The sequence below is a fragment of the Antechinus flavipes genome, chromosome 6, assembly GCF_016432865.1.
Source record: "Antechinus flavipes isolate AdamAnt ecotype Samford, QLD, Australia chromosome 6, AdamAnt_v2, whole genome shotgun sequence".
NCBI lineage: Eukaryota > Metazoa > Chordata > Mammalia > Dasyuromorphia > Dasyuridae > Antechinus > Antechinus flavipes.
In genome coordinates, this window is record NC_067403.1 from 882501 (window position 1) to 1306925 (window position 424425).

General features: G+C 39.9%; 4 protein-coding genes and 1 long non-coding RNA gene across 13 annotated transcripts in view; 3 read left to right on the plus strand and 2 right to left on the minus strand.

Moving 5' to 3' along the window:
* PPP2R2C (protein phosphatase 2 regulatory subunit Bgamma) overlaps positions 1–2163 on the plus strand; it is a 302284-nt gene extending 300121 nt beyond the window's left edge. For all 5 annotated transcript variants that reach the window (XM_051965769.1, XM_051965771.1, XM_051965772.1 and 2 more), the window contains one exon: positions 1–2163. This exon is cut by the window's left edge and continues 897 nt beyond it. The gene's annotated coding sequence lies outside the window, so the exon portion shown is untranslated.
* Positions 2164–22904: 20741 nt separating this feature from the next.
* WFS1 (wolframin ER transmembrane glycoprotein) lies at positions 22905–66822 on the minus strand. 2 transcript variants are annotated; one of them, XM_051964227.1, is made up of 8 exons: positions 66666–66822; positions 60299–60489; positions 36942–37024; positions 34597–34741; positions 34135–34305; positions 28813–28893; positions 27090–27235; positions 22905–24792 (listed from the first exon to the last, which is right to left on the minus strand). In XM_051964227.1, exons 2-8 carry the CDS (start codon positions 60486–60488, stop codon positions 22990–22992), a joined length of 2619 nt encoding a protein of 872 aa, XP_051820187.1. In that variant the 5' UTR covers position 60489; positions 66666–66822; the 3' UTR covers positions 22905–22989. The 2 variants fall into 2 exon arrangements, with proteins under 2 accessions (XP_051820187.1, XP_051820186.1); XM_051964226.1 differs by having other exon boundaries at positions 60299–60493.
* A 35096-nt stretch (positions 66823–101918) lies between these two features.
* Positions 101919–106180, minus strand: LOC127540454 (uncharacterized). 2 transcript variants are annotated; one of them, XR_007948151.1, is made up of 4 exons: positions 105031–106180; positions 103661–104444; positions 103261–103351; positions 101922–102721 (listed from the first exon to the last, which is right to left on the minus strand). It is a non-coding gene; the product is annotated as an uncharacterized LOC127540454 (long non-coding RNA). The 2 variants fall into 2 exon arrangements; XR_007948150.1 differs by having other exon boundaries at positions 101919–103351; positions 105031–106178.
* A 24707-nt stretch (positions 106181–130887) lies between these two features.
* On the plus strand, positions 130888–332524 carry JAKMIP1 (janus kinase and microtubule interacting protein 1). Of its 3 annotated transcripts, none has more exons than XM_051963872.1 (22): positions 130888–131343; positions 230316–230588; positions 244523–245017; positions 254424–254633; positions 256451–256570; positions 259635–259781; positions 260281–260421; positions 262484–262540; positions 276136–276264; positions 278425–278553; positions 282318–282401; positions 285484–285546; positions 289013–289111; positions 291745–291846; positions 294487–294540; positions 295132–295197; positions 302336–302404; positions 304637–304714; positions 307082–307285; positions 320957–321022; positions 328414–328489; positions 329417–332524. In XM_051963872.1, the coding sequence occupies exons 2-21, from the start codon at positions 230460–230462 to the stop codon at positions 328462–328464; spliced, it is 2493 nt and encodes an 830-aa protein (XP_051819832.1). In that variant the 5' UTR covers positions 130888–131343; positions 230316–230459; the 3' UTR covers positions 328465–328489; positions 329417–332524. The 3 variants fall into 3 exon arrangements, with proteins under 3 accessions (XP_051819832.1, XP_051819831.1, XP_051819833.1); XM_051963871.1 differs by having other exon boundaries at positions 328445–328489; XM_051963873.1 differs by lacking the exon at positions 307082–307285 and having other exon boundaries at positions 130896–131343; positions 328445–328489.
* Positions 332525–338451: 5927 nt separating this feature from the next.
* Positions 338452–423113, plus strand: C6H4orf50 (chromosome 6 C4orf50 homolog). Its single transcript, XM_051965390.1, has 14 exons — positions 338452–339484; positions 341104–341242; positions 343000–343647; positions 357245–357374; positions 359450–359577; positions 373630–376137; positions 384965–385138; positions 385752–385808; positions 390005–390187; positions 401494–401542; positions 403901–404022; positions 415249–415467; positions 417117–417513; positions 423010–423113. The coding sequence occupies exons 1-14, from the start codon at positions 339198–339200 to the stop codon at positions 423111–423113; spliced, it is 5145 nt and encodes a 1714-aa protein (XP_051821350.1). The 5' UTR covers positions 338452–339197.
* Positions 423114–424425: the final 1312 nt, after the last annotated feature.

The following is a 424425-nucleotide window of genomic DNA, read 5'->3' on the forward strand; positions in this document are numbered from 1 at the left end:
TCTCCAGGGCTCACTGTTTCAGGACTAACATCCATCCCTCTTTCCCTCCTGGCCACCCCCTTGTCAGAAAACAATTCCACGGTCACGTTCTTATTTCAGTTTCTGGAGGAAAACAAATGGTGGCTTATGGGGCTGCTAGCAGCCCCTGCAACTGGCCTTTTAGGAGACTTTTTTCACATCGGTAGGACATTTCCATGCCTCCTGGGAGAGACGGAAGCCAATTCTTTCTACCTGGGCTCCCGCCGATCCCAGAAAGTAGAAGGAGGCTTGCTGAGAGCCCCGGCTTCCATGGCAGGAAGAGAAGTGTGGCAGGGGGATGAGCCGTCCTAGATCTTGCCCCTGCTTTGGGTCATCTTGGGCGGGAAATTCCAGCTGCCCGAGCTCCCCGAGCTGCAGTGATCTCCAGGCGCTCTCGCCTCTAAATGTAATCCTAGGATTTAGGCTTGGAAAGGGCCTTACTCATCAGCTTGAAGAACGTGAGGTCCAAAGAAGGAAAATGTACTCAATGAGCCCCAGGCAGTGCAAGAGTCTCTGTGTCCTAAGTCACGTGTGCTCATTACCCCCGCACCGTGCTGCCTATTGCCCCAAGTTTGCTCCGCCATGTTTAAGGGTTGTGAGCTTTGCTCCCTGTGCATGTGCAGCCCATTACCCACCCGCTCGTGTCCTTGGAGGATCGAGCTGCCTCTCAAAATAAAAAAAATAAAAAATCCCATTTTAAATATATTTTAGGGAGAAGGAGAGGAACAGTTAACCCAACCAGGCAAGAGAACAAATTTGTTTTTCTCTAAGGGAATTTCACTGCACGTGTGGAGTTGAGAGCTCTAACTCTCCGGAGTCAGCAAATGCATTTGCACAGTCAGGTTGAGACGGATCACCGATTTCATGAGCTCATCTCTGTTTAAGGCAAAACTCATCGGTCCCTTGAGAAAGTCCCCATTCACCATTGCCCCCCTCAGCAAACAGAAAGTGAAATGATCCTACAGCATTTTGTATTTTGAGTTAGAAAGCTGAGAAACGTGGCCATGGCTCTCACAGGTTATCAACAGGATCCAACTTTTTTATAACGATGTCTTGACATGACCCAAGAAATATTGTCCAACTGAAGTTTTCTCGACCAATAACTATTTTTGTGTATTTAAAAGCACAAACGCATGTGCACCCACTTCCAGCCATATTATACAGACACTCTGAAATGTGTACGCTACTTTTTCTTTTTTCTTTTTTTAAGAATCAAAGGGAATGAGGAATGTTTGTTTATAAATCACTGTATACTCTAAATGACTTGGACAGTATTATATGTACATATTTATTCTAATTAAATTTAATAATTAGAGGGTTGGTTTGGGATCGCTTTTGATTTTGGTTTTGTTTTTCTTGTAAAAAGGTTTAAGAATGTGGTAAATTGTATAGAAATCTTGGTAGATCCAAACTAAAGCTTTGAGGGCCTCACACAATTATTTGAAGATTTTTCCATTTACCCATCACCCTTTTGGGCTGAAATGGCTAACAGCTCTTACTTACATTTACTAAAAATTCTGTCAAATCATATACTTAACTTTCAACATCTTCCAAGTACGAGACTATAGATAAGATATTATAAAGCAGGTTTTAACACAACAGTTATCATTTGGATTTCTTGTACCTTAATTCCGTTTTTAAAATTTGGGTACAAAAACCAAGCTCTTCTTTGAAGGAAAATGTGTCTCTGGAATTCTGGGAAATTCCTACTTTCCAGAAGAAAGCATGCTCTCATCATGAGTCAAGTACAGAAAGTATCATGGGAGGGAGAAGAACTAGAGAAAAAAAAAAAAAAGTAATCACCAGTATGTTGTTCATGAACTTTGCATTCTTACTGTGATTCAGTTTTCTGGTCTTCTTGAATGTACGGGAGGTAACCTTGTCATTGTGAGGGTTTTGGATTTATTTTCTGGTTGTTTTTTTTTTTTTTCCCATTTTTTGATTCTTTCTTTGGGGATTAAGCTTTCGGTGGTGTAGAGTAAGTGGTGGTCAAGGTGGTCCAGCTGATTGTTTTGAAAGCTGTAGTTCATGGCTGCTTTCTTTCTTTGTGTTTCACAGACTAGCTAACTGTTGTTGGATAAAAATATAAATATGTTAATACCAGCTTTTTCCAATAAAAGGATGATAAAAATGACAGACACAAAAGGCTCTGGAGCGTTCTTTCTGTCTGCAGACTTTAGGGGAAGAGCGAAGGATTCAGTTGAATTTCCTTCATCTGGCATGAGGGACCTGTTCCATGCTAGGCTGTGGTGGAGACTGGGGGATCAGAAACAACAACAGCAGGAGAGCCCGTCTCCAAAGACCGTATATTCTGCGGGGTCTATCTGACTTCCCTTGGCAAACCAAAGTAACGAATGCTACTGTCTGGGAAGCTTTCCCATTGTACAGAGGACATTGCCTAAGAGTTTGGGAAAGAAATCCCTGGCGTAGTGGAAGGACCCTCACCATGCTGGGAGGTCCGGGTCACCCTGTCGGGAAGGTAGGATCTGATCTCTCCAGCTGCTGCCAGTCATCTAACATGGGTTGCAAGTCTTTCTTGCTTTCTGAGAGTGCTGTGCCCAATCTAAAAGGTAAGAGGTAGCCCCAAATTCTGGGCCAGTTTGATAATGTTATTAGGAAGGGGAGCAAGAATATCTGGTTAAACCGGAGCAGTTCTGGGGAATCTGGTTACCTGGATGACTCTGCATATGTATCTGAGTTTGTGTGTGTGTGTGTGTGTGTGTGTGTGTGCGTGTGTGTGTGCACACTTTGTGCACAAGCATGGGTATATGAGTACCTGGAAACCGCTTCATGCAATAAGCTACATTACCAACCATAGAAGATTTGTACATGCAATGGACTGTGCAATATCATACACCAAAGGGCTTGGCCATGACCACACTGGGTCACAAAGTCACCAATGACGGGATCTTTTATATGCTATCTTTTGAGCCCTTATCTAGTCTGAAACCCAGGAGTTTCAAGGAGCCTTGAGCTCAGAGGGCAGGATTCGGCATTGGCCGAGATATTTCCTTATCTTAGCCTGCCAGGTCTGGGAGAGATGCAAAATTGGAACATGGTCTTTCCCTTCATGAAGTTCCCAATCAGGTACAGAGTGGAGTTACAAGAGGATTAGACCTGAGGTCAATATAATATATTATAGAAATTGTAATTTCTCAGAGACAGAAAAGCGGAATGCAAAGTCTGGGGGGGGGGACATTCTTGCAGAATTACAGAGGATCAAAGAATTGGGAAAGAGGTGACATTAGAGCTGGACTTTAAAGAATGGATAGGAATTTAATAGCCACTTATGAAGGAGAGGAGGAAAGGTGTACTAGAGAATTGAAGAGAGAGAAGAGGAAGACGAAGAGGAGGGAGAGGAGAGGAGACCTGTTCTGTCATAGGGAGAAGTCTCCATTAGAAGCTTTGCCCTAATTTGTTACACTCAGGGAACTTAAAGCACCTGTGAGTTAAGTTAGAAGATAACTGATGTCTCTAATGGTTGCCTTTGTGGAAGAAAATCATCCAGAATGGGAGGCAGCTGTGTGGATGGAGGCCGTCCTGGAAGTCTTCTAATAGTAATTCCTAACCCCGACTCTGAGCTTTCAGTAACCAAGCATTTGAAAGGTCATTTCGACCTTGTTGCTCTTAATTGGCTTCATGTTGTTCCACCTGTATGCACTTTACCTCCTGCTGTGCATGAATAATGAGGATAATAAAAACTGCTCCCATGCATGCAGGATTTCTGGTTACAATTTTCTAGCTTAGTAGGAAAAGCACTGGATTTGGAATCAAGGAACTTGGATTCAAATCCTTGCTCTGGTTTTTGCCAGCTGTGGTAACGTGACTAAGTCACTCCTCTCCAGACCTAGTAAAATGAGAAGGTCTCTAAGTCTTCATGTTCCAAATCCTGCTATATAGAGGGGTGGTTAAAAAGATTTGAGAGAGAGAGTTTCTGGGTCATTTAATCATTGATAATGCCAGCGTGTTTAGAAATACACATTTAGCCATCTCTTTAAGACCAAAGATGATTGCAGCCGGATCCAACATTACTCTTCAAAGAGTAAGTGTTCCTCGAGGTGGGAACCCACCCTGCTTGGCCCTCAGTGAACGAGAGCTTGAGAGTGACGTCATGTCACATTTGGACGAGAGACTTCAGACCATCCCCAGCCTTGGACCATTTAGACAAAAGGATCTGTCTCCACCCAAGCTTGAGGGAATGCAATTTCCCTTAGATCAGATTCCTGGTGGAGGAGAAATTCTCCTTCTACTTCAGAAAGTGAAGTCTTTAAAACAGAGAAGGGGAAATCCTGGATCTCCCCAAATCTTTGTTTTTAATAATTAATAATAATACTAGTCTCTCAATAGTAAACACTCAATAAATGCTTTGCCCCACGTATGGTCTAATGATGAGAGCAAGAGCCGATACGTGCACAGAGGTCCCGGGAAGCATAGTTCGATTTACACGTTGCTCTGCATCAGAACGAGGCCGTCCTGCCAGAGCCCAGATAGGGCTTCTATACAGATGGTGAGATTACACAGATTCTTCTCTTTGGGGCTGATTTTGTTCTGATTCCTTAAAGTCACAGGATCCTCGATACAAAAGCAGAAACCAGGGAAAACATTTTTATAGCAAGTTTCCTCCAGGAAGAGGCCTTTAACATGTTACTGTCAAAGACACATATGTCAGAAGGGAGCTGACCAGTCATATAGCAAGAGTGAAGGGATTAGCATAAGGGAAACGTAAAAAGGGAAACCAACAATAGTATAAAAATAACTGACTTAAGAGCTCTGCCCAGCGTGACTCCAGAGGGATGCTGGGCTCAGGATACAGAAAGAGGGAGGGGTCTGGGGACATGACCAATACAGGGATTTGCCTTGCTTGACTATATGTGTCTACGACAGGGAGTCTCTTACTTTCTTCTTCTCCTTCATCCAATGACAAAGTATTAAAGGAAGAGAATACCATGTTTCATTAATTGGAAAAAAACCCAGAATTTAAATTTTACAAACTCAAGGATTACAGATAACACAAACTCACTTACCCAAAACATATTCAACCACTTAGAGAGATTTTTCCTGCATGTTGGATAGAAATCCTCACCCAAGGGTTAGGGGGAAAGACAATGATCAATATGAATTTAAGATATCTGTGGGACCCCCGGTTGGAGCTGTCCAAAAGGAAGTCAGAAGAGAAGTTCAAGCCAGATAGCTAGGTTTGAGAATCATCTGCAGAGAGAGGATAATGTAATCATCGGGGAATGATGATTCCACCAAATAAAAGAGTAGAGAGAGATGCAGGTTAGAGATCTGGCAGATACTCACTGTTAGTGGCCGATATCTGGCGGAGATCCAGCAAAGGAGACTGAAAGCTGGGAACAGCTAGGAAGACTGGCAGAGAGCAGGTGGAAAGGCCATCTCATCAAAGCCTAGAGGAAAGTCATTATCATTAAGAAGGAGGATTAGAGAGGATTATGGGAAGAGGGCAGATAGATCTGAAAATTCTAAAGACTCCAGCTTCCTCCCCCCCTCCAAAAAAACCCAAACAAAACAGAACAAAGTTGGTTCTCAAGGTGAAGGTAGAGCAGTGAACGACAGAGAAACCTTGGAGCAGGGCAGGGTCTTCCTAGGACAGCTGAGAAGATGCCAAGAGACCTGGGACTTTTAATGGGGGGGAGGGTGTAAACACATCCAGGCTAGCTCCGCAGAAACAGCCTTGGCCCGAACTTCCACCTCTGAGACAGCCAGGGGAGTTGTGAGGAGCCCGGGTCCGAGTAGGACAGACTGAGGGAACCTCGGCTGATGAGGAACGCCAGTTCCAGCTGGCTTGTAGAGACCAGGAGAGCACTAGCGGGTTGGGGACGCTGTGGGCACTTACAGGAGAGAGGAGCTCTTGGTTTGGGGTTCTGGGTTAGAAAGGAGAGCTGGAGTGGATACAGGGGCGCCGTCCCCCCAAAGCCAGAGTTAGAGGTGCTTGCAATTCTGCAGTGAGCAGGCAGGGGAGAAAGAACCAGTTTGTACTCTTCCCTGTTCCATTCTACAGTGTGCACTCAGGAGGTAGGGAAGGAGGGAGCAATCCAAGGTTGGGATTTGGCAGGGCATGATCATCAAGGAGATAACAAGAGGCTAGAGGAAAGTGTAGATCTGGTTTGGTTCACTGAACAGTCAAGATGAGGAAGGGAGAAGAGTGTAAACTGTATAAGGGGGACAGTCTAAGAAAGGGTTGAGGAGTTGAGGGATGGGAGTTCTCAATAAAAATGAACAAGACTGGGAATTGTAAGGCAGAAGGAAAGATGGGATGCTAGACATCTCAGAGTTCATGACTGTGGCTGTGACCCGCTCTTGGGTGATGGCAAGATCAAAAGTGTGACCATCTCTGAGGATAGCTGAGATGAAAGAGGAGGAGGACATGGGGCAGGTACATGACTGTACACATGTGTGTTAGAAGTTCACAAGTTTGAACCCAGATTTGAAAGTCAGTCCTTTGGGTCCACCAGAAAAAATAATGTCACAGAGAAAGAAACCCCTCTCCCTCTCCCTCTCCCTCCCTCCTTCTCTCTCTCTCTCTCTCTCTCTCTCTCTCTCTCTTCTCTCTCTCTGTTTTTCTGTCTCTCTCTGTATCTCTCTGTCTCTGTCTCTCTCTGTCTGTCTCTGATTCTCTGTCTCTGGTTCTCTCACTTGCTCTCTCACTCTGTTTCTCTCTGTCTTTCTGTTTCTCTCTCTCTCTGTCTCTCTCTGTCTCTCTCTATGTCTGTCTCTCTCTCTCTCTCTCTCTCTCTCTCTCTCTCTCTCTCTCTCTCTCTTTCTCTCTGTCTTTGGTGTGGCAGTTGGGGTTAAGTGACTTGCCTAGGGTCACCCAGCTAGGAAGTGTTAAGTGTCTGAGGCCAGACTTGAACTCAGGTGCTCCTGACTTCAGGGCTGGTGTTCTATCCACTGTGCCACCTAGCTGCCCCAAGAGTCTATCTCAAATGCCACTTTCTCCATATCCTATACCATCGTCTACTAAATTAAGCTCCATAAGACCAAGGACTATCTGTCTCTCATCTATACATTGTACAAATTCAATTGTTGTACACAGCAGGTATTTAATGTTGGTTGAATTGATTCTCAGAGTTTGACTTCCTTATCAGAAGTATAAGAATATCTCCAGTTTGCTCATAGATTTGCCTCCAAAGTTAACGGAGACTTTATTTTATTTTTTGTCTTCAAAAGTTAACTCCACCTGTCATGTTATCCTAGATGAAGTGAAAACAGAGGCTATATTTTATTTTATTTTTTTCTCTTGGTAGTTTCATTTTCTGGAAAATGAAGGGATCACTATGTTCTGTGCAATACGTTCTCTGCAGTTTCTGATGCTTTAAATTGCACATTAATTACATGATTGAGAACAGACCAGTTTGGCTAGAGTGACCTAGAGAAAAAAAATTGCTTGCTTAATGAGAGAACCCAAGTAGTTGGAAAGGAGCATAGAATTCCCAATCCCTCTATTTTTGTCCGCCTGCATTTTTGATTTCTTTCACAGGCTAATTGTACACTATTTCAGGGTCAGATTCTTTTTTTGCAGCAAAATAACTGTATGGACATGTGTACATATATTGCATTTGACTTTAACATATTTAACATGTATGGGACTACCTGCCACCTGGGGGAGGAGGTGGGGAGAAGGAAGGGAAAAGTTGGAACAAAAGTTCTTGCAATTGTCAATGCTGAAAAATTACCCATGCATATATCTTGTAAATAAAAAGCTATTAAAAAAAAAAAAAGGAAGAAGAAGAAAATTCTGTAGTTTCACAAAACTTAAAAAAATTTATTAGGGTCTTCTTATAACAAAAGCATAAAGATCCTCCTAGCTCCAACATTCTCAGTTCTCTGCCCTCTGCTTTGTGATGGGATGTTCTCTGATTCTGTTCTAAGCTGTACCTCCTGCTGAATCCCTTTGTAATCTATGTTTTAGTCAGAAGGCAAATGTGCTTATAGTGTCAAAATAATATTTATCTGTGAGTATGATGGATCTGTATAGATAATGCACATGAAATCTCATTAAGGAGCTTAACTTCAGACACTTCTAGAAACTGTTGATGACTTTTAACCCCATCTGCCAGGTCTGTGGGCAGGGACATTTTCAAAAATAATTAAACTTGACATTCTCCTCATTCAAAAGAACTGAGTCACAAGTGCTAGGATGTCTTGAAAAAAAACAAAAACAAAAAACAAAACAAAGGTCATCTGGACAAAGGAGACGTGTGGGGCTCGTTTTAGAGGTTCTGATAAAAGGAAGTCAGAGGCACCGGGGTGGTTACAAAGCCTCCTTTTCAGCTAGAGCTGGCATGTTCTGTGGCCTCAGACTTGGAACAGTACTAATAATCCCTGCAATTTTCTTCCACATGAACCCTGTGGAATGTATAATGCAAACATTATTCTCCCCATTTTTCAGATGAGAGAACTAGGGAAGAGTGATTAAGTAGAAGACAAGTACATTTTTCCGAGAGCCTGATGAACATTTATTGTCCTCCCAAGAGCCTTTGTCTGCTCTAGAGGCTTGGTTCTGAGGAACTCCTTGTTGGCTTAGTTTATTTAATTTAATTAAATTATTACTAATTTTTTAAAATAAATTTTACTAATTATTAAAGACTAGGACTATTGATTTATTACATATTAATTAATATTGATATAGCTATTATTTTATAGGATTATTGATGTTAGTTATTTCTTAGTACTCAATATTTTTATAATAAATATTTATTATTTATGTGTTAGGCTCCAAACAGGGAAATGGAAATACAAAGATGAAAAAAGACATGATCTTTATTCCCAGGAAGATTATAGTTGGGGGGGGCAGATATAGATATGATATGATATGGACCAAAATAAGTATCAAAAAGAATAGATTTTATATCAATAATAGCTCGTTTATAGATTTAACTTTAATGTTTCTATATCCTGTTATGTACATTATATCTGATCCATACAGTCCTGTGAGATAGGTTCTATTATTATCCCCATTTACAGATGAGTAAACTGAGGCTAAATCATGGTCTTCCTAAAGCACCAAAGAAGTATTGACAAGGAAAAGAGTAATTTCAGAAATATCAATGTGTAATTATAGATGATTACAAGCACGTGAAGGATCAAGACAAGCAAGCAAAAGGAACCGTGGAAGCAAACGTAGAATTCAAAGGAGACTCGAGATGCTGACAAGTAGTCATAGGCATTTTGTGTATTGAAATTCACTTATTCAAATGTAAATAGTTGTCAAGCAAGTTCAGTGTTATTGATGGTTAATCTTATTTCTATTGCATCATTTTAAAATATGTCCAAGAATTTACCCAGATTCAACTGGGCCGCTGTATCATAGAATTTTCATGGACGTGTGTGTGTGTGTGTGTGTGTGTGTGTGTGTGTGTGTGTGTGTGTGTTGGGGAAGCGGAAAAGCAGCGTGATTGTGGTTGAGTGGAAGGGTGCTGGGACTAGGGTCAGAGCATCAGGTTTCAAATTCTGTCAGCTGTTTACTATTTGTCTTTAGGCAAGACTGTTTAATCTCTCAATTTTCTTGCCTGTAAAACCATGTAGTCCAACCCACTCATCTTGGAGATTCTAAAATTTAGAGCTGGAGGGGACCTGAAGGTCATCTGATCCAATTCTCTCATTTTACAAATGAGGCAACAGAGACCTAAAGAGAGAAAATTAATTGGCCAAGGTCAAGGGGGCAGAGATGAGAAGGCATTCTCCTTGTTTCACTTACTAAATGTATCCTAGCTTCATCTGTCCTCGTTCCTACCTTCATGTACCTTCTAATAGTTCCCCATACTTTTCCATTATCCAGTTCCAGCCTAGCTTTTCCCCAAAGCCTCAAAGGCTCTTTTTGCAACCACATCCCATGGCAGCCCAGTTTTGGGACCAATCTATCTCCAAATAGAGGCTTGTTTTGTTTGTTTTGTTGAAATCGGTCACAAAGGAAGCCTTGCGTTTTCTAAGAGGGAGGTGTTTGGCATTCCACCTGCACAATCCTTTTAATCACTGACTTTGAGTCACTGCCCTCCCACCCCCCAGGGGAGAAGCAGGATGCTTCTTACAAAAGTGATAGCTCTTTCCCATCACTTATTCCCCACAAGTCACAGAGAAACAAGCAGCTAGTAGAGAGAAGGAAACTGAAGGTGCTCGAGGGAGAAGGTGATGATTAAAGATGGAGAAGTAAACAGGAAGAGGTGAAAAGGAGACCTTAGCTGCAGGGGCCTGCAGGGATCAGAAGAGGCTTTCATGTTCTAACTGTCCCCATTTTCAAATTCAACCCAGACAATGCCCCTCCCAACCCCCAGGAGCCGGTTTACTCAGGGCAAAGATGGATCCATGTCCTTTATTACCAAGGAAGAAGGTGATCCAGATAGTTGAAGTGACTCATGTAAAATTATGCTGGAATTTGAACTCGGGTCTTCTGATTCTGGATCCCCATACTTTCCACATGGCCCAGAGAGATAAAAAACAAGCCAACAAAACTAATGGCCTTTGTGGAAGTAATCTGCCTTCCTGGGATTACTCCATCAAGAAGAAATACTGGGATGTCTTTCATGAGCAGAAAACAAATTGGGAGATGAACCAATTCTGTTTCAAGAAACCTTCAAAGAAGATTTGTTTTTAAATGGAAAGACGCTGGTTCCTTTGGCCCAATATTTGATTTAAAAGTAAATGGCGCAGTGAGCAAAAGGAAAACAAGACGGAATTCCTGGGATGTGGTGGGAATACCAGCTTACTTCCTCAATTACTTCTCTCCTGGAAGAGAAGAGGAGAAAAGACACGGAATCTTAGCTCTCCTTGCAGCTTCTCTAGGTTTGGAAGTTGTACTTCCTTGCAGGTTAGCCCATCTCTGGAAGATTTCCAGGACTGTCTCCTAGCAACCACAGAAGCTCTTGGAACCCGGGGAGAGAATGCCGGGCTTCAGTGACTTGTGTCGAGCAGCGACAGCCCTTCCCTGGGAAAGGAAGCGTCTTCGCTAAGCACTTTTCTTAGTCTCAATGTCATCTGAATGACAAGGTTGGGCCCAAGCTGCCAAGAAATGTGGGGAAGAGAAGCGGGATCTGGCCGCAAAGCCAGAAGGGCCGGGCGGGAGTTCAGCTCTGCCCTTGCCAGCCCCAGCGTTTCAGGGGAGTCACTCCACTTCCCTCAGGCCCTGTTTGCTCATCTGTAAGATGACAGGGTAGAATGAGATGAACTCTAACTGCCTTCTGGGCTCCCAGAATCAGGCTGGGAGCACCGAACTTCCAAGAGCTGGGATTTAAGTCTGCTTCTGACACAAACTGTGGGACTGTAGGGAAGTAGGCTCTCTGGGCTTCAGGTTCATTGTCTGTAAAATGGGCACCCATCTCTCAGAGTTGCTGTAAAGATCACGATATAGGCAAAGAGTGCAAACTATATGTAGGATTGGCCAGCTAATGTTGTTCTGCTGTGGGGATTTTATCTTTATTATTATTTTTTTAATAATAATTGCTTTTTATTTTCCAAACACACGCATAGATCGATTTCAACATTTACCCTTGCAAAACCTTGTGTTCCAAAATTTTCTTCCTCTCTTCCCCTTACCCAAGAGAGCAAACAATTCAATACAGGTTAAACACGTGCAGTTCTTCTAAACATATTTCCACATTTATCATACATCCTACACCCCCCCCCCCAAAAAAAAAAAAGATCAAAAAGGAAAAAAAAAGTGAAAAAGAAAAAATGCAAGCAAACAACAACAAAAAAGGTGAAAATATTATGTTCAATTCCCCACAGTTCTCTCTGTGGGTGCAGATGGCTCTCTTCATCACAACTGTATTGGAATTAGCCTGAATCATCCTGTTGTTGAAGAGCCACATTCATCAGAGTGGATCATCACAATCTCGTTGCTGTGTACAATGATTTCCCATGGTTCTAACTGATTATCGTAATATCTTGCTATTGTTGTGTATAATGATCTCCTGGTTCTGCTCATTTCACTCAGCATCAGGTCATGTCTCTCCAGGCCTTTGTGAAATCTTCCTGTTGGACATTTCTTACAGAACTATAATATTCCATAACATTCATATACTATAATTTATTCAGCCATTGTCCATCTGACGGGCATCCTTTCAGTTTCCAGTTTCTTGCCACTACAAAAAGGGCTGCCACAAGCATTTTTGCATATGTGGGTCCTTTTCACTCCTTTTAAGATCTCTTTAGGATACAGGACCAATAGAGACATTGCTGGATCAAAGGGTAGTTTCATAGCCATTTGAGCATAATCCCAAATTGCTCTCCAGAATGGTTGGATCAGATCAAAACTCCACCCACAATGCACCAGTGCCCCAATTTTCCCACATCCCCTCCACCATTTATCATTATCCTTTCCTGTCACTTTAGCCAAAATGAGAGGGGAGAAGTGGTATCTCAGAGTTGTCTTAATTTGCATTTCTCTAATAAATAATGATTTAGAACATTTTTATATCACTAGAATTAATTACTTCACATGAAAATTTTCTGTGCATATCCTTTGATTTATTGATTGGAGAATGACTTTTATTCTTATAAATTTGAGTAAATTCTCTATATATTTTAGAAATGAGCCTTTATCAGAAACTTTGAATGTAAACCTTTTCTCCACTTTTCTGCTTCCCTTTTAATCTTGGCTCCATTGGTACTATTTGTACAAAAACTTTTTAATATAATGTAAACTTACCCATTATGCATTTCAGAATGTTCCATAGGGTTTTTTGGCCATAAATTCCTTACTTCTCCTCAGATCTGAGAAGTAGACTATCCTTTGTTCTTCTAATTTGCTGATAGTATCACCCTTTATGTCTAAATCATGCCCCATTTGACCATATCTTGGTATAGGATTTTAGGTGTTAATCAGTGCCTAGTTTCTGCCATGCTGTTTTTTTTTTTTTTTCCATTTTCCAAGCAATTTTTATCAAATAGTGCGTTCTTATCCCAGAGCCTTTGGGTTTATCAAGCACTAGATTATATAGTCTTTGACTGTTGTGTCTTATGAACTTAAACTATTCCACTGGTGCACTACTCTCTTTTTTAGCCAGTAGTACCAAATGGTTTTGATGACTACTGCTTTATAATATTGTTTTAGGTCTGGTGCAGCTAGGGCACCTTTATTTGCAATTTTATCATTAATTCTCTTGAGATTTTTGACCTTTTGTTCTTATAGATGAATTTTACTATTGTTTTTCTAACTCTATAAAGAATTTCTTGGCAGTTTGATTGGTACAGCACTGAATAATTAGGTTAATTTAGGTAAAATTGTCATTTTTATTATATCAGATCAGCCTACCCATGAGTACTTGATATTCTTCCAATTGTTTAGATCTAATTCTGTGTGAAAAGTGTTTTGTCATTGTGTTCATATAGTTCCTGGCTTTGTCTTGGCAGGTAAGCTCCCAAACATTACCAAGAGTTATTTTAAATGGAATTTCTCTTTCTGTATCTTGCTGCTGGACTTTGTTGGTAACATTTAGAAATGCTGATGATTTATGTGGATTTATTTTGTATGCTGCAACTTTGTTAAAGTTGTTAATTGTTTCTGGTAGTTTTTTAGTTAATTCTCTAGGATTCTTTAAGTTTACCCACATATTAACTACAAAGAATGATAATTTTGTTTATTATTTATTCTAATTCCTTCAATTTTTTTCTTCCCTTATTGCTAAAGCTAATATTCCTAATATGATACTGAATAGAAATGGTGATAGTGAGCAACCTGATCTTATTGCAAATGCTTTTAATTTATCCCTATTACATATGGTTGCAGATAGTTTTAGATAGATGCTACTTATCATTTTAAGGAAAGCTCCATTTATCCCCATGCTCTTATGCTCTCTAGTGTTTTTAATAGGGATGGGTACTGTATTTTGTCAAATGATTTTTCTAAATCTACATGTGATTTCTCTTAGTTTTGATACTGACAGTCAATTATGCCAACAGTTGTCTTGATACGGAATCAGCCCTACATTCCTGGTCTAAATCCTACTTGGTCATAGTATTATCCTGGTGATAAGTTGTAATCTTTTTGTTAATATTTTATTTAAGGTTTTTGCATCAGTATTCATTAGGGAAACTGGTGTATAATTTTCTTTCTCTGTTTTGGCCTTATGTGATTTAGGTATCAGCACCATATCTGTGTCACAAAAGGAATTTGGTAGGACACCTTCCCCCATTTTTTCAAATAGTTACTATAGTATTGGAATTAATTGTTTTTTAAATGTTTTGGTAAAACTCACTTGTAAATCCATATGACCTGGAGATTTTTTCTTAGGGAGTTCATTAATAGTTTGTTCAATTTATTTTTCTTAAATAGAATTATTTAAATTATCCTTTCCTCTTCTGTTAACCTGGAGAGTCTATATCTTTGAAAATATTCATCATTTTACTTAGATTATCAGATTTATTGGCATACAATTGGGCAAAGTAGTTCTTAATTATTACTTTAATTTCCTCTTCATTGGTAATAAGTTCACCCTGTTCTTTTTTTGATAATGGTAATTTGGTTTTTTCCTTTTTTTTTTCTAATCAAGTTAACTAAAGGTTTATCTATTTTGTTTTGTTTTGCTTTTTTATAAAACCAACTCTTAGTTTTATTAGTTCAATAGTTTTTTTTTTTAACTTTCAGTTTAATTAATCTTCCTTTATATTTTCAGAATTTCAAATTTGGCATTTGGGGTTTTTTAATTTGTCCTTTTTCTAGGCTTTTTTAGTTGCAAGCCCAATTCATTGATCTTTTCTTTCTCTATTTTATTCAAGTAAGCATCTAAAGATATAAAACTTTCCCTAAAAACTGCTTTGGCTATATCCCATAAATTCTGGTACCTTGTCTCATTTTTGTCATTTTCTTGGATGAAATTATCAATTGTTCCTTATAGTTTGTTGCTTCACCCACTCATTTCTTAGGATTAGATTAGTTTCCAATTAATTTTTGGTTTGTTTTTCCCTGACCTTTTATTATATGTAAGTTCATTGTATCATGATCTGACAAGGATACATTTATTATTTCTGGCTTTCTTCATTTATCTGATTGTGAGGTTTTTATACTCTAATACATGGTCAATTTTTGTGTAGGTTCCATGTACTACAGAGAAAAAAGTAGTATCTTTCTTTCTGTCCCCATTCAATTTTCTCCAAAGATCTATTATACCTAATTTGTCTAAAATTCTATTTATCTCCTTAATAGCTTTCTTTTTTTATTTTGTGGTTTCACTTATTTAGCTATGATACAGGGAAGATAAGATCCCCCCACTAGTATAGTTTTGCTGTCTAATTCTTCTTGCAGTTCTCTTAATTTCTCCTCTAGGAATTTGGATGCAATACCACTTGGTACATATATGTTTAGTATTTATATTGCTTCCTTATCTATGATACCTTTCAGCAAGATATAGTTTCCTGTCTTATCTCTTTGAATTAGATCTGTTTTTCTTTTACTTGTTTTGATATCAAAATCACTAATCCTTGCTTTTTTTTTTTTTTAATTTCACCTGAAGCATAATAGATTCTGATCCAGCCTTTTCCTTTTACTCTCTATGTATCTCTCAGCTTCAAATGTGTTTCTTAAACATTTTATCTATGGCCTTTTGTAGGATTCTGGCTTTTAATGCAGTCTGCTAGCTACTTATGTTTGATAGGAGAGTTCATTCCATTCCCATTCACAATTAAAATGACTAACGTTGTATTTCCTGTCATCCAATTTTACCCCAAGTTTTGCTTTCTCTCTCTTTTCCCCCTTTCCCTCCTCAACAATGTTTTGCTTCTATCACCTCTCTTTTTTCAGCCCCTCTCCCTTTCTTATCCCTTTCCCCTTTTACTTCTGCCTTCCCTTCAATTAGCCTCTCTCTCTCCTTTCTCCTTTCCCCTCCTAAATCCCTATGGGGTGAGATAAGTTTCTATACCAAACTTAATATGTATGATATTCCCTCTTTGAGCCAAATGTCATGAGATTAAGGTTCAAACAATAGTCATCCCTCTCCCTTCTTTCCTTCAACTGTAGTAGGTTTTTTTTTTTACTTCTTCATATGATGTAATTTACCCCATTTTACCTCCCTTTTCCTCTTCTTCCAGTACAATCCCTTTTCCACCCTAGTTTCTTTTTCATATCATTACAATAAAGTTAAATTATATCTACACCCTCTAACTGTAGCTAATTAGCTATATATATATGTGTGTGTATATATATGTATATATATATATATGAAACATAATGTAATAAAAATTAAAAACCATGAGGTAAAGTTTTGATTCCAGAGTCAGTGAAAGGACAACAGGGACTAAAAGAGTCTAATAGGGAAGTGACATGCTCACACCTGTACTTCAGGAAACTGGGTGTGCCAGATATATAAAGGACAGATGAGAAAGGGATAAGACTTGAGAAAGAGAAATCTATTAGGAGGCTACTGAAATAGTCCGAATGAGAAGTATTAAAGATCTGAACTCTCCAAGAATGGCCTCTGGGTTGAGCCTTGTTCCTTTACAGTCCCCAGGGGCTGGCAAGCTAGACAATATCTTAGGGTACAAACAACAGAGTAGGGACCAGTGAAATGACCCTGTCTGAATGACACTTCTTAGGAAGGTACATATGGGTCACCTTCCTCTGGAAGTTCCAGGTCCAAATCTGCTCTTACACACTGGCAGCTTGACCATAGGCAAGGATTTACTTAATCTCTCAATCCTCTAGGCAGTTCTCATAGACTATAAAGTCGAATTGAGAAAGTGACAAAGATCTTCATAGACCTTTCCTCATTGGGGGTGCCCTAGCCCAAAGAAAACACAAATCTTGCGAGAAGTACATTGCTGTTAGTTCCATTGAGGCTGGGGTCACAGCTCAGTCTGTACTTCCCACTGCTCATAAAATGGGGCCCCTTGAACAAAGCATGTACTCTTTATAAAAAAAAAAATGAGTTGAGCACAGTCTATTCCCAAATGTCATCTGCTTCTCCCATTCTGTGTCCCAAAGCTTCTTTCAGCTCGGACTTTCTATGTTCTAAGGCTGATTCTTGGTCAGTCACTGTTCCGAGGTCCATCTCAGAAGAAAATAAATGACGTGAGGTCCCTCACAGTTCGGATATCCGATATTTTAAGGTCTCTTTTAGGGTTCTGTGTTGTAGGGTCATTTTCAGCTCAGACATTCTATGTTCTAGGGTTCCTTGCTCAGATATTCTGTGTTCTGAGGTCTCTTTTAGCTCATCCATTTTCTATTTTGGAATCCTTTCCAGGTCAGAGATTTTGTGTTCTGAGGTCGCTATGCTAAGTTCTAAGGTTCTTTCCAGCTCAGACAGTTTGTGTTTTAGGGTCCTTTCCAGCTCAGTTTGTGTTTTAGGGTCCTTTCCAGCTCAGACAGTTTGTGTTTTAGGGTCCTTTCTACCTCAGACAGTTTGTGTTTTAGGGTCCTTTCCACCTCAGACATTGTTCTCTCAGAGGAGACATTCGCTTTTTCAGGGCTTTTCCCACAGTAGCAGCCTATCTCCTTGGCTCGAAGGGCCTTCCAGTTCTAGCACTCCAACCCCGGGTACTTTTCTGGCAGCCACCAATGTCTTCCTCCTCCCCCACAAATTCAGGGCCTTTGTTCAGAACTGAGCAGATAAACGGTCAGGGACCCAGTTGGGAGCGACAGAGTCATTGTTGCCGGAGCAGACTCCGTTTTCCGACACACTGCACGGACAGGATTAGGCAGATTGTTGGGGCCCAAGGGAGAGGTTCCCAGAGCTCTCCATTTCCGGTGACCTCCCTGCTGTCCAAGGCCGGGAAAGCCTGAACCGGCCTCTGCAGCCTAACGCTGAGAGTATGTCCGGGAGGAAGGGAGCGCGGGCTTGGAGTGCCACCCGATGGAGCCCGGGGTCATTGTTGTGCTCTGAGAAAAGCGTGAGGAGAGGCTTTGGATGCCCGAAGGCGCGAGCCCTCCGTCTCCTGGGGTGACTAAAAGGCACTGTGGGTCTTTGAGGCTGAGAAAGTGGGGGGAGAGGGGCAGGGAAGGACCTCGGTCCGCGGCCTTGCTGGCTTGTGTCCCCTGCTATCTCTGCAGCGCTGAGTGCTGTGGCCATTCTCTCTCTGTCTCTCTGGGTGCCCGTCTCTGACTGCCCTTCTGTCTCTGTCTCAGTCCATTTTGTCTGTCTCCATCTCTGTCTCTCTGACGGTTTACATGGTTAAACATATAGAACCGATCTGAAATTGTTGATTATCTTGGGGAGGAGAAAATTGGAAACCCCAATTTTTAAAAAGAACATTAAACTCTGTAAGTGGGAGGATATAGAATGATATTTCCCCCAGCCCATGGCCGAGAATCTGCCGGTTTGCCTTGACAGGGGGTTTCCGGCAGGTGGGATGCGCAAAAGCCCTGGCCCTCCCTCCTTTCGGCCACTGTAAGCCCGGAGCTGCTGCAGAAACGTGGCGCATTACTAGGCTGACCCTAATCTGAGCACTTTTCCAATTTCTGGATTTCTTCGGAAGCTCTCAGGGGTCCCCAGGTGTCAGGGCAGGTTGCGCGCAGCCAGGTGGTGCAGCGGAGAGTGCTGGGCGTGGCGTCGGGAACCTCGGACGTGGAAGGACACCCCGCCTTCCAATGTAAGCACAGGGCGGTTAGTGTAAGCTGGAAAACGCTACGGATCTGGGCCGGGAAGGGGACGTGTGGCTCTCAGAGAATCGGGCCATGGTGGGGGGCCTTCGGTTGTTTTGGTCACATCTGACTCTTCGTGACATCAACATACAGATGGGGAAACTGAGGCAAACGGCGCTAAGGGAGTTGCCAGGAAGCTAGGAAGTCTGACGCTGGATCTGAAGGCTGGGCCTCCGCCCGCTGCACCACCTAGTGGCCCTCTCTCTATTTCTCTCTCTCTCTCTCTTTCTCTCTCTCTCTCTCTCTCTCTCTCTCTCTCTCTCTCTCTCTCTCTCTCTCTCTCTCTCTCTCTCTCTCTATATATATATATATATATCTATGCCTCCCTATATATCTATATATGTATCTCTACCTCTCTGTCTGTCTCTCTCTCTCTATAGATATATATCTACCTCTCTCTCTATATATATAACCCTCTCCCCCCTCCCTACTTCCTTCTCTCTCCCTCTCTATATATCTATAGCTATCTCTTTATATGTATCTACCTCTCTCTATATATATATAGCTATATATATATATATAGGAAGTAAGAGGGGACAGGGGCCCGGAAGTGGAAAGAGAGTCACGCTCAGGGCACGCTCAGGGCACGCACAGCACACTCAGGGAACCCACAGCACACTCAGGGCACACACGGCACACTCAGGGCACGCACAGGGAACCCACAGCACGCTCGGGGCACGCACGGCACACTCAGGGCACGCACGGCACGCTCAGGGCACGCACAGCACGCTCAGGGAACCCACAGCACACTCAGGGCACACACGGCACACTCAGGGCACGCACAGCACGCTCAGGGCACGCACAGCATGCTCAGGGAACCCACAGCATGCTCAGGGCACGCACGGCACGCTCAGGGAACCCACAGCACACTCAGGGCACGCACGGCACACTCAGGGCACGCACGGCACGCTCAGGGCACGCACAGCACGCTCAGGGAACCCACAGCACACTCAGGGCACACACGGCACACTCAGGGCACGCACAGCACGCTCAGGGCACGCACAGCATGCTCAGGGAACCCACAGCACACTCAGGGCACACACAGCACACTCAGGGCACACACAGCACGCTCAGGGAACCCACAGCACACTCAGGGCACACACAGCACACTCAGGGAACCCACAGCATGCTCAGGGCACGCACGGCACGCTCAGGGAACCCACAGCACACTCAGGGCACACACAGCACACTCAGGGAACCCACAGCACGCTCAGGGCACGCACAGCACACTCAGGGAACCCACAGCACGCTCAGGGCACGCACGGCACACTCAGGGCACGCACAGCACGCTCAGGGAACCCACAGCATGCTCAGGGCACGCACGGCACGCTCAGGGAACCCACAGCACACTCAGGGCACGCACAGCACGCTCAGGGAACCCACAGCATGCTCAGGGCACGCACGGCACACTCAGGGAACCCACAGCACACTCAGGGCACGCACGGCACACTCAGGGCACGCACGGCACACTCAGGGCACGCATGGCACACTCAGGGCACGCACAGGGAACCCACAGCACGCTCGGGGCACGCTCAGGGCACACTCAGCATGCTCAGGGCACTCTCAGAGCACCCACGGCACACCCATGGCACACTTCCACAACTTTTCGGGCTGCTGCATTCAGGGCACACTTGGGGCACGCTTCCCTTTGCTCCCAGAATGTGCAGGAGAACACTGTCCCCTTCCTCGCACCCCCGTGGGCTTCTCTCTTGGTCTGTCCAGCATCACGTGTCAGCTGTTTGGGCCCCTCTCACTCTCCTCATCTTTTTGCTTCCTCCATGCACCATAGGGTCTGGTCTGTTCTACCCACAGTTCCTCACCCACCCTGTCCAGCTCCCCCCTCGGTTCTCTAATTGCAGGGGGACAAGGGCCACCTCCCTTTGTGCTGCCATCGCTAACCTTTCCTGGTTTTCCAGCCCAGGAGGCACCTTCTGCAGGAGCTACTTCAGGCCCCCCTCGCCTGTAAGAATACTTCCTATATACACTGGGGGCTTTGCTTGCTCTGGGGGGTGCGAGCTCTGGGGGCCTTCTCTGCTTTTCTTTCCACTTCCGGGCCCCTGTTCCCTCTTACTTCCTATATACTCTGGGGGCTTTGCTTGCTCTGGGGGCCATTTCCGCCTCTCTTTCTTTTTCCAGGCCCCTGTCCCCTCTTACTTCCTATAAACTCTGGGGGCTTCGCTTCCTCTGGGGGGTGTGAGCTCTGGGGGCCATTTCTGCCTCTCTTTCTACTTCTGGGCCCCTGTCCCCTCTTACTTCCTATAAACTCTGGGGGCTTCGCTTCCTCTGGGGGGTGTGAGCTCTGGGGGCCATTTCTGCCTCTCTTTCTACTTCTGGGCCCCTGTCCCCTCTTACTTCCTATAAACTCTGGGGGCTTCGCTTCCTCTGGGGGGTGTGAGCTCTGGGGGCCATTTCTGCCTCTCTTTCTACTTCTGGGCTCCTGCCCTCTCTTACTTTCTATAAACTCTGGGGACTTTGCTTCCTCTGGGGGGTGCGAGCTCTGGGGGCCATTTCCACCTCTCTTTCTATTTCCAGGCCCCTGTCCCTCTTATTTCCTATATACTCTTACTTCCAATACACTCTGGGACTTTGCTTCCTCTGGGGGGTGGGAGCTCTGGGAGCCATTTCTGCCTTTCCTTCTACTTCCGGGCCCCTGTCCCCTCTTACTTCCTCTATACTCTGGGGGCTTTTCTTCCTCTGGGGGGTGGGAGCTCTGGGGGCCATTTCCACCTATCTTTCCACTTCTGGGCCCCTGTCCCCTCTTACTTCCTATACACTCTGGGGGCTTTTCTTCCTCTGGGGGGTGGGAGCTCTGGGGGCCATTTCCACCTCTCTTTCCACTTCTGGGCCCCTGTCCCCTCTTACTTCCTATACACTCGGGGGCCTTTGCTTCCTCTGGGGGGTGGGAGCTCTGGGGGCCATTTCCACCTCTCTTTCCACTTCCGGGCCCCTGTCCCCTCTTACTTCCTATACACTCGGGGGCCTTTGCTTCTCTGAGGGGTGGGAGCTCTGGGGGCCATTTCCACCTCTCTTTCCACTTCCGGGCCCCTGTCCCCTCTTACTTCCTATACACTCGGGGGCCTTTGCTTCCTTTGGGGGGTGGGAGCTCTGGGGGCCATTTCCACCTCTCTTTCCACTTCCGGGCCCCTGTCCCCTCTTACTTCCTATACACTTTGGGGGCTTTGCTTCTCTGAGGGGTGGGAGCTCTGGGGGCCATTTCCACCTCTCTTTCCACTTCTGGGCCCCTGTCCCCTCTTACTTCCTATACACTCTGGGGGCCTTTGCTTCCTCTGGGGGGTGGGAGCTCTGGGGGCCATTTCCACCTCTCTTTCCACTTCTGGGCCCATCCCCTCTTACTTCCTATACACTCGGGGGCCTTTGCTTCCTCTGGGGGGTGGGAGCTCTGGGGGCCATTTCTGCCTTTCCTTCTACTTCCGGCCCCTGTCCCCTCTTACTTCCTATACACTCTGGGGGCTTTGCTTCCTCTGGGGGGTGGGAGCTCTGGGGGCCATTTCCACCTCTCTTTCCACTTCCGGGCCCCCGTCCCCTCTTACTTCCTATACACTCGGGGGCCTTTGCTTCCTCTGGGGGGTGGGAGCTCTGGGGGCCATTTCCACCTCTCTTTCCACTTCCAGGCCCCTGTCCCCTCTTACTTCCTATACACTCGAGGGCCTTTGCTTCCTCTGGGGGGTGGGAGCTCCAGGGGCTGTTTCTGTTTTCTTTCCACTTCCTAAGTTACACAGCTGAAATCCCGTCCCGATTTTATTCTCGCGCTCGGCGCCACAACAAAGTTTTCAGACAGTCACCAGGCACGACCACAGATGCTTTATTTGTGCCCTCGCGGCCCCGGCCCGGGGCCGAGCGCCCAGCGCGAGGCGTACGTCACAGAACCATGCGGATTAGGTCTGGCGCATTCACACACACACAGAGTCGTTCTGTACAGGACTGGAGGCCGCCCGCCGTCTGTACGCAGAGATCGGGCGCGGGCGCCGATCGGAGCCGCGACCCCGGCCTGGGGAAGGAGCCCAGAGCTCTGCTCAGAGAAGTCCATCGGAACCTTCTTGCGTGGCAGACACTTTCTGCTCCCATTTTTAAACACTAACAACGGCACGAAATCCAGGGGGACGTAACGGGGGTGAGAGAGTGGGGGGTGGGGGCTACCTACTAAAGTGCTTTAGCATCGAGCATTTTTAAATCTGCGTTCCGACGCCGTACGTAAGCCACAGCAAACCGGGCTCGGGAGCCTGTGCGCATGCAACTCCAAGGGACACCCGCATTCGCAGACACACACAGTCACACTGCGTGATTTTACCAAGTTCGGCAGGCCCGGGGCCGGGTCGACGGCAGCGGAACCGGGGCCGGCCCGGGGCCCTCGGAGGACGTCAAACGGCCGACAAGAAGGGGGAGAAGAAGAAGTCGAAGGCGAACTTGAAGGCGTCGTGCACGGCGCTCCTCCAGTCGCGCTCGATCTTCACGTGGCGGCCGGCGGGCGCCAGCTGCGCGGCGCAGTTGAGGCAGCGGATGGCCTTCAGCTCGAAGACGGGCCACTTGCTGCCCAGGCGGCCCTCCAGCACGGTGCTGAACTCGAGGAGGCTGCCCTGCCGCAGGCTCAGCAGCACGCCCTTGAACTCGCTGCTGGCCCTCAGCACGATGTCCTTGGTGATGTCGTCCTCCTCGGGCGTGCGCTCGCCGCTGCCGTAGGGCATGCCCACGGTGATCTCGAACTTGTACCTGTCGAACCGCTTGATGTGGCACTCGTGCTTGGCCAGCTGCTTGAGGCGGCAGAGCTCCTCCTCGGGGCCGCCGGCGCCCCCGGGCGCGCAGGCGGGGTAGGGCTCGCCGTACAGGCAGCGCAGCCAGTCCCCGAGGAAGAAGGGCAGCATGTTGATGGCGGCCTCGGCGCTGTTGTCGATGTCGGTGACGCGCACGTACTTGAAGCGGCCCGTCCAGGTGACCCTGTGGCCCTCCAGGTGGCTGCAGAGGATCTGCGTGCGCGCCATGTTGGTCTCCTTCCAGGCGCGCGGCCCGCACAGGTGGCCGTACTGCGGCCAGGTCAGCGTGGAGTTGTAGACCTTCATGCCCTCCGAGCGGTAGACGTAGAACCAGCAGAAGAGCACCACGGCCGAGAGCCAGACCAGGATGAGCTTGACCATGGAGCTGCGGCTCAGCGAGCGCAGCATCTCCAGCACCGAGAGGTGGGCGCGCGCCCAGCGGCGCAGCAGCAGCGGCACGCCGCACAGCGCCAGCGTCACCAGGATCTTGGTGAGCTCCAGGGAGACGAACCAGCGCGAGAAGTGGACCAGGGCCATGAGCGCCAGGCCCGCGCCCAGCACGGGCAGCGCGAAGAGGAAGAGGAAGTAGCCGACGGAGGCGCGCAGCAGGCCTAGGCCCGAGGCCTCGAGCAGGATGACCACGGAGAGCTCGCACCACATGAAGCACACCAGGTAGGGCACCAGGTAGCAGTAGGTGCCCTTGAAGCCCCTCAGCTGCGCCATGCGGAAGAAGAGGTAGAAGAGGTAGAGGAAGAGGGCGCAGGGCACGCTGACGTTGAGCACCACCAGCTGGCCCAGGGGCACGGCGGCGAAGGTGCGGCCCAGCGCGCCCAGCCAGGGCCAGTCGAGGGGCAGGGCGCGCAGCACGGAGAGCGCGCCGGCCGCCACCTCCACCGCCAGCGCGCGCCGCGTGTAGGGCTCGGCCGAGGCGCCGAGGCTCACGTAGCTGGCGGCCGTGAAGAAGACCGAGACCACGGCCAGCTCCGAGCAGGGGATCCACTCCTTGCTGGCCAGCGGGAAGGAGAAGATGACGAAGAAGACGGAGAGCAGGAAGTGCGCGTAGGGCTCCAGGTGGTTCCAGCCGAAGTTGACCTCGGCCTGCTCCACGTCCAGGTCCGGCTCGAAGCGCAGCAGCAGGTCGGTGAGCGCGCGGAAGTTCTCCCAGGCTTTGCTGTCCTGGAAGACCTTGAGCGTGCAGATCACCATGGAGACGAAGGACAGGTAGAAGACCACCAGGGGGATGAGGAAGGCGAAGAAGTCCAGCGTCAGGTTGCTGATGATGAAGAAGAAGACCAGGGCGTTGATGTGGTGGGTGGGCACGATGGTGGAGAGCCAGTGCATGCCGGCCTTGGAGGCCAGCTCGATCAGGTACTCCTTGATCTCCATGATGGCGTGCAGCGGGTACTTCACCACCTGCCGGGGAGACGGGCACGTCAGGGGGCCGGGGAGGTCCGGACGGGAGGAAGGAGGAGCCCCGGGCCCGGGGAAGAGAGGCCCAGTGGGGAGCAGCCAGAGGGGGGCAGAGAGGCCCAATGGGGAGCAGCCAGAGGGAGACAGAGAGGCCCGATGGGGAGCAGCCAGAGGGAGACAGAGCGGCCCGATGGGGAGCAGCCAGAGGGGAGCAGCCAGAGGGGGGCAGAGAGGCCGGCGGGGAGCGGCCAGAGGGGGGCAGCCAGAGGGGGACAGAGCGGCCCGGCGGGGAGCAGCCAGAGGGGGACAGAGAGGCCCAATGGGGAGCAGCCAGAGGGGGGCAGAGAGGCCCAATGGGGAGCAGCCAGAGGGAGACAGAGCGGCCCGATGGGGAGCAGCCAGAGGGGGACAGAGCGGCCCGATGGGGAGCAGCCAGAGGGGAGCAGCCAGAGGGGGGCAGAGAGGCCCGGCGGGGAGCGGCCAGAGGGGGGCAGCCAGAGGGGGACAGAGCGGCCCGGCGGGGAGCAGCCAGAGGGGGACAGAGAGGCCCAATGGGGAGCAGCCAGAGGGAGACAGAGCGGCCCGATGGGGAGCAGCCAGAGGGGGACAGAGCGGCCCGATGGGGAGCAGCCAGAGGGGGACAGAGAGGCCCAATGGGGAGCAGCCAGAGGGGGGCAGAGAGGCCCAATGGGGAGCAGCCAGAGGGAGACAGAGCGGCCCGATGGGGAGCAGCCAGAGGGGGACAGAGCGGCCCGATGGGGAGCAGCCAGAGGGGAGCAGCCAGAGGGGGGCAGAGAGGCCCGGCGGGGAGCGGCCAGAGGGGAGCAGCCAGAGGGGGACAGAGCGGCCCGATGGGGAGCAGCCAGAGGGGAGCAGCCAGAGGGGGACAGAGCGGCCCGATGGGGAGCAGCCAGAGGGGAGCAGCCAGAGGGGGACAGAGCGGCCCGATGGGGAGCAGCCAGAGGGGGGCAGCCAGAGGGGGGCAGAGAGGCCCAACGGGGAGCAGCCAGAGGGGGACAGAGAGGCCCGATGGGGAGCAGCCAGAGGGGGGCAGCCAGAGGGGGGCAGAGAGGCCCAACGGGGAGCAGCCAGAGGGGGACAGAGAGGCCCGATGGGGAGCAGCCAGAGGGGGGCAGCCAGAGGGGGGCAGAGAGGCCCAACGGGGAGCAGCCAGAGGGGGACAGAGAGGCCCAATGGGGAGCAGCCAGAGGGGGACAGAGCGGCCCGGCAGGGAGCGGCCAGAGGGGGGCAGCCAGAGGGGGACAGAGCGGCCCGATGGGGAGCAGCCAGAGGGGGACAGAGCGGCCCGGCAGGGAGCAGCCAGAGGGGAGCAGCCAGAGGGGGACAGAGCGGCCCGATGGGGAGCAGCCAGAGGGGGGCAGCCAGAGGGGGGCAGAGAGGCCCAACGGGGAGCAGCCAGAGGGGGACAGAGAGGCCCAATGGGGAGCAGCCAGAGGGGGGCAGAGAGGCCCAATGGGGAGCAGCCAGAGGGGGACAGAGCGGCCCGATGGGGAGCAGCCAGAGGGGAGCAGCCAGAGGGAGACAGAGCGGCCCGATGGGGAGCAGCCAGAGGGGAGCAGCCAGAGGGAGACAGAGCGGCCCGATGGGGAGCAGCCAGAGGGGAGCAGCCAGAGGGAGACAGAGCGGCCCGATGGGGAGCAGCCAGAGGGGGACAGAGCGGCCCGATGGGGAGCAGCCAGAGGGGGACAGAGCGGCCCGATGGGGAGCAGCCAGAGGGGGACAGAGAGGCCCGATGGGGAGCAGCCAGAGGGGGGCAGCCAGAGGGGGGCAGAGAGGCCCGGCGGGGAGCAGCCAGAGGGGGACAGAGCGGCCGGCGGGGAGCAGCCAGAGGGGAGCAGCCAGAGGGGGACAGAGCGGCCCGGCGGGGAGCGGCCAGAGGGGGGCAGCCAGAGGGGGACAGAGCGGCCCGGCGGGGAGCAGCCAGAGGGGGGCAGCCAGAGGGGGGCAGCCAGAGGGGGGCAGAGCGGCCCGATGGGGAGCAGCCAGAGGGGGGCAGCCAGAGGGGGGCAGCCAGAGGGGGGCAGAGCGGCCCGATGGGGAGCAGCCAGAGGGGGGCAGCCAGAGGGGGGCAGAGCAGCCTCAGCTTCCTGTCCGTAGAGTGGGGACGCTTCCCTCGGTACTTCCCTTGGAGGGCCATCATGTGTCAGCGCGCTCTGCCAACAGTCAGGCTCTCTCCAGGCCCCTTATTACTCTCGGGGGAACGCAGCCACCTTCCAAACGGCGCTGGGGAGGCCCCCACCCCCTCCCCCTTTCCTGGGACAGAACCGGTTCTCACTGACCCTCAGACGCAACGGGAGGTCCTCCGGGCTCTTCCCCGCGAGCTCGTCGTCATCGTCATCCTGCAGACACAGGTTGCTGGGAATGATGCCCTTGGCGTACTTCTTGGTGATCTCCACAAAGTCGTCCAGAGCCACGTAGTTCTTAGCTGGGGGGAGGGAAGACAAGGGTGGCTAAAGCCGTGTCCCCCCGCAGACCAGGGCCGGTGCTGCGACAGAAGGGGATGCCCCCGGCTGGGGGGGCTCTGTGGCCAGCACTAGGGGGGGCTCTGTGGCCAGTGCTGGGGGGGGCTCTGTGGCCAGCACTAGGGGGGGCTCTGTGGCCAGTGCTGGGGGGGGGGCTCTGTGGCCAGTGCTGGGGGGGGCTCTGTGGCCAGTGCTGGGGGGGGCTCTGTGGCCAGTGCTGGGGGGGGCTCTGTGGCCAGTGCTGGGGGGGGGGCTCTGTGGCCAGTGCTGGGGGGGGCTCTGTGGCCAGCACTAGGGGGGGCTCTGTGGCCAGTGCTGGGGGGGGCTCTGTGGCCAGCACGGGGGGGGGGGCTCTGTGGCCAGTGCTGGGGGGGGCTCTGTGGCCAGTGCTGGGGGGGGCTCTGTGGCCAGGTGCTGTGTGGCCAACACTGGGCAGTGCCGGTCGTGTCTGTCCCAGCTCTGAGCTAACACTCTGCCATGGGCTCCCTCTCTCTCCAGGAAGTTTCCTCCTACTTAGGTGTATTTTATCATCAGGGATGATGACAGAAGGCAGAGGGTTCTGGCTGGAGACGCCACGTTCTGCCCCCCGCCCCGGCACACAGCTGGGAACCTCAGAAACGGAACACCAGCCCGGCACCCCGACTCCAAGCGCGACATCCCACTCCCGGGGAGGCAGAAAATCTCACGTCTGCTCCGGCCGCACTAAGGCCGGCCTGGGGCCTGGAACACTGGCCGTCTGGGGAGGTGACGGCACCCGAGACTCCCAGAATGAGGGGGGCTGCCACACCAGAGGGGGTTCACTTAGCCCACTTATCCCCAGAGAGACAAGGACACGAGTAGAAATCAGGAGAGAGAACAAGTCCCTGAGCCAGCCACGGGCCCTGGAAGGGGAGCTTTGGGTCAGGTACTGACTGGACGAGGGGGTCCCGGGGACCGCCTCGTGCGGCTTTGTTCTCGAGGAGGACCAATGGCATCGCGAGGGCGATGTCTCGACTTCCTCGTGAGCTGGATCTGTGAGGCAGGCCATGGTGGAGGGGCCACCTGGACTTGTTTCTAACATCCGCTACCGTGTGCCCCTGGGTAATTAAGTTCATCTGCCTGGCCCTCAATGACGTCAGCCACCTCAGGAGGAAAAGCTTTCTCCCTCTTAAGGAGGAAGGGTCGGCCGCCATTTTTGTGGAAAACCCACATTCTCCTCAGATTGTGCTTTTTTTTTGAGACCAGGGGCTGTCATGAAGACGACTTTTCTTTTAAAGTGACTTAAAGGTGTCTATGCTCGGACGGGCTGTGGCTTCTGGGAATCCATCAAGAGCAAGCCCTGGCTGCAGAGGCAGAAGCCCCGAGTCTGGGCCAGGAAAGGACGGAGAACCTGCAAGGTCCGGGAAGGGGCCCAGATAACACCCACAAGCTGGCTCCCTCCAAAGAGGAACAAGCCGCCTTCATCCCTGGAAGCGATTAGACCGGACCAGAAGAAAAGGCCTCTCTTCCAGGAAGACAAAGGTGCAGGGATGGCAGGGAGGCGGGGGGAGTCTGTGCTCACATTCACTGCTGACCAACCGCTCCAGCATTCTCCTCTGCTTCTGGATCGATTTGGGAATGGGTCCGGGTTGCTTTCCACCATCTGGACGACAACACGAGCGGATCAGAAGTCAGTCATTTGCCCAGGGAACAAACATGGGAGAGAGAAGCCCAGGAACCACCTCCCAAGTCCCCATCGCCGCTCACCCATAATCCCCCTGTTTCGGCTTCCCCGACTGCCCCCGTGATTTCCTGAGAGGGTCAGAGTTAACCCCAGAGCTTTGCTGCTCTCCCTGGAGAGGCCCCGGAGCTGGCCAGGATCAGGATTACTGATAATGATAATAATGCTGATGAGGCCGTCATGTTCGATGTGCTCAGGGCGGGAATTCATAAACAAATCATCCCTGAGGCTGGCAGGGAGAAGGCTCAGACAGACCAGCTTAGCTCTATGGTTCCCCTCCTCCCCAGGTCTTCCAGTCAGAAATCCAAGTTAGGGCAAACCCCTGAGACCCTCCTCTCCCCCCGTGGGGGTCTTCAGCAGTCTCACTTTGCCACATCTTGTTAGAAATCCAAGTCTCGGTCCCTGAGGAGAAATTTTCCCTATAAAACCTACTAGTGGGCCAGCCCATGGCCGCTGCCTTCCTCTGGGTCGGTCCGCCATGGTACTCTACCTCCTTACCAGGTGGCATGGCGGGGGGGTATCTCCCCTACCTCACTCTGCTTCCCAACCCCACTTCTCATCCTTACACTAACTCTCAGGGTGCTAAGTCCCGTTCAGGATTAAGCCTGCCGGTTAAATAACAAGGAAATGCCCCAACCTCCTGGCTCAGTTCCTTTCTCCTGAGTAACTGTGAGGTCCACTGAGGAACTCGTGTTTCTTATGCTCTCCCACGCTTTCGTAGTTACCATCCCCAGGGTCTATGTACCCTTCATTTTGTCTGTAATCTCTTCCCTGAACAAATCTACCTTTTGGCCATTCACACAGCCGAACCCCAACTTTGGTGCCCCCCATCATCTGGTATCTGTGACCCACACACTTATCTGATGCTCAAAACTCTTGGTTTTCTTGACAAAAAGTAAGACAGACGAATCGCAGTCTTTTTTCTTGCTCCTCATGTAAAGCAAGGGGGTCCCAGCTGGGAACTACTGGTCACTGAAAACAGGGAGGTAAAGTGCCCGTTCCCACTTCTTTATGCTTAAGGGTAGGACTGAGTATCCCCAGAAGTGCAGAGGGAACTAGTGTAGTATCTAAGATTTTAAAAGCCTGCTTCTCTCTGTATTATTCCTGCCAGTCTGTGACAGTCTGCCATGTCTCTGCAATGCCAACTAACCTGCATTTTTCCTAAGTTCAGCTTCTCTCCTTGGACCAGAGATTCACTGTCCAAGACTATCCTGATTACGCTGCTGCCCTGCTTAAGGTCTCTGCGCTTGTGGTTATGTCCAGCCTCTTCGTGCATGCTGGCCTCCACTCCCCCTATCCCGGAGTCAGCCTCAGTTTCTCTCCAGATGATGACCTCCTGTGGACCCCGAACATGTAGAAGGATGTGGCCCTTTCAGCTCTTTCTTAGCAGATAGTTCCCCATCTGTCCTCACCCTCTCCACTGAGGCTGGCTGGGGGAAATCTGGGGACCTTTGAACTTTAAGCTCTTTCCCCATGCCTCAAAATGAATAGGCCATGGCATAAGAGAACCCTTAACTCAATTGAGGAAAACGGGACGAAATTGCATGCGACAAATAATTTGTTCCATTGCTGAAAAACTGGTTGTTCTTGGATAATCTGAGTCGAAGTAGTATGGCACAAATGGGTGTCTCAGTGGCAAACTGTTTTAATACAACATAAAGGATATTAAAATATTTTGCCACTGTTAGACATACATCTGTGCCACAGATCAGTATTTTTTCCTTTCAGATGAATTCTGAATGAAGATCTAGTTCCCAGTTAGATTAATTATTTTATATTGATTTTCAATTGTTCTGCTTAAATTCATTTACAACTGTGGATTGGGGATCTTAGTGTAAATTCAGCTAATTTATCAGTTTGTCATTTTAGCTTTGATTGGGTATTTCTCTCCTTACATTGAAAACTGTATATCACACAGAAGAAACAGCACAGTTTGCCAAGTGCTCTAGATCCTATGGACAGTCTCGTGCTCTGTGCTGACATTTCATGGAAGGTTATATGATTTAAATTTAAAACAGCAAATGCAGAATGTAATACAGTTGAGATTCCAGAATTTATCATAGCAGAATTCCCCATCAGAAAGCCATTTCTGATGCTTTAATACTGACTTTCTAAAATCCGTTACTAATTCATCCCTAAGCAATCCCAGTGACCATTCAGTGTTGTGGGATTTTAGTGGTTGAATGAAAAATGTTAAATTTTTAAGTCCTAAGTTTCTAGGACAAGCTCTTGCCATCTGGCCAGAAAGATTGTGCTCTCTGTTAGGTAAGATGCATTTTACTTGTAAAATGTACACTTTATCTAAATGACTTGCTACCACCCTTTTTAGCTTGAAGCAGCCACGGTTCCAGCAGAAAAGAGAGACCTTTAGCCCTTGTCCCCAAAATTTATGCCCTCCAAAAGATAGAAAAGGAGATAATGATGGATCACAGCCCAGGGCCTACTTCCTAGCCAACGATCACAGAGCAATTAAAACCTTTTTTCTCCTTATTTGTCTCCTGTAAAAAACCTCCATCTCAACTTATCTTCCTTGTCTCTCTTTTACCTTTTTATAGACTATTAGAAATGTTAGCTAAATGTGAAATTTTAGAATGGCTAATTTGCTAGGACTCTTTCCATCTAATCTGAAATCCACTGGCCTTCTCCTTCCCAAAAAAAGTAAGCGGATCCTATCAATTTTAAGTCCCACTCCTCCGAAGTAGCAGAGCCCCCAGGAAAGCCCGGTCTCTTTCCTGGGGCACAAGGTAATTCTGAATTGGATTTATTTGAAGGATGCTTCAGATTAATCTTGTGTAGACCCCAATTTTTCTGGGATGGTGGGAGTCACCTTTTGGGATGGCACAGGGAGCTCTCAGGATTTATTCTAGGTATGGTTTCTAAAACGGGGACAAGCTTACCCCTATTCTTGCAAATTGTTTCCAGCTACCTTTATCCCTAACTTAAGTTAATTAAAGTTGTAGAACTGCTAAAACAGTTTTATTTATTTTTTTTTTAGCAGGTTCTGGGGTTTTTGAGACTAAACATTAAACAGTTTGGTACTAATTGACTTACTTCTTCCCTAAGTCAAAAAGGAAATGCATTTGCTATGAAACAGTAAATACAAATTGATAGGTAATGGTCATTTCTAGAAATATAGAACTTAGATTTGGTTTGTAAATGGAAAAGTGAAAAATGTTGAAAATTCAGCTAAAACTGGTAATTACTGTGTATGGAGAAGTGGGGAAGAGGTAAAAAAATCTTATCGAGATTGACCTTTCATTTTAGAGCTATTTCCTTCCCCTCTTTTCAGAATGTGGGGTTAGCCTAAAACTATCTCTTTAGATAGCAAGATAAATTGCTAATCTCTTAGGATTTCAATTGCATAATCACCACTGACTGGTCAGTGCTAACATGATTCTGGGTGCAAACCCTGAAGTACACTACTAAAAGTCTCAGTTTGTTTTTGATTTGATGTTGAGCTTTGGTCACTGAACTGGGTTTGGGGGAAGTGGAAAAAATCTCAGAGAACCATTTTTCCTAGCAAGGTCATCAGTCCTAAGAAATAACCTTGGCTTGGAATAGGAAATTCTCATATGAGAAAATCCAGGTGACTATTTGGCTCTCATTTCCAAAAATTCTAAAGGATTTTTGGTTGTAATCTGAAATTTAGCATTGGAACTGATATTGTAGTTTTACTTTTGATCATTCAGCATAATTGTAATCTAGGGCATAGTCCATCCTTCGCTCACTGGCCTAAGCCCTTCACCCACTTCATCGATTACTGGGGGACACAGAATCCCGCTTCTGCTCAGCCCTTCTATGGTGCCCAACCTGATCAAAGCTGTTTAACTTGAAACATTTCCTCAGTCCATCGTGTGGACCTTAGCACTAGCCTTCCACCGAGCCACCCCTTTAGGAAAAAGGGTCCTTCAACACTTTGCAAATCCCTCTTCAGCTTATGCTTTCAAGGTGCTAATAACTGAATTCTTGTTTTATTCTTCAAGTCTGCGGTTATTCTAAGAGCAAAATCTTTTCTACAATGCTACAGAGCAGTGAGGAGAGATGTGGTATTGAAGTTCTGCTGCCGAGTAACGCAAGGACTTTCTAAGAGAGTTTGTTAGATTGCTGGTTAATTCAAATTCTCTGAAAATGGAGATTTCAAAACCATTCTGCAAATTAACTAATATTCAAGTGCATCATGGTCTCACTGTTTACTGCCTCACTACGTTTCAGCCCAGAGACACTGAGGCACAATGATTTATAACTTTTTTTTCTTTTTACATATAAAGCCTCTGATATGGGATTTGCCCATTATAATTATTATTATTTCTCGAGTTTGACTCTAGATATGGATGAGATCCAATAAACCAGAAAATCCACATCCTGGAGAAATGCCAGAACTTCAGAGAGTGGAGGTCTGTTCATCTGGGCTTTTTGAACTCTACTTGAAGTCACAGCCTTCCAACTTTGTAATGAAATGATCACTACCTGTATCCAAAGTCAAACGACTAAGTTTGCTTTGGTCCTCCCTGCTTTTTTCTCTTATAGCAAATCTCTATATTCAGAGCAAGTGATCAGCTTAAAAGCCATGAGCAAAATGCAAGGATAAAAACTACTGTTTTCTATCTGAAAACATGTGGTCGTAGGTAAATGACTGTTTTCCATCATTGGGTAGATGACTATTGGGCCTGGTCGTCTATCTGTTACTAGGGATATCTTATTTGAAATGTATTTGCACAAGGTCTCTAAAGCGGTCAAATCGTGAGAACTTTTATAGCTACTGATGCGACTGTTTGTGAGACTCCGCTGCTATTCTCAAGCAGCGTAATTATGTATTAAGGCCCCTTTCTCTGACTGATGTGAATTCTTGGTTTTAAGGCCCTTCCTGGCTAGTGCCAGAGAGCCCCTGCTCCGGAATTCTAGTTCTAAGGTCCCTCCTTGCTCAGTCTTTTATCTGGGAACGCTGGGATCCTGGGTCCCAGGGTCCCCCGCCGCCTGAGGACATCCATTATTGTTCTAACTGAATGTTAGAAAGTGCTTTCCCACAGGCATCTGCTTCTCAGAACAATCGGCTGGCACTGCCAGCTCTATTTTACCAGGAGCAAGTGACCGTCGAAAGCTGAACTTGCCAGCCCGAGCTGGGACTAGAAGCCGGGATTTGTGCCGCTCCTGGTCCCCATTTACCTTGTTCGTTGACTTGGCCCACATTTTCTAGAAGCTCCGACACGGCCACCTGCTTTTTCTTCTTGGGATTGAGTTTCCAGTACATGACCAAGGCCGCTTTGCGCACAGCGCGCTCCAGATCGGTCTCCGAGGACAGCTTTTTCACTTCCTGCTCATTCTCCGAAGTGATGCCTCAAAAAAGACAAGGAAGAACATGAGCCACTGTTGTCCCACGTTGCTGGGAAGGCATCAGAGGAGAGCTGACAATTTATTACTGCGTCAATTTAGTTTCAAAGTCCTGGCCCAGATGACAAACGGCTCTGAGCAGAGACAAGCTCGTCCCCCCTCCCTGCAACGCGCCCCTCCTGCCGCCAACCAGATGAGAGATCATCCCGTTTGCACTAAGTGGGGGCCGTACGGCCCCTGGCCGGGGTTTCTCCTCTGAAACGGTCTCTGCCCGGGCCCTCTGGGGCCCACACTCACCCCTTCGGTCGGCGAGGCACCGGCGCAGCAGCTTGACGGCCTCTCGCCGGCCCTGCTTCGCGGCGAGGATCAGCCAGTCCACTGCACTGCAGTTGTTCAGCTCTTCATCTGCGTCGTCTGCTAATTTCAGATAGTGCTTCCCCACCTAGACGCCCGACAGAATATGATGCACGACCCCTTAATCAACAAGCTTGGCCTCCATCTGGCTCCTGGGCCAAGTTTCTGGCCGCCGCCCTGCCAGGTCTCTGTCCCCCTTCCCACTCCACGCTTTCCAATTTTCTTTCTCTTCCTTCCTGCCTCTAGTCCCCATTCAATCTCCTTTGATCGCCCGGATTCCCTTCTCCCACTCAATGTCCCCAGGTCCTCCCACGCTTTCGTCCTGAAATGTCCCATGTCTATCTCGGTATTGAGTGAGAATGCAGGAAGGGCAGTGTCCGTCTCCTGGGACCACAGAGTTGGACAAAGTCAGAAGGGACTCTCAGAGTGAAAGGGACATTGGACACCGGCCCGGTCGAATCTCTGCCCGTTCAGGAGGTGCAGGGGATAGAATGTTGGAGTCGGGAATACTCGTCTTGTAAGTTCAAACCCAGCTTCCAACACTTAATGGCTATGGGATCCCAGAGGGGTCATTTAACCCTTTTTAGCTCACTTTCTTTCTCTGTAAAATGAGCTGGAGAAAAAAAAGGGAAATGGCTCCAGTATCTTTGCCATCTTCAAATGGGGAGTCAGAAGTAATTGAAAAGTGACTGCACAACAATAAAGAATACAGAAAAAGGCAAGGTCCAAAGGCAGAGCATTGTAGAAGTCTCACTTCTTTAAAACTGGCTCATTGCTAAACTGAAAGTTCCTGGGAACTTGGCCTGGGGCTCCACAAGACACACGTTAAGGGCCAGTACTGCTAACTGCAGAGCACAGATGCTTCTCTACACCAATTATAAAGGAACTTTCTGAGGACAAGCTCACATTCTGAAAATGGAGACGTGTTCCTCTGAAAACATTTGGGGCACAAGCGGAACATCACGGCCTAAAAGAAAATCCTTGGAGAACTCCACCCCTTGGAACAAAATGCCAGTTTTAAAATGAAGACAACATAAAAACAAAGCAACACAAACAGACCACAAGTAAACACAGAGACAGAATCAATCAGGATCAGAACGAAGGTTGGCAGGAGCCTGGAGACAATTTTGTGTAAGGCTTTCATCTTACAGATGAGGAAATTGAGCGGCTGGTGATCTGTTGTGTGTCAGAGGTAGGATTTTAACCCGAGTCCTCCCACCTAGAGGGCCAGCTCTCTACCCCCCAGGCTGGGCTACTACAGAAACACGAGTTGCTGTGGCTGTGATATAAGCACAGACACCTAGTCAAAGTCCCCACAGGCTGTGTGCTCCCACCTTCGGGCTGCTAAGTGTGATGGGACTTCACAACCTCTCCCTGATGAGTCAACCAAATTTCTAAGAATAAATGGAAACTTTGGCCTCTGAATATCCTCTTTGGAGGCTCTTAGCCCAAGTCACTCACTGCGCTTCCCCCTTACGGCCCATCAGCCCGGGCCTATGGCAACGATGAGGAAAAGCCAGAAGTGGGGAGCTGGCTCTAGCTCCACTCTTTTACAAGCAGGTTCACTACTTGTGTTTTACGTGATAAATCCCGCCATCTGCTTTCACAGAGTCCAGCTTGTTAGCCTACTCACAATGTGCTTCGTGGGCTTTTAATAAAGGTTTGACAGTATTCTCGCTGTGCCTCCCAGCACCAGGCCACTCACTAATCAGGTGCCAATTTTAAATCCCTTTGCATCAGCTCTGAAGGGAAGGTAGTGGGGCTCAGTGGTCAGCTTCCTATTCATGTCTCCTTATTCTGCAGCTAAGCCTGGGCTAGGGAACCCACTGGTCCAAACACAAGAGCAGGAAGGAGCAGGCTAGAACTTCAGGCTAGGCTTTCCCACTTGGTACTAAGATACTTCATTCTATAAATTTCATATATATATACTTTTCCTCTGTTAGTCGCATAATGGCATTTTCAGCCCTCCTGACTCCAGGTGACAGCCACGACCTCCTCAGATTAAAAGCAGATCGTGGCCGGCTCCAGTCTCACAAAGCAAAGAGGGCAACGTTTCCGTACGCTTGAGGGAAGGGGGCTCTGCTCGGAAGCTCACGGCGGTAGGGTCTGACCCAGTTGATGTTCCCCCCAAAAGGCCCCGACCCCAGGGAAGGCAGAACCAAGTGGGCCCTTTAGCAAAGGAGGAGAGACAGGGGAAAGAGTCCCAGGACCCCCTCCCAAGTCTGCTCTTTCGGCTGCTGTTGTTTTGACAATTAAAGCTGACAGTATAGACAAACGCAGACAGTTACCTCCGTTTGCGCCTTGGGGTCTCCGGCCTTGGCCTTCTCCAGAAGGTCTTCAAAGGATATTTCTGCGGCTTCTTTCGGCGTCTCTTTAGAAGGAAAAGCCAGAACAAAGCACAGGTCAGCCCCTGAAACCAGCGTCCCTGCCTTGATTCTTCACCCAGACTGCTGACAGGCACCGAGGCCCTGCCTGGGAGCCGGGGCCTCTTGCTCCCAGGAAGCCTTGAGCAAACATCCAAACTACAAAGTATCCAGCGGGAGCTACTAGGCAGGCTACAAGACAGGGCTCTCCAAATATCCAAACTACAAAGTATCCAGCGGGAGCTACTAGGCAGGCTACAAGACAGGGCTCTCCAAACACCCAAACTACAAAGTATCCAGCGGGAGCTACTAGGCAGGCTACAAGACAGGGCTCTCCAAACACCCAAACTACAAAGTATCCAGCGGGAGCTACTAGGCAGGCTACAAGACAGGGCTCTCCAAATATCCAAACTACAAAGTATCCAGCGGGAGCTACTAGGCAGGCTACAAGACAGGGCTCTCCAAGTAGCTGGAGGGAAGGGAGGAGGGCACGCTATACAACCTTACAAGAACTGCTACAATGTCCCCAGCCCCGGGGACACAAGTTAACTGTTTTTGTTTTCATTGTCTCGGTTCTTGAAAAATAGTCTCATTTACTGCAAGAAATGTGGCAAGAACCAGTCTCACAAAGTGACACAATACAGAGGGCCCCCTTCTCTGTGAGCATATTTACACTATAACAATATAGCCATATTTTATACACGTATAATACTCAAAATATACATTATAACTACATGTTAGCAAAACATACACACCTATATACAAAACCAAATTTTATATAATAAATTGTGTACATATGCACTTTTAGGGCTAAAGAACATATGTGTACATATACATGCACACATAGAATATTTTTCTCCTTGCTTTGTAAATGGGCTCCCACATATACAGATTTGGGAGCTCAGGCCCCACACTGGACTCAGCTTTCCCTTCAAATCTTCCTGGGAAATGAGCAGAATCCTAAATGTGAGCCGCCATAATTGAGGAACCTTGAGTCTGCAGAGGTGATTTTCACGGGACAACATCTGTACGACTTGGAATGACTTTGAGGAGTCTGGTCCATATCCATTCTGGGAGTTCTGGGTTGTAGAGAGGGGAAATTCAGGGTGGGGAGACCATGGGAGCTTTGAGCTGTCCCACCCTGAGATCAGTTTTCAAAGGTTAACACTAAATAAGAGCATCCAGGATGGAAAAGAAGTGGGGGGCAGTGGAAAACATGCTGGATTTGGAGTGAGGACACTTGGGTCCAAATATCTCCCCTGCTCCTCAGGACCCGTATAATCTTGGGGAAGACAAGATTGTTGGGGGGGGGGAAGGTTTCCAAGGCTTATTCCATCAATAAGGTAACTTCCATATCTAAACCCATTGCCTTATACATTAGGCAACAAAAACAAGGATGAAAATGACCCAGTCCCTCAAGAAACTGACAAGAAACTTAGAGAACTAAGGGAATTGAGTCTAACCCTCAATGCCACACATGAGGAAGATGAGGAAGGCCTTGTCCAGGTCACTGGAGAAGAGGCCCACCTGTTTCAAATTGCTACATTTCCCTGAATCGTGGATAATGAATGGAAGCTCAACAGAAAGAGTCTTAGAGCCGGAGGCAGGAGAAATCTCAGTTCCAATCCCACTCCCAGGCTCGGGGGTCTTCATTTCCTCCTTGATAAGTAACTGAGGAGCCTACCCCCAAAGGCTGCTGGGAGACTCACCTAAAATGAGGTGTGCTACCACCTTACTGACTGGCAAGCAAGATGTAATGGGCGACAGATCTTTCACATTCTTGCCTTTATAAAAGGAGGGCGATTAAACGATTCTTTAGAAAGCTCGATTGGCTGAAACAATGGTTCTAGTTCATGATTAATTTTTATCAGTTAATTATTCCTAGTATGGCATTTCCAAAATTGCCTCAATACAGTGTATTTCTCACACACACACACACACACACACACACACACACACACACACACACACACCCCGTAAATGCCTTTGGCTTCAATTTGACAAGTCAAAATATTTCAACAAATATGCAAATGCTAAACTAATATCTGAGATCGATTCCAGCTCTTGCACCCCCGGAAGAGTTGGGGAAACACCAGGCTGTGTTTATGGCTTTACAACAAAAACAAGATAGAGCAGAAAGGGAGCTCAAAGATTATCGGCTCCAATTTTCTCTTCTCCCAGTAAAGGGAACTCAGCTAATAGTAAAGGCTCGAGAGCTGGGAGACCTCGGGGGCCCCTTCAGTATGTCTCATTTTAAAGATAAGGAAACTGAGACCCCCAGAGAACCAAATTTTGAGTCCATGGCTGTAGAGCTATGAAGTATGGCTTCATTAGGATCAGAAGTCAGGTCTTTTGACTCTCAAGCTAAAGATGGTCTGTTGTTCAATGAGAAGGTTACAAGAAGAAATGAGCCAGTTTTCATTTCAAGATATTACATCAGAAAAGCTGCAAAGGATCATTTGGAACTCAGCCACAGGCAGAGCCTTCACTGAGAACGGCAATGTCGTATGGAGTGGGGGCAGTATCCAGAAGGGGCCCAGGAAAAATACACATGCCAATGATGCCCAAGTAAGCGGCCAGGCAAAGCCCGCCAAGGCCGGTTCAGCACGGATGACAAACACGCTGGGGAGGATCCCAGAATACGCGTTAACGAGGGACACCCAGGCCAAGTTGTCCGGGGGCATCAGCCAGCAGCTGGCCTTTGGGGAGGGAAATATCCCTACCTCAATCCCTGCTGTGACCTTTCTCAAGGTCTTTCATACACGCCCCCTCGTCAACTCTGGCTTCCCTCCCTGCCTGACCACTGGCAAAGCTTTCTGACTGGCTGCTTTATTTGACCTCAACAATACCTAGGCTCTTAAAAAAAAGAAGGGTAGTTTGATGCAAAAGAAATCACACAAAGCTAGAGATCAGAAAACCTAGGTACTTTTCTTGGCCTTAGCTATTTAGGATGACTTGGACAAAACCACAACACCACTGAGCCTCAGTTTCCAAAACTAGAAAACAGACACAATAAAAAACTGTCTCATTTATTTATTTTGCTCAGTTTGTGCAATTTTTTTTACAATGATGATCAAATAAATATCACAGAAAATACCAGGCATAAGAAGAATGAGTAACCAGTAACTCCTTAAACATATTTTAAAAGTAACCATCAATAAAATCTACAATTTCAGGTGTACCTTCGAAAATAATTGAAGTATGAATGATAAGCAAAGTAAAATAGAAATTCGAATGCAAAGGAATAAATCCAACTTTTTCTAAATTATTACACAAATTTGAAGGGTCATGGGAAACATGTAACTCGACTGGAATATGGTACCTGTGAGAGAGCAAATTTAAAAGAAATGGGAGTAACACTGAATATTAACCAAATGTATTCATAGGTAAAAGACCAAGAACCAAAGGAGAGGAAGCATCAAAAAAAACATTTAAATGAGAATTACTGCAGGGAGAAAAGAAATGATATTATTATGGAAGCCAACTGTACACCACCAGGGCAGAAGAAAGAATTATCTGTAGTTCATGAAGCAAACATCAAAACTAGCACAAAGACAACTTACATTAACAGGGACTTCAATTATATGGATATTTCCCGGATGTGTGTGTGTGTGTGTGTGTGTGTGTGTGTGTGTGTGTATCTATCTGTCTCTTACTTTCTCTCTGACAATAGCAAATGAGTTAATATATTGTTTACTTGTTTTAATGATAATTTTGTTTGTGAAACTGAATAAAGCAAAGGTGAATTGTTTTTCTGGAAAAAAAAACAAAAAAAAACAAAAAAAAAAAAAAAAAAAAAAAAACAATACCTAGGCTCGGGACTTCTAGATACTCAAGGAAAGAGTCCCTCCTGAATTTTACTGTCACATGACTCAGCAAACAAAGGCAAAAAAATTACGCTACAGAGAAAAGGTTCATCTTCAGAGGCAGGAAAGTCGGCCCGACCTGAGAGGAAGAAACATGTCTTGGAGGCACCCTCTATGTCGGGGTTCGGGTGGCAAGACACACCCTGAAATGAGCTTGGCTGGGAACGGGCAGTGGCAATAGAGGGGGAACGGTCCTAGTCAGAGCTGGATGCAGTGGAAAGTTCTGGGGGAGCGGCTGGTGTTACTAATACCTGGCCTGGGTGGAATTAGGAAGAGGCAGCTTCTTTATCAGGGCCACAGAGTGACAGTAAAACAAAATTGCCTGCTTTGCCTCTGTGTTCGTGTGGGCAACTCCACACAACCGGCCATATTATGGAACCAATTATAATCAAATGATACATGGTTTATAATGGAGCCTCCCTCCCCGGGGTTTCAGTTAATCAAGTGATCTCAGCCTTCCCCCAAGTTAGCAACATTCAGTGGCTCCCTATTACCTCCAGATCAAAACCTCCAGCCTGGCTCCTTCCTACTTCCACAATGCTCTTAGGCCGTGTCTTTCCTTATATATCCTATAATCCAGTGATGGTAACCTTGTTGGTCCTTCACCTTCTCACTCTGCACTCTCACTGGTTGTCCCTCCTGCCTAGAGGCTCCCCTTCTTCTTCTCCTCCTGGCTTCCTTCAGTCTCAGCTGAAATCCCTCCTTCTGCAGGAAGCCTTTGCCAGTTTCCCTTAATCTTTGTGCTTTTCAGTCATTTCTGAGTCTTAACCAACTTTCTGTAACCCCACTGGGTCTTCTTAGCAGACATACTGAAGTGTTTGTTTCCTTCGCAGCTCATCTTACAGATGAGAAAACTCAGGCAAACAGGGTGAAGAGGCTGGGCCAGGATCACAAAGCTAGGGACTGTCTGAGTCCAGATTAGAACACGGGGCTTCCCGATTTGGGATCACTGCTCTGTGCACTACGGCGGCACCCCTTAGCTGTCTCTAATCTCAGTGCCTTCTTTTGACTCTCCAGTTCACCCTATTTTGTTTGTACACATTCCCTGTGAGCTTCCTCCCTCATTAGACAGTGGGCTTGCTCGGAGCAGGGGCTGTTCTGGATTTTCTTTATGCTCTCAGCCCTTAATAGAGTGCCTGGCACATAGTAGGTGCCTCATACAAGTTTGCTGACTTATACATGCTGTCAAGATGCTAGGCTCTCCAATACAGCAACCTCTATAAATATTAGTTCCTTGAACAGTCACTCTGAGGCTGGCACCAGAAGTACTATTCTATACTCAGGTTCATTAAGTTGATTCCTGAAGCAAAATTGCTAAAGTGAGTCTCACTAATTTTAGGCAAAGGATAAGGGGCACGTTGGAGTCCTTCTCCACAGAGACATCACTTAAAATGGCCACAATCATTGCCTGAGTCACGCCAGAATGGGCGAGGGAAATAGATTTTAGCTTAAAAGCCCGTCATCAAGTTGGGTTCTCAGAAATGGCCATTTTCTCCATCTGTCAGAGCTCTTGAGATAATATCCCACAGGATCCCTCACACAGGTATAATGTGAACGAGAGGGAAAAGGCCGCAGTCAATCTTACACAGAAATTAAAATCCAGTTTTCATTAAGCAGCACTCATGTACCAGATATAGTGCAATGCATTAGGGAAATGAAATAAGACCCAATGGATCATGGTCTGAAAGATCTTGCGACTGAGTAAGAGAATAAAAGACAGACACAAATGAAGTTGGGAAGGTTCGGGGGGAGAGGAAGTGCCCTCTGACTTGCACCTTCAAGAAGGACGAGGTGGCCGGCCCAAGGAGCACTTGTGGCCAAGCCAGCAGGACACAGAAAGTCTGGGCTCCACACCCGGGATTCACACTGCCTTGCTTATGTGCTGAAATCTCTCAATGCTTTAGGTAAAGAAGGATTAAAGAGATCCCGGCTGGGTCCCCTTGGGCGAGTAAGTGACTTTTTCTCTAGAGGCCTCCATTTCTCTAACCATAAAATTAAGGGGATTAAACTAGTTGATCTTTAAGGTTTCTGACTCCAAATCTACTATTGCATGATTTCCAGGTTGATTTTTCTTCCCTGTTTTATTTGAAACCTCCCTTCATAGCCAAGAACTGGGGTGTTGTGGGGGAGCTGTGCTGTATTTTTCAGGGTCTGAATCCTGAAGCCATTCTTTCCCAAGTTGTTCTGGTGATAACTTGGAAAAGAATGGCTGTCCCAAGGGGGTGGCCCAGGCTGGCACCTCACTGGAGCAGAGGCCTCCTTCGACACTAATCTCCTGTGATGTTCCCACATCCACAGCTGCAAAAAGCTGGTGCCTTAAGTGGAAAGGGGGAGATTCCTCTTTGCACTGATTTTTGTTCCAGGCTCCCACCAATAATAGGGCAGAAAGACGTCGAGAGCATGAAGAAAACCCAGAAAATGTGGCTCTGGGTCCTGACCTTGTGGCTTACCAGCTGGTGACTTCTAGCCGTTAGCATCAGCAGCCGAGGCTTGACAACCTGTGACATCTCCTAAATCTATGAACCCAGATTTATCTGCCTTAGCCGGAGACCTCCCTTGGTGGAGAAATCTCCACACTAAGAATAGTGCTCATCTTGTAGGTCCAGAGCAAAAAAAAGAGCAGCAAGGGGAGACCTGGGGAGAGAAACGTGACGTCCAGCCCGCAGAGCAAAGGCAGAGAGGAAGGAGCGAACCCCATGGGAAACGCAGCCCTTTTTCACAGGGTTCTGGAGGAAGACGGTTCCAAATGGCTGACGTGGAAGAAACCTACAGTGGATCAAAGGCGGCAAGAAGGGAAGGATATAGGAAATGGCTCCTCGTGACACTGGCAACAATAATGGCTTCTAAGATCTATGTAGTTCTTACCAAGGGCCGGGCTCTGTGTGACGCACTTTCTCACAATCCCATCTGCTCCTCACCATAACCCTGGAGGTGCGTGCTCTGATTATCCCCATTACAGGGTCACCTAGCCAGTGAGTGAGGCTGGACACCCAGTGCCCAATGCACTATGTATTTTCCTAACCCACTTCCCACCTAATTGGCCTACACACAGAGTGCAGGAGGGGAGCAAAGTCACATAGGCTGCTCTAGTAACGTGGATCCAGACTGTAGCAGGTCTGGAAGACAGGCAAACATGGCTATCGCTTACTGGGGGACGATAAGAAACCACTGCAAGGTTTATGGGGTTTCTGGCAGAAAAGTGAGAGAATCGTACCCATTTATTAGTAAGATAGCATTAGCAGCCGTAGAAAGACTGGAGACAAAGTGACAGTGCAAAAAGACTAGTCAGGAGGCTATTAATAGTAGCTGAGGTAAGAAGGGGGTTGGTTGGGGGTGACAGCAGGTGGGGAGAAGGGATTGTAACCACCTGGAGGTAAAAGAGACAGGTTAGACAACCCTCTCCAGCTTCCCCTCCCTTCCACAAAGATGATGAAAGCTTTGAAAGATGGGAATTTCTGTCCAGACATGTTGCACCTGACGCTGGTGGGTCAACCGAGTCAAGCTGGCAGGAAGAAAGGTGAGCCTGAAGGCTGGGGACCAAAGGATCCGATCTGAGAATCATCTCTATGGAGACAGCTGAAGCCGGGGGAACAGACCGGGAAAGCTAAAAATGTGGAGAAGAGTCACAATGACAGAGAGACAGAGAGAGAAAGAAAGAAGAGCGAGAGGGAAAGGTCCACATAGGAGTGTCTGTGCGTGTCTATGCTTTGGGTGGTGGGAGGAGAGGACTGGAGGACAGAGGACTAAGGAGAGCCTGCTTAATGGCGTCAGGCTCCACAGAAGGACTGAGCACGAAGCCTGGGGGACGTCCTGAGGCAGGGAGTGATGAGGCCCGCAGAGGGCTCTGGGAAAGCCAGAAGGAGGAGAGGCTGGAAACTAAGGCATGAGAGGCCAGCAAACCAGCATCACCCAGTACAGGGAGTAGAAGAGATCTGCATCAGGTCAAGAAGGTCGAGGGGAAGATCAGAGCCATGCTTTTAGTCTGTGCTCCCGTCCGCAAACTAACCAAGTGCAGCGCAGTCCACGAGGGCTCTTCCAATGGCCCACAGACTCTCCCCTTTCCATTTATTACCAGAGGCTGACTGACGAGTGGACAGCAGAACACTCGCTACCACCAGTCGTGTCCTAATGGATAAGCTGGCCCATCCCAGAAGTGCTGCTGCCATTTGGCCCTCCCACTCTCTTTGCCTGAATTGGCCCCCTGCTGTGTCCCCCATTCTTCATCTGGCGGCTTGCGGAGTAACAGGGAATCTCTGGAGATGCCGAGGATCGCCTCCAGGTCGTCCCCAATGGGCGGTCACAGGCTAAGTGCTGGAAAGTTAGGCCTGGGTCCTCCTCCCTCCCAGAAAGAAGCAGAGCCTTTCTAAACCTTAAATGCTCTCCCAGGGCTTTTATGTCTCCCCGCCACCCCAGGTCTCCTCTCTAGAGGAAACATCCTGGCTCCTTGATCTGCTGCTCATTTGTCCTGATGAGCTCAAGCCTTTCCCATCTTAGCTGCCTTCTCTCTGGGTTCTGCCAATGGCCCTGTGTGATGTACTAGGGCTATATTTTAGGAGGGATGTCCTGCCAACAGTAGCCCCCCCTCAGCAGGGACTGAGGGTGGCCATGGCACCTTGCTGCTCTTGTTTGTCCTTCCCGAAGAGGACTGTGACCTCGGGGAGATGATCCGGGACATGTGAGTGAAGTGGACTTATATGGCCTAAGGGGGCCACTGACTCATGGGAAGGCAGAGGAGGCCAGATCCACACGTGCCAGCGACTGAAGGCTCTCAGAAGGCCGGTTTGCCTGCCCTGAAAGGCAGAAGGAGCTCCGGTGGGGGCAGGGGACGGCACAATTTCCAAGAGACCTGCTCAGACACCAAAAACTCCCCACACGGAATCAGCCATTTCACAGAGTAGTGAACTCTCCATCACAGGGAGCGTTCGAGCTGGGAACAGCTAACTGTCCACGGCAGGTTTCTGTCCCAGGTGGAAGGTTCTGATCAGACTGATGAGATCTGTTATTATTCCGCAATGCAGCTGGTTAAGCACTGCTCTGAGGACCTGCGGCTCGACACTTCCATGGGCTAGGAGCCCCCCGACCCCGGTAACCCCGGAAGAGCACAGTGACATCCATGGTTAGAAATGTCTACAATTTCAGAAGCTTCAGAAGTAGAAGGATCCTTAGAAATCACCTGTCTTATGAGAAAGTGAGACCTTGAAGGGGGAAAACGTGCCTCCGCATTTAATAGAAGAATCAGACCTTTAAGAAAAAATAGCTTCTATCTAGCACTTTAAGGACTGGAAAATGTTTCACATACATTTTCTCATCTGAGCCTTACATCAACCAAGGAGGTAGGGATTGTTGTTATCCTCATTTTATTGATAAATAAACCAAGGCTGAGACAGGTTAAGTGTCTTGCCCAGGGAGCCAGGACTTGAATCCGGAGCTTCCAACTCCAAGTCTAGCGATTTTCCACCCTGCCATCAAATTATTACCAAAAGAACTCTGCACAGACTCCCAGAATGTGAAAGGCCTTCTCAGGTCACACGGTGTCATTTATGAAACGAGTCCCTCCAACGGGGGCCGAGAGGTGGCCGCGCACCCGTGGTGGAGGGATCCCAGGAGGCCTCGCGGGCCCCCATTCCGGCTCCGGACCGTTGTCAGGCTCCAGCCGTCAGTGCCCTCGCTCTAACCAGATGTTGGCCGACTAACCCAAAGGGGAGCGCCAGTTTCCTGGGTCTGGACACCACGTTCTCCATGCTGCCCAAGAGCTCATTTGTTTTTAAATCGGTTGTCAAGCCGCACCATTGACTCATATTGGACCTGCAGTCTTCAGAAACAAAACAAAAGCAAATCTATCAAGTGCTAGCCGCACCTCCTCCATCTTGTACTTGTGAAGTTTATTTTTTGACTATGGGGTGCAAGACTGTATATTTATCTTCTCTGGATTTCATTTTCTTGGGGCCCACTCAGCCGGATTCCGCCTTCATGAGATCTTTTAGGCTCTGACTCCGCGAGCTAATTGTTCGTAACCCTGGGTCATCGTCACACTTAATCAATACTTACCGAAGCCTTGGTCCAAGTCATTGATAAAAATGGCTGAACAGCACAGTAACAAAGGCAGACTCTGGGGTACTTCTACTGGCAACCCCTTCTGAGTCAACATAGAGCTGTTAAAGATTATCTTTGGGTCTAGGGACTCAACCGGTTCCACATCTGCCTAACTGGCACTACTGTCTGGACCAGAGGTATCAAACCCATGACCCACCGGTCGCAAGGGCCCCCAACAGTGGGTGGGCCCAAACCAGAGTAAAATGTCGCTATTGCTATTCACATCTGACTCTTCATGACGACATTTAGGGTTTTCTTGGCAAAGACATTGGGATGGTTTGTTGTGTTCTTCTCTAGCTCATTTTACAAATGAGGAAACTGAGGCAAATGGCCTTCAGTGACTGGTCCAAGATCACACAGCTAGTAGGTGTCTGAGGCTGAATCTGAACTCAGCTATTCCTGACTCCAGGCCCAGGACTCTCTCCACCATGCTGCCCCTCAGATTAAAAGACATGCTTTAACGAAACAGAAAGATAATAAAACAGGCGTAGTGTTAGTTGGGGGTTCTCTTGACCCATGTGTGGCTTTGAAAACTACCTGACTTACCACTGATTTAGACCATATCTCTCAGGTCCACAATTAGATGCAAATATCAGCTTCCCAATAATCTGAGCCAAAAATCCCCAAAAGTGGGATGGGCAGGTCGGTTGCGCTCCCCAGAGACCACCCACAAAAGTCAGGAATATTGCAGTGAGCACCCCCTTTGGATATGGACTGCACTCGAGGCCATTCTATGCCCACCCCTCCCTTCTCATTTAAAATTCAGAAAGTTCAGTTGTTGGGTGTATGGCTTGCCAGCTAGAAGAGAATCATCGCCAGCGCCCTAGAGCCCAGACTCCGTGAGGGCAGAGAATGTCTCCTGGAGGGCCAGTCCAGTACCTTTAACACCAGAAATGTGTAAGGGAGGTTTGCACAAGTGAATGAACTAAGGTAATAACAGCCACCAGCAAGCACAGAGATTACCGTTCATTATAAAAACAAGACAAGACAAAAGAAAAAAGAGAGCTCCTTCAGTCAGCCACAGAATGGGGACTGCAGCAGAGAAGGAGTGGGAACACGCAGACGGGAGTCCCAACTCGGGCCTCCTCCTGTGACCCTGGTCACTCGACTTAACCCTCTGGGCCTTGGTTTACTCTCCTATGAAGTCACAGAGCCAAGATAAATGGCTTCCCCGGTTCTTCCCATTGGAATCTATGAGCCACCACACTGAGAACAGAACTGGAGAAGGTTAAAGAACACTATACGTCATTGGGGGGGGGTGGAGGGGAGTCTTTTTCAATCTGCAGGTTAAGCTGACCCCCCTTCCCTGTGTTCCTTTTTAATTAATTCAATTTCAAACCTCAAGGGAAAACAATCTTTGAAAGTGAGAGGAAAAGTGAGGGTTCAGGAAGGAGAAATGGGAACACCCACAGATACAAAGGATCTGCTAGAATCCGGGCTGCTTTGTCTGTGCTCCGTAATCACGACTAGTGCTTCACGTGGGGAATGAAAAGGAGATGCTGAGAGAAAGGGGGGAGGGATTAGAAAGTGGAAGACAAACTGCAGGAAAGCTAAGGGGAAAGACTCACCAACATCCACACCTGAGAAGTAAAGCCAAAAGATTCCAAGAAGAGAAACGCACAGAATCAAATGAATGAGTGGGGCCAGGGCTGGGGCGGGGGGGGGGGGGAGGGAGGGGGAGAAAGAGGAGAGGTAGCATCTTCATTGAAGTGGAAACCAAGCCCCCCAGGAGGCAGGGGATTTTGGCAGACGTGTAAGTCTCTTCCCCTGGACCTCTGTTTTCTCATCATGAAGTCTACAGTTGTTTCTGGCTGAGACCTTGTATCTCCTCACAAGATATCAGTTTTTCCATCATGAAATGGGGTGAATCTGATTTCCTGACTCATCACCCAGAGCTACTGAGAATGAAGTCCTGTACAAACTGAAAAGTGCTGGGCAACAGTGAACAAGTATGAAAACCCAGTGCCTATTCTCACGGCAAGACGGCTTATGACTGAACAGGGAGCTGATCTCGGAGCTAGGGCCCCAGGGTTAATTCATACCTCTAACTGAAAGTCCTTTGCAAACCTTAAAGTTCTAATGCCAGTTCAAGCTGTTATTATTATTACTATTAAATATTAGTTTTGATATTTAATAATACACCTCCTGGCTTGTGCCCCCGACCTCCCCTTGCCTTCACAGAACTGACATTCTGCTGGCACACGACACATTCACACACAAAGAAACCAGGGCTCTGCAAGAAGTGCATAAGGATTTGGGGGAGTGGTAACCAACATCTGGATCATCTGGAAAGGCTCTTGGAGGAAGAGAGAACCCAGAAGAAGGGAGTCCTAAGCTCTAAAAGATAAAGGAAGGGCGAGAGCATTCTAGGTACAGGGGACAAAAAAGCACTGTGGCAGAGCCGGAGCATCCCATGTATGGGGAACAATTTGTGTCTGGCCTTCCTGAAGGCTTGTGGATGGCACTCGGAGAAGCGAGGTTCACAGTGATGGCACTCTGGGACGAGAAGCACTTTTGTCAATGACTGGCAAGTATCTCGCATCATTTCAGGCACCCTGGGTAATAACGAGGACTGAGGCTGACCTTTGCAAGGGAAGCTTAGGAGACGCCAGTTGGTTGGGGTGACACGGTCAGCACCATGGCCAGCATTCGAGGAAAACCTGAAAAACTAGGAATGAGACAAACTAGGAATGACCGTCCTGGGACAAATGCATCAGGGAGACTGTGGCAGGAAGGAGGAGCTTGGAGAGGGAGAATCCAAATTGGGCCTTAGGGGATGTGCACAGGGTAAAGAAGGCCCGTATTTGAGGTATGGGCAGAGAGAGCTGAGAGTGCACCAGCTGGCATGGGCGGCACTGTCCAGAACCAAGGGGTCACAGAGGCCAGAAAGGCAAGGGAGCTTTGGGCTGCAGAAGACCGCAAAGGAAGAACCTGCATTTTATTCAGGAAGCACTAAAGAGGCTTTGAGGATTTTTGAGCAAAGGAAAGAGGTCCAGATACAATACGTGAACATCTTTTCAAATACGTATTTTTTGGGCATAGAATGTCAGCACTAGAAAGGACTTGGGGTCATTCATTCAAAAGGACATAAAGAAATGAATTTTCTCTTCATAGAACTCACAACAAGAAAGGGAAACGGAGGAAGGAAGTGGGATGAGGACAGAAATGAGAACAAAGCTAAGCACTTAAAGTATCAGGGACTAGATTGCTCCTGAGGAAGAGGGAGGAATTACTAAGAACTGATTCATAACACCTACTGTGGGGCAGCCAGCACTGCCACACTAATGTACTTTAGAAAAGAAAAGAAAAGGAAACCTTTTTTATGTTCATTGTATAACAAAACAGAAATGGCATTCTAATAGCTTTTAATGTCATCTGATTGTATCACTGTGCTTTCCCAGCTTCTGAGCCCTCCTACTCTCATTCCCAAAGTTTCCCAAGTTCCAGAACAGCGGGGTCCCGAGAGGCACAAACAATGAGACCCCTCAAATGGCTGTGAGTACTTGAATTCATACTTCCAGAAGTCACAATTATGTCTGATGCGGTCAATGGTCAGAGCTTAGTGGAAGGACACAGTGACAATTCAAATGATGCGACCACTTCAGGGCTTTCATTACTTGGAATACTCTGGACCCAGCGGAAAGCTGGCATGCTGACAGGGACCCCGTGAAAAGACTCAAGCTCTGTAGGCTAGAAGGGCCTATGGGACAAAGGAGGTCAGCCATCAGCCAGTCAAGAGCCAAGTGTTGGACACACGCGAAGGGGCCTCAGAAGCTGGTGGGTACAGAAGCACTCCAGAAAACAGAGGTCTGATGGGAGCAGGGGGAACCCAAAGGAAAAGTGGTCATCAGAGCTTGCACATACAAGGGGGACCATAGTGCCTGACTTCTTATTGGGGGAGGAGCCGGAGGGAGGGAAGAAATAAATCTGTTAAAATTAATTTTTAAAAAGAACAAGAAAACTTACCCTTAGAAGGGATCTCAAAGCCCATCAAATCCGATCCCCTCTCTTTACAAGAAAAGGCTGAAAGACGGCAAAGTAGATAGTGTTTAATTGAAATGAGGAAGACTCCAGTTCAAATCCTATGAAATCATTTGGCCTCTCTGTGCCTCAGTTTTCTCACCTGTCTCACAGGATTGGGAGATCAAATGAGAGCACACAGGAGCTCTCTGCAATTTCTGAAGCGCTACACAAATGCAAAGAAGAAACTTGGGTGTCTGAGTAAAGCACTGAAGGAGAAGGGGAATGGAAATTGCCTGCTAAGTGTCCGGATCCTCACTTGGAGAGGGAGGACCCTAGGCCCCTTCCAGTCTCTGTTCTCAGAGTATCAGAACACGTTCCATCCCTGTCCTTTCTGCTTGGACATTTGGTAGTTCAGGGATTCTGCTAACCCCCAAGGGCTCGGCCCCCCCAGACACAATCTGCCCATGGCTGGGCCCACGTAAGGTCTAAGTGCCTCGTGGCCCGCTGATGGCGGCTCCCCCCCCCCCCCCCCCCATGAGAGAAGGCTAAGGCATATACAGTGTGGGTGTGAGGAGACTATTTAATAATGGTTTCTCTACAGTCACAGAAAGGACGGAGGAGGAATTTTTAAGACGAGCTCTTTGGCAGCAGTCTGCGCTTTCTTCCCCATTGTGCTCACGCTGCACAAAGAGCATTTCAAAGCTGCTTGGGAGGGGGCTGTCTTTTTGAAAACACACAACGGTCGTTCAAAGCCTGCTGCTGATTTTCAGAGCTGAGATCTTTAAAGAGACACGCTGATCTCACAGGGAGAAGCAGGTGGATTGGGAAGAGCGAGGCAAGGGCAGTCTGGAGCCCCGGGTTCCCAAGAGGACCTCCCTAGCAAAGACTCAAAGTGAGACTGGCCAAGTCACACCCTATGTAGACCCGGGCTTTCTCTTCTTCAAAACGTGGGGGCTGGAGCTGAGCAAAAGCTTTCCTAAAAGACAGATATCCTGAAGCAGAATGGGGGCCTTGGGAGCTGGGGGACCCCCCGAGGAGCTCTGAAAGTCCTTCTCAGGCAAGTTGGAGAACCAGGTGTGGGCTGGGTGAGCCGGGCTCAGGAACCGCAAGGCGTTTCAGCAGACGCCTTCAGCGAGACCCCCAGCTTCAAGGACCTCGTCCGGTAGGACAGATCCCGTACAGAAACACCTGCTGCCTTACCTGCCCTCTGGGAAGTGATCTCCTCAAGGGCGGGGGCTATTCAGGCCTTTCCTTGCAGTCCTGATTTTTAGTCTAGTGCCTGCATAAGGCGAGTTCAAAGTAAAAGCTGCCTGTGGCTCTTCCACCTGAGTCTTTGTGAGTTTTATAAAGAGTTACCCCAAAAGAAAGGACTTATCATCCATCTGGACGACCTCACAAGTCAAGCCTATGTTGGCTCCATGGAAAATGTTCCAAAACAATTTTACAGGCAATTCTCCCGCCTCTCTCTATTTTTCTCTCTTGTACATACATGTACACACATACACATGTACATACACATACACGCACACACACACCCCTAATAGTTTACTAAATTCTCTTTAATCTATAATTTTTTTTATTTTTTAAATTGAATTCAGTAAAATGGGCCTGACTGTCTAGAGAATCACTGTCAAAATTTCTCTCTTGAAGAAGGTACAGCAAATCACCTGGTACACTATGAAGTTCTGTGTGACAGTAATTATAATGATTATAACAGCAGAAGCGGCTCATTGTTTTTGTAGCGTGGGCCCATTTTTGGATGGAGTACTGTGCTGTGGGGGCTCTGGGAAAGGTTAAGATTGACCAGGTAAAGTGCTTTTAATTCTTCTCCACCATCTGGAAAAATCTGTCCCTAATGTAGTCATGCTACTAGACCATAAAGTATTGGCTCCATCTGTTAAAAGTACTTTTAAAAAAGAACTTTTTACCTCCCACCCCTGCTGCCCCAAACTTAGCACATGTTCTCCTAGCATTGTTCCGTGTGAGGTTCGGAGCCGCTAAGCTCCATGGGGCCTTGGAGCCCCTCTTGTTGTGCTGATGAGCAAAGCAAGGAGTCAGGAAGGACGAAAAGGGATTTGTCTGGGAGCTAAGTTCAAACACTCCTACTTTAATCTTGAAAAGGAAGCCATGCAGTTGACTTGACAAGACAGCTAAGTGAGCATTTGGGGACCCACGCTGTACAAAGCCCTTCTTCTGCACAGATTTTAGTGGCTCGAGCCCTGGAGCCACCTGATAAAATTCCTCCCTGTTGGAGGCTGCAGCCAGTGGGCCCTGGGCTGCGGGGTCAGTTCTAGCTCTCGCCAGCTGTGTGACAGTGGGCAGTCCGTTTAATGCCCTGACTCTGATTTCCTCACAAATGGTGGGACTCGCACTACTACCAGCCAGGGTGGTTGTGAAGCAGGCACGAGGGAAATTAAAAAAAGGAGATTTGAGCATCTTACATCTTCCTCTATTCCAAAGCACAAGCAGGGGCTGAATAACTATAGGTTAATAATGATGATAATAAAGCTGCTTCATAAACCTTAATGATTACTGTAAATTAAAGCCGTCGAATCACTGACTCGTGAGGCCCTTTAGAGGTTTACAAAGCACTTTCATTACTGTTCCCAACGTTACCCAACTTGTTGGAGACAGGAAGCTAACGGCTCCCGTGCGTACGGCCCGCCGGCCAATGGCAGACCTGGCATCTGGGCTCGGGGGACCTGTGTGTTACGCGATCAAGGTCAGAGGGACCGTTACCTCTGTTTGGTCGATCAAAAGAAAATAGTCTAGCACATGCCTTCCCACCTACCCCAAAGCAAGAAAACACAAGAATAACTTTCAAAAACATGCTCATGTTTGGGTGGAAGCATCTATTACGTGTGTGCATGTGTTCCATACATGTGTGTATTTAGACTTCTCAGTGTATTTTGGTGTGTGTATGTATATGTACATATGAGAAATATAAATATATATAATATAATTATATTAAGTGTATATGTGTGTATGTATGTATATATGATGATGAAGACAGGTAGGTGACTTAGTGCATGGAGCACTGGGCCTAGAGTCAGAAAAACTGAGTTCATGTCTCGCAAGGTTAATAAGCAACTTAAAAAAAGACAATTTAAGGAAGAATTAAGAGGAGACAAATGTTGATCTGGCTTCTTCTATTTGCCAAAATTCTGGTGTTCCAATCAACCCAATGCAGGAGGAAATGACCTCCCACATAAGGTCATAAGGAACTGAATTTGGCAGAGATGGAATCCTACAACGAGGCTTTTGGAGGCCAGAATTCTCAGCAACATGGCCCTGCTGGCAGGCAGATGATGGCCGTCACCTGCATGAATGAAACACAAAGGGATCGACGGGACTCCCCGAAAGGACACTGCAAATAAAATAAAGACTGAAGAGGTAGCCGTGCTTTTATTTTAGGCAATTTATAAAGTGCTTTTACCACGTGGGATGACGGGCAAATTTCACCTTCTCCCATTAAAGCATCTAACTACTTATTTGCAATATCTCTGTGCCCCAACATGTAATTAATCTCTGCTAAAGTCCACGAGGTGCTGAGCAATATGCAGCGTATGGTTTGAAAGACTGAGGCCCATTTCCCGCCTTTCTGTAGGAACAGCCGATCCTCTCCAACTGATAGGGAGGGATCAGGAGAGTGTGCAACACTGACCACGGACCAACCAAACAGATTTCCTTCCACAAGCCACAGAGGAAACCAGTCTCATTATTTTTCACTCAGAACAGAAACAAGACATGCCCATGGCAAAGGCTCGCTTACACTGGGCTCCTCCAGATATCAGGGAGTCCGGCCCTGCTTAGAAGTTTGGTTGGCAGGGGGCAACTGATTAGAGAAAAACTTCGCTCCTCGAATCTCTTGCATCCACATCCTGCTTTGACCACTGAAGGACTCTGGGGTTGCTGCGGTTTCCCCCCAAGCCTCTGCTCAACCTGCTCCCTGTGGTTTAACTGCTGCCCCACTTCCTCTTCTGATGTTCATTCTGCCAGGTAAATTCCCTTCAAGAGCCAGGCAAGATGCTCTTCCCCCAAAAAACTTCCCTGAGCCTCCCCCTGAGCGTCAGATGCCTCTGGGCAAGTACCACCGGATACTGTCCCAGGATTTCCTACTGGAGCCGAAAAACTGTCCCCAATCATCCTTCTTACCATCTTCCCCGCCCGGAACCTGCTTCTGACCCCCCCTTTCCACCAGCGGCTCCTTAATTCATGCAGTCTCCAGTGCGTATACCTTGGAAATGCCTCGGCCACTTCCCTTGCCCCCGACTCGTGGTCACCGAGCCAGTCCTTGCTTGCCCTCCCCAGCATCCTCCCCCCCTTGCTATTTCTGCTGTCACCACCCCAGTACAGGTGCTCACTATGCTGCCTCCACAGCCTCCTAAGAGGCCTCCCTGCCTCCCCTGTGCCTTGGCACTGCTGCCAGAAGAGGCTCTGACACAAAAGGCCGCAGCTCTGATCACTTTTTTTTATGGCTCCCTATAAATGTGAAAATACATGCTATGTGAACATAAAACGAATCCACATCCCTACAAGCGAAGGAGTCTTGGTGACACAAAGCTCTGAACTGAAATCCTACCTCAGCCATCCATTGGTTGTGTGACTGTCAGCCTCAGTTTCCTCATTTGTACAATGGGGACAATAACAGCACCTATCACGTGAGATTGTTGTGACTCTCAAATGGGAGAACATGCGAAAAGGGTTTTGTAGAGCTTGAGGTACTGCACAAATGTCGGCAATTACGTCACTACCGAGTAAAATCCCAATCCTTAGCCTGACCCCCAAAGCTCCCTAGGGGCCAGCAGGGACTTGGGGCCCAGGAGAGGAGACTTGTTTCATTTCAATTGTCAGATGATTAGCAAACATTATGAAGTGCCCATTATGTGGCAGTCGCTGGGGATACAGACAAAAGAAAAGCAAGTAGGAAGAGAGAGAAAAAGAAAGAAAGAAGGAAGAAAGGAAGGAGGGAAGGGAAGAAGTAAAAAGAAACTTTTTACTCTGAGGGAGTTGTCTTCTGCCTACAGTCCAGGAAGGCAGGTGTTGTATTTTAACGAGGCCATCATAGTCTACTGCACCCAGGAGGTGTTTAATAAATGCTGTATCTGTTTGTATCTGTTAACACTCCTAAGGTGGTTCCTTAGCAGCGAGGTCCCTAATCTCATACTATTCCTTCTCACCGATTTCGTTTATATTCCAGCCAAGAAGGGCACTTGCCAGCCAAGCTTTCCTAGCTCCTTGCCTCCGCTCATTCCTTTTTCCTAAACCCAGGATTTCCTCCCCCTCACACTCACACTCGTCAGATAAAGTAACTGGGGATCCGAAGTGAAAGGCCATGTTCCTGTGCTTTCATTGTGCAAAGATCAGCCCCGTCCCTAACGCCACTCCAGGAGAGCGCCTCCCAGCTGCGAGCACCAAGCTGTATGGGGCTGAGTGGACCCCGTGAAAGAGCTTCCCTGATTTCTGGTTCCTCCATTTGCTGGGCACTTAGGAAAACCCGATCTCTGAAGGACACTGCTTTAGAACCCACTCATGGTGAGTGCAGCCCAAAGGCTTCCCCTTCCCTGCAGAAATATTCTCAATTAAGCTTTCTGATGGATTAAGCCTCTGAAAGTCACTTGATTTTTCTAAGTTTGATTTCTTCCTCTGTAAGAGAGGGAGATAATCCTGCCTCACCTCACAGAACTGTTGGGAAAATCAACTATGAGAAAGCTGGTAATCACAGCAATTTGGGACCGGCAAGACCCACTTGAACAAAAGCCATTACTCTGAGCACCCCACCCCATCCGGGCACTTGCCTGTTAGGGTCATAGCAGCCCTCACCTGAGGAGTGAGAAAGCCCGTCCCAAGACTACCCGCAACTTATATTTCACAGAGGAGCAAAGTGAGAGGCAGAAAAGTTCTAGTGAGCTCTGGCTGGGGTGGAAGTGGAGATGTTAAGTCTCTTGGACCTTTAAAACCCCTACACTCCTATTCTGCTCCTTCTGCCCCCTCCCCCACCTCTGTTTCTCTTTCTCCACGTCTCTCTCTCTCCATCTCTCACTTTCTCTCTCCCCCTTCTTGCTTCTTTCCTGCTTTTCATACACACAGAACTACTACTGTGCACAAATGGTTTTTTTTAAATCAAGTTAAAAGGATTCATCCCTGGTGCATTACACACAACAGAGCAATGTCACTGGATATTTGACTGGCAGTTGTGGCGGCTCCATCAAGGATATGGACTATGAGCTGCGAGCATCGAATGACTATATGCAAAGTCCTCTCTAACCATAATCTGTGCTTCATTAAAAGTGTTATTACTTTTATAACCATCTCCATGAATTTCAAGTCAGTTGTGGTAGACCACCAGTCTACCTTGGTCCTCTGACAGAGAAGGCTGGGAAAGGAAAAAGAACACTGAATGTAAGATGAAAAGATCTGAGTTCAAATCCTAGCCTTCATATTTAATTATCTGAGTAAACCTGTAAAACAAGTCACCTACCCTTCCAAAATGAAGGGACTAGCCGGGATGAGCTCTGAAGTCTCTATTCCTTTATTCTCAGTGCTTTGGCACTCCCCCAAATGGCCTCAGCAATGGCCTCCTGTGCTCCCTGGAAACGGCAATCAACAATTCCTTGAGATCTGCTGGCCCGACAATGAGGCTTGGCCCCTCGTGCGGGCCAGGAGACCTTCCGACTGAGATAGCTGGTCGCCGCGGTTCCCTGATCTCAGTCCCAGGTGACCGCTCAGAAAAGGAGGGCGTGCTTCTGGAGCTGCCCCCATGATGACTGGCTGCCTGACTGTAGGGCATCATGGGAGGGTGAGAACTTTAAAGGGGGACCCTGCAACTCAACTGGTGAAGGCCTGCCCAAACCAGGAGCAGCGGCTCCCTTCTCCCAAAACAGCCCAGCTGGGACAACAGCTCTCGGACCCCAGATGATACACAAGAGACAAGGGGGGGGGGGCCCTTGAGCTTCTGTGACAAAGGCAATCTGAGTCCATCCCAAAGGCAGAGAGACCCTCTTCGGTGAGACTCAGGCCCTACCTTCAGCATCTCATCTTGCAGCCTGAAGGCTCAAACAAGGGGGGGGATGAAGCTGCCCCTGCTGGCTGGCTGCTCACTCACAAAGTTCTTCAATAAGCATGCATGAAGTACCTGGTATGGACCAGGTGCTGAGGAGTTAAGCACCAAACAATCCCTATTGGGACCAGGCTTTCACGCTAGTCTGGTGAGGGGGACGAGTACATGTGAAAATACATGCTACATAAAACGAATCCATATCCCTACAAGCGAAGGAGCTAGATGGGAGGTAGTCAGGAGGGAGGTCAGGAAAGGCTTCAGGAAAAGCCGGGATTCAGGGGAAAGATGGACATTCAATGAAATACGAGGTTTTCAATTGTTTTGGATGAAAAGAGCAGAGCTGAACAGAAAATCTGATCTTCAGACCCAGAACTCAAGAGAAGCATTAGAACGTATAAAGAGAAGAAAAAACAAAGGATTTTTTAAAGATTAAGATGTTGCCATCCCTACGTGGGAAGATGATATGTTTAACTCTCAAGAACTGTCTTTGTTAGAGGGAGACGTAGAGTGAGAGTTGAGTTTAATGTGATGACACAAAAGAAGAAGGAACTGGATTTCAACAAAAAGGAAGAGAAGGACTCTGAGGCACAGGGAAGGAAAGAGAAGGTTTTCCAGGCAAGGAGGTGGAACTGTCTTCCACACTCACTAGCCGCTGTGTGACCCTGAGCAGGGCACTTCAGTCTGTCTCAGTTTCCTCATTTGCAAAATGAGCTGGAGAAGGAAATGGCCCATCCCTCCAGAATCTGCCAAGAAAATCCCAAACAAAGTCACGAGGAGCTGGATGTGACCAACAAGACAGGTTGATCTTGAGTTCGGCATAGCCAGAAGGCCAGCACTCCAACTGGAAGATACAGCAAGACTGTGGAGCTTTAAAGGACAGAGGACTTTTTATTCTAACCTAGAGGCAAAATGGAAGGCAGGAGAGTCAACTCTGCCCTGAAGGAAAATCCCTGTAGTGACAGAGTAGAGGCTGGAGGAGTGGCGGAGGCAGGAAGGGCCGCCAGGAGGCTGTTAAAGATCTGGACCATAGGGAATGAACGAATGAGGACTGGACTTCAGCAGTGGGGGAGGAGTAGCTGTGTTTTCTTATCATCTCCTTCCATCCTCAATAACTCAGAGAGATCTCGAGACTGAGCTCTCCGGGATTTAGCTGTGTGACCGAGGGCAAGGACCCCTCAGCCCCAATTTCTGGATGCGATCACAGAGAGGGACCAGCAGTCCCAACTTCCCCAAACTGTGGGGCTGGCATTTTTCAAGCCTCAAAGTTTCATAGCATGGGCGGGTTATCACCAAAGGCTCTTTACATCTACTTTTCAGCCACAGGGAAAGGAAATGTTTGTCCCAAGGTGTCGCCTGGGACTCAGACCTGGGCTCTCCGACTCCAAATTCAGCATGTTTCAAATGTTTACATCACACTTCAGAGCTGTCAAGGACATTCGATGCTTCTTTCTCGACTTCCACAACAATCAGGGGTCCCCAAAGTTTCAGGGCCATCCTGAGCTTCAATGTGGTCATTGAGCAGGGGGCAGACTAGAGCAGAAGAGATTTTAGCAGGAAAAGTACCTGATTACAGTAATAATCTTACTGTTACTGTAACAGTAAAGTTATAGTAATAATCCAGGGGTGAGATGATGGGGGTCTACGCACACCAGGGTGGAGAGAGGAGACCTCTGAGCAATAGGGGATGCCCTGCTGACCCAGAGGATGTCAAGCTGTTCAAGCCTCCGGCGGCACTAAGACTTTTGGGACATGTTGTATTTATCATAATTATTCTTCAGGAAGGGAGGAGGCCCTACATGCAGGGCAGCATGATCTCTGAAAACCACCAAGCCAGCCCACCACAGACCTGGCAATCGGCCCCTCAAAGGGGCACTCCTCTGGATTAAGAAGTAGGTTTTCCAGGGGTCGAAGTTCCCGTCGCAGAAGGCAAGCTGTCTTGGTGACCCACTGAATATGGCAGCAGGGACCTTGGGTTCAAATCCTGGTACCTACGTCACCAAGACCAATCACTACCCCTCTTCAGAGCCACTTTCTCATATGAGACCAGGCTATGGTACACAACTCTCCAACGTCAGTCGTAAAGTCCGTGCAAACCCACAGTCCTGCTGCCATTTCTGTGCCCAGTGGCAATGACATGGGCTAATTTTCCAAATTAGTGAGCTCCCATCCTACAACGCAGAGAAGGGTTCCGAGAAGTACATTTGCACAAGGGAAAAACAGAAGGGAAAACTTCCGAGTAAGGGAAGATGCTTAAGACAAAAACCTGATCAGTTTAGATGGGGTTTTCCATCTGTTCTCACCATTTTTCTCTCCTCTCTCGGGGCCAGTGGGCCGTCCAGCAGCCGGAGCGGCCGGTGGTGATGAGGACGGCAGATGGCGCTGATCTCTAGCCTCATCTCCTTGCGCTGAGGAAGCTGCCGCATTGAGCTGGGACCGGCCAACCTGTGGTTGGGGGTGAGATGGGCTCGGTGGAGACGGCTCAGGCTCCATGCTACCTGAAACAGACAAACACGTCTCTAAGTCGGACAAAACCACGGTCCCCCCTCCTCCTGTTCCAGCGGAAGTTTGTGCCCCCTTTTAAAGAGAAATCCAGGCAGCCATACGTATCCACGATCGCCAGAACAGCTTATTTATAAAACAAAGCTGAATTTGCCATCACGGAATTTCACCCTAAGCATGCTCGATGTGCCAGGCAGTGTGTCACATGCTGGGGATACAGAGAAAAAGACACTCCAAGGATCGCAGTCTAGTGGAAACAAACAGCCACGTCAAGACAAGATAAAATGCTGTGAATGGCTGGTCATCTCAGAGCATGAAGGGAACCTGGGAAAGCTTCTTGCAGAAGGGGGAGCCGAGCAGAGTCCTGGGGGAAGCCAGGAGGGAGAGGGAGGGAGGGAGGAAGAATAATCCGGGGACGGGGGACAGAGCGGGAAGAGGCATGGATTCTGGAGATAGGAGTGCCAGGAGCAAGGCCGGTGTCGCTAGATAGTCAAGTGTGTAAAGGTATAAAGTGTGAAAAGACTGGAAAGGTAGAAAAGGCACCTTGTGAAGAGCCAAAGAGGGGGGTTCATGTTGAATCACGGAGACCCTGGAGTTTATTGAGCGGGGGGAGGGATGACACGGTCACCCTATGTTCTGGTCACTCAGTATCACAGATCCCAATGGAACTGGACCCAGCATCATCCAGTCCAACCACCTTATTGCTCAGTGGAAGAAACTGGCCCAGAGGCTGAACGCCGGGTCTTTGGGCACAGGGGCTGGCCTCAAAGGGAGGTCATCGAACTAAATTCAATGCTCATTGTGGGGCCCCCAGCACAAGAGCACAGAAGGGAAGAGCCAGAGAGCGCTGGATGGCAGCTTCCTCAAAGGCTACTTGACCATGTCGCTAGGATGGAGCTGACCCTCCCTCGGCCCTGAGGAGTTTCCACCACAACAAGAACATGGAAAACTGTCCCCAATGCCCCCTCCTTCCAATGGGAACCTGTCCCCTTGGGTGGGACCGCCATGCAGAGAAGTTCACTTCATTCTAGAAAATACTCCTCCTGCTCCTATTAACAACAATGGAAAATCACTCCGTGTACCCAGGACTAGTATTTAAAGGGACCAACTGGAGGCCAAACCTGGACCCTGAGGGAAGAAGCTATTTAGGGCCTTTAAAGGGCTTCGAGTCCTGGAAAAATGTCAGCCCCGTGCAGAAACGGCGGCTGCACAAATCAACGTTCAACTATATTTACTAAGCAGAGAATTTCAGAAAACATGCGCCCAGCTGTTTGGAAGATAAAAATAAGCCGTGAGCATGGCACTGGCGGAGTCACTGCCCACCCCAGCAAAGACGAGTGGCGATGTTCCCAGCAATCGCCCATGGGTGGTACGATTCCACCTGGAACCAGAACACTTGGCTTCCAGTCCCCTCCCTTAATGATTCACTTCTCTTTCATTTGTCCTTTTTTTTCCCCCCTGAGGCAAATGGGGTTAAGTGACTTGCCCAAGATCACACAGCTAGGAAGTGTCTGAGACCAGATTTGAACTCAGTCTTCCTGAGGTCAGGGCTGGGGCTCTATCCCCTGCACCACCTAGCTGCCCCTTCTCTCTCATTTTGTAAGCCAGGAAGGTCAGCATAGAGTCGTGGATAGGAGAGCACCTGAGAGGAAGACCTGAGTTCAAGTCTGTGACTCTAAGGCCAATCACCTCCCCTAGTTTCCAAGACCACAGTGGAGCTTTAATTCCTGATGATTGAGCCAGGAAGTGACCCCTGGTGCTCTGGGTCCAAACCCAACCCTCTTTTCACTACACACTCTGGCTCTTGGGGATAAGATCTGGCTAGCCCACATGGAGGGAGGAGTCGGTGTTCCGAATACAGGCTCACAGTCTAATCCGGCTGGAATGTGCGCTGTGAGTCCAGCTTTAAACGGCCCACAGCATGCAGAAGGAACAGCTCAAAGATTCCTCTTCTAAAAAGGCCCAAATGAGTGCCAGAATGGGACTTTCATAAAGAAGGAGAAAAATGAGCTAGCACTACTGCAATACCCGCTCCACGAAGGCTGGGACTACGGCTTTTCTTTCAAATCTGGCCTCAGACACTCGTTGTGTGACCCTGGCCAAGTCACTTAATTCTGTCTGCCTCGGTTTCCTCATCTGGAAAATGAGCTGGGGGATTAAGGCACCATGCCACCATCTTTGTCAAGAGAACCCCAAATGGGGTCACAAAGAGACAGACACCACAAGCAACAAAACCATCTTCTTCCAACTAACTCCCTAATACAGGCTGATTATTTCAGCCCCTTCACTCCAGGTGGATAAAGGGACTCACACAGTAACAATGAGAGACGGATTAATGAACACCCCAGAGTCCCACCCTTCCTGTATTTATGCTTATCAGACCTAATCACATCCAAAGATGGCTTGGGTTTGTCGCCCTTTGTATTCCTCAGTAGAAAACCCAACAGTTCTAACTTCTCTGGGCCAGAGGATATCAGCTGGAAATCCAAGAGTTACCCAGAGGCCACCTATGCTTCAAAGGTCAGAGACTCAGGATCGACAAGCAGGCGTGCACCCGTTAACGAGCTTGTTCACACAGATCCACCCAGGATTTTCAAAACAGAAAGAATCCGTGCCCTTCAATCTCTAAGCCTGACACGTGGGCCTTTGATGGCTAACGTGCTAAATGTGAATGTGTAATCTGGCTCCGCTCTTTTTCCAAGCTAATTTCTCCTTCGTTTTCTTAACACGCTGCATCTAAATGGCAAATCCACCTGGTTCTGGTGTGGTGGAGAACTTCCTCTTGAGCCCAACCCCCTTCCCTACAGACGAGGAAAATGAATTGCAGACAGGAGATGCACCTTCCCTAAGGCGTGAAAGATGAACTAAGAGGGCAAGAACAGAGACAATACAGAGAATACTACGGTGCTTACTCTGTTCCAGGCTTTATGCTAATATTATTATCTCATGCTATCCTCACAGCAGCTTGGGAGATAGACACTACTATTATCTCCATTCTACAGATGAGAAAACTGAGGGAGACAGAGGTGAAGTAGTGTGCGCAGAACAACACTCAGAAAGAAGTGTCTGTGTTAACCCTGAACCAGAATACATTTCTGTCATATATATTTTATTCCATATCAAACAGGACACTGACTGAAAACACTGTGGCCTACACTTAAATTTATGATCTTTAAAAAATTAAATTGGTGACTCATGGAGATTTAGAGCAAAGAGCCGAGGACCGAGCTAACCCCAAATGCCCATCCTGCGTAGGGAGAAAGACTGGAGATGCCCCACACAGCCTGGCTGAAGACATCCTTACCAGAGGCCCAGCCAGTGAGAAGTCTGTGACTTCCCGAGGCTAGTCCCGAGGAGGCAGAAATCCTGCCTCCAACCTGGCCAGCACTAGGCAGAGAGGCAGAGGGGTGAAAATCTTCCCCAGGAAATCACCAGGCCACTTTCAACTCACCTGAAAATTGAAGATAATAGATATAGGATTGCTGCTATCAGTTTCTTCTCAGTTACAAGTTAGGGAGAACTTACTGACAGCCCACAGCACGGTGGGCAAGGGACAAAAGCCCCATCTGGGAGACCCCCTTTGGCAGGCTATTTTGGAAATTCTGAGGGGCCTCGCAATGACCAGGTTGGCGCACTTGTGCCCTGATCTCTAACTTGTTTCTGCCTGAGAAAAGGTTACAATGTCCTTGGTAGCTCCCAGGAGCTTATTTTTGCCTTCAAGTATTAAGAGCTTAGACAGGGGACAGGACATGACAAACCAAATGGCACTCACAGGGGTCCAAAAAAGGAGACCCTCTGAATCGGAAAGAGCTTCAAGACTTTCTGGCCTGGAGAGAAAACTATTTGCCCCAGTTGATAAAAGCCAAGAATATATGAAGTAAGGGTGAGGTGGAGTGAAAGAAATGAGAAAAATCCAAACAAATCAAATAGCACAGATTTGCAGTCAGGATCTGGTTTTCAAATCTGGCTCTGCTGGAGCAAACTACCTCTACAAGCTCGATTTCCTAAAATCGGTGATCCTTTGAATCAGAGCCATAGACCAAAAGAGAGCATTCCTGATAAACAAGGATCTTCTGATCACTGAAACATAAAATTAGAGCTACAGGGACCACCCAAGGAAATGAATGACCAGGTAACACAGGGACCTGCCAGTGACAGGCGGGAAAGAAATCCTCAGGCTTCCATCCCAAAGGCGGGGCTTTCCACTGCTTGGATGCCCTCTCACTCCCCTTCCCCCACCAAAGCAGAAGCTTTCTCATGGAAAAAAGTCAACCCAATGAAACTCTAAACCATCCCTGACAAAGCAGGAATAGCACCTAGCAATGCTTGAGGGTGCCCGGGCTTCTGAGGCCCAGTGTGCAGGTAGGAAGCTAAGAGAAAACAGTTCAGCTTCAGCTTAAACATCCAGAAAAACCTGAAAAGGAGAAGACAGAATAGGGAGAAAGCCCTGCAGACACTCTCATTCCAAATGCTGGAGGAGGGGAGACCTGAAAAGAAAGGCCATGGAGAGAAAATACAGGATAACCTCCTCCGCTACTGCTTAGAGGATTCAGGGCCAGTGAAGTTCCACATCACTGGGTTTACAGATAGGAGAATGAGTGCTGCTATTATCTCCCCCACTCTGGAAAATTCAGCACCAATTCATTCAACAAGCAGTTTTTAAAGCATTACTGGGGCCGGTGGCAAAGTGCTGGGATGCAAAGAGGCAAAGGACAGACTTCCCTCTTGGAGCTTACAATCCAAGGGGGAGAAAAGAGGCAAAGCAAAACCCATAAAGCAACCTTACATCCAGGGTAAACTTGCAGGAAGTTGGGGAGAGAGGCTCCCAGGAGGGTTCTTTGGGGTACCCCAGGGTTAAGCTCCCAGCTAGCACCTGCTGCCAGTTTCTCCGTTCCTCCTAGACCAGGACCACCGTTGCTTCCACGACAAGTAGCCAGGGAGCTCCCCCCTCCTGCCACTCTCTCCCGTAGCTAAAGGGCACCCAGATCAAAGGGCTGAGAAATGGCCAAAGCTCTACCTAGTCGCACCTTCTGCTCTTTCTGCGATCCTGATGGGGGGGGGGGGCGAAGCAGGATGGGGGTGGGGTCCACCAGAGCAGCAGAGAAGCCAAGAACAGCTTCCAAAGGGCCGAGGATGCCTTGGGGAAGGGGTGCGCCCTCCTGGGAGAGATTGCTGCCCCCTTGTGCCCTGACCCCTTCCCAAGGTGCAGAGGGTGCCTTGGGGGCCGGGGGAGCCCCTGACCCCTTCCCAAGGTGCAGAGGGTGCCTTGGGGTGGGGGGCCCTGCTGGGGGAGCCCCTGACCCCTTCCCAAGGTGCAGAGGGTGCCTTAGGGTGGGGGGCCCTGCTGGGGGAGCCCCTGACCCCTTCCCAAGGTGCAGAGGGTACCTTGGGGGCCGGGGGAGCCTGCTGGGGGAGCCCCTGACCCCTTCCCAAGGTGCAGAGGGTGCCTTAGGGTGGGGGGCCCTGCTGGGGGAGCCCCTGACCCCTTCCCAAGGTGCAGAGGGTGCCTTGGGGGCCGGGGGAGCCCCTGACCCCTTCCCAAGGTGCAGAGGGTGCCTTAGGGTGGGCGGCCCTGCTGGGGGAGCCCCTGACCCCTTCCCAAGGTGCAGAGGGTGCCTTGGGGTGGGGGGCCCTGCTGGGGGAGCCCCTGACCCCTTCCCAAGGTGCAGAGGGTGCCTTGGGGGCCGGGGGAGCCTGCTGGGGGAGCCCCTGACCCCTTCCCAAGGTGCAGAGGGCGCCTTGGGGTGGGCGGCCCTGCTGGGGGAGCCCCTGACCCCTTCCCAAGGTGCAGAGGGTGCCTTGGGGTGGGCGGCCCTGCTGGGGGAGCCCTTTCCCCCCGGAGGCCGGACAACCCTCAGGCGGAGTCGCAAGCGATGCCCTTCGGGGGAGGGAGTCACAATTTCCAAAGTGTCCTGGGCATCCCTGGCAAACCCTCCGCGAGGCAACAAGCACTTGGGCAGCACCTGGGGCGTGCCAAGCCCTGCGCTCAGCCCAAGGATACAGAGGGATCCTTAAGGTCACTGCCAGCTCCGAGGCGGCGGTCCCGGGGCCGGACTGCGCTCAGGACGCCTGTAAGGGGGTGGGGGGCGAGCCTGAGTGCCCCGGCCGGGGGGCGGGAGCTAGAGGGAGCCAAGAGCGCGCCGCCTCCCCCCGCGGGACGAAACTTACCAGCCCAGCTGGAGGCGCCCCCGGGGAGCCCGGCCCTCCCGCCGGCTCCGGAGCCCGAGCTTAGGGGCCGCACGCGACCGGCCGCAGCCCCGGGAGCAGAGGGAGCAGCCGCCGGAGGTCTCAGGGCCGCAGCCGAGCGCAGAGTGGCCGGAGCTGGCTGGCGGCGAGAAGTATAAGCGCTCGGAGACCCCGCCCCTCCCCGCCCCGTCCCACGTGCCGTTCCGAGCCCGCCTGCGGGACACAGTCTCAGAGCGCCGCGTGCCGGGAGGCCGAGCCGGCGGTCCGTCAGACTAAGCCCCGCCCCCTCCCTTCGCCTCCGCCACTCAGTGACCTGGCAGTCGACAACTTCAGAAGCTCGAGTCAGCGCTGGGCAAAACTTTCTGATTCGCCGACGGTTCTCTCGTGGCCCCTCCCTCCACACTGCTTCCGAGGGTGGGATTGGCTGAGAACTGGAGCCTAGGGCAGCCCAGAGATCAGCCTGGCTGCCCCATAGTAGCCCAGAGGCCCCGGGGGCCGTAGGCTGGCTGGTCCCGGCTCTGCCAATAGGGACTCGGCTCAGCCCCGAGACGGCTCTGCCTCCCCTCCCCCTGTTCTGACCGCCAAGCCTCCCCGCTGACGAGCTTGCGCTCAGAGGCTAAGTTCCATGGAACTAAGTTAATTAGTCTGGAGAGGAGTGGAAGGCTCTCCGAGCCTCGGAGCCGACCCCAGTCAGGGGAACCGGGCAGGATGGTCCCCTGGTGGAAGCAGGTTCTGGAGCCCAGGAGCCCAACGCGTTCCGCCCTGCTCGGTCCGCTGCGCTGCGTCCTCCTCCTCCTCCTCTCCATCCCTTCTTCCTCTCTCCCTCCTCAGCCTCTGAATCCCTTCCTCCTCATCCTCTCCAATCCTTCCTTCTCTCCCCCTCATCCATCTCTTCTTCCTCCTCCTCCTCTCCATCCCTTCTTCCTCTCTCCCTCCTCAGTCTCCAAATCCCTTCCTCCTCATCCTCTCCAATCCTTCCTTCTCTCCCCCTCATCCATCTCTTCTTCCTCCTCCTCCTCTCCATCCCTTCTTCCTCTCTCCCTCCTCAGTCTCCGAATCCCTTCCTCCTCATCCTCTCAATCTTCCTTCTCTCCCCCTCATCCATCTCTTCTTCCTCTCCTCCTCTCCATCCCTTCTTCCTCTCTCCCTCCTCAGACTCCGAATCCCTTCCTCCTCATCCTCTCCAATCCTTCCTTCTCTCCCCCTCATCCATCTCTTCTTCCTCCTCCTCCTCTCCATCCCTTCTTCCTCTCTCCCTCCTCAGCCTCTGAATCCCTTCCTCCTCATCCTCTCCAATCCTTCCTTCTCTCTCCCCCTCATCCATTTCTTCTTCCTCCTCATCCTCTCATCCCTTCTTCCTTTCTCCCTCTTCATCCTCTCCATCCCTTCTTCACTCCCTTTCTCATCCTCTCCATCCCTTCTTCCTCTCTCCCTCCTCAGTCTCCGAATCCCTTCCTCCTCATCCTCTCCAATCTTCCTTCTCTCTCCCCCTCATCCATTTCTTCTTCCTCCTCATCCTCTCCATCCCTTCTTCTCTCTCCCTCCTCAGCCTCTGAATCCCTTCCTCCTCATCCTCTCCAATCCTTCCTTCTCTCCCCCTCATCCATCTCTTCTTCTCCTCCTCCTCTCCATCCCTTCTTCCTCTCTCCCTCCTCAGCCTCTGAATCCCTTCCTCCTCATCCTCTCCAATCTTCCTTCTCTCCCCCTCATCCATCTCTTCTTCCTCCTCCTCCTCTCCATCCCTTCTTCCTCTCTCCCTCCTCAGCCTCTGAATCCCTTCCTCCTCATCTCTCCAATCCTTCCTTCTCTCCCCTCATCCATCTCTTCTTCCTCCTCCTCCTCTCCATCCCTTCTTCCTCTCTCCCTCCTCAGCCTCTGAATCCCTTCCTCCTCATCCTCTCCAATCCTTCCTTCTCTCTCCCCCTCATCCATTTCTTCTTCCTCCTCCTCCTCTCCATCCTTTCTTCCTCTCTCCCTCCTCAGTCTCCGAATCCCTTCCTCCTCATCCTCTCCAATCCTTCCTTCTCTCTCCCCCTCATCCATTTCTTCTTCCTCCTCATCCTCTCCATCCCTTCTTCCTCTCTCCCTCTTCATCCTCTCCATCCTTTCTTCACTCCCTTTCTCATCCTCTCCATCCCTTCTTCCTCTCTCCCTCCTCAGTCTCCGAATCCCTTCCTCCTCATCCTCTCCAATCTTCCTTCTCTCTCCCCCTCATCCATTTCTTCTTCTCCTCATCCTCTCCATCCCTTCTTCCTCTCTTCCCTCCTCAGCCTCTGAATCCCTTCCTCCTCATCCTCTCCAATCCTTCCTTCTCTCCCCCTCATCCATCTCTTCTTCCTCCTCCTCCTCTCCATCCCTTCTTCCTCTCTCCCTCCTCAGCCTCTGAATCCCTTCCTCCTCATCCTCTCCAATCTTCCTTCTCTCCCCCTCATCCATCTCTTCTTCCTCCTCCTCCTCTCCATCCCTTCTTCCTCTCTCCCTCCTCAGCCTCTGAATCCCTTCCTCCTCATCCTCTCCAATCCTTCCTTCTCTCCCCCTCATTCATCTCTTCTTCCTCCTCCTCCTCTCCATCCCTTCTTCCTCTCTCCCTCCTCAGCCTCTGAATCCCTTCCTCCTCATCCTCTCCAATCCTTCCTTCTCTCTCCCCCTCATCCATTTCTTCTTCCTCCTCCTCCTCTCCATCCTTTCTTCCTCTCTCCCTCCTCAGTCTCCGAATCCCTTCCTCCTCATCCTCTCCAATCCTTCCTTCTCTCTCCCCCTCATCCATTTCTTCTTCCTCCTCATCCTCTCCATCCCTTCTTCCTTTCTCCCTCTTCATCCTCTCCATCCCTTCTTCACTCCCTTTCTCATCCTCTCCATCCCTTCTTCCTCTCTCCCTCCTCAGTCTCCGAATCCCTTCCTCCTCATCCTCTCCAATCTTCCTTCTCTCTCCCCCTCATCCATTTCTTCTTCCTCCTCATCCTCTCCATCCCTTCTTCCTCTCTTCCCTCCTCAGCCTCTGAATCCCTTCCTCCTCATCCTCTCCAATCCTTCCTTCTCTCCCCCTCATCCATCTCTTCTTCCTCCTCCTCCTCTCCATCCCTTCTTCCTCTCTCCCTCCTCAGCCTCTGAATCCCTTCCTCCTCATCCTCTCCATCCTTCCTTCTCTCCCCCTCATCCATCTCTTCTTCCTCCTCCTCCTCTCTATCCCTTCTTCCTCTCTCCCTCCTAGCGTCTGAATCCCTTCCTCCTCATCCTCTCCAATCCTTCCTTCTCTCCCCCTCATCCATCTCTTCTTCCTCCTCCTCCTCTCCATCCCTTCTTCCTCTCTCCCTCCTCAGTCTCCGAATCCCTTCCTCCTCATCCTCTCCAATCTTCCTTCTCTCTCCCCCTCATCCATTTCTTCTTCCTCCTCATCCTCTCCATCCCTTCTTCCTCCCTTCCCTCCTCAGTCTCTGAATCCCTTCCTCCTCATCCTCTCCAATCCTTCCTTCTCTCTCCCCCTCATCCATCTCTTCTTCCTCCTCATCCTCTCCACTATTTCCTCCTTACATTTCTTCATTATCTTTTCCATCTCTTCCGTCTCATTCCCTCCTTACCCTGCCTATCTTTTTTCTTCTCACTCCCTCCTCACCCTCTGCACCCCTTCTTCCTCTCTCCCTCTTCATCCTCTCCATCCCTTCTTCTTCACTCCCTTTCTCATCCTCTCCATCCCTTCTTCCTCTCTTCCCTCCTCAGCCTCTGAATCCCTTCCTCGTCATCCTCTCCAATCCTTCCTTCTCTCCCCCTCATCCATCTCTTCTTCCTCCTCATCCTCTCCACTATTTTCTCCTTACATTTCTTCATCATCTTTTCCATTCTTTCTCTCATTCCCTCCTTACCCTGCCTATCTTTTTTCTTCTCACTCCCTCTTTACCCTCTCCATTTCTTCCTAACCTCTCCCTCATCACTCTCTCCCTCCTCATCACTATTCCCCTTTTGTTTAGCAAAGTTCTGCAGTATTTTGGTCCTGCCACCAGAGATTCAAGATTGCAATATAAGCATTTTATTTCTACAAAACTTTAAGGCTGACAGACTACAATGGACAATAAGGACTAAGATTGCTTAAGTATTATTGTCTTCTTTTTATAGAGGAGGAAAGTAGATGCCAGAAAGGGGAAATGAGTTTGCCTATAGTTACTCAATCATTAAATGGTAGTGATGGTAGGTTTCCTTTCCTCTATCACTTTATCTGTCTTGGTTTTCTTCAGTGTCTTTTTGACTTATTTCTGTGAAACATCTAGAATTGTGAAATCATAATTCAAAGTCGTAGTTCAATGGTGTTCTCAAAGTTTTTGTTATAAAAGTCTTTGTAGATCTTTCCCATTTTGTGATCCATTTGTTGTCTTTCTGATTTCATCCTTAAATGTTCTTGAGTTAGTTTTAATTAATTGGATACTCCTAAAGCTTTCTTCAATTTCCTTCTCTGTCAGATTTTATAAACAAGTTTATTTCTATACCAGTGTTTCTCTTGTCTATTATATTGCTCTGCTTGGCAAAGAAGTCAAATCTTTGCTGAACCAAATTAATCTCCTGAGCCTTTTGGGGCCTTCTTATTATAGCTCTTGATTTCTATATTTTAAACTTCATAATGGCTCTAAACCATATCAATGTATGTTCTTCCACCCATTTCCTAGTTCAACATTTAATTTAAATGGATCAGGTTGAAATTGTCTCAATTACATCTCATATGTTTTTTCTTTATTCTTGTTGAAATTGATTTTGACTATTTGTTTGACTGATTGATTTATACAATTGATTCATAAATGACTTCCACATTACTAATCAGTTATTTCCTATAAATATCTCATAGATTTCAAGTTTTGTTTGTTATGTTGTTATATTATATTATTGTTATGTAGCTTGCTATGTTCAACATCTTCCACAAGATCTTGATATATCTGCATTTGTAGATATGTGCTATAGCTATAGATAGATTAATTGGTTTATTGATATATGTGAGAGTCCTGTGAATACTCCAACACTCTCACCTCTCTTTTCTTACTCCTTAAATGCATTTTCTAACATTTATTGTCACACTACCCTTCATCTTTGCAGTGAAATCACCAGTCATCAAAATATGTCTTGATTTAATTGGGAGAATCTTCAAATTCGTAGCAGTATTTCTTAATATCTTTATCTTCTATAACAGATATTGATACATACATTTTGATTATTTTTGCAAATTTATATCATGACCATTACAATAGAAGATGGCCAGTGAAATAATGTTTTTTTGCTTTGGTTGCATAATAAAAATTGAATAATCTATCAATTCTTTTATTTGCCTTCCCATTGAGACCCTGTGAACAATCCTTCCATTTAGCTTTGATTTCCTTTTTTCTTCTGGTTTCCTTGATGATAAAACTGTGAAATCACACAACTCCCATCACACAACTCCCACCCTGCAATAAAATGTCTGTTTTATTTTTGTTACACAAGAATCTCAAAAGTGCTCTGTTAATGTTTTTTTTTTTAATGTGATTATTAAAACCCTGTGCCTTTTCCCACCAATCTGCTTCTCTTAGAGAAGTGAAGTCATTTTGAAGGAATGAAATCCCATTCTATATATTTCCTTTGTTTCAGGAATGACCATAGACAAAGAATTAATTTCCAGTTGACTAGCCTACTGGTAAAGTGACCCTTTTGTGCTTTCCTACGTAAGGCCTTGGAAAGCAGAAATAATCATTGCCAGGGCAGTACGTCACTCCTTTCTAGCATGGTGGAGACCTGAATTTCACTCCTATAGCCTTAGAGACACACAGGTGCATAGCATGAGCATCAAAGTAGGATTTTAGAGGAAAGGCAGGAGCTATGAGAAAATTCCACATTCTTGGAGTGTCTACAGTACTTAAAGTATTGTAAAAATTCAACCAGATTGCACACCTCCTAAAGCCAAGATTCCTTATCTTTGTCTATCTCTCCCATCATGACATCTAACATAGGAGACTGTGAAATCGTGGCTTTTTGATTGATTGTCTCAACAGTTGAAAGGCAGACTTCTTGGAATATTAAGTATGATAATAATAGCATTATCAGATATGTTAGAGTTGTTTTGGACCTGGAAGATTGGTTGTCCTGAGTTCAAGCCACATCTCTGTCACTGTGTGCACAGATCGATTTCCTTGGAACTCTCATTTCTCTCTTTATAAAATGAGATGGTTGGATTAGACAGTCTCTGAAGGCCCTTTCCATTCTGAATCGCGTTCTGTGAGATATTTTCTGGTTCAATGCCCTCATTCTTCAGATAAGTTGTGGCAGCCCAAAGAAGCAGCACCTTGTATGGGAAGAGTTGGGAGATCTGGATTCTAATCCCAATCCCAATTCTGATGTCAGTTGTGTGACCATGGGCAAGTCATCTAATTTGTCTAACTCTCAATTTCCTCTTCCATAAATGGGATTAATAATAACTACCTACTTCCCTGTGAGGAAATCAGGACCCGGAGAAACCCAAAGAGATCAAATGACTTGGTTAAAGTCACATAGCCAGTAAGTAAGTCATAGACTCAGAGCAGAAATGATCAACCCAAAGGTCAGACGGTGAGTGGTCACAGTTCATGGGACTGCGTACACCCGGCCAACTATCATTCCAGCTTATTTTCTTCCCCAAATCAGTTGGAATTTTTTTTTGGTTGTTTTTTTTTTTTTGTGCCCCTTTAGATAATGTGAGGGTGTCTTCATTTACTCATCAGAGTAGGCAGGAAGGCTGACATTTACTTAGCTAGAGAGATGATTCATGAAGCACTGAGAGAGCTTTCAGTCAAGGGGAAAAAACTCAAAATAATTTGTACTAATGGAACTTTGGGTTGAAAAAAGCATAATCACATGTATAGTCTAAAGGAGATAATCCAAAGAACCCCTGTTCTTTTATAACTTCCTAGCTTCTCATTGTTAGAACTGAATGACTGGGTAATTCCCCAAATAATATCTTGCATGTATATACATATATGTTTTATTAAACACATATATCACATATGACTATGTATGCATGTTATTTATTTACATCTGGCTATATGTCTGTCTATGGAATTTAAGGTTTGTGAAGCTCTGTCCTTACTTGTCTTGTAATATAAGTGATCAATATATCATTATTCCTATTTTATAAACGAGGGCAGTGAGACTCTGAAAAGTTAAGTGATTTCTTTATGCTTGCATAAATAAATAACTAAAGAATCCGAGATAAAATTTGAACTGAGGTATCCTTACCCTAAGTCCAGAATGCTTTGTTACTAGCCTACAACTGCATCATTCCTATAATCACACCTGAAAATGGTCACCTGGTCTCTGCTTAAATCCCTTAATCAATCCATTAAATAATCAATATTTATGAAGTGTCTACTGTGCATCAGGCATTGTGTTAACCACTAGGGGTACAAAAAAGAGACCAAAGAAGAAAGAATTCACTCTATAATAGTACCCCAAATAATACCCAGGAGAGGGTCTTATTCTGTGTAGGGCACCTGCTTTGGTGGTAAGAATCTAAAGTCAGCCCCACTTTCCTCACTCTTATACTATTCCCAACCTACTTTCGATGAGATGTTATCAGTTATTGCCAATTATAGCAAGGGCTTGATTAGTGCAAATCGTGATTCCCATGAAGTGATCTTGTTATTTGAATTCACACTACCTATTTCCACTGAGCTAGAACCACTTGCCAGATATTGCAATAGTGTGAATAGTGTGAATTTAAATAATGTAAGCACTTCATGGGATTCGCTGTCCACAGTAACCAAGTCCTAGCCAGAATGGCTTTGCATGCATTTCAAAATTGAGATGCTTTGAAATATTGGTGAGTTGATATACTTAAATAATCAACAGTTATTTGATATTTCTATTAAGCATCTACTATGTGTCTAATACTGAAGCAGCTACTGTACAGAATACTATCTTCTTGGGAATCTTGTGGTCTGGTTGCAAAGTCAAATTTAAGACACATACAAGGAAAAAATAGGAAAAATGTATTATAAGAGACAATAAAGGTTACAATATTTTAAAAGACTGAGAAGTCAGCATGGACTAATGTGGACAGAGTTCATAAAGAAAGGAACTGTGCAAATCAGAGAACTGAATGCATGGTATCATGACATGATCTTTATGGTCTTTTCCAAGTCTGACATTCTATCTTCTGGGACCCAAGATCCTTGCCAGCACTGACATCTTTGTTCTGTAATCTAACATGCAAATTTTCAAGTTTTTTCCTCTTTTAATATTTGAATGGTCTCCTGTTCTAGGGTCTCTCTAGCTCTCACCTTCTATATCCCATGTTCTCTGGTCCCTTTCAAAGATCTAACACCCTCTTTTCAAGTGCATCTACAAGTTATTATAACAAATATTGGGAAAATGACCAAAGAACAACAGCTAATGAAAATAACAAGCACCTGTAATTGGAAGCTTCTTTTTATGGCAAACTTAGGATGGAGAGTCTCTTTGTTACCAAACTTGTCTCAATGCTTTTTTCCCCCTGAAGTATATTCAAATGACAAGGGCCCAGAGTCTTTTAAAAAGTAAAGAAGAGGGGAAAGAAAGGAGAGCTTGATGTTCAACAAAGCAAAAGACAGTGGCAGTAAATGTTACTCATCCCCTGAAGCCCTTGGAGATGACCAAGAGGAGCTCAAATCACCAAATTCAACATCTTCCCTAGAACTTCCTGGATACCCCCTCTTCCTTCTGTATTAAGTGAACATGACAACTCTTAGTTTTGCTGCTGGAGATCTACTGAAACAATTTATTATTATGTAGATGCAAATCAGACTCTGAGAAATGTGATGCTGTTTTTGACACAATCTAGAAGTATAAATTAGCATGAAAGCCTAACTTGGCGATTCTGAATAATTATTTTCCTGAAATTCAGATACAATTGAACATGTCAAGCTAAAATCTTTAAATTTCTTTGTGGAGTGCCAAAGATTCTCTTCTCTGCTCTTTTCCCCTCTCTTCCCCTCCTCTCCCTTCCTCTTCCTTCATTCCCTCTCTTCTCCCTATTTAAGAACAGCTTAATGCTAAAAACGTATTTCCTGGCATCAAAGTGACATCTATTCTCACTGAAAACCCCAAATATGGGGTCCTTACAGACCAGGGGGGTACATAAAGGAATAAGAACTCGGCTTAAAGTTGGATACTGGTTCTAAAATTTAATAGCTGCAGGAATGTGGGCAAAGAACTTCCCCCTTGGGCCTTCATTTCTTCTTGCCTAAAGATGTAGATTATTATTATTAATAATAATAATAATAACAACAACAACAATAGCTAGAATGTATACAGACCAAGATTTTCATAGTGCTCTGTATGTAACATCTTGTTTGAGTCTCACAGCAATTTTACAAGGAATGATTCATTATCCATGTTTTATAGATAAGGAAACCAAGGCACAGAGTATTTAAGTGACTTGCCCAGGATCACACTGCCAGAAAATGTCTGAGGCAGGATTTCAATGTGGGCCTTGCTGACTTCAAGCCCACCTGGCTTGGATTTGAATGTCAAGTCATGGACTTGAAAAATAAAAGACTTAAGTTCAAGTCCACATTCCTTTGTTTGCTAGCCACTATCTTGTGGGTCAGCCTCTGAGCTTCTGATTCCTTCAGAGATCACTTCTGAGCTTCAGTTTCTTCTTCACAAACATTGTGACAATAAGTAATACTCATAGTAGGTCCTTCGTATGACTGTTGTAAAATGCTATATAACTACCAGCTATGTTATGATTATTATAATCTATTATTTTCATAATCTAATATTTCTGGGGGAGATGAGTGATAAGGGCCAGTGGAATTTCCTTTTCCCTTTTGCCTTTATCTCTTTGATTGCTATCCTAAATGTTTGCTTTTCTTTGTTATTAATTTTACATTTCTTTCCCTTTCCGATTGTAGTTTTAATTGGTTGTAATATTGTGATCTTCATGGTAACAACTGAAACTCATCTGGCTAGTTTATGATAACAACAACAGTAGCTCACATTTAGATAGTGCTTTAAAACTTTCCTAGCACTTTTCCCACAACAGCTCTGTGATAAGGCAGCAAGAATATTATGATTTTTATTTTATTTTTTATTTTATCTTTTGTTGCTGAGGAAATTGGGGTTAAGTGACTTGCCCAGGGTCACACAGCTAGGAAGTATAAGTGTCTGAGATCAGATTTGAACTCGGGTCCTCCTGACTACAGGGAGCTCTATCCACTGCACCACCTAAGCTGCCCTCATGATTTTCATTTTAATAATGAGGGAAAAAATGAGACAAAAAGCCATCGGCAATACTCTAGCCCAGTTTTCTGAATCCAAAGCCGATGCATTTGTTGTTGTTTTTGTTTGTTTTTTTTCAGGACACCAGGCTGCAATCCATGATTGATTAAGCAGCACTTCCCCTCAGTTATAGGACAATGGTGAGGGTGGTGACCGTTGTGGCAAAATTTTCCAAGTGCATTTTGAGTCATCAAAGCGAGATCTGTGAATCATTCATGTGTGAGTGGAGGAGGAATGAGATCATCTTAGTCAACCTTTTGTTTTATAAGCAAGGCAAAGGTAACTCACTTAAAGCTGTACGGCATAGTTTTGGACAGAACCAGCACCGGAAGTCACATCTCCTGCCTCCCAGCCTGCGACTCATTCTATTCAATATACTGCATGGCCTCTTGTCAGCGTGATTTGAATATTTTTTATTTTATTCTAAGGACTTGAAATGTGATCATCCCTCTATGGAAGATGTAGTAACTCATTAATAACGTTCTTTAGTCAAACTAGGTATCAAACTATGGCTTGTTTTAATAGTTTAAGGACTTTAAGTTCATAAATTGAATGGAACCTTTCTTTAATTTAATAGATGGTCTTCAAGAGTTGCCACAAAGACACCCCGTCATAGGAAAACCCACCAAAACGTAGTGGACATCAGCTTTTGGCTAACCTGCTGATGAATCTCTCCAGACTTAGCTTGTTTGGTCCTTGGACAGCAGATGTACAACCATACTCAGAGGTTTTCTTATTTGGTAGGGCCCTCTAGAACTTGTAAGCTGTTAGCTTAACCTGTGCTAACTAAGAGGTATGTCCACACAAAAGTCCGAAAAAACTTTTGTGGAAGTAATGAGGAACTCTAAAGTATCAAATCTAGTACTGAAGTTTAAAAATAAACCACATGGAGAGAGTTGTATAATTATTCTTTTATCTATGAAGCTTATTTTCCTGCAGGAAAAAGTTTAGAGAGAGAGGTACCAAAAGACAAGTGAACAATGCTTGAAGAACTGACCAAACAGTAGAGATGGAGCAAATAGTACAAGGGCCTCTGGAGGAGGGGATGGTCGCCTTCTCCCGAGCCAGCCCCATTGGCTGGACTCCAAAAATTCAGGAGAACTTGCCACCCTTGGGACAATCCTAGGGATGGCTGTTGCTAATTCTCTGTGGGAGTGTCTGAGAAAAGGGACTAAGCTCTCAACTTTTCTATCCAAAATGAAGGCAAAAAAAGTCTAATATTTATCTGGAAGGCTATGTCTTCAGTGGTTGCTTTGAAATATATAGCTTTGAGCATTTTTTATGATCAAAACTTGCACATGATACATTAAAAAACAATTCCACTTGAAATGAATAAAAGCCATTAATGCCTTGCTTGTCCTATGATAGCACTGGGCTGAGTGCTGGGACTACAAATATAAGCTTCCAGACAGTCCCTGCCTTTTAGAGCTCATATTCTCACAGGAGAAGATAAGATAGATTGGAGTGCGAGGTTTAGAAAGCAGGGTAAGGGGCACAGACTGAGCTTGAACTAAAAAGAAGAAATGCATCTGGGACTGGACAATGGACAGATTTTCTTTGTATAGGAATGAAGTGTGAATAAGATATTTTGAGTAAATAAATCCACACTAAATCCTTGGAGGATCATTGCCACTTACTGATGAAAAGGGGCCTAGTGAGGGAAGCTGGAAGCCAGAGAGAGTTTGGCACTACCTCAGCCCCACTTCTGTTATTAATTGGATCACACAATCTCTGAGGGTCAGCATTTGCTGCTAATGTTTGATTCTTATTACTGAACAGGATCAAGCAACTAGTCAGCCATGCTCCCTACTGGTTAAACAAAATGCATTTTAACTAGTCAGCCACGGTCCCTACTAGTTAAACAAGATGCATTTTAACTAGTTAGCATTGGCCCCTACTGGTTAAAAAAGATGCACTTTAACTAGTCAGCAATGGCCCCTACTGGTTAACAAGATGCATTTTAACTAGTCAGCAATGGCCCCTACTGGTTAAACAGGATGCATTTTTAAAAATCAAGCATTCTTACATAGTTTCTACACACACACACACACACACACACACACACACGTTTTTTTTATGGATAATTTTACAATATCTTTATCATGGGTATATGTGGACCTATGCATAATATATATATAATGTATGTGTGTGTGTGTGTACATACATAGGTATTTATATATATTCTGGTTATGAAACAATTAGAGAAAAATCAAGAGTTGGGCCATGGAGCATGTCTTGAGAGAGAGGAGCAGCAAGATGGCCAGTGTCACTCGATCACCCACTATGAAGGGGAAGAGTATAAAATGTAAAGACTAGAAATTTGGGGAGGTTATGATGGGTTTTGAGTAGCAGAGTGTTTTATTTTTGAGATAACCGGGAGCCTCTTGAGTTTATTGAGTATATATATTTATATGTGGGTGACATGGTCAGACCTGCACTTCGGGAGGATCATTTTGACATATGAGTGGAGGACAGACTGGAGTAGGGAGAGATTTAAGAGAAGATCAAGCAATAGGTTATCACAAAAATCCACATGTGATGTGATAAGAACCTGGACCAGGGAGGTGACCGTAAAAAAGGGAGAGAAGGGGCCATATGCAAGAGATGTTATGAAATAGACTTTGGCTACAGATCACATATGAAGCATAAGAGGAAGTGGGGAGTTGAGGACGATGCGTAGGTTAGGAGTTTGGGTAACTGAAAGGATCTCGGTGTCCTTGGCAGTGACAGGGAAATCAAGAGGATAGAATGTTTGGGGAGAAAAAACAAGTACTGAGTTCGGTTTGGGGTGTGTAGAGTTTAAGATGTTTATAAGACAGCTGGCAACTGGCTGCTCTCTTTTATTCAGCCAGGCGGTACAATGTGTGGATCACTGGGCTTGGAGTCTGTGTGTGTGACTCTGGGCAAGTTGCTTAATCCACATGTCTTCAACTTCCTCATTTGTAAAAGAGGGGCAATAATGGCACCTGATTTCCAGGGTTGCTATGAGGATAAAATAAGATTATATTTGTAAAGGATTTTGTAGACTTTCAAGCCCTATTTAAATGCTGGATATTATTATTAGCTTTGGCTAAAGTCATCATCTACTTCTGGGTTCTTTCTACTTTTGTGCAAATAACAAATTTTAGCTCCTTATTAGTCAGACCCACAGAACAGAAAAGTGCCTCCCAGGCAAATAGCAAGTAACTTCCCTTTCTACCATCCTTGCTGAATACTTAGTGTACTTAGCACAGTGCCTGACACACAGTAGGCCCTTAACAAATGTTTGCTGGCTGCAAAGATCTTCATCCCCACATGACAATTCAGTTGGAGCGAGTCAATTTCTTTTAATTCCTATATAGCACCTACTGCTAGAGCCATATAAATTCACTTCATAAACATTGTGTTTCTGCTGGTTCCTGTCTCCCTTTATGCATGTTTATTGACATCAATGAACAAAAGCATAATGTTATGCAAAGTAGGAGCTCCTCAAATGATTATTTTAAACTCTGTCATCTTGAATAGATGGTAGACCCATTAAAGTGTTAAAGTAAATTCCAAATATATACATACAAAATACAAAATGATTTCTTGAGAGTCCAAGGAGATTGGCAAAGGTCTCTTATGGAAGATCACAGTGGAACAGTGCTCTGAGAGTAGCTGAGGATTCTACCTGGTGGAAGTGCAAAGGGAGAACTAAGCACCAGTGTGAGAACTGAGGGAAAGGAAAGATTCAGCATAATCGAAGGTTACGAACTTGGGGGACTCAAACGATGAATGATTTGATCCTCTGCTGAAATAAAGGAGTGAGGAAAAAGGACAAGTTTTAGGGAGTAGACAGTGAATTCACTTTGGACACAACAAGTTTCAGATGTTGGTGGAAAATTCAGGCAGAGATGTCCAGGAGGCAGTTGATAATGTGGATTGCCCTCTGGCCTATTGAAGTTCAAGTATTTGCATCACCGAAAACTAAAAACAGTGGCTGGCACATAGGAGAAATAAGTATTCTTCCTGATTTACTGAAGTGCCATTTTGTAGTGTGACAATTCACAATTGGTGCTATGATTGGTAAGCCATGTTTACCTGTGCAAGGCTTCTCCTGAGTTATTTGGACAAAAATGCTTTTTAAATGTTTCTTCCCCACCCTCTTCCTCCAGATTTTTAAAATAATGGCTGGATCCCACTTAGGAAAAAGAACTAGTTTGTTGTTTCTTTCTCCCTCCCTCCCTCCCTCCCTCCCTCTCTTCCTTCTTTCCTTCCTTCCTTCCTTCCTTTTTTCCTTTCTTCCTCCCTTCCTCCCACCCTTCCTCCCCGCCTCTCTCTTTTTCTTTTCTTTCTTTTTCCTTCCAGAGATTGCTAAAGTAATCAGATGAATAATCTCCCCCAGACATCTATCCTAGATAATGTACTTTGGTTATAATGAAAATGACAACTTAAAAGCATGTTGAAATAATTTCTGTTAGAAGGGGAAAAAACTATCCTTAATTCAGGCAATGTGCTTCTTAGAGTCTCTTTCACGGATGCTTTGCATAAGTGATATTGGGGAAAATTGGGTAAAGGTAAGACCAGGGATAGAAAAGGCAAGTGGTCACCCAGGGCACAGTACTCAAGAAAATCACATCAAGAGACACAAACAAATTCTTTTAAATTCATGTATTTTATGAAGATGGTGAACATTAACAAACAGAAAAAAAAAGAAAATGAGAATTGCAACCGATGCATTGACAATAAACAGAACGAGGAGAATAATTTATACATAACAATATGTGTGGAAAAACAATATTGCCAGACTTGAAAACTCTGATGGGTGCGATAACCTCCATTTCAGAGCACCAGTGATAAAGCATGTCACCCACTTTTTGTCAGAAGGTTGGTAGACTAAGGGGACAACATAAGACAAGATAAGGCGAATATAGATTTATTTCACTGGAATATTTTTATTTGTTACAGGAACTGTGATTTTTCTCTTTTCATGGTTGTGGGAGGAAGCTGAGAGGAGAGAAAAGCTAGCAATAATATTATCAAAAAGAAAGAAAATAGAGTCACTGAAGAACTTTTTAAAATTTACAGAAGAGAACATAAAGAAGTTCAGAAGGAAACACAAATGAACAAGACATGTTGAATTCACTTACTAATTTTATGTATATACAAAAAATATATATACACACATATGCACAGATGAAAACTGAATATAACAGAGCTTTGTGTTTTAACACATAATCATTTTTTATATTATTTTGTATATTGAAAAGTCTTTCTTTGTCACAAACTTTTTTTTTTTTTTAAGATTGGATAAAAGACCATGACTGCCATATCTAACTCAATTTTGTTCAATATTTTACTTTCCCCCAAGAATATAAAAACATTTTTAATATTCATTTTTTAAAAAAACTTTGAGTTCCAAATTCTTCTTTTCCTTTCTTGCCTTCCTCTCTCATTCAGAAGGCAAGCAATTAGTTATACATTAAACATGTTCAGTCATACAAAATATATTTCCATTTTAGTCACATTGTAAAAGAAAACAGACACAGAAAAGCCACAAGAAAAATAAAGAAAAAATATGTGTCAATCAGTATTCAGATTCCATAATTCCTTTCTGTAGAAATGAATAGCATTTTTCCTCATAAGCTCTTTGAAATTGTCTTTGATTATTAAATTGCTGAGAACAGTTAATTTGGGATTTTTGAGGAGAGATTCATTTCAAACTTACCATGCTATTTCCAACATTGTTCAGCTTATTTGTACCTCTTCTGAATTACCTTCTGCTCTTTTCATTTATTTTTCAATGATATATCAGTGTTTGTTTTTGCATTGCTATCATCACACTCAAACTCTATTTTTATAAAAAATCCTTCCCTTGTAACAAAGGTAAGGGGAATGAATCCATACTCTGGCCAAGTCTCACCTGCCACTTTTAGTCTATTACTTCTCTGCCAAGAAATGGGAAGCATGATTATGATCATTTTTCTGGAATCCTGATTGGTTATTGTGTTTATTAAGTCATGGCTCTGGAGCAGATTTGACTTGGTTGGAGAATGTCTCTATCTCCTCATCCTCTTGAAGAGAGATTGCTATATAAACTGCAGTTGTTTTCATGGAAGTCTTTGTTTATAGTTGTCAGGAACATTGAGAGGTAAAATGACCATGAATCCCATGATCTTTGATCATACATCATCTTTTTTCAATATGGCATTTCTGAGCATCATCAATTACTGGTGTTTCCCAAGAATTATATAATTATGTTGAGAGTGAGCAAATTGCTTTCTTTTTCATTTACCTATATAAGTATTTACCATTCCTTTCCCCTCCCCAGTAGAATATAAGCTTTTGGAGGGGAGGGTCTGTTAATTTTTATTTCTTTATCCTTCGCACCTACTATGTCATAGTCAAACCTGATGTGGTTCAATTCCTCCATTTCTGTGCTTGAAGAACAAAGATCTTGCATTTAGAGTATGTATAGTTAGATTAATATTTGAAAGTACTCCAAAAACCCTAATTCTTGACACTCTCTGATCCTTTACAACTATTCTGTGCAATGAGTTTTATGAGTTGCTAAAGACAAAGAATTCGTCAGCAAATGGCTTATGGAGCCAAGTTTGTTTTCAGGAAACAGATATTATTAGAAATATACCCAAATCCTTTCCCATGATAAAACCTACCCATCCTTTCACTCTACTGATAGAAACTTTAAGAGTTTATGATCAGATCCTTGCCACGATGAAGCATCGAGAGGTTTTGTAAAGATTCAATTATAAAACCTTTCTCCCTCTCCCTCAAAATTCTCCATTTACTTGTGCGTTAAGCTCTTTTACATTTTGATGTCATCACAATAAGCCTGATAATAAACCCACCACTTTTTTCTCTTAGTGAGGTCACATCTTGAGTATTGATTCTGCGTGCTGCCTTTAAGGAAGGACATTCATTGATAAGTCAGAGCTTGCCACTAGCAGGGTGATGGAGCAGGGAATGTGGTAGGGATTGGATGCTTCTTTCATGTGATTGCAGAGCAGAATTAAAATGAGTGGATAAACATTATGGGGGGATAGTTGTTCATTTACTTTTAAAGAACATTGGAAACAAACTGCCCCAAAAATGAAAATGGCTTCCCCAGGAGGAATTTTTCCATTCCTGGGGATATTCATGCTAAGGTTTCCAACCACATTTGGAGATGATGGTCCCTGAGTTCTGATCCTACTGTAGCATTCGCTTATGGCTGCTCCAAATACAGCTGTGCTTTTCTAAAGTACTGATTCTACCTAACAGGTTTGCTAGGTCTTTGTGCTGGAAAGGATCTTGAGGAAATTGGGAGCTAGAGAGGTAAAGTAAGCCTTTTCTACCTAATCTTCTGATGTTGCCCCATCCAGTTTATTCTTCCATGTGAATGTGCCTAATAGGAAGCAGCTGGTATAGGATGGGGGGAAGAACAAGGGGTATAGAACTATAAATCCCTCATCTGTCAAAAGGGAATAATCAGCTTTCTGCCTCATAGGATTGTTTTAAAGATCAAATGATTTAATGAAAGTGTCTTCTTACTTCAAATGGTATATAAATGTAACTACCACTACTATTGTCCCCCTCAGGAGGAATCTAAGCCACTTATGGGTAGAGAATGAGTCTTGTTTTTGTTTTTCATCCCATTGCCGCGGAGCTGAGCACATTTAGCACTCAAAAATATTTGCTGAGTGAACTGAATTGTTTCTAAGTCCCAACGGCAACTCTGATCATGGGAAAGGAGCAACTATCAGGAGGACTTTAGTTCTTGGAAACCCAGTGGATCATTCTCAGGCCAGTTTTGTTCCCCGGGTTTTTGCATTCTGATTCCAAAGCTTTACCCATTGTGACATAAAAATCATCTCATGGAGCAGAATCTGTCATCTTGTTGTCTTAGGGTTCGAGTATTTTCTCTTCTCCCATTGGTGTCTTTGTTCTCCCCAAAGTGATGTGGTAGGAGGCAGGTGGTACAGAGTGGGGCGAAGATAGGGTTTCATTAGAATAAAAAAATGGAAGGTTATCATCATGCTTGTCTTTGATGCCAGTAAAACATAAAACAGCTTGATATACAACTGTAAGGAGAATTTTGAGGCAGAGGGAGGAAAGTTTTATATTTGAACCTTCCCTAAAGCTCATATTTTAATACATAATGATTAATAGGAATAGAAAGAAGAAGAGAAGGAAAAGCCAAGTCTAGAGGGTTCAAATGTGCAGGAGTCAATTTCCACTGGAGCAGCATGGAAAACTGGCCAGATCATTACCGCCAGAGGCAGGCGTTTTGGCCGGTCTTGCCATGTATCACCCAGTAGACTTCTTGACTCTCTCCCTGGCCTAAAACAAACAAACCCCAAACCCCGATGACTCCTTATACAGGATGTTCAGGGATAACTTGGTGCCCTTCGGGGCAGAGTGCCATTCCACAGAATCACAGTTGGAAACCACAGCTTTCTTTGAAGGATGATGACACTCGAGGCTATAAAATACTGGCCATAGATGGTAAACATATGTGTGGCCAGAAGAGAGCCACCGAATTTCCGGTCTTCTGCCTGTCACAGGAAGCCAGAAAGGTTGAGTAGCTTTCATCCTGGGAGGCTTTCCCTTAGATCCTTGTGGGAGAGGATGAAAGGAAAAGAAAGGAAGTGATGGTCTCCAGTGTTCCCCTTCTTCTGTTTTAATCTTTGTTACAGAACAAGTATAGTGGAAAGAATGTTCTGTTGCCATTAGAAATGTAGACGCCTTAAGGAGATGTAAAATGCTAGATAATATCAGGAAGACATTTCAGGCCCTGCCTCGTATTCTTAATTGCTATGTGACTTTGTGCAATTCATTTTAAACCTCAGTTCCTTTATCTGGTAAACAACAAGTGCCCAATTCAAAAGGTTGTTGTGAGTCTCAAATATGTATAAGGTACTTTATAAACTTTAAAATGCTGTATAAATGCAAAATCTTATTGGTATTGCATTGCGAGGAACTGTAGAAAGTGAAGGTAGCATTATCCAGGGTACATAAGGAATAAGAAGAATTATGTGCTAATAATAAAAATATAATATTATAAATATTAGCTAATGTCACTTAGTATCATTAGTTAGCACTTATATAGTACCTATGATGTGCCAGGTACTATGCTAAGTGCTTTACAGATATTATTTCTTTTTGTTTTTGTTATTTATTTTTATTGAAGCTTTTTATTTTCAAAACATATACATGGATGATTTTCAACATTCGCTCTTGCAAAACCTTGTCTTGCAAATGTTTTCTCTCCCTTCCCCATCCCTTCCCCCAGTTGGCAAGTAATCCAACTTATGTTAAACATGTGAAACTCTTCAAATATCATGTTGCACAAGAAAAAATGGATCAAAAAGAAAAAAAAATGAGAAAGAAAACAAAATGCAATCAAACAACAACAAAGAGTAAGAATGCTATGTTGTGTTCCACACTTACTTCCCACGGTCATCTCTCTGGATATAGATGGTTGTCTTCATCACAAGACCTTTGGAACTGATCTTAATCATTGTTGGAAAGAGCCACATCCATCAGAATTCATCATTGTATAATGATCTTCTGATTCAGTTCACTTCACTCAGCATCAGTCCCTGTGAGTCTCTCCAGGCCTTCCTGAAATCCTCCTGCCCATAGTTTCTTACAGAACAATAGTATCCCATAACATTCATATCCCATAACTTAATTCAGCCATTCTCCAGCTGATGGGCATCCACTCAGTTTCCAGTTCCTTGCCACTACAAAAAGGGCTGCCACATGTGAGGCTTTTTGCACATGTGAGGCTCTTCCTCTCCTTTTTGATCTCTTTGGGATTACAAATATTATTTCATTTGATCCTCACAGCAGCCCAAGGAGTTAGGGGCTATTATTATCATCCCCATTTTACAGATGAGGAAACCAAAGCAGAAGAGAGGTAAGTGATTTGAGCTAGTATGTGTCTGGGACTGGATCTGTACTCACATCCTCCTGACTCCAGACTTGGTGCTCTTAAACACTTTGCCACCCCCTGCCAATAGATTTTTTTTTTTAAATTCTTATTTTTCTTTTTATATCATTCTCCTTTCTATACCCCTTCTTCTTCACCCACTCAGAGAATTTTCTTTTGTAACAAAATATAAAATAGAAAGACAAAAAAAAAAAAAAAGGATTCAGTAAAGTCAGTGAATGCATTAAGTAGTTTGGACAATAAATCTGACATTCTGTAGCCATAGGTTACATGTTGCACAAGAATGGATCAAAAAGAAAAAAAATGATTCATTTATTTCTCAAAAAAAAAAAAAAAAAAAAAAAAAAAAAAAAAGGATTCAGTAAAGTCAGTGAATGCATTAAGTAGTTTAGACAATAAATCTGACATTCTGTAGCCATAGGTTACATGTTGCACAAGAATGGATCAAAAAGAAAAAAAATGATTCATTTATTTCTCATAAAATCATTTATTTCTCAAAAAAAAAAAAAGGATTCAGTAAAGTCAGTGAATGCATTAAGTAGTTTGGACAATAAATCTGACATTCTGTAGCCATAGGTTACATGTTGCACAAGAATGGATCAAAAAGAAAAAAAATGATTCATTTATTTCTCATAAAATCATTTATTTCTCAAAAAAAAAAAAAGGATTCAGTAAAGTCAGTGAATGCATTAAGTAGTTTAGACAATAAATCTGACATTCTGTAGCCATAGGTTACATGTTGCACAAGAATGGATCAAAAAGAAAAAAAATGATTCATTTATTTCTCATAAAATCATTTATTTCTCATAAAATCATTTATTTCTCATAAAATCATTTATTTCTCAAAAAAAAAAAAAGGAAAGTAGGCTCCTTTAAAAAACTTTTCTCCAGGACCAAGTTTTGCCATTATAAATTCAAACAGCTTCTTTTATTTGTCCCCCTTTTACATTATTGTAGTCTATGCATATTTTTTCTTGGTCCTGCTATACTGTTACTATAGCTTAGATTCTTATGATTTATACTGTTATTACAAAGCACTAATTTCTATAAGTCTTCCAAAGATCCTCTGAATGCCTGTTTTTTTAATAGGAAAGTAATATTCCCTAACAACTGTCCCACAATTTGGCCATTTTTTATGACTTTGCTTCCAATTATTTTCTACCACAGAAAGTGCCATCAGCCATCCTTCAGCTCAGAGATTCACTCCTCAATTGGGTTTCTTTAAGCCCAGCCTCAGCATCTCCTCAGTGTGGCTGTGAGATGTCCCTTTGTGTAATAAGCTAATCTCAAAGGGAGCTGAAGAGGTCATTTGAACTCTCGTGGGGGGACTTTTAAAACCATGCAACAAAAACTAGTGGTAGAGTGATGAGCTCCCAGGGCAGGGCTCTGTGGGGTAAGACCTGGAGTAGTTGATGGCCTGGCACGGGAGGGAGCAGTTGGTACACACAGTGGAGTCACCGACAGGAGAGCCCTGGGGGCTGGGGTAGGCAGACAGTCTCACCGAGGAGCTAGAGCTCAGATTGGCTCTTGACTTCTTTCTGCAGAGAAAAGGGGGAGATTTCAGGCAAAGTGAGTGAGGAGCAAAACTCCGAGCGGACACTGGTCATGGATCCCGGGGAGTCTGGAGTGGGAAGGGAATTGACATGGTCTTATGGGAGCCACCGATACATGGATGAGGAGGCTCGGGCTCAGAGCTGGGGGAAATGGCCTCGAGGTCACACAGGCAAAGTGCAAAAGCAAGCTGACATTGGCTCGTTTTCTGACGTGCGCACGTGTGTGTGAGATCAGAGAGTTTAATAAGGGTTCTCATTTTTTAGAAGGAAATGAAGATCCACCGCGTGAAAGGCGAGGTTTCCCGGCTGTCCTCGCTCCTTGCCATTTGTGGACCGATTTATGCCAAATGTTAATGCGATTCAGCAAAAGCCCTCAGACCACAGGAGAAACCTTTTCTTTGTGGCTAGCTACCGAGCAGCTACTACTCCAATTGTTGAGCCGCTTTCAGGCATCTCTCTCCCTTTGTGACCCCATTTAGCATTTTTTGGCAAAAGTACTGAAATGGTTTGCTATTTTCTTCTCCCGCTCGTTTTACAGGTGAGGAAACTGAGGCACACAGCGCTAAGTGACTTAGCCACTGAGATGGCAAGTGTCTGAAGCCGCCTTGTCCGAGGTCTCTTTGCCTCCAGGACCGGAGCTTTACCCATTTGCTTCCTTGCTCATTCCAATAGTTTTACCCCGAACTGGATGCCCTAGAGTGGCAGGATCCTCCCGCAGAAGCAGTTCTCCTTCCCATGCCTCCACTGAGAGCGCTGCGACGGTGTGCCTCAGTTTCTTCTCTGAAATGGGCGGGGTAGGCCATGTGATCTCTCAAGCCCCTTCCAGTTCTGAAGCGAGGGAGCCGCGTTTGCAAGTCGTCAAAATAAGTTTGTGTATGGAGCCATCTAGTGGCCGATTCTGCGATAGTCCCCTTCAGTTTTCAGAGCGGGCTCTTTAGCTCCAGCTGGGGAAAAGGATGCTCACCTGGCAGCCGCGGGAGGCTTGGGACTGCTGAAGATCCTTAAAGACCTTCCTCCCTCCCTCCTTCTCTTCCTTCCTTCCCTCCCTCCCTCCTTCCCTCCCTCCTTCCTTCCTTCCCTCCCTCCCTCCCTCCTTCTCTTCCTTCCTTCCTTCCTTCCTTCCTTCCCTCCCTCCCTCCCTTCCTTCCTTCCCTCCCTCCCTTCCTTCCTTCCCTCCCTCCCTCCTTCCTTCCTTCCTCCCTCCCTCCCTCCCTCCTTCTCTTCCTTCCTTCCTTCCTCCTTCCTTCCTTCTTCCTTCCTTCCTCCTTCCTTCCTTCCTCCTTCCTTCCTTCCTTCCTTCCTCCCTCCCTCCCTCCTTCCCTCCCTCCCTCCTTCTCTTCCTTCCTTCCTTCCTTCCTTCCTTCCTTCTTCCTTCCTTCCTTCCTTCCTTCCTTCCCTCCCTCCTTCCTTCCTTCCTTCCTTCCCTCCCTCCCTCCCTTCCTTCCTTCCTTCCTTCCTTCCTTCCTTCCTTCCTTCCTTCCCTCCCTCCTTCTCTTCCTTCCTTCCTTCCTTCCTTCTTCCTTCCTTCCTTCCTTCCTTCCTTCCTTCCTCCCTCCCTCCCTCCCTTCCTTCCTTCCCTCCCTCCTTCCCTCCCTCCTTCCCTCCCTCCTTCTCTTCCTTCCTTCCTTCCTTCTTCCTTCCTTCCTTCCTTCCTTCCTCCCTCCCTCCCTCCCTCCCTTCCTTCCTTCTTCCTTCCTTCCTCCCTCCCTCCTTCTCTTCCTTCCTTCTTCCTTCCTTCCTTCCTTCCTTCCTCCCTCCCTCCTTCTCTTCCTTCCTTCCTTCCTTCCTTCCTTCCTTCCTTCCTTCCTTCCTTCCTTCCTTCCTTCTTCCTTCCTTCCCTCCCTCCTTCCTTCCTTCTTCCTTCCTTCCTCCCTCCCTCCCTTCCTTCCTTCCCTCCCTCCCTTCCTTCCTTCCTTCCTTCCTCCTTCCTTCCTTCTTCCTTCCTTCCCTCCCTCCCTCCTTCCTTCCTTCCTTCCTTCCTTCCTTCCTCCTTCCTTCCTTCCTTCCTTCCTTCCTTCCTTCCTTCCTTCCTTCCTTCCTCCCTCCCTCCCTCCTTCCTTCCTTCCCTCCCTCCTTCCTTCCTTCCCTCCCTCCTTCTCTTCCTTCCTTCCCTCCCTCCCTTCCTTCCTTCTTCCTTCCTTCCTCCCTCCCTCCTTCTCTTCCTTCCTTCCTTCCTCCTTCCTTCCTTCTTCCTTCCTTCCTTCCTCCTTCCTTCCTTCCTTCCTTCCTTCCTTCCTTCCTTCCTTCCTTCTTCCTTCCTTCCTTCTTCCTTCCTTCCTTCCTTCCTTCCTTCCTTCCTTCCTTTCTGCAGAGAAAAGGGGGAGATTTCAGGCAAAGTGAGTGAGGAGCAAAACTCCGAGCGGACACTGGTCATGGATCCCGGGGAGTCTGGAGTGGGAAGGGAATTGACATGGTCTTATGGGAGCCACCGATACATGGATGAGGAGGCTCGGGCTCAGAGCTGGGGGAAATGGCCTCGAGGTCACACAGGCAAAGTGCAAAAGCAAGCTGACATTGGCTCGTTTTCTGACGTGCGCACGTGTGTGTGTGAGAGAGACAGATCAGAGAGTTTAATAAGGGTTCTCATTTTTAGAAGGAAATGAAGATCCACGCGCGTGAAACCCGAGGTTTCCCGGCTGTCCTCGCTCCTTGCCATTTGTGGACCGATTTATGCCAAATGTTAATGCGATTCAGCAAAAGCCCTCAGACCACAGGAGAAACCTTTTCTTTGTGGCTAGCTACCGAGCAGCTACTACTCCAATTGTTGAGCCGCTTTCAGGCATCTCTCTCCCTTTGTGACCCCATTTAGCATTTTTTGGCAAAAGTACTGAAATGGTTTGCTATTTTCTTCTCCCGCTCGTTTTACAGGTGAGGAAACTGAGGCACACAGCGCTAAGTGACTTAGCCACTGAGATGGCAAGTGTCTGAAGCCGCCTTGTCCGAGATCTCTTTGCCTCCAGGACCGGAGCTTTACCCATTTGCTTCCTTGCTCATTCCAATGGTTTTACCCCGAACTGGATGCCCTAGAGTGGCAGGATCCTCCCGCAGAAGCAGTTCTCCTTCCCATGCCTCCACTGAGAGCGCTGCGACCTTGGCTGGGGACGGTGTGCCTCAGTTTCTTCTCTGAAATGGGCGGGGTAGGCCATGTGATCTCTCAAGCCCCTTCCAGTTCTGAAGCGAGGGAGCCGCGTTTGCAAGTCGTCAAAATAAGTTTGTGTATGGAGCCATCTAGTGGCCGATTCTGCGATAGTCCCCTTCAGTTTTCAGAGCGGGCTCTTTAGCTCCAGCTGGGGAAAAGGGTGCTCACCTGGCAGCCGCGGGAGGCTTGGGACTGCTGAAGATCCTTAAAGACCTTCCTCCCTCCCTCCCTCCTTCCTCCTCCTTCCTCCCTCCCTCCCTTCCTTCCTTCCTTCCTCCCTCCCTTCCTTCCTTCCTTCCTTCCTTCCTTCCTTCCTTCCTTCCTTCCTTCCTTCCTTCCTTCCTTCCTTCCTTCCTTCCTTCCTTCCTTCCTTCCTTCCTTCCTTCCTTCCTTCCTCCCTCCCTCCCTCCCTCCCTTCCTTCCTTCCTTCCTTCCTTCCTTCCTTCCTTCCTTCCTTCCTTCCTTCCTTCCTTCCTTCCTTCTTCCCTCCCTCCTTCTCTTCCTTCCTTCCTTCCTTCCTTCCTTCCTTCCTTCCTTCCTTCCTTCCTTCTTTCCTTCCTTCCTTCCTTTCTTCCTTCCTTTCTCCTTTCCTCCCTCCCTCCCTCCCTCCTTCTCTTCCTTCCTTCCTTCCTTCCTTCCTTCCTTCCTTCCTTCCTTCCTTCCTTCCTTCCTTCGTTCCTTCCTTCGTTCCTTCCTTCCTTCTTTCTTCCTTCCTTCTTTCTTCCTTTCTTCCTTCCTTCCTTCCTTCCTTCCTTCCTTCCTTCCTTCCTTCCTTCCTTCCTTCCTTCCTTCCTTCCTTCCTTCCTTCCTCCCTCCCTCCCTCCCTCCTTCTCTTCCTTCCTTCCTTCCTTCTTCCTTCCTTCCTTCCTTCCTTCTTTCTTCCTTCCTTCTTTCTTCCTTCCTTCCTTCCTTCCTTCCTTCCTTCCCTCTCTCCCTTCCTTCCTTCCTTCCTTCCTTCCTCCTTCCTTCCTTCCCTCTCTCCCTTCCTTCCTTCCTTCCTTCCTTCCTTCCTTCCTTCCTTCCTTCCTTCCTTCATTCCTTCCTTTCTTCTTCCTTCCTTCCTTCCTTCCTCCCTCCCTCTCTCTCTTTGTTTCTTTGTGTATCTCTCTGTTTCTGTTAATCTCTGTCTATCTGTCTATCTCTGTCTGTCGGTTTCTGTCTCTCTCACACTTTCTCTGTGTATGTGTCTCTGTCTCTGTCTCTATCTCACTGTTTCTCTGTGTCTGTCTCTGTCAATCTCTGTTTGTCTTTCTCTCTCAAACACGCACACTTTCTCATTCTGTGTCTCTGTTTCTGTCGATCTCTCTCTGTCTCTGTCTCTCTGCCTCTCACACACATACTTTCTCTGTGTGTGTCTCTGTCTCTGTCTCTCTCACACACACACTCTCTGTGTATGTGTCTCTGTCTCTATCTCACTGTTTCTCGGTGTATCTGTGTCTGTCTCTATATCTCTCTTTCCCTCTGTGTGTCTCTCTGTCTCTGTGTGTCTGTCTCTATCTCTCTGTCTCTGTCTCTTTCTCACATACACACTTTCTCTATGTGTGTGTCTGTCTCTGTCAATTTCTGTCTATCTCTCAGTCTCTGTGTGTCTCTGTCTCTCTCTGTGTGTCCCTCTGGCTCCTCTCTGACTCTACGTCTCTGTCCCGGTCTCCGTCCCTGTCCCCCCATTTATAAATCCAGCATCATTCTAATAGATCCCACAGAAACCAGTTGATCTACCAAAAAAGCATTTATGAAGACCTCATTATACATTATTGTATTATATCATGTAGCAGACATCTTGCTATACTGCGAGGTTACAGGGAAAGGCCAAAGCAGCCCCTGACCTCAAGGAACCAACTTTCTAATGGGGTAAATAAGAGACACAGAGCAAGCTACAAGAAAGCTATGTCCAGAGGGGGGAGAGGTAATCTCAGGGGGAAGGCCTTAGCAACTGAGGGAGGAGGAAGGGCCTCTGGCCAAAGGTGGGCTGGGAGCCGGGCCCGGGCTGGTTGATCCATGGCCTTATCCAAGGACTGACCAGAGTGCCTGCTGGGGAACTTTTCTTCTCTGCAAGTTCCTGGCAACTCTTCCCAAAGGCCATTTTAAACACCCTGGAAGCAGAGGTCGCTGAGTAGTTAGGATTGCACTTCCTAACAGGCAACCTTATTGTTTGCCTGATTATATGTCCTCCATTTTGGATCTGAATCTTGTATTATGTGATTCAAATGCTCATTGCCCTTAGAGCCAGCAGGCCCAGATCTGAATCGAAGCTCTAATCCTTGCTCTCTCTAGGATTCTGGGAAGCTCCTTTTGGAGAGGCAAGATGTGGCGCAATGGAAAGAACGCTCCATCTGGATGATGGCTGGGCTCATTTCCTGGCTCTTACAGGTCACCCTTCCGAAGGAAGCCCTCGGCGGATTTGCCCAGGACAGGGAAGGGCACTGGCCGCACCTGCTGGGTGTCCGGTTTCTGCAGAGCCCGTGATAGAAGGCCCCATCTGAGCTCCTTTCTTCCCCACATCATCCCAACAGCCACCTTCCTTCTGAGTCATTCCCAGTCTAATCAATCCAACTTATCTGAACACAAACCATGTTCCCAGCAGGTGGCGCCCGGTTTTGTGTTGAAGAGAATGCTTGGGAGGCTGGAATAGCATCCCATGGGCTAAGAATCAGACAGGGCCAAAGCTGCTCTGTCTGTGGAGCTTCGAAGTTTCCCATCCTTGGCTATTCCCCAAAGTGGCGCGCTTTCACCTCCATGCCTTTGCACAACCCAGGAAAGCACCATTGCCTCGGGATTCTGGGATTGCCTTCAAGCCTCTGCTCATGCACCGTCTGCCGGGAAAAGCTTTTCCTGCTCCCTCGGCAAGGAGTGCTCTCTGCCTCTTGGAATGTCCTTATAGCCTGGAGACTGCAAGCTCCTGGAAGGCAGGAAACTTTCTCAATTTTGTTTCTGCATCCCTGGGATACAGAATTCTTTCTTGCACGCAGTAGGAGCTTCACAACTACTTGTTGAAATGAATTGCACAACACTCTGAGGTAATGAAAATATCACAGTCCCCAGTTAACAGAAGCTCAGAGAGGATAAAAAGACTTGAAGAGGACATGTAGCTGATAGGTTAGGGCTCCTAGGGAGCCAGGATTCAGAATGTGGTCTTTGTGACTCAGTCTGAGGTTCCTTCTATAACACCGTACTGTCTCTATGGTCGTAGGATTAAGAGCTGAAAGGGACTGTTGAAGTAATTTAGTTCAATCCATTCTTTTTATTGTTGAGGAAGCTGAAGCCCAGGAGTTGTCTTTTGTCTGGATTTCCAGAGGTGGTAAGTAGCAGATCCCAAATTCAAGCCCCTGCCTCTGATTCCAAATCCAGTGGTGTTGGGGAAAGTCCATGAGGAGTTTTGGTTTGCGTTGGAGTTCCGCCATGAGTGACTGACCAAAATCACTTTCTTCTCCGACACTGGTTCCCTACTGTGTGAAATGGCCACGAGAATCCTTGCTCAATCTATCCCACAAGGTTGCTGGTGGGAAGACAGTGCTTGGAGTCCTAAGACACTATTTGGATGGGATCAATGATGTGAAAAAAAGCCAAGGCTTAGAATTCTGCTTTCCTTCCTTTTTGCCCCAGTGTGAGCTGCTTCTCAACTCAATCTTTAGAATGTTGTTCTATACCCCCCTTCCTTCCTAGCATTGGGGCAGGTACAATGTAGATGCTTAAGACACACTTCTAGCCAAGACTCAGCTTGGCTGACAACAATAGGGACAAAATGAATAAAATACAGTACAAAAATGAAAGCTTACTCTGATTTTGACAGTTTTCAAGTCTATTTTAACTTGCCTTTTAGATTATTTGTGAATTCAATTTTAAGAAAGAATTGCAGTACAAACCTGATTCTTTGTGGTATAATTTTGGTCCCTTCAGAATAATAGTGGCAGTGCTCAGAAATCTTTTCAAAAAGCAGAAATAGAAAAGGAAGAATATTGGTCACCTGATGGCAGTGTTTTCAAACCCCATTTAGTTTTTAATAAGATTCATAGTAAAATAAATATAACATAAATAAAAATAAAAATAATACACACAGAAAAATAAAGGTTGGCCGTCTTTACAAAAGTAAGATGGAGATGAAATCTCTTGCAGGAGAAATTTTGACCATCCCTGGAAAATTCTTGGTAGATATAAAAAAGGTTTTGTCCCTACTGTACTTTTTTTTTCTTCTCAGAATAAGATAGAGAGATTATAAAGCAGCTAAAAGTCTGGGGTCAGCCTTGACCTAAATAACTCATTTTCTTTTGACCTGTTGGGGAAGCCTTGAAGTGGCTTTCAAAGGTAACTGTCATTGGAGCACCAATTTGGGTAAGGTCCTGCCAGGGCTTACCAAGATGGATCGGGTTTGGAGCCTGAATGGATGGACTTGTAGATTGCACCCAAAGTTCAGATCCGACCATGCTACCCCCCTATTCAACAAACCCAGCAGCTCCCAGTTGCTTCCAGAATTAAACCTAAAACCCTCTACTTGGGTTTTTAAAGGCCTTCACAACTTAGGCCCTTCCTCTCTTTCTAGTCTTCTTACACATTAGTACTTTCCATGTACTCTTATAGTTCAACAACTCTGGCCTCCTTGTTGTTCCAACACAACTCTCTCTCTTGCCTGTCCTTCTCTCATCCCAGAAACACTTCTTCTCTGCCTCTTGTTCTCTTGACTTCTCTTGTTTCCTTCAAGACTCAGTTCAAATCCCACCTTCTGCCAGAAGCCTATTTATCAGCCTTCTCCATGCTAGTCCCTTCCCTCACAGATTAATTTCAATTTACTTCATGTACATATATATATATATATATATATATATATATATATATATATATATATATGGAGAGAGAGAGAGAGAGAGAGAGCTATAGATAAATAGTTCCCTCTTCTCCCCTATTAAAATGGAAGCTCTTTAAGAATAGACACCATGCTTTTGCCTTTCTTCAACCATTAGCCCAGCTCCTGGCAGATATTAAGTGCTAAATAAATGTTTCATTGATTAACTAGCTAAGTACACAGAAGCCCATGAGCTCTAAGTTAACCAAAAGGTGATTAATGAAGGTAAGCAGTGTGGGAAATTCTGAAGAACATGGAAATTGGAATCAAGAAACCTGGGTTCAAATCCCAGATTTGGATACAGAGGACCTAGGTTCAAATTTCTGCTTTGGCAGTTATGACCTTTATGTAAATTTTAGCAAATCAGTTTTTTTGCTGTATATATCTTAGTTTCTCATCTGTAACCTCTGTGAACCTCAGTTTCCCTATATGTAAAATGGAAACAACCATATCATCAACCTTACATAACTATTGTGAGAATAAAATAAAATACTTATAAAGTACTGTATAAATGCTAGCTGTTATTACTTCAAAGAAATCAGAGATGATGCCATTTTTCCAGGCTGTACCACTCATGCTGGTTAGAGCTAGGCAAAGTTTGGGAGCGTAGGGCAGGTTGGTGCAAAGGGCTTGCAGGAAAGGATAAGGTGAGACTGGTGATACAAGCTGGACTGCATCCACAGAGAAAGCCTGTCTGTCTCCCAGGATACAGGTTCTGAGGCAGCTTCAAAGGGTGGCAAATCATTGCTCATCCCCCTTTCCACTTTTATGAATTACAAAGAAAAAATAGACAAAACATACACGTTCTCTGCTCTCTTCTAACAAGGCAAGCATTTGGAGTCCATGGAGGTGTTGAAACTCCCTGAAAATCTAGGCAATGCTGGGATTGCATTTCCTAACAGGCAACCTTATTGTTTGCCTGATTATATATCCTCTATTCTGGATCTGAATCTTGTGTTATGTGCTTTAAATGCTCATTCCCCTTAGAGCCAGCAGGCCCAGATTTGAATCCAAGTTCTAATCCTTACTATCTCTAGGATTCTGGGAAGCTCCTTTTGTGGAGAGGCAAGAAGGCTGGGTTCATTTCCTGACTGTCACTTCATCACTGTGTCACTTGGATCAAATCAGTCTGGGAATTAGTGTTTCATGGAGAAAATGCTGGCAGCGGGCTAGAGATGATGTCCAAGTTTCCCCCAAGCACCACGTCTATAATCCTATGAAGTGATCCACACTGTCTTGTTAAATATTTGGGAGTTGCTGAATGTTTGGGACGGGCAGGGATTTGTTTGCACAATTTCCATCATTTCCTTGAACAATATGCAATGGGTCAATAACGTGGTCTTCCTAGGGATAGTCTTTCTGGAATGGCAGTGATGAGCTGGTGTTGAGTCACCTCCCTCAACATCAGTTCTAAGAGCAAACAAGCATGGCAGTCATTGTCCAAAGTTTCTTTATTGACCTCTTGTTGATTGAGTTCAGTTTGCTTTCGTTCATGGGGTGGGGGAAGAGTGGTTGCTTTTTGTTAAGGGGCAGGTCCCCCAGAGCCTCCACAGCTGTGCATCAGAGCATCTGAAGGAGTTGCAGGGCAGCCTCTGCTGGCACAGGTGTTGCAGACTGGGAATGAGATAAATTGGAGGCCGAGGGAAGAGGAGGAAGGTCAGATAATGCAACGGCCTCTCAGTCAGAGGTCAGAGAACAGCAACTGCCTCTCGGTCTCCTTGTATCATCCTCTCACACGAGGAAATCCATTCTGCAGGTCTGGGCTGGGTCTCCAGCAGCCACTGGCACATGGCTCCCCGATATTCCAACAGCTCCCATGGATTTCAGCAGCTTTTGCTTTTTGCATTTTGTGGTTCTGCCATCTTGTAGACTCCATCTAGAGGTAAACTAATTTGGTTACTGCACAAACCCAATGACAGATACCTAGTAGCAGCCTTTAGTTCAGCGCTCATTGAAATGGTACCTATTGGTTCTGGAGACATTTCTTTATGTTCTTAATCTACTGAATATTGCTGTGTCTTATAATTGACTTTGTTTCTTTGTCCCAATATCTTCTGTTTTTCATATTTCAATATTATCTTAGAGTAAGAGATATTAGGATCATAGATTTAGTGATGGAAGGGCCCTTGGAAGCTATCAGGTTCAATGTCCTCATTTTATAGAAGAGGAAATGGATCCCCAAAGAGAAGAAAATCATACAGTTAGTGACTAGGAAAGCTGAGATTGAAAATCGAGTCCTCTTCTAACTCCAAAATCAGTGGTCTCTCCCCTGTGTCATGTTGCCTCAACGAGGCCATCTGCTTAAAATCAGTTCTTTTGCTGTATGGATCTTAGCTTCTCATCTGTAACCTCTGTGAACCTCACTTAGATGTACTTAAAGTGTAATTCTCCTTCACAATAGCCCTATCAGATGGTTACATGGTTCCTTCTAGATTATCTCAAGCTGTTCCCCCATCCCAGTTTCTGCCAAAATTTCTCTTTGCACTTGCTCTTTCTGGTTTGAATTCAGATACTTAACAGAACAAGTGAGGCAGCTCAATGATAAAAGGGGTAAGAGTGCTGAGGCTGAAGTTAGGAAGACCTGAGACTTGGATTCAGATCCTCACTAGTTAGTATGACTTTGGGCAAGTGACTTAGTCTTCTTGTTCTTCAGTTTCCTCATCTGTAAAGTGAGGATAATAATAGCACCTATTAGCTAGGGTTGTTGTGAGGAGAAAATGAGGTAATATTTGTAAGGCACCTTAAGGCTTTATAAAATGCCATCATCATCCTCATTCATCTAGCTGGGCAGGGCCTCTGCTAGTAAAGATTTTCCTCAGGGGAGCCAAGTTTGGCTCTGAATTCACACTTTCCCAGAGACCTGATTATTTAACACTTCCCCACATCAAGGTGATGCATTATGGGAAAGTCTAAGTTGGAAGGGAGTGGAAAACTCAAGTGTTCCTAGTCTGCCTATACTGCTGGATCCATCCACAGGACTGATCTCACATGTTAAAGAATAGGAGTCGAGGAAGATAGGACAAGTTGGCTGTGTAAAGGAAGCTCTTGGAACAGTCAAATCAAGTTCCTCTGCTTTTCTATCAAACTCATTACCTACCAAATGAGTTGCTGCCATTGCTGGGCAGCTTGGCCACTGAGCAGAAATCTCCATTCTAGTAGGAAACTTTCCTTGATGTACTCCAGTTCTACCCTCTAGATGGTGGAGACTGGTCTAACCAACACCATTTTCTATGACTTCGGGTTGTACCTGACTCTGAGGAAACATTTGATAAATGCTTGTTGATTCGACACCATCATTTTTATGAATTATCAGCGTGGTCTGGGATAAAGAACACCACAGGGAGATTTGATTCTTTGCTGCAAATTAGCTCTGTGAAGTTGGGCCACATAGTAATGTGGGAAGAAAGGAGACAAACATTTAAGAAGCACTTGCTATGTGCCAGGCATTGTGCTAAATGTTTTACAAGTGTTATCTCATTTGGTCTTCACAAACTAGGTGCTCGTTATTATCCCCATTTTACAGTTGAGGAAACTGAGAGAGACACAAGTTAAGATGGAATCTGAGATATATTTACCCAGGATTACCTAGCTAGAAAGCATTTGAGGCTAGATTTGAATTCAAGTTTTCTAGACTGCAGGAACATGGCTCCATCCACTGAGCCATCCAACTCTATCATAATGGGACCAGTTTCTTCATTTGTAAAATAAATTGGAGGGAATATGGGAGATAGATTCTCTTTATCTTCTGTACCTCCTATGTTATATCCTTTTATGGGATCTCATATAGCATAATTTCCATTTCTCATCCTGTCACTATCCTTTGGTTTTGTTTCAGTTTATTAATGTCCTGTCTAAAAAAAAAGGGGGAGATGAACATTAGACAGCACGATTTCACCAGCTCTGGGAAGCACTATGAAACTCAAAACAATGGTTTTTACACATTTGGAACAGTAGATGGTTTTCCTTTTATCCAGAAATATGAATTGTCAAAGACCATCTTTATCACCTAGTACCAGTTTAGAAATCTGCACACTCCAACATTGAATGACACAGATTTTTAAGAGCAGTCTTTTTTCTCCATATGAGGTTGATCCCTCTACGCCAAAGGTCAAAAACATCACCTATGGGCTACATTCAAGCACAGACAGAACCAGACTGAACTGTAATTGGGAAATTCTTAACAAGGTAATTAAATTATAGTAGAATATGGATGATATTAATATGGGTTTTCCAGGTTAATATGTAGTCCCCCAGGGATCCTTATGTATGATTTAGTGATCCCTGTTTCCATATGTTTGATACTACCAGTTTATACCAATAAACATATCATAAAATATGGCTGTTTCTCAATCTTTTTGCATGGAGAATAATCCACCCTAAAAATTGTTATTTTGATGGATCTATTTTTGTCTTGTGGTTCCAATGCTATTAAAACAAAACAAAAACAAAACCAGAAATATTTTCTGCAGAAATGTTGCCCTACCTCTGGCATCTCTGTTGCCCCATCATGCCCACAAATGGTACCTCTACCACTTGTAGAGATACAAGTCTCTATTAGACCGGGAACATTAATTTCTCCTAATGTCAAGATACAGAAAAACCAACATGGCTACATGTTGAACCAATTTACTAAAACAAAGGAAAGCCTTCCAATCCATTACGCTCTATTTCAAAAGTAGAGATGAAATGCTCTCCGGGGGAATATATGTAAGCAGAGCCTAAATGTCCATTAGTCAGAGAGGTGTTGAAGGAGATTCCCATTAAGTTATTGGTTTGGATTTCACTAGTCTAAGGCCCTATCCACTTCTAGGGTTTAGCCAGGATAACAAGAAAACTAGAAGTCAAACCACAGCAGGATTAATTTAAGGAATTGAAGCTATTTAGCCCAGAGCAGATAAGACTTAAAGCTAGATGTAATAAAGGATCCCCAAGCACTTGAAGAGATGCCATTAGGAATAAAGACTCAGCTTGTTCCCGGAAAGCAGCGTTATGGAAGACATCCAGGTCTATGTAAGGAAAGCTTTCCTAACAATTAGAGCTCTCCAAAAGTGAAAGGTGATACTCATTTGGGATGTTATGTGTCTCATTAATGGAGGTCTTCAAATGGAAGACACATGTTTATTTGTTGAGGTTTGTAAGGGAGATTCCTGATTAGTGACAATGGATTTTTAGGTTCCTCCAAGTCTGAACTTCCGTGATTCTCTAAGCATTTATTCTTCTAAACATATCATGAGAGGTAGGATGGTATGGTAAATAAAGAACTATTCCTGAAATCAGGCAGACCTGGATGCAAACCTTGCCTCTGTCATTGAACTTCTCAATGCTTTGTGAAGTAATTTGAAATTTTGGCAGAAAAAAGTTCTGACCCCTTGGAAGGAGGTCGTTCCTCACCAGGGATTTCTCTATGTTTAGGAGATCACAATCAGTCCCATAGCCCAACAATTAATGAATAGGTTCAACCAGGTGGGCCCTATATACAACAAAAGACATTTTCTTAACTAAGAGAAATAATGATTTATTTGATTTTAAGTTCATTGCTTAGATTATCCCTCCAAGGTTCATGCTCTCCCAGCCACTTCTCTCTTGCAGGTCCACTACAGAGCTCTATGCATAATATGCTCTGGGGAATATTTTACTGAACTGGGGTATTGTTTGCTGCTTCATGCATTAGGGATTGAAGGAACGAGTGATAAGTGATAAAGGAAAAAGTGATGAAAGGCAGAGTGAGAGGCAGCCATTCATTCCCAGGTAACTACCTGAAGTTAGTTTTGAGACAAGATGGATCACAAGAAAAAATAGTTTTATTATTTTACTTTATCCTGACATATTTTTATCTTTGTTGCCAAATTGGCGAGTGTTTAAGGACCTACCATGTGTCAGACAGTGGGTAAAGTGCTGGGGGCACAAAGAAAAGGAAAACAACAGCAATGATGACAACAAAGCAACCCCTGCTCCCCAGAGGCTCCCAGGCTGACAGAGGAGACAGCACCTCAACATCTCTGTGTGAACAAGATGCAGGAGGAAGGGGAGGTCAGTCCATAAGGAAGACCACAGCATGGAGCTGGACCAGGCAAGGTTTCTTCAGATGGGGTTGTAGCTGAGAGGTGAAGCCAGAAAGCCTGGGAAGCCAGGAGGCAGAGAGGAACAGGGACAGGCTCAGTCCCTGAAAAGACATGCAGGTAAGTGATGGAGTATCATGTCACTGACCTTCAGAGAACATGGAGAGGAGGAAGATGGAAGATGTCTCACAAGGGAGGGAGGGGCCAGGTTTGGTTTCTTAAAAGCCGAACGGAGAAATTTATATTTGTCCTGAGCAGCTGAATGGTACAGCGAGTAGAGTGCCTGCTGGAGAGGGGAAGAACTGAATTCAAATCCAGTCTGATTCAGTGTCTTTGTGATCCAGGACCGGTTTGCCTGTTTGCCTCAGTTTCCTCATCAGTAAAATGAGTGGGAGAAGGAAGTGGCAAAACGCTTATCTGTGCCAAGAAAACACAGCGCTAAACACACCAAAATGACCCAGTCACAACACCACCATTTGATAGGAAAAGAACGGGAAAACGGGTTTCTAGTCTATAGGGATAGTTTTCCTGTGAAGGATTTCTTCAAGGACACAGAAGAGAATCACAGAAGATAGGAGCAAAGATGTTATTAGTGGTGCAGTGGGTCATGGGAATTTCCTTCTTCTCTGGCTCTCCCTTGGAAATCATGGACTCATTGAAGTATTCAGCCCAGCATAACTAGGAGTAGATGTGTACCTTGGAGGTGAGTCTAGAAACTAGAGCCTGTACTGGGGAGGGGCGGGTGTGGAAGGAAGTTTGTGACCATTCACAGCACTTTTCCCTAAATCAAAAGTGATTCTGGATATCTGAATTTAGAGCACTCACCTCCCTTCACCACCGGCAGTTTTGTTGGAAGGAAGTGATGACTTTTAGGGAAATGGCTCTTCTTCCAGACCAGGATTCGGTGGAATGAGGCCTGAGGAGAAAGGCAGCAAATGCACAGAAAATTGATCCTTCTTAGGGATAATGGAAATTGAAGGCTGAGGTATCTACTGTCTGGTTTGGGAGCAGCAGAAGAATAAATCACTCAATCTCATACTGACATCTAGAATGTTTAGGTTAAGAAAAAAAATCAATATTTTCCCTCACCCCCTAGCTAGAAGTGATTGTGTGAGATGTTCCTTCTTAGACTATCCCTTTGTTGTTTGCCTCCCAGTTTCCTGGTTTCAAACTGTTGCCAAGACCCCTCCCTCAGCTCCCGAGTAGATTCTGTGCATTCAGTTACCCTGTGGTCTCTGCATGGTCCAGCAAGGCTTCCTGCTTAATCCTTGGACCTCTCTCTTCCTCAGGAAGTTCCTTCTTCTCTAACCCTGTTACCTGTCATAAAAGTCCCCCCAGGCCTTAGATGGAAGTGGGAGAAGAGACTGTTCTAGTAATTCTTGCCTGTCTCCCCTCCAGGTCAGTAAAGCAAAGGGATATCCGAGAATGCATTTATTGTGTGGTGTTAGTACAATAGCAGTAAGGTTTCCAATGGGAAAAGTGCATTTGTTCGGTTTGGTCCCAGGCTCAGAATGGAGAGCAGGGATTAGACATGCAAAGAAGCATAATTAGATTGGACGTCAAGAAGAACGTCAATTGGAACTCCAAGTGGAGGGGGCTGCCTTGAGAGGAAGCCAGTTCCCTTTCTTTGGCGAGTTTCACTTAGACCGATTGCTGGGCATGTGATAATGATGGCATGGTTTGGGCTGGGCCAGATGCCAGGCTGTTGAGGTCCAACTCTCAAATTTGGTGATTCCGACCAGAGCTTCTCTGAGGTTCTTTCCAGCTCCAAATTCTGTGACCTTAATTTCATAGATGAGAACACTGAGAGGCCCAGAAGATTGAAATGAGTTCTCCGAGAGTAGCAGCAATGTTTGGATGGAGTAGGGATTCAGCTTTGTGAATAACTCGAGATGCGAGAGGGCAAGGCCGGGAAGTTCGAGTACAGTGCAAAATAAGGCTAGAAAGGTGCATTGGAGCCAGAGCCTTGAGGCCTCCCAGTACCAGCCTAAGGAAGTTTACCGTGGATCCTACAGACAATAGGATACAATTGAAGATTATCATTATCATTATCATTTAGCAGAAGAGGAAAATAACCAAACCCAAGCAGTACAAAAGCTATAAGGCAATTGGAATCCCATCGACAATTTAAGGAGAAAATGATATGTACATTTACAGATCTTGTATTTATTGGATTGTCTCTTCCCTGTGGGTTTTGCAGACATTAAGCATTATTATAATAGCTAAATTGTTTCTTTTGTATAACAAAACTCAGTCATCGCTTTTCATATACATATTAATCTTGCAAACTCGATTTGCCAGGTGTTCCTGTTTTGAAACAATATAAATTGTGCTACCTTTATTTTTTAAATAAGTTGGGCAGTTGGGTGACAATTTGGGAAATAGTAACTTTTTATAAAAATAGTATTTTTTAAAATTACTTTTTAAAAAGTAATTTTACTTAAAAGTATTTTAAATACTTAAAAGTACTTTTTTAAAAAGTAAAATAATAACTAGGTTTTAAACAAGCAAAATCACATTGGTGCTCAGAACACAATCACCATAATATCCCCACAGTGAAAAGACTGTTACAAGAAACTTACCAGCATTCATTACCTGCACATAAAAGTGGAAAAGTTCAGGTAACTGGGTTAGAGCTCTCAAAGTCTTTCTCTAGTATTCCTTCACAGGCTCACACTCCTGCCAAATTTGTTTCCAGTTTCTGTGGCTGGATCTGGAAATCACACCTAAACATATGAACCCTTCTGCATGCTCAGAGTAATGTTATATGGATACAGATGAGGAGGATTTATGATCATTTTTAGAGGAAAAAAAATGTAAGGGGTTTGGCTTAGAAGAGAGAAGGTCATAGAAAAACCATAAACACAGAAAACAAGTTATTGGAACCTTCCTTTTAGTTGGTTATTAAAGATAAATTGTTGCTCCCCCAAACAGAGGTCAAGTAATATAAAATTCCTTTGAAGATTCAAACCTTAACTAAAGTGTGTCAAAGAATTATGTTTCTTCATCTCATCCTTCTTGGTTCAAATTTCAATCTTCATCTTTCTCTTGAGATTGCTGGTACTTGGATTATGCTACAGTGTCTTTTTCAAATTTTCCTAAAAATAAAAAGCATGAGAAAATACTGCAACTATATCTTGCCCCACAAAACTTTTATACTTACAACTGACTTAGCTTTTGACCATTCAAAATTAATAAACAACCAATGAAGCATCATGCATCAAAATGTTGTCTTAAAAAAATTACTTCCCTATGATTATACCTTGTTTGATGGAACGGCTGATCGATGTTTCAATTAGAATTCTACGTTGCTAGAAAAAAATTAATTACCCAAGAGATTTAAAAGGTTAGAGATATTTGATGAAGTGTACATAAAACCAGGTGGAAATTAACAGCTCTACAATTCATTTCTATTAGTACTAAATTGGGAATTCAATTCAACATAGAGCGGAACTTCAGGTTTCTATCTCTGAAAAACACTTTGGGTACCAAAGCATATCATATTGTTGAAATGGAGAAAATTAAATCCACAATTGAACTGATCTAACTTACCCTTTTTCTTTCAAAGGAAGGCTGGATGGGAATTATATATATACACATTACATATTACAATAAATTACATATTACAAGTTACATATAAATATTTTGAGCATTCATCTGAAAAGATTTTGACTTCCAGATTCTTTGCCTCCTACCCTTCCCCTCCCCCTTAAGAAAAGCATTATAATATTATACAAGTGAAATTATATATATATATATATATATATACACATATGCATGTATATATATATATATATAATTTCATATATATATATAGTTATTGTATTACCTATGTTGCAAAAGAAAAAAAATAAAGTAAGAAAAGTCTGCTTCAGTCTGCACTCAGGAGTCATCATTTCTCTCTCTGCAGATGGATGGCATTTTCCATCATGGTCCTTTGGAATCATTTTGAATCATTTTCTTGGTCAGAGAAGCTAAGTCTCTGACAGTGTGGATTGAACATCCTAAGAGTACCCTCATGAATTATCCTGGAACAGTCTTGCGCAGGATCCCTCGGGGAAGCAAGAGACCTACAGGACCTTGTGACCCAAGTACATGACTTATCTTACCTCTGGGATGGGCTTGTAAAAGCTAAAAGTGTAGAATACCCACCTGTATATTGATGATGGACTCAGGCCTTCCAAGTCTGTCCATGTACTACTTACCTTCAGCAGCCCTTTACAATGGTCATTAGAATTGGTGAGTGCACACAGGATCATGGGATTATCCAATATTTTGCAGCTGTAACTCCCAAATGTGCTCTAAGGTGCCGTTATGATAGGAATAAATATTAGTCACAATAGGATTGAATCAGAAACTCAAAGTTGAGCTTAGAATACAGAAGGCAGCCCTAGGAGGAACCTGCAGCATGGTAAAAGCAACCGATAGAGATGCCAGAGTGCTGAGTTTGAATCTAGGCACTGCTACTTACTAGCCTGCATCATCAGCCTGAGTAGATGCCTTCACTCCTCTGCTTCTCAGATGCTATCCCTAAGATTCTATCCAGTTCTGAATCCTTTGATCCTGTGTACGTAGATCATAGAATGTCAGAGCTGGAAGGGACCTTAGAATCTGGTGCACTTCTTTCTCTTCTCAAATTACGGAGGATTTGCCATTTGTATATATGGCATATACAAAACTTCCTTTAACTCCTTCCCTCTGACCCCTCCTTCCCTCAACAGTAGAATGTAAGCCCCTTGCGGGGAGCCAACATTTCACCTGTCTCTGTATGTCCAGCACTCTGTTGACTGAAGGTGCTTAATAAAGGTTGAATCGAGTTGAACCAGGATGTTCCACCGGGAATAACAGGAAAATAGAATGACTGTGTGTTGAGTTGAAAAAGCAGAGGTGAGCCCAAGCATCTTTTCCAACTGTAAAATCCCATTTCTGTGAGATCATAGATTATATTATCAAATGTGTTATAGATAGAAAGTAATGTTTATAGAGTTTAAATCTGAAATTTAAATTCATTTTAAAGAAAATTAATGTAATTTTGATGACAGATTTATAACTACATATAATTATAGCCTTTCAAGTCATCAAAAACATTCAGAACAAGCAATCGAAAAGTCAGAGTCTGAAAATTAGGTTCTCTTTCACGGCAGTCCTAAAAAAAGAGAAGATGCCCCTTACTTGAAGCAGATGACAACCCCAAATAGCCAAGCTATGATGCTATTTCAAGTCATACAAACTCACAGCAACCACATTTATTTTACCTTAACAGTTGATAAAATGCATTTTAGCCTCAATGCCTGAAAAATCTCTTTATATAACAAACTAGAGAAAATATTTGATTTCTCTGTGAATAAAATAAGAAATTAATACAGGAAGTTAAAACCATGATCAAATTCAGAAAGCAGATCTATCACGGCAATGAACTTTGGATTACCATCTCATCGTTTTTCTTCTTCTTATTGATGACCTAAGGAGCAGCCTTTCAGGAGAGCATAATGGCCACCACGCTAGCCTTTTGTTACACCTTCTGACAAGACGAGGGTCATTAGATGTTTTTTGTACTGAGGAAATCAACAGCAATCCTCAATGTAATCCGTATATTTAGGACCTTTTTATTTCCTGCTTTGGGAAGACACTACACAGAAGTTTTAAGTACTTTTCCAGAGATTCGGTTGCAAAGGGTCCAAGACTGAGGAAGATGACCCAATTCTATTCTTTGGAGTTCATGCTCCCCCAAGACTGAACATGATCTGTCTAGCTGATGGGATCCCTTCGAGAGAAGGGATGTGGTGAAATGCCCCAGCCTTGACCTTCTTCTGGGTCCAGCAGCAATAGCTTATTGTCTACATAAAAAGTGCCCATCTGCTTAGGTTGAGGAGCTCTCGAAGAGCTCCTTGCATTAATGAAATCCCCGTGTGTAAAACAAAACAAAGCAAAGGAAAAGAAAAAACAACAAGGGAATGTTGCGGCTGCATATCATGCATTAGATGGTACCTTGAGAGGCAGAATTACTGGCGAATATAAGGGCAGTGGGAAGCTGGGACTCACAGACTTCAGTGTCTTGCCAGAAATGGCTTCGTGCATGAGAAGCAGCTTAACAGCTATCACCAAGGACAAGGAGGACCAGAAAAAGAGGCAATTCAGTCATGGAGTGAGAATGAGTCTAGTGCCTCAACTACCCCTCAGCCCTCTTTAAATAGCCAGAGTCCAGCCTGAAGCTTCATTCCAGTGGCCCCAAATGCAGCCAGCACCCACATCCTTCCATCTCATCAGATGCCACCCACCCCTCTCCTTTAAGACAAGAGACCCCAGCATCCTCCAGAGATTCTGAGAAAGGAAAAGTCCTAGTATTTTTTTTTTTTTAGGTTTCCTTTAACTAAGACTCATGGTTTTTAAACTTGAAAGGAACCTCAGAGAGTGTCTGGTCCTTCTCCTTAGATGGTTCTTGTATTACAGAGGAGAAATATGAGGACTAAGGAGAGTGAGTGACTTGTCAAACATTCAGTTGGTTGATAAACTTTATTAAGTGCCTACTATGTGCCAAATAAGAAGTTCCTGGCAGAGCTGGGATGCTACTCCCACTCTTCTGACTCCAAACGGGGAGAGATATCTCTTACCAAGTTTTCTTCTTGAGAAAGTTGTGCTTGCTGAGCTCTCAGAATCTTTGTAATTTCCATAAAAAAGACAAATCAGAGCATTTAGTCTTAAAGTCAATCCTTTTCTCATTTAAAAATAGTACATAGCTATTATGATTTTTTTAAAATAATGATTTTCAGTTATAAAATAATGTTCCCCTATTGATTATAGATGACAATGCAATATAGATGAAAAATTAATTTAACTTGGATGGAATAAAAATGAAGGAGTTGAAGGTTAATACTTTTCCAAATAACCAACAAATGGAATTGGTTCACTTTGTGGTAAAAATCTCAATAAGATTATTTTTTTTCCAGGTACAATTTAAAAAATTTGTTTTTCCTTCAGTTCCAAATTCTTTTTCTTCCCTTATCTCCTCCCTTATCCCATAAGAAGGCAAGGAAGACAAAATCCATCATAAATATGTAGTCATGCAAAACAAAGGTCCACATTAGACAAGTTTAAAATGCAAGAAAAAGAAACAGAAAGGGCGGTTAGTTGGTGCAGTGGATAGAGTACCAGCCCTGAAATCAGGGGGATCTGAATTCAAATATGACATCAGACACAATACTTCCTAGCTGTATGACCCTAGGCAAATCACTTCACCCCAATTGCCTCAGCTAAAAAAAGAAAAAGTAATATGGTCATTTTGAATTTAGTCCACTACCTCTTTAATGGCAGATAGACAATGTTTCCTCTTGAGTCCTTTGGAATTGTGGGATGTCATTCAAAGTTAATTATCTTTTTAATATTGCTATTATTATATAACTTCTTCATTTGAGAATAGTAAAGAAAGTTAATTAGGAATTTGAAAACAAGTTCAATTTACTTCCTTGATCTCTCTATGCCTTTACCACTATTATTCCCTACATCTGAGGTTTCCACTCCTCCTTCTACTTCATGTACTAAAATCCGATCCCACCTTCAAGACCTACTCTTATATCATCACCACCATGAAGATTCCCTGATTTATGACCAATGGTGATCTTTTCTTACTGTAAATTCTAATGTCTCTCTGTGCTATTTTTGTACAAAGTAGTTTGAAAGTGATTTTTAATCTATGTATCTTATCTTCCCTACTAGACTGTAAACTTTGTAAGAGTAGGGACTCCTTTTTGTTTGCTGCTAGATCCACTCACAGAACTTTCTTAAACCTCCTCCTAGGATATCACCAGAACCTGAAAAACTCAGAGAAAACAACTATAAAGGCTTTTATCCAAAACCCTAAAAAAGGAACTGGAGTCTCTATAGAAGAGAGAGTTCACAGCCCTCCACACTTAAATCCAATTCACTTGCAAGTCATGATTACCTTCCTGGAGTCGTGGTTCTCTGGGAGAATGAAGGTAAACAGCAACAATAAAACAGAATTTAGACTTGAAAATAGTGGCTGCTTAATAAATTGAAATGAATGGAAACCCCCTGATCATTTTGATCTTACCCTGTTAAAGGTGATCAAGGGACAAAAACATCCTTTAGATGGTTTCCTTTTCTTGCCTTTAGGCCAATCACATTTTCTTTTCTGAAATATAAATATCAATATTTCAGCATACAAGAGTTACACTCTTATTGGGAAATCTCATTGTGATCTGTTCTGGCTCAACAGATTCCTAAGGGTAATATGGTGGCATGAACCTCCATAAAAATGGGGGAGTTGGACCAGATGATTTCTATGGTATTTTCCAGCTCTAATTTCTTTTATTCTCTGAATTGATTCTTTAAAATTATTTTTAAAAAATAGATTTTTGATCATTTGTCAAAATCTAAGATATTTTGGGGGCATTTAATGACCTCTCACACTATTCTCTCTCCTGTAGAAACACAAGAACTGCTAATCATAGATATAGATAGATTTTATATTTCCGTTAGGTATGAACAGCTCTGCAAGGAGAACATTAAATTTTCCTACAATCAGTTTGTGTTTTTTTAATTCAGTTAAATTTTCCTTTATGAATTGAAATGCTTTTCATTTAGTAAATATGTATTTAGTATTGTTATTTGGTTCATTTTCTGTAATTACTTCAAAAAGAATATAGTTTCCATGTTCATCTCTCTTGATTTTGCAAATTTTGTTTTTTTTTTATTTGTCTAATATTAGGATTTTAATTCCCATTTTTTGGGATATACCTGGTGCATAGTAATTTCTTGCTCCAACTTCTTATTTTCATTGTGTATTTAAGTTTATTTTTAAAGGTATGTTTGTTAGACTATATTTTTAGATATATTACATTTTGTTTTCCTATTGTCACTATTTTCATTTTATTGAATTATTCAATTTGTTCATATTTAATACTGTGATTGCTAAGATTGAGTTCTCTTCTACCTATTTTTCATTGGTTTTTATCCCCTTACTCTTTTAAGCTAGTATGTCATTCCCTATAATTAATGTGTATTATGTTACTTACTTTATTTTGATGCTATATTCCACAGGCTTTCAACTGCCCCATTTGCTTGCCCTATTTTAAATTGTTCTAATTAATTTATATCTATTTCCTCTTATTATTTCTTTTTCCTTTATTCATTCACTTTATTCACCAATTAAGAAAATTATAGTCCAATAACTTTTCTCCCCTTCACTTTTTAATAACTCTCTTTTACTATGCCTTTTTTTCAACAAGTTTTCCTTTGCTTTGTTCCCTCATTTTTTTCCTTTTAAATATAATATGAATTTCATTTTCTGATTTATAGGTTATACTCTTAATTGTTTCTTTTTTATTCTGTGTTGCTTATGAAAGTAAATCTTTGAAAATCACCAGTTTTCTCTGTGCAGATTTACTTCTGTGAAAATTATCTATGAATATCTCACCCTGTCTTCCATTTTTTTCACTTGTGTGTAAATCTCAAGAATATCAACTCATGAGATAAGCAATAGGCAGCTGAAAGCAGTGTTGTGTAGACGTCCCTTTGCGTTCTAAACATTGTGAACTATTTTTCTTCTTTGCCATTCCCATGATTGCTCTCCATTAACAAGGTAATTTACTCTAGTTTTGATTGAATACCCTTTCTGCTATTTTGGAACTTTTTACCCTTGGGAACTTACACATACTTTCCTCTGAGCATGGAATGTGATGGAGTGGAGGTCCAGTCTCATAGCCTTTTAGTGAAAAAATTTATCCCAGATGAAATCTATCATAAAGTCTCTTACTGTAGACTATAGCTCTTCTCTCATGGAAATGTTGTTCCACAGTGGAAAACTTTCCTGTCCTCTACTGTGATAAGATGACCTTCTCTGTTGCCACTGGAGTAGCTCATTTTTATTGCTCCTATTCTAGTTTAGCACTTCTCTACTTTATTGAGAAATCATAGGAATTATTCTTTCCCTATTTACCTATGGACTTAGTAAAGGTATATCATTGTTCCTTTTTGTTTGTTTTTCTTCTACATCCCAGTGACACAACTCCCCATTCTGTTATCTCTTCCCATGAATGCTACTTAATTGGGGAGATTTAATCCATGGCAGCTTATATAAATTATTTCCCCTTGTTTATTCCTGATTCTAACATCATCCTACATTCTTAGTCCTTTACATCCCTTCTAGACCTTGATACTCTATTCTTTCTTTTAATCCACAAATCAATTTTTTCTTTTAGAAAATAATTTATATACCAGATAATGGTTTTTATTTTTTCCTGATATTTATGTTTATTTTTTTCTTGTATTATTGTTGTTTAATGTATTTGGAAGTTAAAAGTCTGTTAATGTCTGGTTTTTGTTATTGTTGCTGTTCTTTGTCTTTTTTTTTTTTTTTTTTGGAGAAATGCTTATTTTTATTTTGGCAAATTTCTTATCTTTAAAAAAAAGCTGATGATTAAAATCAAATTTGTGAAATGTGTTATTTTTGCAACAAAGATTTTTCCTCCCCCTTTTTAGAATATACTATTCCATTCTCTCCATTGTTTTGTGTATGTTTGTGTACACGTGAAATAATCTTGTGTGATTTGAATTACTCTTCCTTCGTATTTTTAGGTATTTTTCTTTCTTATGAAATTTGTTACTGAAATAAATAAATCTTTGAATATGAAGCATGTTGTTGTTGGTTTTAGTGGTTGTGTTCTATGAATAATGTCAAAATCAATATTTTGTATTCAGAAGTCCTGCATAGAATTCTGGTATTATCTTCTGAATTATAGTATCCAGTTTTTTTTTAATTGTCATATTCCTCTGGGAAATCTGTGATCCTAAAGCTATTGTTATTTTTTGCCTCTCTTCTGACAAATTCCCCTCCACTTTAGTATTTTTGTGTTTCAGATCTCTTATTCTCTCTTGGAGCTTCCACTTCTTTGGAATGATTCTCTATTATACATTCAAAATTTACCATTCTGTTATTTGTATTTTTGAATTTTGTGTTGATTGCCCTGATACCTAGCCTGCAATCATTTCCAGTTCCTTCTTCTAATAATTTTACTTATTAAAAAAATTCTGATTCTGAACTTTCTTGCTTTGTCCCATGATCTGTGTGTAGTTCACAGGATTCCCTTTTGCATATCAGCTCATTTTCCTTCATATTGTACTATTTGTTCAATGTGCTTTTTTTTTTCTTTGAAGTTGTACTCATTCTCCATTTTGCCTGTATGATAGTGTCTCTTGGTTAACCTGTTTGGGGAATGAGTTTTTATTTAGGTTCTCTCTTTGATATTCTGGTCTTTCATCTTTTCTTATGAATTTCCCATGATTAACATTTAGGAATCCTCCATCATTTCAAATTCCTCTCCCTTCTACTCTTACATAGATTTTTTTTTCAGGGCTGAGCTACCTAGTGAGCTTCCCAAATGTCAATGAAAGAGAAAAGCTAAAAGACCATCAGAGAACTTATATTAACAACAACAACAAAACAATCCAACAAGCAGATTAACTAAGAGAAAGAATCATTCAGAGAAAAGGAAGAATAAAGCTTGAGAAAGACAAAAGAATAAAATGTGCAAAAAATGTCAAGACATATTCAAGGTATAATGTGAAGGAAAATGAACCGATATAATAAGTGAAACGCAATACTATGGATTTGCCAGAGAATATAAATTAATAGCAGGAACTTCTAAAATGATTAGAAAGAAAAAAAACACAGCTTTTCACACAGAATATTAGAAATTAATCTAGTCTCTTCAAATTATGGACAAGGAGGTTGACTGGGTTCAGGTCTTTGTCTTGAGTAACGCCTATGGGGAGACAACTAGCTTTGGCTGTTTTTTCATTTCCTTTTCTGTTAGGGCTAATCCTCTGTTCCTCAGATTCAATGATCTCTTTCTATCTGGCTTGTGGGTTTGAAGGCTATATATGGTATGTCTTCTCTGTCCAATTCTTACCTTTTTCCTCCTTCTTCCCTTCACATGGCTGGACAGAATCAGTGTCTGATGATGCTTTCAGAGTCAACCTGAAGAGACTTAGATAGATTTGCTGTCATATAGGATCTCTACAATCAGACCTTGAATCTCATGTTTGTACTCGATGCAGTGGATGTAGGAGATTGAGTGCATCCTCTCTCATTTGAGAGATAAGGAATATCAGACCCAGAATGAGTGTGGAACTTGTCTGAGGTCACAAGGGAAGTAAGGAAGTAACAAAGCCATCAAGTGAACCCAAATCTTCTGATCTATTGCTCTTTTTCTTACATCATGCTTCCTCCTCAGATGAATAAAGCTAGAGGCCTACAGAAGCAGTAAATCTCACAAAACATCAGAAGGTTCTGGTTTAGTGGATCAGAGAGAACCTCAGTCAAAGGTGTTCAGGACCCTGGATAGTGTCCTGGTACAGCTATAGTGTGGATGAAAAGCTCAAAGTTACTAAGGCCTTTGAAATTCAAAGTACATATGCAATTGGCAATTTCTCTTTGAAGGAACTCCTGTGTTCAAGGGATTTTGAGCTGGAAGGAACATTAGAAATCATCTGGCCAGACCCCATCATTTTAGAGATGAAGAATCAAAGTAATATAGCACAAAATGAAAAGCAGATATTATCTACTATGGCTAAAATCATTGTTAAGGCTTTAGCTGGATCCTTTGTCCTACTCCATCTCTCCTCTCTTCTCCTTTTCAATGCAAGTGAAGTCAAAAAAAAAATGGTATGGATTGAAGGGAAGAATTCAATCATATTCAACAAATATTTTAAGGTCCTTTTTTTCTGCAAAGCACTTAAAGTACTCAGATTGTATATAGATTGTATATAGATTAGATGTATATAGATGTATATAGATGCCCCATGAATTCCATACTCTAAGATAAGAGAAAAACGCTTCTGCTAAAAAACAGACTAATTATAATAAACATTGCCTGGGGGAACACAAACTATTTTGGGATGATGGGATTTAGGACTAAAAGGAAATCTTTAAAGTTTCTAGTCCAATTCTCTTGAAGAAGAGGAAAGAACAATACCTTTTCTTCTTTATTATATGAATATTTTTTTAAGATCATAAATCAGAAACCAAAATCAATGGGTTAAGACTTTCAAATATTATTTTAAATAAATAAACTTTATTATTATCCTCAGCTTATAACTTTAGTCTCTTTGTTCACCAAAATAAAAAGGGAAAAAACCTCCACCCTCTTTTTGTATGTATGCTTTTACCTTGCACAGAAACCATAGTTACTGAGACAAAGGGAAATGGGAAGGCTGCAGGGACACTTTTCACTGAGCCTTTCTGTTCCCAGTGAATTCCTCAAGCTTATGAGGACACATTCGATTGTGTAAAGTACCAACTGCCCCCCAACTAGATCCACTTGTATTGTGAATTAGTGATTGGATCTGGGCATTAAGACTTTAAAAGACAGTTTCTATTCACTCCATGCAGTATCCAGGTCCTAAAAAACACATCAACAAAAGATTGCAGGCAGTCACAAGGAGGGACAAAAACCTGGTTGAGTGGCAATTTTCTGTTCATAAATCAACTCAGGATTCTCAGCTGCCCTAATGCTTTCCCACAAGTTACAAGTGACATTCCCTGCCCATCAGGAATGTCCTTTTATAAGGACATGGTGCTCCTTCCAAACAACACAGAGGAAAGTCCTAAAGATACTGAGCCATCAGGAATCTGACTTAAAATGCATTGTGATAAAGCTCACAGAAGGATGGAAGATTTTAATAGCTGTATTTTATCATCATGTTTTTCATATAGCAACAGGACCAAAGCACCAATGACAATGATCATGATGTAGATGGTTAAGATGATGATGAAGAAGGGAGGAAGAGGAGATAAGGGCTTCTGATCTTTGTGAAGTTTTACCACTATTAAAATCCGCTCTGCTAAAGCAGTTTTCCTATGTATTTGAAAATAGTAGAACAGCTTTTAATAACTGCCCCCATGGTGCTAAGGCAGGGCACTGCACAAAATTTACAAAAAGAAGAAATAGCAAAAGATGTCTCTGCTGATCAAACAATACAACCTAGATATTGGTAGGACATTTTAATTAATTTCCTTTAATCAAAAAAAAAAAAAGACAAACTAAAAACACCCCGGGGGAGGGGGGGTAGGGAGCCAGGGAAGGAAATCAGAATTTACTGTTAATCTCTTTCATTAGGTTCTATCTCCCATGTCTCCATTCTGTCCAGGAATTCTGGATAAGGGGTGTGGCTGTCTAGTGAACACCATGAGATTCTATGTGGCAGAGGGGTGGAGAATACCCATTTTGAATATGATTTACCAAAAATGAATGCACATTCTGACTCTCCATGACACATCATGATTGATTTTTGTAATAAATCAATGTGCCTGGGTTTCAGTGAATCTCCAATGGACAGTAACACACAAGAGATACAATTTCCAAACCTTGCCTTGGAGGCCACTGCTCTGGATATGCATTTCTGCTAAAATCTATAAAGCAAAATTTCATCATATGTAACACAATTATTTTCTCCCCATGAATAAGGACTCCATAAATAAATGCACAGTATGGGAAGGAAGATCCCGACACACCTCTCACAATGGTTTTTCTCTACCACAGATATGGCTGGGCCCAGCCCCACTTTCATGTTTCCTTGTCACCATGGGGCTCCGGCTTTCCTGGTGACCATGTGTGTATCTTCCCTCAGCTCTTAGCATATTGTTGTGCTGAAATGAATTCATATGAGCTATGGGCCATGGTTAATGGCTAAAGAATAATGACCAGCTTTGTCATCAGTGACCAGATTTTCAACAAACATTCACCTTTGCCTTTTGCACCTCTATTGTCTTGTCTCTTCATGAATAATCCTTCTTGTAGTAAACATGATGCACAGAGAGTAGTGAGTGTCTGACAGTGGATCTCAAAGTCTGGACTTCTGTTGGTACACTCTCTAATGCTGGGGGAGCAGGCGAAAAGGGGCGATAGCAAAATTAACAAGGGATGTCCTAATCAGGCTTAACCTTTTCTATTTCTCAGTAGCTAGTGATTCGCTTCTATCAATACATTAAAAGAACCATTATTTCATCCACATGAATCTTTTCTCCATCAAAAGTGGATCAGAGTCCTGTGCCTTCTTTAGTTTCTGTGGTTAAAGATAAAAGCATCCATGGTCAATCTTTTGGTGATCAGTCTTTGTTTTCAGGATACACACATACACACACAGAGTACACACACACACACACACACACACCTTAGTAAGACTTGCCGGAGTTGTATTTTGTTGACATACCTTTTGAAAATTCAAGGTCACTGTCCCTCGGTGATGAAGCATCAGGGGAGGATGTCTGTGGAATTAGCTATATCGCCCCCTTAAAACACACAATTATATAGAATGGACACACATGCATAAACTTATGGTATATATACAGACACATAAATATAATGCAATTATATGCATGTGAAGCAATATATAGTGCACCACAGACAATACCGTAAGAGTCATTTATGCATTTTCTAAGATGTACATGAAGAGATAATATAATCAAGGTACTTATCATGAACTGCCCCAATCCATAAAATATGCCCAATACATTTCCTTCCTCCTGTCCCCAAACTGTTGTAAAGAGCTACTTGCCTGCAAGTAAGCCACAATTTATGTCAAGAGCATAAAAGAGAATGATGGTTTCATTTTGTTTAAATGCAACGTGCCCCACAAGGCAAGAATGGCTAGATGGCTGATGGAGAGAATGCAGCCTTTGTGAATTACCTTTTGCCCCAAGGAACAGTTTAAAAAATAAACCATCTGTTAAAAAGAAAAAGAAACACACCTCAATCTGATATGTTTTGAGAGAGGTTGTGTTAAGCATTCTCAGACCCACCCCACTAATGTCTCACTGCCTGTGTACTGTTGGGTTGGGAAGATGATCCCTGTTCTTGAAAGATGGGGCAGTCACCTTGGGGGGCATGTGTCCTTAATTTCAGCACACTGACCTAGTGCATTGTTTTTCTGACTATAACAGCCAGAGGGTATGGGATGGCTGACACTTTTATTAGGAGGAAATGACCACAGAGATGTCATCTCATATTGATAGACTGCTTTCATATATGCAAAGTGTTTTACATAAGCTCTCTTAGATCCTCAGGATAACCGTATAAGTCAAGTTCTATCATTATCCTTATATTACAGATGGGGAACTGTGGCTGAAGGAAGGGAAGGAAATCTGTTGAGCGTACAAGTGTAGGAAGCAGAATTCAAACTCAAGCCTTCTGAAGACTAAATTCAACATACCATCTATCCTGCTGCGTAGGTATTGCTTCTAAAGTACTGGAAAAAGCCTAATTCATGATTTCACTTGATTATTTTTTGTTGTTAGAAGGAGGAGTTGGCAAAGGGCATGGAAGTGATGTTTATATAGAGAAATAATTGTGACATAAAAGACACAAATAATTGCTGTAAAAAAAAATGCTTGACCCCATTATCTTAAAACAAAATATTATACTTCAAGAAATCTGCATTTAACATCTTTTTTGTAGGTCAAGCATTTTTGTTTTCTATATTTTGGTTTTAATGTTTATTTTGATATGGAATTGTGATTTCATCAAGGAGTAGGGAGACCCCAGAAGCGGTCTAGTCCAGCTTGGGGGAAATTGAGGCCCTGGGAAGTTGTATGACTTGCCTAGAGCTAACAGATAGTAATTCATGCATTTGCACTCTGATCTTCTGAATCTACAATTGTACCATAAAATCTCTCGATTTCAAGGAAGATCAGCAAGTCTTTCAGATCTCAGTCTCAAAGTATTTCTTAAGGACTGAAAAGTGACTTTGTTCCATAAGTGAAAAGTTAATCTATGTCAGAAGTAGCACTTGAATCTAAGTCATCCAGCCTTCAAAAACTGGCTATCAATCCACTAGACCAACCTCCCTTTCCTTACACGAGGCCAAGTTGTTCTAAAAACAAAACAAAAGGTCATTTAAGTTGCACTATTTGCTAAGAATTAACAATTTTATTCAAGAAACATTTTTAAACTAGAAACTGTGCTGGTCAATGAGAACTAAACTGTCATGATTATCAATGTGTTTGATTATGTTTATTTGAAAATGGAAAAGTCAGACCTCTCAATATACAGATTAACTATGTATTCATACCACCAAGGTATGAGTATCACTTTAAAAGAAATCTTAGGTTTGGGGAAATTTTTAATTGTTTGCTGTTTTTAGTGTTCTGTTGAAAGTGTAGAAAGAAAAGTGAAAAGGCAACTCACATTTAACAGAGAACTAAAATAGCTTTGTACGAAAGAGTTTGTGAATCCACATTATCATTATGAAGTATAAAAACATAATTTCATTTCATTTGCTACTACACACTGGTAGTTTTGCTTATTCATTTTATTGCCTTTTTGTGGTTTGCTTTAAATCCAACAAAGTGATCTTATTTCACATCTGAACATAAAACAGCCAATAGATGCTATCTCATATGGTTTCTGGATTAAAAACAATCATTGAAGCAAGCTATTAAAAAAGGGCAAGAGGCTCTAGAGCCAGAAGCCGCAATAAAGATAATGTGTATATCTGGAAAAATCCTGGATTTGGCACTGACAATCCTGAATTCAAATTACACCTCTACCATTTATGCCTATATGAACTTGAGAAAATCATTTTAACTTTTTGAAGACTTGGTTTTTTAATCTACAGAACAATATGGAGCATCTCTTCATGATCTAAATCACATAACCTAGTCCAATGTCCTCATTATAAGATGAAGAAATTGGGCCCCCCAAAAGAGAAATGATTTCTCCAAGAGCCAATACAGGAGTAGTTAAATTGCAGATTGAAGACTCAAATTCAGATCTTTTAACTAAGTCCTGTGTCCTTTCCATTCTTGAATAGAAATTTCATTCCCAATATTACATCTCCTACAAGTGGCCTTTTAGCTTCCCATTGAAGATTTGAGTTTAAAATGGGGAACTTTGAGACAGCTCCATCTAGTTTTAGATAGTTCAATTTTGTAAGAGATTTTCCATGTTAAATCTGTCTTTTTGACTTTTGCCAACAGCTCCAAGTTCTAATTTACAGGGTCAAGAAGGTCAAGTCTAATGACTCTTCCATGTAGTACCTCTTCAAATTCTTAAAGTTTGAATTATTTTTTATTTTTCCTAAAACTTGTCTTCTCCAGGCTAACCGTGCTCATTCTTTCAATTGATTCTTGTTATTTTAACATGGCTTTGAATTATCTCTTCCCACTGGTCACTTTTTTTTTTTGCATGTCCTGTTCTTTTTCCATACTTCTAAAAATATGATACCCAGAAATGAACATGAGTCTGTATTTGATCCAAAAGATCAGGGAAGAGGAAGGGAAGGGAAAGTAGATAGCAAGGTTTAGTGAAAGGGGACTGAGAGGAAGAGGAGCTGGTTCAGTTTAACTGCAACATTTATTGCCTCTATGACGTTAGCTAATCCAATTAAATTTTGTGGGTCTCATTTTCCTCTTTTGTTAAAAATGAAGAGGATTGTACTCAACAACTTCCAAGGCCCTAGCTGGATTTCAATTATGAGTTTATTAGATTTGATCTGACTAGGGAAGAAGAAAAAAAGGGAAAGTCAGCAGTGTGATACAAAGAAAACAGGCTTAAATTAGGAGTTCAAGGACCTGGTTTTGAATCTCAGCTCTCTGGTTTACCTATGTAAACCTATGTAACTCACAATACCTTTGGGACTAAGAATCCTTGTCTATAAAATAAAAGGATTCCTGAAGACTGATGATGAAATCTGCTCCTCAGCTCCTGACAGATTCAGGTGACCAAGGGCAAATGGAATTTGTTTTACTTGACTGCTTATTTCCTACAAGGGTTTTGATTTTTTCTTTTTAATTAAGCGTAGGTTGGAAGGAGAGAAAATAGATTTTTTTCTTGATGTCAAGTATAAATTTAATGAAATAAAATGGTTAGACTAGATCACTCCTAAATTAACAATTCAATTTATATCTCCTTTATTTTTTATTTATTGGGTGGTTGGCTCCTCTCAATAAAGTCCAAGGGAAAACTAACATTTTGCTGCCATATCACAGGTTAGATTCATCTGACACTGATTAGATTATCCACCCGAATTTCCAGAACTTTTTTTTTTGAATATAAGGTTTTTTATGCTCTTTCCTGCTCCATGTTCTTAAACGATGGAGTTTTTTAAATCCAAGTTTGCATTTTCCCCTATTATATTTGATCTTACTGGATTTTTGGTGTTAATCTCTCCTGCTGCAGTCTCTTTGGTTCTTCACTGATCAGAAACCACACGATGAGTGGCATTTTGCTGGACACATCTGTGATTCTCAGGAAGGAATCCATCAGTTGCAGGAAACCCATATTGTTTCCTTTGGTCTACAAGGAAACAAGCCAGCAGAAGTCCAAATGCCAATATAAAGAGAATGGAGCAGCCTCCATTCCTGAACAAGCCAGTCCCACGCCAAAAGCCCCAGCCAGCGATTCCTGTTGGGTTTTGTTTGAATCGAAGCTGTTATTAAACCACTGAATCCAGCACAAAGAACTGGCATTTGCCCTCAGATGACTGGGTTCAAATTCCACCCCTGAACTTACTGCTCTGGGTGACCTTGGGCAAATGGCTGAATGATTGGGCCTGATTTCTTCGTCTGTAAAAGGGAAAGGAATCGTCGTGCGGGTCCTCCGGGGTCCTTTCAGGCCCCCTTCTCCGGCGATCCTGGAAGGAGTCTCCAGCCAGCCCTGGATTCCCTACTATGGGGCTGGACAGCTCCTTTGGAGGGAGGCAGATTGCACTCTCTCACTCCCTACCTGCTCCCCCAGCCCGCTTGCCATTTTTACCAGGCCTCTGGGGCAACCAGGTACGACTCCCACTCCGGGTCTCTCTCTACTTGTCCCAGGGGCCACTTGCCTCCTTTTTTACACAGTAACTATCCGCGTCATTCCTAGATCTCATTCCCCGGCACATCGGGTGCCGAGAAGAAGAAAAAGAAACTAAATAGGAGAAAGACGCTACATTATTGCGGCAGCTCGGGAGGAGGGCCAGGGCAGCGAGAGACTCGCGCGAGCCAGCCCCGGGGGGCCGTGCCACTCGGGGAAAGGGCAAAGCCGAGCCTCCGGCGGACACCGAAAAAGAACTGAGTCACCGGAGCGGCAGCCGGGAAGGTCAAGTCGCAATCACACATCTGGGGAATGGGCATCTACACGGCGTCGCCGCAAGGTCGGTCCTGGGAACTGAGTGCAGAGCGGGCCACCCGGCCTTCCCTCGCCCCCTCTGCCCGCGCAAGCCCCCTTCCCCGGGCACCTCGAGCCTCTCCGAGCCGCTCAGAAGGTATGAGGGGGAGGAGGGCCCGGGGCTAGCTGCAGCCAACGTCACTTCCCAAGCCCAAGCCCACCCTCTCCCCCGCGGCGCCCCCTCCCCTTCCCGCTTCGCCCAAGCCCCCCGACCTGTCACCGGCAGGCAGACGCAGAGAGGGAGAGGGACGGGCCAGGGCCGGCGGCGGCAGCCCGGGAAGGAGCCGGCGGCCCGAGCGGCTCTGGCCGCTGACCTACGCTCTGCGCCCGGTGGCGCCGCAGAGTTACCGCACCGGCCCAGCAAACTCCCGGGTGGCGGGGGCGGCGGCGGCGGCGGGGGCTCCTCGCTGCGACGGCCCGCCCACTGCAGCAGATGCGGTTCCCGCCCACTCGGGCTCCTGCCCCAGATGTGCGCGCCCCCTCCGCACACCCACGCCCTGCGTGCGCCTCGGGAGCGGGCCTGGCCTGGCCGCCGCCCCAACCGCATCTAGGGGCCCGGGAGAGACACTACGCTCTGGTCTCAACGGGGGCAGCTTGGGGGCGGGCAGAGCGCTCGGGAGCGTCACTACCTGGCGAGCCTGGGCTTTCTCGCTGCTGCCCGGGGCTGCCGTCCTGTTCCAGGGATAGTGAGATCTCCCCAAGTGCCCGGGGAGGGCTTGATCCCGCGAAGCCCCGCGGGGGACGCTGGAGTTAGCTCTTAGAGGGGCCCCTCTGTCTCCTCTGACGGAGGCTGACTTCGGGGGGGGGCGGGGGGAAGAGAATGACAGCTGTCAATCAGGAAGGCTCCGCAGCCTTGTGCTCAGACACAGGGTTTTGTGTTTCCTAAAACCGGTTTCTTGTTTTTATTTTTCTATTAAAATAACCAAACTTCCCTCCTGCTAAGATGTAAGGAGACTCACACAACAACGACAACGACAACAACAACAACAACAACAACAACAAAAACCCAAACCCCAAACCCAAAAACCCAAACCCAAAGCATACATGTGCAGATGTATGTGTGTAGTCTACAGCAAAACCTAGATGGGGCCCTCGTGACAAGCTGCCCATTTCATTAAATAGGAAACCGAGAGAGAGAAAATCCCATGTGCAAGGTCACACAGCTGGTGTCAGGGATGTGATTGCGCCGTGCAAAACCACTCTCTAATCGTTTATTTAGCATCCGCAAGGGACTTTGCTGAGTGCTGGGGCTACAAGCTCAAAAAGTGTGTCAATCCCTGCTCTCGGGGAACTTAAGATCTAAACCTATCCAGACCAATCTTTGGAGTTTGGGAGTGGGGCAAGCCTGTAGTTTCATTGGTTTAGGGAACTTTTCATTGATGGCCTAAGGAACTCCATATGAACTAATTCTCTCTACAAAGCAGATAGCAACCCTCTAACTTAGAGTCCTAGAAAGTTGGGTGAGGGGCACTAAGATGAGGTAAATTATCTAAGGTCACAGTATGTATCAAAGGTAGAAGTGAACCCAGGATTTCTTATATTGAGTTTAATTGTCTACTATTCCATGCTTAGGGATGTTTTTACACACACACACATACACACACACACACACCCTAAGAAACAGCATGGAAAGGTAGCCATACATGCATGTATCTATGTATCTTTATATACACCCATGGATATAGTACATGTCCACATAGAGGTATATATATGTATGTATAATTTTTGTTCTTTTTGTTTTAATAGCAGTCCAGGCAGCCTAAGTACAGAGAGCAGACAAAATTTGAAGTAAAACAATCTGAATACCAATTTTGCCTTTGTTACTTACTACACTGACTGAGCAAGACACTTGACTTTTCTGGGACCTGATTTCTCCATCTTTAAAATATAGGGATTGGATCAGACTCCTAAAGTCCATTCCAGCAAGAAACGTAAGTATGCACATACATCTGGGTATATGCGCAAATCCCAAAAAATCTTAGGGTGGTTTTCCATTATTAAAAGCTTAAAACTTTAGCAAGATTTTGAGGATCTTCTGTATATATGTTATGATTGTCCAGAATGACCCTAAAGGCCACTTTCAGTGCTATTTTTCAGTGTTCTATGAGCTCAGTGAGGGTATGTGATTTGTCCAGGAGAACAGGGTTAGTTAAATGGAAAAACCCCAAATTCAGAGTAATGATGAGTAATATCACTGTAAGGCCAGTTGGTCTTTCTACTCCAGATAGTTAGGTGAGAATCTCCTCAAATAGAAAAATTAAGTAACAGTCAGATCATCCATTTGGTCTCCCTATTTGAGTTAATACCATTGAACACCAGGAAGAGCAGAGCAGGAAAAAATTTATTTAATATGTTTGTATTTTCTCAGATTTCTGGAGAATAGATTATTTAAATCTCAACATAGAAGTGATCATTACCATCACTATCATTATAATCAATCATCATCATCATTACCTGTCAATACCATCATGGTACTGACCATGTGGTTGTTTTGGAAAAAGCACAGCTCTTTCCAAAAGTTTCAGCTTTGACATTGTCTAGCTGTGTAATCATGGGTGTATGTATCATTTCCTCTCTCCGGGCTTTTCTTCTTTCTTCCATGGAAAGAATACTACTTGCACTGCTTACCTTACAGAGTTGTGAATAGTCACTAAAGTATAATGTCCTATGTAACTATAATTACAGTGAAATCAATTCCTGTGAGCCCTAGAAAGTCATGTAAGGTAATCAGGCAGAGATTATTAAACAAAAAAATAAGGTCTTCTGGGATCTTGTATTTATGGGACATTAGATAATAGTAGCACTTTACAGAATGACCCCTCATAAAAATAATTTCAGTTCCAATTCCAGCCCCACTTCTTAGTGGTAGTGGGTCCTCAAATAAATCCTTTAAGCTGATGGTCCTCTATTTTTTCACCTGTATAATTAGGAGGCTGGACTAGACCTTTCCAGCTCTAGACATATGATCCTCTGATCTCATGTAAGTTTCAACAAAGCCCATGAGGTTCATACGTTATTATCCCTATTCTGACAGAGGGAAGAATTGTGTTGGTATCTATGCTTATTGTCCACTTGAGTTCATCCAAAGCCCATTAGGAATATGGTGTAGCATTCGGTGTCATTGACCCTTAACAAAACAGGGCTCTTCTCCAAGAATCAGTCTTGCAATCTGAGAGGTGGGGGGAACACCTAAGATCCAGAAAGCATCTAACACCAACAGCTTGCTATCTTCTGATTTATATTTACTCAGAATTTCATTTGATACAAATAACTAGTCCAAGGTCATAGATCTCCTAAGTAGCAGCTTGTCAGCCTTTGGACATAGAATGGCAGCATGGTGTAATGAATGGGGGATCAGGCCAGGAGTCAAGATGCAAAATCTCTACTCTGTTGCTCACCAATTATTTGATCTTTGCCAGTCATGTCACTCTGACCCTTGTTTTCTCTGTCTGGAAAATGGAAATACTATTATTCCTGAAATCCTTCAAAGGCCACTTTAGGTGTCATTTTCTCTGAATCTTGCCTCTTCCTAGAGAGAAGGTACTTTCCCATTTACCCTCTGATGGGAGTTTGTCCCCCTTCTTAGACTTCCAGTCACTCCCTCACTCTAAGACTGTGGTTTCACTCAGTGACCTAGAAAACTATCATGCAGATCAGAATCTGCTCTATGCCTCACGGTGCTAGAGCGATACCTGAAGAAGACATTAAGAAGTTAGAGTCACCCAACAAATATTTGTCAAAGGCAAGATTTGAACTTGAAACTTCCTGACTACAAGGCCATTCAAGACTGCTTTTCTATTACAAGACTTTATATTCTAATTTTTTTGGGGGGGTGTTTTGTTATTGTTCAATTGTGTCTGACTCCACATGACCCCATCTAGACTTTTATTGGCAAAGAGACTGAATGGTTTGCCATTTCCTTCTCCATTTTGCAGATGAGGAAACTGAGGCAAACAGGGTTGAGTAAGTAAGTTACTCAGATCTTCCCGACTCCAGATCTGCAGCTCTGTCTACTGTCACCTAGCTGCTCTTTGTTCTAATTTATATAATAGTTCATTTGTATTTTTGTTTTACCCCTCATGAAATATTTTAAGTTCTTTGAAGAAAAGAACTAAATCTTATTTATTTATTTATTTGTTATTTTATCTTTCAATGTATGGTACCTTGTACATATTAAGTACCTTTTTTTCAGATTTCATAGAGAATATCTGAGATTCCTACTGGCAGGGTGGTCATAAGTGTCAAAGACAAAACTTTAGTTTTGTTTATTTTTAGGGTCAAACACCTAATAAGCTGTAAAGTGCCATAAAAATATGAGCTATCATTCTCAATGAGAGAGTTGGGCCTGGAGCCCGGGGCTTCTGGCTTCCAGAGCAATGCACTTTCTCTGGACTAGGCTGCCTCTCTAAATACAATTCATTGGCAGAGACATTGCTTTTGTAAGACTATGTGCAAGAGCCAAAAGTACAATCCCCAGGACCTTCTTAGGGGATCCAAAGCCTACGGTGTCTAAATATGCCTGGCTTATCCAAATAGTGCCATTTTAAGGCAGAGATCTCAGCATAGGGGAGTCACAGGTATAGAAAAGGAACCCAAATACAGAACTTTAAAGATGGTAAAACATTTTCAGAACAGGTCCTCATAGGGAACATGACTATAGGAAAATTTCACAATATAATTTCATTGGGAAAAAAAGTAATAGACGGGTTCAAATTCTATTTTGCATATTTATTAGATGTGCAAGTATAGGAAAATAATTTCTAAGCATCAGTTTCCCTAAATGTAAAATATTCCAGAATTATGCCTACTATAGTAGGCAGCTTGGGAGCACCATAGTGGCTAGTGTGCCAGGCTTGAAGTTAAGGAAGTCCATCACCCTGAGTTCCAATAGTCTCTAGCTATTCAACACTGGCCAAGCCACTTAACCTTGTTGACCTCAGTTTCCTCATCTGTAAAATGAGCTGGAGAAAGAAATGGAATACCACTCAGTATCTTTGCTAAGTAAGGTCACTAGGAAGTAAGACACGAACAAAATGGCTGAACAACTACAAAAAAAAAGAAAGATGGAGGCTGGTATAGTGGATAGATCACTAGATTTAGAATCAAGAAGTCCTGGCTCTTAATCCTATCCAGCACAAACTGGCTAGGTGATCTTGGGCATCTAATGAAACTGAAGAAGTTGGACTAGACAATTTCTGTTAGCTATAAATCTGTGATCTAAATAAAACAGAATCTTAATGTATTTGTAAGACAACATAGATACTGTGAAACGAATGTGAACTATCTGCATTTTTGTTTTTCTTCCCGGGTTATTTATACCTTCTGAATCCAATTCTCCCTATGCAACAAGAGAACTGTTCGGTTCTGCAAACATATATTGTATCTAGGATATACTGCAACATATCCAACATATAAAGGACTGCTTGCCATCTAGGGGAGGGGGTGGAGGGAGGGAGGGGAAAAAAATCGGAACAGAAACGAGTGTCAATATAAAGTAATTATTAAATAAAAAATTAAAAAAAAATAAATAAATAAAAAAAGACAACATAGATAAATTTATTGGAGAGATAAGGAATAAGTGCAAAAGAATGAAAAAGAAAGCAGTACAGAATAGTCATAAGTATCACATAAGTGATAACCATGTGGGATGCCAATTTGTGCCAACCAGATATCCTTATCTCTCTGGCTTTGTCATCATAGCCAGCAAGAAGCTCAGATTTCTCTGTTGGAATCAGCACTAGGGTCCAACCACTTTCACTCTTGAGATGGTCTCCTGTTTACACAGTACCCACCCTCTCCATGTTTCTAGGGATCCACACATGTAATGTGACCTGGAATTGTCTGGAAGACACATACAGTATTTATACATACAATGATGTACCAAATCATGTGCCAGGGTCAGTTTGAATTGATTCTGGTGAGCTGATTGCTAAATTTTTAACATGAGCATTTATAGCTTGGATATTGCCCAATACTACCAAACAGAACTTAAGTTTTTGTTTTGTTGCTTGTGCAGGATTTTTTTATTTTTTATTTTTTAAATTTTTTTAAAATAATTTTTTATTGATAGAACGCATGCCAGGGTAATTTTTTACAGCATTATCCCTTGCATTCATTTCTGTTCCGATTTTACCCCTCCCTCCCTCCACCCCTTCCCCGAGATGGCAAGAGTCCTTTACATGTTGAATGGGTTGCAGTATATCCTAGATACAATATATGTGTGCAGAACCAAACAGTTTTCTTGTTGCACAGGAAGAATTGGATTCAGAAGGTATAAATAACCCGGAGGAAAAACATAAATGCAAGCAGTTTATATTCATTTCCAGTGTTCTTTCTCTGAGTGTAGCTGCTTCTGTCCATCTTTGATCAATTAAGGCTCTCTTTATCGAAGAGGTCCACTTCCATTAGAATACATCCTCAAACAGTATCATTGTTGAGGTATATAATGATCTCCTGGTTCTGCTCATTTCACTCAGCATCAGTTCATGTAAGTCTCGCCAGTCCTCTCTGTATTCATCCGTGCAGGATTTTTTTAAGAAAAGGTGATGGAGGAACTGTTTCTTATTTAGACTAAACTTAAAAAATGTGTCACATGTCCATTTTTTTTTCTTGGAGAGTTGGTCATGAAACATCTACTACCATATCCCTGCTTATAACATTCTTTACAAACATCCAGGGGTCAACTTACAATAAAAATTACAATGCCACAAATATCAACAAGAGGAAAATAAATATCTTTATGTTTTTATAACCCAAGGGAGCTATCAACCACTTTGCACAGCTATGGCTACTCTTTAACTCTGACAGGCAGCTGCTCCCTCTTTCTATCAACAGTCTTTTTTCTCCCATACCCTAAACTGAAACCACTTCTGCATTTGTAATTCAAGTCATGATATACATTTTTTTTTTTTTTATTCAACCTGCTCTTTCTTACCTGGCCTGAAACAGTACCTCTGGGAAAGATAACAAGGGAATTATCTCCACATGGTCCCTAAGAGGGCTAGAAGGATCTTGACAAATCTCCTTTAATTCCCCTCCCAGATGAAACCTTTCCATTTAACCTCCCATCTCCTCTATGTCCTTATACGCATCATGCTAATTTACATTTCCTGCTTTATATTGCATCCATATTTTTTATGATACTACTGTCTGTCCTCTTCATCCCTTAAATACCATCTTTCTTTTACAGCTCCTCCCAAGGGCCACCTCTTGGATTTAGACTTCCCCAACTTCTCCACCCTACATGATAGTTCTGTTCTTGATCTAGCACTAACAGAGCTCATTTATGAACACAGAACATGTATTCTGTGGTACTTTCACACCACCAAAAGCTGTGATGCTATGCAGAGAACACTGAAAGGGTCAGAAATAAACCATTACGTTTTTCCTTTCGATGGAGAGAGAGTAGATTGTAAGTGTTGATAGAACATATGTTTTACACTGTGATGATATATATTATATATGTATATGTGTATGTATATGTACATATATGTACATATCTAAATATGTTCATTTGTTTTGACTCCTTTAATATGCATTTCTTTCTCAAAACATAATGTTGGGGGTTCATTAGGCAACGATAGGAGGGGGGGAAAGCATTTATTATTGTCAAAAGAACACTGACTTGGGGCTGAAAGACGCAAATCCCGAGTGCTGGCTTTGATGTGTACTAACATTAAGGATGTCACTGGGAAGTGACAATTAAAAAAAAAAAAAAAAAAAAAAAGGAAGTATCCCAACGGATGTGTGCGTATTGCTGAAAGAATTTTGACCTGGATCTGAAAACCCTGGATCCTCGTTCTGGTTCTTGAGCCTCAGTTTCCCTTGCTTTTACGAGGAAAGGGTTGCCCTAGATCATTCCTGAAGTCCCTCGCGGCTCTCCCATTTCCCAAAGCTCTTACATGGGGAGCCCCTTGCTTGTAGGGGTCCCGGGCTTTGTACAGGATTGGCCCCCCTTCAGGTGTTCAGTTAAACTGAATCGAATGGCAGGCTCGGGTGTGGAGGCTATTATGAGCTTGCTCGCATCAGTCTCAAAGACCTCAAAGGGATTTTTGATCATTTCCCCTGCCGAGAATCTGGCCAAAGCTGGAACCGCTTTCCAAGGGGCGAGGAGGACCGGGGTTCTGCGAAATCCCGGACAAGTGGATTCCTTTCATCGAGGACAGCCAACCTACCTGGGGCAGCAGCGGTCTCCACTGCGCACGCTCGAGGCTTATTTCTGCGAGTCCCTTCCATTCAATGCTTGAGTCTGCCTCGCGGGTGGGGAGATGTGGAGGCGACACCGCCTACTCTCCGGTGAGCGGCAGGGGAGTCGACCAATGGGATCGAGGCTCCCTGTCTCCCGGTTCTGGCCCCCGTCTGGAGCTGGAGAGAATGGGCGGTGTCCTGGGAGCCTAGAGCCGGGGCGACTGGCAGGCCGGCGGGCCAGCGGAGCCGGCGGCTGCACTCGCTGTGCCGGGCTCCCGGGAGGCGCGGCTGCGGCAACTTTGGAGGGAGCTTGGGAGAGCGCGGTCCCCGGCTCGTCGGCCTTTCCTCGCCTTTCTTTCTCTCCCTCTCGCCCCCACCCCTTCGCCCACCCTGCGTTTCGTTTGATTTCTCTGCGAGGAGGCTGGGGAGGAGGATGAATTGCGTGGACTGTGGCTGAAAAGAAGCTCTCGGCTTCGGGGACGCGCGGGAGACAGGATGCTGAGGCGGGATGCGGGCGCCGAGATGCCCGGAGCCCTGACACTGCAGAAGCGCCAGGCTGGTGAGTGACAAGTGCACGGCGGCCCCCGGCGAAGGGCTGGCACGAAGGGCTGGCAGCGGGGTGGGGGGGAAGGCGGCAGCCCGAGTTCGCAGGGCGCCGGTGGCGGCTGCGGAGGGGGAGCGCTCCCGGGAGGCAGCGCTGTGGTGCGAGGCGGAGGAGCTGGGTTCGAATCCCTTGTCCCGCTGCCTCGCCAGCTGACCTTGGAGAATCATTTACCTCGCAGAGCCTCAATTTCACCTTCTGTAGATCGAGGTGGGGGAGGGGGAGGGGAGAGGACGCGACAATTGCGAAGGTCTCTCCCAGATTTAGATTCTGGTAAAAAGCCCTTCGGGAAGGGCTGGAGGAGAGGAACCGTGCTTCTGGGATGCTCTCACCTGCCTCCCGGCAGGCTGGTCCAGCTCCTTCTCCCCATCCCCGGGCTCAGGGGAGGAAAAGGGAACCGCACCCTGCTTTCCTCGAAGGGCTGAGGTTTCTCCACTGCGCTATGCGGGGAAAGGGACCCCGCGTGGGCAGGCGCGGCCGGAGGAAGGGCAGAGGAGGATCGGGGCTGGAGGCGTGGTCCTGGCCACCGGCCTTTGGAGCATCCTTTCCCTGATGCTCGCGGGTGCCTGAGGCGACTGTCCCAGCCCCAGGGAACAGTGCCTAAGCGGGAGAGGATACGGTCCCTATCCTGGGAGGGGACCTGTTCTGACCTGGCTGGTGTCGTGGATTGCGGCTCCGGGGCGAGGGGAGGGGGGGAGGAAGGAAGGGGGGAGGGAGAGATGGGATAAATGGGGGACCCGGCTTCTGCTGTTGACTTCTGGGGTGACCTTGGGCAGGACGCTTCTGAGACTCAGTTTCCTCTTATGTAAGTGCGATGACTGCACTAAGTGATGTCCACGGTACCTGCCTTTCCAAATCTGTCTCCTGACCACCTCCTCCTCTTCCTCTTCCCCCATTTTCCGGGACTTCTCTTTGCCCACACTTACTGGGGAAGCTGTGAAGGAGAAAAAAAAATGAATTTTTTATATAAGCCAGTCTTCTATTTTCAGCTTTTCCCTTTGAGGAGAGAGCCCAAGGGCTATAAAAGTCCGGCGGCCCTCCCCGTCTGCCCTCCTCCCCCCAACCCCCCAGGCTTCAGTTAAGAATATGCTCCGACTGAGCCAATATGATTTCTTGCTTTAAACCCAACTAAACCCAATGCATTTAGGGCTGTGGTCTTTCCCCTAGGCCTCTGCCCTGAATATGGTGCTGTCACTTACAGAAACAACCCTCTTAGGGCTGGGAAAGAGCCTTAGGAGTACATGTTACAGGCACAAGGAGCCCGAGAGGATTCTCGGTTGGCCAGCCTGAGGTACCCACAGACCAAGCCCTTTGCTTAAGGACTCCCAGCTGGCAAGGGGCAGTCTTGCCTCTTCTGGCTCAGACTTGCTTCGTGGCCCGAGACCTTTTACATCTAATTCTTCTGATACTGTTAGATGGCATGCCTTCCGGCCCACCCTTCCCCCAGCCTTTCCTCCAGTTTTTCCTTCCAGATTCTGTACAACGGTTGGAGATAATTTAATAAGACATTGGTTCTGGACTTGCTTCCACATGACTGTGATTGGGAATTGCTCTTTTAAAAAGCTTTCTAGATGAATTATTTTTTCCCTTTGTGTATAGTATGGTTTGCCATTTCCTTCTCCAGCTCATTTTTCAGATGAGGAAACTGAGGCAAACAAGATAAAGTGACTTGGCCGGAGTCACTAAGTTTGTATGTATCTGAGGCCAGAATTGAACTCAGGATAATGAGTTCTCCTGATTCCAGGTCAAGCACTCCATTCACTTAGCTGCCCCCATATCTTTGTCTAAGGGGTGGCCACGTGTAGCAGATCTTGGAACTTAGCCACGGAACAAAGGTTGATCTGCACCACTTGTGACTTGTGACTACTTGATTGCCTGCTTGTGACTGATGTGAAGACACATCTAACCTAAAAGTCTGATTTTTTAGGTCAAACCTGTCTATAGTACTATAAAGTGAATATATATAGATATATATATACATATACATATATAGATATAGATATAGATATAAATAAAGAAAATATACAATGAATCTTTATGAACTGAATGTACAGACAGTACTATAAAGTGAAAAATGGAATTTTGAAGTGAATGGCTATGCAGGTTATTTAGCACCTAGGGCTTATTTAGTGTTTAATTGGAATAGCTCAAGGGAGCCAAATGAGAGAGTCTGCTCTCAAGGGAGGTCAAACAAAGCAGAATTAGTAACATATTAACAACTACTACTTAATATGAATAATTAACGATAATATTAGCATGTGTGCTCATATCTATCTATTAGAGAAAGGGGAGGAGAAGAAAATGGAGGAAGGCAAGGAGAGAGAGAGAGAGAACAATAGAAACAAAACTTCCAGGCCATTGTTCCTTAAATTAAGCATCAGAGTTGGAAGATATGACTGGAGTCGATTCAGTCTCTGCCAGTTCTCTAAACTTCTTCAGTGGTAAAATAAGTTTAACTACAATGTCTATGTAGACCATTACCCCGGGGTATGAGAAATGTGCTCTGCATATCGTGTTCATATGCCTAGTAATGACACTTGCACACTCTACCTCATGGGGTGATTTGAAGAAAAGGTTATTTCACAGCTTTTAAAGTTGAAATAAGCCATAAGTAAAGTAACCAGCTTACTTATTTTGTTGAAGAGTTATGATCAAGGAAGAGAAATTACTTGTGCAATGTCACATCATATGTGAAAGTGCTTTGGGAAATAATGAACTACATAAACATGAAAAATGTATATGTCTGACATATGTATATCTATGTAAGAGTTGGGACCGGTCCTGTCATTGCAATAACACAGGGAACTTCCAGGTGAGGAAAATCTTTCTCTTGATGCAAGTTGGTGACTTTTCTTCCACTTAATGATTTAGAGAATACTCCATAGAGAGTACAGGATCACACAGTCAATAAGAATAAGAGACTAAACTTGAAACCAGATCTTCTTATATTCAGTGCTTATTCTCTAGCCAAGTATCAAGCTGCTCCTACATATCCTTATCTATCTATCTGTCTGTCTATCTATCTTTCATCTCTATTTGTCTCTCTATCTTATCCCCAAATACCAAGATTTATAAATATCTCTTATTTAGATAGTAAAATATCTAGATATTGTGCTTCTACTCTCTATTCAAAGGACTTATAATTTTCTTGGAATTGGCTATTCCCTCTACCATTGTAAATGGCAACATATCTGTGCCTTAATAAATGTTCATAAGTCAACATGTGAAAAAAAAATCAGCCCTCAGTGGTGCTGAGGTTGAGACAGGCAAATTCATTCAAAAAGACTTATTAATCACCTCTATATTTTAATATGTTTGTTAGATTTTTTTTTTTTACCAAGAGCATCCAAAGATAAATTTGGGGATTTTTTGTGGTTTTCTGTTTTCCATTCCCTGAGCAATGATTTTAGAGACAGAAAAGTCATTTTTGTAGTCACCTAGAAGTAACTGTATCATTGGTGCTAGACCTTAGTCTAAAACTTTTAAGTCCCTACTTCTTGCTGGGTGCTATGGTAGGTTCTGGAGAGGAGAAGGAGGAGAAACAAGGGGAAAAGGAGGAGGAAGAAGAGGAGGAAATGGAGAATAAAAAGAAGAGAAAGAGAAGAAGGAAAAAGTGAAAGAGGAGGAGAAACTGTCAGTCCTCAAGGACTTACATTCTATAGAGGAAGATAATGTGCTTATATAAATAGATATAAAGATACAAGGTAACTTAGGACACAGGAACACTAGAAGCTAGAATTTCAGGAAAAATCTCATGTGGACACTGAGGGAGCGCATGAAATGTATGTAAATGCCAACAAGGCTGAAATGCAGAGGGCAGGAAGGAGGCTGGAACCAGTTGGTGAAGGGCTTTAAATATCCAACAGGAGTTTTGTAGTTGATCCACTGGAGCTTCTTTTTGGAATAGCACTTTAGCAGCTTTGTGAAGGGTAGATCAGAAAGGGGGAAAGGCCATAAGTAAGCAAAGCAATCAGACTTTACAATAATATAGGTGAGAGGTGATGCTGGTTTGGACTTGGGGGGTGGAGAGAAGGGGACAGATGTGAGAGTTGGGAAATAGCACTGATGAGACTTAGCAAATCGAGTGGAGAGGGTAGATGAGGGAGAGAAAGCAATTCAGGTTGACCCTGAGATTGCTAAAAGGAATTTCTTTTCGTAACATAACATGTTATAAGAACATAATTCAGTTGTTTAAAAGAGGGGTTCAAGTACATTTTTGTTAGTGTTTTGTGCTTTCTGTATCCAAAAGTTATTTATATTTATCCTTACCTTTCTGTTATCTAATTATGCTGAAATGTTGATATTTTAAAACTTTCTGCTCATTTGAGTTATTCCAAAGTGGAATGGCCTTCCTTGAGAGAGGAGGAAGTTGCTTTCCCCAGCGCTGGAGGTCTTCAAGTGAGGTTGGATAAGTACTGTGGAGAAAATTACCGCTCAGACCTGGGTTGATTTCTAGTGGCTAAAAACTGCTACTTAGTAAGGCCATATATATGGTTCTTCTACATTACAAAATCTGCTGTAGTAGGGACTTAAAAGTTTTAGACTGATGTCTAGCGCCAATCTACATTTTGGGAAAGAGGGATGGAATTAACTTCAACATTTATTAAGAGAAGATAAAAAGTTTTGATAAGACAAAATCCTTTCCCGCATGAAGTATACAGACTTGGGCTGAGGCAAAAAATAAAAACAAAAACTTTAAAACTGGGGTAAGAAACCACAAGTACATTTAGGGTTAGAGTCGGGAGGCATTTAGGGTTATAGTCAGGAGGCATTCTCTATGTCTACCTTTCTACCCTTATAACCTATCCAAGAGCTGGATGAGAATAAAGGTAGCAGTATGTTGGAACAGAGAGAAGTAACCTTTTCAGTGACAACTAATTCACCTATCATTTTATTTCCTTTGGAGGCAATTGGGTTTAAGGGACTTGCCCAGGGTCACACAGCTAATAAGTGTCTGAAGTCAGATTTGTCCCTTCTACTTGACTTCCACTAATGGCTTATTTCTTGCATGAATTAGAGAATAGAAAACTTGCTGGCCAGATCAATATATTAGCAATTGTTATCCCTTGCGGAAAAAAAAAAACCTGCACAGTTAATGTTGATCCTACAAAATAATCACCTAAAGATTTTTGTGATAAACACCATGGATACATAGAAATATGAAGTGAGGCAATGTAAGGAGTATGTGATGAAAGAAAAACATGTGTCAACTAGTATATTAAAAGCAACAACTATACTTTAAGTACATAGAAAAGAATTTAAAAAGAGACATAGAGCAAAAACGGTAAATAAAATATGTATTTATCTCTATGGTATAGTATATAATAGATGTGGAATTTATTAAAATTTAAATAATTTGGAAATTAAAGTTTTATATTGAATTTCCTCCCCACCCTTTTGTTTTATTCTTGGTGTTATTAACTATGGGTACAACCATAATATTGTTTGTTTACTATATCTATCTGTTTGTTTATTTATATATGGAGACTAGGTCCTCTTATCTGTTAGGATGGATGCTTAATGACCTCTCATAGATCCAGTGCAACTACTGGCTTGATATGGAACATTGACTTGTTCTGTTTCTGCCCTGGGCTGGTTTGCCCCAAGTTGGCAGACTAAGCACTCCTCCTATTCTGAAGAGCTCATTATATTGCAGCTAGACTTGGTATAGACAACCAATCCGTTTAGCCCTCTGCAACTTACAACTCCTCAGGTCAAGTAATCCATGGGCCTCAACCTCCAATGGCAGGGCTTGCTGACATGTGTCCTTCCATCTGGCCAGATTCCAGTTTAAAGAAAAATGTTTGCAGAGTAGACTATGACTCAGGAGGACTTAGAGACCCCCTAGCTCAGACTCTCACCTAGTTCAGGGATCTTCTTTACAACATCCTTCCTAAACAGTCATTTAGCCTTTGCTTGTAGCTTTCCCACAATGGGGCTCTCATTGTCTCCCAAGGCAGCACCTTCCATTAGTTGACACAGCTGACTGTGTGCCATTGTCATACTGAGCTTAGTTTCTATAGGAATAGAAGGACCTTTGTCATTCCCCTCTCCCCATATTATTCCTTTGCAAAGGTGGAGAAGAACTATGTTTATTTTTCTCAGAGAATCTTTTGAATTAAAATGTATCCCATCTTGCTTTGATCATTGTTTTGTCTGTCATAGTCCCAGATTAGGAGTCAGGGAATGAGGTCTTTGCTCCTAGATTTGTCAGTATCTAGCTGTTTAGCATGGAGTAAGATGCAGTGGAAAGATTATGATTGGAGTTAAAGGATGTGGGTTCAAATTCTGCTCTTGCTGTTTATTCTGAATAGGACTTTGGGCAAGTCACTTACACCCTCAATGGGGACCCAGTTTCCTTGGCTTTAAAATGAGAGGGTTTGGCTAGCCACGTCTGAATTCCCTTCTACTTCTGAATCTATGGTCCTGAATAAAGATCCAATTTAGTCTCACCATTTGGGTCTTAGTTTTGTCAACAGTAAAATAAAAAGAGTGGGTTAAGATAAATTCTAAGATTCCCCCTCCCCACTTCCATCTCTAATGATCTATGATTCTTTGACCTTGGAAAAATCAGTAATCTATCTTCCTTCCCAAAGGAAGTTGAAACATGAGCAGAGTGAAATCAGGAGAACTAGGAGATATTTACCCTCTTGTGTCAATATTGCAATATGGAGTAATTCTTGGATTGAAGAGCTTTAATCACTGACTAAATCACATGATCAACCCTGACTTCAGAGGACCTGTGTAAAAATGCTCCTCATCTCCTGAGAGGGGATGCACTACGATGCACAATGAGACACACATTTTTTAGGGCAAAGCTCATAGGAGACTTTGTTTTGAATTATTATGCTTATTCGCTGGAAGGATTTGTATTTCTCTTTCCCTCCCCCAGGGGTAGAGAGATATGAAGGCAGAAAATAAGTGTTTGAAAATCGAAAAGGACAAATGGAAAAACGTCTAGAACATTTTGTTTAGGACATTGAGTGATAACTTGTGGTATATAAACTTTAACCCGATAATCTGTTTGTTTTTTTTTTAATCTGAATTGTTAAAATGGGTGAGAAGTCTATTGTGGATCACTGTATAATTGCTTCTTTGAATAATATTCCCTTGACGGTCACCTGCACCTATCTGTCAGTGCCATTATAGGATTGTCTGGAACCGGAGCCAAGGCAAGGCCTAGCCAAGATGAGCAGCAGGCCAGGGGGTAGCTTGGAAGGGGTGCGATGAGAGATTTTTTATTTGAATTTTTATAAATGCACGTTTTAGAATGCCAGCAAATCTGTTCTCCCTGGCACAAAGGGATTGAGTTGGAAAAATCAAGTTACATGTGCTTCAGAGAAGCCTCCAAACCTCCCGTAGACAAGTAATGTACAGGGAATGCGAAACTTTGTCTGAAACATGTGAGTGCTGTGCAAAGGGAACACGCTCTGCTGGGCAGAACTCCTCGGCTGGGATTTGAGAAGGGCTGAGTTTAGGTCTTGCCCCTGATATTTACTGGCTCTTTATCCTGTGTGACGGTGTGGTGGAATAGATCAAGGATCAGAACAAGTGTCTTTGGACAACTGTGGGATCCTGAACAAGTCACTTATCAAGGGTCATCTGTTACATAAGTCGTCGGGCTCAGTGATCTTTAAGATCTCTTCCAGGTCTGAAATTATGGGTCTGTAAGACATTTACTTGCTCTCTTTGTCAGCCTCACTTTCTTTCTCTGTACAATGTGAGTGATAATCGTATCTATATTGCAGGACTGTGGTGAGGACCAAATGAAATAGCATTGAAGTGTCATAGTACATAGGTTGCTAGCCCTGGAGTCAGAAAGCCTGAGTTCAAATCCAGCCTCAGTCACTTACTAGCTGTGTGACCCTGGGCAAGTCACTTCACACTGTGTTACTGGATGCGTAACCTTGATCTGTAAAATGATCTGGAGAAGTAGTGCAAACTACTCCAATATCATTACCAAGAAATCCCCAAATGGGCTCATGAAGGATAAAATGCAATCGAAACGAGGAATGCCCTGAACACTGTACTGTGTATTACAAAAAATGGAGCAGCTTAGGGAAATTCCTGCCCTTGGGGTTCTTCCAGTCTGTGTGGCACCAGAGGGGATCACGGGGATGCTCACGAGAAGGTCACCAGAGAGATAATAAATCAAGTGCTATGTGAGGATGATATTTTGGGGAGGGGAGGATTGGGATCTTTCCTACAGTGCTTCCAGTTCATTTCCTTCTTAAGGGAGCTCACTTTGCTGGTTATACATGGTGGTGATGTTTATAGCAGTTAAGGTAGTGTGAGGCCATTCCCTGCCCCCTCCCCCCCTTTTTAGCATCCTACCATTAGTGAGCGGTTTGGTTTTAAGAACTCTGGGCTGCTGGGAATTTGTGGTCAGCTGCCTATGGGTGATGGGAGTGTCTTTTTCTGCCCTTGAATTTATGTCAGGTGCCCTGGAAGGAAACCTGGAATCATGGGCATTTTCCCCCTCATGGTTGTAAATGCTCCGGAAGGTAGAATGTGATGAATCCATCCAGTGCACATAAATTAAAGCAGAAGGCAGGGGCTGCAGATTCAGTTAACATTCATTCCTGCAAGGTGGCCGTGGGAGCAGATCAAGACAAACGAAGCCTCCTGTGTGCTGAGTGCGAAGCCTCAGTGCCCAGGCAGGCAGCTCTGTGCCACTCTTTTTGATGGCTAACTTGCCTTTTGCTGATGGGAATAGTTCATGGAATTTCAATCTGAGATCCTCAACATTGTTTGCAAAGCACTTTCTGACACTCATAAAACTGAGCGATAGAGGGAGGGGAAGTTTTAGAGGCTTCCGAGGAGGGCAGGTCCTTGGAGATCATCTGCTTGAACCTCTTTATTTCATGGATGACAACTTGTCCAAGGTCGTTGTCTTCCTTATACATATATTATAAGTAAGGGTTAGAAAAGGATCACAAAGGGAAAGGGGAGGATCGTGCAGATTGATATTGTTGAAAACATAGGAATATCACATGGGGCAGCTAGATGGCACAGGAGGTAGAATGCAGGGCCTGAGAGTCAGAAAAACGTCTTCTCAAGTTTACATCTGGTCTTAGATAATTTCTGTCTGTGTGACTCTGGGCAAGTGACTTTACCTTGTATGCCTCAGTATCCAGTAAAATGAGCTAGAGAAGGAAATGACAAACCACTCGAGTATCTTTGCCAATGATATCCCAAATGGGCTCATGAAGAGTTGGACATGACTGAAAAGTGACTGAAAGTTATCTCACATGGGCCGATTTTGCAGAAGATAGTTTCTATTGCCAAGTTCGTATCATATGTGAGAAGCAGTATAAGATATTATGAAGAACTTACACCATTAGAAAAGGAGGTGGGCTCCTCCTATAGAGGATATTGGGCAAATAGGCACTGAATGACATACTAATAGCCAAAGAATATTAAGACAGCTGGGAAAAAGGCTTCTAGCAGACTGAGTGGGTAGATCTTCTATGGAAGATTTGTGGAAGGCTAAGAACAGGAAGCACCTAAGATGCAACGGTTTGGGGGAGTTGTGGTCTGTTACACCAATGGGAGGAGGACCCAGAACTCACTTATCATAAATCCATTGTCATATATCAGAGAGCAAGCTTTCACAAGGGGTAAGAGATCCTGGATGACAAGTCAAGACTGATTTTGGGGAAAAAAACTGAATACTCATGAGTACTTACCATGGAGATGTGCTTACCCTGGAGGAGGTAATCAACACTCTTCCCTGAGTATCAGCCAGAAACCAGGTGGAACAGATGGGGTGTGGAGTTATGGAAAGATCTTGGGCCAGCTCTGGAAATGAGAGACCACAGGCTTCACGGTGCAAGGAAAAGCAAGACAGTGGTGTTGCCAGGGTCCACATTTAAATAACTACAATGGAACTTGGGTTTTTGGTTCCTTTGTGTGGGATCACACCGTTGTTATAAATGGCATATTGCACTGCTTATTAGAAGAGTTGTTTGTTGTGTCGGATCACACCGTTGTTATAAATGCATATTGCACTGCTTGAAAGAAAGGCTTGTAATAATTGTGCAACACTGCTAATGATCCCAACTTGTTCTCTCTTGTGGAGGCTAATTTAAAATACAAATATCTCTTGGTAATTCTGTATAAAGATGAACCATAAGACCCCATGATCTAAATGTTCTGTACCCTAAAGGGGAAGGTAATAGTTCATCCAGGATAGGTGGGAGGACACTGAAACACAATACCAATGATGGGAGAGGATATAGAAAAGACATTAACCGAGATGTATGTGACTGGAAAAGGAAGCGATCTGATCCTATAGGGAGAATGAGGAGCAAGAGGCCATCTCTAATGCTATCCTCGTATCCAGGAAATGTTAAAAACGAGGAAGAAAGCCTTCAGTAGATTGAGTAGAACTTCTTTAGAGAGTTTATAGAAAGATGGAGGTAAGTATCCCATAGGTTGAAAGGTGAATTGGCTGCAAACATCAATGAGTACCATATTGCTCGAGTTCCAATGAAACAAGACAGCAGAAGAATACTGTAATAGCAGTTTGTATATATGCATGGCAGTGTATATACATACATACACACAGTGCACACATGCATATGTATGTCTACATGTAGGTAGGTGTGTATGTATGTATATATGGAGACAAATAAGTGACTCAGTGGATAAAGCGACAGTCAGGACGATCTGAGTTCAAATACAGCCACAGACATTGAACAAATCTGGGTTTGCTTTAATTTACTAGAGGAAAAAAAGCAAACCACATCACTCTGTTATCTTTGCCAAGAAAACTCCACTGCCAGGGTGGTAGCTATTATATAGCATAACATGGTAATATACAACACGAATGTAGTCCGTGGGATCACAAAATGGAGGACACTAGTGAATGATTACAATGTGTGTATATACATCCAGTGTTGGATTTAACACTCTCTGAATGTAGGCGGGGATACTGCTTTGTAACTGGAAATCTTAGAAAGTTGCCTGAAGCAGTGGGAGGTTGACTTGCTCAGGGTTAATTAGCCCACGTGCTATGCCCTGTCTCTAATTTCTATAGTATAGCATCATATAAATTATTTCATTTAATCCTCACAATTATGCTGTGAGCAACCATTATTCCCATTTTCAGGATGAGGACATTGAAATATAAAAGAAGTGATTTGTAAGTGAACTGGGAGTGGGCTAGAAGGGTTCTACTTCCAAACTCATGAATCTCCAAGAGCTGCTTCTTAGTCAATTTAATTCAGCAAACATTTGTTAAACACCTACTATATGTTTACTTACACCATTACAAAAAGGAGTGGGCTCCTCCTTCCTGGATGATGGATTAAAAAAAAGACACAGTCCTTGCCCCTGGGAACTAATATTCTACTGGATATAAATTTCCCCGAATATATACATGTATGTATCCAATAGTTGTGATCTGATTGGTGAGTGATAGCCACCCAGGTACCAGTGTATGAGTGTCTGTCCTGTGTTAACTCCTGTCAAAATCCTCCTATCAGTCTGCTTGAGGACCACAGCTAACACATTAGATACTTTCCTCCTATATTCTTGATACAGTATAAATAGAAATGGAATAAAAAGAGCCAACCGCCATTCATCCCACCTTCTTGTGGTAAGCCCAGCTTTTTGCGGACTATTTTCATGATGCTAAACTTTGGGTTCTCCTACATTGCAACTCTTTGGCGTTCTTAGGATCTATAACTCACAGCCCCATGACCTCATTGGTTCAAAGAAGTCTTGTCTTGGGAAGAAATTTGGGATGATTAAAAAAAAAAAATCTGTTCAATTTCCCAAAAGAAAACCTGCAAATACTGTTCTTTTAATTTTTTTCCATGCCCAGGTGACTAGGTCATATATTACATCATTGCTTTATTTCCATTGATCTAAGGACTATCTCCCAATGTTTTGTGTGGTACCTAGGAATTAAAATCTCCCTCACGGGACTGGTTTGCTCATGTGTCTCCCAGTACCTTAAGGTTTCACTACAAGGCCTGTACTCAAATTCTTTCTAGCTTGGTAGGACCTGTGAGAATTCATGTTTTACTGGCACAATCTTTAAGAATTTAGGACCCATTCCTTGCCAAGATAGACATGAAAAGAGTTCTTTAGAGAGCCAAGAGATGTCACAAGGATAAGTCCTTGTTTTAAATATATCAACTTCATTCAGAGGACAGAAAATAGACAGTCTGCCTTCAACTTGCCCTAAAGACTCATTTAGGAATCCAAACAGCTTCTATGTTCAGCCAAGACTCTGCTGAGACTGCCAAGAGGGTGCTCATTGTCTTCGGTGATTGCTCTGCTTTTTGAGGAGAAAGTCTGACCCAGCTCTCTGCTTGAAACTTTCCTGACCTGGTCTGCATTTTGATTTGGTACAATTAAGCTTGATGAGTCTGATTGCTCAAGCCTGAGTTGGGGGGAGGAGACATAAGGGAGAGTGGAAGGACATAGACCACTGAGGTAGGAAATCTGCATTCAGGTTACTTGGGCTGCTCCCTAGCTGGGAGCCTACTTTCCTGCTTTTATAGGCAAAGTGAGTTAAAAAATCTTTGGATTGCTGCACTTAGTGTAGGTGAAATCCTTCGTAACTACCCAGTGATATAGAAGTATAAGCTTATTTATATTGTAATATCTCTCCTTTCCTTCTTTCCTTCTCTTTCCCAGCCATCAGCAGTGAGAGAGGCCTGGGAAGTGAGTACAGAAAGAGGGATTTGGTCAGTGGCTTTGCTACCAACTTCCTATGTGACCTTTGACAAGTCAGAATCATTTTTCTTAGGATACAGGATGTGAAACCATAATCTGTGAGGTTCCTTTCTCTGAGATATCTGAAGGCAGATAGAGATTAAGTGATTTTCCTGGGGTTATGCTGCTAGTAAGTATCTGAGGCCAGATTTGAATTCAGATCTTCCTGATTGCAGATAGACTGGACTCGTTCGCTGGGTTCTTTTTGGTTGCTTGGTTTTGGGGCAAAGCTTTTGATAAAGTTCCATATATTATTGCTGTGAAGAAGATGGAGAGATTGTGGACTGCACAGCCAGGTGGATTCAGAAGCGGTTGGATGACCAGACACGATACGGAGTGGACAACGGCTCTGTGGCGGCGTGGCCAGGTCTTCGGCCGAGTCTCTCCGGGATCTGTGCTTGGCCCTTTGCTGTTTGGCATTCTATATCGGTGACTTGGATAGAAGCACGCATGGCCTGTTCATCAAAGTTTCAGATGCCATGGAGCTGAGAAGGCGAGCTAATATAGCAGCTGATGGAATCAGGAGCCAAGGGGATCTTGGCAGGCGAGAGCGTTAGGCTGAATCTAATAAGCTGAAATCCAATAGGGATAAATGTAAAGCCTTGCCCTTGGATACAGAATTCAATCTCGTGAGTAGGGAAACTGTGGGTAGACAGCAGTTGTCTTGAAAAAGATCTGGGGGCTTTAGTGAACTACCAGCTCAATATATGTCCGCAGAGTGATATGTCAATCAAAAGCGCTAATATAATCTCGAGCCGCAAGGAGAGGGGCAGAGCCTCCAGTAACGGGGAGGTGATCTCCCACTGTACTCTGGCTTCTCAAACCTCCTCGGGAATATTGCATCTGCCTCTGAGTGCCACAGAGGAGGGCGGCCAGAACGGTGAAGGGCTTTCTGTTTATGTCGTTATAGGAGCATTAATGAAAGAGCTGGCCACGTTCAGCCTGGAGAGTAGAAGGCCCTGGCAGGGTTCAAGTATTTGAAGGCTTTTCACAGAGAGGAGACAAGGGACTTATTCAGTTTGGCCTGGGAAGGCATAACCAGACGCAGTGGGTAAGGGTTGCAAGAGACCGGGCAAAGCTTCATATTAGGGAAAATCTCTTCCTGTCAGAGCTGTCCCAGGGCTTTCTGGGCAGGACTTGGTTTCCCCTTCCTACAAGGTCTTCAAGCAGGAGCTGGATCATTGCTGGCTGTGTTATAGGGACCTGTGTTATATGTTATAGTGGTCCGGTTTGTTCTCCAAGGACTCCTCCAGCTATTAGATCCTGTGACTGTGTGATCCTAAATCCTGACAACTTGGCGTTATCACCTTCCCTGCATCACCAACACTATTTTCTTTAAAAGAAAAGAAATACAACCTCACACAATTGGTTTTTCTGCCTTAACGGATTCACACTTGGCATTTTCTACATTGGCAATTAATGCCTTTTTCTTTCTTTTCAGTCGTGTCATCTTGATGCTCCTTTTGTCACCAACTAACTGTAGTTGATTGGCTCTTGTCCAAGGAGCATTCTAGATGCCTGAGTGGGGAAGAACCTATATTTCCTCCCTAATTTCCAGCCCCAGGCTATTTGAATCAAAGGAATAAACCATCAGGGCATTGGTTCTATATCAAGATCCATGCGACTTCCTTATTGTCAGAAAAATTGGAACATAGCTGTGTAAAGATGATTCAGGCTAATGGGAGAATGATAGATTTGTCAGAGAGATTTTCAGCTCCTTTATCCTTCCCAATCCTATCCCCTTTAGTCAGATAATATCACCCCTCCCCGTTAGCTTTTTGTTGTTCTTAGACCATCATTTCCCGTTTGCTGTCTTTTTTCCCTTAGACAGAACGACGTCTGTCAAATTAACAAATTTCAGCCATCAGCTGAGCAGCCCAAGAGAGTACGAAGAATCTTGTTGAATCACAGATGGGGAAAGGAGATCAGAAATCATATATTCCCATAGTCACAGACTTTGGAAATTGGAAAGGTTCTCAGAGGCAGCCTAGTCCAAATGGTTCAAGCCAATCTTTGCTTGAAGACCCCAGGGAGGGGGACACAAGCTGACATCTCTCCAAGTAGCTTGTTTCTCCACTGGACAGCTCGAACTGTGTCATGGAGTCCCATACTGGACTTGGAATCAGAAAGCCTGAGTTTGGGCCTTAGCTCTATTGCCTAAATATGTGCTTCTGAGGAAGCAGTCAAGCCATGTTCTTTTTTTTTTTTTCCTTTGGTTTTGTTCCTTCTTCTGGAAAGGAATGGAATCAGTATTTGCTCTATTTACTTCACTGGGCTTTTGGGAAGGAGGCACTTTGTAAACCTTAAAGCACCACATAAATATGATCTGTTTGCTATCTGAGAAGGGTTTCTTCTTCACCTCAGCCCTAGTTTTGATGAGTGAGAATTGGCAATTGGCTTTTAAAGTTGCTGAGTGCACACGACTAAGCAATGGCATGTCCCCGTTTTTATTGCATCTTCATTTGATGGACATTTCTTTCTTTCTTTCGTTTTTTCTTTGAGGATTTTGGAAATGTGATTTCCTCAGTATAGGGAATTTCCAGGATAGAAACTCTTTGCAGGCAGATCAGAGATCAGGCAGCTAGGTGGAATAATGGGTAAAGCCAGGGCTTGAATTAGCATTAAAATCTGCCCTCCAACCCTTATCAGCAGCATAATTATCAGCAAAATTATTAACTTCTGTCTGCCTCAGTTTCCTCTTCTGTTCAAAGGAGATAATAATAACCTCCCTCCAAATGTTGATAGGAGGATCAAATGAAAGAATATTTATGAAATGTTTTATAAACCTTAAGGGACTAGGTAAGTGCCATCATCATCATCATTACTATTACTGTCACCATTACATTATTATTACTATCACTTCTAGCCCTGGGAAATGTCTGGGGCACTGAGAAGTTGTCACCGGTCCATAGATGGATATCCAGAATGCGAAAAAGGTAGGGCTTGACCACAGTTTTTTCCCCACTTCAGTGTTGGCTCTCTATTTATTTGGAAACATTTCATTTAAAGTTAAAACAGGAGGGGAGAATTTATTTTGCTTTATTTTTAACCATGCCTAGAAATGGTCATTTGGCAAGTGTTAAAGTGAAGTCAGTAATTAGAATCGTATTACTATCTAGGAACGGTCAGTTAACGTTTTTGAATAGATGCCGTTCAGTGCTACGGAGGGTTAAGGCATGTTCCCCCTCTCTTCTTCCCTGATTTCTATCCCCAAGAGCTTCTGATTTTATATTCTGGGGATCATCTAGGCTGGAGAATTGAAAGCTTAATTTGAATTGATGTGAGCTCCTCATGTTTATGGAAACTGTTATTTGTAGACTGGGACAGAGTAATTTGGAGTCAGCAGCACCCTCAGAAATCATACAGTCCAGTTCACATTTTTACAGCTCAGCAAACTGAGGTCCACGAAGTGGAAATTACTTCCGTCAAATTGCCCCCGAGTCCCATAACTAGCTTGGCCTGCCTCCATACCCAGCACTCTTTTCATTGTATTGGCTTCTGAACTCATCACTTAGTGACTACAGGTTCTAACAATTCAGTTTCAATCAGGTGACTGTGCTTGTGCTATTTGCTGCTCGGGTGTTGTGTAGCTTCAGTGGGATAATGGATGTCAGGTGCTTTTGTGACTGAAAAAGTGCAACTAGACGATGCAATGGCTAGAGCACAGGACTGGGAGCCTGGCAGACTCATTTATCTTCCTGGGTTTAAATGTGACCTTGAGACATTTACTGGCTGTGTGACTCTGGGCAAGTCATTTAACCCTGCTCGCCTCAGTTTCCTCATCTGTAAAGTGAGCTGGAAAAGGAAATGGCAAAAGCACTTCAGTATCTTTGCCAAGAAAACACCAAATGGGGTAATGCAGTGTTGGATATGACTGAAGAGGACTGAACAACTATAATAGTACTTACAGGTAGGTATTCTATTTACATTTTCCTCATAGTATAAGCCATAGATAGTCAGAAAGAGCCTGACTTTAAACCTTGCTTTTGACCCTGACTCACACAGGAGATCCCTAGCTTCTCCGTGTCCCTGACAACACTCTAAGAAAGAGCTTAAACAACTGAAAACTTTGGAATCTGCTTAAATGGAGGGAATTTCTACACAAGGAGCTTCCCCATTTCATTCTCTTTCCCTTAAAAAAAGAAAGAAGAAGCTCCAGGCTGTTGATAAAAATGTTTAAGGAAACCCTTCCTTCTTAAGAGAAGCGATTGTCTTCCTCCTTGATTTCCTGGAATGGTTTAAACAGAATAGGTACCTTCTCCTCTGATGTAGAAAAGCATCTGCCATGGGAAGCACTTCGCCATGGGGTTGTGATGATGATGACACATGCTCCCTCTTATCAAGTATATCAAAATCTCTGGAGCCCCAGGAAGTCTTTTTTTTTTTTTTAAATAAAATTTGATGAAATTGGGCCAAGTGGGTTCCCAAGGACTAGCTGTAGCACTCTTCTCACTGAATACTGAAAAGTACCTCCAAATTCTTCTTTTATTGGTCACAGATTGCTATAGTTCAGGTTTATCTCCAGGTTTAATTGAGATATTAAGATGTTAATGGCTGCTTGCTCTACCAACCCCCTTCCCCCCTCCCAGCTTGCCCCTTTAAAATCCCACATTTCTTTCCAAACTCAGGCCAAATGTTGCCTTCTACATGAAGCATTTCCTAGTCCTTCTGGCCTTCCCCTCAAGTACCTTTGATTGCTCTGTAAGTGTTCAGGTATTTATTTTTTTTCTCCCTCAATAGAGTATAAGCTCTTCAGGAATAGGGACTATTTATGCATTTTTAATGTAAGTTTGAACTTTAATTCTGAACCTCAGTGCCCACTGTTCATTGGAGCATAGTAAATGCTTAAATAATATTTATCAGCCGAGTTTAAAGTTCCACATCGGGCTGGTCATTAGGTTGCAGGGCACAAAGGACGTAACAAACCCAGACAGTCATTGTTTTTTTCCATTGAGAAACCCTGGTGCCTTTCAGTCTCTGGCCCATTTTCCTCCGGCACATCAGATATATTATTTATTTATTTTTTAAAAAAGCATTAGATACCTCAGGGCTTTGGCTAATCTGTCAAATGCAGAATTATTGACACAAAGACCTTTTTCCTCCCAAATCTTTCAGCTCCATGATGTTAGTAGCTTTTATAGGAGCTTTTGGTTTTTGTACCTTCTCTAATTTCCCGATATTGAACTTGTAAGACCACAGCAACATACTTGACAAGACCTATAATTTTCCCCCTCTCGAGAACATTTTATCTTCAGATACATGAAAGGAAGGATCCTTGGCTTCCTTAGTGTCCTTACTCCCTTCACTGATGCAGATTTTGGCCCTACTACACCTTAGTGAGTCGTTTTCATGAGTTGCAGTTGCTAAAAACAAAACAAAACAAAAAAAACACACATAGCCTCATAGCCAGACTTTGGGTGATAAATGTGCATGCACACAAATGCACATGTACATATACACACACCCACACCCACACACGGTCACTTAGCTAAGTCAGTTCTCTGAGTATTTTATTGAATTTGTACAGGAATCCCTTCCAATTTGGTAGAGTCTGCAAGAACCTGCATCCTCCTAGCAGAGCTTTTGGAAGTCCAGTCGAATCTGTGGCCAAAGTGGGGCTTCAGAGGGAGACTTTAATAGACTGTGTTCATTCAGAGTCCACTAGTTCTGCCTTTGTGAGGATACTACTGGGACTGTAGGTTCTGATTGCGCAAAAGGTCTTTCTAAGCAAGCTAAGAGTTACATAGTGAGGAGGGACTGCTTCATCTTTTGAAGAGGATCATTTAACTGCAGTTATTCCTTGTTGCTTGTAGGATAAAATATTAACCATTTCTGCGTAGTTTTAAAAATCCTATACAACCTGGCTCTCTTAAAAACAAGAGTCCCATTAACATTTTATCAGAAAAATGAAAAAAAAATGTTGGTGTCTCCTCATATCAGCAAATAAGCATTTGAAAAATCTTTGTTCTGTGGCTATGGGTGGGCTGGACAGTGTGGATACAAATACGGAGTGTGAGATGATCTAACATTCTAATGGAGGAGACAAGTGTGTATAACATGCACCTTTCTCCCTTACTATCCTGTGTATATACATATATATGTATATATATATACATATATATATGTATATATGCGCACATATTTAACAAAAAAATATATATAAATACACATAGGAAAGACTTCATGTATGTGTAAGTTAATACCTCAGCTGTGTGTGAAAGGAAGAGATATTCTGAGGTACGAGTAAGGAGGGAGTAAATTCTGGGTATTGAGGAGGGTCAGTGCAGAGACCCAAGTTGGGTAATGAATGGGTGAGCATGGAGATAAAATGAGATATAAAGAGACAAAATGAGGAAAGAAGTAGAATCCAAAGTGTCTGGAAAAAGAGGTTAAAGGCAGGTTATGCAGCTTTTTGAAAGCCAAACAGAAAGGTTTTTAGTTTATCTTTGAGCTATTATGAAGCTGCTGGTGTCAATGGAAAGCTGTAAGAAGAGATCATGAGAGGATGATAGAGTAAGATCTGTTGAGAAAGAGTGAGACTTGGGCATGTCTAAGGTATCAAAAAACAGTAGATAAGAATTACTAAGAAAGCCAAAAGGTGCTGAAAATAAAGGTATATATTTTTTTCTCCAACCAGACTATCTTGAAATCTATCCATGGTCTGCCTGGGGATCCCTGGATCTTAGGTTAAGAACATCATGCCTGGAGAAACTCTGAGGCACCTTCTAATTCAAACTCTGTATCCTGAGCCCAGTCTTGTCGAAATGGCCACAAGTTAAAATTCACAATAGGAAATTAAAGATGTTTCCTGTATATGACAGCTGGTGAAGTCTTAATACTAATAAAAAAAGAAAAAAATTAGCTCTGTTTGCACTTGTCTTGAAGATGACAGGTCAAAAATTGTTATATCCAGAACCTCAAAGAAAAATGTGGATTGGCTTTGACCCCCAAAGAAAATTCCTGAAAGAGCTCAATTTTTTTCTTTTATTATTATTATAGCTTTTTATTTACAGAACATATGCATGGATATTTTTCCAGATTGACCCTTGCAAAACCTTCTGTTCCAACTTTTCCCCTCCTTCCTCCCACCTCCTCCCCTAGATGACAGGTAGTCTCATACATGTTAAATATGTCAAAGTATATGTTAAATACAATATATGTATATATATATTTATACAGTTCTCTTGTTGCACAAAAGATTGGATTTAGAAAAAAAGGTAAAAATAACCTGAGAAGGAAAACAACAATGTAAGCAGACAACAGGAGTGGAAATGCTATGTGGTGGTCCATTCATTTCCCATAGTTCTTTTGCTGGGTGTAGTTGGTTCTGTTCATCATCCAACTGTTCAGACAGTTGGAACTGATTTGGATCCTCTCATTGTTGAAGAGAGCCACTTCCATCAGAATTGATCCTCATAAACTATTGTTGTTGCCATGTACAATGATCTCCTGGTTGTGCTCGTTTCACTCGGCATGAGTTCATGTAAATCTCTCCAGGCCTCTCTATATTCATCCTGCTGCTCATTTCTTACCAAACAATAATATTCTATAATATTCATATACCACAATTTATTCAGCCATTCTCCAATGGATGGACATCCACTCGGTTTCCAGTTTCTGGCCACTACAAACAGGGCTGCCACAAACATTTTGGAACATATGGACCCTTTCCCTTCTTTAAAATCTCTTTGGGATATAAGCCTAGTAGCAGCACTGCTGGATCAAAGGGTATGCACAGTTTGATGACCTTTTGGAACTCAAAATTAAAAAAAAAATCAAATGGGAGAGGTACAGAAAAAATTGGGAACATAAATGAGTGATGCAAGAAAATAATAAATAAAGAAAATAAAGAAAAAAAAGTCAACACCTTGGTAAAGGAGGCATATGTACATACACACACACACACACACACACACACACACACACACACACACATACACATACCTGGAAAAAATAGCACTTTAAAAACTAGAAAAGGTCTAATGACAAAAAACAAACAAAAAAACCCCAGAAAAATCCTGTGGAAAAACTCCTTAAAAAGCAGAATTGGCCAAATGGAAAAGGAAGTTCACTGAAGAGCATTCACAGCATAACAAATATGGAAGTATGGAAGTATGTTTTACATGACTGCACGTGTACCACCTGTATCAAATTTCTTGCCTTGAAGGGGGAGGACATAGAGGGAAGGAGAGACTAGGGAACTTGGAGTATTAAAAATTATTTTACACGTACTTGGTGATAAATAAAATATTAACTATATTATTAAATCTTAAAAAAATACTGTATATAAATCAAGTAGGGGCAACAGAGCTACTTAAGAGGGAATTAACTTTAGATGTCCATGATAGCATCCGCATGTAGTCCATCAGAAGTCTAAAAACAATAGTTTTTTTCCCTTCTTTGCAAGAATAGTTAAAAGAGGAAGTTACCAAAGGTGGGTTTGGATGAACTTTGACCTCAGCCTAGCAGTGGCTCAATGGATAGCGAACAACCCAGAATCAGGAAAACCCGAGTTTATATCCAGCCTTAGGCACTTATTAGCTATATGGTAGTGGGCAAGTCACTAAATCTCTGCCCTGGCAGCAGTGATGCATCTCTGTGGCATAGAGCCCTGAATCTAGAATTGGGAAGATCTGAGGTCAGATATGACCTGAAATTAATTTGCTGGAGAAGGAAAAGCCTAATCTCTCCACTATCATTGCGAGAAAACCCCGTCCAGGGTGTTGAAGAGTCCCGTACAACAGAAATAGCAATGTGACAAGAAGCTTGCATGAACCATGGAGAAATCTACTTCTGTCTTAATTTCCTGGTCTAAAGCTCCTATGGTCCAGGGTTGTGAGGATCACATGAGGTAATATATATATATATATATATATATATTTAACTTAAGACAGTGTGAGGTAAAAAAACGCCATCTCTTATCTCCTCTATCTTTTCCTGTTTCTTCCTCCCACTTGGCTGTCTCCCAGCTGACACCCTGTCTCCCTGTCAGGGTGGTGATCTCCCCCTCCCCCACGATTCACGCTGCTTGCTCTGAATCATACAGCTCTGCCTAAGGGATCACTGGCCTTTTGGCCTCTTAGTAAGAAAGATCCCGGGACTTACTTCCACTCCCCCAGTGTCCTTGGCCCCTAAGAGTCTCTGGAAAGGAGTGGGGAAAGGATAGTCTCAGGGCTGTGTACAGACACCTACTGGAAACCTCTGTGTGCCCCTCAGTCAGTTGTGCAAAAAGGATGTGGTTGAGATGAAGCGGCAATGTGACTGGCTTGCCCCTGCTCTCATTTGCGTAGACGTCTGACTCGCTCGGCTGTGGGACGTGGAGGCCTTTCCATGTGAACGTAGGCTGCCTGTGCACATGGATGAAGAGAGGGGAAATAGATGGGTAAGAGAAATCTATTCCACACAGTACACATGTGTACATACATGCACGCAAACACACACATGTACATACATGCACACAAACACACACATGCACACACAGATGCATAGTTACACATTCAGTTTGTTCTGAAGGAAATGAACTGTCTGGGGCACCAAAATGCTGTCCATTTAGAGACAATATGAAGTAGGGAAAGAGCATCAGATGTGGAGTCAAATGTTGCTTTTTTTACTCATTGTGAGATCTTGGACAAATCACTTTTCATTCTTTGAGCCTCAGTTTTCTCATCTGTAAAATGAGGGGATTGGACAAGTTTCCGAAGTACCTTTGGAAATTCTCGAAACTGGTATGGTAGAACAGTAGCTGTGTTTCAGAGAATATGAAGTGCTGGACATTCAGGGCTGGCTAAATTTTATAAATGGGAATAAAGAGGGACGATTGCATAGACAAAAATGGTCACTAGAACATGTTCCGGTGTTCCTTTGGGAAGTGATAAAAGATGGCTGGTATCACAGAAAGATTGGCCAGCAATGTCATGTATTTTGAAGGATGAATTTTCATCAGCAATCCTATTTTTCAGAAGAGGGATGAGTACTTAGTTGGTGTTTGTGGGGTTCAGGTTGTTTTTTGCCTTTTTTCTGAAAGCTTTTTAAGAACTCTGAACTGAGCACATTTGATGGCATGCTGAGGGGACAATTCATTCAGGCCTGCTAAGGCATCGAGGAGAAAGATTAGATCTGACACAGACTCTGAAAGAGCTGGCTAGCTGATTGGTGGCAGTGATAGCGACAGGAAGAAGAATTATGCATTTACTTAGGTATCTAAATAATTCTAGTACAAAGAAGAGGGACAAGTGGAAAAGGGAGATCCGGGAATGCACATTTAAGGAGAGAGTGATGAATTTTGTATGAGTGAGAGAGCTAAGACATGAGAATGACAAAGGATGTATCAGGGAAGGCTTCATGGAGGAAATGCTATCACAATGGGGGCCTGCAGGAAAGAAGGATCTCCAAAAGTTTAGATGGCAGGGAATTCATTTCAAGCAGTGTATGGTATAGTGGTGGCAAAGATGGTGGAAGAGGTAAGGGGTAAGACAATATGATCAAAGAGACAGATATAGGAGACGGTAGAGTGTGAATGAGTGATAGTGACTACTCTAGTTTTAGAGGAGGAATAATATAAGGCTAAAATGTTGTTTTTTTCGATCATTTTTTTTTTTTTTACAGTTTTATCTGACTCTTTTTGATCCCATTTGGAGTTTTCCTGGCAAAGATGTCATTTCTTCCTTCAGTCCATCTTACAGATGAGGAGACTAAGCTACACAGGGTTAGCTGACTTTCTCAGGGTCATGCAGGTAGTAAGTATCTGAGGCTGGATTTGACCTTAGAAAGATGAGTCTCCTGACCCAGGCCCACCACTATGCATTATGGTGCTACTTCACTGCCCACAGAGAATAGTATATTTCAGACAGATTCTAGAAAGCCTCACATATCCAGTGAGAGACTGATGCTTTATGAAGTAGTAGGGACCATGGCAAGTGTTTGAGGAACAGAGTGACCTTGTCAGCATGATTGTTAGCAAGACTGCTTGTGTGGCAGTGTACGAGGATGATTGGGAACAGCAGAGACTGGAGGTATTTTATTGGGGCGAGGGATGTTTATTTGATCTCTTTCTCTAAATGTACATTAAACAAGGCTCTGTAGCAAAAAGACAGGTAAAAATTGTGTTCTGCCCTTGGGGGCTTATTGCATACCAAAAACAGCTGGAATTATATACAGATTAATTATAAAAACAAAGTAAATTATCCTTAAGTGCAAAGGAGATGTTTTCATGGAGTTATCAAAATTTGAGGAAAAAGCATGGGAATCTAAGTGGGTAGATGAGGGCCTTTTGTGGAAGGGGTGCTACCTCCACCAGACATTGAAGAAGAGCGGGAACCCAAAAGAAGCGTCCGTCTTTCTGTAAGGCTGAGAGGAAGAGGTCCTTTAGTCCCTGGGGGAAGGATGCTTGAGCAGACGTTGTTGTGGTCAGAATCGGCCCAGAGCCCAGTAACGGACATACGGGCCGTCGGCCATTCCTGATGGTGTGGTGAGCCGCTGGCCGGGGATGAAGAGCAATGCTTCAGAGACCCTGAGTGTCGAAACCAATGTGTGGAGTCTCCCTTCTAGTGCCGACACTTGGTAACAGACAGAGGAAGTGTGCCGTCTGTAATGCTGCCTTTGCTTAACTTTGATAAGCAAGGTCCAGGAAGTAGAATATAAGATGCTGCTTCTGGGAGAGGGAACCTTGCCACATATATTATTTTACTACCGTTCCTCTGAAGAAATGAAGGAAAAAGTTTATTAAGGGCCCACTGTGTGCCATTGTGCTAAGTGCAAGGGGTACAAATGGAATAAGCAAGACAGTCTCTGCTCTCAAGGGACTAACACATTTAATTGGGAGAGAAAACATATAAAGAAAGAGGCTGTAGATGGATGGAAAGGCTCAGGTCCAAAGACTTTACTGCTGAGTTTATGACAAAGCCTTGAGGACCTCAGATTGCCCCCTTAGGTCAAAGGACAGTGCCAAGGGTAGGGGTGGTCACGGAAGCAGAGCAGATGGAGAACAGACGGCTAGGTTGGATGTGCCTTTCACAAAAATGAGGGTTCAGCATTTACCTGTGGGGGGGAGAGGATAAAGGGGAAATTGGGGGGAGTGTGGGGAAAATAGGGAGAAAGTGGGGAAGAGGGGAAGAGAGAAATAGTGGAAGAATTGAAGCTCCATCCCAGGTTGTGTAATAGCAGATTGGTCACCCTGCTCCTAAGAGATGAATTAATCATTATCTTAGCATATATTGGAGAGGAAGACTAGAATTGGTGACTGCTATCTCCTATAAACAATGCAATCGCTCTGTAGTTATACAGCCAGAGCTAGGGCTTGTTTAACTACTAGTATCCATTCATTCATTATTTTCTAGTTCCAGCCAATCTCTCTTTCCAGACTGCCTTCAGATTACTGCCCTTCACTCCCTTAACCCTCCTGCCAAATGAGCCTACGTGCTGTTCTGCCACAGAGAATATTCTGCCTCCCACCTTTGCATTTGCACAAGCAGTCTCCCATACCTGGGACATTCTCCTTCCTCACTTCTGTCTCTCAGAATCACTCTGTCCCTCCAGGGCAGAGTATGTATGTGTATGTATGTCAATATCTATCCTTTTATATCTGTATCTATCACGGGACGTAGAACAGTACCTCTACCCTGTCGATGCTTAATCTATGCTTATGCTTATTAAACAGAAGTCAACTTCATGTTACCCTGGCATGAATAAGCCTTCATTGTCTTTGTCACATCATCCTCCTCTTCCAAAATTGCCACTGGTTACTCATTGTTTTTGCCATACTTCCATGTATGTCTTTTGTTATCCATAAATGTAAAAATTCGGTGTTTCTTCTTTAGCTAATCAATTAATTTTAAAATTAAGGCTTTTTATTTTCAAAACATATGCATAGATAATTTTCAACATTCACCCTTAAAAAACCCTGTGTTCAAAATTTTTTTCTCTCCCTTCCCCTGTATTTTTATATTCCCCCATATTTTAATATTTCCCCCACATTTTTATATTCCTTCACATTTTTATATTTCCCCACATTTTTATACTCCCCCATATTTTATAAATATGCATCCAGATTTGAACTCAGAAAGATTTTAGACACACGTTCTGTGCAGAATGGTGCCCCTTAGCTCTGTTTACAGATGAGGAAACCGAAAACTAGACTAGGTAAATGATGTACCCCTCAAAAGTAGCCACTTTACTAGCACAGGGCTTTACTTGGTGGGAAAACTAGCTTTAAAAAATGAGCTGAATTACAGGAAAATTCAGCACTAGAAGCTAGGTTTCCATGTTCCCAGTTCAGTTTCTTTCCTCTATACCCAGTCTCCCTAGTTTTAGCTACATTTGTATCTTACCTTCGTCTGAAATACTGACATTGTGTCCAGAGTTTGTTATGGTTTGGTTAGTGATTCAAAATTAGTGCAGTTTCTCAACACATAGCAGAAGCATGATATATGTTTGATGCCTTCAATTTTCCAAGTTACCCAGGCTTGAAACTTTGGATCCACTGATGACTTTCTAGTTCCATGGCCATAACAACCCTAACCTTCTGTGTCCCCTACCACCTCTCCCCTCCCCCGCCCCTGCCATAAATATGCCTTCCTTCACCTTTTGCCCCATAATCTCTGATATTCTTTATAATTTGTTTTACAGATGAATTTTGCTGACTTTTTTTTTTTAGCTATATAAAGTAATTTTGTGATAGTTTACCTAGTACAGCACTAAGTAGTGTCGTTTATATAGAATTGTATTTTTTAATTATCAGTTTTGCCTATGCAGTAGCAATTGTTACTTCTCTAATTGTTTAGATTTGTATTTTTATCAAAATTTTCTTGTAAATGTTATAAAATTTCTGTGTTTGTCTTAGGAAGTTTGCTTAAAATATTTTATGTTATATACAATTATTTTAAAATAATTTTTTTTCTTTCTACCTCTTCCTGCTGGGGTTTGTTGGTCTGTATACAGAAAGGCTGATTTCCATGGGTTTCTTTATCCTGTAACTTTGTTAAAATTCTTAATTCTTTCAATTAGCTTTTTAGTCAAGTCATTTGCAGACAATAATAGTTATTTTTTTCATTTCTTAGTGTAATTTCTCCAATTTCTTTTTCTTTTTTTTTTGCTAAAGCTAGAACTTGTAGCATAATATTAAATAATAATGGTGACAATGGGTATCTCTGCTTCACCCCTCATGGTATTGGGAAGACTTCTAGCTTATTTTCATTGCAAACAATGCTTGCTGCTGGTTTTAGATAAATATTACTTATCATTTTAAGAGAGACCCCATTGATTCCTATGTTTCCTAATGTTTTTAATAGGAGTGGGTGTTATATTTTGTTTAAGGCTTTTTCTGCCTATATTAATACAATCACTTATTCTTTGTTGTTATTTTTTTTCTTTGTAAATCCAGCTCCTACTTTTATTAGTTGAAAGTTAATTTTTTTTTTAACTTTCAGATTCATTAATCTCTCTTTTGATTTTTAGGATTTCCTTTTTGGTATTTAGTTGGAGTTTTTTGATTCATGCCTTTTCTGGTTTTCTTAGTTGCACATACAATTTATTCATCACTGTATATATTTTATTGATGTAAGAAATCAGAGATATACAATTTCCCCAATGTACTAATTTGGCTACATCTCATATATTTTGGTATGTTGTCTCATTGTTTTCGTTCTATTTAATCAAATTATTATTTCTATCGTTTGTTCTTCAACTCATTCTTTGGGGTTAGATTATTTGGTTTCTAATTAGTTTTTTAATCTATATTTCTACTGCCCTTTATTGTATGTAATTGTTGTTGTATTGCAGCTTAAAGAGGGCATAGTTAGTATTACTATCTTTTTACATTTAGTTGACAGTTTTTATACACTCTTACATAGTTTTTATGAAGGTGCCATGGGGGATAGCAGAGAAAATATTATACTCCTTTCTATTCTCATTTAGTTTTCTCCAAAGGTCTATCATATCTAACTTTTCTAAAGCATTTCTCAAGTATTCATTTCCTTATCTTCTTTGAGTTATGTCAAAGATCATTAAAAAGTTAGTATATCTCGCACTGAAAAGTCGGCATATCTCATTTGTAGTCCTGGTATTAAATATCTCTGCGACCTTGGGCAAGTCACATCATATATAAGTCTTATCGTATGCCCTCAGCCAAGAATGGAGATAATCATCCTTATCCTATCTAGATCACATAGTAGTGAGGGGAAATTAAAAATTAATATACATAAATTAATATAAGTCCCAGACCATATAAGAATTGATATATTTTCAAACTACAAGCTTGCCTGCTGGATAGATTATATTTGACAGTCTAGTAGGAGTTGGAATAAAGATTAAATAATAGGAAGAAGAATTGCAGTGTTATTTCCACTGTATCACATTCTTGTCCTATATTCAATATGTTTGAAAATATATTTGAAAAGGTCACCTTTTATCTTCCCCTCTCTTCTGTTCTCCACAAAGTCCTTAAGCTGGTCTGCTTGCTGCTTATTGAGCTAGGAATTCTGTCTCCAAACTTTTTGTCTTTCCCTTGGCGGTGCCATAGAGCTAGAAGGGACTCCTTCTTCAACTCTGCTACATAAAACTCAAATTTGAAAGCTCAGTTTGCTTGTCATCTCCATCAAGAAGTCCTGCCAGATCCTTCTAATTGTACTCACTCTCTGTGCCAATATTGCAACCTTCAGCCCCTTGAAGGGTTGGACTGCTTTCAGTTTTGCTTTTGTATTCTCTACTGCTGAATATTTGTTCAATTGAACTGAGCTGGCTTCTTCCCCTAGTATATCTCAATGTGGACACGGAACTCCCATGTCTACTTTCTCTTATCCCAGTCCCAATTATGTATTTATTCTTGTCTCTAACTTCTTAATACACACTTGAAATTGCTTTTCATGTAGTTTTCCTTCCAGCTCTGGACCTGTCTAGTTCTAACATTCAATATTCTAAAGCTCTATTCACCTCTAATGTTTTATTTATCCTTTTTTCCCTTAACACTAGGAAAAATAGCAAGCTGTTTTAATTATGATCATAAAAGAAAACCAACTGAATGGTCCATTTACTCATATGTTTTCTTGGTCCCTTAGCTGTTAATAACTTTTGGCCAAAATGGTGTCTGGGCAGGAATTGTAGTTGTGTTATAGGGCAGAATTTATTTGCATGGCAGAAACAGTGTGGGAAAACTTGCTGAATGCCTTGATACAACCCTTGGCTGAAATCAGGCTGTCATTTATACACACAGCACATTCTGTCCTTTTCCCATTTCAAGAACTTCTTAATAGCCAAAATGTTACTAAAAGAACCACTTTTGGAATGCTTACAAGGAGCTCAAGGAAGAGAAAGCAAAGGAAAAATTAAATATTGATTTAAAATATTAATTTATTAAGTAATAATATTCTAATAAAAATTCAACAAGCAATGTGAATAATAACCAGAAGCTAAATTGAGATGAAACCAAAACTAATATTATTTAAATATATTAAACTATATACAACAAAGAAAATAAGTAACCTTTTTTTCAGTTTGACTTCAGCTTTTGTAAGAATGATAACAAGAAAAACAGCTATTAGAAATTTGTTATAAAAATTGCTTGTGACCATTTATGGTCAATGTATATTGACCAAGTCTCCTATAGTTTTCATAGAATCAGAATTTTTAGAGTGAAAAGGAACTGATAGCTAGTCTACTCACAATCAAATGAATATTCAGTTCAGTTCATTTGAGTATACCCAACATGTTTTCATTGAGCTTCTTCCAAGCACAGGAAATCCCAGCACTTGTTGAGGCAGCCTATTCCACCTTTGGATTTTTCTAATGTTGGGAAATTTCCCTAAATGTCATGCTTAAGCTAACTTCCTCCTTGTTTCTGGTTCTCTGGGACAAATGGAAGCAGGCCAATTCCCATTTGACACAGCTGCCCTTTAAAGACTTAGAGGTGGCTACCATGACTATGTTTGGCTTCTCTTCTCCAGGTCAAACATTCCTATTTCAATGAATCCTTATATGATATGGATTTGAGATCATTCACAACCTGGTGTTACTTCTCTGGATGCTTAAAAACTCATAAATCTTCCTTCTAAAATCTAGTTCTCAGAACTAAACACAGAGTTTCAACGAGTAATCATCTCCATATTACAGGAAGTCGTGACTTTCTTGCTGCAACTCAAGAAAACAGTAGAGACAAATAGGTGGCTCAATGGCTAGAACTCTGGGACTGGAGTCAACTTCAAGTCCAACCTCAGATACTTATTACCTTTATGACCCATCACAAGTCACTTAATCTCTTTCTGCTTCATTATTCTCATCTATAAAATGGGGATAATAGCATCTAAGTAATTGTGAGATTCAAAGTTTGAAAAAAGGTTTGTACAATTTAAAATGTTGTATAAGCTATATTTTTTGAGGGAGAGTCGGGAGGGTTAGGCTGCTGAGTAACATTCAGTTTTCAAGTAAACAAAACCCTAAGATTTTTTTAAGTGAATTGCTATTTAACCATGTCTCCTTATTTTGTACTTTTTTTTTTTTTTAACAAATCTGTAAGATTTTATCCATCTTTATCTAACTTCCTTTTATTAGATTTAGCCTGATGCTATAGAATCCAAGGGTTAGCAAATTATGATCTGTGAGCCAAATATGGCCCATTCTCTTTATAGATATGAATTAAGAATGAGTCAGAAAACTTCACTGGGCCAGATTTTGACCTTGGATTATACTTACTAACTGACAAAATCTTTTCAGATCCTGATTGTTATTGAGTACATTGGCAATGCCATTTAGATTTGGGTAAATCACAAATTTGATAGGCAGTTCATTCACAACAACAGTAACAGCAGCAGCAACAACCACAATAATAATGTTTATGAATTTAATGATGTTTTAAAAGTTTGCAAAATCCTTATTTATTTTATATGTTCTCATTTAATAGATTTTTGGTTTTTCAGGTTCTAGCAAATAATAATATTAATAATGATAGCTAATATTTGCATAGTGCAAAATACTTCAAATATCATATCATTTGATTCTCACAACATTCCTCAGAGATAAACACTATTATCACCTCTGATTTTCAGGTGAGAAAAATGAGGCAGATAGAGGCTAAATTTGCTGAGGTTCACACGGTTTACTAAGTAGCTAAAGCCAGACTTGGACTTATGATTTCTTGAGTTTCAGTTGATTCCACCACTGACTACCCCACCCAGCTGTCTTTCCTAATTTTCATAGTCTGTGATGAGGTCCTGTGAAGCTCAAACACTGCATGTCTCTTATTCTGGCTCAATGTATTGATTGGGTTCGACACTCCAGGGTTGTTTCCAGCTCTGATGGTTTATGGTTTTGGAAATATGAATTCTAGTTATATTGTAATGCCACACTCTGACCTTCATGGAGCTTGGTCTCCTAACTGGCCCATTCCAGCATCTCAATTTCCCACCTCTTTACAAGCCCCAGGGGAAGGTAAGCCTTCCCAATCCTCCTCCTATCCCCCTGAATCTAATCACCAGCTTGCTTCAAGTTCAAGGTTTCCGTGTAACTAGAGCCTTTGACTTTTTCTTTTCCTGATGCCCCTGGCTACTTTCCATCTGAGATCTTGACTCATTGGCAGAACCTGGGTGACAGGTTATCTGTGGACACTTATCCACCCATGAAGAGTCAAGTCTGTTCCTGCACAGCCGTGGGCTCAAACCACTGCCAAGCTCCCAGACTTCTCAGTCCTGACTGTTGTCCCCTTTCACAAGGATGTCAATGGCTTATTGTAATTTGGAGAAAAATACCACAGTGTGAAATCCTTGTGCTTTCCCCAATTAGGAAAGGCACTTGATGGCGTCTTCGTGATTTTTTATTCTCGGGCCTGGGACAGTAATAGGTCCAGCCAGGCTTAAGGTTAGTATTCTGCTTGAGTCCTCTCACTCTGCTCTTCTTGGCAATATGAGGATGACAACTGATCTTCAAAGTGAGCTTGTGATTCTGTGCTAGAAAGCTGATGCTTGGCATCTGCAAGACATCTATTTATATCTAGAAATGTGTAAATATGTACATACATGTATGTTTATACACAGAACACGTGTATATGTACACACACGTGTGTGTGTATGTAAAAATCTGTCTTTTCAAATACTCTTTCTTATTTGAATCAGACTTCTAGAATCATAGCAAGAAATATCCTGGTGTGATTTGTTTTCTGTCACCTTTCCTTAATAAAGTCATTTTTAACTCTGACTAGAATATATGTGCTGATCCACTGTACTAGAGCCAGGTTGCTACGTATCTCTGTCAGCATTCTAGTTTGAGGAGTTGAGCTGTGTCTTTGCTCTACTGACATTGGTTTCAGTCCCTGCCCACTGTGCCTTCTACCTCCAACATTTGGGCCTTAGAACTAGTGTTCCACTTCTATTTAAACTCAATACCAAGTAGCTTTGACAAGAAGTATTTGCTTCAGAGATATAGCAAAATGAAATACAAATATTTCTCTCAATACTTTGCGAATGGGAGCGAATCTACACCACTTTGATCCCTGAAGAAAGTAGGTCCAGCTTAGTTTTTACATAATATCAGTTTCACCAAGTTTGTGTCCAAATGGAGCATTGCTTTAAAAGGGGTCTTTGTCTCTGGATTGGATTTGTGAAGATCACTTCGTAGTTCTTGGAGTATCAGTGCAACATTGACTTCAAATCTGATTTCTGCAATACTAGGTATCCTTCCTTTTTAAAACTTCTTCCCTTCCCTAGGGGCAGCCAGGTAGTGTGGCAGATGGAATACTGGGCTTGGAATCTGGAAGATTCATCTTCTTGACTTTGAATCTGGTCTCTTAGCTATGTGACTCTGGGCAAGTCATTTCAGCCCATTTGCTTCAGTTTCCTTATCTATCAAATGAACTGGAGCAGGAAATGATAAAGCACTAATATCTTTGCAAAAAAAGAAAAATCCAAATGGGATCATGGAGAAGTCAGATATACCTGAAAAAGTAACTCAAATCATTTAATTCCCTCCACCAGTCACCATGAGCAGAATCGCCAAGATCTTCCAGGAGGTTGAGACAAGGATTGATGGTAGACACTTTGTTGAATGACTCCATTTCCAGTCAAAACATTTCCTATTTAGGACATGATTAGGTTGGTTAGGACATTTATAGATGATTTTTGTATATATATATATATATATATACATACATACAGTTTAATTTTCTTTTGACTGAAGAAATAAAAAAAATTACAAAGATATCAGGGAATGGTGGTTATATAAGGAGTGGGTGTGGGAAGAGTTGGGCTCATTCTTACTTTTGTTGCACTGGTTGCCAGCAGGTAGTCAAGACTTTGACTCGTATGCTGCTTTTCTCTCAATATCTCCTCTCTTTTGGAACCATTTCTTAGCTAAGGAGACAGAAAGTTTTTTTTTCCCCTTAAAGAGACTTGAAGAATAATGAGTGATTGCATAAGAAATCTCTCTGCTTTTTCTTCCTTTCTCTCTTTCTTTTTATTTTAGGATCAAATTAATGAGAAGTTATGATGATGATGACAGCTATCATTTTATGTCGTGCTCTGAGATTTGTAAAGTATTTTACATATCCTATCCCACTTGATATAGAGGACTTTTCTAAGGATCATTCTGTTAAAGAGGTAGATGAAAAGAATCCGGACTTTCAGTGAGTTCATTGGAGAATGAACCCTTGTGTTGATGACCAATGGGATCAGAATTTGGAGCTGAAAGTGATCATAGAGACCCTCTTGGTGGCAGAACAGAATGCTAGGCTTGGAGTTGGGAAGACCTACATTAAATTCTTTCCTTGGACACTGACTAGCAAACAGTGTGACTCTGGGTGACTAACTTAACCTTGCTCATTTTTTCTTTCTTTTTTTTTTTCCATAGGGTTGTCATAATTGAATAAGACAATGTATATAGATCTCCTTACAAACTTTTAAGTGAGACATACGTATTATTACTATTCAAAATTGCTCATTGAGAAAAGTGGGGACCAGAGTTTCAATTACTTGCCCACTGTCTCTACAGCCACATAGTGAGGTGCAAGGCTAGGATGTGAAAGCAAGCCTTCTGATTTCAAATTGACTGTGTTTTGACATCAAAGTGAATTAGAGGAAGAGCTGGAACCATTCCTCTGTTCAGTAACTTTTGGTGAGCATTAAAAACCTATAATATTCAATGTTCTTTGTGAAGTACTTAGAAGGAGAGAGATGGGGAAGTTAAGTGTGCTTTGTAATAGATAGCCAAGGTGGAGTCAAAGGAGGAGCAAGAAGGGATCTACTTGATTTGTTACAAGATTAATCTAAGTCCCAGGGTCCAGAATTTGAAGGAATCTGTAAGATTCCCCCACTCTCCCTTTTCAGATGAGAAAATAGGTTTATAGAGGTGTCCAATAATACAGATAGGAAATGTTTGAGGTGAGATTTGAACCTAGATCATAGACTCATAGATCAACAACTATAGGGATCCCAGAGAACATCTAGCTTACACCTGTATTTTATAGATAAGGAAGGAGACATAGAGAGGTGGAGATGACTTTTACAATATTATATAGAGGGGGCAGAGCCAAGATAGCAGATTAAAGGCAGAGACTCAGTCAAGATCTCCCCCCAAACCTCTCTAATAATGACTCTAAACAAAGTTCAGAGTATCGGAGTCTACAAAAAGATGGAGTGAAACAATTTTCTAGCTGAACTCAAATTAAAAGGTCATTAAGAAAGTTCTGTCACACCAGGATCAGACTGGAGCCCAGTCCCAACAAAGGCCCCAGAAAACCATGAATGGGTCTTACAAACCTTTTGGGAGCCAGAGGCAGCAGCCAAAGGCAGAGCCAGAAGTCTCAGCCTACAGGCAGGTGGTCAAACAGCTTGTCAGAAGGAGATTACAGGAGTCTCTTTGCTAACACCGAGGCAGCATTCTGTTGCTTTGCCCCTACTCAGATCCAGGACAGAGGCCTGACTCACAGTCTCAGAGTGATAAGAGGCACTAGCACATTAGAACTTAATAGATACAGTAGAAGGGGTCCTTCTCACAGTTCTAGGGCAGAACAGAGTGCTTGTAGTTATCATAAATTAGAGCACAGGCCAGGAGGGTAGTAAATACACTTCTTGGATCATACCATTTTGGAAGAACTGAAAAATGTATAGGTCTTCAGAAAGATCTCTGATAATAGCTGCACAAAATCTCTGAAGTTTGGAACATTGCACCATCTATTATAGCAACAGAGCCCTACTTTAACAAAGAGCTAAAATCAAATAATAGGCTGGGAAAATGAGCAAACATATAAAAAAGATTCTGACCACAGAAAGTTACTGTGGTGACAAGGAAGATCAAACACACAATCAAAATACACAGGTGTCAAAGTCAAAGCTCCTATATTCAAAGCTTCCAAGAAAAAAAGAGTTCATCTTAGGCCATGGAAGAGCTTAAAACAGATTTTGAAAAGAGAGGTGTGTGTGTGTGTGTGTGTGTGTGTGTGTGTGTGTGTGTGTGTATGTATGTGTGTGTGTGAAAGAAAGGGAGAGGAAGAAGGGGAGAGAGAATAAAGCGCAAAAAGCTGATGAGGAGAATAATTCCTTACAAAACAAAATGGACCAAATGGAAAAGAATGTACAAAAGATCTCTGAAGAAAATAATTCCTTAAAAAGTAGAATTGGACAAATGAAGGTAATGATTTTATGGGAAATCAAGAAACAATACAACAAAACAAAAAGAATAAAAAAAATAAGAAAAAAAACATGAAATATCTAATTGGAAAAATAACTTACCTGGAAAAAAGAGCAAAGAGAAATAATTTAAAAATTATTGGACTACCTGAAAGGCATGTTAAAAAAAGAAAACCCTAGACATCACATTTCAAATAATTATCAGGGAAAACTGTTGTAATATTCTAGAACCAGAGGGTAAAATTGAAAGAATCCACCAATTATCTTTTGAAAGAGATCCCATGATGAAAATTCCCAGGAATATTATGATCAAATTCTGGGGCTCTCAGGTCAAGGAAAAAATATTTCAAGCTTCCAGAAAGGAAAAAAAATCGATAATGGTGAGCCACAGTCAGGATAACACAAAATTTTTGCAGTTTGTATAGTAAAGAATTAGAGGTCTTGGAATGTGATACTTTAGAGAGAAAAGCTTAGATTATAATCAAGAATCACTGCCCCAGTAAAATGCAATATAATCTTTATTGGGGAAATTAATTTTCAGTGAAATAGAGGACTTTCAAGCATTTGTGATGAAAAGGCCAGAGCTGAGTAGAAATTTTAACTTTCAAATACAGGACTCAGGAGAAGCATAAGGCAGTAATTAAGAAAGGGAAATAATAAGGGATTTAATGATCTATTAATCTGTTTACATTCTTACATAGGAGGGTGATTCATAATAATATTGCCATTAATAGGATAGTTAAAAGGAGTAAATATAGACAGAGGTCTGGTTGTGAATTGAATATGAAAGCACAATTTTACAGTAGAGGGGAAGGAGGGAAGGATGGGGGTGTGGGGAAAGTGAATTTACTCTCATCAGAATTGGCTCAAAGAGGGAATAACATACATAATCAATAGAATACAGAAATGTTTCTTACCCTGCAGGAAAGTAGGAAGAGAAGAGGATCTAAGAAGGGAGGATGGTGATGGGGAAGGAGGTAGTTAGAAGCAAAATATTTTTTAAGGAGGGGCAGGGAGAAAGGAGAAAAAGAATAGATTACATGGGAGAAATAGTTATCAGTAGTAATTGTGAAAATAATTTTGAAACAAATTTCTCTAAGTCTCATTTCTCAAATGCATAGGGAACCATCAAGTTTATATTTAAAAAAAAGAACCATTCCCAAATTGATGAATAATTAAAGGATATGAACAATTTTCAGATGAAATAATCAAATTATTCATAATCATATGAAAAAATTCTCACTATTGATTGGAGAAATGCAAATTAAAATTTCTCTAAGGTAGCTCATATCTATTAGATTGGCTAATAGGACAGAAAAGGAAAATGACAGATGTTAGAGGCAGTGTTGCCAAAATGAGATATTAATGCAGTGTTGGTGGAATTTTGAACTGATTCAACCATTCTGTAGAGCGATTTGAAATTATACTCAAAGGGTTATAAAATTCTTTGCCTACTTTGCCTACCTTTGACCTACTAATATTACTTCTAAGCTTGTATTCCAAAAAAAAAAAAGATTAAAAAGGGTAAAATGCCTATATAAACAAACATATTTATAGTAGACTTTTTCTTAGGGCAAAGAATTGAAAATAGAGGGACTGTTCATTAACTAGGGAATGGCTGAACAAATTGTTGTATGTAATTATGATGGAATACTATTGTGCCATTAAAAAAATTATTAGCAGGATGCTCTCAGAAAAAACCTATAAAAACTTCCATAAGCTCAGGCAAAGTAAAATGTACTGTGTGCAAAGGAGCAATAATGTGAGATGATCGACTGTGAATGACTTCACTATTCTCAGCCATGCAATAATCCAAGACAACTGAAAAACTTATTTTAAAAAATGCTTTCCATCAGCACAGAAAGAACTGATGGATCTGAATGCAGATTGAAGCATACTTTTCTAAACTTTATTTTTCTTAAGGTTTTTTGGTGGGGTAGAGGTAAGGTATAGAATCTTTTTTTTTTCTTTCACAACCTGACTTATAGAAATCTTTTGCATAACTTCACATGTTCCTTCTCAGTGGGATTGGGTGGGATGGGAGGAAGAGAGAGGATCAGGAATTCCATGTTTTAAAAACAAAGATTAAATTTTGTTTTGCATGTAACTGAAAAAAAAATTACATTAGAAATAGATGTTTTTAAAAATCACACAGATAGGAAGTAGAAGAATTTAAATTTCCAAATATGGACATTGAATCTTTCTACTATGGCATACAAAATTACAAAAATGTATCCCCCATTCTTGTAATGACTTTTTTCATATGACTCGAGCATTTCCTTTTTAACAGGACAGCTTCCTTTGTGTGGTACCCAGGGCTCTGGACTTCCAGTTGGGAAAACCTGGGCTCACATACCACCTCAAGACATTCATTAGCATATGAATTTGGGTAAAGCATTTAATCATTCAGGAACTCAGTTTCCTTATCTGTAAAATTAGAAAGTTGAACATGGCCCCTAGTTCCTCCCCCCTCCCCCCCAGCTCTTAATCTATGATGTTTACATCCACAGTGTATGCTGTACTTCTGCCTGCTCACCTCTTAGCTTGGTATTTCTTCCTTATTTTAGTGCTGGGTTTTAGTCAAAACTGGTCTATGGACTCTTCACTTTTTTTTTAAACTTTATATAACCAAAGGTTTTTCATGAATATCCTTCAGTTTTGTTTTGCTGCACAGGGAGTGTCCCTTGCTTGTTCTCTAAAGACCATGCAAGGCAAACCTAAACTCAAGCTGTTACTGTCAAGCTTAGAAGTTTTGGACACCATTTTGACACAGGACCATAAGTTTGTTGCTGAAGATCAGCTTAGCTAAATTGAAAATAAGCTTAGCCTATGACAAGAGACATAATTTTTCTTTTCCCTTTGGCCACAGTGACTCATCAAATCATTTACTAAAGTACGGAATGGTTGCGATGCACACTGATAGAAATACATACCCTAATGAAATTGTGGAAACTTGGAGTGTTGAGGTGAGTAACCCAATGGGGACATTTTTGGCCTTAATCATGATGGATGGAATATCACATAGCTTCTATAAATTCATAGTTTTTAAGGGAAAACCAAAGGGCTTTTCCATTGTAGAGCTGTAGGTAGGGAAATGAATATCTGCAGTCTAGTTCTAGAGACTACATTTTAGAAATCACATTGATGAAATAGAGAGGATCTATATCCTTTATGGTGGACTGGTGAAAGTTCTGGGTCCTTTATTAAAATCATGTTTTTGAATCCAGGGATTTAGGATTGCCAAGGAAATCAATTATATTGCAATGTAGTGATATATTTCATAACATATCACAATTATCAGACACATTCATGGTTCTGTGGTTAAGAAAGGTACCAGAGAGTAGTGAAAGGACACTAAAACCTGATATATTAGTCCTAGTTTGTTATGTGCCTTCTAGAGTCCCCAAGTTGGAATGCCAAAATGTACTGTACTTTCTAAAGTCCCCATGTTGGGGTGCCAAAATATACCATCCAGACTAGCTCTCTGGAGGATCTCAGGACTACCCTGAGTCCTTGGTCTTAGTGGAGGAGTGATGAGACGAGACTCATGTGGATGGTCAAAACATTTAGTCCCATTTTAGAAAAAGAAATAAAACAAACTATTAACCAATTCCCTAAGAAAAAATCTCCAGGACCAGATGGATTTACAAGTGAATTCTACCAAACATTTAAAGAACAGTTAACTCCAATGTTATATAAACTATTTGAAAAAATAGGGAATGAAGGACTCCTACCAAAAGGAATTTGGAGGGAAAAGGAGTCCCTTTTAATCCAAATTCTCTCACCCTTCTATACCCTAATATCCTTATATAACCAAAGCAACACTGCACATGCACTAACTACATACTGTACATGCAGGACCATTTAAAGAACTTGCTATTGTATATAGATGACTCTTTGCCACTTAGCCTTACTCTGCTTCACCTACAACACAGGTTGTCACCTCCTCTTGACTTCACAGGAAGCCTGAGAGCCCTTAGGGGAGATGGGGAGCAGAAGCAGACATTGTCAGCAGTTCCCTTTGGGCTTATACCTAACTACAGTTAGACTTGACCCAGTTCGAATGTGGCCTTCTACAATGGTTGGGAAAAAACAAAAACAAAACAAACAACAACAACAAAAAAAAAACTTGAGATATTCATCTTAAAGCAAGAGAGACTGAGCAGAGGTGAGGGAAGGCATATGAATGGTGTATAAGTTTCTTAAGGGTTATTAAAGAGAATGATTCATTTTTCTGCTAGCTGTAATAAGAATATAGATAGAGACCTAATGGCAGAGAGACAGATTTTGACCTCTTATAAGACAAAACTTGGTGGGATATATCAGTATCCCACAGTAGAATAAGGAGCTTTAGTAACTAGGGAATTTTCTGTCATTGGAGGCATTTAAGAATACATTGAACAACTATTTGTCAGGATATTGTAAGAATGTATTCTTACATTGAGGAGTAAAATAAGTAGCATTTGAGGGTCTTCTCAGCTCTGAGTTCTAGGATTCTATGACTCATTCCCAGGTATGAGTCAACGTGTTCTTTCACTTGATTTGATGGGACATTTTCTAACAAGGAGACCTACTGGGCATGCACAATTCGGCTTCTAGTGATAAATGACTAGGTCATATTAAATGCATGACAGTATAACTTTGCAATAGGTCTCCTGAGAAGAGATTGTGTTTTAATTTTCATGGATTTTATCAATTTTAATCAATTATTGATAGCCCACAATGAGGTTAGACCTTCATATTGTATTCATGGCTATCTTTAAATATGGTTGCAGACACTGAAGTGTCCTTGCTATTGATCCTTTACTTAGAATATATAGGAGAGCACTAATTTGAAAAAGTGAAATGAATAAAAAAGATTTTATTAAACTCTGTTATATGTCATACATTGTGGTACATTTTGGGACTCAAATGGAAAAAAAGATAATCCCTGTCATCAAGGACCTTTCATTCCCATGGGAAAAGATGCTGTTTATAAAAGTCATGTCCAGGTTCAGGGAAGTCCTTCAATTTAGTCTTTTCAAAAATGGCAGTGTAGATTTGATTATCTTTCCAAAACGACAGATAGAAAGGTAGAGGGGGAAGATTATGTATGTTATGGCATATTGAGGTAGCCAGGGAGAAGCAGCATGGTGAGTATGTTTCAAAATAATTATGGAAAATACTCATCAACCAGAATCCCAGCTTCCTAGGTAAAGCTAGAGTGCTGGTGAGAGCTGGCAGTCAGAGAATAGAGGAGGATGAATTTCAGGACAATGAAGAAATGTAAAAGAGTATAATAGAGGTGACAGTAGGATGTGAGGGGGGGATTGGGATCTAGACAAGGCTAGTTATAAGTATAATTCCATGAGGATGGAAGTCTCTAACTCCACCCCATTCTGATATTGTTAAATGAAGGTCCTGAGCAATCCTCATAACTTCAGGACCAGCTGCCAGGACTTTGATGGAAGAGGAAAGAAATTCCCTCACCCAGACTCAAAGATCAGACAAACTGGGGAAGTCATCCCTAAGGCAGAAGATTTTCCATCAGGAGACAGATTGAGCAAAAGTGTTTCTCCTTTGCTGACTCGGTGAATCTGGGTGAATCATGTGATTCACACACATGCACAGAATAAGCTGGTCTTTTTCTGTTTGTGAAGATGCTGCTGTTGGTTCCGAGTAAGACAAAGACTTTTCAATAGTCCAACTATGTATTGGCAGCTATGGAATTGAAATAGCCTTCCCATTCTATGGCAGAACATTGACAAGAATTAACCAGAATAAGAAATCATGGATTGGGCATTTTCTGATGATATAGAAGAATAGACAAAAGAATACAGATATGCTAAAGCTTGCCATTTGTTCACAAACTTAGCCATCCTGACAGATGATGAAACCAGTTTAATGTGGAGTGACTTCTTCTTTGTGGACCTATATTGGTTTCTGAGGATCACTGCTCCTCCCTTTTTGAAATTGCTATAAAATTCTTTTAGAAATCCATGTTAGAATTTTACCAGGGATTGGTACCAAGTTGTCAGGGCCAACTGTGAAATGTGGGTCTTTGAACAATGGCATATAATTCTGATAAGAAACCCTCCTTCGCTTTGCATTGATTATTTGACTTCTTTGTGAATAATTTAGTATTTCTACAAGTTACTCAAACACCTTCATTTTTCATAGATGGGAAACAGGTCAGCCATGCAATTATATTGCATTAATTATATTCCAGGCCCTCCATAAAGTTCTGGTGATACAAAAAAAAAAAAAGGCAAAGGCTCTTCCTGCTCTCAACAAACTCATTCTCATGAAGGGAAAAATTAATAACTGGGGATGTGTCAGATATATACAGAAGAAGGAGAATATAATCTCAGGAAAGTATGCACTAGCTGCTGGGAGAAATGAGAAATATCTCCTGCAGGAGATGGGCACTGGGGCTGAGTTTTGAAGAAGCCAAGGCCATTAAAAGGTGTGAGTGAGAAGAGAGCATTCTAGATATGGAGGATGGTTGGGGCAAAGGCTTGGAGAAGGGAAATGAAAGATCATATTCAATCTTGGTCTGTTTACTTCCATTGTGTTCCCACTAGGTGTATGATTAAAACTCAAAGGGAATAAACAGACTAAGACTGAACACTATGCCTCCTGGTGAATATACTTTTTGCCCATCCAAAATTTGAAAACCTGGTCAGAGGCTTAATTTCCCTCTGCAGCCTTTCCTGTTGATTCCAGCTGGTCATTTCTCTCTTCCTTCTCTGAAAGGACTCACTTCCCCTAGAGTACCTCAGAGTGGCAGGAAATTGATTGTAGGTTCTTGAGGGTTATGCCCATGGAGTTCAGATTCTGGCTGGGGACCTGGAAAAGGAAGGACAGTAGACCAGTATTCACTGGGACCAGTGGTCTCCCATTTAAGAAAAAAATTTCCACCACAGTATGAAGACCTTTTACCATGGGGTGGAAGCTGCAAGTTGTGGTTTCCATTGTGGATGGAAGTTTTAAACTCAACAGCCTTGTCATTTAGCCTCCTTATCTTAGATATTTATTTCCCTGAATGTTCTTAGTTGCTATATTAATATTAGGGGATTGGTATAGGTGATCTCTAAATTCCCTTAAATAGGTAATCTCTATGTGACATGAGAGACAAAGAGACAGTCACCATTGTGATCTTGAGGAACTTTTGTCTATGGACCTCAGTTTTCCAATTTGCAAAAATGAAGAGGTTGGACTCAAGTACCTCCCAGATCCTTCCAGTTCTAGATCTGTGATCCAATAAGCCTATGAGGTGTATGAGTCAGACAGCCTGGGTTCAAATTCTAGTTTTTCTTCATACTTGCTTTTTGACCTTGGAGACCTTGGTTCTCTCAAATTAAAATAGAAATAAAGTTCTTCAGGGCTTAGTGATTTAGTTTAGGTAATGCTCATTTGTAGTTTTCTATATTGTGTGTGTGTGTGTGTGTGTGTGTGTGTGTGTGTTTTGATAGACATTTCCTGATTATATTTTAATCTGGTTCCAATAACACTTGGGAATTTTTTTGGCTGCCAGGGTGCAAGCCTGACACTTTTGGACTAGCAGATTTTGACAGTCCTTCCTATGATGATATTGCTTATCAAGGTCCAAACAATCTCTAACAATCCTTGATTGTGACTATAAGAAAAGCATAGGAACTCATTGTGTTTAGGAAGTGGGAGAACTCAAGTAAAGAATTATAATGGCCCAGTTTTGAACTTTGAGAAAGCCCTTTGAAGTTACTCCTTCCAGCCCCTACCTGTAGTGATGTTTGCTGTCAGTCAGTGAGCTCTTCAGCTAATGCAGCTTTTCAATATTTATCAGCATCTGCTACTGCTTTATTTAAGTTTGGCCTGACTCGTCTGACATTTGGGACCAGTGTCCTTTGAGCTTTGATCAGGAAGTCTGAATTCCTGCAAAGGTCTCCCAGCTGGGATCCTGGCTGATCTCTCCATGAAGCTGGTGGGGTAACCTTTCTCAAAGAAATTCCAGCTCCAGGGTGGCCCTTTCTATTTAAAAAGATAACACAATTCTGAGTATTTATTAGGTCAACTCTGAACCCTGAAACAGAAAATCTGGAGCTCTTTCAAATCTGGCTTTTCCATCCTTGTCAATACCAGGTCTTTGGTTCTCCAAGATTTTTCACTTGATCCATTTAGCCCAATTTTTTCCTATTTCTTTGCAGAAATATAACCCAGAATTCTTTTATTGGGGGAAAAATTGGTTCACAGCAAGTGTCTATCCAGAGGATAGTCTAACTGTGGCGATAGTTGTGCCTGGAGCAAGGATGGCTTATTCCAAAGTACGGTTGGTGCCTAGATGTCACTAACTAAATGTTTGTTCCTTGACCGTCTCTCCTCCATGGGAGTGAAGGAGGAGATCCTTGAAAGAGAAGTACCATGATGATAGGACTTTCTGTCCAAAGGATCGTGGGAAGACCATGGGATCAGACATGGAATTGACAATCACTACAGGGAGGAAATTTATGCTTTGTCTAGTTTCATTTCCTGAGACAAACCCTTCTTTGCCTTGCATTAATTATCTGATTTCTTTGCATATAACTGAAATCCCTTGCATATGTCATTCCATGCCCATCTACCTCCTTCTCTCTCTGTAAATAATCTAACAACAACCACTGTCTGTTGGGTGCCTTTTCAGCTTTCTCCTCCCCCCATTGTTCCTAGTACAGTCCTGAGCACATAATAGTTGTTGGTTGGTTGGCTTATGCCCCAAGTTTCTCTTTCTGTGTATGGTTTTATTTTGAGAGGGAATACTTTTAAATATTTTCCAAACACACTGGCACTTGTGCCAAGGAGAAGACCTGATGATGAAGAAAGTAAAATGAAATCCTTGGCTGTTTTGCCATTCATTAATGATTGCGGTAACTGCTTCATGGTTATGGTACCAAAACCGGCTGCCCTGTTGAGTACTTTTGGAATGTTCAGTGGAATGAGCATTTGGATTCAGAGCTAGAAGACCTGAGTATGGATTTATTCTTTCCTGTTTGTTATTTGAAAAACCCTGAGCCACTCCATTTGCTCTTTCCAGTTTCCCCCTCTGTAAAATGAGAGGTCTCCAAAGTCCCTTGCTTTCTCTCTCCTAGTTACCATGCTTCTCTTCATTGAGCATTCCATATTGAGCAAGCACTCTGGGCTTTGCCTCTATATGAATGTGTATGCCTTCATACAGCACATCGTCAACCAAAGATTTTGCCAGTATTTAAATGACTGATAATTGAGTATGGGAAATTCTCTCTCCTCCCTTTGTGTTCAATCATCAGTCTAGCTATCACTTTCTTTTTCTTTTTTTAATAATTATAACTTTTTATTGACAGAACCCATGCCTGGGTAATTTTTTACAACATTATCCCTTGCACTCACTTTTGTTCCGCTTTTCCCCTTCCCTTTCTCTACCCCCTCCCCCAAATGGCAAGCAGTCCTATACATGTTAAATATGTCACAGTATTTCCTAGATACAAAATATGTGTGTAGAACCAGGCAGTTCTCTTGTTGCATAGGAAGAATTGGATTCAGAAGGTAAAAATAACCTGGGAAGAAAAACAAAAATGCAAACAGTTTACATTCATTTCCCAGTGTTCCTTCTCTGGGTGTAGCTGATTCTGTCCATCATTGATCAATTGGAACTGAGTTAGATCTTCTCTTTGTCAAAGAAATCCACTTCTATCAGAATATATCCTCATACAGTATCATTGTTGAAGTATATGATGATCTCCTGGTTCTGCTCATTTCACTTAGCATTCATGTAGCTCTCTCCAAGCCTCTTTGTATTCATCCTGCTGGTCATTTCTTACAGAACAATAATATTCCAAAACATTCATATTCCACAATTTACCCAATCATTCTTCAATTGATGGGCATCCATTCATTTTCCAGTAAGAACTAGTGTTAAGTGTGGGTTAATGCATAGTTTCATCCATACTAATTTCCAATTTTCCCAGCAGTTTTTGTCAAATAGTGAATTCTTGTGCAAAAAGCTGGGGTCTTTGGGTTTGTTAAACACCAGATTATTAAAGTTATTGACTATTTTGTCCTGTGAACCTAATCTGTTCCATTGATCAACTAGTCTATTTCTTAGCCATTACCAAATGGCTTTGGTAACCAGTGCTTTATAATATAATTTTACATCTGGTACAGCTAGGCCACCTTCATTTGATTTTTTTTTTTCATTAGTTCCCTTGAAACGACCTTTTGTTCTTCCAGATGAATTTTGTTGTTATTTTTTCTAGGCCATTAAAAGAGTTTTTGGGAGTCTGATTGGTATAACACTAAATAAATAGATTAGTTTAGGTAGTATTGTTATCTTTATTATATTTGCTTGACCTATCCAAGAGCACTTAATATTGTTTTTCCAGTTGGTTAGATCTGACTTTACTTGTGTGGAAAGTTTTGTAGTTTTGCTCATATAATTCCTGACTTTCCTTTGGCAGATAGATTCCCAAATATTTTATACTATCGACAATTACTTTAAATGGAATTTCTTTTTATATCTCTAAGTGTTGGATTTTGTTAAGTGATGTAGAAGAATGCTGATAATTTATGTGGGTTTATTATGTATCCTGCAACTTTGCTAAAGGTGTGGATTATTTCTAATAGCTTTTTAGGAGAATCTCTGGGGTTCTCTAAATATACCACCACATCATCAGCAAAGAGTGATAATTTGGTTTCCTCATGACCTACTCTAATTCCTTTAATCTCTTCCTCAACTCTTATTGCCGAAGCTAGCTTTTCTAATACAATATGTAATGGTGATAGTGGGCAACTTTGTTTCACTTCTGATCTTATTGGGAATGGTTCCAGTTTATCCCCATTACATATGATGCTTACTGGTGGTTTTTAATAGATGCTACTGACTATTTTAAGGAAAAGTCCATTTATTCCTATACTCTCAAGTGTTTTTATTAGGAATGAATGTTGGATTTTATCAAATGCTTTTTCTGCATCTATTGAGATGATCATATTTTTTTTGTTAATTTGGTTATTGATATAGTCAGTTATGCTAATAGTTTTCCTAATATTGAACCAGCCCTGCATTACTGATATAAATCCTAATTGGTCATGGTGTATTATTCTAGGGATGATTTTCTGTAATCTTTTTGCTATTCATTAAGGAGATTGGTCTATCATTTTCTTTGCTGTTTTCACCCTGTTTTAGGTATCAGTACCATGTCTGTGTAGGAGTCCTTCATTCCCTATTTTAAAAAAATAGTTTATATTACATTGGAGTTAATTGTTCTTTAAATGTTTGGTAGAATTCTCATGTAAATCCATGTGGTCTTGGGGATTTTTTTCTTAGGAAGTTGATAAATAGCTTGTTCTATTTCTTTTTCTAAAATGGTAATATTTAAGCAATTTACTTCCTCCTCTGTTAATCTGGGAAGCCTTATGAAGGTAGCCATCCATTTCACTTAGGTTTTCAAATTTTTTGGCATAAAGTTGGGCAAAGTAACTCCTATTTATTGCTCTAATTTCTTCTTCATTAATGAAAAGTTCTCCCTTTTCATTTTTATGACTAACAATTTAATTTTCCTCTTTCCTTTTTTTAATCAAATTTACCAAAGGTTTATCTATTTTGTTGAGTTTTTTTTTCATAAAACCAGCTCTTAGTTTTATTTATTAATCCAATAGTTTTTTTTTAACTTCCAATTTTGTTAATTTATCCTTTTAATTTTAGAATTTCAAGGTTTTTAATTTGCTCTTTTTCTAGCCTTTTAAGTTGCAAGCCCAATTCATTGATCTTCCCTTTCTCTATTTATTCAACAGAATAGATACTTACTAAATTCCTGTAAAATAATTCTACATGATTAAAAAAAATCAAAAGCCATTTTCACCATCTTTCCTGAGCTGGTACTTTATTCGGGGAAGTGCTGTCTCCCTACTTTATACCCACACCCTTTTATTTTTGCATTTAAACCTCAGGAAAGGTAACTACTTTTCCCTTAATCTGACCCTTGATCAAAAGAGAGAAGAAAATACATTTAAAATATTTATTTAATTTATTATTATTATTGTTATTGTTATTTTTCCAATTTATTTACTAACGAGCTTTAACATTTATACAGAGCCCCCTATACATTTGATTTTTACAACAGAGCTCTGGGATGTAATAAATTTGACAGATGAATAAATTGAGACATAGAAAATTAAGTGAATTAACCAAGATCACACAAATATAAAGTAAGAGAAATGAGATTTATAAAACCAGGGCTCTTTCCATTATGTCACAACTGCATTTAAAGGTTAGCAAATGAATTTTGGAAGAAGTTTTTGAGAGTCCAATTTCCTAGTTGTATTGAGGAAGAAGCCAAGGCCACTTAACTGAAATGACTAATGTTAGGTCACACAGGATTTAATGTTAGATCCATTTCTCTTACCCTCCATCTCAGAGCTCTTTCCTTTTGTGTGATAATGAGAACAGAAATATTTTATTATTTGAGGTTTATTTTCAGATCCAAATGCTCCCTCTCTCCAGCCTCTCTGTCTTACCTATTGAGAAAGCAAGACATAAATCTATTCATTGTAATTTGAAGTTTTGCAAATTATATTTTCTGATTAGTTATGTTATGGAGAAAAAATTGAGAGACAAAATATAATTCATTCTGCACTCTGAATCCAATATTTCCATATCTGGAGGAGGATAGTATTTTATATCACTTTATATCATTTTATATCAACTCTTTGGAGTTGTGGTGGATCATTGTTTTGATAAATCTTTCACAATTGATCATTTTAATATTTTTATTACTTCTCCTGGTTCTGTTTATTCACTTTGTATCAGTTCATGTATGTCTTCCCAGGTTTTTCTGAAACCATCCTTTTTATCATTTCTTACAGCACAATAATATTCTATTACATTCATATATTATAACAGATTCAACAACAACAACAACAACAACAACAACAATTTCTCCAATTCTCTCAGTCTCCAATTTTTTGCTACTACAAAAGTGCTGATATAAATATTTTTGCACATATAGTTTTTTGTTTTTTATTTTTTCATTTGATCTCCTTGGGGAAGTGGTATTTTTGGATTAAAGCATATGCACAGTTTTATAGTACTTTGGGCAGAGTTCCAAATTGCTTTCACAATGGTTGGATTAGTTCAAACTTCTACCAGTGGACATTAGTGCACATCTTTTCCAACATTTATCATTTTTCTTTTCTATCCTCTATCTTCAAGCTGATGAAAATAGGATAGTGCTTCAGAATTGTTGTAATTGAAGCAAATCAATTAAAGGAAGAATGCAAAGTCCTTAATAGGTGATCCAGACTATAGCTTACATTTTCCCAAATGCTTCTTTTAATTGACAGTTCTTTGGCAACAGTTCAATGACATCCAGACAAGTTGGTTATTCTGTCAGGATATAAATATTAAATGCTTGCTTTAGGTGCTTTGGTCCTTGCCCCAAGTTTCACGAAAGGTGTCACCATGAATTAGTAGAGAGTATTTCCTAATCCTAGAATAGCCTTTTACTAATGAAAGGAAATGAAATCTAAACATACAAATAATAGGTATTATTTGATATATATATATGTGTGTGTGTGTGTGTATACACACACACACACACACACACACACACACATATATATATAAATCAATTAGATGGAACATGTAAATATATATGCATTTATGCTGATATGTATGTGAATATGAATATAAAGTGACTGACTATATCTGTGCACATGCACATGTATACATGCATAAACACATGCATGCATATATCCATTATATATGTTGTTGCACACCTATGCACAATATATATATATCTATATATATCTATATATCTGTCTACTTATGAATATAGCTTTTTCCCTATATACTTTCATCTGTAACAAATTTTGTCAGGTTTTCACTTGAAATCTTTATAGCCAGTACATATATATATATATATATATATATATATATATATATATGTGTGTGTGTATGTGTATGTGTATGTGTGTGTATATATATATATATATATATATATGTGTGTGTGTGTGTGTGTGTGTGTGTGTGTGTGTGTGTGTGTATGAATAAACAGCTTAGGTGTTGAGATAGAAGTTGATTAGATTAGATTTCATTAGAGTTAATTATTAGTGTGTATCCACAGATTTATATTATTATATGCATCTTTATATGCATGTCTCTCTTTCTCTCTCTTATTTTATATATATATATATATATATAGGTTTGTTTTCCCCCAATTACATGTAATAACAATTTTGAACATTTGTTAATTGTTTTTAAAAGTTTTGAGTTTCAAATTCTCTCTTCCTCCCCTTCCCTGTCCCTGAGATTAAAAGCAGTCTAATATAGTTATACATGTGCAGTCATGTCAAACATTTCCATATTAGTCATTTTTATGAAAAGATTTTAACAAAAAGGGGAAAAAAGGAAAATGAAAAGTATTTTTTTTTCAGTCTTGTTCACATACATGTATATCTATGTCTATCCATACTTCTGTAGCTTTTGTTGCAATTTTCCTCCTGGCTATAAAGCTTTCAATATGTTGGCCTGTGCAAATCCAGATAACCAGTTTTATCCTTCATTAGTGGAATTAAGACTTTAGCTTAGAACAGTTGGTCGGTAAGTGAGGATAGTCTTTAGAGTCAAACACTTGAGGGACTGTAAGAGAAGGATTTAAGATCTGTCTTGTGGACCCCCCCCCTACCAATTAGGAGCACTTAAATTTCTCCCTCTGACCCCTCATTTTTTGTCCTGAGAAGTCCTCTCCTACCTCTGACACCTTTTCCTCTGGGATTTGCTAGAACTGAGGCTACTCGCTACCATTTTTGCACTTCTTTTCTACCCTTTTGGCTTCTTCCTGGGAGCTCAACAGCCCCTGAAGTCTCCAACCAAAGGAAAGATCCAATTCCATTGACCCAAGGGAGGCCAGGTCTATGCTTTCTACTGCATTATGCATTGATAGAGAAATGTTCTCATGGACACACCTCCTAAGACATATCTGACCAGAAAAGGATATGGGCTGTTCCCATAGCCACAGTAAAAGACAACTGATAGACAAGCGACAAGAATTCATTAAGCACCACCCATATATCAGGCACTATGCTAAGCACAGTATTTGGAATACAAATATAAAGGATTAGGTTCTAATAGGGAAGACAATAAGTACTTATATAAGTACATGCAGTGCAAAAAAAAAGGCAATAAATGCAAAAGTGTCAAATATGAGGCAGTTTCTGAGGGAGGACACCAGCAGTTTGGGATATCAAGAAAGAGTTCATCCCTACCATGGGCCTTCAGGCATGTATACTGACTAGTTGAAAGGCAGGAAGATTGTTCACAGATTATCATGTGTGATGGACAGGGTAAAATACTCCATTTGGATTGTAGCTTATAAGAGTAATAGTAAAGTCCAATATGGCTCATGAGATACCTGGGAACTATTTCTCAAGAGCTTTACAAGTTTAACAGAATGGTTTCTCTTTTCCAGCAGAGTCAGTCAAATAACAGAATCATGTTATTGGTTCTATGCTTAAAGAAAATTCCTTTGACCACAGTGTGCAGTCCTAGAGTGGAGAGAGATTTGAAACAGGGAAACAAATTTGAAGACTCATAATTTAGGCAAAGGTAACATGGGATTGAATTTAGGTGGTAACTATATGAGTGGAGATAAAGTGAGAAGATGCAAGATATATTATGAAGGCTAAAATGGCAAGCTTTGACAACTGATGATTGAAAATATAAGATGAAAGGGAATTATGGGGGATTATAAAGCTGAGAGACCGGGAGAATGGTGGCACCTTTGATAGAAATAGGAAAGCTGGGAAGAAGGGGCTAAGGTGGCCATAGATTAACACATATGCACACACACACACACACACAGTGTCTCCCCCAAATCCTCATACATTCTATATAATGATGATCGTTAAACCCATGGTAACTACCAAGTTTACTCTCTTTTGTAGAAGTTTATACATACATACATACATACATATATATATGCAGTTTTTTTCAAAATACATGCAAAAATAGTTTTCAACATTCAAGGTTACTCTCAATACTGAGAGTGTTGATAGAGAAGGGAAGAGAGCCTAGGATAGAACCTTCAGGAATATTATCCACATTGGTAACCATGGCATCAGTAATCCAATAAACATCTCTTGAGTACCTTCTATGTGCCAAGAGTAGAGATACAGAAAAGCAAGATAGTCCTTGCTTCCTAGGTGCTTATAGTCCAGTAATGGTTCGCAATCTAATATTAAAAGAATGTCATGAAATAAACTCATTTTACCCAAGTTAGAAAAAGGCCATTAATGAGAATTTTCAAGAATATCAACTATTATGGATTGTCAGGGAAAAATGTGTTTTAGTAGTTATTCACTGTCTACTATGTGCCAGGCATTGGGTTAAGTGTTGGAAATATAAAAAGGGGAAAAAGATATTCCTTGCCCTAAAGGAGCTCACAGTACAATGCAGGGTTAAAAAAAACAGAAGAAAAAGCTACATAGAGCTATTTAGAGGATGAATAGTAATAATTAACAGATGGAAGGTTTTAGAACTAACAGCGGTTAGGAAAGGCTCTCTATCGAAGAAGGGACTTACACAAATCTAATGTCAGAATCGCAGCTTTGGATGAACAAGAATCCTGTGTCATAGAAAACTACAACAGGTTTTGTGCAGCAACATATAACAGGAACCTATGTAACATATCAGACATGGTTATTCAGTCTTCCTTCCCACACTTCTACTGTAAAATCTTTGTCTCATGCACAGCACAAGAAATACAGGAAGTGCTCAGTGAAAAACTGAGCTTCTGAATGAATGCATGTAACATTAGACATAAATGAAGTTTTGTGTGTGAGAAAGATATGCCTTTATCTCTAGCTCTGTCTCTTTAACTTTCTTTGTCTATTCTGGAGCAAATCTAACAGTTGAAAATGAATCGACTCTACTGCACTGCTCTCCCTGGATCAATTATTAGACATTTTAGGAAGAACGAATGTCCCGTGGAATTATGTGCGCATATGCTGCGTGAAAGGGGGAGGTTGGGTTTGTTAAGTTTGTAAAATAAAAAAAATATATATATAAGCAGTCATCCATTCAGCTACACAATGATTGCAGTAGGAAAAGCAAGGCTAATTTAGTAACCAGGGCTGCTGGTATCAGAAGGCAAATGTTTAGAGCAGACAGCATTTGGCTGATTTTTGCAAGTCTCAGTTAGAAAGGGAATGTAGAACAGTCTGTTAAAGCTGTGTCAGCATCTGATCTGGATTTATCCCAGCCAAGTATTAATTGTCCTTGTTCATCAGCATTCTTTATATATGGGTATTTTGTGCTCCCTGTGAGATATCATAGAGTCACATCTAAAAAGCAACTTGGAAGTCTTTTGCCTTAGAACTGTTCTTAGATCATAGCAGCAAAATGAGAGCTAGAGAAAGGAGAAGGTTTGTCAAAGGTCACACAACTAGTAAACAACAGTGTTAAGAATTTCCTGGTAGTGTGCTGAAATGAATCCCGACTTTATATGAGATTAGGATTTAATTTATCTGCCTAGTAATTCTAGGCAAGTCATTTATTCTTGGGCTTGGGAGGAAGTATAGTGTGTTTGAAAGAGTCATGAAATCTGGCCCTGACTTCTTTTGTCTCACTCATATTTCCTCATTTGTAAAATAAAGGGACTTCCCTGAAAGATTCCTGAGGTGCCAGTCCTAAATTTATGATTTTTCTCTCCATTTTTATACCTGACTTGTTGGGATGGCACTTTGAATACTCTAAAGAGCTAAACATAAGTGCATTGTTTCATTCATGTACACTTATTGCCGTGATAGGATAGGCTGTAAAATATATAGGGTAGTGAATGAAGATTTTATGGGACAAGCTCTTCTTTTATTTGATTTCTGCTTGTTTGACTCTCTGAGAAATAAGAGATTAGAATGACTACTTTGAAGATTTTCATTTTTTAAAATGAGGAACACTTTTCAATTAAAGAAAAGTTTTCAGAGACTCCTAAGTGTTGTGCTTGTGTGTGTGTGTGTGTGTGTGTGTGTGTAAATCATTATTTCTTACTGTTTAATGTTTTAAAAGTACATAAATTTGTTTGTTCTTACCTATCTGTTTTTTTTTCTGGACTTTATTCCATACCCAGATGCACTTTAAAAATACTTTATAAGCCAGGAGTGGTGGAGTATGTCCAGAGTTCCTGATGCTAGAAAGGCAGAGTCGATGATGTCTTGACTTTGGGAATTTTGAGGTAAAGTAGGTATAAAGTCTATTGGATGGCAGCATTAGATCCAGAATCAATATAGTGAATTTCCCGAAGTATATGGCAACTGGACTATCTAAAGAGGGGTGAATTGGCTCATGTTAGGAAAAAGCAGCTGGTTAAAGCTTTCATGATGATTTGCATTAGGATCGGGCTTGTGAGTGACCACAGCACTTCCAGTGTGGACAAAACAAAATTCAATGATCCTCCTCTCTTTTTTATTAAAAACAAACAAACAAAAAAAACCAAAATAATCCCTATTGAATATGGTTCACAACATAGCATTTTCACTTTTTGTTGTTGTTTACTTATATTTTATTGTGCTTCTATTTTTTTTTTTTACTGGTTTGATATGACTTTTCTTGTGCAGCACAATAATTGTATAAATATGTATTGGATTTAACGTATATTTCCACCATATTTAACATACATTGAAATACTTGCCATCTAGGGGAGGGTATGGGAGAAAGGGGAAATGGAAACACAAGATTTTGCAAGGGCTAATGTTGAAGAATTGTCCACGCATGTTTTGAAAAATAAAAAGTGTTAATTAAAAGAATCAGTCCCTTAATTTTAATTTCCCCCACTCAACTAAAAATAGGTAAAAAATACCTTAACAAATGAACATAATCAAAACAATTGAATCCATGTAATGGCTAGATTAAAAACAAAAAACAGAAACTACAATAAGCAGATATGTTAGAATTGCCATGCCTTTCATATATATGTTGATTCCGTGGTTACTGAGGTTCCTTCCAACTCTCAGAGCCTATAATCCTCTAAGGAGGATCAGAATGATCATGCTTGTTTTGCTTCTCAATTTAGGGGCATTTTGAGCTGACATCTTGGTGTCCTAAAGGTTTCAGAATTAGCTGATCTACATCTGATATTCCTTCAAGGAATAATTGCGGTATTACCTTAACCTATTTTGTTGTGTTTGAGGTGTAGGGGAGTAATTAAGCATTGCATAGCAACAGAACACTGTACCTGGAGTTTTAGTCTAATCACTGACTTTGCCATGGTGGAGAGGAGGAAGCTTCTTCACCTTAACATTCCTCCCTATCCCCCACTTTCAGGAGACTGGCCAATCTGGCCAATCGACTCCATTGTCTGCCCCAAACTCCTGCTCTGAGTCCCTAGTCCTATGGTCATCATGTTCCTTTCTTGGGAAAAGATCAATATGTAATGTGTGGATGTGTAAGTGTATTTTAACATGTTGTCCCTCCTATCAAATCTAAGTTCAGTGAGTGTAAAGACTACTGTTTTTCCTTTTTCTGCCCCCTCAGTGCTTAGTACTAAGTGCTTAACAATTCATATTTATTAACTGACTGACTCACACGGACATTTTCTTATTAGGGTAGACTCATTGTCTTCAAATGATAAACTTAGCTTCTCCCCCCTCTCTATTGAACGTACCCTCTGGAATATTCTTCTATTGTTAACAAACTTCTGCCTCTTAGAGCTCTTCTTATATTCTTTCATCATCTGTTGCTCATGGAAACCTAGTCTTGTCTTGAAGATATTATCTCTTGCCATCTACTCTATGACTGGTTGACCCCTTTTTTTTCCATGCCCCTGAAATCCAAGGCCAGGAGGAAGAGTTGGAATCTCTGCTCCACACTACCACAATCACACCTTCCTTCTGATGTCATCACTCAGCCTTTTAATTCTTTCCATTTCATTGTTGCTGCCATCCATGGCTCTCCTTATTACTTTCCTTCCCAATAAGTTCATTGTCTAACAGTCTTTTTCTTTACTCCAACCTCCACTTCCCTTTAATACTGTGACTTCTCAGTTTAGGATGAATTTCTCAGCCTCCCCATTCACCAGTAGTTTTGTTTACATTTTATCTTCACTCTCCTGGGAATAATCATACCTTTGATACCCGACCTTTGTCCAATCTGAATTTATTCAAGGTACTGGAATTCTAATTACAACTGTGTTGTATATGAGTGTGTGTGTGTGTGTGTGTGTGTGTGTGTGTGTGTGTGTGTGTAAAATAACTGATGAACCTAAAAGTACAGTAGAGATGTAAATGGATCTTATTGTTATTGTAATTACTATGATTCTTATTATTGATTGCTTAATTAATATGACCAAGATGTTTGAGACTTTTCATGGGCACAGAGATGGGAATGGTATGAGGTGTGATAGAAAGAATGTGGGACAAGATATAGGTTTACCTTTCTGATCCCGAGTCTCCTCATCTTTGAAACAAAGGACTTGGACGAGGGGATTTCAAAAGACCTTTTCATATTTAGGAATTTAGGGGCCTCTAAAATATAGTCGGAGGAGACAGAGTCATGGGAGGGGAAAGATATTGAAATTCAATACAACAAAGGATTGAAAGAAAGGATCGTGCCAAGAGGTGGAGGAGTGGTTGGAGCATGAGAAGAGCAGACTGGATCCACAATGTGTAGGAGCGAAAGCCAAGAGTAGGAGCCAAGTTCGACGTTCACTGAGCAGCCAAGGGTTAAGGGAGCCGAGGAGAAGTAGATGAAGCAGGGAGCGGACTGACAGCTGATTGATGCTCTGTCAGGGTGTTCTTCAAAGCTGGCTTTGCAGGTGCCAGCCAAGCCTCCTGATGGTGTTGAAAAGGGAAGTGCTGTCATGTGCTAGAAACCATACAGATTGCTCTGCTTGAGGATTAATTCAATCCATTTCAATGTGTTCAAAGGAAGTAATGAGTGTCATGAGTTGGAGGGGCAAAGATGGAAAATAACATCGTGTTAAGTCTTGCAGCCATGTCATACCTCCTACTTCTGCTTCCTAACTACTGGGCTTGCTTTGAAATTCTGGGCCTGAGCTCCCTCACCTGCAAAGCCAGAGCGCTGAGGCTTTCCAACTTCTATTCCTCTTTGCTGTAGGGGAATTACACCCCAGTGTTAAAACAACCCATTACTCAGTGGTTTTACAAATAGTTCATGGCAGAGATTTAGTCCATACCATTATTCTTTCTACTCCACAATCTCGGTCTTCCCCAATTTAGTCTTTTCTCTGAGTCTCTGTGAGGACTTGAACAGTAGCAGCTTTCTTTTTTTTTTTTTTAATTTTTTATTTAATAATTACATTATATTGACACTCATTTCTGTTCCGATTTTTTTTCCCCTCCCTCCCTCCACCCCCTCCCCTAGATGGCAAGCAGTCCTTTATATGTTGGATATGTTGCAGTATATCCTAGATACAATATATGTTTGCAGAACCGAACAGTTCTCTTGTTGCGTAGGGAGAATTGGATTCAGAAGGTATAATTAATCCGGGAAGAAAAACAAAAATGCAGATAGTTCACATTCGTTTCCCAGTGTTCTTTCTTTGGGTGTAGCTGCTTTTGTCCGTCATTTATCAATTGAAACTCAGGTCTCTTTGTCAAAGAAATCCACTTCCATCAAAATATGTCCTCATACAATATCGTTGTCGAAGTGTATAATGATCTCCTGGTTCTGCTCATTTCACTTAGCATCAGTTCATGTAGGTCTCTCCAAGCCTCTCTGTATTCATCCTGCTGGTCATTTCTTACAGAACAATAATATTCCATAACATTCATATACCACAATTTACCCAGCCATTCTCCAATTGATGGGCATCCATTCATTTTCCAGTTTCTAGCCACTACAAACAGGGCAGTAGCAGCTTTCTTACGATCTTGCAGAGTCTATGCTCTTAGGTTCATTTTTTTTTGCATGCAAATACGTAGTCATGATTAATATAAAAAAGTCTATAATAAATTTAACCGAAGTACTTTAAAGTGACATCAATGTCCTTCCTGTGTTCTCTCTTCTGTACTTCCTTTTGCTATGTATTCTAAATATGTATGTGTTTTTTAAAAAAATTTTATTGATTTTCCCCCCTCTTTTTTATAGTATCCTTTCTAGGTTAAATTAATTGTATTCTTAAACAACACAACTAACTACTTGTAAGTTTCATATTCCCTCCGTGAGGTTTTCCACTTCCCCCCAAAATCTTGTCCCGATAGCAAACATAAAACAAAACAACACAATTCACAAATGGCCATGTTTGACCATTATTTGTTTTTAAAGAGGCAACATGACTCTGTTTTTTGCTTGTATTTTTGTTTTCCTTCTCAGGTTATTTTTACCTTCTTTCTAAATCTAATTTTTTTGTGCAACAAGATAGCTGTATAAATATGTATACATATATTGTATTTAACATATACTTTAACATATTTAATATGTAGTGATCTACCTGCCATCTGGGGGAGGAGGTGGAGGGAAGGAGGGGAAAAGTTGGAACAGAAGTGTTTGTAAGAGTCAGTGTTGAAAAATTACCCATGCATATGGTCTGTCAATAAAAAGCTATAATAATTAAAAAGAAAGAAAAAAAATGAAGAGGTAGCCATGGCACAAAGGATAAAAAATAATCCCGGAGTTCAGGATGGCCTGGATTCAAGCCCTGACTGCTACATATTGACTGGATGACTCTGAGACTCTAAGCCTCACACTGAACTGAACCAGGAGCTGCAGGTAACTCTTAAACCTTCAGTTGTAGGGAAGGTGCTGCTCTGAAAGAAATCTGAAATCCCTCATGAGGGTGCTCCCTATGCTGATGACTCTCGGAACTCTTATTGTTGTCAGGATCTAAGTAGTTACTTGAGACATCTGAAGCCTTCTGAGATTTTTGCTCAGTTATTTAAAATATGTGAAACTAAGGCTCAGAAGGAAAGCATCTCAGGCTTTCATTATTGTCTTTGTAAGAAAACGAAGTTTCTCAGTCCTTTGGGGATAGCAAGCAAAATATTCCACACCTTTAATTAAAGAATAGGAAAATTTTTGTCCATAAAAATGACAGAATTGTCATTCACCTACTTATTGATGGATCTGTAATACTGTGGGTATGGCTATTACCTCAACTGGTACAGATTATTACCTGTTCATACTTTCAGAGCTTATGACACTTCTGTCCATATTATCATCCATGGACTGCCCACCACTCTGAAGACCTTCCAAGAAATAATTAATATTTTGTGCACACCAGTGTTATGTCCGAGTTGCCCATCTGTAGTCCCACCCACAGTTTATGACTGGCTCATCTCCTTTTACAATAACACATTAACATCTTTTGCATCATTTTTGGCCACTTCTAATGCATGTCTTCTTGGCAATATGAAGTTTGTCTACATGATTCTGTGTCTTTCCATTGCCCTTCAGATCATCTGAAGCTGTGGTATTCCAATTCAGGTCATTTGTAACTCCAGATGAACAGACTGGTGTTTTATGATTCATATTTCTGGCAAAATACTGATTTTTAATAATTTAATACTTTCAATAATTTAAAATTATTTAATGTCCTAATGGTTAGGACTTGGAACAGTTGCTACTAAAACACAAGCTTTTTTTTTCCTTTCCTCTTTTGAGGTATGTGTGCTCTGGACTAGCTTTGGAACATGCCTTTTGAAAAATGGAGGTAGAGGATTGGTTTGGGTCAGTGGTGCTGAACAATGCAGCATTAGAGCAGATGTTTGAATGTGGAGCTTAGAATATGAAAGCAGATTTCTGGAAAGCAAATTGATGAAGTTCCCTGCCATCTCTATTATCTCCCAGATCAGTTAGATTGAAAGAGTCTGCCATTGTGAAATGGTGGAGGTCTGATGTCAGGCGTGGGCAGTCAGGTCCTGTGTTTAACCCCAGCATTACAATTAGTTGGAAGTTATCTATTTTTTTTTTCCTTGAGAGAATTGGTGTAGCACAACCAAGGTGTTAAACTGCTATAAAATTCAATTCCATTAAGTGTCTACTGGCTGCCCAGAGTTGTGATAAGTAATTAAGACTGGTGCCTTATTATCTCTTGTGACCCAGAGTGTGCCCACTCTAACAAAGGGTTCTGGCATCAAGGAGACATGGATTCAATCTTGGAGAAACGTGATTCCAAAGATAAGAAATCATGCTTTTCACCTCTCATGGCTTGTTGTATTTCCACTTTGGAACTCTGGGAAAAAAAATCTCTAGAATACAGCTTAGGTATGGCTGATACATAGAATCACCTCTAAAAGTGATTAAAATGCTCTCTATAGAAAGTATGAAATATTACCAAAAAAGAGAAATGGTTAAAATGTAATAGCAAATATTTAAGACGTGGAACAATAATTCATCCTCTTTTGAGGATGGTTTCTTTTGATTGGTTTCTGGAACAATTAGACTCACGAGGTCAAAATCTATTTGCTAGCCTAATATAATGCTGGATGTGGCTGCTTAGATGAAGAATCCTTCTGAGAGTGGGGCTTTACTTTTTTAAGAGATTTTTTTTTTAAATCATCTTTTGCTGGGTAACTAGCATCGGTGTCAGAACTCCCAACTCCTCAAGTTCCAAGGTTGTCTCCAGATCTGAAAGGTCGGGATGGCTTATCGATGATAGTGCTTGGCACATAACAAGTGTTCATTAAATCTCTTTGGCTGACTGAGCTGAGCTCCAGGAAAGGACCAAAAGAGAGGAGAGGTAGCCAAGCCCCAGCTCAGACTTGCTTAGGTGACATGCATAAGATCTCACTGCCATTTGTAGCTTCTGGACAGGAACAGAGAAGAGACATCTCCTATTCCTCATCCTCTTAACTTTCTCTCCCCATAAGAGAACTACCCCTTGGTAGTTCAAAGGAGATCTGCATTAAGCCAAGCCCTAGAGAAGGAGGTGGACATTTTCTATGGCCATTTCTGTAGAGCAGCACCAAGGATAGCTCTTATTGGCTCAGTCACCAGTGATCTTCAATACCATCCCTAGTCCATGGGACAGAGTTGGCCCATTCCCAAGCTGCTGGTGGCTCTCTTCTTTCGGCAAAGTTCCCAAGCTTTAATCCAGTGGAAGGGGGCAGAACACATTCCCTTTTTCATCATCTGCCCCAGCCCAACAGATCTGGGAGGACACTTCCTGATTGCACTTGGAATGTCTAAATCTGATACTGTCCAGTTAGGAATTATGCTCCCAAAGTAAGCAAATGGTGCACACCCCATGACCCAGGAATGACAGTCCTAGAAATTTAGCACAAAGAGATCAAAGAGGAAAAAGACCCTTATGTACAAAAAGTGCAGCAGCTGTTTTTGTGGCAGCAAAAAGCGAACAAACTGGAGACTAAGGGAGTGCTCAGCTGGTGGGGAATAGCTACAACATTATGAATGTCATGAAACATTATTGTACTCTGAGAAATGATAAAACTGGCAGTTTCAGAGAAATCCATATATGTCTTTGAATTGATTCAGAATAAAATGAGAACCTGGAGAGCAATATGCACAAAGAAAACTTTGAACGTTAAGTCTGATGCAGTGATAAACTATAATTCCAGAGGACCAAGACTGGTGTGCTGTATAGCTCTGGCCATTTGTAGAACAAGAACCTTATCTTCGCACATAGTCAATGCAGGGACAATTTTTGTTTGTTGAATCTTGTTTGCTGCATTTTTCTTTGCTTTGTATTGATTTTGGGGAGGGAATGAAAAGGAAAGAGTAAATGCTTGCTAATTTGCTATATATATAAAACTAAAATTAAAAGATTGATTTTCGGGCCATAGCTTATCAAGCTGTGTCTTGTTACTCTTCTTTCCTTAGCTCTTGGAGAGAATGAAAGCTTTGATATGACATTTAAATATTTACAAAGCTCTTTCCTTATCATCCTATTGTGAAGTAGGTGGTAATCATAATCATTTATGTGCCATTTTGAGGTTTGCAAAATTATTTAATATTTGATTACAGTAACCCTGCATCCAGAAGGCTCAGTACTTTCTTCATTTTACAGATGAGGAAACTGAGACTTAGAGAAAGTAAGTGAATTCCCCATGCTTACACAGCTAGATAATCTGAGGTAACTTTTGAACTTGAATCTTTTTGACTTCAAGTCCCTTGTTTTCTCTTCTGTGCCAGTTAGCCACTTCTGGACTGCTATTAATAGAATTATTTTACAAGAAGGGACCAGAAACATTGGATTGGACTAGGAGGTTTATTTTGAAAAGGCCCCATCCCATTTTTAACACCTGATTCTTACTAAGAGGAGAGGGGAAAGCTAAGTGTGGTTTGATCCAAGCCTTGGAGATGGGAGATAAATGTGGGAAAATGCCTACTAAGCAGTAAGTAATCAATCAGACTTGGATCTTTTTTGCAGTGTTTCTCAAACTTTTGTTTTCAGTGTCTTTATCCTATTAAAAATTATTGAGGATCTCGCCAAAGAGTTTTTGTTTATCTGGATTATTTTTATAGACACTTGCCATATTGGAAATAAAAACTATTTTTGAATTTGTAGACCCTCTAAAAGAATTTCAGAGATCCCCAGGATTCTCTAGACCATACTTTGAGAACCACTGCTTTATGGACTAGTTTATTATCATCACTATGGATAAATCAAAAAAAGATATGGCTCCCATAATACTTATAATATATGGACTACCACATAGATTTTAGTGAGCTACTTATTCCTTAAGCTGTAGGATAACTTGGAAATTAGAAATGACATTAATTTTCTTCATTAGGGAGTGGTGGATTTCAGCATCACTGAAGATCTTTAAGCAGTCATTTGTCAAGGATGTTGTAAATGAAATTCCTGCCTAGTTACATATTGGAATAATCAGATGCTAAGATTCTACCAAGTCTGGCCCTGAAGAAGAAAAGATTTAAGGGAGACATGACACTTGTTATGTGGAGAAGACTTAATATTTGTGATTTCAAACATAGAAAATAGAACCAAATAAGTGGAGTGTTGTGGAATAATCGATTGTGTGCTTGACCTGGAATAAACTACATACACCTGGGTTCAGATCTGCCCTGGGAAATCCATTACCTGTGCTACTATGGGCAAGTTATTTGACCTCTCTTCCACTGTGTGAGGAACTCTGGGTGTTGGAATTCCTGCCTCTCGATTGAGAAATCTCAACTCATATATGGGCTAATAAATTTTCTGAAGTATATTTGACATGAGTAGGGTTACAGAACTAGATCAGAGAGAATAGGTGAACAAGCCAGGAGTCTAGTCCAATTCTTATGACTCCAAATGCAATGTTCTTTTTTACTAGTTTTCTTATTCTTAAAATTATATTTATGTTGTCTTTTATTTTGCACCACAGTCATTTTTGAATGCAAGGTGTCTCAAAAGTTTTAGTGTAGTTTTAAGTTTATTAAAGCTTAAACTGCTCTAAGACCTTTGGGACACTCTGTATACTCCCTCCACCCCAAACTTACAACAAAGAAATGCAATTAAGCAAAACCAAACTGGACACAGTGATCTCATCTGTCTGTGTATGTACAATTTGCCAAATGACATCCATACTGACTTCCTTGCCTTCTCATCCCTTCCCTCCAAACAAGGAGATAGGTATGTCTCTTCATCTGTCCTGTGGAATCGACATTGATCCTTTCATTTAATCTGAGTCTAGCTGCTGTTTAGTGTTACTTTCTCAATTAACATGGAATCATGTGTATTTTTCTCTTGGTTCTATTTTGTTTGTATTGCATCTATTCTATACAAGTCTCTTCTTTCTCCAAATGCCATTTTGGCATTTATCTGTCTTTTTTGTGGAGATTACTTATTATGTGTAGATTACCATGTATTTCTTACTGTCTGCTCTTGAATTTAGGGCTCATCCTAGCCAAAAAGTAATTCTGTATTCCATTTCCTTTATTTAATGAATCAACAAATGCTTACCAAAAACCGATCTGTGTCTGGTACCTTCCTCAGTATACTGGGATATACAAGAAAAACATGCATTCTTTGCCTTGTCCTCAAAGAACTTACAGTGTGGTTTGGGAGAAGTGGTACATATACAAATGGGGAAATGATCATTGGGACTACTGTTACTCTCTTTGCTTTCTCCAATATTTATCATATTCAGATCCTTTTTTTTTTTTTTTGAGAGGCTGTCTTCCCTTTTCAATGACATCAGATTGACTTTAAAGCAGATACAGAATATGACTTCTTGATGATAATCGCCATCCAAAGTATAGCACTTACTAGTATAATGTTGAGGATTGGTCACTTTGCTTAATAACAGACTATTGAACAATAGAGATTTGAACTTTCCATCTTGTGACGATTTAGAATTGTGTTTTTGTAGGTTTAATATTGCTTCTCTGGACATATTTCTTTTCAGTAATGTTTGGTGTTTCCAAGAATGGGGGTTTCTTCACCCTTTCTGTGGTTGATGTTTGCAGTGAGTGACTGAAGAAGTCTGTGGTGTTGAAAATATTGCCTACATTTCTGTGATACTTAATGAGACGCATAAATGACTTTTTATTCTTCAATACTCTGATGGCCTTTTTCCTCATCAATTTGGTTATTCTCTCAATAACACATATCACAACCTATTTACCGCTGATTATTCTTTGCTACTCTTATTTGTGAACTCTTCCAAATTAGTCACAGGAAGTCTACACAACATAGTAATGTTCTTCCTCATACTCTCTGGACATCCCAAGAAAACTAATGAAATGTGGATCATATGCAGTTTATATTTCAACACCTAATAGTCCATGACCTTTCAAAACATTTATTTAGTACTTTCCATTAGAAGTGCTTCTGCTAGAACACAAACTTTTTCACAGAGAGTTCTGATTAAGAAATTCAGAGATTGTAATTTTTTCCTAGATAAAAATTATCTAAAAATCTTTAGTGCTCTCCTACTTTCTTATTCTATACAAATTTTCCAGCTGACCAATTCTGAGGAAGTGTCCTTATATTATAATAGTATTTTATGTGAAAAACATCCTTGCTTTTTTTGATTCTCTGCTGATTGAAACAGAATATTACATATAATGAAAAGAATACCATACTGATCTTTAAAAGACCTGGTGCCTAGCAGAACCACTGATGCTTTGGACAAGCCACTTTACCCCTCTGGGATTCAGGTTCATGATCTATAAAACAAGAGAATTTCCAAGGTCCCCTTTGACCCTTAGAATTCATGATACTGAGCTTAATTTGCATGAAATCATTTTAACCAGTTTTCTAATGAGAAATAATTGCCTATATTCTTTAAAAATATTTGCTTTCTGATTTTTCATTACAAAAATTTAAATGAAGTTCTTAACAGGTCTATGAGCTTGTTTTTTTTATTTATACATGTATTTTAATATAATTGGCTTCCCTTGTAATGCAATGTATGTTGTTTTATGAATTTAAAATGTTTTTATGAAAGGAGTGTCATATGTTGTACTAGATAGTCAAGATGTGATTAACATTGCAGAAAAGGGGAGAGAGGGCAAGGGGGAAGAAGGAAGGGGGGAGAGGGTAACAAGTGAGGGGGAAGAGGAAGCAAGGGGGAAGAATAGAAAATAATTCTAAGGTAACATAGTTTGCATAGGAAGACATAAATGCAGAAACTTCTCTCCTGGGTAAGTCTTATAGTTTTCATTTGATACTACAGGATAATGCAGCCTTTTGTTTGTACAAGGTAATTCAGATGAATCTGGCATCTCTTGGGGAATTTCAGATTAAAATTTTACAGTCACAAAATTTTAGCATTATGATAGTGTTTAAATTTGAAAACATCTCATTACTTCATTGTGATATTAGAGATGCTTTCAGGCTAGCAGGATCACTATGCTTTTTTAATCTCTTAGTTTATCAAATCAATATTAAATATTAGGCTGGCTGATCTATGATGCATTAGCCTAATATCTTTCTTTGACATTTATTTATCATTAAATTTTTCTTTGCTTGTGTGTGATTTCAAGTATAGCTCTTTTAGAAGTAGATATGGAAAACAATAATACTGGGGAAGGGGGATCCTATTCAATGATGATTGTTTTTTAGTATCTATTCAAAATAACAGTCAAATATGAACTCCCATGAGGTTTCACATAATTTTCTTGTTTCTCCCTCCCTCCTCTCCTCCCTTCTTCCCTCTTTTCCTTTCTTTTTTCTTTCCTTCCTTCCTCTTTCCCCTTTCTCCCTTCCTATCCACACACACACTGTCTCCCTGTCTCTTTTTTTGTCTCTCTCCATCTTTATACCTATGCATATATATCTCTTCAAATGAATGTCAAAGATATGCTTTAACTACAGGAGAGAGTGAAATGCCATAAATAATAAACAACAGCCTTGCTTAAATTGTGTGTGTGTGTGTGTGTTTACAAACTTCTTAAGAATACATGAATTTATTTAACATAACATTTTTGCAAGGTAGATGGGACCAGGGTCAGCTTCTTCTCACATATGAGGAAATTGAGGTCCTGAAAAATTATCTGATTTTAATTCATTCATTCAGCTCAGAAATTAACAGAGCTACGATTTGAATCTTGATCTTATTTTCCCCAATTCAGTGCTTTTTTTTATTGCTTCTGTCGAGTAGTTCAATTCATTTGACATTTCTTAAATACTCTGATGGGTTGTTGTTTTCTGTTATATTAAGTATACACAACTTTAGAGCAATTGTCCCCTCAGCTTTAATGAGCTGGGAAGGGTTAATAGTTGTACTAAGCAGTAGTAAAAGCCCTCTTTTCATGGTCTTCAGTGCTAGGTACTATTCTCGACATCTTGCTTTTCATGAATTCTCAAGATCCAATGGAATTTTCCTTGCTTCTATGTTAAAGGCAACATTTCTCCTGCTGTTATGAAATCTTTAGTTCAATAAATTAAAAGCTGCTCTCATTTTTTCTTCTGCAATTCTATCCTTCTCCTCCTCCTTCCTACCTTCACTCCCACGTAGGGACAAAAAAGGAAAACAAGAAAGAGATGTAGGCTTAAGCTTGAATCTTGATTTTTATGTTGAAGAATGTGATTTCCAAATCTTCACAGTTTTATAATTTCATTTGCATCTTTAGGAGATGGCTACTTTGCAATTGGTCTGCTCTGCTTAGTTTCCAGGACATAGAATTTTCATCAGACCACAGATTGATTTGCATGATTGAAGAGAGTTGTGGATATTAGAATATCAGCAACTTGCTGCTATAAAATAATAAAAATAGTTTACATCTGTATAATGATTTGACATTTACAAAGTGATTTCCTTATACTATCATTTTGTCGTATATATTATGGTGATATTGTGCCCATTTTAGAGATGAGGAAATTGAAGCATGTAGGAAGAATTTAGTAAATGTTTATTGATTAGCTGAGTCTCAGAGTCATAGAGTGACATGTCCAATTGGGATGCCACATGTAGCCAGGATATGGGTTCAAGTCTTCTGACTTCAAGTATAGCCCAGTGTTCTTCTTTTGTACCACACTGTTTCCCTAGATGCTGGTCATTCTAGAGATCCTTTGCCTTTTCCTCTTCTTTCCACAATGGCTCAATGGCCAATTTTATATTCATTCATAAATGATCAGCTTGTTGATAAACATTACTTTGAGTCTAGTTTCTTATGCAAACTACAAAGCTTTGGAATAATTAGCATCTCCATTTTAGAATCTATTTTCCTCTTCATTGTTATTTTCTGTTTCTCTTATTTAATTTCATTGGTTTATCCATCTTTTTACCTTTGCTTACAACTTTTCTCCTGCTTATCTAAGTTCTAACGTCAAGGCCCAGTTCAAATTATTATTTAGTATAGCCTTCCTCATCTTTCTCTCTTAGATATTGTGCCCTCCTCTGAATAGTGAATTCTCAAGTCATCATCTTTAATATTTCCTTAATCATTTCCTTAATATTTCCTTAATATTTAATTTTACTTACCTTATTTTTATGTTTATTCAGATAGTTCAAATACTTAAATACCTATTATATGCAAAGACTAAAAGATGAATAAGGAAGAAAGGAAGGAAACAGATATTTATTAAGCACTTATTATGTGCCAGAAATTATGCTGCACAATTTACAAATATCTAATTTAAATGATGTAGTTGCTATAATTATCCCTATTTTTCAATTGAGGAAACTGAAGCAGAGATTACCCAATTTGCTCATGGTCTAGAAAAATCACAGCTAGAAAATTTCTGAGGCCAGATTTAAATTCAGGTCTTTATTACTCCAGGTCCAACATTCCATCCACTGCACCTCAGAATAAGAGATAGTTTCTGCCTTTCAGAAAGTTAGTTCACCAAGAGCGATAAAAAAATTGATAGAGTACTTATAAAATTCTTACAATATTAAATGCCCACAAAAGAAACAATACAAATTAGAATGTGATATGTACACAAGATATGTACATGATACTATGGGTGCTCACATGGGAAAGTTAGTTAGCTAAGAAAATAAGTCTCCATGATTGAGATGGCATTGAGCTTGAAGATAAGTAATATTTGAATAGGTGATAATGAATCTGGAGAGTACATTCCAGTTATTGGAAAATGGCCTGACGAAAGAAATCAACTAATTAATAAAAGAAATGACAAGTAGTCCAGTTTGACCAGGTTTTATGGACTTGATAGGGAAATAAAACTAGAAATGTCAGGTGGAAGATTTTGAGTGCTAGACTTAAAAGGTTGAAAATTTAATTTAGCACATGATTTGGAGGCATTAGAGGAGAAATACAATGTGTTCAGAGCTTTGATTTAGAAAGATTAAGCTTTCAGTTTTGTCTAAGGGAGATTGAAGAGAGGAGCAATCGGAAGTCGAGAGACCAGATAGGAAAAAGTAGTAAGAATCCAAATTGAAGGTCTGGCCTAGGATATTCAAAGTGGGAAGAGGGAGCAGGGAATAGATGTGAGATTATGGAAGTAGAATGAAGAGTTTATTGACTGGATGTTGAGAACGGCACGCAGTCTAAGTTTATATTAGCATTTTTTTGGTTTGCGTGGCTAAGAATTCAGTTAATGGCAATTAGATATCAGGTAGAGGAACAAGTGGAGGACGGGCATTGGGGTAAAGATGATGAATTCAATTTTAAACATGTTGACATGTATCATGGTAAAGATTTCATGCTGGCAATTAGCAAAATGGACTGGGAGCAAAGAGAAAGTTTCAGACAAAAGCTATAGATTTGGGGCTTGCCTGTTATGTGAAAGCCAGGAGATAGATATTTCTCAGAAGCATCAAGAGAGAAAGGTGTTGAAGAATGAGTGCTTCCCAAGAAAGTTATGGGAAAAAGGGGAATAGGCAAAAGCTACAAATAGTACAGAGAATCAGGAAGAGGTTCGTTCAGGTGAGTTTGCCTACTAGAAATAGAAGTGGAAAAAATACTAAAAGGAATGGGGTAGTCAAAAGTGACAAATACTTCAAAAGATCATTGGGGATGAAAAAAGGCTACAAGAGTTGGTGATATGGAGGTCTTTGATGCCATTGGAGAAAGGAGTTTTATTAGAGTGGATGGAAGCTAGATCACAACATGAGAAAACAGGTGATGAAAAAGTAAGGGATGAGTGAAAAAATGGCTTTTCCTAAAAGGTTAGAGTTTAAAGAAAGGTAGGGGAGTACCTGAAAGTACTAGAATCCACCAAAATTCGAGTTAGAAGGAAGTTTACAGTTGTGGAATGTTCCTCCTTAGGCAAGGGCTTAAGATCATGGACTTGTTAGCTGGAAAGGACCTTAAAAAGCATTTAATCCAGCCTCATATTTTACAGGTAGGGAAATTGAGAACAAGAGCAGTGAACTGACTTATCTAAGAGCACTGAGACCTACTGAGGTAGGTCACCCAACTACAGCACTCATTCCATTATCCCATACCATTTGTGCCATTTTTTTTTTCTGGACAGGATTTCCTTCCATAAACTTTTGTGAGTAACTATTTAAAAATCTCCAGTGATAAGGAAATCATTACCTCTCTTTTTAGTCCATTGCTCTGGGATTCATCTCATTTCAGTCAGAAACTTAGCTAAAATCTGTCTCTAGAACTCTTATTGCATAAGATGTGTTTTGAAGGAGATTGAAAAGGAAATTAAAGTGTTAAAGTACCTCCACCCACAGTGAAGCCATCTATTCCTGAGTTGTTTCTACTTTGCTCCTACTTGGAAAAGAAAGGACTGATAATGAAAGGGGTTCCTGTTGCAAATCATCCTATTATGGTTCCCTACATATGGTTCCCTATGGTTTAAATTAATTTTCCAGTAAAAAGAAGAAAAAGAATGAGTTCAGGTGGAAACTGACAAAATCTTTTCTCCTTCCTTCATTTAAAAGACTGAGTGGCAGAGAAAAATTACCTTCTGGGGTTAGTGTTTATTCTATTTATCTAAAAGGCTGCTAGGCCAGTCAAAGTGGGAAGGGGTAAAACAAGAGAGGAATTGGCATTAGTGGCATTAACTCTTCTCAAATGAAGCACCCCTGATGGAGAGAATCCAGTAAAGTCTTACTTGGATTGACAGACCTGCAAGATGTATAAATATGATGTGAAGTGATGTGAGCACCAGATGACCTGAAAAGGAGCCTTCCATTTCCAGGTACCTTGATGTTCATATACCGAAAGAACAGCTGGCATTTACATTAGTTGAGTCCTATATTCCCTTCTGACTCTGAGGAACTCTATGTATTAAAGAGTGCTCAGAAAGGGCCTATCAGGGAAAAATGAAAATTAAAGGTTTTATTTTTTCTTAAGTCAGTAGGACAGCAGATAATCGAACATTGTTTTTTTTTTTTTTTTTTTTTTTTAAACTCGAAGGAAGCCCTTGAGTCGCTATTCAGAAGTATCGATACAAAGCATGGGAAAGTAGATGTCTGGAAGGAAAACTCAATTACTCCCACAAGTGTTCACCATGGAAATGGTCAAAAGAATGTTTTGCCTGTACAAGTTTTCTATCAGCTGCCTTTTGTAAGACAAAAAAAGGAGTACAGAAATGCTTTAAATTCCCCAAAACTTCATTGTTCCTAATAAGACTACAGTTGGCAATCATTAATGGCTTGCTCTGTGCTGGGCTAAGAACTGGGGATATGAAAATGTCAAAAAAATAGCTCCTGGCACGGCAACATGTAAATAATTAAATATAAATAAGACATAAAGATAATTAGTTGGAGATATTTTCTGAGGGAAGTCATTAGAATTAAGGGAGATCAGATTAGAAAAGGTTTCTTGCAAGCTATTCTAATTTTTTTTTTCCATTAGAAGATTAGAAAATTTACCAAGTTGTTCTTGCAGAAGAATAAAATGTATTGAAGAGCAATTAGATGATTCGAGAACAAGATTATGTAAAAGTGCAGAGTGAGTCAAAAATTCCTTTGTAACAAGTCTGAATAAATCCCATTTCATTAAACGATGCCCCCTCCCTGGCTTGAAGTGATGGAACTATTTCCCCAGGAATATCTGGCGTCTTTCTAGGACAGTGTTGCTATTTCCAAGGCCGCTGGCTTTGCCAAGGGCTGCCTTAAGCTATTTTATATATAGGAGTGGAGGAATTTGTGGTCCGTCCTGAGGGGTAAGTGTATGACTGTGCATACACCCATATTTAGAGCATGAACAATAAGCACGGATCTGTATCGAAGATGACTTGAACCTCTGGAAAAGATGCCTGTTGTTTTATGATATACAGAAACCACTCTTTGGAACAGTTGGTGCAGTGGATGGAGTGCTGGGTTTTTAGAACTGGTCTCAGACACTGCCTTGTGTGTGACTCTGGGCAAGTCACTAAACCCTGTTTGTCTCAATTTCCTCATCTGTAAAATGATTTGGGGAAGGAAATGGCAAACCACTCCAGGATCTTTGCCAAGAAAACCCTAAATGGAGACACCTAAAGTTGGATGTGACTGAAATAGTGAAGAATATGCTAAGTGAAATGAGCAGAACCAGGAGATCATTATATACCTCAACAACGATACTGTTTGAGGATGTATTCTGATGGAAGTGGATCGCTTTGATAAAGAGAGCTAATTCAGTTTCAGTTGATCAAGGGTCAATCAAGAAGCAGCTACACCCAGAGAAAGAACACTGGGAAATGAATATAAACTGCTTGCATTTTTGTTTTTCTTCCCGGGTTATTTATACCTTCTGAATCCAATTCTCCCTGTGCAACAAGAGAACTGTTTGGTTCTGCACACTTATATTGTATCTAGGATATACTGTAACCTATTCAACATGTATAGGACTGCTTGCCATCTGGGGGAGGGAGTGGAGAGAGGGAGGGGAAAAATCGGAACAGAAGTGAGTGCAAGGGATAATGTTGTAAAAAATTACCCTGGCATGCGTTCTGTCAATAAAAAGTTATTTTTAAAAAAGAAAGAAAGAAATTAGTGAAGAATAAAATTTATGGTGGTCATACTTGACTAAAGTATGTTTGGGTTTTATAGTATTTTAATAAAATATTTAAATTCCCCAAAACTTCATTGTTCTTAAATAAGACTACAGTTGGCAATCATTAATGGCTTGCTCTGTGCTGGGCTAAGAACTAAGAATATAAAATAAAAATAATAAAAAAATACAATATAAAAAGAAAGAAAGAAATCATTCTGAGATAATAAAGAGGGAAGCCATTTATGCTTACATAGATCAGACCTTAATTTATTTTTGGTTTTGGCAGCAAGAGGTGTTATGGTATGGAAGAAGGTGATTTGGTTCTTCCATCTCCCATGACCACTCAGCTATTTTGTTCACATTGTAGTATATTTAATCTTTAAGAGGAAATCCTCCTTAACCATTCCCTGCCTCTGGTGAGAAAGTTTGTGGAGGCTGCTGGGAAGGATTACCCAGAGGGCTTGAAAGTCATGTTAATAGCCATATATTTTATTTATTTGGCCTTGTGTACAAAGCGGAAGTTAATGTCCTATAATTGTAAAATCTAGAATTATTTATAATAGCTAATTTTTCATGCCATGAATAGTCTGTCTCCTAAAAACAGTCTGAAGAATAGTTAAGGGTGACAGAGTGGGAGAGAGCTTTACTCTCCTAGCAACCTGACAGAATTGGATTGGGGAAAGTCAAAATAAAGTCTTTAAGTGACTCATTCCCAAAGCTCTGGAAGTTTGCAGATGGAATCATAATCCTCTGGTTATCATCAGCTTTGTGCCTCGTGGACAGTCTGTTTGCTCCATTGCTACCCTGGCTTCTGCAGAGGCAACTCCTGAAGACACAGAAAAGTTCTTGTACCCCTAGTCCTTGTCACCGTCAAGTGGTTCAACCTCAGAAACTGAGAAGACTTTCACCAGTGAATGTGACAGCGAAGAAGACACATTATCTTCTGCTGTGCTGCTGAATTCTAAGATCATGGAATTTTCCCAAATGACTCGCATCTAAAATCTCCACGTTTGTCGTCTCCCCCATTGGAATTTAGACTTTTTTGCTTTTCTCTTTGTGTTTCTGGTGCTTACAAGAGGGCTTTGCACTTAGTAAGGGCTTAATACTGCTGTATTCATCCCTGATGCTAAGAAAATGCAAGGCTCATCTCCAGCACATTGGGCTCGCTTCTAGGAGGGTGCGGAAGAGGGTCTCAATGGATGATGGGAAGTGTGGATTGTGGTCTACGTTACTGGAGGGAGTGCACACATTCGTGAGATCACTGTGCTGAGCACTGGGTAGCTGGCCATACCCCTCCCCACCATGTTGCACGCTGGAGAGCAGGACATACCACTCCCCCACCCCCCCATGCTGGGCCCTGGATAGTGGCCATGACATCCCTTCTCCTTTTTATTTGTTCAATTAGATTTGGGAAAATTGAGTTTAAAAAGAAACTTTAAACCTTGAGGCTCTGACTCCCTCCATATGCCATTGTGTCACAATGGGGGATAGAAAAGAAAGTCTCCAGGAGCTGCCACTTGGCTTCCATCCTTGTCTAGAACTACCCTGGGAATAGAATTATTGTCAGGCCCAAAGACCCCGAGGTATGTTTTCCAGCCTTCCTCCCCTGTCTGACGGGGCTGAGTCCCAAGCCCCGGTTGTTAATGCCAAGTTAATTCCTCTCTTTGCAGCTGCAAAGGCTAATTGTGTTCTCAGTTCTGTATTCGGCCTGCAAACTCTATAGAAACTCAGTTTCTCTGTCCCGAAGGCTTTGGAGGCATATTCCCATTTAGTCAGCTAGCTTAAACTCTCCACATTGAAAGCCAATCTCCACTCGCCCCAGTTTCTCTGGTGTTACAGTAGATCCACTGGAAACTGCAGTGCTTTTAGTTGACCGTATCATATGGAGATTCTATGTGGACAATGGATGGTCCCATCTACGTGTATCATCTGACACCAGGAAGAGATTTCCAGGATAAAAGTGTTGATAGTTCATGAAACTGGTGGAGTCATCAGAGATCACCTGACCTGATGACCCTGTCATGTGACATCAAAGAATGGTAGAAAGAGTCCTAGATCTGGAGTCGGAGGACTTGGGTTCAAATCCTGCTTCTGGGGTTCACTTCATACACACCCACTAATTGGGTGACCTTGGACTCTGGGTGACTTAATCTCCCCAAGCTCAGTTTCCTCACTGGCAAAATGAGGAGATTGGACTAGACGATGCTGTGATAAAGGGAAGCCCTTTGGAGAGGGAAGCGGTGGGCCATTCCCTCTCAGTGAAGTGATTCAGGCGTTGCCTGAGTGCCTCGATTTCCACGCCTGACATCCAGTTCGGCTGATGCTCACCTAGAGCTCTGAGCACGTTTGAGGCCTGGTCCTCCCAGTAACTTTGTTAGGGAGGAGGAATAAATGTTACATATGGCAACTGGTGGTCAGGGAGATAAAGTGACTTCTTCAGGGCCACATTGAAAGCCTAAGCCAGGCCAAGGAGTAATGAGCTTTTATTCTGTGTAGATGAGTCTGAATATGCCTTTTTATTTCTCGTGTAATCACAGTCATGATTGAGACTTGTATTTTACCTTCTCGGCAGAGATCCTACCAAAGAACTTCACTATAAGGAATTAAAAAAGAATAATTAATCAAGCCCTTTCAGTTGCCAATAGACAGGAACTGTCTGTTTATTATCATCTCGATCATCAAAAGCCAAAAAAAAAGGATGTTTGGGAAAATCCCATGATTCTTAGCCTTGGCAGCGAAGCCGATGACACAAGGCTTTGTTTTATCAGTTATAACATATCAGTTATAAAAAGAATTTCACACTGTCGACAGCCACATGAAAGAACCCTCGCACCCCAAGAGCGAGGCAAATCGGGATGTCCCTCAGGTTTCAGACCGCACGCTGCAGACCGGTGAAGACAAAAAATGGGAAGTGGGAAGTGTGGAGGGAGAGATAAGCAGAGCCGAGAAGATAGAGAAGACAGTGAGCACACTAGGGCAAGAGAAAAAGTATTTCTCCCCTAAATCAAAACGAACAAATTTTTCTTGGGAAAAAACACATGAGAAAACACTTCCACACTAACCCTTCACTAAGGGGGGACGGCTATAAGGGTTGTCCATTGCATTTATTTTCAGAGGTTTTCAGTGTATCAGTTAGAGTGATTTTTCATCTTTTCTTTTTCTTCTCTTTTGATTTAAAATCCTATTTGTTAAATAGGATGACTTTAGATGGAAGGGGGAAATAAAGATACTGGGAAATAAATTGTGGTGATGTAAAATAATAAAAGAAATATGGGTCTGAAAAAGGTGTGTGTGTGTGTGTGTGTTTGTGTTTGTGTTTGTGTGCGTGTGCGTGTGCGTGTGTGTGTGTGTGTGTGTTGTTATGGAATCAATATACTTCAGATCTTGGACATCATATAAACAGCATGTGTTTATTAAGTATCTCTCTTGCGCCGGGTATGGGGCAGACTAAAAGGGGCCTTGCTCTCCAGGCAGTTAAATCGTCTCAGAGAACACATATACGTGTAAGTGTATATAAAATGAATCGATTCAAATTTTGGGGAAAAAAGCATTAGGATTAGGGAGGGCAGGGTAATGTTTCAAAGAGCTGGTGGCTCTTGGACTGAGCTGTGAAGCTAAGTAGGGAGGGAAAAAGAGCAGCAGGTAGAGTTCAGCCATGGGGGCCAGAGATCCAGAGGAGAAAGAAAGTGTTGTATGTGAGGATAACAAGAAAGCTTGTTAGGTTATATGTTAGTCATATAAAGGATAAGGAGAGTAGTGGATGTGAAGCCTGAAAGTCACATCTGACCCTCACTGGGAAGGGCTTTAAATGCTTTAAAAAAAAATGCATCCAGAAGCAATAAAGCAGCTGGGTGGCTAAGTGGGTAGACTATCAGATCTGGAGTCAGGAAGATCTCAGTTTAAATCTGTGGGACCCTGGTTAAGTCATTTAACTCTGTTTGCATCCTTTTACTCCTATGTAAAATGAGCTGGAGAAGGAAATGGTAAACCTCTCTAGTATTTTTGCCAAGAGAATCCCAAATGGGGTCATGAATAGTCAGCCACAAATGAAACGATAGAATATCAACCAGAGGCCACAGGGAGTTTATTGATTAGGAGAAAGCCAGGTTTAGATAAATGTAATTATACTTAAGCTGAAATAAAGCAATTCTACAAGTAAAAGACTGGGAAAGTATTTTTAGAGAAGTGTGAAAAATAGCTAGGGACTTCAATGAATTGTGAACTTATAATGAGTTAGCAGACTATGATATGACTAGTGTGTAAAGGTGGATTTAATGGTGTGCTCAGATTAGATCTGGAATATTGTGTTTGATGTAGGGTGGTTAGGAAGAATTTTCCTAAAATCAAATCCAAATTCTCTCTGTAACTTCCCTTCTTCCTGCCCTCTGGATCTTGCAAAGCAAGTCTAATCATTTTCTGCCTGACAGTCAAGAGCTTTAAATTAGAAATGGACATCCAACTTAGTCTTCTCTTTTCCAACTGAAACATTTCCAGTTTCTTTAACTCCTCTTCATGTGGCATAAAAACATGTCCCCTTTCCTGTTTATCAATGTCTTTTCTAAAATGCACCACCCTAAATCAATCTCTTGGTCCTGTTCATTTCACTCAGCATCAGTTCATTAAATTTCTCCAAGCCTCTCTGAAATCATCCTGATGATCATTTCTTACAGAACAATAATATTCCATAACATTCATATACCACAATTTACTCAGCCATTCTTCAACTGATGGGTATCCATTTAATTTCCAGTTTCTAGCCACTACAAACAGGGCTGCCACAAACATTTTTGCACATACGGGTCCCTTTCCCTTCTTTAGTATCTCTTTGGGATATAAGCCCAATAGAAACACTGCTGGATCAAAGGGTATGCACAGTGTGATAACGCTTTGTGCATAGTTCCAAATTGTTCTCTAGAATGGTTGGATCTATTCACAATTCCACTAACAATGTATCAGTGTCCCAGTTTTCCCACTTCCTCCAACATTCATCATTATCTTTTCCTGTCATTAGCCAATCTGAGAGGTGTGCAGTGGTATGAAGACATTCTTCTTTAAGACAGGTTCTATTAAACAGCTCCCTCAGGACTCTGGGATCTTATGATCCTGGCATCCTTTCTTAGTTCTATTTCTAAATAATTATATGACTTTAAATGAGTTGCTTTATTTCTCTGAAACTTCTCTGTAAATTGAAGGGGCTAGACTAGGAAGCTATAAAGGTCATTGAGAGAAATGGTCTCCATGTTTTCAAGGTCATTTAACCTGGCTACCTCATTTTAAAGAGAGGGAAAAGTGTCCAAGAGAAGTTAATTATCTTCAAAGTCAGAAGAGTAGTAATTACTTATTTCAGAGAGATAAGCATGAGAGAAGTAACACTTTTCTCAGACTGGTAGATGTTTAGACTTAATAGTTTTTCTCTATGAATTATTCAAAGCTTCCATACTTTCCTATCTTTTGAAATACAAATAAAAAGAAACAAGTATGTGGTGTGTGTGTGTGTGAGAGAGAGACACATACATACACACACACACAGAGACAGAGCCAACACACATGGAAATGAACTTACATTTATTATTGACCTATTTAAAAACTTACAGTGAGAGGATGAGAATTTGCTTTCCCTTTCTTCTGGCATGTTATCTGTATGTGACATGAAGAAGAGATGTGATCTATAGTTCTATGTCCTTGAAGGACACAGAATCTGAAATTCTTTACATGTAGCCATGTATTCATCAACTCCCGTGCCTCTACCACACTCCTTCCCTTTCTCTCTCTGGGAAAATCCCTCTCTTCTCTTAAGTGTTAGTTCAGAAATTGCTGCTCCATCAAGCCTAGTCGGATCAACCCTTTCCCCAAATGAAAATGATGTTTCCCTCTCAGATGTTTCAGAAGAATTTTCTCAGCTTCTTCCTTTGTGCTTATTGTACTTTTCTTTTCATCATGCTTTTTTTGGTATGTGTGATCTATTATTCTTATTAGACTAGAACCTTCTTGGGGGGAGGGACTATCATTTTTCATCTCTTTATATCCAGCAGAGAATTTGGAACCTTATACTTAAAAGGTACTTAATACATGTTGAATTGAGTAGTTGTTGAATGGGAACTTCTTCAATATAATATTTTTTTTCTTTTTCTTTAAAAATAAGAGAAAAGGGGGGAAATGTCATGTACATAGTAGACCATGAGAGGATTCAAAATATAAGAAAATAAATTTCCATTTCATGAAAACCTATATAGTGAATGCCACATGCCATGTTCAGAAACTGTTTTCCTTTTCTCTACTTCCTTGTAAATTTTCTTTTGTTCTCTGTGGTGTATTTTTTTTTCTTTATTCCTTTTTTTCTTCTTTCTTCCATCTCCTTTCACCAAGAAGGCTACAATTAAGTGTAGATATAGTCATACATACATATATACATACATATATGACTTTATGTAAATATATATCTTTAAACATATGCATACTTGCAGATATATTCAAATATATCTACATAAGACAGTACTATACTTGTTTGTCCTTTATTTATCTAAAAGTGGATAATGTCATCCTTCATAAATCCAAGTTTTTCCATATTTTTCTAAATCCATCAACTCATTTCCTACACCACGGCGATATAACAACCTTATTCTATCTAGTTATTTTAATTAGTCTACAACAATATTAATATGGCTGAATTATAGTGTAGTTGCTTTTGATTAAATATATTTTAGCTTTAACTCTTTGATTCCTTTTCTTGTTACTTTCAGTAATTAGATAATTGTTGAAACAAGTTACATTCCTTTAGAATATATTAGAATATGATGTTATTCTTTAAATTCCATTTTCTTTAATGTCAGTTCTGCAACAAAAATCTTCTTGAAAATAATTTTTTTTTTTAAATTTCAGGATTGAGTCAATCAAAAACCATGGTGTGGTAGAAAGAACCATACACTTAGGGTTTTAGGAAAATGAGCTCAGTTTCCTGGCTATGTCACTCATTGGCTCTGTGACATGAGACAATTTACCTTCCTTCTCTGTGCTTCAGTGTGTGCACATCTGCCAAATGTTGCAATTAGAAGAGCTGATTTCTAAGGTCTCTTTTAGCTTTAATGTAAAGTCAGTCTTCTTATATAATCTTGAATTATTTGATCTTGGTTTGGATAGACAGCTCTGAATTATTCAGTAACAGATGATCCCATATTGTCTTCGCTGTTTCTCTTTCTTTCTGCTGAACATTTTTTTTTTTTTTTTTTTTACCTCTTCATTTTCCAAAATCAGCAAAGTGGCTGTGTGATGCATGAAAACAAAGGGAATTTAATTGGGGCTTTTGAGTTCTTAAGTTGTGATAGTGTTTAGTTTTGCCTGCCTCTTTATGACCTCATTTGGGGTTTTCTTGGAAGAGATACTGGAACGGTTGACCATTTCTCCAGCTCATTTTACACATGAGAAAATTGAGGCAAACAGGAATAAGCAATTTGCTAAGAGTCACACAACTACTGTCCTGAGGAAGTAAGTCTTCCTGGCTCTAGGTCTAGCATCCTAATCACTGTGCACCCTGTCTACTTTATTGTTTTTTAGGTTCTTAAAAGCTAATAGAACTTATTTGAGCAAGTAACTTAACCTTATTTGCCTAATTTCTTCATCTGTAAAATGAGCCACAGAAAGAGATGGTAATGACTTTTTTTGTCAAGAAAACCCCAGCTAGGATCACAAAAAGTCAGATATGACTGCAAAAAAATAATAAATCTTCGATTTAAGGTAAAGAATAAAATATGAATTTACATAATTCCTAAGTAAGAGTGTGCTTCAATATTGTATTTACTATATACAAATAAAACAGATCATTAAAAAGACAGAAAATGTACAAATAGAATGGTTCCATTTTTAGGGGACATGCTCCCAAATCTGAGACAATGTGATCCACTTCATAAGTGAGGTTAAATTAGTTGGGGGAGTGGTTCAGGAGGGTTTTGATGTGTAAGAAATCAGTAGACTCTTCCTGAAAGAAGTGATATTTAAGCTGGGCCTTCAAGGATAGAGAGGATTTTGACAGTGTAGGAGAGGAGAATAGGAGGCAAGTGTAAATGAATTAAATAAACCATTTTGGCACAAAACTTGACATTTACCTTGTGTTTAAAGATAATATGTAATTAAGCATGGGAACAAAATCTAGTCAATGTTTGTTTAACAGAGTAATGTAATGGTGACAACATCACTTCAGATCAACATTTTTCAGGGGGAAATATTCTCCAAGGAATTGAAAACAAGCCTGGATTCATCCAAGTGTAGATGCTGTGATTGACTTTTTTCTGAGATTTGTTTGAGCAAACAATACTCATTCATCCCCAGCCCCACCCCAGCTTGAAATAGACCATTCAACAACTAGACTGATTTCCTACTGAAGGATAAATGTTCCATTTATCAATGTTATTGGCCCATGGCTAGGTCGAAAACTATGTGTTTTTTCTGGGGCAAAAAAAGATGGTAGTATGTATAGGGCAGTGTTGTAGAAGATATGGTCTGAGGTACAGTCAGGCAAAAAGGGGGACAGATCTGGCTCTCACTCCTCTAGATATAGAAGGAAGTGGTCCTAGGAAATGGATATCATGGCAGTGGTCACTCTGCCCAGTCATTGTTTGGGTCAATAAACAAGCAGGAAACAAAGTACTGGGATAGTAAATTTAGCTGAAGGCTTTTGGGACAAAACAGCCTTTCTTATGTTCATAGTTTAATTAAGGGATCTCTCTTTTGGTTTTTCCTCCCTCATTCCCCTCTATTAAAATGACATTTAGAACACAAATTCTTCATTTGAGAAGGCAAACTAAATTTTCATATAACAGATTTTGGGGTGGAAAAACTTGCATTTGAATCTAAGCTCCACCCCTTATATCTTACATAATTCTGGGGCAAAAATGTGGGCATCAGAATCAGGAATCACTCTAAAGCTTATCTATAAAATGAAAGAATTAGATCAGAAAATCCCTAAGCCCCTTCCAGCTTTAAACCCCATGAGTGGAAGCATCAGCACTTCACTTTAATCTTTTGGAGCTGGGAATCTTCCTAAAATGTGCTTCATGTCTCAGAATTCTAAAGCAGAATATCAAACATGACTTATCCTATTTTTGATGACTTAGTCATTGTAGTTCTGAATTGTAATGCACTTATACCTTCAAAGTCATTAAGGGCAGAGGGCTGCTTTTCCCTCTTTTTTAGAAACCCGTAGGCTGATGGTATTCTTTTTGATTTATTGGGACTGCTTTCTTGTTTTTCTTCTCTACTTTGTAGATGTCAGTTTTTGCTTCATAAAACCATAAACGTTTGAATATGGAATATTGGGATCCTTGGACTCACATCATTTTGATACTTTTCTAATGATAACCCAATTATATATAATATATACATATGCATATGTGTGTGTATACATATATATATATATATATATATAAAATGATTTTTTTTTTTTACAGATTAGGAAGCTAATACTATAAAAACTATAAATGACTTGCTGAAGTTCATGCAGTTAGTAATTGTTACATTGAACTCTCAAACCCAGGTCTTCAGATTCTGAAAACCAAGTACTCTTCATTTTATAACAACTCTGAATCTTATTTTCTGAAGTTTGCAGAGGAGAAAGGACTTGCCAAAGGTCACAGAGGATATTCATGAGAAATTCTGGGATTCAGAAGCTATGCTCTGGTCTTCTATTTCTCCTAGGCTTCCTTGCTCTTTTGCCAACCCTCCTTAGATTTCCTTTCCCACCTCGTGATCCAGCTCCTGCCTAAATAAGTGCTTCCAAAGCCATCTTCTCTCTCTTCACTCCTTCACTGGTGATCACCTATACTCAGACAGGTTCAGTTATTGGAGTAGCCAAGACTCCCGCATTTATCTAATAAGTTCTAATCCTTCTCTTGAATTTTTGTCCTGAAGCTCTCTTTCCTGGATTTTTCTAAACAAATGTCCTGTTGGTACCCAAAAATGAACATTTCTAGGACTAAAGTGATCTCCGGCCTTCCTCCCACACCCCCAATTTCTCTCTTTCCATCCTCCCTGTTTCTGTTGAGGGCAGCACCATTCCCACCGTCCCCTCCTCCTTCTACTTACCTCAGTTCAACACATTAATCATTTTGACTCTTCTGTATCCTTCACACTCCCATCTTGTCAGCCTTGTTGATTATAGCTCTGAACCATCGCTGGCAGCCATCCATCTTCTTTTTTCTACAATCACTCTATTTAAGTCACCCCTCTTCTATTCTCTGGACAATTAAGAGTCTCTGGTTTAGTCTCTTCCTTACAAATCCTTAATTTGTATTCTGTTCTCCAGTTGCTTAGATGATCTTTCTAAGGCACAGGCTTGACTTCGCCTCTCTCTGTCAAAATATCAAAAAAAAAATGCCAAATAACAAAAAACACAACAAAAATAGAGCTCTCCTTTAGAATGACCACATTCTGCCTTTAAGATAAAACACAAATTCCCTTACCTGGCATTTAAGGGTTATAATCTGACTCTAACCTGTCTTATCTTTCATTATTCTCTAGTTAGTACCAAGGCTCCAGCCAATAAGGAATTCATCAAATATGCCATCCTCCATGTATCTGCATAAATAGCCTCCATGTCTGTAATTGCTCTGCTTAAGTGGTCCATCCTCCACAAGGCTTTTCCTGGCCTCCATAGTTGTGACTGCTTCTACTCTTTCAATTTTTTAAGAGCTCTTTGATTTCATTTTTGCCCTCTTTTTGTCTTATATTGAACTCTTATTTATTTATCTCTTGAATCCACCTTGCAAAAGGTCAGTTCTTCGAGGCAGTGATATTTTGATTTTATTTACATAGCTAAAGTGCTTTTCACTTAGCAGTTGCTTTAAAAAGAAAGTATCCCGATTCCGGAGTCACACATTTATTATCTGTATGACCTTAAACAATCACAAAATCCCTGGGCCTCAGTTTCACATCTAAAACATGAATGAGTTGGACCAAGTAGCTTCTGAATTCCCTTCCAGCTTAATCTTCTATCATATAGCTTCATGAGTTGAATAAGAGAGAAACTATCAGAAGACTATGTTGTCAAATGTTTAAAGGCCCTTCTTATAGAGAATGTGATTTACTTGTTTGGTATCTCTGTCTCAGCAATAAAATCAATTCCCTATTCATCCTACCCCTTGCATTATCAGAGGTATTAAAGAAGAAAATTAAAAAAAAATCATTGACTAAATCATCTGTAAAGTTCCTTCTGATGTTGGAAAGAAATTGATCACCATAGACACCCATTAGGATTTTAGAGTTGGAGGACAAGAAAAACACCCTTTCTGGGAATAGTGACAGAATCAACCTTTTTGAAGGGCAAAGTGAATAGATTGTCATTTAAGTAAAATATATTTTTTGAAAACACACATGATTAAGACAATAAACACAATAGCAACAACAATCTGAATGGAAAGAAAATTAAAATAGACTGAAATATGTGTAATTAAATTGGCGAACCTTGGTCTCAAAGAAAAGATGAGAAAATAAAGCCTCTTTTTTCATTAAAAATGCTTGAAAATGTGAGTTGGAAATGTCACATATGTTGTCAGATAAGATTACTGTATTAATTTTACTGAGCTGATCTTTTTGTCCTCTTTTAAGAATATTTGTTACATGTCTTCCAGGGCACAGGAAGTCGAGAATATATCCAGAAATGAATGGAACATAAAAAGAAATGAGGAAAAATTAAATATAAATATATAGTTGTCAACTGTTCTTGTCTTCTACGTGCTTTAAATGTCAAGAGGCTCCTAGAACATTGTTGAATTATTTGAGGGAGAGTGGGAAGAAGTAGGTTAATGATTGACATTGACTCTGTGATCTCATTATTTTAGAAAATTCCCAGGTGAGAAAATTCTTATCAGTGAAGACGATACCTTCTCTTCACTTTATAGCGAAAGATGCAAGTCCTAAGAGGTGAAGTTATTTGTTCGTGGTCATAGAACCAGAGTTTATCAGAGAAAGAACTTGAACCCAGTTCTTCTGGACTTTAAGGCTGGCTCTCTGTCCACTATGCCCAGTCCCTCTGTTAAGGTAAGGCAAGCTACAGTGAAAAGTAAATGACTTTGTAGCCAGCACTACCATCTTAGCTTGTCAAAATGGCAGAAGGAAAGAGGAGAAAGATGTGAGATGTCTCCTTTAGTCCAGTGCACGATCTTACCATGTTGGTTATATATCTGTGACTTTACAGAAAAGGGAGTGCCCTACATAGTATCAATGTCAGCAGTCTCTAAATGTGACCATCTGAAGAGAGGACGGGGCTCTAATGTCACTCAGCATGTGTAGACATTGTGAGAAAACAGATTAAGAGCAAAATTATTGTCAAGAAAATTAATTTATATATTACATAGAGCACATTATACGTACATATATGTCATATTGAACATGGAGTTCTAATGTAGATGAAGGAAAATGATCTGAAGAAGGATGCTAAAAGCAAACTACTCTGGATTCACCTGAAACATGAGCCTGCTCCCTTCGGAGAAGACAATTTGCCAGAACTAATGGCAGGGAACCGAAGTTATTGGCATCGATTCTCTACAAATTCATTGCACTCCAAAGCTATAAAATAGTAAGGATTTTTGGATTAATAAAACAAACGGAGCAAGAGATCATCTGGTTCCACTGGTGGTCTGGAGCTGCTTCTGAGTAGTCATGGGTTCCCCCAGCAGAATATTCAATCTGACAGCTCTAGCTGACCTAGAGAAGTTCAAATAGAAGTAGTGTCGCATAATGGGTAGTGCACGAGATTTGAATTCAGGAAGCTTTGGTTTTGAATTCAGACTCAGAAGCTCAATGTTTGAAAAAGTCATTTTTCTTCTCTGACCCTCACCTTCCTGTTCTGTAAAATGAGGAGAACAATTATCATATCTATCTTGCTGCATTGATGTTAGATACAAAGAATGTGAAATATGTAAAATATTTTGCAAAAACTTAAATCACTTCATAAATGCTGCTTATTTCTGCTATTTTTATGGGCCTATATTGATGCATTCTGGGTCTATCATCTGAGGATTAAAATATCTAATTGTGGATAGACTCGGCAGCAACTTTCCTGTGGGGGTATGAATTGGCCATCAGGATTCTCCAAGATGGCGGCCTAAGTGACAAAAGTGACTGGGTCACCTGAGCCAAAGAGATCAGCGATTTCTGAACCCAGAGTACAGGAAATGCTTCCCATGACTCTGATTAATATGGGGTTCCTCTAGAAGGAGAATCCACTTCCTTGAGCTGTCCTTGCTATTGCTTTGCCCAGTCCATCACTGTGATAATTGGAAATGTGGCAGAGAATGTAGGTCAGGCAAAGCTTGGAGGAAGATGGGATATGGACCCTGATCTGCTCTTCAGACCCCCTGTCATGCTGCTTTCTCTGAGATTCTTTAGTCTCCATGAGATGAGATATTCTGCCTATTAACTCCCACAATTTCCTTTTGGCACTGCGCTGCCTTTGGATGTTTGTGTTTCCAGACCAGTTCAGTGTACCTTGTCTGCAGCAAACAGGCAATTTTAAAGTGATTGTGCAAATGTCTTCCCTCTCATTGTACTATAGTTGTGATGTGGGCATCCGCCCTGTCGGATTTTGTCCTACTTTCTTGATGATTGTTTCTTGCTCATTAATCTCATCTTTCAATTGTACCTATTCTCTTCTTCCTCTCGCTCTTTCCCTTAATCTTCTCTTCCTTCCTTCCTCACTCCCTTCTTTTTTCTCTCTGCTGTCTGTCTCTCTTTTTCTTTGTCTGTCTCTCTTTCTCTGTCTATCTGTCTCTATCTCTCTGTCTTTCTCTTTCTTTGTTTGTCTCTTTCTCTGTCTGTCTGTCTCTTTCTATGTTTCTCTCTCCTATCACTCTTAGAGCTTTAGCAATCCTTTCCCCTATTTATAATATGTTGTTTGTCATTTGCTGGAGTGGAGGAGAAGGGCAGCCAAGGAATAGCCAGATGAGTTCTGGTTTTCAGCTCTAAATCCATCAATCTTAAATATCTCTGCCCTTTTTCTTTTGAGGTTCCTTCTTGCTTTGATATTTTCCATTTCTATCTTAAATTCCTCCAAACCTATAATATTTTGTGTGTTAAGGTGTTTTCTAGTTTTGACATGCTATGTCTTAAGGCCTCTTTCAGCTCTAATTTTTTCTGTTGTAAGGTCTCTTTCAGCTTCAACGTTCTATCATTCTATTATTTTTTTTTTAATCACACAGTCCTCATCTACACAGGTCTTTAAGAGGTAGGTCCTACTTCTTCCATAAGGACTCTGGCTATAAGAGCTCTCAAAGTCACTTTAAATTTTTCCATCTATGAGGGCAAATAATATATTCACTTTTTTGGAGATATAATACTTGTGTTGAGAGATTTGGAAAATGACACGCTTTCTTCTTCAGACAAAATGGATCCTGTTTTCTGCAGCTCTTTGCTTAGTCATCTTTGCTTCCAGCGAACACAGCAACGGCTTCTCTGACCCAAAGCTGGCATTTACGAAGAAGCTGCTGTTTTTATTTCAGAAAGATGGGCTGAGTCATATGGGAATTAGTTCTCTGATCAGATATATTCCGTTGTCCAAATGGATCGATGAATGCAGAGATGTCACCCTTTAATTGCCTGGAAGTTCATTCAGCTGACCTTTGCTTTGGACAGCTGAATTCTGTAAACACATGTCAAGCTGTGGAATGATGGTTCTTCAAAGCGAGTCAACTTTTGATATGTAGGAAGCCTACTCCTGCAAATGATGTCATATCATCCTATACTCTCATAATTAAGTAGATTTTTTAAAAATTGCAAGAGCAGCTATTTCAAAGGAAAAATTTCTGTTTCTTAGGTGCGTTTTACTTCACAGATACTTATTAATCTGCTATATTTGGACTTTATGCTAGATACTTAGGTAGATTCACATGTTAGGTAGGTTACAATTTCTCCCCTTTATGAAACTGATAGTCTGAGAGGGGCAGCAAGTTACTGTAGTAGATGGAGTCCTGGGATTGGAGTCAGGAGGAGCTGAATTTAAATGCAGTTTCAGACACTTACTAGCTGTGTGACTCTGGACAAGTCATATAACCTTTTTTGCCTCAGTTTCCTCATTGGTAAAAATCAGAAGGAGTAGGAAAAGGCAAATCATTCCAGTATCTCTGCCAAGAGAACCCCAGCTAGGATCACACATAATTGGACATCACCGAAGTAACTGGAAAAAAAAAAAGTCCAGCATGGGATAGGTTACATAACACATAAATTACATGCATAAGATACATAAATGCATATGTATTTATACATATATATATATATATATATGAGGGAGGGAAACAAAATGTTTTGTGAAGTCTGAAGTGGGAAAGGATTTTTAATTATTAGGAATCATAAGAGACTTTTAATAGCAAACGACACGATCTGGGTCTAGAAGGTAGAGGTCTTACAATACTTTGGTTAGATTTCAACAAGTTAATGATAGGGATGGAGGATAGTTTTTGGCGTGGGGGAAGGATCACCGGTGTTGGAGCCAAAATCTCTGAGTTAAAGTCCAGACTGTGTCATTTCCTAGCTATGGGACTTTTTTTTTTCATTTGCAAATAGCCTTCTTTGTCTAGGTCTGTTTCCTCATGTGTGAGGGGGTGAACTTGACAGTGAAAAAAGTACTTTGTAAACATTAACATGCTATGGAAATGGGAATTATTATCATCCCAGGCACTTGCTTAACTCCACTGAGGGAGGACTTGCCACAAAAATGACAACTAGTGGATAGAGTTGGGTCTTGAGTCAGAAAAACTCAAGTTCAAGTTCCCTCTCAGACTCTTACTTTCTCTATGAGTCTGGATAAGCCACTTAATGATTGCCAGACTCAACTTCCTCATCTGTAAAATGGAATAATAGTAGCATCTACCTCACAAGGTTGTTGTGAGGACTCAATAAGATATTCTAGAAGTTTGCAAAAACGTCAAAAGTCTATGTAAATGCAATTGATAATAATGGGGGAAATAAAGAATTGGGGAATAGGGATTTGAAAACTTATAGAATTGTTGCCCTTTCCCAACAAATATTGCTATAGGTTGAAAACAGAACTGTTCTATGAAGATTGAAACAAGATCAAGAATCATAAATTTTTAATAGTCTATTAAGATGTACAAGCTACCTCAGGCTTTACATTCAGCTAGAAAAATTCCAATTCCCAGTAGCTTCGGCTTCTGAATTTCAAAGGTCAATCAGTAATGTCTGGCCAGATCCATGACCTTTTGAAGGTTGATTTTAGAGAAATAAGAATTAGAAAGTCAAGAACAGGAAGGTGAAAGATGAGAAGAAAAGGAAAGGACAAGAAAATAAGATAAGAAGATATGAAAGGGCAAGAAGTTAAGAAAGAAGGTTGATCTATAGTTTTTTCTTGCATCTCTGATTTTTTTTTTTTTTGAAAAAGGCTTTTTCTCCCATATGCCATATTTTTTTGTGTGTGAAATAGCTAAGGCTGATGAATCTGCCTGGCTGAGATGTGGCCATTTTGGAATAGGATAATTTTTTTCTAGGAGAAGAGTTGAAACACTAGCCTTAGAATCAGAATTTCAGCACTAGATTTCTGCCTTAATGACCTCCTTTGTAAAGTCAAGAGATCAGATGAGATGGCTTCCAGATTCTCTTCTAGTTTAGAATCTTATGACTATGGGCAGGCCAGTTAACCATGAGCACACTACATTTTTTTTTTTTACACGTAAGACAGGGAGAATAAGATTTGCTTAATTACTCCAACGAGTTGCTTTGAAAATTCTTTTCTTTTAATGATAAAAAAAACATTCTGGAAAGTGTAATGTGACAACAGGCATCTCTGCCTTTATAGATGAACATACTTGGTCAGCTATTATATCTGACTAATTTTAGCTGGCTCTCCAATCATGGTGTGTGTGTGTGTGTGTGTGTGTGTGTGTGTAAAAGAAGGAAAGAGAGAGGAGAGAGAGACAGACAGAGGCACAGAGACACAGAGGAAGAGAGAAAGAGCTAGCAAATCAGATAACCAATCTTAGCAGAATCCTATATCAAGTAAGAATCCTAAGGCTCTGAGTGAGGTCCCGATGGGCTTATCGTGGGTTTGGAGGTATTTTTTAGAAAAGTCTTTTGGTTTATGCTTATAGATTTTTTTTTCCTTCTTATTTCTAGTTACCCAGTCTTGATCCAGAGGGGAGAATTGGACTCCTCGTAAATGGGATGTACTGTATCTGATGAGTGGAACACTAGCAGCTTTAGAAAGAGGGGAAGAAGAGAATAACTAGGACCACTGTATGTTGCAAATAGTGGCTGACTCATAAATGGTGGGCTAAGTAGAATGGTTTGGATCAGGGTAGATGAAGTGAAGAACAGAAACTTAATTGAAAACTGACTGACTTAGTAGAACATTTTTAAGGCTTATGCCTGAGCCTGAGACAGTTCTTTTCAAAAGATGGTAGAAAAGGAGAATTACTAGAGGCCCTCAAATCATGCATATTGAATTCTGGCTCTGCACATTTGGAAGTAGCTCCTGCCTCTATGCTTCTCTTCCCTATAAATCTTGATTATTCAGGACCATCATAGGCAAAGCCTGACGCTGATAATCCAAAGCAACAGATAGTTTCTAGCACAGGCAATCAAATGAATAAAACAAATCCCAAACAACAATAAAATCCAGCACCAAAATCTTGCAGAAGAGATCAGCTTAAATATAGGAAACTGATTTTAGCATTGAGCTAAATAGAAATATTTTAGCACATGATAAGAAAACTTACAATAAAACAGGTGAGCAGTGAATGACAACATCAAGAGCATTTGGTTAACAAAGGCTTTGGGAAAGAGTGTATATTATGGTGGAAAGAAGACTAAATAGTGCCTTAGATGGCAAATCTGGCTTTCTGTCCACTGGGCCCATGCTGCCTTCCTTTCTAATAAGTAGTTGGTTGCCCCACTTACTGCTGAGGTCTATGATACCTTGGGACCCTTGAGTTCTGATAGTATTTTTCTCAATCTGGGTCTTTCCTCTGACAGTTTCTAGATTTTGGTGAGGTTAGGGTTTTGTCATTTTCCTCAATAACTGCTGTCAGTCTTGAAATTTCAGTTCCTTCTTGGAACATTTCTTTTTATCCTCTGGCTTTAGATTTTTATGATTCATTTTCTTCCCTTTTCACGTTCACAAACTTCTCATTGACCTAGGTTGTGATGTCACTTAAATATACAAATGAAATTTGAGATCTATCACATGGCTTCTTATAACGGGATTAGCCCTCTGAGATCATCTCATCTAATTTCTTTATTTTTTTGGAGAAGGAAAATGGGCTAGCTACATTAAGTAAGTTATCAAAAGCCATACTGCTTAGAAGTGGTAGAGATGGGATTGGAATCCAGATTCTTTCTCTTATACCATCTTATGCATAAATTAATAGAGAGGCAAAGCGGTGTTCAGAGTGAGATTGAAGTCAAAACCAGAGAGTAGAAGAATATGCAGTTACTATGCTAACAAAGGCAGCAAAAATAGTGGCCAGATTTACTGTATGGCAGCTGAAATGGGAGGCTGGGAGAAAAAAGAATCAAGTATCAAGTTAAGGAGGAAAGTCCAAAGAGGACCACAACAGAAGCCCAGAGTTATCAATGACAGCGTGGTGGGGGAGGGTCAAGATCCAGACAAGTTAGCATGTTTGTCCAAATCTGAGAAGAAGAAAGTGAATGGGAATAAATGTAAGGAGCCATATATGCTATACTGGGTCTAATTATAAAGGGAATACATAACCCTAAGGGAGACATAGCTAGACAGTGGTTTGTGTGAGGAAAAAGTCCGGGGGTTTTAATGGCACCGAAAATCAAAATGAGTCATATCATAGGACAGCTAACAAGATTCAGATCAGGGATGGTGTTTTGTTTTTTTGTTATTTTGTTTTGTAGCCCTGGCACACACACATGTGTCCAACTCTTCATGACCCCATTTGGGGTTTTCTTGGCAAAGATGCTAGAGTTGTTTTCATTTCCTTCTCCTAATCATTTTACAAATAATGAAACTGAGGCAAACAAGGTGAAATTATGTGTCCTGGGTCACATAGCTAGTAAATGCCTGAGGTTGGATTTGAACCCACAAAGATGAGTCTTGATGACTCCAGATTAGTTTTTTCTAATGTGTTTCCTAACTATCCCCTAGTCTGTACATAACATAATAAGCTCTTAATTAATTTTTGTTAAATGAATGAATACAGAGCCAATTTTTGAGCTAGTTTCCATTATTTTTCTTTAGCCAAGCACTTGATCAGAGTTCTAATCCTCCAGTCATTAGCATTCTAGTCTGATTGATTCTTCAGGGGAAAACTTATCTGGATTTTGCTTTGAGAAGCAAAAGGAAAAAAAACCTCCAATCTGCCTGTAACTCTTTTAAGCTTATATGACTAAAAACTCACTGGTCTCAATTTCCTCCTCTTCAAAAGGGGAGATAATAATGCCTATGTTTCCTACCATCTCAGAGTTTTTGTGATGTTTAAATGAAATCCTGTGCATATTGAGTTCTGCAACCTTAAAGCTTGGTGGAAATGCCAGCTTTTCCTGTTGGACCTTCTTTCTGGATCAAAGTTATCTATAAATATTTGAAACGCCACCGTGTGGTAGAGGGGAAGGATGGAGTCTGTGTTTACAGGGCTAAGCTAGGACCGACATGTTGAAATGCCAGGGATTTGTTTAAGGAGCTGATTAACCAATCAATGTGCCCAAGGGAATGCTGTTCAGTTATGGCTGGTCTTGATGATTTCTTCCAATCCTGATATTCATTAATGATTGAGTGAGACAAGAAAGCTATGAAAATGGCAGCTAGGATTCTACTTATACAGAATTGCTGAAAACCCAAAGCATTAACTATAACAGCCATCTCCTCCCTCCCTTCCCCCCCACCCCCAGTGGCAGATGCCATGAAGTCCTCTGTTTGAATCCTTTTTAATTCACAGACCAAATCAATGCCTTTTTCTGGCCTCAGTTTTCCCATCGGTAAAATAAAGGATCTGAATTGTGATCTTCTGAATTGTGACTTGTTCTAGTCCTTTTTATGATCCTGACATGAACAGTCTCACCTTCATGGAAATCTGATAGATCATTTATACCGACTTCATAAAATGGCATTGGCATCAACAACTATGTTGAACTTAAGAAAAGGGAAAAGGTGTCTTAAAAATACAAGATTCAGTATAATACAATAGGATGTGGATTCTTACATCTTCTTCCTTTGAAAAATCTTTTCTTTGGACTGCTTATGGAATTAAATCTCCTCATAATATATTTTCAGTGACTTGTCAAGCAATCCCAAGAAGTTATGTTTTCAGTCATATGTTAATTAAAACCTATTCTGTTTCAATCTATCATGTGTAGGAAGAAATAGCTTTTCCACTTAAGTTAGAATCAGGGTAAAAGAATCTTAATACTGGAGAGAAGCTTAGAAAGCACTGAACACATTTACCACTAAGGACCTGGGGGCCCGTAAAAAGGATGAAGCAAGATATTCAGGGCCACTTGAAGAGTAAGCAGCAAACCTGGGTCTTCAGTTTGGGTCTCTTAACTATGGGTTAGGATTAGGGTCTCTGAAATAAATTGTATATGCTTCCTCTTGACTTGGCCAACAAGCATCAGGGCTCTTTTCCAATTTCAAAAATTCCAGATACCTCTGAAAATATCCAGGAGTTATTGGGAAAACAAAAATAAAATTAACTATTTGAACAAATGGATCACATAATGAGAACTGAAAAGAAAGCAGAAGAATTTTGAATACTATCATGGTTATATAATGGAGTTCATGGCTACACATTTTCCTTCTTTTTGTCCTCAACTCCCAATGCAGTGCCTTCAACCCGGGATAATTGGATAATTGAAATAAATCATATAATATTTCCCAATGACTCCAAAGTAAGAAGACTGAATGTTTTTAGTTCTCAGGCCTATATAATGTTGGAGCTAGAAATGAACCCTAGAGCTATCTAATTGATCAGTCAACCCGAATTTTAATGTGAAAACTATATTTAAAGCAAACTAGGTGTTAGAGATTCAAGGCTAAAAAGGAAAGGGTCCCTACCTTCAATTACATCATAAGGAAAAAAAAAAACATCCAAATGTCTATTTTACAGAGAAAAAACTGAAAACCCAGAAGGGTGTCATGGTTTTCAGAAGATTACCCGTATGTAGGACTCGCTCAGATCTCCTGCTCCTCAGTCTGGCGTTCTGTGTGCTTCCCTGTTGGTGCTGTTTCTGTACATCTTGTAAAGCCTGCCTAACCTTTTATAGAGGATTAGTAATCACTGAACCTTATGAGGAGAAGATTATGTATATTTTTTCTATTACAAATATGAGGGGAAAGTAAGGCAGAGCACAATAAAATGACTTATCCTGGCTTACTGAGTAAGTAGCAGAATAAGAACTGGGCTGCTAGAACTAATTCTGCTTCTATAGTGGTATTCTCTAGCTAGTAGTGTCATACTGGGAATGCAGATGCTGCTTAAATACTAATTGTCTATTTTGTGACTTATGAAAACCAAAGAATCATGGATTTAGAGCTTAAAAGGACCTTGCTCAATAATTTTTCAGTCATGTCTGACTCTTTATGATCCCATTTGGGGTTTTCTTGGCAAAGATACTGAAGTTGTTTGACATTTCTTTCTCTAGCTCATTTTATAGAAGAGGAAACTGAGTTAACCAACAGGGTTAAGTGACTTGTTCAGGATCACATAGCTAGTAAGTGTCTGAGGCCATGCTGGAACTTAAAGATGCATCTTCCTGACTCCAGGTGTGGCACTGTATCCACTGCATCACCTAGCTGCTCTGCCCTTAAAGGCCATAAAATTCAGCTCTCTTATATCGATGAGAAAACTGAGGCAGAGAAAATAGAAATGATATATTTAGTCACACAAAGAGTAAGAGTCTGAAGCTCAATATGAACTCAGTGAAGAGCTCCTCACTATTTAGAGCATTTTATTGTGTCTGAGAGATCTTGTTTAATCTCTTAAGAGATTTCTACTCTGTAAAAAGTGTGTGTGTGTGTGTGTGTGTGTGTGTGTGTGTGTATGTGTGAATTCTTCCTTTACTCTAATGAGAATTCATATATTTGAAGCAGGCTCAAATTACAGGCTGAACCCTGATATTTCAGGTTACTTTTCGGTCATGAAATGGATGACATTTCAACTCTTAAGTATGTAAATCATAAAGCTAGGAGCCAGAATAAAAGTGATATTTATTGTATTCATTTTTTCCCTTTTATCTCTCCAGTTTTATGAGACATAGCTTAGAAAGGGAGGGCCTTCCAAGCATGGAGGAAACCATTCTGAGCTGTTCTATAAAGCCCAGGGAAGACATGAGTAAGTAAAATGAGGAAGGAAAGACCTTTCAGGTATACAGAAAATCATCAACAGAGGCAAAAGCATGAAGAATTGGATGATCCAGTTTGATTTGAGCACAGAGTGCATGAAAAAGAATAATGTGAAATAAAGCTGGAAAGACAGGAGCTGCACTCTTTATTTCCACTTTTTTTTTTCCTTTTACAAGAAAGCTGTGATAATAATTTTGTGCAAATGGGATCTCTCCTTTGGTCTTAGATCACTTTGAATTCCATAGGCAGATTTGGGTTTCCCACAGTTTAATGGCCTTTTCCAGCATAGTTCCATTTCTTTTTTTTTTTTTTCCTGGAATGATTGGATCAGTTTCACAGCTCAGTCAATAGCTCATTAGTGTACCCATCTTCCCACAGGTAGGCCTTCCTAAGAAAGATCATTCACACACTGTGTTTAGAGGATGTGTGGAAAAAGAAAAAGCAGAAGAACTTAAAGGAAGCTAGCAGGCAAATTGGAAGAAGGCCTTTACTAGGGTGGTAAAAAACAAACAAAGGCTGAGACAGTACAGATGACAAATCTAACCTCCTTCTAATTTTCCCTTCAAAGTTCCTGTCACTCTGTGGACATGGTATCCATAAATTAAATGTTATCAAGAGGACCTTTAATCAGTCTATGGTTACCTTTTCTACTTGAAAGGAAATGGTGTGAAAACAGCCTTAAGGTCTGTGTCCAGTTGATCAGTCTCCTGATGTGGATAATGTAGTTGGATCCATCGAGCGACCAGTGCTATCATCCATATCTCTTCTTGCCATGGGTTCCTCTTGCCCTTCCAAGGCTCTATGCTTGGCTCTTTTACTCCTGGGCATTCTTTCTTACTAATTCCATCAGTTCCCACAAGCTTAGTTATCATCATTATGACAATAATGGACAGTTCTGTGTCCACACCTAGTCTTTCTCCTGAGCTCTAATTCCATTTTGTAGAGTCATTGATATGTATCTCCAAAGAATCTCAGGAGCTGTCCATGTCATACCATCATTAAACAAAAGAGGAAACTGAGGCTCAAGGAAGTTAAATAATTTTTCCAAGTCATGTCAGATTCCAGAAATAGCATTCTTTCCACCAGCTCTGCTGCCTCCCTTTGAGACATTTTGTTCTCAGACATGTCAAGCTCTACGTGTCCAAAGCAGAACTTAATATGTTTCTTCCCTAAAACCACCTCTCTCTTAAATTTCCTTGTTTGGTTCAGGGTACCATTAGCCCTCCATTATACAACCTCATAGTCATCCTTGGCTATTCACTGTGCTTTCCAGTCTGATTCTAACCAGTCACCAGTAGGTCTTAGGCCAAGCCTCTTTTGGTCATTGTTCGGATCCTTGTTGACTCAGATTGACTGCAAGTACCAGTCATTTCTGCTTCCCCTCCCACATTCATTCATTCACTTATTTATTTAGATTTTTGTGCACTAAGCTAAAGAGCAGATTGTTGCCTCAATTGCACCCTGACCTCCATGCACTGAATGGCCGTGGCCTCCTGAAGACCTCAGCTTAAAAAGGCCAAGGCTTCCCCTTGCATCCAGGGCCACCCCCAGTCACCTTGATATCCCTTGCCACTGGACCCAGGCGGCTCTGGAGGGGAAAGTGACCTTGTGTAGCCCTCTCTCATTTAAATCCAATTCACTTGCCTGCTGTAGTTACCTCCCTGTCACGGTCTCCTTTGAGAACAAAGGACAAACACCAATCCCACATATCTACTCGGTTGCCAGATATCATCAGTTTGTTTCATCCGACATCTCCAGCATCTCTCCCTTTTTTCTTTTCACCAGTTTAGGCCCTTGCTACCTCTCTTGTGAACCATTGTAGTCTCCTCCTTGGTTTTCCAGCCTCAGATGTTTCCTCTCTCCAGTTCACCCCCTATATGGATGGCAAAATATTACTCTAAAATGTACAGATCACTCCTTGGCTCAGTTGCCCCACTGGCTCCCCGTGACCTCAGAGACCAAGTACCCACTTCTCACTTTAGCTCTTCAGAATATGGTTCCAGGTTACCCTACCCCTAATACGTTTTTGGCTTTTACCAATCCATTGGCTGTTCCTCAGAGACAATGTCCATCTCCCATTGCTACACCTTTTCATATGCTGTTGCCCCATCTCAGTAATATATCCTGATCTCAGCATAAATGGCCCTTCTTGGTTTATCCCTTCCCCTAGCTTCCCAGAATGCCTTTCTGCAGTTTTTTATACTCTGAGAGAATGTAAACTCCTTATTTCCTTGAGAGATTTTGTTTCACAGTTTTTTGTTCTTTCTTTTTTTTTTTTTTTTTTTTTTTGTATTCTTAGTTCCTAGTACAGTGCCTGATATACCTAGGGGCTTAATAAATGTTTGTGCATTGATTGATTGAATGGAGTCATATAGATATTTATTAAGTGCTTAAAAAGGGATGTGCACATTATGAAATAATAGTCGTATGATTAATTAACTTTTATCAAGTGCCTACTATATTCCAAGTATCATGAGGTACACAGAGGATTATGTGACACAGGCCCTATCCTCTGGAAGCTTACAGAAAGGGAGCATGGCACTGCAGATGGAGTGGACTTGGAGCCAGGAAGACCTGAATTCAAATTCCGCTTCTGACACTTAGGTAGCTTTATGTCTCTGGGTAAGATATTTAAATATTCTGAACCTTAATTTCTTCATTTGTGGAAAAGGTATGATAAAAACTCTGCTTCCAACCTGAAGGTTACTTCAAAGCTCAAATGAGATTAAAATATATGACACTTTGCAAGATTTAGTCCACTTTATACATTGAGTTATTGTTTCAATCCATTTGGGGAATAAGGCATATGGTAAGTAGCTGTGAGGGAGGAATTGTACTTTAATACTTCAAAAGATATGTGGTTTCATCAATGAGGGTGATTGTTGTACCAGTGGAAGATATAACCTGTTTATTCTCTCAGAGATCGTTTTTATGATTTACTTTTTAATAAATCAAAACCCTAAACAACATTATAAAGTGCTCTCCTAATAATGATCCTTCCTACAATTGACAGTGTTCTAACTACTGTGGATGTGGCTAGTCCCTAAAAGGCAGACATACAGACCATAGCTAGTCATGCTTGTGTAGTATATAGGGAACTGGATTTGGAATCAGAATCACCAGTGTGATTCTGAAGAAACGGCTTGATCTCTCTGTGCCTTAGTTTCCCCAAATGTAAAATGCAGAGATTAGACTATCTGGCTTTGTAGTTCTAATTCCATTCGTCTATGAGACTTTAGGGCTTGGCAGGACTATTTAGAACGTGTACTCTCCTGGAAAATAGTTTGGAAACCCAGAGTCATCTTCATGTCATGATGAAAAGATAGAAAAGAGCTTTGGAGGAGTGCTTCCAGTAGGGATTTACTGCAGATTGCAGCAGTCATGTCAGCAGCTGCAGGGCATGAGTTTGTGTGGTTTCCCATTAGCGGAAAAGGCTGATTGGCTTCTGTTCCATGATTCTCTGGTGCCCAGCGTGCTTTCTGGGAAACCGTTTCTGACCCAAAGCAGCGTTACCCATCTTTCACCTACCACATCGACCGGTGTTTGGACACTTCTTGCTAATCCATCCTACAGGTGCCGGGGCTGGGACACAGAGCAACCTTTGAGTGGGGACTCTTGGCTTTCTACTCCGGCCTAGGACTCCAGACAAGTAGTTTAATATATATCCAGCCTCATTCTCATGATTTGTTAAATGAGGAGGACATGTTGTCAGAATGCTCCTGCAGGATTTTCTGGGGAAAGGATTAGGCTACATGTAAAGCAGTCTGTGAATGGGCGCCAAAATACTCTTCGTGAAACACGGGACTAATCTTGTCACTCTCCTGTACAGAAGTCTTTATTATCTCCAGTGTTCATTGGTTAAAATACATACTCCTTAGCATGACATTCAAGGTCTTCTACCTCCACCTACTTTTACCATTTTATTTTACTCTACTCGCCTTTGAAAAAAAATGAAATTTCCAAGTTTCATTGATGCGTTTTGTTCCACATTGTAAAAATTCTCAGATCACTACTGTGTCATGAAAGGACTCTTGTAGCAAACTAAAATGTAAGTTAAATTTATATCTTAAAATGCTTGCAGCATTTCACAACTGTATGCAAATCTATTTTCTATCCCTTTCACCCCCTCACCCCATTTAAAAAACAGAAAAAATAAATTTCTTGTTACATGTATGCAGTCAATTAAATAAAATCTCAGTGGCTCTGCAGAAAAATATGGATGCCTCCTTCCATGCCCTGTGGCTCCCCTCTTTCTTGAATAGTGTGTCCTTGTTGAATAATACAGGCCTCTCAGAGAATGAGGGGCATTATTTTGATTATAAGTAGTTCTTAGAGTTTTCAAATTTGTTTGCTTTTAAAGTGCTGTTGTATAAATTGTTCTCCTGGTTCTGCTCACTTGGTTGTATTGTTCATATATTCCTTTTCGTTTTTTGGAAATTATTTATTTCCTAATTTCTTATAACAGTGCTATCCAATCGGACCCATACCTTGTGCACCTTGTACAGCCCTTCCTCAATCGAGGAACATTTGCTTATTTTCCAAGGTATTTTTGCCACAAAAAAAGGTATTATAAGTATATTTTTAGGTATGATAGACCTTTTTTCTCATTTTTTAGTCTCTTATGAAGCAGCCACATCCACAGTGGTTAGAACACTGGGCCTGGAGTATAGAAGACCGAAGTTCAAATCCAGCTTCAGACTCTAGCTCTGTGACCCTGGCAAGTCACTTAATCTCTGTCTTCCTCAGTTTCCTCCAATGCAAAATGGGGATAATAAAACCAGTGTTACTAACTTATACTAATGTCCAGTATTCTTGCACAGATCACATTAAATCACATTTATAAAGGATTTACCTAACATAATAGCTGGAACATAGTCAGTGCTTAATAGAAGCTTTCAATCCCTCTCTCCTCCCTTTGTCCTTTCTCTGAGTATCTTTGATGGGATATTATCCTCTGCTTTTAATTCAACGGCTTTGCAAACGGTTGCACAGTACCTTACTCAATAGACGTTCGTGAACTGAATGGAACTGAAAATGGAACTTAGCCTCTGTCTCCTTTCTTTTTTTCCAGGATCAGAAGCAATGGTGGTCAGGGGCTGTCGGGAGGACGTTGCTGAAGACTGCTTTTTTGGTTAATGTTGCATAAAAAGCACAAAGTGTCTCTGGGTGCTGTGCAGACTATTAGGACCTTTTTATCACCAACATTCTAGGAAACATGTCCAAAAAGAACCGCAACAAGGGCGAAAAGCCGGACATGGAAATAGAAGCGGTGCAGGCGGCCAATGAAGAGCTTCGGGCTAAGCTGACCAACATTCAGATAGAATTTCAACAGGAGAAGAGTAAGGTGAGAATGGTACTTAAACATCTGGGTTTTGAGGGGAAAGAATTCCTTCTTGATCCTCAAATGTCCAGTGGAAAATGTTGTCTCCAAAACATTCAGAATACATGGCCATAGGCCTCAGTTCTGGAATAGAGGTATTTGGGTTCTATTTGGTTCTAGTCTAGTTTGTTCCTTCTCTTTTCTCCTTATTCTTATTTCCCCTTAGAAATATAGAGTAGAGAACCTTGAATTTAAACCTTAGAGGCTCTTTCACCCCAGCCCTTCATTTTGGAGAAGAAACTGAGGTCCGTAGAGACAAAGGGAATTGCCCCCTGGTTTCGTGGTAGCCATTTGAAATTTGTGAAAGGTGATTCTGGGTGATGGACATGGGAGTCAGAGAATCAGGGTTCAAATCTCAATCCCATCACTTATCACTGTATGATTTGGGATGAATCATTTAACCTCTTTGGGCCTTTGTTACTGGTCCTCTACTTCTAAATCTGCAACACATGATGTTGAGCAATCTTTTCTCTAAGCCACACCGTCTTTCCTATTCTCTCTGTTTTTGGTTCTGCTCTGCTTGTGTTTAACACTGTGTTATTCTAACTCTATCCTTCTCAAGCTCAAACCCTCATCAGATCGGTTGGATACTCATCAAGAGGAGGAAACACAAATTGAATGAATACCAAAATGAAGGCTTTTCAGCTATCTGTTATTAACTGATGGAGTTAGTTTTTGTATGATAGACAGTAGTATTTCATTCTATAGCCAGGTTCCAGTTTAGGATGCAGCTCATGGAAACTATTTTGAGAAATGATTAGTTCAGACCTGACCTTGTAGAATTCTAATTTCCAGTGAGTTTAACAGACTTGTTATTGATCTGTAAAAGTCTTTATAACTTTATAACTATCTCTCATAGTTTATTAACCATCCTTTTGTCTATTAAGACCTTAAAACTTTGTTTATACCGGGTTGGTCTAACTCATAATATTTTATTGTTTTTTAATATAAAACTCAGGTGGCCATGTTGGATTGGTGAACTCATAAATGCAAGGCAATGACAATCACTTTATTATCAGCTCCTTGACTGAATTTTCTAGCACCAGAGAATTTATCTGCATTTAAAATGATTTAGAAGAACATCATGAAAGTTAATGGATCTTGCAAGTGGTAGATTGCTGTTTTATATATACATTTAAATTCAAATGCATTAGGAGGTTTCCATATATATATTAGAGTTTCTAGTGTGTTTATATATAAGGAATCATGCAATAAAAAGAAAGAAAATCAAGGCCCAATGATATCATCACTATGAATCCTCCCTTAATTGGCGCAGATCCTTAGTTTTAATGTATCACCATGAACAGATAATTTGTCCTTAAATTGATGCTCTTCTTTTGCTGAGCTGCTGAATCCATTAAGGGTTATTCTTGGAGAACAGGGAGAATTTGAATATCCTTGGGCCATGTTCAAGGGCCTTCAAGTTTGGTAGCTCTTAGTGAGTTTGACAGTAATTTAGGGCTACATCGATGTCATAACAAGGCTTCCGATCAGGATGCTAATAAAATAATACAAAGAAAATGATTCCAATAATAATCACTCAGGTTTACTAAACATTTTAAGTAAAATACTTTCCATATTTCAACTCTCTGGAATATGCATTAGAAATCTAAACCTTATTTTATAGAAGGGGAAAGTGAAGGACGCAATTTGGGTGGACCAGAGAGTGTGTGTAATAATAATCCTTGTTATTTATTGAGTTCTTTAATATTTGCAAAGTGCTTTACATACTTTTTCTTATTTAGCCTTCCACAAATATGGGGGGTGGGTACTACAGATACCATCTTCCAACAGGCTTAGAGAATGGAAGTCCTGGGCTGCTAGCTGCAGTACTCCTAAGGGCAAATTTGGATTAGAGCTCCACTTGCGGGTCCAGGGTGCTGCCCACTGACACATTCCCTCTCAACATTCTCTTCAGAACATTAGTGCCATGCCTCCCATCTTTGGAAGATGAAAGAGACAGGAACAGAGGCAGACACAGCAAACAGAAAGACAGAAAAAAAGAGAAAAGGAGAGAGCAGGAAGGAGAAAGAGAAACAGACAGAGTCAGAGACAGAGATAGAAAGACAGACAGAAAAAGTAGGCCAGCCAGAGAGAGACACAGATAGAGCTCATTTCTCTCCATGGGTGATTATTGAATAGTTGGACTCACATAGTCTCAGGTTCACTCTTGGAGGTTTATAAAGATCTGATTAGCCTGCACCTCCATAAACAGTATCCTCTGCAGGGATATCAGAAGGTGGCTCATATCAACTTTTTTCCCCCCTCATGTCTTCAGTTTCTTTGCAGGTATAAGGAAACAAAGAATTTTTAAGGCATTTATCTCTGAGTCCATAGAGATTTAACTGTAAGTCTGTGTTTGATGAGTTCTACCTTCTTCCTGGATGTCTATATTTATTCTAAACTTATAGATTCAATACTACTTGGTACTGACCTGTATCTCTCTCCTTCTTCTCCTTCCTTGACCAAGGGTTGTCTAAGTGTACATAGTGTGTGCAGCTCCTGGATTCCAAGTAGTTCCTCTAACTCTAAATCCAAAATAGAAACCATAAGAAGGAAGGGGGACAGACGGGACAGGGGACTTGTGCATGGCAGAGAAGGGACTGGGGAAAGCTAGGGCTGACTTTACTGTGGGAGGGCAGAGAGCACAGGGGAAAAGGGAGCAGTGGCTTTTCAAGTCAATCCATGCAACCTTCTCCTTTATGGTGTTTGAAATCCTTGTCTTTATGGGTCCTCAAGCCAAGTAGGGAAAAGCCCCCCATAACCTTGTGGGAAGACACCTGGGGGCTAGGGACTGGAAGAGGGAATTTAAGAAGTCAGGTTGGCTACTGGGACCAAGATCCAAAAAGAGAACTGACCCTCAGAATGTCATATTTGACTATCCCATTCTTGAGTTGGATTTGCTGTTTTCATCTGTTATTGAACTCTTAAAATATTTAGATTCTGATATGGACTACAGACACATGTGGGCATTTGGGCATTAACAGCCCATCAGTGTTTTCTCAGTATTTTGCATATAGGAGATTGTAAGTCCCTTAACGGCTTGATTGTACCTTCTGCTTATTTTGTATTACCCTAATGCCTAAATAAGTATTGAAAATGGATTTTTTTTTAAGGAAAGCTTGTTTTTGGTTTACTTTTGGTCTTTAAAAAACTTTGAAACCATCCAGCATATTTTGTCTTAAGCGATATCAATACAATCTGTTCTGAACAGAAAACAATTGTCATCTAGAGTCATGTGGTATATCTATGAAGCCAGTTTGAATTTTGAATTGATTTGGCTTACTTAAAAACATAGGGAAAAAACTGCTCCACGCAGTTGCTTTGGAATCATGAAAACCTCATTTTGTTGAGATCTGTGTTCTGTATTGATAATGATCATGAAGTCACATGATATGTCTGCTGAAGCTTCTTTTGTCTGGTGATATTGTGATTGCCTTCTCCCAGCATGTGTTTGCAAAGATAATTCCATTTGTAAAACATGATTCTCAGCAGGAGGATGCATAAGGAAACACCCAAATCAAACATTTGTGAAAAGAATATTTGATCTGGAGTCAGAAGCTTTAGGCTCAAATTCTGCCCTTTACTACCAATGGCAAGTCAGAACAGGGAGTCTGCTACTTACCACCAAGAGCAAGTCATCTGCTTCAAATCCCTCCTCCATAGGAAAAAAAAAAAAGTTGGCCCAGATGTGAGATTCTTAATTTGGGATCTATGATTCTTGTATGGATAAATTTCAAAGGGTCAATGAATTTGCATAGGGAAAAATGCATCTTTATTTTCATTAATCTTTAATGGAGGTTTACATTCCCTTCCATTATTTTTTTTAACAAAGAATATTTTGAGAAGCGATTTATAACACGCGCGCGCACACACACACACACACACACACACACACACACACACAATGGAGGACCTGGAGGATTACTAAAATCTCTTCCAACTCTAAATCCAATGAAAATATAAGTCATTCTAATAGTAAATGCTCAATCTTGGGTATTAAGAATTTGCAAATGTTAGTTTGAAAGAGGAACTTTTTGTCTTCTAATGGCTTATAAATGCTCATCTACCAAAGGGTAGATAATCCATGGATAAAAAGGTAAAATACATAGAAAGGTAAAAATAAAAAATGTAAGAATTCTCAGGAAGCAAGGGTAATTTGCAATTCAATAGCTCAGAGAAAGTCAGTAAGTGTTAAGATTCTTATAAGGTACTAAGTGGAATTGATAGAGACAATAGTTATCTAATTTAGCATGCTTCAGGATGATTGATTTAATCCTTCAAGGAGATGTTATGGGCTAGAACATGAAACAAGATACCAAGTGGAATTGAGGAGACAATGGTTAAATCTAGTTTAGCATTCATTTAATCCTCCAACAAATAATGGTTTCCCAGTGATGTAATGATTGGTGTATACTCAGGGTGGGGCATAGAATGGACTTGCTCTTGAAGCCAGGAGGAGAACTAGGGAAGAAGACACAGAAGTGGTGGCAGGCTGATCTGTGGAGAACACTGAACCCAAAATCCAGAAGGCCTCAGAAAAGCTAGCTGAGCCCCAAGTGAAGGAGGCAAGACTTTGAAGGAGACAATAAAGTATTTGAACTTTAACTCCTGGCTGCATTCAGGGTGATTACTCTGAACTGAAAGAAAGGCTGCCCCCAGAAATCCCCCAAGAAACCTACTCCTAGACAACATTATATTTTAGAAAAGAGAATATTACAAGTAAATCAAATTTTATAGAATCTTAGGTTGGAATGAAGTTTTCTTTCTTTATTCCACTCGAGATAAAAGTTGGCCCTTTGGCTTGCCAAGGTCAATTTCTCTATTTCTATACTTAATCCCATCCCCTCCTATTTCTACCTATAGATTGCTGCTCTTCATTCTCTAGACTTCATTCTCTTCCTATTTAATGGCTTGTATTTGGAGGCCTGCAAATAGATCCAGATTTTACTCATTCTTCAAAGATCCTGTTTTGGTCAACCTCCTCACTCTCTCTCATTCCATGGAGCTAATCAATTGCTGTGGCTACTCTTTCCACAACACTCCTTGTAATTGTCCTTCAATCTTCATTCTTCCTACTGCTTTTACTGTTACCACCACCACCATCATCACCACTACCATGACTTTAACTTAATGTCAGAAAATAGTCAACAAACATTTTTTTTCTCAATAGTGTCTTTTTTCCCAAATATATAATTTTCAACATTCATTTTTCTAACACTTTGTTCCAAATGTTTCTCTCCCTCCCCAAGATATCAACCACTCTGATGTACATTAAATTCTTTTTGTATGTCATGTTGTGCAAGAAAAACCAGACTAATAGGGTATTAGAAACAAACAAAAAAAAATACAAATGTGAAAATACTCTGCTTCAGAAAATTTTCAGATGAAGAAATTAAAACCATTTCTAGTCATATGAAAAAATGTTCTAAATCACTGTTGATCAGAGAAATGCAAATTTAGACAACTCTGAGATACCACTACATACCTCTCAGATTGGATAGGAAAAAATAATGATGAATGTTGGAGGGGATGTGGGAAAACTGGGACATTGATGCATTGTTGGTGGAATTGTGAACTAATCCAACCATTCTGCAGAGCAAATTTGAAACTGTACTCAAAAAGTTATCAAGCTGTGTATACCCTTACATCCTGCTGTATCTCCACTGGGCCTGTATCCCAAAGAGATCATAAAGGAGGGAAAGGGACCCATATGTGCAAAAATGTTTGTGGCAGCCCTCTTTGTGGTAGCAAGGAGCTGGAAACTGAGTGGATAACCATCAGCTGGGGGAGGCTTGAGTAAGTGATGGTATATAAATGTTATTTTTTCCATAGGTAATGATCTGCAGGGTAATCTCAGAGAGGCCTGAAGAGATTCCCATGAACTGATGCTAAGAGAAATAGAACCAAGAAAACACTGTAACACAGCAACAACAAGATTGTATATTGATCAATTTTGATGGCCGTGACTCTTTTCAACAATGAAATGATTCAGGCCAATTCCAATAATCTTATGATGAGGAGAGCCAACTACACCCAGAGAGAGGCCTGTGGGAACTGAGTGTGGATCACAACATAGCATTTTCCCTCTTTTTGTTGTTGTTTGCTTGCATTTTATTTTCTTTCTCTTTTTTTTTCTTTTTGATTTGATTTTTTTCTTGCACAGCAAGATAATTGTATCAATATTTATACATATATTAGATTGAGTATAAATTCATGTTAAAAAAATTGTTATGCTTCTATCCATATTCAATCTCTATGGATACTGTTGGCATTTTCCATCTCAGTTCTATTGGAATTGTCATCCAAGACATCATCTAAGACCATCACAGTTGGTCATTACATGCTCTTATTGCTGTGTACTTTTTGTTCTACTTACTTCACTCAGCATCAGTTCATGAAAGCTTTTCCAGGCTTTTCTGAAATCAGCCTGCTGATCATTTCTTATAAACAGTAATATTCCATTACCTTTATATGTCATAATTTATTCAGCCATTCCCCAGCCAATGGGCATCCACTCAGTTTTAATTCCTTGCCGCTACAAAAAGAGGCTACTACAAACATGTGGGTTCTTTCCCTTCTGTTATGATATCTTTGGGATACAGATCCAGTCATGAGACTGCTGGATCAAAGGGTATGCCACAATTTTATAGCCCTTTGGGCAAATCAACAAACATTTTTTTTAAATTCCCGATGTGCCATTTGCCTTCCCTCTGTTAATTATTTCCTATTTATTCATTATATAGCTTCTTTGTATAGATTTGTTAGTGTGCTATGTCTTCCATTAGATTGTAAACTCCTTGAGAGTAGGAACTATTTAATTTTTATTTTTGTATCGCTAGTACCTATAATATAGTAGACAACTAATAAATGATTGTTGATTGATTGTAACAACATGGTTATCCTTAAACAGTGATAGACTTAAGGAGTAGTGGTCCAAGCTTGCCTGTTTTTCTCTGTGAATTGGTAGAGTAACTGTTACCTGCAGGATTCTGTCTGCTATAAAGCCCGTACATGCTTCAGAACAGAATCTCATTCCAAGTTATAGCCTCAGTGGCAAGAAGAGACTTGGATTGTAGTATTTATCTTGTCATAACACATCCCTGAGTCTTTCAAGTATAATTTGAGAGGCCATTTCTTGGTAATTACAAAGTTGTTCACAAAGTTGTTCAACTTCAGAAATATTTGCTCAACTCATTGCATTGATTTGCCTGGTGCTTTCATAAGAGGTTTTTTGTTTGTTTGTTTTTTTTTTTTGTTTTTTTTTTAAGAAATAGCTTTAAAAATATCTTGCTTCTAAATTTTCTTTCCTTTGCCTATTTTAATAATGACATTTTATGTCCAGGGAAAAGATTCAGTTCAATTTTTAAGCGAATGCTTTTTTTTTTAATGTTCATTTTGGAGGACTGCCAGATTTGATATTTGAAATTGGATGAGAATCTTTAATATTGGTGAATTATGCAAGCCATCTTCCATGAAGTAGATAGATATGTTTTTTTTTTTTATACTGTTAGATGGAATAGTGAAATGGGATGTGAAACAGGAGGATTATAGAACTTAAAAAGCCTTTTTTATTAATTTCCCTTAACATATATTGTCTACCTATTTCTACTGAATTTGTGAAATAGGAATTCTATAAAATATTCTAGCTTATGATTGAAGTGAATCAGTTAAGTTGTGTATTTTCACCAGAAGCCTATGTTAAAAATACCAGATTTACCATGGGACAGGCAAAGACCGACTTCTTGACTTCCAGAGAAATAAAGAAAAGTTTGGCCATAACAAAGCTAATGGAAAGGTTTTAGGGCAGAGAAGTAAAGAAAAGTTTGGCCATAGCAAAGCTAATGTAAAGGTTTTAAGGCAGAGAAGTAAAGAAAAGTTTGGCCATAGCAAAGCTAATGGAAAGGTTTTAGGGTTTTTTTTCCAAGGATAAGAGTGTCCTGACTTCTAGATTTTAAAATCCCTTTGTAACCTGACTTCTTCTGACCTTTTTTATTTTATTAAATCTTACTTCTTTCCATTTGATCTACCAACTAGCCAATATTGACTTCCCTTTGTTCTTTGAACAAGACAGACCTTATCCCACCTCCTGACATTTTCCTTAGTTGTTCCTTATTCCAGAATCTACTTCCTTATATTTGACTTCCTTGCTTCCCTCACATCCTCCAAATCCTACTTCCAGCTAGAAACTATTCCTGATTCTTCTTAATTCTAGTGCCTGCCTTCTGAGATTATCTCAGTTTATTTTGTAGATATCTGGTTTGTACATAGTTGTTTCTATATAGCTTTCTCCATTAGTCCATAATATCTTGGGATAGAAATTATTTTTTTTTGGTTTTTTTATATTCCCAAAACTTAAGGTGCGCTGGCTGGAACATAGTAGGTACCTAATTAATGCTTTTTAACTCTCTTTTAGACACAGGAAGAGCTAGCAAAAAGGAGTCATTAGAGATATAAGGATCAGTGGATATATAAGTAAATTACACAAAAATCAATGTACAGTGTGTATATTGCCCATCTAGTTGTGTATATGTTGACATAGCTTTGTCTAAATGTGTCTTTTGGAGAAACTTTGATAGCTACGTCAGTGATGTCCATTTTTCTCCCATGGAGATTTTGATTCCTGCTTGGAGAAACAAAAGAGAAAATCACAAGGTCTGCCATCTGTTCCCTTAAATAGTCAATTGAGAAAAATTCTTTTTTTTTTTTTCCCTTCAGATTCAAGCTAATGCTTAAAAATGAAGGGATAGCCCATGTTTATATCCTAAGGCTTGACTTGGGTACACCAAATGCTAGTAATACAAAGGACCTTTACAAGTAGGAAACAGGAAGTAAACCCATTTATTTCAACAGATCACATACAGAAATCACACAAGTTAAATGGATTAGATTATACAAGAAAATACTGAATGAATTGTTTCAATGGAAGTGAGATACCTTCAATTAACTAAGAGATCTCACTCAAGCAGAAATTCCCTGAAGGGGATTCCTTCCTAAGAAGGAAACTGGAAACAGGGAAATGCTGAGGAACTGGCTTTCCTGAATAAATCTGACTTCTAAAATCTAGTCCTTCTCTCTGGGTCTCTTCCTGGACAAAATCCAGAATTAAATGTGTTTCTTCCTGTATATATCTTGTTTGTACATAGTTGTTTGTTTGCATGCTGTCCGCCCCCATTAGACTGTGAGTTCCCTGTACTTTTTTTTTTTTTTTGCTTTCCTAGTGCCCAAAGTCAGTATTTAATAATATTTATTATAATATAATAAATAATAAATTTAATTTAATAATAACAAATGAAGACTTCACTTTTCAATTTGGCGGCCAATGAATTCCACCCGTCACACAGATCTGGGGTACTAATTCATCAGTTCCCTCCAAAGAGGAGAATATTTGAACCTGGGTTATGTAAAAATAATAAAATTCTTTTTAACCAGAACCAGGAAAAAATGCTGTCTTTTTCTTTTATTTCTATTGTGTGACTAATTCAAGTATATACATATGGAAGTGGGGACAGAGAAGAAAAAAGGAAAATGGAGAACAGAAAAGGAGAAAGGGGGAAACATAAGGAATGGAAGAAAGATTGACAGAGTTGGACAGAGAAAAACAGAGATCCATCTGGAGCCCCAGACACTCAAAACGAGAGACAAAGACTGACACAGATGTACAAAATATTCCTAACTTTGGCTTCCTATTTTAGGGCTTTCTAGGGCATTGTTGCTTTTTCAGTGATACATATTTTTCTTGTTGCTATTTTCTAACGTATAATTTGATTGGTTGGTGGAATTTTTGTCTTGGAAAAAATATACAAATCTAGATGAACAATTTCAGTGACTTACCCCTACTTCCATAGTTCTCATAGTTGTGCCACAGTTCCCTTTTAATGTCCTGACCCAATTTCCTAATTGTCCCATTCAGTCACTCTGCCTCAGGTTATAACCATTCCCTCTTAACGTTTGATAGGATAAAGATCTTATATTTTAGACCTTAGGCTATACTCTTAATGTTTAATGGGACAAAGGTCTTTATCCATTTTAGATATCATTAGAATACCAGGATCCTCTCCAGTACCTCCCCCATTATGTCATCCTAGGTGCCTCCTGCCATTAGGTTATCCCCATCCAGGTACTTCTTCCATCATGTCATCGTTCTTGTTATCCTATAAAAGATTCTTGTATCTGATATTCAGGATTGGATACCTTGAGATGAGAGTCTGATCCAGTCAATTGATTTGCTCTCCAATAAATTAATAATCAAATTGTTCTCTAATCTCTATGCTCCTTCAGTTTCTCCGGCATTTCAATATGTCAGAGGTGGGCCTTCAGCCTGTAGTGCTGGTAAATGTTTAACAAATGATCCCAGCCAATGAAATATATCTAAATCTTTATATCTTATGTCATATGATATATAATGACATATGTATATATATATATATACACATATTTTGAACTTTAATCTATTTTCTCCATTGTTTTCTTAAAACTAGGTAATTAACAAATCAATAAATTGTGGCTTGACTTGTAGTATTTATAGATTACTAAAGTTTAAATGCTCACACTAAAAATGTAACAATTGACTCTTGGCTGGTTCTGAAACACCAGTGGTTCAAAATGAAGTGTTCTCAACTTCAGTGACTCCCATAAATGTCAGTCGGTTAATCCATGGATGATCATTTGTTATTATTAAATTAAATTCATTATTTATTATGTTATAATAAATATTATTAAATACCGACTTTGGGTACTGGGGATGCAAAAAAAAAAGTACAGGGAACTCACAGTCTAATGGCGGGGACAGCATGCAAAGAAACAACTATGTACAAACAAGATATATACAGGATACATTGGAGAAAAAAAGTAAATAAATAAATATGTCCATTATCTCTTGGTCTTTGCCATGTGGGATGGAATAAATTGTCCTCTAGACTAGAATTGTCAAGTTCAAGCAGAAACAGAACCCTAAAGCCTACTTATTGCCTTAGAAAATCACAAATTGACATCATCTCTGTTGTATATGCCTCCATTTTCTTATGTTCTGTCTGTCTATCTCTCTCAATGGTAGTGGTTCTAGAGTTAATGTTGATAAATAACATTGATAACGTTGATAATGCTGAATACATATAGAGGCAGGCCAATAATACCTATAACCTTTTGATTCCATATTTTCACTTTCTCATTTCACAGTAAAACAAGTGAAGACCTTACAAGTAGTTCTGCGGGAGCCATTTCTGGGGTTGTGGTGCAGTCCGGGTAGTGAAAGGAACTTGTAAGCAGGAGGCACGAGCTCTAGAATCTTAATCCCAATTCTGCTCTTAACTCTGATGTCTGCTCTGGACAAGTCATTGGATTTCTCTGAGCTTTAGTTTTTGCTTCTTAAAAGTTAAAGAATTGGACAAGTTGATTTGTACCTTTCCAATGATCCCCCCTTAGATGTTAGTATTGACTCCATCCTTAAATAATTGAATATGTGTTTGTCCATGGACACGTTGCATCACTCTTTGGGACAGTTTCTTCTTAATTTTGTGTTTTTATCTCTAAATCCTAGCTCTGTGCATTGTCCACAAATAGATACTTACTAAATACATGGTGGTTTGGTTTTAAATATCAAATATTTTAACTCTTAAATCCCTAAGTAATAATCTAACTTGGTACTTTTCTCAATCAATGATTTTGATCAAGTATTCTTTTCACTGATAAAGTGAATATCAGGTATTCCAACTCATCTTTATCTCTTGTATTTCAATCTTGAGGAGTCAGGAGTATCAGGAATACTGGGATTCTCTTGTATTTCATTCTTGAGCAGTCAGTAATATCAGGAGTACTGGGATTCCAATCCAGCCTTATACTTCCTAGCTATGTGATTCTGAGCAAGACACTTAACCTGTGTCTGCTTCAGTTGCCTCATTTGTAAAATGGGGATAACAATACTGTCTTTCACACAAGGTTGTTCTAAAGATCAAATGGGCTACTTTTAAAGTGCTTTGGGATCCTTAAACTTTCTGAGAATACCAGATGTTGCTATTATCATTTTTATTATTAATACATGATTAGTGGTCTTATAGAATGTCCTTTATTTTCTCACAAATCAGTACTTACTGGCAGCTGGATGCCACATTTTCATTGTTCTTTGGGTAATTTAATTTTAATTCTTTTGAAAGAGTAGTGTTCCATGATTCATAGCCACAGTGTCACTAGGACAGTGTTATTGTCAGAATTCTGTAGCTTTTGCTACAGAAAGAATAAAAGCATGGGGAAATTTCCTAACTTCATTCCAACCTGGAGTCATATTTAGTTGGATAGCCAATTCACTATCCATCTGTGGCATGTGTCTAAGATATTTATGTTAACGGACTAATTCATTGTGTTCCCTATGCAGGTACTTGGCAATATTTGTCTAATGTACATGTTTTTATTCCTTTTTTTTATTTTTTTATTTTCATTGTTATCCATTCTATCTATTTTATTTTTCCAGTGTAAATTGTATCAGTTCATCTACGTCTTCCCAGGTTTTTCAGGAATTATCCCTTTCACATTTCATTTTTTGTCTCTCTGAAAAGAAGTGCTCTAAATATATTTGTGCATTTGGATCTTTTTTCCCTTTCTCTTTGATCCTTTTGAGGTTTATCACTTAGCCCAATTTGAAATTGTTCATCATAAGGTTGCCTAAAAGATGGTAACATTTTTGAGCACAACTGTCAAAAACTATCCATTGAATTGGAGGGAACTCAAGGAAGTGAAAGTTCAGTGGCATAATGTCAAACTATATTAATCACATAATCACAGATTTGGAGCTGAAAGGGAAGTTAGAGGCCATTGTGACCAACTTTCTACTTTTATAGATGATGGAAGTAAGACCTAGAGAGGCTAGATGAATTGGTCAGTGTCACTTAACTTGTGTGAATTTGGGATTTGAGTTCACATTTTCCTGATTCCAGGTCCAGTGCTCTATCTGTTGACTGAATTGCATCCAAAATTTCTTTTGGCATCATGGAAGCTCCTTAAGAACAAGGCTTATAACTTACATTTCCTTTATTTCTTCAAAGTATTGAACCACAGTTGTAGGCATTTAGTAGATTTCAGTAGATCTCTAATTGACATAAAACACTTCGAGGTTGTGCTTCTGGCACACAAGCACACACATCTTTTCAACAAATGTAGAGAAGCAACATGTTGAAGAGAAGGTGCTGGATTTGAATCCAGAGGGTTCTAGTGTAAGCCATACTCATTACCAATAAGTCTTTAATTCTGCTAAACCTCAATTTCTTCTCTGTAAAATAATGGGTAAAGTGATTGGACTAGATGGTTTCAAGAACCTTTTAAACTCTGAATCATAAAATATAGTGAAATCTAGGTAATAAAAATGATCTCATTTGTGTGATTTTTTTTTTTATTTGGATTTAAGATTTAGAGTTGGATGACTTTTGTACATGTTCTCCTTTGGAATGAGAATGGAAATGACATTTTAAGTGGACTTGTACTCTCTCATAGTAGGTTTGACAAGAGAAGTTTTCAGAGGCTATTGGAGAGGTGAGAGAAACTAGGAAGACTTGAGGATGGGTGGTCTAAATATTGATTATTTATGAGTTTAATGAAAAGCTCAGAAAAAGGTTTCTTAGCTTTTCCTTGGATACCCCAGCTATAGAATAATGACTCACCAAAATCTTTTTACTGTAGGGTTTTTATATTTAGGTAAGGACAAGGTTACTTGTATGGAAATGATACTTTCCAATTAGCCTAACGTAATGGCTACCTCTCAGTTAAGACTGTCTTTACCGATAGCTAATGCTAAAGGAGAGGGGGTGGTTGCTGTTCTACAACTTTTTCTCGGGATCTCAGGCATTCAATGTTGTCCATCGTCTTGGCCACAAGCATCCATTAACCCTTGTTGTGTTTTGTTGCTGCAGGTGGGAAAGCTGCGGGAGAAAATCCAAGAAGTCAAGCAAGAGAGAGAACAGGAGCAGCACAAACACACAGCCTATATCTCCGAGCTGAAGGCCAAACTACATGAAGAGAAGATGAAGGAGCTCCAGGCCCTCAGGGAGGCGCTCATCCGCCAGCATGAGCAGGAGGTTGCCCGAATGGTCAAAATCAAGGATGGGGAGGTTCAGCGCTTGCAGACCACCGTGAACGTTTTGAGGGACGGTGCAGCCGACAAAGTGAAAACCGCCTTGCTGAATGAGGTCAGAGAAGAAGCCCGGAAATCATTTGACGGAGAACGCTTAAAGCTGCAGCAAGAAATATTGGAGCTAAAATCTGGGAAGAAGCAGGTGGAGGAGGCTTTGAACAATTTTATGCAAGCAGATAAGATGAAGGCTGCTGACCTACGCATGGCTTACCAATCTCACCAGGATGAGATCAACCGAATCAAAAGGGAATGTGAGCGAGATATTCGCAGGCTGGTAAGTGAGTCAGTGGTGGTTGGGTCGGTACCAGGATCATTGAATTCTGGGTCTGGGAGGCTTCCTTAGAGTCTTTCTAGGTAACACCATTTGCTTTTCTAAACTGCCATAGTAGCCCAAAGATTAAGTTAGATAAAGACCCTCAGAGAAGTAGTATCTTGTAGCAGAAAGAACATAGCATTTGTCTGTGTAACCTTTGGTAAATTAACATCTGTCTCTGAGTTTTAGCTAAAAAGCAAGAGGTTGTACTAGATTACTGCTTAAAAGCCTTATAACTTCAAGTTTTCTTTTCCTTATTGACAGTCCTTCCCTTGTTTTCTTTTTAACTTCTTTTGTCCTTCAAAAACTTTTGTCCACACACAAAAAAATCTTATTTTATATTTGAAAACAACCAACCAACGCATCCTGCATCATGCCACTGTATTAATCCTTCAAGCCGGAATGTATTCCCTCAAGCAGAGAATATGTTTGCTCATTAATTCATATCCCCATCACCTCTTGCTTGGACTATTTCAATAGCTTCTCACTTTCAATTGTCCCTCTTCTCTGATCAGTCCTTCAAAAAGCTGCCCAAATAATCCATCTCAAACACATCTGGCCATGTTAATGTTCTGCCAAGCAATCTTGAGTGACTCGTTGCTACCTTCAGCACAAAAACCAATTCCTCTGTTGGGCTTTTAAAGCTTCTATGATTTTTCTCCAGCTTTCCTTTTCTGGGCTCCTCAGATTTGATTCCTCTCTCCACACAATGATTCCCTTGACATTGTCCTACTGCCCTTTCCCAAACTCAGCATCCTGTCTTTCCTGTGCATTTGCATCAGTTCTGGCCCACTTATTCCTTGCTTCTCTCTGCCTGTCACCCTCATTTCAGTCAACTCCCGTGCTGCTACCTGTGGGAAACCTTTCCTTATCCCCTTACTTATTTGCACACTCTCCCCTCCTAAATTATGGCTCAAGTATGTGTGTGTATATATTCATACATCCATGCTAATTGATACACATGCTAATGAAATGTACACTAATATTATATGTATATATAGTTTAATACATGTGCAGTACATATACATATAGAGGCACGTCATTGGCACAATGGATCAATTACTGGGTTTGGAATTGGACTCTTTATGAATTCAAATCTGGCTTTAGATATTTATTAGCCATATGATCCTGGGCACAGTAACTGTGTTACTTAACACAGTTTATCTCACTTTACTTTTCTGGTAAAATGAGCTGTAGAAGGAAATGGCAAACCCCAAGAAAACTTTAATGGGGACAGAAAGTATTGGACATGACTGAAATGACTGAGCCACAACAACAAAATCCATATATTTTCATATGCACAAACATAAATATATACACATATGTGTGCAGACATACACTAAACTATGGAATTACAAACTAATCAGGAATGGAAAATTCCTTCTAATGGACTTCCACTTGCATAAACTAACAGTAGTCTCAAACTCAAATTCATATTGGTCTTAAGTTTATAGCACTCATCTCACTGAACTGTTTTTATAAAGACATTTTCATCAAATGATCCTCATCTGAACAAGGGTTCAGAAGGTTATTGGGGGTACCATCAGAGTATTCTGAACACCTCAGTGTAAGTTTGAGATCAGAATTTAAGACCTTTCTCTGCTTTACCCTCCCATCGCTATTTGTGGTTAGAGCTTTGTGTGGACACCTCTCTGGATGACCCATCGCTGATTCCTTTTATTCTTGTTTCCGCCTTTGGTTTCCCATGTCACACTTTCAGCTGTGTTGAAACACTTGATGATGGAATGGCTTTGCCTTCTTTCAAGGAGCTTTTGGCCTCAGAAGGGCCTCTTTAAATTAAATCAGATAATTTGTGGAGAAAAAAAGTGAGAATGAGAGAGAACGAATGAAGAAAAGAAGGAAAGAAGAGATTATCCCCCTCAAATAGCCACAGTTATGCTTATGATTTTTGTATTTATCATTGTACAAATAGGTCATATTTGGAATTCTTCTTCCTGAGTTGCTCATAGAGTGATTCTATGGAGTTTGGGAGACAGGGTATAGGATCGGAAGGCTCATTTTACAGATTAAATCAGTTTGGAAATTTTTCTATCCAATGCCATGGAGACATAGAAAGGAACACAAAAGAAATACCCCAAATGAGGCTTATAGAGAAGATTTGAAAACTGTTGGTTTCTATAACAGTGCAAATACTATATTGTCCTTCTACCCATTTTACCATCAAAAATTTATATATTTTTTAATTAAAAGGGAACTTAGAATTTCTTAGAATCAAATCTGCCCCAAAAATAAATTTTAAAAAGAATTGACATCTGCCCCTACTAAAAGAATGGCTTTTTCATTTCATTACACTTCATTACAAAGTACAGTCTTTTGGAGTGATAAATTCTGATATAGATGTGCTTCATGATTATCATATTTATCTGACCACAGTCTTAAAGAGATTAGACCTTAACATGTGACTTCATTGGGATAGGGAACTCCTTTTACAATACTGGTTAGTACTTTCTCTGAAGCTTATAGTCTTAGGGAGTTGCCCTTAGCCATTAGATGCAGACTACAACCATTTATAGTGTGGCAGGCACTGTGCCAAGCCCTGGGGGTTCAAACAAAGGCAAAAACACAGTTTCTGCCCTCAAGAAGCACATGTTCTAATGATGGTAAGAACATACAAGATATAATATATATATAATATATATAATCTCAGGGGATCATTAAGGAGGAAGAGAGAAGTCACAAACAAGATCTGCAGAAAATGAAGTTTGAACTAGAGGCAAGGAATCAGGTGGGTCTTAGTTGATAGAAGGACTGGTAATATCCACTTCTCAATCTCAAAAGGGATTAGTTCCTAAAAATCCAGTAACTGCTCTTCAGGAAGGAGGGAGAGGGCTGCTGGTCAGCAATCTTTCTACATCTGCTCCTCCATACCAAGTTCTGCCAGACTCCACTTTTAGTTGATGGGCAGATGTCGATGTCCTTTCCCCAAGAGGGCATTTTACTTCCTATTGTGGTCATTGCTTTTTTTTTTTTTTTTTTTTAATTATAGTTTTTTTATTTATAAGATATATGCATAAGTAATTTTTCAACATTGACAGTTGTAAATACTTTTGTTCCAATTTTCCCCCTCCTTCTCCCCATCCCTTCCCCTAGATGTCAGGTTGACCAATACATATTAAATATGTTAAAGTATAAGTTAAATACAATATATGTATACAGATCATGGCTTTTTAAAAGCAATGTGAGGAACTATTCCTAGTTTCCTTCTTGTCTCAAATATCACAAATTAAGAAATTATCCCCGAGTCACTAAGTACCCAGTCCTTATTTCTAATTGACTTGGTATGTTTTTGTATACCACCTATATGGAATCAGGTAAGCTTATGAGCCCTCGGCCATTGACTGAAGCTTTCCTGTCCCTCTGAGAATCTGCTGGGGCCCAGGAACGCTTAGGGTCTGTGATTGCTGATGCAGCCATTTTTGTTCCTGAGACAGAAGACACAGCATTGGGAAGTTTGCTGCACAAGCACAACATATGGCAAATTGGAAGCGGTTTGCAACTTGCAAATGCATATTTTCTCCTTCAGGAAATTGCCTTCTTCCAAGGAGTTTGAGAAATATTATTGAAGTCTAAATTCTAAGGGATATAAATAAAAAAAGGGAATGGGCATGCCCATTTATTAAGTGCCTTCTATAACTGAGAACTATATTAAGTTCCAACAAATATTATCTGATTTATCTAGAAAGAAAGAAAGAATAATGGGTTGTTCAGATTTCCCTAGGTAATCGGTATGTAGTTTTTGAATTTTTAGATTATTCCCTTGTTTCTCTGATTGTGGTTGAAATCTTCATTAGAAGACAGTTATTTGAACAAAACAATAATTTAATAATTCTTAGACTAATGAATGATTTGAACAAGTTTTGAGAGTAGTGACTCTGGACAAATGATATTGATGATTTAAAAGCCATAGCTTCATTCTAACAATATGGTAATTATTGTCCATGCCTTAGCTGATTACTGAGAGTTCCCAAGACTCAGATACGTCAGAGATATATTTATAACTGTAAAGTGTCAAGAAAGAGGTTTGAACCTAAATCTTTCTAATTCTGAATATAGCCGAGGATTTACTATATTTCACTGCCTCTTGAACAACAATGCTAGAGTTTTTAAAACATGTTTAAAGATAAAAACAAGTAAGACATAAGAAGTTGTATATGTTAAGTAATTCTAATTCCATTATTTTCTGGGGCTAATTTCCCTCATCTGCGTTTAAAAATAACATATATTTTAAAATTTATTCACATTAATGACTCTCCAATCTTATAAGGGCAAATTAACTGAATTCTAATTATGATATTTGCTTTTATAATAAATCAATCATACACTAAAACAACATTAGCTGAAATTTAACAATATTATGGATCTAAAGGAAATCAATTTGCTTCCTAGTCAAATTGCTTAAAAATAGATGGAGTTAAGGAGGATCTCTAGTGATGCTATTTTATGTAATTAGAATTTTTCTTATTTTAATGTTTCTTATTTATTTTAAAGTTATTTAAAATTAAAATAAAAAATAAAATTTATTAAAATTAAAATTATTTTACCATTGCATTTGAAAGTTCTAGCAATCTCTGTGAAATGAGTACTGTAGAAAGAGAACTAGATTTTGGACCAAAAGACTCAAATTGAATTCTGCTTTTAGATCATTTGATCTGAGTGACCACAGCCAAGTCATTTGATCTTTCATAACTGGAATTTCCTTTTCTGTTAAATGAGAGGAAAGATCTTTGCATAACTAATTATCACACTAGCTTGGGAGAGTTTTATCAACTTCAGAATACTGTAGAAATGAGAGTCAGTGATTAAATATCCATTGGAACTGGCCTCAATCATCTCATTGTTGAAAAGAACCACATCCATCAGAAATGATCATCATATGGTATTATTGTTGCAGTGTATAATGATGTCCTGGTTCTGCTCATTTCACTCAGCATCAGTTCCTGTAAGTCTCTCCAGGCCTTTCTGATCATCCTGTTGGTATTTCTTATAATGAAATATAATATTCCATAACATTCATTTATCATAACTTATTCAGCCATTTTCCTACTGATGGGGCATCCACTCAGTTTCCAGTTTCTTGTCACAAACATTTGTGAACATAGGGGTCTTTTTCCTTCCTTTAAGATCTCTTTGGGATATAAGTCCAATAGAAACCCTGCTAGATCAAAGGGTCTGCACAATTTAATAGTCCTTTGGGCATAGATCCAAATTACTCTCTAGAATAGTCAGATCACTTCATGACCACATCAACAATGCATTAGTGTCCCAGTTTTCCCATATCCCTTCCAACATTTATCACCATCTTTTCCTGTTCTGATGACCAATTTCTAATTGAAAGGTTTTGTTAGGATTCTCTAGGCTACTTGTGGAAGGTAAGTAAGGAGAGAGTCTGAGGTAGGTTCATAGATTACCCTCATCAGGAAGTCCATGAAAATTATCCAGTGACCTTTGAGACTATTTGATCTTCTGTTTCCACAGAACTCTAGAATAAAAGTGGATTGTAAAATGCATTGCTCTAAAAGTCAGATTAATGGTCAAGATTCCTGGGCCTGGATAATTTTTTTGGTTGACTTTTTTGGGTAGCATTCTGTCCATTACGTTCTTTTTTTTTTTTTTTTTAATTTAAGTTTTATTTTATTTAATAATAACTTTGTAATGACAGAATCCATGCCAGGGTAATTTTTTACAACATTATCCCTTGCACTCGCTTATGTTTCGTTTTTTCCCTTCCCTCCCTCCACCCCCCCCCAAGATGGCAAGCAGTCCTATATATGTTAAATATGTTGCAGTATATCCTAGATACAAAAATTATTTGCAGAACCGAACAGTTCTCCTGTTGCACAGGGAGAATTGGATTCAGAAGGTAAAAATAACTCGGGAAGAAAATCAAAAATTCAAATAGTTCACATTCGTTTCCCAGTGTTCCTTCTCTGGGTGTAGCTGTCTCTGTCCATCATTTATCCATTGAAACTGAGTTAGGTCTCTTTGTCATAGAAATCCTGTCCATTACGTTCTTAAGGTCATATCAAATTTCTATCATTTTTCACCTTATGTTCTATATATTGGATTACAATTATAAAATGTATATGTATAATTGACTTTCTCCAGAAAACAGTGGAATTTCTATAAAATCAAATTAGGCTTATTTTTAAATCATCAAGCTTTCATTTTTTTAATCTCCCTGCCACTGGACATTAAGAAGAAAAAATAAACCCTTGCTAAAAAAAAAGAAAGGAAAACATGTCTAGTTAAATTTTTTAAAAATCTCCTATTGGCAATGTCTAGTAACATAATTTTAGAATAGCATGTTTTTATCTCCATCAATGAATCAATGACAGTAGAACTTCCATATTTAGATTTTAATGTCACAGTCTCTGATGTGCTGTATGAAAAAATAAGAATGGCACTAAAGGAAAAAAAAAATCCCTCTACCAGGATTTCTGGGGCTCTTCAGCAATGAATATTCCCATCTGTCTTAACATTATTCCCATTTAACAGATGAGCAAGTGAAATTTGCTTTCTTGATTATGTCCCCTTGAGATGAAGGCCAGTTTTATTTATGTAAGATAAAGCCCACAGCCTCATAGAGCTCTGGGTGAATTATCAGTTGCTAGGCCATTCCTTTCTTTCTGTGGCAGTTGATATTTGATTAGGAAGACAAGGAAGAGTTCAGATTTCTTGTAACATATTTAATTTATCTCATTTAAGGATAAATGAAGAAGTATGAAAAAGTGAAAGCCATGGTAAGCTGGAAAATAACTCTATTTATGAACTGGATTTGAAAGGCGCCGTAATGAGTAGTAATACCTCTGGTTTGGGAGGCGAGGGATTCGGGCTCACGTTCCCTTCATAACACTACCTGCTGGATGTCAGTCAAGTTATTCAATCTCCATGAGCCACACCTTCCCGAGGTCAAGTAATGGCAGAGGTGTCTCCTGAACCTAACTCTTCTGATTCCTCAGCCAGAGAGCTCCAGAAGCCAGACTTGCCATGTGTACGATCTCCACATCGGTATAATGGGCAGCACAGTGGGCAGCACTGAACCTGAGTCAAGAATGCCTGAGTTCAAATTCGGCATTAGACTAAGTCACTTCACTTCTGTCTGCCTCAGTTTTACCAGTTGTAAAATGAGAATAACAACAGAATCTATATCCCAGGACTGATTTGGTTCAAATGAGATATTTCCAGAATATTTCTCAGTTACCTGGAACATAGTAGGTGCTGTAGAAATACTTATTTACTTCCACAAAATACAGAAATATAAGAAATCCTGGGCCTTGGTCAGCCTTTTTGTAAGCCAGTTAATTTTATGCTATTTTGTGGCTCATGAACTGCAGTAGTTCCTTTATGTAAACCCTTCACCACAAGAGGGTGCTGGCAAGAACTTCCTTCTCAAATTAATGCTTTGTTAATGACTTATTGGTCTGGTTTTCTCGTGTGTGAGTGTGAATATGTGTGTGAGTGTGTGTGAGTGTGAGTGTGTGAGATGTTTCATTGGTGTGGACAAGTCATTTCCTTTCAGAGCCTCATAACAACAATAACAAGGAGACATACTGGACTTCCTGGCAATATTAAATCCTTGAACAGGAATTTTAGGCAGGTTAGTAGACTTGCTCATAAAACCCCCACCAATCATAGGTCCATGTTTGCTCATTTTATGCTGAGCCAATGCTGGACTTTAAAGTTGCAAGGGAAGTTACAAACAATGACATCTAACCCCATCGTCTCAGAGAGCAGGGCACTGGGACGTGAGGAGGTGAAAGTGTTTATAATAGTTATAGTTCACTTATACGTAGCTTTTTAGGTTTCTCACAACAACCGAGTGAAGTATGAGGTGAAAGCAGTGTCGCCTCCGCTTTGTAGATGAGAAAACTCAAGCATAGTGACAGTTACATTGTCAGCTATGTTTCACTTGCCCTGGTAGCTGCAACTATGGAAGTTAGTCGATGATGGTGTAGTGAAGTTGAGATTTGAATTCGCGTCTTGATTCCAAGCCTAACGTACGTCAGTACTCTCTGCTCTATCTCGGACGAGGTGATGTTCTTTTCCCAAGGTCGTCAGTACTGTCTGCTCTATCTTGGACAAGGTGCTGTTCTTTTCCCAAGGTCACATATGTGCTAAGTAAGAGAGCGCATACAAGCCTCTAATCTTTGACTCCAAAGCCAGAATTCTTTCTTGAACACTGTAGAGAGTCATCGTACGGTCTGCGTGTTAGGATGGAAAAAAATTAAATGATTGTTATAGATGATCTGAAAAGCGTTAGCATTTTCTCCTCACTTTTCCTACTCTGCCATGGTGAAAAATAGAAGGGAAGCTCTGAAGGCTCTTTGGAGTTTTGTTTGCCAGTTCTGCTAAGACAGCCATCTTCCAGCTGTGGACATAGCTGTATGTCTCTTGTTCGAGGACTAATCTACATGTAGTAGTAGTATGGTGTCTATAATAACAACTTTTACTCTGATTTTCTCCCAGCTTTTCTTGTAGACCACAAGGAGGGGACTTCCTCCAATAACAATCTATTCTGCTGAGCTATCGTGGATCAGTCAGCCCCAGAAGTACAACCAGAAGGGTTCCTGGGATTCCGGTGTCCTCTCAACAAGAGGTTGGGTGGGGTGCATATTCATTTTGATGAGAGGTGTCCCCTTCCAGCAAAGGTTCCTGCTTTGCAACCCCCTCAAATTGACTGAAGAAGCTTTTCTAAATGACCAGGAATTCTGGTAAACACGTAGGCTACAGTGACTAGAATCATGGATCTGCAGTCAGAAAGACCTAAATTCAAATCTGGACTCCGACACTAGCTGTGTGATCCTGGAGAAGTCGCTTAATCTTTGTCTGCTTCAGTTTACTCACTTGAAAAAATGAAGAAAAAAATGCCAGCTATTTCCTAGGGGGTATTTTGAGGATAAAACAAGTTATTTTGTAAAGCACTTTGGAGATCTTTAAACACTTTATAAATGCTATTATTGTTATTATTGCTCCCATCATCATCATCTCAAAGATGAGAGAAAAATAATTTCTCAATTGTTTGCTGTACCTTTCATGAATATTAGTTAATAATGTCAATAGCAACATCTTCTAATTTTGATACAATCTGCCTTAAACACATATTTATAATAAGCAAAACAGTCTTTTTGCCAACACCCTAGAACTGTTGAGTAGTTGAGCTAGGACTCAACCTCGGAACTTCAGATTCCTCTTGGTATGAAAGCTGAACCACCATTATTTCTCTTTCAGGAACATTAGCTTACTCAGCTCATAACGTAGGCAAATTTGCCCCTATCTATGGCACCAATGAAGACACAAACTGTCCTCTTTATGATTCCGGTTCTAACCTGTTCTCCTTCTTCTCCAGATGGATGAGATAAAAGGCAAAGACAGAGTGATCCTGGCCTTGGAAAAGGATCTGGGTGTGCAGGCAGGCCATACCCAGAAGTTACTTCTTCAGAAAGAGGCCTTAGATGAGCAGCTGGTGCAGGTCAGAGAAGCCGAGCGTTACCACAGTAGCCCAAAGAAAGAGCTCCCGGCGGGAATTGGAGACATCTCCGAGTTGATGGGCTTCTCGGTAAGGCTTTAGGGTCTGACGTGACTTGTTTGTTCATCATTCATCCAAGCTTTTTGTCAAAAATCTGTCGTGTGCAAGGTACTCTGTGTGTGTGTGTGTGTGTGTGTGTGTGTGTGTGTGTGTGTGTGTGTGTGTGTGTTGTGTGTGTGTGTGTGTGTGTGTGTGTGTGTGTGTATTTGCTCTCATTGACAGAACTTGGGGAGGGAAGAGGGACTAAGCATTTATATAGCACCTCCTATATGCCAGATGTTGTCCATTATATTTATAGTTAGTCTTCTGATTTTTTAAATTCATTCTTCTATTCACCCAACAACATTTCTGAGCACCTTACGAGGTGCTGGAGAAGATACAAAATGAAGAAGGGATGGCCCCTGCCCCTCTTCACGAGCATCCCTTTCTTTGGGGAAATAAGGCAGGTATAAGAAGAACTCCAGAACAGGCTAGGAATCGTGTGGGAGTGGTAGTAATAACTTATATTTATATGGCACTTTCCTGCTACAAACTTACTTATATAAGTAACTTTTGATACTTATAACTTCTGAAGCAGCTAGATGGCAGAGAAGAGCAGATGTGGCTCATGTTTAGAGTCAGCAAATAAGAAAGGAAGAAAACAAGACTTTAATTAAGAGCCTTCTGTGGGCCAGGCATTGGATTAATGGCTTTACCAGTACTTCCTTTGATCCTTATAGCAATCCCTGGATGGAGTGCTATCATTACCCCCATTTTATGACTGAGGAGATAGGCAGTTAAATGGTAGATCAATTTGCTCAAGGCAATATAATGAGCAAATATCTCTGGTTGGATTTGAACTCAGGCCTTCTGAACTTCGGTCTAGTATTCTTTGCATTGTCCACCTAACAGCCTACAACTCAATAATACTTGTGTTTAAAACCTTTCTCAGACATTTATTTATCAGGGGTGTATGTGACCCCAAAAAGTCACAGAATCTCTTTCAGCCTTAGTTTATTTCTTCCTATGGGACTAATAATAGCATCTTCCTTATAAGGTTCTTGTGAGTCACTGTGCAAAATTTAAAGTGTTATTTAAATGTATATATACATGCATATATATTTTATATACACACATATGTACATATGTAATTATATGTATAATATACATCATTATAGATTATTAACTTATACTTATTATTATTTTATTATTATAAAGGAATTATCAATAGTGTTTCACAGATGAGGAACCAAGACTTTAGTGAGAGAAAGTGGCTTGTCCAAGGCCACAAAATGAATTAATGATGGAATCGGGGCTATTCCATATTCCATGAGACTATTAGCATTTCCTCAAAAAAGCCCAGTGTGCCACAAGAGATTTGTGGAGATAAAGCTTATTTTTATTTGGATACATTAGGAAAAAGGCTTCATGGAGAAAGTGTCCCTGGAAAATTATAGAGGTAGAAGAGGGGATGGCAAAAGCTCACCGATGAGAAATTAAGAAATCATTTCAAGGAATGGAAAAGTGTGCTTTTTGGCAGGAATAAAGTCTGCAAGGAGGCGGGAAAGGCGAGTATGGAGCCAGATTGTGGAAAGAACTTGAATGCCAAACTGGGGAAATTTCATTTTATTCTTTGGGGTGTTTTTGAAGAATTTTAAACAGGATGGTGACACCGTTGGAGTTGTATCTTAATAAAATTGTCTCTGATAATGGTTTATAGGATAGATAGTAGCAACAATAGGGAAATCATTTTGAGGGCTAAATTATAATTTTTAATCACTTTGTAATGTAGGGAGTTTTCAGTATTCCTTTTTTCTTTCTTTGTTATTATTAATTATTATTATTATTATTATTTTTTTTTTTTTAAGGAGCAGCATATGGATGAACGAGATGTGCGGAGGTTTCAATTAAAAATTGCTGAACTCAATGCAGTAATCCGGAAGCTTGAAGATAGAAATACCCTGTTAGCCGATGAGAGAAATGAACTGGTAAATCAATCTCTGCTGATGCAGATGGCGTTTTATTAGGTAGAGAATAAGGTTAATTCAGAGTAGTTGACATTTCCTGGAAAACAGATTAATGAAAATATGTTTATCATAAATCTTAGAACCTTAGACTATTGGAATTGCATATGATTTGGACATATTATTAAATAAAAGCTAAATGACCAGACCAAAAGATTAGGTAGGAAAAAAATCTTGATCTGACACATAGTGTGCATATAATGCATATAATGCACTATGGATAAAGTTGTGAGCCAGCCACTCTGGAGAACAATTTGAAACCATGCCCAAAGGACTATAAAGTTGTGCATGTCCATTAACCCAACAAGTATTCCAACTCAATCTGTATCCCAAAGAAATCAAATGAAAAAGGGAAATGTCATATGCACAAACATATATAAATATGGAGACTGAAGATAGGCTCGTCAATTGGGGAATGGATGAATATGGGAACATAATGGATTATTATTGTCCTAGAGATAATAAAGGGAATTGTCAGTTATTTTTCTTAGTGGGCTCTATAAAGCTAAATTACTTCATTTAACTCTCATGGATATTGAAGGTAGTATAGTTTGATCCATTTCAACAAATAATCTTTAAATGATTACTCTGTACAACTCAGTATTTTGCCTTAATAAGATGTAGGCTGAGAAGATTCTGTCTTCAAGAAGGTTGGAATATCACAATGGGGAGAGAATGAGAGGGATGTTTATTTGTTTAGTTAACATTGATTAAGCATTTAGGGTTAGTATTGTTATTTGATATAATTAATGATGCAAATAAAAATGAAGTTATGATTTAGCTCCCTTTTTATCATTTAGATTATACAAATTACTTCTAATTAATATGTAAAAAATCCCTGGGCTAGATACTGCAATTCTCTTTTAATGATGAAGTGGGAAGAGACTGATGGTGCTGAGAAGTGAGTGGGTAGTGAGAGAGAGTAAAGGGAGAGAGCAAAAAAAAAAAAATATGTGCAGCAATTGGACAATGAAGGGGAGGAGAGGGAAGAAATGATGATTCTAGAGAGTAACAGAGAAATAGCAATTATTATTACTATTTTTTTGGGGGGTTGGGGACCACAATTCTAAAATATTTATAGAGAGAGGTGAAGGAAAGACATTGTGATGCAGTAGAGATGACCTTGGATATAAAGTCTAAGGACTCTGGCTCAAATTCAGATTGATACTTATGTGATCTTGGCCAAGTTACCAAACTTCAGTTTCCTTATCAGTAAAATGTGGAAGTGAAACTACTGTAGATGGCATCTAAATTTCTTTTTGATCCAAAATCAGTGCTAAGATGTTATGAGAAAATGTCTTTCCAATGAACTCAACCATTGAAATGATACTCTCCATTTGTATGAAGATTTTTACCCTAACAAAGCATTTGATTGTTACAACAGATAAATGAAATGGGGGATTATTACTTTTATTTTGTTTAATTGATGTGGAAACTGAAACTCCTAAGAGTTAGATGATTTTTTCAGGTTTTTAGAGGTTGTTAAGTGAATAACATCAAATCAGATTTTCACAGTTCCTGATCCATGATTGATAACATTTTTAATGTTAGAAGCACTGTTTTAAACATTTCTTCTATCAGAGCTTCCTGGAGCACTTTTAAAGACTTCTTTTAGAGAAATACTACTTTGGACAGAACTGAGAGGCTTTAAGGGAAAGACAGACAGAGGGAATTAGATATGTGTAGTGTCTGAAATGGAACAGTAAATGTATGTTTATTTTTGTTGAGTAATTTCTTATGAGTCAGATACTCACATGTTTCTTTCTCTGTGCTCTCTCTCTCCTTCTCCCCCTTCTCTTTCTCTTCTCTTCTCTTTTTCTCCCTCTCTTTTTGTTTTGCTCCCTGTTTCTCTTCCTCCCTCCTTTTTTCTCCCTTTCTCTCTCCTCACCTCTCTCCCTTTCTTTCCTTTCTCTTTCACATTTATCACGCCCCTCCCCCCCCACCCCAGGCTGATTCCAAACCATTACTGAAGTATAAGTACTCTTTGATGACAACTTTGATGAAATGCGATTTCATGTCATCATAGTCAGTTGATTTCTAATTTAGTTCTTCTCAATATTAAGATAGAGGCAGTTGCTGTAATGTAGACAAAGGATCAGCTTTCAGAATAATAGATATTCAAGATTTTATCTCTGATGCATACTAGCTTTTTGGGCAGATCATTTCAGTTTAAACTTCCTCACACAGCTTTTTAAAGATCATAAGTTAAAAATCAGTTATTTATCTGCAGAGGTGGAAGATGTTTCTCCACTGAAATTCCTGACACTGATAAAACAACAATCTGGACAGGAGTCAGAATCCCTCCATACACACACTCCACCACCACACACACATATGCACATCAAAAAATAAGAAAAGGGGCAGGGCAGCTAGTTGGTGTAGTGGATTAAACACCAGCCCTGAAGTCAGGAAGACCTGAGTTCAAATCTGGATTCAGGCACACTTCCTGGCTGTGTGACCCAGGGCAAATCACTTAACCCCAAAGTTAAAGCAAAAAAAAAAAAAAAAAAAAAAAAAAAAGGAGAAGAAGAGGGGGAGGAGGGGGAGGAATAATTGACTCAGGCTTTCAGGAAAAAAAAACAAAATGTTTACTGATGGAATCAGAGAGAAAAAGACAGAGAGACAGAGAGAGAACAGAGAGAGGAACATAGAGATAGGAAGAATGGAGAAGGAGAGGGGAGGAAAGAGACAAAGGACACAAGTAATTTGTTTCTCATTCTTGGCTGGTTTGCTCAGATGTCTAGAACATGGTGCTAATGGAACCAAAATCATAGGTTCAGTTTATTGTTTAGGTCCTTGTGATTTGTACATGGTTCTGGACTAGCTGGATGATTGTACAAGTCACTGTTTCCGGGCCTTGCTGTCATTCCTTATAAAATGAGTGTATAGAGCTAGACAATCCCCAAGGTTACTTCTACATCTCAATCCATATGACTTTTTTTAGTATTTCTTTTCAAAAGCCTCTCAACCCACATCTTTAGGACTTAAATTTATTTGGTCATTTCTCTCCTTTTGTTTACAACCCTAGTTGAAACGTTCTCGTGAAACAGAAGTTCAACTGAAGCCTTTGGTTGAAAAAAATAAGAGAATGATGAAGAAAAATGATGACTTGTTGCAAAGTATACAAAGGATGGAAGAAAAAATCAAGAATCTCACAAGGGAAAATGTAGAAATGGTAAGTCCTTCACAGCATATGGATTATTGCATTTCAACAAGTATGTAAGGAAAATAATGGATACAAGGTGGAACAGAGAGTCTTGAATACATCACTTCAAATCCTGCCCCAACCCTTCCTATTTGTATAACTATGGGAAATTTTCTTTGCTTGTCTGATCTTCAGGTAACTATTAAGACTATAATTTATAGACAGGTTATGTTCATCATTAGTGAAAAGAATTTAATTGTTGGTAACTCAAATATATAAGATGTATGTTATTATGTATTCCTTATCTCCCATAATTTGCCAGGCTGCCTTGAGGAAACACTCACTCAAGAAGACTGTCACTTAACAAATACTTTTTTTTTTTTTTTTAAGACACAAAGATAATGGCCTATTGAACTCCAACCATTTTGGAGACTTGTTGAGGTGAAATGAAAATCTGTACTGAAAGGTGGTAACATTATGTCTAAAAGTTAAATCTGGTTCAATTTATAATTTCTCCATTTTTTCACAGAAAGAAAAGTTGTCTGCCCAGGCCTCTTTGAAACGTCACACTTCCTTGAATGATCTCAGCCTTACCCGGGATGAACAAGAAATTGAATTCTTGAGACTTCAGGTTATGGAGCAGCAGCTAGTGATCGACGATCTCTCCATGGTACTGACCCCAAAGCTGTTTCTTTGCACAGGGATTGACGAGCTTTCAGATTTGGAATGGAACATGCTAGTAGAGTGATTCTTAAACTTCTTTTTTTGGTCTCAAGATCTTTTTATGTTCTTAAAAGTTATTAATGACCTTTGCCCTGCAAGAGCTTTCATTTAAGTGGGTTATATCTGTTGACATTTACTGCATTAGGAAATAACCTTTTATTGTCATAAAAGTAGTTTTGACCTTGTGGATTTCTTAAAAGGTCCTTGAGGATGTCCCTGATCCTCAGCTTGAGAACAGTTGTGTTAATAGGAAGTGAAAGTAAAACACTAATCTCTGTGTTATATCCTATTTTTAGGAACCAGTGAAATCAGCTCATTTAAGGAGATGCATTGTTCTTTGATTTTTCTTAAAATTCATACTAAATTGAGAATTGCAATGAATAATCATTTCATGATAGAGGCCGTGTGGCTTTGAAGTCATGAAGATGTGAAGATATCAGGTCAAAGTGTCAACTTTGACATTTCCTGAATGTGCCATCCTATCTTTTTTAGTGAGTTGGAGAAGCCTGCTATGTGAAGCTGAAGTTTATTAATGCTACCGAAGGTAGTCTTGCATAGAAGGCTAGCAAACTGAACTTAGAGTCAGGAAGAAATGAGTTCAAATCCTGTCTCAGAAACTTGCTGAGCTATATGATCCTGGGCAAATTACTCAGCTTCTCTTAGTTTCAGTTTCCTCACCTTTAAAATGGGGATAATAATAAGACAATCCCTTGTAGGCTTGCTGTGATGATAAAAAGAAGTAATGCTTGTAAATTTCTTTTCAAGTCTTATAAAGTGTTAGATATTATGATTAAAATAGAAATGTGAGACATTCTTAAAAAAAAGAAGAACACAAATGCTTCTGTAATGCTTTTTTAAAAAATTAAAGCTTTTTTATTTTCAAAATATATACATGGATAATTTTCAGCATTCACCCTTGCAAAATCTTGTGTCCCAAATTTTTCCCTCCCTTTCCCCCACCCCTCTCCTAGATGGCAAGAAATCCAATATATGTTAAAAATCCTCAATTCTTCCATTCTGTATTGCTTTTTAATCTTGAATATTTCGAAGTCCTACTTCATACCGAGGATTTTTTTTTCTTTTCTTTTCTTTTCTTTTTTCTTCAAGGCAAAGTCTTGAATGTCCACTGAGCAACTATGTATTTCTCTAGTGTTTTGCCCTTAGAAGATAAATAGCTTTGACTTAGTGTGGGTGTGACTGTCTCATTTAGTCGTGCTGCCACACACACAGAGGCCCTGTGTATTTTTGGCCTTGTAAAAATAAATCTGAGGCCATGCAAAAGAACATTTATCTTCAAGACATCTATGGGGACCCTCAAGCTAAAATTATTAAAACATTATTGTTTTCCTGTCAGGAATTATGTTTTGGATGGAGGCTTTTTCATGAATGAATTTTTAAAGAGATTATGGGAAAAAAGGCAATCCTAGCTGCCAAATTTTTATTGATTGATCACATTTTATTTTTCAAATTTTTATTCTTTATTTTTAAGTTTTTTTTAAAATTTTGAGTTCCAGATTCCCTCCCTCTCTTCCACTTCCCACACCAAGAAGGCAAACACTATATCAATTACATATATGGAATCATGTAAGACATGCTAAGCTACCAAAATTTTATTTCTTTTATTTTTTTTTTTTACTTTTTGGGAGGGGGGAGAAGCAGTTGGGGTTAAGTGACTTGCCTAGGGTCACACAACTAGTAAATGTTAAGCATCTGAGGCCAGGTTTGAGCTCAAGTCCTCCTGACTCTAGGACCAGTGGTCTATCCACTGAATCATCTAGGTACCCACTACCAATATTTTAGACAAGCCTGTGTGGCAAAGTCACAATATGATTTTGCTGTCTATTCTGAGAGAGATGAAATCATTTATGTGAGCCTAGAAAATAGTGAAACAAAAAACATTAAAGAGCTTTGAGGCTAGAGTTGTTGCCTCAAGGCAAAATCAGTGAATTTTTTTTCTTTTGCCTTGTTTAATTCAAGTTTTTAAAAATGACCTTTGTATTTCTTTCTAGGAAAGAGAACGTTTATTGCGCTTGAAGAGACACAAAAGGCTGCCCAAACTGCCAAAGGTGAGATATCTCAGGACTTGGCCATCAGCTGGTGGGCTCAGTCCTGAAATGCACACCCCTGGGCTGTGGGGTACCCGCTGGAGCTGGGCTCACGTTCTGGTGTTTAGAGACACATCATGCAGCGGGGAGCAGTAGAAGGAGCAAGGGGTAAGCTTCGTAGACCCCTTAGATCTGAGCCAAGAAAAGTTTACCACTATAAGGTGGCTACCTTGGAGGGAACCATAAAACCCAGTTCGGGGCAGCAGCTCCAAAGCTGATGGAGTGGGGTGCAGAGGAGACCAGGGAGGAGCAGCATGGGGAAGGGACAGAAAGAATTGTAGAGTGAAAAGCACACATTGTCCTCAGATTATTAATTTGCCTGGCAAGTAATCTGTATCACACAGAGACTGCTTCTTTGGGGGTGGGAGGTGGGCAAGCTGGGTTGATAGAATGGCATATTGATATTGCAGTCCTATCCACACTCCCTCATCATTCAGCTATATCTTTACCACATAGATGCAGACTTATAAATTCTCACGAGAGAGAAAATATTAAAATTTATTCAATGAATGGCTTTTGATTTAAAATTTATTGTCTTTGCTAAGGGGATATTCAGTCTTTGGGGTTTCTTAGAGAGTTGTTTTGGTTAGTCTCATGTTGGAGCTCAACTGCTGCCTTCAGTTTTATAAGACAGTTATAAATTGATTAAATAGAAATTATTGTGTCTTTATGCTATAAAAGAAATGGAATAGTCTTAGAAGAGACCTAATGGACTAAATAAGCAAGTTTCTGCATTTTTTTCAGACAGTTCTGGAGCTTCCAAGATAACAGAAAGAAGCATAAATTATTTTGCCATATTATGTGACCCATTTGTAATTATTTATTGATGGAAAGTCTTACCTAAATGTTATATTTTTAAGCCTCAGGACATGTAAATTTAAATCCTGAACTTAAATCATTGATATTTCAAAGTGATTAAAACTTGTATTTGTTCAATTTTATGCCATGAAATTGGATAGCCAGAATGAGACCCACTATCTCTTAGAAATAAAAGCTGAGGGAGGGAGGAGTGCGGGGGTGGGGGGGAGGTGGTCATAGTGGAAGGGAGATAGAATTCCTCTGGAAAATACTGTTCTTCCATTTTCCTGAAGCTTTTCTCTTAGCAACAGAGTCTCAGCTGACAGAACATTGTGTAGTATCCAAGGCTCTCTCAGGTTCTTATCTTCCAAGACTTTCTTGGTAGACTAAAGTTAGTACTTGGAAGCTCCTAAGCTAGCAAGATGCTTGGATAGCTTCCCAAGGAAGCACAAGCCCCTTACACTCTCTTGTTTCATAAGCCTTTGTGACCAGATAGTTTGCTTTAAGGTTGCCTAGTGAAGTTTTGAGTTGACGCTCTTGGGACATCGCACAGAGGTCCTGCTAGAACCAGAATCCTTAGTCTTATTTCTGTTCCTCTGGCAGTTTGGTGAAACCCATAGACCTTTTCACAGTATAACATTCTGAAATGTGTAAAATAAATTGCATAATATCACGGTGTAAGCCAATCATATAAAAATCCCACTTTGTAAACATTAAGTTCTTGCACACAAAGTCAACATCTGTCTTTAGGTCATTTGTAAAATCTGTTTCATGAAAATAAAATCAAGACACTAGAAAACAGTTAATGTTGGGCAGTGTTTCTAGTTTTATGAGAACTATATTTAATAATCATTGGTCTGTGTTTATAATCTAAAGCACCAATTGAAAGCTGTTGATTGAAACAAACAAATTTGTGTTATTTAACCTTGATGAAGTTCTCATGGCTGCAGGGCAATGGTTGGTCAGTTGTTTTCAGTCATGTGTAACTTTTCATGGTCTAATTTAGGGTTTTCATGGCAAAATACTGGAGTGGTTTGCTATTTTCTTCTTCAGTTCATTTGACAGATGAGAAAATTGAGACAAATAGGGATAAATGATTTATCTAGGGTGACACAGCTAGCAAGTGTCTGAGGCTGGATTTGAATCCAGATCTTTCTGACTCCTGTCTGGTGCTCTATCCAGTGCACCATCTAGCTGCTCCTAGCAATGGTGGCCATCATCCCTAATTGACCCCAATTGACTCTGATACACTGTTCATGTTGTGTCTTCTAAATTTCCACTTATGCTCTTCGCCCCCACCCTCGTGTCCTTCTCTCTTGTCCTATGAACAAGCCTTCTAGTTTTCTAGCAAGATGGAGGCCAGCATGGAGAAAATCTGTCATTGCCCTATTTTCATTATTGATGTGAGCTCCTTTTGGCCAAGGGTTCCATTTCATTTTATCTTTGTAGCCCTAAAACAGGTGTGGACAGATCGTAGATTGTAGATAGATTCATTAGAGTTGAACCTGATTTTGCCTACTGTGCATCACTCAAGAATACTTAGAGTTTGGTACTTTGCTGGGACTAGGAGGCCATCATGTGTTTATTCTGCTCACTGCATCCTAAGACTTGCTCAGAATAGATTTATTCAGTGTTTTGGAGCCCGCCTGCCCATCTGTGAATGTTTTGTGACCAGTGTAACACTCGGTCTGGACATCTACTGTGATCACCTGATTTTCGAGCATCAATGTCAGCCTAAGTGACATGCTGTGACATGTTCTTGCCCATTGTAATGGAGGAACAGTGAGCAGAGGGGGTGCTATAACTTCATGTGTCTTCCTAAGTCTTTTTGGACAGGACGGCCATTTGAGTTTTTGAATTGTACTATTCTCTAACTGCTAAACTGCAGTCAGCAGCAAGAAATATTGATCTTGCAAAATTATTTCTATCAGAGATCATTGAAAATCTCTGCTATTTCCTTTTCTCCATATTTATTTATTTATTTATTTACTTATTCACTTATTTATTTGTTTGTTTGTTTGTTTTGCTGGGGCAAATGGGGTTAAATGACTTGCCCAGGATCACACAGCTAGGATGTATTAAGTGTCTGAGACTGGATTTGAACTCAGGTCAAAATGATTTCAGGGCTGGTGCTCTACCCACTGTTCCACATAGCTGCCCCTTGTAGGTAATTTTCAAAGTTCATCTTCTACCTTCTTCCCCTCTCATCTCCCTAATTTAGAAAAAAAAAGAAAATTCTTGTAATAAATATGCAAAATCAAACAAACCATTGATTCAAATGTTAACCATGTCCAAAAGATGTCTCATTCTCCATATGTGTCTATCACCTCTTTGTCAGGAGATAAGTAGCTTTATCTATGGCCTTCTGAAATTATGTTTTATATTTTATTGTTTAGAATTCTTGAATCCTTAAAACTGGGTTTTCTTTATAATGTTATATACAAATTGTTCCCCTGCCAGTTGTGCTCATTCACTCTTCACTAGCTCATTTAGATCTGTTTTTTTTTTTTTTTCATTTCATCTCTTCTTATGGAACAATGAAATTAAATTATACTCATATAGCAGAAATTGTTTAGCCATTACCCAATTTTTGTTGTTAGTTTTTTGAATCATTTCTGACTCTTTATGACCCATTTATGCTTTTCTTGACAAAGACAACAGAGTGGGCTTTTTTGTTTGTTTGTTTTTGCCATTTCCTTCTCCAGTTGATTTGACAAATGAAGATTTGAGGCAAACAGTATTAAGTGACTTAGCAAGGATTACCTAGCTAGTGAGTGTCTGAGGCTGGAATTGAACTTGGGAAGATGAGTCTTCCTGGTTCTAAGTCCAATGGTCCCTCCATTATGCCAATGACCTGCTTCTATTGCACAATAGATACATACTACCATAGTGTACAGGGGTTTTTTTGCTACTATAAAAAAGAGTTGCTATACATTGTTATATTATGAAATCTGTAGAATTCTCCCAGAAGTCCTTGCCCCCCAGGCCAAACATTACAATAAGCCCCAGACTTTACTGTTCTTCAGAGCCACAATTGGCTTTGAAGAATTGGCCCCATTCCAGAATATAAACTAGGAAACCTAGTTCACAAATCAAGCATCTTCCTTGTTGATTCTGAGGCAAAATCCATTTCTGAATCATGCTTCCTTTAATTCAGCAAAGGCTTATTGATCATACACTCTCCACACCTTTGAGCAAAGAATCTTGAAGGATACAAAGATTCCACATCAAACTTAAAGCGTTAAGAAGATAAGAAAAAATAGCGATACTGTTACTGCTGCTGCTCACTCACATCTTAAATCATGTCACATAGATATGATTTAGTTAAATCCACAGAGCCTGCAACATAGTAATAAAAACATCACCATTCTTCTTTTATTTGTTTCCAATTCACTTGTTTATCTATTCACATATATATTTAAAATTGGTAATTTTGTTTTAATATAGCAAACTCTTTGATTTGGCATTCATAAGAAATAGTGAAATAAACCATTTATATATGCTTGCATATACATTTGTACATTTGGGGATACGTTCTCTGAATTTCAAGTTGAATCAGCTCAATAAGCATTTCTTAAGTATGTACTTTATGTCAGACACTATATTAGGGCAGGACTATCAATCGATCAATAAATTAATAAGCATTTATTATTTCTTCCTGCCCAGGCACCATGCTAAATTTCAGAATATAGAAACTAAAATGAATTGATCCCTGATCAGGAGAAGTGATAGTATTCTGACATGAGATAAATGAAGGCAAGATTTTGAAATCATGGGGACAGCTGCCCCATAGTTTATCACTAGTTACCAGAAAGCAGCAGGTTATCCCTTACCTTTGGCTATAGGATACTAACATAGATGCTTGCCTTTGACCAGTTGTTGCCAATCCGTGTGAGATTTGACTATGTTGTTGTAGTCAACGTGTATAATCTTTTTCTGTCTACTTGAGATCATTTCCTGTGAGTCTTCTTCATTTCTCTGAATTTTTCATGTTCATCATTTCAAATGAAGCAGTAATACTCCACTCAGAATAAAGATTTAGAGGAAACTTGAAGGTCAGCTAGTCCAATTCCCTTATTTTGAAAAAAAAATTGCATTAATTAATTAATTTAAAATTTTATATTAATTATATATTAACTTAATTATTATTTTCTTACAACATACATTTTATTAAATACTTCCCAATACACTTAATTTTTTAATATTTATTTTAAAAACATTGAATTCCAAATTTTCTCCTTCCTCCCACCTTCCCTCAGTCCTCAAGAAGGCAAGCAAAACAAAGCAATTACACGTGTGAAGTCATGCAAAGCATATTTCTATATTAACTGTGTCACAAAGAAAGATATTTTAAAATCAAATCCCCTTATTTTGGGGATGAGCAACCTTAGGTCCAAAGAGGAAAAGTCATGTGCTCATTTTCATAATGGCAGCGAGTAGGAACCTAGGACCACTCAGTGAAATTTCCTGAGACAAAAACTCCAACTAGGGAACGACTTGCCTTCAATCAGAGTTGACCCAAAATGAGATTAACTGTTTCAAGAAATAGTTCATTGCCTTTAATTGGATGAGTTCAAGCTCATACTAAAAAAAAAAAAAAAACACTCCTCTCTGGAGTCTAAAGATCTGGAATGAAATCCTAGTCTGCCAATTGGTAGTTGGATGAGCTTGGACAGTTCATTTTCTTCTCTAGATGTCAGTGTCTTCTTAATATCTGGGGAGTGTGGGACTACATGGTCATTGGTCTCTTTTCCAAAGCTCCCAAGATCCTTCAATAATTTTCAAGTGAAGTTCTCCATTTCTTCTTAATGGGGATCAGCAGAGACTTGGAAATAATTTTTGTTTGGTTGAGTTTGCTTATTTGTTTGGTTTTGACTTAAGGTTTTATGGTTTTAAAGAATTACTTAAGGATATCACTTCTTCTTTGAACAATATTTGTTGTTCAATTTATAATCATAATGAGTTTTCTGGGTTCCCGAGAGGCTGTGACTTGGTTAAGGTAACACATAGCAGACTGTGTCAAAGATGGCCCTTGTACTCAGATAATCATGACTACAGTCATATCCTTATTCATTATCCCTTAGTGATTCTCAAAGTTAATTTTAAGAACAGTCATTTTCTCTTGTAAGATTTGTTTGCTTAAGGGTCTGCCTAAAATCAAACAGGCTGAAAAAGTTCTAGTTTTGTCAGTTGCAGACGCAAAAGAATTTGCAGTAAAACATATTTTAAAATCACCCTGAAAATCTCTCCCGCCCCTTGTCCCCATTTACTGTCATATAAATAAATAAGTAAACAAAACCCTTCATTTTTCCTTTGGTACCTAACGGAGTCAGAGCACCCCAAGCAGGTTACTGTTGCTAGAGTGGCTCCCGATGGCACCCATCTGTAATCCCCACAGGGAGGTTTCAGGGCATGGAGCATTATTGCTGACGACTCGTTCAGCTCTTTGTGAGATGAAGGTTGTGGAGGAGGTCAGAGCCCTCCTTGTGAAAAGGCACCTAACAGAAAAACCCTTGCAGCAGATGAGCCTGGGTGTTCCTCTTTATGAGTCCTGCCAGCAGCAAAAGCGCACAAACTGATTAATTGCACACCAACTGGACTCCATGAGCAAGCATCTTTTTCTGACTTAAATGTGCCTGTAGCCTTTGTATCAGTTCCCAGAACTTTACAGTGAAGCACTAAGCAAGCAAAATTGCAAGGGATGCATGTTATATGATAAAGATATAATGATAAGGAACTGGGGGACAGACTGGAGTTTTGGAGTTTCTTCTAAAGCGATCGTGAAAAAATCGAAAGATTTAGTCCAATCATGTGGCTTTTAGAAAAGAGCATATGCTAAATTAACACGTACCTTGTAGACAACTTGCAGTATGGAATATATCTTATTCGTATTATACTTCTCGTTTTTCCTCTGCCTGTGTGCCCTGGTGTGTCTCTATTTTTCTGGTTGCCAAGAAATGACCTATAAACACGAAGGTAAGAAGCTGTCCGTGGATGGCTGGTGTCGGGGTGCCGGTGCTGCCTGGTGTGTTTCAGTAAAATGAGATTGATTTGATGTGGCAGCTTTTCCCATTAAGACGGATTTGGTTAATGCGGGATGCATAAAAGGAAAGGGATCACAAACGGCCTCCATAGAAATGAAGAATGTTTATTGTTCACGTGCTGGATGTCTGCTCTTTGTTCATTAACTGTGCTAAGAATTTTTACATTGGTATGTGCCAGGCGTGGATGGTGAGAGAAAACATCCTTTAAGCTGTTGATTTTTTTTTCTTACTAATGTAGATTTTTTTAAAATGGGGACAAATCTAGGACAAGACAGTGATTTATGGCTTGAAATGACATTATTCTTAATATTGTAGAGAAGGCCTCATGATCTATTTATGAAGGTCAAAGCAGAGATACTTATTGAATGGAGCTAGGATGGGTTTAAAGTTCAAAAAGCATAATTAGGAGGTTCAAACATGTTTTAAAGCAGTTTTTTCCCCCTCAAAAAGTTGTTTGCCTTTGTAAAGAGGATTTTTTCCCTGAGGAGATGTTTACTTTCAATTTTAATATATGTAATTTCTATTTGGAAAATCAAAGTGAGGTAAAAGTCACTGCATTTATATTTCAGCTTTCTTTGTAGGAAGAACCCTGAATTTGGTTCATAGAGTTTGATTTCAAGTCCTGGCTCTGCTGTTTAATGCCTGTATGACCTTAGATAAATTCCTCAGACTCTCTGATTCTCATTATCCACATCTGTATAATTGGACTAAATGGGCCTTGGTTCCTTTAAGATGCAAATTCCATGAATAGGTATTTGGTGTCAAGTCAGTTTGCTTTGGTCCTGTTTCCCTTTCTGTACAAGGAAGGTATCCCTTCTAGCTTGTAATTCTCTAAGCCTATGAAAAATCAGGGTTTTCACTCTGTAAAGAGTTAGTTGCAAATATTTATTTTATAATAACATCCAGATCTCATTTATGAAAATGATTATTAACGTGTAATTTTTATTAAAAGTATATATATGGATATTATACATTTATTTCATATTATTGTGTGCCTGGAAAAGAGTTCATTTTTATTAAGGACATGATTTTATCTTTGAAGGCCTATTACTTTCATTAATATCAAATCTTTAAAATGTGTGAGTGCATGCTGTATGATTATATTCCCCTTTATAGTTACATATATATGTATAAATAATATACACACAGAAACACATATACATGTATATATATCTCATATATATTACATATATATACACAAACACATGTATCTATACATATGTATGTTTTGTGTACATGCATATACATATACACATTTAAATCTGCATTTCTTAGTCCTAGAAGTTAAAAATAGTAGCTTTTACTTCTTGGTAATTGAGTACTTAACCTTTCACACCCAGAAGGGTTGATAGAGGTATAATTGATGGTTATGAGGGGAGCCAACATGCAGTAATGGGTTGGAAAGTGTGTTCCTTGACAATGATTCATAAGGTTGTCATTAATGAATGTAGCCACCCTAGTGCAGCATGACAACCAGTCAGTGGAACAACAAACAGGGAACAGTCCTTTGAGACATGGCAATTAGTGGTGTTTACAAGAAATAAAATACCCATAGCATTTCAGCACCAAAAAAAATGATGCTACATTCCAAGGTTATGAAATTTGAGTAAAAACATTGATTTTATTAGTATGTGATGGTTGAATTACCAATTTTATTCTATAAAATGTCACTGTTTTAAATTCATATAAATTACAATTTATTATTGCATGTTAGCATTTTGCAATCAGTGATAAAGAAAATTTTGTTCCTTATTTGAAAAATCTATTTTACATGTGGAAATATTTTCATGGTTTGGATATATTTGTAACCCATTTGATTTTTTCTTATTTTCATAAAAAGTTTAGGGTGTATATATACACATCTACAGCTTTTCTTTCTAAAGAAGATTTTTTAAAAGATTTTTAAAATTGTCAATATGTATAATCCATCAGATGAACCAGATCCCTCTTTTTATTATATGCTCTTGAAAATGGGGGAAGATGGAAGAATTGATTGTGTCTTAAGCCTATCAGTAGAAGATGCATTTACTAGAATGTATATTCATTAGCTTAAATCAAATTTAAATCTTTTGATTCCTTGGAACTGATGCAGAGAATGCTATAGGATTTGCTACCTGCAGGCTATATGGACACAGTTTGCTTTTTGTCTGTGAATTTTTTTCTCCTATTATAAGAAAAACAGCTTGTTTTAATTTATGACTGTCACGTTCAATGCATTTCCATTATATAATCTCATAATCGCCATCCCCCACTCTCACTAATACAGTTCCAGAGTTTGTATTGTTTGCTTTTGCAAAAGAAAGTCCATATTTTGTGTGTAGTGAATGTGAATACAAATTTTGGTCTTAAGTAAATAATTAACATATTTATTGAATATAGACTATGTAGATTCTGAGAGGGGCACACAATATAATGTAGAAGATCTTTGACATGGGATCAGGAAAACCTGTGTTCAAATTGTGCTTTATAATAAATAGGTATTTGTACTTACTGGCTGCGTGACCCTGAAGAAGTTATTGAATATAACTGGGCCTTAATTGTCTCATCTGTAAAATGAGATGATTTGATTTGATGGTCTACTGGTCCCTTCTGGCTTTACATCTGTGATCCTATTACATTGTGCTGAGTGCTAAGGATACAAAGGGTGATAAAAATGAAAAAAAAATCTCTACCCTCAAGGAATTTACATTTTACTTTTGAGGTATCAAATCCACAATAAGTCTATACATTATCAATAGGAAATCAATGCCAGGCAATTTAAAGAGAGAGGATGCTAGTCTAGAAGATTATACTTGAGCTGTGTTAAATAATCTTTTAGTAGGGAGTGTGGGATGGCATATTTCTGGCATGAGAGGCAACTGGTGTTTCCCAAGATACTGTTGATCTTAGACAAAAAATTTAGAATGTCAACACTGGGAGAAATCTCAGGGTTTACAATGTTAGAGGAAAAAGTGATCTTGAAGCCTAGAATGTGGAATATGGTTGTTAGTATGGAACATAAAATGTATAGTGTTAAAATCAAGATGGATTATATGACAAGAGTCTTTGAGAGACAGAAGAGCTTTTAAAATATGTAATGGCAGACATGATAAGGACCTGGAAACATGAAGTCATAGTTTGGAAGCACTATTAGAGATTATCTGATTTGAAATTTCCATTTTACACATGATTAAGATGAGGCTCAATGACTAAGATATTGCAGCAAAATCGTGATCTATCTGGAGTGGAAACCCAGGCCTCAGTTCCAGAGCCAGTATGTTGTTTGTTTGTTTGTTTGTTTGTTTTTTACCTTTGGGCTGCTATCCAGTTTTTTGTCTCTTTGAAGACAGAGATATCCCAACTCAGATGTCAAATAATGAGTAATGTTTCAGAAGCATTATAAATGTTATTAGTGTTTGCTTATCAAACATTTCCATTCTAGAAAAGTTATGAGTGCCACCTGGGACCTAATGTTAGCTTAAATTCTTGAATTCATAAGACAAAAATTGGAAATATAGAGTCCTTGTTCAGAAGGGATAGATTTCCTTGTACTTGGGAACTCTTAGATAGGTCTCTTGGAAGCAGAAATGAGACCCATTCTGTTGAAGAGCATTTTGAAGGAGATTAAGTAAAGATATTGACTTCCAAGAATGATGATTCTTGTTTTTGGTTCTAGTTCCTTTGCCTCTTGGAATGTCATGTTTCATGGTCTCTACTTCTGCAGTGTTGCAGCTGCTAAGTCCTGTATAATCCTGATTGTGGCTTCTGATATTTGAATTGTTTCTTTCTTGCTACTTGCAGTATTTTTTTTTCTTGACCTGATAGTTCTAAAATTTGATTGTAATGATCTTTGGAGTTTTTATTTTAGAAACTCTTTCCTGAGGTCATTGATGGATCCTTTCAATGTCTGTTTTGCTCTCTGGTTCTAGGACATCAAGACAGTTTTCCTTAATAATTTCTTGAAAGATGCTTTCTAGGTCCTCCTTTTGATTATTAATTTCAAGAAGTCTTCTTTTGAAACTGTCTTGATCTTTACTATCACCACAATAACTTTCTATGGTCACATGCTTCTTTTTGTTTTTTTTTTTTGTTTGTTTGTTTTGTTTTGTTTTTTGTTTTTTGTTTTTGCTCATCTGTTTTTGTGTCCTTTTCTCAGCTCTGTTCCCGGGGTGCAAGGAGCATTGTTTCAGGTGTCTTGTGCCAGGAGTTGCAGACCCTGGCCGTTTACCTAGTGCTGTACTGATGTTGCCCTGAGGCCCACAGAGAATTCTCATGTTCACTAAAACAAATGAGAGTGGGGGTGGCTAGTGCTGCTGAAGGCTATAGGGTCTTGCAGTTTAGCTGGTGCTAAGCTAGAGTGCTGGTGTCTAATGTGTGCTGATGTTGGTGGGGTGTTTCTGACCTTCCCTATCTTACACTGAAACACATGTAGATCTGTTCTTTGGAGATTGCTTTTTCCTGGGGCTGTGCCAAAGCACAGGGAGTTCTCAGATCTGGAGTCTCCCCATGTTCCTAGTTATGCTGAGGCACATGGTGGGTGCCAGTCTTGTTGTTCACCTGTTTCATCACATTCAGGATCTTCCACTGGCTGGCTGAGGTAAAGCTTGCTTCCTGTCCTGGATAGTGCTTTCCCTGTTACCTGGATGAGACAGATCTTTCATGCTGATCTTCCAAATTGCTTGGATTCAAAGATTGCATCACCTGTTTTTTTCTGGTTCTGCTGTTTCAGTATATATTTTTAGGGCACTAATTGAATTGAATATTTGGAGGTAAAAATGAGAGTTACTTTGATTTATTGATTACTGTGCTATTTTGACTCTTGGAAGTCATTTTCTGGGATATTTTAGAGAATACCATGCTCCAGTTTATGTTAATCTCTACAGTTTCATTCAATTTATGTTCTAGTTTTTGTTAATATTATCGTTCAGATATATTTATTTATTTATTTTCTCTAGCTTGTACTTGAATCATTGAGGGCTTAAATGGAGTTAGAAATGGAAGAAAATAATTTTTGATAAATTAGAAGCTACCTGAAATGACTTTTATCTCAATCTTTCTGATTTTATTTTTAGATTTAGGGAAGTCATTTAAATCTTTTATATCTTAGTTGTCTGTAAATTAGGTTAATAATGCTAGTCATTAATATCACTTCTGTACATGCTTTTGGGAAGCATGGAAGAAGCTCATCATTAGATCTTTAGACACCAAGCATTTTTCTTTGGATTCAACTAGCCATGAAAGTTATTTGTTAATATATAAAGTGATTAGAAATGTAAGAATCATAGATATTTGAATTATTACAGTAAGAGGACTCGAGAATGCTTTAATAATAATAGTGGCCAGCATTTATATAGTGCTTCAAATTTTATAAAGTGCTTTACATTTTATCTTATTTGATTCTTACTAAACCTTTTTATTTTTGGAAACCGAGACTCTGAGATATGAAGTGACTCTTTTAGCTAACATAGGTGTGAGGCAAGAATTGACCTCCCATGTCTAATGCTCGTTCAATGAGGCTCTCTGGATGACAGGACCTGAAAGCATCCAAAATGCATTATTAGACAGATTCGGGAAATAGGGCAAGTCAGATTTATTCAGCAGACAAAAATAATGCTATTTTTTCAATAGAGAAATCTGTCTGCTGTGTGTTCCTTTTCTGAGTATGGATATTGTTCTAGCCAGATGGCAGAGTGGACAGTATGTTGGGTGGGGCGTTAGGAAGTTATTGTTGTTGTCAGATTGTTTCAGGTGTGTCTGGCTTTTCATGGCCAATTTTGGCTTTATTAGTAAAGTTACTAGAGTGGTTTATCATCTCCTTCTTTAACTCATTGTACATGTGAGTAAACTGAAATAAATAAGCTTAAGTGACTTGCCCAGGATCACAAAGCTAAGAAGTGAGAAAGATCTGAGTGAAAATCAAACTTCAATCATATACTAGTTGTTGTATGCTAGGAGGTCACTTAACTGTATCTTACTTAGTTTCTTCATTTGTAAAATATGGATGATAGTTATAGCACCTCTTAGCTTGTTGTGAGGATCAAATAAGACAATGCTGCAAATAGGAGGGAACATGTTCAGTTTTTAAGCACTTTGGAGCAGAACCCTAGTCATATAATGCAGTCTAGTGATAGTGATATAATAAATAATATATAATATTGTTATAATATATGTGTGACATATATATAATATTGTATATAGCATATGTATAATATACATTACATTAATAAATAATTATTTATCATAATAATAGAAAGAGGCATTAGATTTGTGATTCCATTAGAATTAGTGAGTCTCTGGTAAGGGAGTGTGGAGAAAGTCAGTGCCTTCTCTGCAATTTTTAATCTTAGAGAATTGTGTGGAAGTTCAGGTGAATTGTCTGGATCACAGCCTGCATGTGTCAGGGGTGAGTCTTGAACACAGATCTTTTGGGCCTCGATGCCAACTCTGTTTTTATGCCAGGCCAGGATACTTCGCTTAATATTATAAGGTTTGCCAAAGGCCTTTCCTTGCAACACACTGATGAGGTAAATAACCTTCACATTCTTATCCATATTTTGCAGAAGAACAAACTACTGCACCTAGAAATTCAACTATTTGCCCATAATCCTTCAGCTTATCCATGTCTGAAGAGACTTTCTTTCCTGTGGCCAGTTCTAAGGCCCATGCTCCTAATCTTTTCTGACTCTCTTCTGTGCAGTGCTTTGTTAATAAGAACATGCAATTTTAATTTTGCAGAAGCATGTTGTGGAGACATTTTTTGGATTTGATGAAGAATCAGTTGACTCGGAAACATTATCTGAAACCTCCTATAATACAGACAGGACAGATAGGACACCAGCAACACCAGAGGAAGACCTGGATGATGTAAGTATTGTGTGTATGGTGTGTGTGTGTGTGTGTGTGTGTGTGTGTGTGTGTGTGCGTGTGTGTGTGTGTGTGTCCTTCTCCATGGACTCAGTCCAGGGAATGACTCATTTCTATTTCTTATTGTTGCTATTAAAAAATCTTTCATCTCCATTTAAAAAGATTTAAATATATAACAGCTAGTTTCCAATTTGCTTTATTGAAAAACCATCACTGCTCATTAAGGACATTTTTTATTATAATCAAGTGCGTAATACTTTGAAATAAAGCATTTCTATTTTGTGGATTATTCAACAGCCCAGACTGGGCAGTGAGGGCAATGTGTGGAGAGTGCAGAATATCTAACTTGGCTTGGGAGGCTACGACTGTTGGCTTGAGAGTTCTGAGAGGCAGTTCACAATAAGGCCAGGGTTAATTTATGGAGAGCCCTGGAAGTGGAAGGCCATCAGATTGTTTAAGGTGGGACAAAGCAGTTCAGGTCAAAAAAACCAAAACAGGTTAAAGCTTCCAATCTGATCAGAGCAGGATTGAACCCCATCAGGGGCTGCTTTATTTCCAACCTGAGTGAGATAGGGAGTCTCAATTATCATCATCATCTCCTCCTTTTCATCCTTCTTTTCCTCCTTTTCCTCTTCCTTCTCTTCTTCTCTCTCCTTTCTTCCTCCTCCTCTTCCTACTTTTTCTGCTCTGTTTTTTCCTTCTTTTCTGCTTCTTCCTTTTCCTTCCTTTCCTTTTCCTCCTGTTCTTCCCTTTCCTCTTCCTCTCCTCCCTCCCTTTTCTCTTCCTCCTTTTCTTATTCATTTTCCTCCTTTTCTTCCTCCTCTTCTTTTCTTCTTCCTCTTGCTCCTTTTCCTCCTCTTCCTTCAGTTTTATGTATCAATGTATTTCAAAAATTTATAGAAGCTACGGTAGATCAATGAGATCTTCCAATTTACTTTCAGTTTTTTCTCTTCATCTTGGCATTTAACTTTAAACTACAGATCTTCTTCCTAATTGTGATACAATAAGCTACAGTGATTGAGAAACAATAATAACTCACCGTCCTCTGGTGCTTTAAAGGTTGAAGAGTCCATTCTTCACAACAGAGCTATGGGCTTAATAATAACCATTATTGATTGTCATTGTTGTTGTTCATTCTTCTTCAATTCCACACGACCCCAAGTGACTTGCCATTTCTTCAACATGTGCCCATTTTACAGATGAAGAACTGAGGCAAATAGTGGTCACACAGCTAGTAATTATCTGAGGCTGGATTTGAACTCAGATCTTCCCAACTCTATGCCCGATGCTCTATTCACTATGTCGCCTAGCTGTTTCCAACAGTAATATCTAGAATTTATTAAATGTTTATAACAAGCTTTACAGATATGTCATGCAATCCCTATTACCATTATTACCTATATATTACAATAAGGAACTGAGGAAAATGGGAATTAAATGTTTGCTCAGGGTTACACAGCTGGTGAACATTGGGTCCCACGTTCCCAACCATGGGTCCCAACCACAGATCCAGGGTCACTCCATCATTCTGGATGGCCTCTCAGAGTGGGTTTCCCAGGGTTACTCTGTGAAGAATATAGCACTGTAGCAGCACCTTCGTTTCACTTTAATGGAGGATAGGGAGGAGCAGAGAAATGAAGCACATTGTTCAACATTGCACAGTCCTAAATGTTAGGGGTTATATGTTAGAATTCACACCCAGGTTTTCTGATCCAAAAGTACAATACTGTCTCCATCTCACCACGTTCTAGAACGTTAGTGTGCTCACCCAAGCTTTGTAATATTTAAATTATCATCTGCTGGTTCATTTAACCAAGTCTCTCACAATTAAAGTGCTGAATTTTCCTCATTGCATGGGGATTTAAGCTTCCTATACATACACAGAGGTAATGAAGCTACCAGCATCTGTGGAAGACTGTCTCTGTGGGAGGATCCAAAAGGTGGAATAAATGGGATTGGAGTTGTAGTTATAGGTAGGAAAATGCTGACATTTGCAGCCATACTAAAGGGCAGAGACATAGAATTAAAAATGAAAAGGATCTCGGGTCCTCCAGACCAACCAACATCCCATTTTATAGATGGGAAAACTAAGGCTCATGAAAATTGTTAGTACCAAGTAATGGCTTCTTTTTTCTCCCTTTTCCCTTTTGTTCTTTTAAGACCACAACCAGAGAAGAGGCAGACTTAAGGTTTTGTCAGCTGACTAGAGAATACCAGGCTTTGCAGAGAGCCTATGCTTTGCTTCAGGAGCAAGTGGGCGGAACCCTGGATGCAGAGAGAGAAGCTCGGGTAAGTGGACAAGTGCTTTGTGACAGTTGGATCATAGTTGAAGATGAAGGCAGATGGAGGATTTGCAGGTGAATGGGCTGGCTTGCCACGAGCAGCTTTCGACATTCATCCAACAAGCGTTTAAAATCATGTAACCTGGGCAGAGCCCTGGGTTGGTTTCTGAGTGGAGGTGACAATTAAATAACTCGATCCGGTGCAAATGGAACTTAAACTTGAATGCTTTCATTATCTTGGGGGTGCTGGTGGTGATTATAAAGCAGACATGAGAAGATTTTTTGTAAGTTAAAACTGGGGTGCATTAAGATCATCTGGTTTCCCAGATGGGGAAACTGAGGTCAACAGTTAGCTTTGACCAGCAGATTCATATCACAAGATAGCCTTTAATTTGTAATATGTCTGCAATGCTTTATACATTTTAAAGCATTGGGTAGATGTTAGTTATTGTCTTTATTCCTGGTACTTAAGCTACAAGTAACTTAGGATATTCAGAACTCATTGAAACATTTTCCCAACATAGAAAATAACATAAGAATCTTAGGTGCATATAATGAACATGGAAATAATTGGCCACATAAATGTCTACTTCACCATAGTTTTGTAAAGCCTACATGATGTTGATTTGTTTAAAAAAAAATCCAGAATTAAAAAATGATCATGTAAAATAAAATGAAATCTTAGCACAGAATAGACATTATTTCATATCTAGTTCAAATTCTTATCCAGTTTTGAAATGTTTTCTATAATATTCATGAAAGAAGCTAATTGACCTTTGGAATGAATATTGTTATTCAATGAATAATGTTATTCAATAATTCAGTCCATTTCTATAATCCATTGAGCCATTGGATCTATAATCCAATAAGCCATTGAATACTGTTGCTGAAAGTTCTTGATTTTGATGCCCACTTAACTTCCATGTAACTTCTATCTGATGATTCTAGGTCTCCTGTCAAGAACAACCAAAATCAAATCTACTTCTTCTATTAGTTCTTCATATATCCTTTCCCATTATATGTCCCTAGACACTTTTTTTCTCGTAGGACAAATTGTCTCAATTCTTTATATGCCTTGTTTTTCATATTCCTTACCATCCCTGTGTTCCTTACCTGGACATATTCCAATTTATCAACATCCTTTTGAATTTGTGGTCCAAAATCACTTAGATTTCTAAGTCATTAGACAGCACACTGTCTGAGATAAAGAGATCAACCAGATCAGCCCGTATCAACCCAGATCACTCAGATCAACCCAGATCAGGGGTTCTTCAGATTCTGATGTGTCATAGACCCCTTTGACTATCTCATGAAACTTGTGGAGCCCTCCTCAGAAAAATGTTTTGAACTAATTTAAGACAATGCTGAAGTTCAGTTTGAGGTTATTGAAAATAGCAATGTATTTTTTTCCTAACCCAAGCTTATTGATCCCACAGTGGATAGAATGCATCCTAAGCGTAGGAAAATCTGCATTCAAATCCTGCCTTAGATGCTTACTAGTTATGTGACTTCAGAAAGTCATTTAACCTCAGTTTGAATTGGTTTTCTCAACTGTAAAATGGGAATAATAAGAGAACCCATCTCCTAGATTTGTTTTAAGTTTTAAATGTGATAACATCTGTAAGACACTTAGCACAGTGTGTAGAGCAGACTAAATGTTAGTTATCATTATTTATTTTCTTTGTAAAAAATTAGGAGAAAGCATTAGATTAATAATAATGATAAGGACTATACATAATAATAGTATTATCTGGCATTTTATAATGCTTTAAAGTTTGGAAATCACTGTTTATATATTATCACATTTGACATATAACTTTAATGGAAGTCAGATCATATATATATTTACATAGATGTATGTGTATATATATATATATATGTGTAATATATTTTGAAACTGAAATCATGGCATGAATTTTGGATGTTATTATCATTCCGTGTGTGTGTGTGTGTGTGTGTGTGAGAGAGAGAGATATCTAATAGCACAGAGAGACAGAGACAGGGTCAGAAGGGAATTTTTTAGGGAATAGGATTGTCATATGATCTCATAACCTGCAAGTTGTATTTTGAACCTAGGTCTTCCTAACTCCAGTTTGAGCATTGAGGCAGTGCCTTTCTTGATGGAATTTATCACTTAATAATTATCTATCTCTTGAAGGCTCCAGGGCACCTAGAAGCAGTGTTTTACTTTTTACAAAGCTCATTTCTCAAATTGCCTGTTATATAAGTATTGCAGGCTTCATCTCATTTTCTAGGTGAACTTGGAGAAGCTTAGAGAGTTTGCAATGTGCCCAAGATCATGTAGCCACAGAGGCAAGATTGAAAATGAGATCTCTTGACTCTTAGCCCCATTTTCATTACTCAATACACACATGTATTTAAAATAAAAAGCAGAAAACATTTGGAACTAGCAAAAATCAAAAAGGATTCTCTGTGAGCTGGCTGGCAATTTTCTTTCCGCTTAATGCCATTTTCCTTTAACCATATTGAATGTACCTGAAAGCCTTTTGCTTGGGTTGCCATAGGGAACTTGGCTGTTACACTGCCTTATATAATTTAATGTTTTGCTCTTTCAAAAGCTAATCTCCTCTCATGGAGTTTGCTATAGATCTGTTTTCTACTCAATTTTCTCCTTTACCACATGTACCTTTTGGAAGGTCTTTCTTAATGTGCCTGGGAAATCCAAATTTTGTACAGTCACAGATATGCGAGTATTTTCATAGCAAACAGACCCTAGTCTAGTCCCTTTCACAATGGGAATCTCTTTTACAATATTCCTAATAAATTTCGTTCCAAAATAGTACCCACCCTCATAAATTTATAGTCTATCAGGGCACCAACACAGATGTCTTTAGTATACAGTGTTCCATGATTAGTACATCAACAAGTTGCTTTCATTAGGTGATTATCCAGATTTATTATATGCCATGTTCACTCTTCACCATCATCCTACACATATTTTAACCCTTAGAAGAAAGTTTAAAGATGTAAATATGGATAAATAGATGAATGAATAGAGTGATATTCAGACAGATAGATAGCTAGATAGGATATTTATTAAATAATTACCATATGTCACAACTCTATGACCTCATGGTATGTCCCGGGGAGGTAAGTAAATACAAGCAAGTAAGAGCACTTGAAGTGTTTATGTTCCATCCGGAGAAGAAAATAAAGGAAGGGCAAGTGAACAAAGATGGGGAAGAGAAAGGTTTCTTTTTGTGAGAAATGATAAGGTAGGAGATATTTGTCATGCTAAGAACTGCAGTGTAGGCTGATACCCATTAAGATAAGAGGGAACTCTTACCTTTCAAATGAGAGGACTCATAGGTGGGAGAAGATTTAAAAATACCAAACAAAGCCATCTTACCAATGCAAGAGGATGAGTAGTTATCTGTATAACAAACAGCAGAAAAAGATTCAGGGACCATGACAGAACACCATTTGAATTTTAATGATCATCGTGGAAGTGAAAACTTACACAAAAAAAGTGTCATATTCATTGATATAATCAATTTATATTCTTGTATATCCTAATATATGAATCTTATCTTTCTGTGGGCTTATTCATAATGGGGAAACAGAAGGAAATTTTAAATACTAGAAAAGCTGATACAAATTTAACCTATAAATGAAAAAAATTGCAAAACTCTTAAAAGCTAAATCTCCACTTACAAAAAATCTCAAATAACTCTTGCCTTTTTGTGCTATTTTCCTAAACTCACTTACTTCATGGTAATGAATTGCCCATGCTCTGTTTTGTTATTCTAGACTCGTGAGCAGCTACAAGCTGATCTAATTAGGTGTCAGGCCAAAATTGAAGATTTGGAGAAATCACTAATTGAGAAAGGACAGGTAAAAAGTTGCATGTATGTGTTTTCTCTGTTTTATATTTTTCTCATATTTCAAAAATATTCCTAACTATATGGCAGGATGCTATTATTGATGTGATTTAATATTAACTTAATATACAAGGTCACAGGATTGGCACATTGGAGGGATTGTAGCACTTTTCTATTCCTATTCAATACATAAAAACGTTCCTCATTAGACTGCACAAAACAAACATTCATCAAACATAAACATCAAACATCAAAACAAACATAGTTTCTCATCAAAGAACCACATGGACAAGGAACCCATGATCCTCAAGGCTTCCATTCGACTTTTGGACAGCTTTAATGTTTAGGAAGGTTTTTTACAGAATCAAGCCCCAAACTGGCCTTTTTAGGATTGCTACCCATTGCCCTTCCTTTTGCCCTTTGGGGCAAAACAGAATTAACTAATTCCTTTCTATGTGTGACAGCCTCTTCGAGTCCTTTACTGTTACTTTGCAAAACCTTAAAGAACAAATTAATTCTTATGATGATGAAGAGGAGGAGGAGAAGGAGGAGAATTATTTCTTGAAGACAATTATAATGTCCCTCCTGCATCTTTTCCTTTAATTCCTTCAAAATATCCCTACATTGCATGGATTCAATGCCTTTTACCATCCCATTTGCATGAGATGGAATACTATTCAAAGTCTTTTACAATCTAGGAGGAGGGGTAATCAAAGACCTACACAAATAATTCTGCTTTCAAAGTAAGTGCCACAAATCCCTTGTAAGGGATAAGAAAGCAGTATTCTTTCACAGCAGGGGAAGAAACAAATGGACTTCCATGAGAAAGTGAGATTGGATCTGGGTCTCGAAGGATGAATAGGATTTGGATAGAGTTCCAATTTTAGGTAGGCATGAACATAGACTTGGGAGTATGAGCATGTAGAAAATATTTAAGAATGGAGAGATACCTCTTTTCGGAAAGGAACTAATGTTAGGTAAGAGTGGAAAAGATGATTTGGGCCTTTAATACCAGGATCAAAAGCTTGGACTTGAGTGGCTGGATATTGGGCATCCACCAAAGAATTTTGAATCAGCAAGTGAATGAAAAGACAGTAGGGTAGAAAGGGCCCTGAATTAGACGTGAAGACAATTGGATTTGAATTCCAGCTTTGGCACTTTTTAGCTCTATGACTTCGTAGTAATTACATTGAGTTTCAGTTTTCTCATCAGTAAGGGAAGAATAATCATAATATTTATTCTACCAATTTCTAAGAATTGTTTTGAGAAATTGCTTGTAACTATCAAAGCTCTATACTAACACAAACTATTGTAGTCAAAATTATTCCTGATTATATTTTCTAGGGTAGAATATTTCTTTTATAAAATTGATATTTTACAAATTGAGAGTCACTAGATCTAAGTTGATTCTAGACTTATTTTATTGGGTTACACACAGTGGTTCTCAAAGTCTAGTCCAGAGCATCCTGGGAATCTCTGAAATTCTTTCAGAGAGTCTACAAATTCATAATTAGTTTTTATTTTTAATGTGATCAATATCTATAACTATAAACCACATAAACAAAAACTCTTTGGACAGATCCTCAATCATTTTTAATAAGATAAAGATATTGAGAACAAAAGTTTGAGGACCACTGGGTTATAGAATCTGCCTATTTCTTCTAACATTTCTTTACTACTGACATAGTATGACTCCTACCTGCGTCTTAGGCCGACTTTGGCAAATTGCCAGTTAAATATGTGGAATGATTTGAAGGACTAGAATTGTTGGACTGTGTCACAGAGCTCATGGGGTGGCCAGGTGTAATGCCCCCAAAACTAATCTTGGGAATGATTGATTTAGATCAAATTTCTCTCCTGAAGGTCAGCTTTAAAATATAGGTCATCATAGAGGTGGTCAGAAATTGGTAGGTATTAATATTTAATTGTCACCTAAAAGAGAAAGAATTCTGAGGCAATGGGACCTTGAGCGATAGGTATTTTTCCCCTCTGGAAAAGTAGAGGATAGAGGATATTGTCCAAAAATGTGATCTAAATTAATAAGCATTTAGGTTTGTATGTGAAGGACTCTGAGCAGCCAGGGGTTAGGTCCTGATAGTCTGGGATAGCTGATCAAAGACTAAAATCATACTTTCCCTATTTTTTTTCCATTTTCCAACAACCTTCCACCTTCCATATTTCTTGCCATAATTTCCCTTCTGATCTCAAGTCCCTGCTCAAATGTACTACAGCCTGCAGCTTGTCTCCTTTTTAAATCACCCCAGAGGAAGCATAGGAGGAGTCTAGATCAGCAATGATATCGATATTGTGCCGTGTAATAATTTAAAGCAAGACTCTTAGAAAAATTGCTAATATTGTTATAAGAACAAATTAGAAGGCTAGACAAACTACCAGCTGCATGGAAGTCAAACTGCTGTAGAACTAAATCAAAAGAAAGTAACAGCAAAGGCAGGAGGCCAGCCAGGAAGCAAGAAGGAGGAATGAGGGAAGGCCAGGTTGAACGATATGTTCACATCCATTAAATGCTGAATGAGCCAGCAGCCTTCCAGACATGTTAGGCAGGTTCTTTAATGAAATATTTGTGGAAAGCAGCTATAAGTCAGAATCTCATGGGAAGGTATGGATGGGTCTCGAGAAGGAGCCTCTACACTATTAGTGTCACAGATCTGTTGAAGTTAAGAGCTGAGCAAAGAAAGATTCCCTTCTTTCCAGGTAGATTCCCTTTTATAAATGTTTTTGGGACCTGAAGCCACAGGCAGCTGCTAGTTATGTTTATCATGTTGTTGTTGTTGTTGTTGTTGTTGTTTTAATATATTTGATTTCACCAATGAAAGGCCCCCTAGAGAGGAAATCCCCTTTACTAAAAGAGATCAGCTCCTCTTCTACAAACCGAGGCATTGAGAGATGAAGTGCCTGCCCATTCACATAACCAATGGATTGGCAATATTGCTTGAACCTTGCTCTTCCTGACACTGAGGCCAGCTCTGGGCCTATGATGTCTTATTGTTTCTTACTGTTTTCTGTGTAAAGTATAATGGCATTTGATTAGCTTGTTTAAACAAGTGTGAGTATATTTATTCTTTTTCCCCCCTTAGGACTCTAAGTGGGTTGAAGAGAAGCAGCTGCTAATTAGGACAAACCAAGATCTGTTAGAAAAGGTATGTTTTCAGAATTCTAAATCCATAGAATCAGCTCTATTATTTATAAAAGATCTACTCTGATCTATAGTAACTAAGGAAACACAGAAATGCAAGGGAGGGAAGGACTCCCTGAGCAGAAACTGAAAGAGGTCACCAGCTTCTCCAGATGAGAATGGAGGACTACTGGGCTGTGATTGGGAAGCTCCATGTTCTGTAATCTGGCCCTGCCCTTAACTCTCTGTAAGTTATTTTTGTCTCTCTGGGCTTCAATTTTCTCATTTTAAAAAATAATGGGATTTTTGTTCATTGACCTGGGTGGTCCCTTCTAAACCTAAATTCCTCAGATTTACAAACTTATTGTGTTCATCTTCCTTTGCAAAGATTCCCCAATCTGTTTTACTCCCTTTATTTCTTTGTTCTCAGAAAATTGCTGTTGTTTCTATTACTAGTCCACTTACATTTATTAAAGACCTACTATCTTCCGGGCACCATGCTAAGTGCTACAGGCTGCTGACCTTAGTTACCTTTGGGCATCCCATAGGAATAATCTCTTCCTTGCTTATATTTAAACTGCTGATGAGCTAGAATAGTTCCAAAGGAGTAGGACCAGCCAGAAGAGGGGAGGGGAGTCCTGACAACTGCGAATACATCAGTTAGTTGAAGGAACATGGAAATGTTTAGCCTAGAGAAGAGAAGACCCAGGAGAAACATGATAGCTCAGTCTTAAAGCTTTGAAAAACGGCTGTGCAGAAGAAAGTTTGGGTTTGTTCTGGTTGGCTCCAGACAACAGAACTACATGCTATGAGTGAAAGTTGTAGGAGGAAATATTAAGGAAAGAGGAAATTTACCACTATTGGTGGCATCCAAGACAGGAAGCCATTGGCTTAGAAGAGTAATTCCTCATGACTGAAGTCTTCAGTGATCAATAGTCATTGATTTAAAGTGGTCAAAGATCCTTATAGACTGAGGGACTGCATGGCCTCTTGTGATAGACAAAAGGGTTTTGTTCAGAAACGGGTTTCTTAATGAGCGTCTATGGATCTCTGATCCTATGATCCTAGAGCAGAGGTCCTCAAACTTTTTAAACAGGGGGCTAGTTCACTGTCCCTCAGACTGTTGGAGGGCCAGACTATAGTAAACATAAAAACTTTGTTTTGTGGGCCTTTAAATAAAGAAACTTCATAGCCCTGGGTGAGGGGGATAATCGTCCTCAGCAACCGCATCTGGCCCGTGGGCCCTAGCTTAAGGACCCCTGTCCTAGAGGAATCAGGGGTGGAATCAAGGCCATCAAGAGATAGGATTTAGAGATAGATGTGAACTGCCTTGATATCTCAAGTCTAGTCATTCTTCACATGAGAAAACTGAGACCTAGAAACAATCAGTGGTTATGGGTATATATAGGTGACTGATCTGGGTTGAAACCAGAATCCTCTGAGTTCAAATCTAATGTGCTTTTACTGTATTACCCTGAATAACTCAGGCTAACAACTTCAAGGCTTTAAGTTAAAAGGTTTCCCAGCAGGAGCACTTTTTGTTTACTTTCCCCTCACCATTTTCCTCTTACCAGGTCTTTCCCACAAAGGTTGAAATCAGATCAAAAGCCTCAGCTTTGGCCCTGGGTTTCTGATCAATGAAAATGTGGTCCCCAATCAGAGGATTAAAAATACACTGGGATAATGTTATATTAGCAACTTGGTGATATCAGCACATGGCTATACATTGATCTGAAAATGTATTTTCTTCCTCCTTTAAATTGTTACAAGAACTATTCTCTGTGAGTGGTAAAATATGCTTTCTTAGGAAATGCATGAACTGAGAATGGTGGTGATACATTAGCTTTTTAAGTGATAGGAATTCTATTTAATATAGGTCGAAAATATCATTAAAGAAAAATGGCCTTTCTGTAAGTCCTAAGTCAGGCCTCAGAAATGAAGGCCACACAGTGGGCCACATATGAAATAACATGACACTGAAACTTTTTTAATGTATTGGGGTGTTGGATCATAAATCAACTAGGAAGCTTTTTTGAGCTAGAACTAACAAAATGGGAATTCTTTAAAGAATACAGAGAAAATATGACACAGGAATTTAATAAATCTTTTTAAAACGAAGTTTTGATTGAAGATGAAGGACTACCAGCAAATCTTCCTATGTTTGTGTATGTGTCTGTATATATACAGGAAGCTATTTCACAACTTTACAAGAACTATGGTTGCATTTTTTATCTTCTCCATCATAGTTCTTAGACCCTCTGAGTTTCAAGTAAACAGTATTGCTGTAGTCATATTAAAAAAAAAGCCATCACAATGTCCAATCCTTTGCTGATGTCTTTGGCAAGTCCTTGAATGATGGACACACAGTGGAGTGCTTACCTCTGTAATTCTAGATTACAGAATCATTAATTTTAAATAAAAACAAAAGAGAAAACTCTTATAGGAATTCAGGAAGTTGCTTTTTGAGTGTAGAGTTTTGAACATACCCTATCCAAAACCATGATGGGGAGTATATTTCAATAATGAACTTGACCAACCATTTATCTTCATTTCAACTATTCAATATTTATTTTCTTTTTAAGAGCTCATTTTCTTGAGGCCATCAGATAGCACCATGCATAGAGCTGTGGGGCTAGAGATCTAAGGTCTCTATGTCTCTAGGGGGTTAGTCTCTAGCCCAGTTAACTAGCTACATGACTTAAACAAATACATTCTCCATCTGCCTCAGTTTCATCATCTGCAAAATGGGGATACTGATAGTTCCCAAGGTTGTTGTAAGGATCAAAAGAGATATTATGTATCCAGTGCTTAGAACAATGCCTGAGCATATAGGTATTTTATGAATGTGTATTCCCTTCCCTCTATTGTATAATGAGAGGCTTGACTTAGATCATAGATTTTTGGATTTGGAAGGTCATAGTCAGCCTTGTCATTTCCCAAATGAGGAAACCCTAACCCTAACCCTAACCCTAACCCAAATGAGGAAACTCCACACAAACCCACACAGTTAACAATAGGAAAAATGAGCTTTGAAGCCAAGTCACCAAACTTTAGAATCAGTATTCTTTGCACTGAAGTTCGCTGTGGTTACAGATGCTAAAATCCCATGTGAGATACTCTACCTGTACAATCTCCTCTCCTCTTTTTTCCACACCCAGTTTTTATTTACTCTGAATACTTAGAAGCCCCATGAGGTTACTTAATGGCAATAATTCCCCATAACAAAGCTTGAAGAACTCAATCCCTATTGTATTTCCTGGAGCTTTCCATCTGAGTCAAGCTGACTTGCCTTTTTTTTTTTTTTGGTTTATTTGATATCTGGATTTCCTATTCCCCAATTTAAAGCTTCCCATCTGTGGCCCCTGGCCCATTTAAAATAAAAAGCAAATGTCATGATCTTGAGCTTTCTTGGTGTCTCAGGAAAGAAGACATCCGGTGACCTTCACTGATCGTAATGTGCATTGAAATGAATGTTTCGTATTTTCCTTTAGATTTACAGGATGGAAATGGAGACGAGTCAGCTGAAGAATGAGATGCAGGATGCAAAAGACCAGAATGAGCTGTTAGAATTCAGAGTACTAGAACTGGAAGTAAGAGATTCTATCTGTTGTAAACTCTCAAACGGAGCAGAAATTCTGTTTGAACCCAAACTGAAATTCATGTAAAGTTCTCTGCTGTCTAAAGCATGTGTAAAGGGGAAATGTTATACTTTTTTTCTTTCCTCTGTATGTTCAGAATAATTTCACTGCCTTAATATGTTTTGGAGAGAATGCTCATAGAAGTATCTGAGGATGTAAAAGAGCTAACCTATTTATTGCGTATAGCTTGTTTTGCACTTAATAAAATAATTTGTTTTTGCAATATTTTGCCTTTTTTATTTGTGTTTCATTTCCATAACTACTCCTTTCCTGCATGTATGATCACCTGGTATGCAAACTACAGACTTGGAGAGTAGCATTTTTTTCAATTAATAACACACTTTTGGAAGTGATCTTGCATGCAGCGAATATCACATTTTGCAGTGTTAGGCTATGACACCAGCCAGCACCTGAATCTGTACTGTCTTTAATGTCAATTACAGCCAGTTTTCTATTTGTCTTCACTAATGCAAGGTAAGTAGAGACGCATTAAAAGGACTGATTTTGTACAGTAGCTCTTCCAAATTGCTGCTGCTTTAGTCAAGTAAATAGAGACCTGGATGGAGCTGAAATTGTCAGTTCCACTTAAAGCTCTGATGTGCTCATACAAGTGGAGAGGGATGCAATGTGCAGAATACTCCAGCATGGAAGCCATGTTTCTCCTACAGCCTGGAGAAACAGTGTTTGTTTTATCCGGTGCAATAAGTGCCCTTTCCGTTGAATGATATGTGGATGTTCCCTCAGGCTGTGTTGCTTTGTGGTACATTCGTGTTCATCAGCTTTCATTGAGTCTCATGCCGATTTGCTGGAATGATGAACTTTTACCTCTCTGAAAACTTCATTATCATCTCTCGGACCATCTCTATACGTTTGCATATTTTCTAAAATGCTCATAGCCATGTTATCATATAGATTTTTCTCTAGCATCTTTCAATCAAACCCTTTCTTTTCATCTATTAGCCACTATATTCGTGGACACTGTCTTCATTTTTCCTGCTTCCATTCTGTAGCCTTCATTCCTATCATAATTATTGTTTTCCATCCTTTAATAGCTTTTATTTTAGGCTGTCATGGAATGTGTCCCAATTTATTGTCGACTGTTAAATTTTAACGTGTCACTTGGCTACTTTGGACACAGATTAAATTATACACTTAATTTAATAAAACTTTTACTGAAAACAAAAATAGGAATAACACCCACTACATATAGAATTTCTAAGAACCTATTCTTTAAAAAGGTACCTCTTATGCTTGGAGATTCTTTGCCAAGTTTAAAAAATACATCTAGATAATTGTGATTGCAAAACTTAACACAGGATCCAGCTTTTGATCTTTTTCTACTATCTTCTAAAATCTTTGCAAACTAATCCTAATTCTTTTTGTTTGTTTGTACAAAATGTATTCATTCATTTATCGTGATGTTTTTCTCTATAGTTGATCATTTCAGTGGGATGTCAAATAAGAATGCAAGAGTCAAAAATCTTTGTTCTTCATGGTAACAGGGACATTACCTCTCCTCCCTCAATTAGATGTTTAGATTAGTCCATTTTAGGCTTGTATAAAATGAAATGATGTTGCTTCCTGTCAAGTTGTTGCAGGTTTTGAGCTCGACCTTTAAATGTATGACTTGTTCTGTATAAAATTGTTCATTTAGCAGATTTCTGAAGAGTTCTGCTGATTCTTTTACTTGATTAAATTGGAGAGGACAAAAGCAATAATTCTAACATTAGCCTAGTATTCTCTTATTAATCGATATTGTTTTCGAGGCAGTTTTAAGAACTTGTCTTTGTGTATGCTGACCTCCACTTCATGTTCATCAGATCCAAATGGTGATATCAAATGTGGTCACACAAAGTGCCAAGTATTTTTCCCGAGGAGATCAGATAGCATAATTTAACCTTCATACCTCCCGCTTTAATCTGATCTTGCCTTTTGTTTGCTTGTTTTTGGTTTTTCACCTTCCACCACTTGTATGTAGGATTGAAAACCACTTCTTGGGGAATGAGTTCTGAATTTTGAAATTAACAAAAGGTGTTTGTGCCTTCCTTATATTGTTAATGATAAGTTTATTTATGGCAGTGTGGTTGAAAATATTACTGTAAATATTTATTGAAATTGAATTTATTAGTAATTCCTGATGTTTTCATCATCCATCCATTCATCATCAACCATTTAGTAAGCACCTACTATGTACTAAGCAATGAACCAGGCACTGGTTAAGGTACAAAGATAAATAAGACAGAGTCCCTGATTATAAGGAGCTTACATTAAAATTGTATTATCCAGCAAGTTTTAAATTGTCAATGAGTAGTGTTTAATATTATGATTACTATTCCTTCCTAGTTAAATGGGTGAAACTGGAGGCACTTGAAAGGTGAATAAATTTTGAAAAAAAACCATTTAATGGATTGGAGAGACATGAAAACACCATGGTTTTTGAAGGGCAAGGACACAGCAATGTGAATGTGTTTGCTTTTAGTAAGCTCTTCACTGAGTATAATTCATGGCTTTTATTTTGAATAAATGTCAAAAAAGGGGAAAATGTAATCAAATAAAGTTGTTTTTAAACAAAATCTTTTTCTCAGGAGAGAGAACGAAGGTCCCCGGCATTTAATCTTCACATAACCACCTTCCCGGAAAACAACGGAAGTGCTCTTCAGCTGTTCTGTCACCAAGAAGGAATAAAGGTAGATGTGCCTTTGTTGGCTCCTGATGGCTTGATTACATTGAGATGGGTTCCAATTTTAAGCTCCATTGTGGAGAGGCAGGGAAAGTCAATTATCCCTTGGGATATCTTATGGGAGAATACATAGTAGTTATTTTTATTTTTTTTTTGGAATGTTGCAGAAAGACTCAGTGGTGTTGGACTCAAATCTCACCTGCCTTAGTTTCCCCAATGTGATCACAATTAATTCATTTTCTCTCTCTGGCCTCAGTTTCTTCCTTTGCAATGCTAGGATATTAGGCTAGATGATCTCTAACTCTCAAATCTTCTGAATTTGTTTTCTGGGAAAAGAAAGGTACAGTTAGAGTATTGAACATATCCAACCAGAAGAAGGTTCATTTCTCCAAAACTACATAATTTGGGAATATCAGGATTCTGATGTCAATATGATAGTTCTCCAAAAGACGAAGTTCAGCTCTACAAGCTCTGTTTTCTATGAAACCCAATTTTAGAGCCGTAAGTACACAGAGGAAAAAGGACTTAGGGACAGGAACAGAGTCGGAAAACCTGAGATTCGTTCACAACTTTTGGTTTTAACAGCTATGTTAAGTGAGCCTGGCCGGGTCACTTGATTTGCTTTGTCCACCTTGATTATGTAAAATGATTTGAATAATATCGATACTTCCTACTTCACTGGGTTTCTGTGAGGCAAGTTCTTGGGAAATTAAGTGATCACAAAATCGGATTTGTTCATATTATTTTTATCAAAAGTGGATCACCTTTATTGAAAATGGTTCAAGTTACTTTAATAGGAGTTTGCCTATCAACAAATACCAAGTTGTTAAACAAGTGGATAATATAATTATATTATATAAAATAACTAGGCAGCTAGTTGGCATAGTGGATGAGCTTAGGACTAGATTCAGAAACCTTGAGTTCAAATCTTGGTTCAGACACTTACTGTATGACCCACAGTAAACCATTTAATCTCCCCTTCTCAGTTTTTTCATCTAAAAATGGGGATAATAGTACCTACCTCATAGAGTTATTATAAAAATCAAATGAGATAACAAATATAAAGCATGTTGCTATCCTTAGAGTGCTATGTAATGCTAGCTATTATTATGGTTATTATCAATATCAATTACTATCATTATCATATGCAGGTAATGATATGAGTCTAATTCATTTAGCAAACTTAGTAACCCTAAAGGGCATGCTAATATGTTAGAATAATTATAGTATGTTCAACTTCTCAGAAGGAGATTATGTAATAGGTCTATGATCCCATAATAGTTCCCATGAAGTTCATTAGATGTTATTTATATCATTTTTCCCTGTAGGTACTTTTGTTTCACTTTTATAACCCAACTTTTTGAGGTAATAGAAAGAGCAGTGAATTTGGACTTAGAGAACCTGTCTCTACTACTTCTCACCTGGTTTGCTTCAGCAAGTCTTAGGCTCTTGGGGTTTCAGCTGTCTCATTTGTGTAAAGGGAGGGATAAGGATTAGATGGTGGCTAAGTCCTTTCCAGCTATAAGTCCTACGAATCTCTTATTTGACACCAATTTGGTGTGGGTTGGCCAGTGGCGTACTATCCCTATTATTCCCAGTAGCCCACTTTTACAGAGGGCACTTTTTCAGTGACCATAGATTTTTTTTGACCTTATAGTATATTTAGTAAACATCTTAGTCTTCAGCTGGTATGTGATGCTATTTTTTTTCTAAGAATAAGATTGATTATTCATTCTGAGTCTCTCAAATAGATGGAATTTCATTTAAAAAAAAGGAGAGAGAGATACAGCTGGGTTTTTCTACATGTCTTAGAAATAATTTTGTAATTTAGTATATTTTATTCTATATATTCACTAGAGAAGTAGCATGGTGTGTAAATGGAGAGCTAGCCTCAGAATCTGGACAGCATGGGTTTAAATTCACCCACTGACATATAATTGTTGTTTCACCCTGAGCAAAGTCTTCAGTACCCCCAAGCAATTCTCTAAGTCTATAAATTGCAGATCAGACATAAAGTTGCTTTGGTGGAGAAATTTTCCTCATATGGAAAGGGGTGTTGGCTATACTGATATCACAGATTGGATAGGAAAAATGAAATCACTGGGAAACATTGATTGTTCCTAGAGTATGATTAATCCTGCATTTGGTAGAAGTACCAGGATACAATATTGGGTCCAAGAACTTTCTGTGTTTGGCATCAGTTCTTGTCTCTCTCCCTTTCTATCTAAGCAATCTTCCAAAAAAAATTCCTTCAGCTCAATTTATTTCTACTTGTGAAATGAAATAGGTTTGTCCTAGATGATAGCAATATTATCTTTCATCTCTTAATATATGACCCCAGGAGCTTCTCATCACGTACCTTAATCCAACTCCAAATGGGACATTCAAGATATGACATGCAGTAAAAAGGGAAGGATGGTGGTGGGTAAAAAAGTGAATATCAACTTTTCCACAAAAGGGATCTCTAAAGTATTGTTATGACATATATAAAAACTTAACGGACTTTTTTTTTGCCATTGGGGGTCCTAATGAAAAAAGTGGAACATTATTTTTTTTTCCCATTGGGGGTTCTACTGACAAAGTGGAACACTATAGTTCATGTATATCATATAACTCACAAAATATGTATGTTGGAAATCTTTTCTAGGATGTGAATATTTCTGATCTTATGAAGAGATTAGATATCCTTGGAGATAATGGGGTAACTATGAATGATCCATTTTTGGTTTTGTATTCTTGTTTTAAATGGGGCATCAGCTGTGGTTTATTTTCCTATTAGAATTAGTTTAATTGATACAATGTAAGACTTTTGTATGGCCATTTTTCTGGATAGAATGCCATGTCATTTATTCTTAAAGACATAAAGGGTAGGATTTGCCCTTAACATCATTTCATTTTTATAAGAAATAGGAAAACTAAAGTCAAAAAAAGAACACACAGGAATAGAATAGAACTTGTGTTTCACTATCTGTCCCAATAAATATATTATATCTTTTACTGACTCATAAGGTGTTTACTGTTTTGCACTTTTAAATATATCAATGTATATTTGCCTAAAGAGAGGCTTTGTTAAGGATGTCTTGATAAGCACAAAGTGTTATAAACTTTGGGACAATAATAGTTCAGCAATTTGGTCCAAATTAGTTTTTGATTTAAAAAATATATATATATTTAGAGAAAGGTGCTTCAGGAGGCAGTCTGATGAGAGCCTTTTGTGCTTGTCTGACAATAACTATGTGTGTATGGATCTGGAATCCAGCATAAAATGTGATTGCCCATTTTTGTGTTTTAGAATTTGAGAAATGAAGAGCAGGTTGCAATAATCCAAGCTGGAACTGTCCTTTCTCTGTGTGAAAAGGTAGAATTCAATCAAATTTTTGTCCATCTATCCATCAAGTTGTCACAGTACCATACAAGAAACTGTACATTGAGTTTGTGTTTGTTTATTTGTTTTGGAAGCATGTACTTTTGCTGTTATTCTGTCTATATGGGTGTGTGCATGTGCTCATTTTCTTTTTTTGACTTTGGTGATATTCAGCTTCTAATCATATTGTTTCAGGTCCTGGGAATAATGTCACAGGAGTGTTTAGAGTGATCTGAAAAGTGGAAACTATTTTAAATAGTGTTAGTACCTTGCACAGTCACTGATTTGCTGAATTGAATTGAAATGTAATCATTTTTTCAAAAAGGTCATCATCTATAAGTTTTTTATGGAAACCTATATATTCCCATTCCATCTAATTTGCCATAAAGTGGACATAATATTCTAGGTCCAGGTTCTCACTGATGTGATGACTACTGCCAGTGAGGCTCATCACAGCCCATCACAACCTGTCTATCCGCTAGATCACATTTCCATGTCTTCCTGTAAACGTTATTTTAATAAGAAAAATACAGGCTTAATTATGTCACATATGGAGAGATACATATAGTTACAAAACATGTTCTGTAAATGTTCAATTATAGATCTTTATTACTTCTCTCTTTTGAAAAATGACTTGTCACATTGCTTACAATTAGGTTGAAAGACAGTGTGATGATAATACTTGAATTATCTTTCTCAGTGAATTGCTATGAGGAAAGTACTTTGTAAACTGTAATTTTATGAGAAACGGGAATTCCTCTTGTAACCAATTTGTCAGTGGGAATAACTTTTACTGAGTGGAATAGCATGTATTCTCTCTGAGGGAAGGCTTATTTCAATTCTTCTTTCCTCCTCCATCTTCCTAACACAGAAGGTAGTGCCTAAGGGCTTAATACATGACTGTGGATTGATGGTCATTCTTTGTGCAAAGCAATGAATGATTCCTTAAAAAAAAAAAATTAAATACTCCTTTACCGCCCCTGCCAAATATTAAAAAAAAAATACTATTGGCAAATCCATCATTTAAACCAGCTTCATCTTGTTTTAGTAAGGGCCTTTTACCTGACATCATCACTAAATGAGGCATAATATTCATTCAATTTTAATAGAGTTTTGTTGAAAAAGCAAAATAGTGTGAGATGTGAGGCAGTGAATTCACTAAAGCTTTCCTCTGCTGCCTCTTTGGATTGTAGAAGGGATCCTGAACTCCTGCAGTCTATGTCAGTGAAGTGTCATTTTTGGCAGACCTTACCAAACTGGAAAGAAAATACATAGAAGATGGATCATGTAATCTATCTGCTTCTCTCTGGACCACCATAGATAAATATAAGGAGGCTCCTTCCTAGGAATTGGAGCACGAGGAAAAGAAAGTAAGGTATTTTGGAAAAAAAAAAAGATTGGGAGACAGAGAACCCGAGTTTAAATTCTGATTCTTCCATTTACTGGCTATATGAATTGAAACATACCATTTCTCCCTGGGTCTCACATTTTCTTCTGAAAAAGAGGAAGTTGGACAAGATAATGACATGGTTCTCTTCAATTCTAGTTCCTATGGTGGTTTATTTGGAGACAATTTTATTGTGAGAGTGAGTTCATGGACTGGGAGAGTATAGAGAAAGCCCCCAATCAAGGAAGTATCTGATTTTCTAAGGCAGTGGTTTATAATTTTGTGTGTGTGTGTGTGTGTGTGATGGACTCCTTTGACAATTGGATGAAATCTATGGACCCCTTTGCATAATGAGTTTTTTAAATGCAAAGAACCAAAATAAATTGTATTAAATGAAATCAATTGCACTGAAATAATTATCATCAAAATATAAAATAAATTCCAGGATCCATATTAAGAACTCTTATGAAACAAGTGAAATTGAAATAGCTAAAGGCTGACTCCCCTTTATCTAATATTAAATAAGTTCTTGACTTACTACCTTTCCAAAGAACATATGTCTTACAATAAACATGTATTACTTTTGCTAAAACACACAAAATGTGGCTTTAAAATATTAAGGCCACACAGTGACTCCTTGTACCTATCTTTGGCCTGATTCTGCTGCTCTCTGTAACTACAAATGATGTAGGCAAAATATAATAATAACAATAACAAGTTATGGTTTTATGGCTTTAAGGCTTAAAAAGAATTTTCCTCACACAAGCCCCCTAAAACAGTGAAAATATGGTTGTCTTTATTTTAACCCCACAGAAAAGTGATTTAACTTAGCAGGGGCAAATGGAGAGGAAATGGGTAGACTTCAGGATCAGTGATAATGATGACAACCGGCATTTACATGGTATTTTACATTTTACAAAGACCTTTATGATCAAATGTGGGTTACCTGACTTGGAATCCAGAGCTTTGCTCATAACATCAATCTGTGTGCAATCCTCCTGTTTTCAGCATAAACCTTCCATTTACCAACTGAATGTCATTGGATAAGTCACTTTACTGCTTAGCCCTTTAGCTTCCTTGCCTATGAAATGGAAACATTGTCTTTTCCTTAGCTATTTACTACTTATAATGAGAATGTAATTTATAGGAATTGCTTTGAAAACCTTAAAATGTTATTTAAAATATCAAATATTACAGTCATACTCCCTGACTGTACTGATTTTAGTCACTTCCTAGCCAAATAAAGGGTATTTGGGTATTTTCGATTTAAATGAATAAGATCATCTTTTGATGAATAATAGAGATTTTTTTTAATATCTAGAGAGTAATTACAAATAGAAAAGCCATATTAGATTTTATTAAATTAGAATGGTAGATTAACATTTTTTTTTACTTTCTTCTATTGGTTCCAACACAAAATGCAACTTAAGCCTACTTAGCTCCTATTGTGAATTTTTAAAAAAATGACTTACATAGGATTATTTTTAAGCACTCTATCAAATATAAAGAGACCAAATGGAAAAGTAGCCAGTCACTTTCATTAAACATATTGTGTCTCAGAATAGGATCTTTTTCTCATTGTGCATTTAACAGTTCTTGACCCCAAACTTCCTTTAAAGCCTTATCATGGCATAGAATTGACACTGAATTCTTGAAGGCAACATGTATAGAGCACGAGTTCTTTCTACTGCTATCACGCTGGCACTCTGATATTTAAGAATTTCCTGCTTCTCAGATATAATACAATTTCGGCTTGCCATTTAAAGTCCTTCCTGACTTGAGCCCACCTTCTTTCTATATCACCACCATAAAAAACCCGGTACTCAGGCCTCTGTGTGCCAGCCACACTGACCTACCTGTGGTTCCCTTAGCTCAGCATGTCATTGCCCAATCTGGAACGCTTGCCTTCCTTCCTCACCTTTGCCCATTGATAGAAGCTATCCAACAATCAGGAAAACGAATTCAAATGCAGACTCAGATACTTAACAGGTTTGTGATACTGGGACAGTCATTTCACCTCTGTCTGCCTCAGTTTCCTTATCTACAAACTGAAGATAATAGCATCTTCCTCCAAATATTATGAAGATAAAATGGGTTATTTATAAAGTGCCTTGCAAAATTTTAAGCATTATAAATCACCATCACCATCATCATCATCATTTTTTTCATTTTCTTCAAACCCATTCAAGGACCATATCTTATGCAAAGCCATACCTGATCCCCATTGCTATGTATGTGTCCTCCTTTCTGAAATTATATTTATTTGTCTGTTTGCGTGTTATATTCCCCATTAGGGTATAAGTTCCTTCAGTACAGGGATTGTTTGCCATTTCTGCCTTTAAACTTCCAGCAACTAGCACAGTGCCTCTTATTAGATACTTCATAATACCTTGACTGAAGAAACAGAAAAAAGTAGGTACATATTTTTGCCTTCTCTCTATCATCTGTTATCATTAAACCATCCTTTCATCTTTTTGCTGCTATTTTGGCATTAAACACCAATTTTAGCTCATTTGGGGCTCGAGACATTATTCTGATGGGATCCCACTATTTTTTCTATATTTTTATTTCCCTTTCTTCCATCTTTAACATGTCCGCGTTGGTCCTTGTCCAACCATGTTAATTTGCTTTAACCATCTACCCTATTTCTTCTTCTTAGAATAATTTGTCATATTAGTAGATTTTCATTTGTGATATCAATCCCTCCCTTTCAAATTTGTCAATTTTGATCATATGCAGTCTTATTTGTTTGCATCCTTTCCATCCTTCCTTAGCTCTTTGAAATCCAAGATGACAAATTCTAAGATGACTTTCTTTAAAGGTTCCCATCATTTTTACCTCTGATTCTTATTCCTCCCTATTGGTCAGAGTCATGCCCAGAATCACTGTCACCCTCATTCCTGGCCATTCATAAACCACGGCACTACATTTCAGCCAACTTCCTCATCCACTTCTCACTGAAACCTTAAACTCTTAAACTTAAACCTCTGTTGGTTGTGCATTTGTGCCATATCTTACCTAGAAGTTGGCACCCATTTCAATTCCTGTTCATTTGTAAACCTTGTTGCCATGCATGTTCTTTTCCTCCCCTTCCAGTTTTCTAGCCCCTCTTTGCATATTGGCTTTCTGTCATGGATTCCCTCCATGCAATGCAAACATCCTGAAGTAAAGAGATATTTTGCCTGGTTTTATCTATATTACCAGCAGTTAGCATGATGCTCCGAACACAGTAAATATTGAACATATGTTTTTTCATTCACTTATCTATTCATTTATTCACTGCTTTATTCACTTTTAAAAATATGAAATCATCAGTATGACAAACTAATTTACACTCTTCTGGGAGCCAAATTACATTTAAATATAAATCAGTCACCTTTACATGTCACTTTTTTGTATTGTGGAATGCCAGAGCTTAGAAAGCCATCAGAAAGCATCTAGGACAATTTATGCCTGAACAAAAATTTCCTCTATAAAAATTCCTGACAACTTATCATCCATCTTTCACTTGAAGTCATCTAGTGATGGGAATTCACTACGATTTGAGGCAACCTATCCTACTTTTGGGCATCTCAAAATGTGTAATGGAAGCTATAAGAGACTTCAGAAGTGCTTGAGTACGTCACTATCTGGCAGTGTCCTGGATACAGCTTCAAAGAACCAGGTGTTAAATTTATACCTCTGAAATTGGAAAGCTCTACAAAACAGAGCTTGATTTACTGTTTTGTTGATTTCTAGACTAAAGAAAGTGGTGGAATAAATGTTTATCACATAGATTCAGCTTGCAAGTATGCAATTCGTTTTGAGAGGGAGGGTTTTAAACATTTACCAGCATCTCCCACCTATTCTTGAATAGAAAGCTCCTCTACAGTTTTCCTTATAAATGGTTACCCTTTACTTTGTCCTCAAAATTACCTATGTCTGCAACATGGATATACCCAGAACAAGTTTATACATTCAGCCATTTAAACATTTGGAAAGAGCTGTCATATTTCCTGTAAATCTTATATCTTTCAGGTAAAATAGCCCTGCTTTTTTCAATTATTCTACATATGACGTGGTATTCAGTCTCCATTCTCTGCACATGCTCCCGTTTGAAATATCTTCTCTAAAATGTGGCACCAGAAGTAAGCAAAGCTTTGTACACATTAAGAGCAACACTGTGCCATGATCAACTCTGATTGATGCCACTTTTCTCAGTCATGCAATAATCCGAAATGAGTCCAAGTGACTTGTGATGGAAAATACCATCTACTTCTGGAGAAAAGCCTATGGAGACTGAATGCAGATTGAAGCACACCATTTTCATTTTCTTTGTGTTGCTGTTTGTCCTTTTTCATGGCTTTCCCCTTTTGTTCTGATTCTTCTTTCATAACATGACTAATGTGGAAACATGTTTAACATGATTGGACGTGAATAACATATTAGATTGCTTGCTGTCTTGGGATGGAGGGAAGGAAGTAGAAAAATTTGAAATCCAAAATCTTATAAAATGAATGTTGAAACCTATGTTTACATATAATTGGAAACAAAATACTCTTTATAGACAGAAGGCGGTACCTAGCATGATTTTTTCAAAAATGATCCTAAATATAATCTGAACCATATCCAGAGTAGACAGGAGTACTCTCCTCTTTACCATTCTCAATGGATATTTCTCAAGACTCAGTTCTGTGCCCTCTCCTTTTCTCCCTGTGTACTATTCCAAAGCTTGTGGTTTCAAAACTCCATTATACTTTTAAATTATTGAACCCCCAAAGAGCCTTTATTTCTTTGGGTTATATATATCAATATTTATCATATTAAATATTAAAACTGATGATGATAAAGAAAATAGTTTTGACTTTTCAGACCCCATGAGAAAGGTCTTGGAGACTATTTTCTTTATTGAACATGTCGGTTCTTTGTGAATTCAATTTTTATATATGTGCTGATGATTTTGACTTATCTAGCCTAACATGTCTCCTGACCTCCACTTTCTTATTTTAAATGGCCTGTTGGACAACTAAAACTAGATTTCTCATCTGCATCTCAAACTCAACTTATTCATAATTTTTCCCTGCTCACCTTTCCCTCTTCATAACTTTTCTAATACCTTTGAGAGTGTCACCATTGTTTATTCCTCACACTAAGTCCCCATAGCCAATCTGTTGCTGATTATGTTTAACTTCATAAATGATTTTCTATCATTTATTAATATATCTATCTTAGTTTATTTTGCTACCACATCACAGTGCTGCCTCATATTGAGTTGGCAATCCAGGAAGAGTATGTTGCTATTTCTTTATGCACATAGCAATTTGTGGTATTGAAAAGCATTCTGCTGCTAACTTATGTGACCTTGAACATGTCATATGACATTACTTGGCCCCATTAAAAATAGCACTTTCTAATGTTCTGTGTCAATTATTTTATATTCCATATGTTATGATTCCTTCCCATTCTAGTGTCCTAAGACTATAAATGCCTATGTGAGAAAGAATAATCTGATCAATGAGCTAATATTTATTGAAAATTAGTCATAATTTTTAGGTTTAAATAATTGTGGAATTTAAAATTAGGTTCCCATGTATAAGTTATAATATGATTGGATTCCTTCAAACTCACTTGATATCCATGAATGTTTTTCTTCTGTTGGATATTCTTCAAATAAATTATTGCTATATAAATTTGGCTGAAATTCTTTTCATTGTTTCTTCTTTTCATCTTGCTATGTCTATTTTATTTTTTCCTGATGCTTTCCAGTGGTTGAAGCAAATTGAGGGAACAGAGGCAGCACTAACACAGAAGATGATAGATCTGGAGAATGAAAAGGTAAAGGAGCCAAATTTCTGGAGGTAATTTTTGAAAGAGATAATTCATTCCTAAGAAGGTCTTTTTACTATATTCTGAAGTTGGGTTATTTCATTAGTAATGGTCCTGATTTGTGCTTTTACTGACGCATACAATCATTAATTAATGTTTTGAACAATTCCGAATAACGTGAATAACATTAGTTCAATTATCTCTAGCACTTTATAGTCTTAAAAAAAAATGCTGCGAAGCAGGTAGTGACCAAATTATCATCCTGATTCTATAGAAGAAAAATCTGAGCCTCAGAGAGAAAAGGTGATTTACCCACCATCAAAAATTTAGCAAAGGGAAAGTTAAGGACAATCACAGGTTTTCTGAATTCAGTGCACTTCCGAATAAGGAGCTGTCCAGCAGATGTTAAAGTCTATTTTTTACTGTGAAGAAAGTTTTGTTCATTGTTATCTAAAAGCTGTAACTCAGTGTGTACTGACAACTAAGGAGCTCTTTGTTAAGATTCTACCTGAACTGTTAGCTTATGTGATTTTGGACAGATTATTTTCCCTACCTAAGTTGTATTTTCCTGATCTATAAAATAAGGGCATTAAATGATCTCTAAGGATATTTCCACTTCTGTGATTTAGTGACACTTTTCCTTAATGCATTGACCATTCAATATGAATAAAGAATCTTTGATTTTAATTTTATTCTTTAATTTTCATTCCCTAAAGTGAGTCTTTACAAGAAAAGATTATTTTTGATTAACATTAATTTTGAAAATTGATCCCTTTTGATTGCTTGCCATCTAGGGGAGGGGGTGGAGGGAGGGAGGGAAAAAAAATCAGAACAGAAACGAGTGTCAATATAAAGTAATTATTAAATAAAGATTAAAAAAAAAGAAAATTGATCCCTTTTTTATGTGGAAATTTCAGGGAATGATTCTCACCCTTTGTGTAAAAAATACATGAAAAGAGCCTACAATTAGGGCTCAAAGTTGGCTTAAGCTTATAGAAAATTATCCCTATCTCCACACATTGGAAGAAGCAATTTGATCTTTCATAGCAACACAGATTTAGAGCTCAGGAATGGACCTGAGAGGTAATCTAGTAACATGAGGAAACAGGCTTGGAGAGCATAAGGGATTTCATCAAGTTCAATGAGACACTTAATGTTTCCACTGAGACCGATCGACAAGCATGTTCTCTCTTTGTAATCTTTCATCATAATTCCCAGGCAGGCACTATCCTTTCTTTCATCTCCCTGTTGCCCCCCACTCCTATCACCTCAATCCCATAAAATCATTTTTTTTGGTTTGTTTTTAACAAATGCAACTCACCTTATATAGTTTCCTTCTCTCTGCCTCTCTCCCAAAGTTATTAGTACTTTATTGCTTTTCAAATCTCTTTGTATAAGCTTTAGATCTGATTACTTATTAATAGATGATATCTCCATAGCCTATAAGAATGTAAACTTTTTGAAGGCTAGGATCATTCTGCTATACTACATCTCTAGCACCTAACATAGTCTTTTATATATGGTAGATACTTAACAAATTAGTATTGATTAGATAATTCCCATATATGTAAAAATCAGATAATTATACTTGCATCAGTTACTTCACTCCGATGGTGTGAGGACCATACTTTATAAACTTTCAAGTATTATTGAAATATAAGCTAATAATCATTTTCTTCATCCTCATTATGAAGGTTGTGTCATAAGTTTTAAAAATGTGTAAATTTCATTTGGTGGAATCATCTACTGCCTTTCCCCTTCTCAAATCATCTTTCCCACTTTCTGGGGCTCAAATATTTAACTCCTGCTGATGAGACCTTCCAAACTTAGCTCCACTGATCTTTCCATGGTGAATTCATACTTCATTGGAAGGCCTGTTTTCAAAGCTTTTCTAGTTTTCTAAAACTTCTAGAGCATTTTATCTGCTTTCTGGAGGACATGATCCATCTCTGCATCTAGATGACACACTGGAGGAATAATTTACTAGAGGGTTTTTAGTATTAGTTTCCTTCATTAGAACATAAGCATTTTAGAGGCAATGGATGTTATTACACTTCTTTAATAAACTTGTAGTACACATTACAATGTACATGCACATGCTTAATAAATACTTATTAGTTGATTTTCATCTCCAGGAAACATCTTGACTTAAGCATGAGAATCACTCCTCCAAAATACTGTGCTTTTTAGAAGTATTATCTGTTTCATTCCTAAATTTCTCTTCATTCTTTTATTTCTCAGGACCTCTTCAGTAAGCAGAAAGGTTACCTCGAAGAAGAACTGGATTATAGGAAACAAGCCTTGGATCAAGCTTATATGGTAATGTAAAAAAAAAAAAAAAGTATCCTTCGTAGTTCTTTTTTACCTAGCACACAATGTTATTGTTGCCTCTTAGCTTAGAATTTGATTTTAAAGATAAATATTCCATGCTACAATCTATATGGAGAAGCATCAATGTAATTCCTAGATGGAAGTTAAACAATGAGAAGTTTTTTTTTTTTTAATTTTTGTTCCAAATATGAGTTTTGAAGTAGTCGAAGTAATTTTTCCTTTTTAAAAAAGTTCATGTATGAAGTGGCCATATTCTGGCAGAAATTATGATAAAGAAGAAGATTGAGTTGAGCAAAGAAGGAAAATATATTTGCATATTTTAAATCCTTTGCTATTATTTTTATTTTTTTATTTTAATAAAATTATTTTTTGATACTAGTAAAGAAGTAAAACTGTTAATTATTTTTAACAAAACATCAATCTTTAAGAACAATCTCAATCAGGATTGTGAAAACAAAATAGATATAGGGTTGTGCTTGGCAAAAGTTGTGTAATTTCTGTGATAGTTTTCTCAATTCCCATCTTACTCTTTACTTTCATAGAATTGTCTAGCTTTTAAGGCTATGAAACAGGAGGTAGGGAAAAGGTGACATTAAAGTATATCTCGGAGGATGGAGTGAGCTTTCCAGAGCTCAGCAGGAATGCTAGACTGTATTTCTCCAAATCTCAAACTTTATATGACTACAAGGGAGCAGTTAAAGTGATTGTTAATAATCTGAATCCTTAACATGTAAAAACTCTTTGACTCTCCTGGACTCCTTTGGACCATTCCTCAAACTTCTATAGAGAGAGCTTGGAGGAGGGGTTTGCGAAGTGGCCTCAAAATTGAACAATTCCGACTCTGACACATGCTGGATGTATGATTCTGGGCAAGTTATTTAGGGTATAATTCTCCAAGAATATAAGAGAAGATGGCAGGTTGTATAGGCAGAGAGAGCTCCACTACAGGTATTTTCGATTAGTGAAATCCTGACTAGCTCCTGTACTGCTTATGTGGCTTATAAAATGTGGCCCAGGAAATTGCAGTATGAAAGCTAATGCCAGATATCTGTGGGAGACTTATTTTCTTTAGCTGCCCTAAGTTTCTGAAACAACTAGTGCTGAGGGTAGTCGTGATTTCATATTAAATAGGCAATAGAATTTGATCTTAGAATGGAGTGTTTAAAAATACAGTCTGAGGCCCTATTCAGCTTGGGAAACTCAAGCTGTTGCACTGGGTAATTGAATTCTGTAGGTCAATCTGTGGGCTGGAGAATAAATAAAAAGGACTCTGGCTAGAGCCTCATAAAATAGTAACCTTCCTAAATGATTTATCTTAGCCATATGAGAGAAAACTGAGGAGGCAGCAGGATATGAGAACAGGATACTCCAAAGAACACAGAATTTTAGTCAGTGATCTGGACTTGAATCCTGGTTTTAGATTTCTTAGCTGTGTGACCTTGGAAAAATCACTTCTCTTAATCTTAGTCAGTCGTAAAATGAGGGTGCTGACTGTAGATGATCTTAAGACCATTTATAGCTTTAAATCCTAGGAAATGTCCTAGCAAAAGGAGGCAAACTTACTAACTTTCCTTTCAGAATGATCTAAATGTGAGCCTCCGGGGATAGTTGTCCAAGCATGTTGGTTTAAATCTCACCTACATGTATGTGTAAATAAGACACGTATGTGCGTTTTTAGATATGGATGGCATTTTCCTAGAGGTGATTTCTAAGTCTATTAGTTGCTAAGTGTATTTTGTCCATACCATGTTGCTAAGTAAGACCTAATTTGAAGGCTACTCATTCCTAGAATCACTTTTTTTCTCTGTCTTTAAAAAGAAACTTCTTCATGAAAGGTTCACTTACAATTTGAGCTAGTTTTTCAGTCTCAAGAGAGGAACAAGGAAACAGAGGAATGGGATTCTGCCTTTTTATTCTTAAAGTTGCTATAGGATGTCAGTCTTTCAAGGTCTATTTCTTGAGTGTTTAAAAGTTGGCCAATGGCCTTGCTTTAAGAGCTCGTGTTGTCCCTGGGAGTCTCCAGGGTGGGGGGCTCCTCTCCTTCCATGTAGTTTCTTAGGCTCAGTCCCTTGGCCTTTGAGCAAAGGGAACAGGCTCCGCTTCACCCAGCAATCATCTGTTGCTTAAAGCCCGAGCCCCATGGGTCCAGGGCAGCTCCTCAAAGTGCATTTGTGTGGGAGTCTCCTTTGCATTCCCTACCTCGATCCCTACCCGCAGCTGCTTGCTTCCCGCTTGACCACCCATACACCTTTGCGAAGTCTCGCAGACTCCCAGTGCTCTGCTTGCCCTAACCTGCTGGGTGGCTTGGTCCCTTGTTTCCTGTGTGCAACTGTCTGTGTGATTTGGGTTGCTCAGAAAATCCAGGAGCTGGAAGCCACGCTGTACAGTGCTCTGCAGCAGGAGCCCGGCGGGCGGGCCAGCGAGGCGCTGAGCGAGGCCCAGCGGGAGGACCTGCGGGCGGCCGTGGACAAGGTGCGGAGGCAGATCCTGAGGCAGAGCCGGGAGTTTGACAGCCAGATCCTGCACGAGCGGATGGAGCAGCTGCAGCAGGCACAGCAGGTAACGGGCAAGGGCCCTCCCTGGGGACCGGGTGAGCTCACCATGGTCATCGCTCTCACGTAACCCCCTCCATGGCCTGCTCACTCAGCCGCCTCCCCACTGACGCTTCACCATGGATTTGATTGGAATACAGGTGTACATCACTTTGCGGAATAGAGTCCTCTTCACAACTAATCCCTTAAGCAGATTTCTAGAAATCGAGTCACATTTCCCTAGGAGCTTCCACAACAAAAAGGAAGATCTGTTCCCACAGGGTGGGAGAAAGTACATCTGGATGAGACAAACTCGGGTGGAGCCAAGTTTTCCTTAGCTCTTCTATTTCAAAGAAAATTGAAATCTGAAAATCTGTTAAAATACTCACAATATTTAAAAACTGCAACCCCTCTATGACGTGGAGTCTGTTTGGGGGACTTTAACCTGTATCCAAAATATGGATTGAAAACTCTGTTAAAACTTTTAAATTTTTCATCTCCTTAGCAAAAAGCTAGTGTTTATTTTTATTTTTTTTTTTGAGAATATGAGCAAGGCTAACTATAAGACATTTACTATGGCCTTTGTTCAAGCAATTCTCACATAAAAAGGTTTACTGCTAAACTCTTCTATATTTATATTTATTTAAAAATATTTTGAGCCCAACTGACCTGTGAACCACAAACTGAAATTTTGAAGCTACCAAAAATTTTAAAAGAATCATTTACATAAATAGATTGTTATGGCAGACTAATAGAATAGGATAAGATATAGAGGAAGAGATCCTGGGTTCAGATCTTGCTTTGGATATTTATTTAACCCTTACCAAGTCACTTCATCTCCCTGAGTTATAATTTTCTCAATTGAAAGATAAAAAAAAAAGATAATATCTAGATCATGCAGAAGCACTTATCAAGTGCCTATCTATGTGCTGGGCCATGTCCCTGAGGAGATAAAGAGGAAATAAAGAAAAGCAAACATAGTCCAGAGAAAATTTGCAAATAACTGGGATTCACAGTATCAAGATACACAGCATCCTAAATTCTCAGTATGTTTTAAAGCTTTCATAGATTTTTTAAAAAGCATTAAGGCTTTTGGAACCTTGGTTATCTACAGAAAGTAATGGAAGGCAGTCTTAGAGAGGAAGACATTTGGACATGTATTCCCTGTCTCATAGGACTTGTTTTTAGGAGAACACGTTGCAGACCCTCAAAGGTCATAGAAATGAGAATGATCATTACTCTTATTCCCTTAAGTGGGGGTTACACCTGTAGTCATGAAATCAAATAATCTGTGCTTGCTTAGGTAAAAAACTGGGTGGGGGTGAAAATGGTTTAAAGAGAGTCAGGAATGAAGAATCTCCTTTGGATTGGTCACATGAGAGGCTGTTCATCAGAGCCCCAACTGTTAATTATTGGATTAGCATGGAGGCAATTCCTCTTTGGCTACAGGTCGGACTCCCCAGCTTCTTCTGTCATTTTTTTGTGATGTTGGGTGATCAATCTTTAGAACATTGCTCATTTCCTGCCAGCAGCAGAAGTCATCAAATTCCCTTTGTGCCTGAAGGCCAAGAGTGTGGCTTGTAAGGAGATCACAAGGATTTTTGGAAAATAAAAATGTATTCCTAAGTCCAAGCCCAAGTAGCTTTTTCGTTGTTTTTCCACTCAGACCCGCAAACATGCTTGAGCTAGTTCTTTAGGCATTAGCCAAGGTCATTCAGAAACCACCTATGAGCTTTCAGGTCCATTTTGTGTGATGGCATTGGTTGATTGCATAGGCTAAAACCAGAATTAGAAATTGAGGTGATGCCCATCAATTGGGGAGTGGCTTCATAAATTATGATGTGATTATGATGGAATCCTATTGTTTTATAAGAAATGAGGAGGAGGAAGAGCTCAGAAAAACTCAGAACATCCTCCATGAGCTCATGCAAAATGAAATGGACTGTGCACCAAGTAATAGCAATGGTGGGCTGATCAGCGGTGAATAACCTTGCTGTTCTCAGGATTACAATGATCCAAGACTATTCTGAAGGATTTATGGTGAAAATGCTATTCATACTCAGAGAAAGAACTGATTATGTCTGAATACAGATTGAAGTATACTTTTTTAAAAACAATTTTTCTTGAGGGATTTTTTTCTTTTTGGAGGGGGTATCTATGTTTTCTTTCACAAAATGACTTCTGTTGAAATGTTTTGCATAATTTCACATGTGCCTACTCAATGAGGCTAGAAGACAGGGAAAGAATCTGAGACACAAAGTTTTAAAAACATATGTAAAAAAGAAAGTTTGACATGTAACTGGGGAAAATAAGGAGATAAAACATTTGAGTAGTCCTTGGTCTCTATCCTTCTAGAGTTACAGGCTAGTCATGGCATAAGGCAGTATAAATACAAATGAAAATGTGAAAGTGGGGAGAGGTGCAAGAAATTGTTGGACTACAACAATGTGACACAAAAGAAATATGACCAACCTGATGTCAGATTGTAATGGCTGTTATTGATCCTCCTCTAAGCCAACTTCCTCATTTTATAGGTAAAACAGCTAGAATAAATGAGTTTGCCCATGGATTGTGAGTCCTAACTTGTCCAGCTTGTTACAAACTGGGAGAAGGGTGGGAATTAGAAGAAGCTTCATGGATAAATTGACTTAGAGTGATCACTTCCTAAAAGGAACTAGAATTCTTCATTTTGGCAAAGGACCTCCATTTCCACTATTTTCTACTATTTTCCCATGAATCATTTCAAAGAACCACTTCACCCTTGGATGTTAGCTCTCATATTAGGGTTAGCTCATATATTCAAAAATGTTTTCATGTATGGATAAAGACTTGTGCATGAAGGATGAGTCTTATTGCTTTTGGCCAAAGGCAAGGTTTATAAGCAAAATATAAATACTTGATAATTATTGCAGGTTTACAGGATTAGAATGAAATTCCATCACATTTTTGGGGTGAGTTCATAAATGGTAGATCACCCCAGTACCATATGGATTTAACTGGAAGGTCTGAAGTGACTGTAGCCATACAACCCAGGTCAAAATTTTTAGATGTTTATTTCATGTCCCTCTTTTGGAATTGCTTCTTCAGTGAATGATAACTAAATATTTCCCAGAGCACTTTCATTTCCACAGAGCAGAAACCTAAATAAAGGGGAAGATTTTACTCCTTAGGGCTTCCTCCAAATTAGTTTACTGAACCAAGAGCATCAAGTGGTTTCTCCTTTTTGTTGCATGGCTTACTAACAGATCTCCACAAAAAATTCTCTTGAAGTTGAAAATAAAATCATAAGGATAGCAAACAAATCCTGGGATTTCTCTGATTAAATAAAATCTCCATTAAAGAAACCCATTTTATCCTAATGTTAGCAACTTCTTTGCCATTTACAGACTTGGAACCTAAAGAGGTTACAAATGACTTTCCACTACTCTACAACTACTGTATCAGAAGCAGGACTTGAAGCTGGTTTTCTTTGGTTTTGCAGTAAACTCTTTAAACACTCTGCTGACATCAGAGAAAGGGGATGTTGAAAAAAATCTAATTTATAAGGAGATGAGACAGAATGATGACTATTATGGCTTCCTAATGTTAGCAGAAGCATTTTACTCATTATTATATTCATATACCTCCATATTTAAAGACCTAGGTAGATTTGGGGACTCGCTAAAGGATTCAAAGGCCAGATTTTGGGGAGTCTTTGGATTTGGACAGGATTATCATACATTTACATTTAAACTCTAATACCTGGCTTTGTCTATACCAGATACCATGTCTATACATGTTTTCTAAAAATATGAGTTGAGTGAAGAATTCCCTATGCATTCACATCAGTTGTTCAGGTGTCTCCTCTTTTTGTGTCTTCAGAATTTCCTTCTTGACAGCTTCTTCCCGAAGTGACTTATTCTATGACATTTTAGTCTATGGGAGTCTACTTATCTTTTAGTTTTCTCTGAATCTTTTGGATATTGCTTTTCCAAAATCTAGGGCTCATGTCACACTGGGTCTGGTTTTTCCTTTCTTATCTATCACACCAGGAAATGGCGTAAGCAGTTCTCTTCAAAGTTCCCATTTTCATTGTCCCAGATACCAGTTCCTCTATGTTGCCAACAATTAGATTAAAAATAGCAGTTCTCCTCTTAGTTTCTATAACTTTAGAAAGATGGATGTTATATTTCCTCCTATTTCTAATACATTGGAAACTGTAAATCATTGCATTCAACAATGAGGGGGTATCATTACATACTAATTTGGTAAAAGGAACATCTGGAGTAGCCCTTATTGTCTTGAATTTGAGAATTAGAATAAATCTTTTTTTTTTCTGGACCAAAAAATAGTTCCCTGAAGAATGGTTTTGAAATAACAATCATCTAGAAGTGGAGATAAAATGGATAAGCAATTGGCATGATTTTAGGGTAGTAGCTAGAAGGATCTAATTGTATCTAAATGTATGAAGAATTGCATAATAGTGTCTTTATATATTTGCTATTAGTAGCTAATTGCACTTGTTCATTTTACTTCCTTATGCCTTTAGATGAACTGTAACCACATAAGAAAAATCATTTTAGACTATGTTGAATCAGAGTTCTCATATTAAATTTCACAGTGCAAAACAAAACAAAAAAAACAGAGAAATAAATTATATATTGATTGAAAGATTATATAGTTGTGAGTCAGTCTGGCATAATAGGGAGAGACTGGGCTTGGAGCCAAGAAAATCTAAGTTAAAGTGCTGCCCCTGATAAAGACTACTATGTGATCCTGAGCAAGTCCTCTAACTTCTTGATAGCCAAGGCAGCCCTAGACAATAAGTAACAAAGAAAGTGCTGACCTACATTGAAGTGTCTTCTTCTGAGTTCTCTCTTTCAATGAAATCACTGGCTTAGTCTGAATGCCAATATTTCAGTGGTTTCATGAGCTTACCAAAGGTGATCTTCCTTCCAACTGTCCATGGTAATTCTGGCCCATGTTTTCTATATAATCCTCATTGAGGAGTCACATAATTGTCTTCTTGCTTCTCTGTGTTCGCAATAATTCTTGGATCTCAGCACTGCTTCTAGGTTGTCTGTTACTTCTCATTCTTTTTAAAGTTTTATTCATTTTATTTTTCCCAATTGCACATAAAAACAATTTTTAACATTCATTTTAGAAATTTTCAGTTCCAAATTCTCTCTCTCCCTACCTCCCTCCCTCATTGGAAAGGCAAGCAATTTGATATAGATTATACATATATAGTCATGCGTACTTGGTTTCCAATTAATCATGTTGTAAAGGAAAGCAGACAAAACCACAAAGAAAAATCGAGAAAGTAAAATTAAAAATATGCTGTGATCTGCAGTCAGATACCAACAATTCTTTCTCCATGTCTCTTTCTTTCACTCTTTATAATTTGCCAACCTCCTTTTGCAATCAGATAGATACTTGATAATGTCCTTTATGCTATTTTTTGTGCACAAGTTATCATAGGTAATATGTTGCAATCTACGTACAAATGTCCTGAAATAAGTTGACCAGTATTTATTAAACACTTACAATATGGCAGACACTGAACTGAGTACTAGGGATACAAAGAAAGGCAAAAACATGATCTCTACCATCAAGAAGCTCCTGTTCAAATGATGAGATATGACAACATGCAAACAATTATGATCATGAGAAAGAAAGTGCTGGAGTTGGGGGAGTTTGCAGCCCACTTGCAAATTAACAGGCAGAGGCTTCTCAGGTGTAAAGAAATTTGACTTAGGCCATCAAAAGAATTGTTAACTAGTAAGTCTGGAATCAAAGTTTCCTATGTATTTGATCATGTCCATTGGTGGATGGATGAGCCTATTCTCAAATGAGCAGGTTTTATCCTATGAACTCACAACTTTTTAAAATCCCAAATCTTTATTAATTGTATAGAGAATTGTCTTCTATAAAGATAAAATGAAGCATCAGATGGCAAACAAAAATGTAATTAGAGAATAAAATCTGTCACAGATGAATGATTTCCCACAATTACAAAAGGTGTATCTTGTGAAGTCTAAAGGTCAAACCATTTAAGTAAATCTTAGTCTTCATATTTCTCTCCAATCAATAGCATTTCAATTGATTATTCTGACACTTCCCCACATACATTGTCCCAGGGAGACATCTTCGGGGAATACTATAGACTTAACTAATCGCAGGCTCTTCTTTGCTGTGAGCATATATGTATATGTATGCATGTATATTTGTTGCTCCCCCATTCCATGTCCCCCAACTGCTTAGTTGAAAGACAGCAGTCAAAAGAGCATTGATAATCAGAAGATCAGATCTTAAGCTCCAGTCTCTTATGCCTTAGGCATGAGACTATGGCTGATTCATTCCAACTCCCTGAGCCTCAGTTTTTCCATCTTTAAAACTAGAATGATAAATTTGTCTTGAGCATGGCATAATGGTGGATTGAAAACTGTATTAGGAAGAACTTAGATTTTTAAAAAAATTTACTATTTGTCTATCCCTCTAATTTATAGTATTGTGTATATATATATATAATATACTAATAACCATCTTTTAACTACAATAATAACTTCTACCCCAAAAGCTCTAATTTAAAATATATCCTATGTAATTATGACAATGAGATATACTTTTTATACTACCTATAATTATGAAAACTCTAAATGCAAAATTATAAAATTAATACAATATAAAACAAGGAAAGATGAAGAAAGCAGTTATTAACCACCTATTAATATCGCAGGCACGGTGCTAAGTGCTTTATAAAAATGATCTAATTTAACCTCTGCAAAACCATGGGAAGTAAGCACTATTATTCCCATTTTATAGTTATGGAAACTGAGACAAAGAGAGGTTATGTTACTTGTTCAAGGTCATATAGCAAGTGTCTGAGGCTAGGTTTGGACTCAGGTCTTTCTGATTGTAGCACCAACACTCTGTCCCCCAGTGCCACCCTATTCCTTCCCTCTTAGTTTATGTGGCTTTGGCTGGCATCTCCTGTAAACTTCTCATAGGAGATCCCCCAACATACTTAAGGCCTTGATATTCTCCTGCTACTCTGGTGATACCGGTACAACCCACAGGCTATTGGTAAGAGTATGTATAAGGAGATGTGGGGTGGAAGTAAATTAATCAAAGATGGAAAGACAAAGGGCACCTAGATGGCATATGGATAGAGCTCAGGACTGGGAATTAGGAAGCCTCATCCTCCCAAGTTCAGATCTGGTCTCAGATACTTACCGGGCAAGTCACTTAACCCTGTTTGACTCAGTTTGCTTATCTATAAAATATACTCACAAAGGGAAATGGCAAACCACTCTGGTAATTTTGCTAAGAAAACCCCAGAGGGGGTCACAAAGAGTCAGATAAAACTGAAAAACTACAGAAAGGGAAATGAAGACTTCTTTATAGTTAACACGATCTTCCTCATGTTGTCTTTACTTCTTCTGAACTTACTTTCTAGATCATGAGTTTGAAGCACTCTAGGCTTGAGGTGCTTAGTTCTCCTAGGGCAGTCCCTAAGTCTAAAATTCCTCTTCTGGTCCAAGAATGTCAGTCAATTATCCAGCCTTCTTTGTGTACCTCCTGTATACCCAGATAGATATTAGGCACTACAGGTAGACTATGAAACACAAGAAACTAATGGTCAATGGTAAAAGTGCAAAGGAACTAATGGTAAATGGTAGCAACAATTCAATGTCAACTGAAGACATGGTAAGCTCGAATAGAAAGAAATCTTGACTCTGGTGTTTGGTTTTTTAATTGGCCTTGCACAAATCATTTTCCATTACCCCAGAGGGAGGTACTCTGTATTTGAAAAAAAAAAAAGGCCTTTGCTTCATCTGGTGCTGATTTGCCTTTAGGAACCTCAGGGTTTGAGGTCTGTTCTTCTTTTTCTCCATAAAAGCTGCCTATGGTCAGAGTTCTTTTTTGCCTTTTTCATCATTTTAAAGGATCAAAGTCTGCATTTAAGACAAAGGAGCAATAGCTGCTTTACTTTGTCGTGGGGCTATTCTGCTGACTGACTTCCAGTGCTGGGTAATCACATGGTTCTGGGGTTCAGTGGCTTATAATTTGCCTTTTCTATTTGCTTTTGGGTATTTTACAGCAAATCTGCTAAACCACCTGATTGCAACCAGACTAGAGTAGCCTAAGAGCCTCACAGAAGATTTCCCAGTTTGGGGAGACTGTAATGCTCTGGTTCCCTGCCCCAACTCCTTGCCCTGGCTCCCTAGGCTATGCTTGGTAGACTGTCTCCCTGTCTGATTGAAACAGACCTTTTCTGAAGTCTTTCCAAAGTATCTTCTGGAAATGTGTTATACTCCAAATATTTGTGAGTTCTATCTCTCCAAAATGTGTTTAGAGGCTTAATCTGCTGCTGGTTGGAAGAAGATCAGATAGAGGATGGGTCTGCTCTACACTCTCTTGGCTCTGCCCCCACATTTACAAACTTTAAATGAAACAAGCTATTATTATTAGTTATAGTTACTTCTGTAAGGGGACATGTCCACTGGAGAGAATGGAAGGAAAGAGAGGGAAGAAGGAGAGGAAAAGGACAAGCTGATGTACATAGCCCTCTAATTTATAGTATTGTATGTATATATATATATATATATATATATATATATATATATATATATATATATATATATATATATGTATATATGTATATATACATATATATATATACACATATATATTATAATACATATACACACATTATATATATGCATATGGTATGTAGGTACAAAATATTTGTTACATATGGCATGTATATAGTATAATTACATATATTATAGTAATAATAGTATTAGTACTTTTTTAGCCTTATCTCTTGCTACACTTTTTCAGTATTCTAAACTTCTTCCAGACAGGGATGAAATCATCAGCTCTGTGTCAAACGTAGTATTTTGCATGTAGAAAGCATTTTAAAAAGTATTTTAAATTGAGTTGGACTTTCTAACTAATGTATCATTAAGCATTTATGGTGTCCATATGCCTGTTTAGGTACTAGGTCATAAATGGTTCAATTTTTTTCCCTGGGAAATGTGAATAGAGCACTGGATTTAAAATCAGAAAAAAAACCATCTTTATGCCTTCAAGTCCAGTCTCAAAAGCTTATTAGCTATGTGAGCCTGGACAAGTCACTTAACCCAGTTTGTCTTAGTTCCTCATCTGTAAAATGGGCTGAAGAAGAAAAAGGCAAAGTAAATATTTTTTTTTTTTTTTGCCAAGAAAACTCCAAGAAACGGGGTCAGGAAGACTAAGACATAAAAACAACAAAGTATTGTGTCTTTGTACTGGGACCTCTGGTACTTGGCTATAATATTCCTAGGAGTTTTCTTTTGAGGATCTCTTTCAGGAGATGATCAGTCTATTCTTTCCATTTCTATTTTACTCTCTGGTTCTATAAAACCAAGGTGGATTTCCTTGATAATTTCTAGAAAGATTATGTCATTTAGCTTTTTTTTTTAATTTGTGTTTTTTATGAATCATGGCTATCAAGTAGTACAATAAACTTAAATTAGGTCTTCTAAATCTCTTTTCCAAATCTATTATTTTTCCAGTGGTATATTTCACATTGTCTTGTATTTTTTCATTCTTTTTTGGATTTGTTTTCTCATAAAGTCAAAAGCTTTGATTTACTTAATTCTATTTTTTAGGGAATTATTTTCTTTTGTGAATTTTTGTACCTTTTTTTCCATTTTGCCCATTTTTTTCCCCTTTTGGCCTTTTCTACTTTTTAAGGCCTTCTCCTCATTGGCTTTTTGTACCTATTTTTACATTGGCTAATTTGTTTTTCATAGTGTAATTTTCCTTTTTTGCCAGAAATTTTATTATATTTTCAGTAATATTTTATTTTCCAAATACATGCAAAACAGTTTTCAACATTCATTTCTTTAAAAATCTGTGTTCCAGATTTTTCCTTTCTCTTCATCTCTAAGATAGCAAGCAATCTGACATGAGTTAAACATGTATAATTCTTTTAAACATATTTTCATATTTGTCATATTGTCACAAGAAAAATCAGATCAAGAGGGAAAAACTGAGCAAAATGAAAAAAAAAAGGAGAAAATATCATGCTTCTATCCACACTCAGTCTCTATAGTTCTCTCTATAAATGTGGATGGTATTTTGCATCTTTGCTTTGAAAAGCAAAGCAAAGCAAAAGCAACAGAGTCTGTTGAAAAGTGCCAAGTTCATCATCATATAATCTTCTTGTTGTTGTGTTACAATGTTCTCTTGGTTCTGCTCAGATCTTAGCATAAATTCATGTAAGTCTTTCCAGGCTTTTCTGAAATCAGCCTGATTTTCATTTCTTATAAAACAATAATATTCCATTACATTCATATATCCTAACTTATTCAGCTATTCCCTAACTGTTGAGCTCCCACTCAATTTTTAGTTCCTTTCCAGTATGAAAAGGGCTGATACAAATATTTTTGCACATGTGAGTTCTTTTCCCTCTTTTATGATCTCTTTGGGATATAGATCCAGTAGTGAGACTGCTGGATTAAACAATATATACAATTGTATAACTCTTTGGGCAAAGTTCCAAATTGCTCTCCTGAACTATTGGGTCATTTCACATTTCCACCAATAATGCACTAGTGTCCATCATTCCCTTCAACATTTATCATTATTTTTGCCTGTAATTTTAGCCAATCTGAGAGATATAAAGTGGTTTGGTGTTATTTTCTTCAGTGTTTTTCTGTCTCCTTCAAGCTGTTGACTTTTTCATGATTTTATTGAATTTGTTTATCTTCCATTTTTTGTTACACCTCTCTTATTTGATGTTCAGAATCTTTTTTTTTTTTGTGTTCTTTCATGGCCTGAGAACAATTCATATTTTTCTTGGAGGCTTTGGTTAAGAGTTTTGACTCTGATGTCTTTGAGTGTATGTTTTGATCTTCCTTGTCATGACAGTGACTTGCTATGGTAAGAATATTTTTTTCCAGTCCATATCATGACTTTACGACTCTGCCTCCAACATGAAGAATATACTGTTTCAAACTTTAGAGGTTTTGTGCAGCTGTTTTCAGAGATACTTCTAAGGATCTGTAAGTTTTTAGTTCAGTAAGTTTTGAGATCTAAGAAGAGGTATTTGCTCCTCTGTTGATCTGTGTTCTGGTCTGTAAGTGATCACAAACATTTTTTTTTCCTGCCCTAAATCAGTGACAAGGGTACCTGCTTCACTGAGATCTTAAGCTCTGATATTCTAATTGCTTGTCTTCACCTTAGGAATACCATTTGACTGTGGCACATATGGGCCAAAGAAACAGAACCCTGCCTCAGGGCTAGCAAAAAGATTCCTGCTATCTCTTGACCAGTCAGCCCCCTTGCCATCTGTTTGTTGAGAGCTCCAAAAGCAGCCTCTGCTGCAGCTGATTCAATGGCTACCAGGGGTCTACTGCTGGTTTGCCGGGGTTTGGTCTGTGCTGGCACAATCTACATTCTCACCCAGGTATAACAGACCTTTCCTGCCAACCTTCTACATTATCTTTGGTGGAAAAAAATTCACTTTTATTGCATGGGTTCTACCACCCCAGAAATTATTTAATGGTATTATTTAATGGTGTTTTGGAGGGAGAGCTCAGGCAAGTAGCTATTGTTCTCCAGTTCTCTGAACTGGTTTGGGAGTGACAGAACCCACAAATATTTGGTGTACAATAAGTTTCTAGAAGAAGATATTTTGAAAGAACTTCAGAAAATGTCTGTTTCAACTGAGCAGGGGGAGAAGCTGCTGAGCCCAGATGCAGCACAGGGGGCCAAGGAATGTACTGTAAGACTCTTTGGCTACTCTGTCCTGATTATAAGCCCGGGGATCAGCAGATTAGCTGTGAGACATTCAAAGCAAATATAAAAGGCAACCCGTGAACCTCTGAACACCAGAAAAACCTACCCAGCATTGTAAATTGGTCAGCATCACTGGCCTCAGGGCAAACAAAAACAGCTGTTGCACCTTTACCTTAAGATCAGACCTTAATCTTTAAAAAGAAATGAGCAAAAAACCAAGGGGTAATGAGTGTGCAGTGTTGATGGAAAGATGGGTCAGAGTAATGTGAGGTTTTAAGGCAATAAAAAGAGAAGTATTTTATCCCATAGGTTATAGGGAACCACTGAAGAAGGTTGAGAATAGAAGTCACATGGTTAGACATGTTTTTAAGGAAAATCACTTTGGCAGTAGGATAGATTGAAGTAGAGAGAAATTTTAGGCTGGACTCCAGTGAGAAAACTGTTGTAATAATCTGGATGAGAAGCAATGAGGATCTGTGCTAAAGTGGAGTGAGCATGTGAGCAGACATAAAGGTCTGAAGTGAGAGCTGTTGTGCAGGTAAAAGTAACAAGATCTGGCAACTGATTGGATGTGTAGGGTGAGGCAAAGTAAGAATTTGAGGATTATAGGAAGTTTATCAACTTAGAAGACCAAAAAAGATGGTCTTCTCAAAGAAGCCTCTCTCAATAAAAGGAAACATATGTAATAAAAGTGGGGTTTTTTGTTTGTTTTCTTGTGTCAAGGATTAAATAGAAAGAAAATTAGTCCTGTTTTGTGCATATTGAATTCCACATGCCTCTAGAATTTCTAGTTTGAAATATTCAATAAGTAATTGACATTGAAGTTCAGAGGAGAGGCTGAGACTCTACATGTAGATCTGGTTCACATCCATATAGTACATCCTTTGCTTATTTCCTATTGCCTCCAAGATTAGTAGACTGAGTCCCCTCTTCCTCTTCTTTCCCTGGCCTGACATTTAAAGATATCCAGAATTCTATATTGCAACCAGATGGGATTATAAATTGTTCTACGTATTGTTTCATTTCTTATTTCTATACATTTTTATATGTTTTCTTCCAATCCTGGAATATAATTTCTTCCTTCCATTGTCTTTAATAATCTTCATTAGCCTTGTCTAGATTCATAGCCCAACTTTTTTATCCCTTCCTCCATGAAGGTATCTCTAAGTTGCTAGTTTTCTTTCTCAAATTATCTCAAATATCAAAATATCTATTTTGGGGAGTAAATATTGTAGAGCCTTCCAAGGGAATATAAGCTCTTTGAGGTCAGGGACAGTTTTGTTTTTATCTCTTTGTATCCATGACTTAGCTTGTATTGCACACATAGAATGTGTTTATTTTGTAAATGTTTGATTAACTGAAGTAAAATGGTGACTAAAGGCTTTACTGTTCTGAGCTTGAAGCCTATCTATTATGAATCCAATCTTTTTTCATCTGAGGGACTGGTGAGTGGGGATCAAACAAGTAGATGCTTAATGAAGGCATACTAATATTCTTTGGATTCACGGTTGGACTGGATGACGAGTGACAATCCTGAATTGCTGTGATTTTGTGATTGTCTGGGTCAGAATGAAGGACCTAGAACTATTTCACTGGATCCTTCCAAACCACTTGTGAGGTTGACAGGACGAGATAAGAAGAGAAAATGTAGCTGTTACAACTATAGAACATGAGGCCTGGAGTTAGGAAGACCCACGTTCAAATATATATGCAGACACTAGTTAGCTGTGTAATCTTTGGCAAGTCATTTAATCTTTGTCTAACCCATATAAAATGGGGGTGATAACAGCCAGCCCCTACCTCCCAAGATTATTATGAGAATAAAATGAAATACTGTTAGTAATGTTCTTTGCAAATCTTCAGGCAGTGTATAAACAGTAACTTACTTATTCAATCACTTGATGATATGTACATTTTTATGTTGCAGAGAATTCGGGACCTAGAGGATAAAATAGAACTTCAAAAACGACAACTGAAAGAAATAGAAGAAAAGGTAAGTGTGATGACCACTAGTTTCCTCTTCATAATCCTTCTCTTTCATTTTGGTTTTCGTAACGTTTGTCAGGGGACAGGTTATAGGTGACTAATCCAAATACAAATCACTCATTGGCTGCCATTTTTATCAGCCACCAACATTTGATCCCTGTGTGGTGCTGTTTCTTATGTGAATATTGTTTCCAGCTTCCAGCTTACAACTCTTTTCAAAGACTAGTGAAAAGCAGTAATCTGGTAGACCAGGGAGGAAAACACACTCAGGTTTCATTTCAATCAGTCTGCACATCTATAGGATAAAAAGAAAAATGACTTTGTGGCAAATCCCTTGATGTCACTTTCAGGGAAGTTTTATGACTTTTAACAAGCATATTCTGAAGGTTCAGGTGAGACAGGCACAATTAAAACCAGATGCTATCCCAGAGATCTGTTCATCTGGCTTTAAAGGTCATGGTCTGACAGCTATCAAGGACAGAGTCTTTCCATCCTTCTTGACTTTCTAGTCCCAACCTAATAGTATGATTATCATGGTCTGACAGCTACCAAAGATAGAGTGATTCCATCCTTGATTTTCTGGTCCCAACCTAATAGTATGATTATCTTGGTCTGACAGCTACCAATGACAGAGCGATTCTATCCTTCTTGACTTTCTAGTCCCAATCTAATATAATTATTGAGAACATACATTTTAAAGCAAGTGTTCTTAATTTGGTGTCTATAAACTTAATCATTTTAATAATAATAATAGTTTTTTATTTTAAAAATACATTCAAAGGTAGTATTCACCCTTGCAAAATCTTGTGTTCCAATTTTTCCCTCCCTTTCCCCTCTGCCTCCCCTAGACAGAATCCAGTATCAGTTAAACAAGTGCAATTCTTCTAAACATACTTTTACATTGTTTCAATGTAAAGTATGTTTTTCTTGGCACCTGCACAAGAAAAATCAGATCAAAAGGGAAAAATTGAGAAAGAAAAAAACAAGCAAGTAAACAACAACAAACAATATGAAAATACTATTGTGATATTCACTCAGTCCCCACAGTTCTCTCTCTGGATGCAGATAGTTCTCTCCATCACAAGACCATTAGAAATGGCTGGAATCACTTCATTGTTGAAAAGAGCTTTATCAAACTCTGGGAGATGACTATGAACCACTATATAGAATTCCCAATCTCTCTATTTTTGTCTGCCTGTATTTTTGATTTCCTTCACAGGCTAATTGTACACTATTTCAGAGTCTGATTCTTTTTGTACAGCAAAATAATTGTTTGGACATGTATACATATATTGTATTTTACTTATACTTTAACATATTTAACATGTATTGGTCAACCTGCCATCTGGGGAAAGGGGTGGTATTCTGTAATTTTAGGGAAAAGTTCGAATCTGCTCCTATAAATAACGCTCTTGGACTCAATCAAAGTGAAAGTAAAGTTTAATCATACAATACACGGAATAGAATGCTTACAATAACAACTCATACAGCAAATAATACATAAAAGACAAAGAATAATGAGAATTATGATTAAAATAGCAGAGAGAGAGAGAGAGAATACATCACCAATCGGGGAAGCTCCGACTCTAATTTGCTGGCGGTGGCTGGGAAACCCCAGTATTTTCAGTCTTTGAGTCCCAAACGGGAAAATCCTAGGCAGATCATCATCTCCGTAGGAAAGGTTTCAAAATGGAGAATGCTTTACCCGCTTTTTATAGGAATCGGGACAAAGAAGGTTTTGAGCCAAAGAAAGACCTCATATAAGACAGGGACGTACTGACAAGGGCTCCAGATGGTTATAGTCAAGTGTTGCATTGACAAGGGGGCCAGTCCTTATCAATAGCAACTGTTCCAAGGAGTGGCAAGTTCCTGGAATCACGTATTTGGAGCTAAAACACATGTGGTATGTTCCCAGCTTATAGCTTAAAAAGTGGCCAAATTCTCATGAGAGAAGGAGCTAAAACATATGTTCTTAGAGAACAGTCAAGTCCTCACAGGGGGAGTCACATCCTACCTTGATTAGGTTCACATGGTTCCCATGGAGATTAAGTTCACATGGGGGAAGTCACGTCCTTACAATGATTTGAAATGAACTTACTAATAATATAGAGATTTCTTATTCAGGTGGGGGTAGGAGGGGAAAAATTGGAACAAAAAGTTTTGCAATTGTCAATGCTGAAAAATTACCCATGAATATATCTTGTAAATAAAAAGCTATAATTATTTTTAAAAAAGAAAAGAAGTTGGCTTATGGTGCATGTCTCTGATTCCAACTATGAGGAGACTAAACCTGCTGGAGCTACTAAGCTCCAGAGTTCCAAATTACAATGGACTGTGCTTCTGGGATGTTGGCACCTAATTAAGAATTAATATGGTGAGGTCTCGAGAGATAGTCATGGTGGTGGTGGTTCCTCCAGTTTGCCCAAGGAGGGGCAAATTTGCTTAAGTTGGAAAGAGCATATTGGCTCCCGTGGCAATCTCAGCAGCTTTGGATCCAGGATTTGTAGCCACTGCATTCAGCCTGGTCGAATTGGGAGACTTAATCTTAAATTTTTTAAAGGAAATTACATCAACAAAACTGATGAATTAGCAGAATATCTGTCAGACTAGGAGGAGTCAGAAATGACCCCGAGATTTTTAACCTAAAAAACTGGATCAAAAATCGGCATCCCCAAAGACACAGGGGAGTTCTGAGAAGCTACAGCAGTCTATGAGGCTGATGAGTGGAAGAGAAAAATTCTCCTTTGCACTTGTGTTTAAAATTTTTCCAGGAAGGGAAAAAGATAGGGAGTGACAGGGAAAGGAATAAGAAGAGCCAAGGGGGTTGAGTTTAGAGAATAATGTAGAGTTCAGAAAGCTACAAAAAGTTAGAGTTAAGGTCAAACCAGAGTAGGGAGGATGGACTGGGAGAAGAGGGAAGGTGAAAGAACTAGGTTTTCAGATAAAGATGAAGAATGAATGACATAAAGGATGGGCTGGAAAGACAGGAGGTCATAACACACACACATTGCACAGTGATGACTGAGGAGGTGTGGGGATATCACAGACATTGAAGAAATTCTGAACTTTGTAATTAAATATTTGAAAGGACATTAGTGTAAATACTGAATTACCCAATGATGAAGTTAGGGATTAAGGTAATGAGGAAGTTTGTGAGCCAGATAATAACCTCTTTTTTAAAAAAAAAAACTGGGGAATGGTCTAGAATAGGGTCATCAAACTATGGCCTGCAGGCCAGATGCAGCAACTGAGGACGTTTATCCCCCTCACCCAGGGCTATGATGTTTCTTTATTTAAAGGCCTACAGAACAAAGCTTTTGTTTTTACTATAGTCCGGCCCTCCAACAATCTGAGGGACAGTGAACTAGCCCCCTATTTAAAAAGTTTGAGGATCCCTTCTAGACTCTAGAAGCTAGTAGATGTCTGCAGTAAGAATTTGAATAGAGCCATACAGAAAGCTACGTCTATTGGCACTTGGTTGTTTTTTTTTTTTTATCAACAACCCATTTATTTATTTTGGCAAAGGGCTCCATTTGTTGGCTGGAAGATCTTGGGCAGTTCTGTCAACTTCAAATGGAAATGAATCTCTGCACCTACATATTCTTAGAAAATCAGAAATTAACATTATCTGCATCATATTTTTATCTCTTTCGTTAAACATTTCCTAAATGGCATTTAATTTGTTTTGATGTGGAGTTTGACACTTCTAGCTTCAGGCCTCTGAGGTGGCTCTTTCTTCTTTATTAAATAAGTCATTAGCTCCTTATCTTGGTATTCAAGCCCCTTTGTAATATGGCCCCACATTACCTTTCTCTTATCTCATACTACCTCGATTCCAGCTTGCCTGCCAACAGCCTCCCAGTTTTCATAGTTAAAATATTTCCAAAATTAAAACAGAAATTCTCTTTTGCCAGCATAGTCAGCCCATTCAGAAAATGTAATTTATAATATATTACCTAAAAATAAAGTTATAGTAGATAGAACAGTGAAGGCACAGCAGTGCTGACACTGAAGCCGACCTCCCCTTTCCTCAAAATCCTTGTCTAATTAAGAATCATTTCAATGTCTGTATAAAGTTTGTGATAAAAGGATTTTTGTAAAACAGTAGAAACTAAATGAAACTAGATGTTCCTTATTATGCTGTAGCAATACACTTGATAGAGTGTATTGAACTCTAATAACAATAATAATAATAAATAACAATAATAAATATAATTATTTACTATAATAATAAACAACAATAATAACAAAACAGCACTTTCATGTTTACTATGAGATAATTAGTGTGAATATTTTTATTCCCATACTACAAAGGAGGAAACTGAGGCATGAAAGATGAAGTAACTTGTCCAAAGTCACAAAGCTATTAAGTCAAAGATGCATGACTTGAATTCAAATCTTTTGACTCAAAGTCCATTGCATTCTCCTATTTCAAAGAAAATATAGTCATTTGGATGTTTAGTCAAGTAAGGAAAACAGAATGAAGAGGTACCTGAATCGAGTGGGCAATGTGTTGGTCTCGAAGATAATCAGACTTGACTTCGAATACCAACACTAGCTGTGTGGCCATGGGCAAAAGACTCCACCTCTATGAACCTCTGTTTTCTCATTTGGCAGGAATGAGAGCTATCATGGTATGAGTGGACAGAGTAATGCTGTCAGAGTTAAGAAATCCTGAACCTGGAACTTACTAGCCATATGCTCATGGGCAAATAAATCCATCACGCTGATCCTCAATTTGCTCATTTGTGAAATGGGTATAATCATAGCTCCCTTTTCCAGAATTGTTGGGATATTCAAATGACAGCACATTTGTAAAGTATTTTATAAATGCCAAGTCACTTTTCATGTGAGCATCAGCTATTATTTTTCTGGTCTTGTAACAGAGGCTTCCAGCAGCTGATACAAATCACTTCCTTTTGATTTCAGCCAAGTGATGTTGGCCAGTTGCAAATTTGGCTGAATGTCAAAATAAAGGGCTCAGATTGGAGGTGCAAGAGAAGGGTTTCCAGGAAGGAGGGTGGAAGTAAAAGGATGAGGTTTCCTCCCGGCTGACATGTCTACTTAAGTCTACAGAGACAGTTAGACATCTGTAACTCCTGCAATATCAATTTTCACTGATAACACCTTTTTGAGGGTGAGGTGCTATTGCTCTTGACATACTAAATCTGTCTCTCCAAAATGAGCATGGATTCGTTGGGATCTCTGAGTAAACCAGGCCTGTGTTGGAAGGACTGACATGCCCAAAGGATCTCAGCTCTTACCAATTTTTTTCTAGGTCCTGTATAATAAGGAAGATCTTGCTCTGTGGAGGCCAGCCCTGATTCAAGAGCTTTCAGCTTTGTTTTAGGCAAGAGGACGGGTCTGGATCTGCAAAGAGAAAGCCTTGCTTTCTTTTCCCATTCCAGACTCTTCCTAATTATGTGAGCTGGGCAAGTCTTTTGCTCTCAGCCTCATTTTCCTTATGCGTAAAATATGGATCATAATAGTATTTGCAAGGTTGTGATTATCAAATGAAACTAATGTCAAGTGCTTTGATAATGTGAAAGTTTATATAAATTCTAGCTGTAGAAATGATATTATTTAGAGGGAAGCTCCCCCTTCTTTCCTGAACTTCCCGTCTTTACTCTGTACTCCAGTTCTGTGATAATGGACTCAGGAATAATCAAAATCCTCCATCATCTTGTGCTTTGAACTTCTTTGTAAAACCTTCCAATTTTGGCAGACTAGAGCTCAAGAAAGTCACAAGAGTGAGAGAATATGATGGTGAACAAAAAGGCTTAGGTCCTAGGATCCTGTTGGTGTCACCGGCTCTAGTGTCGAACTAATTTTGTGATCTTGGACATTTAACCTTTCTAAAAGATTCTGATATATGTAACTTGAGAATGTTGGACTTGTTCATCTATATCTTGAGCTACAGAAAGCATTCAACATTAGAGTTAATGGCATTTGTTGGATACTATTGCGTATTCAGCTCCAGTGGGATATTATGCCTTTCCCCTAGTCTCTGCCCACGCTGCTCCCATCCTAAGATACTAGGATCATCAGCATAGATGCAGAAGGGACCTCAGAGGCCATCTTGCCCAACTTGTTCCCCATTTCATAGATGACAGGATGTCCTAGAAGGTTCAGTGATTTGGCCAAGATGACCCAGGGTTTTTAACCTCTCACATGAGTATAATATTCCCTCTTTCTTTTTGTCTCTTTAATTTTTGATAATATTGTGAAGACAAATTCAATAATATCTACTTTTTGAAACTATCTTTTACGTCTCAGTCTTCCCCCTTGGACCTCAAAGAATTATTTTATAGATCTTTAGTGCAATTGTTATATGTGTGTTCGTACTTAATCTGCTCATCCTAGACAATAAGTCTTATGAGAGTACACATTCTCATCTTACCTTTCTATTCCTCCATGCACCTAATACAGTGCTCTGCTCACAGTAGGTGTATAATGAGTATAAGTTGACAAAATGAAAAATAAGTAGATGATATCAGGAAGCATGTCTTTGGTGGGCTAATATTTACATTGTCTGAATCTCTTAATATCTTAGAAGGAAATATACCTTCTATTTGAGCATTGTGATTAAAACTTTATGCCCAGTTAAAGTGAAAGAAACATTAATTTTAAGTCCTGTGATACATACCTTGCAATGGTATCTCTGCAATGCATAGTACCCTGGTGTTCTAGGGCAGTCTACTAAAATTTACATTTGGTTTGCATAGTCTACTGGAAAGCTTTTGGATAATCTGAATTCTTGAGTGAAAAAGACACTTATTAACTTATAGAATATATTGGGGGAAAAGCTAAATTTGGGTTAGGAGACTTGAATCCAATCTTAACCCTAAAACTCACTAGTTATTACTAGTTTACTCTGAGCCACTCATCAATCCTTAGATTCATTAAAAAAAAGTTATTTTTCAGGGATACTTTCTCTAAGTTTCAGAAGAGGTGCTAAGCTACTACAAAATGAATTTTCTTTTCTGGACTTTTCCTACACTTGTGGACTCACTCTAGGACAAACAAACCCATCCCCTCCTCCAAAGAACCTTATTTTTAGGTTTGCTGTGAAGAAATTCTGTAAACCTTAAAGCACTATTTTTTAAATTAAAATATGACTGATGTCATGATTATTATTAATGATTTTGTGATTATATATGTTCAATTTGTTTCATTTATAAGATTGTCTGGCACATAGCACATATTTTACAAATGCTCATTGTTTTGTGAGATGAGATCTGAAGAATAAGCTCTTTTCTCTTTGTACAAATCAATTTCAATGTCACAAATCTTATATTGTCACAAATTTTGTATGATGACTCATTGAAATCCATGTTACATCTCTTACATTTTTCTTTTCTTTTTTTTCTCTCATTTTCTTTTGATCTTATTTTATAGTTTTTGTTCCTTTTTTTGTTTTTCTCTCTAGCATTCATTCTGTGGCCTTGATGACTCCAGTGAGCCAAGAAATCGGGTTGGTATCTTCTTCTGTTTGTGGAAAGTCTTTTTTAAAGGTCTTTAAAAAGCATTTTGAACTTGGCTATTTCTATTCATTTTACAATTATTAACAAGCTGATAGTATTTTGTAAAGTGAAATTATAGGCGCCTATGAAAATGTGGTGTAGATATTTCCCGAAATGGATGGGGAATTTCTCCATTTGGAATAGAATGGTCAAAAGGTCATTTACAACCAAAAAATTTGTTAGCCTGGTATATGTAATATGGCTTTTCAATATTAAAATTTGACATCTTTGGTCAAGTGTATTATTTTCTTTGTCACAATAGTAAATCAAGGTCCATAGAAAGAAAATAATATTCTTTTTCCTAGTTGCAGTAGGAATTTAATTTTCTTAGCTGTATGACCTGAAATAAGTCCCTCTTTTATGTCTTAATTTTCTCATCTGCAAATGGGCATAATAGCACAATATTGAAGGAGAAAACATTTTGGAAAATTATAAAATGCCAACTTATTTCTATCATTTATTTCATTTAATATTTCTATGGATCTGTGAGCTTCAATAGTGCAGATCTTAGCCCATCCTAATTGTCCATCATGTGAAGCTCCTGGTCGTGTCCTGTCATAATAGAACATAGGACACTTTGTTCTAAACATCTTTCTAATGTGTGGGTGCCATTGGAACCTGAAGGTTTTTCATCAGTTTATAGTCATTCTTGCTATGTTTCAGATTCATATATTGATCATATATTTCTCTGATGACATCCTTTATATTCCTTCAAAGTGACTTTAATGTGCTAAGTGCCTCTCCATTTCTACTATGACCATTAGTAGCTACAACATGCTTTTGCCATTCCTGCCACTTAATATCACAAATGAACTCAATCCACATTTGCTATCCTGGGGTTGTTATGTGAAATCAACATCGTTCTCCTTTTCACACAGGATCGAAAAAGAGCTTATGGAGCGAACGCCTAAGTGTTACTGCAGCTCAGCCCCCTCATCCAAAGACAAAGCCCTTCAACGTCAACCCCTTCAAGCAGTGAATGAATGTCGACTGGACACAGCTTTAAAGTGACGAATTTTGGTGATGAAACTGCACATGCCGCCTTTCAAACTGTAAGATGGACATTGCAAGTGGGAATTTTATAATGATAAGCAGCATTTTTATACCAGACTATGTCATATGTCACCCTTCATCAACATAAAAAAATGAACTGAATAAAGAAAACTTAAGTGCAATTACAAGGAATGAAGGGAATGAGAAACGGTCCACCAAGAGAAGTCCCTGCATTATTGGTCTCCACCCTGCATGCTTCCAACCAATGTGCTTTGCAGTTTCACCACTGGACACAAACTCTCTGAAATCTGTATATATTTATCAATGACTAGCTAATTGTTAACAATGAAGTCTAGAGGAATTCTTTGAAGAAGACTCCAAAAATGAAAATTACATTTGAGAACCCCCAATTAACAAATTTTCAATCACGCAGGTGCCTCTGGATCTAGTTCCTGGGAAAGCCAAGTCAAAACTCTGGTAGAAACAGAGAGGGTGGTAAACAGGTTGGTTTGTGATATGTTCGGGGAGCAACCGGTTGCAGGGATCTCCTGATATCATTTTCAATCAGAGTTTACCATGACTATGCAAGGGCTATGTCAGTGATGCAAGGGACAGTCTCTTTAGAGCCAGGGAAAATGTTGAAAAAAGCAACATTGGAGCATTGTGCTAGATGGAGGAGGTGGAAGGGAGATAATATGTAAAATTGTATTACATCTATGCCTCCTTCAGGATTCAAAGTAGATTTGAAGGGGAGGGGGGAAGAGTTGCATCAGAGGTTGAGCTAAAGAATAAAAGGTCAAGTGAGGAGATCAAGCAAAGGATTAAAAATTTAACTAAATGTTTATGACAAAAAAACAGCCTTCTGTCTTCAGTACAATTCACTCTATCATAAATAAACTCAAATCAATAAAATATCTATTAATCAAGCAATGGATATTCAAGCATGAAAAATGAACCATCCCTGTCCTCAAGGAACTTACAGTCCAATAGTATGGATATGATATATACACTGTGTCAAATGTAGAAAGAAAAGAGATGAAGGACAAGGACAAAACTTTAAAGAACACACTTAGGAGCTCAGATGAAGTAGATCATAAATATCGAGAAATTATGTCTCGTGTTGCTTGCTAAAGGCTAGAAAGCAGCCCAGAGACATACCACGAATGAATCTGGATGTCTTAAAGTAGTCGAAAGCTTCAGAAGAAGGATTGCATTGTGGATGGATATGAGAAGGTAGAAAAGGATGAGTGTAGGAAAGCATTCTCAGAGAAGATTTTTCTTTTAACACTATTGGTGAGGGTGGGAAAGGCAGCCATAACAATGAGAACACATGAGTCAAAGGGAAACATTTTCCAAGTGAAGTTAGGAAAGAGCCAGATGTTAGCAAATTCAGGGAACAGTCTCTGATGATCATCAGCCACTTTTTGAACCTTGACTCTGTTTTTGTGTGATATTGGGCACATCACTTCACCTTTCTGAGCTTCAGCTTTCTCTTCTATAAAATGCTGGTGGTAGAAGAACACAAGATGATATCCTCAATCCTTTAAGCTCTTGGGGCAAAAAAAAAGAAAAAAAATCAAGGCAAAAAACTAGTGATGTTGGAAGGTTTGTGATCATAAGGGAGAAAACAATGCAGAAATCTTCAGAGGTAAAGAATGTGACCTCCTATGAAAAACAGCTTTATGGAAGATGTCAGGAAGCCAATATTTGTACCCTAAAGAGTGAAGGAAAGAAAATCCCAACGATTATTGAAAACTTATCATTCAGCCTCACAGAAGCACCAACAGTATCCATATAGGAGAGGGTTGAAACAAGCCTAGGCAATAAAATATTTTAGTGGTTTCAAAGTCAATGATTATTCATGAAACTAGGGGTCACACATACATAAATATACAAACATACAGAAATTCCAACATAAGTGCACTTTTTAATCACAGACCTCAGTGAGAAAACTGAGGGAAACCAATGTCTTTGTTGGAAAATCACACCCAGGACGCCTGAAGGACATACTGGGAAAAGCAGTGAGTGAAAATAAACTTTGCATATTTCAGAAACTGAGGGATCAAAAGGGCTTTATTGAGTCAAACTGACTGTAAACCTTAGGGGAGGAAAAAAAAAGCACAATTATTGTATACAGAAACCGATTTTCCCTAATATCTCGACATCATATGGGCACTATCAGGGTGCATGATGACCTCCTGGGGAAAAAAAAAGCAGGAAACAGGAAGCAGGTTTGTAATCATCCTTTTTTTGTTCTTCCTAGTAATAAGTGGGCTTAAGGCATGCAAGTTTAGTCTTGTCTTTTTAAAGGCATAAGTGACCATTCTCTACAATTTATTGGATCATCTGAACTCTTGGATTTCATGGCCTTAATGACTGATCTCTACTCTCCTGACCCATTTTTTTCTTTCTCATTATTCAACATTCACTCATTAAGCATTTAAGTGTGCTTATGGCAGGCAGCACATTGTACTTGCACTGGGTGAAGATGTTGGGTTTAGGTAAGATGTATTCCACTCCTTTTAGAACTTGCTCCTAAACATCAGCTTGCATGTCACTTTGCTCTCGCTGTTATGTATACATACATACATACACACACACACACACACACACACACACACTCACTCTATATTTAAATATATAGAGACATATATAGTGTATATGTATATATGTGTATACAGGCACACATACATACATATATGTGTATATGTATGGAGTAGTGGGAACCGAGAGTAGACAACCGCTATGGTTAGAGAAGCTGGTATATGCAGAAGAGCAATGGAGAGGGGGAGAGGTTGTCAGGTTGCAGAAACAAACTAGGGCCAGGTTAGGGAGAGCCTTAAATGCCCTGCTAAACTATCTGTACTTTACACTTTAGGTTTTCCAGAGGAGCACTTAAGTAGGGGAAGCAATGCATATACTGAAAGCTTCATTTTATATCTTTGTGCATATGTTCACATCTTTACTAAAATAAATAATGCATAATGCCAGAAGCTTCATTTGAACTTTTTTTTTCATGCACTTAGGTTTTCTAGGGCAACTAGAAGCTTCCTTGCAACCTGAGACCTTTGGTAAATTAGCCAGAATTGCTTAATTCCGTTTGGGGTGTGGAATGAAAGTCCAGCGTGCTGAGCTCACATCGGGTCAATTCTCGCTCTACATGAGAAATTTCTGCTCTCAACTCTCAATGTTTAGCCATCTAGAGAGTGTTCCTTGTCCTCCATGCCTACAGAGTACAAAACCTGACCTTCAGCATACGCAGATACCAGTAGTATCTAAAGTGAGCTGTAAGAAATTTTCAACCACCCTTCACAGTGAATGATGGTTCATGTCTTGCTGTGGGGAGAAAAAACAGTGAAAAAGAGACAAGAGAAACTGGTGCTGTTATGTTTTAGACACTTTATTAATTGGCATTATTACTTAGTGGGTAATATATTATATTTATGAGTATATAAATTATTAATATTATTTTTGATTATTTGTTAGCAAATTAAAGGTGCATATTTTTCATTTTTTTTCCTGAGGAAATTGTACAGTGATGCAGAAAAAAACAATGGACTAGAAGGAGAGATCTGGGATGTAATGGTCATTGTGGTGCTAATAACTGGTGAATTTTGGACACCTGAATTCCCTCCTTTGGGTTAGAATTTCCTTCCCTGAAAAATCAGGGTCTTAATTGAACTCTAAGGTCTCTTTCAGATCTGAGATTCCATCAAAAGTGATTTGAAAGTTATCAGTATTTAAATAGCAAAGGAGGTAGAAAGGTGGCCTCTGAGCCGGGACTGTTCCTTCTGACATATATGGGTGGTGTGGTTCTGGGTAAAGTCAAGGCATTTAATCTTTAGGTAATCTAGGCAATTCTCTAAGTCCATAAATTGTAAGACAATGCCAACCTGAATTAGCAAAGGAAGTTTCCTCATCCCAGAGGAGTAGAGATCAATGAAATCACAGGTGCAGGAGCTGATCTCCCACATAAATTCCCCAAATTTCAAATAATTGTGACTAGGAAAAAGTGATATTTATGCTTAAATATTTTTTTAAAATTGTATTCTTTTTGATATAGCATTCTCTCCAGTAATGCGATCTCAACCCATTTTGAATTCTCATCCATGTGTTTTTGTATCAGCTCTTCTCTTTAGCATCACAAACAAATAAACAAACAAAAAAACCCAAACCCATTCATAAAAAATAAGAGTGCTTTCTAGGACTTTTTAACCTTTTGTAGGAAATTGGAATAACTTTCTGGTTATCCATAAAGGGAAGAATACAATGGGATCATTGATTTCTTTTTTCTAGATATTATACCTTTCTTAAAGAAGCCTGAGGTTGACTAGGTCTCTTCTGACTGCCATTTTTCATTGATGGCTTGCATTGAGTTTACAATAAGTTAAGATCCCTCTGATTCGTTTTTGCATGTGTACTGCTATCCAGCCACATCTGTCATATCTTCAACTTGTGATGTTCACTTTTAAAAAGTCATCTAGGATTTATCCAAATCACATTAAGCCTTACAAATCCAGAGGTAGATCCATGAATCTTGGTACTAAAGCTTTTCTAATAAGTTTTCATTGAACCATTAACAATTTCTCTATGATTGTGGCTATTCAATGTGTTTCAAAGTCATATATATGAACTGTTTTCTTCCCCATGTCTCTCCACTTTAGTATGGGAGACTTTATAACATGCTTTACAAAACAGATAAATTAGAATTATAGAATTTCCCTAACTTGCTACTCTTAGAATTCTTTCTACAAGTTCAATGTATTGATTACAATATAAATCCTCTTTCTCTCCAAACCAAATTTTATACAAAACTTCTTGTATAGAGTATAATCAGTTAAGGAATAAAATTGAGGATGCTCAGCCTGAGGAATAGAATGTTCAGGGGGTATTTGAAGAGCTGAGAATACAGGTCAAGAATATGATCTATCATGATACATCAGAAGTTGTATTCAATGTCTGGAGTTTTCCTGACAAGATGCCTTGCTACAGGTGTCTCCAGGTGCCTGATGATTGAGTATTATGAGGCAAGCTCAAAGTTAGCCTCTATATTTTAGATTGTAAACATATGAATAATCATATAACTGTTGAAAAAAGTTAAGGAGCCTAATTCTCTCAGTCAGGGTTGGAGACTCAGTGAAGATATGCCTTGTCAAATATCTATCTTGCCCCAAAAGATAAATAGTCAGAAATGAGTCTAGTGTTGGTGCAAAGATGTGTTGTAGAGGAAAACATCCAAATTGAAGTAGGAAACAAAGACAGAGATGAGGAAAACAACTTTATTTATATTAATCTGTTAAAATATTTCCCCGAGGTGAATCTATTCCTATTTAATTTTTCTCTTATATTTTGTTCAATGTATACATATTTCTCTTTTCAAAGACATCTTTTCAGGGATGCAGCAGATGACATAATTGAACCAGAACAATTGAAGAAATTCCAAATTAGCAAAGAAGTGGATGCTAGAAACATTAGACAATATCAGAAGTGCCAAAATGTGTATTCATTGAAATTGTATTCTTCATAGTTTATCCTTCTATTATACTTTGAGTGCCTTTTTAAATTTAAATTCTATTACACAATTCTCCATTCCCATTCTGTCTTCCTTTAGCAATGAGCTTAGTGGTCCTTAACCAGTAAGCAGTAAATGTTATTCAATTCTTTGCTGTGGTAACATGACTATTTCTTCATTTTTTTTTGTTATTACGTATTTATTGATGCATTTTGTTTTGTTACATTCGTTTCCTGAATGTATCCCTTCCTTCCCCCTTACTCAGCAAGACACCTCTTAAAACAAAAAATTTAAAATGAAGACATATGTGCACACACACACACACACACACACACACACACACAGCTTAGCAAAACCAGACTACACATCGACCACGATTGACAATATATGAATTATTACCACACCATCAATCTTCCACCTATATAATAAAGATATAATAAAGATATAATCATTCCTCAAACTAGAGCTGGAAAAGACCTCAGATAAAATTTAGTCTAATCCCTCATTTTAAACATTAGGAAACTGAGGCCCAGAGAGGTCATCACTTGGCCAAGGTCACTCATGCAGTAAACGTCAGAGATAGAAGCGTTTTCTCATCTCACCCATTGTTCTTTCCCCTTTCATAGTCATGCTCATTGTTTATATTGTTGTTGTTTTTCCATATTCTTCTTGCCTCATTATGCATCAATTCATGTAAATAACCTCCTGGTTATTTTCTGAGTTTATATTTGTCATTTTGGGGGGGTAATTTAATAATATGTCATGACATTTATGTGTAATGTCTTTAGCCATTCCTCAGTTGAGGAGCACCTACTTTTTTCTAGCTCATTACAACTACAAAATGTACTGTAATTGGTGTTTTGGTATGTGTGTAAAACCATGTATTGTTTATATATAGACAAGGAGGACATGACTTGATCAATGATGTCTTTGATCCATGTATTTGAAAAACATTGTATAAACCCTTTCTGTTTGCAATTCATTGTATGCCAAGTTCCAAGGGAGAGAAAAAAGATAAATAAAAAGAGGGCTTCTGGATTTATGTAGCTTACAACCTCAGCAGGAAAGGAGGGTGGTGTATATAGAGATAAAGCAAGCAGAATCACAAAACTCAAGAATTGTAAATGACCTCATTTAGTCCAAATCGTACATGGATGGAATCCTTACTTTAACAAAATTTATCAAGTTTGGTATTGTGATAGAAAGACCAGAAGAGGAACTGATCTTTTCTGGTTGTAATTGGGAAGATTCGTGAGGGAAATGCTGTTAGAGTTGGGTTTTGAAAGCTGGGTGGGATGGCTGGAGAATGTATGTGGGTGGTGACCACAGGTGAGAAGGCAGAAGTATTCAGGACCCATTTGAGGACAGCAAGCAATGTGGTTTGGGTGCAGTGAAGAATATAAATGGGTAAGTTGTGTAATTCTGCATGTTGGTTTTCATATGAAAATTTCTAACTTTTAGAATGATGTTCTAAGCCATTTTTAGATACCCACATCCCAAACTGCCAGCGTAGGCCAACCCTGGACAGGCTTGTCGGGTAGACGTGATGCTGTTTATGTCCTATTCCATTCCCCTGGCATATCCATTGACTTTCTCCTGAGATCTGCTCCTGAGCCTTCCCCAACTTACATAGAGAAGGGAGATGAGACCCCCATCCCTGACATTAACAGAATGATAGGTGATCATTTAGATTCCCATCTCTGCTTTTGGATTTCTATCCTTGAGTCCCTACTCCATGTGGAATAAAGGACCCAGGGTCTAAATTTGGCTCTGTGACTTTGGACAACTCATTTCTCTGGCCTCATTTGCCTCATCAAAGGCTTTTTCTAAGTCTAGAATTTTGTATTTGACATTCTCTTCCAAGTTTCACATTCTATGGTCTGATTCTAAATGTAGCAACTGGTTCCCTGAAAATTGAGAACATTGTCTGTGGATCCTCTTGCCTTTTTTTCTGACATTTTTGATGTTGCCATTGTGTGTAATCATTTATTCAAATCATAGCTCAAACTCCTTTTCTGTACAATATTATCTATTACCAGACCACACAAGGGCCACCGATGCAATAACAAAAATCCATTAGGGCATAAAAGTAATGTGAATAAAAAATGGAATGCATTAGTAGAGTCATTTCCATTATGCCCACACAAGTAGATGAAAGTTCTTCTGGAATCTAGGAAGATGATAATATAAGCCCCAAATGCTCTCAGATAACCCTTCAAGCTTCCAGGACTTTAACTAGTAAAGTTTAGTATTATCTGCTTCATGGGATTCTGTGGGAAGAATTCTTGAAGGAAGAATGGGTCTGCTGACCTCACATGATATCACAGATCTGCGAAATCCTCTCAATTTGTCCCTAGGATCATTATGATTTTTATGATATTCTAGGGATCAGGGATGCTATGACTGTACTGTTGCATGGCCTCCATCTTCTATATTCTAATTTCAGTTGCAACCAGCATATTTCATGTCTATTTCTATATTCCATCACTTTAGCCACCTCACTTTTTTTTTAATTTTTTGCCCCTTTTTGATGCACCTTAACTTTTCCTGGCCCCTTTCCAAGTTCAAATTATAAGAGACAAATCTTAAATTAGACACAAGACCCCATGACATTCTGCATTTCTGGAGATTCTTTCAGTGAATCACATCTTCTTTTCCTTGTTATTCTGGGAACTTGAAGATATACTGGACCTCTCCAGTATATCTATTATGAGCAACCTCCTTCTCTGTTCTCTGTGGGTCCCATTTTTCTCACCTATAAAACACAGAGGTTAAACTAGGGGCCACTAGGATCCCTTCTTGCTCTAAATCTCTAACTCTGTGATCAATAGGAAAGAGGTCATAAGAGGTGGAACAACAATCTGTGTATTTTGGGAATAGCTACCTAGCCCCATGTTTCCCAAATCCTTTCAAATAGGAAGCGGCTATTTGTTCCACCCGAAGGGGAGCCTTGCTCTAGGAAATTAAGATATCTTAATAAAAGGCCTTTTTGCTCTGATTTCATCAGAAAAAAATCATGGGATTTCCCCGCCTAAAGACCCAACTTCATTTAGTAGTAGAACTTAGTGCCTGAGTCACCTTGACACTCAACTTCTCTACCTATAAAATGGGGATAATAATTACACTAATAGCCTCATGGGAGGAAGCTCACTCTCAGTTGAAGAGATATTTGCCATGAAAAAAGCAAGGACAGCATGCTTCTAATTTTTAATCTCTACATGCTTGAATTGCTTTCCTTTAACTCCTCCCTGTCCATGCTTTGAAACAAAATCAAAGTATCTTACCTCTTGCCTCTTAGAGGCACCATGGTTAAGTTTTGATTCTCTCTAGCTCTGTCTATAGTTCAATTGAACCACTTAATTCTCCATGAATTTATTAGACATTCACAAAAGCTGGGAATATAAACTCAAAAGGGAAGTGAAGGAATGCCATCCTAATTGGGATGAACTTCTTAAAACATATCTTGGAGAATACGGAGAACTTACTGGTTTCAACAGAGAAGGAAGTCCTAGAACTTAGAGGCATTGTGGTATATTGGAAAGTACACACGACTTTGCAATCAGTCACTTCCTGCCAGTCTCAGTTTCTTCATCTATAAAATGGGACTAACATACCTACCTCAAAGGGCTTATGTCAGGACAGTCCCTTGTAACATTTAAGGTCCATTTATAAATCCAAAGTTTGATTTTTCCAGTTACAAAGTATAATGAATGCATGCTATGAATGGGATTTGTCATTTGTCATTGCAAACAACAAAATTCTACATATTTATGTATGGGGTATTATTGTTCTCTGTTGAGAGATAAAAAAAAAAACACATCATATAAACTGAGAATGTTAGCTTTTGCCCCTTCTGTATCTACTAGGCCATTTGGTTTATAGTCTAGAGTGTTATTCCTCCTGCCTGTTGTTTTTAGTGACTTTTGCTGTAAACTATTGGGCTGTAAAAGGAGAGGCCTTCATTCATATTTTATGGCTTTTGCTCAATGAAACGTAAGTTCACTCATAAATATTCAACATGCTATTTCAGTCAACAAAGAGTCAACTAAGAACTAAGAGTTTGGAGAAGATACCAAGCACTCTTTAAGAGAAACAAATTTGTTGGCAATTTCCTGGATATTGCTCTGAGTTTGGACCTAAGAATTATTTCTGGGATGGATGCTTCAGCACACGGAGGGAAGGAAAGAAAGTTTCGTTATCATGTCAAAGGTCCAAGTGAAGACAAATTTGACACTATGAATCTTAATGTTAAAATCGACACTTCCTGGGTCTTCCAGGATGCAGAAGATGCTGATGATGCACACAGTGGTCATTCTGAAGAAGGAGCAAAGAGCAGCGAAGAAGATGCTGGAAATCTTAAAAAACAGCTGGAAACATCAGAGCAAAAGTTGAGAACAGCTGTTGAGAAGCATGTGAGGTCCGAGTCTCGGCTTAGAAATAGGTAAATATGCTATTTTGATTTGTTTTTTTTTTTTTTTGTTGTTGTTTTTTTTTTTTTTTAGAAATTTAACCAAAAAATCAGCTTTTTTGTATTATAACTTCAAAAACATATCACCTAGTATAAATTATACAGTTCAAAGGTTGTTCCTGATGGTTAATTTTCTGTACATAGAGAAATGGTGGTGATATGAATACTTCCATGCATGGGAAAGAAGAAATGCAAAATGGGCATGCTCTGCAGTGACCATTAGATGCTTGGGATGGATAGGATCACAGACTTTCAAAGCAATATAGGATGTTAAATGACAAAACTGAAAATACCAAACCTTAGAACTGAAATATTAGCTTGGGGAAGGACCTTGGGATGTTGAGCAGAGAGTGTCTAAGATAAATAGGATGTTAGACCTTAAATATTAGAGCTGGAAGGGACTTTGGAACATAGCAAGTAGATTATAAGAGTTGTAAGGCATGTTAGAACATATTGTTAGAACTAAAATCAATGTTAGAGATCCTCTAATTTTATCATTGTGCAGTGAAGGGGACTGAGATCCAAATTCCTTACCCAGAGGCATGCAATGAGTTCACGGCAGAACTGAGACTCTAAGGCAGGCCATGTGACTCTCATCCTGTGTCCTTTGTAATATACCAAGATGTCCCCTGCTTCACTGGAGGCATCTTTGGGCAGCAGATAAGGGGAAGGGAAGGAGGAGAAAATAAACATCTAGACAGTGTTTGCTGTGGGCCAAGCATGGGCTGAACCAATTGTAAACAAATAACATCTCATTTGATCCTCACAACCAACCTGTGAGGTACATGTAGCTCACCATTTTACAATGGAGGAAAGTAATGTATTGCCAGAGCTGGAAGGTATTTGGCCAGGGTTAGACAAAATGGGAAGTGTCAGCATCTGGATTGGAACTCAGTTCAGATGAGGACTCTATCCATTGTACCACCAGCCACTAAAGGGTTTAGAGAGCACTGGGTTTGGCATCCAAGAAATCTCAGGCTCAGTGACTTTGTGCTCCTGGGTTTAATCCCTCTCACCCCAGCACTGGTGTGAAATCCAAATGAAACACTGTATAAAAGACGTCTTTGCAAACCTCAGAGCATCCTCAACATAAGGGTGGCAATAAGAGTGATGATGCTGACATTGACGGTGAGATTTCCTGTTTAGTATTATCTGTCCCCCAGACTGGAAACCTGGCTCCCTGATTCCCTGCCCCACCAGAGAGTGGCTAGGACGGCTTCACCAGCTGGAGAGAACCCGCTTAGGGAAGGACTTCATCCAGCAGCACTTCTCTAGGTTCAGAGAGCCTGATGTGCTCTGGGCAGGGCCAGATGAAGAAAGTGCAGCTCAAGCTCCAGCTGAGACCAAAGTGCTTATTGTATGATGGTAACATAATGAAAGGAAAATTGTCCTTTATGAGTTTGGGACAGAGACAATTCTTGTAGAGAGATTTGTTATTATCTTGAGTGAGAAAAAAAAGGTGAATAGACATTGAGGGAAGAAAATGACAGTATGAGAGAATGGGGTGGTTTAGGATCTGTGCAACTATTAGGCTACATTACAAAACACCAATAGAAACAACTAATCCAATATTCATCATTTAAATGCCGTAGGATTGAAGAGTTGGAGCTTTCAGAGCAGAAGCTTCTTCAAAGGGTCAGTCATCTGAATGCCCAAGTGTACCAGGAAGAAAATGCCTATCTTCAAGCCAAAGAGAAACTCGAGGAGATTCAGGAAGAGTTGACAGATCTGGTAACTTCTCATCCTCTCCCCTCTGTATTTGTGTTACCTGGAAATTGAACAGAAGGCACTTTGAAAAGCTAGAGCTGGTACAGAGGAAATGGTCCTGACCCAGGCTCCTGCCTCAGCTATCTTTATGTGATCTTGGACCTATCATTTTACAGAATATAAAATCAGGGATTTAGAATTGGGAGGAATCAAGGACTATTTGGTCTAACTCACCTCAAGTTACAGATGGGGAAACTGAGGATCACATTAGAGAACTGACTCCCCAGGATCATGAAGGTTGTATGTGCAAGAGCAAAGGTTTGAATCCAAGTTATCTGATGCCAAATTCAGTGTCCCTATGTAGGTCACACTTCCTTTATCTATAAAATGAAACTAGATATTATACTAGAATAGAATAGAAAGTTAGAATAATCTTTTACTCTAAAATCTTATGTTAGTTGGGAGGAAGCATGGTTAATGGAAAGAACATTGATTTTGAAGATAGAGAAATGAGGTTCGGGGCACATGATCTTAGGGAAGTGTTCTTAGGTTCCTGTCAGCTGCATTATTCTATACTCTGTGTTCTATGTTCTCTTCTAAATTGGATATTATGAGTTCTGAGATTCTTCTAATATGTAAAAATTTTTGTACTGAGATCATTTTTGGAGCTCATATTTCATATTCAGTGTTGCAAATTCTGACATTCCATATTCTATGTTCTCAGGCCTTTTCCAGCTCTAGCATTATATGTTCTGTCTCAAGGACCTTCCTGATCTGACATCCCATTTTCTAAGATTCTTTCTAGATCGAACATTTTTTGTTCCATGGTCCTTGGAGCAGCTCTGACTTTTTATGATCTCTTATTCTCTTCCATTTGTAACACTGGGTTTCTCTTCTATTTCTGCTATTCTACTATTCATGCTTCATGTTCCAGGGATCCTTCTAGCTATGGCATTTCATGTCAAAAAGAAGCAAAATATTCTGAATGAACTTATAGGGGAGGATAACATCCTAACGGGATCTGAAAGGGGATGGTGAGAGGTAAGCAAAGCACAGGAGCAGGGGGGGGCAAAGTTCTGGGAGTCAGATGCAGAGCTAATAGGGAATGAAGCACAGATAGGGCCTGGTCCCATTCCCAGATTTAGAGACAGAAGTTTCAGAGAGTCTGATTTCTGTTCAATCTAGAGAAAAAAATACCTTCTAACAATTAGAAGCCTCCTCGTATGGGAAACTGATGGTTTCTCAGCATTGGTATTTTAAAAAGTCAGAAGACCACTTGATAGTGATGTTTCAGAAGGAATTATTGTCAGAATTGATTTTCCTAAAGTTTCTTCTTTCAGTAGCTAGATGGCACAGTGGATAGAGCGTTAGGTCTAGAGTCAATAAGACCTTGCCTCAGACACTTACTAACTCTGCGATCCTGGGCAAATCATTTAATCTTGTTTGCCTGAGTTTCTTCATCTATAAGATGAGCTGGAGAAAGAAATAGTAGACCAGTTTAGTGTCTTTGCCCCCCAAAACCAAAATCCCCAAATGGGGTCACAAAGATCCAGACATAATTGAAATGACTAACAACAAAATTTTTTTCCAACTTGGAAAATTTATAGCCTGGGTTTAAATCCCACATCTGACTATAATTAGCTGCACATAACTGAACTTTTTGACCTCTAACTTTCTTCCTCTATAAAATAAAAATAATAATGCTTGATCTATCTAAGCGTGCCGGATTGTTCCAAGGAAAATGCTTTGTAGATTTGAATTGCCGTTAATATTTTTTATAGGTAGAAGAGACTGAAAGAGCTCGGTGGGCCCAAAGAGAAAAACTCCAGCAGTTTCAAGAGCAGTTGCACAGGAAAGATGAGGAAGTGCAGAACCTGCTTGCATCCTTTGAGCATTATAAACAGAACCAAAGGCAGCAAATGGCCATGGTGAGAAAGCAGGAAGGCTTCCTCAAGGGTCAGGTGCTCCGGCTGGAGGAGGAAGCCCAACGGCTCCGGGAGGCCACAGTTTCCCTGATGACCGAGCTTGAAGCAGGGGGGAACCAAGACTGGGATGCCCAGTCAGAGCTCCCATTGGAGCAGTGCCGAGTTGAGCCTTGGTACATTGGGGAAGATCTGACCGAACTCCAGGCTTTCTTAGAAGCAGGTGAGCGCCAGGCTCGGAGACAACTGGCTGCTCTGCAGCAAAGCCTAATGGCCCTTCTTGCTAAAGAAGAGAGTAACAACCAAGAGAAGGAGAAAATCCTGCATCAGCTCCAGGAGCATCGGGACACAGTTCTCCACCTCGTCATGAACAAGCTGGAGGATTTCCGAAGTCTAGGGCCAGAGCAGCCAAAGAAAGAGCCAGCTAACGGCCTGCAAGCTGAGCTGGGAGCCAAGGTAATAAGTGAGAGCAGACCTGGCACACCACTCAAGAAGGGTGCCCATGTGGTAGGTGGATGTGAGCACAAATGTGTTTACTTAGAATGTTTTTTAGACATCTACAGGGAGGTCACATTTCTATAGTAGGTATTATTTGGGGAAGGGAAAGAATAAACATTTTTAGGTAACTACTACGTGACAATGACTTTGCTAAGAACTTTTACAATTTTTATTTGATCCTTAATTTGGAAGATAGGTGTTCTTACTATTCCCATTTTCCAGTTCAGATAACTGAGGCAGGCAGAGTTTAAGTAATATTCCCAGAGTCATATAGCAAATAAATGTCTGAAAGTAGATTTGAAGCAGGTCTTCCAGACTCCAGGCCCAGAAATTTTATCCACTATTACCCTGCTACCCAGGATGTGATATATGACTCCTGCTCTTTGAGAATTAAAAGTTTAGTTGGAGAAAATAATAGCAACAACCAAATTAATGATAATACCTGATTTTTACATAATAATTAAGGCTTATAATGAGTCTTATAACAATCCCATGAGGCAGGTACTATTATTATCCCTTTATATACATCATAAAAGTCATGCATCATAAGGTTGTAGCTTACCTAATTGCATAGCTGTGAAGTATCTCCAGTGAACCTCTGACCCAGATCTTCTTTGCTCCAAGTGCAACCCTCTATCCCTATGTCCAGTGTAAGCATATGTGAAGCAAAGAACATGATGCCATGTGAAAGCTCCTGCCCCACGGCGTGGTACAAACTTTGAGTTCTCTTAAGAAGCCAAAGGAAAGGGAGTGTCAGGGGAGTCTTCCCAGAAGAGGAAATGGTACTTGAGCAGTACCTTGGACAGCGCACAGCATTTTAGAAAATTGGAATTTAAGGGATAGCAACTGAGAGAAAGGGAAATGATCAAAGTGGTAATAAATATTGGGAACTGTGTAGAGCAGCACATTTCATTAGGGTAGCTGCCCTGGGAATTTTATTTTCTTGTTTTTTTAAGCTTAAATTTGTTAGCAAGTCAGTCATAAAATACACAATTCTTATTTGTCCAAACTTTGAGTTTGGGAGTTTGAAACATAACTAAAATTAGTTTTTTTAATCAATAATTAAGCTTGATTTAAATATAGGAATATAACTTAGACCTTTGGTTTCCTGTATATAAACAAATTCTGGGATGAGGAAACTCTCTTGAACAATGTAGAATGACAGCTGATAGGCAATTGATAGTCTTAGATAGTTTCAAAATTCAAAATCCTAAGTGCCACAATCTTGATTAAAATGAAAGTGGAAAAAAAATAAACTGAGTAAATAGAAATACAGTGCAACACAGAGAATGTTGATTTGTGCTTTTCTAGTTCAACATGCAACTGCAGGGATCTATTTTTGTTTGAATACAATAGCACTGAACTAGAGTGGCTTGAAGAAGCTGAATGACTTGCTGAAGAACACACATCTTAGTCATCAGAGGAGAAACCTGGGTCTTCCCCATCTTGTTCTATCCATTATAAGATGTTTTGTCTCAATTTAAAAATACGAATAGAAATTTGGGATATAAATATAATTTTTTTTGGAAACATTATCTGATCATAGTAGATCAGCTTGAATCCCAGCAAATGCAAGCTTTGTGTTGTTGGGCAAGTCACTTTCCTTAGTGATAAGGGGAAGATAGGGTTGAATCCTTATTGGTTTCTTCCAGGTCTTTATCTAGGATCTCACAGGTGGAAAGCATGCTGGACCCAAAATCAGGCTTTCTCCTTTGGTGTTTAAAGTTTGGGACATCATTTGGGAAAGGATGTTGAGAAGTACCCTCTCTCCTACCTTGGCAGGAAACTTCTATCTATAGCTTTCATCGACTGAAGAGTAGCTGAGCAGGGTATGGGGACTTAGACCTCCTTTCTCCAAGATTTAGTGGGGTCAGGGAATAGGAGGCTGCTGGTGGAAAAGTGGTCTGGTAGGTACAGACTCAGCTAATTTCCAGATTAAGACAAATTAGAGTTCACATAACCCATCTCAGACCCAGAAAGTAACTCCAACTAGATCATACCCAGCCAGTGGGCACCTTCTTTCTTGAAGGTGGTCAGTGAAGAGGAGCTCATGACCTCTAGAGGCAGCTCATTCCACTCCCAGAAAAGCCCTATTTGTAAGGATATTATCCTCTGCAAGGAAAATTTACAAGAAGTTGCACTCGTGTAGGGCAATTACCAGAAACAGATGTTAGTCCATTGGTTAATTGGGCCCCAGTGCAAAGAGAAATGTTTTTAGCCTCCAAGAACAAGTCACCTTTTTAGCCTCTCCACACTCGTGGGAGCCACTTTTCTCATTCAGTGTAACCAGACAGACCCCTAGTGGCAAGAGGAGGAATCTGAGGGTTCCATACATAGAGCTGAGCTTCTTTGCTTTCTACAGAGCCTTTACGTCCATTTCTTAGCTCTCTCTAGCAGAGTTGGGACTGAAAATGGCAAACTTGGGAAATGAGACATTATTGACTTGCTTAGACATGGGAGAAAAAGGAGTTATATGTGAAAGTAGAAAGTGTGTGGTCTAAGAAGTCAAGAGGATTGAGTCATTTTGTGACTATTCAGTTGTCCATTTATCTCTGACTCTTCATGACCACATTTGAAGTTTTCTTGGCAAAACTGGAGTGGTCGGCCATTTCCTTTTCCATTTCATTCTACAGATTAGGAGACTGAGGCAAACAGGGATAAGTGACTTGTGTGTGGGGCCACACAGCTAGTAAATGTCTGAGGCCAGATTTGAATTCAGAAAAATGAACTTTCTTAACTTCAGACTTTGTAGGACTCTACTACTGCACCATCTTGCTGCTCAAAACTATTGGGCAAATCCTGGACCAGGGTCACATGAGGCCCACAATGCTCCTGAGTGTGGTCAAACTAGATTATAATGTAACTGGAGAACATTTAACAAAAAAAAAAAATCCAATAAAGCATAGATAATATTACACCTTAAAACTAAGTCACTATATAATCTGGAGGGATCTTTATGTAGTGGGTGAGGGGCCCCATTTCACTTTGAGTTTGACTCCATTGCTCAGAGCTATATCATTAACTCCCTGTGTAGCCTGGAACAAACCCCTTCCCCACTGTGGACTTCAGGTTCCTCATCTATAAAATGAGAGAACTGAACTAGGTGAGCCCTCAATCCACTTTCAGCTCCAACTTTCCATGTTCTAACTTCTTTCTCCATTGATTCTGGTGCTAATTTTTTATGAATCTGAGAATATGAATATATTTGAGCACCATTTAAAATTAAGCTGCTAGCCTATATGAGAACTAAATCAAGAAAGCACACAAGGCTGTTTGCTTCTGAAAACTCTTAGAATTCAAAATAATTCCTGTCAGAAGGCTGCCATGTAGAGAGGGCACCTTGAGTCATTAGTGTGGAGTGCGGGGCAAGTGCCAGGTCTGCAGAGGAGGCCAGATTTCTTCTCAGGCTTCATTACCAAGCTTCTGGCCAAGTGTGGAGATGGGGAACTAAGGCATCTGATTCGTGCTTCAGGTATTTAGCAAATAGCAGGTGCCAAATCAATGTCACGTGTTCCCTGAGGAGAAGAGGCAACTTTCCTGGCAGGCAAGATCAAGGCAAGGGCCAACCTGAATCAGAAGGTAGCCTGGGCACGAATCATGGGAAGAGACCCTTCACTGTAAAGGGGAGTGAGTCAGGGACAAGAGCGAGAACTTTGTCAATAACGGAGGCCATCCGGTACATGCTTTAAAGCACCCAAGGTACTATCAGATTTGAAATTAATTCTTGATTCTCCTAGCACCTGCTGAATCGAGTTGCTGCAATAAGTCATTTAACTCAGATAAACCCTAACAAGTCTGAAGGAACATATGTAGTATGTATGTATGTATAATTACCTACATATATACACATACACATATATAAACACACATGTATGCATATATATTTATAAGTGTCTGTGCATATATATACATATATACATATATATATATATACATATATACATATATATATATATATATATATATATATATATATATATATATTGGATTAATGTTGGATATGTGTGTATATATATCCAATTGGATATTTGGATCAAATTGGATTAATATCACATATATATATCTTCAAGTAAGATTCAAATCTTTTTGAAGGAAAGGTTAGACCCTCCCTGAGTAGTCAGGACTGGAGAGATAGAAAGCCCTGACCCCAGAATCAGGAAAACTTGAGTTCAAATTCAGTCTCCAATATTTACTAGCTAAGTGAGCCTGGGCAAATCAATTAATTGTGTTTTGCCTCAGTATCCTCATCTGTATAATGGGCATAATACTGAACACAATTAAAAGTCAGATTTTTGCATAGATTTTTTCTATTTTTTTTTCTTTTTACTCTTTAAAAAAGTTTTTTGTGATAAGGGATGGCTCTGGGGGAGGGTCAAAGGGATGTCCATAGGTGATGTACTGATAATAACAATCATATTTAAGTGCTTTAGAAATGTTATCTTATTTGATCCTCATAACAATCCCAGAATCTGTTCTTATCCCCATTTTCCAGATAAGGAAATTGAGGCAGACACATTAATGACTTGCTCAGGGTCACATAGCTAGCGACTATCAATTGGTAGATTTGATTTTAGGTCTTTTTGACTCCAGATTTAGTGCTCTATCCCCTGTTTCTTAAAAACAAAAATTATCAATAAATTTATTTTAAAGAAAATAAATGTAACAATAAATGGTTGATTGGCCAATAATTGATTACTCTAGCTTTTCACATCCTTTGGAAATAGTTTAAACTAGTGATGTCAAATTCAAATAGAAAGTGGATCTTTTCTTATATTGATTTAGAAAGTTACAAATTAGTACAATTTGTATTTTAATAAAATTTTATTGCATTGTATTGAATCCATTTGAATCTATATTGTATTTTTATTTTGTTAAATTTTCCCATTTAAATTTTAATTTGGAGTTTGGGGAACCAAGTTTGACATTTCTGGAAAAGACAAGATACTACATTGTCCCTAAGCTACCTAAAATTTAGGATTTGTTCCTACCTGGAACATATTATACCAACTGTCTTCCCACATTACTATTCATTATTTTTCTCTCATTGAATGTTCATATTTACCAAAAAAATATGATATCCAATTTAACTTATTTCTATAAAAGTCTCTTAAATAGTAAGTGTGAAGTGCTATATGATACATTTGGATAAAACCCCCAAAACAAAATAATGAAGTCCCTATCCTCAAGGAATTCCTATTTTATAGATTCTTCGTCTTTGTTTTTATGGGTTTTTTAAAACAAAATTTGATATAGCATTTTGTTTTTCCACAGTCAATGTAAAAACAATTTTTAATATTCTTTTCTTAAAACTTTGAGTTCCAAATTCATTTCCTTCCTCCCTCCCCATCTAACCCTTCACTGAGAATGTGGGGAATTCAGTATAGTTATATATATGTTATTTATTAGGTTATGTATAGTCATACAAAATTTTCCCATAATAGTCATGTTACGAAAGAAAACAGATCAGAAAACTCTTAAGAATATAGACTTTAGGGACAACTAGGTGGCGCAGTGGATAGAGCACCAGCCCTGAAGTCAGGAGGGACCTGAGTTCAAATCAATATTTAACACTTCCTAGGTGTGTGACCCTGGGCAATTCATTTAACCCCAGTTGCCTCAGCCAAAAAAAGAAAAAGAAAAAAAAAGAAAAAGAAAAAGAAAGAAAAGAAAAGAAATATAATGTTTAAAATATTATGCTTGAATCTGTGTTTAGACATCTCACCAGTTGCTGGATCTCTGGGTATGGTTAGCATTTTTCATCACAAGTCCTTCAGAGTTGTCTTGGATCATTACATTGTTGAAAAAAGTCAAGTTATTCATCGCTGATCATCTTACAATATTGCTGTTACTTTGCACATAGGACATTTCACTTTGCATCCGTTCATGATAGTCCTTCCAGGTTTTGCTGAGTATCCTACTCATCATTTTCCATCGCACAATAATATTCCATCATAATCACATACTACAATTTATTCAGTCATTTTGCAATTGATATGTATCCCCTAAATTCCCCATTCTTTTCCCTGAGAAAAGAGCTGATACAAATATTTTTGTACATATAGGTCCAATTTTTCTCTCTCTCTTTTTTTTAAACTTTCTTTTGGAATACATGCCTAGTAGTGAATGGTATTACTAGGTCAAAGGGTGTACATGATTTTATGCCACTTAGGGCATAGTTCAAATTGCTCTACAGAATGGTTGAATCAGTTCACAACTTCACCAACAATGCATTAATATCTCATTTTTTCCCCACATCCCCTTCAATATTTGTTATTTACCTTTTCTGTCCAATTAACCTATCTGATATGTTATGTGGAATATGTATATTTTGCTGGAAGAATACAATCTCTATAAAGATTTATAAATCCAAAATATATACAATAAAATCATTTTAAGAGAAAAATAAATGGTGGCAGGTTCTGAATGTTGCACTTGGAATCAGGAAGACCAATGCAGAAATGGTAGACCACTTATCTTAATGGATGGAGGTTGTAGATGGATTATCCTTTGAGGGGTACAGCTCTCAGAAAGTCTATTAACCATCGTGTTATTGAACTTTTTTTTTTTTTTGGCATGATAGCCTGTTTATTTAAATTCTCAGATAAATTTGACCTCTTATCAATGGATTTTTTTTCATCCCTTCCATGTCCACTTATCCAGAATGATTCTCCTAGTGGTTTTATATAAATCTTTCCCATAAGAAAAGTGTTGGAATTAGAGGAAAGGGCATAGGGTTGTGATTTGATATCTGACTGTTGGTCTTGGCTTAGGTGGATCACATGGCTGTGTGACTTTAATGAGTCACATTCTTCTTTGTTCTCCCATTTCTACATTTAATTTCTACATTACATGAAGGAGATGGAAGTCCACTTGTCTGAGGATATCTGGGGTCCCATGTAGCATTTCAGTGAATCTGGCTAGGGCATCTCTAATGTCCTAATTGACTTTGTGTTTTGCATAATGCTCTTAAGGCCTTTCTCTGGAACTTTTTAATATGTTATGATTCCAGTTGTAGCATTCACACTAAGCAGTGTTCACTTCTTACTCCAGGACCAGTCTGTACCACAGAAAGTGAATTGTGCCCAGAGTTCAGTAAGGATGAGAGACCCAATAAATCATTATTGCTTCTTGTTCTTCCAAGCTCCTTGGATACTCAATTCCATCTTTTTAACACTAATATTTTCTTGGAAATATTATATGACTATGAATCATAATAAGCGACTGAAAGAGCAATGGAAAGAGATGCAATGACATGTAGTCTAAAAAAAAAGATGTCCCTTGTAGCTAATTAAGATCCCAGTGTAGAACACAGAAAAAAGCATGTTTTATAATAATTTTATACATAACCATAGAACTTTTTTTTTTTAATTTGCAGCAAGCTCAAAATTTGAATCAAACCAAAGACTTTGAAGTTCTGTTCCTGTCAGCATCACAGGCATGGATAGGAATATTTGAACATGGCTATGGTTCTTGTCTCCACTGATAAATAAGATATGAGAGCTCCTTTCTGTCCTTCCTGACCTTACATTGTTCATTCAAGAAAGATATGATTGGTTAGCTGAGGTATATAAAAGGCTCATTCAAAGGAATTAAAGATTAAGTATGTATAATTACAATAACAACTCTCATCAGAGTTATTTTTTTTCCTGCCTTTTTTAATAGGCTTGACCAATAGATGCTTGTGAATAAAAATTTTTAGTGCTGTCTCTTACAGGAAATCTTTGATGATTCCAACCCTTATTAGTGTCTAACATTCCACCACTATAAATTGTCTTTTTGAAATATATTTTCCTACATTCTTATGTACATACACTTTCCTCCCCCTCATTGAAATATGAAATCTTTAAGGGCAGGAACTATTTTTTAGTTATTAAAAAACAAAGAATCCAACATGGTGCCTATTATAGAGTAAGTTATTAATAATTCCTTGCTGAATTGAATTGAGTTGAAATTATATTATGAAGTAATGTCAAATATATTATTTCATTTAATCCTCACCATCAACCCAGTGAGGTAAATAATGTGACTGCCATCCTTATTTTACAGATAAGGGAACTAAGTCTCAAAGAGATCACAGAATATTAACTTTGAAAGGTTCCTCAAAAACTATCATTTAACCCTTAATCCCAAAAAAGAATTTCTAAAAATATACACAATATACTTAAGTGGTGTGGTAGGGGAAGGTTCGAATTTTGGATAAGATTCTTTGTTCTCTTGAAAACTTTTGCACAGTATGGGTATAAGAAATAAACATAGATATAAAAATAACCAATAATTCTTTTGTAAATCAATGTGCTTCATAAAATCTAAGGGAGAACATCATAATTGACTTGGAGGATAAGGGGAAGGTTTACATAAATAGTTTTCAATATTTGTGTCTCATCCTCTTATTAGTCTGTAAACTTCATTGTTAGGAGCAGTGTTAAAGTTCAGCAAGTTGGTCAGTCAGTCAACAAGTATTTTTGAAAATACCTATGGTGTTCTAAGCACTGGAGAAATAAAAGGAAATAAAAGTTAATGGGGAAAATATCATGCAAACAACTATAAACTAGTAAGATATTCACAAGCTAAATGTAGATAATGAGTAGAAGGAAGATAGGAACAGTAAGAGGGAAAATGGGAAAGACTTACTGAAGAAGATGTAATTTTAGCTGAGATTTAAATAACATTAAATAACATAACAAGTACCCTATAAATATTATTATGACTTTTACTATCTCTGAGAAGCAATCGAGCACCTCTGGAGTTGATTAAATTTATGTTCAGCATAAGCATACTATTCTGCATAGATGTGGAGATGTGGCCTTAGTAAGTTTTAATTGAATGAATAAACGAATGGAAAACATACAAACAAAAAGGATAAAGAACAAGACAACAAATAAATACTACAATGCAGCCAGGGACCATCCAGAGGACAGACTTCAGGACACTGCATTAAAATCTCAAGGAAGCAGACTTCAATTCTGCATAAAGAATATGGTCCAGATGTGTTGGAATCCTTACTAACTGCTAAGTAATTAGAGTTGATCTAATCTTACAAGAAGATGTTTTGGGCAGAACCTGAAACAAGGTACTAAGTAGAACTACCCATAATCCCTCTCTCTGGAAGGAGCGTAAATAGGCCAATGGGCCAGTCGGAGAGTTCTTGAGAGGAAGACGCTACAAGTCGAGATTTCACCGGAATGACATGAAGACTGGAGCTGGTTGGAGGCTGAAGAAAGCAGAGGCAGAAGCTGAAGGACCAGACCTTTGGATTTAAAGACATTTGGAGAGAGCTCTTGGAACCAAGCAGAGAGATAGGCCTCTAAGCTAACCGGGCTATATTGGAAATAATAAAAGATCTGAACTTTTATCACCTGGCTGTGTTTTGAGAAGAAAAAGCTCACAACATTTTGGCGCCCAACGTGGGGCAAACAGACCCCTCAGTGGATTTCAGTGGAAAAGCTCCGATCCTGATTCAAGTGGAAAAGCCTCTGATCCTGATCCAGTGGAAAAAACTTCAACCCAGAAATTAGGGTGAGTGCAACAAAGAAATTTTGTTAGAAGAGTTAAAGTAGAATTTCATCTAAGATGGGACAGATATTTAGAAAACAGCCTGTTTCTGTTCAAGGAAAATGTTTAGAGAGCATTATTAAAGTTATGGAAAGCCAAGGTTTAATTATAAGTTTACAGCAAATCACTGAATTTTTACAAACTGTAAAGGACATATGTCCTTGTTTCTCTCTTGATAAGGAATTAGATCTAAATGAATGGAAATTAGTTGGAGAGGATCTTTGTCAATTCTATGATAAAAATGGGCCTAACTCAATAATTAATACATATAATGTAATACAATTGGCTATAAGAAGTTATTTAAGTGATAGAATGATGAAAAGGAAAGTACAGGAGGAAGAAAAGCCAACTTTACTAGGTGAAAAGGAGGACGAATCAGATGAGAATGGAGTTAATTACAATTCTGAGTATGATACTTCACAGCAGGAGGAATTAGGTGATTCCACATCTCATGACCCTCCCCCCACAATGAACCCTTCATGGGTGGAACAAGGGGGAGGGAGAGAGACAGAAACACAGTCAGCTTCTCCTGTAAAGCAGAATTTGACAAGATTAGAAAAAGCATTAATTAAGGCAAAAAATGAAGGAGAAGATATATCTGATTTTATAAATGCATATCCTGTGATTGAAGAGCTCAACTCCTCAGGTCAAAAAGAGAGAAAATACACTCCTTTTAATTTGGGACGCAATAGGCAAAAAGGAGCTGTTGTACAAATCACTTTTGACCAACTAGCTGGTGAAGGTCAGTATGCAGAGAGTTCAGAACAGATTTATTATCCCATAACAATGTATGAGCAAATTTCTAAGGCTGCAATAAAAGCTTGGAATTCTCTCCCTGGACAGAAAGATGGAAATAATGTTTTCACAAAAATAGAGCAAGGTCCCAATGAACCTTTTGCAGATTTTGTGGGACGTTTACAAACAGCTGTAATAAGAACCATTGGAGACAATGCAGCAACAGAAATAATGACTAGACATTTGGCTAAGGAAAATGCCAATGAGATTTGCAAGAGAATTATATGGGGGCTAGACAAAAATGCTCCTTTAGAAGAAATCATTAGACGCTGTGCCACAGTGGGCACAAATGCTTATTATGCCCAGACTATGATGAACATGGAAAGACAAGGTCCTTCTTGGCAGAGGAATTCTAGAGAAACTCGTCGATGTTTTCAGTGCAGAAAAATTGGACATTTGAGAGCTCATTGTAGATATGGAGATACAGTGAGAAGACAGGGTGAGAGAAAACCCAAAACCCCATGTCCAAAATGTAACCGAGGCTTTCACTGGGCCTCTAAATGTATATTGACCCAGAGGAATGAGAGGCAGGGCCCAGCTCTAAAGTATCAATCAAAGGACAGGTGGGGCATGATAGCAGCTGAGGTTACACCCAGAGAGACTTTAGAAATTCAGAACTCTGATGTCATCAACCAACAGAAAAGCAATCAGGATTACAGTTGGGAAGAATACAGGCCTTTTAAGACAACAAGACAATATCCAATGCAAACAGCTCCAATGTAATTACCAGATGATGAGGAGAAATCCCAAATTTGGTAAATAGAAGGGAATTAGATTAACTGCTTGGGGAAGAGGATCTGCTTATATTTCCACTGATGAAGAAAGAATCATATGGCTGACAATGAGACTGTCAAAAGGACTCTTAAAATCTTCAGAAATCTTTGAATTTCCTAACACAAGATGAAACTATTTCAGTTCCTGAAAAACCAGCAAGAATCATTGGGTTCCTTAAGATGAAAAATTGTTGATGAGACTTTTTGCAGTACTTCAGAGCTTACAGGAATTATTAGATTCCTGGCGCATGAACTAATGGACAATGGATTCCTTATGGACTATTTCTAGGACTTATGGACATTTGTAAATTTTCAGGTCGATTTATGTTGTTACATTACTACTAGCCTGTGTTATATTACTATGTGCTTATGTATTTTAAGCAATTGCAAGAATCATTGGATTTCTTGAGATGAAAGATTGTTGATGAGACTTTTGCAGTAGTTAAATTTTCATTTTGATTCATGTTATTTGTTACATTACCACTAGCCTGTGTTATATTGCTATGTGCTCATGTAAATTATGTATAATGCCTCCCATATTGATGGATTTATGTATACCATGTATATCTGTTACAAAATTCTGGCCCATATTGATGGATTTATGTGTACCCCCTCAGGAACCCCCTATGTTTTAAAACAAAAGAAAGGGGGAGATGTTGGAATCCTTACTAACTGCTAAGTAATTAGAGTTGATCTAATCTTACAAGAAGATGTTTTGGGCAGAACCTGAAACAAGGTACTAAGTAGAACTACCCATAATCCCTCTCTCTGGAAGGAGCGTAAATAGGCCAATGGGCCAGTCGGAGAGTTCTTGAGAGGAAGACGCTACAAGTCGAGATTTCACCGGAATGACATGAAGACTGGAGCTGGTTGGAGGCTGAAGAAAGCAGAGGCAGAAGCTGAAGGACCAGACCTTTGGATTTAAAGACATTTGGAGAGAGCTCTTGGAACCAAGCAGAGAGATAGGCCTCTAAGCTAACCGGGCTATATTGGAAATAATAAAAGATCTGAACTTTTATCACCTGGCTGTGTTTTGAGAAGAAAAAGCTCACAACACAGATGCAGTGTGGTAAAAGAAGAATGAACCATCTCGTAAAATAGTGAGTTTCCTGACCATGGAAACAATAGATAGGATATTCTAAAAGTTGTCAAGACAATACATCTGTGTTAATTGAAAGATTAGATAAGATCACCTTTGAGATTCCTTCTAACTCAGATTCTGTGATTCAGTGATTCTAAAAGATGAATTGTGGAGGAGAGTGAGCATGGTATGATCTGAAAGAGTTAAACAAGTTTACTGGAAGGTCTGGGGCTTGGTTTGGTGATCAAAGGATGAAGAGGATTGGGATTGCCTGACTAAAGAAAAATAAATTTCCTGGTTAAATAAATAATGAGTAAAAGATTGAAGTCATAAGTATGAATATAAACTTAGACCTGTGATTTCAGTGGCATAAGAGAATCCCAGGGGAGGAAATACTCTCTGCTAGTGCACATTTTTACTTTCTCTGCAGCTTAACAGACTGAACATTGCTTTCATGGCAATGCCTGATTGTGATCATCCCAAAGTTATCCAGCAAGTGTATATTATTGGTGGAATTTACATCCACAGCTTTTTGGCTCACAGATTGATTTTCTTTCCTCTGCAATCGAAAGAGGCCATACATGTCTTCTGTTCCATAAGATCCACATAGATGAAAAACAAGGAGACTTGGTGGGCAAATGAGGAGTAGATTGAGATCAGGTTTGCTATGGAAAAGAAAGCCACTGTCAATAAGTACCACATTTATATGCCTCTTCTTTGAAAACATGGTGTAAGAGAGAAAAGATTACTCAGAACCAGAAGACATTAGAGTATTTATTATGTGCTTACGGTGTGCCAGGTGCTATGCTAATACTGGAGAAATGAAGGGACAAAAACACGACAGTCTCTTCCCTAAAAGATCTTACATACTAGTGAGTGGAAGACAATATGTAGAAGGAAGCTGAAAGGAGAGGTGATAGTGGTGTAGGAGGTACTTGTAGGGACAAGGTCCAGAAGAAAACCAGGAAGTTGTGGGCTGAACCAGTCTGGACTAAGCATAGCTGACAAAGGTACTTCTCCAAAGGAAGTTCAGGGATGAACTCAGCGGTCAAATGAGGAGATTGTAGAGGGGAAGGCATTAAGAGCATGAATATGGTCCCTGAGATAGGGTTGCAGAAAAATGATACCCTGCATGCAAGAATTAATTCTGCTCATGTGACCTGGAGCAAATCCCATAACCTCTCTGAGCCTATTTTATCATATGTGAAAATTAAGGTAATAATATTTATATTCTGTGCCTGATAGGATTGTTGTGGGGCTTGAGATGCAAGGTATAAAATGCTTTAGAAATATGACATATGACATGAGGATAATTATACACAAAAAGATATTGTAAAAAATGCAACAAAAACTCTGACGACAATGATTATTATTTTCTTCCCTGTCTTCTGTTGTCTTCTTTAAGAGCAAGCCCTCATTTGTTCAGGATGAATTACTACCCCTCAAGTGGGAGGCGGCTCTTGATCCCAATAGAAACAAAGCCTGTCAGACATCATTTGTCATTGAAAATGCCGAGGGACCAGGTCCTGTTGCAGGTATGGGTGCTTCATGTTCTTTTTCAGGATGACTAATATCAAAGAATCAGCTGCATGGCATAGATGTATGGAGGAGGTGATAAGTGGCTTGTGGCCATCCTACTGATTGATTTACACGAGGGAATTGTTAGGGGATGCCAGTAATTTAATTATTATTACGATCAATAATAATTACTTTGGGGGAACATTTAATCCCTCTATACCCAACGATCTTTGCTTGCAATAATTATTTTTGTATTCAGAATTTTTCAACAGTATAGCCTGAAGTGGAAAGCTGAAAGGAACCTTAGTCTTGCTCTCTGACTTCTTAGGAAATTAGAAGTTTTGTAGAGAACAATTTGGTTTATCTGCGTGAGCCCAGTAATTCCAGTTGAATTCAAAGTAAAATAGCTTGCTATGCTACATACTTTAAACTGCAATATTCTGTGGGCATGCAAACTCATTTAGTAAATATGGAGACGTGTTTTGGTTTTACTGTTGTTGTTTATTAAATTCAGAACCTTAGACTTAATAATAATAGACTTAATAACCCTTGCTAAATGTAATTCAAGTATCTGAACTAACTTATTTAGTCTCATAATGATAATGATATAATGACATGCTCAATTCAAACTTCAGTGAGAGGATGAAGGAGCTCTCTATGATCCTTCTAATGGCCTTGGCATTGGATATTGGCAATTTGTTTCACCTTTTGCTTATCTCAACCTAGTCTCTGCTTCTTTGACATTCTTATGAGTTCCTGGTGGATACAGCCATTCTGTTAATTTTCATTAAAATTTACTGAGGTATCATTTCAAGATCCAATACACGCTGAAAGAAAATATTTGTGAAAATGATGAAAACTGAACATTAACCCAAAATTCATAGTGTTTTATCTAAATACTATTAATACATTGGATACTAGTTGATTATCAATCATTTCCATCCTCACTTCTACTTTTTTTTTTCATTAAAAAAGAATATTAGTGTTGGAAGGGATCCTAGAACATAAAACATTGTAAATCAGTAATAATAATAATAATAATAAACAATTGCAACCACCGTAATTACTAACATTTGTATAGTACATTAAAGTTTCAAAATATATATTTATTTATTTCATTTGGACCTCATAGAATCTGTGAATTAGATGCCATTATCTACATTTTCCAGAAAAGAAAACTGAGGTTCAAAAGAGTTAATTGCTTTTCCCAGAGCTATCCAACAAATAATCAAACATCTGAATCTGATCTGAACTCAGCTCCTCCTGCCTCCAAAACCTATTTCTCTCTATTGCATCATGCCAGGTCTTTTAAAAATGGAAGGCTTGAGATGAGACCCAGAAGAGTCTTTCCATAAAGAATATTAGAACAGAAAGGGCATGTAGCCATAACATATGAGTTACAGGTAACCTTTGAACATAAATATAGAATTCCAGAGGTTAAAGAGATCTTAGAATTATAGAACTGGAAAGAACATTAGAAATCTTGTAATCTTTCATTTTGAAAATGAAGAAAGTAGAGTCCAGAGAGAGCTTATTTATTGCAGAACAGCGAGCTTATTTATTGGAACATTGGAATTAGGACTCGAGTCTCTTGCCTCCTCATTTTATGGTTATTGGTGCATTATGACTTGAGAGTATGTCATCCTTTATGCTATCACCTCTGTATCCTAATTCTGGTCTCACAATAATTCTGTGGGACAGGTAAGTCAAGTGCTATGATTTCTATCTCACAGATGAAGCTAAAACTCAGAGCACCTAACACAACTAAAGCTAGATTAAAACTCTCAGACTATTAATTCTACTCTACTATCCTTTCTTGCATTAAAAAAAATTCTTAATGCTACCATGGAAACAAGGAGGACTTTTATTTTATCCTCTCTTCTTTTACTGCCTGGAAGACCAAGATACCAGAGATCCTTTAAAAGCCCATATAGAAAAATAGGCAACAATTATTGAACAGAGAAAACGGGGTTTTCTAAATGACATCATAGACAATGGGTGTGTACTGTTAACTGTTCATGAAGCCTACAAAAATCACTTAGGACACCTCTAAATATATATCTCTATTTATTGCAAAACCATATCATTCTAGGGCTGCCAGAGGAGCAAGGTTGCAATTGGGGCTCATTTGGAGGCATGGAAGGATCAGCAGCCTTAATGCCCACTGGGGACAACCTGAATGAACTCCTTGAGGAAATCAAAATATCAGACAGCGAACAGGTGAGACCACATTTCTCCATCTGGCAGAACAGCCTAGTCAGAGACCAATTGGTAGAAAGGGTTTCAGAGGATGTCTGATCCAACTTAGAGGTGCCCTAGAATCCCTTTTGTGGCGTCCTCACCACACCATCATCCTGCTTTTAGGTAAAGAGCTCCAGTGAGGGGGAGCCCATCCCTTCCTGAGCACTCTGTGTCCTTTTACAACTTGTATCAGTTAGAGTTCCCTGCGCAGTCACAATGGTACCTTTAAAAATATTCACCTTTTCCCCCTCGAGCAATATTTCTTTGTTTTCAGATTTTCATTATTGAAAGTTTTCTCTTCCTGTTTCTCTAACTCCCCCACAGAACATGGGCAGTTTTCTAAGCTCTCAACTGGATGGTATTAGAATAGAGAAACAGACAGGTGCACTGCACTTGCTGGTTGGACTCCATCCCTAGGCAAGGATTCCTATGTTTTCAAATACTAAATTGCCTTCTTAGACACCTCTTCCCATTCAGCCATTCACTTCTTCCAAACTCTCACTTTTCTTTGGAAATCTTTATTTTCATGAGTGACAGCAGTGATAAACATTCTACCTGTGCTCCCAAGACTGATTGGACTCTGAATACGTAATCCTTAGCTGCTCCTGGTAAGGCACCCCTAGGGGTTGGCCATGGTCCTGGATCCAAGTCCAGAACTTTCAGCCACCTGCTCTAAGAAGGCTGAAGAGCTTGCCTCTGTGCCTCTCTGAAGGACCTCACTTCAACCCCCTACTCGTCTCTTTGTTGAAGTCCTACTTCAGCAGTGATAAAGCGGGTGCAAACAGAGGGCCAGGCGGAAGAATTCCTATGAAATCTTCAAACTTATTGGTCAGAGAGACAAATATATGTGTGATTCCAATGTTTAAAGAGCCAATACATAGTACACTCTTGGATATTCCAGCATCGGCCTAATCCACTGAGATGCAAATGGTTAGGCTGGATTTGGGGATTTTGGCCACTTTGATAGAATTATAAGTAGTTGTGATACACATCAGAGTAAAATTATCATACCAATGTCCTCAAATGCTATTCTCCCAAATGCCTTTGGTCTCCTTGTGACTGCTTTTCCTGTTTTAAGTTCAAAGGTGTGTCTTTGATCTATTATATAGCAATTTTGCTTCAGTCATAAGGATCTTTATCACTGTATTAAATAGCTTTGTCTCTGCTATTGTTTATTGGAAGGGAAATTGGCACCTGAAATGGGCTCTTTCCTCCTGGCCCTCTACGTCTCTTCTTCCATGAACTCTGACTGTGTTAGGGACATCATGTGGTACAGTGGAAACAGCACTAACTTTAGAGCCAGAGAGTCGAAGTTCAGATCGCACACCTTTGGTGCTTATTATCTTGAGCTTGAGCAATTAAAGTCACTTAACCTCCATGAGCCTTATTTTCCTTATCTGAAAAATGAGGGAACCTCTCTGGGTTTCCTGCCAACTGGACATCTAGGATCATATGAACTTCCATCAGATAGGACATGTGGATTTACATACTTTTATTTAACAAGCATCTATTAAATACTTGCTATATGAGTAGGTGCTGAGAAAAAAAGTAAAAAAATGACATAGCCCCTTCACCCTCAGAACTTAGATTCTACTGGAGATTTATAACCTATATCTTTCTCTCCCTGCTCTTGCTCCAGCCACTACCATAATTCAGGCTCTTGGGACCTTTTGCCCAAACTGTTCAAATGTTTCCCTGACTGCAATCTCTCTACTCTCCAATCCGGTCTTCACATAGCTGTCATATTTCTCTCTCTACTGTTCTGGTTGGCTCTGACCATGGTTCTCCCCCTTCTCTCTCCTCCTCCCCCTCCAGCTTAAGAAGCTTAAGCCACCCTCCTTGACTCTAGGCTAAATGATAAATTCTCTAATTTGGCTTTAAAAGCCTTTATAATTTGACTCCAGTTTAACTTTTCCAGAAAATACAAAGTACTTCTCATTTGGTCTCCCAAATAAAAGAGTTTTCTCTTTCTCATGAATAATAGTCACTTTGCACTTCCATGATTTTGCACAGGCTGGTCCCTGGATCTTCAAGGTGCTTTTTCCTTAACTCTTCCTTATAGAATTCCTAGCTTCCTTTAAAGCTCATATTCACTTCCACAGTATATTCTAAAATAAGTCTTCCACCTATTTTGTGTCACTCCCTCCAAAAATTATATCTATTACACACACACACACACACACACACACACATGCGCACACACACACACACGCATGCTTAACTTTTGTGTATTTTAATGCCTATGCAGTTTTTGCCCAGGAAAATTCAGTCTCCTTGAATACAGGGAATGTTTTGTTTTGTTTTTGTCTTTGCATCCCCAGGACTCTGCCTAGCACATATTAGGCTCCTAATGAATGCTAGTTAAATGAGGATAAGTAAATCTGCAATACATGCAGAATAATACACAGTAATTTCAAGAAGGACAGAACACTTTTGAACCATATTTTATTTAACTTTTCCTTGGCACACATGAAGATGCTACCTATCTCCTGACATGGACCACAGTCTCTTCTCTGAAAAAACAAAATGCTTTACCAATCATTTAGATCTCATTGTTTAATGGTTTTCCTTCTATGTCACACACTTCCACTTGCATCTCCTCATATAAGTTAGGATTCCTTTGTATACATTCACTTCCCTTTATCCCTTACATTTCTTTTTAGAAGTACTTGTTTTATTCTTTCAAGAACTACAGGAATAGCATTGATAAGCTGGAGAGTAGAACTATTTTTATAGTCTTTTTATTTTTTTCTAAAATAGAGATCAACTAACATTTTATGCATATATAGTTATACTTGGTATTATTGGCAGAAATACAAACAATTCCATCTAGACCATTTGTTTCTTGTTATTCACGCCTTTGTTTTTCATAATTATCATTATAATGTGTCTTTATGTAGTACTTTAAAATCTATAAAAGTGTTTCAAATTTGTTCATTCACTTGAACTTTATAAAAATGCCATCAGGTACTTATTATTGATTAACTCCATTTTAGAATTCAGGAAACTAGGAATGAAAAAGGGTCAATGGATTACTCATGATTAATAGCTGTTGTGTCAAATGCCCTATTACAACATGAATATCCTGTCTTTCAATTTAGAACTCGATTCACCATTTCTCTTGTAATGCCAGAGAAACTGAGGCAGGAGAGAGATTAGAGAGTTTTAATATTTTATTAATGGGAGAGTAAAATTGACTGGACAGGACTCTTGTCTCAGATTATCCAGTCAGACAGAGATAAGTATACTGGGACCAAGGAATCCATATTGGTCCCAGGGCTGGAGGACCCAAAGAATCCAGCGTCCAGCATACAGCTGCCAGATGCCATTTTCCAGCCATGAATGGAGCAACCCCAACTTCTTAAATACCTTTTTGGAGACAAAGAGGAGAAAGGGAGGGAAAGTTTTTTATCAGGGAGGGGAAGCCATAAAACCTAAAAATTCCAGAGACAAAGAAGTAAAGATATCGTGGGTTGGTCTTGGAATATTCTAAAGGAATATTGTAAATCCATAAAAGAGTCAGGAGAGCTACTCTTTTATCTTGCTAATTTACAACCCGAGAGCGAATAATCCTTAGTTTTACTGGGTCAGAGACAGAACAGTTAAGGTAACTGAGACAGGGAAACTGAGTCAGGACAGTTAAAGAAAACTGTGGCATAACATTCCACACTCTTTCTCCTAAATATTCAAACCTTTGAATCTTAGCACCTTCCTCTAGGTATCCAGGAGGTCTTTGACCCACCTTATGTAAAGCAAATGAGTCAAAAATAAAACTAAAAAAAATGTAAGGACTCATATGGCAAGAGCAAGTCTCTCCCTGATAACCCCAGAGTTAACAGCTGTACAAAGGCTCCCTTGTTGCAAGCATGTCAGGCCCTCTCCAGTTCTGGAGCACCACCTCAGCCAGAGAATCCAGTTTGAGATGGACAGTTAGGTCTGTGGTCAGTTGTGCACTTAACTCAGTCTCTGCTTACAAAGCAGCAGGGTCCAAGGCCCATTCAGAGAGGCAGCCCTCTCCATGGGGGAAGGATGAGGCTTGTAGTAGCTCCACCCGTCTCCACCCAGAGAAACAGGACTGCTATTAGAATACAGATTTCTGAGCAGATTATGCACAGTTAGACCATCAAGGCAGGCAAACTCCAAACTTTTTAGGTGCCTCAAGCCAAACTTCAAGGTCCTTTGAAATGCTGAAATACTTAATGAACTGGGGTTACAGGAATAGAAAAACAGATCAGAGAGACTGCCAGTGTCACGGACAGGTGTCTGATTTCTAAAACTTTTCTAAAAAAAATCTCAAAAACTGAGTCTGCCAGGGCAATTTTAACAAAATAAGGGATTCCAAAGCTAAAACATCCAAATTCAATCTGAACTAGTGAGACAGGAGGTGGGGCAGAAATGCCTAAGGCAAAGTGAATAGGAAGCTAGGGGTTCCCATTCTTTCAGGTATTTTGAAAAAAATATACCAGTTTCCCCAATGTTCTATCTCTACCTCCCTTTTTTTTTTTTCTCACGGAAAGGAATTATCAAATGACCATTCCCCATATAAATCCCAAGAGCAAATCAAAATCCCTATACATAACAGACTAATACAGTAGCATTTCCTAAAAAGGCTTAAAAACATATCAGCAATAATTACAGTTTTAACAAATCCCATCCCAAATCTCAAAACACACAGAAATAGATGATCCAGGCAAGGTTTAACAGTCAGTCATCAACCATTCCCAAAGTTCCTCATATCAGTCCAAAGTACACTCGATGCAGGGTCAAGTCCATGGTCTCATTTTAAAACTTCTGCTTCAGGCTATGAAGTGACAGGAGGCTCTCATTCCTTGCAGAGTGGGTGTGTCATGCTGGCAATCAAAGCTGATCCAGGTTCCAGAAGCAAGCCAATATCTGTAATTTGACCAAAATCTAGAACAAAAACACAAATCTAACACAAAGATTAGATCATTCTCAGATAGACTCAGTTCACCAAACTGTTGCAAAACATGAGGAGGCCAAAATGGATTGGCCAGCAGTTTCCTACGTGAAGAGATGAGTTTGCTTTACAGGCCAAGCAAATGGGTGCAGTCTTATAGACCCCTGTTAATTGTCCAGTTATCATGTAGAAACCTTAAAGGAACAAAACACAAATATCCAGTAACAGACAGGTGACCAGACAAAATACTCAGTTGCCCAAGGCATTTAGAATACATGATTACATATGACCAGACTGAAAATAGCAAGGCACGACATGACCATTGCTCTGATCAGAGAAATCAGTTACAGAAGGAAAAATTCAAGAACATAACTATAATATAACATAAGCAGTTGAATTTTAACAGCTTATCAATCAATTGTCCCAGTAACTGTCACAGGGTGGAGCTTTAAAACTCCCAAATAGCATTAACTAATTAACTCTAAGCCCAAAAACTTTTACCTCCAATAACAGATGTCATTAATCAAATTTCTGATAAATTATTTATCATATCCTTATAAGTCATAACAGAAAGCAATTTTGTCTCAGTAAGTTCACAACTTAGAACAATTATCATATCTAGGTAGATGTTACATGAGTGAACATTATATACATACAAATCATTTTGCTTTTAAAATACCCAATACATAGAAAAATATCCCAAATTGCATATTGTCCATAACAAACATTTTCAAAAGGACAAAGAAAAAAACTTATGTTCAGAGGCCCTTTAAATAACCTCAGGATGACCCAATACAATCAATTTAAACTTATACAAAAGACCCAATTCCACATAAAAGAATTCAAGAAGGTTTTTTTAACATAGCAATTAAACTTTTAGAAATACTCGGACCAAAGTATGGATCACATTTATGACCATATCTCTTGTTATGCCACAGTTTTCTTTCACCTTCCTAAAACCATGCAAACCTTTAATTTCCCTTACAAATCAGTCCTTTTTTTCTTCCTTTTTTTCTCACAGGCTGCTGCAGTCAGCCAGAGACAGAAGAGAGTAAAAGATTTTTCAAACTTCTTGATATTTTCTAAGCCTGCAACACAGAGGCTGAATTCTTATCTCTTACAAGCTTATTTTAACTTTTAACACAGACACACACAAACAAACATGGAGCTCCAATTTACTATGCACAGTTGCAAAGTTGTTTTCCAACCAACAACATAATAGACAAACCACACAGAACATAGAACATATATGACAGACTACACAGTTACAACATTAAGCAAACATATACCCAGAGGATATTCTCCAGCATCCCAGAAAATACCCGTCTCAGAATTTTAAACCCGTCGGCATTTATTCTGAGACCACAAGTTGCTAGCAACAGAACAGACCAGAACCAGAACCAAAACCAGATGGTACCCCAAAAGGTACCCAGACAGACTTACTCTCCCGAATGCCGAATCAAATGCCGAATCAAATGCCGAATCGATTTCGTTGTCCACTGTAGGCCGGACTGAGGCTGAAGAGCTGCTTCAAGGAACAGACCCAGGTCCTGAGCCCCCCTCAGGCCTAGGTGGAGACCGAGAGGTCTCTAATCTCTAATCCAGTTCTCAGTTTCTATTATCTCGGTAGGACCTCCAAATTGTAATGCCGGAGAAACTGAGGCAGGAGAGAGATTAGAGAGGTTTTAATATTTTATTAATGGGAGAGTAAGATTGACTGGACAGGACTCTCGTCTCAGATTATCCAGTCAGACAGAGATAAGTATACTGGGACCAAGGAATCCATATTGGTCCCAGGGCTGGAGGACCCAAAGAATCCAGCATCCAGCATACAGCTGCCAGATGCCATTCTCCAGCAATGAATGGAAGAACAACAACTTCTTAAATACCTTTTTGGAGATAAAGAAGAGAAAGGGAGGGAAGGTTTTTTTATCAGGGAGGGGAAGCCATAAAACCTAAAAATTCCAGAGACAAAGTAGTAAAGATATCATGGGTTGATCTTGGAATATTCTAAAGGAATATTGTAAATCCATAAAAGAGTCAGGAGAGCTACTCTTTTATCTTGCTAATTTATAACCCAAGAGCAAATAATCCTTAGTTTTACTGGGTCAGAGACAGAACAGTTAAGGTAACTGAAACAGGGAAACTGAGTCAGGACAGTTAAAGAAAACTGTGGCATAACACTCTTAACCAAGAAAACCTTTATGAAGAAACAAATATTCAACCAATTACCTAAATGTCCTTAAAAATCACAGTTTGCTGCACTGGCTGTAATCAGTTAAGAAAAGAAAGCGGCAGGAACATACTCAGCGGGGTGAGGGGCGGAGAAGATTCCATATGGCCATCCTTTCCCCACTCCTGACCCCCTAGAAAAAACTTCCCTCAGGTTCCCCACTCAATTTCCTACATGGGGATCCTTTTCAAGATTTAACCCATCAGTTTCCCAATATCAGGTTTCTTCCCAAATCCACCCATTTCCAACTTTCTCTTTCCCCCTGACTACATACTTAAACAATCTCCTTAAAGAACTTTCCTTCCCAGATGCTCCTTTGGTAAAGTAGCAGAAGGCAGTGGGGGTGGGTAACTCCTTCCCCCACCTCTTCACCTACTCCCAAAAGTCTTTCTTTCACCTTCCTAACACCATGCGAACCTTTAATTTCCCTTACAAATCAGTCCTTTCCTTTAAATGTTAGCATACTGCTGTATATTAACTTTCCAAACTTTCAAATCCCTTTCAATCTATTTTTTTCATTTCCTTTTTTTCTTCCTTTTCCTTTTCTCCCTTTTTCTCACAGGCTACTGCAGTCAGCCAGAGACAGAGAGAGAGAGAGAAAGATTTTTCAAACTTCTTGATATTTTCTAAGCCTGCAACACAGAGTCTGAATCCTTATCTCTTACAAGCTTACTAACTTTAAACACAGACACACACAAACAAACATGGAGCTCCAATTTACTATGCACAGTTGCAATGTTGTTTTCCAACCAACAACATAACAGACAAATCACACAGAACATAGAACATATATCACACAGACTACACAGTTACAACATTAAGCAAACATATAACATACCCAGTATTCTCCAGCATCCCAGAAAATACCCATCTCAGAATTTTAAACCCGTCGGTATTTATTCTGAGACCACAGGTTGCTAGCAACAGAACAGACCAGAAACAGAACCAAAACCAGATGGTACCCCAAAAGGTACCCAGACATACTTACTCTCCCAAATGCCGAATCAAATGCCGAATCGATTTCGTTGTCCACTGTAGGCCGGACTGAGGCTGAAGAACCGCTTCCTTTTAGCCAGAGTGCTGGTCTTTTCTCAAGGAACAGACCCAGGTCCTGAGCCCCCCTCAGGCCTAGGTGGAGACCGAGAGATCTCTAATCTCTAATCCAGTTCTCAGTTTCTATTATCTCGGTGGAACCTCCAAATTGTAATGCCGGAGAAACTGAGGCAGGAGAGAGATTAGAGAGTTTTAATATTTTATTAATGGGAGAGTAAGATTGACTGGACAGGACTCTTGTCTCAGATTATCCAGTCAGACAGAGATAAGTATATTGGTCCCAGGGCTGGAGGACCCAAAGAATCCAGCGTCCAGCATGCAGCTGCCAGACGCCATTTTCCAGCCATGAATGGAAGAACCCCAACTTCTTAAATACCTTTTTGGAGACAAAGAGGAGAAAGGGAGGGAAAGTTTTTTATCAGGGAGGGGAAGCCATAAAACCTAAAAATTCCAGAGACAAAGAAGTAAAGATATCATGGGTTGGTCTTGGAATATTGTAAAGGAATATTGTAAATCCATAAAAGAGTCAGGAGAGCTACTCTTTTATCTTGCTAATTTACAACCCGAGAGCGAATAATCCTTAGTTTTACTGGGTCAGAGACAGAACAGTTAAGGTAACTGAAACAGGGAAACTGAGTCAGGACAGTTAAAGAAAACTGTGGCATAACACTCTAAGTAAGTCTAATGTGTGAGCACAATTAAAATTTGTCTTTTTCATTCTTGTTCACTGCATGGAAGGAGCGCCATTTAGTTGACTCTAGCCATATCTGATTAGTTGCCTTTAGTTGGTTCTTAGAACATTTTTTCCATGCCTTACAAAATCAGAAAGACAATGTAATCCACACACAGAAATCCAATTACAAATTAGGACTACTTATCTCCTTTGTTTTTCCTTGCCTTTCAACTCCAGTTTCCTGTACTTTTGTTCTTTGACTTTTTTAGTAGTAGATTTCTTTTCAGTAGAAGTAGGTAGAGCCTGGAAAACCATCCATCCCATTGGAAAACCATCCATCCCATTGGAAAACCAGTGGGAATTATCGATCAGGTGTGACTTGGACTACATAGCTGACCTCTGAGGTCTTTTCCAGTTCTAAAGTTGTATATGTATTTTTTTTCATTCACAAGGAAATGATTCATTTCTAATGAGTTAAATGATACAAAAGTATGTTGTAGCCTCTACGATATAATTTGTTCATATGGTAAAATTAATTTTGAATAAAAGAAATATTGGCGATACAAACATTAGCAAAAAGAAGTAGTTCCTGCCCTTAAGGAATGTCCATTATAATAGGGCAAGGCAACATATCAAAGGGAGCTGAAGAAAGGATGGGCAGGGAAAAAGAAAGCGTATGGTAGGGATATAATGTCAGAATCCAATAAATGAAGGTTGATTGATGGAGGGCCTTCCTCAAAATGGAGGTTCTGGAAAGAGAGAAGCCATAGGTGTAGAGGGAAAAAAAAGCCAGCTAAATCGATTTTCCTAAGATCAAAAATACAGATTGTAGAATATTAATAAATAAGTTTATTTGGCAGAATCTTCTATCTACAAAGCACAATTTCAGGGCATGTGAAAGAAGCATTTGGCAGGATCCCTATCTTTGCAGTGTTTATAGTCTGTTTGGAGATAAAAAAACTAAGATATGTCTATAACTTAAAGATAAATCTTTATATAATTCTATACAGTTTGCAAAAGAACTTATATGTGCTATTCATTTGAACTTCACAATTATCCAGGGAGGTATATGTTATTATTAATCCCATTTTACAAATGAGGAAAATGAGAGAGAGAGGGATTCTGACTTGTCCACGGTTACAAAGGTTATAAGCTTTTGAATCAGGTTTCAGAAATTCTCTCTTTTTACTTGCTTATTCAAAGCTCAGTGTCTCAAGGACATTTTTGACCTTGTGCAAAAATTCACCCCACCTACACCATCTTATCTAGGTGAAGTTCTTACTATAACCCCCAGCATTGTGCAGTTCTGGAGAATAGATTCTTTTGTTTAAATCGCTGAAGGCAGAATGATCTGGGTCAGTGCTGATAAGATCAAAGTTATATCCTCCAGTCCCATCTCTCATTATAATATTTATTCTCTCATTAATTGTTATCTACCCAGAGTTTATTTTCGTCCTAGGAGCCACTTTCTTTTCCAAAAGTATTTAAACATTTAGAGACCTCTATACAAGGTCTTTGGTTACAAGACAGACCCTCAACCTCAATTTATTTGTTAGTATACTTAGCAAATTGATTATTAATTATGCAGAAAATCTGACTCTCAGACTTTTTAATCATCTCAGAGATTATATCTCAAGACCCCTTAAATATGCTAGGACAAAAGTGATTGCTGTAAACATCTGCTTTTCATGCCCAGTTGCTTGCCTTTCAGCAATATTCTCCCAGTCTAAGGTAAAGTACCTCACTAGCCTTTTTGCAAATTATTCCTTTTCTTGACTATAATATAATTAACCCAAATGGTTTCCTTTGGATATAGTTCTTGACATTTTTCGCCTGTGGGGAAGCCATTGGATTTTTACCCATCCTTAAAGCATTTCCTCTGGGAAGTCTTCCATGATTCTCCAAGCCATTGGAGTTCTCAATAAGATTTCCCAAGCACTTCCTGTTTTGCTTTTCTAAGGTACAGGTCATATATTACCTACACACTCAGAATGGCTTTGTCCTCTCTTAGCACTGTCTGACTAGACAGTAACCTGCATGATGTGAAGGACCCTGGCTGAAAATCTTGTCCTATTATTTAGCACAACACAACAAATATAACAGGTGCCTAATAAAAAATTGCTGAATTGAATTGAATATTTATATATCTTCAATTTATTCTGGTTAATTATTATCACTGGCTAATGCTTCCCACACAATACAGAAATATGTTCCTACAAGAAATTATGATTCAAATAACATAGTATGGTTCAGTATTTTTTTTTTAATTGAAACAATCTGTGCTGTATTAAAAAAAAATGTCAGTTTGTTTTCAGGGAATAAGACACAAAAGTCACAAAGAGAATCACACATTTTTAAAATTTGATTTTGGATGTTATATCTAATGTGAGGGACTGGACTTTTTGATTGATGGAATTATAAAATGTAAGAGATAAAAATGACCTTGAAATCAGAAACTCCTTTTTTTATATTTGAGAACCCTGAGGTCCATCAAACAAAGTGGTTTGTTCAAATCAAACTTGTTTGATTATTGTTTAAGAATTCACTGGTTCAATGTGAAGATCAGACTATCTCCGATCATTAATAAATTGTGTGGCATTTGTGCAATGTCTTCTTTGCAGCCGAAGTTCTATTTAACTCAAGAAACACTTACTAGGCATCCATGATGTTCTAAGGACTCTCTTAACCCCTTGGGAGACAGTCTTCCCTCAAGTAATTTACTTTCTTCTGGATGATTATAACAAGGGCATGGCCAAATAAAAGTCTATACATAGAGTAACTTCAGGGATTATGAAAAGCACCATTAATTGAGAGAATTAGAAAAGATCTTGTTAGAAAAGTGGCCCCTTGGGTGAACCTTTAAGTAATTGAGTGGAAGGGTGAAGAGCATTGTAGGCATGAGAAGCTGCTTGTATAAAGGAATGGAAATGGAAAGTGGAATATTAGATTGGAGTACCAAGTCAGTTTGACTAGAAAGCACAATACTCCAGCAGGAAATCACGTGAAGTATTTGGAAGGAGAGCTTGGAACCCAGGTGGTAAAGAGACTGAAACAAACAAAGGAGTTTTTGTTTTAGCTAGAGAGCTGTTGAGGTTTTTTTGAACAAGGGAGATAATAGGCTTGTGCTTAGAAATGTCAGTCCAGCAGGTATGTGGAAGATAGAGGAGATAGAAGAGGAACACTCTCAGTCTTCAAGGTAAATGACCTTCAATTGGGTGAATTTTTACTGAAAAAGTTGCCTTTACATAGAAAAACCTTGAGTTCACGCCCATCTCAGCCTCAAATTAAATGTATTATATTGGGTTCTGAGCCCATTTCCTCATCTGTGAAGTGAAATGGCAATAAGAATAATAATAATCATAGTACAGCAGTCTCACAAGGATAACATGAAAAAGGTGCTGTAATTTGGAAAGCCCTGTAGAAATCTGGGAGATTGCCATTATGTATCCCAGACACTAAACTACAGCTTAGCCTTGTTGATTATGTTAAAGGAACCTGTGAAATCTAGAAATCCTTTGGGTCTCTGTTACCTGTCTGGTGCTTAATTGCAGTCTACCTTGCAACTTTTTTGGGGGGGATGGTTTTATTTCTATTTAATTCTCATATGTTTACTTTGTTTATGTGGATCTTGTTTATATGAAATTTTAACCTCTATATTCTAGTGCCTATTATATTATCCATATTGGGTAGAAGAGCTCAAGTGGGGCTATGATTTGGGAATAGTGAACTCACCATTTCTATAAGGACAAATCCAGCTTTGCACTTTCTTCCTACCTCATGGATAAATTAAAAACAGAATGCAAGAGAGTGAATATCAAACTAAGGCCCTGTGAAATTTTCATTTAGAGTTAGAGTTGACACTAATCCTAAATGCTCATCAAAAAAAATGAATCTGAAAAAAAAAATTCTCTCTATTCCCCCCATTAAAGTATTTTTGCAGGAGAATGCATGTCTTTATTTCTGAATGGCTATTTTCCTCCACTTCCTTCCATTCTCTCCATTTGGAGAATTCCCCGTTATCTGCCAGCTCCCTTGTTCTCTATCCCAAAGACTGACTAAATGGTGAAGTCTGAATGAACTCTCCTTTAGCAGGCTAATCCTGAAACATATTTTCAATATACCATATGGAGCCTACTAGCAAATTCTTATTCTTCTGACCAGATGATAATCAACCTAATCATCCATGATTAATAATAATAGCCATAATTAACATTTAAATGATGCTTCAAGATTAGCAAAGCATTCTACTCCTATCTCTCTCTATATATACAGATGAATATGATTATGCTTATGTCCATGTGTTTTTATATGCTACATATATGTATATATGCAGCTAGGTAGCCGAGTAGATAAAGCACTGGACTTGGAATCAGGAAGACTTAATCTTTGAATTCAAATCTGATCTCAGATACTTGGTTATGTGAGCCTAGGCAAGTCACTTTATCCTCTGAGTCTGCCTCAGTTTCCTCATTAATTCAATAAGGTAGAGAAGGAAATGGTAAACCACTCAAGTATCTTTGCAAAGAAAACCCTAAATGAGTCATGAAGGGTCAGACACAGCTGAAATGACTAAGCAACAGCAAATTAGGTACACACACATATACAAAAATACACACATGTACATATAATTATTTGTATATATACACAGATATATACAAACACACACACACATATATATATATTTAAAATCTCCTTTGATTTTTATAACAATCCTATCAGTGAGTTCTATGATTATCTTCATTTTACAGATAAGAAAACTGTGACTAAGCAAGCAACTGAGTCACTGCTTGACTCATCAAACTTGGTCATCCCAAGCCTAAGTCCAGTACTCAATATAGTATGCTGTCTAGTACCTCATATTAAGCGCTTACTATGTGCCCAACTCTTTGTAAGCATTTATAGAACAGACAAACAGAATATGAAAACGAAACCAAAACAATCCCTGACAATGTTGTAAGTTATATAAGGAATAGGTAGCATTGCCTTTAATATGGAAATATCTAGCACTATGCTGAGTACCTAGTAGACCCCCATTCTCCCCTACCTCTCCCTCCCCTTCCCCCCTCCCCCCCCCCCCCCCCCACTCCCCAGTAAATATGGCTAGAGACAAATGAGGATTAAAGATTTGGTTTCTTCTGTTGTTTTCATTCACAGGATTGTTTGGGTGTGACGACCTCAGATCCACAGACAATCCTTTTCCTTTTTTGTGGACCTTCCTCAGGACAGTTTAATGATGATCATCTATTCCCTTTTAATCAACTCAATTTTTCAAGAGCAACTCCAGAACCACAAAACAAAGAGTCATTTTCTTTATCAGAGAAGTCTGTGATTCCTTTGTTAATGCCCATGGTTGTCCCACCTTTTGCTGGGAATCTTACTGTTCTAGAAGATTTTTTCCAAGAAGAACTTCCTCAGAGTTATATGACTCCTGGGACTCAGATTCCCCGAGTCCCCAAAGAAAATACCCCCAAAAAGGGTATTTTCAGAAAATACACAGGAATGTCCCAGGAGACTCTAGACAAGAGAGAAGGAATTCTCAAGCTAGAACTTGAATTAGAAGAAAAGCAAGGAATGTGGTTAAAAAGTCAGGATATATTTTCACAAAATGGAACAAACAAAAAGGAAAACTTTTCAGGGGGCTTCAGTGATTCCAATATTCTAACTAATGGGACAAAATACTCAAAACACGTGGAAGAAAAAGAAAGAAATTGTTTCCAGAAAACCAGTTGCTATCCCGAGCAAAGGCAGAAAATTCAAATCTCAATGATACAGAATGAGGCAAACACTTACGGGGAGAGACTTGATTTCCAGGAAGGAGAGATGAAAGGGAAGTCAAATGTTTGGGCTTTCCAAAAGCAAACACAGGAAAAGAGCCAAGCAGGTGGTTCAGGAGAAGAGTGTGGGAATCTCGCAGTAATAGTTGGAAGGAACCAAGGCTATTTACCAAAGGATGCCCATATACTTGAAGAGAATATAATAGAACTTAGGGAAAAATCTAAGGCAAATGAAGAAAAACAAATAGAATTCCAAAATATTCATGCCTGGGAAGACAAAGATAAGTTGTCTGGAGTGGAAAAGAAGAAAGGAATATCCCATGAAGAAATAGTAGATTTAGGGAATGAGAGTCATGGCCAATGTATTCAGAAACGATCTGAATTTGAAAACGAAAAGTTTTTCTCAGAAGAACTGAGATGTTGTGAATTCAGAACAAAATCACCATTGCAAGATGAGTCTTGTGAGAATGAAATATTGGCTACAGACATAAAGAATAGCAGATATTTTCTTAAAATTAATGAATTAGAAAAGGAGATAGTAAATGTTTTCAAGGAAATCTTTGTCTTGGAGGAAGAAAATGAGAGTTACCAACAAAAAATGAAGCAATTAGAAGAAGAGAATTGGAGATACTCCCAACAGTTGCAATTTTTACAGGTAGAGGTAAAGATGGATGCTCATACAGCTTCAGCAGATGCAGATGGTAAAACAGATGTTGTTTCTTCAGAAATATTGGAAAGAGGGACTGAGAATGATATGATTGAAAGTGTGAAACTTACAAAGGGCACAGATATTAGAACAATATTTGCTCCGGGCAAGAAAAATGAAAATCATTCTAAGAAATTGTCTCATTTGAGGGAAATCATCATTCCAAATTCTCAATTGGCTATTTGGGCCACTGAGTTGAACAGATTTCCTCTAAAAACTGAAGCACGAGAAAGCATGAAGAATAGGTTTTTTCAACTAATTTCTGATCTACAGAAAGAGCAAAATCAAGTTTTCATAGAAATAACCAAATTACAAAGAACTCAAGAAATGTGCAATCAGAAGGCATATGCTTTAGAAGAAGAAAAAGAGAGAAATCTGAAAAATATAGATGAGCTTGAAAAAGATAAACTCCATTTGCTAGAAAACATAACTCAATTAAGAAGTGAACTAGACAAATACTTGCAGTTAATTTCAAACCTTGAAGACTGCAATGGGAAAAGTTACGATAAAATTTCTGACCTGCAGGAGGAAAATATTGCACTGAAGAAGAAAGTAGACAATCTTCAGAAAACGATGGTGGATGACATTCGGGAAGCACAGGAAGTGAGTAGGCAGGTTACACAAGAAAACCAAGAACTCAAGACCTTGATAAATGACCTCGGCTTTGGTTATAAAGATCTAATCAAAGATCTATTGCCTGGAATACAAGACATGATGAAAACCTTGAAAGAGGAAAATGAACAGCTCCTCCACAAGATGCGTGTTATGGAAGGGAAGGCTACATGGGAAACAAAGGATATTGAAAAAATAAGCAAAGAGAATGAGCAACTAAAAAAGCAGATCCAGGAACTGTTGGACAAAACAAACATGGTAGATGAAGGAATTCAGGTAACTGATTTGTTAGGCCAACTAGCAAGAGATGAAGGATTGTCTTTGGAGGAAGTGCCAGTTTTTGCTAAAGGACAAAAGCCACATCCCATTTGCAATGACATGTTTCGGCTCCATGTGGACTATAAGAGACTGAATCCATTTTTAGTGAAGGAGAAGCCTGAGATTTCCACTGTCACTCAAAATCCCTCTAATGAGGGGGAAAAGAAAAAGGTAGATTTTGACAAAAAGAAAAAGCGGAAGAGTTTGTTGGAAATCCACAAAACACATGAATCACTAGCTAATTCTTCCCAGGTAAGTGGACCTTAAAGTATATCATAGCATCACTGAATCAGAGAACTGTATTGCTGCTTGGGACCTCAAAGGTCTAATCTAACTCCTTTTTAAAGCCTGAATTTCTTTCTTATCATCCTTGAAGGATAGCCATGAAACAGCCAGATAGCACAGTGGATACAGCACTTGCCCTGGAGTCAGGAGGACCCAAATTCAAATGTGTCCCTTGATGCTGACTAGTTGTGTGGTCCCAGTCAAGTCACTTAAAATTAACCCCAGTAGCCTCCCCAAAAAAGTATCCAAGCAGCCACTACTTAAAGGGCCCAAAGATGGGGAAGTCACTCCTTTTCAGAAAAGTCCATCTCACTGCTGGACAATAACCCTAAATGTTAGGAACTACTTCTTTATTTTGGGTCAAAATCTTTCTTCATGAAAGTTGCACACATGGTTCCTGGTTCTTCTCCCTGATAACGTAACAATGATAACATAACCATAATTAATATTAATATAGTGCTTTAATGTTTGCAAATGGTTATTAGATCTTTGAAAAATCTTCCCTTAAATGTGTAAAGAAGAGGAGGGAACTAGGAAATAAAAGACTTGTTCTCATGCTCCAACTTTTCCATTTTCTAGCTGTATGACTCAGATGAGAGGTTTCTTTAAGTCACGATTTCCTTGGATATTAAATGAAGGAATTGGGTTATATGATGTCTGATGTCTCTTTTAGAATGTAACTTTCTATGTTCTAGAGCTATAGTGGGGAAAGCAATGAGTTTGGAGTCAGAGGATGAAGGCTTATATGTTATGTCTGCTGGCTGGGCATTGAGTGGCTACTAATATTCAAGAGTTCACGTGAACAACATCTATGAATCTTTGCTCAGTCTCCAATTGAATTTCCCCAGTATTTTGTGCATTTTTATTTATAAGAAGATTTAATTTAGAAAAGCACAAAAAAGCCCTTGCCAGGCAGCTTCTCCTTTGCAAGAGATTTTCAGTCTGGCACTCTGCAGATTTCTCCATACAGCAAAGCCACCATTGCTAAAAACAGCCTCCAAGTGCTTCCATCTTCTTTTCGTCATCTTATCATTGGCTGCAAATGCTCCTCCTGAGTCTCAGAACAGAGTTTCTTCTGCCCTGGAAGATCTTTGAGGCAGATACACACTGTTTAAGTTACATGGATAATAGAGCATCTCTTCCTTGTTCCCTAGCCTCTTTGTCCACTCCTGCTATTTGGGGACAGTATAACAACATTTTTCTTCCCACTTACACAGCCACCATCCTGCAGTTAGCTTTCATTAAGTTTCCCTGCACTTTAGTCTTCTTGCCTACTATTCTCAGTCTGTTTTGTCCTTCATACAATATCGATCTAATCATTTCCACTCTTTCACCCCACCTCCCTCACTATCCTTCAATGATTTCCCATCATCTGTAGGATCAAATATTTAAACCCCTTTTGGTTTTTAGAGTTCTTCACAATCTGGTGCCTTGCCACCTTTCCATTATTCTAAAACATTACTCCCCTCCACAAACTCTGGGATCGTGTATGTTGGTTTATATGATTTCCTTCAAAATTCGGCTCAGATACCTTTCTGCAGGAAGCCTATTCTGCTCTCTCTTCACCTTCCTCTAAGGCCCTCCCCCTGAGATTATTTTCCCTTCACACTGTATCCAGATCTATTTCTTGTATATGCATAGTTGCTTGCATTTTCTCTTCCCCTCTAGAAACAGTATTTGAGAGTAGCAATTATTTCTTGCATTTCTTTGTATTTGCAAAGTTTACCAATTAATTTCTGCTATGCAGAAAGTAAAACCAAGCTTTCTTTGAAATAAGCAAAATTACACAGAGCTCGAGAAATACGCAATAATAAGACAAGTTTTAGAAGAAAAAAGAGAAATCTGAAAACAATAGCAGAGTTTGGAAAAGATAAGGTCAATTTTCTAGGAGATTTAACTCAGGTAATGAGTGAACTGGACAAAAAATGGGCACATGATAAGTGCTCAATTAATGCATGTTGACTGTTACAAGAAGGCATTATTGCAACTTCTCCTTTCCAGCTAGTAACGCTTGGATCTTCAATCAGAGAATGATAAAGCATTAGGCTGACTGCACCTTACTGAATAGAGACAATCCTGATATAAAGTGTGACATTTAATAATGCCTCACACAGCATTTTGATTTTCATAGTTCTAATATGCCTCATTTAATATTGTGTGTTTGTAATTTATTGCTATGTTTTAACTGCAAGCTCTAGGAGGGACAGGACTGGGGGTAGCGACTTTTTCATTTTTGCTTTCATCTCCACTTACTAGAACATTTCTTGATACATATTCGATATAAGACAAATACTTATGGACTTAATATTAAACTGTTCCTTTTTGAGTCCCTAATTCAATATTCTAGTCCCCACATCAGTAGCTATTTGATGAAATGTGCCATATGAATAATTGAGTGAATAAAATATATGAATTTGGGGATAAATTTTTAGCCTAGGAAAAATAAAATTCTAGCATGATGATTTTGCATTATCTAATTAGCTTATTCATTTAGATTACTATATTTTGATGATTTTGTTCTTAATAAACACCCTAAAGAGAGTCCGTGTAGTATAATGGACATAGAACATTTCTTGAATTAAAGAACTCAGTTAATTACTATTTGTAATTAACTGTGTAATCATGGGTATGATGACAATTTCCAACTGCCCAATGCACCTTTAAGAGTAAATTTGTAAAATAAAGGTGTTGATTTGAATTGTTGGAGAGAGCTTCTACCCTATGAGTTTTTCATACAAACAAAATTATTTCTGGATTTCCTCCTCCCTCTTCATACAAACATTTTATAATATAGAATTAAGGACAGAATTAGACTTTCTAAGTATATGATAGCTTGGGTCAATTGAACATATTTTCCTCACTTTATCCATGTTCATCATATTAGTAGAAGGTCAAAAGGAAAAGATATCAATTTCTGCATAGATTAAATGTCCCTTGCCTAAAGCCAGGATATAGTTTGGGCAATTTCTGAGAAATCCAGAGGGATTTAGAGGCAGAAAATAAGCAGTGGAATCCAGTTCTGAACTCTGGTTCAGGGATCCTTCCACTTGACTTCCCTGAAGTACTATGAGATTGACTTGACGTAATTACAGGAATCTTTAATTCTTCCTACATTTTTGAGGAGGCGACCCATGTATTATTCCATTGACCACCTTCCCCTACTTTGGACCTACTTTCTAAGTTCAATCCATCCTCAGACACTTACTAGTTGACCCTGGGCAAGCTACCTTAACCCTATTTGCCTCAATTTGTTCATATTGAATGTGACCTGGAGAAATAAATGACAAGCCTGAACAATATCTTTGTCAAGAACCCCAAATGGGGTCATGGAGAGTCAGACATAATTGAAAACAATTGAATGCCACCACCACCTCTATAAAATGAGGTTTGACTAGATAACATTTACATTTTGTGCAGCTCTAAATATTCTCCACTTCTCTACTCAAAGGATTTCTCTCTTGGTAGGAGCTTTCAAGAATCTAGAGTCATTCTTCACCATAGTATAATGAAATACTGGAGGAGGAAACAAATGGCATTTCTTTATCTGTAAAGTTGGAATAATAGTTTGAGTCCCTTTCTCATTGGGTTATTTTGAAGAGGACATTATATAAAACTCAGTGTATCCTAAAAATCTTCAATGTTATCATCATCCCATGTAAGACACTTGTAGTAATAAAATGTTTCCACATTTGGCTGCCTATATATATATATATATATATATATATATATATATATATTTCTATTATATGTATATTTATGATATAATATAAATATAATATATTTATAATATATATTAAACTATATACATATAGTTTAAAATTTTTAAATATAAGAAAAGTGAAGGCCAGTCTCATCCATGGTTTCACATCAAATTCATAAAGATATAAAGATTTAGGGTAACACTGATGATACCTAACCTTCCTGGGCCTCACTTTTCTTATCTAGAAAATGAGGATCTTGAGCAGAATGACCTCTTATCCTCCTTCTACTTCAAATCTGTGATTCAGTGAGAAAAGGGATATTTGTGAGGTTGGACTATACGGCCCTTCAAGTCCCTTCCAACTCCAAAATTCAAGAAAAACTGAATCCACATTCCCCCACTGTGGAAGTCCTACCACATTCTCCCAGTGTTCTGCTCCATCAAAGCTGCCTCTCTGTCAAAGTTCTGCTCGCTCCCCACTCTGAAAAGGGGACAACAGTTTCTCTCGGGTGGGAACAGCATAAGGAAGTCTTATCCAGTCTTAGCCAAGTGGGGGGAAGGGCAGAGCAATCGGAAATATCATGGAAATACATAGATGTTGTTAGCGATTTTATGAAATTCACCGACAGGTTTGCAAATTGATTTTGTGAATCCATTAATTTTATCCATCTGTTCTTTCCCTGGGATCAGATGGCAAAACTAACTCCTACACAATATGAATTTCAAGTAAACTACAAAATCCCAATGCAAAATGATTTATTTCATGCAATTTGTGTTAAACTCTACACTTTCTTTTTAAACTAGAAATATGTGTAGTCAAGTGGACAGCTGGGATGTGAGAACAGAAATTGAATGCAAATCTTCTCCATCTTTCCCCAAGTGAACATTTGTATCCATAGTTCCAAGCAGAGGTCCTCATGCATGTGTGACATATCAGAAGCCCATTATCCAGGTACAGGGATATTCCCATTCCACCTTTCTCCCTCTAACCCATCCTGTCGCTGATCTAATTCTCTGACAGTCCTTGAGTTAAGGCTTTGTGGCCATCTGTGACACACATTTGTACATTAAACTCCATCTACCTTTACGGACCTACTTTTGCAAAGACACTCATGCATGCTAAGCCAGACTGATTTCTGGGAGTTGTCATTCTTGGGTTTATGTCTCCTTTTTTTTTTCCCATATCAAAGTTTCTCTCATGTTCAGAAAAAAAATAAATTCTCACTGCTCATCTGCCAAGCCCCTAATTTTTTTCTTTGATTTTGAGATTTGTAGGATGCCAAAGTTTGAGGGTTCCTTAGAATGTAAAATGTTGTGTGGAATCTGAGAAAAATACTACAGAATGTTCAGCTGAATGTTAGTGAACATGGGATGTTGGTTAATAATAACATGGTTAAAATCTCTTCTCTAATGAGAGAGAACTGGAGGGAACTTGAGAATATAGAGCCTAGCATGCTCAAGCTAGAAGCCCATTTGGCATGGAATGTTGGAGTAAGACTAGACCTTGGAGATCATTCAGTCCAGCCTGATCATAATGATGGAACAATTGCATGACTTCATATCCCACTCTCAAATTCACTGAGCATTTCCCTTGCTACAAACTGGTGGGGAGATTGAGGTCTCCTAGGCTGAAATAGCTAGTTGTGACAGAGAACCAAAGGTTCTTTTATCAAGATTCAATGTTTTTTTGAGCACATTTCTGACATATCAGAAGCCTTTTATGAAAATAGCTTTCCTAGTTTCTGATCTTCCCATAACTTTCTTTAGGAAGTGATCAAAGCTCCTTATTTCCATGCTGTACAGGATGAAAATATATATGATATAGTTTCCTTTTATTCTTTACTGAACATGTCTCTGAAGAAAGAAGCCTTTAAAATTATGCATTCTCCCTAAATTATACTTTTTTCTTTAAAAAAAAGAAAGAAAAAGAAAATATAAATTATATTGGTTCAGTGCTTTTTGTTCCACCAAAGGAAGACAGGTGAGAATTAAAATCTTACATGATATAGAAGTGAATGCCTTGTGGCATTATTCTAAGTATTGTGTCTTCCAAATTTGGAGAAGCAGAATTTCCTTGTGAATAAATTCATGGAAGTAACAAAATATTCACCATATGCTTTTTAATGTTCTCTTTTAGACTGAGAAAGAGAAGATTACATTCTAAATTTCTTAGGAATCACCAATATTTCTTTTAATTTTCACTTACTTCTCTACCAATCCACAAAAGCGAGTATCCCTCAGAGCTCTTAAGGGCTTATTCAATTGGGAAATAATTTTTAAGTATCCTTTTTGAGAGTTTTTGTTTGTCTAGGATAGTTTGTGGTAACCGAGGGCACGTTGGAGAGTAATTGAGGACACCTGTGTATTATTCTCATCACTCCTACTAATTCGGGATGACACCTTTGCTTTAGCTCCTTCAGCCTCATCCTTCTCTGTAGGATGAGAAGCTCTAGCTTCATGCTTATTTGGCATGTTCCTTGCTAAATAAAAATGGAGGTCTACCATGCAGAATGTTTCTTTTCTGGCATATAGAACAGCTGTCCATCAAGCTTCTGGGTAAAGATTTCCAGTGACAGAGAGCTCACTGCCTCCAGAGGCAGCCCCCACATTTTGGGTCACCTTTATTCTTTACAATTTCTTTCGTCTGCTGAATTTCACTCTGTTGCTCTACCTAATGCTCTTTAGCTCTCTTCCTTTTCTCCATCCCCACTCAGAATAAGGAGGACTCACAGGTAATTTGCCTTGGCCAGGAAGAGTTATGAATAAGTCAAAAGGGGGTTCAAAGAGAAAGCATCTGATTGTCATTCCCTGAAGCAAACAGAAAGACCTCCCAGCATCCCATAGCCACTCAGTGGTGTGTGATCTGTAACTTAGAAGACGGCTCTGGGACAGAAAAAGTCCACAGAGATTCCAAGGCCTAAAGACGAGCTCAGTTTCTTCTTCTTCTTCAATTCCAATTCAAAACCGAATTGATCAGAAGTGTGAGCAAATGCATTTTGATTAATTCTCCTTAGCTCTACACTTTCCAAATCCCGGGTCTGTAATCGATCACAGTAATGAAAACACTACAGTGGTGGGTAAGGTGCTAGTGACATGCTCTGGTCTTCTTAGCAGAGACTTTGGGGGCCTCTGGAGGTCCCATTTCTTATTCAGTGAAACAGCACCAATGGGGACTGAGGGTCAGGTCCAACATGTCTCTCAGAATCATCCTGATTTCTGGAGTAACCACCTAGATGGAGTTCACAGAATTTTCCCCAGTTGCTGTTATTTGTCCTTGACCCATGACATCGGAGAGGGAGATCTTGACTTGCGAATGAGTTGGATCTAGGAGAGGCAGGACTATGCAAAGCCAGCAGTTTCCTGCCATCTGTGTCCAGCAGCTGGACCTTGTGGGAGACCTTGGCTTTAATGGGTCTCTGTGTGTCTGAGGGTAAGCCCATTCAGTGACTTAAGTCTAGGCAAGAAATGAGACAAATGATGGCCTCCTTTCTAAGGCTGCCCCCTGGGGTTCTGGCCAGACCCTTCTTTTATTTCCAAGGATGGTTTTCTTTCTCTTATTCTCTCATCCATTCCCTCGAGGTTCTTTAGCAAAGCCTGACCTAGTTTGGTTGGGAAGGGGTTTGGTAATAATTTCAAGGAGTTCAGAGGGTGAATTGGATTGGGTAATTTGCTAAATGGTGACTCGGGTGTCCTTGGGGAGTGGATTAATCTTCTGGTTCCCAGCCTATTCTGAGAGAAAGTACACATTAAGAAATTGCCTCTTCATGTGGATGGGGGAAGGGAGTATGCTATTTGATAAGGAATGATCTGTGAACTTGGAAATTAGACAGGGGTTCCCAGCTAGAATCTGACTGGCTAGGAGCAAATGATTGTGCACAACTGATTTAACATTATGTTCCTCATTTGTAAAATGGAGATCATAACATACTGTCTACTGCAAAGTGATATACGGGGTGTCCCAAAAGTTGTAATGCCATCTTAAGCTTTGTTGTTCAGTCATCTCAATCATATCTGATGGATTCTTCTTAATTCTGTTTGGGGTTTTCTTAGCAAAGATGCTGGAGTGCTTTGCCATTTCCTTCTCCAGCTCCTTTTACAGATAAGGAGACTGAGTCATATAGGGTGAAGTGACTTGCCCAGAAACTTTATTAAGTGTTTGGGGCCAGATTTGAACTCGGGAAGATGAGTCTTCTGGATTCTAGGCTCTGCATTCTCTCTACTGCCCTACCTAACTTTACTGCAATTTTCAAACTACTATAGCTTAAAATGGCATTAAGCATTTTCAAGACCCTATTTAAAAATAAGCTGTTATTATTCCTATTAATGAAAAATTCAAGTTATAAAAAGCCTTTTCTATAGTAAGAATTTCTGAAATCCCTTCATTTGCGACTGGAGTTGTTATCCAAAGCTTCCACAAGGTCTTAGTAATGTAGAGTTGGAAGAAACCTCAGAAGCCATAAGTAAAATGGGGAATCCCTCTCCAATATCTACATCAAGCCTGTTTGAGGCTCCAGGATCTGAGCAAGACATGGCTCTTTTCCATGTCACAATGTCACTTTCTATAAAACAAAGACCTTGGAATAATCAAAGATCCAATGAAGAATGGTATAAGATATAAAAATCATTCTTAGCTCCCAGACCATGGGCTGAACTGGGCTCATGGGCCATAGTTTGCCAAATGTTGGACTTGATAATTTATTTCTAAAATTCTTCCACCTCCATGATAATACGTGATGATTTGATGTTTGATTTTAAAGTTGATAATTGTTTTCATTATCGTATTATTATAAATTAGCATTTGATATTTGAAAAGAGGAAATAATCTTTAGATTTCTAGGTCATGTTCAAACTAAGACTCAGATACTATGTGATTCTGAACAGGTTGCTAACCTCTGTCTGCCTCAGTTTCCTCAGCTGCAAAATGGAGCTGCAAAATAATACCTATCTCCCAGGGTTATTGAGGATCAAATGAGATAATACTGATAAAGTTCTTGCTACAGTGTCTAAAATATAATTAACTTTTAGAAAGTTTTTATCCCTCCCCTAATTATTATTGTTATTTATTGATACTATTTAATTATATCATCTCTATAGCTCCAAGATATTGAGCACATCCCTTCAGAAGAAGAACCCAAGACCAGCAGTAAGCTTCTACACCACCAGGTATTAACCCTGAAGTCCCAGCTCAGAGATCAGACTGCCATATACAATGAACTTCAGGCATCTCAAAGTGAAACTCGGTACCTTCAGGGCCAGCTGAGAGAAAAGGTACTGCGGTTTCTGGCCCTTTCTTATTGTCAGTCCTCCAGGAGAAATTTGGGGCAGAGGAAATCAGAGATTTTGAGCTTGAAAAGTCCATAAGACATACAGAATGTTAGACTTAGAATAAAGAATGACAGACATTTTAGAAATCCCTCAATCTAAAAGTCTCATTTCATAGATTAAAAAATAAGATTCAGAGAGGGAAGTGAGTCCATCCTCAGCTGCTCAGGCAATAAACATCCCTCTTCTGGGGGCCAGGTTCTGCTTCTGGGATGTATATAAAGAAGCTTCCCAGTAGTCAAGTACTACTCCATTGGAAGCAGAAGCATTGCTAACATGGGGAGGAGGAGTCTTTGTCCTGAGTGCTAACTGTTCCTTCCTATGGTGATCACTATCCAGCACCACCCCATGCAGCTCTCCTCAGCCTTTATCCCTTTATCCACAGCTTTATCCCAGAACTATTCCTTCCAGTCCAATTTTATTTCTCCACCTCTAACTATTTTTGGTCCAGATAAAAAAGAAATCCTGATGCCATTTGTACTCATTTGGCCCACATTGTCCGTGGGGCAGGTTTGCTTTGAGAATGATCAAGATAATCCATTCTTTGGCTCTATTTCAGATTGAAGAGCTCAAAAGGAGGAAAAATGAAGTGAACTTGGCTGTAATACCTCTCAAGGTAATCGATCTGTGATTGGTCTAGTCTTAATTGTACTGATAATTGAATTACAAGTGAACTCTTTAAAGAATGTGGATCTCCTTTTATATATGTAGCTCATTCTTCTCATGTATGGGCTGGAGAATTATAATGAGGGCAATTCTGATTGGCCTTACTCTGAACTCATTACACGTGAATCATTTTTTTAAACCACTTCACTGCTTCCCTCGAATGCTCTCTGATACAAAGGGACAGTGGAATAGGGTAGACGTTCTCTACAAAGCATCTGTGCTTTTGTTCTTGAGGACATGGCCACTGCTGATGTACATCACAGCCCTGAAAGACCGTGGGAAATTATCTTCCTCAGTAGCTACGGCTGAAAAAAAAATAGTGGCTCCTTCTGGCTGTTTGTGCGTGCCCAACATCCTTGCATTTGGCCAGGAACATCCGGATGCCAGGTCCGGGATTTGTCCTAGGCCCTTTCCAGTTTGCCAAGAGCTTCCAGAGTTCAGGCTCCATTGGCGTAGCCTCCGAGAGCTCTCAGAGTGTCACCTTCACGCTTGAAGCTGGCACCGTTTTGTTCTTGGGGCCTGTCACAGTGACACAGTATAGGCTGCAGCCTTGTAAATGCTCAATAAATGCTTGTGGACTGGGTAATTAAATGATTGCTAGGGAGGTGTTGGAGGGGAATGTTAGATAGCTAGATACAAAGGGGAAGTAGTGTGGTCAGTGGAAAGGATTGAGGGGTAGAAGATTCAAATCCTCCCTGTGATACATTACCTGCATCATTTTCATGACTTAAACCTTTGTGAAACTTAATATCCTCATCAAAAAAAAATGAGGAGTGGAATAGAGAGCTTTTAAGATCACTTCCAGCTCTCAGCCATGGTTGTATTCTCTAATTCCAAATGCTGGCTCCATCACTATCTATTTGTCCTTAATTGAGACACAAAACATTTCCAAGGGCTCAGTTTCTTAATCTGGAAAGTGAGGGATTGATCCCTAAAGTCACTGCCAGGCTAAATTAAAGATTATTTTAATCCTATGACTGAAATTAGGATTGATATTTATATGACAATTGATGATTTATAAAGTTTTTTTTTTTTAATGTCTGTTCTCATTTGCTCCATATAACAATGCTGTAAGGTAGATAATGTAAAAATAATCTTATTGTTTAGTCATTTCAGTTCTATTTGACTATGATCCTATTTGAGATTTTCTTGGCAAAGATATTGCAGAAACTGAGGCAAAGAGGATTAAGGGACTGGCTCAAGTTGATACGACTAATACATGTCTGAGTCTGAATTTGAAGTCAGACATTTGTGACCCCAAGGCTGGAATGCCAATGCCTACTATTACATACTTATATATAATTAGGAAGTTCTCTTTTTTATAGAAGAGGCCTGAAATTCAGGGCAGGTTAAATGGTGGACCAACAATTGGCAAATTGCAGAGCTATGACTTCCAATCAAAGCTTGCATTCCATCATCAAGAGATTTAGGTTTTAGTCTTTCTTTTCTGGCCACTGGCCATAGGCTTTCAAGGAATTCATTTGATTTTTCAGAGTCTCCATTTTCTCATCTGTAAAATGGGAATAAATAAAATGGCCACATGATTGTTTTTAAGAATGAAATGATATAAAGGATTTAAAGTATTTAAAATGATATAAAGTATTACAAATTAATCTGTAAGCAAATTATCTTGTGAAGGGCAATGAAAGGGGTCCTTTCACTAATATGGTAGAATTTTTAAAGGTGGGTGAAGAAACTCTTGGACCAATAATATCTTCCCCTTTCTCCTTCCTAATATCAACGTATTTACATGTTCACAAAATATGAGCTAGAAGACAATTTTAACAGTATTTCATCTGGTCTTCTTTGTTGTGGAAAACTGGGTTTCCAAGCAGTCAAATCTCTTGGCCAAAGACAAACAGCTATCAGGGGTCCTCAAACTACAGCCCGCGGGCCAGATGTGGCAGCTGAGGACGATTATCCCCCTCACCCAAGGCTATGAAGTTTCTTTATTTAAAGGCCCACAAAACAAAGGTTTTATTTTTACTTTAGTCTGGCCCTCCAACAGTCTGAGGGACAGTGACCTGGCCCCCTATTTAAAAAAGTTTGAGGATCCCTGAGCTAAATACTAGTGGACCAAGAGTTGGGACTATGATCCCTTGCTTCCTATTCCAGTGAGTTTTCCTCCCCCTCACCTCTCCTGCCACATAATGCCATTTTGCTTCTCTGGTTCTTTAAAAGTTAAGCCCTCATTAAGGGGTAGGTGACATCCATTAGGTAGAAGTGCACTTTTTTCTGTATATATTGCCCTGTTGTCAGAAATGGAGAGTAAAGGCTCAATAAAACCAATCTAAAAGGGATGAGTCACGATGAAGTAGGGAAACAAAGGTAGGTCAAGGCACTGGTTGCTGCCCTGCCCCAATAGGACTCCACTGTGAAGGTTCTGGGGTGCATAGATATATGTGGGGAGAGAGGGCGTGATGATCATCAATCATTCACGACTCTGATCTGGAACAAGACTCTGCTGGTTCATCTTTCCCCTTCCTGGTGATGAGGCAGTCCATCCTACTTTCAGACAGATCTAAAGAGGGGGTGAGTTTTCCATGTTGGGTGTTCCCAATCCCTGCCGGGGAAAGTATCTCTGATTCTGGGCCCTCAAGAACTCTTTCTGGCAATGAGCCTCTGAGCTGCTGGCTGCTTGAAGGTTTTAGTCACACAAACACAATCTGGGACTGGATCTGCTAACTCTAAGGTTGCCATTAGAGGGAGCCCATAGCTAGTCATTCAGGCTTGTACCCAGGCTTCTAAGCTCCAGTTCCATAATCGTGGTCCCTTAATCAAGAAGCGATTAGTAAATGTTAGTGGATACCAAGCACTGTGCTAACTGTTGGGGATACAAAAACCAGCCTCTTCTTCAAGGAATCCCCCATCTCAATAAGATGTACATAAATGAATAAGCAATAGTGTGTCAATAACAAGACATCTACAGCATAAAAGGAAGATCATCTTGGAGGAAGGCTTTACGTTGGGGAGAGGGACAAGAGCCCAGAAAGACTAAATGAAGAAGCAGGGGATTTGAGCTGACTTTTGAAAGAGGGAAGAGGGTAAGGAGAGAAAACAGGTCCCTCCAGTTACCTGATCTGTGCCTTTTCACTCTTTGACTTCTGAGTTTGTACCGCTTTCTCTCTAATACCTCCTCTGCTTCCTTGCCCCAAGACGGATTGCTCTTCCCCAACTTAACTGGACATTGGATGGTGTGGGGGGAGATCATCTCCCCAGAGATGCAGATTACAGCTCAGCCATCTCTGTGCTTTCTGGCTGATTCTCGGCCTTGAGTTTGCCTCGGAGAGTCCAATTCCTCAATGTGGTTGGGAGCTTCTTCCCTTCTTCAGCCATCAGACATTTGTCAGCGGAGCACATCGGCCACTTAGTTTTGCTCTTTCCTATGACTGATGCCATCTTCTTTTTGAAATTGGCCATTCCTTTGGGTCATCCTTTATAATATTCTCCAGAGAAATTATTTATGTGTTGCAGCTGGTTGCCCCCACTATGAACCTTTCTCTTTCTCCTTCTCTCTTACACTTGTTTTAATGTCTTTAGATACTTTAGAATGTCATGACTCACAGACATATAACCACATATGGTCCTGGCAAAGACAGAATCTGCCTCCAAGAGCCGGGCCAGCCAAGTTCAGAGAAGCTTGTTCTCCGAGGCTGGCCTCCTGGTGATAAATTCTCTGGCTGTGACAACCCGGAAAACAAAGAATACAACATAGCCCTCAGTGCTAAGGAATCTCTCACACTTCTGCAACGATGATGGTGCAATAGTACAGAAGGAGATAAACAGTGGGAAGAATACATGATATTAGCCAGTCATGATCACAATTCTAAAGCAAAAAGTTAGGAAATTCCTTCTTCATAATTAACCTATTAAAAATCAGCACCAGTAAAGTTATACTCATTTTTACAGAGAAGGAAACTGAGGCTACATGATTTTATGTGATCACCTAGGGGAGCAATGACTTGGACTCATGTGTCCAACATTCTACTCGCTAAACCAGGTACATTCTGATGCGAAAGCTGAAGCCTTCTGGGAAGGCAAACTAGCCCTTTTCCTCAGATATAGCCTCCAGCATCATAGATGTTTGAGCTCGGATGGGAGCCTGGAGGAGCGACAAAAGATCCTTTGCTGTTTCTGTCTTTGCAGGCAAAAGTGGCTTCCCTGGTCCAGAAGTGCCGGGACAGAAACAACTTGGTCACGCAGCTAGTGCAGGAACTGCACAGACATGGAATTGAGAACCTGCAGCTCTCACAGACAGCGAGGGCTTTGGTGGATGACGTGGCTGTGGCCAGCTGTGCAGCTGCTTTCATGTCTTCCAACCCTGGAGAGGTAAGTGTAAATCGTCTCATTGACATTTCCCACCATATCTTCCGCTGCTCCCTCTATGCTCAGTCCTTCGTCCAAACCAAGAGACTCCAGCCGGCTCAGGTGCCTCGGTTCAAACCTCACACTTATTTCTTTCTTTCTTTTTTTTAATAACTTTTTATTGATAGAACCCATGCCAGGGTAATTTTTTACAGCATTGTCCCTTGCACTCACTTATGTTCCGATTTTTCCCCTCCCTCCCTCCACCCCTTCCCCCAGATGGCAAGCAGTTGTTTACATGTTGAATAGGTTTACAGTATATCCTAGATACAATATATGTTTGCAGAACCGCACAGTTTTCTTGTTGCACAGGGAGAATTGGATTCAGAAGGTAGAAATAACCCGGGAAAACAAGAATGCAAACAGTTTATATTCATTCCCCAGTGTTCTTTCTCTGGGTGTAGCTGCTTCTGTCCATCCTTGATCAATTGAAACTGAATTAGCTCTCTTTATTGAAGAGATCCACTTCCATCAGAATACATCCTCAAACAGTAGCATTGTTGAAGTATATAATGATCTCCTGGTTCTGCTCATTTCACTCAGCATCAGTTCATGTAAGTCTCGCCAGTCCTCTCTGTATTCATCCTGCTAGTAATTCCTTACAGAACAATAATATTCCATAACGTTCATATACCACAATTTACTCAACCATTCTCCAATTGATGGACATCCATTCATTTTCCAGCTTCTAGCCACTACAAACAGGGCTGCCACAAACATTTTGGCACATACAGGTCCCTTTCCCTTCTTTAGTATTTCTTTGGGATATAAGCCCAGTAGAAACACTGCTGGATCAAAGGGTATGCACAGTTTGATAACTTTCTGAGCATAGTTCCAAATCACTCTCCAGAATGGCTGGATGTGTTCACAATTCCACCAACAATGTATCAGTGTCCCCGTTTTCCCACATCCCCTCCAATATTCCCCATTATCTTTCCCTGTCACTCTAGCCAATCTGACAGGTGTGTAGTGGTATCTCAGAGGTGTCTTAATTTGCATTTCTCTGATTAATAATGATTTGGAGCATATTTTCATATGTCTATAAATAGTTTCAATTTCTTTGTCTCAGAATTGTCTGTTCATATCCTTTGACCATTTATCAATTGGAGAATGGTTTGATTTCTTATAAATTAGAGTCAATTCTCTATATATTTTGGAAATAAGGCCTTTATCAGAACCTTTGACTATAAAAATGTTTTCCCAGTTTATTGTGTCCCTTCTAATCTTGTCTGCATTTGTTTTGTTTGTACAAAAACTTTTCAATTTGATATAATCAAAATTTTCTATTTTGTGGTCAATAGTGATCTCTAGTTCTAATTTGGTCATAAATGCTTTCCTCTTCCACAGGTCTGAGAGGTAAATTATCCTATGCTCTTCCAATTTATTTATAATCTCATTCTTTATGCCTAGGTCATGAACCCATTTTGACCTTATCTTGGTGTACAGTGTTAAGTGTGGGTCGATGCCTAGTTTCTGCCATACTAACTTCCAATTTTCCCAGCAATTTTTGTCAAATAATGTGTTCTTATCCCAAAAACTGGGGTCTTTGGATTTGTCAAACACTATATTATTAAAGTTATTGACTGTTTTGTCCTTTGAATCTAACCTATTCCATTGATCAACTAGTCTATTTCTTAGCCAATATCAGATGGTTTTAGAAACTGCTGCTTTATAATATAATTTTAGATCTGGTACAGCTAGGCCACCTTCATTTGATTTTTTTATTAATTCCCTTGAAATTCTTGACCTTTTGTTTTTCCATATGAACTTTGTTATTATTTTTTATAGTTCATCAAAGTAGTTTTTTGGGAGTCTGATTGGTATCTTATTTAAGATTTTTAGCATCAATATTCATTAGGGAGATAGGTCTATAATTTTCTTTCTCTGTTTTCAACCTACCTGGTTTAGGTATCAGTACCATGTCTGTGTTATAAAAGGAATTTGGTAGGATTCCTTCATTCCCTATTTCTCACACTTATTTCTAATATTAATTGCTGAGAGCATTTCACAGCTCTCTCTCTTCCCCATTCTCTTTACCTTGTTCCCTGACTGATACCTCTTGATATTGGCTCATAACAAAATGGATGTTTTTACAACTCTCCCTCCTTCAATTAGGATCACTCTTTTACCGGCTGTGTAAACTGGGACATCTCTAGCTGCTTCCCCATCCTCTACTAAAGGAAATGTGCATTCTCCATCCCTCCATTTGAAGCCCTCTGTAGTCTGGCACGAATCTGCCTTCGTAGCCATCGCTCATGCTATTTCCTGCATTTGTTTCACCTTCTGAGCTAATGGTACTATTCCCCACAGCCCATCCCTCGGCCTCCCTTTTTACCGCCCCATCCTTACTTTCCACATCTGAGCTTTGTTTATACCATCCCCAGTAACTCAGAGTGGATTCCTCTGTTCCTCCTCAATTTCTGCCTTCCATCTCCATCTCACTCCTCCCCATTTTATACCCATTAAATTCTCCTCTTTCTTCTAGACTGAATTTACATACAGCTTCTATTAATACATCCATGATTTCACTTCCTCCTACCCAGAATTAAAAGTGGCCTTTGCTGCCATCTTGGATCTTTATTTTCCCTGGACAACATCCCTCTACAAGCTCTAATTAGATTGCAAGCTCCATGAAAGCAAGCTTTGTACTCTCTGTTTCATTTCCATGTGTTGTATATCTTTTCCCTAGCACTTAGCACATGTCCTAAGCACTTTGGACTTATAATATTTCCATATCCTTTTAATACAGTATGTTCTGCTTGGAAGGCAGGTCCCCGATAGCTGGAACCATGATGCAAATGAGCAACCTGGAGCTCTTTCTTTATTGCTACAGTGAGTTATTGGGGCTGTCTACATCCTAAGGAAAGCAACCCCAGTATAAGTCCTTTCCTGGGAAGTTTTAATCATGAGCTGACTGAGTCTGGAGGACTTTATGGGCCCCTGAGTGGTAAAATGACATTCCCCAGAGCAATGGAGAGTTACCTCAGCTGTTTCTCATCTGCCTTGAGTTTGTGGTGCATTTTATCTATCACCCACCCATCTTGTTGGTACTGTATGCCTGCCCCCCTTCCTCTGGCCCTACCTCCCTGCCACTCTGTCTCTCTCTTCTCTCTATCTGTGTGTGTGTGTGTGTGTGTGTGTGTGTGTGTGTGTGTGTGTGGTGGACCCCATTTCAGTCATGTCCAGCTCTATCTTATCCCATTTGGGCTTTTCTAAGCAAAAAATCCTTTTTGTTCCTCAGCTCATTTTACAAATGAGGAAACTCAAGCAAACAGGGTTTAGTGACTTGCCCGGAGATCACTCAGGTAGAAAGTGTCTGAGGCGGATTTGCAGCAAAGTCTTCTGACTCCTAGCCTGGAACTTTCTATTGTGCCATCTACGTGCCCATTTTAAATGCACAGAATGAACTAAATAGATTTACTGAGGACAAAAGTTATATTGGAAAAAGATAATTTGCCCCTTCTAGGCTCATGTAGTCCCTGGGAATTTAAGAATCTCTCCTCTATAAAAACCTTAAATCTAAGGCCTTGGGTGAATGGGGGCACAAGGAGTCAAATTCTGACATTTTTGTGTGGGGAACAATTGGAAGGGGAAGATGGGGCATGATTTCCAAACCCTGATTCTTGAACAGTCCCTAAGGCTGAACTTAATAATTTTATAAATCCAGAACTTAAGATAATGGGCTAGGGCAGCAGAATAATGTAGGAATTCTGACCTACAGGAGCATATAGTCTCTTTGGAGAGATAAAATCATACCTATGGGAAATGGGAAGCAACAACGAAAGAGTGTGTTCTTATAGTATCAGTTTGAAGGGAACAGAACTCAATTATGGAGTCACAAACTTTGAGTTCTAGTGCCATCTCTGTCACTAACCTTTTTGAATGGCCCAAGATTCTTTATATCTAACATGATTTCGATGGGGCCATCGGCTTCTAACTTTGTATGATTCTCTAAGTGAGCATTTATTCAAAGACTATTATATGTAGGTCACAGAGCCAAGTGCTGTGGGAGATACAGAAATAAATGAGATATGGTTCCCAAGTTTCATAGGATCAGAGGATTTACAGCTAGGAATGAATATAGAGATCCCTGAATCATATTGCTAATACATTTACCAGTTGTTATATGTGACAGGATGGTTTTAGTTTTTTTTTTTTTTAATACCCTTTTTTACCCCTCACTTCCCTTTTTCTTTCTCCTTTTCTTCCTCTCTCCCTCCTTTTATCCTCTCTTCCTTCTTTCTTTCCTTTCCTTCTTTCCTCCTTCTCTTCCTTCCTCTCTTCTTCCATTTTTCCTTCACCTCTCTTCCTTCTTAGCTTCCTTCTATTGCTGCTTTCCTTTCTTTTTTCTTCCTTCCTTCCTGCCCTTTTTCCTTCCTTCTTTTTTCTTTTCTTTCTTTTTTCTTTCACACACACACACACACACACACACACACACACACACAAATACTGTTTTATATTTTATACTCAAAAGCTCCTCCAGCCATCGATCGCATCCTTTCCAATACATGGCTGTTCTTAGCTGCTCTCTGACCCAATGAGGAACGGTTCCTTGTGTCCAACATCGTGCCTGTAGAAGAGCCTCTCTTCCAGAAGTCTTCTGTGCTTTGCTTTGTGACCAGGCTCACACTCAAGAACCTAACATAAAACATTGAGATCAGTTTGTTCCTTCCTTCAAGGAGCCTTTATTTAGCTGTTACCCTGTGCAGAGGGGTAGGGAATTGTTCTGGGAGCTAGAATGATTCAAATGCAAGCCATTTTTGAGACCCATTCCAGCTGCAGGGCCTCAGGCGAGTCACTAGCCTTTCTCGGGCCTTCTCCAGACCATCCCCACAAGTGTCCTTTGTGAAGGTTGATAACCCCGATGTGGGACTCCGGATGGCACAATGGAGAGAGCATCAGGCCTGGAGTGAGGAAGACTTGAGTTCAACCCTGACCTCAGACACTTCTTACCTGTGTGCCCTGGGCAAGTCACTTAGCCTTATTTCCTTCAGTTCCTCATTTATAAAGTGAGCTGGAGAAGGAAATGGCAGATCCTGCCAGTGTTTTTGCCAAGAAAACCCTAACAGTCATGGAGAGTCAGACCTACTTGAGTAACAACACTCGTCTGCAATTTCCCAATGGGGATTTTTCTATACCAAAGAAATGAATACTTTGGATCCCTTCTTTCCTTATTTCTCCCTCCCCTAAATGTGCCAAGCACTGTGCTGCATGCTGTGAACACAGAGACACAAAAGGAACTCCTGATGGGATCGTAGATTTAGTGATGAAGGGATCCCAAGCCCAGGGCAGATCTGTTAGTTGTTCAAGGTTGTTCAAAGAGTAAATGACATGAATGAGATTTGAAAACAGATAGTAGGACTTCAAGTTCAAGAAGCTTTCCACTGGATTCCATTGCTTTATTCATTCTGATGAGGATGGCAATTATAAAGAATTTAGTAAAGGAGGCAGCTAGGTGGTGCAGTGGATAGAGCACCAGCCTTAAGTCAGGAGAACCTGAGTTCAAATCTGGTCTCAGACACTTAAGACTTCCTAGCTTTGTGACCCTGGGCAAGTTACTTATTCCCAATTGCCTCTGGGGGAGAAAAAAAAGAATTTAGCAAAGTAAGAAATCCTCTTCAGAACCAGCAAAATGGCAGTCAGTGATGTGAGTCTTTAGTACCTCCCTCTAACTCTCTCTGTTTGTGAAAAAGTGAATTATTCCTCCCTCGACCCCCTTTGTGATGCCCATTACTCTGGGCCTCATGCTCAGCTACACACCAACAATAGGACAGAAAGGTCTCTGAGAGCCCGGCTGGGTCCCCCTTTCTCATCTATAAAGTGGGACTTGGGCTGCCTGGCTGCTGACGTGTCTTCCCCAGAGAATCGGTGCAAGAGCTGAAAAGGAAGCTCCTGACTCCCAGCCCCAAAGTGGCCAGCTACATGAAGTAACACAAATAAGCACCAGGTCATCTGTTCAAAATCTGGGAGGGAGGTGGCCAAAAGGCCAAATATGGAGTCAGGAAGGTCTGGCAGGAGTCTCTCTGGATGCAGTTTTTGTATCTGTAAAATGGGACAGTAATAGTTGGATCACCTTCCCCGCAGGATAGTTCTGAAGAAGCGATCGGCAAACCTCCAGAGCTAGGGAAGCGGGGCCTGCTGCTGCTTAAATCCGGACTCTGGGTAGGGTTCTGTGCTTGGGAAGGTTTTGTGCCACTTTACTAAGATCGCCTTCCTCTTGGCAGCCACGGCTCTATGGAGTCCAGAGCACGATGCTTTATGGACGCTCAGTTGTGCTGAGTGCTGAAGGCCGCGGCTGAAACTCCTGAAGGAGACATTTTGGCTCTGGCTCCGGGTCCTGGAGGCTGTCTTGCTGGCAGTATCGGAGCTGCTGATGGCCTGTCGAGTGCAATTCTGCCTGTCAGTAAATGGAGCAAAAACCACATGGAAGGAAAGCAAGAGTCTTGGTGGGACCACATCCCCTTTCTGTCAGTGGGTTCCCCGCCCTTGTGCTGCTGACCCATTGTGAGGAGGACAAGAGGACAGGTCCCTGAGGTTCTTGGGGTTCCTGATCTTGTGCTGCTCCGGCCGGGAGGATGGCTGCTGTCAAAGGGAATAGAACAAGTGGCAGAATCCATCCTGAATGATTAGGGAACCCTAGAGTTGGACCCAAGCAGCCGTCCTGTGTGAAAGTGCTGACAGATGAAGGAATGAGTGAGAAGGCATTTTAAAGTGCTTACTATGTGCAAAAGCTCCAGAGATCCAAATAGCAGAGAGACAGTTCTTGCTTTCAGAGAACCCAATTCCTCACGGTTCCTCAGCATCTGAGGCGGCACAAAAGAAAGCTGCTTCAATGTTGTGAGCTTTCTCTGTTCTCTTCTTATGCACCCAGAACCTCATACATCACCCCCCATCATGTGTTCTCTTGTTCCAGTTTCTGACCCATCCATGCAACCTACCTTCTCCTCTGAAGGGAACTCCTCTGCTTGTGTCCTTGATCTCGCCCTTTCCCTCTTACCCCCAGAAGCTCACGCCTTCGTCCCCTCTTATCTATTTAGTCTCCTGCTGCCTAAAACATGCCTTTCTATCCCATGCTTAAAGAAAATCATTCTCTGGTCCTGTCACATCCTTGTGCTTTCCTTTCATTGCTAAATGTAGAGAGGAATGGGAGGTTGACATCCCCTCCCAGACCATTTGAAAAATCTTTTTATATGTAGTACCCAACATGGTTTCTTGCACATTATATTTTGCCTGACTTGTAATTTTATTGGAATAGGGAACTCCCAGAAAGAATTTTTTTTTCTTCCAGTGCAGATCACAACCTGCTTGCTCTATGACTTAAGTCTTCAGGGGGTTACTTAGGGCACTGAGGGAAAAAATGGTTTGGCCACAATTGTGTGAGAATCAAGACTTTAATGCAGTTTTTCTTGATACTGAGGGAAGCTCTTTATCTACTGCTGCACATGACCCTTACCTTAAAGTCAACAGGTGTCTCAAATGCTGGTGGGTTGAAATGAATTTAATCCTTCCAAAGGGCCTGATTTTACCAGGATGGATTGTAATAACCCCAATTTTTTTCCCCCTTGAACTGTATTTTAATAATAATTGCTTTTTTATTTCTCAAAATACATGCAAAGATAGTTTTCAACATTAACCCTTGCAAACATTGTGTTTTCCCTCCCTCCTCACCTCCCCCAGACAGCAAGAAATCCAGGATAGATTAAACTTGTGCAGTTCTTCTAAACATACTTTTACATTGATCATGCTGCACAAGGAAAATCAGATCAAAAGGGAAAACAGTAGAAAGGAGAAAAATCAGCAAGCAGATGACGACAACAACAAAAAGAGAAAGGAGAAAAACCAGCAAGCAGACGACGATGACAACAAGAGAAAAGAAAAACCAGCAAGCAGATAACGACGACGACGACACCAAGAGAAAGGAGAAAAACCAGCAAGCAGACAACGACAACAAGAAAAAGGAGAAAAACCAGCAAGCAGATAATGACGACGATGACAACAAGAGAAAGGAGAAAAACCAGCAAGCAGACTACAACGAGGACAACAAGAGAAAGGAGAAAAACCAGCAAGCAGACAACGAAGACGGCAAGAGAAAAGAGAAAAACCAGCAAGCAGATAATGACGACGATAACGGCAACAAGAGAAAGGAGAAAAACCAGCAAGCAGATGATGACGACAACAACAAGAGAAAGGAGAAAAACCAGCAAGCAGATGATGACGACGACAACAAGAGAAAGGAGAAAAACCAGCAAGCAGATGATGACGACGACAACAAGAGAAAGGAGAAAAACCAGCAAGCAAATGACAACAATAACAAAAAGAGTCAAAATGCTCTATGTGATCCACTGTCAGTCCCCATAGTTCTCTCTCTGGATGCAGATGGCTCTCTCCATCATATATCTACTGGAACTGGCCCCAAAACCTTACTGTTGAAAAGAACCACATCCATCAGAATTGATCATTGCCTAATCTTGTTGCCATGTCTAAGGTTCTCTTGTAATCCTGACTTCCTTTTGGAGTGCTGTAGCTGGAAAAGCATCTGGGGGCCATCCTTATGGAGTATGGGGTTCTGTGTTTAGACCGTCTGGCCCTAACCTATGGAATACACAGTTCCCTGCTTGGCCTCTATTTGAGGAAGGTTCTTTCCATTGGGAAGGGACCCATTGGGGCATGTGTTTTGCTGCCAGAGCCTTCTATATCCCAGGGTTACCTCTTGGCTATCGTGCAGAAGAGGCAGCTTTGGTGTATTTGAAAGTATATTCCCCTTGGCATCCAAAAGCATAGGTCCAAATCTCGGCCTTGTAGGACCACGCACTTGGTCTTTCTAAGTTTTTTATTAAAAATAAGCATAGTAAAAGCTCCCAGATTGGTTGGGAGGATCAAATGAGAGCATGTGCAAATCCTTTGTAAACCAATTATTTCTGTGTAAATTCCAGATGTTACAAAGGCAACTGTGGCGGAAATGATCAGCTCTTATATAAACAGATAGCATCGCATATAGTCCCTCATGTCTGTGTAGTGATTCCATAAGCCATTATTTTATGTGAATTCTTACAGCATCCCTGTGAGGAAGGCAGTGAAAATATTCTTACTTTTATCTTCAGATAATTAGAGCTAGGAGGGTCCTCAGATTTAATTTAGTCTATAAATTCTTAGCCTAGGATCCTTAAACTTGTTTAAACACTTCTTTTCTTTTTCTTTGCTGAGGCAATTGGGGTTAAGGGGCTTGCCGAGGATCTCACAGCCAGGAAGTGTTGAGTGTCTAAGCTCAGATTTGAATTCAGGCCCTCCTGACTTCAGGACTGGTGCTCTATCCACTGTGCCACCTAGCTGCCCCTTAAATACTTTTTAAAATAAAAATAAATGCATACAAGTATCATCATTTTTTTATAATCCCATACAGTTTATTTGATACATTTAAAACCTTCTGAGTAGAAGCTAACAGCTTTACCAGATGGCCAAAGGGGTATAAGAAAATTAAGAATTCCTAATGTAGGACAATTCATTTTCCTAATGAGAAACCAAAGCTTTGCTCAGCAGTAGGAGAGACAACTTGTGTTAAGTCACTCGGGAGCCAGTGGTGGTCTTAGGCTGTCTCCCCTCTGCAGCAAAGTTTCAATGGAAACTCATTGGCGGTGAGTTTAATGGCGGGTCCAGAATGAGATGGATTTTGTCTGTATGACTATGAAGTCGCCCACTTTGTGAATCCCAGTTTTGCAAAGTTGCACAGCAACTTTTGGGAGGCCGGACCAGAAGCTGCCATCAGGCTGCAGAGCTCAGCAGGAGGAGGTCGGATTCAGGGAGAGAAACAAAATATAGACAGGAGAATTCTGTTTGATCGACCTCTGCTTCTGACAGCTCTCTCATAGGATCAGAGACTTAGAGAGATTGAAGAATTAGAAGTCATCCAGTCTAACCCACTCGTTTTACAGATAAGGAAACTGAGGCACGAGAAGCTAAATGGACTAATCTGTCCAGATTGTCAGTAACAGAGCCAGACTTCAGACCAGTCAGTTAATAAGCATTTGTTAAGTGTCCTCCTGTGTTGTTAAGTGTCCTCCTGTGGGTGAGCACTAGTGCCGAGATTCTGAGGCAGACAACAGGCCATCAGCCCCTACTGTTGAGGCTCTCACTATCACCTATGGCCTATTGGGAAGACCACCCTCAGCCTCAGGGCTCTTCCCAACGTCTGAGACATTCACCACACTCAGTTTGTAGAAGTGGTTGTGGGACCGAGCAGGAAAGGATCCAGCCTGGCTTGTGCCCTGATGGAGCCCGGTGAAATCTCCTTTCTGCCTGGGGGAGAGCTGAGCACGTTGGCCACAGGCGTTCTGGTTCCGGATCACCTGCTTGCTCACACTCATCCTTCAAGTCCCAGGGGCTCTGTCTGGAACTGTCACATGCATGCTCATTCCCCGCCTCCCTCCCCCAGCATGTGCTAGTAATAAGTAGAATGAAAACACAAATGTGTAGCATTTCAAAGCTTAGAAAATAGTATTTGTATGAAACCTTGAGGTTGGAGGTGCAATTTTATTCTTCCCATTTCAAACACGGGGAAATTGAAATGTAGAGAAAGGAAATGATTTACTAGGGTCACGCAGCTAGTAAGTGTCTGAGCTCACCTTCCTGACAGCCTTTGGGAGCTTTCTTCACAATGACTCCCTAAGGCAGCTATTCGAAGTGTTACCCCATTTTACAGGAGAGGGGAGGAGAACTGCTGCTCATAAGCGTACAATGACTCCACTAAGGGCACACCACTATTAAAAGAATTACATTATTTAATTAAAAAATTTAAAGAAAATTTAAAGAAATAAATTTTATTTAAAAGTACTTCATTATTTAATTAACTCTTAAAATTCTCTGCAATTCTAATCCTATGCCAGTAGCTGTCAGTCCACTACATGGATTGTCACTGGCTAAGAGCTGTGGAAACCTAGATTTACATCTGGAAGGTGTATTAGAGATCATCTAAGCTTAATCCCCTCATTACATAAAGGAGGAAACAGGTTCAGAGGGGTTGAACAAAACGCTTTCTCCACATATCTGGGGCTTGCATCATTTTGTTTTTTGGCTATATAAGTGTGAACAAACCATTTATCCTTCCTGAGCTCTAATGTTACAAAATGCATGTAAAAACCTTTACTGTACCCATTTCGCAGGGCTGTCATGAAGGAAAATGCTTGGCAAACTTTAAAATGCCTTGGAAATTTGGATTAACTGACAGGATTACTTTTGGAAGAATTGCAGAATAACTGACTTCTATTTTTTTTCAGGCTTGTTACCAGTCAGATACCAAGCCCGAGAACACTGCCTTTGGAAATGGTTAGTCTAATTATATGTTTTTCTTTTTGATTTAAATATTTTATTATTATTATTATTTTTACATTATGATTACTTCCCATTGATTCCTCCTTTCCCAACAAAATCTCCTCTTGAAACATAAAATGAGTTACACAAGTCAATCCATTGGCTCTGGGAAGCTTGGTGGTGCCGTAGATTGAACATTAGACCTGGAGTTCAAATCTAGCCTCGAACACTAACTCCAGAAAGTCACTTAACTTGTTTGTCTTATCTATAAAATGGGGATAATTATAGCTGTGACCTCTGGGGTTGTTGTGAGAGTCAAATGGATAAATGATCGTAAAGGGCAGTGCTTGGTGCATCGTAATTGGCTATATATGCTGATGCGTGTGTGCCTCATCCTGCAACCTGAATTCACTACCTGGTCATTGAGCATTAAGAGTCATTTCTCCTCTCTAAAATCTTGATGAGTCACTATAATCGATCAGAGATCTGAAGTCCTTCATGGTGTTCCCTTTTGCATTATTGTGGTCATCAGTAAACACACATTAATTAAGCACTGACTGCATACCAGGTACTCTGTTAACTCCTGGGGATAAAAATATAAGCAGAAATAAAGACAACGCCTGACTTCAAGGAGTTTGTACTCTAACAGGAGATGAGAAAAACACACACAAATGAAAGTGAAAGGAGGAGGAAGAGCAAGGCAAGGGGCATGATGGTTGAGTCCAGATTTCAGCCTGTGGAGAAGTGAATTAAATCAGGAAATTTGTTCTCCCGGCTCTTCTTGCTATAATCTGCATCAGCTCCTATGTGGCTGTTACATGCACATATGACAAATTGCCCAGGCAATGAATGGAGCACTCTCTCTCCATTTTTCTGCACTTAGAAAAGTGCTAGTAGACGTTTATGGGTACACATGGCACCTTCTCCATTGTCTTTGACCTTGTAGTCGACATTCTCATGTGTTGTTTACTCAGGTTTTCAGCAGGATGAACATATATGCTTATGTCCAAAATTCAGCACTTGAAGCTTCATCATAACATCGGTCTCAGGCAGAGCAATCCTACACTCAGACAAAACAGAGGTTTTCCAGAGTGACAAAGTGCTCGGTGTCAGACTTTGATAAAAGGATTTTTCAAAAAGTCATCTTTCTTTTATTGTTGTTATTATTATTATTATTATTATTATAGCTTTTTATTGACAGAACATATGCATGGGTAATTTTTCAACATTGACCCTTGCAAACATTTCTGCTCCAACTTTTCCCTTCCCTCCCTCCACCCCCTCCCCTAGATGGCAGACAGTCTCATACATGTTAAACATGTTAAAGTATATCTAAAATACAATATATGTGTACATATTTATACAGTTCTCTTGTTGCACAAGAAAAATCAGATTTGGAAAGGTAAAAATAACCTGGGAAGAAAAACAAAAATGCAAGCAAACAACAACAAAGAGTGTAAATGCTTTGTTGTGGTCCACACTCATTTAAAAGTCATCTTTCTTTTAGGGCTTGTTATTCATTTCTCAGCTGAACATTATTTAATTCATTTTTTTTTTACCTCAAAAATTTGTTAAAAAAAAATTGGAATGGTAGGCTAGCCAAAGTATATTCCTATTTCTCTTGAAGAGTGTTATCATCAGACAAATATCTACTGTATTCTGTCTAATGAGGTTGAAGATTAATTTTATTTATTGCTCTTCAGTGGTTTCAGTCATATCTGTTCATGACCCTATTTTGGGTTTTCTTGGCAAAGATACTGAAGGAGTTATTTCCTTCTCCAGATTATTTTATGGATAAAGAAACTGAGGCAAATAGAGTTAAATGACTTGTCTGGGGTCACAAAGCTGGTGTCTGTGAACAGATTTAAGCTCAAAAAGATGAGTTTTCTTGATTATTAGCTTAGGACTCTATCAATTGTGCTATCCAATTGGCCAACCAATTATTTAGATGGTGGCAAATATTTTTAAGACAATGTGGCAGAATGGAGTGAGCATTAATCACATAGTCAAGAGAACAGAGTTACTGGTGTGTGTGACCTAGAACTTGCAAAATGGAATTATTAGACTAGATCTCTAATTTCCCTTCTATTTTTGACATCCTATGTTCTAAATATTCCAATGCCCTCATTTACACTGACATTTCCTGTTCTAAGAGCTTTCCATCTCTGACATTCTACATTCTAACATTCCCTTCAATTCTAAGATTCCATATTCTATGCCTTTTTCTCACTCCAACATTCTGTGTTGCACCAAGTGGAGCAGACTGAGGAAGTATCAAAGGAAGACAGTAGATAATGTTGAGACTGACTTATTGAGATTCTTTTTTATTCTATGTGTAGTTTTTGAGATTTAAATGATGGTATTCTCTCACAGATCAAACCTGCCTCCTGAGCCCAGATATGAACAATCACCTCAGTGGATATTTCAGTTCTAACACCTCTCCTGCTGCTGACTCTGATCCATCACTTAGGAAAACTCACACTGGGTCTCCAAAGGTGAGTAAATTCCCAAGGATTATTTTTAGATTTTAAAAGACTTCAAATGTTATTCATTGTATTTCGTTCTTTCTCCTGCAGGCAAGACAGAAAATCAGAGGGTGTTTGAATCATGTCTTTTACTTAAGCTTCAAAAAATAGTTAAAATATTAACATTTACAAGGTGATGGAAAAATAGGTGTTGTAAATACAAAATATTACATTTTGTCCTCAAAATAAGGTTAAGTATTGAGCCTTATTTCCTCAGAGTTCAAGAATTTAATTAACATATATTTTTTTAAAAAGCTGTTTGTACTTCCATGCTTTGGGGTGGTGGTGGTTATAGTACATGGGCTCTGATTTCAAGGACTCAAATATCAGTCTCTCCACCTCTTTTAAGAATTGCTGTAATCAGAACTTCAGTCATCTTTCAGTTTAAACTAGAGATGTGGCTGTACAAATTTAGTGAGGTGGATCCTTGGGGGACAAATATACTATCTGTCGGCAGTTCTGATAAAATTACTCTATGTGGTTGTCACCAGCTAGAGCTGGCGTTCTGGTGACATAGTTTTGGGGAGCTAAAGCCATGTTCATATCACAGAGAACATTAGAATAGGACTTGAGTGGAAAAGAGGGATTCCATTTTGAAAAAGGGATAAGAGCTGAACTTGCAACTTGATATACGTGGAGAACTCTCAAATGAGGAAACGACCACTAGAGTGGCACATTGATGCCTTAGGGTTACCTTGATCACTGAGAGATGAAGTGATTTGTCCAGGTTATCCAGCCAGTGTACATCACAATCAAAATTGAAACACAGGACTTCTTGCTTTGGAATTCAGCTTTCTATCCACTGCACCGGGATGCTCATCATATGTTTTACAATTTAATTTATGTCAAGTTTGACATACATTGAAAAAGAAGGGAAAAGGATTATGTGGTTGGCAATTTAATTTGTTGTGATGAATCTATTCTAGTTTTCCCCTCACTATATATCCCTGGAGGCTCTTTCCTACTTTCTTTCTCTTTCTTCTCCCACATAACAATTCAACTCTGCCCCATTTCCATCCTTTCTGACAATTGATTTGTGACTTTTTCATTAAATAAATTGACCAGCAGGCTAGTTTCAATGTTTGTCAACCAATTATTAACTATGCTATCCCTGCAGTAAGATGACCTTTTCCCTGACTTTACCTGGGCACAAATTGACATACAGAGTAGCAAAGATTTCAAAATCCAACCATAACTCCCATTTGGGAAGAAAAGGATGGCAATCATTCTTGAATATATAAGCATGGGAAATTTTTATTTCAATAGTATTTTATTTTGCCAATTACCTATAAAGACAGTTCTCAGCATTCCTTATTGTAATATTTTGAGTTCCAAGTATTTTTTTTTAATTAAATAAATTTTTATTGACAGAATCCATGCCAGGGTAATTTTTTACAACATTATCCCTTGCACTCACTTCTGTTCCAATTTTTTCCCCTCTCCCTCCACCCCCTCCCCTAGATGGCAAGCAGTCCTTACATGTTAAATATGTCACAGTATATCCTAGATACAATATATGTGTGCAGAACCGAACAGTTCTCTTGTTGCATGGGGAGAATTGGATTCAGAAGGTAGAAATAACCCAGGAAGAAAAACAAAAATGCAAACAGTTTACATTCATTTCCCAGTGTTCTTTCTTTGGGTGTAGCTGCTTCTGTCCATCCTTGATCAATTGAAACTGTGTTAGGTCTCTTTGTCAAAGAAATCCACTTCCATCAGAATACATCTTCATACAGTATTGTTGTTGAAGTATATAATGATCTCCTGGTTCTGCTCATTTCACTTAGCATCAGTTCATGTAAGTCTCTCCAAACCTCTCTGTATTCATCCTTCTGGTCATTTCTTACAGAACAATAATATTCCATAACATTCATATACCACAATTTACCCAGCTATTCTCCAATTGATGGGCATCCATTCATTTTCCAGTTTCTAGCCACTACAAACAGGATTGCCACAAACATTTTGGCACATACAGGTCCCTTTCCCTTCTTTAGTATTTCTTTGGGATATAAGCCCAGTAGTACTTTGCTGGATCAAAGGGTATGCACAGTTTGATAACTTTTTGGGCATAATTCCAGATTGCTCTCCAGAATCGTTCAATTCGTTCACAACTCCACTAACAATGCATCAGTGTCCCAGTTTTCCTGCATCCCCTCCAACATTCATCATTATTTTTTCATGTCATCTTAGCCAATCTGACAGGTATGTAGTGGTATCTCAGAGTTGTCTTACTTTGCATTTCTCTGATCAATAATGATTTGGACACTCTTTCATATGAGTGGTAATAGTTTCAATTTCATCATCTGAAAATTATCTGTTCATACACTTTGACTATTTATCAATTGGAGAATGGCTTGATTTCATATAAATTAGAGTCAATTCTCTATAGATTTTGGAAATGAGGCCTTTATCAGAACCTTTAACTGTAAAGATGTTTTCCCAGTTTGTTGCTTCCCTTCTAATCTGGTTTGCATTAGTTTTGTTTGTACAAAAGGCTTTTTAATTTGATATAATCAAAATCTTCTATTTTGTGACCAGTAATGGTCTCTAGTTCATCTTTGGTCACAAATTTCTTCCTTCTCCACAAGAGATAAACTATCCTATGTTCCTCTAATTTATTTATAATTTTATTCGTTATGCCTAAATCATGGACCCATTTTGATCTTATCTTGGTATACAGTGTTAAGTGTGGGTCTATGCCTAATTTCTGCCATAGTAATTTCCAGTTATCCCAGCAGTATTTGTCAAATAATGAATTCTTATCCCAAAAGTTAGGATCTTTGGCTTTGTCAAACACTAGATTGCTATAGTTGACTATTCTGTCTTGTGCACCTAACCTATTTCACTGATCAACTAATCTATTTCTTCACCAATACCAAATGCTTTTGGTGACCGCTGCTTTATAATATAGTTTTAGATCAGGTACAGCTAGGCCACCTTCATTTGATTTTTTTTTTCATTAATTCCCTTGAAATTCTTGACCTTTTATTGTTCCATATAAATTTTGTTGTTATTTTTTCTAGATCATTAAAATATTTTCTTGGAAGTCTGATTGGGATAGCAGTAAATAAATAGATTAGTTTAGGGAGTATTGTCATCTTTATTATATTCGCTCGGCCTATCCAAGAGCACTTAGAATTTTTCCAATTATTTAAGTCTGACTTTATATGTGTGGAAAGTTTTTTGTAATTTTGCTCATATCATTCCTGACTTTCCTTTGATAGATAGATTCCCAAATATTTTATGCTGTTGACAGTTATTTTGAATTGAATTTCTCTTTATATCTCTTGCTGTTGGATTTTGTTGGTGATGTATAAAAATGCTGAGGATTTATGGGGATTTATTTTGTATCCTGCAACTTTGCTAAAGTTATGAATTATTTCTAATATCTTTTTAGTAGAATCTCTGGGGTTCTCTAGATATGCCATCATCTCATCTGCAAAGATTCCTCATTGCCTACTACAATTCCTTTAATCTCTTTCTCGACTCTTATTGCAGAGGCTAGTGTTTCTAATAAAATATTGAATAATAATGGTGATAGTGGGCAACCTTACTTCACTCCAGATCTTACTGGGAAAGGTTCCAGTTTTTCCCCATTGCATATGATGATTACTAACGGTTTTAAATATATGCTCCTGACTATTTTAATACTCTCATGTGTTTTTATTAGTAATGGATGTTGGATTTTATCAAATGCTTTTTCTGCTTCTATTGAGATTATCATATGGTTTTTGTTAGTTTGGTTATTGATATAGTCGATTATGCTAATATTTTTCCTAATATTGAACCAGCCCTGCATTCCTGGTATAAATCCTACTTGATCATAGTATATTATCCTGGGGATGATTTTCTGTAATCTTTTTGCTAATATTTTATTTAAGATTTTAGCATCAATATTCATTAGGGAGATTGGTGTATCATTTTCTTTCTCTGTTTTCAGCCTACCTGGTTTAGGTATCAGTACCATGTCTGTGTTGTAAAAGGAATTTGGTAGGACTTCTTCAATCCCTATTTTTTCAAATCATTTATGTAGCATTGGAGTTAATTGTTCTTTAAATGTTTGGTAGAATTCACATGTAAATCCATCTGGTCCTGGGGATTTTTTCTTAGGGAGTTGGTTAATAGCTTGTTCTATTTCTTTTTCTAAGATGGGACTGTTTAGGATATTTACTTCTTCCTCTGTTAGTATGGGCAAGCTATATTTTTGAAGGTATTCTTCCATTTCATTTGAATTGTCGAATTTATTGGCATAAAATTGGGCAAAGTAACTCCTAATTATTGCTCTAATTTCTTCTTCGTTAGTGGCGAGTTCTCCCTTTTCATTTTTAAGACTAACAATTTGATTTTCCTCTTTTCTTTTTTTATTCAGATTTACTAAGGGTTTGTCTATTTTGTTGGTTTTTTCATAGAACCAACTCTTAGTTTAATTAATTAATTCAATAGTTTTTTTTTTTTTTACTTTCAATTTTATTGATCTCTCCTTTTATTTTTAGAATTTCAAGTTTAGTGTTTGACTGGGGGTTTTTAATTTGTTCCTTTTCTAGCATTTTTAGTTGCAAGTCCAATTCATTGACCTTCTCTTTCTCTATTTTATGCAAGTAGGCCTCTAGAGATATGAAATTTCCCCTTATTACCGCTTTGGTTGTGTGAGGGATGTAGAAGACCCCTTACCCAAAATGACTACTCAGAGATCACTCAGTAGATGGCAGAAAAGTTGTTTATTGAAAACCTCCGGAGGATGAGCCGTCCTATCTCGAGATAAGAAAGAGAAAGCTCGCGGTAGGAGGGCTAAAGAAGTAGTAAAGATACATAGCTTTTATACAAGAAATTACATCACAAGTGAGAGAACATTGAGAAGGGGAGGGCGAGGCATCTAATTGGTTGTTGCTATTTGGGGAGATTGGAATGGAAGATTTCTTTTTCCCTGGAATCTTCTGATTTCTAGGAAACAGAAAGTCAGGCCTTCAGGCTTAATCAAGCAGACAGTGGTCCAGGTAATAGACTAAATATCGATAAATGTCAAATACCAATAAATGTCATCAGCTCAGGTTAAGTAAATATGTTTCTAGCTGGCCAAGGCTCAAGTAGATATGAGCCTGCACATATTATACAGGTCATGGGGAGACACAGAAATAACAAAATACAGAAAAAGAATTAATACATTCCTGTAAGTTCTTGACCTTCTCTATTCCCCACAATTGCATCCCACACATTTTGGTATAATGTCTCATTATTGTCATTTTCTTGGGTGAAGTTTTTAATTCTGTCTATGATTTGCTGTTTCACCCAATCATTCTTTAGTATGAGATTATTTAGTTTCCAATTATTTTTTGGTCTACTTTCCCCTGCCTTTTTGTTGAATGTAATTTTCATTGCATCGTGGTCTGAAAAGGATGCATTTATTATTTCTACCTTACTGCATTTGAGTTTGAGGTATCCTAATATATGGCCAGTTTTTGTATAGGTTCCATGAACTGCTGAAAAGAAAGTGTACACTTTCTGTCTCCATTTTGTTTTCTCCAGAGATCTATCATATCTAATTTTTCTAGTATTCTATTTACCTCTTTGACTTCTTTCTTATTTATTTTGTGGTTTGATTTATCTAATTCGGAGAGTGCAAAGTTGAGATCTCCCACTATTATAGTTTTGCTGTCTATCTCTCCTTGCAGTTCTCTTAATTTCTCTTTTAAGAATTTAGATGCTACACCACTTGGTGCATATATGTTTAATATTGATATTGCTTCATTATCTATGCTACCCTTTAGCAAGATATAGTGCCCTTCCTTATCTCTTTTAATTAGGTCAATTTTTGTTTTTGCTTGATCTGAAATCAGGATGGCTACCCTTGCTTTTTGACTTCACCTGAAGCATAGTAGATTTTGCTCCAACCTTTTTTCTTTACTTTGCATGTATCTCCCTGCTTCAAGTGTGTTTCTTGCAAACAACATATTGTAGGATTCTGGCTTTTTACCCATTCTGCTAACCACTTCCTCTTTATGGGGGAGTTTATCCCATTCACCTTTATGGTTAAAATGACCAATTCTGTATTACTTGCCGTCTTGTTAACCCTTGTTTATGCTTTTCTCCCTTCTTCCCCTCTTATCCCCCTTCCCAGTATTAAGCTTGTGATCATCACTTGCTTCTCACAGCCCTCCCTTTTTAGTATCCCTCCCCCCTCTTATAGTTCCTTCCCCTATCTTACTCCTTTCCCTCTTACTTGATGGATATATAGTCTATTCCCTACTAGACTGATGCTCTTGAGAACAAGTCTTATATCATTTGAATAGGCAGCCTTCAGATCTGCTGGATTCCTTGTAATTACTTTTATGTGGACATCTTTGTTTCATTTGAAGAGATTGTCATTAAAGGGGTGATATAATACTATTTTTTGTACCAGATTTTATCAGAAAAAATCAGCCAAATTCTATTAAACATTGTGAAACAGTCAAAGGCAAAGGTACAAATCAAAGCAGAGGCTTCTTCTTAATATTCTTTGACCAAGATACCAGATTTGTAGTAGGATCCTCGATCAACCATTCAGTATCTGTTCATGATAGTAAGTGGATCGTAAATTTCTGAGGCTCAGTTTCCTTCTTGGTTAATTAATGTCTTATTTTACTTCTTTTTTTTTCTGCCAAGAAGAGTAATTTGTAGGTTGGAAAAGATAAAAATAGCTCAGAGGGAACTAACATTCAAGATAAAAAAGAAAAAAAATTAAAATAATGTCTAGTTTCCTTGATGAATTGATGTTTCCTACTCCATATGAATAACATCCTTGAGTACTAAAGGAACCTGCAGATCTAATTCCTTAATCACTATAATTAGATTTGAAAGCTCCCTCAGAATCAAAGAGATGATATAGAATTAGAAAAGACCAGATAGTCTGATTTATATTAAAAAAAAGAAAAAAAATAGATGAGAATCTTCAAAATATAGGCTGGTGAGTTTGACTTTGTTTCCTAAGGGAGGAAATTAAAATGTATTATTAAAAAGGTCGTCAATAAACTTCTAGAAATCAGAGTGATGATCACAGAGTCAGCATGGCAACATCAAGAAGAAGTTCTGCCAAATGAATATTGTCTTTCCTTTTTGACAAGATTTTTACCTGTCAGATCAGGGGAATGAATATTGTAGCTATAATTTATTTATATTAAACCATGTTTGATAAAGTCTCTTATGGGGAATATGGATGGATAGGGATTGATAACAGTAAAATTAGATAGATTGAGAACTAGATGAATGACTCGCCCTAAAAGGTAGTTATTCCTACCAACATGAATTGATGTCTTTAGGGGAATGTCCTAAGTATCTGTGCTGGTCGGATGTAGTTTAATCATATTTACCAATGACCTGGATAAAGACATATGGTTTGCTTGTATTATTTGTTGATGACCCATCACTGAGAGAGATAGTTAATAGCTGTATGTAAGAGTTATTATCCCAGAAGATTTTGACAAGCTAGAATGGTGATTCTCAGAGAGTGTTCCAGGGACCCCTGAATAGCAAATAGATCTCTTGATTCGGTTGCAGTATTCAGGGATGAAAATTAACTCTTGATATAATTACATTAAAGGCATTGGGGAATTGGGGTTCTGCAAAGAATATGAAATAGTGGATTTTGAAGGACATTCATATATTGTAGTCATATGACTTTAGGAATAAAACAGAAGAAAAAATTGAATCGAAAGGCTGCTTTTTATGAGACATTTTGTCAGACATTCATGTGTGAAAAGTATCCCCGCTCCTTTTTTGGGAGGCTATAAGATATAGTTCTCTCCTCTTGATCTTTATTGTTTAGAGGAGCAGGTAACTATCTCCCTTCCATAAACATATTCGGACAAATTGATAAAAACTAATCAAATGGGGACACGTTTACATAGAAAATCAACTCAATTAAAGAAGTATCTTTTTCTACCAGACTATCTTACATTTAGGTAGAATTTGGGGGATTTACAGAATAGTTCCTTGGAAACAATCTTATAAAATAATCAGAGCAAGTGTTGTTATTACCATTTTATTGATAAGAAACTGGAGTCTCAGACAACTGATGCTTCTTACCCAGAGTCACACAGAAAATTCTTCCCTGTCTTCCCTGTCTGTCTGCCTCAACCTAAGGACTCTTCCATAATTATATTTTTAAAAATGACTTGATAACAATATTTCAATAATTAGCTTCCTTTATGGGTTTTTTTTTGTGTGTGCTTGAATATATACCCAATTCTTTTCAACCATGAGGTGATTCAGGCTAGTTCCAAAGATCTTGTGATGAAGAGAGCCATCTACATCTAGAGAGAGAGAACTGTGGGAACTGAGTGTAGTTCACAAAAAAGCATTCTCACTCTCCCTGTTTTTGTTCGCTTGCATTTTATTTTCTTCCTCATTTTTTCCTTTTTGATATGATTTTTTTCTTGTGCAGATCAATAATTGTATAAATATGTATGCACATACTGGATTTAACATATATTTTTACTATTTAACATATATTGGATTACATACCATTTAGGGGAGGGAGTAAACACAAGGTTTTGCAAGGCTCAGTGTGGACAGATTATCCATGCATATGTTTTAAAAATAAAAAATCTTTAATAAAAATTATGCCCTAGAAAGCATATGCTAAAGGGGTATCTGATGAAGAAGGTAAAAAACAACTACTCTAATTAAATTAAAGATATGATGTATTTATAAAAATAACTAACATTTCTAGGTTGCTTTAAGATATACAATATATTTTTCAACAACAGCCCTCTGAGGCAGGTAGATCAGGCACTAGCCTCCCTGTCTTACAGATGAGAAAGTTTGACTTTCACAAGCTAGTAAAATCAGAATAACCCTTTCAAAGTCAGATGACAGAGACCTCCACCTTCTTTTGAACACTAGATTATTCTTTTTTGATGTACCTCATTTTTACATCACCAAGATCAGAGGTGTCAGATATACAAGCCACAAGACTGCAGAATATAGTAGAAAGTAAATTAAAACACAATTTGGACATACTTAATAAATAAATGAATGAAAATAATGAATGACAAATAATAAATGAATATGATATAAAATGATCAGATAAAAAATATCTTTTACAAACTAAGCCAATGTACAGTCTTCAGAATTCCTTATATATGGTCTAGCAGCCCATCTTTCTATTTGGGCTTGACACCAATGACCTAGATTTCTCACTGTATTCCTACCCCTTCCAAAACTTTTTATAACATTTTTAAAGAAAAAGCAGTAGAAAGAAAAGATCAGTAAAAAGCAATCAATACACTGAAGAAATCTATTGTTCTGTTCCACACAATTGGATGCCCTTCCCTTATTCTCTAACAGGCAGAGTGACTCTGTTTACTCATAAGCATAATTATTTTCCAAGTTTTGAGTCTGCTTTGTACCTTCTGCCTCTCCCTCCATTATTATTTCTTTCTTGTTCAGAAATGATTGGCAAGGTCAGAACTTCGCCAACCAAATATTGACAGAGCTCTAACTTTGCTGCCAGGGTTTTGCCATCACAAGCTCTAAAATACTTAGAACACTCTGTGGGGAATAGCTTAGGAATCTCTCTAGCTAGTCGCATATAAAAGTAAGGGTTACTTGCTTTTATCCGGACCTAAAATGAACCCTCTACTTCCCTCCCGCTTCCTACTGCCTCATTTGGATTTAGCTCTGAAAGTCTGCAAGGTTAATGTTCTTCCTGCTGCTCCCCTTGCATCCCTTCCTCCTATTCCCTCCTCAGTATTTTCCTTTCTGCCATATTTGTTCCCCCTCATTCTAAGGGCCTCCTTCATTTCTACTCTGGCATAAATACACCCAGCAGTTCTGTCTACCAGCTTCGAAGGAATTGATTGGTGCTCTTGCAGTCCAGGGAAATAGTTATTGATTGCAGACAGCTGTGCAAATGCTCCAACTGCCACATGCCCCTGTGCATCTCTCCTGGGATTCTCAGCCTTTGCTTTCTTTGCACTTGTTTTCCCAGGGAAAGAAGCTGGGTAGGGAGGAGGGGGGAAGGAGAGGAGCTTTCCCAGTCGTATATTGGAGAGCAGATTGGTCCCTTCCCCATCCAGAGTGCTTCTCTGTATCTAAAATTTGTGCTGAATTCAGGGCACAGTCAGGCTTCTATGTCACGAGCTCACTCATCTGCCTGCACAGCGTTCTCCCTTTTTTTGCTGATCCCTTTGATTTTCCTTTTCATTTTCTATTTGAGTCCCTTTCTTCTCAGACTACTTTGTGGGCTACTGAGCCCCCAGAATTCCGTGGGTTTGGCTTTTGACCTTGGCAGATGTGACAACTCCTCCTTTTTCTCATTGTGAAGCTTCTCCTGACCAGCAAAGCCCCTTTCCTTCCCCATAAAACTGGGTTGCCATTTGCATCTTCTCTTGAATTTTGTTCCTAGAAATCTGTTTACCACGTGACTGCTGAAGACTGCCAAACATCAGGCTTCTTGCCTTTCCTGTCTGCTTAATTCTTCTGTCCTGATATGCTTAGATCACCTCCCGATGGTCCAGCTCTTGGAGCCCCAGAGTGTGGGACTGCTTTGCAGCACCACTCACCGATCCCCAGCTCTACCATGGATTCCTAGAATTTGAACACGGGCCCTTGGTGATACAGGACCATTAGAAAGGACATTTTGGCCCTTCTGATTGTGGTCTGAGGCAGATTCCCTGCCCCAATCCCCTATCAGGAGAGGGGCAGTTCTGTCAGTATCCACAGACTAAGTTGTGTGATTGATTGAAGATATTTCTCCAGGCTGGGCCAACAAGGGCATCCCTCAGTAACGTAAGGCCTTCTTCCAACTCGTAGTGATAGCTTCCCTGCTGCCAAACTCTCAGGTCTTATCTTGTCTACAATGTTTGGCCCCCACAGCCATAGTGTGACACAAGCATATCCAAGGTTCCTAATCCACTAGCATCAAATGAAGCTGCTCGGGTCATTTAAATACTCTGAAGGGATGGTCACAGGGAGCTGTTTGGTTTGGCCAGTTGTACAAAGGCTCTATCTTCTGCCGCTCGTAGTCTCCCCCACCAGAATTTCCAAATCCAATTTCCTGGCACCTGATTCCAAGTCTAACAAATTTTCTATCAAGCCATGGTTTTAGTGCTTCACTGCGAGGAAAATCCTAACAAAGATTTGTTGGTTTAAATGGCTTTTACTGATTTAGAAAGTGGTCAGGGAATCTCATCCCATGATTCATGTTCTTGTTCACAGTTGCTTTCTAGAGTGATGGATAATCCCAGGACCTGCCAGATTGGAGTGGATGTGGGTGCAGAGCTGATTTCTGAAAACTCTCAGCAGGAAACACAAGAGATCTGCAGCCTCTCTATCCCTCCAGTTGGTGACTTTCTTCTGCCTTCGAAAGTAATGAGCCCAGAGAGGATCCTAGCCTTGCATTGGGAGCTAAGTCACAGCCGCGACAATAATTATCAGGTCAATAAATCATCGTGGGTGTTAAAAACTTAATGGAATCTATCATTCTTCTAGCTCCCATAAATACTTAAAGCTCCATTCTTAGAACCTTTACAGATATTACATTAAAAATGAGAAGTGATTAAAGACCATATTTAATGACAAGTGCTTTTATCTGTGGTTTTAGTACTGGCAATTAGAGAAGGCTGGGGCTTTTGTCAACCATGCCCCATCCTTCCAGGAAATTGGGCTTTCGGAAATTTCCAGGTACTTCCAGGAACATTTAATGGGACAAAACCTGAGAAAGGTTTATCTTCGGGCCTCCTTTTTGGTCCTGTGCAAGTATTTCAGCTAATTCTTTTCTCAAAGACACCATTATTAATTTCCTAATATTTGCAATGCTGAATAGCAAGCCATAGGGTCTCCAACCTCCCTGCTGCAATACTTGCCCTCCCCCCATTCCCAAGCTCAAAGAATCATAAAATGTCAGTGTTAGAAAGGACCTTGGAGAGCGCCTGGTTCAGCATTTACAACCCTTGCTATTTTATAATGGAGGAACTTAAAGCCTGGAGAGGTCAGTATAGTGGAAAGATCATTGGACTGGTTTTTAGCTCCGCATCTGTCTGCTGCTTACAAGCTGTATGATCTCAAGAGAATCATTTCTCCTCACATTTCCTCTCAATTTCCTCATTTGTAAAATACAGTTACTCCTGGCCCTACCTACTTCGTGGGGTTGTTGAATCAACTGAAATATCAGGTGAAGGTTCTTGGTGAATATAAAGGTACAATTACCTTTATATTAAATGTTAACAAACAATTATTAATGTTTATTAATTAATGTATATTAATGTTAACAAACAATTGTTAGTATTATAGAAAATACGAATTTGGTTTTATTATATAATATATTATGTATATCATAATATATATAATATCTACTTTATTATCTAATAATTACTAACAATAGAACATAGGCTTCTTGAGAGCAGAGACTATGTCATTTTGTCTATATTGCTTCCTCCTGCATCCCCAGCACAATGGCTGGCAGGTGCTTAATAAATGTTTGTTGAATGTAATAGAATATATCATCATTATTGTTATTATCTAAAGCTATGAGCCAGTGGCACCCTGAGCATTCAGTGTCAACTCTCTATTAGAAAGAAAGGAGACAATATAAACTGAAGCAGAAGTCTGGAGAACCTAGTCTCTAAATAGGCTGCTGAGAGATGTCTGAAAGACTTGGTGCTGGCTCAGGGACAAAGTGCTGAGGCAGCAAAGCCCATTGAAAGGATTTTTTTTCTTTTAATCTCCATAGAGAGCATTTCCAAGGCGCACTCACAATTTCCGATCTCATGAGTGCTTTTAATTTTCATGCTCAATACTTAACTTTACAAGCATTCTGTGGGGGTGGTAAAGGAGCTTTCCTGAGAATTTATTGCAAGATTAAAACCATAGCTCCTCGAGCAAATCAACCAATCGTGCTAACAATAACACTAAATCACATTTGAGAAGATCCGGGTCCAGGTGGCGCAGAGTTCATGAGCAGTAGTGTTGTCCAGATGTGTAATCAAAGTCTAGAGGTGTAGTGTGAGGACAGCAGGATTGTTCTTTGTTATGATTTCATCACAGTTCTCTCTGGATGATGTTCCTTTATCCTCTTTCCTCTCTAGACTCCGCCTGCCCCTTCTGAGTCAGCCCTCAGTGGTTCCAGCACACAGCCCATTCCAGTGGAACTAAGCCAGCCCACAGCACCCTGTTTCCCAGAACCTTTAGGTGGTAGCTCTTTCGAAGAACACCAATGGCAAGAGCGAGAGTGCAAATGGAGTGACCCATCATGTAGTCAGATGGAAAATCAGCATTCAGAAACTGAGCACTGGGGCTGCAGCCCCAGAAATACCATTATGAATAACACATGGACCTCTGGAGGCCAGCCAGATGGCTCACCCTCAATGACTACAGCAGAAAGCCATTTGTCAAATGGGTTGTCAGCGAGTAATAAAGGTCCGGCTCCTTTGGGGGAAGACTCAGACGTGCTGGAGAGAGCGAGATCCCTGACTATAAAGCAAGGTAAAGTGCTTTCCTGATTTCACTGATGATTTGCAAGGAAAGAAAGAGCTTTGGTTTTCTTCCCAGATCACACTGAAGCATCCAGCGCAGGCAGCCATATAGGATGGCGATATTTGCAACTATCAATTTCTTTGTGTCACGAGAAGTCTATAGTCCTTTGTGATTCACAAAGCATTTAGAGCAGGCAATATAATCACCACTTCATAGATAAGGTAGCTAAATTGCCTCCTACCACCCAGCTAGTAGCAGAGGTGGGATTAGCACAGTCTCAGCATTTACAGCCATAAGGGATCTTTGTGATTGCCTAGTCCAAAGGTCATGTTTTGCAGACAGGCCTGAGAAAGGAAAGTCACATTAGTGGGGTGATTAGTAGTGAAGCCATGAAATCCTGTGATCTGGTACTCCTGTTCCACTTTGGTACGATGAAGTCTGAGACTACAAACTAGAGTTCTTTCCACTCTGCTACGTCTTAACTATTCATTTGTGGACCCATCTGACATTTACTGAGGGCTTCCTCCTCCATGAAAGTTCCCCTCCCCCAACATGCATACTTAAGGCAAAGGATCTGCCACTTGCCAACTTTCTCATACTTTCCCCCTTTATTTTTGTTGTTGCTTAGCTCTCCTTTGTTCTTAGAATATCCTGTCTTGTTTCAAACATACTGGTACTTTTGGCTATATCTGTAACCTAGAGTGGCTCAGTGACTTGACTAGGGTCTCAACCAGGATTTGAACTTATTGTTCTTATTCATAATACTTCAGTATTATCCATCAATGTTTCTGCTTAAAAAAAAAAAAAAGCTGAAGCCAGAATGTGATTGTGGTGTTCATAGTTCTCACAAGTCTTTATTCAGTGGGTTTACAAGGGAGTTTTGTAACCTCTTGAAATCTTTCCTTCCCCCATGACATGTAAGGACAAAGATGTAACTAATATATTACAAGCTTTATAAAAGCAGCACTTCCAGGTTGATTAGAGGCCTCCCTGATGCTGGGATCGGAACTACTGACTGGGGAGAGAATCCACAGATGTGTGATGAGTCCTTATTTGTTTGATCAATCTATTATGTAGGTTTGATGAGCACAAAGTAAGTTCTTTTCCTCTAACTGACATGGAGGAGTTAGTCCTTTAGAAGCTGTTCTGCCTCCCAGTCTGATGTTGGACGTGTTCCCCTGATCACCTCTCTATGAGATCTCTCCCTAGCTGCTGCTGTATAAAGTGCCCCTTTGGGAGAGGGGGTGAAGTCTCTGTACCCTTATGTTATTTAGCCAGCAATTAGACACGAGCCCAGGAACCCTGGGAAGAAAACACCAAACCCTCTGATTTGGAAATGATGAGCATTCAGTTGCCCTTAAAGCATGTCAGAAATAGGACATGTCTTTTGGGGCAGTGGGAAGAGGAAGGGCACCATCACCTACTTTCAGAGGTAGCTGTTCTGTGGCAATAACAATTTGATTAGATTACCATTAAGCTTTTCTTTACTGTGCTAGTGCCAGGATCCCAAATTAAAATAAAGAATTACCAAGTTAAAATAAAAATAAAATTAAAAAAACTCTACCCTCAAGAAATGTATATTCTACTGGATTTAATAGCTTTCATTCTAATAGTCTTTAAAGTTTGCAAATTCCCCATAATGATCTTGTTAGGAAGTTACTGAAGGTCCACAGTACCCATTGTCCAGTTGAGGGATGTAGGCTTGTTTTTGTTTTTGTTTTTTGGCATTTTACAAATCAGGATGTTACACGCCCAGAGTCCAAGTGATTCTCAGCTCCAGGATTCAGATCCACTGTCTCTGTCCAGCAAGTCTGAATTTCTTCCTTCTCTCTGACACAGAATGTGGAGTTGTAAAGTCTAAGTTACCTTGAGCAAGTCCTTTCACAGCTGTAAAACAGCAGACAAGTATGTGGTGGAGCACGGAAGGTGCTGAACCTCTAGAGTCAAGAAAACCCGAGTTCAAATCTGGCCTCAGATGCTTAATGTTTATGTGACTTTGGTAAATCACTTAACTATTATCTGCCTCACTTTCCTAATCTGTAAAACAAGAATTGAGAACATGAAAGCAGGGCAGAGCCCTGACATGATTTTGTCTGATGCCTTTATTTAATCTAAGAGGCCAAACTAGTCAAGGCATGGGTGGTTAGAAGCTGAGCCTTGAATAAATCCCTGTATCTTAATGCTGTCTTTACCACATCAATCCAGCATCACACAGATCTTTCCTGGCCTTAGGCTGTGGTCCATTACTTCTGCTGATTTGGGGCATGGACCCCTCAGTGGTTCATACCATGTGCCAAGCCCAAAGGGACTTCTGGGGAGACAGTCTTCTGACTCTGTCACTGCCCAGGTCGAAATCCCCGAGGCTACCCTGGATTTGGCATTTTATCACCAATTTGGAGTGGACACAGTGACTGCAGAGTGACTGCAAAATCTAAAGACACGTAAAGCTCTGCATTCTGGTTCACTTCAGTTACAAACTGAATGGTGTGACAAGTCAATTTCCATTTTAGTTTCTTCATCCATAAAAATGAAGTTTGTGATAGATTTTCTCCCAATCTACAGGTGGTAAGCAGAAAATGAAACAGATGATATTCAGGGTCCCATAGAATTGTAAAGGGATTTATTAAACTACTTAGGTAGTGAAACAATAGACTGATTATGTGAGATTGAATGGGAATTGTGTAAGAAGTGGCAAAGTTAAAGGGAATCTGAGGATAATGTTTGTGAAGTATTTTGGATGAATACATGTTGGAATAAGAGCAAATCTCCAATTTACTCATTTTACAATTCTTTAATTATAAAGAGAGGGGAAGGATTTTGATATATTTAAAAGATCTTTGAAAATTTCAGAATGTCACACAACATTTTATTTCCCTATGATCACCATTTGCATGAGCAAATGGATGTTTATTTCCTATTTTCCAACAGAGATTTCTTTTTGTTGGAATTGTTTAACTTTTACCTTTTTCTAGCTTCAAGGATTGTTGCCTTATGGTTTCTGCAATTTTATGATCCTCGCTTGACTTTATGTACACTGAATTGATAGCCTCTCAAACGTCTTTTTGTCTAGACAAGAGAGTATGTTGCTTTTGCATTTTACAGATGTAAATTTTAGTGTTGGATGGATGAGGAGGATGTCATATGTGTCTCCCAACCCATCTCTGTTATCCCTTGGACTGTCCACTGGGGTTCAGAGTTGGATGAGAAGATATAAATGGAGCCAGATCATTTGAAAAATGTGCAGATATATAGACTACCAATTGAAGCCACATGATAACATTAGAGTCAACAGGTATATAACCTATATGCAGCCCCACACATTTATTTATGCATATGTGTTTCTATGCATGCATAAAGGCAGCTGGATATATTGTTGGATAGAACACTAGACCAGAAGTTGGGTAAATCTGTGTTCAAATCCTCAGACACTTATTAACTGCGTGATGCTGAGGAAGTCATTTACCCTTGGCCAGCCTCGATTTCCCCATCCATAAAAAAGGGGATAATAAGGGTAATTGTGAGGACAACATGAGATAATGTGATCATTAATATGATGATAATGATGTGTATCCATACACAGTCTACTGTGTATATACATACCCATTCACATCAAACTCACAATTCCTACATCTAGGTTCAAAATATCAGATACCTAAAAAGATGGTGGGAAATGGAGTAGGTTGCTTGGGAAGGTAGTGAATAAGGACTTCATCCCTGGAGACCTTCTCCTGGAAGCTGGTTGATCTGTGTGACAGATTACAAGGGGCTTTGGACTCTGAAGACTCTCCTAACTCTGAGATTCTGAGGTCCTCAATTACAATGCCATCCCTCGACCCAATCCCAACTTTACCTCCAAGAAGTCTGATTTTTGCATGGGAAAATTATGGGACAGAAGCTAGAGCTTAGCTTGGAGTTCCAACTCTGCCCAGTTCTGGCTTAGTTATTTTGAGCATATCATTTACAATCAAATGAATGAGAGAATCTTTCTCTCCTTTTAAAATGTCTTGAATTTTACATGGCAGATGCCTACTACTCTCCCAAGCTAAAACGTCCCACCCCCTCCCTATTCTTGGAAGAATAGATTCGGTGTCAGTATGGAATACTTATAAACAAGGACAACATTCTCGATAGAAATCCATGTCTCTAGAGCTGGCATGAAGGGCATTGATAGTACGAACAGCTGCTGGCTTAGAAATAGAACAGCAGAAAGTCTGCTAAGTGACCTACAAAGAGATTTGTTCGTCTTCCCTTCTTTTCAGCTGTGCTATTTTCTTCTCACTCCACCTTCTGAAAATTTTCTTGCTTTCCTTCTGAGAATTAACCAAAACCAACTCTCTAAATATGGCTCCTTGGGGTAGGGGGGCTTAAAAAAAAGAAGAGAAAGGAGTTGCTCTTAAATAGCTAGGGAATGCAATTCCACAGAGTATATATGATGTGGGCAGATCTATGCTAGGCACTGGGGATGCAAAGCTGTACTCAGATAAGTAAATGTAATAAAAGAGAGAGAGACAGAGAGAAGAGAGACCCAGAGAGACAAGAGAGTGAGGGAGGGATGGAGGGAAGAAGGAAGAAAGGGAGGGAAGGAGAGAGGGATAAATGAAAGAAAGGAAGGAAGAAGGAAGGGAGGGAGGGAAGGAGGGAAGGAAGGAGGGAAGGAAGAAGGAAGGGAGGGAAGGAAGAAGGAAGGAAGGAAGGGAGGAAGGAAGGGAGAGAGGGAAGGAAGGAAGGAAGGAAGGAAGGTAGGGAGGGAGGAAAGGAGGGATAAAAGAAGGGAAGGAAAGAAGGAAGGGAGGGAAGGAGGAAGGAAGGAAGGAAGGAAGGAGGAAGGAAGGAAGGAAGGAAGGAAGGAAGGAAGGAAGGAAGGAAGGAAGGAAGGGAGGAAGGAAGGAAGGGAGGGAAGGAAGGAAGGGAGGGAGGGAGGGAGGGAGGAAAGGAGGGATAAAAGAAGGAAGGAAAGAAGGAAGGAAGGAAGGAAAAAGGAAGGAAGGAAGAAAGGGAGAAAGAGGAAGGGAGGAAGAATGGAAGGAAGGAAGGTAGGAAAAGAGGATGAGTGGAAGAGAGACACAGACATACACAGAGAGATAGAAATAAAGATAGACAGACAGACATGATAGAGACAGAGAGACAGACAGAGAGACACACACAGAAGAGAGACAGAGACAGAGACAGACAGATGGACAAAGATAGAGACACATAGAAATAATGAGCAATAACTGGGAGAATAGGAAGATAATTCATAAACCACCTGAATTAAGCTTTGAAGGACAGTGATTTAAAGAGGTGAAACTGATGATGGCCCAAGGGAGATGACTTACACAAATGCACAGGGGCAGGAGACAGAATGGTGAGGTTAGGGGATACTTAGCAGTCTAGCCTTGTTTTAATTACAGGGCTTGGGATCCTACCATTTTCCTAGTGCACTAAGTTGCAGAGCCTTGGGCTCTGTCCCACAAGGAGCTGGGGACCTTCTTCAATGTCACACTCACTCTCTCCAGCCTGCTCCAGACCTGGACATGCCTCCCGTCCCCTACAGCCATGACCCCATTATCTTCTTGCCATCTCCTCCTGCCGACTCCATGACCTTCAGAGATTTCGAGAATGAGAGCTAGCATTGATGGAGCATGCTAATATTTGCCAAGCACTTTGCACATGTTATCTCATCCGATTCTCATAATAATCCTTGGGGGGTGGTGGTTCTCCTATCATTCTCGTATTATAGATGATGAAATTGAGACATAAAAGGTCAAATGGCTTGCCTTGATTTGTGAAGTTCATAAACATCAGAGTCTGGATTTGAATCTGAGTCTTCTTCACCAAGTCACTCTAGCTAGTGTATGGTGTGGGAGCCTCCAAAGTCCAGGGTGACTTAATTTTTTTTTTTTTTTTGCAGATAAATTAGAACTTCACTCCTTTATTCACTCTTTTCTCTCTCTTTTTTAAAAAAATAACTTTTTATTGATAGAACCCATGCCAGGGTAATTTTTTACAGCATTATCCCTTGCATTCACTTCTGTTCTGATTTTTTCCCCTCCCTCCCTCCACCCCCTCCCCCAGATGGCAAGCAGTCCTTTACATGTTGAATGGGTTACAGTATATCCTAGATACAATATATATGTACAGAACCAAACAGTTCTCTTGTTGCACAGGAAGGATTGGATTCAGAAGGTATAAATAACCCGGGAAGAAAAACAAACATGCAAGCAGTTTATATTCATTTCCCAGTGTTCTTTCTTTGGATGTAGCTGCTTCTGTCCATCTTTGATCAATTGAAGCTGAATAAGCTCTCTTTATCAAAGAAATCCACTTCCATCAGAATACATCCTCAAACAGTATCATTGTTGAGGTATATAATGATCTCCTGGTTCTGCTCATTTCACTCAGCATCAGTTCCTGTAAGTCTCGCCAGTCCTCTCTGTATTCATCCCACTGGTCATTCCTTATAGAACAATAATATTCCATAACATTCATACACCACAATTTACTCAACCATTCTCCAATTGATGGGCATCCATTCATTTTCCAGCTTCTAGCCACTACAAACAGGGCTGCCACAAACATTTTGGCACATACAGGTCCCCTTCCCTTCTTTAGTATCTCTTTGGGATATAAGTCCAGTAGAGACACTGCTGAATCAAAGGGTATGCACAGTTTGAAAACTTTTTGAGCATAGTTCCAAATCGCTCTCTAGAATGGCTGGATGTGTTCACAATTCCACCAACAATGTATCAGTGTCCCCATTTTCCCACATCCCCTCCAACATTCCACATTATCTTTCCCTGTCACTCTAGGCAATCTGACAGGTGTGTAGTGGTATCTCAGAGGTATCTCAATTTGCATTTCTCTGATTAATAATGATTTGGAGCATATTTTCATATGTCTATAAATAGTTTCAATTTCTTCATCTGAGAATTGTCTGTTCAT

Excerpts from the sequence above, each read along its gene's own strand:
- WFS1 (XM_051964227.1), bottom strand. The coding sequence starts at position 60,488 with ATGGAGCCTGAGCCGTCTCCACCGAGCCCATCTCACCCCCAACCACAG. Across the intron at positions 34,742-36,941 it reads ACCCCAAGGCGCAAACGGAG|GTGGGGAAGCACTATCTGAA; the intron begins GTAACTGTCTGC and ends TCGGGCGTCTAG. Across the intron at positions 27,236-28,812 it reads GCGGTTGGTCAGCAGTGAAT|CTAAGAACTACGTGGCTCTG; the intron begins GTGAGCACAGAC and ends CCCTCCCCCCAG.
- JAKMIP1 (XM_051963871.1), top strand. The coding sequence starts at position 230,460 with ATGTCCAAAAAGAACCGCAACAAGGGCGAAAAGCCGGACATGGAAATA. Across the intron at positions 245,018-254,423 it reads AGCGAGATATTCGCAGGCTG|ATGGATGAGATAAAAGGCAA; the intron begins GTAAGTGAGTCA and ends CTTCTTCTCCAG. Across the intron at positions 256,571-259,634 it reads CCGATGAGAGAAATGAACTG|TTGAAACGTTCTCGTGAAAC; the intron begins GTAAATCAATCT and ends TTACAACCCTAG.
- C6H4orf50 (XM_051965390.1), top strand. The coding sequence starts at position 339,198 with ATGGATGCTTCAGCACACGGAGGGAAGGAAAGAAAGTTTCGTTATCAT. Across the intron at positions 359,578-373,629 it reads AAATATCAGACAGCGAACAG|GATTGTTTGGGTGTGACGAC; the intron begins GTGAGACCACAT and ends TTTCATTCACAG. Across the intron at positions 417,514-423,009 it reads ATCCCTGACTATAAAGCAAG|ACCTGGACATGCCTCCCGTC; the intron begins GTAAAGTGCTTT and ends AGCCTGCTCCAG.